The sequence below is a fragment of the Typopeltis vanoorti genome, chromosome 21 (genome assembly GCF_054136105.1).
Source record: "Typopeltis vanoorti isolate ZY-2024b chromosome 21, IOZ_Tvanoo_1.0, whole genome shotgun sequence".
Lineage (NCBI taxonomy): Eukaryota > Metazoa > Arthropoda > Arachnida > Uropygi > Thelyphonidae > Typopeltis > Typopeltis vanoorti.
Genome location: NC_143569.1, coordinates 55,547,440 through 56,006,911, shown reverse-complemented (window position 1 = coordinate 56,006,911; position 459,472 = coordinate 55,547,440). Strand labels below are relative to the sequence as shown.

General features: G+C 35.6%; 2 protein-coding genes across 2 annotated transcripts; one reads left to right on the top strand and one right to left on the bottom strand.

The window, feature by feature from the left end:
- The first annotated feature begins 3,326 nt into the window (after positions 1-3,326).
- On the top strand, positions 3,327-298,789 carry LOC150094868 (target of Myb1 membrane trafficking protein). The gene is made up of 15 exons (XM_090410996.1): positions 3,327-3,763; positions 34,474-34,558; positions 58,813-58,897; positions 95,843-95,989; positions 122,751-122,885; positions 129,147-129,200; positions 147,352-147,531; positions 181,475-181,553; positions 196,814-196,944; positions 251,606-251,693; positions 262,776-262,914; positions 267,943-268,030; positions 286,270-286,314; positions 289,843-289,891; positions 297,058-298,789. The coding sequence occupies exons 1-15, from the start codon at positions 3,700-3,702 to the stop codon at positions 297,231-297,233; spliced, it is 1,545 nt and encodes a 514-aa protein (XP_090267122.1). The 5' UTR covers positions 3,327-3,699; the 3' UTR covers positions 297,234-298,789.
- An 84,426-nt stretch (positions 298,790-383,215) lies between these two features.
- LOC150094867 (uncharacterized) lies at positions 383,216-417,084 on the bottom strand. Its single transcript, XM_090411685.1, has 4 exons — positions 416,673-417,084; positions 416,307-416,612; positions 403,879-404,283; positions 383,216-383,344 (listed from the first exon to the last, which is right to left on the bottom strand). The coding sequence occupies exons 1-3, from the start codon at positions 417,082-417,084 to the stop codon at positions 403,892-403,894; spliced, it is 1,110 nt and encodes a 369-aa protein (XP_090267811.1). The 3' UTR covers positions 383,216-383,344; positions 403,879-403,891.
- Positions 417,085-459,472: the final 42,388 nt, after the last annotated feature.

The following is a 459,472-nucleotide window of genomic DNA, read 5'->3' as shown; positions in this document are numbered from 1 at the left end:
CCCTCTGTCATCTATTATCTTCCTCAGATAAGCTCTGCTAAGCTTCGAGGAAGAAAATTACTAACTTGCAAGTATCTGTTATACACACTTGTAATGCGTTATAAATATTATATATATATAATTACTACAAGAACTATGTATGCAATTCATCTGAGACATAAAAAAAAATTCTGTATAATCCTTATTGTAAATACTGTAAATATTATTATTGTATGTAACTTATACTGAGACATAATAAAATGTTTTTAAAAAAATTATTATTATTATTATTATTATTATTATTATTATTATTACATGACTATAGCTTTCTGTCTCCACTAACTACAACGAACCACTATCTATACCAACGCCATCTACGCACCAACGCAATCTTTCCTCTCATATTTCTGAATGCAAACAAAGTCATTTTCCTCTGAGATATCTTGATTTCTAATAGAAGCTGGGCAATGCTATCTGTTCACTTCATGTTTTGCCGAAAAACGTCATATCTGTTAACTTATTTTCTGAGATCAATTACTGTGCTTGTAATATTGAAGTGCAGTGCAGGAAATTATGACTACGTGAGGAGTATGCTGGGTTCATGTTATCAGTTGTTTGATAGGAAGAATATTGACAGTACGTGGGAAGTGTTTAAAAATACTACAATGATCCGATATTAGAATGTGTCCCAAGAGTTCGAAGAAAAAATAAAGTAAGAGTGAAATGAATATACAATCTAATTAAGCAAGAAATTCGAAAGAAAAAATGATATGGAAGGAATTCCCTGTGCATGAGAATGGTGTCAGTTATTATTATTACGTGACCCCTCCAAGGAGTATCCAAAGACTCATCAAGGTGTGATAATTATAATCAGCCGGGCAGAAGAGGCGTTAGTGTTATGCGGAAAGCTAAGTCTGAGCATGTAAAGAAACTGGTTCTGCAATTCAAAGACAACCCAAAATAATTCTATCCTTATGCTGCAAGTGAAAGAAAAAATGAATTTGAAAGAACAACTCTACTGAATGCAGATGGTATGCGGATGACTGATGCAAAAATCATTGTTCAACTGAGTTGTCATTCTTCTAAAAGCTATCAACCTGTATATGCAACACTGAACTCATCACTACCTCTTCACTGGCTGAGAAAACTCGTGTATTAGGAAGAAGTACTTAGGGCTGTTGCTCAAAGTGAATAAGAACTCTGCAATAGGAGCTGAGGAAATATCAGCATGGATGGTAAATCAGTGTTAAGCAGAACTGGCTACTCATTTGACGTTGCTATATAATTTGAGTCTCAGAACAGAAAAGATTCCAGAGGACTGGAAAGAAAGAAAGGGGTGAGTATTTTGGAAAAATTAATTAGGGTTCGCGTTCTAAAAGGGGTTTACAGAGAATCAGCACTGCAACCAACAGCATGGGTTTACAAAGGGAATGTCGTATTTTAGCAAATTGCTCATATTCTATAATAATGTTACTACTGATTTGAACAAGGGGAATAGATACACCAATGTAATATTGGATTTTGCTAAAGCTTTTGACAGAGTCCAGCATGGACATCTGTTGCATAAGTTGGAGAGTATGTGATTGGATCGTAACTATTGGCATAGTTAAGAGGATGGCTCACTGACAGATATAAAAATGTGGTATATGCAGGGTGTGAATATGTATGATTCAAGGTAACCAGTCGTGTGCGTCAAGGATCAGTCCTTGTTTCATTCTTATTCAATCTGTACATTACTGAAATTGGGGAGTATTTAACATGCGAAATACAGCTACTTCCTGATTATGCAAAGATATGTAGGGTAATTAGGAGTGTTGCTGATATGCAGTACCTGCAGAATTATTTGAATACGATGGCATTGTAGGAATGAGAAAATGGCTGTCCGTTCAGTGTAATAATTGTAAGGTCATGCATTTGATGCGATTAGTTATCCCGCATCTTGTGATATTGGTGGGATTATTATGCTAAAAGAAGCTGATCAGGCTAGGGATCTTGGAGTTTTAGTAGATAGGAAGTTGAAGTTCAAGGGTGATCTAGCAAAAGTTGTAGATACATCTCATAAAATAATTGCAATACTGAGACATACCTTGACATGTAAAGATAAGGAAGTCATTTTGCCTCTTTACAAAGCCTCGATAAGTCCTCAGTTGGACTATTGGGTACACATCTGGTATCCCGGTTTCTGTCTTGATTCTGATATAGTGGCGGGAGTGCAAAGGAGAGCATTAAAATGATATCTGGATTGTGGATATGGATTATGAAGATCGATTGAGAATGTATAGGCTTCAGACACTAGTAAATAGGAAAAACAGGGAATGATATGATTGAGACATACAAACTTTTGAAAGGGGTTATACATAATTTCAGGAAAATTCATTTTATGCAGTTGGGGGAGAAGGATGCGAAGGCATCCTTGAAATTGAGAATGTATGCTGTCAAGAAGGGGATGAGGGTTAAATTTTTCTCTCGTAGAGTGTTACGTGATTGGAATGGATTGCCATTGGTTTGTGTGTGTGTGTGTGTGTGTGTGTGTGTGTGTGTGTGTGTGTGTGTGTGTGTGTGTGTGTGTGTGTGTGTGTGTGTGTGTGTGTGTGTGTGTGTGTGTGTGTGTGTGTGTGTGTGTGTGTGTGTGTGTGTGTGTGTGTGTGTGTGTGTGTGTGTGTGTGTGTGTGTGTGTGAATGAATTGAATAACAGGTATGACAGCTGGTGCGAATAGTAAGGCCTCCCTCAATGAGTGCCTGACTCCCTGTAGGTCTCTCTTAATAATAATAATAATAATAATAATAATAATAATAATAATAATAATAATAAATAATCTGACTTTCAGCTCCCATCAACAGTTTGCACAGGCCTATAAAGAAATTCTACAACTTCTCTTCATTCGTCAAATCGTCAAAAGGAGTTGGCGGCAATTCTCTTAGCTGTATTTCTTCAGAAATCGGTGTGAATTTACATGACGTTATAAAATTTTTAGAATTGCAGAAATTCTGGGTTTTCGAATTTACATTTCTGTTTAAGCCCCTACCCATTTCGGATAGCCTTAATTTTAATTTTTAGCTCAATAATACAACTACTAATTGTATTGAGTTGTATACGCCAAAGAAATAATTGTATAGTGTATATGTTTCCAGTTTCACCTGCACTGAAAATTGTCTATTATTATGATTATTATTCCAAAAATTTAATTCAATTACTATCTTTGTAGTTATTTTCAACAACTGTGGGGCTTTCCCATCCCCCACCTTAATTTTTTTTTTTTTTTTTTTTAAATTAGAGTTTAGGATTCACCAGCTGCTGTTTACCGGTGTTTGCAATTATTTGGTACTGATGTTCTCACGTGATGCGAGCGAGCTTCTGTTGTATATTTTGTGGTATTTGTTGTACGTAATCGCATAAACAACATTACTACCATGAAAATGTGTGATTGTAAATTCATCATGTAGTGTACACAAAATCGCAATGACTCTTAATAAAAAAGATAAGAAAATCAGTTCTTTTGGTGATACCTTTGACAGTTTTTTTCATAGAAATCGTGCATTTAGTACAAAGTGGCACGTTGCTAAACCTAAATTCCTGAAATTAGGCAATTATATGTGAAATATTTCGCGGAACTTATTTTCAGTTTTTGTAATAATACATATATGCTCATAGTAAAAAAAAAAGACAATTGTTCTTCATAAAAGCATTTTTGTTGATTTCCCAAGTTTAAAAGAAGAAGAATGGCTGGTATACTTGCACAATTAGGAAGTAATCCTTTCAGTACTGTTGTTGGCCAAAAAATTGGTAAGTTTTTAGCAGGTGTATTTCATAGCTTTTTAATATGATTGTTTAAAGTTTTGTGTATTTCTCCCTTTGCTGTGATCGAAATATTAAACGCGTATTAAACGTTAATGAAAACAACTGTTTGGTAATTGCAGAAGTTTCTTTTGCATATTATAGATGGGCTGTTTATAGCCTGGGAAGGGGAATATTTTAACATAAGTGAAAACATTTCCTTCCCTGCCTGCAGGGCATTTATTATTTATTATGTTTTTTTAATGTTAATGAATCGGCATCTGTCGTAGCGCCAAAGGTTTTAAGAATTACGTATTAGTTGGAATGAATCAGGACTGCCAATACCCTCCTTTCAAACATAACCAATTGTTGGCTTCCCACACTAGTCGAAGTGGGCTTGCTATAGTTTTATATTTTACCATCTTCAAGAAAATAACACCGAAAGAAAAAAAAATAAATAAAAACAAAAGGCTTTCATTATGCAAGGAAGGAAGGACTTATGCAAGGCTGATGTTTTCATTTTCTTTATATAAATCCATCTAAGTTTCCAAACTCTCAATGAACATTTTTTAAGAAATATTTCTCCATTGTCTCCATTCCAATATTACTCTAACCCATTCCAACTTTATACACTCTAATTAGTTATTTTTACCGTGTGGACCACTGGCATCAAGTATCAGAGGCATATTTGTTTAGAATGGTTACTGCCTAGACACTACTTTCAAACGAACTAGTTAAGTTGGTGATGAATTTTTGTAACTACATGGATTTAATCAAATTAATTTAGTGCTAGCAATTTTACAAGTTATAGCTAGATCGAAAAAAAAAAAGGGACAACATAGATATCAATATTATTACATTAGTGATTACTTCAAAATGTCACTGTTGAAGTTAAAGCAGAGATGAGCTGCAAATTCATCTCAACTTGAAAGAAGCTAGTCAACTTTAAATGAATTAAGTTTAAATGTGACACCATCTTTTAAGAAAGATGATGTCACAAATTTTAGGCATGTCAAATTAAGAGTTTTGGGACTTTAGACTTGCTGTTATGAGGAGAGGCTTAGACACACATTGAGTCTCAGATTGGAAACTTGTGCACACCTGGGCAGCCAAAAATTAGAAGCAACATTGTTTGGAAGCAATTGCAGTTTTGTGGACATATGCAAAGTTGGCCAGAACAGCACATCAAATTATGCAGTTGTTGAACACACTGATAAAGGTCATTATTTCCCTTTATGAAGCTTTAATAATACCACATCTGGACTGCTGTATGCAGATCCGATCACTTGGATTCCATGAGGAGGCATGGATCCAGAAGTGATTGATGAAGATAGTGTCAGGTCATGTTAGAGGTTTAGTGGAGTATAAACAGCACTAGAAAAGGATTAATCACTTAAAATTTTCCAGTCACAGACACATCTTCAGGGAGTACAAACTAACATTTGTAACACACACACACAAAGGCAACACAGAACTAAATGAAACACATAGATGCAAGAGTCAAGGAAGGACGTAGGTATCTGGAGAGATTGCTGTTCTGAAAAAGTCAGTGTGTCCCAGGGAGGATGGTAGCAGGGGTGGCCTCTTGTAGGAATGGGTACTTGGGAGAAGAGGGACGACATCATGTAAAGCTGAGCCCAGTTGAGTCTAGAGGGGATAATGCTGGGTATAGAAACAACGGCATTTATATGCTATATACTAATGCCAGGAGTATCCGGAATAAGGGAGAGGAATTGGTGGTGCAGATAGCATCAGCCTGACCAAAAATTATATGGATCACTGAGACGTGGTTGACAGATGAGGATATAATAACAGGAATAGAAGTCGCTGGGTACAGCATTTTTCGGCAGGATAGCAAGGGAAAGTGTGGTAGTGGAGTACTGCTTATGATAAGTGATGACCTATGTCCTCTAAGAGTGGAGACTTTGGAAGGCGATTTTGAAAGCATATGGCATGAGGTAGAGGTTGGCAAGACAGGATATTTAGTGGGGTGTTGCTACAGACCCAGGAGTACAGAGGGTGGGGACAGGAAATGTTTAAGACAGTTGAGTTTGGCAAGCGCAAGAAGAATGATTGTTATGGGAGATTTTAACTACAGTAGTATAAACTGGGGAGAGGGAGATGCATGTAGCAATAAGGGAATGGAATTTCTAGAATTCTTCAGGGACAAATGTCTTAGGCAACATGTAATAGAGGGAACAAGAGGTTCAAGAGTTTTGGATTTGGTTATAGCATCAGAAGAGTTGATAATAACTGAGATGACATCTCTCCCACCAGTTGGAGAGAGTGACCATATGGTTTTGACTTGGAAAATGAATAGACATGCAGGAGTATCAAAGAGACAGGAACGTATGTGGAATTATAAGGCAGGTGATTATAATTGTCTAAGACGTCAACTTGGGGAAGTTTCATGGAGGGAGGAATTGGAAGGTTGGGATATCATTAGTGCGTGGGAAATTATGAAAGAATATTTGTTAGCAGCAATGGTAAGTTGTATAACACGAGTGAACAAGAGGACATAATTTGGAGTAAAGCAGATGACACACAATCTTAAACAGGAATTGCATGCGTAAAAGAGGCAGTGGAAGAGATATAAGGAGATAGGAGAAGAGAAGCTGCATGAAGAGTATAAGACACAGTGACTAGTATGGTAAGGAAGACGAAACTGGAATATGAGAGGAAATTAGCCCTAAGATCCAAAGAAAATTCTAGGGAATTTTTTAGATATGTGGCCAGTAGGAGGAGAAATGACTGTGGAAGAATGATATTGAGGAATAAAAATGTGAATAGTGACTGATGAAGCGGACATAGTAAAATTATTCAATGAACACTTTATTGGAGTATTTCATCCTGGAGTAGTCAGTTTTAATGCTGGAGGGATAGGGGCAGGTTCAAGGTTTAGAGGTACAGGAGGAGAGTGTGTTTCAAATACTGAGTACTCTGGATGTCAGTAAAGCTGTGGGACTGGATGGTATTTCACCATGAGTTTTGAGAGAATGTGCTAGGGAACTGACGGTGCCTTTGACCTGGCTTTTCAATGAAAGTCTGGCTGCTGGAAAGGTGCCCATGGAATGGAAGGAAGGTAAGATAGTGCCATTGCATAAGGGCAGTAGCAGACTGGAAGTGTCTAATTATAAGTCAGTTTGTGTGTCATCAGTAGTTAGTAAGATCTTGGAGAAAGTAGTGGAGGACCATATACAGCATTGGGCAGATGAGGGTAATGTTATCTGTGAGAGTCAACATGGATTTGTGAAGGGGCGTTCTTGTTTTAGTAATATGCTAGCCTTTTGTGATAAAGTTACAAGAGCATTAGATGAGGGAAAGGCATATACTGCCAATTTCTTAGACTTAGCAAAGGCATTTGACAGGGTGCCACATGATAAGATGATATTTAAGTTGCAGCACATGGGTCTGGATGTCAGATTGGTCAACTGGATTCAGGATTGGCTGTCCAATAGGTATCAGAGAGTTGTGTATGGTGGGGCAGTTTCAAGGAAGCAGAGGGTTACAAGTGGGGTCCCACAGGGCTCAGTACTGGGACCTATATTGTTTAACCTTTATATCAATGACATTGTCAATGGATTGCAAGGGGATATTCAGTTGTTTGCAGATGATGCGAAGCTGGGAAGGATTATTAGTAATAGTGCAGATGCGGCAGCCCTGCAAGAGGATTTGAATAAGCTAAATAGATGGGCAAATGAATGGGGGTGTTAGTTTAATGCAGCAAAATGTAAGGTCTTGAGGTTTGGGCAACATCGTTGGGATACTGTATACTCTGTGGGAGGAGTTATACTGGAGGAAGTAGGGGAGACAAAAGATCTGGGATTGATGATTGATAGAAACCTGAAATTTAGGGGACATATTGCAAATGTGGTGAAAGTAACACAGAGGATTGCTGCAATAAGAGAAGGACACTGACCTGCAGAGATAAAACAGTTATCATTCCATTGTATAAGACCCTGATCAGACCACACTTGGACTATTGTTCTCAGATTTGGTCCCCAGGATTTGAAGGGGATAAATTAACTGTGGAAAGGGTACAAAGGCGGATAACAAAGATAGTTTCAGGACTGTGCAATGATAGTTATGAGGATCGGCTGAGGAAATGTGGACTGCAGAGTTTGGTGGATAGAAGAAGGAGAGGTGATATGATTGAGACTTTTAAACTGTTGAGAGGTGGTTACAGAGTTGACACTGGGGCGTTCATTCGCTTGGTTGAACAGCAAGAAGGAGTGATGACAAGAGGCCATCCCTGGAAGTTATGAAAGGAAACTGTGAGCAAGAGGGTGAGGAGTGGTTTCTTTGCATGGAGGTGGTTGAACCATGGAATGCATTGCCTGATGGAGTGGTGAGAGCGAGAATGGTCAGTGAGTTCAAGGAGTGGTATGATAGACTGTGTTTCTTAGGTGGGGACCTCCCTTCGATGAGTCTTAATAGACTTTTTTCTTAAGAAGGACCTCCCATGATGAGTCTTTTGACTCCATGGAGGCCTGAATAATAATAATAATAATAATAAAAGAAAGAAAAGAAATAGGAGCAAATTACTGAAGAATGAGCTTTTTTTTTTATGTTCATTTGTAATTTTTTATAAATACTATAAATTTTCTACCAAAAAAATTAACTAAATTATATAAAAAAAATTAGATGTTTATTAACTGGTTTATGTTTCACTGGATTTCAAACTTTCTTCAGAGCACACTGTAACATCTAACAGTTTACAAGTGACAATGAGTAAGCGGAACAATTCAAATTGTAATGGACAAAAGATCTAAACTCCAAATGGATATCTGTATATGTAGCAACATATGCTATTATTATGTGATACATTAAAATATCAAACAGAAATCAAAATTTAAAAAAAAAAAAAAGTAAAAAGAAATAGGAGCAAATTACTGAAGAATGAGCTTTTATTTATTTATTTTTTTAATGTTCATTTGTTATTCATAAATGCCATAATTTTTTTGCCAAATATTCTCAGTTTTCCATAACTTATTTTAATGGCATTACAACACCAAACTAACTAAATGATCAAAAAATAAGATGTTTATTAACTGGTTTATGTTTCACTGGATTTCCCACTATCTAGAGAGCACACTATAACATGTGACAGTTTATATTGAAAGTTTATTTTTCATTTGGTTAGACTATAGTAAATTTAGTTTAATCCTTTATTCAAGTGTGAGCAAACAAAGTTTGTGCTAAAGTTTGTGTTTGGGAGCCAGGTCCAGAGGTGGAGATACCAGGCAGAAGCAATTACAGGTCATCTTTAAACTAAATTTATTATTGACAGTTTATATATAACAATGAGTAAGCAAAACAATTGAGCACTTATGCTGAGATGTTTTAAGAAAATTAATGATAAAGCTCTTGCTCTTTTAGGAAGAAGTAAATATTCCTAGAAAGTCCTTTATCAGGACATACCCTTTCTTTTTTGGAGTTGACACTTGCCTTGACATATTTTTTTAATGAGTCTTGCAGTCGGTCAAGTTCCTAAGGAGTGGAAGAAGGGCAAGATTGTGCCACTTCGTAAAGGAGGTGATCGAATTCAAGCATCAAACTATAGACCTATCTGTGTGTCAGGTGTTGTGGTTAAGTTGTTGGAGAAGCTTGTGAGAACTTGGATACAGAGGTGGGTTGATGACAATGGCATTATCTTTGATGGACAGCATGGATTTGCTAAAGGGAGGTCATGTTTTAGTGATTTACTTGCTTATTACAATAAAGTGACTGCTTCCTTGGACAGAGGAAAAGGATACACAGTAATATACTTGGATTTCGCAAAGGCTTTTGATAGAGTACCTCATGATAGGTTGACAGTCAAACTAGAGCAGATGGGGTTGGATATTAGATTGGTGCATTGGATTGGAGACTGGCTATCTGATAGGTATCAACAAGTTGTGTATGGGGGAGTGATATCCAGGAAAAAGAAAGTCACTAGTGGAGTGCCTCGGGGTCTGTTTTAGGTCCAATACTGTTTAACTTGTATATTAATGATATAGGTGAAGATTTGGATGGAGATATTCAGTTGTTTGCAGATGATGCAAAGTTGGGACGAACCATGAAGTGTAGTGAAGATGTTGTGGCCTTACAGGAAGACTTGAAAAGATTCAGTGATTGGGCACAGAAATGGCGATGTGAGTTCAATGTTGCAAAATGTAAGGTTTTAAAATTTGGAAAACAAAGATGAGATGCAGAATTTATGCTTGGTAAGAATATATTGTTGGAGGTAGAGGAAATAAGAGATCTGGGGTTGATAGTGGATAAGGATCTAAAATTTAGGGGACACATCGCCAAAATTGTGAAGACAACACAAAGGTGTCTGGGAATGATGCGGAGGACACTCACATGTAGAAGTAGGAAGATTCTTGTTCCGTTGTATGAGGCTTTGATTAGGCCACACATGGACTATTATGTGCCCAGATTTGGTCACCGGGTTTTCTGAAGGATGAAGAGTTGTTGGGAAGTGTCCAAAGGAGACTGATTCCCCAGTTTCTGACCTCTGGAATGTCGAGTATGAGGAAAAATTGAGAAGATGTAATTTGCAGAGTCTGGTGGACAGGAGGAAGAGGGGTGATATGATAGAGACCTACAAGTTGGTAAGGGGTTGTTATAGGATCAATGCTGGAGAAGTTTTACAGAGAATAGTGGGAGATCAGGGGAGAACCATAGGTCATCCCTGGAAACTGTATAAGGAGGGTGTGAGTAGGGGAGTGAGAGGCAGGTTTTTTTCGTGCAGAGTTGTGAATGATTGGAATGCCCTGCCTGAGAATGTGGTGTCTGCAAAGATTTTGAATGTGTTTAAAATGTGGTATGACGAGCTGTGTGTGTGTGATAAAAGGACCTCCCAGATGAGTCTTTGACTCATGAGGTCTTGGGGTGGTAATAATAATAATAATTCAAATGTAATGGACAAAAGATCTAAAGTCCTAATTTGGCACCTGCTAATGTTCTTAAAAAGAAGTATTATAGCAATGTATGAGTTGATCTTAAGATAACAGTCTCCCAAATTTTTGGCCATTAATGCAATTAATGGCCATACTTATTCAGATTAGGAGAATGCTTCTTGGCCATGGCTGACTCCAAAAAAAATCTTTCTGACCAGTGACAATTTTTGTAAAGCACGTTCATCTTCTTCCATCTAATCCTGTGTGAAGAGGTGTCTAAAATGGGATCTGCCAGTCCGGATTTGCCCATAATAATGGTAGCGAATGTATTTTATTATTATTATTATTTTTTTTTTTTTCAAGGTGAATGTTAACAGATCTTCTTGTCTGTCCATAGTAAGCAAGGTCACAGTCACATGGAACTTCACACTCTGGGTATGCCAGGGGGATGGAGTTTATTCTTAGTAGAGCAGTTCAGAGTTGCTAATTTAACATAAATTAAAGATGCTGAGAAATTATATTCTTGATTTAATACTTTATCCAAGTGTAAGCAAATAAAGTTTTGCATGCAGTAACTTCATGACTGGACAACTTGTATATAGAAATTAATGACTTTACATCACTTGTCTTAGTATCTCATAATGCAAAGCACATATCCTTATGGAGATGTATAATGCTATGCATTATGGGAAGGGTCACTACCCAGACCAGTTTCGATCTTTATCGAGGTCCTATCAGTGGGAGCCAGACCCAGAAGTGATACCAAGGCTGAAGTAATTAATGAAGTAATGTATAATGCTATGCATTATGGGAAGGGTCACTACCCAGACCAGTTTCGATCTTTATCGAGGTCCTATCAGTGGGAGCCAGACCCAGAAGTGATACCAAGGCTGAAGTAATTCAGAAGTCATGTTTTCATATGCAAGTAGCCAAAAGGTGTCATGCCTTATTATTATTATTATTATTATTATTATTCCTGATACCTCCAAGGAGTCCGAAGACTCATTGCGGGAGGACACCTACAACTGTCTCTACACCTAACCTCTACTACGAATCATCTCCATCAACGCCATCTACCGCCCACCTCCAACACCACCACAACTTTTTATTACTAAAACTCTCTGGATTAGAGATAGATGTTGAAAATTTTTCCACTTGACTACACTATAAATTAACATCTATCTAACATCTATAAACTAACGTCTATTTCAAAATCTGTCTGTAATCCAGAATATTTTAGTAATAAGGCATGATACCTTTTGGTTACTTTTCTGTGGAAAAGGCACTTCTGCATTACTTCAATCAAACTTGGTATCATTTCTGGGTCTGGCTCCCACTGATGAGGCATCAATAAAACTTGAAACTGGTCTAGGTAATGACCCTTCCAATAATGCATAGCATTAGACTTGTCTGTAAGGATATGTGCTTTGTATTATGGGATACTAAGGCAAGTGATGTGAAGTCATTATCCTCTATGTAAGAGTTGCCCAGTCGTGAAGTCACTTCACCCGCAAACTTTGTTTGCTTACACTTGGATAAAATATTAAACCAATATAATTTCTTGGCATCTTTAATTTATAGTATAATCAAGTGGACAGCTAATTTAACATGTAGTTTGATATGGTGTAACAGTTATATTTTATTAGTACTTTGACCATCTTTTCAGATGTACCTTGGATATAGGGAATAGGAATAGTGGTATTTTGTTCTTCTCTGTTTGAGGAGGGGCAAGTAAGAGGACCATTTAGTATTTTATCTATTTTGTAAGAATTGTAGCCATTGACCAACAGAGAATGGCAAAGATAAACAGGAGTTCAGGTTCATTAAAAGTTGGATTAAAACAAATAGCCCTAGCCCTGTATATAAGTGTTTTAAGAATACCATGCTGTTGGACTGGCTGATGATGTGACTATTTATGTAGATATCTTCCTGTGTATGTTGGTTTGCTATGAATGGAAAAAAGATAGTGAACCATCTGAAAGTCAGGTGAGTAATGTTTGAAGAAAAGGCAAACAGTTATTAGATTCTTTTTCTACTGTGAAGTGAATTTTAAGGTATTGGCTGTTTGGGTAGGTAAAAAAAGAATCCAAGGTTTCTTGTCCATGTGGCCAAATGGCAAACACATCATCAACAAAGTGTAACTACACTAAGAGCTTTTACGTTGCTTGGTAATTATTTTGTTTTCAAAATGTTCCATGTAAAAGTTGGCTGAAGGGGGAGGGGGATCCATAGTAGTACCATTAGTCTCTTTTTAGATTTTCCTTGCCATGTAAAGTAACCTGCATACGTAATAGATTTGAATAATTAGAAGATATCAGGAGGAATATAGTCTATTATTCTAGAGTCTCTATTAGTGGTACGTTAGTAAATAAAGATGTGACATTGGAACTAATCATCGTCTGTATTTTTAAGGATGTGATTTTTAACTACTGATTTGAAATGGACAGAATTTTTTATAAAAGTAAAGAAGTTGTCTGTAAGAGGAGCAAGCTTCACATCAATACAGTAGGACAATATATGCTATCAACTATAGGACATAGGGGAATATTAGATTTGTGGAGTTTAGGTCCCCAAAAAATATGAAGTGATTTAACATAAATAGGTTTTATATTGTTGATGATTTCTTTGTGCCAAAAAGTCTCTTTTTTTTCCAAATAATTTACTGACTTTTTTCTTTTGAGACGTGGAGTCTCAATCAATAATCTGGTAAATAGAATTGTCACTTAGATCCTGCATTTTTTTGTTGTAATCCTCTTCATTCACGATAACTGTAGCATTACTCTTATCAGCTGTAGTAATCACAATATTTTTATTCTTATATAGCCTTTTTAAAGTAGCTATTTCATTCTGTAGTATATTGCTTTTAGGTAGTTTAGATTTGTTTAAGATGCTAGCTATGTCTAAATGCACATTATTGGCTACTGAAGGTGGAAGATTGTAGATTCCTTGTTCTATGAATTAAAGATGCCAAGAAATTATATTCTTGGTTTCATCCTTCATCCAAGTTTGCGCATGAAGTAATTTCACGACTGGGCTACTCGCATGTAGAGGCTAATGACTTCACATCAGTTGCCTTAGTATCCCATAATGAGATAGATAGATGTTGAAAGTTTTTTCACTTGGTTATGCTATACCATACTGTCTCGTCTCATCTCATCTTCATCTCTAATCTAGAGTATTTTAGTAATAAGATGTGACACCTTTTGACTACTTATATATGAAAATATCACTTCTGCATTACTTCAACCTTGGTATCGCTTCTGGGTTTATTGAAACCAGTCTGGGTTGTGCACCTTCCCATAATGCAGAGCATTATACAGGTCCATAAGGATATGTGCATTGTTATTATGGAATACTAAGGCAACTGATGTGAAGTCATTAGCCTCTTCATGCGAGTAGCCCAGTCGTGAAATTACTTCACGTGCAAACTTTGTTTGCTTACACTTGGATAAAAGATAAAACTAAGAATATAATTTCATGGCATCTTTAATTTATAGTATAACCAAGTGAAAAAACTTTCAACACCTTGTTCTATGTTCATATAATTTCTGGTTTTGGAACTTGTTTAGGTGAAACAGGAGAAGTTATGTCTATGACTGAGAGCGTTGTTAGCTTCTTCTGTAAGTGGCGGTGACAAATTTATGACCATGTGATCTCATTGAAGTACGTTGGCTCAGTTGTAGGATTTCAAATTTCTTCATGTGCCTGCTTTTTTACTTTTGTGAATTCTTTTTTTGCCAAAACTTCGGAGGTGTGATATAGGATGGTTCACAGTTCAAGATTTAAAACATCAAATAGTTCATGTTGGGCTGTTATCCTCAGATTGGTACAGTTTATCTTGATATTTCAGCACAATTAAGATTTAATTCATAGTTTCCTGCCAAGATTTGCCTTCTAAATTGATCTTTGTTAGGTTCTGCTAGAATGTAAAGAATTATATGAGCTCAGCGAACTCGCAGTGAATTAGCTGAGCTCAGTGGCGCACTCATGATTTAATCTTGGAGGGGGCCGAGCACTCAAGATTTAATTTTTTTTGGGGGGGGGGGGAGAGTTGAGTAGATGATTTAAGAATACACACTACGCATTTTTTTTTTTTTTTTTAAATAACGAAACCTGTGATGCTATCATAATTAAAAGAAACACTTATTAACCACAGTGAAAATTATTTAATTGTAAATATTTCATCCTAAGTATCTTAGGACATCATCAGTACAGTAGTTTTAAACATTAATAGGAATAACATACAGTTAAGGCACATAATTACAATAGAATCTCATTAAATGTGCATAACGTGCTACAGTAGTACAAAAAAAAAAAAAATAATAATTATTTAACACAATTTTGTATGACAATTTCCCGTACTTTAGGAATAGTAAGAACGTCGTTGCGGTTTAAGTTTGGTCTGTGTAGTAGGGCTTCAGAACTTTCTTTGTATAAACGTTCATGTTTAAATATAGATCTATGTAAAAGTTTAGCCTTTTCCCAATGGATCCTATGGTTTGGATTTTCAATTCCGTGTTGAGAGAGGCCAGATTTCTACAGTTTGAAAAGACGAATGTGGTCTTGATGTTCCGAGATGTGTTTCTGAACAGACCTACCTGTCTGTCCAAAGTAAGATAATTTGCATGAGCATGGAATCTCATAAACGCCAGGCAACATCAAAGGTGAGAGTTTGTCCTTAGGAGAAGGTAACAAGTTGTAAATTTGGTTGATAGGTTTGTAAGTAGTGGCAAAATTGTATTTCTTCATAATTTTAGAAAGACGTTCTGAGATGCCTTTAACGTAAGGTATGGGAATCCTATGGACTTCTTCCTGTCTGGTTTGATGTATAGAGAAGTGACTACTGATGATTTTTTGAGTTGTTTTAGGATTATATCCATTTAGGATGGCTGTATTTTTGATTACTTCTAATTCCTGGTCTGGGATCATCCCGAACATGAATTACAACTGTTTCTAGATAAAATTAACCTTCTTCATCATCGCATCAACTTTACGTTAGAAAAAGAATCTCCACAGGGTATCTCCTTTTTGGATTTACACATCCAAAGAAAAGAAGACGGTTCTATCGCCACGTCTGTCTTTCGCAAGCCTACATTCTCAGGTCGCTACATTCACAATTTTTCTGCTCATCATCCATCTCAGAAATCTGGCATTATTAAATCACTAGTTTCCAGAGCACACAAATTCTGCTCCTCTGAAGAATCTTTAAACCAGGAATTAGAAGTAATCAAAAATACAGCCATCCTAAATGGATATAATCCTAAAACAACTCAAAAAATCATTAGTAGTCACTTCTCCATACATCAAACCAGACAGGAAGAAGTCCATAGGATTCCCATACCTTATGTTAAAGGCATCTCAGAACGTCTTTCTAAAATTATGAAGAAATACAATTTTGCCACTACTTACAAACCTATCAACCAAATTTACAACTTGTTGCCTGCCATTTATGAGATTCCACGCTCATGCAAATTATCTTACTTTGGACAGACAGGTAGGTCTGTTCAGAAACACATCTCGGAACATCAAGACCACATTCGTCTTTTTAAACCGCAGAAATCTGGCCTCTCTCAACACGGAATTGAAAATCCAAACCATAGGATCCATTGGGAAAAGTCTAAACTTTTACATAGATCTTTATATACGTTTATACAAAGAAAGTTCTGAAACCCTACTACACAGACCAAACTTAAACCGCAATGACGTTCTTACTATTCCTAAAGTATGGGAAATTGTCATACAAAATTGTGTTAAATAATTATTTATTATTATTTTTTTTTTGTCCTACTGTAGCACGTTAGCCACGTTTAATGAGATTCTATTGTAATCATGCACCCTAAGATACTTAGAATGAAATATTTACAATTAAATAATTTTCACTGTGGTTAATACATGTTTCTTTTAATTAACACTACGCATTGCATATGAGCTATGACTGAGCATCTGCAGTGATTGGCAATATATGATACCAGTGATCTCCTCTGGCTGGCTCGAGCGAACGAAGTAGTGCCCGAGCACTACTTCGTTCGCCTTGCGTTCACAGTGGCCAGGATTGCCGAGCGCTATAGGGTATTACCATCTTATGTGACTGCTAATTCATAAGTAGCATAGAAGACACGACACAACATACATTTTTTAAAAAAAATGAATTTTAATTAGGAAAAGATTTTTGGAAATTTTTCTAGTGTTTTTTTTTTCTTTTGGGGAGGGGGGGCAGGGCCCCTTGGCCCTCCCTGGGTGCGCCAATGTCTGAGCTCATATAAAGGTATGGTTTTTTTCATCCTACTAAATAGGATGAAAAACCTATTTACACTATTGGCATCATGGCTTTGGCTGTAATTCCAACTAGAATTTTTTCCATAATGGTACTAACTGCATTATTCCATCTGTAATTTTATGTTCATTATGATCTTTTAATTTCTGCCTTTGCTTCACTCACTCACACATTATCGAAATAATAATGTTATTTTTATTTTTTTATTTTTATATAGTTTCTGTGATTATTGTCATAATATGAAGGAATGTGCCAGAGCGTTGACACCTGCCGTGACGTATTTTTTTAATACGAGTCTTGCACTTGGTCAAGTTCCTAAAGAGTGGAAGGAGGGCAAGATTGTGCCACTTCATAAAGGAGGTGATCGAACTCAAGCATCAAACTATAGGCCTATCTCTGTGTCAGGTGTTGTGGTTAAGTTGTTGGAGAAGCTTGTGAGAACTGGGATCCAGAGTTGGGTTGACAACAATGGTATAATCTTTGATGGACAGCATGGATTTGCTAAAGGGAGGTCATGTTTTAGTAATCTACTTACTTATTACAATAAAGTGACTGCTTACTTGGACAGAGGAGAAGGATACACAGTAATATACTTGGATTTCTCAAAAGCTTTTGATAGAGTACCTCATGATAAGTTGACAGGTTTTCAGAAGAATGAAGAGATGTTGGAAAGGGTCCAAAGGCGACTGATTAAGGTAGTTTCTGACCTCTGGAATGTTGAGTATGAGGAAAGATTGAGAAGATGTAATTTGCAGAGTCTAGTGGAGAGAAGGAAGAGGGGAGATATGATAGAGACCTACAAGTTGGTAAGGGGTTGTTATAAGATCAATGGTGGAGAAGTTCTACAGAGAATAGTGGGAGATCAGGGGAGAACCATAGGTCATCCCTGGAAACTGTATAAAGAGGGTGTGAGTAGGGGAGTGAGAGGCAGGTTTTTTTCATGCAGAGTTGTGAATGATTGGAATGCCTTGCCTGAGAGTGTGGTGTCTGCAAGGAGTTTGAGTGTGTTTAAGACACGGTATGATGAGATGTATGTGTGATAAAAGGACCTCCCAGATGAGTCTTTGACTCCATGAGGTCTTGTTTAATAATAATAATATACCGTAGTGCATATTACCAGTTTGGTGTTTCTTTTGGCTATTTTCTTTCTTCCATATGATTTGATTCATCTAGCTCTCTTCTACTAGGGAAGTATATGATCACTGCACTTAACCTATGGTGAAAGTCACAGGGTTTTGAGACAATGGAGTTCTGTATCAGGTTCTAGTATACTGAGGCAAATCAGCCTTGGTAGTAAATATTAAAGGAAATTCTTTCTTTCTTATTTAATAAGAAATAAGAAAGATTACATGCAGTGCGGAAGGTTTTGAATCCTGCAACTGTACTATGTGACTCTGCTATGCTGGTGATTTGGTTAAAGAGTTCTAAAGGTTTATTTAAGCTAAGAACAGTGTCAGAGAGTAAAGAATGGTACGTAAATATTAACGTTTACTACTGTTTTTTTTTTTTTTTAATTGTTTGTATAAATTATAAATAAGAGGTGAGATAATGTAAAATCATGCCCTGCACCTACTTTAATAACAATCCATCTTCTGGTCCATTTTTCAAAGTGCTGATTTAGGTATTAGTATTTTAATTAAGTATTAGCACTTAAATTTTAAATTATAGTAATATTAAGATTAGTTAAATATTAGCATTTTAGTTATTGTAATTAAGATCTGGAATATGGGTAATTGAGGTTTGCAATATGTGCATGTATGGAGTACATTTGAGGATAGAGGAGAGCTGTGTTTAAGAGATCGATTGCATTTGAATGCAGAAGGACACAGTCATTAGGAGGGACTGTTGTTTTCTGGGCAAGTTGAGTGTGTTAGGTTAGGAAATCTAGAATTGCAAAGGTGGAATATAGCAAGGATGGCCTTGTGTGAGGGATAGTGGCTTGAGAAATGAGAGGATGTACACTATATTACAGAGCTAGGTGGAGTATGAGGGGAGTAATCATGATTTTCAGAATACTGGCAATGCACTGTATACACATGCTAGGATTTTTAGAAATAAAAGGTATGATTTTGTGGCACTGACTGATTTGCTCTCTCCAAAGATAGTTGGTATAAATGAAACTTAGTTAACTGAGGAGGATGTTCTAACAGTGATAGGTATTGAAGGGTATAGCATATTTTGTTAAGATAAGGAAAGTAAATGTGATGTGCTGAGTGTTACTCATGATAACTGAATTCTACCCTTCAGGGTAGAAATAACACTAATGGCTTTGAGAGTATATGGTGTGAGATAGATGTTTATAAGGCAAAATATTTAGTGGAGTGTTGCTATAGAACAGGGAATATAGATGGTGATGAGCAGAAAATGTTTAGGCAAATTAGTTTGGCAAGTGGAATGCAACTGATCATCGTGGGGGGACTTCAACTATAGCAATATGAACTGGACAGAGGAGGCATGCAGTATTAGGAAATGAATTTTTGGATTTCCTGAGGGACAACTATCTTAGGTAACATGTGGTGGAGGAAACTCTAAAATATGGAGTTTCAGATTTGGATCAAGAGGATCAGATTTGGTCACAGCATCAGAGGATCTGATTGTGACTGATATATCATACATGTCCCCATTTTATGAGCTTAATCATGTTGGAGGAAGTATCCAGACAAAAAGAATTTGTGGAATTATTATTATTATTTGTCGCCTCCAGGGAGTCCAAAGACTAATCAAAGTAGGGCATCTACAACTCTGCTTCCACCACTCACAATCCACCAACTGACTGCAACTACACCAATGCCATCTACTGCCAACCACCACTAGTATTTCCACCGACAATCACAAACGTCCATGCCCACGGCAGGATTCGAACCTGCAGCCTCTTGACTGGAGAGTGGACATGCTAACCACTCAGCCAGCCAGGCTGGCATTATAAGGTAGACATGTATCATAGACTAAGAAACCAGTTTTCATCAGTACAATTTCATCACTACTCAGGTAGTGATGAAATTGTACCTCATGTTGTACCTGATGAAATTTATACCTCAGGTAATTTTGATAAAGAGATTTAGAGTCAAATGGATATCAAGAAAAATTAAAGATGCATTACCAATGAAAAAGAAATTATGGAAGATATAAAGAAAGAGAGGTACAGAACAGATGCATGAGTGACTAGTATTGTAGGGAGTGAAAAATTAGAATATGAAAGGACACTAGTGGTGCAATCCAAGGAGAATTCCAAAGAGTTTTTTCACTATGTGATGAGTTAGAGGAAAAATTACTGTTGACGGATTACCTTGCTGGATAGCAGTGGGACTCAGGCGACTAATGAAAATGACATAGTTGAGTTGTTTAATGATCGCTTTCATAAATTCTTTCATTGTAGTACAGCAGGCTTAATTCCTAGAGGGATATAAGGAGTGGTGAAGTGTTGGAAGTGGATGGAGAGGACTTATTCTGAATACCGAGTAAGCTAAATGCTAGTAATGCAGGAGAGGACTAGACAGAATTTTACCATGTGTTTCCATGGATTATGCTGTGAACCTGACTATGCAACTTGGCTGTTTAATGCAAGTCTTGGGACAGGTTCTTGGAGAGTGGAAGGAGAGTAAGATGGTGCCATTACATAAAGTGGTGGTGGAAATGTAGGTATCAAACTATAAGACCTGTTTGTATTTCTTCTGTAGTTAAGATTTCGGAGAAATTAGTAAGAACTTGTATACAGAAATGGGCAGATGAGGGCAACCTTATTTATGCAGACCAGTATGGATTAGTTAAAGGAGCTTGTTTTAATAATCTGGTTACCTTTTACTTCAGAGTAACAAGAGCTATGGATGAGGATAAGATATACATTGTCATGTCAAGGCATTTGACAAGGTTACACATGACAAGTTGGTTTTTTTTTAAGTTGCAACATGTGGATTTGGATATCAGGTTAGTGGATTGGATTTGGAGTTTTATATAGGGTGGGAAATAGTATCAAAGAGTAGGAAGGTTATAAGTGGAGTTCCAACAGGGATCAGTACTGGGAATCGATACAAAATTAATAACGGAAAAAACTCACGTACAAAGATTATTTAATAGTATAATTTTCGCCTGTGTGTCAGATAATTTTCGCCTATGTACAGGCATCTTCAGTACATTAAGCTCAAATTAAACAATAACTGACAATTCCAAAAAGTGCCACCTAAGTAGCTGGTGTAAGATAACTAAAAAGGTCAATAACTTTTCTAAAAATAAATAAATAAATAAAAAATAATAAAAAAAAATAAAAAAAATAAAAAATAAATAAAAAAAAATCAATACAATAAAAAGTTAGGAAAGATTAGCTGATTTGTAAAGTACTATCTCCCATAAAGGGGATAGACGTAAGCCGTCGGATCTGTTTAAGTTAAGAGAATGAAGTAGAGTTTCATATGTTTCTTTATAAAGGCGTTCCATGAGAAACTGACTTTTGTGAAGAACTCTTGTCTTTCTCCAGTGAACTCTGTGTCTAGTGAAGATAGCATGTTCTGCAAGTCCAGACTTTTCAGGTTTAAAGTATTCAATATAAGATTGGTGTTCTTCTAGCCGAATAGAGGCAGATCTTCCCGTTTGTCCGAAATAAGATAATCCACAAGAGCCCAGAATCTGGTAGACACCTGGATGATTAAGATGTGGAAGCTTGTCCTTAGGAGAAGTGAGAAAGGTGGAGATTTTTCTATGGTGGATAGGAATCTAAAATTGTAAGGACATGATGCAGAGGACATTGATTTGTAGAAGTAAGATATTGGTTCCATTTTATAAGGTCTTGATTAGGTCGAATATGGACAGCTGTGCACAGATTTGTTATCTGATTTTCAAAAGAATGAGGATATATTTGAAAAGGTCCAGAGGTGATTGATTAAGATGGTTTTTGGTCTCTGGAATGTTGAGTATGAAAAATGGTTGAGAAGATGCAGTTTACAGAATCAAGAAGGGATGATATTAAGGAGATGTATAAGTTGGTACGGAATTCTTATCAAATTAATGTTGCAGAGGTTTTTCATAGAATGCTGTGAGATGGGCTAAGAACAATTCATCCTGAGAAGAATGAAAATGCATTTATTGAGCTGGTGTGGGACAACTTCCTCAAGCAGCATGTGACAGAAGGAACTCGAGGTCAAAGAGTGTTAGATTTGATTATAGTGCCAGAGGGCATTTCAGTTAAAGACATAACTATTCTCCCTCCAGTTGGTGACAGTGATCATGCAGTACTCACTTGGGAAGTGACTAAGTTCATGAATGTTCCATTCAGAAAAGGTTACATGCTGAACTACAAAGTAGGAAATTATGACCTACTAAGGAGTATACTGAGTACAGTGGAATGAGATCAGTTGCTGGATGGAAAGAATATCGACAGTGCATGGGAATCATTTAAACAATACCTAAATGATGTGATATCAGAATGTGTCCCAAGAGTTCGAAGAATAAATACTCGGAGACAAATGGATGTGTAATCTTATTAAGCAAGAGATTCGTAAGAAAAGGACAATGTGGAAGGAATACCGTTTGCATAAGGATGACATCCATTATGAACGTTATAAGCAGCAGGCTAGAATAGTCACAACTGTTGTACGGAAAGCAAAGTCTGATTATGAAAAGAAACTGGCTTTGCGTGCTAAAGACAACCCACAAGAATTCTATCGATATGATGCAAGTAAAAGAAAGAACAAATATGAAAGAATAACCGTTCTAAATCCAGATGGCATGAGGGTTACAGATGCAGAAGAGATTGTTCAGTTAATGAGTGCCCATTTTGTTAAAAGCTATCAACCTGGTGAATGCCACATTAGCTCACTGTTACCTCTTCACTAGATGAAGAAACACAGGTGTGTGAGGCCAAGGTATTAGAGCTGTTGCACGAACTGAATAAGAATTCAACAATGATGGAATATCAGCACGTGTGCTAAAAGGGTGTTTAGCTGAACTGGCCAGTCCTTTGACCAAGATATTTAATATGCATCTCAGAACAGGGAAGATTCTGTAGGAATGAAAGAAATATATGGTAATTCCATTGTACAAGGGTCGTGCAAAGACCAATGTATCCAACTATCAAACAATTAGTATCTCAGGAGTGGTGGTGAAGAATTTGGAAAAATTGGTTAGGGTCCACATTCAGAAATGCGTTGACAGTGAATCTCTACTTTGCAATAAACAACATGGGTTTACTAAGGGAAGGTCATGTTTTAGCAACTTGCTCACATTCTATAACAATGTTACCATTGAACTAGACAAGGGGAATGGATACACCATGATACTTTTGCATTTTGCTAAGGCTTTTGACAGAATACAGCATGGCAGACTGCTGCATAAATTGGAGAAAATGGGTTTGGATTATACAATATTAGCATGGATAAGAGGATGACTGACTGACAGATATCAAAAAGTGGTATTGGGGGCTCCGAGTCTGCAAGGTTTAAGGTAACAAGTGGTGTACCACAAGGATCAGTGCATGGTCCACTGTTATTCAATCTGTACATTAATGATATTGGGAAAGATTTGACGAGTGACATACAGTTATTTGCTGATGATGCAAAGATAGGTAGGGTAATCAGGAATGTTGCTGATATGCAGTTTGCAGAATGATTTGAATAGGCTGGAATTGTGGGCATGGGAAAATGGGTGTCAGTTCAATGTCAGTAAATGTAAAGTCATTCACTTCGACATGATTAGATATCCAGTGTCGCTAGGGATCTTGGAGTGTTAATAGATAAGGAAGTTGAAGTTTAGGGGCCATGTGGCAAAGATTGCAAATACAACTCCAAAGATAATTGCAATGTTGTAACGAATGTTCACATGTAAAGATAAGGATGTTATTTTGCCTCTTTACAAGACCTTGATAAGACCTCGCTTGGACTATTGTGCGCAGGTCTGGTCTCCTGGTTTCTGTTGTGATTCTGATATATCGAAGAGAGTACAAAGGGGAGTGTTAAAAATGATATCAGGATTGTGGAATACTGATTATGAAGACAGATTGAGAATTTGTAGACTGCAAACAGGAGAAAGAGGGGGTGATATGATTGAGACTTACAAACTTCTGAAAGGGTCATACAGGATTTTAAGTGATGGAATTTTTCAATTTATGGAGGGCGGGGAAAGGATTAGAGGGCATTCTTGGAAGCTGAGAATGAAGACCTCCAAGAAGGGTGTGAGGGCTAGATTTTTCTCTCAGAGGGTGGCTGATTGGAATGGATTGCCATTGGATATTGTGAGTGCAAGCGGTGTGAATCAATTCAAGAATAAGTATGATAGCTGGTGTGTGTAGTATGTGGCCTCCCTCGATGAGTCGCTGATTCCCTGAAGTTCTCTCTTAATAATAATAATAATAAATCCTTGGAACCTGTATAAGGAGGTTGTGAGCAAAAGAGTGAGAAACAGGTTTTTTGCATGGAGAGTGATGAATGATTGGAATCCATTGCCTGAGAGTGTGGTGTCTGCAGTGAATGTATTTAAGCATGTTGTGATTAGCTGGTTATGACAGAGTGACCCCCTCCATGATGAGTCTGACTCCATTGGGGTCTAGGGATGATAATAATAATAATCTGTTATTGATATTGTCACTCGACTACAATGGAATATTCAGTTGTTTGCAAATGGTGTGATGCGTTAAAGGGTTATTAGTGCAGATGTTTTGGCTCTTGAAGAGGGTTAGAATAAACTGGAGAGGTGGTGAAATCAGTTTAATGCAACTTAATGTGCGGTTTTGAAATTTCGGATTTACAGATAGGATGCTTTATACTCACTTAGCAGAGTTATACTGGAAGATGTGGAGGAAGCAAGGGATCTTGGGGTGATTGCAGTCACACATTTGAAGTTCATAGGATATATTGCAAAGGTTATGAAGACAATTCAGAGAATTGCTGCGATATTTAGGTGGATGTTGACTACGAGAGATAAAAGGCTTTGATCAGATGACATCTGAATTTCTGTGCTCAGATCTGTCTGAGCACAAAAAGAAGGTCAATGAAGTACTTTGAAGAGGCTGTAGAGAAAACAAAAATGATATCAGGAATGTAAAATGTCGATTATGAGGATAAACATAGTTAGGTGGATAGAAAAAAAAGGGAGGTGGAGAAGGATATGATTGAGACATTTAAGCCATTGAAGAGTTATTATCGGATTAACATTTGGGAGATTTTTCATGTGATAGAATGAGCTCAGAAAGGGAAAAGGGGCCATCCCTGGAAGTTGCAAAAGGAGGTAGTGAGTAAGCAACACGTCATCACAGGAAAATTCTTTGCAAGATAATCGAAATAATATTTTAGTGATGCACCTATTTGAATAACAAATGCAAAACAAGAAATATTCTAGAAAATATTTTTTCTGTATTATTTATTTAATTAGATTTTCTTTGGCTTTTTGTAATAATATTTTTATTTTTCTTGTTGAGAGGCTTATACGCTGGTTAAACATGATAACTAATATTTAAGGAATTGACAGCGTATACTAGAAATATAGATTAAATAAACTTTAATATATACTTTCCGATATTTCGGCGAACGTCACGTTGCCATCTTCTTGGGAACTTACAATAAAGACACGTGCACACAAGTGTGCACGTGTTTCTAGTATATGCTGTCAATATTAGTTATAATATTTTTATTTGTATAAAGTGAAATTAATAATTACTTTACGGATTGGTGAGTTCCCTAATTTTTGTTTATTTTTTTAAATTTTAATCCTTTTTTTCTTACTTGGATATTACAGGCTCTGTAGATAGATATTAATTTTTAAACAAAGCTGTGATAGGATAATAAGAGAGTAAGAGCACCAAATTTAAGAATGTTTGTTTATTTTTGTAACCTTTCACTGTTTTTCTGTACACTTAAGACACCCATCCAGATGTGATATTATTTATTTATTTATTTAACCGAACTAATGAGAAGATGAGGTGCTTTCAATTATGGGATACCCATGAATTTTGGAACTAAACCCACTTTTGTTGCATAGTAATGAGATTTTGAAGGCTATTATGACGTTCATCAAAACTGCTCAGGAAAGGAGGAAAATGAAGGCCACAGGAAATTTGCAGGAAGTATGGTATTTGAATGCAGAATTTCAACAACAAGCCAGAAGAGACAAGGTAAAATACTTTAACCAGGAATGCCAACAAATAGATGACTAAAGCAAGAGGGGGAAAAACAAGATCTTTTCAAAAAGATCAGGGAACTGACAGGGAAGTTCAGCGCCAAGGTGACAAGATTGAAAAGTAAACACAAAGGATATCTTACAGAAGCTGTAGACATCAAAGAAGGATGGAAAGAATATACAGAAGCTCTTTACAGAAATGACTCCAAAATTACTGAGAAATTTAAAGAGCAGGATTATACACAGGAGCCAGTACCAGTGGAGAGTTGAAGTGAGGTAGGCACTGCAACAGCCTATCCAATAAAAAAAGGAACCAGGAGGGGATGGAATACCTATTGAGCTGCTCTTCTTGTGTAGAGGCTTAAGTGCTGTGAGGACATTATGTTGGAGGTTTAATGGATTTTTTACAACACTCAAAAAGAATTAAAATAGAATTTAATACTTCCTATATTTCGTCCTAGTCACTAGGACATCTACGGGGATTACAAAGACAATTAATGTAACATGCACACAAAAACTTACAATAACTAAGCCCAACCACGTGGGTGACAATAAAGTCCTATCTAGGTGGAGCGCCCTCTAAGGGCAGTTGTAGGTGGCCTGGAATGTAAGGTGGGACCTCTGGTGATGACTGTTTCCCAAATCTTCGGAAGTTAAAATAGAACTTCTGCTTTTGGAATAGACCAACTTTTGGAGCAATTCAGTAAGTAATTTTCTGACTTCAGTGACATGTGGCCACAACTGACATTATTTAACAACCCAATGAAATGCAACATTTCAGAGCAGCATGATACTATTCAATTGGAGTTGTGTGACCTTCAAAGTGAACCCTTTTTCCAATCAAGGGTGGAGATAGGCATTGACCTTTTGGAAACTGGTACCAAGGGAAAAATATCCTGCATTGAGTGATTTCAGCTTGAGAATAACATCTATGTTTGGAAGCACATATATATGTGAATGCACTTTTTCAACAATGAGGGGTGGTTAAATCGTCACAAAGTAGCCGACTAATTGATGACCATCTTCAGGATTTGTTACGAGTATTGTCATCATTGTTGAAAATCAACTCTGATGAACTTGTTGCTGCACATAAATATCCACAGTGTTCTCATTAAGTTGTGTTACATGTAAAAAAAAAAAAACAGAAATATGTAATTAAATTGAATTTAACAACTTATATTTAAATCAATCAAGTAATTTATATTGTTCTCCCAGTTGTAAAATGATTTAAGTCCAGAGGGTGGTGAATGAGTGGAATTCATTGCCTGACTTAGTTGTGAGCTCTTCGTCTGTAAATGAATTCAAGAAGAGATATGACATATTGTTTTGCTAGTTTGGGTCTCCCGCGATGAGTTTACTGACTCCATGGAGATACCTGTAATAATAATAATAATTATGGGATACAAAGGCAATTGATGTGAAGTCATTAGCCTCTATTTACAAGTAGCGTAATCATTAGATACCTCATACACAAACTTTGTTTGTTTACACTTGGATAAAGGATTAAACCAAGAATATAATTTCTTGGAATCTTTAAATTTCAGATTTATATATACAAAAATCTTCCATTTATCCAACCCTTCAGTTTTTATGAATGTTGAGTTTGAATAATTGAAGTACTGTTACATGGTACTCTACAGAGAAGTCCGTCAACATGCAAGGGTTATAGTTTTGTAACAGTAGATTACCGTATGTATTAATCATACACATAGAAGTTGTGAGACTTACAACACATCGATGATATATGAGAGTAAGCTGAAAATTTAAATTTATTTTGTGTTGGAAGCACTGAAATTATTATTATGTGACACCTTCAAGTAGTTCAAAGACTCACAGAGGGAGGACACCCACTCTACAACTCTCCATCTCCACTACCACCAACTACAGTGAACCGCATCATCTACACCAACACCATCTACTGCCCACTACCATCACTAGTATTTTCACAGACAATCACAAACATCCATGCCCACAGCACAATTCAAACCTGCAGTTAACCACTTGGTTAACCAGGCCAACAACAGTATTGTTAAGTCCAGAAACATTAAGAACATTATATATATATATATATGTGTGTGTGTGTATGTATATATATATATATATATATATATATAAAATTTTAAAAAATTATTTGGAGCATAACAAGTGCATGAAAATGTTAAGTTTGTTTTATACTGCAACTAAACTTTTTGGCTTGGTTGTTCTTGCTGTTTACGATTACATGAGACAGCTAAGGTCATAAAGCTTCTACATTATTTCCACTTGCATATACTTTCTGGCTATTAATGAGAGGAATGCATTATTTTGGAAAACAAAGCAAAATAGAGAGAGAGAGAGAGAGACCATGTTTGTGAACAGCTGAATTCATTGCTAAATTGATGATGATGATGAAATTTATTGTACCCGATCCTAATTGTGTGACATGAATATCTAATAATTCTCATTTAGATATATCACAAATTTGAATAGCTTATAAATATTTAGTCTTAGTAGTCCAGTCTCATCAAGGTAATAGCATGTAATCTTTAAATCCCAAACACTTTCCACTTTGTATCTGATGATAGCCCTCTTCAAATCAGCCTATTCAAATCATTCTGTAGGAATTCAATATCATCTTTATTAACTATTGCCTTCTTCTCATTTAGCATTATCAACAAGCAGCTGGATATTGCTCTTCAGATCATTCCTTATCATAAATATTAATAATATTAAAGTTAAAAGTATTATATTTTTTTATTAAATTATATATCATTTATATTAATACCTTAAAATGAATGCATTAATATTAAATTTGGTTTAATTAAACTACTATTTAATTAAACAGTAGTTCCCCAAGTTTTCAGCTGTTTCCTCAGTTAGTTGATCTTTTATCACAGACAAGTAGGTTTTTTCCTCCTGGAAACTTGAGTTCTTAATCCCCATACTTTAAATTTATTGGCTTTCAGACAGTAATGCCGGTTAAGATTAGGAACATGTGATGTCAGCAGTAGGGGTGATGAGAGTACAGTAGAAGTCACAATTTTTGCTCTATTCTTATTATCATCATAAGCCTATAAGTCAGTAGAACTGAACTTAATTATCTGTCATGCTAGGGTTTGAGACTGACGACTAATTGTTTACCAAAAATTTTAGTTAAAAGAGTATGCCTAAAAAGATAAATAATTAGAATTTTATATATCGATTTATCATCAACAGAAATACATGCCAAACTTGAGGCATCACTTTTCAGAAATTTGCTGTAGCGTAAGCCTTTAAATTGATAAATAACCATTTCTTGCCAAATGTAACAGAACTTCGTGAATGTTATTTGCACTTTAGCGTAAAGAACTAACTAAAACTAAATTTAGTTATAAAAAAAATAAAAAAGTTATACAAATTTTAGTTTCAAAACTGAATTTTCAGTTTAGTTTTAGAACTAAAATTTCAGGTTAGTTTTGCAGCTAGCAACATTGCTTGACCATGGATTCTACTATTCTATTATTCCTACACTTTAAGAGCAAGCTATGCTCCCATAGGCCACTTTACTTACTGTCTGATGAAGATATTCTAATAATTTTGGTCATATGACTCTCATCATAATCAGTGATATCACATTTTAGAACAGAAAACAATGAAGACAAAGTTGCATTCCTTGATATAATGATAACAGTGGCATCTCATTGAACTACTGTAGAAGCCTACACAAAGGTATATAAACTGCAAAATTGATAAATGAAATGCTGAATATAAGGTGGCACCAAAAGAAAGGAATCACTTAACCACTTGTTCAGACAATTGACCCTTGATGCACACTACATAAAAACACCATATGATATTATAGGTGATGGACAGAATGTTTGCAATCTCCATACTCAGTGGACTTCATCAGAGATATAGCTGATTGTGTTGCTGGTGTCATGCTGCCACTACTGTGACAGTCAGAAATAGGTGATAGATTGTATGGACACTATCAGTATTAAGTTGGTCGGAATTCTTGGTATTAGCAGGGAATCCTAGAGAGCTTGTATGAATGCACCATGCATCACCAGACAGTCACCCAAATGAACCATAGCAGCAGATGACACTGCAGGATATTTTGCCTGTAAAATAAAAACAAGCAGCTACAGTAAGGTGGGAAAAGTAACATGAGCATTGGAATATCAGGGAACTGAAAGAAGGTTGGAAGGTATGAAGAAAGATCAAACTAACAGATAAGCTTAGGTGTCGATGGTTATTCATGACTTAAGTTTTTAATGGTATTAAAAACAATTTAATACCATTAAATTGTTTTTAATGGTATTAAATCGTTTTAATACCACTAAAACAATTTAATCAAAAGATGTTTTATTAACTGCTTATATTTCACTGAATTTCAAATCAGCATCATCAGACCACAACACACTTGTACCCACGACAGTGAGTAAGCAAAACAATAAAATTGCAGTGTACAAAAGATCTAAAGTCCTATTTATGGTGCTCTCTAATGTTGAAAAAAAAGCATTACAGCTATGTGAGAATTGCTCTTAGGATGACAGTCTCCCAAATTTTTGGCAAATTAATGCAACCATGCTTGTTCAGGTTAGGAGAATTCTTCAAAGCCATTGCTGACTCAAAAAATAATCTTTCAGATCTGTAACAATTCCTAAATAGCACATTTGTTTTCTTCCATCTAATCCTGTGTGAAGGAGTATCCAAAGCATGGTCTGCCAGTCCTGACCTGCCATAGTAATAGTAGTGAATGTATTTTTTATGTTCTTCTAGGTGGATGTTAACTGATCTTCCTGTTTGTCCATAGTAGGCCATGTCACAGTCACAGGGAACTTCATAAACTCCTGGGTGTGCTAAAGGGTAAAGTTTGTTCTTAGGTGGGCGGATCAGAGTTGCTAGTTTTACATGTGGTTTGAAAGTGGTGCAAAGGCCATGTTTCATCAGTACTTTGGCTATCTTTTCTGATGTATCTCTGACATAAGGAATAGAGATGGTCATGTTGTGTTCCTGTGTATTAGGGGAGAGAGGAGTAATGGGGATGTGTAGTATTTTATCTCTTTTGTAGAGATTGTAGCCGTTGGCTAAGAACGTATGGCGCAAATATTTGAGTTCTGTGGTCAGAACTGTATTGTTCGAACAAATGGCTCTGGCTCTATGTTTGAGTGTTTTTAAAATGCCATACTGTTGGATTGGATGATGATGTGATTGTTTATGTAGGTATCTTCCTGTGTGTGTTGGCTTTCTGTAAATGGAAAAAGATAGTGATCCATCTGAAAGGCAGGTGACTAATGTGTCAAGAAATGATAATAACATAATGGTTAGTTTTGATGTCACCTCTTTATTTACTAATGTACCACTTATAGACACTCTGGATTTGATCAAGGCTAAATTTTTGAATTATTCAAATTTACTATGTATGCTGGTTACTTTACATGGGGAGGAAAACATCTACAAACAGATAATGGTACTGCTATGGGTCCCCCCCCCCAACCCCGCCTTAGCAAACTTTTACATGGAACACTTTGAAAACAAAGTACTTACCACAGCTACATACAAGCCACTAGTTTGGTTACACTATGGTAGATGATGTGTTTGCCATTTGGCCCCATGGACAAAGACACTTTGGATGCATTTGTCACCTACCTAAACAGTCAACACCCCAAAATCCACTTCACGATAGAAAAAGAATCTAACAATTACTGTTTACCATTTCTTGACACATTAGTCACCAGCTTTTCAGATGGATCACTATCTTTTTCCATTTACAGAAAGCCAACAACACACAAGAAGATATCTACATAAACAATCACATCGTCATCCAGTCCAACAATATGGCATTTTAAAAACACTCGCACACAGAGCCAGAGCCATTTGTTCTAACGATACAGCTCTGACCACAGAACTCAAATATCTGCATCATACGTTCTTAGCCAACGGCTACAATCCCTACAAAATAGATAAAATACTACACAACCCCATTACTCCTCCCCCCTCTAATACACAGGAACACAACATGGCTATCTCTATTCCCTATGTCAGAGGTACAACAGAAAAGATAGCCAAAGCATTGATGAAACATGGCCTTCGCATCACTTTCAAACCACATGAAACTAGCAACTCTGATCCACTTGCCTAAGGATAAACGTCACACTTTAGCACACCCAGGAGTTTGACTGTGACTTGGCCTACTATGGACAAACAGGAAGATCAGTTAACATCTGCCTGGAAGAATATAAAAAATACATTCACTACTATTACTATGGCAAGTCAGGACTGGCAGACCACACTTTGGATACTCCTTCACACAGGATTAGATGGAAGAAAACAAATGTGCTATTTAGGAGTTGTTACAGATCTGAAAGATTATTTTTTGAGTCAGCAATGGCTTTGAAGAATTCTCCTAACCTGAACAAGCATGGTTGCATTAATTTGCCAAAAATTTGGGAGACTGTCATCCTAAGAGCAACTCCTACATAGCTGTAATGCTTGTTTTTTTTTTTCAACATTAGAGGGCACCATAAATAGGACTTTAGCTCTTTTGTACTCTGCAATTTTGTTTTACTTACTCACTGTCACAGGTACAAGTGTGTTGTGGTCTGATGATGCTGATTTGAAATTCAGCGAAATATAAACAGTTAGTAAAACATCTTTTGATTAAATTGTTTGGTGTTTTTTAATACCATTAAAAAGTTAAGTCATGTAGGAGAAAGAGATGAATCTTAGTTCCTCTTATTTCGTAGGAATGAAATTCAAGGGTATGGTGATAACAGTGCAATACACATTCATGTTAATCATTTACCTTACATGTGGTGTGCACTTTCATCAGGATAATGTGTCATGTCATTGAGTATATCAAGAAGTATCGATAAAACATAATAGTGAGTTGATCTTAATTGATTTGCCCTTTTCACTATTTGAAATGTGATGGAACTAGATGTTCATCACATAATCCACCAGCAGCAAGTCTGATAATACTGCAGTGATCAGTCATGTCTGCCTACAGTAAGATACTTTGGAAGTTCCTGTAACACTATGGCACCGATGTCCTTGCTTATCAGAACCATCTATTAGGCGGATTGAGCTATGCACAACAGTTGAGCATGTCTTTACATATTTGCAACCTTCCAACAAGAAAGGATAATGGTTACAGTATACTGGACAAAAAAAAAATAGAGAGAGAAAGTGCATTTTCGCCAAGCCAGGCAGGACAAATTGTTGGAAGTTCACAGTGAGGACAGTCGAAGTGACAGATAGCAGAAAGGCCTGAATTAAATGAACATTTCATATGCATTAAAATTTGGGTCATACCATGAACTGGACAATAGGAACTATGCTTTTGTTGCATGGTCATCTACTAGGAAAGACTTTCCCCTATACAATAGTACAATTCCCATAAAAGTGGGAACTGCATGATGTTTGGAAATCCTTAATCTGGGACTTTACTATACTTCACACCTCAGATACAATAGAAAACATGTTAACACTTTCAAGTCACCAGCATCATATATGGTTATGATGCAACAGTGTATAAATGGTTGTCTGTTATGCCTCTTCATTACTATATGAGTCAGCTTCTACGAGAGTGGTCTGAAAAGTTCTCGGCCTAATATTGAAAAAACACATTTAAATTTCAAAATTATTTTTCAATTTTCAATATTCTACACGTTCTTTTGAAATGCCTTGAGTCTCAGCAATTTCGTGCACTTTGACTCACCGGTCATCCAATACCATATTGTGCACTTGATCAATCCACAAATTGACAAATACACTTTTTGGACGTCCTTCACGTGGATCATCTTCAAGGCTGATACGGCGATGTTTAAACTCGGCAGGCCATTTTTTAATTGTCAAAAACGAAGGAGAAGAGTGCCCATAAACTTTTATGAACTGCGAATGAATTTCTTTTGGTGTTAAACCTTCTTTTACAAAGAATTTTATAACCGCACGATACTCAATTTTATCCATTTCAAGGGATGCAGACAACACTTTTGCTTCAGACAGGTATCAAGTAGTTTGTATAAAACAAACTACTTGATAGAATGACTTGCAATTTCACGTGGATGCTTATGACAGATGCACCAACTTCTAAAAAAAAAAATTCGTGCCGATAGTTTCCCATCTATGGTCGAAGCCGAGAACTTTTCAGATCACCGTTGTATTTGTGACAGAAACAAGTTGTAGCTCTGGTGATGCAACAGAAGTACGGTGATGAAATATTTCTTTATGGCAATTAGCAAAAAGCAAAGAGAAGCAAGTGTTGGTACACTTAACAATACAGCCTTTTTTATATAAAACCTTAAGTGAACATTTTCATAATTAAAAATTTTGTGTCCCTGAACAGAAACTTCAAGAAATATATATAATATATCTTTATAAATTTCAATTTTCATAACACTGAGTTAAATTATCCATTGCAGTATCTTTTATTTAAACTTAAGTAGTGCTAAATTATGAAAATATTTTTTTTCTCTCTCTCTCTCTCCCCTTTTTTTCAGAACAAGCAACGGATGCTTCTTTGGCATCTGAAAACTGGGCTCTCAATATGGAAATTTGTGATATTATAAATGAAACTGATGATGGGTAAGTATTTTTCTAATTTAAAGTATTAATTTAGAATAAGATTCAGTCCAGTGAATAATTATGTACAAAGCCAAAGGCTGAAGAAAAAATCTTGCCAACAAGTTTTTATTATTATTATTATTATTTTCACGTACTTATAATTTATATTTCGTCAGTATAATCACTGCTTATTTGAATAAACTTTTCTCACATCAGATTATTTTTGCATCAGATTGCCATAACCAAGACATCCCCATTTACAAGTCTTCATCATTGTGAAATATTTGTGCTAAAAATGCCAGAGAAGTTATTTCATTATATTGAAAAGGTCTTATATTAAGGGAGTATGATTGATATTTGCTGTGTTTCTCAGCTTCATCAGTAGTTCACTTCTTTCATCATCATCATACAACACAATGAATGTAGCATCTGATATACATCTTAGTTTGCAACTCACAATTTAGTTGATGCTCATTCATCAAGTATTTTTCTTTTATGGAAGCAGTAAGGCATTCTGTCACAGTTGCTTTAAAAGGGTCATTGGTACATGCAAGTTCCTCACCACAACCAGGGGCGTGCCAGCCATATGTGCAATGCACAAGTGCCAGGATAGTAAAGGCTCCAAAGAGGAGGAAATACTTAAAAAAAAAAAAAAACGTTTTTTTTAAAGTGATTTTTTTATTGGAGGAGGGGATAGGGGCGCCAACTAAAGTTTTGCACACAGGCGCCGGACACTACTGGCATGCCCCTGACCACAACGAGATGGAGATACCATCAAGGAGGCATTATCATCTTGGATAAATGCCTTCCCTTTGCCTGGGAAAGAAGTGCACACACTAACGACATAGATATCCAGCAAAACTTGTCTATGTGCACAATTAGTGGGACACTGAAAAGCATCCCCTCTATCCTGGCTGCCTGTCCTATCCAACATTGCTCCACCAAATATAAGGAGAAGACAAGCCTTGATTAAAGAATTTAATAAAGTAATGAGAAACCTGCTCTTGCCCCTGCACTGCCTAAAATCTTCACCTAAAATCAAGAAACCCCTTTCTGGTCCATGGACGAACTCTCTTCAGCAGCCTTATCATCAACATCTCGCACGTCGAGAGAACACCGTTCCAACATTCTCCCAACAAATGACTTCCTGGTTGAAGATACCTGTACTCTGCAGTCTGGTTTTGCTCTTCCTAGGAAGATTTGGTCATCTGTCAACAGGATCAGAACTAACCAGTGCATATGTGGCTACTTACTACACAAATGGAAACTGTCAAACCACCCTTATTGTGACTGTTCCCCAATAGATCATTCATATTGTGAATGACTGCCCAAAGCGCTAATTTCATGGTAATCTCCAAGACATTGGCGAGATGACGGTTGAGGCCCTGGATTGGCTTTCTGGACTAGACATTGACTAGTGTTATTACTTTTCTTATATTATTTACTTTCTCTACTTATTTGTTATAATACGTTTGTACTCTAATCATTTAGATTAACTTCTATTGTTTTATATCTTTCTTTATCCTACCAGCTTTGCCATTTATGTTGTGACTTTTTCTTATCCTTTGTCTTTACTATCCTCTCGACTCCGTCATTTATGTTATTGCCCTTTTCTTATCTTGTTTGCTTTTTCTTTACTTAATTAGTTATTTACCCTTTATCTACCTTTTCTTAACTAATCCAATATTCCATCTTTCTTAAATTCAAAACTCGTCTAACACTGTACCTTATTTATACACATTTATCCCTTATAATTTAAACTCTACAGTCAAATATTCTCTCCTTCAGTGCTTTGCAGTCCTATTGGCATCTCTATGTCCTAAACAAACAATCTGAAGAAGTTCACCCTATAAGTATTAACACATTTATATTTATGCTGCTCCAGCTAATACCTAGGTAGAAAGGATTCTTGTTCAGGGTGAGAATTAATGATTATTTGATCAAGCAAAAATTTATCTCCCCTTCGCTTGTCCTTTTCCTTCTTACAGTCGCGTCTTACTTATTGCATTAGTATTCATGAGTTTATCCCGCTTGGTTCGATGTTAATTTTATGAGCGGTAGTTTTGTATTCATATAATATAGGCAGATCAGGCAAGTACATGAATGAAACAATTTAATTAGCTTTAAGGTGATACACTATAATACATTTCAAAACAGGATAATATGGTTGCACTCAACTCAGATCAAAAGCTCTAATTAACTTGTACTTATCACACATACTAAATCTTAATAACCTTAAATACAATCATAAAGTACAATTCATAGATTATCATTAAGCCATTCGGATACACGTGGCTATCAGTGAACACATCAGCACAATTACACTTTTAGTTTAACATAATCTTGTATCTATTCGGCCTCTTGGGCAAACAATTCTTAACTCTGTCTCGGACACGTATCTAGTTGTAGGCCACTCTTACAGTTCTCTAAGTTCAGTCCAATTTAAACGTTCACACAGGAAATACACTCTCTTCTTACAACTGGAATTAGTATTTCAAAAGTCTACATTACCATTTCTGTCCTTGAACTCTTAAAACTTGTTCCCGCATTGTCTAATTATCAAGGCCTTCAAATGTAATCGCTTTGGAGGATATCTTCCATAGATCTGTGCGAATAGAATCTCCGAGGGAAACATGGGAGGTGGCACGGTAACGTCGCCTTGAATGGACGGCTCAATTTAGTTCCTCTGTCGTGCGACAACATCACAGCTATCCTAGAACACGGACATAGCTTGGCCCAATACAAACGCTACGACGGACGAACTAAGTGCCTTCCACGACTGGCCAGGAACTTCCCTCCTACGACGAGCAGGACCACTCCGAGAGATCAGGAATCCAGGAAGAAAAAAGATAAGAGAGCTCGAATCTTCATGCAAGGCCTTTTTGTTCAATTTTCTCCTCTTGTTAAATCTCGATATTTGCGATACGCGCCAACTCGGTCACGTGTGTCCACGTCAATCTCATTAGCTCCCTCTATTATTTCTTTCGCACGTGTGTCTGCCTCCTATTCCTGGAAGACGCTTAGGTTTCCCTTTCCAGTACTTTCATAATGCAGGACGGTAAAAGTGACCCTTGAACCCTGACTCACAGGCTTTACTATGCCTGTGCAAGAGGCTGGTTTTTACAAAATGGATTTTGCCAGCTTACATGGATTTCTATTATCAGGCCCACACTTAATACAGATTATATTTAAACACTTTATACAATTTTATACAATTCCTTAGACTTTATCCTGACTTGTATTCACAAACAACTTAATTTTTTTATTGCCAACGTTCCATGTTCTCTGCCTGAGTAGAATTAATGTTGTGACTTGAATATTTTAATATAAACCTTTTTAATGCTTATTCAGGACACTAGACAGCTGCATTTTATTCTTTTCACCAAAAGAATAAAAGAAATATGTTTTCCGTATTGCACTCACAAATGGATGAACACATGGGTCCAGGACCTTGTCTCTATAAGTTATAGTATTCATGATTCTGCTGGGAAGCACATATAAATAAGTGATCCACCTAATGAGATGGATATCTCTACCATAAGTGTGCCTTTCACGGATAATAGAGGGATGATAATTTATTCCTGGTGGAGCATGCCTGATATTGCTTTGGGAAGCAAATTGGGACTCATGTAAACAATACCAATCCCATTGACTTTGTGACCAGTTGACATGGAGCTGGCCCATTTCAAGCATTCTCTCCTGTGGTGTGGGGATAAGGGGGGGGGCATGCAGACTTCTGCTCATCTAGCATACAGATCACCTTCATGAAACATGCACACAGTGGAAGCAGATGCCAGGTCAGATCAACTAGAATTCCTGTTTTTGCCATCAGATAATTGGAGATATTGGTCACCCACTGCAGTTGTAGCCCATGGCCTTCCTTCACTATTTCTGGGATGCTGTTTATGACTGTTGGAATTGGTTCCACAGTCTGTAAACCACTGAATGACCGCATTCATTCATCTGGCTACCTATTCCTGACTTTGGCAGACCTCTCGTCTTGTGATAGCGTGCCACTCGAATTCTTCGTTAAATGATGTCTTGTAGCACACCCAAGAATTTTGTTATCACAAAATTTGAAACCACTCCAAAACATTTGCTTTTATGACATGGCTCATTTGCATATACTGCTCACAGCACCACTCATTTTGTATATTATAACCAGGCTCAGCATCGCTTTTTACTTAACATGCATCATTTTTGTATTGTATCTCCCCCCCCCCCAAGTTAATGGAATTTTTTCTTTGTTCCATAATTTATGGAAACCAGTGTACTATGCTTCACCACCTTAAATATAAAGTTGAAAGGGTTTTTTTTGATTGAGGAAGGAGAAAAAACAACATCAAAATCTAAATAAATAGTTATGTGAAACTTTCCGAGATTTGGGAAAGAGTAATTCTTAGATATCTCACCCAACAGTTAAGGCACCCATAGAGGATACCCCCTCTCAGGGCTTCAGGCTTTTAGTCTAACATCTTCCATTTATCATTTGTGTGTTATTTAATGCTGTTTTCATTCCATTAAACCTGAAGATGAGCATGACTTATATTATGCCTTAATCAAATTTGAAAAAACCCAGGTTCAAATAATTCCTCCCATAATACTTTACTTCCACTCTCCCAAAAAACCCTATATGTGACCTCTGAACTTCAGATCCTTGTCCACCACTACTCCAGTGTGTCTTATCTCCTCAGTTTCTTCCAAAATTTCCCTACCAAGTGCATACTTTGCATCACATTGTTCTCTACCAAATTTCGCGACCTTACACTGTGCAGCATTGAATTGATAGTTCCATACTGTTGCACACTCATGCAATCTGTTCAAGTCCTCCTTGTAAGGCCATATGTGCTTGATTCCTTATCACTCTCAGTTTTGCATCAGCTGCAAAATCATCATCTGCAAGTTGTATATCACCAATTACAAATCAAACAGTTGTATATCATCTATTCCAATATCATTAATATACAAATTAAATAAAAATGATCCCAAAACACGCCCCTAGTGACTTATCTCGTTTGAGATAGTGTTTCCCCCCCTCCCATAATTTTTAAAAATTTTTAAAAATAAATAAAAATCCTCTGAAATCCTGTCGACTACACCATTGTTAATAATTGGTGGATTTTCATATGAAAGATATTCATAGATATTATCATAATATTAATCCTACCATAGAGATGATCTCTGTTTCTAACAATTATTTTTTTATTTTCGAGTGTACCTATATATGCACAAGGGTTCACTCCAATTGGTGCAATGATCTTAACTCTTTCTTTCAGAATTCAAATAATCACTGACTCAAGACCAAAATAAACACATTTAATAAAACAATATATATATATACAGTTCAAACAAATATTGCATAACTAACTACAAATTAATTGGATCCAAGGCCTTTTAAAATTAAACTTACACTTAAGACTAGACTAAACACTGTTTGCACAATCACAAAATGTTCATAGTCAGTTTCTTTCTCTGTCAAGGCCCTTTTCAGAAGATATATGATTCTATTCTTCATTTTTACAGGATCCTTTTTCATCACTCATGTAGTACACATAAAATCTTCCTCACTTAATTCTGTCTCTTTTCTTCAGTAGAAATAATAGTTAGATTCGGCGTCCTTAATACAGATGAAACTTCCTAATCAGAGTTTTCTCGAACATTCCTTTAGAACGTAAATAGCAAATTTTTCTTTTATTCACTAAATGCTTATTGACAGTCTTAACTCTTCCAATAAAAAAAAAACTTACAGTTCTACGATTCCCTTTTCGGAATATACTAATAATTTTCTTCCGACTGTCACAAAAAAAACTCAAGTTCCTCTGAATCTAAATATCTGCCTGGCCTGTGTTTTCAATTCCTTCCGAACGCTCTCCTCGTTTACTCTCTCGTTACTCAGATACCGAAAGCTTTCCTTGTCAGCTATCAATCACACATCAAACTTCTCGGCGAGCATGCGCATTCTGTGGCAAGCGAGAAACTAAGTACTGTATAATGGCTGACACGTTGTCTCCGTTAGCGACAAGAGAATGTCTTCATAAAACACAACTTTTGATAATTTTAAATCGCAATAAAATTCTTGTAAGTAACACAAATATCAAATCCAGTAAGTACATACATTTTTAACTACTTTGCATATCATTTTTGACAAAACAATTTCAATAACGGGCACATCGTAAGTGCAGACAATGCGTGTTATGAAAACAAAACTAATAAACATTTTAACATAAACAATACGTAAAAATATTCAGAATTTTAAATTATGATTATTTTTACAGTATATCACCTATTCCAATATCATTAATATACAAATTAAATAAAAATGGTCCCAAAACTCGCCACTAGTGACTTATCTCCTTTGAGATAGTGTTTCCCCTCCCTCCCATACACAACTTGCTGATACCTATCTGATAGCCATTCTCCTATCCAACTCACTAGCTTATCATCCAATCCCATCTGCTTCAGTTTAGTGACCAACTTGTGGTATGGCAATCTATCAAAAGCCTTTGCAAAATCTAAGTATACCACTGTATATACATTTACCTTGTCCAGTACATTCGTCACCCTGTTATAGTACATAAGCAAACATGACCTGTGATCATTGGAAAAAAGTAGGGGATGAGTGTGCATCACTAATATAGATTTGCTATCACAGAAAATGTATCAATTTCTCCAAACACAGCCCTCAAATTTTTTAACGCTTCCTTGATGGATTCTTTTCTAGCCAGCAATATCTGCTAAATTATTTCTTTAGATATCCTGTCATGGACTTTCTAAACATCATTTGCAATTAAAACAGCACAGTTAGGTTATGTGGCCACTGTGTTATGATTGTTAATTGTGTGTGTTTTTCTGACTGATTTGCCTGTTTTGTGGGAGAAGATCCCTGTCACCCGTTTTAAGAGACTGGTTAAATCATCTTCAGCTGAAAGCCTTTATAAAGATTTTTCGCATCATTGGTAAAATTTGAACCTAGATATTAGGATGACATGCATCAGCAAAGATTGGCACAATGAATGCAAGCCAAGTAATTATCATGGGAGATTTCAACCATGGCAATATAGATTGGAAGGAGAAAAAGGCATGGCAAAATGGAAATGGAATTTATACAGTTACTAAGGGATAATTGCCTGAATTAGTATATGATATTCTGCTATTATTTCATCCATGTTAGTCTTTTTGATTATCATCACTCTTATGTTGTACATTATGTAATGTACAACATTATGTAAAACCCCAGGTTACATCTGAATTATGTAACCTGGGGTTTCTAGAATTTCTTGCATTATTAGGTTTTGTTTTACCAGAATTTAATTTTCTCCTTTCCTGTGTATTTGAAATATGAGGTTTGAAACTATTTCCTTTCGTACCGTCTGATTGTGAATGAGAGATGCACAATTAGTATCAGGAAAACAACCCTCATCTTTCAGTATTTTATTCATATTGTCTCCTAACATAATTACATTTCTACTCCCTAAAATGTACCTTTTTTAATCTATTAGAGTGTTATACTTATAATTTTACTAGGATTTCTGACATCTAGAATCCTAAAATTCACAGGAGAAAATTGGTCTAAAATTCTAAGTGGACTCGATGCTTTCTTTCCTAATTTCCCTAGCCTTTTTATACTAGATTTATCATCTAACAATACTAAATCTCCTGGTGCAAATGACTTATACTTTCTAAACGATTAATATACTGTCTGGTTTTCTGTGAACTTGGTTCTTTATTCATCTTATGAATAACATGAATTTTAGATTTCTCTTCATCTTGATTCAAATGGTTATCACTAGATGATTTATCATCATCAGATCCTAGAGATCTAGATAAGTAATCAGCTACTATATTTCTTTTTCCTGGAATATAAGCCATATCAATATTATTATTATTATTACTACCCTAAGACCTCATGGAGTCAAAGACTCATCTGGGAGGTCCTTTTATCACACACGCATCTCATCATACCGTGTCTTAAACACACTCAAACTCCTTGCAGACACCACACTCTCAGGCAAGGCATTCCAATCTTTCACAACTCTGCATGAAAAAAAACTTGCCTCTCACACCCTCTTTATACAGTTTCCAGGGATGACCTCTGGTTCTCTCCCCTATCTCCCACTATTTTATGTAGAACTTCTCCAGCATTGATCCTATAACAACCCCTTACCAACTTGTAGGTCTCTGTCATATCTCCCCTAATCCTCCTGTCCACCAGACTCTGCAAATTACATCTTCTCAATCTTTCCTCATACTCGACATTCCAGAGGTGAGAAACTACCTTAGTCAGTCGCCTTTGGACCCTTTCCAATTCTGAAAACCTGGTGACCAAATCTAGGCACAATGGTCCATGTGTGGCCTTATCAAAGCCTTATACAACGGAATAAGAATCTCCCTACTCCTACACGTCAGTGTCCTCCGCATCATTCCCAGAAGCCTTTCTGTTGTCTTCACAATTTTGGTAATGTGTCCCATAAATTTTAGATCCTTATCCACTATCACCCCCAGATCTCTTATTTCTTCTACCTCCAACAATATATTCTCACCAAGCATAAATTCTGCTTCTCATCTTTGTTTTCCAAATTTTAAAACCTTACATTTTGCAACATTGAACTCACATCCCGATTTCCGTGCCCAATCACTCAATTTATTCATGTCTTCTTGCAAGGCTACAACATCTTCACTACTCTTTATGGTTGGTCCCAACTTTGCATCATCTGCAAACAACTGAATATCTCCATCCAAATCTTCACCAATATCATTAATATACAAGTTAAACAGTAATGGCCCTAAAACATACCCCTGAGGCACTCCACTAGTGACTTTCCTTTTCCTGTATATTGCACCCCCATACACAACTTGTTGATACCTATCAGATAGCCAGTCTCCAATTCAATGCACTAATCTAATATCCAACCATATCTGCTCTAGTTTGACTGTCAACTTATCATGAGGTACTCTATCAAAAGCTTTTGCGAAATCCAAGTATATTACTGTGTATCCTTCTCCTCTGTCCAAGGAAGCAGTCACTTTATTGTAATAAGTAAGTAGATTACTAAAACATGACCTCCCTTTAGCAAATCCATGCTGTCCATCAAAGATAATACCATTGTTGTCAACCCAACTCTGGATCCTAGTTCTTACAAGCTTCTCCAACAACTTAACCACAACACCTGACACACAGATAGGCCTATAGTTTGATGCTTGAGTTCGATCACCTCCTTTATGAAGTGTCACAATCTTGCCTTCCTTCCACTCCTTAGAAACTTGACCAAGTGCGAGACTTGTATTAAAAAAATATGTCAAGGCAGGTGTCAACTCCCTAGCACATTCCTTCAGAATACGCGGTGATATATTATCAAGTCCCACAGCCTTATTTACATCTAGTTTACTCAACTCCCCAAACACCTCTTGCTCACTTACAGTCAGTCTCTCCTCCCCATCATCAACTGCTTTCAATCTCTCTGTGAAGTCTCATTCATAAGATTGAAAGATCTTTATGAACTGCTCATTAAGTATCTCCACCACACATTCTGCAACTGCTGTCTTTATACCATTTTCTCCAGTCAATGTCATCCTTCCATAATCATTCTTTCTTTTGCTGGCTACATATCGAAGAACTCCCTAGGATTCTTTTTGGCTTCATTAGCTAACTGCTGTTCATACCTCTCTTTAGCTACTCTCACCAACCAAGTCACCCTCCTTGCCTGGTCTTTGTAGACCTCATGAAATTGATTATTTCCACTTCTCTTATGCTGCCTCCACAATGCCCTTTTTTTCTGTATCGCATGCTTAATCTCTTTATTCATCCATCTCACACCTACCTTATTTAACCTTCTCCCCCTTGGAATACATTTAGACATTGCATCTACTAGATAGTTTTTGAAAATTCCCCAAGCTGCATTGATCTCTTTTCCAGCTAACTCCTCGTTCCACGCTACACCTGCAAGCTGTCTCCTGAGGTCTTCATAATCATCCCCCTTGTAGCTCCACATATATACCCTTTTCTCACAGGGTTCCTCACTTTGCTGGCAACCACCCAGGTAATCACCTCATGGTCACTCTCACCAATGGGTGGATGATTTGACACCTCATTTATAATTACATCTTCTGATGAGATGACCAAATCCAAGACCCTTAATCCTTGTGTGACCTCTGTTAACATACTGTCTAAGGTAGTTGTCCCTCAGAAACTCAAGAAACTCATTTTCTTTACTTCCAGTTGCTATCTCATCATTCCAGTCTATATGTCCATCATTAAAATCGTCCATAATGATCACCCTTTTCTTATTTGCTTGGCTAATTTGACTATACATTTCACTATCACCACCATCCACATTACCTGGTCTATAACAACATCCCACCAAGTATTTGATTCCATTCACCTCTATCTCACACCATACTGCCTCAAAACCACTGGCACTATTTCTGTGTTGCAATTCTACTTTGTATGGATATAACTCTTTCTCTATCATCAATAGCACTCTCCCCCCTCCCTTTTTACCCCTTCTATCCTCATGAAACACATCATACTCTTCCATCTCTATTCCTGTCAGGATGTCATCCTCTTCCAACCATGTCTCACTTATTTCGACAATCTTTGGGTGAACAGACGCAATTACTGCAACCATTTCATCTGCCTTGTTTCTTATACTTCTAGCATTGGTATACAAACACAACAGCTCATTTCTGGATCTACAGCTGGTTCCGCTGATACCACTCACGCGATGTGATCTCTCCATGCTCAACTGGGGCCATTTCCCTTTCTGCTTCTTCATTTTAAAACCCTTTTCTATTCCAACTGTTTCCTCTTGATCCCTGGTCATCCCATTCCATTCCTGCCTACACATGCTCACCTCCTCTTGGAGCATCCACCTTTCTCATGCTGTGTACCCCTGTCCACCCCGAGCCTCCCCATTTCCCTGCTCCTCTTGCACACCCATTCTCTCATTTTCTATATTCATGCCACTCGCTTCCTCATTCATATCCACTTCTTCAATCTCTCCTGTCTTACTCTCCTGCTCTTTTACATCACTCCCCCTCTCGATCTGATTCATTCTCTCTATTCACTTCTCTACCTTACAGCTGCAGTCTCTCCAAGCGACTCACACCATAACCACTCAAATGCAGTCCATCGCTCCCATACAGCTCACTTCGTCCCTCAAACTCATTCCACACGTTAACAAACTATTCTCCCATCTCCTCACACATTTCAGCCAGCATATCATTCATAATCCTTGCTCTCTGCCTCATTTCACCACAGTCATACCTAGGCAACACACTGACTACCCTTCCTGTCACACTATTCTCTTTTATCCTTCCAAGCAGCCTCCTGATATACATTCTGACACGTTCTTTGTCCTCTCTCAAATCATTTTACCAATACTATTAACTCTTTTGCTCGCTCCCGCCTCATATCCAATGCCTAATACGCTGATTATATTCCTGCAGTTCCAGTGCCCACCTAATTATACACTGATTTTTATTCTTCATGGCACTTAGGAATGAGGCTGATGATCAGATCTTATTTTAATAGGTTGTCCTAAAAGTATCTAAATTTTCTCAAGGGAAAGGTTATTGCTAGTGCTTCCTTTTCTAAGGTTGAATAGTTCAATTTGACCTGATAATTTCCTACTAATAAAAACTACTGGCTTAAAATCTTCTCCTTCTTTCTGTTCTAATACAGCAGCAACGCTGTCATTTGTAGCATCAGTAGAAAGATAAAATATTTCACCAAATTTAGGATAAATGAAAACTGGAGCTTTAGTTAATGCCAGTTTTAGGTTATCAAATGCTTCTTGTTGAGCTTTACCCCAATTGAATCTAACACCTTTCTTTTTCACGTATATTATGGGACTCAATAGCTGTGAACACTTAGGAATAAATTTTCTATAGAAATTTAACATGCCAACTACGAACTTGCCTAACTGTTTTTGGAGGTTTGGCTGATAATATATCTTCTACATTAGACTGAGTTGGCATAATTCCTTTGTTGCTGATTTTATGACCTAAATACTCAACTTCTTTTAAGAAAAATTGGCATTTAGAGCACTTTAAAGATAGATTTGGTTCATCTAATCATTTAAAACATTCCACAGCATTTTACAGTGGTTATCTATATCCTTTTAATAAATTAGAAGATCATTCTGAAAACAGATGACTCCATTTCCCAACATACGAGGGTGGTCTGAAAAGTTCTTGGCCTAACAATGAAAAACCGAATTTATAATTTCAAAATTATTTTTATTTTTCAACATAATCTCCCTTAAGACTAATACATTTATTCCAACACCATTATCCCTTCCATGTAGTGGTTCTAATAAAAATTCATATTTTATGAACTTCAAATGAATTTCTTTTGGCATTAAACCTTCTTTTACAAAGAATTTTATAACTGCACGATACTCAATTTCATCCATTTCAAGGGATACAGACAACACTTTTGCTTCAGACAGCTGTATAAAACAAACTACTTGATAGAATGACTTGCAGTTTCACATGGTTGCTTATGACAGATGTACCAACTTAGAAAAAAAAAATCTTGCCAATAGTGTTGCCATCTATGGTCAAGGCCAAGAACTTTTCAGACCACCCTCATATCTGATAACACAGAATTCATTGAAGACTGGAATGACATGGCAGAATTTTATGCACCTTGTGGTAATCTAGATAGTTGATATTTCTGCCATCTTCTTTCTTTAAAGGGCTCTGAAAGTAGCCAGAATTTAAATCCAATTTTGTAAAATATTGTGCTTTTTCCAAACAGATCAATAATTCTTCAAACTTACACAGAGGAAAATCAATAGGCTTTGTAACCTTATCGATGGCTCTCAGGTCTAAGACAAACCCTAGTCTTCCATTTGGTTTTTCAATTAAGATGAATGGGAATTTGACTTCTCAATTATTCTTGCCCTTTCATATTCCTGCAGTAGTTTCTGAAAACGCTCCATATATTTCAGTGGAGTCTGATATTGCCTAATGTAAATAGGAGATTGAGTACAAATCTGCACCTAGTGTTCTACTGCATTATTGCAAGATACTGAAACAATATCCTCTGTGAAAACACCAGAGAAAAATTCAAGGCAGATTTAAAGAATTTCAGAATTCGATTCCATTCTTCACTAGTGTTTGCTAATTTTGTTGAATTCTGCACTAGGTTCTCTTTATTTCCTGAATGCTTTCCTTCTCATCTTTCTTTAGAGTCTCAATATTAAACACTTGATCATTATCATCAGTGTGTGTAAAAACTTCAGGAGACTGCTTTAATTTTCCTTTGTCACCTGATGTCCTGTCCAAACAGTATTCTAGTCCATATAAAAACACTGTACCATCAACTAAATTACATGCAAAAGCATGACATTTCAGAAAATCAGTTCCAAATATTACTTGTACATTTGGATTAGAAGATTCAGGAAGAACTATTAATGGATGATAAATTTTCAAAGGAAAACAAGGAATTAAAATTAAAGCACTTATTTGCTTATCAGGTGAAATTTCTAATTCAAATATGCCCTTTAGCTTAATTGGATAACTTAAAACTGAAATGTCATTTGGAATTAAAGTTTTAATTTTGTTAAACAAACTATAAGAAATGAGTGAAATATGTGCACCTGTGTCAAGTAAGATTTCACAAGGCACATTCAATAAATCCTTGTATAACTGTCAAAGGATTATCTCTATTAGAGATAATCCTTATCATTACTGATAAGGAGCTAATGCAACATCAAACTCTCTTTCAGGGTTGAGCTGTCTTTAGCTTTACCCATGTCTAATGAATGGTTTGACATTTTTTTTCTTGCCAATATGATAATTGAATAATAATTATTTTAAAAATTTCTATATTCTCAGATTTTTCATGTTGAAAATACAATTTATCCCTAACATAACAGTCTTTAGCAAAATGACCTGGTTTATTGCATCTAAAACATTTTGGAACATATCTCCTTTGAAATGTTTTATTCCTGTCAATACCATTTGATTTACAAGAGGAAGATTCATTATCTGTAGGATTCTTGGATATTGTTAAATCAGATATCATTTTAAACAGAAGGTCCTGTTCCTTCACTATTGGTCTCTGCTGTCTTTCTATTTCTTCACTAAGAAATGTTTTCAGTTCCTCTCTTTTCCCCAAATCATGTGATTGTACTGAAAGTTTATTTTTCACTTGGTTAGAGTATAATAAATTTAGTTTAATCCTTTATCCAAGTGTGAGCAAACAAAGTTTGCACCTGAAAGTATCTTCAGGACTGGGGGTAAGGTGGTACAACACCAGGCAACTCGTTGCAAAGGTAGAGCAAGCTGACATCACTCCTATCTCAGTATCTTCCATAATGCAAAACACATCTCCTTGCGGATATGTCTAATATTATGCATTAAGGGAAGGGCCACTACCCAGACTAGTTTCGACCTTTATTGAGGTCGAATGGGAGTTCATGTCTCTCATCATCGGCCTTTGGAGAATAAAGCATGCTGAGGGTCAGCGAACAGTAAGAGAGGAGAATAATGAAAGATAGAGTAGGACAGTAGGAGGTAAAAGAGTCCTCAGTCAACCTGTTTAGCCTTATATGGCTAATTGGTCTGTGACACATATTCTCAATTTATCTGTTAAAAAAAAAAGAAAATTTAACCATAAAAATTTTGACTAATAGTTCACTTATAAATTTATCCTTAATAATTTCGTCAGTTATCTATGAAGGAGATCCATTGACCTGTTTTGAAAACAATAATTTCAGTTAGAACTTTTTTTTTTTTTTTTTTTAAATTACATAAAAATCAAAGGACTTAAGGTCCAGTCAGTTGAACTGAAAGGAAACAAAATAAGGAACTTGCAAACCTGGTACCACTGGGACTTAGAATGGGGTAGAAGACTGGCCCGGGAGATGCCGCTCACAAGGAGCAGCACCGTCTCGCAGTAAGCCTTCGCAGCCCGGGTTCTCAGATCTACCCCCCCTTATTTGGAGTAAAGGAAACCGTGCCAGCGAAAGCTTTGTGGCGAGGAAGAACAGAGTGGTTGTTACTTTTCCTAAGGAGAGTTAGGTGGAGTTTTGGAGATACTAAAGAAATATACAGGGCTTGATGCGTCCCTATATAAGAAAGCATATTTTCGGTGGTTTGCAGTATTTGTTCACAAATTTAAAGTCGCCTAGTAGATGTCTCTCTTGCGCAAGAAATTTAGGAAGGTAAAAAAAGAAACCTTTCCTTATTCCTGCGTACATTAAATTTGAGTCCCATACCTGGGATTTTTTCCGTACCTTCCAGATGTGATACTTTAAGACGTTAATTAAAAAAATGGCGAATTTTTGGGTCTTGTTGACTGGTGGCGGGAATTGCAGGTATATGACCTCTTCTAGTGATAGCATCGGGATTCCCAGTGCTGTGCTCAGTCTTTGCCAGACGCGTTGGGCTGGTGGGCAAAGATAAAAGAAATGCTCCACCGTTTCCACGCCCCGGCAGACATCACAAAAGGGATCACACGGACTGGGTACGTACCTAGATTTAACCTGTTTCACCGGGAGCCGCCCATAAGCTATTTGCCAGGCTAGATCCCGATGAAAAGGCTGTCCCCAGCTATTCTTGATGTTTTTAAAGAGAATTTCATTGTTTGTCCCGAGGTTTGGTGTATCACGCCTGGAGAGTTGGAAGAAATCCCAGTATACTGCTTTCGGTTTGTGTGTGAGGATTTCTGTTCCCCTGTCTCTAAGTACTGTGAGTGATTTTACTAGTGTGCGGTACCACTTGGGCACAACCCTTGCACGGGGTCCAGCATAGTCCGTGGTTCCAAAGAGGGGGAGGAAAAGTCCTATAAAATATCTAATTAGGAGGCCTGAAATATGGTTTGAGTTTAAGGCCTTCCGTACGGTTTTGAATGTATTTGCATAAAGCAAGCTTTTGAGATCAGGCAGAGCGTACCCCCCTTCTTCATGTTTTAGTTGCAGGTATTGTTTTTTAACCTCATGTTTTTTTTCATTCCAGAAGAAATCTATGAGTTTTTTGGCTAATTGGTTTTCTTGTAGCAGTGTGATGCCTGTGATATTGACTGTGTGCATCAGCATTGGGGTAATGATTGTTTTTATCACTGTGGCTCTGCCATAAAAGGAGAAAAAGGTCGGTTTGAATAGACTTATCTTTTCCGTACTTATTTCCTGTAATTTTTTAACTGGTAAAGCTAGCGACTCAGAAAAGGGAACTCCTAGTATTGTTAGCGGCTGCATATGCAGCGCTAAACCGTAGGGAAGTCCGGTGTTATGGAAATTTCCAAAATTTTTGATTTTGGTTTTTTGTGCATTAACTCGGAGACCACTGACTATGCTGAAGTTTTGCAGTATGTCAAGATAGATGCAGATAGACTCAGAGTCTCTGAGTGTGGCCACTACATCATCTGCATATGCTACTATTTTGCACTGTCTGGAAACTTGGGGCAGTGGAATACCATTAATTGCAGGGGTGTTCTCTATTCTTTTGATGAGGGGTTCTAATGCTAGGGAAAAGAGAAGGGGGCTTAGTGGGCAGCCTTGCCTAACCCCTCTCTTTATACGGATTGGTTCTGTCAGAAACCCATTAATAGACAGTTGTGTCGAGGCCTCCGCGTACATATGTTTAATTGTACGCCGAAGTCTCGGGCCTATGCCCACTTTTTTTAGGGTGTCCTGTAAGTACGTGTGGCTGCCGCTGTCGAACGCTTTTTCCAGGTCGGTGGAGAGAAGTGCCAGGGGTTATTTTTTTTCCTTGGCCAGTCTGATTAGGTCTCTTAGCAGGAAGAGATTAAATTCCATAGATCTACCTGGGATTCCATAGACCTGTGAACTTGTTATTATGTTTTCTATTCTGCCCTTAATGCGTGTACAGATAATTTTTGCGAAAAGTTTATAGTCTAGGTTAGTTAAGGAGATGGGACGCCAGTTATTTGACAAAGTCCGATCTCGGTCTTTTTTGGGGATAAAGATTGTATAGCTCTTAGCGAATTCCTCGGGGATGTTTCCCGAAGTGAGGAATTCGTTAAAGATCTTTACTAGTGCTGGCAGTACAAGGTCCCAGATAGATCTATAGAATTCTATCCCGAGTCCGTCTGGCCCTGTGGTCCTTTTTGTCTTCATCGTTTTGCACATGGCTTTTATTTCAGCTGCAGTTATCGGCCTGTCATGCAGGGCGCTAAGATGCTCGGGAAAACGTTTGACGTCCCACTCACTGAAGTCATCCGTGCCCTGCTGGTCAGCGAAGATGCCGAGATACTGCTGGTGAAAGTGACGGAGTATTTCATGGGTGGAATTTAGAATCTGGCCTTTCTCCTCGATCTGGTAAATCGTTCTTTCATCGTTTGCTGCCACCCGTTGTTGATTGTAGAATGCGGCGGAGGGTGTTTCCAAATTTCTGAGATAGAGTCTCGTGCAAAAGTCGAGGTCATCGACTCTACTCTGCCGCTCTTGCTGCAGCTCTATTTCTACCTGTCTGATAAGATGTCCGTAGGGAACTCCGCTCCGTTCGCTTGACCGGTACCAGCCGAGTTCCCTGTAGAGATCCCTCAGCCGTTTACGTTGTTGGTAGACCCTTTCGCGCCCACATTTTTGAAACAGTTCCTTAGCCTGCCACTTGAAGTGCAGCCAGTTTTCCCAGTCCCAGTTGATGTTTGTCCATTCATCACAGAGTTTCTGTAGCTGGTTGCTAAAAAGACTGGGAAAGGTAGGAGGAAGCCTCCAAGGACCTCTGGCTGTTTCCATAACCTCTGGGAGTGTAATTTTTAAAATGACCAATTTGTGGTCTGTTGACATGTTGTGTGCTGTGGTGTGACGTGTCCTTTGAACATACTGTTCCAAGTTTTGGGACACGTACACCCTATCTAGTCTCGTCAATATCTGGCCACGGCACCACGTTGTTTCTACCTTCGATGGGTTATTCCTCCTCCAGACATCGACGAGATCAAAATTTACACAGCATCTTTTTAGAGCGGCGGTTCCGGAGTTTGCGTTCCCGCCTACTTTGTCCAAACGTGTGTCTTCCACACAATTCCAGTCCCCGGCTACTATTAGGTGTTCTGCTCCCAGGAGGTAGTTTTCAAGGGCAGAGAAGAAACCGCTTCTGTGGTATGGGCTGTTCGGGGCGTATACTGCAACAAGCTGGATGGTACGGCCACCGTACTTCCAGTCTACCGTTATTAGACGTCCCATGGCGTCCTTCTGGACGTTGAAGAACCCCTCGCGAGTGAGCATCCCCAAAGCACCAGTAGCTGGTAACTGGGTAGCTTCTCGAGAAGTTCTCCACGTCCCAATGCTTATAAAAATGGGTTTCTTGAATCAGGAGGATATTAATTTTGTACCTTAACATTAGCTTCCAGACAGTGCTTTGTGCGAAGGGGTTGCGTAAACCGTTGGTGTTTAAAGTGGCAATTTTAAAATCCATGTTGGTATTTGGAGGAAGGGGGGGTGTTGTCTGTTTGTTGCTCTACATGTTCCACCTGTGATTCATTATCGGAGCTGTTTGGAATATCCATAACGAGGTCGTTTTGAAATTCCATTTCTGTGATGCTATAAATGTCCGTGCTGTAGATATGTGAATGGGGTTCTGCAGGTTGGTCTGCTACTGGGGATAGGTTTCCTGTCTTTGTTACCGCCTCCTCAAGGGGCTGGGTGCCTTCGCGTTGGCTTGTAGTTTGGATGTTGTCCATTTCATCTTCTGACGAGAGTAGGCTGCTTTGTTTAGCCTTTTTTTTCTCTTCTGTTTCTGCCTCTCTTGTGCGCTTTATTGGGGCACTGGTTGTTATGACTTCTTCCTCTTTGCTGCGGGTTTCGAAGTTGGCTGTTATTTCCTTGATGTGGCGAGTTGCCCTGGGTGTCTTACCCGTTACGGGTTTCATGGAGGTTGTGTTTTCTGCTAGTGTTTCTTTTTCGGTCTGTTGCCGGAGCTCTGGAAAATCGCTCCCTGATGATACCTCAGGTTTACCGAGGGGTATAGCCCTGATCGGTGTTATGGTCCCTCCAGTTGCTTCTGAGACTGTTCTGTGTGAGCACGTGTCCACTTTATGGGTCAAGTCCCCACATTTAAGACAAGCTTCTGTGCAGTTTACTATTTTGTGCTCTGTTGATTTGCAATTTCTGCACTGTAGTTTTGGGCATTCTGCCCCTAGGTGACCCTCAGAGTTACATCGGAAACACAATCTTTTAACACCCGGGTAGTTAACCATGACCCTTGTTTGGCCCACTAAAATGAAGTTGGGAACTTCCTTTTTCATATCCATTTGTATTTCAACGTCGCCTGTTTTCCAGCCTTTGTAATCTGGATGTTCAAATGCTTTGATACTAATAATATCGCCCCATTGGCTAAAAAATTTCTTGACGTTGTCTTCATTCTCCAGGTATTCCAAGGGAAATCTAGTTATTCTTAAGGTTTTCTGTAAACTCCCTATTAAATAAGGTGTGATCGTTTGTCCCGCACAGGGGAAACCCTCTAATAATTTGCTTCTTGTTTGGTCATTTTTTACTACAATTTGGAATCTTTCTTTTGAGTACGGTGTGAAACCGTATATGTTTTCTGCCCCTACTGTATCAATCGGAGCTTTCACTAACGTCCGCTCATCTGGGAGCCGCTTGACTTCGATGCCAAGTGTTCTAGTTCTGGGTAAGAATAAAGGCATTGTTGGGGGAAGACCTAACTACTGGCTGTAGCAGGGGGGAAGTAAAGGAGGGCGAAGTCGGGGAATGCCCGGTGTCCCTCACAACAAGCGAAGAGATACCAGAAGGAATGGGTAAAAGAGCCAATAATAAGAAAAAAGATCTTACCAACACTGAGGTACTTCTGCAGAAAATGAGCATGAAGCTCTCTCTTCGGGCCGCGGGAACTGGATCCTCTTTTGGACTGGTAGGCACAGGTGCTTTCTTCTTCGAACTGGAGCTGTCTTTCACGTCTTGGCGAATAAGGTCTCTTCAGTGGGAGCCAGGCCCAAGTGGAGATACCAAGCAGAAGCATTAGCAGGTCATCTCCACCTATAGGAGTTGCCAAATGGTGTGCCACCCTTTTTAATAAATTACTCTGGATTTAGAGAAAGATGTTGAAAGTTTATTTTTCACTTGGTTAGAGTATAATAAATTTAATTTAATCCTTTATCCAAGTGTGAGCAAACAAAGTTTGTGCCTGAAAGTATCTTCAGGACTGGGGTAAGGTGGTACAACACCAAGGCAACTCCTTGCAAAGGTGGAGCAAGCTTATTAAAAAGGGTAGCAGCAGAATTGGATAAAGGAAATAGTTACATCATGATGCTGCTGGACTTTGCAAAGATATTCAACAGTATACCCTATGGGAAAACTATTTCATAAGTTGGATTACAAAGCAGATGGGAATGGATATGGACTGATAGCATGGATAGGGGAGTGGCTGATAGATAGACACTAGAGGGTAGTGTATGGTGGAGTGAACTCAAGGTGAATGAGGGTGAGCAGTGGAATGCCCAGGGGTTTGTACTAGGACCACTATTTAATTTGTACATTAATGATATACAGTGGAAGATTTGAAGGTAGATATTCAGTTGTTTGCTGATGATGCAAAACTAGAGAGGGCAGTACTTAATAAAGGTGATGTAGATATCTTACAGGATGATTTAAATAAATGTGCAGTGTGGGCAAAGGACAATGGTTGTCAATTCAGTGTTGTAAAATTGTAAGGTAATGCACTTTGGGATGAAAAGATTACATCCTTCATATCATATTGATGGTACTAGTTTAAATTGATGAAGCATCTTGGAGTGATGGTGGATAGAGATTTGAAATTCAGAGGACATATTGCAAGAGTTGGCAAAACAGCTCAGAGGATTACTTGGATCCCGAAGAACACATTAACAAGTAAAGATAGGAAGGTTATTATACCTCTTTATAAGGCTATGATTTGGCCACATGTTGACTACTGTGCACAGATTTGGTCACCTATGTTTCTTGGGGATCAGAAGTGTTGGAGAGGATTCAGAGATGGGTGACCAAACTGGTGACAGGTCTGTGGAATGTTTCATATGAGGATAGATTGAGTGTGTGGGGGTTGCAGAGTTTAGCTGACAGGCAGTGGAGAGGGGTATGATAGAAACTTTAAGTTACTAAAGGGATTCTATAAGATTGGCACAAAAGAATTTTTCAATGCATGGGGGGGGGTAGGGGAAAACAAGGGGTCACACTTGGAGTCGTCTAAGAGTGTGGTTGGTAAGGGTGTGTGGACTAGGTTCTTTACTTGGATAGTGGTGGATGGGTGGAATATATTGCCAGAGGATGTTGTGAGTGTAAAACAGTGAATAGGTTTAATGATATGTATGATAGATATTATGTTAATGGATAGAGTGATTCTCCAGTGATGAGTCTTTTGACTTCATGGAGTACCATAACAATAATATTTGATAACAGAGGGCATCATTGATAATAACTGAGCTGTAGATGTTCCAAGTCAGTAAAAATCATATGTAAATCCATTCTTCTTTGTCTCAAGTTTTCTTTCAATTACTTGACATTAAGTATTGTGTCTGCTGCTGACTTCTAGTTATTTAAAAAAATTCATTGTATGACTCAATCATTTAATTGAGTCATTCTTATAGATTGGTACTAGGAAATTCTTTCTCTGTATTATATCAGATATTTTATATTTCATTAAATAACCTGGTTAACAATTTAGTACTCACGTTGCAAATTGGTCTTAGTTTCCATCTTGGCTGTCTCGAGAATACACTGTTTTACAAAATTAATAGAATAAAATGTGTTTTTGTGAATATTTTATTTTTCAGAATATCTCTAAAAGGAGAATGTTTGATATAATAGGCATTCTGACATAAAAATTTTGAGTATCTAATAGAAATTGATCTACCATTTAACAGTCCCTCACACAATTGCAAAAACACTCACGCCTGTAAAAACATGGGTAGTAACCACATCATTCCTGTGTTTTTTTTGGCTTGCTCAGTGGTTAGTCACCTCTCCAGTACCTTCAGGATGGTAAGTCATTATGTTGTTCTAGTTAATTTAGGTTCTGTTACTAGTTTTCACAGTTTAAAGTATTGATTGTCTACACGGGTCACTTAAGGGTCAAAGCTAGATAACTGGGGGTTGGGGAGAGACATCCACATGGCTCTCTGAACTAATGTCCAATTTCTCAGCTTTTTGTAGTGTGTACAGCATTAAGGAAATAGACAGAATAAATAAAACTGGTATGGTGGTGCATAAGTTGAATAAATTTATATGGAATAAGAGAGAAATTAGTCAAAACATTAAAGTAGCTGTATACAAGATAGTGTTCAAACCAATTTTAACTTATGGATGTGAGAGCTGGGTTAGAAATAAATATATATATACACATACACACTATCTGCCAATAATTGTCTGGACACCCCTGTTATATGAAGTTATGGAACATTCCAGGTTTGTTAATAACATAAAAACCGGTGTACAGATAGTATTTCATTATTTAAGTTGAATACAGGTGGTATGGCAACACAACGTGAACTCATTGACTTTGAGAGAGGTGTCATTGTGAGTCGTCACATTGTTATGTGCCATTGCCGCTCAGCTGGAGCATCCAAAATCAATGGTTGGCGGTGATCAACAAATTGAGACTTTCTGGCATCACTAGTGCAGGAAAACACCCCGGGCAGCCACTGAAAATGACTCACAGGGACAGAAGGGTGTTAAAATGGGTGGCACACAAAAACTGGCTACAATTGGCACAGACCATCTATGATGAGTTCCAGAGCACCTGTAACACCATTGTGAGCACTAATACTGTATCTCCATTTACTGGGTTTCCATTGAAGAGCAGCAGCAGCACACAAGCTGACATAACAACGAACAAGGCAGCTCATCTGGCCTGGTGGAAAGAGTATGTGAACTGGACAATTGACCAGTGGAAAACAGTACTCTGGAGTGATGAATCAAGGTTCACCTGTTTCCAGTCTGATGACAGGGTATTGAGGCAGCCTAGCCTGGTGAATACTTATTACCACAGATTGTTGTTCCCACAATAAAGTTTGGTGGTGGAGGAGTAATGGTACAGGGTGCATTCATCTGGTTTGGAGTGGGACCACTGGTCATAGTCCATTGTTCCACAAAGTCACCTTAGTACCTTGATATTCTAGATAATCAGGTGTTGCCAACACTGTGGAGTTTTTATGGAATGGATTCATGTTGCTATCAAGATGGCAATGTCCCATGCCACAAAGCTGCAGCTGTTATTGAATGGTATGAAGAGATCTTTGTTAAACAACTGCCCTGGCATGCACAGAGTCTGGATCCCAAACTCCATCGAATACCTGCAAGATGAATTAGAGTGGTGGAGGAATGGAGACAATTTTCACCTGACCTGCAAGATGAATTAGAGTGGTGGAGGAATGGAGACAATTTTCACCTGATGTCTGCTGCACATTGGTGGAAAGCCTCCCTCGAAGGGTGCAGGTGATCAAAACCAAACGTGGTCATACCCGATATTAGGCGTCTCCTGCTGGTATCAATTGTAAATTGCTAAAGTGTCCGAACAATTATTTGTTGTGTGTGTGTGTGTCAATATATTAGGAATGAACTTGACATTGTTATCATTGAAGATTGTAAGTAAGCAGAGGTAATCTTAGGTGGTCACTTAAACAGAATGGGAGAGTCAAGTTTAGCAAAAATGATGTATTTGATATCATCTGCTGTGGCAGAAAAGAGACCCAAAGGAAAACCAAGAACTAGATTGATTGATATAGTTATAAATACTTTAGATGACCAAATTATTAAATCTATACTTTCTATTAAATCTATACTAATCTTTACTATATTTTCATATAGTACTGTCATAGTATTCCATACACCTCTCGAGGATACTTATTGAATTTGATGATGTTGACTGTATATAAACCCTTTCTCTGAATGTGGTCATAACAAAAGGAAGGCAAGGGTTATTGATAATTTCAGTTTTTTTTTTTTTTTTTTAAATAATCATCTGGAAATAAACAGATATGCATATGTTTCTTAAATAGTATTTTACCTAAGTCTCACCTGCAAAAGGTTTACAAATATTGTACATTTATCACTCTAGGAAGACTGATTATGCTGGCCTCTATGTTGTCTTATCTCCCATTCCTCACATGAACTACAAATGAAAGATGGAAACAAAGATTTCCAGAAATGTTGGAAGTGCTGATCTTCCTGTTTTTCAGAAATATGTATTTCAGTCAGAGTGCTTTTCTGCTTAGTTATCAGTGCTTTGGCCTTACAAGTAAATATATTAAATATTAATTACCACCAGATTTCATATTTTGATTTCAAAGTGAATGTACTGTCTTTCTGTAGACCTAAAGATGCTGTTAAAGCAATAAGAAAGCGGCTACAACAGAATGTTGGAAAGAATTATACTGTTGTGATGTATACATTAACTGTAAGTATTTCTTTAAAAAAAAAACGTTTCAGCACTAATTTAGAAATATAACAGGCTTGTTTGTTGTTTATTTATTGATGTAATTTTTCAGCATTATATATATATATATTTTATTTATTATTTTTTTTTCATTCATTCATATATATATATATATATATATGAATGAAGGGCTCCAGAAATGCAACTTAAATATACTAGCTACAAAAACTATTACTTGTCCAAGGTATCATTTTAAAAACTTTATAAAAATATTGTTATAAGTGATGTTTTAAAAAACTAAATATTATGATGACAAAATTAAGTAATACATTATTGAATTCTTGCTACACATTATACATAATTATATAAGCATTCTTTCCTTTAAGTGTAAGTTTAAAATGTGTGCCACCAACCCTTGCTGTTCATTTACATAAAAGTTTCATATGTCTTGTAGAGAGGGCCATTCATGTGTATAATCAGTAAAATCATTCAGAGTATTTACATATAGATAAGATTACAACAAATGTTATTACAGCAGTACATGCGGTTTGAAATGTAATGCTTGTCTTGTATTTTATGTATGCTCCAGATGATGATCTTGATATGAAGATCAAAACGTCGGGATAATAAAAGAGTTATTTTAACACGGTTGTAGAATCCATAATTTCAAAAATGAATGCTGATCACCGTGTAACACTTAAGGAAAAAAAAATGAATTCAGAGTAGAGAGATTTGTAGATGACCTTAACTTCCCTTTTATCAGAGTCATTTGATTAAAACCTCATTCACATGATGATGTACTTGATGGTATAAAACTTCAAACAGTTTTGAGAGAAATGGTAACCTTTCTTATTACTCATTGTTCTTCCATAAAAATCTTCTTTGCCAAAATTCTTCTCTACAACTTTGAACTCATTACCACTTGTTCACCAAATTTACTGAAACTGTTTCTCCATATTACCAAAATATTTGCTCAAATATTTACCCAAAATCTTATTTTCTTCTTCCTCAAAATCTTCATGCTAGGTAAATTTAAAACAGGTTTTAAATGTATATTCCTTCATGTATTAGATTTTTTATTTCAATGTATTACCTCTCTTCATGCATTATCTGAATACTGTCATATGTCTTCATTTCTTTAACAAGTCTTTTAATGTTGTAGCATCATCCCTTTTCCATTGCCTGTTTCCTCCAGATGTTAATAAGTGCAGCCAATGTCTCTACTTGACTGAATGCCAGTACTTGAACTTCATTATTTTTGTTTATAACTTGGCTGATACTTTCCCAATTCTTTCAATATTTTTCATGAATTCTGATAAGTTATATAACTTTTTTTTTAGTACTGTTTCAGTACCAAAGGGAACATCTTTAATAGAACTTAAAACTGCCAGATTCAGATTATTTGCAATACAGAGTGTTGATTTAGCATCTGACACATCTATCTTTAATTTTGCCATCAGCCCATTATTTTTTTACCAGCGTGTTACATGCTGCATTTGTTCCAATGCCTACTAGCCAATTATAGGTTCTTCGTGAGCAAACAAACAATGGTATCTTTATGACTAGGCTAATTGTATATAGATGTTGTTGAATTTACATCATTAGCTCAGTTGTGAAATTACTTCACATGCAGATTTTGTTTCCTGGTCTGAAAGAGAGTGTGTTCTGCAGCTTTCAGCAGAATTACAGTAATAAATAACTCTATCAGTTTCTGATTGTTATCTATGTATCTTATATAATTATTATTATTATTTATAAAATAATTTATATTTATATTTAAATTATTATTTATATGTATAAAATTAGTTAAATAAAAGTCTTGGTTTGGTTTATAGTTTATTTGGCACAAAAACAACAAAGTTTATACTGCACCTGCACCATAATTAAGGTTACAGCTTTACATAAACAGTTAAAGAAAATTGTAAACAATATGCATGTAAAAAAATTAAGTTCCACAATGCAGCATGTACATATAAACAGAATTACTGCAGAGGGCACAGCAACACAGAAGATCAAAAGTTAGTGCAGTACATAAATAGTCAACAATACAAGTTAATAAACAAAATGCATATACAGAACCAAGCCAAGGAATGCGGTATCTACATATAGATAAGATTACAACAAATGTTATTATTACAGCATTACATAAATAGTCAAAAAGGAATTATTATACAATATGTATACATAAAAATTAAGTTTAGCAATGTGGTATCTACATATAAACAAAATTACAGCAAGATTACACAAATATACAAGATGTCCGACTGCAGTACTAATTAATCAAAACATAAACTAGTAAATAATATGTATACACAAAAGTTAAGTTAACAATGCAGTTTCTACATATAAACAAAATTATTGCAGAGGTCACAGCAACACACAATGTCAAAAGTTACAGCAGTATATAAATTGTCAACAGTACAAGTTAATGAACAAAATGAATGTACAAAACCAAGCCAAGAAATGCAGTATCTACATATAGATAAGATTACAACAAATGTTATTAATTTTTCAACATAATCTCCCTTAAGATTAATACATTTATTCCAGTGATGTTCCAACGCCATTATCCCGCCACTGTAGTAGTTCTTAGTAAGATCTGCAAAATACCCCTCTACAGCTGCAATCACCTCTTGATCTGAAGAAAAATGCTGACCAGTGAGGAAGAGATAGAAGTCGAAGGGAGACAAATCTAGGGAATAGGGTGGATGTTCCAACAATTCATAGTGCAGATCCGTTAATTTTCACATTGCCAAAACACCTTTGTGGGCAGGTGCATTGTCCTGATGAAAGATGATTTTTTTTCTTCTGCAAACTGGGTCTTTTCTCACGAATTTTTTCGTCTAGTCTGGTTAAAAGATAGGAATAATATTCCCCGGCTATTTTTTTACCCTTTTCAAGATAATTAATAAACAAAATGTCTTTAGTATCCCAAAACACCAATGCCATGACCTTTCCTGCTAATGGAACCGACTTTATCTTCTTCTTTGGCGCTTAACAACTGGCTTCTGTCCACTGTATGGATTTTGGTGTGTAATGGTGAATCCAAGTCTCATCAATAGTAATAAATTGACACACAAAATCAGTTTTATTCTTGTTAAAATGCTCCAAGCACTGTTCAGAGATGTGAGTGCATTTTTGATCTGCTGTGAGCAAGCGTGGCACCCATCTTGTGCAAAGCTTTTTCATTTGCAATTCTTCATGCAAAATATATCCTACACGTTCTTTTGAAATGCCTGTCGTCTTAGCAATTTCACGCACTTTGACTCGCCGGTCATCCAACACCATATCGTGCACTCGATCAATGATTTCTGGTGGTGTTACACTTTTTGGACGTCCTTCACGTGGATCATCTTCAAGGCTGGTATGGCCATGTTTAAACTCAGCAGCCCATTTCTTAATTGTCAAAAATGAAGGAGAAGAGTGCCCATAAACTTTTATGAACTTAGAATGAATTTCTTTTGGCGTTAAACCTTCTTTTATAAAGAATTGTATAACTGCACGATACAATTTTATCCATTTCAAGGGATACAGACAACACTTTTGCTTCAGACAGCTGTATAAAACAAACTACTTGATAGAATGACTTTCAATTTCACATCGATGCTTATGACAGATGTACCAACTTAGAAAAAAAAATCTTGTCGATAATGCTGCCACTATGGTCGAGGCTGAGAACTTTTCTGACCACCCTCGTAAATAGTCAAAAACGAATTATTATACAATATACATGCATAAAAATTAAGTTTATCAATGTGGTATCTACACAAAAACAAAAATGACAAGGTTTCATAAATATACAAGATCAAAGGCTACAGCAGTTCATGATTAGTCAAAAAATAAACTAATAAATAATACATATGTACAAAAGTTAAGTAATACAGTATTTACATATAAACCAAATTACAGTCAAATGTGTTTGTACAAATTAATTCTTTGTAAAAAATTAAAAACATCATGCAATCTGACTGAGTGTTTATGACTTGGCTAGAGAGATGAAAATTTTTTCCTCTCTCATGTAAAGTGCTGGCATTCCACCAGAATATGACAAATAGAGAGACGTATTGCATTTTTCATACACATGGGAGGGTCATCAGCCCTCAGTAAATAAGAATGTGTAAGATGACTGTGACCTATGCAGAGCCTAGCAAGAACAACTTTCTCTCTTCTGTTTATACGTTGACTAGAATGCCAATGCTTAATTTCATATAATTTGTTTGTCAATGCTTCCTACCATGATGACTGCCATTGAGCAATTACCTTTGATCTTATAAACTGTCTGTATGTGGCTGGAATCCAGCACAACTGAACATCCAAATTAAGGATTTTCATTTTGTATAACAGGTGTAACACTTTATAAAGCATTGGATGTGGATAGGAGAGGAGATATCCTGTAAAGAGCTCAATGAGTCTGTATAAATTATACACTTTTGGTGGCAGTTTTATTTTATATGCACAAGTGCAAGCTGAATGGCATGTATCTCTGCTGTATAATTGCTGCAATCATCTGGGATCTGGTTGGAGATAATGTCAGGAAGCACAGCCAACAGAGGTATCACTTCTTGAACCATCAGTATAAGATGGGCAAGAAATCAGAGTGTGCTGCTCTGTGTGCATTAAACAGTTGTAGGTAGACAGATGATGATGATGGAGTATGGACTTCTGTAGCTGACGAAGTGAGAGGTTGCAGGATGGAGTGCAAACCTGCCATGGAGGAATGCTGTTGTGTTTAGTGTAGGCAATGTTGTCAACATTCATACCAACAGCTTGCACAGTTTCTTTAACATACCAGAAGGACATATGGTAGTCTGAAGTGTGTGATATTGAGCTTTCCAATGCAGAGAAAAGAGACTAGTCCATGTAGGATGATCTGGAAGAGACTTTATCTTTAGGGCATAATTAAGAGACATTGCTTCAACATAGACTTTGAGTGAGCGATGTGCAAAAGACGCTAGTAGCTATCCATATACCCTGATGATTGATGGAATCCAAGCATCGCAGGTTACTTTGTCTTGCAGAACCATAGACTTGAGACCCATAATCTAGCTTTGAACATATAAGTGCACGATAAGGATGGAGCAATGAAGATCAATCAGCACCCCACTCAGTAGAGGATAGAGTGCGAAGGGGGTTCAATGCTCCCTTGCACTTTTCTCTTAGTTGATGAATGTGTGCTAGAAATATAAGTTTTGTGTCAAAGATGAGTCCCAAGAACTTGGCTTCTGTAGTTACTGGAATAACAATTCATCCCATTCTTAATTCACGATCTGGGTGAAGTGTGCATTTTTGACAGAAGTGTACACAGACACTTTTTTCTGTTGAAAACCTAAATCCGTTACTAAGAGCCCCACAGTGAAAGATGATCAGTTGCTTGCTGAAGTTGTCTTTCAGTCACCCTCATGTTACGAGAATGACATTGAATTGTGAAGTCATCGACATATAGAGCATTGTCTACAGTGAGAGGAAGCTGTTTAGTGATTGAGTTAACTTTAATAGCAAAAAGTGTCACACTTAAGACAGAGCCTTGGGAAACTCTGTTCTTGATGATATGGTCGAGATAGCGTACTTCCCAGTCTGACTTGGAAAGCTTGCCTGGGCAGAAAGTTTTTAATAAATACAGGAAGGTATCCTTTGAGATCCAGGTTATAGTGTTCTGGAGTCTGGAGATATGGCATATTAAAAAATATGCCATATCTCCAGGCTGTGTCATAAGCTCTTATACAAGTTTCTAAACGAACCAAATGGTCTAAAGTTAAACGATGTCTACAGAACCCACATTGTGTATTGGAGAGAAGATCATTACTTTCTAAATGCCAGCGAAGTCTGGCATTAACCATTTTCTTTAGTATCTTACAAAGACAGCTGGTCAGAGCAATAGGTCAATAATTATTTGCTTGTGTTGGATCCTTTCCTAGTTTTGGGATTGCAATGACAACTGATTTATGCCAAGAATCTGGAAACTCTTCCTCTGCAAGTATTCTGTTGTACTGTATATTAAGATAAGGGAATCCATAGAAGATTATGGTAGATGTTTAATCATTTAATAATGGATATAATCAGGCCCTACTGCACTACAGTGAGACAGCAGAAGAGCTCTTTTTAGTTCCACCTTAACAAATGGTTGATTTTGGTAGAAAAATTTAGCCTTTGTTTCTCTTGCTGTTCTTTCAGTATTAAAAATTCAGGAGGATATGAAGCTGTTGCTGAGATTCTGGAAAAATTTTCTCCCAAAGTGTGTGCAATAGTTTTGGGATCAGCAATAACACTTCCATTATTGCCTAAGGTAAACAAATGGTGTGTTCTATATCTACCTTTCATTTTCTGGATTTTTCTCCCATACCATTTTTTGGACTGGTCATTTGATTAACATGTTCACTGCCAACTACGAGTATACTCGTAGTTGGTATATGAGCCTCACAAGCCAACTACGAATATACTCGTGTGTCGATCACCATGCGGCTACGAGATTACTCGTACTGACCTTGAAGTGAAAGTGCTTGGCATGTGATAACAAACTATGCCCGAGGAGCATGGCAGCGAACATGTTAATTGATGTAGTAAATTGGATCCATGATTGTTTTTGACTCTGACATCTCACATAACATGCTTTGGCCTGAGCATGCTTAAAAGCTATTAAGTTTAATGTGGTGGGGTATCTATGAAATATACCCCATGCTCTATGTTGATTTTTTTAGGTTGTCTGGCATTCTGGGTTCCACCAAGGCTTTGGATAGAGCCTCCATCCCGAAACAGATGATGTTTTCGGGATGGAGGCTGTTGCTTCCTGAACAGTGCACTCTGTTATATTCTTTACTGCTCCATTGATAGGTGTTTGACTAACAGTATCAGCATTAAAATTTTCAAGATGAGAAAGTGTTCCAATCAGCCTAGTCCATTTTCCATATCTGTGTGGTGAACATAGTTCCTGTGAAGACAGTGTGCAAAGAACAGGAAAGTGATCATTTCCATGTATATTCTCTTAAAACAATGTCCCACTTGAGTAGTGGAAGAATGGAAGGGGAGCAGAATGTAAGATCAATTGCAGAATATAAGCAGGTAAGCATATGGAAGAAAGTATTGAGTTTATTATTCAGAAGGGGACAGGTCATTATTATCAAGGTTTCTTTCAATGAATCGACCTCATCTGTTAGTGTTAACACTACCTGCAGAATATTGTGGCCATTAAAGTCTCCCATCGAAAGTATGGGTTCAGGCAGTTACAAGATAAGGTTGTCAAGATCAATTTCATTTAACTCAGTACTCGGTGGTAAATAAATTGAACATACTGCAATAAGAAATCCCAAGAAGAGGCGAATCACTACTTCTTCCAGAGCAGTATTAAGTTGGACATGATGGAAAGGGATATGACTGCCGATTAGTATAGCTACTCCTCCATGAGCAGGACCACCTCCAGTTCTTTGCGTACAACTGTGAAATTCCTAAAGATAGGATCCTCATTGGTCTTAAGTACGTTTCCTGTAGACAGAAACAGAAAGGTTTGTGTTTTTGCAACAAAATCTTGATATCATCGATATTCTTGAGAAATCCACAACAGTTCCATTGTAAAAATTTTTCTGTTATTTTGGCTTTATAGACTTGCCTGGTTTTTGGGAGGTTGAAGGCTTGCCTTTGTCAGGTTTATATCAATTGTTTTTGGGAAGTATGGATGGCCAGTGTCCATCTCTTTTTCTGGTAACGTATTCAATATGTCTGGTGTGTTAGGGTCAGTTGGTAAGTTTCAGTTACATTCAGTGGATATCGAAGTATCTATTTTTTCTGTGGGAATGTCTGGTGGCTTATCTTTAAGTGATATCTTTGCTATAATTTTTTTGACAAGTGGGTTCTCATCGAATGGGACCATTTTTGGAGTTGTCTCTGGAGTAAGGCCATAGGCCATGTGATTGAGCTCAATAGAGAAGCACTCATGATCATAAAGTTTAGGTATGGTGCAATTATCAGATGGTAGAACAGACATACAAGTTTGAGTTGCTGTTGGCACTTTCTTAATTGTTACCTTCTCGGCATAAGAGGATCTCAGAGCAGGTGTGATGGTGGCTAGCTTTCTTTTTGCATCCTGATATGTTATGTTTTGCTCTGTTTTCATTTTTTGTATTTCTCCTTGACAGTTGACGCATTTAGCTTTTTTTGCACAGCAGAATTTGTTATCATGCTCTTTACTACCACATCGGTCATGGGCAGTAGAACCACGACAGGTAGTTTGGACATGCCCATATTTTTGACATTTAAAGCATCTTAGCAGATTAGGGATGTTCATTCTAACAGGACTGCTGAGATACCTTGCTTTTACAGGTTTTGGAGGCTTAGGTGTATCAGAAGTAAGGACAATGTTCCTGGTTGAAAACAGGTTACCATCCCTACGTATCAGGATGCACCTCACATCCATCACTCTCCTATCTTTAAGTTCTGAACATATCTCCTCATCAAGAACATCAAGGAGATCCAATTCTGATATTACTTCTCTACAGGAATTGAGTGTTTTATGAGGTGTCACTGTGATTGGTATTCCACCCGTTGTCGTTGCTCTCAGTAGTTTCACAGAATGATGCTGCTGACACAATATTTCCACTTGGATATCAAGCATGCAATTTCGTAACAGTTTTGAGAGGTCCTGCCAGGCCTTCTAAACCCTTTTGAATAAAGAAGTGTGATATTTTCTCTTTTAACTTTATGGTATCAGTACTTGATTGGGACTTTGCTAGGGTCCCCAAAACGTTTGAGGATGAAGAATTCATGCTCGAAGAGTTTTTGGTTCCGATCCAGAACTCCCCACCCACCACGGAGTCGCACTTGGATGCCCACTCACTGGTAAGCAATGACTGTGCTCAGGAGTGGAATGCCAGGGCTACCCTGAACGCTATACAGGCACTACAGCAAGCCTAGGATTCTGACCCCGGACCATGGAGCGAGAGATTTATTGCAACACAGTTGACCCTTGCAGGCAAGCCCACTAGCCAATTGATTCTGGCTCTGCCATCCAGGACCACCCATCTTGCCAAAGCAGAGGCCAAATTAGTGCAAGACTAGCAGGATTCCCCTTTCCAGATGTACACGGGTTGCACCCCACGGCAAACACGACAGCAAGGCGTTCAGTCCCAGTGATGGTGGTCTGGAAAAAAGGATAGTAAAAAAACTCAGGAGAAGTAGTGCAAAGAATACAGGAAGAAAAGTAAAGAAAAAGAGGAAAATGAAAAGGTCCAGTACCATCACTGGACCTTTTCATGGGAGGTCTCCTACACTATGAACAGGTGCTCCATATGGAGGAAAAAGTCATGGAAAGAACTTGGTAAGAACATTGAAAATAAATATCAGGAAGGTGATAAAAGATTCTGGAGGCTGTTGTGAAAGCTCAGAAATAGAGGAAAGAGTATTATGAAAGGAATTAGAAATGCAACAATATAGAACAGTACTATGGAGAGCATAAAACAAGGGAGGTATACAAAATGATCAGAACCATTAATAGAAAGTGGCAACCAAAACAGACTACAATTAAAGATAAAAAAGGCAAAGTATTGATGAATAAAGAAAAAATTGTACAGCGGTGGTGAGTTATATGAAGAAAAACTAGATTCAGATAGCATTAGGAAACTGATTGAAGAATTGAAGCAAATATCACCACCAAGTAATGAGCATGATATGGACATTTTAAGAGGAGAGGTAGAAAAAGCAATAGGACGGCTAAAACACAACAAGAGGCCTGGTAATGATAACATTATTGGAGAAATGATTAAATATGGTGGTGAAAGTATGGTTACAGAAATGCACCAACTATGCAATATGGTATGGAAAGAAGGGAAAATGCCAGAGGAGTGGGTGAAATCAATATTAGTGACACTATACAAGAAAGGAAATAAGCTAGAATGTAAAAATTATAGAACAATTGCCTTGATAAGTCACCTTGGTAAAGTGATGATGATCATATTGACAGAAAGATTGAGAACACAATTGGAAGCATACCTTGCAGACGAGCAAGCAGGATTTAGGAAGGATAGAACTACAATTCAACAGATTTTGACAATGAGGTTAATAGCAGAGAAAGCTAGGAGAAAAAACAAAAACATATATACTTGCTTTGTTGATTTTCAGAAAGCATTTGACAGTATTGACCAGAAAGTGACATTAGCAGTTCTGGAATCCTATGGAATTGATAAAAAAACTAATAGCTATATTAAAAAATGTTTATCAGAATGCAGTTGCAGCAGTTAGAATAAGTGATGATTTGGGGAAATGGTTTAAAACAAACAGAGGTACTAGACAAGGAGACCCAATATCACCTAGCATTTTCATTGCATATTTAGAAAGAGCAATGGATAAAATGAAAGAAGATGCCAAAGGAATATCTGTACACAGAATGAGAATTAACAATCTGAGATTTGAAGATGACATTGTTATTATTGAAGAAGACGAAAGAGAACTACAAAAAACACTGCAACTATTGAATGAGGAAGGGAAGAGATTTGGACTTGTTATGAACTTGGAAAAAACAAAGACAATGGTATTTGGTGAGAAGAACATTGAAACAAAAGATACAAGTGGATGGAACTGATATAGAAAATGTAGAACAATTCACATATTTGGGAAGTAAACTGACATATGATTTGGACTGTAAATCAGGATTGCAAAGGGAAGAACAAATCTGAAGGCCATGGATAACATCTGGAAAAGTAAAATGATCAGTCTGCAAACAAAACTAAGATCACTGGAAACATGCATCTTCAGCAGTGTACTGTACGGATCTGAAACGTGGGTAATAAATAAAGAATCAAGAAAAAGAATTTTGGCATTTGAAAGAACTTGTTACAGGAAGATTCTAAGAATAGGATGAGTACAGAAAATCACCAATGAAAAGCTCTATCAGAAGATACAACCAAAAGAGAATCTAATGCAGAAGATTATAAAACGGAAGCTACAATTATTTGGACACATCTGTAGAATGAGTGAGGACCGGAAGATAAAGACATTTATGTTTGGTATTTTGGATGGTTTCAACAGAAGAGGTAGACCATACAGAGAATGGATAGACGATATAAAAGACTGGTGTGGAATGGGTGTACAAAAACTGCAACACTGTGCACTGGACAAAGAAAGGTGGAAGAAGATAGTGAAGCAGGCATCAGACATAAACGGGCAGTGAGCCCATGGTTCGTGATGATGATGATGATGATAAAAGATTCTGGAGGCTGTTGTGAAAGCTCAGAAATAGAGGAAAGAGTATTTTGAAAGGAATTAGAGATGTTAAAGGGGACATGAAAACTGAGGATAAAGATATTCTTGATGTATGGAGTAATTTGAAAGATTGCTAAATGAAACAAGCAGTGACATCGTTGTGGAAGAAAATGCTCCACAGGAATGCCATCTGGAATAGATTTCTGTACTTGAAGTAGAAAAAGCTTTCACCTGAAATGTGGGAAGGCAGTTGTATTTGTATATAGAAGCAGTTAAGTAGATGATATTCAATCAGAAACATTAAAATATAGAGGTATAAACGTTTTACAGTTGCTACACTGCATAATTCAGAAAGCCTGGTCATTGGGTGAAATTCCAGATGATTTGAGTAGAGTGCTCATAGTGCTCATCTGTAAAAAAAGGGGAATAAAGCTGAATGTGAGTGTTACAGAGGAATTTCTGTATTAAGTGTTCCTGGTAAGATTTATGCAAGTATTCTTGAGAAACGGCTAAGAAAAATTATGGAGGAGGAGAACAGACTTGGTTCAGGACAAACAGGTTGTTGGGATCATAATTTTACTTTAAGACAGATATAAATTAAAGATACCAAGAAATGATATACATGTACACCCCTTGAGGGTACATGGCAGGAATTTGATGATGATGATGAAGAAATGATATACTTGGTTTAATCCTTTATCCAAGTGTAAGCAAACAAAGTTCACACCTGAAGCATTTTCAGGACTGGGCAATTTGTATATAGAAGCTGATGCCATAGTATCCCATAATGCAATTATGCATTATGAGATACTAAGGCAAGTGATGTGAAGTCATCAGCTTCTATATACAAGTTGCCCCAGTCCTGAAAATACTTCAGGTGCAAACTTTGTGCTTACACTTGGATAAAGGATTAAACCAAGTATATAATTTCTTCATATATAGTATAACCAAGTAGAAAAACTTCCAACAACTTTAAGACAAATAGTTGAGAAATCATGGGAATATAACAAAGATCTGTATTTAAGTTTTGTTGATCTGGAAAAGTCATATGACAAGGTGCCAAGGTGAAAGCTGTTCAAAACGCTCCAGTTATATGGTGTAAATGGGAATTATATCAAGCAATACATAGTCTCCATTTGAGTTGTAAATCAGCAGTTAGAATTGAAGGAGGTACAGGAAGATGGTTTGATGTTAAGTCAGGTGTGCGACAAAGGTGTACATTATCTCCACTGTTATTCATCATCTGTGTAGATCACATTATGAAGAAAAGCAGTATTAAACCTGATATCAAAATTGGAGATGTTAATTTCAGTTATTTACTTTATGCAGATGATGTTATACTCCTAAATAAATCCAGGACAATTCTGCAGGATTCCCTAACCAAATTGAATAACTGCTGTAATAAATTTATTATGAAAATCAACATTAAAAAGGTAGACATTGAAAACATCAACTGCATCCTGAATAGAGAACCTATAGAACAAGTAAAACATTTCAGCTATTTAGATACAGTTTTTAGAGAAGATGGCAGATTAAACTTGGAAATAGACAGCAGAATTAGCAAAGTTTGTATGGTAGGAAGTCAATTGAATAAATTTATATGGAATAAGAAAGAGATTAAGAAATAATTACCACTCTCCAAGTAAATTGGAGGGTGGCAATCCATTCCACTCATTTACCACTCTGCACACTTCAAGTGTAACACCCTTGTTTTACCTCTACTCCCCATGTAATGAAAAATTTCTTATGTGTCAGTCTTATGAAATCCCTTTAGTAATTTAAAGTTTCTGTCATATCCCTTCTTCTCTACCTCTCAGCTTATTCTGCAACCCACACACCCTCAGTCTGTCCTCATAGGGAACATTCCACAGACCTGTCACCAACTTAGTTACTAGTCTCTGAATCCTCTCCACCACCTCCTGATCCCAAAGAAACGTCAAATCTATGCACAGTAGTCAACATATGGCCAAACCATAGCCTTATAAAAAGGGATAATGACCTCCTTTGCATGTCAATGTGTTCTTTGGCATTCAAGTAATCCTCTGAGCTATTTTGTCAATTCTTGCAATATGTCCTCTGAATTCTAAATATTGATTGGGTAGCAGTAGAATCTCATGAGAAGAATGAAAATGCATTTATCGAGCTATTGCGGGACAACTTCCTCAAGCAGCATGTGACAGAAGAAACTCTAGGTCAAAGAGTGTTAGATTTGATTATAGTGTCAGAGGCATTTCAGTTAAAGATGTAACTATTCTGCCTCCTGTTGGTGACAGTGATCATGCGGTACTCACTTCGGAATGACTCATTTGAAAAGTTTATGAATGTTCCATTCAGAAAATGTTACATGCTGAACTACAAAACAGGAAATTATGACCAACTAAGGAGTATACTAAGTTCAGTGGAATGGGATCAGTTGATGGATGGGAAGAATAACGACAGTGCATGGGAAGCATTTAAACAATACTTAAATGATGCAATATCAGAGTGTGTCCCAAGAGTTTGAAGAATAAATAGGATAGGAGTCAAGTAGATGTGTAATCTTATTAAGCAAGAGATTCATAAGAAAAGGATAAGGTGGAAGAAATACCATGTGCATTATGAAAATTATAAGCAGCAGGCTAGAATAGTCACCACTGTTGTACAGAAAACAAAGTCCGAGTATGAAAAGAAACTGGCTCTGCATGCTAAGGACAACCATAGGAATTCTATCGATATGCTGCAAGTAAAAGAAAGAATGAATATGAAAGAATAACTTTTCTAAATGCAGATGGTGTGAGGGTTACAGATGCAGAAGAGATTGTTCAACTAATGATTGCCCATTTTGTTAAAAACTATCAACCTGGTATATGCGACATTGAGCTCACTGCTACCTCTTCACTAGATGAAGAAACTCGGGTGTATGAGGATGATGTATTAGAGCTGTTGCACTAAATAAGGACCAATGGGATATCAGTTTGTGTGCTAAAAGAATTTTCAGCTGAACTGGCTGTTCCTTTGACCAGGCTGTTTAATATGAGTCTCAGAACAGGGAAGATTCCACAGGAATGGAAAGAATGTATGGTAATTCCATTGTACAAGGGTGGTGCAAAGACCAGTGTATCCAACTATCGACCAATTGTGAAGATTTTGGAAAAATTGGTCAGGGCTTGCATTCAGAAATGGGTTGACAGTGAAGCACTACTTTGCAATGAACAACATGGGTTTACTAAGGGAAAAGTCATGTTTTAGCAACTTGCTCACATTCTATAACAATCTTACCATTGAATGAGACAAGGGGAATGGATTCACCATGATGCTTTTGGATTTTGCTAAGGCTTTTGACAGAATACAGCATGGTAGACTGTTGCATATGGAGAATATGGGTTTGGATTATAGAATATTAGGGGGATAAGAGGATGGCTGACTGACATATCAAAGAGTGGTATATGGGGGCAGGGTGAGTCTGCAAGATTTTAGGTAACCAGTGGTGTACCACAAGGATCAATGCTTGGTCCACTGTTATTCAGTCCATACATTAATGATATTGGGAAGGATTTGGCAAGTGACATACAGCTATTTGCTGATGATGCAAAGATAGATGGGGTAATCATGTATGCTGTTGATATGCAGTACTTGTAGAATGATTTGAATAGGCTGCAATTGTAGGCATGAGAAAATGGATATCAGTTCAGTGTCAGTAAATGTAAAGTCATACATTTTTGCATGACTAAATTTCCATTTGGTGGAATTATGATGAGGCTAGGGATCTTGGAGTGTTAATATATGTTTTTGTGAATCCATATGCCTATAATCAAATAATTTTTAAATATTGAGTTCTGTATTTCATTCCATCCTGTAAGGTAGCAATGGACAACTATTCTGGTTCACAGATCAGATTTTATGTTTAAAACTGACTATGGGTCAGATAATTTTATTTTTCCTAAAAACTAGCGTCACATGGATGTCAGAGAGGAGGGAACTTTTATAAAATTGTCCTCTAGTTTGACATATAAGGATATAACGAGTATTTTAAAAATGGCAAATAAATATGCATGTATGTATTATTTGCAGAAATGCACAAAACATATATTCACGCTACATGAAATAAGTAAGATGAAGTACAAAATAAAGCGCATAAAACATCTCCCACAGAATCTGCATTAGGCAAAATAAGATGGTTAAACAGAATAAGACAAACTGAAGCTCTTTTGTTTATGTCCGTGTGGTTAGCCTAGTGGCTTTGTGCTTCGCAACCATATGACTGGGGGAAGGAGTGTCCCAGGTTCGATTCCCGTCAAAGATGTGAAGAATTTGAGGATCTTCCTTAGCCATAGCCAAGTTAGCTGGTCTTGGGCGTGGGCAGTAGGGATTTTTCTGCCAGTTTATCTGGCGTTTTTCATCCCCCAAGCAGGCAAACCGGCTCCATGAACATACGCTGCTACAGTCAAAAATATATCTCTCCTCTCCAGCGGCAATCTAGGTGACAGGTCGGTTGGGAGTGGTACTAACAAGAAGTCGCATCTAAGTAATACGCGAAACCTGCATAGGAAGCGTGAATAACGCATAGTGAAAGAAGAAGAAGCTCTTCTGTTTATATATATATATGTGTGTGTGTGTACTCTATATACTAGGGGGGTTATGCTCTGGCACCTACAGCTCCCCCCCTTGAGTTTCAAAATGTTTCAAAAAATGTGACATAAAAAGTCTTATCATTTTATATATATAGGGTAGATATATATTCAATAACTAATTCAATTGCCGGCCTGCCTAGTTGGCCGAGTGGTTAGCATATCTGCTCTCCAACCAAAAGGCTGTGGGGCTCGAATCCCGCCATGGGCACGAATGTTTGTGATTGTTTGTAAAAATACTACTGATGGTGGTTGGCGGTAGATGGCGTTGATGTAAATCAGTGGTTCTCAAAGGGTGCGCCCTAGAAGATTTCTGGGTGCACCCTGTGGTATTCCAGAGAAATATGTGTCCAGATATAAAAATAAATATAGTTACTCTATTATACCTTTTCATTACTGATATACTGCCCCTTTTGTCAACACATCATTATTATGTTAATTTTTCTTGCAAAGAGAACAAGAATATGATTTATTCTTGTTGTGTATATTACTTATTTTAAAAGTGTTGGAAGTGGATGTTATGTGCACATTACTTATTTTCAGATAAATACACCCAAATAAAATGGATAGATTTCTCAAAAAGAAGCATGATATTGAAGAATCAGATTCTGGAAGTGAGCAAAAGTTAAGTGCAAGTAAGAAAGCAAAATCGCGGCCTACTCGCAAATATAATGAAAGTTATTTAAGCTTTGGTTTCACTTGGACTGGAAGTGAAGATCATCCTTTGTCGCTATGTTTAGTATGTGGATATAAAATGGCAAATGAATCATTGCTTCCTAGTAAATTGGGTAAACATTTTAAAACTATACACTCTAATTTACAAGATAAATCTGTAAGTTTTTTCAAGAGATTGTCTGAACATCAAACAAAAGCGGCAAATTCTTTTAAAAGTATAATGACTATTTCTGATAAAGCTCAAATCGCTTCTTATCAAGTCTCAGAACTGATAGCAAAAAATATGAAAGATAATACTTTAGGTGAGTCACTTATTTTGCCTGTATGCAAAAAATGGTCATGACAATGCTAGGAAATGAAGCAGCAATGAAAATAAGCAAGATTCCTCAGTCCAGCGATACAGTTCACAGGCGTATTATAGAAATGTCTTCTGATATTGAGAAAAATGCATGCAGTAATAAACTTCAGTATTCAAATTTTGCATTGCAAGTTGATGAGTCAACAGACATTACCAACAAGGCGCAACTCTTAGCATTCGTCCGTTTTATTAATGAAGATCAAATAGTAAATCAGTTTCTTTTTTGCAAAGAATTAAGTGTGTCTACAAAAGGTGAGGACATTTTTAACATTTTGAATAGCTATCTTGATAAATGGCAGTTAACATGGAAGTCGTGTGTAGGCATTTGTACAGACGGAGCCCCTTCCATACAAAATGAGAATGTTATCGTAAACTGCTTTCTTCATAGGGAGGCCTTGATGGCAAAAACATTGGGAGAAAAAAAATTAAGAGAAGTTTTAGATCAAGTTGTTCAGATGGTAAACTTTATTAAAACAAGACCTGTCAAATCGCGTTTATTCGAAAAGCTTTGTATCGATATGGATTCACAACACAGACGGCTGATTTTACACACTGAAGTGAGGTGGCTGTCAAGGGGGAAAGTACTTACCTGTGTACACGAGCTACGACAAGAACTTCTTGCGTTTTTTGAAGAGATGAAACAATTACATTTTTCTAACCTCCTCCGGTGCGAATTTTGGATTGCCAGGTTACAGTATTTGGCCGATATATTTCAGCAGCTCAATATTTTGAATACTAGCATGCAAGGGAAAGAAGAAAATATTCTCACATCCACTGACAAAATGAAAGCGTTTCAGAGAAAACTACAGATTTGGAAAAGAAAAGCTGTTGAAGGTAATTTGGAAATGTTTCCATTGGTAAGTAACACTTGCATAAATGAAACACTTCCAATAATAGTTGAACATTTAACAAGTTTAGAAGAAAAATTGAGTTCTTATTTTCCATCACTTAACACTGAACAATACCATTGGATTAGAAACTCATTTATGGAAACTTCAAGTGATTTTGGTTTAACATTAACAGAAGAAGAAGAAGAACTGGCAGCTATATCCACTGATCGTGGATTGATGATTAAACATAAGGAATTGTGTCTTGAAGCTTTTTGGATTTCTATAAAAGTGTCAATATCTAAAAAAGCTTTGAACATTTTACTACAATTTTCAACATCATATTTATGTGAATTAGGATTTTCTACCCTCACCACAATTAAGCGTAAAATGAGAGGAACTCTTCATTGTATTGACGAGGAAATGAGAGTTTGCCTTTCAAATATATGCTCAAACATTGAAGCAGTCGCTAGGACACATCAGGCTCATGTTTCTCGTAAATGCAAGAGTGAATAAACTTAAGGTATGTTTCATTTTATTTTTTTTTTTATCGCATTATTTTTTTTTCTGTAATATTTGACTTAATTATTATAACTTATTTCTCAGAAATTTGTATATAGTACACCTACAATTATTTGTAGGATTTTAAATGTGCCCCCGACTTCAAAAAGTTTGAGAACCACTGGTGTAAATGATGAAGGTAGTTACGGTTGGTGGAGTGGTGGAGTCCAAGAGTTGTAGAGTAGGTGCTCTCCCTCGATGAGTCTTTGGACTCTCTGGAGGTGTTACGTAATAATAATAACCAAAAATTCTCGTGTAAACAAGCTTGTCGTGCAAAAGCACTTTGGTGCGCACACACAGAAACAAACTCCATTACAATATACCAGTACACCAGAATATTACTAATTTGGTTATTGATGAACTCATGTACTGGGGGAGAGAAAAAAATTATAAAACTACATTTATCCTGTTCTGTATAGGTGGTTGAGAACATTTCAGTTATTAACTGCTAGTTCTGGTTTAAAAAAATATTGGTTCAATACAAATAGTGTTAGAAGTGGTGGCAGCCTTTGATGTAGTTTTATATGAATATATATTGTTTTATTATTATTATTTTCTAAGGTCAGGCTAGTTGGGATTAACAGGTGATAAAATTAGTAATTCTTTAGTGTTGATAACTAATATTTAAGGAATTGACAACGTATACTAGAAATATAGATTAAATAAACTTTAATATATACTTTCCGAAACTTTAATATATACTTTCCGATATTTCGGCGAACGTCACGTTGCCATCTTCTTGGGAACTTACTAAAAAGTAAGTTACTAAAAGTAAGGAACTTACCCCCGCATATATGGGCTCCCAAAAATACACAAAGAGAATGTGCCATTACGTCCCATAGTGGATGGCATTGATTCCCCCACTTACAAACTAGCCAAGCATTTAGCCAAAGCGCTCTCACACTATACTGGCAATACACCATCACACATAAAAAACTCAGCCCACTTCAAAGCCAGTATAGAAAACCTTACACTCCAACATAATGACATAATGGTCAGTTTTGATGTCTCCTCCCTATTCACGAATGTCCCCCTCAAAGAAACCTTAGAGCTAATCCAAGCTAAATTTCCTCCCGATATCTCAGCCCTATTTCAGTTTACAATGAACTCAGGCTATTTCGTTTGGCAGGAAAAATTCTACAAACAGATAGAGGGGACAGCCATGGGTTCACCACTTTCCCCACCCTTGGCCAACTTCTTCATGGAGATGTTTGAAGAGAAAGCCTTAAACTCAGCCCCACAAAAACCTACCATATGGCTTCGCTATGTTGATGATGTTTTTGCTATTTGGCCACATGGCCTGGATTCACTCCTCTCCTTCCTAACACACTTGAACAACCAACACCCTAGAATCAAATTCACCCTGGAAAAAGAGGAAAACAATATCCTCCCCTTCCTAGACACACTAGTCACCCGCCAACGTGATGGAACCTTGGTTTTCTCAGTTTATAGAAAACCCACCCATACAGGCAGATACATTCACCAATAATTCCACCCCCCCCTCACAACAATATGGAGTTATTAAAACATTATTCAACAGGGCAAAAATAATCTGTTCTAACGATCAAGCCCTAACCACTGAACTAAATCACATCCGTGACACTTTCTCAGCCAACGGCTACCCCCTCCAAAAAATACTTAACCCAGTTATCCACAACCCACCACCCCCTCCCCTTCACAAAAAAGATTACTCTAAATCCATCACTATTCCCTACATCAGAGGCACCTCGGAAAAAATCAATAAAATCTTAAAAAAACATGACTTGACCACTTGTTACAGACCACATAGAAAACTGGCATCCCTTATCCGCTCCACCAAAGACCAACCACTTCCCCTAGACCTACCTGGTGTATACCAGGTCCCTTGCAGCTGTAAACTGTCCTACTTTGGCCAAACAGGCAGGACAGCAAATATCAGAATCTCAGAACACAAGGACTACATCCGATTGCACCAGTACAGCCACTCTGGGCTTGCAGACCACGCTCTGGATACTCGCCACAGAATAAGATGGAAGAAAGCCACAGTAATACACCGCAGCAAGTTCAAGTATGAAAGACTATTCATGGAATCTGCCTCGGCCCTTAGGAACATGCCAAACCTCAACAAATTTGGATGCATGAAACTGCCCCAAATTTGGGAAACTTTTATCAGAAGAACTTCATCCCAAAGGCCAAGAACTACCAATATAGCCCGCCAGGGGGCACCATCAGGACGTTAGGAAAACGCTAGCTTCCTAGCTTCAGTCTCATTTGCTGTTATTAGTACTTGTGTGCACGTGTCTTTTTAGTAAGTTCCCAAGAAGATGGCAACGTGACGTTCGCCGAAATATCGGAAAGTATATATTAAAGTTTATTTAATCTATATTTCTAGTATACGATGTCAATTCCTTAAATATTAGTTATCATGTTTAACCAGCGTATAAGCCTCTCAACAAGAATAATTCTTTAGTGTAGTGGTGCATTGTAATATGGCTTGTTTCTTTGAGTTTGTGTGCATGTACACTCCATATGCTCTGATTGTGAAGATTGAAGCATCTAGTAATTAGTTTTGTTATGTTAAATTGAAATTATTACTCAGTAGTAGTTGCCATAATTTTGTTGTAATGGTGCTTAATAAGATTTTTATATCATAGAATATATGATTATACAGGCAGCCCTCGGTTTACGCCTATTCACAATAATGCCGGTTGCCTATGTGTGCTTTCTTACTGTAGTGTGGTTGACAGAGAAACTACGCTAGCAGGCACGCTAGTGTTTGAGTGTTTACTGAGCTACTATGACATATGTATCAAACCTAGTTTTAATGTTGAATCTACCTAATTCTTCTATTTAATTTTTTTTATGTACATACGTATTTAAATTGATAAAGTACGTAATTACATAACATTTTTGTAATAGATTTCACGGTTTGATATGAACACAGATGGATAAGAAAATAACAATTTATTAACTTAAAAGCTAATATTTTGCTGGTATTATATCCAGCATCTTCAGAGCACACAACACAAAGTTTGTTACAAATGCAAAACAACCACAATCCGGTGTAACAGTGGGGGCTAGTAAAAGTAATTGCAGCATGCAACACAAGACTAAAGTCCTAATATGGCACCATCTAGGTTTAAAAAGAAAAAAAAAAAAAAAAATCAAAGTTTTGAAATAGTAGTCCAAATGATAGTCTTAGAAAGTTTGAATTTTTTTTTTTTTTTTTTAAACCTAGATGGCGCCATATTAGGACTTTAGTCTTGTGTTGCACGCTGTAATTGCTTTTACTAGCCCCACTGTTACACCGGATTGTGGTGGTTTTGCGTTTGTAACAAACTTTGTGTTGTGTGCTCTGAAGATGCTGGATATAATACCAGCGAAATATTAGCTTTTAAGTTAATAAATAGTTATTTTCTTATCCATCTGTGTTCATATCAAACCGTGAAATCTCTTACAAAAATGTCTGACGAACACATAAGCCTATCCATGCGTATAATTACATAACATGTCTGATAATAGAAGTGCAGAAAAATTAGCAGAACTTGGTTTTAAGAAGGCGTGGAAATCAATCACACTTGAAAAGAAGATGGAGGTGATTCGAAGAATGGAAGATGGACAGACACGTGCTAATGTCTGTAGAAGTATGAACTAACCTCCATCGACTGTTACTACAATTATGAAAAATGCAGATAGAATAAAACAGTCTGCGCAACAATCTACGGCAGAACTAAATGCAAAACATGTACATTATAGCAAGGGTAAACTTCATGAAAAAATGGAAAAATTATTATCATTATGGGTGGATGATTTGAATCAGAAAAACTTTCCTCTGAAGCAGGCTGTTATAACTGAGAAAGCAAAAACAATTTTTGAGGATCTTAAAAAGACAGATGGAGGCGAAGAAACATTTTTAGGAAGCAAAGGTTTGATCATGAGATTTAAGTCTCGAAGTAAGTGCCACGGTGTCAAATTATGTGGTGAGGTGGCAAGTGCAGATGTTGCGGCAGCAGCTGCTTTTCCTAAAGAATTTCAAGATTGTGTAGAACAAGAAAGTTATCCTCCTGATCTCATTTTTAATGTTGATGAGACTGGGCTCTACTGGAAAAAATTGCTATCACGCACCTTCAGTTCCTGTGAAAACATTCCACTCCAGCTTTTAAAGCTGCAAAAGATAGACTTATGCTTTTGTTGGGTGCAAATGTCTCCGGAACTTTGAAGCTTAAACCAGTGTTGGTGTACCATTCACAGACACCACGGGCCTTCAAGGGTCTAAAAGCCATGCCGCCAGTCTATTGGAAATGGAACAAGAAAGCTTGGGTTACACAAGACATTTTTATAGATTGATACACAAATTATTTTTGTCCTACCGTGCTTCGCTTCTCTAAAGAAAATGATTTGCCAGCCAAGGCATTGCTTCTCTTGGATAATGTCCCTGGACATCCTCAAAACCTTGCTGAAGTAAGAACACCATTTGATGTCAAGGTTGTTTACATGCCCCCAAACATAACATCGCTTTTGCAACCGATGGATCAGGGGATTATATCAATCTTCAAAGCCTATTACCTCCGTATAACATTTATGGAAATGGTAAGAGTCTTGGACACTTCAGGAAAAACTATTAAAGACTATTGGCTGTCATTCAATATTTTGAAGGGCATTAACAACATCGATGCAGCTTGGAACGACGTGTCAGCAAAGTGTTTAAAGTTCATGGTGAAAACTACTTCCAGCATTTATGCACGACTTCAAGGAATTAGAGCTAGTGGAGAATGTTATTGAAGATGTTACCAAGCTTGCACGAGAGGTGGGATTGTATGATATTACAGCTGAAGATGTGACAGAAGTCTCAGAGAGCCATGATAACCCGCTTTCCAATGAAGACTTAAAAGAATTAGCCAAATAATATACTCACTAACATCTAAAGGAGGAGAAAGAAAACAAAGAAGGTCCTCTGAGAGATATGAAAGCAGCCGATTTACAGCATATCCTTGCAAGCATAGAGACATTGACCGATGAACTCTGCGAAATGAACCACGATTGGGAATGGAGTGCGAACGTAAAAAGGAGTGTAATCGCATCTATTAGACCTTACACTGAACTCCTTAAAGAAAGAAAAAGAAAATCTAGGCAGTTAACACTGGATACTTTAAAAAAAAAAAAAAAACTGCAGGTGATTCGAAACCAGGAACTTCAACATAGAAATATGTAATATCTTTTCAAAGTTTCATATTTTTTGTATATAATTTTGTTTTGTTTTCGTTATTAATAATTTTATTTTAACAAATATATATGTATGTATTATCAAAGCTTTAAATATAATAATGTTACACATACTTCATGTGCATATTTTTTGACTTGTTGGAACATAACTTCATACCTCCCATTAAAATTGGGTTCGTTTTACGCTGATTCAGTTTACGCCTTTTTTTCAGGAACAGAACTGTGTTAAACCGAGGGCTGGCTGTATGTGGATTATGTTATATCTGCAAATATATCGTTGATATATCTTTTCCCTGCTTATTATAATAAATAATATTTCATATTAGATCTTTTTTCTTAAGACTTCACAATATGTCTTTTGACATAATATATGTCAGAAGACATGTTCTGCGTTGAATTACTTATAGAAAAAAAATCTGAACAATTTCTTCTGTGATAACAGTGATAACTCTCTACTCTCTTCTGAATAATAACAAGTATTTTTTTAGATATTTCTAATGCATCACCTCAAATATATAATACCAGTATAGAATTCTAAGGTTTTGCAAATTTGGAATTTATATAATGTTAGGAGTTGTATAGGTGAGGTGAATTCAAAGAGTAGAATGTATGGTTTGAGTTCTAAGCTGGAAGGATGACATATGACTAGTTTAAACCTCAATAATGATATGATGTTATTGTGGAGGAATTATTTACAGTTAATCAGAATTAAAATCTTCTACGCTTTCATTTAGAAGAGAGAGAGAGAGAACCATTCTGATTTGAGTTAATGCATCAAGACTGGAGTTTTCTTTAAGTGCAATTTTTGTATTTAAAACAGTTTCTTGGATCATGCATGCATAGACCAAAGGATCCTGCATTCTGTGTCATTTCCATGCTCAGTGAGGGTGATCTTGTTAGATTTTCTATAGTGGTTATAGTATTAGTGTTCTTGAAGTCATGGTAAGTTTGTCCAAAATAAGAAAGATGATGTTTGCAAGGAACTTGGTAAACACCCCCCAGCAGAGATAACAGTAAGAGTTTATCTTTGATTACTAGGAAGAAATTAGACAAGTTGTTGATAGGAACAAATAATATAGGTTCAAGATTGTAGTGTAGTCACTCAGAGCTTAGTAATCGATTCAAAGATATCAGATGTGTAGTGGATAGAAACCCTATGAACAACAGTTGAGTCATGAGATTGGATCTTTTGGAGATTAAATCCATTCAATTGCATGAAAGATTTAATTACTCAAAATTCGTGTCATAATGAAGTAGAGGCAGGATAGAAGTTGAAGTAGATGAAGCAAGCTATTTGAGTAAGGTTTTGAAGATACTTATTTTTTGGCCTGGATGAGGGGGTTGTCATGTTTCTAGCTTGCAGTTCTGAATATGATTGTATGTTCCATCTTTTGAATTTGCCTGCTATATCACTGATGAGAGATAGTTTAATTTCTTTCCCAAACATTGGATCTCATATTCTCTTTCAAGTGATTGGATTGAGTGTCACAGGAAGAGTAATTCGTTAATCTGACTTCTGACTGCCCCCTTCTGAATAGCATCAAGCATTTTTAGAGATATTCTAGCACATCTCCCCAAATCTACATTTGGGGAGATTTTGACATATTTGGAATTTGTATAATGTTAGGACTTGTATAGATTATAAGTGCTGTATTAAAGTGAAAAGTACACAAAAGTGTTTTGAAGTCTGAGGAGGGAATGTTTCAGGAAAGGCTAAGTGGAAGTCAGCCAAGGAAGAGAAATTTGGTTTTATGGGAGATAGAGTTAAGACAGAATCATTGCTGACCCAATTGCAGTGAGTGGAAGGCAGACCATAAAATATCATAGTAAGTAGAGTTCTATGCTAGATCAAATCATATGCTCTTGAAATACAAGAACAACCACACAAGTTCTACAAACTTTTTAATGGCTGGCATCCATAAGTGGGCAATGTTTTTGCTAGGAGATCAGCTGTAGACAATAACAGCAGAATCTATAGTAGTTATCACTAATAATCACTAGTTATCACCTGGCATCAACAATATTAGTTATTACTAATATTGTTGATGCCAGGTAATAAAGTTGTATGTTGAGGACAGTGACACAATGGCTAACTTATTTACTCTCTTTGGATGGACTGAATATATGTTTGCTTCCATGCAGTTTGGGTAGATTGATATCAGATGCACATGATATTGTGTAATGATAATATAGGATGGATGCCAGTTCTGGAGTGCAGAGTTTGAGCACCTTTGGTTGGTCTCCCTTATGGAATTAAACACTTGTTGGTCTAGGCTATAAAGGATTCTTCTAATCTTTTTATGGCATGCCATGATAAGAGAGGCACAGCATGCATTTTTCTTTTAATAAGAGGAGGTGATTTGTCTTGGCTGTTTATGAGTTGGAGGAGAAGAATGATCTTTAGGTGATGTTATGGTAGTACCAAGTGAAGATGTGAGAAACAAAAGTATGGAAATGCAGAAGTTGACTAAAGAGCAGCCACATCTGCTGCTTTTTTTATGCGGCTCCCACCCATGACAGGCTGTAGCGCGTATAGTACATGGGCAGGTTAAGGTTTTTTATTTTATGTAATTTGGAAACCCTGTTCTGAAAACCAAACATGCAACTTTTAAAGCATTTCAGGTCTCCTAGGTTGTTTGAGAACTCCAAACAGTGCATGCCTCTCTGCATACTACAGCTTTTGTAATGCACACCATATCACTGGCTTTTAAAAAAAGCATTTCTGCATAGCCTTTTCAGAGTTGGATTTGTGTTTTTTTTTTTTTGGGGGGGGGGGAGGAATAGGAGGTGAATTTCATTTTCCAGTGTGAGACCACTAACTTGCTTATTGGAACATTGAAGTGGCTTGAAAAAGTTTCATGTTGATCTCTGGAGCAGGGTTTTCAAATTATTTAAAAAGCAAATTTAAAAAAAATATATATATATACACACACACATATTATATAGTGTGCGCTATGGAACCTGGAGTTTTGTTTTTAGGTGCTAGAAATATACAAAATTTTTATCTTGAATTACTTTAGCATACTCTTTGGAGAACCAAGGTTTGGATAATGATGACTGAGCATTTGAGGGTAGAACTGAAGATGAAAGTCTTCATTCCAATGAAGATTACAAGTTATTAAGCCAGAACTGGTAATCAGACCCAAAGAATGGAGGAAGAAATTAGAGGTAATGTCCTTCATGATTATTCCTCTGCCTTTAGCATTTATACCAAATAGATGCTGATTTAGTATCATTATAGAGACTAACAGTTCAAGGAAACACGAAGGCTGTGGTTTGAGTTTCTAAAAGGAGAGCTAGCATACAATATATATGAAAGGAAAGTTTGTTTACCTAGAAAGAGTCCATAATTTTGGAAGGATGGCAAACATTATCTGGTATTAGATCAATATTAGCATCAAATATTTAGGCATTTCTTATAGCTTGATCAGTGGAATTAGAGAAATGAAGCAAGTTTGAATTGGAACTTTTATTTTTCACTTGGTTAGACTATAATAAATTTAGTTTAATCCTTTATCCAAGTGTGAGCAAACAAAGTTTGCGCCTGAAAGTATCTTCAGGACTGGGGGTAAGGTGGTACAACACCAGGCAACTCGTTGCAAAGGTAGAGCAAGCTGACATCACTCCTATCTCAGTATCTTCCATAATGCAAAACACATCTCCTTGCGGATATGTATAATGTTATGCATTAAGGGGAGGGCCACTACCCAGACTAGTTTTGACCTTTATTGAGGTCTCCTCAGTGGGAGCCAAGCAGAAGCATTAGCAAGGTCATCTCTACCTATAGGAGTTGATAAATGGTGTGCCATCTTTTTATTAAATTACTCTGGATTTAGAGAAAGATGTCGAAAGTTTATTTTTCACTTGATAGACTATAATAAATTTAGTTTAATCCTTTATCCAAGACATGAAAGTATCTTCAGGACTGAGGTAAGGTGGTACAACACTGGGCAACTCGTTGCAAAGGTGGAGCAGGCTAACATCACTCCTATCTCAGTATCTGCCTGGGATCTTCACTTGGGTCTGGCTTCCTCTGAAGAGACCTCAATAAAGGTCGAAACTAGTCTGGGTGGTGGCCCTTCCCTTAATGCATAACATTATACATATCCGCAAGGAGATGTGTTTTGCATTATGGGAGATACTGAGATAGGAGTGATGTTAGCTTTCTCCACCTTTGCAACGAGTTTCCCAGTGTTGTACCACCTTACCCCAGTCCTAAAGATACTTTCAGGCACAAACTTTGTTTGCTCACACTTGGATAAAGGATTAAACTAAATTTATTATTGAATTGGAACTATTGAAGGCCACATAGAAAATGACTTCACTGTTTGGATATTTAAATTACAGAAAATCAAACTTCAGATGTAAATAATCATAGAGATCAGAGTGGTTATCAGAATTTGGAAAGTGATAAAATTCTCAGACATGGGAAGTCCAATCTGATAAATTATTATTATTATTCAGGCCTCCATGGAGTCAAGAGAATCATTGTGGAGGTCCTTCCTAGGAAACGCAAAGTCTATCATACCACTCCTTGAACTCATTGCCCGTTCTTGCTCTCACCACTCAATCAGGCCATGCATTCCATGGTTCAACTACTCTCTACGCGAAGAAACCACTCCTCACCCTCACAGCTTCCTTTCGTAACTTCCAGGGATGGCCCCTTGTCATCGCTCCTTCCCGCAGTTCCACCAAGTGAAAGAACTCCCCAGTGTCAAACCTGTAACTGCCTCTCAACAGTTTCCTTCCTCTATCCACCAAACTCTGCAGTCCACGTTCCCTCAGCCGATCTTTATAACTAACATTGTACAGTCCTGAAACCATCTTTATTATCCACCTCTGTACCCTTTCCACAGTTAATTTATACCCTTCAAATCCCAGAAATCAAATTTGAGAACAATAGTCTAAGTGTGATCTGATCAGGGTCTTGTACAATGGAATGATAACTCTTTTATCTCTGCAGGTCAGCATCCTTCTCATTATTGCAGCAATCCTCTGGGTTACCTTCACCGCCTTTGCGATATGTCCCTGAATTTCAGTTTTCTGTCAGAATGCACAAATACATTCCTAGTGATGGAAATTGCAGAGTGAAGTTCAAATACTTCAGGCTATTAATTGGGGTTCTGTGAAAAATAAACTTTTTTCGCTTAAACTTGAAAAGAAATTATATTTTTGTGTAATCCTTTATCCAAGTCTAAGCAAACAAAGTTTGCATTTGAAGTATCTTGAGGGCTAGGCTACTTGTATATTGAGGCTAATAAATTTTCATTAATTGCAGTATTATCCCATAATGCAAAGCACGTCCTTTTGGACGTGCGTGATGCTAAGCATTATGGAAAGAGCCACTTGTCAAGTATCTTCACAACTAGGCTACTTGTATATGGAGGCTACTAAGGCAATTAATGTGAAGTCATTGGCCTTCATATACAAGTAGCATAGTCTTGAAGATATTGCATGTGCAAGCTTTGTAAGTGCTTTGCATTATGGGATACTAAGGCAATTAATGTGAAGTCATTAGCCTGCATATACAAGTATCCTAGTCATGAAGATACTTCACTTGCAAACTTTTTTACACTTGGATAAAGGATTAAACAAGAATATAATTTCTTATTATGTTTAATTCAAACCTGGTATTATTAGTTAACACCTTATTAGTTGAATGATGCATCATTCCCAATTATTGCCGAAGTGGATGTGCAAATTTTTTGGGTTACTCTATTTAATTTTGATGACTTTAAGTGGTGATGTCAAAAATTTACAGTGAAGCCATGCAGCATGGAGTCAAAAAAAATATTCATGAACATTCAAGGAGTACTCAGCTTATGTCCATGCATGGCTTTGACATTGCTTTCTGTATGTTGCTATGTGCAAGCTTCCTGCAGGCATTACATGACAGTAAATAGTAGTAGTATTCACTAGGTGGAAATAGATTGCTTCACCATCAGATTCTATCCCAATTCTATCCCATGGTACTGTTTAACAGCTGGTCTGTGTGACTGCTGTACCCTCAAGGAAGTATTAATGTGAAGTATTAATCTTTTATCTCTGCAGGTCAGCATCCTTCTCATTATTGCAGCAATATATATATATATATTAGGGTTACCAAGTAATTTTATGAACTTGGTTATTTTACTCCTAATCCCAAGTAAGCAAACAGTTAAGTTTGCGCCTGAACGTAGTTCAAGTCTAAAGGTGGTGCAATATCAGGGCTACTCAGTGTAAAGGTAGGTAAAACTCTGATCACTATTCTTAGTATTTTCCATAATGTAAAGCACATCTCACTAAGAGATGTATACTGCAATACATTATGGGTGGGGTCACTACCCAGACCATTTGGTAACCCTAATATACATTATTCCCAAGGTAAAAAAACTTATTTACATTGTGTGTGTGTGTGTGTGTGTGTGTGTGTGTGTGTGTGTGTGTGTGTTTTGAACATTGTAAATAGATTCAAACATGGATTTTTTTGTAGTTCAGGAAATATTATTTTAAAATGGAACTTTGATTTTCCACCACATCAGAGTTCTTGTCATATTTTCTTGCATATTTTTCTATATTTGCAATAATAAAAATAAAAATAAAAAAACAAAGTTAAAATTCACTGAAATTTACATATAAGTATTTCATTTCCTCTTGTGAGCACTTTTGTCTCTCTTTTTCTCTCACTTTGATGAAACCAATGGCAATTTCCTCTTATACTTGAATTCTATATTGCATGGTATTATTCTTGCTGCATTACTATGATGTCCTGGTGGAACTGATTACTCTGTCATTTACTGCACCAAGGTTTTGAGGAAATAAGTCCAAGTTAGAATGGCAGAAGTGATTATTCAGTGAGCCCTATCTTATAGTATTTTATAAGATCAATGAGTCCTTTGCTTCAGCTTTATTGTGGCTCACAACCCTTACAACAGTATATTTGAAAGATTTTCAGGCTTCTGGTCTGTTTTAATGAGATTCATTTGAAATTCTTGATCTTTTTATGTTCTCTAATTTGATGTTTAACAAATATACTTTCCTTAACTTTGGCTTCTGAAATTTTCTGGAAGCCATACAGTTAGGTACTGGAAAGCAAGTTCACAGTATAATGGAAATATTTTCTTAGAATCAGTAGGCTTGTTTTATGCTTCTTTTTTTTTTTAATTCTTGGCATAAAATGTTTTCAGGAAGGTTATATATTGTAATTGACATAATGTTCTATTAGGAGAAGTTGCATTTTGTGGCATAAGAAATATTTTTTCATTGGAAGTCAGTAAGAGAGACATGATATATTTTTGTTTCTTGTTTTGTGTGTGTGTGTGTGAGAGAGAGAAAGAGACACAATGCATTTCATTACTCCTTTTATTAATCTAGGCCATGTGATCTCTATATTTTACTGTTGTTTTCATTATTGATGCTTGACTTAGTTCTTTCAATATTGTCCTCATTCATTCTTTATCTAGTTTCTTCTCACACATTTCATTCCTGCTGCACTGATTCTTTATCTCCCTCTCTTATTGTCCATGATTCACTTCAGTATGTTGTTGCTTTTGATAAAATATACATTCTTAGTCTGCTTTTTAGTGACTATTTGCCAGTCTTATTGTTTTGTTTATTATTCTGTTTAATTTTGAGAATTTGTTTATTTTCTTAGATGTATCTGTACCTTCATTATAACTTATTTTATAGCTTATGTAATTAAAATTATTACTTGTTCAATTTTGTCTATAACTACTTTACTTCAGATGGGCATTTTTGAGTGCCATGGGTTTATTTTATTTTATTTTTGAGAAATTGATATATACTGTCTTGGTACTATTAAAAAAAAATTCCAAAACTTCACAAGGCTGATATACCCTTATGATCAATAGTAGGAATAAGTTTGGCTACCTGTCTTTTATCTAAGCACCTTTCAAACATGTTAAAGAACCATATTTGATATTTGGACTCCTTTATTAAGCACTCATTACATTTTGTCTAGAAACTATCTGATATTATTGTCACATTAGACATTCTTACAAGTCATGACATTACTCCATTGTGCACAAATGTTCCTGCTAATGAAGTTCTAGAGCTCATTGGAGACCTGTTCTCTCCTAAGCTTTTCAAATATTGCCTCTAGTCAATTTATTTTAAATGGAATGGACATATTTTCAAACATGTTTTTGGTCTAACTATGGGAAGTCCTTTGTCTCCATCATGCATTAACCTATTCATCATCTATTAACCTGAAAATTTTGAAATAAACAGCTTCCTTACCTCAATTCACTCATTTCATCAAAAAATAAAATTTACTTTGGAAATGGAAAGTAAATAAAGACAACCCTTTCTGACCGTTTTTATTATAAAAAATTCTGGTACTAGTTTTACACTTGATGTCTACCTACCATGCCAACCCATACTGGTTGTTACCACTATTCATCTTCTCTGCATCACTCTTCGCAAAAAAATTGGAATCATTTATATACTTAAAACTTTCTTCTTAAAAAATAAAAAGAACTACAACTTCTACTCTACCAAGTAACTCTGAATGGATATTCTAAGAAATTTGTCCAAAAATTAGTTTTCGGGCAAGTTTCTAGTTTTAGTTTTTAATCCCACTCTGCGACATGCACACAGAGTTCCTGTTTAGGTACTTTCAAAAATAATCTCTAATCTTCTTAAGCCTTATGATATCAGAGTGCTTATAGACTGTTATCACCACTCTCCTAAAGACAATCTATTCTACAAACATCCAGGGGTTTACAGAATTCCTTGCTCACATGGTCTTTCACACACACACAGATTTGACTTCTAGAAGTTTTGAGGTAAAGAACAGAAATGACAGCTCTGATTTACCTTATCACTCTTCCCACCCCACACACAATCAGGACATTGATTGGAATAAGGGTTCTGTGACCTGCATAGAAGAAAATTTCATCGTGAAATAAAAGAATGAACTGTGGTAATTTTTTTCTCTTGATACCATCAATAAGAACCAAGAACTGATCCTCTGTGACAGTTCCTACAACCTTCCTTGTTAATTTTTTTTTTAGTTTACAATTGATAATTAACCTTATATTTCACTTTATGTTGGCTTGTTTAATTAGTTACAGTTATCTATATTTTAAATTTCTTATATATTTAACTCATGGTGCTTAAGGGTCAAAGCTGTATAACTGAGAGGAGACCTCCACATAGCCTTTAAAGGAATGTGGAGAACCGACCAGGGCTTCTGACCTAATGTCCAATCCTCACCTTATTGAACGAACGAAGATGGGCTGGCAATTTGGAATTTAGCCGAACAAATTGTATTCTTATTGGTTAAACAAAAATACAAAATGATGGTACAACATGACAAAATTTCATGCCGGCTTGGGCGTTGCCTGGTTAAATAAGGCCCCTGTTGTTTTCACCAGGGAACCAGGGCGAACAGCGAAAAGTCAGCTACTGGAACAAATCTGAAGACATAAGAAGCCTGAATGGCAAAGAAATGGAGCTAGCTGAGGAATTAGATAAGTACCAGATTGACATTATAGGGGTGACTGAAACAAAAAAGACAAAAACTGGCGAGATCTTTCTGAGCAATAAATACAAAATGTTATATTCAGGCAATGACAATCAAGGAAAAGAAGGAGTAGCCATAGTATTCAACACAAAATACGAGGCTAATCTTCTTGAATGGCAAACAGTCTCAAGTAGAGTAATGTGGGCAAATATGAGAATGGGGAACTGAACAATGAGACTTATTTGTGCCTATGGTCCCACAGAAGGTTCAGGTTCCACTAAGGTAGAAGTGGAGGAATTTTTTGAAGCTTTAGAAAAAGCAACTGACATAATGAAAAAGGAAAAGTTGGTCCTTGTTGGGGATCTAAATAGCAGAGTAGGAAATCATTGTCAGACCTACAAAAATATTTTGGGAAAATTTGGAGAAAAGAGCAAAGCTAATAATAATGGCAAATACCTGTTGGATTTCTGCTCAGGACATGGACTGGTTATTACTAACACCATGTTCCAACATAAAAATGTGCACAAATTCACATGGAGAGAAGAAGCAAGGAATAAGAAAAGTCTCATTGACTATGATAATTTAAGGATACTTGTGACATAAAGATTGAATAATATAAGTACGTAAACACAAGAAAGATATTTAATTACCCAAATATTTCAGTCTGAAGATGGTCTGCAATTTTCAGACTGAAATATTTCGCTAATTAAGTATCTTTCTCGTGTTTACATGCTTATATTATTCACTCATTGACTATGTCATTGTTCATTGAAAATAAATATCAAGAAGGTGGCAAAATACTCTGGAGGTTGTTGAAGAAGCTTAGGAACAGAGGAAAGAGTGCTGTAAAAGGAGTTAGAGATGATAAAGGTGACATGAAAATGGGAGAAAAAGATAGCCTTCAAGTATGGAGTAATTACTTTGAAAAACTGCTGAATGAAACAAGCAGTGATGACAGCACAGAGATAAAAAAACACTGACCAGGCATATAATCAGAAATACATAACCATACTTGAAGTAGAAAAAGGAATCAAAGGCTTGAAATGTGGAAAGGCAGCAGGAATAGATGATATTCGATCAGAAATGCTGAAGTATGGTGGTATAAAAGTCTTACAGTGGCTGCACTGCATAGTTCAGAATACTTGGACAGAGGGATGAATTCCCGATGACTGGAGTAGAGCTCTCATACTATCCATATATAAAAAGTGAAATAAAACTGAATGTGAGAATTATCGAGGTATATCCCTACTGAGTGTTCCTGGTAAGATATATGCAAGTATACTTGAGAAACGATTGAGAAGAATTGTGGAAGATAAGCTTGGTGAAGAACAAGCTGGATTCAGGTCAAATAGAGCTTTTCAGAATCACATCTTCACTTTACAACAAATAGTAGAGAAATCATGGGAATATAACAAAGATCTGTATTTAAGTTTTGTCGATTTGAAAAAAGCATATGACAAGGTGCCAACAGAGAAGCTATTCAATATGCTACAGTTGTATGGTGTCAATGGGGCATTATATCAAACAATACTTAGTGTTTATTTGAGTTGTAAGTCAGAATTGAAGGAAGTACAGGAAGATGGGTTAATGTTAAATCTGGTGTGAGACAAGGATGTACATTATCCTCTCTGTTATTTATTATCTATATGGATTAAATGAAGGAAAGTGGTATTAAACATGATATCAAAATTGGAGATATTAATGTCAGCTCTTTGCTTTATGCGGACGATGTTATACTTCTAAATAAATCTGTTACAAGTCTGCAAGATTCTCTGACTAAATTGAATAACTGTTGTAATAGATATGGTATGAAGGTCAGCAATAAAAAGACAAAGACAATGAAAATAGGCAGAATCATTGAAAATGTCAACTGCGTTGTGAATGGAGAACCCGTGGAACAAGTAAAACATTTCAGCTACTTAGGCACAATTTTTAGTGAAGATGGTAAATTAAACATGGAAATAGACAACAGAATCAACAAAGCTGGTATGGTAGGAAGTCAATTGAATAAATTCATATGGAATAAGAGAGAAATTAGTCGGAACACTAAATTAGCTGTATACAAGACAGTGTTCAAACCAGTTTTAACTTATGGATCTGAGAGCTGGGTCAGAAGTAAAACACTTGACCAAAGACTAGAGACCACAGAGATGAGAGTCCTGAGAAAGATTAGAGGCGTGAACAGATGGCATCACTGGCAATATCATATTAAAAGCGAGGATGTTAGGAAAGAACTTGACATTGTCAGTATCTATCCAGGAATGCGTTAGAAGAGCTAATCTCAGGTGGTATGATCACTTAAATGCAATGGGCGAGGAAAGATTAGCAAAACAAGTGTTCTCTGCCAGGTTGGCAGGAAAACGACCCAGAGGAAGACCAAGATATAGGTTGATTGATATGGTACAAAGTGCCTTAGACGATAGAAATATAAGATCTGATAATGTTGGAGTCTTGTCGAGTAATAGACTGATTTGGAGGAAAATTGTAGATAGGAAGTTACTATCATATCCTGTACACCCCTTGAGGGTTACTGGCAAGAATTTGATGACGATGATATATTTAACTCGAAATCATGTATGACAAATGGCAAGAGTTGAAGCATAAAATAACAAATCTGACCTATCCAAATTCTAACCTAAAATTTCAACCTTTAAGACACATTCCGGTTTTAAGATAAATTTTTACAAGAAAAGAAAAAAGTGCATCTTGTTTGCCAGCAAATATGGTATATTCCAAATAATATTGGATAATACTGGATATTGGCATCAACCTTTTTGAAATCCTACTGTTACTTGAAATGTTTTGGTTCTGTTCTTGCTGCATTCTATGCTTATTACTATTTTTTTAAATAGACTTGGAGTGGTTTAATTAATTTATAGATAAATATAGCGTTTATCATCATCATAATAATAAAAATGAGAGATTCAAAGATGCATGAATATAAGTGAGAACTCCACCAGACTGATGAATCCAGACTTCAGTCATTTTCAGCATTATTCTTTTTGAGGTCCTACTGTTACTTCGAATGTTTTTGTTCTGTTCTTGCCTCATTTTGTGCTTATTACTATTTTTTATATGGACTTGGGATGGTTTAGTTAATTTATAGGTAAATAGCTTTTATCATAATAATAATAAATGAGAGATTCAAAGATTCATGAATGTAAGTGAGAACTCCACAGACTGAGTTTTGTGTTATAGTATTTGTTGATGTAAGACAACTTCAGACATTTAGATATATTTAAACCATATTGCTCTTGGAATCACAACAACAACTTAAAATTTTATTATTATTATTGACTAATTCATGATAATATATATTCCTCCAAATCCATGAAAATCATACATATCTATAGATTTTAAAAATCCTTAAGTTATGGAATTTTTGGATTTGTCGCCTCTGAATACATTATATCACCTAAATTAACTTTATTAGAAAAAAAAAATGTTGACCACTGCAATTGTATTAATAATAATTGATAAAACTATAAATAGGAATAATGAATTTTACTAACAGGATTCTTGGCAGTTAGAAATGATGGGCAGATTTTTTTTATTTTTTGCACGAGTTAGGCAGGGTGTTTTTGATTGAGTTATTTAATTTTATAAAGTTAATTTTTTTTTTCTTTTAATAGGCATTACTTCCAGAAATTATCCTTCTCTATTTTTTTTTTTTTTTTTTTTGCCCCAGTAGAGTAGATTGCACTTTTTTTGAAAATTTGTAAGCAGTTGGTCTCTCCCCTTCATTAGCAAGATTGAATGCATTCCCATGGCACACTAGATTAGGTGCTCTTTCCAAATTTAAGTAATTTTATTTATATCTACTTGTGTATCTTCTGTGGTCAGCTTTGCCAAGTTGTGAGGTCATGACTTGACCAAAAAAAAAAAAAAAATTCCTTGAAAAAAGGATCAGTCTTTTAACCTTCATGACTAGAATCACACTTTTATCTTTTTTCTTCATAGCATCTTCTAGCTCTAGTATAATTTATAGAAAGAGGATCTTCTCTTTTCATAAACAGAGATCTAAACATATTAAAAATATAATTAAGCAATATGCTTTAATTTTTTTTTTTTTTTTTTTTTTTCCAGGTGTTAGAAACTTGTGTTAAGAATTGTGGGAAAAGATTTCATCTATTAATTAGTCAGAAGGAGTTGGTGCAAGATTTGGTAAAATTAATTGGCCCAAAAAATGAACCTCCAACTGTAGTACAGGAAAAAGTTCTAAGTCTAATACAGGTATTTTTTTTTATAATCTTCATAGCAGTTTTGTCTTTTAATTGAGTTACAGACTGGCATTGGAATAAAAATTTTGAATTATTTGTTTAAAAATTTTCAATCAGTATATAAACAAGCATTTTCTATATAACAGATTTAAAAGTGGAACAAACACAACCATAAATGGTTGAAGAATCAGTTATGTAAGTATCATAAGTTGTATAATATTGCTCCAGTACAACTCGTGGTATCGTGCATAATATAGTATAATGGAATAACTCAGCAGAAAGAAAAATAATTAAACAGCAATTTTTAATGTTTTGGTATTTCTTCCCAGTCCAATGGTTATGATGCCAAAAAGAAGTACAAATTAAATATGAGCTATATGTACAAAACTTGATAATACCCATCTTCTGTGAAGAATGATGGTGGGAGGACGAGTGAAATATATCTGCCAGAGGTTGGTTTCCAAACTAAAAACTCAACATGACTTGTGGGATTATGAATTATTAAAGTATCCAAAAAGGATTTCGATAATGCACATATATATATATAAATCAAGTGGATATTAAATCCAGCATTATTTCAAATGTCGAATGTAGAAACTATGAAAGTTTTGTGCAAAATTTGACCAGAGAGCTTATGGGAATACCCTTGCCAGCATTTCGAGTTGCCCTAGCACAGACCTTATAAGAAGACATGATTGCTTTGCCCAAGCATCTATATATTCACCTTCTGTTGGTCCATTTTGATAAGGTTTCACTAGCCTGACAACTGTTTCGAATTGGTTGGTTCTATTCAGAGACCAGGCAGAAACCTTAAGAGAGCAAAAACTCTCGTTCAGTACTAAGGCACTCGAAATGTTGGATAGGTGTATTTTTCATAAGTGAACTCTCAGTCAGTGTGTAGAACCGAGAGTTCGCTTACTAAAAATACACCTCTCCGACATTTCGAGTGCCTTAGTACTGAACGAGAGTTTTTGCTCTCTTAAAGTTTCTGCCTGGTCTCTGAAGAGAACCAACCAATTCAAAAGTTGTCAGGCCAGTGAAATCTTATCAAAATGGACCAACAGAAGGCGAATATATGGACACTTGGGCAAAGCGATCGTCTTCTATAAGGTCTGTGCTAGGTCAACTACTAGCTCTCTGGTCAAATTTCGTACAAAACTTTCATAGTTTCTACATTCGGCATTTGAAATAATGCTGGATTTAATATCCACTTGATTTATATATATATATAAATGTCCATCGCCGAAATGAAGCCTTTTGGCTTTTTATTTTAGTAAATATTTTACACACCAACCGAGAGTTTGCTTATGAAAAATACACCTTGAGTGCCTTAGTACTGAATGACAATTCTTGCTCTCTTAAGGTTTCTGTCTGGTCTCTGAAGAGAACTAACCAGTTCAAAACAGCTGTCAGCCAATGAAACCTTATCAAAATGGACCAATAGAAAGCAAATATATGGACGCTAGGGCAACTCATAAATGCTGGCGAGTGTATTCCCGTAAGCTCTCTGGTCAAATTTCATACAAAACTTTCATATTTCTACATTCGATTTTGAAATAATGCTGGATTTAATATCCACTTGATTTATATATATCCAAAATGGAAAGTTGGTTATTGGATTCACTTTCAGTAGTGAAAGTGATACTGGAGCACAAGGAGTTTATTTTTTTTCTCTGAACTGAAGTAATTCTGACTCAGAGCGGGACCAGACTTCAAATATATCAACGAATGTAACCGTATATGAAGCTGAGGAAATATTTGTCAAATAATTCTTTCTCTAGATGCGCCATAAAATAATCAGTTAAGACTGGTTAGATAGGATTGACCATTGCTGTTCCTTCAAGTTGTTTGAACAACTTATTATACCATGTAAAATAGCTTGCATGGATGATTTATTTAAATTGGTTAACAGTATCTTCTGGAAAATCAGGTTATAAAAACTGAAGAGTATCTTTTAGTGGTATGTTGGTGAATAAAGGGAGACTACAATTGTTCCTTTGAACTCTAATAGTGTAATCATGCTACCGAGACACAAAGAAAATATGCGTCATAAATCATATACGCATAATTTATGACTCATTATTGTGATTCATGTTTTGAATTAGTTAACGATCTGTCTCCTCGATGATGTCCACATAACATTGGATGAAATGTAGAGTTTTTGAATAAAATTCAAATTGGATTTTATATAATTGGATTACAGTTCTTACTTTAACTGGCCATGGACAATCCATGGTAGAGAATGACATCATTGAACTATTTCTGGATGTGTCAGTTTTTAAGGAAAAGTGGGAAGGCCTATAATTTTCAAATTTTTGGATTTATATCAACTTTCAAGATACCTGATAATTTCAGTTGAAATGCTGAGTTGCATTTCAATAGTTTCTTGAAAATATTTTCTTCAGAACTCATAGAAGGTTATAGATCTCTATGATATTACCCCTCTTTCTTCTGTTTACCAATGTCTGCAGTTCCTATACTCTCACAGGTTGATATCCCACCTATTCCTAATGCCAAATTCTTATACAAATTATGCAGCTCTAGAACCACCTTTTTGTGAAAGGTGGTTCTATCTCAGTATTCTAATCTCAGTATTTCTGTTGTGAAAGAGCCAGAGGTGTGCATCACCAAATTTTGATACTAAAAAAATTTTTTCATCTAAATTACAGCACAATTTGGATGTGCACAAAAGTGCCTATTTATATATAAAAAAAAAAAAACATTTCTAAACATGCAAATTTCAATTCTGTTGCTATTTTCTACCACTTTTGCAAGTCACGCTTTTCTAGTCCCACTCGAATTTTGACCAAATTCAGATCCGAACCTCAGTCACTGGAACATAAATTAAGAGAGTGTTTATCCAATATTCCTCCATGAATAAAGAAGATCTGCGCCTTCATGCAGGGCTCACATTTCACATTGAAAACAAGGCACTTGTATAATCAAATTTAAAATCTATCTCTCTCTCTCAAATTTTTTATTTCTGTCATGTCTTATTATAAAATATACAAAGTGATTCTAAATTATTGTCGGGATTACAGTGGCCTATAATTTTCAAACCGGAAAGAACAAAATAAAACTGCTTACAGAATATAAAAGTGTAACTCAAAAAGTTTTACTTGGCAACACTGTACTCATGTGGCATTGATGTCTTGGAAATAATATGAATTCATACTTCAAAATGGTGACTGTTCAAGAGAAAGCAATGTGTGTACTTTAGTTTTTTGAAACAAAGTCCATTATCACAACACAATGTTGTTACAGAACTCAGTATGGAAAACATCCACTTTCAGATAATGCTATCTGACATTGGTTAAAGCAATTTCCAGAGACTGGTAGTGTTCATCACCAAAAAGGAGTGGGAAGACCAAGCACTTTGCAAGAAGATGTTGATCGAATCCCGGAAGCATTTTATTAAAGCCCACAAAAATCAACTAGATGAGCATCTTTGCAGTTAGGTATACTACAAATGACTGTTTGGAGGGTTGTTCATAACCATCTTCAACTACATGCCTACTAACTGCAGATTGTGCGGGCTTCACAGCTGAACAATAAACCCCGCTGTTTTCAATTTGCCGAAGTCATTTTGTCAAAAGTAAAAGCTGATGAAAATTACTTTCAGAGATGGATATTTAGTGATGAAGCAACATTTTGCATATCAGAGAGGGTAAATCATCATAAATGTAGAATATGAGGAATCGGAAAACCCTCATGTCATTTGAGTGTTCGAAAGAGATGGTCCAAAGATGAATGTTTGGTGTGCTTTGTCTTTGGAAGTTTTGGGCCCTTTTTCTTTGTGGAAAAAAACAATGAAAGTGGTAAACTATCTGGACTTGCTACAGCTGTATCTATTACCCCAGTTGAAAGATCATCAGCCAAATATGGTGTTCCAGCAAGATGAAGCAGCACCACATTGGGCTCTTATTGTCTGAGAATTTCTTGACTTGCATTTTCATGGTCGCTGGGTGTGGTGGACTGATTCTGTGGCCTTTGTGCTAACCCGATTTCTTCCTGGGGATACGTGAAGGACATTGTTTATCAGATACGTGTGTCCTCCCTCGATGAACTGAAGACTAGAATTGTTGCTGTGATAGAAACAATTACACTGCAAATGATGGAGAATACTTGGAAGGAAATTGATTATCACTTGAACATCTTCAACATGTGCCACAAAAGGTGTACATGTGTTTAGTATTCTGCAGCATTGATTCTATAGGCAATAAAATTGAGTTACACTTTTATATTCTGTAAGCAGTTTTATTTGTTTTCAATTTGAAAATTATATGCCATGGAAACCTCGACAAGAATTTAGAATCACCCTGTATATTATAATAGAATTTGAATTTAGTCAATGTAGTGTAAACTGTAAATTTATGGTTAATTACACAAGTTTTCAGCATTAAGATGTGCTGCAACAGAAATTTGCATTTCCAAGTGTGCCACAGTCTGAAAAGGTTTGAGAACCACTGCTCTATCTCTTTATCCAGTATAGTTGTAACACTGTGTTGATGCTTCTTTGTGAAGTGAGAGTCGTTATTTGAACCACCTCATCTGCTTCTGATACTTAAGGTATCATCTGCATTCAGTAAAGTTATTCTTCTGCATTCATTCATTCATTCTTTCTTAGCTATCTGTACAACACTCGTAACTTTTCTGGTCTCAGCTTTTTATATTTCATAACTCCTCTCACTCTTATCATCTTCTTATGGATCTCTTGTTTAATGAGATTGCACATCCATTTCACATGTTCTGTTTGTTCTTCAAACTCTAGGGACACATTTAGATACTGCATCATTTAACTATCTTTTCAAAGCTTCCCATGTACTGCTGATATCCTTTCGATTCAACAACTGATACCATGGAACTCAAGATAGTATTCTTCTGAGTTTGTCATGATTTCAAGATTTGTAGTTCAGTATATTACCCGTCCTAATTGGAACATCCATATAGTTGGCTACTTCCAAGGTCAGTATGGCTGATCACTGTCATCGACCAGTAGCAAAATTGACACATCCTTAACTGAGACACTTTCTGATGCTATGATCAAATCTAGCACTCTTTGTCCTTGAGTTGTTTCTTTCACATGCTGCTTAAGGATATTGTCACTCAACTTCTTCTTCCTAGTGTTATGTCCTACTTGATGCAGATCTGCTGTTTTGCATTTGGCCCTCCAGTTTGTAGCATCAGTAAGGTGGACATCCATAGCCCACATCTTTTATGCTGTCTATCCACTGCTTTTTTGGGCAACCTTTAGGTCGTCAGCCATCTGAGCTAAGTGTAAGGGCCTGTCCTGCAGAAGATTCCTTGTTGGCCTTGGCCACATGCCCATACCATCATAGATGTGCTTCCATCATCTTCTCTGGGATTGGGGGAAATTCCCACCTCTCTTGTATCCTGATGGCTTCATGGTAACTTCACTCGAGGAAAATGTGGACCTCAGCATCAGCTGTTGCTTCAATGACCAAAGCAAATCACCTCTCACAATACAACAAATTGTCCACTGCATGCCTCTGCTGAACTATTACCAGAAGGACATCAGGAAAACCCTGATTAATCTTGACACTAACGAGGCTCCTAGTCCAGATGGTATTCCTCCAGTTGTGCTCAAAACTTGTACTCCATCGGTCCAACAATGAAAGCAAGCGTTCTTGTGGCCTATACCCAAAAAGTGGCACAAAAGTCAGCCATCTGGCTATTGTACTATTGCTCTCACCTCAGCTTTCAGAAGTAATGAGAAGATTATCGACGACCAGCTTCTTCACTACCTGGAGACTCATGAGTTAATTAGGGATCACCAATACGGATTCTTCCATTCTCGTTCTGCAGCTGACTTCCTAGATAATCTTACCCACCTTTGGATACAGACCATGGAAAGATTTGGAGAAACCTGTGTTATTGCTCTCGATATTTCAAAGGCATTCGATTGTGTCCTGCACTCTGATTGGATTGCCAGCTTCCTTACTGATCGTTCATTGTGTATCATAGTGGATGGCTTCTCATCAGATTTTGCAATCACTGCTGGCACACTCATGATTCTATACTCTTACCCACTCCCTTCTTTTGCATCAATGACTTTCTTTCTCTGACAAAAAATCCTATTCACAGCTTTGCCAATGACAGTACTCTTCATTCCTCTTCCTCATTCGAGAAACCCCGTAGCCTAAATGATAGAAAGCTCAAGATCTTCTATAACCAATGACTTAAACATCATCATCAAATTCCTGCCATGTACCATCAAGGGGTGTACAGGATATGATAGTACTACATGAAAAAAATTACATCATTACTAACTTCCTATCTACAGTTTCCCTCCAAATCAGTCTGTTACTTGTCAAGACTCCAACATTATCAGATCTTATATTTCTATCGTCTAAGGCACTTTGTACCAATCCACCTATATCTTGGTCTTCCTCTGGGTCATTTTCCTGCCAACCTGGCAGAGAACACTTGTTTTGCTAATCTTTCTTCACCATTCTGTTTAAGTGACCATACCGCCTGAGATTAGCTCTGTTAACGCATTCCTGGATGCTGACAATGTCAAGTTGTTTCCTAATATCCTCGTTTTTAATATGATATTGCCATTGATGCCATCTGTTCACGCCTCTAATCTTTCTCAGGACTCTCATATCTGCGGTCTCTAGTCTTTGGTCAAGTGTTTTACTTCTGACCCAGCTCTCAGATCCATAAGTTAAAACTGGTTTGAACACTATCTTATATACAGCTAATTTAGTGTTCTGACTAATTTCTCTCTTATTCCATATGAATTTATTCAATTGAATCCCACCATACCAGCTTTACTGATTCTGTTGTCTATTTCTATATTTTATTTACCATCTTCAGCAAAAATCGTGCCTAAGTAGCTGAAATGTTTTACTTGTTCCACAGGTTCTGCATTCACAACACAATTGACATTTTCAGTGATTCTGCCTATTTTCATTGTCTTTGTCTTTTTATTGCTGACCTTCATAACATATCTATTACAACAGCTATTCAATTTAGTCAGAGAATCTTGCAGACTTGTAGCAGATTTATTTAGAAGTATAACATCATCCGCATAAAGCAAAGAGCTGACATTAACATCTCTAATTTTGATATCATGTTTAATACCACTTTCCTTCATAATGTACATCCTTGTGTTACACCAGATTTAACATTAAACCATCTTCCTGTACTTCCTTCAATTCTAACTGCTGACTTATAACTCAAATAAAGACTAAGTATTGCTTGATATAATGCCCCATTGACACCATATAACTGCAGCGTATTGAATCGCTTCTCTCTTGGCACCTTGTCATATTCCTTTTCCAAATCAACAAAACTTAAATACAGATCTTTGTTATATTCCCATGATTTTCAACTATTTGTTGTAAAGTGAAGATCTGGTCCTGACAGCCTCTATTTGGCCTGAATCCAGCTTGTTCTCCACCAAGCTTTTCTTCCACAATTCTTCTCAACCGTTTCTCAAGTATACTTGCATAGATCTTGCCAGGAACACTCAGTAGGGAAATACCTCTGTAATTCTCACATTCAGTTTTATTTCCCTTTTTATATATGGGTACTATGAGAGCTCTACTCCAATCATTGGGAATTCGTCCCTCTCTCCAGTCTTTCTGAACTATGCAGTGCAGCCACTGCAAGATTCTTATACCACCATACTTCAGCATTTCTGGTCGAATATCATCTACTCCTGCTGCCTTTCCACATTTCACACCTTTGATGCCTTTTTCTACTTCAAGAATGGATATGTATTCCTGACTGCATTCCTGGTCAATGTTTTTGAACACTGTGCTGTCATCACTGCTTGTTTCATATAGCAGTTTTTCAAAGTAATTACTCCATACTTGAAGGATATCCTTTTCTCCTGTTTTCATGTCACCTTTATCATCTCTAACTCTTTTTACAGCACTCCTTCCTCTATTCCAAAGCTTCTTCAACAACTTTCAGAATATTTTGCCACCTTCTTGATATTTATTTTCTATATTCTTGCCAAAGTCCACTCATGACTTTTGTTTAGCTAGTTTTACACACTGTTTAGCATTCTTGCATTTGTCTCTGTATTCTCTAAGAGCACAAGCTAACTTATTTGCCAGATACTTTTGATATGCTTTCTTCTTTTCCTTCACTGCCTCTTTAACTTCCTGTGTCCACTATGGAGTTCTAATTTTTCTATCCTTGCAGACAACTTCACCACATGCCTCTCTAGCTGAATCAATCAGGGCTTTCTTCAAGGATTGCCACTGAATCTCCAAGGTTTGATTCCTGTTCTCAAACTCTTTCATTTTTTCTTCAATAATCTTTGTGTATTTTAGTCTACAGTTCACATCTGAGAGTTGCTCAACTTTTATTCGCTTTAAAACTTTCTTACATGTTATTCTTTTCAATATGAAATTCAATTTTATCCTGCTGAAGACTAAATAGTGATCACTTCCAATTTCAAATCCTCTGTACACTCTGGTGTTCTGCATCAGGGAGAAAACATCACCATCAACAATAGCATAGTCAATGAGACTTTTCTTATTCCTTGCCTCTTCTCTCCATGTGAATTTGTGCACATTTTTATGTTGGAACATGGTGTTAGTAATAACCAGTCCATGTCCTGAGCAGAAATCCAACAGATATTTGCCATTATTATTAGCTTGGCTCTTTTCTCCAAATTTTCCCAAAATATTTTTGTATGTCTCACAATCATTTCCTACTCTGCTATTTAGATCCCCAACAAGGACCAGCTTTTCCTTTTTCATTGTGTCAGTTGCTTTTTCTAAAGCCTCAAAAAATTCCTCCACTTCTATCTTAGTAGAACCTTCTGTGGGACCAAAGGCACAAATAAGTCTCATTGTCCAGTTCCCCATTCTCATATTTGCTCACATTACTCTACTTGAGACTGACTGCCATTCAAGAAGATTAGCCTCGTATTTTGTGTTGAGTACTATGGCTACTCCTTCTTTTCCTTGATTGTCGTTGCCTGAATATAACATTTTGTATTTATTGCTGAGAAAGATCTTACCAGTTTTTGTCTTTTTTGTTTCAGTCACTCCTATTATGTCGATCTATTACTTATCTAATTCTTCAGCTAGCTCCATTTCTTTGCCATTCAGGCTTCTTACGTTGATAGCACTGATCTTTAACTCTGGTGATGTTGAGTTGGGATGTGTTTTCAGATTTGTTCCAGTAGCTGACTTTTCGCTGTTCGCCCTGGTTCCCTGGCGAAAACAACGGGGGGCCTTGTTTCACCGAGCGACGCTCCAGCCGGCATGAAATCTTGTCATGTTGTACCATCATTTTTTTATTTTTGTTTAACCAATAAGAATACAATTTGGTCGGCTAAATCCCAAAAAAAAAGTTTGTTCAGTATCCAAGTAGATACCCAACAGGGTGCACCATGAGAAGGTGAGGATTGGACATTAAGTCAGATAAGCCCTGGTCGGTTCTCCGCATTCCTTTAAAGGCTATGTGGAGGTCTCCTCTCAGTTATACAGCTTTGACTCTTAAGCACCCCTTAATGACTTAAACACTGATCTCCATATCATCCTCAAATTGGATGAAGATAATTTAACGAAGTTCAATGTCATAAAAACTCTTAAACTTAAAATTAAAACTTTTAAAATTATGACTTAAACACTGATCTCCATATCATCCTCTTAAAAAACTTAAAATTATAACTTAAACACTGATCTCCATATCATCCTCAAATTAGATGAAGATAATTTAACGAAGTTCAATGTTATAAAAACTCAGGCTTATTACCTGCAAGAAAGATCCTACCTTTCTCCCTCTTTTGATAATGTTCTAATTCCTTTCGAGGTCAGCTTTCTCTTCTTGGGTTGACTGTCACTTCCAGTTTATTTTATTTATTTATTCATATGCAGTTTTCTCCATTTCTTCCACTTCTCTATTGGGGCGAGTTGAGCCCCCTCATGGTGGTTTAAGTATTTATGGCTGTAAATCTGTGTGTGTGTTCACGGGGCCAGTTTGCCTGTTTGTGGGATGAAAAACCCCAAATAAACCGTGAGGAAAAACCCTGCTGTCTACTCCCCAAGACTGGCTAACTTAGCTATGGCTGAGGAAGATCCTTAAGCTCCTCACGTCGTTGACGGGAATCAAATCCAGACACTCCTTCCCCAGGCATATGGTTGCAAAGCGCAAAGCCACTAGACTAACTGTGCATACACTTCCAGTTTATCATGGCACAAATATGTTACATACATTACCTCATTCTCTAAAAGAAAGCTTGGTGTTCTTTTTCGTTAAAAACATTATTTCTCTTCCTCTCAACTTCTAACATTTTATATCTCAGATACAGTCTTGGGTACTGTAAAATATGTATGTAGTGTTTAGCTCTTTGATCTTTAATTTACTTATAGTTTTTCTATATGATTTCTTATCTATTAATTAATTTTTTCTCTGTTGCGAAATCAACTCTTTGCTGCCACTTAATTTACTGATGGGGTGTGCAAACTTAGCTGACGAAGGTGATTGCTTCTGACAAGAACCAATTCCTTTGTTTCAATTCTGGTGCTAATCCTTCTTCAAATTTAGGAAAAATTTATTTGATTATGCTGCGCCATCCAAAATTCTAGGCAAGAGGAAATTTCATTGTCAAAGATCTAGCAATCAGAAATGCACAGTATTCCTTAAAGCTATACTTTCTGTTCTAAACTTTAATGTCATGCAAATCTTAAATTTCTCTGCAGTCGTAGCTATCTTTAAACGTTAATTCCACACAGATTCAAATTTTCATGAGCGGTGCATTGAGACCAAGATCAGGCAGGCCATTTAATTGACAAAAAAATGGATTTATTCATAGAACTAAGTAAGATACAAAAAACTAAAGTTAGTAAACACAGCATCTCATTACACATTTCTATATCTCTTATAAAGCTAAGTTTAAACTCCTTTTAATTACTTAACGTTTCCTGCTACAATTCTCAGAACTAGGAACTAACAAACTAAACATGCTATAATTCATTTAACGCAATTCCTTACAATTCTCTATCCCAGGGTTTCTCAAACTGTGTTCTGCGGAACACTGCAGAAGATGAATAGGTGTTCTGCGAGAAGTTCTGAAATTTGTCATTTTAGTTTTCTAAGCATTTTTCATGAATAAATATTTTATAGTAAAAATATTCCGAGGAGAATAATATTCGTGAATATGTCGAAAAGCTCAGACCCAGAACACCTAATAACATCTGTGTAGTGTTAATTTTCACACATCGAAACCTTTCAACATTTGGGAGAGGGAATGCTGCTGTTTATGGCGGGTCATGAAAATTGCCTGCAAGCCCATTACAACAATTGGTGTCATATCTTCTGTTCTCAAAACTAAAGGAAATGACATCTGTGTAGCAAATGTCAGTGACCAAGCAGCATATTTTTAAACATGGAAGTATTCATGAATTATCATTAATTTTCACACATTGAAATCTTTCAACAATTGGGAAAGAGAATACCGCTGTTTATGACCAATCATAAAAATTGCCTGCAAGCTGATTACAACAATGGGCAGCGTGTTCTCAAAACTGAACGAAATAACATCTGCGTTGCAAATATCAGTGACCAATCAGCAAGGAAGTATAAAGAAAATTTTTCCACTGAAATTGAAGATCAAGGTAGTCTGTATCTGGTTCTCAAATCTATTACTACTGAATACTTTCTTCACAAGTTCATATTGCAGTGTGTAAGTGCTTGTTCTGAAACTGGAGTGCCGTGATTTTTTTAAAAGTAATAGGAATACAGAGTTAAAATCTGATATGAATAAGAGACAATGCACTTTGTTTAAATTTGGTATTAAGAAATCTCTTATTGAAGGTGTTTGTGACAGAACAGATAGTGAGTCATCCACCTGAAGCCTACAAAGATCTCCAGGATGTACAAAAGGAGGGGGAACTACCAGCACATAGGAGAAAAAGTCTGCATTCACTCGTAAGAACTTATAATAATATTATAAATATATTTCGTGATCAGAATGGGATATGTAAATGAAATTCAGCACAAATTAATTTAATGATGTTTGCCTGAATAAACTACGACATGCTACAACATTTCATTAGTCAAGTGATTGATAACTAATTTAAATGTAATTTATATTTGTCAACATGCCACACTGTATACATAAGTGTACTAATACTCTTTATGGGTATGCCATAATTAACTGTTAATGTATGAACTTTAAAAAAATTTGGAAAAGTATTTACGAGTAAATTTGTTGGGACCGGGCCCTCGGGGGAAAAAAAAAATCAGCTAACTCCTTATTTTTCCTGTATATAGGGAGCAGGCGAGGCGACTTTTAAAAAAAGAATTCTTCTTGCTCTTTTAACTAATTTTATAATTAATATCTGATTTATTTCGAACTGTTTAATTATTGTTACTGAACATTTTATCAAATCATTCTTATTACAATTGCTTTTACATTATTTGATACGGTTTAGTACTTTTCTTGCAAGTATTGTTACAATTCATATTTACTTTTGTGTGTTGCAGTCTTTTTTTACTATTTTGCATTATTCATTTACTTTTATATTATTCGACATTTCTTATTTATAATCTTATTGTTTTTCATACTAAAGTTACCTTTACAACAAAATTCTATTTGTTTTTATTATAGCTCTGACAAATATTGGAATTTGAATATTATTGAAAAAATACCCATGGATTCTTGTTTAATGTCAGGAACTTTAACACAAGGAGGAGCAAGTACTTCTGCTGACACATCTACTTGTATGATTGGAGACAGGCATAACTTCATAGCGGCACCCGCATGCACTGCATGTGGGCGCCACTAAGAAGGGGGCACGGGTCATAAGTTCATTTTTAAGAAACAAAATTTTTATCATAAAAACAAAAAATTCTTAGAATGATCATTATTAAAATAAATAAGGCCGGATACACCGAATAAAAATTAAAAAAAAATTGTATATTGTCTGTGTTTACAATTTTGCAGCGAGAGCAGGCTAAATGCTTGCCTCCAGAATCTAAAGTGAAACGGTGAACGGTTTTTATGCGCAGAAACGAATTTTCATACAAAACATTTGTTGCTACGTAACCAGTCATATGATACTGTAAAAACTCGATTGTAGCTTAAATATTCCAAAGCACATTGCATTCGATTGTTTACTTAGGTTAAGTCCCATGTGAATATTGTAAAAATAAACTTTGTTTGTCTCTGTATAGTTTGTTTTAGATGTTATTGTAAATAACATTGGAAGTTAACTGTATATACTGCTTTAATAAGAATATGTTAGAGTGTTAAAAACAAAGGCAATGTTTATATCGCCGAAGCTGCATGTAATAGATCTACATGGCGGCATTAGAAAGATTGTTATTAAAATTTGTTTGTATGAGAAAGGCTTGCAGGCTCTAAGTGTAAACATCTGCTAAGTTAGTCAGAAAGGTTCAAACATCGTTCCAAGTGCCAGCAATTTACAATTAAAAGAAAGCGGAGGAGAACAAAAGGCGTGCTGAACTCGAAACTTAGGATGAAAGAATCATACTGATTCTTTGGGGGTTGCCAAACTTCATGCAAGGTCTCAGAGGAGGTATAATAAAAAGAGACCGAAGCAAACAGAAGGGGCTGTACAGATCCAGAGATTGCTGCAGAAGTAGAGGGGGGGGCCTGGTTCCAGAGACGTCCACAGAAAGACAGGAGAGGCTGCCAGCTTCCAGATGCTGTCAAAGAGGAGGCAGCTCGGTTCCAGACATTGCTAAAGCTGCCCGGTCCCAGACATTGCCGAAGAGAGACAGAGCTGCTCAGTTCCAGACATCGTCAGAGAGCATCCCAGATCCAGACGTTGGTTGAGAGAGGAGTTTTCCACCTCCAGAAAGGAGCTTCTTGGTTCGAGACGTCACTAGAGAGAAACGACTTCTAGGCCACAGACAGGGCTTTCAAATTGCTGAAAGGATAAGTCCCAAATGTCGTAGAAGAGAAAAGTTTCCAGTCCAGAGCATTTTTGGCGAGCCCAAGTAGAGGAGAAAAGGCGAGGCAAATTTCCTGAAGTACCTTCACTCGTAAGTTTTTCTTTTCGCCATGGGAGAATAATGTTTTTCTGGAACTGTACGAGTCCTGCTACATTCCCAATTGATATAGCCGAAGCCAAAATTCAAGATGAAGATCTGAGATTAAAGAATTGCCATAGAACTTTTAGTGAAAGACTTTTGACTAATTGTGAGATACAGAGCCTTTGTAAGTTCAAAACTTTTATATACTTCCTCTTATAGTTGTATTAGAAAGACTTTTAAGATATATGTTTAATGTTTAATAAGGTTAAGAAGTGTCCTTAAGAGAATCAATTGGCATGTTAGAAGTTGATATCAAATTTGTAAAGATAACTTAACAGAGAGATTTAGGTAACCTCTTTGCGAGTAAGCTTGGAGTTTAATAAGTAAAATTTATAAACTGAGAATAGATAACGTTTTGTGTTAAAGAAAATATTTTAAAGTTGAAGAAAAAAGGTTCTAAATTTTGCTAAAGAGTTTTTATAGAAGGATTGAGAAAGCAATCTCCCTAATGTTTAAATTCGTGTACATTTCATAGTAATGTAAATAAATGTTATTTGACTTTCTTGTAAACATAGCACATAATAATATAAACAAGAGAGATTCTGAGAGAGAGAAAGCATGTTTAATGTTTAGTATAAAGTAAAGAAAAAAAACATCGCAAGTAAATAATAGAAATTACGAGCATACAAAGTTAAAATAATAATAAAATTTTACAATGTCGCAGTAATGACAGGATAGCAGTAAATTTATAACAGTACGCATCTCAATAGGCTACTGACAGTAGTGCAGTGCAGACTATTGTTTCATCTCTGCGTCGTGTTGTGTAATAATTTCTTGTGGGTATAAAATAGAAATGGAATCAAAAATTAAAAAAGTTATCTGGTGCACAAAATCGTAAGCATCATGCTGCGATAGAAGCAGATATTAAGAAACAAACTGGGGCTCTTAATAAATTTGTTGAAATATTAAAATATTCTGATGCAGATTGTAACCAACTCGATACATCAGAAATCAGAGTTGACGAACTGTGCACATCATCCAGTTTGTATGAAAGTACTATTACAATTGTTGAACAAGATAACAAGATGCAGGATTTAAGTGAAAAACAGGAGAAGATTTAGTTGTAGTTGACCATGAAACTAACACATTGTTAGTCTGTAAATTTAGAAGATCCAGGTTAATGGGGAAATATTGATGAAAAATTACAAGTTGTTTTAATTGAAATGAGGCCTGTTCAAAAGAAAAATATAATACATCCCAGAGATACATATGGTCGTAAATTTGGCGACACGTATTATAATAGAAAAATGGAAAACGGGGAGCTCGTGTCAAGAACATGGCTCATTTATTCCGAAACTTTAAATGCTGTTTTTTGCTTTTGTTGCAAACTTTTCGCGCCTACTTAATCAAGTAGAAGTATAACATTGTAGAAGGTTATAACCTTCTACAAGGTTATACTTCTACAAGGTTATAATCATTATAACCTTGTAGAACATTATAACCTTCTACAAGGTTATAATCAAGTATAACCTTGTAGAAGGTTATAACGATTGGAGAAATGTAAGTACTACTTTGCATAGACATGAGACTAGTTTAGCTCACATGAAAAATTTCTTAAAATGGAAGGAACTTGATAAAAATTTAAAAAACAAAACTACTATTGATTGCCAGACTCAAAGCATGTATGAAATGGAAAAGAAACATTGGACAAGTGTTTTAGAACGCTTGATTGAAATTATAAAATTCCTTGGTAGCCAAAATTTAGCTTTTCGCAGATCATCTGATAAATTATATGAAAGGAATAACGGCAATTTTTTAAAATTAGTCGAACTGTTTGCGAAATTTAAACCCGTTATGGAAAATCACGTTGAAAGGGCCCTACAAGGAAACAATAGAGTACACTATTTGAATAAAGACAGTCAAAATGAAATATTGGAAACTAAGTAATGCAATCAGGGATACAATTTTATTATCAATTCGAAAATTAAATATTATTCCATAATTTTAGACTACACACCTGATGCAAGTAAAACAGACCAAATGACCATTATTATTTGCTTTGTTTCCTGTGACAATGGAATTGTCAAGATCAGGGAAAACGTTTTAGGTTTTGTAGATATATCAGATTCCAGGATGTGGTTTATGTGCAACAATAGTGGAACAACTGGAAAAATGGAATATTCCCATTGAAGACATGCGAGGTCAAGGGTATGACAATGGGACAAATATGAAAGGAGAAAAAATATGGGCTCCAAAATTTGCTTTTAAACAAAAATCCTCGAGCTTTTTACGTACCATGTGCTGCTCGTACTCTAAATTTAATCATTACGATGCAGCCAAAGTAAATGCAGATACAATTAGTTTCTTTGCAATTATTCAAGAAATATATAATTTCTTTTCAATCTCTTACAAACATTGGGAAATCCTTTTAAAGTTCGTAAAAAATTTAATATTGAAACAGCCATCAGAAACGCGATGGGATAATAAAATTAATGCAGTCCGCCCTGTACGATATCAGTTAGGAGAAATTTACGATGCACTTTTTGAAATTTTAAATAATGAAAATTTTAATAAAGAAACTCAGCAAGAAGCACAAACATTATGTGCTAAAATAAAGGACTACAAATTTATTTGTTCTCTTATAATTTGGCATGATTTACTTAACAGAATAAACCCTGTGAGTAAAATGCTTCAAGATAAAAATATGAACATTACACTTGCTTTAGAATCTATCGAAAACTTAAAAATATTCTTAAAAGAGTATTGATCAGATACAAATTTTAAAGAAGTTCTACAAACGGCAAAAGAACTGAGTGAAAAGGTGGATGGAGAACAAGAATTTAAAACTGGTACGGAAGTTCGACGACGAAAGAAGACACGACAATTTGACTACGAGCAACATGACGAAACACTACAATCGCCAGAAGATAAATTTAGAGTGAATGTGTTTTATACACTTTCACTCTAAATTTAGAGATTCTCTTGATGGACGGCGACAATAAAGATGTAAATGCAATAGAACTATATGACGAGTTCTAGTAGTAAGACTTATACGTTGGTTAGACATAACTGGTAATTAATTTACGGAATTAACAACGCATATGAAGTATATTAATCAGATACAAATTTTAAAGAAGTTCTACAAACGGCAAAAGAACTGAGTGAAAAGGTGGATGGAGAACAAGAATTTAAAACTGGTACGGAAGTTCGACGACGAAAGAAGACACGACAATTTGACTACGAGCAACATGACGAAACACTACAATCGCCAGAAGATAAATTTAGAGTGAATGTGTTTTATACACTTCTAGACATTGCAGTGTGTTCATTAATAGAACCTTTTGAACATCTAAAAACATATGATAATTTCAATTTATTGCATAGATTACTACAAATTAATAACGAAGATTTACGAAAAAATTGTGATGATTTAGAGATTCTCTTGATGGACGGCGACAATAAAGATGTAAATGCAATAGAACTATATGACGAGTTCTAGTAGTAAGACTTATACGTTGGTTAGACATAACTGGTAATTAATTTACGGAATTAACAACGCATATGAAGTATATTAATTAAAGAACTTTAATGAATCACTTCTATATTTCGGCAATCTTTATGTTCCTGAAAATTGCCATCTTCAGGAACATAAAGATGTGGTATGTGCACTAAGGAACTAACAAAGCAAATGAGGAAGAAAGTAAGAAACTAATTTTGTTCCTAAAGTCCTAATGGTGCCCTCTTGCGGGCTAATTCAGTAGTCTTGGCAGTTGGGCTGAAGTTCTCATAATGAAAGTCTCCCAAATTTGGGGCAGTTTCATGCACCCAAGTTTGTTGAGGTTAGGAACGTTTTTTAGAGCTGCTGAAGATTCTTTGAATAATCTTTCGTATTTAAACTTGCTGCGATGGATTATTTTCGGCAATGTGACATTGCCGAAATATAGAAGTGATTCATTAAAGTTATCTTTAATTAATATACTTCATATGCGTTGTTAATTCCGTAAATTAATTACCAGTTATATATGACGAGTTATGTGCTTTTCAGGATATTTTTCAAAAGGATAATTTAAATATTCAAAACTCTTTCGATATTCTTAATTTTATTGTGTCCAATAACTTATCTTTCCCTAACTTTTCAATTGCTTTAAGAATACTATTAACCTTACCTGTTAGTGTAGCGAGCGGCGAACGTTCCTTTTCCAAGTTGAAATTGATTAAAACCTTCTTAAAAACAAGTATGTCACAAAAAAGGCTTATGGCGTTAATAGCTATTGAAAATGATGTATGTGCGGAATTAGACGTTAAGACCATTATTTTAATTTGATGAATATGAAATCAAGAACCCTGAAATTTTAATAAAAAAAATTTCAAGTATATTTATGTAATTTAATTTATTTTCTGTTATTCTGTAAAGATTTTATTTTTTGAATACTTATATTAATAAAATGTTCTAATTATTATTTCTGAATTCTTTTCTTATTTTCTCATCTATCTTGAGTTTCTTTTATTTTCCTAAAAGATAGTTCCACTTATAAAAATTATTAAAAAATTTTCACAACTTACTAAGAATTTAGTAAAATGCAAGAATTTTTTAAACTTTAGTTCAAATAAATTTTAACTTTAATTAAAATTCATTTTAATTTTGTTAGCGATTCGGGTCAGTGAGAAGGCCATAATCCCTGTATCATTTTATTCAACGATTAAAGTGAAGTGGCTTTATCAAAATTTGCTTTAACTTTTGAGAATTTTTTGAATATTCGGGTTTTTAATATTATCCTGCCTAGTCAACACCCCCGGTTCGTTACATTTAGCGAACCAACATGTGGTGTTCTGTCAAAATTTATTTAAGAAATTTCAAATAATTTAAATTTTTATTATCGTAAAAGAACCACACACGCCTGGATCATTACAGGGGCGCTTAGATAGACATTGCATGTGGGTGGCAAAGACCCTACTGCCGGCTCTGATTGGAGAAGATATGGAATTGCAAACTGTGGTTTCTTCAAAAACTAATATTTAAGAACAAGAGTCATCTAAGAACAGACCAAAACGGAAGTACCAAGAAAGTTATTTAAATTATGGATTTTCGTGTATTGGCAATACACATGCTCCTGATATTTTATGTAATAAAATACTAGTAAATAGTTCTTTGGCTCCAGCCAAATTTCGTATGCACTTCGAAATGAAACACACTGATTACGAAGGAAAAGATATAAATTTTTTTAAGAGACGTGACTCGCTAGAAAAATCTAAACTTCAAATGGCTACAATTGCTACAACTGAAAATGCAACAGAGGCATCTTTTCGCGTGAGTTACCGCATTGCACTTCATGGTGAAGCTCATACAATTTGTGAGATGCTCATTAAGCCTTGTTTGAAAGACATTGTATCATGCATGTTAAACGAGCAGGTTGCTAAAAAAAATAGATGCAGTACAATTATCAAATGATGCTGTTTCATGCCGCATCAAAGATCTGTCTGCTGACAGAAAAAGAGCTAATTCATCGACTTAGGCTGCAGCGAATATTCATTGCAAATGGATGAATCTACAGATGTCGCAGGACTTGCTGTATTACTAGTGTTCGTTCGTTACATATTTGATAAAAGTATTGAAGAAGATTTACTCGTGCGAATATCTACAAGAAAAAACTACCAGAGAAGATATATTCAACTGTATTAATAATTATATTACAAAACAGGAAATCGGTTGGGAGAAGTGTATTGATATTTGTACAGATGGTACTCAAGCAATGGAAGGAAAGATGAAGGGAGTTGTAACATGTATCCTGCAAGTAGCTACAAGAGCCACCAAAAGTCATTGTTTTGCATAGACAAGCACTAGTAACAAAAAGAATTCGTACATATTTAAAAACTATTTTGGATGTAACCGAAAAAATGATCAAGTATGTAAAATCTCGACCACTTCAATCCAGATTATTTAAAATTTTGTGCGATGAAATGGATAGTGCACATAATGCAATTTTATTACATACTGAAATGAGATGGCTATCTAGAGGAAAAGCATTATTGAGGCTTTTTGAACTTCGTAGTGAGTTAATGGTCTTCTTGATGTCACATAATTTAGGACAAAATTTTATTGAATTCTTAAGAAATTCTTCATGATTGATGAGTCTTGCGTATCTGGCAGATATTTGTACAAAGTGCAATGAAATTAACTTATCATTACAAGGAAAGAATATTATAATTTTTAATACAAGAGATAAAATTGCTTCTTTTGATAGGAAGTTGCAATTCTGGATTACTACAGTTGAACAGAATAATTTTGATTGTTTTCCCACCTTGCATGAATATTTGACTGAAATAAATTCTAAAGTAAATGAAGAAGTATCTAACATAATTTTAGAACACTTGCATGACTTGCAATCAACCCTTTTGCAATATGTTCCAAAATCCAGTGAGGACAATTCCTGGGTTCTGAATCCATTTACAGTGACAGCTAAGTCTCAAGCAGGCTTCAGTGCAAGTGACTATGAAAATCTAATTGACTTAATTAGTGACTCTGATTTAAAACAAAAATACAAGGAACTGCCAATAAATGATTTCTGGACCAACGTGTCAAAACTAGCTATTTTTGTTTTACTTCCTTTTACGGCGACATATTTATGCGAGGCAGGATTTTCATATTATGCTGCAACCAAATCCAAAGTCCAGGAACAGATTCGACGCTACACCAAATATGAGAATTCAACTTTCTAATATTGTGCCTGATATCAAAAGAATTTGTAATTCAAAGACCCAAAAACATCGGTGTCATTAAGAACTTAATTTGCAATATACGTTTTACTATTTTTATGTGTTTTGTTTTTACTAATTAACATTTGACAATAAATGATTGTTTTTTCTTAACGCTTAGATTTACTCATTTATTTTATTTATATTTACCTAACCTACAAAACCAGCACACAGGAGAAAAGTCTGTATTCACTCATAAGTACTTATAATATTATAAATTTTTGGTGATCAGAATGGGATATGTCAATGAAAATCAGCACAAATTAATTTAACGATGTTCAATAGATGTTTAATTAATTAATAATTAATTATCAATTATTAATTAACAATAAAATAAGCTAAATTACCAATTAATTATTAATTAATGCATTACAAAATAACCAAGGTGTTCCGTGAACATTTCAGGATTTGTGAAGTGTTCTGTCATAGAAAAAGTTTGGGAAACCCTGCTCTATCCTATGACTTTACGGTTCCCCGTTATGATTCTGGTTTTCTAAAGTCCTATCACGCACTGTAAATCTAGTAACTAATCAGTTCTTTTCTCAGACTCCTATTACTCCTCTCGGTACACAAGTAAATTGAATAAGATACTACTTTACTGGGGATTCTGGAATTCCTTGGCTTTCTCCTAGATCGTTTGTACGATGTCTGGGGCTCGTTGATCCTACATCTGCATAATTCTTCCTAATAAAACGGACTTGCGGGTTCTGTCACGACTCGGTTCCTTTGGTGTAGACAAATCTGGTCTGCCACAATCAGGTCAAATGGTCCCGCATAACTTCTTGGTCTACGCTGCATTCTCCGCAGAGTCAAGGTCTGTACTCAAACTGGATTTCTGCTTGACCTCCAGGCTGCCCACCGACATCGTCTGCTTCGATCGTACTCCTACCACAGTCCTCGGGAACTCCGGAACTAGATGACCAGCACAACGGGGAAAAAAAGGGAGAAAAAGCCTCGAGTTCACGTTGCCCAGCTCTATATATCTTTGTCACGATGTTCTCCCTCTTACGTCACGTTCTTTCTCTTGGCACCTAAATTTTCTTGCATCCAGTGTCGTCACTCTTCCTAGCGTGTTTACTGGTAACTTCCGCATGCAATTCAGTCCTTGTGTACGTGACTGCCTCAGGCCTTCATTCCTAATCTGCTTAGTTCGCTAGTAGTATGACTCAGATATTCGCACACTAATATAATCCTTACATATTTTCAAGTTCTGATACCTTCACAAAAACTAATAAAAGTGCAAGGCATAAGGAAAATATTTAAGTTATGAACCTTATCGATAATTCACAATCAACTTTAATTTTACTAATGTACAAATATTGCTGCTGGAATTTTGTTACTTGTTAGATCTGAATGAAATAATTTAGAATAAATTCTCTTTCATTCAGGATTTAACAGTACACCACCCCAAACGTGGGATAGTGCACCCAAGACCCCCCCTAAGAATTCTTGATAGTATTCAGAAGAGAGTGATCCACTTAATAGATAATCCTTTCCTCATAGACTCCCTTCAGTCACTTTCCCATAGTTGCTCTGTTTCTGCGCTGTGCCTTTTTTATAGGTACTTTGGGCCACTGAACAAACCTCTTAACATCTTCCTTCATTCTATCCACCTCTATTCTTTGGAACAGTCTCCCCCATATGTTTTTTTCCCACAGAGTACAAATTCCAACTCGTTAAGAAGCATGAAATATGTCATTTTGTTACCTCTTCCTCCTTGATCACTTGCCCCCCCCCCCCCCCCCCCTTAAAAAAAACTAACATGCTGGTTTCGAATCCAGTAAATATAACCCAATTAATAAACATTATTTTATAATTTAGTTTTTGTTTGGTGTTTTAGTAACATTAAAATTGAGTTATGAATACTGTCCAACACCTAAGCCTGTCAACTAAATTACGCCTGCCTTCTAGTTGTTAAGAGAATATTCAGACAAAATAATACTGCTTCCATTCAAAATGAAGAATACAAGTTTTTGCATAACATAATGGAAGCAAAATATTAATTTAGTTTCTTCTGTTTCAATCACCAGGATAGTAGGAGTATCCACTGTTCCTTTACTTCAAAAGTCGAACAAATTCTGTAAATACTTTAAAAATATCAGCATGTGTCAGTTGCTGCTTATTCCTAGAGCTACCAGTAGGGCTTTAGGTTTTCAGTCTAATTTTTTCCACTTATTGTTTTGTGCAATTTTTTGTGTGTTTTTTGCAATTTTAATATGGTTTCCCTGATGATGTCTCAGTGACTGAGACATAATATAGGATTGATTAAATGTGTTTAATTATTTATATGTGCCTTATTTATTCTATTAACCCTTATAAAGGGATTCTGAAAAGGCCTTCATCCAGCAGTGGATCAATAAGAGCTGATGATATACATGTGTGAGTTCCACCCACAAAAGGTTGTAAACCTATAATATATTAGTAATAGTACTTTAGCTGGACTAAAGACTAGATAATCCAGAATTCCTTCTCTAGGGACCAAAAATTTCTTCACGCCACTTCAGCAGAATCATGGTTTCACACTACGTGATAAATTAAAATATTCATATTTATGGTGAGATTCATGAGATTCGAACTCGCAGGTCTGTTGGAGAACAGATAGGCTAACTGCTCAGTCAACAAGGCTGGAAAATTTGCTTTCATACAAAAGTTTTAGGCAGCATATGTGAGTAGAAATGGAATGGCTCCTGGCATTTTTTAATCAGTCCTTCACAAGAGGTGACAGAACCTGTATCACATTAGTTCTTTGTATTTTTTTTAATGTGGCTTTCCTACACCCATTAAAGTTTTTTTGGAAACCTGTACTATTGTACCGTTGGTGGGTTAAGGATTATTATTTCTCCATTTTCTTTTGTTAATTTATATATATATATATATTTTTTTTTTTTATGTATTTTTTACATACTTCAGAAGCCCTGTTCTAGAGACCAAACATGCAACTTTTTCAAGCCACTTAAGGCCTCCAATAAGCAGGGTGGTGGCTTCACACTGAGCAATGAAGCTTATCTCCCACCCAAAGACAATCACAAACATCCATGTTCACAGCAAGATTAGAACCTTTGACCTATTGGTTGGAGAGTGGATACGTTAAGCACTTGACCAACCAGGTCACTTTAGGTTAACATGGTTTGATTTTGTGAATAAAGAATAGGGATATTCAATGAGAGACATTCTTGAACATGTGCATACAGAAAATGTCCAGTCTCCTTGCCATATGACCTTGATGTCCTCTGCTATTCTGACTCTGTTCCTCTCCTCAGGTCACGGCCTTGACAGAATATGTGGCAACAAGATTTTGTGCCAATCCTTGATTTGGCATACTCTTGAAAGGTATCATCACATTGCTTGAAAAAAGAGCGAGGGTAAACAGCAGCCAGAATCTTTGCTCTGGAGATGAAACAGCAATGGCTGTTTCAGACCCTCAGTATGTAGGATGGTGATGTTTCATCTGCTATTTAGCAACATCATTATTTGAAAAATATTCTGTAAATGAGTCCAAAAATCTATAAATTGTCTGCCTTTAACTTCATGATTCATTGTTCAGAGACAAAAACACACATGATAGAGCAATTACTTTACTTGCAATAATAAAAATAACATGTGTCAACCTCTATTTATAATGGTCATAATTAGGAATACTCAAGCTACATCACAGTACACATAAGTAAGCTATGTTATAACTGCTATGTTAATCATTTACACTAGCCTGACCTCTTGTGAGTGAAAGAAAGAGGGGAAAAAGTAAAATTTTTAAATTAAGGACAAAAATTAATTAAAATATGAAATTAAAATAATTTTAATCAAAAAGTAAATACAATTAAAATGCTAAAATTTAAACTTGAACCACATCAATTTCTACTCTACAGAACCTAAAGATAACAGGCTCTGTGCACTGTGATCTAGTTTTCTCATCATCTAATTCCTGACGTGTACCCTCAAGGGGTGTACAGGATATGATAGTATTGCATGAAAAACTTACATCATTACTAACTTCCTGTCTACAATTTTCCTCCAAATCAACCTGTTACTTGTCTGGTTTTCTTATGTTGGGATTATGTGTGTTTTCCATTGTTCTTTATCTAAATGCTATTTGAGTTGCAGATGAGTCTTCCAGACTCTTGGAATTGTTAATCCATCATCCTTGTTGAATCTTGCTGATGAATTAACATCTTACAAGTTTCTTTTCATCCCACATTTAGAAAGAGCGATGGATAAAACGAAGGAAGATGCAAAAGGAATATCAGTACACAGGATGAGAATTAACAATCTGAGATTTGCAGATGACATTGTTATTATTGAAGAAGATGAAAGAGAACTACAAAAAACACTGCAGCTGTTAAATGAGGAAGGTAAGAGATTTGGACTTGTTATGAACTTGGAAAAAACAAAGACAATGGTATTTGGTGAAAAGAACATGAAACAAAAGATAGAAGTGGATTGAACTGATATAGAAAATGTAGAACAATTCACATATTTGGGAAGTAAAATGACATATGACTTGTACTGTAAAAAAGAAATAAAGATTGAGATTGTAAAGGGAAGAACAAATCTGAAGGCCATGGATAACATCTGGAAAAGTAAAGCAAACAGCCTACAAATGAAATTAAGAGTAATTGTAGATAGGAAGTTAGTAATGATGTAATTTTTCATGTTGTACTATCATATCCTGTACACCCCTTGAGGGTATATATCAGGAATTGGATGATGAGAAACATGCATCTTTAGTGGTGTACTGTATGGATCTGAAACATGGGCTGTAAATGAGGAATCAAGAAAAAAGGATTTTGACATTTGAAAGAACTTGTTACAGGAAGATTCTAAGAATAGCATGGGTACAGAAAATTTCAAATGAAGAGCTCTATCAGAAGATACAACCAAAGGAGAATTTAATGCAGAAAATTATACAACAGAAGCTGCAATTATTTGGACATATCTGCAGAATGAGCTAGGATCAGAAGATAAAGACATTGATGTTTAGTATTATGGATGGTGTAAACAGAAGAGGTAGATCATACAGAGAATGGATAGACAAATAAAGGACTGGTGTGGAATAGGGTTACGGAAACTGCGACACTGTGCAGTGGACAAAGAAAGGTGGAAGAAGATAGTGAGGGAGGCATCAGACACCAACGCAGTGTGCCCATGGTTTCTGATGATGATTAGCTTAAACCAGTGGTTCTCCACTTTTTCCACTTATGTACCCCTTTTAAACCGATTTCTATAAATTGTATCCCTTGTTTTTAAAATAGCTGTTTTTAAATACTGACACTTGTTCAGTGCCTATCTTAATGTAAAATAGTGGAAATGAGGTTTTTCCACCATTACTGATTATTTTTTGTGTACCCCCCCTCTCCCCGAACGGTCCAGCACGTATCCCTGGGGGGTGTGGGTACGACCAGTTTGGAACCAATCGATGGCTTAAACTATTAAAGTATAATTCCTTCTATAGTTCATTGGTTGTACATATGAATATTTGTAAGTCAAGCTTTCATAATGCAAAAGACTAATTAAAAGAAAGGCTGGTGATTTATGAGTATGCATTAGAGAGAATGATTCTCAGTATGCTTGCATTATAATGAAAACATTATTTTAGGAGATTCCATATAGAAGATTCCAATTATGAAGTAAAAGGGGGCAATAGCAAATGTATTTATCAGACTTGAACATAACTTTAAGTTATAAAGTTATGAAGTAGTTATAAAGTCTGATAAAGACCACTACCTCACTTACCAGAGCCTTCACTGGCTTGAAAAGAGTTCCATGTTTGGTCTCTAGAGTAGGGTTTCTTGACCAAGTAAGAGTCTATAAAAACTGCAAAAATTAATTAAAAAAAGATACAAAAATCCTTGATTCCCCCCCCCCACAGTACTAATGGGCTATAGGTTTATAACCTTTCATGGGTGGGAACCACACACACTCATCCCCACCTAAATTATTTGGCTATCCCTGTTTGCAAAAATATAATAATAATGATGATAAACAAAAAGAATTTAATAATTTCTGAAGAATATGTTTTCACTTTCTTTTAGAGCTGGGCCGATGCTTTCAGGACTAATTCTGACATGCAGGGTGTAGTTCAAATTTATAATGATTTGAAACAAAAGGGTATTGAATTTCCTATGACTGACCTGGATGCCATGGCACCAATTCATACACCTCAAAGAGTAAGAACATTTTTCTAAAATTTCTGCTAATAAAAAAGTGATAAAAATAACCTACACATCTTTCTGTATAGATAATAAACTAATATAAAAATGCAATTAAAAAAAAATGTAACGTGTTCAATCTACCATCATTACGACAAATTAATTGTATTTAATTGCTCATAAGAAGTACTTTCTTGAAGCTATTAGATTATTTAAGGAATTTACAACGTATACTGCAATATGAATTAAAAGAAACTTTAATAAATACCTCATATATTTTGGCAATGTCACATTGCCATCTTCATGGGAACATACAAACAATGACACGTGCATGCAGGCACTACAAAAAGCAAGTGAAGCAGACGAGAGAAAACTAACGTTATTCCTAGAGTCCTAAAGGTGTCCCCTAGTGGGCTATATTGGGTTGTCTTGGCTGTTGGGCTGAAGTTCTCAAGATGCAAGCTTTCCAAATTTGGGGCAGTCTCATGCACCCAAACTTGTTGAGGTTTGGAAAGTTTTTTTGAGCTGGGGCTGATTCCATGAACAATCTTACATATTTAAATTTACTGCAGTGTATTAACGTGACTTTCTTCCAACGTATTCTGTGGCGGATATCCAGAGCATGGTCTGCAAGCCCAGAGTGGCTGTACTGGTGAAACTGGATGTAGTCTTTGTGTTCCGAAATCTTGACATTTGCTGTCCTGCCTGTTTGGCCAAAGTAGGACAGTTTACCACTGCAAGGGTAAACTGTCCTACTTTGTAGGTCTAGGACCTACTTCTCCACTTCTCCTAGACCTACACAAGTAGGTCTAGGAGAAGTGGTTGGTCTTTGGCAGAGCAGATAAAGGATGCCAATTTTTTATATCGTTAGTAACAAGAAGTCAGGTCATTTTTTTTTAAAATTTTGGTTAACTATTCAGAGGTGCCCTGGATATAGGGAAAGGTGATGGATTTAGGTAATCTTTGTTATGAAGGGGGGGGTTAACTGGTTTTAATAGTTTTTGGAACAGATTAATTTTGCCCTGTTATATAGTATTTTTATAATCCCATATTGTTGTGAGGGGAGGGGAATTTCTGGTGAATGAATCTGCCTGTATGGGTGGGTTTTCTCTAAACAGAGAAAACCAAAGATCCATCTGGCTGGCAAGTGATTAGAGTGTCTAGGAAAGGGAGACTGGTGTTTTTCTCTTTTTCCAAGGTGAACAGGATTCTAGGGTGTTGGTTGTTTAAAGTGTATTAAGAAGGAGTGGAGTGTATCTGAGCCATGTGGCCAAATAGCGAACACATCATCAGTGTAGCGTAGCCAAACAGTTTGGGGCTGAGTTTATGGCTTTCTCTTCAAAAGTCTCCATAAAGAAGTTGGCCAGGGGTGGGGAGAGTGGTAAACCCATGGCCATCCCCATTATCTGTTTGTAGCATTTTCCTTGCCAAACGAAATGGCCAGATTTCATTGTGAACTGAAATAGGGCTGAGATATCGGGAGGAAATTTGGATTGGATGAGCTCTAAGGTTTCCTTTATTATTATTATTCAGGCCTCCATGGAGTCAAAAGACTCATCATATGAGGTCCTTCCTAAGAAACACAAAGTCTATCATACCACTCCTTGAACTCATTGACCATTCTCGCTCTCACCACTCCATCAAGCAATGCATTCCATGGTTCAACCATCCTCCATGCAAAGAAACCACTCCTCACCCTCTTGCTCACAGTTTCCTTTCGTAACCTCCAGGGATGGCCTCTTGTCATCACTCCTTCCCATTGCTCAATCAAGCGAAAGAACTTCCCAGTGTCAACCCTGTAACCACCTCTCAACAGTTTAAAAGTCTCAATCATACAGGGTGTTCGGGATAAATTTGACATATTTATAATTAATTATATTTTTCCGTAAGTTACATGTATTAACACACACTTCTCTTCATTTAAAAGTTTGGACCCTTCTTCATTCATATACAAGATGTCAGAAAGGATGGATAGCTGGAACCCACCTGAATCATGGAAGAGAATAACTTGTATCATGATGATTCGTGCCCGCCATCAAAATAAGGATATTACGACTGCTGCCCAATGCTCCCTGAATACAGTAAAAACAATCAGGCATGAACTAGAGACTTGCAATGGTGACTACGAGGATGTAGCAAGAAGAAAGATCCCTAGCAGACGATCTGATTGCGTTCGTACAGCAGAATTCCTCGCAAATCTGCAGGAACAGGTGTTGAAGAACCCTGGCGTTGGAATTCGGGCTTTGTTCGTGGAGTTGCTAACTGTAGTCAAGCCCTGGATAACAAGGGTAGCCAATGGTAGGCCGTATGTATGGCAGCAGGATTCGGCCCCTTGCCACACCTCTGGGAAAAGTCAAAAATGGTTGTCTGAAAATTTCTACGACTTCACCAGTCCAAATGTTTGGCCTCCAAACTCCCCAGACCTTAACCCCATGGATTATTTTGTATGGGGCGCAGTTGAAAAAGACACCAATCGCACTTCCAGTAATACAAAAGCCCAGTTAATGGATAAAATTAAAACAGTTTTTGCGGCCCTTCCCAGGGAGACTGTAGCATCAGCTTGTTCGAGGTTCCGAAGCAGAATTGAAGCTGTGATCGATGCTAATGGTGGTTATTTTGAGTAAATCTTGTTGATAGTATTGTAATTAACTCTGCCTGTAATGTTTTTTTGTCAATTCATTAAATTTAATAGATACAAAGAAGATTTTCTTTTTCCTTACGAAACTGTCAAATTTATCCCGAACACCCTGTATCACCTTGCCTTCTTCTATCCACCAAACTCTGCAGTCCACATTCCCCCAGCCGATCCTCATAACTATCATTGTACAGTCTTGAGACCATCTTTGTTATTGACCTTTTTACCCTTTCCACAGTTAATTTATCCCCTTCAAATCCTGGGGACCAAATTGGAGAACAATAGTCCAAGTGTTGTCTGATCAGGGTCTTATACAACGGAATGATAACTGTTTTATCTCTGCAGGTCAGTGTCCTTCTCATTATTGCAGGAATCCTCTGTGTTACCTTCGCCACCTTTGCAATATGTCCCCTAAATTTCAGGTTTCTATCAATCATCAACCCCAGATCTCTTGTCTCCCCTACTTCCTCCAGTATAACTCCTCCCATAGAGTATGGGAGGAGTTATATGCAGTGTCCCATCGATGTTTTCCAAACCTCAAGACCTTACATTTTGCTGCATTAAACTGACACCTTCCCCCATTCATTTGCCCATCTATCTAGCTTATTCAAATCCTCTTGCAGTGTGCCGCATCTGCACTATTACTAATAATCCTTCCCAGCTTCACATCATCTGCAAACAACTGAATATCCCGTTGCAATCCACTGATAATGTCATTTATATAAAGGTTAAACAATATAGGTCCCAGTACTGAGCCCTGTGGGACCCCACTTGTAACCCTCTGCTTCCTTGAAACTAACCCACCATACACAACTCTCTGATACCTATCGGACAGCCAATCGTGAATCCAGTTGACCAATCTGACATCCAGACCCATGTGCTGCAACTTAAATATCAGCTTATCATGTGGCACCCTGTCAAATGCCTTCGCTAAGTCTAAGACAATGGCAGTATATGCCTTTCCCACATCTAATGCTCTTTGTAACTTTATCATAAAAGGCTAGCATATTGCTAAAACAAGAGCTCCCATTCACAAATCCATGTTGACTCTCACAGATAACATTACCCTTATCAGCCCAATGCTGTATACGGTCCTTCACTACTTTCGCCAACTCTTACTAACTACTGATGACACACAAACTGGTCTATAATTAGAACACTTCTAGTCTGCTACCGCCCTTATGCAATGCTACTATCTTACCTTCCTTTCATTCCATGGGCACCTTTCCAGTATCCAAACTTTCATTCAAAAGCCAGGTCAAAGGCACTGTCAGTTCACTAGCACATTCTCTCAAAACTCATGGTGAAATACCATCCAGTCCCACAGCTTTACTGACATCCAGAGTACTCAGTATTTGAAACACACTCTCCTCCTGTACCTCTAAACCTTGAACCTGCCCCTATCCCTCCAGCATTAAAACTGACTACTCCAGGATGAAATACTCCAATAAAGTGTTCATTGAATAATTTTACTATGTCCGCTTCATCAGTCACTATTCCCATTTTTATTCCACAATATCATTCTTCCACAGTCATTTCTCCTCGTACTGACCAGATATCTGAAAAATTCCCTAGGATTTTCTTTGGATCTTAGGGCTAATCTCCTCTCATATTCCAGTTTCGTCTTCCTTACCATACTAATCACTCTTCTGACCTGTGTCTTATACTCTTCATGCATCTTCTCTTCTCCTGTCTTCTTATATCTCTTCCACAGCCTCTTTTTCGCATGCAATTCCTGTTTAATATTGTTTGTCATCCACTTTACTCCAAATCGTGTCCTCTTCTTCACTCGTGGTATACAACTTACCATTGCTGCTAACAAATATTCTTTCATAATTTCCCACGCACTAATGATATCCCAGCCTTCCAATTCCTCCCTCCATGAAACTTCCCTAAGTTGATGTCTTAAACTATTATAATCACCTGCCTTATAATTCCACATATGTTCCCGTCTCTTTGATACTCTTGTATGTCTATTCATTTTCCAAGTCAAAACCATATGGTCACCCTCTCCAACTGGTGGGAGAGATGTCATCTCAGTTATTATCAACTCTTCTGATGCTATAACCAAATCTAAAACTCTTGAACTTCTTGTTCCCTCTATTACATGTTGCCTAAGACATTTGTCCCTCAAGAATTCTAGAAATTCCATTCTCTTATTGCTACATTCATCTTTCTCTCCCCAGTTTTTACTACTGTAGTTAAAATCTCCCATAGCAATCATTCTTCTTGCACTTGCCAAACTCAACTGTCTAAACATTTCCTGTCCCCACCCTCTGTACTCCTGGGTCTGTAGCAACACCCCACTAAATATCCTGTCTTGCCCACCTCTACCTCACAATATGCTTTCAAAATCATTGCCTTCCAAAGTCTCCACTCTTAGAGGACATAGGTCGTCATTTATCATAAGCAGTACTCCACCACCACGCTTTCCCTTCCTATCCTGCCGAAAAATGCTGTACCCAGCGACTTCTATTCCTGTTATTATATCCTCTTCTGTCAACCACCTCTCAGTGATCCCAATAATTTTTGGCCAGGCTGATGCTATCTGCACCACCATAGCATATAAATGCCATTGTTTCTGTACCCAGCATTATTCCCTCTAGTCTCCACTGGGCTCAGTGTTACCTGATGTCATCCCCCTTCTCCCAAGTACCCATTCCCACAAGAGGCCATCCCTGCTACCATCCTCCCTGGGACACACTGACTTTTTCAGAACAGCAATCTCTCCAGATGCCTACGTCCTTCCTCATTCAAATGTAAGTGGTCTCTTGCATACAATTCCTCTCTGTCCTCAAACGCACTCCAAGCATCCACATATTCCAGTCCTCTCTTGTCACACATTCTAGCTATTATGTCATTCAATATTACTGCTCTTCTGCTCAGTTCGTCATTATCAGTGGGACATTTTTGAATACGGAGGAGATATCAAAACTGTCCATTATGTCAGTATGTTGGAGTGAGAGGTTTTCTATACTGGCTTTGAAGTGAGCTGAGTTTTTATGTGTGACGGTGTATTGGCAGTATAGTGTGTGAGCGCTTTGGCCAAGTGTTTGGCTAATTTGGCTAAAAAAAAAGAAAAAAGACATCATCATTAAGGGAGTAGTCATCTATAAACTAGATTACGCAATGATAGCATTTAGGCAAGTTTATGGTATGCACCACTTCAGATGTGAGAACTGTAACATGAACACTCTACTGCTTACTGTTACTAACTGCTAAGGGATTAAAGTTTACACCTAAATTTTTTTTTGTCTTATTTCACAATATAATATACTAATTTTCATCTGTAATGCTTTTAGATATATGACAAGTGGTTTTTACCTCATGATGCCATAATTCATTTAAATTTGTATTTTAGTATCAATATTATTTTTCCAAATAAGAAAGATCACAACTTTGGAAAGAAAATATTCAAAAGCGATTGAAGTCTATTTTAATGTTGTTATGGAAATAAATTCAGTGTAGTTAACAGAAGCATTTGTGAAACTGCTTTAACTTAGCTATGTAGTTTACCATGTAAATGTGTAATGTATATTCATTTTTTTTTCTCATAAAATTTCACTTTTTATTTTTCTTTTATGTATTGATGAATGTGTACTTTGAAATAACTTTTAATTAAAAAAAAAAAATGGATGTTTCAGACTGTTCCTGCACAGGATGTAAAAAACCATGAACTTTCTGAAGTTATCCAGCAGGTGTGTACCAAATTTTTTGCTTTATTTTATTAAAATATATTATCTTGAAAGGAGAACAAAACTGGTCATATGTTAAACTACCTGTTATTGAAACATGAATTTAGCTGACATATATAAATAACAAATTGATAGAAGTTTTTTCACTTGGCTATGCTACCAATTATATATTTGATTTAATCCTTTATCCAAGTGTAAGCAAATGAAGTTTGCACCTGAAGTGTTTTCAGGACTGGGGCAACGCGTGGTAAAGGTGGAATAAGAGAAGTTTAATAATAAGGTGTTGACACCTTTTGGCAACTGGTATATGGTGATATGACTTCTGCATTTCTTCCACCTTAGTATCACCACCTCTGGGTCTGGCTTCCACTGATGAGACCTCAATAAAGGTCGAAACCAGTCTGGGTAGTGGCCCTTCTCTTAATGCATAGCATTATATATGTCTGCAAGGAGATGTGCTCTGCATTATGGGAGATACTAAGGCAAGTGATCAGAATTTACTCCACCTTTACCACGAGTTGCCCCAGTCCTGAAAATACTTCAGGTGCAAACTTTGTTTGCTTACACTTGGATAAAGGATTAAACTAAATATATAATTGATATATAACAAAATTTCTTTAACTTCTTTGATCTCTATGCTATATATATGTATAGTCAAAATATTATGACCACTTGCATTGTTGCACAATCAGCCATTCCACCCTGCTAGGTGGCATTCATATCTCAGTGAAATCCAATATACATCATGCTGAAAATTTGTGACATGCTATTCATCTGAAGTTGCTGATCACCATAGGCAAGGGAAGTGATCTGATGGACTTTGAAAATGGCATGATTGTAGGGCATTAGATAAAGGTTGCAAGATTGGAAGGATACTGAGCAGAACAGTAGTCACTGGGCCAGTGGTGAGTGCCCATACCTCATTGATGCTCATGATTGGCACAGGCTGTCCTGCCTTGTGCAAGTCCATAGATAAAAAATTGTGTAACAGCTAACCATGGAATTTAACCAGAGACAAATGACTGTGTTCCCAAATTGTCTAACATACCGACCTCCTCTTTATGAGCCATCAAAGTGTAATTGCCCAGGCAAGGTTGACCACATCTACACCTTGCATCTGCACAATGTGATTGGATCATTGATAGGAAGAAAGTATTTCAGATGAATCTCATTTCCAGCTATGCTGTGTGGATAGTAGATGGAGGGCTAAGCAAAAACCTGGGGAGAGGAATTACCCTCAATGTCATAGTCCAGCAGAAACCTGATCAGCTGTGGATGGGCAGCTTGCTACAAATGCACATTCATTGTAGCTGATCAGGTACACATCTGGGAAAACACTCATTCTTTATGGTGGCATGTATGTTCCAGAAGAATGGTATGCCATGCCATGTTTCAGTATTGTTCAAAAGTGGTTTCTCAACCACATCATTAACTTCCAAGTGTTACCATGGCCACCAGATTTGAATCCTCTACCTCTAATGCTTGCAGCTCTACAGGGAGCAATCCTAACTGCATGGTACAGCGTAACTTCTGCAATGTTCAAAGGTCTCATAGAATCCATGCCTCATGCTTATCAGCAAATAGGACTCATCATATGGGATCGCTACATATATTAGAAATACCATCGAGAATGCATTCTTACTTTCAACTTCTACAGGCAACAACATCCATGAGATTTCCATCAAAGGTGGTAATGTAACAATTATTGATATTTATAAACCCACCGACTATTTCATGGCCTGCATAGGTATTCTATCCATATACTTACCCAGCTGTGTATATAGGTGATTTCAGTAACCACCATGAACAATGGAAATACCAGACTAACGACCAGCATGGAGAAACCCTAGTTACTTGGGTTGAGTCACACGAAATGCACCTTATTTTTTAACACTATGGACTGCAGCATATTTAGATCAGTAGTCTGGAGGCAGAATTACAACCCTCACTTGTTTTATCACCTCTGAAAGAGTTAAACAGGCCCTGACAGAATTCCCACATAGCCAGCACTGCCCAGTTATTATAGAGATTGGCTCTCAAATCCCATTAGTTTCTTCAATCCTCCAGCCACGGTGGAACTTTCAGCAGGCCAATTGGCTTGTTTTCTCATAAAAACGTGATAAATGCCTGAGATGGATAGCCCTTCTAGTGGTAATTATGATAGATTTGAGGGTGCAGTAATAACTGAACTAAAAAGACCATCCCCAGGGGGTACCGTAAAGAGTATATCCCTGGATGGGATGAGACAAATAACAACATGCACCAGGAATTCTTAGGAAATGGAGACCAAGAAATCATAGATGAATTAATACATAGCCTTGATGTTGCACAGAGGAAAAACTGGATGGAAACAGTTGAAAACCTGATTTCAGGTACTAAGTTGGGAAGCATGTTACAGATGTTTTAATACATCTATAACTCCAGATGCAGTGGCTTTACATATAGTAAATCTGTCAAAAGCACCAAAAGACAGAGATCATACTATCCAGGTCAAGCATGAAGGACCAGTGGAGGACATCTCTCATCTGCTTTGAAGGATGTAAAGGTAGGAAAAGTCCTGGGCTTTGATGGCATCCATCCAGAATTCTTAGTGCACTGCAAAAAGTATGCTAAACAATGGCTGGCATGATTTTTTAGTGACATCCTACAGACCAGAAACATCCTTAGATTGTTCAAATGAACTAAAATAATCGCCATTCTAAAGCCTGGGAAATAAAACAGCCTTCCACAAAATTACTGACCCATTGCTTTGCTAAGTGAAAGCTATAAATTACTAGTGTCTCCTACATAATAGGATTAGCCCAACACTAATGGAGCTGCTCAGATCAAGTTCTCTCTCTCTCTCACTTCATACATAGAGGCAGGCTTCCAGCGGCAACAAAAAACAACATCTGTGGTGTTCATTGACCTCACCGCTGTGTATGACAGAGTCTAGAGGAAAGGACTAATCTGTAAACTTCATGAAATTCCCTGCTAGATCATTACTCGCCTTATAGAAAACACGCTTACCAACAGAACACTCCAAGTTATTATGGGAGATTATACCAGCAGGCAAAGGAAGCTAAACAATAGCCTGCTACAAGGCTTGGTGCTTGCTTTGCTATTATTTTCCTTTTATGTGGCTGATATGTCCAATGAGAATTATACAAATGGTGTTCAAGAGATTTCAAGTGATGACGACATCTAGAACATCTACGAAATGTTAGTTTTGAAGACAGTGATGACAATTAAAATATGCACTTTATTTTGCCTAAAACATTTATGCATTGTGTGCAGTGAAGTTTACGTACAATTTGTAATTTTTATAAGTTTATGCTATGTATTTGTTTCATAGTTTATATCTTTTCTTAATGTACATGAATTACCTGAATTAAATAAAAAGTATATTTTTGTTGGATATGCCATTGTTGTTTATATAAGTTTAAAAAAAAAACAATTTCAGAACATAACCCTACTTTTTCTATGTGATCTGAGTCTCGCATAACGCAATTTATATAACTCTGCATTTCTATGGAACCTAACATCCGTGTTATATGAGGGTTACCTGTAATATAATACAAAAAACTGTAGTACCTCTTGGGGGTGCTACAACTATCACATTGAAGTGTTAAATCCTTGGCCTTGTCTACTCTGTCACAGAATACTGCATACCAGTTTGGATGAAGGAAATTCTCATGTGGAACTTTAATCTCACGTACGATTAAATCAATTCCTATTTATTGGCTCTCAATTCTTAGCCATATTGCACTACCAAACCTATGCAGATCAAATGCATTTCTTCAAGAATATAAGAAGGTCCTGTCCAATCAACAGCTTCCTATTCACTCTGACCTTGAAGACCTCAATATCAACAGACTTCGTTCTAGAAAACTTCCACTAAGAACTACAGAGGTGTTTCTGGCAAACGGCTTCTGCATGAACAATGCCTGATCAGCAAGGCAGTTTGAAGAATTACCAACAAAGTGTCACACTATGCCATGTATCACGGAGAAACCTCCTGGTTTTAATTACCACGTAGATGTGTCGACACTTTTCATAAATGGGACAATGCAGTTGTGGAGCTGAGAAGCAATCACTGTGACGTTTTATACAAGACTGCCCTTTAAGAGCCTACAAAGGAAATTTTAGTGACTTCCTGTTTGCAATGACAAAGAATCAATTGATTTTATTTGTAATCTAGTGTTAACTTATAATTTTTTATTGTTTGTCATAAATTTTATGCTTTGTGATGTGTAATATGTCACACACTAAATAAATAAGAATGGTGATCATAATATTTTGACTGAATTATGTATAATTCAGTTAGATCTGGTTATGATTTAGTTATGAAATACTTTAGTTATCACTTAAATTGATAACCAAAATATTCCTTTTGCCAAGTGGTCAGCTAGTGCAATATGTGAATGATAAAATTCATGGTTGTAATAACTATTGTTTCATTTACTTAATCCATTATGGAGTGATTAGCATTTTACACATGTTAATTAAATTATTGTAGAAAACTTCTGGATTAATTTTTTTATGTTGCTCCCATCCACAAAAGTTTATTTGCAAACCTATAGTATATCTTTTACTGTGGGTGGGTTAATGATTTTTTTTTCTATTTTTTTAATCAATTTATATATATAGTTTTCTGTTTTTCAGTTTATTTTTTGTGCAGGCCTGCTGAAATAGTAATGTTTACCAGAAGATATAAATTAAAAATATGTTCTGGTAAACATTACTATTTCAGCAGGCCTGCACAAAAACAGATTCAAAATGACACATTGATTGTTAAGTTTAAGTCGTACTGTATTCTTTTGAAAAATCCTATCTCTCTGTTGTCATTTATACAATATAATAAATTAGAAATATTTAAAATGTTTTCTACACAATAGTTTAGGAAATAATAACAGTGAAAAAAAAAAAAAAAACTGCAATAAGTTGCAATATTGAAAAAGAGGTAATAGGAAGAAGAAGAACTAGAGTTATTATTGATGAGTAAAAATGGATGAGGTGTATGCAGTGATAAATCAGTATGAGAATTAGCAATTAAAAATATGTAATGGGAGAAGACTGCCTAATTTAATTTGGAGAAATTGATTCAGATATGGGCTAGAATTTCAAGAGATTCTTGAAATTATTGCAGTTCATTAAGAAACACAGTAGCACTGTAAAGTATTTTGACAAACAGAATTTTATACATAGCTCTATTTATTGTCATATCTTTAGAATTTTTTCTACACATCACTGAAAATGAAAGAAATATTTTCTTTTATTCTAAATATTTTCTTTCTTCTAAAAAGGAAAGCAAAACAAATTCTTTAACTAATATCTTCTAGAATGTCCATTTTACAGGGTGCTCAAGGGCCAAAGCTGCATAACTGAGAGGAGACCTCCATGTAGACTTTAAAGGAATGCGGAGAACTGACCAGGGCTTCTGACCTAATGTCCAATCCTCACCTTCTCGTGGTGCACCCTGTTGGGTATCTACTTGGATACTGAACGAACGAGGATGGGCTGGCAATTTGGGATTTAGCCAACCAAATTGTATTCTTATTAGTTAAACCAAAATAAAAAATGATGGTACAACATGACAAAATTTCATGCCGGCTGGGGCGTTGCTCAGTTAAACAAGGCCTCTGTTGTTTTTGCCAGGGAACCAGGGCGAACAGCAAAAAGTCAGCTACTGGAACAAATCTGAAAACACACCCCAACTCAACATCACCAGAGTTAAAGATAGGTACTATCAACATAAGAAGCCTGAATGGCAAAGAGATGGAGCAAGCTGAGGAATTAGATAAGTACCAGTTTGACATTATAGGGGTGACTGAAACAAAAAAGACAAAAACTGGTGAGATCTTTCTGAGCAATAAATACAAAATGTTATATTCAGGAAATGACAATCAAGGAAAAGAAGGAGTAGCCATAGTATTCAACACAAAATACGAGGCTAATCTTCTTGAATGGCAGTCAGTCTCAAGTAGAGTAATGTGAGCAAATATGAGAATGGGGAACTGGACAATGAGACTTATTTGTGCCTATGGTCCCACAGAAGGTTCTACTAAGGTAGAAGTGGAGGAATTTTTTGAGGCTTTAGAAAACGCAACTGACATAATGAAAAAGGAAAAGTTGGTCCTTGTTGGGGATCTAAAAGCAGAGTAGGAAATGATTTTGAGACATAGAAAAATATTTTGGGAAAATTTGGAGAACAGAGCAAAGCTAATAATAATGGCAAATATCTGTTGGATTTCTACTCAGGACATGGACTGGTTATTACTAACACCATGTTCCAACATAAAAATGTGCACAAATTCACATGGAGAGAAGAGGCAAGGAATAAGAAAAGTCTCATTGACTATGCTATTGTTGATGGTGATGTTTTCTCCCTGATGCAGAACACCAGAGTGTACAGAGGATTTGAAATTGGAAGTGATCACTATTTAGTCTTCAGCAGGATAAAATTGAATTTCATATTGAAAAGAATAACATGTAAGAAAGTTTTAAAGCGAATAAAAGGTGAGCAACTCTCAGATGTGAACTGTAAACTAAAATACACAAAAATTATTGAAGAAAAAATGAAAGAGTTTGAGAACAGGAATCAAACCTTGGAGATTCAGTGGCAATCCTTGAAGAAAGCCCTGATTGATTCAGCTAGAGAGGCATATGGTGAAGTTGTCTGCAAGGATAGAAAAATTAGAACTCCATGGTGGACACAGGAAGTTAAAGAGGAAGTGAAGGAAAAGAAGAAAGCATATCAAAAGTTCCTGGCAAATAAGTTAGCTTGTGCTCTTAGAGAATACAGAGACAAATGCAAGAATGCTAAACAGTGTGTAAAACTAGCTAAACAAAAGTCATGAGTGGACTTTGGCAAGAATATAGAAAATAAATATCTAGAAGGTGGCAAAATATTCTGGAAGTTGTTGAAGAAGCTTTGGAATAGAGGAAAGAGTGCTGTAAAAAGAGTTAGAGATGAAAAAGGTGACATGAAAACGGGAGAAAAAGATATCCTTGAAGTATGGTAATTACTTTGAAAAACTGCTAAATGAAACAAGCAGTGATGACAGCACAGTGGTCAAAAATACTGACTAGGCATGCAGTCAGGAATACATATCCATTCTTGAAGTAGAAAAAGGCATCAAAGGTGTGAAATGTGGAAAGGCAGCAGGAGTAGATGATATTCGACCAGAAATGCTGAAGTATGGTGGTATAAAAGTCTTACAGTGGCTGCACTGTATAGTTCAGAAAGCCTGGACAGATGGACGAATTCCCGATGATTGGAGTAGAGCTCTCATAGTACCCATATATAAAAAGGGAAATAAAACTGAATGTGAGAATTACAGAGGTATTTCCCTACTGAGTGTTCCTGGTGTAAGATATATGCAAGTATACTTGAGAAACGGTTGAGAAGAATTGTGGAAGAAAAGCTTGGTGAAGAACGAGCTGGATTCAGGCCAAATAGAGGCTGTCAGGATCATATCTTCACTTTACAACAAATTGTCGAGAAAACATGGGAATATAACAAAGATCTGTATTTAAGTTTTGTCGATTTGGAAATTACATATGACAAGGTGCCAAGAGAGAAGCTATTCAATACGCTACAGTTATATGGTGTCAATGGGGCATTATATCAAGCAATACTCAGTCTTTATTTGAGTTGTAAGTCAGCAGTTAGAATTGAAGGAAGTACAGGAAGATGGTTTAATGTTAAATCTGGTATGAGACAAGGATGTATATTATCCCCTCTGTTATTCATTATCTATATGGATCACATTATGAAGGAAAGTGGTATTAATGTCAGCTCTTTGCTTTATGCACATGATGTTATACTTCTAAATAAATCCGCTACAAGTCTGCAAGATTTTCTGACTAAATTGAATAACTGTTGTAATAGATATGGTATGAAGGTCAGCAATAACAAGACAAAGACAATGAAAATAGACAGAATCGTTGAAAATGTCAACTGTGTTGTGATGGAGAACCTGTGGAACACGTAAAACATTTCAGCTACTTAGGCACGGTTTTTAGTGAAGATGGTAAATTAAATATAGAAATAGTCAACAGAATCAGTAAAGCTGCTATGGTGGGAAGTCAATTGAATAAATTCATATGGAATAAGAGAGAAATTAGTCAGAACACTAAATTTGCTGTATACAAGACAGTGTTCAAACCAGTTTTAACTTATGGATCTGAGAGCTGGGTCAGAAGTAAAACACTTGACCAAATACTAGAGACCGCAGACATGAGAGTCCTGAGAAAGATTAGAGGCGTGAACAGATGGCATCAACGGCAATATCATATTAAAAACGAGGATATTAGGAAAAAACTTGGCATTGTCAGCATCCAGGAATGCGTTAGCAAAGCTAATCTCAGGTGGTATGGTCACTTAAACAGAATGGGTGAAGAAAGATTAGCAAAACAAGCTCTGCCAGGTTGGCAGGAAAACGACCCAGAGGAAGACCAAGATATAGGTCGATTGGTACAGTACAAAGTGCCTTAGATGATAGAAATATAAGATCTGATAATGTTGGAGTCTTGACAAGTAACAGACTGATTTGGAGGAAAATTTTAGATAGGAAGTCAGTAATGATGTAATTTTTTTCATGTAGTACTATCATATCCTGTACACCCCCTTGACGGTACATGGCAGGAATTTGATGATGATGATGTCCGTTTAATATAACCACTTGCACTGATAACAGCTGCACAGCATTCAGGCATCGAGTCAATCGACAATGAGGTTGAGTGGAATTTTTTTTTCATTATTCACTCATATTATCAAAGAATTGGTCCTTATTTGAGAATTCATGTTGTCTCACATATCTGTCTAGCTCTTCCCACCAAGTGCTCTACAGGATTCAGGTTGGGACTTTAGGCCACTCTAAAAGTCTTATTTAAAGTAATCCTTGTAATCTTAATAAAGTAATCCTTGATTACTTTCAGTAAAGGATAAAAGAAATAAATTATTAATAAAAAATTATTAATAATTTTTTGCAAAATTATTAATAATTTTGCAAAAAATCCGGTCTTTTGACATATTTCTTTTTACATATTGCATTTCTTATCTAAGATTTCATGATAACCAAAATGATCCATGGTAGCTTTGATGCAGCGTAGTGAGAATGAACCTACTCCTTTATGAGGAAAACATCCCATACCATGATATTTTCTCCTCCTCCTCCATACTTTACCTAGGTACCTGACATCTGGGATTGTTCTTTTAATTTTTAAGCCGTCTAGCATGCTTAATTCCATCAGATGACATAAAATTAAATTTTCTTTTGTTGTTAAATGAGATGTTAGACCAATCTGTGGCTGCCCAGTTACAATGAATCTTAGTGAAACTTAATCAAGCCTTTTTATTCTTTACAGAAATAGTGGCTTCTTACTATGTATTACCTTGTTCTTTCAGACTTCGTTTTATGGTCGAAATGTATATTTAGTCCATACTTCTCACTTAATTTTTTATTAATAGCTGTACAGGCTTCTGAAGATCTTGCTCAGATATCCTTTTAATGTTTTCTTCTCTAGTCATTGTTTTTCATGAATGTCCTTGTCTGATTTCATCGTTTACATCTCCTCTGGCCTTATAGAGTCAATTACCAGCCTGGTTGACCGAGTGGTTAGCGTATCCTCTCTCCAGTCAAAAGGCTGCGGGTTCGAATCCTGCCATGGGAATAGATGTTTGTGATTGTCTATGAAAATGCTAGTGGTGGTGGTCGGCGGTAGATGCCGTTGGTGTAGATGATAAAGGTAGTTGTGATTGGTGGAGATGGAGAGTTGTAGAGAAGGTACCCTCCTTCGATGAGGCTTTGGACTCCCTGGAGGTGTTATATAATAATAATAATTACAAACATTTAAAAGTTGTCGCAATATGTCAATTGTGTACAGTATTTGCTTACCTGCATCCTCCTTGTAAAGTGCAAATTACAGCTTCTTTGAAGTTTGCAGGCATGGCTTATCCATAATTAATATTCTTAAACTTATAGTAACTAATATTATTTAAATTAAGGGGATATTAAATCCCACATTGTTTTAAAACCGAATAAGAAACTCAAAGATTGGAATCAGAGAGTTTCATGCCGACTATAGTTTCTTATTCGCTTTTAAAACAACGTGGGATTTAATATCACCTTAATTTAAATAATGTTTATATCGCCGAAATGAAGCCTATTGGCTCTTTATATATTTAAGTAACTAATATTATATTTATTAAAAAAACAATATTTTCCTAGATAAAATGTGTTAATAATAACTTGTCAAAATATTTATGAATCCAACAAATAACAAAAACTCAGAAAAAATATGTTAAACATAACAAATTTTGGTACTAAAACTAATCTTAGGTGGGAGATGAATTTCACTGCCCGGTGTGAGACTAACCGCCCTGCTTATTAGATGCCTGAAGTGGCTTGAAAAAGTTCCATGTTTAGTCTCTAGAGTAGGGTTTCTGGACTATTTAAAAATAAATTTTAAAAATTTAAAGAATAAAAAAAATAATAAAAATAAAAATTTTCCCAGAAACTATACTTAATAAAAATAGATTTTAAAAAAATCCTTAGCCCACCCATGGTACAATATGTACTATAGGTTAGTACATATATGTACCATGGTACAAATAACAAAAACTCAGAAAAAATATGTTAAACATAACAAATTTTGGTACTAAAACTAGTCTTAGGTGGGAGATGAATTTCACTGCCCGGTGTGAGACTAACCGCCCTGCTTATTAGATGCCTGAAGTGGCTTGAAAAAGTTCCATGTTTGGTCTCTAGAGCAGGGTTTCTGGACTATTTAAAAATAAATTTTAAAAATTTAAAGAATAAAAAAAATAATAAAAATAAAAATTTTCCCAGAAACTATACTTAATAAAAATAGATTTAAAAAAAATCCTTAGCCCACCCATGGTACAATATGTACTATAGGTTAGCAAAAATAACCTTTTGTGTGTATGTGGGGTGGGGTGGGGGGGAGCAACATAGAAAAAAAAACTGTGTTCACTGTTCACACTATATTATATGCTTCTAATCATACTAACATCATGACTGACGAGTTCACTATTTACAACTAGGCTGAAGGATTTGAACTTAATGTTAGTTTCGATACAAAATTAATAACAGAAAAAACTCACACAGCTGAGTTTTTCTCCTGTGACACACAGGCGAAAATTATACTATTAAATAATCTTTGTACGTGAGTTTTTTTCGTTATTAATTTTGTATCGATATGCCTACTCACGGTATACCTCTTTTAAAACTTAAATGTTAGTTTGTCAAAATTTCTACTGCATATATGTGTGTGTGTGTGTGTGTGTGTGTGTGTGTGTGTGTGTGTATATATATATATATGTAAAATAGCTAAACAACAGTCATAAGCAGACTTCAGTAGGAAAATAGAAAACAAATATAGGAAGACGGCAAAACGTTCTAGAGGTTATTGAAAAAGCTAGAAAATGGTCAAAAGAGTACTGTAAGAGTACTCAGATGATAGAGAGGATATAAAAAACTGAAGATAATCTGGAATAATTACTTTGAAAGATTGTTAAATGATACTAACAGAAGTGATTACAAAATAGTGGTAGAAAATATTCAAGAAGAATATAATCATGAGTATACATCAATACTGGTAGAAAAAGTTATCAAAGATTTGAATTATAGACAGGCAGATGGAATAAATAGATGACTAGAAATTGTTATAAAATACTTAGAGTTGTGTGACTTTTTTTCTTGACTACTTGTATTAGAAACTATAACTCATTTTTAGGAATGTTAGTCAAGTGAGTAATATTTATTATCCAACAAGAAGAATTAACTACAATATCCAGAGAGCTATCCTTAAATGGTTATCCTAAAAGACTCATCAACAAGATTCTCTTTTCGGATATACCACAAAGACAACGTGATGACACCCAATACATCAGCACTGTAACTATTCTATTTGTTAGCACCGTTTCCAAAAAATTGGCTATCCTTCTAAAACCACACAATATTAGAGCAACAATTTCCTGTGGTGTTAGTTACATTGGTCAGACCTCTAGAAGCTTCGAAACGAGACAGAAGGAGCCTATGTGCTCCTTCTGTTAATGTTAGAAACAACAGACAAGATATTTCAGGCCTTTCTTCCCACTTCGCCACTACCAATCATCTTATTGAGTGGGATAAGAGTCATATGCCCTATATAGAAGAGAACTACCATTCCATAACCTTCAAGGAAGCTGCTATAGTCGCCTGTTCAACAGGAAACCTAAATATGAATCAAGGTCTAATCTTACCGGATATTTGGAAAACTTTAATTAGATCACTAAACACTAAAGAAATGAACTTTCACACCAATTACATTGTCTCTCAACAAATATATCATGTACCCGCGACACGCGTATTGTTTCACGCACAGTACTAATTTTGTATGAATTAGAACTTTCAGTTAAAACCTAGTCTGTTACTTTCATATCACTTACTTAATTGTATCCCTGAAGATGCCGATAGCAAAAAATTGGTGAAACCAGTTGGATAATAAATATTACTCACTTGACTAACATTCCTAAAAATGAGTTATAGTTTCTAATACTTAGAGTTGCTTGCTACACTGCATAGCTCAGAAGGTCCAGTTCTGAATGATTGAAGTAAAGCTCTCATAATATACATCTGTCTGCTACAGTTCTGAATGGGCACTTAAGTGCCCATAATCATTTAAGTTATCCTTAGATTTCATAACAATGATTCCAGGATAAGGTTTTTAGCTCTATGCTTTTAAGTGTACTTTGTATGTGAATTTTATGTGTTCTTCTGGCTAGTTTGTGTGTATGATAAAAAAAAAAAATCCTGCTACCTCCACATGAGACCAGTTAACTCACTTTCACTTGAAAAGCCCTGATGACAGTTCTTTGTGTCCTAGATAGGATTTGAACCCAGGTCTTTCTAACTGAAGGGCATCATCGAAACCGACTGAGCTATGAAGGCTTAGTACACATCCATGAAAAAAATAATGAAAAGGAAATTAAAAACTAAATCAATTGCAGAGTAATTTTTCTACTGTTATCCAGAGTAAGATTTATGCAAACATGCTTAAGAAGTAGGCTAAAAACATAGGAAGAGAAATAAGGATCCCTAAATTCCTTTTCCTGAATATACTAGGTTCAGGTCAGAGGTCATCAGGAACAGATTTTTGCTTTAAGATAATCAATAAATCATGGGAATATAATAAGGACCTGTATTTTAGTCTTGTGGATCTGGGAATATGGTTTTGAGAGAAAAGCTGTTCAAAAACCTACAGTTGTATGGGGTTTACTTGGACATTATGTAGAACAACATATATCCTGTACGTTTTATATCACTTCCACACATGAGAACCTGCAAGAGCTATAGCAAATAAATGCAGTGTATGGCCTGAACTTATAACTAAGTTATTAGTCATCTGTTAGACTTGAAAGACATGCTGAACATTGATGTAAAAGTGTGTAAACTATCTCTACCATTAATGATCTATGTAGATCACATTATGAAGAAAAGTGATATCAAAATCAGAAATATTTAGCTCAGCTCTTTACTTTATGTAGATGATTTTATACTTCAAAATAAATATGGTATAATCTTTGGTATTCTTTAACTGAATTTAATGACTGCTGTAACAAAAAGGACAAAAACTATGAAAATAGACAGGAACATGGGTGACATCAACTGTATTTTCAAAGGATAACCTGTAGACCAAGTAAAATACTTCAAATTTATGTACAATTTTAAGTGAAGAGGACAAATTAAATTTCGAAATAGGTAATAAACAAAGTGTATATGGTGGGAAACCAAGCGAATAAAACTGTGAAGAGAGAGAGAGAGAGCGCTTACAAGCAGTAAAAGAGAGTATTCAAATGAATTAACTTATGTTGCTGAGAGTTTTTATGTTTAGAAATAAAATTTGATGAAATACTAAAGACCCCAGACCAGAATTCCGAGAAAAATGAAAATGAAGATATTAGAATGGAACTTGACATTATTAGCATTCAAGAATGTATATGTTTCATTAGGTATATATTAGAAATTTGTTACTGTTTGATGATATATGTACATATACTTTATTTATTCTATAGAATAAATTATCAGTCACAAGAGGATGGAAACCTTTTTATACATTAGTACAGTATGTGGACAGTTGTTCAAGAAGTGAAAAAGAACCATGCAATGTTTTCCTTGAACAGCTGATAGTTGCTGTTCCCCCTAGGAACACATGGGGAGGAAGTCTATTCCAAAAAAATTGTCAAAATTGTGGATGGGAAGTAGGTTTTGTAGGTTTGAAACCTACAAAATATTTTAATCAGCAAATATTAGTATTTTTGCAGTTTTCATTTAATGAAGACTGCAGAGGAATGTTGGAAGTCAGTACATCATAACATTGTGTATGAAAGCATCCTACAAAAAGGTAAAAGGCAAAACAGAATGAAAGAGATTGGAGTGTGGAATTCTTATATGCCTCATATTCTTCCAAAACTTCTTTGGAAGAATTTGAGGTGTATAAGAATAGAAGCCACATAAGTGTGGCTTGGAGACTGAGGAGCATTGGTTGCATTGTTTTTGTTCTAAGGTTAGAGGTATGAATCAACTAAAGAGAAATCAGATTTTGTATAGAGATCTGGGCATTATTAAGGGTAAGGATAGTAAAGTGAGATCTTTCTGGTGAGAAAGAAGATTAGTTTTGGTTATGGAAAATTTTGAAGCATTGATCATTTGAGTATTACAGTGTTTATCAAAATTGTTTTGATAAACTTGAAAAAGATGGGATTTGAAACTTCATACTACAGTTGGTAACAATGATCTACCTTTGATTTGAAAGACCCAGGTTAAAATTTTGTCTAGAATGCAGACAACTTTTATAAGAGCTTTTCAACTGAAAGGAGCTAGTTGTCCATCTTTTATGGAGGAGGTAGGGTCCTTCCCTATAAACTCAGGTATACCTGTAAAATAGACAAACCAGCTGGAGAATATATAATTCGCTTACATAGAAGGTGTCAATCCTATGCAGATAGGATAATACCCTGTAAGAGACTAGGTTTATATAAAGCTATGTTAGTTGTTTCTGGCAGGTCATTGATCCTAACAAGTTCGGGGGGAAAGTGAATAGTGGTTCATGACATGAAAAAGAATTAAGTGTAGTGACATTGGTAAAATTATGGATAGGACTGCAGGTTAGTGAAAGGTCCAGAACTCTTGTTAGGCCAGCATTAAGCAACAAATCAGAAATGGGAGAGGACCATCAACCATAATATATGGTAATCGCAGAGGACACTGACAACCCAGTTGCAAAATACAAATTAACAGGCTTATATAACAATCTGCCATAAGCAGGTAGCTTGATAAATAGGCTGTGTTAACACGTTGACCGCCGTATGAATCAAATACGATTCACACTACATTTGTTCAATGCGTTGCGTGAATCATATTTGATTCGCATAAAGATTTTTCTTTCAGGCCGTGTAGTTCACCCGTGATTCGTATCTAAATGAAATGCTTATGGGTAATGGAAATGTGGGGCCTGGTAAACAGGTTTATATGGTTAGCACAGTAGAATTTCAACTACACGACCTATTATAGGGGTTTTATTTTTACCTGATTTAGGCCAATTTCTAATGTTGAATAAAACAATAACAATGGTGCTAAATATTTATTTATAATATATGTCATTAGAAATGTTACAAATCATAAATTTTTCTTCTAAACAATTGAAAAACTAATAAACAAAAAAATGTCAAATAATAGACAAATTGATATGAAAAAAATAATTAGGTGAAATTATTATAACAATTACAAACTACAGTTATGCACAATAGTAAAACAACGAACACAGTAAAATTTTTTGCACTGAACACATTTCCACCGTGTTTGTGTCGCCTTAGATGTTGCATATTTTCTATTATGTTCTTCGGTTAACTTTTTGTAGCAAGATGTACATCTTCTCCTATTACTGGTACCAACCTCTTCTAAAATATGTTTTTCCTTGTCTGAAGTCGAAGCGACATTATTTTCCTTTGGTGTAATTCCTAATAACTCTTTTGCGATTTTTTCTCTAAATTCTGTGATGCTAATGTTTTTATCAGTAACTCGCTTATATACTATAAAAGCGTTCACCACAGCAGAACCTAAAAGAATTTCAACTGCGAGTTTTCGATACCATTTCACACTTCTTCGAAGACAAGAAGCATAGGCTTTTATCTGATCAGATAGATCAATAAAACTTTTGCTTTTGTTATAGTCCATAATAGCTTCCGGCTTTTGCACTTCATTACCATTTCTTGCTGTAAGGGATTTCATTTTGTTTGTGTGTTTCTGGGTAACATCCTGTGGAATTCCCTTTCGATTTTTTCTCAAAGTGCCTACAAGGTGTGTTTGTCTATTCAAAAGTTTGTGCGCTAATTCAATACTGGTATAATAATTATCTACAAATATTGTGCGTCCATGGTCAAGAAGATTCTCACAAAGTCCCATAACAATTGAAGTTGGAACACTATTAGTAGCATTGGTCTTTTCTGCGCCGCAGTATATCTTGAAATCATATGTATATCCATCTTCAATACACAATTTGAATAGTTTTATGCCAAATTTGTGTCGTTTATTCTTGATGTACTGTCGAAAGGCAATACGACCTCGGAAAGGAACTAAAGTTTCATCAACACAAATATTACTCGAAGGCGTCATTATTTTCTGGAAATTTTTTCTTATATGATTTATGAGAGGTGTAATTTTATAAAGTCTTTCAGAAGTATTTCCACCCTCGTTGTCTGTGAAGTGCCAGTTACTGAGAAGAAGATCGAACCGATTCCTTGACATAACTTGTTTGATTTCTGTAGAATAGAGGATGTTATTCGACCAATAACACTCTAATTTTGGCATCTGCACTAAACCGAACCAAATTTGCAGACCCAAAAATATCTTCATTTCATTGGGATTTGTGTTTTTCCACTTTCTTATCCTTGCTTTTGGTAAACTTCTCTTACTGAGTTTTTGAAGAGCGTATCTGTTAGTTTCTTGCACCATTAGGTCCAGCAGTCCTTCATCAACAAACATAAAAAAGAAGTCTACAGGCTGTTTATCATGCATTTCTTCAATAACATTTTGTTTTATTCCAAAATTATTATCCACAAACTGAAAATGTTTTAGTTTATCACCTGTAATTTCATTCCATTGTAGGTCGGTTGAATTCACATTTCCAAGTATTTCATCTGAGGAATTTCTTATAACATCATCAATTGTTTGGTCTACAGAATGAGCAGCAGTAAACTGAGATGTACTAGGAGCGAAAACTTCGGTATTACCAGTTGTAGATACTTTTATTCTCTTCCTAGCAATGAGAGAATCAGAATCTGAAGACACAGAACTAAGATCACTTCCGTAGTAACTTTCCGTAGAATATTCATATGGTTCGTCATCAGATAGAACTTCATTTATCAAGGCTTCTAAATGACGTTGCTCTTTTTCGTAGTCTCCCATATTAGGGCAATTTATAACAATATTTATCACTATAACAAATTTATTCCACCGGACAAAACACTCAACACATATAACTGTTCGTAAGCGTCATATATATCCAAGTTTGACCTTGTGTGAAGTGCGAATCACGTGTGCACCGCTCGGCCCAGCAGTAAAAAAATTCTTCTCAGGCCGCGCGGTGCACACGTGATTCGCACTTAAAAAATCTATTTAGCTGCATGAAATAAATAAAAAATCATAAAATATGATTATTTTATGTTACTTTAAGCAAATTGTAAAACAAAAAGAAGTTGGCCTGGGGATGAAAAAATTTTTTAACATTACGGCAGTCAACGTGTTAAATATGATGAAAAGTCAATGATTTCAGTGAGTTTCTCCAGATTGTTCTGTGGCTTGATATCTTCTGTTCAGAGGTGGTAACTAGAGATATATTAATTGTACAGGTATTAATAATGAATCATCATCATCACATATTCTCTGTAACTTATGCTAGAATATGCAATGATGATAGTATTATTCATATCTCCATCTTTACAAAAAGGTAGGTTGATCATTTTTGTTGTCAGGCATTGTCCTTTTATTAATATCACAACTGCAGTTGTTTTCGTAACTGTTTTATTTTTGAAAAATAACAGATACGGCATTTTATATACTTAATAAGTGATTTCATGTCCAAATAAGTATAACATTTTCATTCTTAGGATGATGTAGAATCAAGTGGTTCACCAGGTACAACTGGCCCATTGAATCTTGGTCCTGATCAGTTAGGTAAATTACGTAGTGAACTAGATGTAGTCCAAAGTAATATGAGGGTATTTGGAGAGATGCTTACAGAGTTAAGTCCTGGACAAGAACACCCTAGTGATCTGCAGTTATTGCAAGTTAGTAAAGAAAAACTTATTTTTATAGATATAAAATAATTACAATAATTACTAAACAAAATTTTTAATTTAAGGTTATAAAATTCAATATTTTATTAATAAACCATTTAGGGCTATAAAAGCTTTGTACTGGTTGTTATGAAAACCAATTAGACAAATGTATGGGGGCGGGGGTGCTTAAGGGTCAAAGCTGTATAACTGAGAGGAGACCTCCACATAGCCTTTAAAGGAATGCAGAGAACCGACCAGGGCTTCTGACCTAATGTCCAATCCTCACCTTCTCGTGGTGCACCCTGGATACTACCTGGATACTGAGCGAACGAGGATGGGCTGGTAGTTTGGGAATTAGCCGACCAAATTGTATTCTTATTGGCTTAAACCAAAATACAAAATGATGATATAACATGAAAAATTTTCATGCCTGCTGGAGCGTCACCCGGTTAAACAAGGCCTCCGTTGTTTTCGCCAGGTAACCAGGGCGAACAGCAAAAAGTCAGCTACTGGAACAAATCTGAAAACACACCCCAACTCAACATCACCATAGTTAAAGATTGGTACTATCAACATAAGAAGCCTGAATGGCAAAGAAATGGAACTAGCTGAGGAATTAGATAAGTACCAGATAGACATAATAGGTGTAACTGAAACAAAAAAGACAAAAACTGGTGAGAACTTTCTGAGCAATAAATACAAAATGTTATATTCAGGCAATGACAATCAAGGGAGTAGCCATAGTATTCAACACAAAATACGAGGCTAATCTTCTTGAATGGCAGTCAGTCTCAAGTAGAGTAATGTGAGCAAATATGAGAATGGGGAACTGGACAATGAGACTTATTTGTGCCTATGGTCCCACAGAAGGTTCTACTAAGGTAGAAGTGGAAGAATTTTTTGAGGCTTTAGAAAAAGAAACTGACACAATGAAAAAGGAAAAGTTGGTCCTTGTTGGGGATCTAAAAGCAGAGTAGGAAATGATTTTGAGACATACAAAAATATTTTGGAAAAATTTGGAGAACAGAGCAAAGCTAATAATAATGGCAAATATCTGTTGGATTTCTACTCAGGACATGGACTGGTTATTACTAACACCTTGTTCCAACATAAAAATGTGCACAAATTCACATGGAGAGAAGAGTATAATAAGAAAAGTCTCATTGACTATGTTATTGTTAATGGTGATGTTTTCTCCCTGGTGCAGCACACCAGGTGTACAGAGGATTTGAAATTGGAAGTGATCACTATTTAGACTTGAGCAGGATAAAATTGAATTTCATATTGAAAAGAATAACATGTAAGAAAGTTTTAAAGTGAATAAAAGTTGAGCAGCTCTCAGATGTGAACTGTAGACTAAAATACACAAAGATTTTTGAAGAAAAAAATGATTGGAGATTCAGTGGCAATCCTTGAAGAAAACCCTAATTGATTCTGCTAGAGAGGCATCTGCTGAAGTTGTCTGTAAGGATAGAAAAATTAGAACTCCATGGTGGACACAGGAAGTTAAAGAAGCAGTAAAGGAGAAGAAGAAAGCATATCAAAAGTTCTTGCCAAATAAGTCAGCTTGTGCTCTTAGAGAATACAGAGACAAATGTAAGAAAGCTAAACACTGTGTAAAACTATCTAAACAAAAGCCATGGGAGGACTTTGGCAAAAGCATAGAAAATAAATATCAAGAAGGTGACAAAATATTCTGGAAGTTGTTGAAGAAGCTTAGGAATTGAGGAAAGAGTGCTGCAAAAGGAGTTAGAGATAGTAAAGGTGACATGAAAACGGGAGAAAAAGATATCCTTGAAGTATGGAGTAATTACTTCGAAAAATTGCTAAATGAAACAAGTAGTGATAGCACAGTGGTAAAAAAACACTCAAGAGGCATACAGTCAGGAATACATATCCATACTTGAAGTAGTAAAAGCCACCAAAGGCTTGAAATGTGGAAAGGCAGCAGGAGTAGATGATATTCGACCAGAAATGCTGAAGTATGGTGGTATAAAAGTCTTACAGTGGCTGCACTGCATAGTTCAGAAAGCCTGGACAGAGGGACGAATTCCCGATGATTGGAGTAGAGCTCTCATAGTACCCATATGTAAAAAGGGAAATAAAACTGAATGTGAGAATTACAGAGGTATTTCCCTATTGAATGTTCCTGGTAAGATTTATGCAAGTATACTTGAGAAACGGTTGAGAAGAATTGTGGAAGAAAAGCTTGGTGAAGAACAAGCTGGATTTCAAGTCAAATAGAGGCTGTCAGGATCAGATCTTCACTTTACGACAAATAGTGGAGAAATCATGGGAATATAACAAAGATCTGTATTTAAGTTTTGTCGATTTGAAAAAGGCATATGACAAGGTGTCAAGAGAGAAGCTATTCAATACTCTACAGTTATATGGTGTCAATGTGGCATTATATCAAGCAATACTTAGTCTTTGAGTTGTAAGTCAGCAGTTAGAATGGAAGGAAGTACAGGAAGATGGTTTAATGAAATCTGGTGTGAGACAAGAATGTACATTATCCCCTCTGTTATTCATTATCTATATGGATCACATTATGAAGGATAGTGGTATTAAACATGATATCAAAATTGGAGAGGTTAATGTCAGCTTTATGCGGATGATGTTATACTTCTCAATAAATCCGCTACAAGTTTGCAAGATTCTCTGACTAAATTGAATAACTGTTGTAATAGATATGGTATGAAGGTCAGCAATGACAAAGACAATGAAAATAGGCAGAATCGTTGAAAATGTCAACTGTGTTGTGAATGGAGAACCTGTGGAACAAGTAAAACATTTCAGCTACTTAGGCACAATTTTTAGTGAAGATGGTAAATTAAATATAGAAATAGACAACAGAATCAACAAAGCTGGTATGGTAGGAAGTCAATTGAATAAATTCATATGGAATAAGAGAGAAATTAGTCAGAACATTAAACTAGCTGTATACAAGACAGTGTTCAAACCAATTTTAATTTATGGATCTGAGAGCTGGGTCAGAAGTAAAACACTTGACCAAAGACTAGAGACCACAGATATGATATTCCTGAGAAAGATTAGAGGCGTGGACAGATGACATGAATAGCAATATCATATTAAAAACAAGGATATTAGAAAAGAACTTGACATTGTTAGCATCCAGGAATGTGTTGTGTGAATCTCAGGTGGTATGATCACTTAAACAGAATGGGTGAGGAAAGATTAGCATAACTAGAGTTCTCTTCCAGGTTGGTAGGAAAACGACCCAGAAGAAGACCAAGATATAGGTGGATTGATACAGTACAAAGTGCCTTAGACGATAGAAATATAAGATCTGATAATGTTGGAGTCTTGACAAGTAATAGACTGATTTGGAGGTACACCCCTTGAGGGTACATATCAGGAATTTGATGATGATGATGACACAAGCTATTGTGAACACAACTATAATGAAATGACGTGTTAAAGCAAATTGCAGAAAAGTCCCAGCCTAAGTCTAACAGAACCACTGCTTTTTTAAGCTCACTGCTGCAAACAGTGGAAGCTCAAAATTCCTGATAGAGAACTTATTCAATTTTTGCAAATGACTTCACAATTTTTTACCTAGAAATATTTATTCGCTGAACACATATAACACATATTCGCTGAACACATATATCCTGAAAAAATACATATATTTTTTCAGGACTGAGGTAAGGTAGTGCAACACCAGGCAACTCAGAGCAAAGGTGGACCAAGCTCTCATCACTCCTTATCTCAGTATCTTCCATAATGCAAAGCACATCTCCTTGCAGACAAGTATACTGCTATGCATTAAGGGAAGGGCCACTACCTAGACCGGTTTCAACTTTTATTGAGGTGTCGTCAGTGGGAGGCAGATCCAAACATGGAGATACTAAGGCAGAAGCAATAGGAGAGGTCATATTTACCTATAGGAGTTGCCAACAGGTGTATCACCTTATTATTGAGTTACTCTGGATTTAGAGAAAGAGATGTTGGAAGTTTATATTTACTTGGTTAGACTATAATAAATTTAGTTTAATCCTTTATCCAAGTATAAGCAAACAGAGTTTGCACATGATAATAACTTGAGGATTGAGTACCTCAGTCCTGAAGATATTTTCAGGCGCAAACATATATATTTTATTTTATCTAACCAGTGCTAACAACAGCGATATGTAATATCTGCATTGATATATGAAAAAAAGTCATTGTATCCTAGAGGTTGGGATAGCCCTGTATAATATTTAACTGTTTTTTTTTTTTTTTGCTGAAAACCATCTGTTTAAATCATAGCTGTTGGGAGTAATGGTGAGGGAAGTATTGCATGCAGTTTATTAGTATTTTATATTAAAAACTAGAAAATAAACGAAAAGATAATTTATTTTTTCTTTATTTCTTTATTTAATTATTTATTGTTATATTTGGTATTGTATTACTTCAATAAATTAAAAAAAAATCAAAATTTATCTTTGCTATTGACTTGCATAAACAGAAACTAAATCAAATGCTAGTTGTGAATCAACTGTTATGACAGGTATAAAAGCAATAAAATTTTGTTGGCCATAGGAAAATAAGTAAAATAAATAAATTAATTAAAAACCTTTAGGGATGGGGAGGATAAATCAAGGTTTTGACTAACACAATTTTACACTGCTGGTTAAGAAAGGAAAATTAATAAATAACCAGTATTGTATAACCAAGACATGATTTTATACTGAAGATCGATAAATTTGTGGAGAAAATCAGAGCTGATATCAGTAAACAAAATAAATGGTGGGAATTTGTACACTACTGACAACAGAACACAACAAAGGATTGGTAGGAACCATACATGAAGCACGCGCGCCCGCACACACACACACCAAGCAGCAAAATGGAAAAGTATGCAAACTCAAAATCAGTGTAAAAACATAAGAAAGAAGAGAACTAGAATATTATGGAATTATTAAAATGAAAATCCTGAATAATGTTTAAATTTTCAAATGTCGTAATATCACTTACTTGGAACCTTCATAATGTATTAAATATTTATTACCTGTACCATTAAAATAAAAAAATAATTTTAATTGGCCAACTTCAGTTACAAAGATGGAAGAGACACGAGTGATGACCAGCCAGCCTACCTGCATTAGTCAGCCTAAGGGAAAGGGAAAACTGATTGGCTTAGCTGGCATGAACAACTCAGGTTCCTGATTGGACCAAGACCTAATGATGGACAACTTGCATAAGTTGATATTGTTATCTTAAAACTCTAAATCATATATGGTATTTCTTTAATTTTTTAAAAGTTATGAAGTTTGCTTTGATAACAGCTTCTTTTGCATTTGAAAAGTTAATTCTCTATCAATAAGGTAAAAAAAAATTCTAAAAATCATAAAAATAAAAATTAATTTAGTCTTGAGCAGGATAAATTTGAATTTCATATTGAAAAGAAAGTTCTGCAGGAGTGGAAAGAATCTATGGCAATCCCATTACACAAGGGTGGTGCAAAGACTGATGTATCCAACTATTGACCAATCAGCATATCAGGAGTGATGGTGAAGATTTTAAAAAAATTGGTTAGGGGCTTGCATTCAGAAATGGGTTGACAGTGGAAGACTACTTTGCAATGTGAACAGTATGGGTTTACTAAGGGAAGGTCATGTGTTAGCAACTTGCTCACATTCTATAATAATGTTACCATTGAACTAGACAAGGGGAATGGATACACCACTATACTTTTGGATTTTGCTAAGGCTTTTGACAGAATACAGCATGGTAGGCTGTTGGATAAATTGGAGAATATGGATTTGGATTATAAAATATTAGCGTAGGTAAGAGGTACTTCGTAATAAATTGTTGGGAAAAGCCAAAACATTCTTAAACACATCTCCTTTACTAAGAGAAACTATTATATAGTATAATTGTTATTTTTTTATTCTTCTTTATTTTTGTTCCCTCTATAGTATATTAATTATTTAGTCTATCAGCTGTGCCTTTGTTAATAATTATACTATATACTTATGGGGTGATTTATTACATAAATCTCTTTTACTAACAATTATTTTTATTTTGACTCCGAGTGTCCCTATATGTTATTATATTTGCACAAAGAGTTCACTCCAATTGGTGCAATGACTTTAACTCACTCTTTCAGAATCCAACTAATCATTGACTCAATACCAAGTACAAAATAAACACATTTAATAAAACTAAAACAATATATATACATTTCTAGTAATAATACATAACTATAACTACAGATTATATGGATCCAAGGCCTTATTTAAAAATATAAGCTTACTCTTAAGACTAAACACTTTTTCTTTCACAATCACAAAAAAATGTTCATAGTCTTTTTCTCTTTCTGTTAAGGCTCTTTTCCAGAAGTTACAAGGCTCTGTACTTCATTATCAGGATCCTTTTCATCAATCAATATAACACACAAAGTCTTCTTGACTATATCCTGTTTTCCTTTTAGTAGTAATACTCATCAGATCAGGCACCTTTAATACCTAAAAATCTTCTTAATCAATATATTTTCTAAACTTTCACTTTCAGGCATTCTTAATACTTATAAAACTTCCTTATCAATATTTTCTCTAAGAAAAACATTCACTTTAGAATGTAAGCAACAAGTTCTCCTTTCATTCACAATACTAAATTGACAGTCTTAACTTATTCCACAATAAACACTTACAGTTTCAAGATTTCCTTTTATTCATTACTTATTTCTCCTTGAAACCTAATATTTCCACTATTCCCTTTTCGGAATACACTATAAAATATCTTCCAACTGCCACACACAAAAAAAAATATCAAGTTCCTTCTAACTTGAATATTTACCGGCCAATTTATAAAAACTTGCAGTTTCAAGATTTCTTTTTTATTCTTTACTTATTCCTGCTTGAAACCTATTATTTTCACTATTCCCTTTTCGGAATACATTATGAAATTTCCTTCTGACTGCCGCACAATAAAATCAAGTTCCTCCCAACTTGAATATATCTCGGCCAGTGTTCTAAAAAACTTCCGAACGCTCTCTTGTTTACAACTGTAACTTGGATACACAACGCTTTCCTTGTCAGCTGTCAATCACACATCAAGTTCTCTCCTGGAGCATGCGCACTTCACAAAAGTCAGAAACTACGCACTGCAATTAAATGGCTGACTCGCTGTATCCATCAGCGCTAAAAGAAAGTCTTTCACAAACACAAAATTCAACATTTTAAAATACAACAAATTTTCTTATAAGTAACACAAATAATCAGTTTATTAAGTACTTCAATATTTTTACTTCTTTACATGTTACTTCTAATATAACATTTTCATAACGAGCACATCACAAGTGCAGACACTGCGTGTATGAAAACAAAAACTAACAAGCATAATTAATACGTAAAAATATTCAGAATTTTTAATATGATTATTTTTACATCAGTTTCATTTTTCTGTGAAAAAAAATTTTTTTTTTAAAAAAATTTTTTTAAATATTTAACTTACATCCAAACAAACTTTTAATATTTATTTCTAGATCTTAAAATATAACGTGATTCTTGTATATCATTATGTATATCTTCTGAATCACTAGTTTCAGAATCATCTGACACTAAAGATAATTCTGAACTTTCTTCTTCCAAATTAGTATACTTAGAAATTTCATTTTTATACCTTTCAAACACTTCATTTAAACTACTTGAATTATGTCCTAAATCTATAGAATCATCACTATCAGAATCAGTTTCTACAGGTTTTTGAGATTCTACAAGTTTTTGGGATTCCTTATCCTTACTAACTAAATTTGAGGTATCTTTAACTTCCCTTTTCTTATTTAATCCTATATTTATCAACCTATGAAATTCCGCTATACTTTCATCAATGTTAGAATCAATTTGATTATCATTATTCCTACATTGTACATCATCTGAAATATGTGTCTTAGGATTTCTAAATTTTCTTGTATTTTGGTTCATTTTACCAAAGTTTAATTTTTTCTTTCGCTGCATATTTGAGTTATGAATATTAGATCTATTCCCTTTTCTATCATTTAACCTTGAATAAGATTCACAATTAGTATTAGGAAAACTACATTCATCCTTCAATATTTTATTCATATTATCACCTAAAGTAACTAAATTTTTATTTCCCAAAAAGTACCTTTTTAATCTATCAGAATGTACATTTAAAATTTTACTAGGATTATTGACATCTTGAATCCTAAAATTTACAGGAGAAAAATTGTCTGAAATTCTAAATGGACCTAAGGCTTTTTTTTTTAATTTTCCAACTCTTTTAATACTAGATTTATCATCTAACAATACCAAATCACCAGGTACAAAAGATTTATATTTTCTAAAGCGATTTATATATTGTCTAGTTTTCTGAGCGCTTAATTTACTTATTTCACTTACTAGTCTATGAGTAGTGGAAAACTTATCTACTACTAATTCTAAATATTCATTTATATCACTGTATCCTGTATTAGGAATAACTGAAACAAGTTCATTAGGAAAAATTGGATCAAAACCATATAAAGCAAAAGATGGTTTTTCCTTGATAGCAGAATGAAAAGCAGACCTACATGCAAATACTGTTTGAGAGATATGTGTATCCCAATCATTCATTTTGGTGTTTGCCAACTTTGAAAGTATTTGCTTTATGTTTCTATTTAGTCTTTCACACATACCATTACATTGCGGATGATAAGGTGTTGTAAAAATCTTCTTAACATTAAGCAATTTACATAACTGTAATAATAGTTCAGATGTGAAATTTGCTCCTTGATCTGAAATTAAGGTCTGAGGAGTTCCATATCTACAAACTATCATATTCAAAAACTTTCTTGCAATAGTTTTTGCAGATTGGTCTTTCATTGATACTGCTTCAGGAAATCTAGTTAGCATGTCTATGATTACTAGAATATTCCTATTTCCTTTTTTAGTAATTGGTAGAGGACCTACTACATCAATAGCAACAGCTTGAAATGGTCTAGTTGGAATTGGAAATGGTTGTAAAGGAGCTTTTCCTCTAAAAGGGGATCTTATTTGGCACTTATGGCATGATTTGACATACGTGAGTATATCACTCTTCATACCTTTCCAGATGTAACAATCCTTTATTCTTTCCAAAGTTCTAGAAAACCCTTGGTGTCCTGCTAAGTCAGAATCATGGAAAGTATACATAATCCAAGGAATCATTTCAGTTGGTGCCAATATTTTCACCTTCAATTTTCCATCTTCCATTTTTCTAGACAAGAGTAACCCATCTTTATCTAAATACAAATTTTCCAGATTCAAAAATGTATCTAGTTGAGTTTCCTCTTTCAATACTGCTTCATAAATAGTTTTTAGTATGAGATCATCCTTCTGAGCTTGGATAATCTTATCCTTTTCCCAAATTTGTAAACTAGGATCTTTATTCTTTAGAGTTTCAATATTAAATACTTGATCATTATCACTAGTATCTAGAAAAACTTCAGGAGACTGCTCTAATTTTCCACTGTCACCTGATTTCCTATCCAAACAGCATTCTATTCCACACAATGATACTGTATTATCAACAAAATTACACACAAACCCATGACGTTTCAGAAAATCAATTCCAAATATTATTTGTACATTTGGATTTGAAGATTCTGGAAGAACAATTAATGGATGAGAAACTTTCAATGGAAAACAAGGAATTGAAATAAAGACATTGATTTGCTTATAAGCTGAAATTTCAGATTCAAATATTCCTTTTAATTTAATTGGATTGCTTAAAACTGAAATATCATTTGGAATTAGAGATTTAATTTTGTTAAATAAGCTATAAGAAACGAGTGAAATATGTGCACCTGTGTCAAGTAAGATTTCACAAGGCACATCTTCAATAAATCCTTGTAAAACTGTCAAAGGATTACTTTCATTAGCATAAGGAGCTAATGCTACATCAAACTTTCTTTTATGGTTAGAGCTGTCTTTGGCTTTACCCATGTTTAGTGAATAGTTTGATATTGGAATGCCAGTATGATATTGGAATAATAACTAATTCCAGATTTACTTTTATTCTCTGATTTCTTATTTTGAAAACAAGATCTATCTCTAACATAACAATCTTTAGCAAAATGACCCTGTTTATTGCATCTAAAACATTTTGGAATGTATCTTCTATGAGATGCTTTATTCCTATTAATGTCATCAGATTTACAAGAAAAAGATTGATTATCTGTAAGATTTTTTGACATTGATAAATCCGACATCATCTTAAACAGAAATTCTTGTCCTTGTATTATGGGTCTCTGTTGTCTTTCTATTTCTTCACTCAGAAATGTTTTCAGTTCCTCATATTTTTCCAAATCATGTAATTTTACCCTGGAATCAGATTCTGGAATATCCTTAGTAAAATTCACAGAAGTTTCCTTAGACTTTTTTCTTTTATTTGCAACTTTACTTTTTTGAAGCTTTTCTTCTCTCATTTTATCAGTACCCACAATGCTAGGAGAATGAGTTTGATTATACTGAAAAGAATTTACTTGCTTATTGCTTGAGGAATGAAAAATATCTCTAAATCTTTCTTCCTTTTCTTTAGCAAGCTCAAAACATTGTTCAAGATTTCTAACTTTTTTCTTATACGCTGTTTCTTTTAAATTATCCTTGAGGTCAAGCCTAAATTGATTAAAGAGCAACCATTCTAAAGAGGATTTCTCTTCAGATGAAATATTGAATCCATGAGCAATGGTCCACAATCTATGATAATATTCAGACACAGATTCCTTATTACCTTGGATACACTGTTGAATCTTCCAAATGTTAGGCCCTAATTCTCTTACATATGAAAATTCTGATATTAGCAAACTTTTAAAGGTTGCATAATTGTCAGTATCTCTTAGTAAAGGAGATGTGTTTAAGAATGTTTTGGCTTTTCCCAACAATTTATTACGAAGTATAATTAACAAGTGAAAATCTGACCAATTTCCTAAATCTTTAATTTTTTCTGCATACCTAAAAAATGTTTCTATGCTTTCACTACTATCACCTGAGAAAGAAGGTATTACCAAGGTTGGATTTATTAACCTAAAAAATTCTTCATCATTAACTGAAGGAACTTGACTACTAATATTACTATTTTCTGTAGCCTTTTTTTTTTTTGAGTCAAGATTTTCCTTTTGGATTCTAAAATAGTTTAGTTATAACCAATTATCCTGTCGTCGACTGCGCCATTGTTATTTTTTTATTCTTCTTTATTTTTGTTCCCTCTATAGTATATTAATTATTTAGTCTATCAGCTGTGCCTTTGTTAATAATTATACTATATACTTATGGGATGATTTATTATATAAATCTCTTTTACTAACAATTATTTTTATTTTGACTCTGAGTGTCCTTATCCTTATATGTTATTATATTTGCACAAAGAGTTCACTCCAATTGGTGCAATGACTTTAACTCACTCTATCAGAATCCAACTAATCATTGACTCAATACCAAGTACAAAATAAACACATTTAATAAAACTAAAACAATATATATACATTTCTAGTAATAATACATAACTATAACTACAGATTATATGGATCCAAGGCCTTATTTAAAAATATAAACTTACTCTTAAGACTAAACACTTTTTCTTTCACAATCACAAAAAAATGTTCATAGTCTTTTTCTCTTTCTGTTAAGGCTCTTTTCCAGAAGTTACAAGGCTCTGTACTTCATTATCAGGATCCTTTTCATCAATCAATATAACACACAAAGTCTTCTTGACTATATCCTGTTTTCCTTTTAGTAGTAATACTCATCAGATCAGGCACCTTTAATACCTAAAAATCTTCTTAATCAATATATTTTCTAAACTTTCACTTTCAGGCATTCTTAATACTTATAAAACTTCCTTATCAATATTTTCTCTAAGAAAAACATTCACTTTAGAATGTAAGCAACAAGTTCTCCTTTCATTCACAATACTAAATTGACAGTCTTAACTTATTCCACAATAAACACTTACAGTTTCAAGATTTCCTTTTATTCATTACTTATTTCTCCTTGAAACCTAATATTTCCACTATTCCCTTTTCGGAATACACTATAAAATATCTTCCGACTGCCACACACAAAAAAAATATCAAGTTCCTTCTAACTTGAATATTTACCGGCCAATTTATAAAAACTTACAGTTTCAAGATTTCCTTTTTATTCTTTACTTATTCCTGCTTGAAACCTATTATTTTCACTATTCCCTTTTCGGAATACATTATGAAATTTCCTTCTGACTGCCGCACAATAAAATCAAGTTCCTCCCAACTTGAATATATCTCGGCCAGTGTTCTAAAAAACTTCCGAACGCTCTCTTGTTTACAACTGTAACTTGGATACGCAACGCTTTCCTTGTCAGCTGTCAATCACACATCAAGTTCTCTCCTGGAGCATGCGCACTTCACAAAAGTCAGAAACTACGCACTGCAATTAAATGGCTGACTCGCTGTATCCATCAGCGCTAAAAGAAAGTCTTTCACAAACACAAAATTCACCATTTTAAAATACAACAAATTTTCTTATAAGTAACACAAATAATCAGTTTATTATGTACTTCAATATTTTTACTTCTTTACATGTTACTTCTAATATAACATTTTCATAACGAGCACATCACAAGTGCAGACACTGCGTGTATGAAAACAAAAACTAACAAGCATAATTAATACGTAAAAATATTCAGAATTTTTAATATGATTATTTTTACAGTAGGCTGTTGGATAAATTGGAGAATATGGATTTGGATTATAAAATATTAGCGTAGGTAAGAGGATGGCCGACTGACATATCAAAAAGTGATATACGGGGAATGCGAGTCTGCAAGATTTAAGCTAACCAGTGGTGTACCACAAGGATATATATACATATCAGTGGTGTCGTGTGCTCATTTCAGTTGGGTGTGCTGTCATGTGGGATATGCAACCCGCTCTACAAATTTCACTTCAATTTGACTGTATGCATGGGTATGCATCCACAGAAAATTTTCCAGGGTGTGTGGAAAAGCTTGGAGACAAATAATTACATCAATAAATTTTTATAATTATTGAGTTAAATAAATAATTACATCGATAAATGTCTTTTAACGTTTTTTTTATGTAATTATTTGTCGATGTAAACTATAAATACATTATTTTCATTTTGCATCAATTTTAATGATCTTTAATTCTTGAGGAATAAGAAAGGTATTCAGAATATAAGTCCTATAAGTTGCTGGGTAGAGCAAATAGCACGATCCTATAAATTCTCAACATGAATAAGTGAATTTATGCTGGCATAATTAATAAAAAAACTTATGAAAAGAGAGAGAGTATTGCAGGAATAAATATGGTTTGATGGAGCAGCAAATCATCTCGTAAAATTTGTTGCCCATGTTATGTGAACTTCTCTGGTTTGTGTATATTTTGCTCCGTTTTCCAAGAATTTTATTTTGTTTACTGAGACTCAGTATACATAACATCCGATCATTATTGGCATTATCCACACTTTTGGGAATCCTGAATTCTTTTATTTTATTTTTTTTTAAATTTTTATTTTTTAAAGTATCAGCAGTTCTTCTGTCGTATTAATCTCACATATGCTGTATTTTATTGTAGATCAACAATGTCTTATAATACACAGAATATTCATTTTTATTCAGGAATAGATATTTTTTACTGTCTGTTGTTTCTGAAGACTAGAATAAAAATGTCTCTATGTACCGTTAAAAAACTTTGTGACCTCAACAGATGCCATACTGCACAAGCAAAAGAAAAAACAATTAGCATTTTTCTCTTAACATCTACTTTCAAATTTTCAGTTCCAGAAAACATGCATAACAACTGTTTGTAATATACATCGGATACGAAAAGTGCTCAACTCATGACAAGTGACAATGTTCAATTGGATTGGTTGACACAATAACCAATCACAGACGCTAGGTGCTGAGTGAGTTCAAAATTTTAGTACACCTAGCCACGCCTTCTCAGCAGTTTAGAAATATTAGAAAGCTAAGAATTTGACCTGCTGTGCCCTCTTTTCATCTTTTTGAAGGGCGCAAAGGTGTATGCATTTCGAAAGCACACCCAGGCTATTAACGTGAATGTGACGCAGTTTTATGCAGCGAAAAGTGCCCTCTTCATGAAGCACTAATGCTTTATTACCCTTTTGAAGAGAACAATGAAGCATTAGTATATTGTGTTCAATTTTAATTCTGCAAACAATTGGGGGATTCTTTAATGGGAATAAATGCAAAAATATAATATGGGTGATACTGATATTTCGTGAATGAGCACTGCACACCAAGCACACCCGGAATATTTGCCCCTGATATATATATATATATATATATATATATATATATATATATATATATATATATATACACATACACACATCCTTTGTCCACTGTTATTCAATCTGTACATTAATAACATTGGAAAGATTTGACAGGCGGCATACAGCTATTCGCTGATGATGCAAAGATTGGTTGGTAGGGTAATCAGGAATGCTGCTGATATGCAGTACTTGCAAAATGATTTGAATAGGCTGGAATTGTGGGCAAGGGAAAATGGATGTCAGTTCAATGTCATTAAATGTAAAGTCATTCACTTCAGCGTGATTAGATATCCAATGTTGTATTATATTGGTGGGATTATGCTTGAAGAAACTGATGAGGCTAGGGATCTTGGAGTGTTAGTAGTAGATAGGAAGTTGAACTTCAGGGGCCATGTAGCAAAGATTGCAAATACAATTCAAAAGATAATTGCAATGCTGAAATGAATATTCACATGTATAAGGATGTCATTTTGTATCTTTACAAGGCCTTGATAAGACTTCATTTGGACTATTGTGTGCAGGTCTGGTTTCCATTGTGATTTTGATACATTGGAGAAAGTGCAAAGGAGAGTTAAAAATTATATCAGGATTGTGAACACTGATTATGAAGACTGATTGAGAATTTATAGACTGCAGACACTAGCAAACAGGGGAGAGAGAGAGAGATGGGTGATATTGAAACTTACAAACTTTTGAAAGGGTCATATAGGATTTCAATTGACTGAATTTTTCATTTTATGGAGAGTGGGTGAAGGGCATGAGGGCATTCTTGGAAGCTGAGAATGAATTCTGCTAAAAAAGGGGAATGAGGGCTAGATTTTTCTCTCATAGAGCAGTGCATGATTGGAATGGATTGCCATTGGATGTTGTGCGTGTAAGCAGTGTGAGTGAATTAAAAAACAAGTATGATAGCTGGGGGTGTATAGTATGTGGCCTTCCTCACTGAGTAGTCCCTGAGAGGTTTTTCTTAATAATAATAATAATTTTGTTCTTCTAAGGCACTTCTGACTGAATCATTCCACCTAGACCTATGCCTTGGTCTTCATCTGGATCTTTTTATCCCCTGCCATCTTGGCATCAAAAACTTGTTTTGCTAATCTTTCCTTTCCCATTCTATTTAAGTCACCATACCACATTAGATTAGCCTTGTTCACACATTCTTGAATGCACACAATGTCAAGTTCCTTCCTAATGTCTTTATTTTTAATATGATTCAGCCACTGATGCCATCTGTACAGGCCCTTAATTTTTCTAAGAATCTTATCTATGGTCTCTAATCTTGAATTAAGCACTTTATTTCTAATCCAACTCTCCAATCCACTTATTTCATTGAAAATAATTTTAAGGAATCGAAGCATTTCAAAATAACTGATTCACATTTCAGAAATAGGAAATATGAACCTAAAATCCAATACTTGAAAGAATAGTAGGATAAAAATAAATAAAAAACACATAGAATTAAATAATATAAAATGCTCAAGTTAAAATCTAAAATTCCAGCATAAAGTATAAATATATTAAAACTAGATTCATACTTAACTAAAATAATCATTCTGCAGGCAGCTGATCCGTTTCTTCTATGGTAGAGCGGTGCGTGATTGGAATGGATTGCCATTGGATGTTGTAAAACAGTAAATCAGTTTCAGTGACTTGCTTATTTGAATAGGTTAATGAAGAAGTCATACACTTCTCAGGAACTTAAAGAAAATTATGAGCATTTATATAATGAAAGTTTCCTAGAAATAAAATTACTCAGCAATTATACCAAAAGCAATTCTTGTAGCATGAATGAAAAGAGAGAGAGAGAGAAAAAAAAAGGATGAGGAGTAGTAAACTGCCCACTTACAAAAAAAACATCTTTAGATGTTGCTTGGGAAAGTTGCTGCCAATATTCTGCCCTTGTTGCAGTTTTGCATTCCAAGTCTTCAACCATTAATAATTAAGAAAAAAGAGAATTGATGAAATATGAAGTTTATTATACAATAGTGAAATACATTGGCTTGCTTCACTTTGAATAACCAGTAATTGAACAACACAATAAGAATCAGCCTAGAAAAGACATTGAAGAAACATATTTTAATAACATAAAAGTTTAAAGACAAATGCTGAAAAGTTAAATATAATAGCTGTAATATTTCAGTACAAAATAAACAACTTGAAACAAAAACAAACTTTTCTCTTCAAGAAACTGTACATTATGCTTTTGGCTTTGAGGTAAGAGAGGCCTTGCATATGATTTTTACTGTGGGAACTGATTGATCCCAAATATTGTAACAAAGATAGCACTTTTTTAGATATGCAAAAAATGATTCCTTAGAGTCTAAGGATATTTCTGAATATTATTATTATGTGACACCTCCAGGGAGTCCAAAGACTCATCGAGGGAGAGTGTGCCAACAGCATCGAACGATTTTCCCCTTCCAACTACTAATCATGCTCAAACTTGCTTAACTTTTTGTTGAGCCATTAGTATCAGAGGCTCTACCAATCGACCAACCTCTGCTACAAAGTAGCAATAAATAAATATCAATAAACATTCTTATGCTGGTTGTTTTATAATGCATCTAGTTATTTCTGATTTTTGTAATCTCAGAACATAGGCTCTCCATCTCACTCAGTCTCTTTAAGCATTTGAAATTTCATATTGATAAGTTCCTTTATATTGTTCACCAATGGCTAAGCAAAAAATTTCTTTTTACCTCTTTACTCAGGTGACTCTTGTACAGCTTTCAGAGATTACCTCTATTTCTTACATCACCCATTATCTTATGCAATAATTCTCTTCCATCTATTTGGTAGGTAGGCTTCTCTCACCAGCTTATACATCTCAATTATATCACCCCTCCTCTTCCTATCTGCCAGGCTCTGAAGACCACATTCCCTCAATATGTCCTCATACTCAGTATTCTAGAATCCTAAGACAGTTAGTCACCTCTGCACTCTCTCTCTCTCAAATGTTTCCCTTTCACCAGTATAGCCAGATAACTAAATCTGTGCACAGAAATCCAAATGAGGCCTAAGTAGCACCTTATAAAGTGGAATTATCACTTCCTTATCCTTACATGTCAGTGTTCTTTGCATTATAATAGTGATTCTTGGGTAACCCTTAAGACTTTCACGATCTATTCCCTTAACTTCAGTTTCTTATCTACCAAGGTGACCAGATCCCTTGCTTCTTCCACCGCCTTAAGCAAAGTTCCTTCAGTGTGGTAAACTTCATTCCATATTCTCTGGCCAAAGTGTAACTTTACACTTAGCAACATTGAAATGACATTGTTGGATTCTGAATGAAGAGAATTGGAAATTAATAATACTTCATTCAGAGTCCAACATAATCTGCCATTCCCTAAGCCAAATTTGCTCATCAGATTAATAATCTCTTATTAATAGTATGCTGTTCATATGATTTTTTTCAAGTTGTTTATTAATATTTATTTGTTCACTTATTATTTTGAAATGAAGTGCAGTTGTGAAAACTGTGTATTAAATATCGCTTATTATTATGAAATTAATATTATTAAAACAGAGATAAAAACTGTAAAAATATGCAATCTTATTATGCTATTAGTAAAATGTAATGTATCCAAGTAATTCTTCAAAATAAGATTTGATTGGTTGTTGTGAGACATTTTTTAGCCAGCACGTACCTCATCATGAGTTACTGTACAGTATATGAAGAAGCCAATTCGGTATCAACAAAACCAGTTAGCACCAGATTTTGGTGGGAAAGGAGAGTAGGATGTCATGAGTAGTATATGAAAAAGAGGACACAGTAAGAAGGTGAGAGAAATAATCTGGGGCTGAACTGAGTAGGAAGGACTGGGAACTGCTCTGTATTTTGACTTATCTTTCTTCCAGCTCTTATTCTTTTATAAATTCCTATCGCCCCGCAGAAGGATAGTGTTGGACGAAAGGATAATAAGAATGAGTAAGAAATATTGAAAGTTAGACAATTACGAGCAAGAAGATAAATTCTCCCGAATTAACTAATCAGTTAATGAAACCCAGGATTCTTTAATATTTGTGTGTTCTCAAAGTGAAAGTATTCAAGAACCAAGGAGAGTTTCTAGGATTCTACATAATGAGGAAGCTATGCTGTCTATACCAGTAAGGATATGTTTTCTATGCCTTGTGTGAAGTAGCGAAGCTTATTTCTGGAGAACATGATATAGTTCATATTGCTGAAATTAACAGTTCAAGATTAAATGTGTGATACAGTGAAACATTTTCTCGTAAACTTAATATATGAAGTATTTCTGGATTAATAGTTTAAGATTGAATGTGTGATATAAAGAAGCCTGTAACAAGAGAAAATGCAATGTAAATTTGAGACTGAATTTCTGAGAACTATTGTATTAGATTGATAAACTTAAAGGTTGCTGAATGAATGTCTGACTTGTGCTTTATGATTGTTCTGAATAGTTAAACTGAATCAATATTTGAAGTACATTGAACGATAGCTTGTTTAGAGTGAAATTGTGTTTGGAATCTTGGATAATAAGAAGAGTAGAATTTCTTGTTGAAAAGCTTATACACTGGTTAAACATGATAACTAATAATTAAGGAATTGACAGTGTACACTAGAAATATAAATTAAAAACAACTTTAATAAATACTTCCGATATTTCGGCAATGTTACGTTGCCATCTTCTTGGGAACTTAAAATAAAGAACAGGTGCATGCAAGTGCTACATAACAGCAAATGAGAAACGAAGCGAGGAAGCTACTGTTTCCCTAAAGTCCTGATGGTGCCCCTGGCGGGCTATATTGGTAGTTATTGGCCTTGGGCTGAAGTTCTTCTGATATATATTTCCCAAATTTGGGACAGTCTTTCTTATGCACCCAAATTTGTTGAGGTTTGGCATGTTCCTAAGGGCTGAGGCTGATTCCATGAATAGTCTTTCATATTTGAACTTGCTGCAGTGTATTACTGTGGCTTTCTTCTACCTTATTCTGTTGCGGGTATCCAGAGCATGGTGTGCAAGCCCAGAGTGGCTGTACTGGTGAAATCGGATGTGTTCTGAGATTCTAATATTTGCTGTCCTCCTGCCTGTTTGGCCATAGTAGGACAATTTACAGCTGCAAGGGACCTGGTATACACCAGGTAGGTGTAGGGGACGTGGTTGGTCTTTAGTGGAGCGGATAAGGGATGCCAATTTTCTATATGGTCTGTAACAGGTGGTTAAGTCATGTTTTTTTAGGATTTTGTTGATTTTTTCTGAGGTGCCTCTGATGTAGGAATGGTGATGGATTTCGAGTAATCTTTTTTGTGGAGGGGGGGGGGGGGTTGTGGATAACTAGTTTAAGTATTTTTTGGATTTTTTTGGGGGTGTAGCCATTGGCTGAGAAAGTGTTAAGGATGTGATTTAGTTCAGTGGTTAGGGCTTGATCATTTGAACAGATAAGTTTTGCCCTGTTGAATAGTGTCTTAATAACTCCATATTGTTGTGAGGGGGGGGGAGGGATTGTTGGTGAATGTATCTGCCTGTATGGGTGGATTTTCTATAAACTGTGAAAACCAAGGTTCCATCAGGTTGGCGGATGACTAATGCATCTAGGAAGGGGAGGCTATTGTTTTTCTCTTTTTCTAGGGTGTTGGTTGTTTAAGTGTGTTGAGAAGGAGAGGAGTGTATCCAGGCCATGTGGCCAAATAGTGAACACATCATCAACGTAGCGAAGCCATATGGTAGGTTTTTGTGGGGCTGAGTTTAAGGCTTTCTCTTCAAAAGTCTCCAATAAAAAGAATTTGGCCAAGGGTGGGGAAAGTGGTGAACCCATGGCTGTCCCCTCTATCTGTTTGTAGAATTTTTCCTACCAAACGAAATAGCCTGAATTCATTGTGAACTGAAATAGGGCTGAGATATCGGGAGGAAATTTAGCTTGGATTAGCTCTAAGGTTTCTTTGAGGGGGACCTTTTGAATAAGGAGGAGATGTCAAAACTGACCAATATGTCATTATGGTGTGTGAGGTTTTCTATACTGGCTTTGAAGTGGGCTGAGTTTTTTGTGTGTGATGGTGTATTGCCAGTATAGTGTGAGAGCACTTTGGCTAAATACTTAGCTAGTTTGTAAGTGGGGGAATCAGTGCCATCCACTGTGGAACATAATAGCACATTTTCTTTGTGTATTTTTGGGAGCCCATATATATGGGACGCTCTAGAGTTATATGCTTTTAGTCTGTTAGTAATCCCCACAGGCCAAGAAGTAACCTTCTTGGTTATAACTCAATTATAACTCGATCATAATGACTACACTTATCTGTGTAGTCATTATGACTGAGTACCACAGTAGTGTTCCCCTTATCCACTTTGGTGATAACTATTTCTTTGTTTTTCTTCAATTCTTGTAGTGACTTGTATTCACTAATGGATATGTTGGTTTTTGGTGGTTTTGCTTTTGTGAGAACACAGACTACATCCAATCTAATATCGTTGGCGATGTGGTTTGGAAGGTGGCGAATCCCGCGTTCAATCTGGATCATGAATTCCTCAGCCGGTAATTTCCTAGGAGCAATGGTGAAGTTGTGACCACGTGACAGAGCGTTGAGTGCTTCAGGCTTCAAGGTAACTGACGAAAGGTTAACTACAGTGTTGGTTTGTAGTTTTTGTTTGGACATTGAGTTCTTTTTTAGTTTATCAAACTTGTTGATATGTCGACTCTGTATTGGTTCGAATTTTTTATTTGTCACAGTACACGAGATGTCATGTAGAATTGACCAAAGTTCATGATTAAGCTTATTTGAAAGCTCATCCTCTAGCGCTAAAATAGCTCTGTTTATGTTGGCTAGGGAACTGCGTGTAGGGGTAATTTGCTCCCGAAGTAAAGCCTGGCTTGCCCAGTTGTAGATACAGAGAGCTTTCTGTGAAACGAAACGGTGCTTCAATTTTACACAATTTGGAATTACCTGGTTATCCCGGCAGCAAACTCAGGCTATTTTGTTTGGCAGGAAAAATTCTACAAACAGATAGAGGGGATAGCCATAGGTTCACCACTTTCCCCACCTTTGGCCAACTTCTTTGTGGAGACTTTTGAAGAGAAAGCCTTAAATTCAGCCCCACAAAAACCCATATGGCTTCGCTATTTGGCCACATGGTCTGGATACACTCCTCTCCTTCGTATCACGCTTAAACAACCAACACCCTAGAATCAAGTTCACTCTAGAAAAAGAGAAAAACAATAGCCTTCCCTTCCTAGACACACTAGTCACCCGCCAACCTGATGGAACCTTGGTTTTCACAGTTTATAGAAAACCCACCCATACTGGCAGATACATTCACCAACAATCCCCCCCCCCCCTCACAACAATATGGAGTTATTAAGACACTATTCAACAGGGCAAAACTTATCTGTTCAAATGATCAAGCCCTAACCACTGAACTAAATCACATCCTTAACACTTTCTCAGCCAATGGCTACACCCCCCAAAAAATCCAAAAAATACTTAAACTAGTTATCCACAACCCCCCCCCCCTCCTCCACAAAAAAGATTACTCGAAATCCATCACCATCCCCTACATCCGAGGCACCTCAGAAAAAATCAACAAAATCCTAAAAAAACATGACTTAACCACCTGTTACAGACCATATAGAAAATTGGCATCCCTTATCCGCTCCACTAAAGACCAACCACGTCCCCTACACCTACCTGGTGTATACCAGGTCCCTTGCAGCTGTAAATTGTCCTACTTTGGCCAAACAGGCAGGACAGCAAATATCAGAATCTCAGAACACAAGGACTACATCCGATTTCACCAGTACAGCCACTCTGGGCTTGCACACCATGCTCTGGATACCCGCAACAGAATAAGGTGGAAGAAAGCCACAGTAATACACTGCAGCAAGTTCAAATATGAAAGACTATTCATGGAATCAGCCTCAGCCCTTAGGAACATGCCAAACCTCAACAAATTTGGGTGCATAAGAAAGACTGTCCCAAATTTGGGAAATATATATCAGAAGAACTTCAGCCCAAGGCCAATAACTACCAATATAGCCTGCCAGGGCTATATTGATAGTTATTGGTCATTAGTCATTCCCTTTTTGGGACACTGCACCTCCATGCACAACTTGGTTGCTCCTATTAGTCAACAAGCTTTGTAACCAAGCTACCAAATGACTATCCAACCCCATTGTGCAGAATTGCAGTAGTTTAATATGTGGTACTCGATCAAATACTTTAGCAAAATCCAAATAAATCACTGTATGAACACTCCTACTCAATAAGCTAGTCACTATTATAAAATGTAACCAAGTTACTAAAGCATGACCCCCCCCCCCTAAAAAAACTCATGCTGCCCTCTTGAAATCTTTCCATTCTTCTCAGTCTGTGTTTGTATGCTGTCTCTAACTAGTGTAGTGGTGAAGATGTTAGACACACCTTCACCACTACTCTTGTGATATATATACACTGCCTTGTAGTTTGACACTGCTGACTTGGATTCTTCCTTATGCAGTGACATTATTTTTATTTCTTTCCACTTGTCTGGGACTATTCCTGTTGTCAGACTTCTGTTGAACAACCACGTCAAGGATACAGTCAGCTCTTTGCACATTCCCTTAATATACATAGTGATATCCCATCCAATCCCACCCCTCCATGTGGGGCACCTGTTCATGTTGGAGGTCCCCTCCAACATGATCAGGTTATCTTTGGGAAAAGTGCAAAAAAACATTGAATATCCTCTGCACCCTATCCTCTAATGAATGGGGTGCTAATCAAAGTTTTTTACTATGCATCTATTGTGAACTTGTGTGTTCAAAACTTGATTATGGATCCCAGGTTTATAGTTCTGGTTCTGCAAGTGGTTGGACCCTATTTATCATCAGAGTATCTGAATAGCTATTGGTGCCTTTCGCACATCACCCATTCAAAGTCTTTACGTAGAATCAAATATACCTCCTTTATCGCTCAGATGAAAATATCTGTCGCGCAACTATGGCCTAAAAACGAAGTTGTTTCCTGATCACCCTTCATTGACCAATCTCTTTTCTTTATCTCATGAGGCTCAATGTCACACACACGTCAGACTGGTATTCATCCTTTTGATATGTGCATCAAATAAGTTATGGAAGCTATAGGCATTAACAACACTACCAGTACAAAACAAAACAGAACCCCCCCCCCATTCAATCAGGCTTACACCCCATCTTGCAACCTCTCACTCAGTCAACTACAGAAGTCTCATACACCTGTTATAATTAGAGATTTTTATATAGAGAGATGTTTATATAAAGATTAATCTCTGTTCAACAATTATTTTTTTTTTATTTCCAAGTGCTTTTATTTATTTATTTGCACAAGGGTTCACTCTGATTGGTGCAATGACCTCTTTTTTTACTATTTCTTTCAGAATCGAAAAAAATTACTGACTCAAGACCAAAATACAAAATAAACACATTTAATGAAACAAAAACAATATATATATATATATATATATATATACACACACACACACACTTCAAACAATATTACATAACTAACTACAAATTTAATTGGATCCAAGGCCTTTTAAAAATAAACTTACACGTAGACTAAACACTTTGTTTGCACAAAGACAAAATGTTCATAGCCAGTTTCTTTCTCTGTTAAGGACCTTTTCCAAAGAAATATGACTTTATTCTTTATTTTCACAGGATCCTTTCTCATCACTCATGTATCACACATTAATTCTTCCTAACTCAATTCTGTCTCTTTTTAGTAGAAATAATAGTTAGATCCGGCGTTCTTAATTAAGACAGATGAAACTTCCTAATCAGAGTTTTCTCGAACATTCCTTTAGAACATAAATAGCAATTTCATCTTTTATTCACTAATGCTTATTGACAGTCTTAACTCTTCCACTTTAAAAAATTCACAGTTCTACGATTCCCTTTTCGGAATCTACTAATCTTCCAATTAGCGTTTCCTCGAATATTCCTTTTAAAACATCTATAGCAATATTTTCTTTTATTTATCAATACTTATTCCACTTTGAAAACTTCATAGTTCCACGATTCCTTTTTCAGAATATACTATTAATTTTCCTCCGACTGTCACATAAAAAACTTAAGTTCCTTTGAATCTAAATATCTGCTGGCCTGTGTTCTAATTTTCTCTCTGAACACTCTTCTTGTTTATTTCTCCATTACTATGATACCGAACGCTTTCTATCAGCTGTCAATCACACATCAACCTTCTTGACGAGCATGCACACTCCATGAAAATGGCAAGCGAGAAACTAAATATAATGGCTGACACGGTGTCCATTAGCGACAAGAGAATGTCTTCATAAAACACAAAACTTAATATTTTAAATTTCAATAAATTTATTTAAAGTAACATAACTATTCAAATCCAGTAAGTACATCAATTTTTTAACTGCTTTACATTTCATTTTAACAAAATAACATCCATAATGGGCACATTGCAAGTGCCGACAATGCGTGTTATGAAAACAAAACTAATAAATATTCTAACATAAACAATTCGTAACAATATTCAGAATTTTAAATTATGATTATTTTTACCCCCCCCCCCATCTCTCTACTTTCAATTGTTTAATGTCCACAGAGCAGTTCATTCTGATTTCTTGCCCAACTATACTGATGGTTCAAGATCAGAGATCTCTGTTGGCAGTGCTGCTGTGTTTCCTAATATCATGATCTCCAACCAAATCCCATCCGATTGCAGTAATTATACAGCAGAGTTGTAGTATAATTATATATAACAGTTGTAGCGCCTCACCAGTGCTTGGTGAGGCGCTACAACTGTTATACAAAATAAAGATTCTTAATTTCGATGTTCAGTTTTGCTCGATTCCCAGCCACATCAGAATTAAGGGAAACGACATCACAGATGTGGCTGCTAGATCAGTTCATTCCTTCTCAACATCTTGTTTAACCATTCCCATACACTGACTACACACAAATAATAAAATCAAAGTTAAAAGCCCAATGACAGTACTTCTGGAAGGAAGTACTAACAAGCAAACTGCATGAGATTAAACCTGAAATTAGGCACTGGCAGTCTAGTCAATGTAGGAACAGGAGAGAAGTAGTTCTAGCTAGCCTCCACATAGGCCACAGTCATCTGACCCACTCATATTTACTGAGGGCTGATAACCCACCTATGTATGAGGAATGCAACACTCATCTCACAATTAATCATAGTCTAGTCAATGTAGGAACAGGAGAGAAGTAGTTCTAGCTAGGCTCCACATAGGCCACAGTCATCTGACCCACTCATATTTACTGAGGGCTGATAACCCACCTATGTATGAGGAATGCAACACTCGTCTCACCATTAATCATATTCTGGTGGAATGCCGACACTTCACACAAAAAAGAATAGCATCTTTACTCATCTGACTGAGCCCTATACACTCCGCCAAATACTCTCACTCAGACAGATTATATGATGTTTTTAAATTTCTACAAAAAATCAACTTGTACATGCACAGTTGACTGTAAATTTATAAGTTGATCCCACCATTATTCAGTTTTGTACATACACATGATCTTATTACTTATATTTGACTATTTATATACTGCTACCACTTTGTTGAATTAAATTTTAGTACATACATATTATTTAATAAATCACCTTAACTATTTATATACTGCTGTAACCTCCAACCTCGTACACTACTGTGGCCTTAAATGTGGCTTTATTTATATGTGGATGCTACACTGTTTAACCTGATCTTTGTACATGCAATTATACATATATACTATATGGTAAATGTTCTCAACTACTTGTGTGCTGCTCTAGCCTCTGCTGTACTTCTGTTCATATGTAGATACTGCATTGCTTAATTTAATCTTGTGCATATTATCTACTATTTGACCTTGACTGTTGTAACTGCTATGGCCTTTGCTTATATGTGGAAGCCACATTGTTTAACTTGACTTTTGTACATACACATTGATTTTATCCTTGATTACTTGTGAATGTCTGTAACGTTTTAATCTTGTGTATTATTGTAACCCTTGTTATAATATTATTCATGTGAAATAATGTATTGTTTAACCTTATACAGTTTTATACATATTTTTATTTACATTTTTATGTACTAATGTATTTTTGATTATTTTGTTTGCTACTGTGACCTCTGACCTTATGTGCAGCTCTTACTTTTGCTGTAATTTTATTTATATGAAGACCACAATGGTTATACTGCACGAAAACTTTTGTTTTGTCGCAGTATGACCGTTGTGGTCTTCTTCTTCCCTTCAGGTTAGGCCTAGTGGCCTGTTATGGAGCTATCTTTAGCCCTTCTAAAGCTGTATCTGTCCCGAGGATAAGGTGGTTATCCTTATGCCTCCCCCGGTGTGTCCTATGTCTGTGGCTGCGTGTGTTCACGGGGCCAGTTTGCTTGCTTGCAGGAGGAAATCCCCAGATAAACTGGGGAGAAAACCCTGCAGTCCATGCTCAAGACTGGCTAACTTGGCTATGTTTGAGAAAGATCCTTAAGCTCCTCACGTCAGTGACTGGAATTGAACCCAGGACACACCTTTCCCAGTCATATGGTTGTAAAGTGCATAGCCACTTGGCTAACCATGCAGACACCGTTGTAGTCTTTGTGTCAATAAAACATAAACCAAAATCCAATCCCACAGCTGTATTAATATCGGAGTTACTTAAAATTGTAAACACTTCTCATTCTTGAACTCAGTCTTCCTTCCTGTTGTTATTCAACACTACTCTTAACCCCCCCCCCCCCCCCCCACATATGAAATACACTAACAAAATAACCATTAAGCATTTCCACCATATCTTCAGCAGATGAGACTTGTTTCATCTGCAGCAACTGAAATCAGCCTTCTATATTCACCCTTTCTTCTGCTATCAACACAACTATAGAATTCTCTAGGATTTTGCTTTGCTGCTTCAACCAATCTCTTTTCATAGGCCAATTTATCTTTCCTTACTACACTTCTCATCTACCTATCTTGCACCTTATGCTCCTCATGCTGTTGGTGGGTACCCTGTTCTTTAAACCTCATCTATAACATTCCCTTTCTCAGAAGTTCTTGCATTATTTATCCTCTGAACCTTAGGAATACGATGTAACATTGCCATAAAATAATTTCTTCTGGACCAAATTCCAGCCACTTCTGATTTCTCTCCGCCAACTGATTGAGCCACTACACATCATCGGTTTGTTTCTTTAATTTATTGTAATCCTCTGCTTTGTAATTTCACACACATCTTTTGTTCTACAAAGCTTATACCTGGGAACCACTCTCAACGTCAAAACCACATGATCCCTCTCCCCACTGGTGACATCTTCTATCATCACTGTATGAGATGGTGTTGTTAAATCTAACAACATTCAAGTCCCACATGCTGATTCAACTATATGCTGCTTAAGATAATTGTGCTTAAGAAGTCATGTCATATTTTTTGAGGATATTGGTTATTTTCTCAGAGGTGCCCCAGATGTAGGGGGATAGTGATAGATTTAGTGTAATCTTTATTGTGGAGGGGGGGGGGTTGTGGTTTACTGGTTTTAGTATTTTTTTTGATTTTTTGGGGGTTGTAGCCATTGGCTAAGAAAGTGTTGAGGATGTGGTTTAGTTCAGTAGTTAGGGTATCGTGATTTGAGCAGATTAATTTTGCCCTGTTGAATAGTGTTTTTATAACCCCATATTGTTGTGAAGGGAGGGGTTTGCTGGTGAATGTATCTGCCTGTATGGGTGGGTTTTCCATAAACAGAGAAAACCAAAGATCCATCAGGCTGGTGAGTAATTAGAGTGTCTAGGAAGGGGAGGGTGTTGTTTTCCTCTTTTTCTAAGGTGAACTGGACTCTGGGGTGTTGGTTGTTTAAGTATGTTAGGAAGGAGTGGAGTGTATCTGAGCCATGTGGCCAAATAGCGAACACATCATCCACGTACAGGAGCCAAATAGTGGGTTTTTGTGGGGCAGAGTATAAGGCTTTCTCTTCAAAGGTCTCCATAAAGAAGTTGGCCAAGGGTGGGGAAAGTGGTGAACCCATGGATGTCCCTTCTATCTGTTTGTAGAATTTTCCTTGCCAAACAAAATAGCCTGAGTTCATTGTGAACTGAATTAGGGCTGAGATATCGGGAGGAAACTTGGCTTGGATGAGTTCTAGGGTTTCTTTGAATGGGATATTAGTGAATAGGGAGGAGACGTCAAAACTGACCATTATGTCATTGTGTTGAAGTGAGAGGTTTTCTATACTGGCTTTGAAGTGAGCTGAGTTTTTTTATGTGTGATGGTGTGTTGCCAGTATAGGGTGTGAGCACTTTGGTTAAATGTTTGGCTAATTTGTATGTGGGGGAATCAATACCATCTACTATGGGACATAATGGCACATTTTGTTTATGTATTTTGGAAGTCCATATAATCGGGGGGAGGGGGGGGTCTAGAGTTATAAGGTTTGTTTGTTAGTGACTTCCACAGGCCAAGAAGTGACCTTCTTAAGGAGTCTGTGGAGAGTTCAAATCTGAGAACTGGTAGGATTATATTCAATAGGGAGGTAGGTGGTACGGTCTAATACTAAAGCATTAAGCTTACCTGTGTAGTCCTTTTGGTTGAGAACCACAGTGGCGTTTCCCTTATCTGCTTTGGTGATTACTATTTGTTTGTTTTTCTTCATTTCTAGTAGAGCTGCATATTCGTCTTTGGATAAGTTGGTTTTTGGAGGTTTTGCTTTGGTGAAAACACCGGCTACATCCAGTCTGACGTTGTTGGCAATATGGTTAGGAAGGTTGCAAATCCCATGTTCTATTTGGATGATGATTTCCTCGGCAGGTATTCTTTTCTCATTTCATTGCATGAGAAAAGAATACCTGCCGAGGAATCCCCCTCTCACAAGAATATGGGGTTATAAGAACACTATTCAACAGGGCAAAATTAATCTGCTCAGATCACGATACCCTAGCCACTGAACTAAACCACATCCTCAACACTTTCTTAGCCAATGGCTACAACCCCCCCAAAAATCAAAAAACCACAATAAAGATTACACTAAATCTATCACCATCCGGGGCACCTCAAAAAATATGATCTGACTTTGTGTTATAGACCATATAAAAAGTTGGCATCCCTTATCCATTCTACCAAAGACCAACCCCCCCCCCCCTAGACCTACCTGGTGTACACCAGGTCCCTTGCAACTGTAAATTGTCCTACTTTGGCCAAATAGGCAGGACAGCGAATATCAGGATTTCAGAACACAAAGACTACATCCACTTTCACCAGTACAGCCACTCTGGGCTGGCAGACCATGCCTTAGATACCCGCCATAGAATTCGTTGGAAGAAAACTAAAATAATACACCGCAGCAAGTTCAAGTACGAAAGATTATTCATGGAATTATCAGCAGTTCTAGAAAACGTTCCAAACCTCAACAAATTTGGGTGCATGAAACTACCCCAAATTTGGGAAGCCTACATTATGAGAACTTCAGCCCAACAGCCAAGACAACCCAATTAGCCCACTAGGGGACACCATTAGGACTTTAGGAACAATATTAGTTTCTTGCCTTTTTCCTCATTTGCTTTTGTTAGTGCCTGCTTGCACATACCATATTTGTATGTTCCTGAAAATGGCAACGTGACATTGCCGAAATATAGAAGGTATTCATTAAAGTTTGCTTTTATTAAAATCCGTTATATGCGTTGTTAATTCCTTAAGCTAATTACCAGTTATGTATGACCAACGTATAAGCCTTGCTACAATAATTACTATATGTTGGTATTGTGGATGATTACTGTTAATAAGTGAGAAAGAGACATGAAATCAATCTTGTTTTGATTGATTTAGTATAAATTTATGAGATTTTTAAATAATCTTATAGTTTATAAGGACTACCATGTAAAAGGGTCATATGATGCCAATTTAATTGGATGATCTGTGTTAATGCCATGATCTCTTACACTGGCCTATGAAGGCGGGTGTAATCCGTGTGTTCTTGATCTAACCTCAGCAGAACAACTAGTGTCTGCTGACCATAATACTTAAGGCCAATGATCATGGAGTACAGTAAACAGGTGGCAGTGACAAATGTTGCACTGTCTTTGGCAGAAGGAAGCAAGGAGGTATGTTTTAACTGGGGGGAAAAAAAAAAATGGAATTTCTTTGAAATATGAGCTCCTTTTTCCAAAAGATTTTGTAGAGTATATAACAATAATCCTATCATGATTTTCATCAGAAGACTGTTTAGGTTTGATAATCATTGAATGCTTTGTCAAGAGTAGATATTTTTAGCTATTAAAATAAAAATATCTTTTATTATGGCTAATTTCACATGTGAGCAATATCTTGTTAGAGCAAATAATATATTTTTATTGCTATTTAGCCTACTTTTGTTTAGGAGTACCACTTTTTATAATGTCATTGGCTTTTTGCTCAATTTTTAGAGCATTACTGATGTTTTAAAGACTGATATATGAAGAAATATAAGAATAATATTTTGGACGTACCTTTTTAGAATGTAGCTGGTTGTCTTCTTATTTAGTGGTATCTGACATATGGTGATATACATTTATCTGCTGTTAAGTATGACTGAAAGGGGGGGGGGTGGAAATGTGGGGATAGAAAGATGTGGGAGAATTATCAGTGCTGCAGGAGTGTGTAAATTTTAACCCATGTTTTTTTTAGGTGGGCAGAGAATTCTTTGGGAGAGAGGCGAAAGAAATTTTTGGAAAAGGATGGGATAAGATCAGGGGTTGGGAGTAACAGCGTGTGAGCTGTTTAGACAGTGTGACATCTTCGGAGCTTGTGGGGGAAGTAGAGGCTATGTCATGCTAGCTTGGTGTTTTTGTCTTTGGTGTATTTGTGTTGTATTCTATTGGTTGGAGTCGTGACCTAATTTTTATGTTTTGGAGCTTCCAACTCCAAAACATAATTCTGATAAATGTAGAGGCAGTGGACGTTTATTGAGTGTTTTCACATTTTATGGCTATCGTTTCTAATATTTTAAGCCTTGTTTCATTTTCTTGTATGGCTATTATTATGGCTTTGCTGATTTGTAGGGTATGTTTCTGTTCAAGGCGTGGACTGCTATTTCTGTTTTTCCTGTATTTTGTATTCTGTTTTTCTTTTGGTTATTGCGTTTTTTTATTGTTGGCATGGGTTTTGATAACACTGAACTTCTAACTAGTTGGATGATGCAGTCAGCTTGTCTCTATCCACCAGTAAACATGGCTTTCAAAACTTAAGTAGTCAGAAAATAACATGAGTCAAGAAAAAGAGTTATCTCTTTGAAGTTCCCATTCTACAGAGCAGGCAAACTGACCAGAAGAATACGTGTAGTTTATAGACAGAATATACTGGTTTCATAGCCTTAGCGACAGGCTGTAATCCCAAATTATATCTTCCAAGTTTCATGGTGAAATTTATGTGTTGATCAGCATTGTTAGTCTTATAAAGGAAATTCTGAAGACCATTCTGATAGCAAGACCAAATGGCAAGAATCCAGCAGCAAGCATGTGGTTGAGGATATGTGCTGGTAAAGACCTGGTGTTGATAAATTTATTTTTTAGTAGTTGAAGAGTATCTTGTAATGGTGCAGTAGTGAACAATGAACTAACATCAGAACACTCGTTAATAAGTTGTTAGTCATGTAATGTTTTTAATTTTTGTGTCATCTTGTATGTATCTGCCAGTCATATTAAAAAGTGATTGTTTTAATGGCTAAAAAATCTTATATTGGCAGAGTACTCAGAGATTATCAAACCAAACAACCCTCTCATAAAAATCATTATAGAGTTATTGTTCTGTACATTAATCTTTCATAAAAAATAGATCATATTTTAAAGAAATTCCAGTTTTTTTGCCATCTTGTTAACTTCTGCCAGAGACAAGGTACACCAGCTGATAGTGGCAGGTATTTGCAGTATTCCATGGTCATGTTGCCATAAGTATTATAGTCCGATTAGTCATTCTGTTCAGGTTAAGCATAAAGATCATGTAGATTACATCTGCTTCATGAATCTGATAAGTCTGGACTAGGAAATCATGGCATTAACATAAATTACTAGATTAAATAGCATAAAAGCATATATATATATATATATATATATATATATATATATATAAATTCATTTTCTCTCGGTGTTTAACGCTGAGAGAAAATTATTAACAGATGTCGACATGACATTTGTTGATTATTAATTAATTACACTGAGAGAAAATTCAAACACTGTTAGGTTATTTTTGTCCACTATGTCTCTGATGAACTAGTGTAACACTAGAGAAATATTTGCTTTAAGTATATTAATAAACTAATTATTTTGTTCTGTCTAATCTTTTAAATTTAATATGGTATGCTTCAAAGATACACAAGTTGCTAATGAGAGGATTTAGATAATTCCACCTCAAATGTCTGAGCAATCCAAGTTTGTACATTGGGATTTATACCCTGTGACAGTTGTACAGGTGAATAATAGCAGTGTCTTGAGTGGAAAAGTACAAAGGTTTTTGGCTGAAGAAGCTATGGCTGATGTGTATTTGTGCCAGTAAAATTTAAAAACCTGTCCAAGAGGAGAAATCTTATCCTGTTTGGAGATGTAGGTAATATTGAAAATAAGGAAAGTGAAGTCAGATCTTTCTTGCAAGAGATAGGACTGTGTTTCAGTAGCAATGAAGTTAACAAAGTTTTCTCCTTACCCCAATGAAAATAGTAAGGAGGATCAGAGTTTAAGGAATTGGGCATGGAAAATTTGCACTGCCAACACTTTGCATTGCAAATTTTACACAACCAATTCCTTAAACTTTTCCATGAAAACGAAAAGTGTTTTGCATTATGATATACTAAGGCAATTGATGCGAAGCCATTGGACTCTATGTGTGAGTAGCCTAGTCGCAATGATACTACACACAAACTCCATTTGCTCACACTTGGATAAAGGATTAAAAGATTCTCCATACTGTGATTTCTGAAATTAGAATAGTTTTAAATCTGTAGCCTCTCTTGACATTAGCACATCACATCCATAGTCTCATCTGTCTTCAAAAAAACTGATGTCCTTTTCTTCTCATGACATTCTCTCCTGTAAAACTCCTAACACTGCACAGATTCCAAATCTGCCCAGTCTTATAATATTGTTCTTGCATGTGGTATTCCTAAAACCTCTCTAAAAATACTTGATGATATCTAGAAGAGGGCTATGTTTAATTGGTGACCCCTGTCCCTCACAGACTCATTCCAGCCGCATTCTTGCGGACATTCTGTTTTTGCCTTATTCCTCTTTTTATAAAAGTTATTTTCATTTGTGCTGTTTCTTTGAACTCCATTCCTTCACTTTTCTTTATGCCTATAAACACATAAGCAATTGCTAGTTGACATCTATTTACACTCCATCTCCAGACATACTGAACCACCTTCTCATCCACCTCTTTGAGCAAGTTTCTTTTGTCTGCATACAGCAGTGATGTGCTATAGGTTTTCAGCTTTTGTGTGTGAGGCTGATATAAGTAAATAAATAAAATTACACTTGGATATGTACCATGTCATTACTCTTATATGCCATACCATATTCTTACTTTTATGAAGTGAAACACTACACACTATATCTTTAGTTAATTTATATCAGCAGTTGAGTTTCTCCCCCCCCCTCAATATATTGCCTTGCATAATTCAGTTAAGAGGTTTCTCTGGGTGTGTGCACATTGCATTCTTTCTTACTTTATTTATTTATTTATTTATTTATTTTTTTTTTAGGAACTGCAAAAGACTTGTTTAGTGATGCAGAATAGAATTGTGGAATTAATTGACAAAGTGGCAAATGAAGAAGTTACAGGTAAGATAATATAATACACACTGATTAGGTGGAGGAAAACTTCTTTGTTGGTCCTCCAGTTATTAGTTAACATTTTTTTATTTATTTCTTAGTTTGTTTCTAGATTTTAAACTGGCATAGGATAAATAGGATATTTAATGTATAGACTAATATTTTTCATCCATTTTCCACAAAACAACACATTATCTTAGAGTGAGGAAAAATATTAAGTTTGAAGTGCAAATAATTATAACAAGGCATGTTATAAAATTAAATGTTTAGCCTTGCAACATCTGTGAGAGATGTGATTTGGATTCAAAAGAAAACTGTTAAACAATAGGGAGCATGAGATTTAAAAATAATAATGATGGTTTAGAATTACTATTTTCCAAGCTCACTTAGCTTAAAGGTGTCATCATGCTTGTTATGATTAAGTTTATTACGTAGTACTTCATAACTTTAAACAGTCTTTAGACTTCAAACAACTCTGCTTTCTTACTTAGTTTCACTCTAGCTAGGTTATGGGTTTGCGTTCTACTGTGGGCTTGAATGTTTGTTAATGTCTTTAAGTGGTAAATGAATTTCATCATCCTGTATGAGACCACTACCATTTCCTGCTTATTTAGAGGCCTTGTGTAATAATTGCTTATAAGTAGAGAAATTAGGAAAATAAAATTATAGAGTTACATTAAAAAATAAAATTTCTTAACAACCAAAAGAAAAATAACAAGGCAACTATTAAAAGATAAGAATATTATTATAAATCAAGAAGACAAGTTACAAAGATGGAAGGAATGCCTAACAGAACTGTATGATGACCACAGGCCTGGCAAACCTGTGATTAGTATAATTCAAATAATTCAGATATACTTAAAGAAGATTTAGTAAACACAATAAAAGAACTATGTGATGGTAAAATGACATGATGTAAGGGTATATTAGCTGAGTTAATAAAAGAGGTGGAGGGACAGATTATTTAATAGAAATAATATAAATGTTGGATTTTTCTAAGGCATTTGATAGAATACCACATGAAAGACTGTTGCATAAACTGGAGAATATGGAAATTGGAATATAAACTCTTGACTTGGATCAGGGGATAGGTTGATAGACAGATATCAAAGAGAGGAGTTATAAAGCTCAGGCCAAACAAGTAACGAGCATTGTGAGGAAAGCTAAATCGGAGTATGAAAAGAAATTGGCCATGCAAGCTAAAGGCAGTCCAAAAGAATTTTATTGTTATGCCACAAACAAAAGAAAGAATGAATGTAGAAGAATAACTTTATTGAATGAAGATGGTACTCAAGTGTTAGAAGCTAATGAGATTGTTTGGTTAATGAGTGCTCATTTTGCTAAGATATATCAACCAGGTAGCAGTATCACTGTACACCAGATGAAGAGTTATAAGTTGAAAATGAGGTCGAAGAGTTGTTGCATGTTTGATAGGATATACGAAAGGCTGTTGCATAAACTGGAGAATATGGGATTGGAATATAAACTCTTGACTTGGATCAGGGGATGGTTGACAAACAGATATCAAAAAGTAGTATACAGTGGGTGTGAATCTGCTAGATTTAAGGTGACCGGCGACATTATTGACATCAGGCAGGATCTAACATCAGATGTGCAATTGTTTGCCGATGATGCGAAGATAGGCAGGCAATCAGGGATGCTACTGATATTCAGCAATTACAAAATGATTTGAATAGGCCGAAAATTTGGGCAAACGAAAATGACTGTCAGTTTAATGTTAGTAAGTGTAAAGTTATGATTAGATTTCCAGTGGCATATTATATTAGCATGCTTATGCTACAAGAAACTGAAGAGGCAAGGGATCTTGGCATATTGATGGATAGGAAGATGCCAAGAGGCAAGGGATCTTGGCATATTGATGGATAGGAAGATGCCAAGATCCCTTGCCTCTTCAGTTTCTTGTAGCAAAAGCGTGCTAATATAATATGCCACTGGAAATCTAATCATGCCAAAGTGCATAACTTTACACTTACTAACATTAAACTGATAGTCATTTTCGTTTGCCCCGAATTTTCGGATTATTCAAATCATTTTGTAATTGCTGAATATCAGTAGCGTCCCTGATTGCCTGCCTATCTTCGCATCATTGGCAAACAATTGCACATATGATGTTAGATCCTGCCTGATGTCAATAATGTCGCCGGTCACCTTAAATCTAACAGATTCATACCCACTGTATACTACTTTTTGATATCCGGTTGTCAACCATTCCCTGATCTAGGGGGATGGTTGACAAAGCCTTATAAAGAGGCAACATGACTTTCTTATCCTTACACGTCAAGGTTCGCTTCAACATTGCAAATATCCTCTGAGTTGTATTTGCAACTTGTGCTAAGTTCAAAGGTCACATAGCACAAGTTGCAAATACAACTCAGATGACATTTGCGATGTTGAAGCAAACCTTGACGTGTAAGGATAAGAAAGTCATGTTGCCTCTTTATAAGGCTTTGATAAGACCACACCTGGATTATTGTGCACAGATTTGATCTCCCAGGTTCCAAGGAGATAAAGAAGCTATGGGAAGGGTGCAAAGAAGTTACAAAGATTATATCCAGATTATGGGATTTATATTATGAGGACAGATCGCGAATATGTGGATTGTAGACTCTGGTTAACAGGAGAATGAGGGGTGATATGATAGAGGTCTATAAACTTTTGAATGGGTGTTATAGGATATCAAGTGATGAAATTTTTTGTTATATGGAAGGCGGGAAGAGAACACAGAGCCATCCATGGAAGTTAAGTTTGTTCACAGTCAAGAAAGAGGTAAGAGCTAGGTTTTTCTCCCAGAGAGCAGTGAGTGAGCAGAATAATTTTCCCTTGGACAGTAGTGAGTGCATCTAGTGTGAATGAATTTAAGGGAAGGGTTTGGATGATTTATAGCCTCCCTCGATGAGTCCTTGACTCCCTGTAGGTCTCAGATAATAATAATTAATATTTTAATTAATAATACAGAATTTATATGATACAGGCATACTGGAAGATTTCATAAAATCTATTTGCACTCCTATACCCAAAACAACCATTACCAAAAAATAATAATGCAGCAGATTTTAGAACAGTTAGTATATCCCGTGCTTCAAAAATGTTATTGAAAATAATAAAAAATAGAATGTTTTCTAGAATTAAATGCCATGTAAGTGAACAGCAGAAAGGATTTATGCCATGAAAAAGTATAAATAATGCAGTTTATGAATTAAAAACTGTTATTGAAATTTCAGGTTAAATTGAAATAAATAATAACATATATCTATGCTTTAAACAAGAAATTACATGTTAATTACATAATATAATTTATTATGTATATTTTTATATTATATTATGTAAATAATTATAATTTATATAATTTTATTGTTTATAGTCATGCCACAGGTACCTTTAAAGATATATCTGTGCTTTATAGACTTTTAAAATGCATTTGACATAGTAAGCCATGTAAAGTTAATAAAAATATTAAAAGACATTCAAATTGATACAGAAGATCTCAGAATAATAATAGAATTATACTGGAATCAGAAGACAGAAATTATAAATGAAAGTAATAATGAATAATAGATATCAAAAGAGGAGTGACACAAGGATGTATAATATACCTTATACTTTTCAATATATACAGCAAAATGCTAATAAAAGAATATGAAGAAATTGAAATGGGAATAAAATAAATGGCAATAGAATTAACAATATTAGATTTGCTGATGATTTGGAGTTCGTAGTGAAATCATAAACAGACTTGCAAAACATGGTTGAAATACTAATAAAAAAAGTCAGAATTATGGCTTAGTAAAATACAAGTATATGGTAATAAGCAAAAACACAAATTTAAGAGTATCAACGGAATTCATTAAAAATGTAAAGGCTTATAATTATTTCGTAACAATGATTAACAGACGATGGAACAGTAGTTATGGAAGTAAAATCAAAATAGCTAATGCAAAAGAAGCAATTTGGAATAATAAATTACTAATGACCCCGGAGAATAAATAAACAGACTTAAATATAAAAAAATTAAAAGTTGGTCCTTGTTGGGGATCTAAAGAGCAGAGTAGGAAATGGTTGTCAGACATACAAAAATATTTTGGGAAAATTTGGAGAAAAGAGCAAAGCTAATAATAATGGCAAATACCTGTTGGATTTCTGCTCACGACATGGACTGGTTATTACTAACACCATATTCCAACACAAAAATGTACACAAATTCACATGGAGAGAAGAGGCAAGGAATAAGAAAAGACTCATTGACTATGTTATTGTTGATAGTGATATTTTCTCGTAGGTTGGAGTGGAAATTGTAATTCTTTTTTCGGTTTTTGTTTCAATCCCTCTCTCTCATGATATAGATCGTCCCTTTTTTGAGTATGGATAACAACCTGTATGAGTGGTTGGAGGAGGAGGCTACTCTCTCTTATATATACTAAGAGAGAGTAGCCTCCTTCAGGATTTTTGGATATTAAAACATCTAGGAAAGCTAGTTTTCCTTCATTTTCCAGTTCCAAAGTGAATTATTTGGTGGAAGGAGTTGATAGATGAAGGAAAATCGTGCATTCAGCAACACTATTTCTAGGTGATAAAGATATCATCTACATATCTCCACAAAATCAAAGTTGTGTTGAATAGGAAATTGAACTTGTGTTGGAATAAATGAAAATCATCATCTATTCCATCTATTCAAAAGAAAAGATGAGATATTTCTTAGAATTTTAAGATTGACCTGAAAGAGAAGAACTGGGTGAGAACCATAAAAATAAAAAAATTCCTTTGTCCCTCATGGTAGGCTGTGTAAAAATGCTACTCACAGGCTCCAAGAAATACTTGGTAGTGAATTTTTATAGATGTATAGAAAGGATATTTCCTTTTGTTTCCATGCCACTTATTTCCTTTCAAAGATTAACAATCTGTTGGAATTGCTTGCACATGGATCAATTTTGATATATATATAATAAATTCTTTGTTGAAAACATGCCAGATACTTTTGCAAGACTTCTCTAAAGACATCATGAAATTATTTGAATTAGTAATTCCTGCAAGCTACTTCACTTCAAAGTACATAATCTACAAAAAGCTGACTCCATGAAGTAGATGGATAACTTAAAGTATGTCATTTAAAGAGATGGCCGAGATTGTTTTGCAACTTTCAGAAGTGAATGTATCTTGGAAACATCTGTTTCATCCTTAAATATGATTTCACAACCAATTTATTTTGATACTTCAATTTTAATGCAATAAGTACCAAAAAAAAAAATGCACTTTCAGAAATATAGGTTGTGAAAAAAGTCTTTGGGTACTTCATAAACTTATCAGGCACTTCTCAGAACAAATATATAACCAAAAATAAGCAGGTTATTTGTACAATGACTATATTTGAAGAGTTGGCACATGAAAGCTTCATTTTTTTTTGTATATCTGACCCACACATGAAGGTTGCAAAATCTGTAGAATATCAGGGCTGTTTGTGGGTAAGAAGAAAGAAGGAATTTTTTTATTCTTAACTGAAGGTTTCTTTATTTTATTCTTTATAGAAGGCAGAAATGCCTTCCCAAAAATACCTCCCATGCTCTACAACCTTGGAGCAGGAGGGACTGCTCTGCAGAACAGAAGTAGATTGAATGAAAGAGGAGGCAGAGAAGTTGGTTCAACAAGTTTCAAGCTGGACTGTAAATGGGTGTTGGTTAGCAGTTGCTCTTGTTTTTATGATTTTGTAGGAAAGTGGAGGAACAATAATGCCAATTCAACAGAGCATCATCCATGGAAGTATCTGTAGAATAAGCATAAAGCAGGAACTGAATGCCAGTGGGAGAGGGATTGAAGTGGATCCATGAGAGAGAGATCATTAATTTACCAGGTTGTCCTCTTTTGGTTAGCATCAAGCAATCTTAGAGAGAAGATTTTGGTGTATTACCCCACATATGTGAGCAGTATTCCATGTTTGGGTAGATTTAGGATTTGTATAAAGTTAGCAGATGTAAGGTTGTGAAGTAGTGTTTTGAGCAGAAGAGTACACAAGTTTTTTGGTGTTGCAGAAGTTGTGGTTGAGATGCATTTGTGCCAAGAAAGGTTGGAGGTACAGGTCAGTAGAAGGAATCTGATCATGTTTTGATATCACATTATTATTGAAAGTGAGGGGAAGGATGGGAGCTCTTTCTTGCAAGAGATCAGACAGGATTGCATTTTGGTGTTAGTGAATTCTACAAGGTAGCCCTTGTCTTATGAGATATAGCTAAATCAGATTTTGAGACATTGATCATGGTGGATCTTGAGAGTTCTAACAATTGGTCATTTCAAATTTTGCTGAATGAAAAGAAAGAATACAATGTATTGTCATCTGCAAAGCTATGGATAGGATTTGAATGTGAGAGCAGTTCATTTATATACAGGAGGTAAACAGAGGGTGAGAGGATACAGACACCTGAGGTACTCCAGCACTGATAGGGAAATTTGGGGAGAGGGAACTATCTATTATGACATGTAGTGTTGAGAAAGTTGGCAATCCAGTTGAAGAGGGTGGAAGGCAGACCATAGAATGGCAGTTTGCTAAGTCGGTCTCCCTGTGTCAAACGAATCAAATGCTTTTAAGATGTTGAGAACAACTACATGAGTTTCTCAGAATTTTTCCATGACACTTGTGTCTGGAGATGGGTGTGAAGCTAGACGATCAATTATGCATCGAGAGTGGTGGAATCCATATATGCTGGTCACTGTTTAGTTAGTGGGTTTCCAGGTGGTGCAGAAGTTGGCTGCCGATGACCTTCTCTGTAGTTTTAGAGAGAACAGAAGTGAGAACAATTGGATGGTAGTTTTTGGCTGACTTATCCCCTTTCTTTGGAATTGGCTGGATGTGGGCCTATTTCTATGCTGTAGGGGGATAGGTGCCAGTTGAATAGAATAGATTGAAGAGTGAGCATTCTCAGTAAGGCAGGAAGCACTTTACCCTAGTCATCAGTGCAGGAATTCAAAGAGATGAGTGATGCCAATAAATCAGCCTTGTATTTGTGTGAGAGGGCTATTGTTGCTGTCTGGATGTGAGAGTGGAGAAAACATGGATGGACAAAAGTTGTGCTTAATGGCCTTGGCAAGGGACAGAGCACAACTGTCCTTTGGACTGGAGACAAGTTTGCAGCATTTCATCCTTACAAAGTCTGATTTGATGGTTCTTTTACAGTTGTTGTGAGCTGTGATGTAAGCAGAATGAGTAGTTGAAGATTGGGTCTTAACCCACCCCTAGTATGCTTAGTTTTTTTTTTTTTTTCTTGTTCTGCATTGGCATACTTATTTGAGAACCAAAGCTTGAATAATAGCTAGGTGAAATGAGGGATGAAGGCCTTCATTCCTGTGAGGGTGGTTTCTGCTATTCAGTCTGAGCAGGTATCTGGATCAAGAGAAGTCACAGAGATCATCCCATTTGGCATCCTTGTAGTGCCAAAGGAAGACTAAGAACTGTTGGGTGAAGGTTGTTTCATAGCAAAGGAGACTTTTATGAGGTTATGGTCTAAGTTACCAAAAGACCTGACATCTACAGTGTATTTGAAAGGGGAGCTTTTTAAGAAGAGATCAAGGTAGATTGGAGAGGTTGTCAGTTATTCTGGTAGGCAGAGATTGATAATCTGTGATAAGTTGTTGCCAATGGCAAATACCTCAGCATCTGTGCCTGCTTGTCAATGAAACTGGAGAAGGGAAGCCAGTTTTGAGTTGTGGATTTTGAAGTACCCAAGAAGAATGACCTTATTATTAGGGTATTTGGACTTCATTGACTGCAGAAAATTGTGCTTTAGAGAGAGAAGAGATGAAGAGGTCAGAGTGGCTAGTGAAGTTTGGAGAGTGATAGAGACAGCAAATGAAAATGACAGGTTGGTTTGGTAAAAAAAAAAATTTGAGCCAAAGCAGATCAAACAGGGAGTATTCTAGGTTTTACGATCTTGGACACGTGATGTCAGTTCTGATGAATGCACAAGTGCTACCTTTGTGTCAGAAGGAATTGTGTAATGTATAGTTTAGGCGGTTGAGAACACCAAGGGTTCTAGGATAGCAATTCTGGTTTAGACGATTGTAGGTGGTAGTAGTGTGCATCGTTTTACTCTTTAGACCAGGCATGGGCAACCTTTCCTAGTTCGGGGCCAAATTATCATTCTGTCTCCGAGTCAAGAGCCAGACCAAATTATTAAATAAAATAAATTAATATTAAATGAATTAAAACAAGTTGCTACTTCATATTTCATTTATTTATAATATAATGCTTTGGTATAAAGCTCTACATAAATTTTATAATATAATGAACGACATAACAATTTAATGTGAAGATTGGCCTTGTACTTCAACTACGAGACTATCAATATTGACGTTAATATTACTTAAGGATAATAACACAAAATTTTTGAGAATTTATAAATTTTATAAAATTTATAAAAATTCGTCAAAGCAATGTTGTTAAATTGTGATTTTAGCACTAAATCCGCCTGTAGCTCAATAAGTTCCATCTGTAAGTTTTCTGGCACATTATTTACATCAGCATCCATCGGACGAGCAAATATAGCGAATGTGGAGTCTTTGTTTTTGAAGTCGGCAAACCTTGTATCAAATTGCTCTATTAGTGCATTCAGTTCATCTCCATAACAATTATAAGGTATAATTTTATGAGTGGCTAGAGTAAGAAAATGATAACAATTTTTAGCTCTTATCTGACTTTCCAATCTTAGTTTATTACAAAAAGCTTTGACATGTCCATGCAGTTCATGAACCAATTGTCCTTGTTTTTGCAATTTAAGATTCTGTTCGTTTAGGTATCCGGTGACATCTACAAGGAATGCTAAATTACACACCCACTCATCATCTTTTACTTGGTTAATTGTGTTTCCTTTTATGTCCATAAAATCCACAATGTCTTGTCTCAGATCATAAAATCGTTTTAACATTTTACCTTTACTCAACCACCTCACTTCACAATAATAAGACACATCTTCATAATCCAAAAATAGGTCTGCCAAATACTCCTTAAATTGGCGGTGATTAAGTGCACGTGACTTAATAAAGTTAATACTGGCTACTACAACTTCCATGACATTTGTGAATTTAATCGATTTTGCACACAGATTTTGTTGGTGGATAATGCAGTGAAAATTTGTTAGATTTTCCGGATGGATCTGTAGTTCTATTGCTCTTTCATGAACTATTCCAATAAATCCCTTCTGTGCACCAATCATTGCAGGGGCTCCCATCAGTGCATATGCCAGATAGTGAACTCCATTTAAGCCCAAATCTCTCGAAGACTGTGACTGTTTCAAATATATCTTCACCGGTAGTTGTTCCTTTTAACGGCCGAAGCGCCAATAATTCTTCTGTGATGTTGAAATCCGCATCAACTCCTCGAATAAATATTTCTAGTTGTACTGTATTGGAGGCATCAGTGCTGTCATCCAAAGCAATTGAAAATGCTTCCAATCTAGCAATCTTCTCTTTTAAACTTTTTTTGATATCATCAGCCATAATTTCTATCTGTCGGACAACAGTACGTCTCGACAAACGAATATCCTCGAAGTCTTTTTTCTTTTCAGGACATATTATACTTGCAACATCCAGCAGACATTTTTTGATAAATTCTCCTTTACCAAATGACTTAGAATGCTTAGCGATTTTTTTGCTTACCACAAAGCTGGCGTTGACAATACTGTGGTGCTGCATTCTTTGCTTATTGAACATTTGCTGCTGGATATCCAAGTTCTTCTTCAACTTCTGTATTTCATCTTTTCGTAGTTGTCCATCAATTTTTGGGTGATCTGCATGTCTCAAAGTAAAGTGTCTCTTCAAGTTGTATTCTTTGTTGACGGATACGGATTCGTTACAAACATACAGGCAAACCTTCATTCAGAATAAAATAATAATCCTCTGTCCAGTTGTCTTGAAATTGACGATTCTCTGCATCTACTTTTCTTTTTTTTTGCAATAACCCCTGACATTGTCCCAAATTTATAAGCGATATTCAGAACTGTCAAACAAAACTGTCTTCTACACCGCAGACACTGAACAAAGCACAATACCAACGCAAGTACCGAACTAACACGTTCACACACGCCACTAGTTAAAGTGAGAAAGAGACCTTGGTTGGAGAAAGCATGGTGTGTTTTGCACAAGTCGTATGACATCAGCTTCGTGTGAGTTAGTAGAACACGCCATGTTTTCTCCTACCATGAATCAGACAAACTTTGCTGAAATAGATTAGGGCCGGATCAAAAGAAGTAGAGGGCTGGATCTGGCCCGGGCTGGGGGTTGCCCATATGTGCTTTAGACCATAAATGTTGATGAAGTGGATATAGATTTTTTGATAAGAATGCATATGAAGTTATGATTATTTTCTTGGTTGGATTTTTTATTAGATTTTTGTTGTTTTTTTAATGATTTTTTTAAATTGTTTTTTGTAGGAGAAATTTTATCATCCACATTGAAGTGGTGTTTCTATGTGTTGTGTGATCCATTGTATGTGGGAATGAAGAGATAATAAGAAATAGGGTCACTGACTGCATATGTGAAGAGAGTGGAGACAGAAACTAGAACCCTTGCCATACCAACTGAACATTACAATCAGACCTGCAGTAAGAAGGTAGTGGTGGTATTTCACTGGACAATCACAGACATCTACTACCTAGAGGTCTAGTTAACATTTCCTCCAACTAGGGAAGATATGTATTTTCAGTGGCAGTGCATGGTAGGCTTGCCAGAGTCCCTTTTGTGGAATCAGGCTGTACTGCAGGAAGGCGGAAATGACTTGACTGTGAGAGGCTATATATATTGTGCATTAACGGCCCTTTAGTAGAATTAGATTTGTCATCTTCTTTTGATGAAATGTCAGATCTAGTATGAACAGCACAAAAAAAGATTTTTAATTCAATCAAAGCTGAAGAACAAGGAAATGCTTGTACTGCTATAATCACTGGTTTTGTAGATGTATGTGATACTTTAGTGTGTCCATAGGTTGCAGTTCTGATGTGATTTTTTTAAAAAAAAAAGAGGAACAAAACACAGCTGGTTCTATATACCTTCTTTTTTTTTTTTGGAATCCCACAAGTTAGGAACCATTATAAGCCAAGTTGGTAATTAGTTTATGGAATTAACAACGCAAATGAAGTATATTAATTAAAGGTAACTTTAATGAATCACTTCTATATTTCGGCAACGTCACATTGCCATCTTCAGGAACATAAAGATATGGTATGTGCACTCAGGAACTAACACAAAGCAAATGAGGAAGAAAGCAAGAAACTAATATTGTTCCTAAAGTCCTAATGGTGCCCTCTTGCGGGCTAATTTGGTAGTCTTGGCAGTTGGGCTGAAGTTCTCATAATGAAAGTCTCCCAAATTTGGGGTAGTTTCATGCACCCAAATTTGTTGAGGTTAGGAACGTTTTTTAGAGCTGCTGAAGATTCTTTGAATAATCTTTCGTATTTAAACTTGCTGCGATGAATTATTTTTGTTTTCTTCCAATGAATTTTATTGTGGGTATCTAAGGCATGGTCTGCCAGCCCAGAGCGGCTGTACTGGTGAAACCGGATGTAGTCTTGGTGTTCTGAAATCCTGATATTTGTTGTTCTGCCTGTTTGGCCAAAGCAGGACAATTTGGAGCTGCAAGGGACCTGGTATACACCAGGTAGGTCTAGGGGAAGTGGTTGGTCTTTGGTAGAGCGGATAAGGGATGCCAACTTTTTGTATGGTCTGTAACAGGAAGTAAGGTCATATTTTTTGAAGATATTGGTTATTTTCTCAGAGGTGCCCTGGATGTAGGGGATGGTGATAGACTTGGTGTAATCTTTACTGTGGAGGGGGGTTGTGGTTTACAGGTTTTAGTATTTTTTGGATTTTTTGGGGATTATAGCCATTGGCTAAGAAAGTGTTGAGGATGTGGTTTAGTTCAATAGTCAGGGCCTTGTCATCTGAGCAGATTAATTTTGCCCTGTTATATAGTGTTTATATCATCCCATATTGTTGTGAGGGGGGGGTAGTGGGATTGCTGGTGAATGTATCGGCCAGTATGGGTGGGTTTTCTGTAAACAGAGAAAACCAAAGATCCATTAAGCTGGCGGGTGATTAAAGTGTCTAGGAAGGGGAGGGTGTTGTTTTCCTCTTTTTCTAAGGTGAACTGGACTCTGGGGTGTTGGTTGTTTAAGTGTGTTAGGAAGGAGTGGAGTGTGTCTGAGCCATGTGGCCAAATAGCAAACACATCATCCACATAACGAAGCCAAATAGTGGGTTTTTGTGGGGTGGAGTTTAAGGCTTTCTCTTCAATAAAAAGAATTTGGCCAAGGGTGGGGAAAGTGGTGAACCCATGGCTGTACCCTCTATCTGTTTGTAGAACTTTCCTTGCCAAACGAAATAACCTGAGTTCATTGTGAACTGAAATAGGGCTGAGATATCGGGAGGAAACTTGGCTTGGATGAGCTCAAGGGTTTCTTTGAGTGGGACATTAGTGAATAGGCAGGAGACGTCAAAACTAACCATTATGTCAGTGTGTTGGAGTGTGAGGTTTTCTATACTGGCTTTAAAGTGGGCTGAGTTTTTTATGTGTGATGGTGTGTTGCCAGTGTACTGTGTGAGCGTTTTGGCTAAATGTTTGGCTAATTTATATGTGGGGGAATCAATGCCATCCACTATGGGACGCAATGGCACATTTTGTTTATGTATTTTTGGGAGTCCATATAATCGGGGGGGTCTAGAATTATAAGGTTTAAGGTTGTTGGTGACTTCCACAGGCCAAGAAGTGACTTTCTTAAGGAGTCTGTGGAGAGTTCTAATCTGAGAGCTGGTCGGATTGTATTCAATGGGGAGGTAAGTAGTACGGTCTAGTACTAAAGCATTTAGCTTACCTTTGTAGTCTTTTTGATTGAGTACCACAGTGGCACTTCCCTTATCAGCTTTGGTGATTACTATTTTTTTGTTGTTTTTCAATTCTTGTAGGGCTGCATATTCGTTTTTGGATAAGTTTGTTTTTGGAGGTTTGGCTTTAGTCAGAACACCGACTACATCCAGTCTGTGTTCTGGATGTCGGTTCATTTAGTCAGTGTTCTGACTAAAGCCAAACCTCCAAAAACCAACTTATCCAAAAACGAATTTGCAGCCCTAAAAGAATTAAAAAAACAACAAAAAAATAGTAATCACCAAAGCTGATAAGGGAAGCGGCACTGTGGTACTCAATCAAAAAGACTACAAAGGTAAGCTAAATGCTTTAGTACTAGACCATACTACTTACCTCCCCATTGAATACAATCCGACCAGCTCTCAGATTAGAACTCTCCACAGACTTCTTAAGAAAGTCACTTCTTGGCCTGTGGAAGTCACCAACAAACTTAAACCTTATAATTCTAGACCCCCCCGATTATATTGACTCCCATAAATACATAAACAAAATGTGCCATTGCGTCTTATAGTGGATGGCATTGATTCCTCCACATATAAATTAGCCAAACATTTAGCCAAAATGCTCACACACTACACTGGCAACAAACCATCACACATAAAAAACTCAGCCCACTTTAAAGCCAGTATAGAAAACTTCACACTCCAACACACTGACATAATGGTCAGTTTTGACGCCTCCTCCCTATTCACTAATGTCCCACTCAAAGAAACCCTTGAGCTCATCCAAGCCAAGTTTCCTCCCGATATCTCAGCCCTATTTCAGTTCACAATGAACTCAGGCTATTTCGTTTGGCAAGGAAAGTTCTACAAACAGATAGAGGGTACAGCCATGGGTTCACCACTTTCCCCACCCTTGGCCAACTTCTTTATGGAGACATTTGAAGAGAAAGCCTTAAACTCCGCCCCACAAAAACCCACTATTTGGCTTCGTTATGTGGATGATGTGTTTGCTATTTGGCCACATGGCTCAGACACACTCCACTCCTTCCTAACACACTTAAACAACCAACACCCCCAGAGTCCAGTTCACCTTAGAAAAAGAGGAAAACAACACCCTCCCCTTCCTAGACAATTTAATCACCCGCCAGCTTAATGGATCTTTGGTTTTCTCTGTTTACAGAAAACCCACCCATACTGGCCGATACATTCACCAGCAATCCCACTACCCCCCCCTCACAACAATATGGGGTGATAAAAACACTATATAACAGGGCAAAATTAATCTGCTCAGATGACAAGGCCCTGACTATTGAATTAAACCACATCCTGAACACTTTCTTAGCCAATGGCTATAACCCCCAAAAAATACTAAAACCTGTAAACCACAAGCCCCCTCCACAATAAAGATTACACCAAGTCTATCACCATCCCCTACATCCAGGGCACCTCTGATTAAATAACCAATATCTTCAAAAAATATGACCTTACTTCCTGTTACAGACCATACAAAAAGTTGGCATCCCTTATCCGCTCTACCAAATTCCAACCACTTCCCCTAGACCTACCTGGTGTATACCAGGTCCCTTGCAGCTCCAAATTGTCCTACTTTGGCCAAACAGGCAGAACAACAAATATCAGGATTTCAGAACACCAAGACTACATCCGGTTTCACCAGTACAGCTGCTCTGGGCTGGCAGACCATGCCTTAGATACCCACCATAAAATTCGTTGGAAGAAAACAAAAATAATTCATCGCAGCAAGTTTAAATACGAAAGATTATTCAAAGAATCTTCAGCAGCTCTAAAAAACGTTCCTAACCTCAACAAATTTGGGTGCATGAAACTGCCCCAAATTTGGGTGCATGAAACTGCCCCAAATTTGGGAGACTTTCATTATGAGAACTTCAGCCCAACTGCCAAGACTACCAAATTAGCCTGCAAGAGGGCACCATTAGGCTTTCTTCCTCATTTGCTTTGTGTTAGTTCCTGAGTGCACATACCATATCTTTATGTTCCTGAAGATGGCAATGTGACGTTGCCGAAATATAGAAGTGATTCATTAAAGTTACCTTTAATTAATATACTTCATTTGCGTTGTTAATTCTGTAAACTAATTACCAGTTATATCTAACCAACGTATAAGCCAAGGGCTACACAAAATGTTAGCTTGTTCTAGAGAGTAAAAGCTGGAAGAATTAGACAGCCTAGTCTTTCCATTATCAAATGGATATATAATTGAGTAGTGATAGGTCAAACAGTGCACATTGGTATACAGACAAATTAACATGTTTTTGTTATTTTATTTGAGAATAGGCATTCAGTACTTATTAATTAAATAGTGAAATGAATGACTGATCACCAAGTATGATTTATTGTGTAATAATAATGTCATGATTTGGTATACGTTTCAGGTGAACTCCTACGTATAAATGATGAGCTGAATAATTTGTTTCTCAGATATGATCGATTTGAAAAAAAGAGAATTTCTGTTATTCCACCATTAGGTGCATATTCTCACAATGCAACTGTACAACCTGAACATGTATGTATATTTTGATATATATAATTCTTAATATGGGATACTTGTTTTTTGTTTTAATTTAAAAAATATTATAAACTATGTTTGTTGATATTTGAAAATACTGGTTAATATTGAAAAACTGTAGTTAATCAAGTGTAACTTGTTTTTTGTGTGCTGCGAAAAATATTTAACACATTTGGGTTGAAATTCTTAGTCGATAAACTGCGTAATTAGATAGCTGCATTTTTTTAAAATCTCTTTATATTTCTTCTGAAATTAAGTATTGACAGAAATAAACTCACACAGTAAGCATATGTAAACAAGTTCATTTTCTAAAAATTTGTGAAGTTTTCTGACTTTAGTGTTCATGGTACATTAACAACAGATCTTAGCAGATGATAATATCACTGAAAGGTAAACTAATTTGTAATGTTTTTTAATGGTAATTGAACACACAAGAGGTTGTTCTGCTTAGCACCAGGTACTTTTGATGAGCAGAAATTGAAGAGAAAACAGAAAGTTGCTCATATTGGATTTAAAGAGCAGCAAATTGTGCTTAGAAGATAAATATGAAAGATATATTTCACAGACAGCAACAGATGGAATGGACAAGGAGGATGGAAATTTTCTTTCATTTTGGAATTGAACCATGAAGGGTGGTGACCAGCCACTGCATGTGTCTAGAGAAGAGCAGCAGAATTTCCATATTTTCACATTTGTAATAAAATAAATGAACAGCAGTAACTAGCCATCTATATGAAAGAAAGTGAAGTGACTAATAATAGTTTCACTGCTTTATTTTATTAGAAAAACTATTATATGTTTCATTACATTATCACTAATAGCATCTATAGGAAGTTAACAAGAGTAAAAAAATGTACAGTTAAAAGCTATGGGAACTCCTGGCAGCAGTTATTTGTGAAAATGCTATAACAACATTATAGCATGGATTCCCCCCATGAATCATTTGGCATAGGCATATGCTATTTGCTGTTACAAATAACTGTTAGATACTTGCTAGCATATACAGAGGTCTTCTGAACATTTATGTATATATTCCATGTGAAAACTTGAATTATTAAGTTTTTATTCTCTACTAGTTTTATGTGCATTATAGTACACTTCTTCAGAAGAGTAAAATTAAAACAAAATAAATAAAATGAGTAAATAAATAAATGAACTATACTAATATTACATTATCACTGAGTTTAGCAACAAGCAAATTAATGGTAACAGTAGTACAGAATATCTGAAATAGACTAACAACATTGTGTGTAGTGAGATCTGCATGTACCAGGTTTTTTTTTTTAATTGAAAGATGACCAAATCTGATGTTGTTGTTGTTGCATTGATTGGGGTAGCATTCCCAGTGATTCTTGAAATCTTCTGATGAAGAAATTGTAATCAGTGTAAGCCATTTCTATATGTTGCCATAGTACTTGATTTGTCTTTGTTGTATGGTCAGATAGTCCTGATCCACTCCAACCACATGCACCCCCCACACACACACACACATTTTGGATGTGTTCCAAATAAGCCACATGAGCAACTGTTCATGTGGCTTGTTTGTCCACACATAACTAATTCCACATGGACAGTTGATCTTGCGTACTCCCAAGTTCAGAATGTTTGAGAAGTTGAACTAGACTTCAGGTTTTTTTTTTACAGGGGAAAAGCTACTTTTCTACCTTGTTGACACAGTGCCTTTGAGATTCTGTTCTATATGGATTATATGTAAGAGAGCATAATCACTTTTGTATATTCCTCTTTTATTTCCACCCATTTGCCTAGCATCTCCTTTAGGATTCTCTGAACAATTTTTATTATTATAACCATTTTTTGGAAGGAAAAGATTGAGATATTTGAGTTCTTGACTTTTCTTCATACTAGCAGAAATGTTATATGTCTTGCTCATAGGGTTTTTGGTAATATCAAGTTTTTTGTGACTAGTGGTGGTGGGACTATGCATGGAGGTATCTTCTCATATGCATTGGTTTTCTGTAAACTAAATAGCTTAATTTATTTTGTATGGAGATATTCAGGAGAGTGTCTTAAAAAAAAAAAAAGACATGGATCTGTTGTTTTCTGAGTTGACAGTGAACTTTATGTGGTGATTAATGTTAAGATGATCAAGAGAGAAAAAAAAAAAAAACTTCAGACTAGCAGCACATACAACAGACACAAAACATCACCTACTATGGCAGCTAACCTACATTAATTAGTTTCTTCATCAAAGCATTCAGAGAATAATCACAAATATTAAACAAACCTTAATCAATGTGACAAGAAACTGACTATGTTCCTAGATCAGGTGTGGTCATCTTTCATCAAAAAACCCTGGGGAATCGTGAGTTAACAGTATTGTTAGTCTGTTTCAAAAATTCTGTATTACTGTTGATTTGCTTGTTGCTGAAAACAGTCATTGTAATGTGGTACACTTCTTTTTTTTTATTCCATTTTTCCTGAAGAACCATACTATAATGCACATGAAATTAATAGAGATTAAGAACTTGATTGTTTATCAAACAATCTCCATGTGAATTTTATGCTGGATATATTACATAAGCATGTGAGAGACTTCCAAATGTCATGAAGAATAATGTACTGGTTCCTATTCAAGGTGCCTTGAGGATATGAGACTTTAGTTAATTGATTGATTGTCCTTAATGTAGGAGGTTGTCTTCTAAGTAACACATAAAAGCAATTACTACTTCCATGGCATTCAATAAAGTTATGAAGTGAGACTTGTTTTATCTTTACTTTTGTATTCATTGTCACTGAGATGTTCATTTTCACAAATTTCAAAACTTCTTCCAGTTTGACATATGTAGTCTTTTATGACTATTAAATTATTTAAGGAATTTACAACATATACTGGAATATTAATTAAAAGAAACTTTAATACCTCCTATATTTCGGCAATGTCACATTGCCATCTTCATGGGAACATACAACTATGACACGTGCACACAGGCACTACAAAAAGCAAATGAGGCAGAAGAAAGAAGAACCTACTGTTGTTCCTAGAGTCCTAAAGGTGCCCCCTAGTGGGCTATATGGGGTTGTCATGGCTGTTGGGCTGAAGTTCTCAAGATGCAGGCTTCCCAAATTTGGGGCAGTCTCATGCACCCAAATTTGTTGAGGTTTGGAAAGTTTTTTAGAGCTGAGGCTGATTCCATGAACAATCTTTATATTTAAATTTGCTGCGGTGTATTAAGATGGCTTTCTTCCAATGTATTCTGTGGCAGGTATCCAGAGCATGGTCCTCAAGCCCCGAGTGGCTGTATTGGCGAGACTGATTCCATGAACCATATTTTATATTTAAATTTGCTGCAGTGTATTAAGGTGGCTTTCTTCCAGTGTATTCTGTGGCAGGTATCCAGAGCATGGTCTGCAAGCACCAAGTGGCTGTATTGGTGAAATTTAAATATGAAAGATTATTCATGGAATCAGCCTCAGCTCTAAAAAAAACTTTCCAAAGCTCAACAAATTTGGGTGCATGAGACTGCCCCAAATTTGGGAAGCTTGCATCTTGAGAACTTCAACCCAATAGCCAAGACAACCCAATATAGCCCATTAGGGGGCACCTTTAGGAATCTAGGAACAACAGTAGTTTTCTCTCTTCTGCCTCATTTGCTTTTTGTAGTGCCTGCATGCACGTGTATAGTTGTCTGTTCCCATGAAGATGGCAATGTGACATCCGAAATATAAGGAGGTATTTATTAAAGGTTCTTTTAATAAATATTCCAGTATACGTTGTAAATTCCTTAAATAATCTAATAGTCGCGTGTTACTAACAAATAAGCCTATTTACAAGAACATGTAGTCTTTTAGTAACCACAAGGAAATTTATTAGTTGTTAAAATATGAAAAATACACCTGCTAGTTTCACTGCCTGAAATTTCATTGAGATTTAAACATCAAAAACATATAAATAGATCAGAAAGTGAACTGAATGCTGAAAAACCATTACATGAAAAAGAAATTCATGCTAACAAATAAATGTAAAATTGTGTAGCATGCATTAGCTGTCTTGCAGTTAATGACAGAAGGTGATTTTTTGTGATGTTGAAGTCTCTGAATGTTAAAGATTTAATAAGTAATTTTCTCATATCACTTAATATCAGTTCTTGGTTTTTATTCAATGATCTGCATGAATGGATGACCATAATCAGTTCCTTCAATCTGCATGAATGGATGACCATAATCAGTTCCTTCAAAAGCCTGGAATAAAAATTTGTTTTTATAAAAAGCATGGTTGAGATGTTCCAATCAACTGTGTGGTTGGTATTATAAATGGTTGGTCAGACGATATCTATCTTTTCTTTCATGCATGACATCTGCAACACATTCCTTCTTTCTCATCTCAAATCCAGGCTTGTCTGTCCTATGTTGGCTAAACCACAAGATCATGGAATTCTATATACCCCCGGCTATTTGTGGAAAGGTGTGCTATCGTTAGGAGACCTCAGGAGGCTCTGAACAGTTTGAACTGGTTTAAAAGTTAGTCTGATGTGATCTTTACAAAGAGGTGCCATTTTAATTGACAGACTGCCATTATATGGAATTGTGATATTCTCTATATTTGATATTCTGGTGATTGAGGGAGGTAGTCTTCAAAAATAAAATCCTATCAACTGTTTTAATGTCCTCCATTTTCAGCTTCACAAAGACAGGCCCTTTCTACTGCAAGTTCATGTTCCATGACAGCTGTTAATGTTTCTTGCTGCAATGCCCTAATTTCTGCAGGATGTTCTCCTTCAGCTGTTGGATTGTCTGAGACTTGTTCACATACACCTTTTCCTTCAGTTGACCCAATAAGAAGAAGTCGGTAGCCATCAGATCTGGAGAACATGATGGACAATTAATTGCAGATCTTTGTAAAATTACAATATAGAATAATCAAATGCCGATTTTCAAGATAACATTGCAGGATTTTGGTTTGTTGTTGATTTGTAAACTTTTTCATGATTAACATCCCAAATGTTCCTTAGTATACCTGACAAAAATGAAGTGAAAAAATTAATAACAATAAAAAAAGTGATTTACATTTTAAACCCCAACCCCTTCGTGACTTATGGGCCATCATATAGAAACTGCCTAGTTCTTTAGGCTGTGTATTATGCCTAATTTTTAATAAGGATGGTGAAGGGATCATTCATGAAGACATGAAGAGTGTGTTTGCTTATGATACACCTCAAGAGTAACATCATTGGCTGACTTTCTTTTTAGTGATGAGAACATCAAGAAAAGGGAGTTTCCATTTTTTTAAACCTCTAATGTAAATTTTATAGTAGGTTTGTAAGAGTTAAGAGAATGAAGAAAATTATTGCAGAGTTGGGAGGTCACATTTCCAAATAATAAAAATATCATCCACATTATCAAACCACTAGTTTTAGTCTCATTTCCATTAGGAAAATCTCAAAGTTCTTTGCCGGCCTGGTTGGCTGAGTGGTTAGCGTATCCGCTCTCCAGCCAAAAGGCTGCGGGTTTGAATCCCGCCATGGGCTTGGATATCTGTGATTGTCTGTAAAAATACTAGTGGTAGTGGTGAGCGGTAGATGGTGTTGGTGTAGTTGTGGGTGGGTGGGTGGTGGAGATAGAGAGCTGTAGAGTAGATGCCCTCCCTCGATGAGTCTTTGGACTCCCTAGAGGTGTCAAATAATAATAATAATAAATCAGCCAAAGGAGGAAGGGGGGGGGGGTTGCTCATTGCAGGTCTGAAGTTTCATTAGCCCTCTTTCATGGACATATTTGTTATACTAGGTCTGTGATCAACAAACTAGATTACATATGTCTTGATCTGCATTTTGTTTTAGCTAATAAATTAGATAAGGTTTCCTGAATAATACCAGCAGTATGGTTCATAGCTCCTTGTGCAAATAGAATGAAGAAGAAATTTAATTCATTACTTTGATCTGAGTAGATGAATATAGCACTATCTCTGCCTTCAGTTAAGGTCATATTAAATCTTTCAGACCACCATATAACATGTTCAGAGGTATAATCTCTAACTCTGGGTTATATTTTCAAAAGGAATTCACATCCTCCCACTGAGTATCCAGTATTATCAGACTGAAAACTGTTACTCTTATCTTTTCTTGAGAGCTGATAAAAGGAATACAACAGCAGTTTTAAATACAAAAGATTACAATGAAAAAATTACAAGTTTGCTTTCACTTTTCCACCTACTCAATTCTGGGTCCTGACCATACCTGCACAATCCATCAAAAAAACAAACGATTTACTTAAAAATGTCCCAAACTTGCCTCCAGAATTACTACGAAAGCTCAAGTCGTTGCATCCTATACATTAAAGATACCAAGAAATTATGCACTTGGTTTAATCCTTTATTTAATATATACATAGATAAAATCATAAAAGAAGGGAAGATAACTAATGAAGGAGGATTCAAGATAAACCATAACACCAGATTAGCTACTCTTCTTTTTGCTGATGACCAAATAATCCTTGGAAATAATGTATGGAAATATCAATAGACAAAACAAAAGTCATGGCCTTCAAAGGTGCTAATCCAATAAGAAGCAAAATAGTAATAAACAACAAAATGATAGAGCAAGTAAATACATTCAAATATTTAGGTTGCACAATGTCATATGAAAATGAAGCTGATATAGAACCAAAGATATCAAACTTTTTAAAAGTAACAGGCATTATAAACAAAATGTTTAAACCAAATTATGTACAAAAACACACACGAATAAGAATCTACAATACAGTAGCTACACCAACCTTACTTTATGGCAGTGAGATATGGACAATAAAAAAAGCAGATGAAAGAAGAATTGATTCATCTGAAATGAAATTTCTGCGCAGAACTGAAGGAGTCACAATAATGGACAAAATGAAAAGCAGTGAAATCAGAAAAAAACTTGGAATTACAACCTCCCTAAATGAAATAGTTATTTGCTATAGAGAAAAATGGAAAGAACACATACTAAGAATGAATAGAAGCAGAATACCTAAACAAATTCTAAATTACCACCCAAAAGGTACTTGATGCAGAGGAAGACCCTTAAAAAGATGGAATTGAGTCCAGAACAGGCCACTTGGCCTATAAGCCTGGAAAGGAAGAAGAAGAAGAATCCTTTATCCAAGTGTAAGCAAACAGCGCTTGTGCCTGAAGTATTTTCAGGACTGGGGAAACTCATATAAGGAAGCTAAGATTTCACTTCACTTGCCCTAATATCCCCTGAAAAAGATAGAAAATCCTTTCTCTCGATGCTCTCATTACTATAAAGTCTGACTTTTGTGTACTCTTGAGGTGTATCATAAGCCTACATGTACAGGATGTTATCTTCATGTTTCATCCCTTCACCATCCTAAAAATTAATCATAATCCACACCCTAAAGAAATGAGCAGTTTCTATTTACAAAATGAGAACCAAGTCAAAACCAAACTTCAGCATCTCGAATTTTTTTTTGTTCTGAATGGCTATTCCAGTAAAACACTTGACAGGATTTTATTTTCGAACCTTATCTCTCTCAATAACCAGAATATCAAATATAGAGACTTTTAATCGAGCCATTTATTTTATTTTCGAACAATTCCATATATTGGCAGTCTTTCGATTAAAATGGCATTTCTTTGCAAAGATCACAACATCAAAGTAACTTTTAAACCAATTCGAACTGTTTGCCGCCCTCTGAGGTATCCTAAAAATAGCACACCCTTCTACAAATACCCAAGGGTATATAGAATTCCATCTCTTGTGGTTTAGTCCACACAGGACAGACAAGTTGATTTGATTTTTCTGGTATAAAGGAATCAAAGGTTATTGCACCATGACACAGGTCACAGCAGTACATATATTAAACAGTTAGTAGGATAATCACAAACATCCATGCCCATGCTGAGATTTGAACCTGCAGCCTCTTGGCTGGAGAGCGGATAGTCCACTCTCCAGCCAAAAGCATTTAGTCCGATTTGTGATCTATTTATATACTTCATGTGGTGAAACTAATAGGTGTATTTTTCATATTTTAACAACTAATGAATTTCCTTGTTATTACAGAATGTATTTTGGTCATAAAACATTTTCTCTTTAAATATAAGCTTTTCCACATGATCAAAAAATCTTTTATGTGTCACCAGTGCATTTTTGTCACAAAATTATGCATTTTAGAGAATATAGGAAATTCTGTAGGACCTGAGGTGATTTAAAGCAGTTCTGATATAGACTTTTTTAAAAAATTGAGAAAGAATCTAAAGATAAAGTAATTAAATGGAACCTTTATATTTTACTTCAGGAATAACACATAGGTTGCTCAGAGAATGTTTTTTGAATAACCATTTTGTATAAATTGCTAGAAAAGAAAGCTGAGTTCATGTTTCTTTTTTGTTACATCTTTATTGATGCATGAATAAAGTGATGAAATGAGTTGGCATGGAGATATCTTCCCATATGGGTTGATTTGAGGATTGGTGTCGATGCTATCAGTTGAAAAGACCTACTGTTAGAGAGCTCCTGAAAGATTCGTGATTTTGGTTTATTTATTAAGTGTTTGCTTAGATTTAATTGTGTATTTTAGTATATTATAGTTTTTTAGTGTAATTATTTGTACTACAGTATTTTATAACATAATTACAGAAATGTTATTAGTTTTTACCATTAAAATGGTGCCAAAAACTCGGCGTAACAGGCAGTGTCTAAAGCCCAAGTAGTTGCTACTGAGGAGAACATTTGTCCTGATGAACAAAAAGTACTGCTGCAGTGATGATGATAATTTATCTGAGGATAAGTTGACATTAGAAATATCTCAATTAAAAGAAATTATTAGAAATTCGACCAGGGAATTGGAAAAAGTGGAAAGGTGTTTGGCTAAACTTAGAATAAGAAAAGGGATCAAAACAAGAAGAACAGGCAGGAAAGTACTGAACTTGGTAATCAAAATATTAATAACAACAAAGTCAGTTAAAATCTAAGAAAAATGAGGTGATATGATATGGTGACTCAATTTTAAAATTTGTGCTTGCCGAGGGAGTCACCACTTCTAGTTTCCCAGGAGCAAAAATTAAAAATATGACAAATGTAATTGAAAACCAAAAAAGAAAATTAAAAGCGATTGTAGTTCTGATAGGTACTAATAATTTAAGTAGTGACAAATATAATATGAGAGAAAATACGAAAGGTCTGTTGGAAGAAGCGAGAAAGAAATGTGAGAAAGTAAAAATTGTAGGATTGCTACCCAGATATGGTAGCGCTGAGTTAAGGAGTGATGATAGCAAATGATTTCACATGCAGGCTGTGTAGAAGATATGGACGTGTGGGGTGTGTTTGATGGCAGAAAAGACTTGGATAAGAAGAATGGCCTGCACTTAAATTCATTTGGCATCAGAAGCCTGGAGAAATTACTTCTTGGTATGAGACCTGATGCAGAGAGTCAGGGAAACTAGATCATCAAGGGAGGAATGGGAAAAATGTGTGTGAAAGTTCAGCTATGGCATACAAACGTGATAAAGATATGAATGTCTTTGAACATGGTTATGTATGTGGTGAAGGGATGGAAAAATATGCTTGGGTTCAGACCTTTTAAGTATGTCTGGAGAGGGAAAAGAGAAAGTTCTAGAACAAGACCAGATAGATTGCATATCTAATTATAAGAATAGGCTAGGTGGTGATTTATTATATCTATACACAAATGCCAGAAGCATCAGAAACAAAGGGGTTGAGTTCATTGTTTTATTGAATATGATACAGCCTAAGATTGTTGGCATTAGTGAAACCTGGCTGTCAGAATCAGATATGATAACTGGGATCGAGTGTAATGGGTATACTATTTTTGGAACACAAGAGATAGGAGAGGAGGTGTACCACTACTAATAATATCAGATGACTTAAGTCCAGTTAGAGTAGAAACACAAGAAAACAATGATGGTACCAATGTCCCATGTATTGGTGAGTTTGAGTCTATATGGTGTGAAGTGGAATCTAACAGAATGAAATATGTGATGGGTTGTTGCTACAGACCTGACAGCTCAGTTGCAGGGGGAGAAGAAATGTATTGCCAATTTAGCCTTATGAGTACCAAATGAATGATTATTATGGATGACTTTAATTTTCCAAACATTGGGTAGAAGAGAAATCTCGTGATAAGAAAGAAGAGGAATTTATTGAATTGTTGCGAGACAACTTTCTCAAGCAGCATCTGAAAGAAGGAACTCGAGGTCAAAGAGTGTTGAATTTGCTCATAGTGTCAGAAAGGGTCTCTGTCAAGAATATGGCTTATTTTACCACCAATTATTGACTGTGATCATGTTGTACTTTCTTGGAAAATATCTAATTGTATTGATGCTCCAATTAAAACAGGTTAGATGCTGAACTACAAAGCTGGAAATTCTGATCAGCTTAGGAGAATATAGGAAAACCTTGCTTAGCGCATTTCATTAATCCATCAATTAATGCATGCTAAGCGAAATCACGTTAAGCAAATGCAATAAACGATAAGAATAATTATAATTCATCCATCAGTTAGCATAAATCTGGAAAAAAAATTTGTGTAATTTACAGTGAAAAATTTATTTGAGGATAAAATCATCCAAGTTAATAAAAATCAATTGTTTATATTTTTATTTAATATCTAAACATTTGATTGAACTACTTTTTCTCAAAAAAAAATTAAGTAAAGATGCTTGAATGGCTCGACTTTATCTTGTCATGCAATTTGCAATAGCTGGCAATCGCTTTATCAAGATTTTGGCAGACTTCGAAACTTTGTTCCACATCAGGATCAGCATCAAACAAAATTTTTTTAGCATGCTCAACTAGTTCTTTTACAGTTTCTTAGTCGTAACATTCTCTTCTTGTTCACACTGCTTATCTTCTTCATATGCACACTGTTCTTCTAGTTGATCATTCTCACTTAATTGTTCTGAATGAGAATCGAGCAAGTTTCTCACATCTTTATTATCCAGTTCATTAAATACAAGTTCTTTTCAAAATTGTGCTGATTTCTTCAATAATGTTAGATCTTTGATTTTGCACATGATAAACTAACATGGGTTGAATTCAAAGTTGCCTTCTGCATTGCCTCCTAATAAAAGTGTAAAACGATCTTTAGTTACTTTGTATCCTGGTTGAGATGCTTCAGTTTTAGGTAGTATGCCAACAAAAACTAGGAAAGTTTTTGTGGGCATATGCTTTCAAAAGAGACCAGTTTCGTCAACGTTGAATATTTGACGATCATCATAATCACCCTCCTGAATTATCCTTAGCAATTTTTCAGGAAACTTGGCTGTAGAATCTCTATCAGCACTAACAGATTTCCCTGTTATTCTTACCCTCTGCAGTCCAGCTCGATTTTTAAAACGGTCAAACCATCTGTCAATAAAAATATTGACAGCTTTTGCCTGAATATTCCTTGTACTTGTAGCAGTAGCAACTTTTCATTCTTCTTTGTATTCTTTGCTCTTATTGAATATAGTCCAAACTCTCACAGGTCTCACACAATCATTGTCTTTTTATTACTGCCACTTTCTTTATCAGTCTTACTTTTTTCCATATCAGGGGCGAATATAATAAACCCTTATAGGAAATGGTGAGCTATGGAAATTTTAATAAGGGGCTCTCATCGTTGAACAAAAAAAAAAAAAAAAAAAAAAAGACGTATTTCACACAAAAACTTTTATTAATACAGCTTGTGTACAAATTCCAATCAAAACGTATGAGAGGACAATCAACCTTTAAAGGCTATAATTTTTAAACAAATATTTCATGATCTAAACATAAAATATTTGCACACGATCAACTGTGTTAATTTATCTTACATAAGAGAAACATTTTTTGACTATCAAAATATAATAAGAATGCAATCTTTTATAATTTTTTATAAAACATTTGATTGGCTACTAGTTTTACCATACAATTGGCTACCAGAAGGGAGAAGGGTAAAGATAGCGCATGTGCTTATTTTATTTTCAAACTTGGGCGCATTCGTTATAGAGGAGTTGAAACAATAATTCGAAAAAATCTATACACTGCCGAATAGACTAATTTTTGTTAGGTTACCATATGAGTTTGTTGCTTAATATGTTTCAAAAAAGAATTTTTTTTTGAAAAAAAAATAAAAAAGTAAACAAGAAGAATAAGGAGCTCGCAAATTTGAGACAAAATTAACAAAGGGCTCGCACGAGCCCATTATAGCTCACCACTGCTTATAGGTATCTAAATTAAAGCAAAATGAAAGAAAAGAGATGAGCAAGAGAACAGAGTTTGCACATGCACTTGCAATGATAGCTTTGAGTCAACTACCGAGTGTCGCTGGCTGCTACATTGACAGGTACCGCAGCTCGCTGCAGATTGGCGACAAAAATTTCGTGTAATGTAAAAAAATTGCGTTAACTAAATAATCACTCACTTAAAGCGGAATAGTATCATTTCACTCGATCTTGCTAACTGGTCATCGCGCGTATCGAATTTGTGTTAAGCAAGGTTTTCCTGTACTATCTTTGGTCCCATGATATCAGTTACTGAATGGGAGAAAATGTCATTAATGCATGGGAATTTTTGAAAATGTGCTTAAATAGGTGGTATCTGAATGTATCCCTAGTGTTTGAAGAATAAATTGGTTGGGAGTGAAATGAATGTTCAACCTTATTAAGCAAGAGATCCACAAGAAGACGATCTGGATAGAATATCATGAGAATAAGAGTGAGAGGAGTTATGAAAAATATAAAGCTCATGCCAGAAAAGTAATGAGTATTGTGAGGAGTATGAAAAGAAATTGGCCATGCAAGCCAAAGGCAATCCAAAAGAATTTGATCGTTATGCTGCAAGTGAAAGGAAGAATGAAAATGGAAGAATAACTTTATTGAATGCAGATGGTACTCGAGTGTCGGAAGCTAATGAAATGTTCAGTTAATGAGTGCTCACTTTGCTAAGATATATCAACCAGGTGTATGTAACATGGTGCACAGCGCTACTGCTACATTGGATGAAGAGTGAGAAATTCATGAAAATGAGGTTGAAAAGCTGTTGCATAACCTGGATAAGAATTTTTCTATAGGGACAGATGGAATTTCAGCCTGTTTGCTAAAGGAATCTTCAGCCAGAATAGGCTAGCTATGCCTTTCACACGTTTGTATAACTTGAGTCTCAGCTCAAGAATGATACCACTGGAATGAAAGGAATATATGATAGTTCAATTGTACATGGGTGGTGCAAAAACTGATGATGATCTAACTACTGACATATCATTATCTCTGGTGTGGTAGTGAAGATTTTAGAGAAGTTGGTAAGAACTTGCATACAGAAACGGGTAGACAAACATGCTATACTCTGCAAGGAATAGCGTGGGTTTACTAAAGGTAGGTTATGTTTTAGCAATTTGCTCACATTTTATAACAATTTTATGGCAGAGTTGGATAAAGGGAATGGCTACACTATTATTATTAAGGGCAACTCCAAGAGTCGATAGACTCATCGAGGGAGGCCCTAACATCATGTCAAGAACAACTATTCGACATTCACACAGTATCTATCATACCTTGCCTTGAACTCATTCACAGTCATGGCACCCACAACAGACTCTGGCAGCTTATTCCACTCGTTCACCACTCTCCAAGTAAAAAATCTAGCTCTAACACCCTTGCTAACCACACTCTTGCCCAGCTTCCATGTATAGCCCTAGTCCTCCCGCCACCAGTCCTATTCTCAAAATTATCCCTTGAATTAATCTTATAGAAACCCTTCAGTAATTTGAATGTCTCAATCATATCACCCCTTTTCTGCCTATCGACCAATTTCTGCAACCCACAAATCTTCAACCTGTTCTCATAAGGTTCATTCCATAGACCTGCTATCATCTTGGTCACTCATCTCTGGATCTCGATCAAGAAGAAACCCTGGCGCCCATATCTGAGCACAGTAGTCTAGATGGGGTCCTATCTAGGCTCGATACAGAGGAACAATAACCTGTTTGTCTCTGCTTGTTAAAGTATTTTTCAGCAACCAAGTGATTTGATGAGCTGATTTAGCCACTTCGATGTTCCCCCTAAACTTCAACTCCATATCCACCAACACTCCCAAATCCCTGACCTTGTCAATCTCCTGGAGTATGGTTCCACCAATGTGATATTACATTTATATTACATTAGCCAGGTGCTGTCAGCCCAGGGGGGGGGACTTTTAGCCTCAAGCACCACATGTCGCCACTGGGCATGGTCAGGTGCTCCAGCCACTGAAGACGCCGGGCTCGCAGCTCCATCAAGACATCTGCCGAGTTGTATAAAGCATGTATGGCAGCATTGGACCGCCTCCTCCAAACTCCGTCTGCCAGGACCGCTCCATAGATACATCGTAGCATCCTGATCACTATGATATCTCTGTAAACCCATTACCCTTATCCAGTTCAGCCGTCACTGTTATAAAACGTGAGCAAGTTACTGAGGCATGATCTACCCTTCACAAACCCATGCTGTTCCCCATACAGTATCCCATTTTCATCTATCCAATCCTGTATTTTCCTCTTGACTATTTTCTCCAAGACCTTGACAACGATTCCTGATATGCTGATTGGTTGGTAATTTACAACAGCAGTCTTGGAACCTCCTTTATGCAGTGGAACTATTTTCCCCTCTTTCCACCCCCTCGGGACTAATCCAGACCCGAAACTCAAATTAAACAAAATGGTCAAGGGCACTGACAGTTCTTTAGCTGCTTCAAGTGCGACACGAGCTGGTATACCATCCAATCCAACAGATGTATTGACATTGAGGTTTTGTAATAGACTATTCTCCTCCACTTCATTCACCACAATTCCTGTATAAGCTATTGGTTCATTCATTCCTGCAATGAATGAACCAATAGCTTATCCAACATTATCATATATCACTACCTGGATGATATATGATAATGTTGGATTTTTCTAAGGCATTTGATAGGATACCACACGAAAGGCTGTTGCTTAAACTGAAGAAAATGGGATTGTAATATAAACTATTGACTTGGATCAGGGGATGGTTGACAGATAGATATCAAAAAGTGGTATACAGTGGGTGTGAATCTGCCAGATTTAAGATGACCAGTGCTGTACCTCAGGGTTCAGTCCTTGGGCCATTATTGTTTAATCTATACCAGGGGTTCCCATCCCTATGCCTGCCGGCACCATGGCGCCCGTCGACCAATTTGTGTGTGCCCGCCGCTGTTCAACCGTGTGCCATATAGTTTGAAATAATCACGCAACAGTTCATGGTATGCTATATGACACATGACATTAACGCATGAACATCATATTCTCCTAATTATGAAGCACTGGCCAATGAAATGCAGTGCCAAAGATCACACTAACTTATATATATATATATTTAAATTTTTATATAATGTAAACTTTTAAGTAATAAAACATTTCATTATAATGTAAACTTTGTATGTATTCATTTAACAAACGAATTAAAAAAAAAATTGCTTGAAAAAATAGATGGTGCCCATCGCCCTATCGGTATTTTAGAATGTGCTCTAGGAAACAAAAAGATTGGGAACCCCTGATCTATACATTAATAACATTAGGCAGGATCTGTCATCAGATGTGCAATTGTTGGCCAATGATGCCAAGATAGGCAGGGCAATCAGGGATATTACTGATATTCAGCAGTTACAAAATTATTTGAATAGGCTGAAAATTTGCAATCGAAAATGCCTGTCAGTTTAATGTTAGTAAGTGCCAAGTTATGCACTTTGGCGTTTTCTTGTAGCCTAACTGCGTAATTAGCGTGGTTATGCTACAAGAAACTGAAGAGGAAAGGGATCTTGTCATATTGATGGATAGAAATTTAAAGTTCAAAGGTCACATAGCAGAAGTTGCAAATACAACTCAGAGGATAATTGCACTAAGTCATTTTGCCTGTTTATAAGGCTTTGATAAGACCACACCTGGATTATTGTGCATAGATTTAGTCTCCCAGGTTCCAAGGGGATAATGAAGCTGTGGAAAGGGTGCAAAGAAGAGTTACAAAGATTATATCTGGATTATGGGATTTAGATTATGAAGACAGATTGGGAGTGTATGGATTGCAGATTCTGGTTAACAGGAGAAAGAGTGGTGATATAATAGAGGTCTATAAACTTTTGAATGGTTGTTATAGGATCTCAACTGATGAAATTTTTCATTAGATGAAAGGTGGGGAGAGAACACGGGGACATCCATGGAAGTTAAGTTTGTTCACAGTCAAGGAAAGGGCGAAGAGTTATGTTTTTCTCCGAGAGAGCACTGAGTGAGTGGAATAATTTCCTCTTTGGGGTTATCAAGTGCATCTAGTGTGAATGAATTTAAGGGAAGGTATGACAGTTGTTTTGGATGATTTATAGACTCCCTTGATGAGTCCTTGACTACCTGGAGGTCTCAGATAATAATAATAATTTCCTGTAGACACCTAAAAATATTCCTATTTTCTTTCTTGCTTATTTAAAATGTACAACAACTATTGGACACTTATGTATTTCTAGTGTGAATTGAATCTTTGAATGATGACTAGTTAGGAAACAAACAAAATATTGGTTTTTTATGATATATTTCTAGATAATGAATATATCATTATATATTACCACCATACATATAGTTTTAAAGTTTCTTGTGATGGCAAAGGTTTCTCCTCAGATTTTTCCCAGTGTAAATGATAGTGGGAAGCCCATAGCAAGATCATATTTCTGGATATAAATTTTACTTTTCTAAGGGGAGAAGGATGACTGAAGGCATTTTGGAATAGTTTTTTTTTTGTGTGCGTGTGTGTGTAGGAATAGTGTGAATAATCACACCATTTCAAAACTAATTTATCTGAATATCTGATTTGAATGTTTGATATTTTTTCTACAATGGTACTGAATTTTTTTAAGGAAGAGTCTCTCTCTCTCTCTCTCTCTCTATATATATATAAAGATTGATGTAGTCTAAAATAGATATCACCTCAAGTTCCTTTAAGATATCACTATTTCTTTTGAAGTCTAGTCTATTATATCCAGCTGTTTTGTACATGAACCTCATTTCAGAGCTTATCAGTCTTTTTCTGTCTGCTTGAGTTATGATTCAGGCTTCTGAACCATATATTAGGGTAGGTCTTGCTATTGAGTTATGGATTCTTATTCTTGTTTTCTTGTTTGTTAAATTTAGATTGAATATCTGATTAATAGTTTTTGTTATTCCTGTATAATTGGTTATTTTATGTTGCATTTTTCTCTCTTTCATAAAATAAGTGGTAGCCTAGATATTTGAATGTATTAACCTATTTGTATAACATCATCGTTGATGCAAATTTTGCTTTTAATTGGTCTTTGCCTTTAAATGCCTTGACTTTGGTTTTGGAAGTGAAGATTTCCATATTGTATGTTTTGGCTATTTCATTTAATGCTTGCTGTAGTGAATCTTCATTATCTTCATTTAGAACCTGATCATCAGCAAATAAAATTGTATCAATGTTGATGTAATCATTTATGTGAATGCCAGAACTGGTTGTTTCCCTTCACTCTCTTATAATATTATTAATATAGATATTAAAGAGGAGTGGCAATAGACTACATCCTTGTCAGACACCTGCATTTATGTTTTGTGATTCAGATTTTTGTGCAGCTATCTTTATTTTAATTAGGTTATTGTTTTATCTATATATTGAAAATTTATTTAATGAACTGATTAGCAATGTTGTCATCTCTTAAAATTTCCTGTAGCTTATTACAATGGACTTTATCAAAAGCCTTTTTATAATTAATAAATAATATATAAGTCTCTAAGTTGAATTCTCTTCTTTTTTTTATATCGGGATCTTAAGAGTGAAAAAGGCGTCAGTGTAGGAGATGCCTTTATGGAAACCGTTTTGTTCCTCTCCAAAAATATTTTCTTAATATTTGGTTAATTTAGTCTTCAAGAGACTTGAATATATTTTATATTTGGTGTTTAAAAGGCTAATGTCACTAGAATTTTGACATTCATTAATATTGCTTTTTTTAAAAATGGGGATGATCATAGCATTTTGCCAGATTTCAGATTGTAATTGGCCATTTAGGATCTTATTCATGAATTAATTCTAGTAGTTTGTATCTGAAATTGTCTCCAGTGCATTTGAAAAATCCCATATTGATACCATGTTCTCCTGGACTTCTATGGTTCTTACATTGTTTAAGTGTTGACTTAAATCTTCAAGAGTAAAGGAGTGTGTTGAATTATTTACAGATAATGGTTCTGAGAGTGGGTTGTCATCAGTTGTCCATAATTCTTTATAGTATTTAAGTCAGTGCTCTAAAGATTGATATTGATCTTGATTTATAAAAAAAAGGAAATGAAACTGAATATGAGAATTGCAAGCGAATTTCCCTAATGAAGTTTACAGTTAAAATTTATGCTTGTATACTTTAGGAGTGGGCTAAGAAAAATTGAGAAGAGAAATTTGGGAAAGAAAGTTTTGAGTTCAGGACTTTCTTTCTCAAATTCAGGCCAAAAATGGGTTGTCAAGGTCATCATCAGTTTCCTGATATGTACCTTCAAAGGGAGTTCAGGCTACTATGACAGCACTACATGATTAAATTCACATTATTATTAATCTCCTATACACAATTTTCCTTCAAATTAGTCTGTTGCTTAACAGCACTCCAATATTGTCATATCTGTCATTTCATGCTTTTAAGGCACTACTGAAATTCACCTAGATCTTGGTCTTCCTTTGGGTCTCTTTCCTGCCATCTTGGCATCAAACACCTGTTTCGCTAACCTTTCCTCACCCATTCTATATAAGTGGCCATGCCACCTTAGATTACTTCTGCTTACACATTCTTGAATGCTAACAATGTCAAGAGTTCCTTTCTAATATCCTACTTTCATTTTTGAAATTATGGATTCTACAACCATGTTAAAATAACTCTTTTTATCATCCTGATGTTTCAATTTTCATATCAAGATCATCATCTGGAGCATACATAAATATACGAGACAAGCTGCGTTACATTTCAAACCATAAGCTAGAGGAACGATGATTTGATTACATGCTACTCACTGGCATGACCTCTAGTGAAAAAATAAATAAAATAAAAATTAATTACATCAAGCTGGATTTAATTTATGATTACATGAATAAACATTCTTGCTGGTTTTCCTTCCAGTAACAGTGATGTCCTATTTCTATTATTACAATTGTTATTTTTGATTTAAAAAAAAAATATATATATACAGTAGAACTCAGTTATAACGATCACGGTTACAGTGAATTCATGTTTATAATGAATAATTTTGAAAGTATATTTGAATTACATTTGATTTAATGCATGTATTTCATGTTTATTACGAATTCGTTTCATGGGAATAACGAACGAATAATACACGTTAATCGTTCCTTTACTGACATTTCGTACATACGCATTTTCTGGTTGTGGAAAAATGTTGGGAGTCAAATGGAAAATTTTATCGGTTTCCGAAAAAGTAGAAATTATATGGGAGGTGGAAAGTGGCCAATCAAATCTGAGCAGAGATGTATGGTTTGTCCCAATCTACAATATCAACAATTTGGAAGAATCGCAAGTTAATTCTGAAAGCTTTTGAAAACAATTTATGAAGTGTAAAAAACTTAAAAAGTGTAATAAAAGTGACGTTGACGAGGCACTTCTTCCATGGTTTAAAGTGCAAAGAACCACTGGCTTACCTATTAGCAGACCAATTTTGAAAGTTCAAGCCAAAAAATTTGCTGTTCAACTTGGTTATAGCGATTTTAAATGCAACAATGGGTGGATTGATCGCTTTAAGAACAGAAACAATATTGTCTACGCAAAAGTAAGTGGCGAGGCGTTGTCCATTGACAAAAACGTTGTTTCTGACTGGATCAAGAATGTATGGCCGAACATCAAACGATGGTATGGATACAACAACATTTATAATGCAGACGAAGCAGGGATTTTTTATAATTTAACGCCCGATAAAACTTTTCAATCTAAAAACGAAAAAAAGTGCATTGCTGGAAAACTTATCAAAAATAGACTCACAGTTTTAGTTTTTGCGAACATGACCGGTAGTGATAAAAGAAAGCTTCTTATAATTGGAAAATCGGCAAAGCCTAGATGCTTTAAAAACATAAAGAAACTTCCCGTTGATTATACGGCCAATAAGAAGGCCTGGATGACATCTTCAATTTTTGAAAATGAAATTCGCAAGTGGGATAAAAATCTTTGCAGTGAAAACTGGAAAATTTTATTATTGATAGACAACTCCTGCCCATCCTGTAGTGGCTAATTTAACAAACATAAAACTTGTTTTTTTGCCACTGAATGTGACATCTGTCTTGCAACCACTTGATCAAGGTGTAGTTAGATGTTTTAAATCCCATTTTCATCGTCTGTTAGTCTTGGAACTGATAGAATGCAGAGAAAAATCCACAGAAAATGCTTATGCTTATGACTCGAAGATCAGTGTACTTCACACAATACGTTTAATGAGTGATGCTTGGAATTTGGTGTCATCGTCTACGATACAAAACTGTTTTAAGAAAGCCGGTCTTGCGGAATCCAAGTGCGAATCTGAAGAAGATGAAGAGGATAACTTACCGTTATCAGCGTGGTTAAAAGCGCGAAACTTGAACAATTTTGAAACATGCACAAAGATTGATAATTTTATAGACATTGATAATGGCGTCGCAACTTCGGGTATACCGACAGACGCTGACATCTTAAAACAAATCTCTCATACACCAGAAGAAGATAATAGTAGTAGTGACTCCGAGAAAGAAAATAGCAATGATGAGAAAATCGTTACCTGGTGTGAAGCAGAAAGTGCTTTACATATTTTAACAAGATTTATGGAATTGCGATCTGTAAGTTCAGACGACACATTCAAGCATCTTAGTGGTATAAGGAACAATTTCAAACGTATGAAATATGCGTCTTGTGCAAAGCAAAGCACGCTTGATGATTTTTTATGTAAAAATGTGAAGTTTTAAAAATAAATTTTTGTTCTTTATATGTATGTATGCACATATGTATTTATGTTACTCAATATACCTGTGCTGAGAAAAATCTGAAAACATTTTTAATTTGCTCAAATTATGACCTTCTTGGATATAACGAATAATGGTTATTACAAACAAATATATGCGGCCCTGTGGAATTCATTATAACCGAGTTCTACTGTATTTATAAATTACAACATGAATAAACATTCTTTCTTATAGATTTTTTTCTTTAACAGTGATGTCCTATTTTTTAGTATTAAAGCTGTTCTTTTAGATTTAGGATCCTGGATTTTCTACAGTCCTCTTTATAGTTGTTCTTGGAGAGGAAGGACTCATGGGATGAATATATGCCTTCTATATGTATGGGATTTTTAGACCATGTGGTCTAAAAATTTCCCACGAATCTGTAGAAAATTCAGGATCCTAAATCTAAAATAACAGCTTTAATACTAAAAAATAGGACCTCACTGTTAAAGAAAAAATCTATAAGAAAGAATGTTTATTCATGTTGTAATTTATAAATCAAAAATAACAATTGTAATAATAGAAATAGAACATCACTGTTACTGGAAGGAAAACCATCTGTAAGCAAGAATGTTTATTCATGTAATCATAAATTAACTCTAGCTTGATGTAAGTATTATTATTATTATTTATTTTATTTATTATTATTATTTTTTTTTTTTTTTTTTCACTAGAGGTCATGCCAGTGAGTAGTACGTGATCAAATCATTGTTCCTCTAGCTTACGGTTTTAAATGTAATGCAGCTTGTCTTGTATATTTATGTATGCTCCAGATGATGATCTTGATATGAAGATCGAAACGTTGGGATAATAAAAAGAGTTATTTTAACAAATTTGTAGAATCCATAATTTCAAAAATGAATGCTGATCACTGTGTAACACTCAAAGAAAGGATTCTAATATCCTAATTTTTAATATTATTCTGTCATTGATGCCATCTGTTTGCTCCACTGATTTTTCTCAGAACCCTCATATATGTGGTCTCTAGTCTTTGATCAAGTGCTTAACCCAACTCTCAGATCAATAACTCAAAATTGGTCTGAACAAGTATCTTGTATACTGCTAGTTTGGCGTTTTGGCTAATTTCTCTCTTATTCCATATGAATTTATTCAGCTGGCTACCCACCATATCAGGTTTGCTTATTCTATTGTCTAATACCAGATGTATCTTCACTAAAAACTGTGCCTAAACAGCTGAACTATTTTACTCGTTCTATAGGCTTTCCATTCAGAATGCAATTGATATGTTTCTGCCTATTTTCATAGTTTTGCTCTTTTGATTGCTGATTTTCATACTAAATTTGTTACAGCTCTTATTCAGTTAAGTTAGAATTTTAGAATTCTGGAGACCTGCGCTATATTTGTTTAGGAGTATATCATCTTCATACAGCAGAGAGCTAAGTTTGACATCTTCGGTTCTGATATCAGGCCTAATGCCACTTTCTTTCATAACATATCCATATAGATGATGAATAAGGATGGAGATAATGTACATCCTTGTCTTACCCCTGATTTTACATCAAACCATCTTCTTGTATTATCTTCATTTCTAACTGCTGACTTACAACTTAAATATAGACTATGTATTGCTTTGTATAATTTTCCATTCACCCCATATAATTGTAGTGTTTCGAAAAAGCTTTTCTCTGGGTACCTTGTCATATGTCTTTTCCAGATCTACAAAATATAAATACAGATCCTTGTCATATTCCCATGATTTCTCAAGTATTTATAAAGTGAAAATCTGATCTTGACAACCTCTATTTGTCCTGAACTCAGCATGGTCCTTTCCCAAGTTTCTCTTCCACAGTCTTTCTCAGTTTCTTCTCAAGTATATGCGTGCATAAATCTTACCTGGAACTCTACTTTAGTTATCTGGAATTTGGCCTTCTGACCAGGCCCTCTGAATTATGCATTGTAGCCACAGCAAATTTTTATACCTCCATACTTAAGCATTTCTGTTCGTATATCATCTACTCCTCTAGCTGACTTTCCATATTTCTGGTTTTTAATGACTTTTTCTACCTGAAGTACTGGTATTCTCCTCTTTGCATTTCTCTTGGAAATATTCTGGTGTGGTTTTGTCACTGCTTGTTTCATTTAGCAGTCTTTCAATGTAATTACTCCAGAGATCTAGGATATCCTTATCTTCAGTTTTCATGTCACCTTTATCATCTTTGATTCCTTTTACAATACCCTTTCCTCCATTTCTAAGCTTTTTTCAATAGCTTCCAGAACAGCCACTTTGCTGATATTTATTTTCCATACTCTTACCAAAGTCTTCTCATTACTTTGTTTAGCAACTTTTTCACATAGCTTTGCTCGCTTACATTTTTCTCTGTATTCTTTTTAGGGCATCTGCTGACTTATTTGCTAGGAACTTTTGGTATGCTTTTTTCTTTCTATTTCCAGATTTAACTTGCCATCTTCACTAAAAACCATTCCTAAATAGCTGAATATTTTACTTGTTCTCTAGGCTCTTCATTCAGAATGGAGTTGATGTGTAGGCTGATTTATTAGCTATAAAAAGGAAACAAAACTGATACTTTTATACAAGCATAAAAGATATATATCTTTTATGCTTGTATACCTTAGGAGAGGCCAAGAAAAATTAGAAAAAATTGTGAAAGAAAGTTCTGAGTTCAAGCCAAGAATGGGTTATCAGGGTCAGATTTTACAAATAGTGAGGATATCATATGGGAATGTAATAAGCAAGGCTAGACAAATTATGCAAAATGCTACTTGCCATGAAAAAATATATCTCAGAAGATTCCTCCCCCTTTTTAGTATTTTTTTTTTTAATGATATATATTCCAATAAGGAGTTCTATAACGTTATTAGTAATGTTGTATTGTCGTTTGGAGAACATTTCCTTTATATGTGTAAATAATAATAATAAGAACAGTAAAAACAACATCGATGTTATGAAAAATATAATTTGTTATATTAATTTTTTATACAGGAATGATCCTTTATATTATACATATTCTTCTGTATTTTTTTAAAATTTAAAAAAATTGTTTAGACATTTATTTTTAATTAAATCAAAAATATTCTATTTTGTCCTGAAGCTATTCGCCCAGAGGTGAGTGGGCAAGCATATTTGTTTAGCCCTGGTATTAAGAATCTATATTTAAGTTTTTTAGATCTAGAAAAGATATGATGAGATGCCAGGAGAAAAACTGTTCAAAGAAAACTATAATCATATGGTGTCAGTGGGACATTATACAGAGGGAACATATCATATGCTTGAAGTTAGCTATATCTTTAATCTATAGAATTAAAGGAGAATGGTTTGATGTAAAATAAGTGATAAGGTAAGATGAATGCACTTATCTCTGCTTACTATTCATCATTTACATGGATCATATAAAGGAAATGGCATTGAACCCAGTATCAAATTGCAAATATTGAAATAAGCTCTTTATGCATCTGATGCTGTAACTCCTAAATAAATGCAATACAAGTTTTCAGAACTCTTAACTGAGGCTAACAGATAAACTTAGGTGTTGAAGGTTATTCATGACTTATTTTTAATGGTATTAACACCACCAAATGAACTATTTTATATATAAAAAAAAAGTTTTATTAACTTGCTTATATTTCACTGAATTTCAAATCAGCATCTTCAGAACACAACACATCATGTATGTGCAACAGTAAGTGAAACAATACAGCTGTAATGGACAAAAGATCTAAAGTCGTAATTTGGCATCCTCTAATGTTGTAAAAAAAAAAAAAAAAAAAATTACATATGTGTGAGAGTTGCTCTTAAGATAACAGTCTCCCAAATTTTTGCCAAATTAATGCAACCATATTTGTTCAGGCTAGGAGAATTCCTCATAGCCATGGCTGACTCAAAAAAAAAAATCTTTCGGATCTATAATGACTTCTAAATAGCACATTAGTTTTCTTCCATCTAATCCTGTGTGAAGGGGGTGTCCAAAGCATGGTGTGCCAGTCCTGACTTGCCATAATAATTGTAGCTGATGTATTTTTTATGGTCTTCCGAGTGGATGTTAACAGATCATCTTGTCTGTCCGTAATAGGCCAAGTCACAGTCACAAGGAACTTCATACACTCCAGGGTATACCAGAGGGTGAAGTGTATCCTTAGGAGAGCAGATCAGAGTTGCTAATTTAAAATGAGGTTTGAATGTGATGCAAAGGCCATGTTTTATTAGTATACTTTGGCTATCTTTTCTGATGTACCTCTGACATAGGGATTAATTGTGTTTCTGTGTATTAGAGGAGGGAGAAGTAATGGAGCTATGTAGTATTTTATCTATTTTGTAGGAATTGTAGCCATTGGCCAAGAAAGTGTGGTGCAGATATTTGAGTTCTGTGGCCAGAACTGTATCATTAGAACAAAAGGCTCTGGCTCTGTGTGTAAGTGTTTTTCAAATACCATACTGTTGGGCTAGATGATGATGATGATGATGTGATTGTTTATGTAGATATCTTCCTGTGTGTGTTGGCTTTCTGTAAATGGAAAGAGATAGTGATCTATCTGAAGGCCGGGTGACTAATGCATCAAGAAAAGGTAAACAGTTATTAGATTATTTTTCTATTGTGAAGTGAATTTTGAGATGTTGGTTGTTTAGGTAGGTGCAGGGCTGGCGCTACCATTTAGGCAAACTAGGCAACTGCTTAGGGCGCAAGCCATGAAGGGGTGCAAAACTTCAAGCTATGTTTTATTCATACATTACTAAAATATCAAAATTAAATAGTGATATATGATTTAGATATCGATTCGTTTTCCTTATCCTCCCTGACACATCAAACTATTTTAATATTTAACTCTTGGTTCTTTTTTGTTCCTTACCTAAATGATTTGAACTTACCACTATTTAAAATTCAGTTAAGGTAAATATTTTAAAATATTAAATTTCGGTATTTTATAACTTTTTTTTTGTAAATGAATTATAACAGAGAATTTTCAAATTAATTAAAAATGAAAATAAAAAAAAGCTCTATTAATTTAACCTGAAAGACAATTTTATTTTGTTTAATGTCAATTAGAAACATTTTAGTTTATGAAATAAGGGGCACACTTGTAAACTTTGCCTAGGGTGCAAAATAACCTGGCACCGACAGTGGGTAGGTGACAAAAGCATCCAAAGTGTCTTGTCCATGGAGCCAAATGGCAAAGCGTAACCACATAAAGTTTGTGTGTAGCTGTGGTGAGTATTTTGTTTTCGAATTGTTCCATGTAAAAGTTTGCTAGGGGGGGGGGAACCCATAGCAGTACCATTCAGTTCCTCCCCATGTAAAGTAACTTGCATACATATTTTGAATTTGAATGATTCAAAGATATCAGGAGGAAATTTAGACTATCAAATCAAGAGTGTCTATTAGTTACACACACTGGTAAATAAAGAGGTGACATCAAAACTAACCATTATGTCTGAATTTTTTACAAAAGTAGAGGACTTGCCAGTAAAGGGAGGGGGGGGAGCAAGAGACTTGGCTAATTGTTGAGTAAGTTTATTATTATTATTACGTGAACCCTCCAGGGAGTCCAAAGACTCATCGAGGGAAGGCACCCACTCTACAGCCCTTCATCTCCACCACTCAGTCCATCAACTACAACGAACCGCAACTACCATCATCATCATCTACACCAATGCCATCTACTGCCTACCACCAACACTAATATTTTCACAGATAATCGCAAACATCCATTCCCACAGCGGGATTTGAACCCGCAGCCTTTTGGCTGGAGAGCGGTTACACTAACCGCTCGGCCAATCAGGCTGGCAAGTTTATAAGTGGGACTATCTATGATATAGGGTGTAGGGGAATATTGGATTTGTGGATTTTTTTGGTAATCCATAAATGTAGGGTGGTCTAAAATGAAAAGGTTTTATTTTTTTGATGATTTCTTTGGGCCTTTTTTTCAGACACAGTGGTGTCTCAATCTCTAATTTGATATGTAGAACCATCACATTTGCATTTTTTTGTTATAATCCTCTTGATCCATGATAACTGTTGCATTTTCATTATTGGATTTTTGTAATAATGATATTGTTATTTTTATACAAATTTTATTAACTGGTGTTAGTAAAGTGAGGTGTCACAGACCCCAAAGATTTTAAATTGACTATAACTTTTTAACAATGCATGGCAGTGTCATGCCTCAGTATAGCTTCCCCTCCTGTAACCCACTACTCAACGCCATAGGCAACAGGATGTTGCGCACAAGCAAGTTTAGTGTGCAGAGGTGTAAAGTGTGCTGGGGGTCACCAGATCTGGCCTTACCAAAAGTGTGACTATATATACTTCTGAAACACAAGTTGTTTTCATATATATTCTACTAAAATATTATCGTTACTGCTGTGTCTTCTATGTTTTTACATACCAACTATAAGCAAATACGTTTTCGTAAATATTTAGAGGGTATTTTGAGAATAATATCTTATTTTTACCAGGTGAGTAAGCAGGAAGAGCAGAGGTTATGTCAGCTTATAGATGACACTTTGACAGACGACGAGCTATTTAGCAGAGATGATGATAGTGAAATTGATTTAGAATTAGTCAGTAACCATGAGTCTGATACAGAACAAGACTGTGAGGAAGAATCCACTAATATTGATTAAAAAGATATGGATTTGTATAATACACTACATTATTTGGGTGGGGTCTGTGGGACCCCACCTTACCACTTTTGTTACATTTTCCCACCTCACCAAGAGTTAAGACAGTTATTTAATTCTGTGGTATATTACTTTTGGTGGTTTAGCCTTGTTTTGGATGTGTGTTATCTGTTTAGAGCTTGAAAGCTTGTTTAGAGTCGGTTTTGCATCTTGGAAGCAAGGTCAAAATGTTGATAATGTTTATCCTTTCATCCTTTTGTCATCTAGGGTTTTATTGTATAGTGCACTATGACAGTCCATAGCTTTTGAACCTTTTAAGAATGAAATTGCCATATTAATACACACACATACATTATCCTTTCCTTTAGTGTTACACAGCGATCAGCATTCATTTCAGACAAATTATGGAAACTACAACCATGTTAGAAATAGTTATTTTAATTTACCAACGTATTGACCTTCATATTATGGTCATCATCTGGAGTATACACACACATATATATACGGAGACAAGCTATATTACATTTCACATAGCACACTAAAGAGGCATTGATTTGATCAACAGTTATTCTACTGGCCTGACCTCTAGAGAAAAAAAATAATAAAATTGAAATAAAATAACTACACAGCTATTCTGTTCATGACAACATCAGAGAAAAATTTTTTCATATAGATAGTTTTATTACAGCAAAAGTGATGTCCTAATTTAACATGAGAATTGTCATATTAGATTTAAGATCCTGGATCACCTATAATCCTACTTATAATTAACTCTTATGGAGAAAGGTTGTGCAGGTAGAATATGTGCCTTCCATATTATTGGAATTTTTAGACCATCATTATTGTTAAGATTAGGTGGTTGATAAGAATTTCACAGGCCTCCTTAAATTTATGTTCATACCATGTTTTGGTGTGATGTAAACCACAGATGTTTTCCATTCATGTAGAGTATTCAGGGCATGATCAAAAATGCCAGATTTACCATAGTTATTGAGTTTAATGTGCCATTTATGTTCCTTTTTTTCTGAATTGTGCATCTTGTTTCCTCTGTATATAGGGCAAATTACAGATGCAATGAATATGGTATACTCCAGGGTTGGCCAATGGAGGAAGTGGATCCTTGGATGAGTTAAGTAAGTTTTGAATTTTGCAGGAGGTTTAAAGGTGGCTTCAAGGTTATATTTCTGTAATATTCTGTTTCTTTTATCTGATATCCCTTTAATGTTTAGAATGGTTACAGTTTTATTGTAGTCTAGTTTATTTTGTTTTTAAGTGAGGTCTTGTGAAAAATTTTGTTGATAGTAATTTGGCTGTAGCCATTTTTTAGGAGGGCATTGCTGATAACTTTTAAATCATTTTTAAGTGCTTGTTCATTGGAGCAAATCTTCAAAGCCCTGTTTTTTAGTGTGTTAATGACACCTAGTTTTTGTGTTGGGTGGTTGGTAGGAGTTTATGTGTATATATATAGGCCACTATGTATAGGTTTCCAGTAAACATTGAAAAAAAAGACTGCCAAAAGGAAGATGTGTGACAAGTGTATCTAGGATAAGAAGTGTGTTCTGCTTTTCAATCTCAGTTGTGAATTGTATGCGTTTGTGTTGTTTGTTTAGGTGGCTGAGTAAAGTGTCTAATGTCTGGCTGCCATGGGACCAAATAGCAAAAACATCAACGTATCGAAGCCAGACTTTGGTTTTAAAGAAGAGGAATCTAGAAGGCACATTGCTCAAAATTACTTTACATGGAAAAATTTTTCTCTCATGTCATAAACAGAATATAGCTGTGATGTAGTTATTTTATTTTATTTCATTTTTTTTCTCTAAAAGTCAGGCCAGTAGAATCAGCATTGATCAAAATCATTGTCTGTTTAGCATACTATGTGAAATGTAATATAGCTTGTCTCTGTATATATGTGTGTATACTCCAGATCATCATCATCAAATTCCTGCCATGTACCCTCAAGGGGTGTACAGGATATGATAGTATTCCATGAAAAATTTACATCATTACTGACTTCCTATCTGCAATTTTCCTCCAAATCAGTCTGTTACTTGTCAAGACCAACATTATCAGATCTTATATTTTTATCTTCTAGGGCACTTTTTAATACATCAATCCACCTTCTTGGTGTTCCTCTGGGTTGTTTTCCTGCCAACCTAGCAGAGATCACTTGTTTTGCTAATCTTTCCAGGCACTTTCTGTTTAATGGACCATATCACCTGAGATTAGCTCTGCTAACGCATTCCTGGATGCTGACGATGTCAAGTTCTTTCCTAATATCATCATTTTTAATATGATATTGCATTGATGCCATCTGTTCACGCCTCTAATCTTTCTCAGGACTCTCATATCTACGGTCTCTAGTCTTTGGTCAAGTGTTTTACTTCTGACCCAGCTCTCAGATCCATAAGTTAAAACTGGTTTGAACACTGTCTTGTATACAGCTAATTTAGTGTTCCAACTAATTTCTCTCTTATTCCATATAAATTTATTCATTTGACTTCCTACCATGCCAACGTTGTTGATTCTGTTGTCTATTTCCATATTTAATTTACCATCTTCACTAAAAATCGTGCCTAAGTAGTTGAAATGTTGTATTTGTTCCATGGATTCTCCATTCACAGTGCAGTTGACATTTTCAATGCTTCTGCCTGTTTTAATTGTCTTTGTCTTGTTATTGCTGACCTTCATACCATATCTATTACAACAGATACTCAATTTAGTCAGGGAATATTGCAGACTTGTAGCGGATTTAATTAGAAGTATGACATCATCCGCATTAAGCAAAGAGCTGACATCTCCAATTTTGATATCAGGTTTAATACCACTTTTCTTCATAATGTGGTCCATATAGATAATGAATAACAGAGGCGATAATGTACATCCATGTCTGACACCAGATTTAACATTAAATCATCTTCCTGTACTTCCTTCAGTTCTAACTGCTGACTTACAACTCAAATAAAGACTAAATATTGCTTGATATAATGCCCCATTGATACCATATAACTGTAGCGTACTGAATAGCTTCTCTCTTGGCACCTTGTCATATGCCTTTTCTACAAAACTTAAATACAGATCTTTATTATATCCCTATGATTTCTTAACAATTTGTCTAAAGTGAAGATCTGATTCTGACAGCCTCTATTTAGCCTGAATCCAGCTTGTTCTTCACCAAGATTTTCTTCCACAATTCTTCTCAAATGTTTCTCAAGTATACTTGCATAAATCTTACCAGGAACACTCAGTAGGGAAATACCTCTGTAATTCTCACATTCAGTTTTATTTCCCTTTTTACATATGGGTACTATGAGAGCTCTACTCCAGTCATCAGGAATTCATCCCTATGTTCAGGCCTTCTGAACTATGCAGTGCAACCACTGTAAGACTTTTATACCTCCATACTTCATCATTTCTGGTCGAATATCATCTATTCCAGCTGCCATTCCACATTTCAAGCCTTTAATGGCTTTTTCTATTTCAAATATGGATATGTATTCCTGACTGTATGCCTCTTGAGTGTTTTTTACCACTGTGCTATCACTGCTTGTTTCATTTAGCAATTTTTCAAAGTAATTACTCTGTACTTCAAGGATATCTTTTTCTTTATCATCTCTAATTCCATTTAAAACACTCTTTCCCCATTTCTGAGCTTCTTCAACAACCTCCAGAATATCTTGCCACCTTCTTGATATTTATTTTCTATATTTTTGCCAAAGTTCTCCCATGACTTTTGTTTAGCTAGTTTTACACACTGTTTAGCTTTTTTACATTTGTCTCTGTATTCTGTAAGAGTAAAAGCTGACTTATTTGCCAGGAACTTTTGATATGCTTTCTTCTTTTCCTTCACTGCCTCTTTAACTTCCTGTATCCACCAGGGAGTTCTGATTTTTATATCCTTGCACAAAACCTCACCACATGCCTCTCTGGCAGAATCAATCAATGTTTTCTTCAGAGTTTGCCACTGAATCTCCAAGGTTTGATTCCTGTTCTCAAACTCTTTCATTTTTTCTTCAATAATCTTTGTGTATTTTAGTCTACAGTTCACATCTGAGAGCTGCTCAACTTTTATTCGCTTTAAAACTTTCTTACATGTTATTCTTTTCAATATAAATTCAATTTTATCCTGCTCAAGACTAAATAGTGATCACTTCCAATTTCAAATCCTCTGTACACTCTGGTCCTGCACCAGGGATAAAACATCACTATCGACAATGACATAGTCAATGAGACTTTTCTTATTCCTTGCCTCTTCTCTCCATGTGAATTTGTGCATGGTGTTAGTAATAACCAGTCCATGTCCTGAGCAGAAATCCAACAGGTATTTGCCATTATTATTAGCTTTGCTCTTTTCACCAAATTTTCCCAAAATATTTTTGTATGTCTGACAATCAATTCCTACTCTGCTCTTTAGATCCCCAACAAGGATCAACTATTCCTTTTTCATTATGTCAGATGCATTCTCTAAAGCTTCAAAAAATTCTTCCAATTCTACCTTAGTGGAACCTTCTGTGGGACCATATTCACAAATAAGTCTCATTGTCCAGTTCCCTATTCTGATATTTGCCCACATCACTCTATTCGAGACCGCCTACCATTCAAGAAGATTAGCCTCATATTTAGTGTATACTATGGCACTCTTTCTTTTCCTTGATTGTCATTGTCTGAATATAACATTTTGTATTTATTGCTCAGAAAGATCTCGCTAGTTTTTGTCTTTTTTGTTTCTGTCATCTCTATTATGTCGATCTGGTACTTATCTAATTTCTCAGCTAACTCTATTTCTTTGCCATCTAGGCTTCTTATGTTGATAGTACCAATTTATAATTCTGGTGATGTTGACCTGGGATGTGTTTTAAGATTTGTTCCAGTAGCTGACTTTTCACTGTTTGTCCTGGTTCCCTGGCAAAAACAACGGGGGCCTTGTTTAACCGGGCAACGCCCCAGCTGGCATGAAATTCTGTCATGTTGTACCATCATTTTGTATTTTGGTTTAAACCAGTAAGAATACAATTTTGTTAGCTAAATCCCAAATTGCCAGTCTATCCTCATTCGTTCACATACCTAACAGGGTGCACCACGAGAAGGTGAGGATTGGACATTAGGTCAGAAGCCCTGGTCAGTTCTCCACATTCCTTTAAAGGCTATGTGGAGTTCTCCTCTGAGTTATACAGCTTTGACCATTAAGCACCACTCTACTCCAGATGATAACCTTAATTTGAAGGTTGAAATTTCAGGAAATTAAAATAATTATTTCTAGTTGTAGTCTCTATATTTGTCTGACATGAATACAGACTTTATTTTTCATAATGTTATTGATATACATAGTAACTTATGTTGATATATCATCCAGAATATGATGACAGAACCCAACACGAGAAAATCTTAAGAGAGGAGGATGTTCAAGATGTGTTCAATATAGTTTGGCTGTAATTTTTTTTTAATCATCGGTATATTATTATACTTATTATGTATTTAAAAAGTTTAATACATATTTTTAAAAAGTTTATGTTAATTAATTACTTAACTTTTTGTTTCACTAGATGTCAGGCTAGTGTATACACTTAACAAAGCATTTAGATTTAGCTTTCTTTAATGTCATGTAGTTTGTGCCTGTGCATATCTTTGTTTTCCCGATGATGACCTCAATATAGAGGTTGAAAAAATATTGAGTGTTATTTGCTTAATTCTAAGTAATGCAATTACTTCAGCATGAGTGTTTTGTCTCCATAAATTCTACACAATGAATCAGCAGTATTAGATCAAAGGAATTTGATCAAATTGGATTAAGAAAAAGTTAACTTTATCAACAACTGTGAGTGAATTGACCCAATAAACAACTGAAAATGGTTCTTGTGAAAGATCTGCTATTTTGTGTTACTGAGTAAATGAACAAAGAGAAGCTGATTGTTATAAAATGCAATAACCATTGTGAGATAATAATAAAACAAAAAAGTAGGCCAGATTATTGTATGTCTGCTTATATAATAGTGAAGCCTACATAAAAATGTATACAATTCATTCTCACTATGACAAACTACTGAAAATCCAATAGGTACAATACTATGCTGCTAAAAGAAATTCACAATAGCAAACTGTGCTATAGTGAGAGTAGACTACAACTACATACACAGCTTTTTTTTGCATGCTCCACTTTTTTTGTCCTTCCGAAACTCAGATGTGCATCATTACATGAAAACTTTTCTATTACTATAGTGGTAAACTGAGTAGTGACCATAGTCAAATATTGTTAATGACATCACTCTAACAGTATCTGATATGCTTTGGGATAAGGTTCACTTTAGTGAGTAGGTTTTCTTCTTTCAGGTAAAATGATGTAAACACTCTTACTTATTAGAAGTGAGTATTAAAAACATGTACATGATGAGTTTATGCTGAATACTTCTAAAATGCTTATTGGTCCAACTTTTTGGAAAAGATGATCATCTCTTATCCCATTATTAAGAATTTAGAAGTGAATTTTAATTCTAATTATTTCTCTTTAACATTCAGTGATTTTGATACTAGCAGGACTCAGTTTAGCAATAAATGCCCCTAATATTAACATGCAGGTCTAACTTCTTTATTACAAAATTTTTCCGGATATCTTTCTTCTGAATTTAACTTCTGAAATTAGGGTGTGCATCATACATGAGGCTGCATGGTGCCATATGAAAATACAATACTATACTATTTCATGTATATTCATAATGGTGGAATGAGAGAGAGGTATGGGAATGCTAGAAGACGAGAGGATGGAAACAGTAGGAGAGACAGAATGAGAGAGGGATATGGAAGTGCTAGAAGTGGAGAAAATGGAAACAGTAGGACAGAGGGAATGAGAGAGATGTATGGGAGTGCTAGAAGAGGAGAGAATGGAAACAGTAGGAGAGAGAGGTATGGGAATGCAAGAAGAGAGAATAACAGTAGAGGAGAGGGAATAAGAGAGACCTATGGGAATGAAAGAATAGGAGAGAATGGAAACAATAGGAGAGAGAGGGAATGGTAAGAGGTATAATGTATGGCGACTCAATGATCCGTGGTGTTCAAGATAGGATGCGTGAGGAGTGTTTGCCAGGAGGAACAATAGAAAGGGTGGCTATGGCAATTAAGAGAGGTGAAAGGGTGGATGAGATGATTGTGATGGTAGGAACAAATGACTTGAGTGGTAATGTAAGTCGGGCAGCGAGAGATATGAGGTTTTTGCTTGAGACTGTACGGATGAAGACAGAGAGAGGAAAAATAGTGTGTGTGTTGCCTAGGTATGATAATGATGAGCTGAGCAGAAGAGCAGTGATATTGAATGGCATAATAGCAAGAATGTGTGACAAGAGAGGACTGGTATATGTGGATGCTTGGAGTGCGTTTGAGGAAAGAGAGGAATTGTATGCGAGAGACCGTTTACATTTGAATGAGGAAGGACGTAGGCATCTGGAGAGATTGCTGTTCTGAAAGAGTCAGTGTGTCCCAGGGAGGATGATAGCAGGGGTGGCCTCTTGTGGGAATGGATACTTGGGAGAAGGGAGACGATGTCAGGTAACACTGAGCCCAGTGGAGTCTAGAAGGGATAATGCTGGGTATAGAAACAGTGGCATTTATATGCTTTATACTAATGCCAGGAGTATCCAGAATAAGGGAGAGGAATTGGTGGCGCAGATAGCATCAGCCTGGCCAAAAATTATTGGGATCACTGAGACGTGGTTGACAGAAGGGGATATAATAACAGGAATAGAAGTCGCTGGGTATAGCATTTTTTGTCAGGATAGGAGGGGAAAGCGTGGTGGTGGGGTACTGCTTATGATAAGTGATGACCTATGTCCTCTAAGAGTGGAGGCTTTGGAAGGAAGTGAGACAAATGATTTTGAGAGCATATGGTGTGAGGTAGAGGTAGGCAAGACAGGATATTTAGTGGGGTGTTGCTACAGACCCAGGAGCACAGAGGATGGGGACCAGGAGATGTTTAGACAGCTAAGTTTGGCAAGTGCAAGAAGAATGATTGTTATGGGAGATTTTCACTACAGTAGTATAAATTGGAGAGAGGAAGATGCATGTAGCAATAGTAGAATGGAATTTCTAGAATTCTTGAGGGACAAATGTCTTAGGCAACATGTAACAGAGGGAACAAGAGGTTCAAGAGTTTTAGATTTGGTTATAGCATCAGAAGAGTTGATAATAACTGAGATGACATCTCTCCCACCAGTTGGAGAGAGTGACCATATGGTTTTGACTTGGAAAATGAATAGACATGCAGGAGTATCAAAGAGACGGGAACTTATGTGGAATTATAATGCAGGTGATTATAATAGTCTTAGACGTCCACTTCGGGAAGTTTTATGGAGGGAGGAATTGGAAGGCCGGGATATCGTTAGTGCATGGGAAATTGTGAAAGAATATTTGTTAGCAGCAATGGTAAGTTGTATACCACGAGTGAAGAAGAGGACACAATTTGGAGTAAAGTGGATGACAAACAATATTAAACAGGAATTGCATGTGAAAACGAGGCTATGAAAGAGATATAAGGAGACAGGTGAAGAGAGGATGCATGAAAAATATAAGACACAGGCCAGAAGAGTGACTAGTGTGGTAAGGAAAGCGAAACTGGAATATGAGAGGAGATTGGCCCTAAGATCCAAAGAAAATCCTAGGGAATTTTTTAGCTATGTGGCCAGTAGGAGGAGAAATGACTGTGGAAGAATGATATTGTGGGATAAAAATGGGAATAGAGTGACTGATGCAGAAAACATAGTGGAATTGTCCAATGACCACTTTATTGGAGTATTTCATCCTGGAGGAGTCAGTTTTAATGCTAGAGGGATAGGGCAGGTTCAAAGTTTAGAGGTACAGGAGGAGAGTGTGTTTCAGATACTGAGAACTCTGGATTTCAATAAAGCTTTTGGACTGGATGGTATTTCACCATGAGTTTTGAAAGAATGTGCTGGGGAACTGACAGTGCTTTTAACCTGGCTTTTCAATGAAAGTCTGGCTTCGGCAAAGGTGCTCAGGGAATGGAAGGAAGGTAAGATAGTGCCATTGCATAAGGGTGGTAACAGACTGGAAGTGTCTAATTATAGACCAGTCTATGTGTCATCAGTAGTTGTTAAGATCTTGGAGAAAGTAGTGAGGGACCGTATACAGCACTGAGCAGATGAGGGTAATGTTATCTGTGAGAGTCAACATGGATTTGTGAAAGGGCGCTCTTGTTTTAGCAATATGCTGGCCTTTTATAATAAAGTTACAAAAACATTGGATGAGGGAAAGGCATATACTGCAATTTTCTTAGACTTAGCAAAGGCATTTGACAGGGTGCCACATGATAGGCTGATATTTAAGTTGCAACACATGGGTCTGGATGTCAGATTGGTCAACTGGATTCAGGATTGGCTGTCTGATAGGTATCAGAGAGTTGTGTATGGTGGAGCAGTTTCAAGTGGGGTCCTACAGGGCTCAGTACTAGGACCTATATTGTTTAACAATGACATTGTCAGTGGATTGCAAGGGGATATTCAGTTGTTTGCAGATGATGTGAAGCTGGGAAGGATTATTAGTAATAGTGCAGATCTGGTAGCTCTGCAAGAGGATTTGAATAAGCTAGATAGATGGGTAAATGAATGGGGGTATCAGTTTAATGCAGCAAAAGGTAAGGTCTTGAGGTTTGGGAAACATCGATGGGATGCTGCATACTCTATGGGAGGAGTTATACTGGAGGAAGTTGGGGAGACGAGATCTGGGGGTTGATGATTGATAGAAACCTGAAGTTTAGGGGACATATTGCAAAGGTGGTGAAGATAACACAGAGGATTGCTGCAATTATGAGAAGGACACTGACTTGCAGAGATAAGAGGGTTATCATTCCGTTGTATAAGTCTCTGATCAGACCACACTTGGATTATTGTTCTCAGATTTGGTCCCCAGGATTTGAAGGGGATAAATTAACTGTGGAAAAGATACAAAGACGGATGACAAAGATGGTCTCAGGACTGTACAAGGATAGTTATGAGAATCGGCTGAGGGAATGTGGACTGCAGAGTTTGGTGGATAGAAGAAGGAGAGGTGATATGATTGAGACTTTTAAACTGTTGAGAGGTGGTTACAGGGTTGACACTGGGGAGTTCTTTCACTTGGTTGAACAGCAGGAAGGAGTGATGACAAGAGGCCATCCCTGGAAGTTACGAAAGGAAACTGTGAGCAAGAGGATGAGGAGTGGTTTCTTTGCATGGAGGGTGGTTGAGCCGTGGAATGCATTGCCTGATAGAGTGGTGAGGGCGAGAACGGTCACTGAGTTTAAGGAGTGGTATGATAGATTTTGTGTTTCTTAGGGGGAACCTCCCCTTGATGAGTCTTGACAGACTTTATGTTCTTAGGAAGGACCTCCCACGATGAGTCTTTTGGCTCCATGGAGGCCTGAATAATAATAGTAATAATAATAATAATAATACATAAAGTGACAATATTGGCTTTCATTTCTTAGCCATATTATGATGGTTTCAATGGAAATGGCTACAAATATGGGCTTGAGACAGTGTTATAAACTTTCAAAAATATCAAAATATACACATTCCTTCAAAATAAATTACTCAGTCGTCCAGAATATCCTTATGGAAGTTCTGGATATCCATAAGGATATTCTAGAAGAAAAGAGGACATCAAGGATTATTATCCTTTTTTTATTATTTATCACTGGACTTAATAATGGGATTGATAGTATGAGATTGGAAATAATGCCAAAAGTAAAGAACAAATTAATGTAGAGAATATAAAATAGTAGGAATAAAACATGAATAAAATAAAAAGACACTAAAAAGTATATGAATTAAAAAAGTCTAATAACTAAAAAAAATTGTAGCAAACATGGCAAGCCAGCAGTATGAATGAAGATGCACTGGTTGTGTTGGTAAATTTGTAATTCTAAATTGCCAGCATACCGTCATACATACCTATCAACTTGTCATTTTTATTACAGGTTTTTTTTTTTTTTTAGTTGTTAGCCTTTTAAAAAAAAAAAAAAAAGTAATTGTCTTTTGTTTGTTTTGTTCCTGCTCTTGTATATTCCCGTGTATATGTATTGGTTCTGCCTTTGCCTTCAGCATTATTTCCCATCTCATATTATTTTCAGCTCCATTATTACATTCAGTACTAAATAACAATAATAATAATCAAAAAGATAAAAAAATCCGTATTGTAACCAGTTTCAGTTTTACAAATATCTTCAAAAATTTTTAGATACTTTTTTTTTTTCAGTATTCTCTCTAATATAAACTTTTAATCAGTAAATAAACAATTTTAGCCTTATAGATTGGTTAAAAAATCTATGCTTAGGCTCTTACATTGCATATTTGTAATGTTTTCCATATACATTATCATATCATATCTCATACACATAAATTATCATTTTTTTTTAGTGCTCTCTTGCTCTCTGAAGATACTTTGTTTTCAAAATTTGGTTCATTTGCATACATGATGGAAAATAACTCTTGGCTAACTGCTTACATGGTATACAATAACATTACATTTTAGTGGGAATTTTTTTATATTATGTTTAGCAACATTAATGGAATATTACATCTGTTGCTGTAACAGGCATAGTTGATCACACATGCATGTGCAACTTCAATGGAAGCAATTAATAGTGTTCTTCCATTGATATAAGTTGAATTGCTTATTTTGTGGGGAGAGGGAGAGAATTAGTGTTCAGCAACTTTTAGAGAGCACTATGAATATTGTAAAGGCATAGTTTTTAGAAATAATGCTGGATCTAATAGCTGCTTTGCTTATGTAATAGTTTTTAGAAACTTTTCAAGAACATTTGTGATTGTTATTGATATTTGCATTTCATTAAAAAAACACTATAGGCTGAAACATTAAAAAAAAAAAAAGTCACGGTTTAATTACATCACCGTACATGTAAATCATAACATGAAATATATTTATATCATCCAGACACGAGAGGTCACAAAACCTATAGCACAAGTGCTGTGTTTGGACAAGTGATTATGGAAAAGTTATATTCATTGAGGAAAATGGTTTGGGGAAGTTCATTGCAAAGAGCAAAGGTAGATGGACTTTGAAAAAAATAAAAAAAAAAGTGGATAAGAGTGATACATTTGTAACTAAACTGTGCATGAATGTTGACTTCAGCTACTCTTATGTGATTAGAGGAAAGAGAAGAATGGCATTGACCATTTCAGCAAAGCAGAATCCAAGAAAATGCCTTTTAAAAAAACTTAATTTAGAAGCAATTGGAGAGAGAGAGTATATTAAACAAATTGCTTTCTCCCAAGCACATCATATCCATCCTCAGAGTCTGAGGATGGATATGATGTGCTTGTTTCAGGATAGACAAGATGTGAAGGTAAATTCAAGGAGAGAAAATTAATCTTGACTGAGATCAGAATATTAATAGTAAAGTGAAGTATATATTAAGGGGTGCTTAAGGGTCAAAGCTGTATAACTGAGAGGAAACCTCCACATAGCCTTTAAAGGAATGCGGAGAACCGACCAGGGCTTCTGACCTAATGTCCAATCCTCACCTTCTCGTGGTGCACCCTGTTGGGTATCTACTTTGATACTGAACGAATGAGGATGGGCTGGCAATTTGGGATTGAGCCGACCAAATTGTATTCTTATTGGTTAAACCAAAATAAAAAACGATGGTACAACATGACAAAATTTCATGCCGGCTGGGACGTCGGCCGGTTAAACACGGCCCCGGTTGTTTTCGCCAGGAAACTAGGGCGAACAGCAAAAAGTCAGCTACTGGAACAAATCTGAAAGCACCCCAACTCAACATCACCAGAGTTAAAGATCGGTACTATTCACATAAGAAACATGAATGGCAAAGAAATGGAGCTAGCTGAGGAATTAGATAAGTACCAGATTGACATAAAATGGGTGATTGAAACAAAAAAGACAAAAACTGGTGAGATTTTTCTGAGCAATAAATATAAAATGTTATATTCAGGAAATGACAATCAAGGAAAAGAAGGAGTAGCCATAGTATTCAACACAAAATACGAGGCTAATCTTCTTGAACAGCAGGCAGTCTCAAGTAGAGTGATGTGGGCTAATATCAGAATGGGGAATTGGACAATGAGACATTTATGCCTATGGTCCCACAGAAGGTTCTACTAAGACAAAAGTGGAGGAATTTTTTAATGCTTTAGAAAAAGCAATGGACACAATGAAAAAGGAAAAGTTGGTCCTTGTTGGGGTTCTAAATAGCAGAGTGGGAAATGATTGTCAGACATACAAAAATATTTTGGGAAAATTTGGTGAAAAGAGCAAAGCTAATAATAATGGCAAATACCTGTTGGATTTCTGCTCAGGACATGGACTGGTTATTACTAACACCATGTTCCAACATAAAAATGTGCACAAATTCACATGGAGAGAAGAGGCTAGGAATAAGTAAAGTCTCATTGACTATGTTATTGTTGATAGTGATGTTTTCTCCCTGGTGCTGGACACCAGAGTGTACAGAGGATTTGAAATTGGAAGTGATCACTATTTAGTCTTGAGCAGGATAAAATTGAATTTATATTGAAAAGAATAACATGTAAGAAAGTTTTAAAGCGAATAAAAGTTGAGCAGCTCTCAGATGTGAACTGTAGACTAAAATACACAAAGATTATTGAAGAAAAAATGAAAGAGTTTGAGAACAGGAATCAAACCTTGGAGATTCAGTGGCAAACTCTGAAGAAAACATTGATTGATTCTGCCAGAGAGGCATGTGGTGAGGTTTTGTGCAAGGATATAAAAATCAGAACTCCCTGGTGGATACAGGAAGTTAAAGAGGCAGTGAAGGAAAAGAAGAAAGCATATCAAAAGTTCCTGGCAAATAAGTCAGCTTTTACTCTTACAGAATACAGAGACAAATGTAAAAAAGCTAAACAGTGTGTAAAACTAGCTAAACAAAAGTCATGGGAGAACTTTGGCAAAAATATAGAAAATAAATATCAAGAAGGTGGCAAAATATTCTGGAAGTTGTTGAAGAAGCTTAGGAATGGAGGAAAGAGTGCTGTAAAAGGAGTTAGAGATGATAAAGGTGACATGAAAACAGGAGAAAAAGAAATCCTTTAAGTATGGAGTAATTACTTTGAAAAACTGCTAAATGAAACAAGCAGTGATGACAGCACAGTGATAAAAAACACTGACCAGGCATGCAGTCAGGAATACATATCCATACTTGAAGTAGAAAAAGCCATCAAAGGCTTGAAATGAGGAAAGGCAGCAGGAGTAGATGATATTCGACCAGAAATGCTGAAGTATGGTGGTATAAAAGTCTTACAGTGGCTGCACTGCATAGTTCAGAAAGCCTGGACAGAGGGACGAATTCCCGATGATTGGAGTAGAGCTCTCATAGTACCCATATGTAAAAAGGGAAATAAAACTGAATGTGAGAATTACAGAGGTATTTCCCTACTGAGTGTTCCTGGCAAGATCTATGCAAGTATACTTGAGAAACGGTTGAGAAGAATTGTGGAAGAAAAACTTGGTGAAGAACAAGCTGGATTCAGGCCAAATAGAGGCTGTCAGGATCAGATCTTCACTTTACGACAAATAGTCGAGAAAGCATGGGAATATAACAAAGATCTGTATTTAAGTTTTGTCGATTTAGAAAAGGCATATGACAAGGTGCCAAGAGAGAAGCTATTCAAAATGCTGCAGTTATATGGTGTCATTGGGGCATTATATCAAGCAATACTTAGTCTTTATTTGAGTTGTAAGTCAGCAGTTAGAATTGAAGGAAGTACAGACAGATGGTTTAATGTTAAATCTGGTGTGAGACAAGGATGTACATTATCCCCTCTGTTATTCATTATCTATATGGATCACATTATGAAGGAAAGTGGTATTAAACCTAATATCAAAATTGGAGATGTTAATGTCAGCTCTTTGCTTTATGCGGATGATGTTATACTTCTAAATAAATCCGCTACAAGTCTGCAAGATTCTCTGACTAAATTGAATAGCTGTTGTAATAGATATGGTATGAAGGTAGGCAATAAAAAGACAAAGACAATGAAAATAGGCAGAATCATTGAAAATGTCAACTGTGTTGTGAATGGAGAACCTATGGAACAAGTAAAACATTTCAGCTACTTGGGTACGATTTTTACTGAAGATGGTAAATTAAACATAGAAATAGACAACAGAATCAGCAAAGCTGGTATGGTGGGAAGTCAATTGAATAAATTCATATGGAATAAGAGAGAAATTAGTTGGAACACTAAATTAGCTGTATACAAGACAGTGTTCAAACCAGTTTTAACGTATGGATCTGAGAGCTGGGTCAGAAGTAAAACACTTGACCAAAGACTAGAGACCGCAGATATGAGAGTCCTGAGAAAGATTAGAGGCGTGAACAGATGGCATCAATGGCAATATCATATTAAAAATTAGGATATTAGGAACGAACTTGACATTGTCAGCATCTAGGAATGCGTTAGCAGAGCTAATCTCAGGTGGTATGGTCACTTAAATAGAATGGGAGAGGAAAGATTAGCAAAACAAGTGTTCTCTGCCAGGTTGGCAGGAAAACGACCCAGAGGAAGACCAAGATATAGGTGGATTGATACGGTACAAAGTGCCTTTGAAGATAGAAATATAAGATCTGATAATGTTGAAGTCTTGACAAGCAACAGACGGATTTGGAGGAAAATTGTAGATAGGAAGTTAGTAATGATGTAAACTTTTCATGTTGTACTATCATATCCTGTACACCCCTTGAGGGTACATGGCAGGAATTTGATGATGATGATGATGAAGTGAAGTATGATCCTTCTTCCAAGAAATGACAGGATTATGTTTTGGTAGCATTGAAATACAGTTATCTTCATCTCACTTAAGAATGGATAATATTTAAGACATTGATTATGGAAGATCCAGAAGCTTGAATCATTTGATTACTACAAGGTTTCTTGAATGAAGACCAGGAATGGAATGTACTGTCATTGACAACACTATGGATAGAACTTGAGGTTTATTAAGAAAGGGTCATTAATTTGTAGAAGGAAGAAAGTGGATGACAGTACAAAGTCTTGGGATACCCTTGCAGTGACAGAAATTTCAGATGAAAGGAAATCATCCACCCCATGACATGTAATGATTAGAGAGGAAACTGGCAATTCAGTCACAAAAGGATAAGAGAAAAACCAGATAGTAGCTTCATTTAAAAAAAAAAAAAAAAAAAAAAAACTTGGAAATATTAAGAATGATTGCATGAGTTTCTCAAACTTTTCCATAACTTGTGTCCAAAGGTGAGTAAGGTTGGATAGAAACCCTGCTTAGAGCAGGAGTGGCAGATTCCATGTTGGTGATCACTAATTAATGTGTGAACCTCTGTTGTGAAGAAAGTGGCTGTTAATAACCATCTCTCTTACTTTTGAAGTATTAAGGTTAAAGCTTCCTTTCATGCTGTAGGATAGATTCCAGATGTGGAAGTTTGTAATGGTGATATAGGATAGTCATTAATTCTGAAGCACAATTGGTGGCAGGGCTCCAGAAAGATCACTTAAATGTACTGGTCACAAAAAAATTTTACTTGCCTATAGTATGAATTATATATACAGGGTGGCACAAAAGTAGCAAAGGGGTTGAAAAAAATCATAACTTTTTGAAATTCAGTGTTGTTCTAATTTTTCTTTTCGGAGCTTGTGAAGTACATCTGGGAGATTCAGTATGGAACGTTACACCATTATGCAGTAAACCAAGATCATAGAGCTTTATTTTGAACATCATTGTTCAATAATCCACACCCAACGAGCCTATCGCCATCATTTTAATGTGCGAAATGCACCCTCTGAATTGATGATCCGATGCTTGGTGGGACCAGTGAGGGATATCACGATATGATCAACATTTTTTTAAGACCAGCTCTTGCTGATACTCCAGAGATGTGGTTCCAACAGGATGGGGCCTCTGCACACACACTGCTCGAGTCACAATAGTGGTCTTAATGGAGATTTTTGGCGAACATCATTTCAAGAAATTCGGCATTCAATTGGCCTGCTCGTTTACCAGATTTAACGGTCACTTTTTTCTTTTTTCCCAAAAAGGGAAAAATCAAGGACCATTAAGGAGAGGGTGTAGTGAATAAACCCAGAACCACAGCAGCTCAAGGAGAACATTTGAGCCGAAATACGGGAATTAACACCAGATACTCTGACACGCGTAATGGAAAATGTTCTCAAAAGAGCCCAACTTTGTGAAGCTGAAAATGGTGGTCACTTACAGGATGGTGGTTACTTACAGGTGGTCTTCCATACCTAACTCATAAAATTCTCCATGGATTATATGCTACTATTTTGAAGAGAAATAAATTCAAAACTTACAATTTAAAAAGTTATTATTATTATTGTAAAAACCTCTTCCCTACTTTTGCCCCACTCTGTATATATTTAAAATCACCATTTCAATTTCAGCAACTAAGAGAAGATTGCTGATAGATTTTAAAATTGCTAAATTAAAATATGTGCAATAATTTGTAATTTTGTTGCACTTTTTATTTTATTTTACTATTCTTCATTAACAAGAAGAACCTGTTAATTTCACTCTATCTATCAAAGTATACTGCAGCTGAGTTTTGGAGAATTATGTAAAAAAAAAATGCTTCTTCCTATTTTTGTCTATCCATCTTATATAATAGACAAGTTTCTTGTTTGAAATATCTTAAGAGGCGTCTAGAAGAAGACTCACTACTGGAGTCTTTGATTTTTTTTGGTAATTTTTGTGACATCAGCAGTGACCAATGCAAATTCTTCCATGTCATTTTGATACTGTTCTACTATTACTGAACCCATACATTTTCAAAAACAGAAAATGGTTTAATTATAATGAAGAGCTAAAGGCTTCAATTTGGCGACATGAACATATTTAAGTTAAGGGATATTATATCCCATATTGTTTCTTAGCCGAATCAGAAACTCAGAGAGTTTCATGCCGAATATAGAAACTATATTAAGTTTGGCGATTCCAAGCGTAAGCAACCTGGATAGTGTAGCAACTGACCCTTGAAGGTAGTGCAAGCTGAGGCAACTCATGTAAAAGGTGGAGCAAGCTCTGATCACTATTCTTGATATTTACCCATAATGTGAACTTAACTCCTAGGAGCTGATTATTGTTCAACATTATGAGAGAAGGTCACTACCCAGACTGGTTTCGACCTTTTTTGAGGTCTCATCAGTGAGTAGGTAGACCATGTTAATACCAAATTTGTAGCGAACAGAACTTGCATCCTTTAAATGAGAATTGCCAAGAGGTGTCCTATTAAAGTATTAATTATAATGAAGAGCCAAAGGCTTCAATTCGGCGACATGAACATATTTAAGTTAAGGGATATTATATCCCATATTGTTTCTTAGCCGAATAAGAAACTCGGAGAGTTTCATGCCGAATATAGAAACTATATAAAGTTCGGCAATTCCAAGCGTAAGCAAATACCTGGATAGTGCAGCAACTGGCCCTTGAAGGTAGTGCAAGCTGAGGCAACTCATGTAAAAGGTGGAGCAAGCTCTGATAGTTGATATTATGATATATGATAGTTACTGCACTATCCAGGTATTTGCTTACGCTGGGAATCGCCAAACTCTATATAGTTTCTATATTCGGCATGAAACTCTCTGAGTCTCTTATTCAGCTAAGAAACAATATGGGATATAATATCCCTTAACTTATAGTAAATGGTTTATTAAATTTAACTTTATAATATGTATTAAAATGGCATTTCAGGTGTTCAAAAATTAAGTGTCTCCATTTTGAAAAGGTCTCAAAAAGCTTGTAGTAATCTAGAGTTCTGTCAGCAGTCCCAGGATATTTTTTATACATTACAGAATGTAACTTCATCTCAAGGAATTCAAGTGGCACAACCACTTGAATTCCTTGAGCCATTTGCCTTGAAACCATGTCTTCATTGTTTTTAGTTTATAACACAACAGAACTCTTTTTTCCAGTGCGTTTAATATTTTCTGATCCCTTACTAAGAAGTGTAGTTTGCATAATTTCCTTTCATTTATTGTCTTCAGTAAATGGTGAATTTATATAAATTATCCATAAAAATAATTCAATAAGGGAAAAAGTAAGTTGTTTACAAAAACAACAGAAAATGATCAATGCTGGCAGTGGATCAGATTCTATTCTTTCTGCATAAGTATGTGAAAATGCTTATTGCAAATCTAACACAGTTTTGCTGACGAACACTTTGCACTCTTTCCGATTTGACAAACCTTGCACCACACAAATCAACAAAACTTCCAGAATGGCAATTTCCATAATCCTAAATTCTGCTCTCCAAACTATTTTTCAGTGGGAGTCCGATAACCTGGTTAATTTCAATGCTAGTAAAACTCAATCTTGTGGAAGTTCTTGAAACTTTTCTTTAATCTTACTTTTTGACAGTATCAAGATATCCATTATCCAAGACTTCTCTTAGGAAAATCAACCTATGACCTTTCTTGTCATGAACATGTTGCAAATATTGCCATCTCAGAATCCAGGGAATTTAATTTTCCCCCTTTGTTTATTGTGTTTAACTCTGTACAAATCATAAATCCATTTATTTATTCAGTATGGTGCCTTTAATAACTGTGTTAATTAAAAATACTTAATCAGAAAAGGACTCTTATTTCTATATCTATGTTTTGGTTGGTAGATATAGAAATAAGAACCCATCTTTTGAACAGTCACATCTTACCAGCATTAACTTATGGCAGTGAAACATGGAACACAACTTTAAAAGAAGAACAAAGCTCAATAACAACTCAACATGCAATAGAAAGAAGAATGTGCAATATAAACAAAATAGCCGCGTAAGACATACAGAAATCAGGAAGAAGTCTGGACTCATGGACATAATAAAAGCAACCTACAACAGCAAAAGAAGATGGGCAGGACATCTCGCCAGAATGAGAGATAACAGATGGACAGTCAGAGTTACAAACTGGTATCCGAGAGATACCAAAAGAAAACTTGGAAGACCAGCCTTAAGGTGGGAAGACCCGATGATTAAGAAAGTCAGAAGAAAATGGAGAAGAAAGGCCCAAGACAGAAATAGCTGGACTCTTTACGACCTGCAGTCATGGAGAAATCCTGACTGAAATCACAGGTCCATCAAGCTAATCAGAAAAGGAGCAATTAAGTTGATTAATGACCCATCTCTCCCCAGTTAACTATACTTTTTCATGATGTTCAGTTTCTGCAGCTTGTATTTCTTGTAAATATTCATGCTAAATATTAATCCAAATTGACGTTGATAATTCTCCCACTCTCCTGTACATGTTAAAACAGTTGCAAGAGCTATTCAGTATTCTTTTGCAGTTGAGCTCCAGTCTCACCAAACAAATTTTTTCATTCATCCCTTCTACTGTTGTCTTTTGAAACCATCTCTCCTTTCATATATTTCCTAGAGTACAACCAACAAGTTTTAAAACCCAATGTTAGCAAGTTTCTTCTTATCACTTTTTTTTATTGATTGTACTGATGTACTATAGGGTTAAACAACCTCTCCTGCATGGGATTACCATTAAAAAATAAGTTGTTGAAGATATTTTAAGTTTCTGTTGATGGCAAACTCAGTAACAGTTTACAGAAATTGAATGTAGCCACTAAGCTAGGTAGATCAATCATTGCATTTGTATTCTTTAAATTTTCTTATCCAGCTCTAATTTAAGCTTAAATTGAAATTACACAGTCAAATCTCAGGTTTTTAAAAGAGATATACTGTGAGTAGACATATCGATAAAAAATTAATAACGGAAAAAACTCACGTACAAAGATTATTTAATAGTATAATTTTCGCCTGTGTGTGTCACAGTCATCTTCAGTACATTAAGCTCAAATTAAACAATAACTGACAATTGTAAAAAGTGCCACCTAAGTAGCAGCTGGTGTAAGATAACTAAAAAGGTCAATAACTTTCTTAAAAATAAAAAATAATAATAATTAAAAAAAATAAAAATAAAAATAAATAAAAAATAATAATAATAATAAAAAAATAAATAAAAATAAATAAATAATAAAAAAAATTAATACAATAAAAAGTTAGGAAAGATTAGCTGATTTGTAAAGTACTATCTCCCATAAAGGGGATAGACGTAAGCCGTCGGATCTGTTTAAGTTAGGAGAATGAAGTAGAGTTTCACATGTTTCTTTATAAAGGCATTCCATGAGAAACTGACTTTTGTGAAGAACTCTTGTCTTTCTCCAATGAATTTTTTATTTTTAGGAAAGTTATTGACCTTTTTAGTTATCTTACACCAGCTACTTAGGTGGCGCTTTTTGGAATTGTCAGTTATTGTTTAATTTGAGCTTAATGTACTGAAGATGCCCAGGCGAAAATTATACTATTAAATAATCTTTGTATGTGAGTTTTTTCCATTATTAATTTTGTATTGACAGTCAAATCTCACCATAGAAAACTCACAGGACCACAAGAGTGGTAACTTATAATGTGGATAGTTTGTTGTAGCATATTTTGTTTGGCATAGAATTGTACCTGTGGAGCTTTAGTTTGTGATTTATGGTAGTTTTGTTATAGTGGGCAAGTGTGTTGTAGTGTTACATCATTACTTTCTCTATGTTATACCTTGTTCTACCTCTAAATAGCCCTCTTTCTAATCTACTGTTGTGCCTTTAAAATATTAATTCACATCTATTTCCTCTTCGGATATTGGCAAAAATTTTATTATGCTGCGCCAGCCAATATCTTATAACAGAAGAGTCTCTTGTTCAGGGAAACAATTCTAAATTCAAAAGGGATACATACAATAATTAATCTTACGCTAGCGCTGTGCAGATTCAGTTAGCAGTCGTGACCTGAATCTCACTTAAGCAATAATATCTAATTCCTTCCCGCCAAAAGGTTCTATTTCATAAGTGGTGGTTTGAATTCGTCATCAGGCATAAACTCGGGTATAAGGTACAAAACATGTTTATTGGAAAAGCACAAAACAATTACAGTTAAGAAAATTCAATTATTCAATTGAACAAAACTCGCTCTAAGTTAAGGTTCATACCAAATCACAATGAATTCGAGTAAGCTGAATCCTTCAATTACGAAAAGATAAGATTAAGTGTGAGCATAACACTACGATATAATTCCTTCAAAAGTTATTCACAGTACATGCATTGAACACTTTCATTAATACTCTATCAATAACTATCGTAATTCTAAATTTCATTAGTCAAGTCTAGCCATTCTCAATCAAAATACTGCCTATCAACAATTCTTCTTTGTTCCACGTGATCTTAACTAATCCAATCAAATTCTCACTTAAAAGTTCTCTATTAGTGTCCTTTAGTTTACAGTATACACAAATTTCTTATTCCTCTAAGCGATTTTTAACATAGAATGAAAATCTTTACGTTACCGGATCCTTTCAGATTTCATGCCGCCATCTCATGTAGATCTGGATTACCTTACTGTATATTTATCGGCCGTCTTTGCGCCTGGCGATGCACTACGCTTTTCTTTGAATCTTTTCCAGACTGTGGCATGCTGTCTACTGCTCCGCAGGAAACTTTCTCCGCTCTCTCCGATGGGACATTCTACCAAGGCTCGATTCTGCATAGGCCGTCATATCGCGATCAGCTCCACTTGGAAATCTTCAAGCTTTCACAAGAAAAGAACCTGCCATCCGTCATCACTGTAGTCTGCCCACCGCTCTCTCACGAATCCCCCGACAAACCTCCTAAAACTGGAATCCAGGAACCGAAGAAGAAAAAGCCCCATAATATTGCGCACATTGTCTTTTATTCACCCTATCGAGCACCCTCTATTCGATGTGTTACCCACTAACCCCATCGTTCATGCCCCTTGGGTGATCCTACACTCTCCCTAATCTGTTAGGTTAGCCTATTCCAGGTAGTCGCTCTGACGTCACTTTCCGTGTAGGTACAGCCTCCATCGCTACACTCGACTCATACAGATTATACACGATTATTCCGGATTACTACTTATTATCTTTCTGGAAATTTCATAATGTACTAGACAGCTTAATTGGATTTACAAATAACTTAACAATTCCCCTTACATAATTCTTACTATTCTGACACAAAACTCTCTGCTCTCATTTCAGTTATACAGGAACAAATTTAAATATATGGCACATATGGACTACATATTATCACATAACACAAAGAAATTTTTCATAATTATTAGCTGATGTGTAGATATCTCCTTAATTAGTAATATTTATCATGTTAAATCCTGAATAACGAATTGACTTGTAAAGTTCTCTATTCATGATCTAACAGCAGTGAGATTTGAATGTATAAACTTCTGTCAAATGATTTCATATCTTATGCTGCATTATATCAATCTGAAATTCAATTGAAAGCATACACTTCTAGAAATAAAATTACTGTGTATTTTGGTCCAGTGAACTGATGACCAGATTTGTATCATTTCATAATAATTGTAGGCTGTTAGTAGCCTAATTATAAATAGTATAGTTGGATTTATTGACCTTTCACTGCCTGCATGTTATATCTGTGAGGTCTGTGTTTCTCATACAGACTTATCCTTAGTACTGCTACTTTGGCTCTGAAACCATGAGAGGTTAAGGATAGCTGAAATAAAAGTTATGCATGAAACACTCTTTTTTTGAATCCAATATTTCCAAACCTTTTATAATCTTTTTTTTTTTTTTTTTTTTACTAAATAGCTTAAGGAAATTACAATGTATACTAGGATATACATTAAAATATATTTTAATACGCTTCCAATATTTTGCCATTTTCACAGGTACTTAAAAACAAGACACATGCACGTAAGCACGACAAACAGTAAATGAGGATGAAGCAGGAAGCTATTCTTTCCCCCTAAAAGTCCTGATGGTGCCCCTTAGCAGGCAATGTTGGTATTCTTGGGCGATTGGGCTGAAGGTCTTCTGATGTAGATTTCCCAAATTTGGGGCAGTCTCCTCCAACCAAATTTGTTGAGGTTTGGATTGTTTCGTAGGGCTGAGGCTGATTCCATGAAAATCTTTCATATTTGAATTTGCTACAGTGTATTATCGTGGCTTTCTTCCATATTCTATGGCGGGTATCCAGCACATGGTCTGCAAGACCAAAGTGGCTGAATTGGTGAAACAGGATGTAGTCCTTGTGTTCTGAAATTCTGATATTAGCTGTCCTGCCTGTTTGGCCAAAGTAGGACAGCTTACAGCTGCATGGGACCTGGTATACACCAGGTAGGTCTAGGGTGGGAGGTTGGTCTTTAGTAGTGCGGATAAGGGATGCCAATTTTTAATATGGTCTGTAACAAGAAGTTGTCATGTTTTTTTAGGATTTTTGTAATTTTTTCCGAGGTGCCTTGGATATAGGGTATGGTGATGGATTTAGAGTAATCCTTGTTGTTGAGGGGGGTTGTGGTTTATTGGTTTCAATATTTTTTGGATTTTTTTGGTGGGTAGCCATTGGCTGACAAAGTGTTGAGAATGTGGTTTAGTTCTGTGGTTAGGGCATTGTCATTTGAACAGATAAGTTTAGCCCTGTTGTGTAGTGTCTTAATGACTCCATATTGTTGTGAGTGGTGGGGGAATTGTTAGTGAATGTATCTGCCTGTATAGGTGGGTTTTCTATAAACTGAGAAAACCAAGGTTCCATCAGGCTGGAGGGTGACTGGTGTGTCTAAGAAAGGAAGGCAGTTGTTTTTTTCTTCTTCCAGGGTGAATTTGATTCTGGGGTGTTGGTTGTTTAAGTGTGTTAGGAAGGAGAGGAGTGCATTGGAGCCATGTGGCCAAATAGCGAACACATCATCAACATAGTGAAGCCATATGGTTGGTTTTTGTGGGGAAGAGTTTAAGGCTTTCTCTTCAAAAGTCTCCATATAAAAGTTGGCCAAGGGTGGGGAGAGTGGAGAACCCATGGTGTCCCCTCTGTTTGTAGAATTTTCCTTGCCCAAAATAGCCTGAGTTCATTGTGAACTGAAATAGGGCTGTGATATTGTGAGGAAATTTAGCTTGGATTAACTGAGTGGGACATTTGTGAATAAGGAGGAAACATCAAAACTGACCATTACGTCAGTGTGTTTGAGCGTAAGGTTTTCTATGCTGGCTTTGAAGTGGGCTGAGTTTTTTCTGTATGAAGGTGTGTTGCCAGTGTAGTGTGTGATAGCTTTGGCCAATGTTTAGCTAGTTTGTGTGTGGGGGAATCAATGCCATCCATTATAGGACGTAATGTCACATTTTCCTTATGTACTTTTGGGAGTCCATAAATACGGTGGTGGTGAGGGGGTATGGAGTTAAATGGTTTTAATTTGTTAGTGACTTCTACAGGCCAAGAAGTGACCTTCTTAAGGAGCCTGTAGAGTTTTCTAATTTGTGAGTTGGTGGGATTGTACTCGATAGGGAGGTAAGTAGCCCGATCTAACAATAGAGCATTCAGCTTACCTGTGTAATCCTTTTGGTTAAGCAATACTGTGGCGTTCCCTTTATCTGCTGTGGTGATTATTATTTCCTTGTTTTTCTTTAATTCTAGTAGAGATTTAATTTCTTTACTGGGCATATTAGTTTTTGGTGGTTTTGCTTTGGTCAGAACACAAGCCACATCCAGTCTAATATCATGGGCAATGTGGTTTGGAAGGTGTCGTATCCTGTGTTCAATTCGTATCATAATATCTTCAGCAGGTATTCTTCTGGGCGCAATGGCGAAGTTGTGGCCATGTGAGAGAGCATCGAGTGCTTCAGGTTTCACACTAACTGACAAAAGGTTGACTACCGTTTCGGTAGGAAGTTGTGGTTTTGAGTTCAAGTGCTTTTTTAAATTTTCAAATTTTTTGATGTGTCGATCTTGTACGTTTTTTAATTCTTTCTCTGCAGTAGTGCACGAGATGTTGTATAAAATAGACCAAATTTTGTGGCTTAAGGTGCTTGAAAGGTCATCTTTGAGTGTCTGGATAATTAAGTTAGCATCATTCAGGAAACGGCGAGTCGTAGCGATTTGTTCCCTGAGCAAAGCTTGGCTGGCACATTTATAAATGGGAAAAGCCTTTTGCTTCCTTTCCTAGACACACTAGTCACCCGCCAGACTGATGGAACCTTGGTTTTTTCAGTCTATAGAAAGCCCATCCATACAGGCAGATACATTCACCCATTCCCCCCCCCCTCACAACAATATGGAGTCATTAAGACACTACACAACAGGGCTAACCTTATCTATTCAAATGACAATGCCCTAACTACAGAACTAAACCGCATTCTCAACACTTTCTCAGCCAATGGCTACCCTCCCCCCCCAAAAAAAAAAAAAATCCAAAAAATATTGAAACCAATACCCCCCCCCCCCTCCCAACAAGGATTACTCTAAATCCATCACTATACCCTATATCCGAGGCACCTCGGAAAAAATTACAAAAATCCTAAAAAAACATGACTTAACTTCTTGTTACAGACCATATTAAAAATTGGCATCCCTTATCCGCTCTACTAAAGACCAACCTCCCACCCTAGACCTACCTGGTGTATTCCAGGTCCCTTGCAGCTGTAAGCTGTCCTACTTTGGCCAAACAGGCAGGACAGCTAATATCAGAATTTCAGAACACAAGGACTACATCCTGTTTCACCAATTCAGCCACTTTGGTCTTGCAGACCATGTGCTGGATACCCGCCATAGAATATGGAAGAAAGCCACGATAATACACTGTAGCAAATTCAAATATGAAAGATTTTCATGGAATCAGCCTCAGCCCTAAGAAACAATCCAAACCTTAACAAATTTGGTTGGAGGAGACTGCCCCAAATTTGGGAAATCTACATCAGAAGACCTTCAGCCCAATCGCCCAAGAATACCAACATTGCCTGCTAGGGGGCACCATCAAGACTTTTAGGAGAAAGAATAGCTTCCCTCTTCATCCTCATTTACTGTTTGTCGTGCTTACATGCATGTGTCTTGTTTTTAAGTTCCTGTGAAAATGGCAACGTGACGTTGCCAAAATATTGGAAGTGTATTAAAATTTATTTTAATGTATATCCTAGTATACATTGTAATTTCCTTAAGCTATTTAGTAAAAATGCATAACCAATGTCTAAGCCTTTCCACGACTTTTATAATCTTATTCCCTGATAAGCTTAGACTTTGCAATTTTTGATTTTACTTTTAAAAAAATGGAACTTCAGGATGTTTATTTATTGTAGGTGGTACTAGAGGGCAAACCTTTGATTGATTTTGGTGAAGATGATAATGATGCTGCTGAAAATTTGTCATCCCAGCTAGGAGGAATGAGTAAGTTGTTTTAGAGTACTTCTGATACAGTTGTCTCTCACTATAGCAAACTCTTAGGAACCAAAGAGTAGTTTGTTGTAGTGAATAATTTGCTAAACTGAATTTATTTTTCACAGATAATTGTTCTTATGGGACTTTGATCTACTTTTCGTTAGTTTGTTATACCACTGCTGTAATTGACTGTACATTGACATTTTTCACCATGATGTTGAAATCATAAGTCAGTTTTCATTTACATTGACCTTTCAAATAAAAGTAATTTTCTTAGCATGAATAGGTAAAATGGATTTGAAAGGTAAGTTGTAAATTTATGAAATCCAAGGAGAAATTATTCCATAATAGAGTAGCTGATCTATTAGTCTTATCACAGCTCTACTGATTATTGCAGGAGACTCCACTTTTTGATATGTTTTCCCCACTCTATTAATTTGTACAATTTTTCTCACATTTTTGGAGATTTTCTGATTTAATGAAACCCTTAAATTAGTATTATTGTTTACAACATATAGCTAAAATTTTAATCAAAGTTGACAAAAATTAGACTTATACAACTAAAAAAAAAAAAAAAAAAAAAATCAGCTAACGCCTTTTTATTCCCGTATATACGGGAGTAGGCGAGGCCATTTAGCCCTATCTAACTTTTGGAGACTGAGTGGGCAGTTCAATCTCCACTGGTACCCAATCAGAGACAGATGGCCCAAGGCTATCACTAATTAAGCGGTACGCAGTGAAGAGAGACGGCTCAAATGTGCCGCCATCTCGTGGTCTCTAACCCTAACACAATATATTTAATGTCTGAAAAATAATGTGGGTTCTACGGTCGATTTTCTTGAGTTTACAGGACGAAAAACCCGAGTTTCCGGGAGGAAAAACCTGCTTGCCCGTGCCAGAGATCGACTAACTCGGGAACCGGTCGAAAAAAGGCTTAGAAAAATTTCCTCTAGTCGCCGACTAGAGTCGAAACCAAGACTTCCTTCGTGCGGCCTAGCGCGGTGGCGTGCAAACGCCACATCCACTGAGCTACACAGGCTCTTACTTATACAACTAGTCAAAACTATTAATCTTTGGATGCCTTTGATTATAATAAAAAAAAACAGTGCAGAAATATTACTTTTCAGCATAGTCAAGTATTTGAAGATTTCTTATGGACTGTAATGAGTTGGCAGGAGAGACATGTACCTCATTGTCATCATCATCCTTTCAGAAATTTAGGCCCAGTGACCTGTTCTGGTCTCATTTCATCTAATTTCCTTGGTCGTCTCTGACTTCTATATCCTCCAAATGGATGATATCGTAGTATTTTTTGGGGGAGTAGTCTTGAACTGTCCATTCTTTTGATATGTTCAATCCACTTCTTTCGGTATTCATATACTTTGTCCAATACTGAGTCTATTTTTAGTTCTTTATGTATTTCTGGGCTTCTTTTTTTTGTCCCAGAGAGTATAGCCTGCTGTCCTTTGTAGAAATTTAATTTCTCCAGTTTCTGTCCATATATGGTTCATTCCACAACCTAGCTAACTGGCAGGATTTTTCACAAGAACTGGATAAAATAGTAAGATGGATACCACCTGTGAGTAAAAACTACAACAGATTCATTTGAGCAGTCATATCAACAGTGAAGAAGTATATTCAAAGGAGTTTCTGAAAGGAATACATACCTGGCTGGAATAAAGACTGTGAAGAGCTATACCAAGCCAATTTAGAATTTGGCAACTGTGACATAACTCACTAATTACTCCAGAAGCTTGATAATGAGTTTAGATAGAAATAGATAAAAACTACAGAGGATCTATACTTTAAAAAATCAAGTAGAAAAGCATGAAGCCTATTAAAGAAGTTAGATGGAAGTAACCCAGTCACCTGTAAAGATCTTTTGGTGACTCCAGATGAAATTGCCTGTCGAATAATCTCACTGTCTAGAGTCCCCTTGAGATCATCAACACACACACAGGAGATTAAAAGATCACTCAGAAACTTACAACAAAGTGCAGCTGACAGTTCCCAATTTTCAAGAGAATTTACCACCAACGAAATAACTGAGGCCTTAAAGGGGATTAAAACCGGCAAGGCATCAGGCTTTGATGGTATTCATTCTGAATTATTGGTTAACTGTGATAAAAATCCTCGCCAATGGCTAACAAGATTCTTGATCCTGCAGAGCTCAGTATTAGCACCAATCTTATAGAACTTATATATATCTGATCTATTGACAACTAGGTCAAGAAAATTTGCTTATGCTGATGATGTGGCCCTTGCCACCCAACATAAGAACATCAGAGTAATGTTCTTATGATATTCTCAAATTACCTTAGAACCATTGGGGAATACTTTCTTAAATGTAGACTAACATCAAACATCAATAAGACTGAGGTTAGCTCTTTCCACCTAAACACCAAATTGCCAAATAGGAAACTTGATCATCTTTAACAATACAACGCTGCGACATCAAGATTTCCCTAAATATCTGGGTGTTATTGGATAGAACACAATCCAATCTTTCAAAAGACATCTGGAGAATATCTCTTTAAAGATAGAACCCGTAATAATATACAAAAACTGTGGGGTTCTTCTACTTCTACACTGCGATGCTCCACTTTGGGCCTAGTCTACTCTGCAGCAGAATATTGTTCACCAGTATGGCTAAACAGTCCTCATCTCAAGAAAATCGACATGCAAATAAATGCAGCAATGAGGACAAAAAGGCTGTTTCAAATCCATCCCTCTCTGCTGGCTTCCAACTTGTCTGGTGATGCAACATTGCACCACCAGACAAGATGCTCTCGTAAAAGAGTACAGAAAAATAAATAGTAATCCCCTGTTACCAATACATGAAGACCTCACACGTTTAAGTATAAATTGTCTTCAATTCTGACCGCTTCCACTAATACTGGTTGAAGAACTAGTAAATAGCAATTTCAACATTAATTCAAAATGGACAGAAACTTGGAAGGAAAATCACCATCAGACTTAAATGAGTATATCCTTCCTAACCAAAATCTGAAAGGGATTGAGCTTCCATGTCACCAATGGACTAGGATATGCACGGGACATGGTATCTATGTGGACAGCTTACATAAGTGGGAAAGATCACCTACACCCGATTGTGAATGTAGGACCACAAACCAAACCATCCAGCACATTGTGGAGGACTACAGTATATCCTGGTAACCTGAGGGACTTTTTTGAAGCAGATCATTCAGTTCTTGAATGGATATCTGAACTAGATTTAAAATTTTAGTGACTTTTTTTATCTGAATTTTATATCTTTACTAGTTGTTTGTACATATACGCTACTTGTCTCATTTATCTTGTCTGCACAAATATGTATTATATATTTTGATGTTATGTGTCTTTTTTTTTTTTTTATTATGCCATACTAAATAAATATATAAATCTCCAGTTTCTATTCTTTTTTCTTCTGCAGATTTTATGGTTCATAATTCACTTCTGTACAGTAGAGGCCTTGTCAAAACTTTATAAACTCTTGTTCTTGTATGCTTTTGAACTTGGTTAGGTTTGAAAATATTATTGATCATTCCTATTATCTTTAGAAAGTTTGAAATTTTGGTGCCATTGTCAGTTTCTTTTGTATATAATACAGCACATCCAAGGTATTTGAAGCAGTTAATTTGTTCTAAAATTTTATTTTCAATCATGATTTTACTTCTGACTAGAGATTGTCCTTTAAAAGCCATGATTTTTGTTTTGTCTGTTGATATTTGCATTCCAAACTTTTCAGGAATTATGTTTAAGGTATATATTGATCTTTGGGGTGCATCTTCAGTTCTTGCTATGATTATTTGGTTCATCTGCAAACAATAGGGTGTTAAGCATAGTTCCATGATCCAGTTTAAATGCTGGTTTTATATTTTTCTTCCATTTTTTTACTATTTTATCTATGTGGATATTAAATAGGAGTGGTGACATTGATGAAAAATCAACTGATTTGGAATGTTTAGGTTCTTGAGACAGTCTACAGTTTGTTCATTAAGATTCTATCAAAGGCTTTCTGGTAGTCTACAAATGCTATGTGTCTTTCTATGTTGTATTCGTAATGTTTTTCCATTAAGATTTTTAATGTAAAAGCTAGATGAATGTAAATCGTCCTTTTCAGAAGCCGTTTTGTTCATCACAAAGTTTATATTCTACATATGATTTTAAGTTTTGAAGTTAATATTATACATAACTTATAACCAGTATTTAGAAAACTTGTTCCTCTGTAGTTTTCACAGTTGCACTTATCTCCTTTTTTATATATTAGGACTATAATTGCCTTATTCCAACTTTCTGGGATTTTTCCTTGCTGCCAGATATTGTTAAATAATTTTAAAAGTCATTTGATACCTCATTGTCACATATGAAAAACGTTTTCTCGTGACACTAATATGCATTTTCTGATATATACTCCTCAGGAGGGGTGTGCTGGTACTACTTGAAAAGTTTAACTTGTCACTATAGACAGTTTTCCTCCAAATTAATCTGTTATCTTTCAGAACTCCAATATCCTCTCCAATTGATACTGTTAGAAATGCCTTGGTCTTACAGTATCAGTACACCTAGATCTTAGTCTTTCTCTGGGTCTTTGTCCTGCCATCCTGGCAAAATACACCTGTTTCAATAAATCTTTTTCTCCCATTCCATTTTAAGTGTTCATACCACCTTAGATTAGCTCTCTTCACATTCTTGAATGCTAACAGTGTCAAGTCCCTTTCTAATATCCTCATTTTTAATATGGTTCTGCCATCTGTTCACTCTCCTAATCTTTCTTAGAATTCATATTTGTGGTCCCCACTCTTTTATTGTTTTATTTCTAACTCAGCTCTTGGATCCATAATTAAAAGTCATTTGAAAGCTGGTCTTGTATATACCTCGTTTAATATTTTAACTAAGTTCTCTCTTATTCCATATAAATTTATTCAGTTGACTTCCTACCATATCAGCTTTTCTAATTCTGTTGTTTATTTCCAAATTTAGTTTGTCATCTTCACTAAAAATTTTATCTAAATAGCTGAAATGCTTTACTTGTTCTATAGTTTTTGCATTCAGGATGCAGTTGATGTTTTCAGTGTTTCTACCTATTTTCATAGTCTGTCTTTTTATTGCTAATTTTCATATCAAATTATGCCAGCAGTTACTCAGTTTAGTTAGGAATCCTGCAGACTTGTAATGGATTGATTTAAGAGCATAATATCTTCTGCATAAAGTAAAAAGATGAGTTGAATATCCCCAGTTTTGATTTCAAGCCTATTGCAACTTTCCTTCATGTAGATGATAAATAAGAGTGGAGATAGCATGAACCCTTCCCTGACACCTAATTTGACATCAAGCCAATTACCACTTTCTAGATAGATGTGATCACATCCATCTAGATGTGATCACATCTAGATGGATCACATCTAGATGTGATCCATCTAGATGTTCCATGTAGGAAATAACACTGGAGATAGTGTGCACCCTTGTCTCACTCCTGATTTAATATCAAACCATCTTCTCTTACCTCCTTCAGTTCCAACTGTTGACTTAAAACTGGAATATACAATGTATTGCTCAAGGAAGAACTGAAATTTGTTATGGAAAAGGAACTGGAGAATAGAAACAATAAGGTGGTGTCTGCAATCAAAAAAGCAGTGAAACAAACGGTCTGAGACGGAAAAGCCGAAAAAGAGGTGGATCTTGCAGGAGACATTAAAATTCAAAGGAGGGGGAGCATTGAAGATTAGAGAAAGATATCTATGTGGAAATGGAAGAACAGTATAGACCAAAATGCAATGAAGTGAAGAAGGCAGTTAGGAAAGACAAATCAAAATGACTAGAGCAACAGTGTAAGGATATCAAGAAATACTGTAGTGAATATAAAACAAGAGAAGTATATAAGATGATCAGAAACATCAACAAGAAATGGAGTCCAAAGCAGAGAACCATAAAAAATGAAAATGATGAAATCTTGATGAACAGAGAAAAAGGGGAGAGATGGACAAGATGCTACTCTGAGTTATATAAGACACAGGGAGATGTTGAGGTTCAAAGGTAGTTAATTGATGAATTGAGGGAAATATCACTACAAAGTACAGAGGAAGAAACATCTATATATACTAAGGGATGAAGTTGTGCAGGTGGTAAGACATCTGAAAAACTATAAAATCCCTGTGAATGTTGAGATCACTAGAGAGATATTGAAACATGATGGTGAGGTAATAATAGATGAACTATACCAGTTGTGTAACATGGCATCAGACAAAGGCAAAACACCAAAAGAATGGACAAGATCAATCCTAAATCATTCACAAAAAAGGAAGCAAAATGAACTGCAAAAATTACAGAACAATAGCTCTGATGAGGTTGTGGAAAAAGTACTTATAATGATATTAACAGAATGAATAAGGAAACTAATGGAAGAAAATCTGGAATATGAGCAAGCAGGATTTAGAAGAGATAGAAGTACTGTGCACCAAATATTAATGTTAAGATTAATTATGGAGAAAGCTCTATGTAAAAATAAAAATGTGTATACCTGCTTTGTTGACTTTCAGAAAGCATTTGACAGTATAAATCAGAAAGTGGCATGTACTGTACTGAAATCTTATGGAATGGACAGGATATGTCTTTTGCAGAACATCAGTAACAATGCAACAGCTGCTGTGAGAATCTGTGGAGAAATAGGAAGGCGGTTCCAGACAATGAGAGGCACAAGACAAGGAAACTCAGTATCCCCCAAGCATCTTTGTTGTGCTTTTGGAAAGAACAGTTGATGCCATAAAAGATAATTAAAGGGTAATTTCATTTCAAGATACAAAAATAAACAATTTGATTTGCAGGTGACAGTCATTGAAGAAGATGATTGGGAAATAGAAAGAACAGTGCTGAAGTTAAGTGAAGAAGGAAACAGATATGGGCTGATAATGAACATTGACAAAACAAAAACAATGATATGCAGAGAGAAGAGAAGAGGATGAAAAAGCAAATAAAGGTCACTGAACAAGATCTGGGAGAGTTTAGGAACTTCACATACCTAGGCAGTAACATGACACATGATTGAGACTGTAAAAAAGAAATAAGATCTTAGATATCAAAAACTAAAGTAAACCTACAGGCAATGGACATGACATAGAAAAGTAAATCAGTGAGCCTTCCCATAAAACTCTTTATTTGACTTTGCGCTTCTACTATCTCATTTGGTTGGCTTGTAATCATTAATTCTAAATATTTAAATTGTTCCACTTTCTCAATTTTCACATTTGTATGTATTAACAGTTTTGCCTGGTATTGATCATTATTTTATTTTATTTTTTATTCTTATTTTGTTGTTGTTGTTGTTGATTAATTTTCAACCTAGCCTTATGCTGTGCTAATTTATCTAATTCCAAATATATTTCTTCTGCTTTCTGTTCTTGATATGATGTTAACATATGCTGCAGTCTGCACTGATTTATTTATTAAGAATGCCTTTAGTATATTATCTTCTGACAGTGATCAGATAATGTATTCCATAGCTAAGTTTAAAAAAAGTATTGGAGCTAGGCTATTTCCTTGTTTTAATCCTTAAATTATTGTAAAGGGATCTGTTAAATCATTTTATATTTTCTACTTTCATCTTCTATTTTCATCTTCTACATGCTGTGAATTTTCATTGTTAATCTTGTAAGTCTTACTGGATTTACAGATAGTATTCCAAAATGTGTCATAATGTCATATAATTTTTCTCTATTCATGCTATTATATAAGCCTGTTGGAAATCAACAAAAATCTGATGAATATTTATACAAAGTCCCAAATTTTAACTAATAATTGCTAAACTGTATGTATCTGATCAGTTATACATTTACCTTTCCTGCTTGGTAGACACCAATTCCATAAATGAGTTTTTCCATAAATGTTTCTTCAAAATAGAAGTAAATACTTGTATGTTGTATTTTTCACAAACCATTTATACATGTCACAAATTTTCACACTGTTTTGTCATTCTGTTTTAACCATATATTAATGTATTTTGTCTTCTAGTTTTTTTCCTTCTACTCTCAACAGCTCTGCAGGAATTTTATCTATTCCTTGGGATTTGGTTAATAATTTTGGAGGTAGTGTATTCAGTAATTCATGGAAATATTCTCTCCACCTGTGTTTTATTTCTTCTTCTTCATTTGCTGATATATTTCATTATACATTATATATTATAGCTTAGGCTTATATCCTCATTTAATTAGGTTATATGCTGGCTTAAGATCAGCCCAATCTTCATTTCTTGTTCAGTTGTGCATCTTCCTTCAACTGATTTTATCTGTCTCTCATTTCAGTTCTTTATATTTTCTTCTTTAATCCTGGGTGGTCTTGCAGTAAATTCTCTATGGTTTACTCCTTTTTATTATTGCTTGAGCACATTCTTCATCTCACCAGTCTCTTTTCTTTTGCTTATTTTCCTAGCCTAGAATTTCTTCTATAGTATTCAGAACCCTTTTTTTAATATATGTTCACTTTCTTGTTATTGTCTTATTCTGTATCTATATTTTCAGTTACTTCACTTGGTAGAACGAAATATATAAACTGATAGAAGATATGGCTTTGACTATGTGGCTCACACTTTGGACATTTCTCAGCAATGAACACTCCAGAATCTAATTTAGAATCCAGTCTTCCTGATGTTACACTTTTCACAGTGTACAGAAAACCAACTCTTACAGGCAAATATTCGCAACTTTTTCATTTCCCACTACCAACAATGGTATGGTGCTATACAAACTAGTTTTTTTCAGAGCTATTGACTCTGTTATAACGACTTCTCTCACAGCTGAGCATAACTATATCCATTTCAGCTTATTTAATAGCTACAATTCAGATTTATAAAATGCTTATTCCTCTGTCTTTCCATATTCCTCTCAACATACAGATTGCAGCAATGCTATTATTATTATTATTATTCCCTATATCTAGAGCACCTCAGAAAAAATAGCCAGAACTTTCTGCACTGCTTTTAAAATCTATTTCTCAAACATTCTCAAAATTAAATGGGAAAAATTACTCTTATTAACTGCAAAAGTATGTGAGAATATTTTGTGGAATTAGAAACAGATCTTAAAAACTAACTTAACCTCAGTAAATGGGATTCTGCAAAAATCTCCAAGATATGGAAAACTGTAATTCATGGATTCCATACCCAAAACTAAGACTCAAACTTTAGGTTGTTTTCATTTTGATTGCTTCCACTTCATTTTCTTTATTTTGTTTATCCACACTTGACAATTCTTATATTGTATTCCTGATGAGAAGCCTCATAGTTCAGTCAATATTAATAATATCCTGTAGCTGAAAAAAACCTGTGTTTGAATATGTCAGAAGAAGAAAAAGAACCGTTATAATGGCTTTTCAACTAAAGGATATAACTGGTCTCATTGAAGTTGTGGGGTTCCCTCCTCTCTCAGAAACTTAGATTTTCTGCAAAACATGCAAACTAACCAGAAGAACACCCACATTTAACAGATGTAATACACTGATACCATAGCCTGCATAACCTTCGATTGTAATTTCAAACAAAAACTATATTCCTGATTATGTCTGTGACAGAGATGAAATATTGGAGGGATTGAATCAAAAATTGTGAATACACATCCCTCAGTTATCCAGCTGTAATGGAAGAGCAATTTTTGGTCAGATGATTGAAGGGTTGCATAAATGAAGGTACAATTACATGGTCTGCACAGAAATCAATTAACACTAATCCATTCAAGGGTTGTTTAATTTAAGGTTTCTTCATTTGAAGGTTGGATAACTGAGAGATCACTGTAGCTAATAATTGGTATACTGTGAGAAAGTGAGAATTGATGGTTCCTTTTCAGTTATTTAGATTTGTTTTTTAAGAAAGCCTGGTTACCTATATACAGTCATACCCCGACTTATGCGAATCCAGAGTTACGTGGTTTCATATATGTATGTATTCACTTCCAACTTTGGGCCTCGCCACTAGTCATATCTTTCCTGTGCCGGCTGCATTCGTCAGTGTTGCACATGCTGTGAACAAGCACTGACGTGTTTCGCGCGGTCTCCATTCGTACAAGATTTTTATAGTCTACAAACCTAGCGATTGTTTAATGTTATGTTCTTGATAAAAATTTTATCACATAAAAAACAATAATGTCGTCCAAAGGAAGCAAGTCCGATTCTTCTACAGCTAGCAAGAAAAGAAAAACATTGACTATGGAAACAAAACTCAACATTATTAAGGATTTTGAAGGCAGGATGAAAATTTGTGAGCTAGCAAAGAAGTTTGATCTACAGGAATCCACAGTAAGAACAATCATAAAAGAAAGGTTTACAGATTTTGGAGGACATAGATTCTAATGAGGAATGAATTGTAGCCACAAGGTAAGGAATAAAAAAATCATTAGCTTGCTATGAAGAAATTTTGCGTGACAAGAAAAAGACATTATGCTGTGAGACGAATCTATTAGATTTGATGAAACCATTCACATCGAAATAACTTTCTTTTTTTTTATGTACAAAAAATTACAATTATTATTATATTTCTTAAAAAATATATGGGAATTAATTTTTGTAAACCTTTGGTCCCAATTAACTAATATTTTGTATGTTTGTATGCAATATTATACCCGAGTTACGCGAATTCGACTTACGCGCTTTTTGTTGGTCCCACCTACCGCGTAACTTCGGGGTATGACTTGTATTTGGGATTTCTTAATACAGTGAATACCCACATACATATGACACCAGAACAAAAATTCATTTTGATAGGAACTACAAAAACCTTTAAGTTTTTCTACTCAGTTTTATTAAAATTATTAATAAAATATTAAAATCTTACTGCTTGGAATTTTATCATCTTTTAATTGTTATTACATTATATAAAATATTACATTTTCAGTTCATTCCCCAGCCTTCTTAAAAGTCTCTCAATACTGACTACAGGTTCTAATAACCAAATGTTTTCCTAATTAATCATGCTTTATTAAGCAGAATATTCTGAATGTATAACATTCGACTCTCTCTCTCGTGCTTGAAAGTTGTACACTTTTAATTGCCACCAGTCATGTTTTAAATATTTTTATAGGTTTTTATTTTCCCCAATTTTTGTTACAGATTTAAATTCCACATCTGCTAAAGTGTTACCAGATCCTGTATTAGCTACAAATAAAATACCATCCGAAACATCATCAAATGATGAATTTGACATGTTCGCTCAGTCTCGAAATGCTACATATGAGGAGAGTAAAATAAGGTATGATTTCAAAGTTTGTATTGGGTGATCAGTTGATTTTTAAAAGATATTTCACTATTCTATATCACTATACAGTAATCATGCATTATTGTGTGACTATTTTATCTTTTTTTTTTTTTTCCAAAAATTTAAGGGAAAAAGGGAAGTGTTGTGGTCTTCTGACTGACCTAGGCACATATCCATTACAGAACAAGAATAAGTCTTTATTCCATTTCTAAGTGCCTCTTGCTTCCCTTCATTTTTTGATTGTATTTTTAGTATGTAATATTTTTAATATTATCATCATATATCTAATTATACTATCATATTCTAGTATAATAGTACTAAAACTTTATTTTGAAACTGCTTACCCATTCATTCATTCATTGGGAGGGAGGGAAGAAGCACGTTATTTAATAACATATATCTTCTGCTAAAACACTAAATTAGCATACAAGACTGTATTCAAACCAGTTTTAACTTATGGGTCTGAGAGTTGGGTTAGAAATAAAACACTTCATCAAAGACTTGATCTCTGATATGAGAGTTCTGAGAAAGATTAGTGGAGTGAACAGGTGGCATCAATGGCAGTTACATTAAAAATGAGGATAATTAGGAAAGAACTTGCCACTGTTAACATTCAGGAATGTGTTAGTAGAGCTAATCTCAGGTGGTGTGGTCACTTAAACAAAATGGGAGAGAAAAGGTTAGCAAAACAAGTGTTCTTTGCCAGGTTGGCAGGGAAAAGACCCAGTGTTGAAATTTCAACACAGGAAAAAGCACTCCTATTTCCTTACAGTGCTAGAATGAGTTTCTACCATAGCAGGCCATTTACACATATGCAGTGTTGGAAGAAATGGACTATTTTTAGGCAGTTTTTGTTGAAATGTGATGAAACACTTGATTCTGATATTGTACCCTCAGTGGGTGTACAAGATAATTATGACAGTACATGAAAAAGTTACACCATTACTAACTTCTGATCAACAATTTTTCTCCAAATTAATCTGTTATTTGTCAAGATTCCAATATTATCTGATCTTATATTTCTGCCTTTTAAGTCTCTTTTTTACTGTATCAATCCATCTACATCTTGGCCTCCCTCTGGGTCTTTTCCCTGCCAACCTGGCATCATGACGGATGCTTCTTCCTGATATTTTCTTCAAAACATGCATTGTTTTCAGAATTTTGTCTCTTTCAGTGGGTGCTTTGCATAAGTTTGACATTGCAGTTCATTACGTATTTCAGGGAGGTGGTGTGGTACCATTCTGTGCTCAGTTTTGTTTGAACCAGCTTTCATAACACACCTGCAGTGTTGAGCAGAAAGTCATAGCACCCTGCAACATCTGATTAATATTGATTAGGCTGATATTATTATTTGACACCTCCAGGGAGTCCAAGGACTCATCGAGAGAGGGCACTTGCTCTACAACTCTGTCTCCATCACTGACTGCAACTACACCAACGCCATCTACCGCCGACCCCCATTGGTAGTATTTCCAGACAATTACAACCATGGTGTTGAGCAGAAAGTCATAGCACCCTGCAACATCTGATTAATATTGATTAGGCTGATATTATTATTTGACACCTCCAGGGAGTCCAAAGACTCATCGAGAGAGAGCACTTGCTCTACAACTCCGTCTCCACCACTGACTGCAACTACACCAACGCCATCTACCGTCGACCCCCACTGGTAGTATTTCCAGACAATTACAACCATCCATGCCCACGGTGGGATTCGAAATAGCAAACTTTTGGCTGAAGAGCAGATACGCTATCCACTCGGCCAACCAGGCAGGCTATGTTTTGTGTTTCTCTATATGCAAACCAGGAATTCAGTGGGAATTGCCTTTCCATTACAGCATATTAGTATAATTTTAGTTAAGTAATGATCAACTAAGTTATGCAAAGATTTCTCTGACTGTCACCATTTGGTCTTAGAGAATGAACACAATGTTTTTGGTCTCATATAGTTCTCGTTGTTCTTTGAGAGATATGTGTCATATGATTTCATCAATTCACACAAAAACATGATGAAATGAGTAAATAATATTTATTTAATGCTGTATATTTCAGCCTGAATATTACAGACCATCATCACTGGCAGTGTTAGTTAATTACAAGGTAGAACACGAACAGCAGATTGATCTCCATGATGTTATACATAAAACGACGCAAAGGAAACATTAACTGAGGAAACTTATTAGTATTAACTATTAAAAAAGAAAAAGGAAGAAAAAAAAGTCCTTTAATGATGTGTGATTAGAATAAGACTCTCCCATATCTTAGATGGTGAAAGACAGTCTTTCCGATTTAAGTGCGGACAGTGAAGTAAGGCTTCAGTGCTATCTTTAAATAAGCATTTAAATTTATAGCAACAAAGATGAAGTAAGCACTTTCAGACCATAGGTCCGTATCTATTTCGTGATGTGCCAGGTCAGATTTCCTGTTGCTGATGTAAGATTGGTGTTCTTGTATTCTCTTTTTCACTGAGTTTACAGTTCATCTGAAGTAAGAAAGAACTTTGTAGATGCCAGGAAGAATTAGAGGGGAGTGTTTATCTTTAGAAATGGAAACCATGATGATCATTTGTTGACAGGAATAAATATAGCCACTAAATTGTATTTCTTAAGAATTCTGAAAAATTGGTTCTGAGATGTCAGAAATGTTTGGGATATGGGACTTGACATATCGTATCCTTGTTATTTGAGCTAGAATTATAGGAATCAAAAATACATTGTCTGGTCCTTTCTGAGAAGTCATTGAGTTTCATATATCATATGATGTTTAAGAGTTCTTGCATTATTACACGTGCATATTTGTACTAACTCATATTTATGAAGAATGGGTAGTCATAGAATACCAATCCTTTGGTTCCTCTAATTGAAAAGAATGGATATTTCTTATAGTATTCTATAAAATTAATCCCAACAGAGTAAAGTAATTACTAAAATAAAGAGCCAAAAGGCTTCAGTTTGGCAATGCAAAATTTCATAAGGCAAAGTGGATATTAGATCCAGTATTATTTCAAAGCCAAATGTGGAAAACTATAAAAGTTTTTTAAGTTGACCAGAGAGCTTGTGGGAATACATTCTTCGGCATTCACGAGTTGTCTTAGCGTGAACTACTTAAAAGACATAGGTGCCACCCAAGCGTCTCTATATTTGCCTTTTATTAATCCATTTTGATAATGTTTCACTGGCCTGGAGAGAGTCAAGTTACTTAATTGGCAGAGTGACTTAAAAAAGTAGAATGAAAAAAGTATGGTAATTTTGTGCCTACCTAATTCCAGTAGTTTCACAGGTATATGCTTGCAAAAAGAAAAAAAAAAAAGGGGGGGGTGGATGCCCTTAAAGCAGTGGATTTTTTTTTTTTTTTTTTTTTAATCACCGATGTGGTATTCTTTCATTATCTTGCTTTTGAAGTTCTGGGGGATTAAAAACCATTTGTACTCAATAAATGTGTTTTTAGGTTGAGACACTAGTCAAAAGCTCATGTCGATAGCACATCGAAAAATTTAAACAAAGATTTAATGGTGAGCACTGGTAGACAGCCTTGGCTGTTGAGTGGAAGGTTTCAGTGTCTATAATGCCAATAAAATTAAATACTTTTTTCTCCTTTCATCTGATATCCCTCTCAACATACAGGTTATACAAGGGTGGTCTGAAAAGTTCTTGGCCTCGACCATACATGGCAACACTATCAGCAAGATTTTTTTTTTTTTCCCTAAGTTGGTACATCTGACATAAGCATCCATGTGAAATTGCAAGTCATTCTATCAGGTAGTTTGTTTTATACAGCTGTCTGAAGCAAAGTGTTGTCTGTATCTCTTGAAATGGATCAAATTGAGTATCATGCGGTTATGAAATTCATTCGAAGTTCATAAAAGTTTATGGGCCCTCTTCTCCTTCATTTTCGACAATTAAGAAATGGGCTGCCGAGTTTAAACGTGGCTGTACCAGCCTTGAAGATGATCCACGTGAAGGCCTTCCATAAAGTGTGACAACACCAGAATCATTTAACATCACCAGAAATATGGTATTAGATGACCAATGAGTCAAAGTGCGTGAAATTGCTGAGACTATAAGCATTTCAAAAGAATGTGTAGGATATATTTTGCATAAAGAATTGCAAATGAAAAAGCTTTGCACAAGATGAGTGCCACGCTTGCTCACAGCAGATCAAAAACCCACTCGCATGAAAATCTCTGAACAGTGCTTGGAGTGTTTTAACAAGAATAAAACTGATTTTGTGTGTTGATTTATTACTATGGATGAGACTTGGATTCACCATTACACACCAGAATTTATTGAAGTTGAAAGTTTATTTTTCACTTGGTTAGAGTATAATAAATTTAGTTTAATCCTTTATCCAAGTGTGAGCAAACAAAGTTTGCGCCTGAAAGTATCTTCAGGACTAAGGGTAAGGTGATACAGCACCAGGGCAACTCGTTGCAAAGGTGTAGCAAGCTACCAACACTCCTGTCCCAGTATCTCCATTAATGCAAAACACATCTCCTTGCGGATATGTCTAATGTTATGCATTAAGGGAAGGGCCACTACCCAGACTAGTTTCGACCTTTATTGAGGTCTCTTCAGTGGGAGCCAGGCCCAAGCTCAGACCTGAGCTTGGGCCTGGCTTTTTCAAGATTTTTTCAAGATTTTCATTATTGTATAAGATGGAATTGCTATAAAAAATTGTCAGTATTAGTTTTGTATAAATTTACATCGACAGCTTAGTAGGCTAAGCAGATAATCATGTGCTGTGAATTAGAATCCTGCTTGGGCCTGTTTGTTTATAAAATTCTTTAGTTATAAGTAATTTTCATTGCCTTGTGGGAGGCCACCATCCTGATCACTGGAGGTCTATAGTGACTTGAAAAATTCTTTTTGATTTCCATAAGAGGAGATTTTTTAGATTAATCCTTGGCCTATCCATATCTCAAACTTGTGCTATAGGTTTACAATTTTCACAAGCCTAATCATTATATAAACAAAAGTAAAAAAGGATAAATATTTAATAGCTTATTACTTCTCGTTTTCATAGAGGGAGCTCCTATGCTGATAATTCTAATCCTGATCAGACTACAGCAGGACTTGGATCAGTGGCTTTGACAAGGGGACAGGCTTATGAGGTAATGCCAAAAATTTAAAATTAGCTAATGATTATATAGTGTTAAACTGTGAATGAAATTATTATGTATATTTTGTCCTTCATTCACATTTAACATAACCTATCATATATTAAGCATGACTTGTTTAAAAATTATTTGTTAATCCCTTGCTTAAGAATTATTATTCATGTATTATTCCTGAATTTCATCAGCTATTATTGATTAAATAATTTTAATGTATATTTTACTATTGGAAGGACTCAATGATAAATATCATTTATCTTATTTACTTTATTCCTTCAATAATATTATGAGAAATTATATGTATATAATTTAATATACCTTATATATATACTGTAACATATATTTTATTATTGTTAATTGTAAATGAAATGAAAGAGAAAATTAAGTAACTGTAATATTTTTATTAATGTTTTTCATTACTCAACGTAAAAGCATAGCCTTATGTAACGTTAACGCGAATGTTTTACGTTTTGTTCGTTGCCATGGAGAGAGAAATAAAATGGAACGCGCGTGGGTAGACCGTGAGCTTCGATAACGAGGAGAGAAGAAAAAAGATATGAGTAGAATTAGATAGAGAAAGAAGGAAGAGTTTTTGAAGGGGAAGAAGGAAGGATATAATCAAGGGGGTGAAAGTAAATAAAAAGGACTGAAGGGCAGGAATTCAAGAGAGTAGTATTTAGAAGTGTGCAGAGACGAAGTGTAAACTTATAGATAGCTGAAAGTAAAGTCAGCAGAGGCACTAATAGGAATTTGGTGCCGTATTTGGATAATTAAAGGACTGGAAGGTTAATGAAGGATTCAGAATAGTTCCAGTTAGCATAGAATTACTACTTATTTCTATATTGCTTTTAGGAAGAATTGTACGGAGGTTAATTTGTTGTGAAGTGGTAAACAAGGATATCAATCTGCCCTCTAGTTGCCGTCGAGAATTGTGAAGCGCGACAAATAATTATCTAGTTGTGACCTTGAAGAATTCTTTTAAATGTGTTCCATGGGTGTAATAAAAATAATTAGAAGATGTGCTCACATTAAATCTGACGTGCTGAAGATAAATTCCGGTAAGGACAGTCTTATCTTATTTGTTTCTGTGTATGAAGATTTGAGTGACAGTTCCATTTCGCTTATTCTAACATTTACTGTGGCATATCGCCGAAGTTAGAAGTTAAAATAATTCGCCTTGAAATAATATCTGCCGTATTTAATGATATGATAAGTGCCTGCTGAGAGTTAAGTATGGAGTATAACTGAGAGATATGGGCAAACTAATTAAATAAGAATTTCTGTTGTATTAATCTGAGTAAGGAATCTTGTAATAGAGAAAACTGTGAAACTTGTATGTGAAGATTTTGAAGACTGAATTAATATGAATGATTTGACCTGATGTACTAACTTAATTGTAATGTCTTATTTTAGAAGTGGAATTCATGTATTTGTCTTATAACCTCATATTAAATGTTTTTGTTTTGTTAATTTCAATATTGTGTTTGCCTGATTCTTTTTTATTGCACCGTTCATAAATAATTCGAACCTTGCGGGAGCCTCAAGTGAAAAGTATTAAATTCGGCCTGGATGAATAAGGAGACTGCTAAATTAATTGAAAATTGATTCTACTATTTTATATAGACTAATCTAAATATAGGGTGGCACAGTATAAATATAAATTTCCCTACATTTGGATTAGTGATCAATTAGCAATTAATTGATTTTATTAATAAGAGTACGTTACAACAAGATGTCGGATTCAGAACTAGGATATACGAGCCAACAATAGTGTGTTTACTGAACATTGATTTTTTTTTCTTACAAATATTATGAAAAGTAAATTATTACAAATTATATATTTAGTTTAATCCTTTATCCCAGTAAGCAAACAAGTTTGCGTCTGAAGTATCTTTGGGACTGGAGCAACTCGTGGCAAAGGTGGACTGAGTTCTCATCGCTTTCCTTAGTATCTCATAATGCAAAGCACATCTCCTTGCAGACATGTATAATGCCATGCATTATGGGGAAGGTCACTACCCAGACCAGTTTAGACTTTTATTGAGGTCTCTTCAGTGGGAGCCAGACCCAGAGGTGATACCAAGGTTGAAGCAATGCAGAAGTCATATTTCCATATACCAGTTGTCAAAAAGGTGTCACACCTTATTATTAAATTACTCTGGATTAGAGAAAGATATTGGAAGTTTTATTTTTACTTGGTTAGACTATAAATTATATATTTAGTTTAATCCTTTATCCATATGTAAGCAAACAAGTTTGCACCTGAAGTATCTTCAGGACTGGGGCAACTCGTGGCAAAGGTGGACTGAAATATGACTTGTGCATTGCTTCAACCTTGGTATCACCTCTGGGTCTGGCTCCCACTGAAGAGACCTCAATAAAGGTCGAAACTGATCTGGGTAGTGACCCTCCCCATACAGTAATTATACATTATACAGTAATCCCTCGATTAGTGCGTCATTTTTTCGATACCGAAATTCGATTAATGCACCTATATACATCTTAAAAATAAATGTTACAGATTTTTAAAATTTTCTATCTATACATTTTTATGGCTAACTATTTAAAAAAATCACTCACCAGAATGAAATAATTTAGTTACTGATTTAAAACATTTTATAAAGTTATATTTTTTAATGGCATACTACACTACTTCCATGTACACTATGTATACTATGTTCCAAATTTTTACCTCCAAAATTTATGTCGTCTGCTATAGTACGCCCACAGATTCGAGACCCTTTGACACTTCTGTGCATTTTTACAAAAAGTAGAATCCATTCTGATAATAGGGTAATCAATCTGTCTTCTGGGATGAGTTGTTTATTATTACATGTTGGAAAATTAACTTCTCTTTTATGATCATTGTAGTTTTTAAAGTGGTAACTATTTTGTTTGTATAACAGTTGGAAAATTTTATCTATAAAGCACGTGATTTCGCATATCAGCGACCAATTCATACGTCCTTCATTTCTTTTACCCCTTCAATGATAACGCCCAAGAGTTAATTAAACCTCATTCTGAAGAATTGAGTGATTCCGACCTGCTAAATTTAGATGCACAGCGGGAAGATCCTGGAGAATATGAAGAAAATTTAACCACTGATAGTCAGCCTAAAGAGATTTCACAGAAACAATTTGAAAATATTTTTCGTACAATCGAAGTTTTTAAGCAGCAATGCTTAGAGGCTGACCTTGATGAAGAGAGAAGCAGTAAAATTTGCAGAAGAGTAGAAGAGGCAATAGGGCCATACCGCCGGTTGTAAGAAAAAAAGAAACAAAATGCCTGCCAAACTATGTTAGCTCAATTCTTTGTTAAGAAGTCATCATCAAATTCCTGGCATGTATCCTCAATGGGTGTACAGGATATGATAGTATTACATGAAAAATTTACATCATTACTAACTTACTATCTACAATTTTCCTCCAAATCAGTCTGTTACTTGTCAAGACTCCAGCATTATCAGATCTTATATTTCTATCGTCTAAGGCATAGATGGCGAACCTATGGCACGCATGCCAGAGGTGGCACGTCAACGATTTACAGGTGATTTCCTTTTATACGCTTATAAATTATTCGACCGTTTTTTTTTTTTTTTTTAATTGTTATAATACGTAAAAGTTAAATTTTGCTTTACACAAGAGAGCAGCTGTGAAGACGTGGATATGATTGGTGTGGTATCAACAAAAGATCACACTACCCAAATACAAAGGCAACTGACAAGTGTTGAGTTGAAATGCTAAATCTATTCAACCAAATTCCATAACATCTGAAATGGTCATAACAACATTTACTATATATTTCTTAGTTTTAACGCCTTCATGACATGGTGTCGTTTATCATTCTGACGGAACTCCTCATTACCGGCGGGCTCAACTCTCACAAAATTTCAACCCTTCATTGAATTTTATTCCTGCTTGTTTGCTTTTGAGCTGGTAGGCAAACTCGCACACGCATTATGTGTACAGTGACCATATTTTTTTGGAGAAAATAAAGGACAAATCAGAAACTGTTTCATAATAAATAATAAAAAAAACAGGTTGCGTTTATTTGTTTCACTAAAACTAAAAAGCTTTATAACATTTATTGTAAAATATAAGCATTTTAAACAATCATATTATTACTTTAAAAAAATTTAATTAATTTTGATACTTTTCACAAGAATGAACTTTTTTTAAATAAATCAGGTTCGCATTTTAAAAATTCATAAAACTGCATGCAATTCATGTCAAAGTTCCATTTGGTATAAATGCATGCTTTCAATGTTTCGATTTTTAATTGGTTTTTTTCATTGGTCCATATATTGTTCACTAATGAAAATACTCGTTCAGTGGGGAACATTAGATCCAGGGAGACATAAGCAAAATTCAACGATTTTTAAAATGTTTTTAAAAGATACATGTTTATCTGTGAAATGTTTAAAATTTTGAACCCATCTATGTCGCCATTTAATACAAGAACTTTTAATACATGAAACTTCATCAAAGAGTTCGCCATCATTTATGTTTAAGTTTCAGTGACTGGAAGTGAACAAAACACTTTCCTCGATCTTCGCTCCCGCAGAGGGATTTCTCATAGTAGGACCCATTCAATGTCATACCCCAAAGTTACGCAGTAGGTGGGACCAACAAAAAGCACGTAAGTCGAATTCGCATAACTCGTGTATAATATTGCATACAAACATACAAAATATTAGTTAATTGGGAACAAAAGTTTACAAAAACACCTATATTTTTTAAGAAATATAATCATAATTGTAGTTTTTCGTACATAAAAAAAAAAAAGAAAGTTATTTCGATGGGAATGGTTTCATAAAATCTAATAGATTCGTCTCACAGCATAATGTCTTTTTCTTGTCATGCAAAATTTCTTCATAACAAGCTAATGATTAATGATTTTTTTATTCCTTACCTTGTGGCTACAATTCGTTCCTCGTTAAAATCTATGTCCTCCAAAATCTGTAAACCTTTCTTTTATGATTGTTCTTACTATGGATTCCTGTAGATCAAACTTCTTTGCTAGCTCACAAATTTTCATCCTGCCTTCAAAATCCTTAATAATGTTGAGTTTTGTTTCCATAGTCAATGTTTTTCTTTTCTTGCTAGCTGTAGAAGAATCGGACTTGCTTCCTTTGGACTACATTATTATTTTTTATGTGATAAAATTTTTATCAAGAACATAACATTAAACAATCGCAAGGTTTGTAGACTATAAAAATCGTGTATGAATGGAGACCGCGCGAAACATGTCAGTGCTTGTTCACAGCATGTGCGACACTGGCGAATGCAGCCTGCGCCGGAAAGATACGACTAGTGGTGAGGTGTGAAGCAGGACGGGAATATGTACCTATATGAAACTGCATAACTCCGGATTCGTGTAAGTCGGTGTATGACTGTACTTCCATTTCCATGAAAGAGCTGTCCCAGTTATTTAAATAATCAATGCAGGTTTGGTAAAATTTATGAATTGCATCTTTTAATATGTTGGCATCAATATTCAATTTGCTATTTCAATTCACAAAATAAAGGACAAAATGGCCATTTTAGAAAAAAAAATCTGAAGGACAGAACAGTTTTCTTACATCCGCTTAAATAAATAACACATGGTCACCGTGATTATATGGCATGTTTCAATTCGTGGTAGAATTTTATTTGAAGTTAGCCTTTGTGATCTGTCATAATGACATCCAGAATTTGAAATGCAATAAAACAAACACTTATTTCATGTAATTGAAAAATTGGACAATAGATTTTAGTTAGATACTGTGTTTAAGTGCAACATATGGTTTAGCTTGAGTCTATACAGCATAGTTTCTGTGGGAGGGGACAATACTAGTGCAATTAGAGGGTGATTAAGGGTCAAAGCTGTATAACTGAGAGGAGACTGTCACATAGCCTTTAAAGGAATGCGGAGAACCGACCAGGGCTTCTGACCTAATGTCCAATCGTCACCTTCTCGTGGTGCACCCTGTTGGGTATCTACTTTGCTACTAAACGAACGAGGATGGGCTGGCAATTTGGGATTTAGCCGACCAAATTGTATTCTTATTGGTTAAACCAAAATAAAAAATGATGGTACAACATGACAAAATTTCATGCCGGCTGGGACGTCGGCCGGTTAAACACGGCCCACGTTGTTTTCGCCAGGAAACTAGGGCGAATAGCAAAAAGTCAGCTACTGGAACAAATCTGAAAGCACACCCCAACTCAACATCACCAGAGTTAAAGATCGGTACTATTCACATAAGAAACATGAATGGCAAAGAAATGGAGCTAGCTGAGGAATTACATAAGTACCAGATTGACATAATAGGGGTGATTGAAACAAAAAAGACAAAAACTGGTGAGATTTTTCTGAGCAATAAATATAAAATGTTATATTCAGGAAATGACAATCAAGGAAAAGAAGGAGTAGCCATAGTATTCAACACAAAATACGAGGCTAATCTTCTTGAACAGCAGGCAGTCTCAAGTAGAGTGATGTGGGCTAATATCAGAATGGGGAATTGGACAATGAGACATTTATACCTATGGTCCCACAGAAGGTTCTACTAAGATAGAAGTGGAGGAATTTTTTAATGCTTTAGAAAAAGCAATGGACACAATGAAAAAGGAAAAGTTGGTCCTTGTTGGGGGTCTAAATAGCAGAGTGGGAAATGATTGTCAGACATACAAAAATATTTTGGGAAAATTTGGTGAAAAGAGCAAAGCTAATAATAATGGCAAATACCTGTTGGATTTCTGCTCAGGACATGGACTGGTTATTACTAACACCATGTTCCAACATAAAAATGTGCACAAATTCCCATGGAGATAAAAAGCAAGAAATAAGAAAAGTCCCATTGACTATGTTATTGTTGATAGTGATATTTTCTCCCTGGTGCAGGACACCAGAGTGTACAGAGGATTTGAAATTGGAAGTGATCACTATTTAGTCTTGAGCAGGATAAAATTGAATGTCATATTGAAAAGAATAACATGTAAGAAAGTTTTAAAGCGAATAAAAGTTTAGCAGCTCTCAGATGTGAACTGTAGACTAAAATACACAAAGATCATGGGGAAAAAAATGAAAGGGTTTGAGAACAGGAACCAACCCTTGGAGATTCAATGGCAAGCCTTAAAGAAACCCATGATTGATTCAGCCAGAGAGGCATGTGATGAGGTAGTCTGCAAGGATGGAAAAATCAGAACTCAATGGTGAATGCAGGAAGTTAAAGAGGCAGTGAAGGAAAAGAAGAAAGCATATCAAAAGTTTCTGGCAAATGTCAGCTTTGGCTCTTACAGAATACAGAGACAAATGTAAGAAAGTGAAACACTGTGTTAAACTAGCTAAACAAAAGTAATGGGAGGACTTTGGAAAAAACATAGAAAATAAATATCAAGAAGGTGGTAAGATATTCTGGAGGTTGTTGAAGAAGCTTAGAAATGGAGGAAGAAGTGTTGTAAAAGGAGTTAGAGATTATAAAGGTGACATGAAAACGGGTGAAAAAGATATCCTTGAATTATGGAGTAATTACTTTGAAAAATTGCTAAATGAAACAAGCAGTGATAGCACAGTAGTAAAAAACACTCAATAGGCATACAGTCAGGAATACATATCCATACTTGAAGTAGAAAGAGCAATCAAAGGCTTGAAATATGGAAAGGCAGCAGGAGTAGATGATATTTTACCAGAAATGCTGAAGCATGGTGGTATAAAAGTCTTACAGTGGCTGCACTGCATAGTTCAGAAAGCCTGGAGAGAGGGACAAATTTTCGATAATTGGAGTAGAGGTCTAATAGTAACTATAAAAAGGGAAATAAAACTGAATGTGAGAATTACAGAGGTATTTCCCTACTGAGTGTTCCTGGCAAGATCTATGCAAGTATACTTGAGAAACGATTGAGAAGAATTGTGGAAGAAAAGCTTGGTGAAGAACAAGCTGAATTCATGACAAATAGAGGCTGTCAGGATCAGATCTTCACGTTACGACAAATAGTTGAGAAAGCATATGAATATAACAGAGATCTCTATTTAAGTTTTGTCGATCTGGAAAAGGATATGATAAAGTGGCAAGAGAGCAGTTATTCAATATGCTACAGTTATATGGTGTCAATGGGGCATTATATCAAGCAAGACTTAGTCTTTATTTGAGTTGCAAATCATCAGTTAGAATTGAAGGAAGTACAGGAAGATGGTTTAATGTTAAATCTGGTGTGAGACAAGGATGTACATTATCCCCTCTGTTATTCATTATTTATATGGATAATATTATGAAGGAAAGTGGTATTAAACATGATATCAGAATTGGAGATGTTAATGTCAGCTCTTTGCTTTATGCGGATGATGTTATTCTTCTAAATAAATCTGCTACAAGTTTGCAAGATTCCATGACTAAATTGAATGACTGTTGTAATAGATATGGTATGAAGGTCAGTATTACAAAGACAATGAAAATAGGTAGAATGGTTGAAAATATCGACTCTGTTTTGAACGGGGAACCTGTGGAACAAGTAAAACATTTCAGCTACTTAGGCATGACTTTTAGTGAAGATGGTAAATTAAATATGGAAATAGACAGCAGAAGAATAAGAGAGAAATTAGTCGGAACACTAAATTAGCTGTATACAAGAGTGTTCAAACCAGTTTTAACTTATGGATCAGAAGTAAAACACTTGACCAAAGACTTTAGACCGCAGATATGAGAGTCCTGAGAAAGATTAGAGGCGTGAATAGATGTCATCAATGGCAGTATCATATTAAAAACGAGTACATTAGGAAAGAAATTGACATTGTCAGCATCCAGGAATGCGTTAGCAGAGCTAATCTCAGGTGGTATGGTCACTTAAACAGAATGGGCGAGGAAAGATTAGTAAAACAACTGTTCTCTGCCAGGTTGGCAGGAAAGTGACCCAGAGGAAGACCAAGATATAGGTGGATTGATACGGTACAAAGTGCCTTTGAAGATAGAAATATAAGATCTGATAATGTTTGAGTCTTGACAAGTAACAGACTGATTTGGAGGAAAATTGTAGATAGGAAGTTAGTAATGATGTAAATTTTTCATGTTGTACTATCATATCCTGTACACCCCTTGAGGGTGCATGTCTGGCATTTGATGATGATGAGACAGCTGGAATAAAAACTGCTCTAACTAATGATTCACACTATTTGTTGAGAAGTATATTACACAGACTGCAAAAGCCTCTGTACCTTATTCAGGGATACAATAAATCTTCACTTGTTTTTCTTGCATCTGCAGTTTAATGGCTGTTGGGGAGGGCATGTTGTTACCGCGGGAAGCGAGTTACTATTGCCTCGATATGAACATACTTAAATATTATTCGTGTGCGAAGTAATATGAAAAAATCTTTTTGATATCTTTTTCGTAAAGTAAAATCAAGGGTGCAAGTTATACACCAGGGCATCGAGTAAATATGGTAAGCATTTCGCCGACAAGTTGACATCCTTCTGCTGCTTCCCCTGCTCAGCTGACTTCTATGGTGAGTTACAATGCATAAATATTTTTCTCACCACCGTTTTTTTTTTTTTTTTTTTTTTTTTTTTTTTTTTTTTTTTTTTTTCCAAATCAACATCATTAAAATCGATTTAATAATACAATAATCAATTTTACACTGAATAATAGTATAAATTTATATATAAATATTATAAATAAAATATTGATAAAATAGTATACAATATTATTAATTAATTAATTAATTAATTTTCTATTAATTTTTCCCCTACTAAAAACTGCCCGGCACGTCAGCAACTTGATTTGTAAACTTTTGGCACGCACACATAAAAAGGTTCGCCACCACTGGTCTAGGGCACTTTGTATCATATTAATCCACCTATATCTTTGTCTTCCTCTGGGTCATTTTCCTACCAACCTTGCATAGAAGACTTGTTTTGCTAATCTTTCCTCTCCTATTCTATTTAAGTGACCATGCCACCTGAGATTAGATCTGCTAATGCATTCCTGGATGCTGACAATGTCAAGTTCTTTCCTAATATGCTCATTTTTAATATGATATTGCCATTGATGCCATCTGTTTCAGGATTCTCATATCTGCGGTCTCTAGTCTTTGGTCAAGTGTTTTACTTCTGACCCAGCTCTCAGATCCATAAGCTAAAATGGTTTGAACACTGTCTTGTATACAGCTAATTTAGTGTTCCGATTAATTTCTCTCTTATTCCATATGAATTTATTCAATTGACTTCCTACCATACCAGCTTTGTTGATTCTGTTGTCTATTTTCATATTTAATTTACCATCTTCACTGAAAATCGTGCCTAAGTAGTTGAAATATTTTACTTGTTCCACAGGTTCTCCATAGAAGTATAACATCGTCCTCATAAAGCAAAGAGCTGACATTAACATCTCCAATTCTGATATCATGTTTGATTCCACTTTCCTTCATAATGTAATCCATATAGATAATGAATTACAGAGGGGATAATATACATCATTGTCTTGCACCAGATTTAACGTTAAACCAAATTCCTGTACTTTCTTCAATTCTAACTGCTGACTTACAACTCAAATGAAGACTAAGTATTACTTCATATAATGTCCCATTGATACCATATAACTGTAGCGTATTGAATAGCTTCTCTCTCTTGACACCTTGTTATATGCCTTTTTTACAAAACTTAAATACATATCTTTGTTATATTCCTATGATTTCTCAGCTATTTGTTGTAAAGTGAAGATCTGATCCTGACAGCCTCTATTTGGATTGAATCCAGCTTGTTCTTCACCAAGCTTTTCTTCCACAATTCTCAATTGTTTCTGAAGTATACTTGCATAAATCTTGCCAGGAATACTCAGTAGGGAAATTCTCGCATTCAGTTTTATTTCCCTTTTTATATATGGGTGCTATGAGAGCTACTCCAATCATCAGGAATTCGTCCCTCTGTCCAGGCCTTTTGAAGTATGCAGTGCAGCCACTGTAAGACTTTTATACTACCATACTTCAGCATTTCTGGTCGAATATTATCTACTCCTGCTGCCTTTCCACATTTCAAGTCTTTGATGGCTTTTTCTACTTCAAGTATGGATATGTATTCCTGATTGTATGCTTGTTGAGTGTTTTTTACCACTGTGCTATCACTGCTTGTTTCATTTAGCAATTTTTCAAAGTAATTACTCCATACTTCAAGGATATCTTTTTCTCCCGTTTTCATATCACCTTTATCACATCTAATTCCTTTTGCAGCACTCTTTCCTCCATTTCTAAGCTTCTTCAACAACCTCCAGAATATTTTGCCACCTTCTTGATATTTATTTTCTTTATTCTTGCCAAAGTTCTTCCATGCTTTCTTTTTTTCCTTCACTGCCTCTTTATCTTCCTGTGTCCACCATGGAGTTCTGATTTTTTCTATCCTTGCAGACAACCTCACCACATGTCTCTCTGGCTGAATCAGTCAGGGTTTTCTTCAAGGCTTGCCACTGAATCTCCATGGTTTTAAAAAAAAAATTTTAATTTTAAATTTAAAATTTTTTAAAATTTTTAAATTGTTCAAAGAGCTTGCACAATCTATTAGTAAATGTGCAGATTTTGTACCAAGAGCCAAATCCCAACACAACAGACCACCTATAGCCTTCCTGAGCATGAAAAGAAAACAGAGGAAGTTTGCATAACTAAGTTGATGTTGAGTTTGTACCTCATTCTCTTCTGTCTGTCTGTGCCTGATTTTCCTCTGTCTGTTATGAAAACTTTTAGATCCTTTTATTATCTTGATATGGTTTACTCCGATTGTTCTTGGGTGACCTTCTAACTGTTGTTCTGCATCACCTTGGTCAATTACCAACTTAACGCTTGATATTTAGGATGTCTCATATTGATCATTCTCATTGGAGGTAGAAGCCTCTTCAGAAATAATCTGATTGTTAGTGGAACCTTCACTAGCTCCGTTATTCTGCACTAAGTTACTTTCACATTGCAGTCCTTCTCCATGTGAGTCTTCATTTTTATCTCTGCAATGAAAATTTTTGCTCCTTCTACCAAATCGTTTTCTTCCTATAAGAAATATCTCATTTCGTGAGTATTCACATGAAAACTTGTATTTTTCTAGAAAGTCATTTCCAAAAATTACATGAACGTGTGGGCGAGATGTTCTAGGTAGGACCAACAACTCATGCCTACCACACATATTAAACTCTGGTAGATATACCTTCAAGAATACTGATTTTGACACACAGACGGTAGACATTGACACTCCAGATAACCATACAGGCCTTCTAAAATAAAAGATGTTATGCCTCACATGGGGCCTTATCCTCTCAAAATAATCCGCTGTAATAATAGAGGCCTGGGATCCTGTATCTAGAAGTGCTTTACAGTGCTTACCACAGATAATTCCCTTTACTGTCGACTCTGGGGGACTGGTAGTGGTTCCTCTGACCCTCTTTCCAAGCTCTGTTTGCATACATGTGGGAATTTGATCTCCCATATAACCTCTGCTGGATCTTCGCTTGCTATTGAAGCAATTGCAAGGAAAATGCCCAGGCTTGTTGCAACTGAAGCATTTAGGAGGTTCTCTTCTGTCTTCACCTTCTCTTTCCAGTCTCATAGGAGAGTTTGATGCATTCTGATTAGTCACTTCAGCCAGTTTCATTACTGTATCCAACCAGTCAAACAGGGTGTTGCAGTTTTTCAACCTCTAACCTTACTATATCAGCAGTCCGATCGACTTGGGAGGCAGGGAGTTCAGAGGTTTTTGTGGATACTGCCGCCAACTGGGTTAAAACAGCGTCAAGGCGATCCATGACTGGTTGTTGTAAGCATTCGACCTCTCTCTGAACTATCGATTGGACCTCTTTTATATCCAACACTCCACTTGCTATTTGATTCGTGTTGACGGAACCAGTTCTATCTCCCTCACATCTATCTAAATTCTTATGCCTCTCCCTTTTCTCGTGAGATTCTTTCTCTGGCTTGGAGTTATCATTAGAATTCCCTTCCTTATTAATTAGGTTTACATAGCCAGTAGCAGATGCAGGACAAGGTCCCCAAGCATTTGCTCTTTATCTCTCACTGCATTTAGGCACTCCTCTAAGTTAGTTACTTTCTTTTTTTGTAGGCTGTTTCTCTGAGCTCTTGCTTCATTCCCAGCCTCAATTGATGAAAGATCGCCCATTCCAGATGAGGCTTATCCTCGTTAGATACTTTCAGGGTGTGAGCAAGGCTCAATAACCTGTGATAAAAGTCAGTCACGTTCTCTCAGTCTTTTTGCACCATTCTCTGTAATTTCCAAAAGTTTGGACCAAGGCTTCTTAACCTAGAAAATTGAGAGAGATGAGGACTTCCTTGAATTTTGCATAGTCTAGTGTTTCCTTAAGTATGGGGAGGGATCTGTGTTTGAGATAACTGAGACATATTGTGAGATATGAGTAGTGATCAGAGAGTGATTGAAGATAATGTAAAATTAAGCCAGAAGTTTGTATGTTTATAGAAAAACTCTGGGGATCTAGTTATTATGCATGTATTCTTGTGTTAGTAATGATATCAGAATTTTACTAGGAAAGTGATTAAGTTAACCACGTACTTTAATTTTCTCACATATAGCTTTTAAACCTAAATAAATATGTTTTATAGCATTTGCCTGAATCTAGCCTGTCTTATGAATTCAAATAGCCACTCATAAAATTATTATCGAACCTAGCGGGAGGGATACATGAATATAGTTTGATTTTCCAGACCACGACTGCATGCAAAGACAAAGTGAATTGAGATTAGTTGAATTAGTCCCTCCCGCTAGGTTCGATAATAATTTTATGAGTGGCTATTTGAATTCATAAGACAGGCTAGATTCATCACTGTGTAATACTCTGAGAGAGCCACCTTGGATAAGAGTCTCATCTATCCTATGTATTGGCTGGTGCAGCAAAATATAAATTCGTCAATATTTAACAGGCGGACTGTCTCAGAGGTTATATTTTAAGGCCTTGTCCCATACTTAGACAAAGCCCTTATGGATGAAAGAATTACATGTAACTAAATTTAAAAGCGGCCTGAATTTTAGTTTGTTTAAGGATAGGAGGGTGATAGCTGACTTGCTAAATTTATTGTACAACTATTACAGAAGCTAGAAAGGAGATAACTGTGTATGAATCTATGTGCATACAAATATATATATATATATATATATATATATATATATATATATAATAAAGAGGAAGTAAAGGTATATAACAATTTGACCAGTTGGATAATTATACTCATTCTTTAAAGTTAGTGCAATTATATGTCAGTATTTGTTCATAATGTGTAAAGTGTCTGATTTGTGATTAAATGTCTTTCTTTAAGTTTAATTGCCTCATTAAGTTTGAACCACGGCAGGAGGAAAATTACAAGGGAGGCTACGACTGTGAATTAAGTTTTAGTTGTTTGATAAGGTTTAGAATTTATCAAAGGTGTTTAAGAGATCTAAGACAGTGTGCTGAACTGAGTTCTGGTTCCTTGATTTTGCACTGTTCAATAATCGAGGATTCAGGGTGGTGCAGTATAATAGAAATTTTCCCTGAATCCGAAAAAGGAATCAGTGCCAGTACTGAAACAAAGGAGTTGGTGTTGTCCATTGTCAATCCCTTTGTCTTCAATCCACGTGCACTACTCTTAATGGTTAATGGCCCAGATTGAATATTGAGACTGCTTAAGAATTGAGGTATATTAACTTGATGCACCGAGCAAGGTATTTTATTGAAGTTAGGATAAGGAATTTATATGAGGGAATAAGTCAAGAAAAGATCATTATAGAAGCAACGTATATATACATATAAAAAAGAGTAGGGAGATATAACAGTGTTCAAACCAATTTTAACTTATGGATCTTAGAGCTGGTTAGAAATAAAACACTTAACCAAAGACTAGAGACCACAGATATGAGAGTCCTGAGAAAGATTAGAGGCATGAATAGATGGCATCAGTGGCAATATCATATTAAAAATGAGGAGATCAGGAAAAAGCTTAACTGTTAGCATCCAGGAATGTGTTAGCAGAGCTAATATCAGGTGGTATGGTCACTTAAATAGAATGGGAAAGGAAAGATTAGCAAAACAAGTGTTCTCTGCCAGGTTGGCAGGAAAAAGACCCAGAGGAAGACCAGGATATAGGTGGATTGATACAGTAAAAAGTGCCTTAGAAGATAGAAACATAAGATCTGATAATGTTGGAGTCTTGACAGGTAACAGATTGATTTGGAAGAAAATTGTAGATAGGAAATTAGTAATGATGCAAGTTTTTCATGTAGTACTATCATATTCTGTGTTCGCGTGGTTAGCCTAGTGTCTTTGTGCTTCACAACCATATGCCTGCGGAAGGAGTGTCCTAGGTTCGATTCCCGTCGCTGACGTGAGGAGCTAAAGGATCTTCATCAGCAATAGCCAAGTTAGCCAGTCTTGGGTGTGGACAGTAGGGTTTTTTCCACCAGTTTATCTGGGGGGTTTTCATCCCGCAAGCAGGCAAACCGGCCCCGTGAACACAGGGATACAGCCAGGAATACTTACAGGCATAGGGGTGACCATTCTATCCTCGTACTTCGGTTACGAAATCCAAGCATGCCTGGAAGGTTGTGGGCCTTAAAAGCCTATTAAAGCCATTGGGATAGGACTATCATATCTTGTATACCCCTTTAGCGTATCAGGAATTTATGATGATGATATATAATTTTGAAGCACCCTTCACACACACACACACACACACACACACAGCTTTCTTTGCACACTCAGCTAAATCTAATCCCTTCCATGTGGGACATGCGTTCATGATGAAGGGGACCTCCCAATTGATTGTATTAGAAACATCGTCATTCTTTCAGGGATTTAGACCCAGTAGATTGTTCCGGTCTCATTCCATCTTTTCCTTGTCATCCCTGACTTCTACATCCTCCAAATAGGTGGAAGCAGAGTATTTTTTTTTTTATTAGACTTGAGATGTCCATTCTTTCAATATATTCAATCCACTTTTTTCGGTATTCATATACTTTAAACAACAATTACACAATAACCACAGTAATTAACTTTAATGAAATGAAAGTACAGATATTTTTGTACTGAAAATAACAGTACATCAGGGAAACAAGCGTAGTACATGCGTAGAAACAAGCAAATCAAAGAAACGGGAATACAAGGTACATACAACAATCAGTTTATCGATTAAAAATGGTTGCTGCATGCTAGAAATTAATATATTAATAAATAATATTAAAACTATTTTTGATGGTTACACAAAATGAGAATCTCCCGAAATTTTTGGGAGAGAGACAATTGTTCTGATTCAGATTTGGTCAATATAAAAGGACCTCGCAACTTTCTTTGAATAGGCGTTTATATTTAAAATTGCTTTTATGGAGAAGGTGAGCTGCATCCCACTGGATACTGTGTTGAGTGTCAATACTATGTTGTACCAGACTTTTTAGGTTTCATGTATTCAATATAATATTGATGTTCATTAATTCTTTTTTCCACAGAACAGCTTCTCTGCCCAAAGTATGTCAGATTACATTCACAAGATATCTGGTAAATGCCAGCTAATGATAGAGGTGGCAGTTTGTCTTTTGTAGATGGCAACAGATGAGAAATTTTGTTGAAAGGAAAATATGTGGGAATAAGGTGATACTTCAAAATTCTATCAATAGGTTCAGAGATACCAGAAATATAAGGGATTAACCTTGTGGTCTCTTAAAGAATCCTGATGTGTTGGAACATAGGGGTCAATTATCTGCTGGATTTGATGATGGTTGTAACCATTAAATTCCATTAAAGTTTTGATAGTGAGAAGCTTGAGGGAGAGGAACACATATTATGTGCTCTATTAATTAAAGACTTGATAACACCAATTTTTTGAGAGGTGTGATGAGCAAACTTTTGATGAATGTATCTGCCAGTAAAGGTAGGTTTTCGATCAACACTGGTTGATCAATTACTGGAGGCTGTGCGTGTAAGAAGGATGTCCAAGAATGGTAAACTACCAGTTTTTTTTTTTTTTTTTCATGGTGAATTGAATGCATGGATGAAGGAAAGTGGTAATTTCATTTTCAGAATGAGGCCAAACAGCAAAAACATCATCAGCATAATGAAACCAATGAGAGGGTTGGAGGTGAATGGATGAGAACAAGGTATCTTCCAGATGGTTCAAAAAATAGTTTGCCAAAGGTGAAGACAGAGGGCTACCCATGGCAGTGCCTTCAACCTGTCTGTAGATCTTGTTTTTCCAGCTGAAATATCCTGATTCTATAACAAATTTAAAAATCCTCGCAATACGATCAGGATAATCATCATATAGCAAATTAACAATGTCAGATAATGGAATGTTGGTAAAGAGGGAAATAATGTCAAAGCTAATATTAATAATATATGGATAGAATGTACTGAAATTTAGTAAGCTAATTTTGTATTGTCACACCAATATTAATAATATATTGAGACAATACAAAAATATTTTGAAATGAGAGTACATACATGAAAAACAGCTGTTAGTCCAGTTTCTGTGATAATGAATGACATCACTATATAAAAATAATATTGTGAAATGCTTTCCAGTTGAAGGATGAATGTTGCATTGTTCTTACAACTACACCATAAAGTTACTACTGGTTTAGAACAATTGCTCATTATATGTTTATAAGATACAGTCAACTTTTACTATAGCAAACACCACAATAGTGAAGTAGCCATAAACAAACTACTGAAAAGTAGTTGCTTAAGCCCCATAATATCAATATTATACTAAAGGAAATTTACTACAACAAACCTTCCACTACAAGTTTGTTTTAATAAGAATTAACTGTATAAATGATTATTTCAATACACAGATGTGTATAACATCCCAGAGACTCATCAAGGGAGGGCACCTACTCTACAGCTCCGTCTCCACCACCACATATCCACCAACTACAACAAACCACGTCATCTACACCACTGCCATCTACTGCCCACCACTACCACCAGTATTTTCACAGACAATCACAAACATCCATGCCCATGGCAAGATTTGAACCTGCAGCCTTTTGGATGGAGAACAGATATGCTAACCACTTGGCCAACCAGGCCGGTTGGCTGAGTGGTTAGCACTTTTGATTTGCACTTTTTTTTCATTCTAATGCTGAATATTGACAGGATTTTTAATTTAGCTGGAGACAAAGGAAATTTGTTTTATTGTATTCTTCAATAATTTAATGCCTGTTTATATTGTATTATGTAGTAAGTATAAGTTAACTGAAGAAAAGTATTTGTTTCATTATTAACATAGATGGAAAAGGAATTTGGTGAAATATCATCATGGATACAGGAGGAGGTAAGAGTTATAAAGATTTCTTCTTTTTACATGCAGAATATGCATAATCATTTTGAAAAGCCTCCTTTATTTTTGTTATATACATGCACAGTCATGATCTGTACTTTTTTTCATTCTAATGTTGAATATTTATAGGATTTTTAATTTAGGGCTGGAGACAGGGGGAATTTGTTTTATTTGTATTCTTCAACAATTAATGTAACCAAAATGATAATGAAATGATAATTACTGCTTTTATTGCTGGTTGTTTATTGATCTAGTTTTCAAATGGATTTCCTTTAAAAAGCTCCTGCTGTATTCAGATCAACTGTGAATTTTGGCTCACAGAGTGCAGGAGGTTCATATTATTACAAGACCTGCAGGTAAGCGACACTCATACCACTTGTCATTTCTTGATTTCATTCAAATTATCTGCACTCATCATCTCCAAAGGCAAGCCATTCCAGTCATGCAACACTATCGGAGAAAAATCTAGCTCTCACTCCCTTCTTGACTGCATTTATTTTCAACTTCCATGGATACTCTGTCTCATCTTCTCTCAACCCTCCATAAAATGAAAAATTCCATCTACTGGTATCCTGTATGACTCTTTCAGAAGTTTATAGATCTCTGTTACCCCCTCTTTCTCCCATTGCTTCTACATTCCACAATCCCAATATCATCAGAACACTTTCCTCATGTACCTCTCTACTGTATCTGCATTACCTCAAAAACCAGTAGACAAGATCTGTGCAGAGTAGTCCAGATGAGATCATATCAAATCCTTGTAAAAGGCAACATGACTTTCTTATATATCAATTTGACATTGCAGTTATTCTGAGTTCCATTTGCAATCTTTGCTGTGTGGCCCCTGAACTTCAACTTCCTATCTACTAAAATTCCAAGATTTCTAGTCCGATCAGTTTCATCTACCATAATCCCATCAGTAGAATATGCCATTCCACCATAACTTTATATCTCTAACATTGAACTGACAGCCATTTCATATACTCACAATTCCAGCCTATCCAAATCATTCTGCATGTATTGCATGTCAGTTCTAATCCTGATTATGCTGTTATCAGTAACCAGCTGTATATGACTCCTTTTGAAATCCTTTTCTTACATCTTCTTAATCTAAATATTGAATAACAATGGACTAAGTTTGATACCTGTGGCCCACCACTTCTCACCTGTAACTCTTCTGGCCTGTGTCTTATAATTTTCATAACTGACATCATTCTTATGCACATAGGATTTCTTCCTCATCTTAAGAATGTCTTGCTTAATAAGATGTGAAATGAAAGTGAAATGAATACATCCATTTCACTTTCACCCTATTTATTCTTCAAACTCTAGGGACACATTCTCATATTGCAATTGATGTATTTTTTTAATACTTCTCAGTTGGTCATAATTTCCTACTTATAGTTCAGCATAACCTTTTCTGAATAGGACATCCATATGCTTAGCCACTTCCCAATTCATTACATCATGTTCACTATGTTACCAACAGGAGGCAGAACAGTCGCATCTTTAATCGAAACTCCCTCTGATAATATAATCAAGTCTAACATTCTTTGATCTCAAGTTCCTCCTGTCACATACACTTAAGAAAGTTGTCTCACACCAGCTCAATTAATTCTGCTTCATTCTTATGTGATTTCAAGAACTGCTGCCTAATCAATGTTCAGATAATTGAAAACACCCATGATGATTAATCTTTAATTCCCATTAGATTTATTTGGCGATGCATTTCATCACCAGCAACTTATCCACTACATCTGTAGTAATGCATGCACATCCCAGCTCTCACTCTAATATGAAAGGCATTCATTTGGGGTTGCTCCACCCTTTGCTACTATAACAACCTACAATCTTCTGGGAATGCTTTCTCTAGATTTTAGTATGTTGATAAGGACTGATGTTGGGAGATTTGGCCTGGATTATAATCGACATTCCAATTCATCCTTCAGGTGTTCAAAGACCAAAGATCAGGGCTCTGTTGACCAGTTGAGTTCTTCAACACCTATCTCATCAAACCATTCCTGCACAGACCTCACTTTATGGACAGGTGCATTGTTGTGTTCATATAGGATAGGGCTTCATCAAACTGTTGCCATATAATTCAAAGCACTGAACTGTCTAGAATGTCATTATAGGCCACAGCATTAAGATTTACCATCATAGACGTAAGATTCCCTGCCCAAGCCATGAAAATCAGTCCCAGACCATGTCTCCTTCACCACACATCACAGTTGACATAACACATTTGGGTTAATAGCATTCTCCTGACATCTGCCAAAACCCATACTTGTCTTTTGGACTGCCAGATGGTGAACTTGATTCATTACTCCAGAGTGAGCTTTATGCCACTTCACTGCACTCCATCCGACACGGTGGTGTTCTTGTTGATGTTAGGCTTGCATGTGGCTGCACACCCATGGAATCCCATTTTCTTCGGCTCTCAACGAACAGTTGTGGTGCTTGATATTTACCTGAGGTACTCTTCTTCTAACTACTTGCCTCTTTGAAGATTCCTCTAAAAATTATTTCCTGTTGACAAATTTCTTACCCATCTCATTCAGTGATCATCAATGTCTGTTGATACAATTTAATCAGAAGGTTTTTATATAGAATGCTGTCAAACCTCTGCTGAAAGGCATATAAATCATATCATATAGCCATTGTTCTATTTCTTTTTCAAAAAAAAGTAAGCATATTTATCATAATCAATCTCCCATTACCAAACTGTGCTGTGCCCTGCTCAACTAATAATCTGCATCATGATACCAAATACAGTTCGTAATTAGCATTTCAATTACTTTGTCTATAACACTGCTAAGACTGACTGGTTTATAATTCTCCACTTTATGTGATGAACTCTTCTTATGAGGGTTCATCACATAAATTTCCAGTCAGAAGACTATTCCCAATTCATTGAACATGATCAAATGTGAATGTCTGCCAAAGAAGATATCAATGATTTCTCCTTTCTCTATTACTATATTAAATAAATATTGTCTCTCAAACAGTATTTCTTCTTCCAAATGTACTGTTTTCATGTACATTTTCATAATACCAAGTTCTTGTACATTACAGCTGGATCATTCAGAATTATTTGCAAGGAGCTAGTTATGCATAATTCACTTTGCTTATCTTTATTCCTTTTTTACATATCTATAAAAACTTTTTTTGGATTGATCTAACCATTTCTACCTGTCCTTAACTGATAATTTAGTTAATGCTTATTGTTGCTTTTAATTGTCCTACTTAATAGTAGATTTATAAGAAGAAACCTCCTTATGAATTTCCTTATGAAGTATGCTACAGAAGAAGTTATGCTCTTTCCACAGTTTCTTCTGTAGCATATATTTTACTTTGCTTTTCCTTGTCTCTTTAAGTAACAGGCCATAATAACTTTTTCTTCAGACAGTAACACATTAGTAATTATCTTATGTGTGTCGAGAATAAATAGTTAGCAGAAAAACCTTTTAAATGAATAATCATTAAACTGGTTCTAGTAATGTACATTTCAATTTTCTATAGCCTGCTGAGGAAAGAAATAAAGAAATTGAAGAGTCACTTACTAGTTCAGGTACGTAAATGAAAATAATTAAATCCTAATACAAAATTAAAGATGTGATTTTTTTTCATTTTTCATTCTCACCACTTCAAAATAATACATAGTCTATATTTAAGTTGTAAGTCAGCAGTTAGAATTGAAGGAAATACAGGAAGATGGTTCGATGTACAGTCAGACAAGGATGCACGTTATCTCTAGTCTTATTTATCATCTATATGGATCACAATATGGAAGAAAGTAGCATTGAATGAACCTGAAATTAGAATTGGAGGTATCAAACTTAGCTTTTTGCTTTATGCAGATTACTTCTAAGCACATCTAGTGCAAGTCTCCAGGATTCTTGAACTAAATTGAATAATAGCTGTAACAAATTTGGCATGAAAATCAGCAATAAAAAGACCAAATCTCTGAAAATTATCAGAAACATTGAACACATCAACTGTATTCTGAATGGACAGCCTATAGAACAAGTAAAATAGTTCAGCTATTTAGGCACAGTTTTTAGTGAAATTAAATCTGCAACCTAGTATGGTGGGTAGCCAGATGAATAAATTCATATGGAATAAGAAAGAAATTAGCCAAAACACCAAACTAGCAGTATTGTTGTGTCCCAATTTATGATTATTATTCTATCTAGTGAAATTCTGCTTATCTATATTCAACTTTTATCTATGATAAAAGTTGATAATATTGCAGTCGTGACACTTTATCTCGTTACTCATTTAAATATTCTCCCCTCCCACATGATTAGGTTCATACGTTTTCAAGTGGTGCATTGGGCAGCAATTTCAGACAACTGTCTCATCAATGAACAAAGGTTTATTAAACTCATTAGCATGGTACAATTCAATTAATATAGATAACTTAATTCAATACTAAGAAAATGTTTACAAAATAACATTAGCTAATCATAAGTATTTGGCTAAGATCCTATAAGGGTATTACGATCATGCCGCCATAACAAATTCAACACATATAATCCCAGAGCTAATTAACACATTAGTTAACCCTATATTAGTCTGAATACACTATATGCTGTAGCACCTGGACATATGTGATCAACTCATGCTATTTAACTATCTAAAACTATGTACATTAAATTATCCTTTCACTGTGTTAACACATAACTTTGACATTTAAAACTTTCCTATAAGTTACAATACACATGCATAAATCTCAGGACACATAATTACTTATATAATATTAATATTAATAAGCATACTTTCATTATAATCAGTCATGTACTAAAGTCCTAGCATAAATTTCTTTAGTGTCTTCAACAGTTCAGTAATAGAATAATGATTACAATTACAGACGATTTTCAGTCAACACGAGATTTTTACAGTACCTTTTTCTCTTGAGTTTTCTATATTGGCCTCTACCTTTTTCCGATTGAACTATCCTGGTATGATCTCTCCTATAATCGGTCACTCCTAAGTTCTTTTGGCATTAAACTGTGCTTATGCGATCTTTACTTTTCGTACTTGAATTAAGAACACACTTTAGAATCATCTATACCATTGCTGTGAAACTCACCATGTGGACAGACTTCTTTACAGATTTCCTTTTTTTTTTTTTTTTTGTCACTGGATGATGAAACACACAGATAATACCTTCTTTCCTTTAGCTAAATGGCATTCCTTGTTTCTTACCATAGGAAATCGAAATCCCGCTCACTTTTGTTTCCTTGTTGTGACGACGGAGATAACTCCAATCCCACCACTCAGGAAAACCATGTGAAACCTATACGAAAAAGCGCATGAAGAAACTCTCCTTCACCGACCAATTAGGGTGGCAGTTTTCTGCCAAACATCCTGAGGTCGGTGAGCACGCGACTGACACGTGACGATGTCTCAATCCGGGAATTTACCCTGAGCGATAGTCTATTGTTTTCTTTTGCTAGCCTCTAAATTAACCCCTCTTCCAAAATTTTCTAAGAATTTACTTAATATTTTAATCTCTAGCCTCTCACATACAATTCCTTATGACTAATCTTTTCTGTTTTACTTAGCTATTTTTTTTTATCACAACTGTAATATATTCCTTTTATTATTTAGTTCAACAATCACTTTTTTTTTTATATATTTTACTTGGATGCAAGAATATTTTTCTTTCTTTTTTAAGTAATTTATGTATTAGCTCTTATACAGGGGTTTTATTTAATTTTCTCTTCATGTTACACCATGATAACTGAAACTTCCACATAGTGAAGGTATCAGGGTGTAACAAAGGTCCCCCCTTTAAACAAAAAAAAAAAAATTTTTTTTTTTTTAATTCTTTTTTGAAGTGGCGTTCCTCGTATATGGGGTTCCCCTTTTATGTTTTTTGTACTTTCCTTCCCCCTTCTTTTTTTTTCCTTTTTCTTTTTTGTATTCATATCCATATACTCATAACTGATGTACTTAATTTCTTTGTATTTTATTTCTCTTCCCTTTTCTAACCTTGCAGAAATTTACCTCTGATTTAACCTTAACTACTTTTGATTTCCTTTCACAGTTTACCTCCTCATGTGATGATTTCTTCACTTTATTCACGTGGGATTCATGATTCCTCTCCTGAGGCTCATTTCTCTCTTCCTTACATAACTCTGGAGTTTGCCACTTCCTTGTAAATTGTCTCTTTACCAATAGGTATATTTCTTTCCTCATGTAATCACATTTAAAGTCATACCTTGACAGGAAATCTCTGCCTAGGATCAGCTTGTTGTGTGGAAGAGAGGATCCATGTAGGATCAGAAACTCCTGCAAAAACACATAATTTGAACTCAGGCAGGTATAACTTTAGATTCAGAGACCTAGAAGCACGAGTCATGGAAGTTGTGACACCTGATACTTTCACTCGTTGTTTAAGGTGAGTGATATTATCTTTGGCATGAGGTTCTATTATCTTAAAGTAATCCTCAGATATGATTGAGCCCCAGTGTCCAGCAAAGTATTGCAGTATCTTCCATATGCACTGGCCTTCACTTCCATCTCATAACAATGCTCCTTTCTTCCTTGTCCCTTTTTCCATACTCTGTTTGTATACGTATGTGAATCTTAATCTCTATCATGACCTCTACCAAAGCGCTTCTTGTTAAAGTAACAGTTTGGAGCAAAATGTCCCAGTTTGTTACAACTGAAACATCTTGGGGGCTCTCTACCGCCTCTTTGATCACTAGCTCTCCCTTGATTTTGGGGAATAGCTGTTGCTTGTTGTGGTATGACTTCTGACAGCCTCTGCATAACTGAATCTAATCTATCGAGAAGGGGTCTTTGCAGATGCTCAACTTCCTCTTTAACTAACTTAGTGGTTTCCTCAGTTCTGCTATAATCAGGCTCTGGGTTTCTTACAGATAACGTTCCTAGTTGTCTCATCACCTCATTTAACCGATCCATAATAGGTTTTTGGAGTATTTCTATCTCGTTTCACAATTACCCTGATTTTATCTGAATCAATATAAGACTCTGTCAAATTGTTTATCTCCTGCTTATTGTCTTCTTCTAGTCTCGCTCTTGTCTTGGATCTTTCTCTCTTCTCCTTACTCTCTTTAATATGTCCTTGCCCCTTTTCAGAATTGCCCTTTTCTTCAATTATGTTTATTGACCCTGGAACATGTGTGGGACGGAGGTCTCTGAGCAATTGTTCACGTTCCTTTACAGCATCGTAACATTCTCTTAAATTGGATAATCTTTTATCGAATGCCATTTCCTTTAACTCAGGTTTGACTCCCTGCCTGAATTGTTGGAAAATGGCCCAGTCTAAGTGAGGCTTTTCTTCACTAAGGACACTCAGGGTACTAGCTATCGTCAGTAACCTGTTATGGAACTCAGCCACACTTTCCTTTTCCTTCTGAGAGCACCTCTGGAGCTTCCGTAAGTTAGGTCCCAAGCTTCCCAGTTTTGAGAACTCAGAAATTAGGACTGTCTTAAATCGGCAGTAATCCAGGCTTTCCTTGAGAATGGGGGAGGAATACAGGAAAGCTTTAACTTTTCCCACCAGTTTACTTCGGAGTAAGACTAGCAACTGAAAATCAGTCCATCCTCCAATTCTTCTAAGCTCTTCTTTATAACTAAAAAAATTCAGGACGTTATCAGTCTCCTCGCCCGAAAATTGTGGGAACACCTGCTGTGGATTAATGTAACGAAAAAATTCGCTGTTATCCATGCCTAAATTACTAGAGAGTTCAGTCATACTTGCATCCAATTTACACTAATATACTCTCTAAAATTCTCAACAAAACTTAACTAAACTTCTGCCTCTCAGTTGTCTGATCTTGTTGCCAAAACCAACTTGTTGTGAATAGCTTGTAATTAAGATTTAATTAGCTAAACTACGTCCTGTCGACTGCGCCATTTATATTGTGTCCAAATTTATGATTATTATTCTATCTAGTGAATTTCTGCTTATCTATATTCAACTTTTATCTATGTATGAGATATCACCCCAAAATACAAATATTTAAGCTATTTCTCCCCTTAGTGTCTCTAATATTTATATTATACTGCGCCTTTTGGGACATTTAGTTTGAGATATTAAATACAAAAACAAGGAGCAATTACCAAATATGTCTGAATGTGAAACAATATTGCAGTCGTGACACTTTATCTCGTTACTCATTTAAATATTCTCCCCTCCCACATGATTAGGTTCGTATGTTTTCAAGTGGTGCATTGGGCAGCAATTTCAGACAACTGTCTTATCAATGAACAAAGGTTTATTAAACTCATTAGCATGGTACAATTTAATTAATATAGATAACTTAATTCAATACTAAGAAAATGTTTACAAAATAACATTAGCTAATCACAAGTATTTGGCTAAGATCCTATAAGGGTATTGCGAGCATGCTGCCATAATAAATTCAACACATATAATCATATGTATAATCCCAGATCTAATTAACACATTAGTTAACCCTATATTAGTCTGAATACGGTATATGCTGTAGCACCTGGACATATGTGATCAACTCACTCTATTTAACTATCTAAAACTATGTACATTAAATTATCCTTTTACTGTATTAACACATAACTTTGACATTTAAAACTTTCCTATAAGTTACAATACACATGCAGAAATCTCAGGACACATATTACTTATATAATATTAATATTAATAAGCATACTTTCATTATAATCAGTCATGTACTAAAGTCCTAGTATAAATTTCCTTAGTGTCTTCAACAGTTCAGTAATAGAATAATGATTACAATTACAGACGATTTTCAGTCAACACGAGATTTTTACAGTACCTTTTTCTCTTGAGTTTTCTATATTGGCCTCTACCTTTTTCCGATTGAACTATCCTGGTATGATCTCTCCTATAATCGGTCACTCCTAAGTTCTTTTGGCATTAAACTGTGCTTATGCGATCTTTACTTTTCATACCTGATTTAAGAACACACTTTAGAATCATCTATACCATTGCTGTGAAACTCACCATGTGGACACAGACTTCTTTACAGATTTCCTTTTTTTTTTTTTTTTTTTTTTTTGTCACTGGATGATGAAACACACAGATAATACCTTCTTTCCTTTAGCTAAATGGCATTCCTCGTTTCTTACCATAGGAAATATGGAATCGAAATCCCGCTCACTTTTGTTTCCTTGTTGTGACTACGAAGATAACTCTAATCCCGCCACTCAGGAAAACCATGTGAAACCTATACGAAAAAGCATGTGAAGAAACTCTCTGGGAAAAAACCTCGTGTGTGTGTGGGGGGGGGGTTCTAGCCCTTTTATAAACCTTCTTTAATTTCTTTTCTCCGCCCCTTACTGGATTCGACTTCACCGACCAATCAGGGTGGTGGTTTTCTGCCAAACATGCTGAGGTCGGCGAGCACGCGACTGACACGTGACGATGTCTCAATCCGGGAATTTACCCTGAGCGATAGTCTATTGTTTTCTTTTGCTATCCTCTAAATTAATTCCCCTTCCAAAATTTTCTAAGAATTTACTTAATATTTTAATCTCTAGCCTCTCACATACAATTCCTTATGACTAATCTTTTCTGTTTTACTTAGCTAATTTTTTTTTTTATCACAACTGTAATATATTCCTTCTTTTATTATTTAGTTCAACAAACACTTTTTTGTTATATATTTTACTTGGATGCAAGAATATTTTTCTTTCTTTAAGTAATTTATGTATTAGCTCTTATACAGGGGTTTTATTTAATTTTCTCTTCATGTTACACCATGATAACTGAAACTTCCACATAGTGAAGGTATCAGGGTGTAATAGTATACAAGACAGTGATCAAACCAGTTTTTAAGTTATGTGTCAGAGAGTTGGGTTAGCACCAATCAAGGACTAGATACCATAGATATGAGAGTTCTGAGAAGAATTAGTAAAGTGAACAGCATCAATGGCAGAATCATATTAAAAATGAAGGTATTAAAAAGTAACTTGACATTGTTAGCATTTAAGAATGTATAAACATAACTGATCTAAGTGATATGTCCAATTTAGTGGAATGGGTGAGGAAATGTTTGCAAAACAGGCATTGATACCAAGATAGCAGGAAAGGGCTCAGAGGGGGGATCAAGTTGTGGGTGGATTGATTTAGTCAGAAGCACCATAGAATTACAAAATGTTAAATTTGACAATATAAGTCATGTTTTATGGTGAAGCATAATAGTTTTTTCCTTTCTTAGCAAGGCATGAGTAGCTAGATCTGACTAACTAATTGTTCTATTAACATCACATTTTCATAGTTTGTGTACTTGGTTGCAATTTTTATATTATATCTCAGGTGATATCTGAGATATGATATAAATAGAATATTATAAAATATTGAAACCATTAAACATGTGTATAATTTGTTTCTTGTTCTGTTTTTCATTCCATTGAACCAGAGTCTAAATAGACAACTCACTTCCCTACACACACAGACATCAAGAACTGAGATGGGAAGAGAATGGCTATCATGTGATTCACTTTACTTGACTTTCTGAACTTGAAAGTCTAGTCACAGTTATAAAAAAAAAAAAATTCTGTTAGTTTTATCCATTTTTATGTAATTAGAAGCTTGGCAAAAGAAAAATGTTTAGCTTGACAAGACAATGTGAATGTCCTCACAGCACTTAAGCCTCTACACACGGATCACTATGATAGTGATATGCTTTATAGCAGAAAAAAAATTTGCTTTTGTTGCCTCTGTTTCTTTTGCATGAATTTTTTTCTTTATTATAGAATTTGACCGTTTCCTGGAAGAAAGAGCAAATGCAGCAGCAGAAAGATTGCCAAAAGTTAATAATGCTAGTGAAACAGATGTATCAGCATCAAATCTCTTAATCAATTCTAGCACAACAACAAACAGGCGGAAAATGGATAAAGAAGAATCTGATAGTGCATTATTTGCCTTGTAAATGAATAAAGCTTGTTATTTAAATATAAGGCCTACCAGAGTTAATAATTTTGAAAGATATGCCAGTATTTTATATTGCTGAAATAAAAAGGGTATTAGTTATTTTTTAAGCTTTTTGATATGCTAATCTTAATGCAAGGTTATTTCCTATCCTAGTAATTTACTGATTAACATATACTGATTTTCTGCATTGTCTGTGTTGTGTTGCAAGATAGGTCTGTATTTTGATTACTTACAAAAATATTGTTACTTTATCTTAAAGTATATTTTTTTAGTCATTAAAAAACCTAACTTTCTGAAGAAAGTATGTAACTTTTTATAATGTCTTTCCAGGGGAAATAGCATCTTTGCTATTGTTTCATAATGGCCCTATGGTATTGCCTTTTTTATATATTTTCATACATATACATATAGACATTGAGTAAAAAATAATTAGAAAATTGCACTGTTGGAAGGAGAATAATTATATTAATGATTTTAGAACTCGGTTGATTTGATTCTTCCTTATGTTTGAATGGAATGTTTTTTTTTTTGTTTTTTTTTTAAATTTTGTTTTTAAGACAGTATATGATAAAGCTTGATGGTCAAGTTACCTCTTGTTATTAAGGGTTTCATCTTTTTTGGCCTTCTTTCTATGCTGTGATAAAAAAAAAAAAAAAACATCATTCCCACACAACGTAATCCAGAAACATTGTAATAAAATTGTGCTGTTGATTTAAAATATATGTATATTTATTCCTCATTTATCTTTTGAGCAGGTATTTATTTATACAGTACATCAATAATTTGAAGTCCATATGTTCTAATTCCTTTCCTTCCTCCATTCTTAACAGAGAAACTTTCCTTTACATTTGAGTTTTTGAAATCTTACAAAATAAGCAGTGTGTATAATGTATTTTTCTATGTATAACACACTAAAATCTCAGTATTCATCAAGTTTCAAAAGCACGATATCTGTATTAAGAATTCTTTTCTATCTTCAGTATATGCCCTTTTGTTTAACTTTTATTTTGATATGTGTTACAGTATAATTAGTAAATATATATACATATTTTCAGCGCAACTGAATATGCAATTCCATTTTGATAATAAACATTTCAGAACTTCAAGAAATCTGCACATATATTAGTAAGTAAATGATACATGTATATCAATAAAGATATACATATATTTCTCCTTAAACTTTCTCCAGTGAAGTATCCAAGAATGCTATAATTGTAAGTGCCATTTCATCTGGTAAATATCCTATATTTGATACACGCTGTGGCCTTTTTAATGTAAATTTGTTCACTACTAGTCATATATATATATGTTAAATTGCTGAAAGCTTAAATATGTATATGATTGTTGATTATTGTAATTAGCACTTTCTTCATATCATTAAGTGGGTCTTTCTTTTAAATTAGTAAAAATTACTTGGTATAACAAATAGTCAATTTGTTATTCTCTAATGAATACTTAGCGAAAAGGATAAATTTATGTTGTGTGTTTTAACTGAAAAGTTCTTCCTCTGTATGTATATAATTTTAGAATTAAATTTTAAGTTTCATCAGTAAATGCATTTTTTTTTTTTTTCATAGAAATCTTTCACATTTTCCACGTCTGCTTTAATGAGTACAACATAGTCACATGAAACAATAAATGAAGAATATGAAAATTTTGTTTGTGAATTTGGGTTGAACTGTCAAGGGTAGCTGTTGCATATGTTTTAACAGATATTGAACAAATGATTTTACAAGCAGCATAAACTGAACATCTGTGTAAAAGAAAGTGGAATGAATTGATAAATGGCTTTCTTCTGTATGGAGTCAAGTATTTTTAGGGAACTCTTAAAGGCATCACTCCGAAATGTGAAAATAGCAATCAGTGACGAATGGATTTGATTTTTATAGAGTTAATAGTTGATCAGATGTCAAGTAAAATTCAACAAATGAAAATCTGTTTTGGAAAATCTAATGAGGAGATGATATTTGTAATATATTAATAATGAGAGAGAGATGAATTTAGAGTAATTCCAAGAAGAGAAACCTCATCTGTCCACAGATTTGGATGTTATCAAAAGTGAGACTGAAAGAAATTCTTTTTTTGAAAAAATTAAACAAAATTGAAGCATGGTTTGGTCAGTAGGGTCATAGTAGCTGATATTGTGGAAGTTTTAGCGATTGCTGTAGTGTAAGGTTTGTGCTACAAATCAGAAAGAATAGTGCATTGTACTTGTTATCAGCTAAGCTGTACTGAAGATGGTACAGAGACTTGTGAAATACTAGCATTAGCCACAAAGTTTGAGAATGAATATTCATCCACTGTAACAGTAATATGTGTGAGAGAGAGAGATGGCAACAACCCATTTGCAGAAAATAAATGTGAGCTTATTTAATAGGCTTTTGTACCAAACACTCCAATGCCTTAGAGATAAAGAGGAAGCACTTGAAATTTTCTGAATTTTTCCATGCAAGTCACAAGTCTAAAGATAGGTGATGCAAGCAAGAAGATCCTTGATATTCGAAAATTACAAAATTCATACTGACAGTTTTTCACTACTTGAGAGGCTGTAGGTAACACAGAAGTTAATGTTAATTTTTTCTATCTTTCTTTAGAAATTAATGAAATGAGTAAAATTGTACATAAGTCCAATTTTAGTCATTTCAGTAATTGGATGGTAAAGATTTGTGATCCTTCATAGGAATGGGTTAAATATAGGCTGATTTTCAAGTGGTAAAGTAAATTAGTGAAATAGCAAGAAATAGAAAAGTGGCATGAAACAGGAGTCAACTCTGGAGTATACCTTCAAAACAATTGGAGGAATGCCGTCAGGACCAGGTGATTCATTTAGTATCCAGTTTTGGACAGGATTCTTTCTAACAAAAAATCAAAGCGTGCATTGAATTGTATGTTTGGAATGGTAAAACGACATTTATCAAAAATGGCCTATACAAGACTTTGAGGAGTAATGCAGGGTTGAACAAAAATTGCAATCAGTAGCTTTAGCAAGAGATTAGAAAGTACAACTGATATTTGGACATGATACAAGGTTCCTTCATTTAGCATTTTCAAAATCACTTTCGTATATGTTGAAAATTTGCCAATGGTGTTTTGTGCTTTGGTATGAATTGAAAAGAAAGATGGAGATTTAAATGAATATTAATTGCAATATGCCTGGTTCTTCACTGTTACAGTCTTGTCATATTTCTTGGAGAAACAAGGACTACACCATAACTGGTAATTAGTTTACGGAATTAACAACGCATATAAAGTATATTAATTAAAGGTAACTTTAATGAATAACTTCTATATTTCGGCAACGTCACATTGCCATCTTCAGGAACATAAAGATATGGTATGTGCACTCAGGAACTAACACAAAGCAAATGAGGAAGAAAGCAAGAAACTAATATTGTTCCTAAAGTCCTAATGGTGCCCTCTTGCGGGCTAATTTGGTAGTCTTGGCAGTTGGGCTGAAGTTCTCATAATGAAAGTCTCCCAAATTTGGGGCAGTTTCATGGCGTCCCATAGTGGATGGCATTGATTCCCCCACATATAAATTAGCCAAACATTTAGCCAAAACGCTCACACACTACACTGGCAACACACCATCACACATAAAAAACTCAACCCACTTTAAAGCCAGTATAGAAAACCTCACACTCCAACACACTGACATAATGGTCAGTTTTGACGTCTCCTCCCTATTCACTAATGTCCCACTCAAAGAAACCCTCGAGCTCATCCAAGCCAAGTTTCCTCCCGATATCTCAGCCCTATTTCAGTTCACAATGAACTCAGGCTATTTCGTTTGGCAAGGAAAGTTCTACAAACAGATAGAGGGGACAGCCATGGGTTCACCACTTTCCCCACCCTTAGCCAATTTCTTTATGGAGACATTTGAAGAGAAAGCCTTAAACTCCACCCCACAAAACCCCACTGTTTGGCTTCGTTATGTGGATGATGTGTTTGCTATTTGGCCACATGGCTCAGACACACTCCACTCCTTCCTAGCACACTTAAACAACCAACACCCCAGAGTCCAGTTCACCTCAGAAAAAGAGGAAAACAACACCCTCCCCTTCCTAGACACTTTAATCACCTGCCAGCTTGATGGATCTTTTGTTTTCTCTGTTTACAGAAAACCCACCCACACTGGCAGATACATTCACCAGCAATCCCCCCCACCCTCACAACAATATGGGGTGATAAAAACACTATATAACAGGGCAAAATTAATCTGCTCAGATGACAAGGCCCTGACTATTGAACTAAACCACATCCTCAACACTTTCTTAGCCAATGGCTATAACCCCAAAAAATACTAAAACCTGTAAACCACAACCATAAAATTCGTTGGAAGAAAACAAAAATAATTCATCGCAGCAAGTTTAAATATGAAAGATTATTCAAAGAATCTTCAGCAGCTCTAAAAAACGTTCCTAACCTCAACAAATTTGGGTGCATGAAACTGCCCCAAATTTGGGAGACTTTCATTATGAGAACTTCAGCCCAATTGCCAAGACTACCAAATTAGCCCGCAAGAGGGCACCATTAGGAGGACTTTAGGAACAATGTTAGTTTCTTGCTTTCTTCCTCATTTGCTTTGTGTTAGTTCCTGAGTGCACATACCATATCTTTATGTTCCTGAAGATGGCAATGTGACGTTGCCGAAATATAGAAGTTATTCATTAAAGTTACCTTTAATTAATATACTTTATATGCGTTGTTAATTCCGTAAACTAATTACTAGTTATGTCTAACCAACGTATAAGTCTTGCTACTAGAATTAAGGACTACACCTTCAAAACGATTGGAGGAATGCCATCAGGACCAGGTGATCCATTTAGTTTTGGACAGAATTCTTCCGATTCTTTCTAACAAAAAAATAACAGACAAGGAACAAATGTTTCTAATTGAATACGACTTGATTGATTTCATACATTCCCTGCAAATATTTTGATCAGAAAGCTACAACAGGGTAATCAACTAAAATGAGGCATGAAAGTCAAAAATCATCTGACTTGGCATTCTTATAATACCAGACAGCATATACATTGCTTGGAAAGAAGTCAATGGACTCTCCCATGGACAAGGTGCATCAAGCTGTGTAACAAGTCAAGTGTACGTAGGTGGTATAAATTGGAGGAATATTGATGCTCCCAAGTCAGTGCAACTGTATTTGAGTGAAATGACAGAAGGGAACTGACGGAGTTCTAAAGAGGCATTGTGATAGGATGCTATGTTGCAGGCCTAACTGTTCGGCAAATTTGACCACCTCGGGTCAATAATCAGTGATACCGTACTCAGATGGAAGTGCAGTGAATCACCTGTAAGTGCTACCCTCGGTGTAGCACTAACAACCTGCCCCTAACCAAACATGACTGTAGGGTGTTATGAAGGAAAATATGTAAAAACCATCATTTGTCAGCTGACACATTGAATGTGAAGTTATGGGCATTGACTGGAACACAAATCTGCTCACAAACATTCAGAACCAAGGCTTACAACATGAGTTTCTGTGGTAGAACCACAATATGCTAGCCTCATATTACCCTAACCAACATGCAGCATCTTCAGTGGAGCAAAGAGCGTGTATAGTGGAGCTTGAAAAGCTGTGTTATGAAAGATGAATCACACTACACCCTATCCCAAGCAGATGGATGGGTGTGGCAGGTTCCTGGTGAACATCTTACCTGAGTGCATAACCTCAACTATGAAATTTGGAGGTGGTGATGGTATGGGTCAGATTTGGCCTCGGACCTCTGTTTATGGTGTCACAAACACTGAACTTTGAGAGGTATCTGGATGTTCTGGACAATGCAATGCTTCCTACTTTGTTTCTAGAGAACATCATTGTCTGTTTCAGCAAAAAAAAAAATATACCGCGTCATAAGTGTTTGTAGTCATAAACATCACCACATTTGACTGGCCTCCACAGAACCCTGTTCTCAACCTTATTGAACATCTGTGGAATAAAGTGGAGCATTGAGTGAGCTCAAGGGACATCCATCCCCACAACAATCCAGGACTCATTACATGCCTACAGGAAGAATGGGCCAAAATTCCCACAGATTGCTATTGTATGCCACATAAGATTAATGCTGTCATCTTAGTGAAAGGAAGTCCTACATCTGATTAAGGTGGGTGTCATGGCTGTTCCTCACACTATGGCAGGGGTTGGGAACTGGCGGCTCTTTTATATTGAATTAAAAGATACATAATACAAACAACTAAATATTGTTTTTTGATACGGCCTGTTCGTGGCACTAGATACTATGCATCTGACGTGTGTTACGCATGAAATTTTATGACATGAACAACTGACAATTACGTTACAATTGAAATACCGCTAAATGTTAAACCTGCCTAAGGTAACTAACGCCACGGCGAAAATTTGAACTAATTAATCAGCTGTCCTGTCGTAGATACATACATACGGATTTTAACTGTCGAAATAAATATTCTGTTAACTTATTTATTGTGGTACTAAACTGGTTTTTAAATGTCAGGTAATGTTATGCACAAATTAATTTTTATGTTATGTTCAATTTGGGATTTTACTTGAGATAAATTTGTGATAATAACCCTCCTAATATGAGTTCAAAAAAAAGAAAAATAATTGAAGAAAACAGGATTCAATAAAATGTGGATAGAGAAATTTGCATTTATAGAAGTAAATGGAAATCCACAATGTTTAATTTGCTGATTTGCCAATGCTTAGTTTAATAATAATTATTATTATTATGTGACACCTCCAGGGAGTCCACAGACTCATCTAGGGAGAGTGTGCCAACAGCATCGATCGATTGAACTCCTTCCAACTACTAACTGCACTCAAACTTAACTTTTTGAATGAGCCATTAGTAGAAGAGGCTCTACCAATTGACCAACCCTTGCTCGCAATAATGCTATGCATTAAGGAGGGCCACTACCCAGACCGGTTTCGACCTTTATTGAGGTCTCATCGGTTGGAGCCAGACCCAGAAGTAGTTACACTAAGGTGGAAGTAATGGAGAAGTCATTTACCTATACAAGTTGCTACGACCTATTATTAAAATTCTGTGGATTAGAGATAAGTTTATGGAAGTTTTTTTACTTGGCTATGCTACTAATTATATATATTTGGTTTTTATCCAAGTGTAGGCAAACAAAGTTTGCACCTGAATTACTTTCAGGACTGGGGCAACGTGTAAAGTTGTAATAAAGGTGTATAAGTTCTCATCACTTGCCTGAGTATCTCCCATAATGGTTGTGACACCCTTTGACAACTTGTGTAGGTAAATATGACTTCCATTACTTCCACCTTAGTATCACCACCTCAGGCTATGGCTCCCACTGACTAGACCTCAATAAAGGTCGAAACCGGTCTGGGTAGTGGCTCTTCCCTTAATGCATGTCTGCAAGGAGATGTGCTTTGCATTATGGGGAGATACTAAGGCAAGTGATGAGAACTTATACTACATTTACCACGAGTTGCTCCAGTCCTGAAAGTACTTCAGGTGCAAACTTTGTTTGCTTACACTTGGATAAAGGATAAAACCCAATATATAATTAGTAGCATAGCCAAGCAAAAAAACTTCCATAAACATTATAGTTTATGGAAGCTAATTTTTAGATTCGAGAGACGAATCTAAAAATTTGCTACTATACGGTGTAGATACGAATCTATCCCCTAGTGTCAGAAAGTTTAGTCTGCGCAATATGAATGGAGTTTGCTTATTCTCTAATAATCCTTCGTAAAATAAATATAATTGAGGGTTAATGACAACCTATTGAGTCACTGGTATGAGGCAATTTTAGTGATAGTTGAGTAAGAAAACGAAATATTTTATTAAGCGTAAAAGATTTTTTTTTAATAATATTGGGAATACCGATTGTTCGGAGCAACAGTTATGGAAATAAATAGCATACGACGAGGGCGAGATGGAGAGAGAAACAAGAAAGGCAAAAAAGTAGATCTTAAAGTTAAGACAAAAAGTAATGGTGACAGCAATTCCCAGTAATATCTAGCGATTTGTTTTACCCAGTACAGTAACGAGGATATGAAGCGACTGTGGCAAGTGTCTAACTTGCGCCCCTCCCCCCTAACCAACGCAAGTGTCTAATTTGTACCCCCTGACCCAAAAATTTTGAAAAATTTAAATGTAACAAGTTAAATTTTACTAAATGCAATATGCTAAATACTTACTATTAATCTCATCAAAATGTGTTGCAGAATTTGTGTGTCTAAAGCGGCGTATTGCCGAAATTTAAAAATACAATATAAAATAGCAGACTTTTATATCTATTTATTTATTTTTTACGTTTTGTTCCTCTTTCGCCACGCCCTCGTTACGGCACTGTGTTTTACCACGGGGAAACACATTCTAATACAAACTGCAAGTCTAGGGAAGAAATGTAGAAGAGTAGGGTTATGGAACAAAACATTTGTCACTCCCTACTACGCACACACAAGAAATAAATTCCGTTACCATCTTGCAAAGCTGTGCACTAAATATAAATATAATAAATAAAATTATTTTAAGTACAGGAGTGCAATCTCTCGGGATGACAGGAGCACGAATGTGCTTCAACTGTTTGTAAGGTGCCGTATCAGGATTTTTTATTGATTGATAAGTATGCCGTCATTTTCTCAGTAAAAACTCAAAAAGAAAACAGTATCAAAGTCTTCTTAGCAACGAAAAAAAAGGGGGAATCAGAACACTCTCCTGACAGTTGCGTTTAAAATGTGCAACAAAGAAAAAAGCGTGTCTTGTCTCATGTACATGAGCTGACCTTACATTGACAACCTATTCTGGTATTATTGCAAAAGGTCTTTTTTGACCATTTGGAGGTCTGCAATATAATTCGAAGCGAATAATATTCGACCAGGAGCATGCGCACAAAGTGTTTCTACGTTAGCTATCTTTCTACAGGGTGTCCCAAAATTCACGCAAGATTTAAATTTAGCGCCATTTGTGCGGTAAAGTGTTGCCAACGAGAAAAAAAAAGACAGCTGACAGTTCAGGGTTACTAAAAATGGAGCGCTACACGAAAGAACAACGCATTTTCATTGTTGAGCAATATTTTAAAAATAATGAAGGTTTGACAGCTACAGTTCGCAATTTTCGTACAAAATATAGTCGGAATAGTGATTTAACTTCAACTGTGAAAATATTAATTAAAAAATTCAAGGAAACTGGATCAATTAGTGATCTTATACACTCTGGCCGTCGTTCAACAGAAAACATCGAAGCAGTTCGTGAGAGTGTTGTTGAGAGTCCAGGAACATCAATTCGGTACTGTGGTCTTGAATTGGGCATTTCGAGAAGCTCTACAGCGTATTCTCACGAAAGATTTGCATCTTTATGCTTACAAAGTTCAATTGACTCGAGAACTGAAGCCTACTGACCACACACAGCGAAGAGAGTTCGTTGAATGGATTATGGAACAACAACAAGTGGATGCTTATTTTTCGAACAAAATCATCTTCAGCGATGAGGCTCATTTTCATCTTGATGGCTTCGTTAATCGACAAAATTGTCACATTTAGGGTTCAGAAAATCCACGAGTGATTGTTGAGAAACAAATGCATCCACAGCATGTCACTGTTTGGTGTGGATTTTGGGCTGGAGGCATCATCGGTCCATTCTTCTTCGAAAATGAGACTGGTAAGGCAATAACAGTTAATGGTGCTCGCTATAGCGACATGATAATCCGGTTTTTTGTGCTTAAATTGCAAGATATGGATGTGGACGATGTGGTTTCAACAAGACGGTGCCACATGCCATACAGCCCGAGAAACAATTCAATTAATGCATGAGTCATTTCCTGGTCGTGTAATTTCCCGTTTTGGTGATCAGAATTGGCCACCCAGATCATGTGACTTAACGCCGTTGGACTGTTTTTCTTTGGGGTTTTTTGAAGTCTAAGGTTTATGCCAACAAGCCCACGCCTTGAAGGAGGAAATTGAGCGCTGTATCAACGAAATTCAGCCACATTTATGCAAAACAGTCATGGGAAATTTCGACAAAAGAGTGCGTATGTGCCAGCAAAGCCGTAGAGGCCATTTACCCGGAATGCTATTCCATGCATAACCCTATACTGTATACTTTATGAATCAATAAGAAATTACAATATTTAATTAAAAACCTGTTTTCTATCAAAATTGCTTCTTGCGTGAATTTTGAGACACCCTGTATATATTAATATACTGGCCAAGAGAGTTTTGAAAAACTAAAACCTCATCTAAATGTGTATTACTATTTATAGTAATACAAATTTGCTCAGGTCTTGCACATGCAGCACCGATCGGAGCAAATTTTTGAGTGTGAGAAAGATATTTTTTTCCCTCCCCTTCGGTCGAAATTGTATATATATATATATATATATATAAATTATATATATTGTGAATAAATAAATAAAATATTTTCGTGTTTATTATATGAATACATTATTTTAACACTACAAATAAATATTACAAGGTCTGTGTTGCTTGGTCGCTCGAAGTTAGATTTTAAGTTCAAACCTAGTCGCCGAATGGAGGAACTTTTTCTAAGCCTTTCTTCCACCGGTTCCCCAGTTAGTCGATCTCTGGCACGGGCAAGCAGATTTTTCCACCCGTAAACTCAAGAAAATCGACCGTAGCACATTATTTCAGATAGTAACATGTCATGTTAGGTACCAAGAGATGGCAGCACTTGTTTGCCAGTTTCATCATCGGTGGCTGCTATAATTAGTGATAGATATGGGCCAGCTATCTCTGATTGGCTACCGGTTGAGATTGAACTGCCCACTCAGTCTTCAAAAGCTAGATAGGGGTATAAAGGCCTTGCCTATAGGGGAATAAAAGGCTGCTGATTATTTATTTTATAAATATTACATAAATCACATGAAATATGACAAAACAAATATAAAAAAAATCTAAATTAAGAAAACATTTAATTATTTAAAAAAATAAACATTTCTAGCCTTAATTTTGGCAAAAGAATACTACTTCTTCTAGATCTAATGTCTTGGCTATGTCACTTTCAATAGATAAAGTGGCTAAACCATCTAATATCTGTTGTGACATTGTGGACCTCAAATAATTTTTAATGTCTTAATTTAGAAAATTTGCACTCTGCACTTACAACTGTAGTTGGGATTGTTAAAAGAATTCATAGTGATGTGTACACATTAGGAAAAAGACATGCAGTTATTTGCACAAATATGATTAATACTTCTTTGGTAGAATAATTATTTGATATCATCCGAGACAATATTTTAAATTCATATAATAAATCTATTACTGAAATATCTTTTTGATCACCATCAGCCAGAACAATTTCTAAGTCGAAACAAGCTTTTTTTACTGTCATCAAATTTTAAAGTTACCAATGTTAAAGAGAAACCAAAAAATTGATTCATATTCATATTTAGCTGTTCAAATCTCTCAGTAATTGATGTTATTGCTGAATCAAGAATTACATTAAAAATTAATTAGAAAATGTCGCTTAAAATTAGTAATTGATTCGTCAGGACATACATAATCAAATTGAGTTTTTACATGTCTAGTTCGTGTGCTGTCGTTAGTTGGGAAATCAGCATTTAACCCAATATTTAGAGCAAAGTTATGAGCTTGGTGCTTAACTCTCAACAAATTATTTTTGCTTCTGTATGACGTCAAGAATTGTTTCGTGACATCTAATGATTTCATGGCTTCCATAATATTGCAAGAGATGTTTTGCAATTGTTTGCTAGATGCATTGACTTCACTTAGAATGTCATACCAAACAAATCAGTAATAGAAAAAAATTAAAAAATATAAACATAAATGGATGGAACACGTTCAAAGAATGAAAATATAAAGATTACAAAAACAAGCCTTAAAGTACAAGCCATTAGGAAAAAGAAAACCAGGACGTCCTCTTAAACGATTCAATGACTTCTAAGGCCAGAACAGGCCACTGTAGGCCATAATCCTTGATATGCATAATGATGATCAAAAAAATGTGCCAAATATAAACTTGAAAGAGTTAATTTTATTTTGCTAACGAACTAGCTTCCAATTTTGTTTTAATGCCTTGTTGCCCAATTAAGCTGTCATCTTCTGTGATAAAAATTAAAGCTTCATGTATTTCTTTTACTTGATTTCGTATTGCTTTTACAGCTTCAACGCGACTTTCCCATCTCGTCGTGCATAAAGGTTTTAAAGTAAAATTTTGGATGTGGTTTAGAAGAACTTCCCATCGATGAAGAAAAGAAATACATTGACTGAATAATATCAAAAAATAAAACCGTATCTACATTGAAGCTGGCTGCATCGCTGAATACCAAGTTCAAAGAATGCGTACAACGCGGAACAAAAAATGCTCTAGGATTTTTGTTCCTTCTCCTTCATATTTGACCCGTTGTCATATCCCTGCCAACGGATATTTTGAATATTTAAGTTTTTTTCTTCTAATAATTTTAAAATTACTTCAGCGATACCACTTCCTGTTGTATTATTAATCTTAATAAAATCTAGAAATCTTTCCTCTAATATCTGGGTTTCTTCATTTTTTTTTTTTTTATAGAAACATATCTTACAATTAAGGACATTTGCTCCTGCCGCAAAATATCAGTGGTGCAATCACCAATTATTGAAAAATACTTAGATATACATTACATTACATTATTACATTAAATACATTATTTCAGATACAATTTTTTTTTTTAAATCTCATTACTCAACATTAATGATTTCGTTTTGTATACATTTCCCTAAATAATGAACGTGAATTTTATTGTTTTTTATGCGTTGTACATGTTTTGTAATACGCTGTCAAATTCGGCGAATAATTCAATCATTTTCAAAATTTTCCATTATTATTTGTATATAGAGTATCTGAACTTCCTCTGAACGCTATGTTTTCTTTTGGAAGAAATTTAATAACCGATATTATGCGTTTAAAACATGCATCCAGTGTTCTTGTTCTTTTTTGAGTAAAATTTTAGCTGATGTTGATCAATTGTAGTTTCATTTTTTAAACGCTTTTCCAAATCAATCCATTTTTCAAAATTATTAAAATGTTCTTCAGATTTTTCGTGGCGCTGAAGAACTTGGGACATATGTCTCCAATCGTTATTTTCTAATATAGTTCGAATATTAGAAAATAATTTCAGCAGAAACAAAATACATTTTTTTGAACTTGAGTAAATTAACCAAGATCTTAATGGTTCTCCGTTACTCAACATCCTATTATAATGCGATACATGAAAACTTCTATTATGTTCATCACGTGGAAAAAAGTCTCTTGATTCAGCAGGAGGACCTCGTTTTACTAATATATCAATTATTGAATTGGACAAGTTTGGCCATAAAGCGGATCGTCAAAAAGCTCGTAATTTACTGTTGGGGTATTTCTATTGGAAGTCGAAGCTATTGGATGTTTCTCAAGACCCTGATAATCATTTAAACACAAATGCGAATTTTTTTTCCGATTTCAGAATCGATTCATTTTGTTTCTTAAATAAAAATATTCGATTTATAAGAGAATCAAATTTTCTCAATGAAATTGGATCTAATATATATAATTAGATCCAATTTCATTGATTAGATTATTTGGAACTTATATATATAATTAGAATAAAATATAATTCTTTATAAATATGTGTATATATAAATGTTTTTTAAATATATGATATATCCAATTTAATTTTTTCTTTTTTTAATTTTATATAACTTTTCCTGCCTACAGTATAATTGTAACATAAACTCTGTAAGTTTTCTGTCCTTTTACTTTTCCGCCTGCAGCATTCGCCCATTCCGCCCCTGCTCGCGCCGGGCTTGTAAACACGCATATGTCACAAGCGATTAAGAAGCTGTTGCAGTGCAAATAATTAAATTTTAAGACATATTCTTAGAGTAATGGTTAAGTTTTCTATGTATTACCTTACATGCAATATGACCATGATGTAGCTTTAAAAACATGATTTGTATATTTAACTCACTGGCAATTCATTTACGGCATTAATATATTCTATATTCTACGTTTTAACCTATTATTATTACTAGTAGTAGTACTTACTCATTGAGGGAGGCCCTAACATCATGTCAAGAACAACTATTCAACATTCGCACAGTATCTATCATACTTCACCCTAGTCCTCTCACCACCAGTACTATTCTCAAAAATATCTTCTGAATTAATCTTATAGAAACCTTTCAGTAATTTGAATGTCTCAATCATATCACCCCTTTTCCGCCTATCAACGAAGTTCTGCAACCCACAAATCTTCAACTTGTTCTCATAAGGTTCATTCCATAGAACTATAATCTTGATCGCTCGTCTCTGGATCCTCTCCACCTCCTACCCATCAAGAAGAAACCCTGACACCCAAATTTGGGGACAGTAGTCGAGGTGGGGTCTTATCAAGGCACAATACAGAGGAACAATGAAATGTTTGTCTCTGCTCGTCAAAGTATTTTTTAGCAACCAAGTGATTTGATGAGCTGATTTAGCCACTTTTGCGATGTGCCACTAAACTTCAACTTCATATCGACCAACACTCCCAAATCTCTGGCCTCATCAATCTCCTGGAGTACAGTTCCACCAATGTAGTAAACTGCTGCTAATCTTTTCACACCAAAATGCATCACCTTACATTTTGCCACATTAAATTGACATCCATTCTCCTTAGCCCAGACCCCAATCTATCCAAATCATCCTGAAAAATTTCGACATCCTGTGCATTCACTATTACTCTACCCAACTCTGCATCATCAGCAAACAAATGAACACTTCCTCTCAGATCCTTTCCTATATCGTTAATGAACAAATTGAACAGTAGTGGTCCAAGAACAGAACCCTGCAGCACACCACTAGTCACAGGCCGTTTTTTGGACTCTATTCCTGAATAAACTACTCTCAGATATCTCTCCATCAACCATGCTCCTATCCATCTCACCAACCCTATATCCATCCCTATATGCTGCAGTTTACTGATTAGTATTCCATGTGGTATCCTGTCAAAGGCCTTAGCAAGGTCCAGTAGAATCACTAAACCCATTACCCTTATCCAGTTCAGCCGTCACTGTGTTATAAAACGTGAGCAAGTTACTGAGGCATGATCTACCCTTCACAAAACCATGCTGTCCCCCATACAGTATCCCATTTTCATCTATCCATTCCTGTATTCTCCACTTCACTATTTTCTCCAAGACCTTGACAACGATTACTGATATGCTGATCGGTCAGTAATTTACAAAAGCAGTCTTAGAACCTCCTTTATGCAGTGGGATTATTTCCCCCTCTTTCCACCTCCACCTCGGAATTAACCCAGACCCCAGACTCAAATTAAACAAAATGATCAAGGGCACTGACAATTTTTTAGCCACTTCACGTACGACATGAGCTGGTATAGTAATATACCAGCTCATGTCGTAATATTTTAATAATATACTATACTAATAACTTTGTAATATACTATTCACCACCATTCCCGTATAAGCTGTTGGTTCCTTCATTCCTTCAATGTCACCACTTGGATGATATACTCTTTCAAAGTGCTCGTTCAGTAATTCCACTATATCTGCTGATTCGATTACCTCCCTACCATCGGCATTCTTTAAAATTATTCTGCCGTATACATTTTTTCTTTTACTTGCAACATATCGAAAAAACTGTTTGGGATTCTTTTTAGCCTGCATGGCTAATGTTCTTTCATAATCCGTTTTCGCTTTTCTTACCACACTCGTTACCCTTCTGGCCTGCGCTTTATACCGTTCATGTGCCTGTCGGTCACCTTTCTCCTTAAATTCCCTCCACAGTTGTTTCTTTTTTTGCAGCTCAAGCTTATTGGTTTTATTCATCCATTTAATCCCTAATTGATTTACTATTCGGACTTTAGGTATACAATCAGCCATTGTCTCCTGCAAAAATTCCTTAACCACCTCCCATGCACTATCAACATCCAGCCCTTGCAATTTTACATTCCATGGCACTGAACCAAGCAAACTCCAAAGCTTGTCATACTTACCAGCCCGGTAATTCCATATGTACCCTGCCTTAATTGTAAATTCCATACCTTTAGCCACCTCCCAAGTCAAGACCCTATGATCACTCTCACCAATTGGTGGCAACGTGGTCATATTCGTTACAGCCAAATTCTCAGATGCAGTTACTAGGTCAAGCACTCTCTGACCCCTAATATTTTCCATTACATGCTGTCGCAGATAGTTATCCCTTAATAACTGCATAAAATCCAATTCCTTCATGCCATGTGTCCTCTCCTCCTTCCAATCAATGTTACCATAGTTGAAATCCCCCATAATAATTACCCTCCTTCCACTCATTGCTTTTATTTGCTTATGCATACTATCTCCACCATCTATTCCGTCATCCTGTTCTATAGCAGCACCCAATTGTATATTTTGTTCTGCTAGCCTCAATCTCACACCAAATAGTCTCAAATGTGCTCTTTACTCTATCCTGCAGTTCAACGTGTATTCTTGGCTGCAGTTCATCAGCTATCATCAATAACACTCCTCCCCCCATTTTATTCTCCCTGTCCCTCCTGAACACACCATACCCCCTCACATTCAATCCCACATAGCTATATATTCTGTCAGTCATTTTTCAGTAATGCCAATAACCTGTGGCCTGAAAGAGCCAACCAAGGCCAAAAATTCTTCCTTCTTGTTCCTAATATTCCTGGCAAGTATACATGAAATGCAGAAGCCCGTTAGTCCCACCCCTATTTTGATGCCTAATACTAACTATCCCATTCTGATTTATTGTCCTTCGTACTTGCTCGGGCATATTCTGCACATTCATACACTCAACTGCCTCCCTAAAGTCTGCATATCTACCCCCCCTTAATAACTCTAGTTTCCCTGATTCTGCACTTCCACTTCATTGAACCACACTTTTCCCAGTCTCCACACACCAAATCCATTCAAATGCAAACCATCTATCTTATATAAATCCTTTTGCCCATCAAACTCACTCCACACATCCACAAACTCCAAACCACTCCTCCTGCATAACCTGCACATAGATTCATTTGCAATTATGGCCCTCCTCATCTCTTCTCTGTCATACTGTGGTAACAGACCCACTATCCTAACTCTCTCACTCTTTTCTTTTGCTACCTCTAGTAATTCCTTCAAGTCCTCTCTCATAGCCATTTTATCTCCATTCAAGTCATTCTTTCCCGCCACTACTATCATTTCTTTCACCCTCTGCTTTTGCGCTCTGATAGACTCACTTACATCCTTAATTTTCGCACCTGGTATGTACAATATTTACACACTCTCATCTATTACACCTTTTACTAAAGAATCTCCGTACAACACTCGCTCCTTCATTTTTCTTACACTCACGAGCATACTCTTATTTTTCTTATCATACTTTTGCCTTTTATTTGCTGATTCGCTTGGTAAACAATTTTGCAAACGCTCAACCTTCCGCTTCGCCCTGTGTATCGCTCCGTGAAACCGTGTGAACTCATTCATTGCACTAACTCATCATTTTTATTATCCGTTAAACCATTCACTCGTTCTGTATTTTTTTCCTTCATTTTCACTTTCAAGACCACTCTCAAAGCTATCTGGTACCCCATCACAAATTCCAATCATATCGCTATTTTCTACATTCTGACTTTCGACAACGATATCACCCTCGCGACCTGAAATACATTTTAAATCCTCACTTTCCTTACGCTTTCTGCACACATTCACTCCACTATCATTATCTAACCAAACTCCAACCGCTCTCTGCAAAGCATTCATCTCGCAGAAGTTAGACTGAATAAACTCCCTTATGTTAAATTTTCATGGGAGAGTCGAGTAATTTATGGCAATTTTTTTTTGCCCTAACCATTTTGGGTTACAGCAAATGATGGAAACGTTTCGAGAGACGGGAGCTAAATTTGGTATTTATTGATCTAGATAAATCATATGATAGTGTGACAAGCAAGAAGTCTGGAGGTGTCTGAGGGAGAAGAAGGTAATATATGTCAGGAGAGAAGAAGAAGGAGAAATATGTCAGGCTGGTGCAGAAGATGTACAGAAATGTGAAGACAAGAGTTCGAACCTGCCTGGGAGAGATGGAAAGTTTTCAGGTGACAGCTTGCATCAAGGGTCAGCATTAAGTCCTTTCCTGTTTAATATTGAGATAGAGGTGGTGACGGAGGAAGTGAGAGAAGATGGGCCTTGGACTATGTTGTATGCAGATGACATCGTGCTATGTGCAGAATCAAGAGAAGAAGTAACAGCTAAACTGGAAAGTTGGAGGAAAGTATACTGGAAGAGAGAGGTATGAGACTGAGCAGAAGAAAGACAGAGTATAAGGTTAAGATGATTTGATCATGTGACGAGGAGGAAGGACGAGTATGTAGGAAGAAAGGTCATGCAAATGGATGTGCAGGGGAGGAGGAGGACTTGTGGATGAAGAACTTGGATGTGGCTACAGCCCAAGACAGGAGGATGTGGAGGAGACTCACTACAAACAGCGACCCTACTTAAGTGGTACAAGCTGCAGAAGAAGAAGATTACATTCTCCCATCAGTTTTATGTGAATACAGTAATATACAGGAATGACGTCACTAGTTTTGAATGTCATATTTGTCCCGGTTCTAGATTATCAAGCTAACAGAATTAACAAAGTACAGCATTTTTCACCTTATAATATAGACTCGCTTTTTGTACCTAAAATTTATCTGTAAATTATGATGCGTCTTATACACTGATGTGTTTTTTATGTATGCGCAGTTATGGTGCGTCATCGCTTGTCGGTAATGCGTGATCAGTTTGAATAGTTGCACGATCGTTAACGGTCACGCATTTAATCTAGTAATCAATTAAATTATTATATTTAATTTTTTTTATAACCCAATGATTCTACGAAGCACAGACATATCTATACGATTATTGCATTTAAGTGTGGTGTGATTCAGTACGTAGAAAAGAATGGCAATATGGCAGCAGAGCGTCTTTTGGGCCACAGAAAAAGTTGTCTACAGAAAAAATTGTACGAACTTGGAAGAAACAAGGACAGCAATTAATAGATGCAAATTCTAAAAAAAAAAAAAAAACAATATCAGCAGAAAACGGCCAAATGACCAGAAATTAAAAATGAATTGAAAACTTGGGGAAAAAAGTCACGAAAAAGCCCACTATCATGCTGTTTCGTCATGCTGTGTGGATTAAACAAAATTGCCACCTTTTTTAATTTTTAAAATGAAAACTTCCCAAAGGCGTTTACATTCATATTCATCCAAAAATAATGGATGGATGAGGAAGGGATGAAGTTAAGGTGTGGTCCAGACAGTCGACAGGGTGTAGCATAGAGGTAGCCTGCCTCACGGCGCGGCTTAATAAGGGCGCTCGTTCAGCCATATTGCTGTAGACACTGTCGCGTCGCTATGTTAACAATTCCTGTTAGTATAGCAACTGGGGAAAGAAATTTTTCCAAGCTTAAACTGATTAAAAATTATTTGCGAACAGCAATGACCCAAGAAAGATTGGTTGGTCTAGCAACTATATGGATAGAGGCAGACATAGCTTATAATTTATATTTAGAAGAGCTTATAAACAGTTTTATTGTGCGATATCCCCGTAGAGCAAACATTTAATTAATATTATTATGAACATGAATATTAATCCATAATATTCATTTCTACACGACCAGGACCGAAATGAAAGCACCCATTGCAGAAAGATTTATCAGAACATTGAAAACAAAGATCTACAAATGGATGACGTATACTAAAAGTAAAAGTTATACGAAAGGTTTGCAGACCCTTGTACATACTTATAATCTCACACCACACCGCACTATCGGTATGGCTCCTTGGGAAGTTAACCTTCACAACGAGGATCGTGTTTGGAAATATTTGTACGGAACCCAAGAGGAGACTACCAAACCAAAATTTCACGTAGGTGATAGCGTGGTTTCAAGTGATGATACCCACAAATTTAGAAAAGGGTTTTGGGGTAACTGGACACGAGAATTATTCACTATTTCTCAGGTTATTAATAGAAACCCTGTAGTATATAGAGTTCGCGGTCGGGACGGAGAGAGATAGTGGAGGGAACATTCTATGAACCTCAGCTGCAAAAAGCTGATATACCCAATGAACTTCTGGAAGACGTGTATCTAATCGAACAAGTAATTAAACACCGCAAACAGAAAGGAAATCTTCAGTATTTTGTTAAGTGGCTCGGTTATCCCTCATCGTATAATTTTTGGGTTCGTAGCGAAGATGTTTTACTTAACCCTTCCCAGTAATGGCAGTATGAAAATGTTTCCTACTAACACGCAAACGAAATTTCAAGTGGAATTACCACACGAGATCATACTTAAAGGTAAATGGGAAGTTGCTCTTGCCGAAATTCATCTTCTAGGAGAATTTAATAACATAGATTCCGGTTACGATGAGTTTCATGTGATATGTGGAATTGGAAGAGGAGGAGGTGTCAACACTATCGACAACAACAACATCACAGGAAATAAAGTTTTCGAAAAGTCTAAAAAAGTATTTTACAAAGTGTACAAGATTCCCCATGGCAATTACAATTCACCCTCTGAACTTCTTCAAGCAGTGTCTGATGTGAGTTCTGTGATTACTGGAAAAAAGAACCCAAACAACATAATTTCTCTAACAGTGCCAAAATATTACAACCTGTTGTTTCCCATTTAGGCCCCAGGTTTGGGCCTTCTACTGGGTTTTAATCAGATTGGTGTTAAACTGAAAGGTACAATCACAAGGAAATATCCAGTTGATATAAAGAAGGGTGTAGCCGCATATTTTGTTTATTCTGATTTAATCCAAGAACAGATAGTTGGTGATACATGTGCACCATTGTTACGAGTTTATCAGTTCAGCACCAAGTGTTCCTTCGTTTTTGCTCACCCTGATTATTCCGTTACGAAAACAAACATTTCAGCGAATCAGCATTGAAATTCGTTCTGACAGCGGCCAGTTGTTTCACTTTCGTGGCGGCAAGACAATAGTTAAATTACACTTCCAACAAGTGAAGGATGACTGATTATCTCAGATATTACACACTGCAGGCAGGTGGAGGCTCAAGTGTTTACTGGGCCCCCAATACAGCGTGTGTACGGATCAGGTAGCATTTTCAGAAGTGCCTTATCCTTTCTAAGTACACTTTTAAAACCTGCAGCTCAATTTGTCGGTCGTCAAGCCTTAAAAGCCGGTCAGCATATGATAGGAGATGTATTGGAAGGAGTACCTGTATGTCGAGCCTTTATAAACAGAGCATCAGAAGCTGGGAAAACCATTGCTGAAAAAGCTCGGATCCGATTACATCTTTTGCTGAGGATATGATGTCAGAGTTAGATCTTTTTTCCCACCCTCGTGTCAACTTGTGTGTGGAAAGAGGTCTTTATGTCACCTACCAACCAATATCCATAACTGACAGTGGAGGTCCCGTGGAATTTTGCATACCAGGTACATCTGAAGAATACTTGAATTTGGGAAAATCATACCTACGCGTTCGTGTGCGCATCACTGACAATGATAGTAAACCTATTGAAGATTCTTCAGTTGGTGTCGTGAACAATTTTTTCCATTCCTTGTTCAGTCAAATTGACTTTTTTCTCCAAGATAAACTAGTGAATGCGCCATCAGACACGTATCCTTATAGGGCTTATATTGAAAACCTGCTAAATTATGACAGAGATGCTAAAAACAGTCAACTGACAAATGAAATATTTGTTAAAGATAATGTGGCTGATGTTAGTGATATGTTTACCAAAAGTGAATGTGGGATGTGTATATAACAAGCTCGAATTAACCAATCGAAAAGTGTCGAGATGCTTGGGCGAATACACGCTGGCATCATGCATCAAGACCGGTACTTGATCAACAACGTTTCTGTTCGTATGGTTCACAGTTCTCCCGAATTTTGTTTACTGACTGCAAATGCTGATGCTAAGGCTAAAGTGCAAATTGAAGAGGCTACACTTTTTGTCTGCAAAGTCAAAATAAACCCAAAGATTCAACTGGCTCACCTGTCTGTGTTAGACAAGTCAAACATGGTATATCCCATCAATCGAGTGCAAGTGTCGTATTTTTCGGTTCCCAAGGGTATGTCAGATGTCACACGAGACAATCTGTATCTAGGTGAAATACCATCTAGATTAATTATTGGACTGGTCGCTAGTAATGGATTTAATGGCACTTTTAACAGAAATCTATTTAATGTTCATCATTTCAATCTGAATTTTCTTGTGGTGAGAGCTGACGGAATTCAGTATCCTTCACAACCTTTGACTCCGAACTTCAAAGAAAGGCATTACAGTAGATGTTACATGTCATTGTTAACATCACTAGGCAAATGGAACAGAGACTGTGGAAATGGCATTTCTTATGAGGAATACGTAAAGGGAAACGTTCTCTATGGATTTGACTTATCGCCAGATCAAAATGCCGTTGCCCCCCATGTCAGTCTGTTAAGAAGAGGAAGTGTGCGCCTCGAAGTTAAATTTGCTCAACTTCTTCCTGAAAACATCACAGTGGTTCTTTATGCAGAATTTAAGTGTACGTTATCCATAACAAAGGATCGTTCTGTGTTACTGGACTATGAACACTGAACAATTAGTAAGCATACTAGAATTAGAACCCACCACAAGAAAAGTGGGATTAGGTCTTTGTGTTCGTGATGAATTGCCACAACATCCGATCAGACAACGGCAGTCGATGTTTGTCGTGAACACAGATCCGACTTGGTTGCCAGAACAACATTGGCAAGCTATCTATATCAAAGACAAAAACGGTGATTTTTTCGATAGCTTCGGTCGTCCACCCGAAAGCGATATTGTTAACTTTCTGAATATCAACACTAATATATGGCATTATAATAGTGTACTTGTACAAGCTAATGATTCTGTCGCGTGTGGTTTGCACTGTGTGCATTTTTTAATATTGTCATGTCGTGGTCTTTCTATGCAAATATCATTAGCAAATGTTATTCTAAGGATACGGCGCTTGGCTGCACGAAGGAAGACTTGGTTTCGAGTCTAGTCGGCGACTAGAGGAAATTTTTCTAAGCCTTTTTTCGACCGGTTCCCGAGTTAGTCGATCTCTGGCACGGGCAAGCAGGTTTTTCCTCCCGGAAACTCGGGTTTTTCGTCCTGTAAACTCAAGAAAATCGACCGTAGAACCCACATTATTTGAGACATTAAAAATATATTGTGTTAGGGTTAGGGACCACGAGATGGCGGCACATTTGAGCCGTCTCTCTTCACTGAGTACCGCTTAATTAGTGATAGCCTTGGGCCATCTATCTCTGATTGGTACCAGTGGAGATTGAACTGCCCACTCAGTCTCCAAAAGTTAGATAGGGCTAAATGGCCTCGCCTACTCCCTGTATACGGGAATAAAAAAAGGCGTTAGCTGATTTTTTTTTTTTTTTTTAATTCTAAGGATTTGTGGTTAAATGATATTGTAGTAACTTGTTCTGTTACAGATCATTTACTGAAAAAAAAAAATAATTAAAAAAAAATGTTTTTTTTTCACACCAGTTTCTTATTCCCACGCAGCTTTTGGGGAAATAAAAAGACGAAGTTGCTATTGGTTCTTCGAGCTCTCCTGCAGGGAGGGAGTAGACTGGAAGCATTTTCCTCACTGGGACTGGCTGATGTTGATGGTTGACGGGAATGGTTCTAGGTATTCGATTTGTTCAGTGTATGTTCTGGATGTGACAGTCTACGTTCCTGTTGCTCTCCTTCTGTGTGAGCCAATTGATTTTTCAAACCTAAATACTTTTGCAAAACATTTAAATACGCTTTTAATTTTTCATCTGCATGTTTATTTCTTATTTTTAAAATGGCACGCATTTCATCATCTAGTGTGTACAGTTCACGCTCTGGTGATTAGAGTGCGTAAATGTTTTAAACATATGATTCATTTCCTAATAAGTGAACTCAATAAAGGAACAATGATACTGCCTAATAATGGGAACAGTGCTCCCCCCGTGCTGTAAAACCAGTTTTCTTCTAATAATGAAGTGAAGTGATTTGTTACTTAGTGCTCTTATATATTTTTTTTCCTTCGTAGGCATGTCTTCTGGTTGTGTTTTAGTGGAATATTTCCAGATAAAACATTATTGAAGATTTCACAGAGTGTGGTGATTTGGCTGGATGTGCAGTGTTTTAAAGCATCATTTGCTTGTTTGGGAGAGGAATGAGATAAGTACTTGATGAGATATTCATAGCGTTTGAGTCTATCATCCATTCAGGGATAAACACTGTGTTGGGTTCTTCTCCTGGCAAAATCCGTGACTTTAAGCATAAAATATTAGGTGTTTCCTGTCTAAAGTCTAAAATTAAATATCAGTGGGGTTCCCGTGTTGCATCTTTATAAATCTGAACTAATACGTTCGTTTTTCCTGGAAATACTTGGGAAGCTAAATGAGAAAACTGTAAAGAGTCTCGCGGATTTTTTAAAAGCAATAACATAATGGCTATTGAGAGAAATTGTCCAAAAATGTGTTCCTTTACAGAATAAATTTTGTGTCAGTAGAATGACACTGAGGTTACGGTAATGTGAACCTTTTATGAAAACATCAGCTATTTCCGTGCTGTCCTTAGCCTGGAGAACCAAATAATCGATTATGAATAAATTTCTCACATTTGAATCAAATTCAGGTAACTTCAAACCATTCATGAATTCTATGTTGGTAATTTTTTTAAATTTATCCTGATTTCGACTGTAACAGTAAACAATTCGCTCCAATGGTGGTTTGATTAGTTGATTACAATTCTATGAGAGACAACACGAATGTTGTTTTTCCTGACTGAGTAGCTCCGGAAATAATGCATGTAAATGGATGTATGAACATAGCGAATATGATAATATAATTAGACTGTGATTATTTTTATATAATCAGAGATCATGGAAAAACAGATAGATACTTGTTTTTAACCTCTAATGCATGAATTTCCGCCATCAAGTCTGCCATCTTGGCTACACAGTACAAATGAAAAGCAATTTACGACTGTGGAAATCGCATTCTTAGCCACTAAGTAACATCACTATGCAGAGGAAACCCACTAGAGTGGACTGCATGCATCAGAGGTTATTAATTTTTAAAAAAAGGGCAATAAGGAAGAAATTAAAAACTACAGACCTATAAACCTACTCCCCACCATATATAAAGTTTTCACAAAAATTATAAATAATAGAATAAAATCTAAACTAGAGGGAATGCAATCCTGTGAACAAGCTGGATTTAGAAAGAATTACAAATCTTTTGACCATATTCACACATTAAGACAGCTCATTGAAAAATCAATTGAATACAACAAACCCTTATGTTTGGCCTATATAGACTATGAAAAAGCATTTGATTCAGTTAAAACATCTGCAACACTAAAAGCACTTGAAACCCAGGGAACTGAGAGACCATATATTGAAACACTAAAACATATTTACAATAATGCAACTTCTGTAATTAAATTATATAAAAACAGTGAAAAGTTCCCAATACAAAAAGGCATCCGGCAAGGTGACACCATATCTCTCAAATTATTTACAGCTGCACTAGAGGAAGTCTTTAGAAGCCTTGATTGGGAAACAAAAGGAATAAACATAAATGGAGAAAGGCTGCATCGTCTGAAATTTGCAGATGATATTGTCCTGATAGCATATAATCTTGAAGATCTGAAAGAAAGGCTAAATCAGCTAAATGAAGCCTCCAGAGAAATTGGATTAAAAATAAATAGAGAAAAAACAAAAATAATGTTGAATAAATACATAAACCATAGAACTATCAAAGTTGAAAACCATGAAATGGAACATGTTACTTCATATGTATATTTGGCGAATTGTTATCCTTTGAAGAGTGCCAAAGAAAAGAGATTGAACGAAGAATTCACCTTGGATGGATGGCTTATGGCAAAATGAGACACATATTCAGAAGTGACATCCCTATGAGTCTAAAAAGGAAAGCTTTCGACCAGTGCAACTTCCTGTCCTAACATATGGAGAGAAACATGGACTTTAACAGAAGCCCTAAACAAAAAGCTGAGAACAACACAGCATCACATGGAGAGAAATATGCTAAAAATAACATTAAGAGATAGGAAGACAAATATCTGGATAAGATCTCAAACAGGTGTCATGAATATTGTAAAATACATTAAACAGGCTAAGTGGAGATAGGCTGGCCATATTGCGAGATGTAGTGACGGGAGATGGACTAGAAAAACAACAGAGTGGAGACCAATGGATGGAGCAAGATAAAGAGGAAGACCGAGAAGAAGGTGGAGAGATGAACTAGAACAAATTGCAGGAGTGAGATGGATGGGAGAGACAGAAAACCGAGTGATCTGGAAAATCATGGGGGAGACCTTCGTCCAGCAGTGGACAGAACCAGAAGGTTGAAGAAGAAGAAGAAGATACAGTAGAAAGGAGGCAGCGGTACATAGGATTTGTCTTCTTAGTAAGAGTCAATATTACAGTTCAGTATCACTTTTAGTTATTTTTTCATCTGAAGTGTATCGTCGTCGGCAATCCAGAACAGGGTACCAGTCGGATTCCACTCCTCTATGAATTTCGCGGCAGTTCTTGTTTCTTTGTAATAATCAAGTTCCAATAAAAGCCTGCTTTGTAGTTTCCGACGTAGGCTACACATGAGGGTTTGTTCCGATTCAGTGATGGATGGATGCTGGTTAGCGTATATTCCGGCGCATAAGTCGACCTTTCAGCATTGAAAAAAAGTACTTAATTTTTTAGGTCGACTTATTCGCCGGGTCAAAAATTGATTGCTTTCCAAGAAAAAACTAGTACGTATCATACTCTGTTAAATTTATTAGCAATATACGAAAAGAGTAAATAAGTAAAAATATTTCAACTTATATCAAATTTATTTACAGAAAAAAATATTTACATGTTATATAATGATTTGTTTACAAAATAAAATAGGTAGGTAACTACATAATTAAAATTTAATTTTTACTGTCTGAATGTATGAAAAGTTCATTGTGCTCTGGTTCTGTAATTTCTTGCGGTATATCGTCATATAAATTGTATTCGTTTTCTCCATCAGATTTAGCATCAATTTCGTAATCATTGTAAACAAAATCATCTTCCGAGCCATCTAATTTGTTAGATATAGCAGATTTTTTAAAAGATTTTATTACTGTATCTGGTTTTATTTCGTCCCATGCTTTCAATACCCATTCACACATAGTTACCAAAGACGCATGAGGCATTTGTCCTCCTTTTGTGTAACTTTTCTCTACTTCTTCAATCCACGCATTCCACTGTTTTCGTAAACCGTCTTTAAATGGCTTGTTTATACAAACATCCAACGGTTGCACTAGTGAAGTTGGAATTACTGCCATATTGGTATTATTCTCTCTTAATAAAGATTTTGTGCTCTCCGTTAAATGGGATTTGAACATGTCCCACACTAAAAGACTGTTTGGATTTGTTAATGCACCTTGTCGTGTATTCCAAATATTTTTTTATCCACAGCTTAACTACTGCTTCGTCCATCCAACCATTCTCATGAACATGGACAAAAACGTTTCTTGGAATTTTGATTTTTGGCATTGTTTTTCTTTTAAAAATTATCATAGGTTTTAATTTAGTACCATCAGCCATACAAGTAATACAACTGTGAAACGGCTCTTTTCATGTCCAGTTGTTTTTAAAGAAATACATGATTTCAATTCTACTGTTCTATTCCTGATCATGTCAAACATAACTGGAGTTTCATCCATATTTCCGATTTGAGACAATAAATAATTTATTTGCTTTCTTTTAGCAATTATAAATCTTTGAAAACTTAATAACTTATCATCCAAATTCTTTGGCAGCTTCTGTGCGATTTTCGTTTTTAGTCGAAGCGGCACTAAATTTTTCCTTTCCATAAACCGGCTACACCAACTCACTGTAGCTTTGAAGTTTTCGCTGTCCTTTTTATTTGCTTTGCCCCACTTCAAAGCAAATAAACGAATATTATTTCTCGTTATAATTAGTACATTTTGGCGATTTTCTCGAACCCAATCCGCAACATTATTTTCCAAAATAGTCCACTTACAAATTCCTTTCTGTAATGCGCACTTATGTTTTGGCATTTTCATTATTAAAGTTTCATTTTCTCTCCAATCGCAAACTAGTTTTTCGTTTACTCCGAACTGAGGTGCAGCAACACAGTTAGTATTTTCTTTTGCAATTTAATCACTTTGCACTTAAAACTCCCGTCATATTTCATTCTTTTAAAAGGAGCCATTTGCACTTTAGTTCACTATTGGTCAACTGGTCAATACGAAAAAGAAATTTTTCGAGTCGACTTATACGACGAGTATACTATAAAAACTCAAATAAACTCCAAAAATTCCAATATCAATTTATATGCCAGGTCGACTTGTATGCCGGAATATACGGTATTTCTTGCGTGCTTAAGGCAGAAACTGTAAATGACGGTCTTGGAGCAGATGAAGAGGAAATTGCATATTCTGTGTCTGTTCTCTTCTGTATGGACTAAATTCCAGTAGTCTTCTTGGCTGTGTGCGTAGTTACAGTTTCTAGTATTCAGGGCATAGGTGATCATTGCTTTGTTTGCTGGAGAGGTGAGATATGTTCCAAGGTACCCGAAACTTCGCATTAGAGACACAGATCCCATTATCTAAGTTGAAATTTGTAGAGCTAAGTAGGAGCTAACAAGATGTCCTCAAAAAATCGAATCACTCTAGATGAACTGAAAACTGCTTGCACATCCTTGCCAAAGAACAAATCTACCAGCCTTGATGGTCTCACAACAATTTTTCCAAGTCTTCTGGAATCAACTCGGACCACTTCTCCTTAAAACACTGCAAGAAACCTGCCTATATAGGGTCCCAGAATCTGTCACGACCTCAGTAGCACGATTGATACCAAAGAAGGGAGACCACACAGACATCCGATACTGGCATCCATTCTCACTAATCCATACAGATTGCAAAATCATTTCCAAAGTTATGCAAACCGACTAAAGCCAACACTGCCTGAAGTTATTGGCCGACATCAAACTTATTTCGGTCCAGGAAGATCAATACATGATAACCTTCATTTAATAAGAAATCTCATCCACATCGCGAACGGTCAAAATGAAAATCTAGCACTCGTCAGCCTTGATCAGGAGAAGGCTTTCGACAGAATACCTTTATGAAATCCTAAAGGCATTCTGATATGGCCCTCTCATCATTGAAACAGTCCAATTGCTATACAGAGATGCATTCTTCTGTTGAAAAATCAACAACAGGCTCACCCGAACTTCAGACACTGGCCTTCATGTAACCACATAACAGAAAATTGCATGGAATAATATCGGGGGAATTGCTCAAAAAAGAATGGCCCTATTATAAAATCTGCTGTGAAGCTACACCAAACGGTAATTTTCGGTGAATGCAATAGGAGTTTCTGGAGCTCGATTGTGAAGCCCAAATTCGATTATTTTGGGTTTTTACGTCCCCTTCTGATAAAAATATGCCTCATCTCTCCTCAGAATTTTTCCAAGGCCAATCATCGGCGACTTCCAATCTGACCAGAAACTTCAGAGCAAATGTCAGTCGCTTATCATAATCATCATGTAGTAGCTGCTGTACGTGGCTACTCTTGTATCGATAAAATGTAATAATTTTGCACAAAATTTAAATACCCTGGAATAAGGCCTATCCAACTGTCGCATTACTCCCCGTATGATCTGTGAACAATCGCGGTGGCAACTTCTTTAGTTCTGGTGACAGTGGTTTTCGCCAGGTCAAGCTTCCAAAGATCCTCTTTCTTCAAACATCCATGTCATTGATTTAATTGCATTAGTTAGCTGACAGAGGACCTTTACGCAAGTCCTAAACTCACGAAGAGCGGCTGATGTATTGCACTCGTTAAGGTAAAATAACTTTGCAAATAACGCGCGCGATACGATAAAATGAGACGCACGTTGAACACGAATGTCAATAGTAATGATGCGTTTGTGAAGTTTTCCCTTTACCTTATAGCTCTTATATGATATTAAAACAGGTATAACAATTTCGTTTTATGCAAATTTTCGGGCTTTCTGGGCTACAACAGCGCTATATTTTCCCTATTGGCGATTTTTTCAACTTTTTTTTTTTTTTTCACGGAATCCTTCTTCCCATGTTTTGATTACCTTACTTCCTAATTTTAGTGATATTCTGGTAGTTAGATCGAGCTACATAAAGCTCTGAATAGGAAAGTTTAATTATAGCCACTCTATACTACAGCCGAAGAAAGCAACCAATTATCGGAATACGAAATTAATGAGGTTCAAAAGTTAACAACATTAAGAAGAATCCATTAAATAAATGTCAAAATAATAATAATAATTTTTAAATATATTTGTTGTAAATAATTAGAAGAAACACACGTATAAACCACAGTGAAAATTATTTAATTGTAAATATTTCATCCTAAGTATCTTAGGACATCATCAGTACAGTATTTAAACAAAAATTAGGAATAACATAGTTAGGGCGTATGATTACAATAGAATCTCATGAAAACGTGCATAACGTGCTAAGTAGTACAAAAAAAAAAAAAGTATGTTATTCCTAATTTTTGTTTAAATACTGTACTGATGATGTCCTAAGATACTTAGGATGAAATATTTACAATTTGGGGGGGGTGGGGGGGGGGGGGGGTGGGGGGGGGGGGGGGTGGGGGGGGGGGGGGGTGGGGGGGGGGGGGGGTGGGGGGGGGGGGGGGTGGGGGGGGGGGGGGGTGGGGGGGGGGGGGGGTGGGGGGGGGGGGGGGTGGGGGGGGGGGGGGGTGGGGGGGGGGGGGGGTGGGGGGGGGGGGGGGTGGGGGGGGGGGGGGGTGGGGGGGGGGGGGGGTGGGGGGGGGGGGGGGTGGGGGGGGGGGGGGGTGGGGGGGGGGGGGGGTGGGGGGGGGGGGGGGTGGGGGGGGGGGGGGGTGGGGGGGGGGGGGGGTGGGGGGGGGGGGGGGTGGGGGGGGGGGGGGGTGGGGGGGGGGGGGGGTGGGGGGGGGGGGGGGTGGGGGGGGGGGGGGGTGGGGGGGGGGGGGGGTGGGGGGGGGGGGGGGTGGGGGGGGGGGGGGGTGGGGGGGGGGGGGGGTGGGGGGGGGGGGGGGTGGGGGGGGGGGGGGGTGGGGGGGGGGGTACCTTTCCTTTCATTCGATGATTTTTTTTCACTTGACTGCAAGTCCAATTCATCATTTTGTGATTACAGTACATTACACTCCTCTTTCATATTTGACTAATCTTGCACTAGACAGAATAACTAGTCTTTAGAATATCTAAGTCAATTATCTTAAATATTGATTTCAGAATCATTCGACAGTACGAAATTGATAACCTCGTTAACTTCGGTGCTAGGTAAATTCAACGTTATTTGGGTTCTTACAAAAGAGAGAGAGAGAGAGAGAGAGAGAGAAGAAAAAAAGTTGTTTTTCCTCTACTTACCATCGGTAATGCTGACATTATAGGTAAGATTTCTTTTCTTGTAATAACTTCAACGTCCTACTTTCACTTCAATTTTCTACATCAGGTGAATCACCTCCTTATCCTCTAAACTAAGCTGCTAACTTCATAAATTCCAAATATGTCCAATCATGCAATACTTTTAACACATCTGGAAAATACAAATACGTTAATCCCAATAGCAAACCTGGTATTTTAATTTTTTAAAAAAATAAAAATAAAAAAACAGATGAAAATATTTATTTGCACAAGTTGCAAATGGAACTTTGCAGACGAAAAGTCAGATAGTTTCAGTACTTTTTGCAGAACACAGTTTTCACTTATTTTCATCTGTTTCAAACTATATAAATTATACTTATTAAAAATAAACTCTCGAACACTTTTAATCTCAACTAACGTTTGGAAGTCGATGAGCATCCTGACTTCCCCATTAGTCGTCACTGATATTTGAGTTCATGGCTACCGATGATTTTGAGGAATTTGGGGAGAGAGTATGAATGGCATTTGATGTTCTTATTATCGAAAAATAAAGTGTTATATTGTTTATGAAATGCCGAGATTAAAAACCGGAGTTTCTGGGAGAGAATCCTATTTACTTGCTCCAAAGGTACATTAACACTCAGGAATATATGAAAAGGGGTTTATAAAAAGCTTCTGTAGTAGCGACCAGAATGGAACCTATTCCTTCTGGTGGTCTAAGATTATGTCACAAGCAACATTGCCACAAGGCTAAATAGACACTCCTCATTATCATCACCACCACCACAGACGTTGGGAATGCCAATGAAATAAACTCATATCAACAATAAGTACGTCTAACACAATCAATTGGGAATGGGAAGACATTATTTTGAAGAAAGAACTTGAATGAGTTCTACCTTAACCTATCTTCAATCATTTTTTTAATATTTAAATAAAGTAAAGAAGTCCAAAGGACAACACTGCGTTTTTGTTGGAAAAACCTCTCATGAAAAAATATGGAGATTTTTATTCCTGTAAAACAGGCAAGTCGACTAGAGCACACACGCAAATAACGGGCATAATATACAGCATAGTCTTAATTGCTTCTACTTAAATCGTTGGACTTAAGTAGAAACTTAAGTAAAAAAAAAAGTCCCAAACTTTTTTTTATCCACATGTTCTTTAATTTATTTCATCCATGCTTTTCTGCTTAAATGTGTCGGAGAAATCTGACACAAGTGAAAGTACTTTTTGTACTCGAAAAAAGTATTTTTTTTTCCACAAACAGACAACCTAATTAAGAATACGTGCAACAGATCAACAGGCTTGAATTTCATCTTGATCAGTGGCGCACTCAGGATTTAATCTTGGAGGAGACCGAGCACTCAAGATTTAATCTTGGGAGGGGGGGAGAGTTGAGTAGACTATTTGAGAATGCACACTACACATTGAATACGCCCTATGACTGATTATCTGCAATGATCGCCAATACATGATAACAGTGATCTTCTCTGGCCCGGCTCGGGCAAATGAAGTAGGGCTCGGTCTGTCCGAGCACTACTTCATTCGCCTTGCGGTCACAGCGGCCGTGATTCCGAGAACTAAAGGGTATTCCCACCTTATGTAACAGCTAATTCATTAGTACAGAAATAGAAGATACGACACAACGCAAATAAAAAAATGAATTTTAATTAGGAAAACATTTTTGGAAAATTTTCGAGTATATTTTCCCTTTTTCTTTTGGAGGGGCCAGGGCCCTTTGGCACCCTCCCCCGGGTGCACCACTGTGGCATCCCATCGTTGCTTACCAAATCTCAAAACCATGCACTTGGCAACATTGAACTGACAGTTCCACTTACTTACCCATTCATGCAATTTATTCAAGTCCTCTTGTAAGGCATTAACATCAGCCTGACTGTGCATTGCTCTCCCCAGTTGTGCATCATCTGCAAACAGGTGGATATCACTAGTTAAATCCAACCCAATATCATTAACATGCAAATTAAACAACAATGGCCTCAAAACTGACCCCTGTGGCACACCACTGGTGGCCTTTCTCTTTCGAGATACTGCACCCCATATACAACTTTCTGATACCTATCTGACAGCCAGTCACTGATCCAACACAGGTCTGTTATTCAATCCCATCTCTTTCGATTTAATTAATAGCTTGTCATGTGGCAGTCTATCAAACGCTTTTGCAAAATCCAAGTACACCACTGTATATGCATCTCCTCTGTCCAAGGTATTTGTCACCTTGTTATTATTATTATTCCTGATACCTCCGAGGAGTCTGAAGACTCATCGCGGGAGGACACCTACAACTGTCAAATACAACTTATGTTATAGTACATAAGTAAGTTAGTGAAACATGATCTCCCCCTTAACAAACTCATGCTGATAACCACAGAGAATACTGCTGTTATCAAACCATTTCTGTATCCTACTTCTCACCAATCTCTCCAGGACCTTCACCACAACTCAAGATATACAGACCGGTCTATAATTTGAAGCTACAGCCTTATCACCACCTTTATACAGTGGAATAATTTTACCCTCCTTCCACTCCCTGGAACCTGAGCTGTTGCAAAACTCTTGTTAAACAGGCATGCCAATGCTACTGCCAGTTCCCTGGAACATTCTCTTAAGATGCATGGTGTTATTTCATCAAATCCTATCGCCTTATTAACATCAAGGTCTTTATTTCCTCAAATACCTCCTGCTCACTCACAATTAAGCTATCCTCTCCTATGTCCTCTACACTCAAGTTCCTCATGATTCCACCCTGATCAGGATGAAGCACACTTATAAATTGATCACTGAATACCTGAACAATGTCTTCTGCAGCAGTTACAATTCTACCACTTTCATCCCTTAACTTCATCTTTCCATGATCATTCTTCCTTCTACTTGCCATATATTTAAAAAAACTCTCTAGGGTTTTTCTTAGCTTGATCTGATTTGCCAATTTCTGCTCATATTCTACTTTTGTTTTCCTTACTAACCGAGTCACTCTCCCAGCTTGTTCGTTATATTCTTCATGTGACTGATTACCATTATTCATCTTGTACTTCCTACAAAGGACTTTCTTTTTCCAGATTTCATGCTTAAGCTCCATATTCATCCATTTTATATTATTCAGCCTTTTGGCCTTTGGGATACATTCGTACATTGATGCTGTTATGTATTTCTTAGTAAGTTCCGATGCAGCATTTATTTCCTTACCGCTCAATTCCTGGTTCCATGTTATAGCTAGAAGTAGTCTCCTAAGCTTGTCATAATCACCAGCCTTATAATTCCACATATATCCTTTCCTCGCAAAAGCCTGCATATGACTAGCCACAACACAGGTGACTACTTCATGATCACTTTCACCAACTAGAGAACAATGCGAAACCCCTCTAACAATTACATCCTCTGATGAAATGATGAGATCTAGAACTCTTGATCCTCGGGTGCCTTTCTTTACATGCTGCATGAGATAGTTATCTCTCAAGAACTCGAGAAATTCACTTTCGTTCTTCCCAAATGCTATCTATTCATTCCAAACTATACAGCCATAGTTAAAATAACCATAATAATTACTATTATTATTATTATTGCTATTCGTGACACCTCCAAAGAGTCCGAAGACTCATCGCAGGGTGGGACACCCACTGTACACCTCTCTGTCTCCACCACTACCGAGCCGCTACTACCAATCATCTACATCAGCGCCATCGTTTGTTCATTACCCTTCCTTTGTTCACTTATCCAAGTTGTTTATACATTTCTTCATCACCACCTTCCACATTCCCAGGCCTATAGCAACATCCAACTAAATGTCTTCCTCTCAACCTCCACATTACACCACACTGCCTCATAACCATTGCCACTATTTCCCTCTTTCATGTCTACCTTATGTGGACTTAATTCCCCTGCTATCATCAGCAGCACTCCCCGTCCCTTCCTGCCCTTTCTATCCTCACGAAAAATACTGTACCCTTCCATCTCTATTCCCGTTACGGTATCATCTTCATTCAACCATGTTTCACTTATTCCAATGATTTGGGGACAGTAGTAGGGTAGGCACTAGTGACCAAATGCTTCCGGTGGGCGTGGCTTCATGAGCTAGGAAAGTCAGGAATTGCCCTGGGGGCATATGTGTCAATGGCTTCAGTTCTTGTGTTCTGGTTCGTGTATGGAATTGTGGGTGATGGTAGAGATAAGGATTCGTGTTGTCATTGGTGGTGCAGTTCTAACAAGATGAAGATCAAGATAAGATAAGGAATCGTGACATGATTGTTTGTTGTTATCAGATGAAGATAAGTGGGGTCATTTGTGAGTTGTAAATAAGTGACGTTGTTGTTTTGAATGGAAAGGGAGATATATTATTGTATAAGGAATCGTGTCGTGATTGGTGGGATACTTTTGACCAGATCAAGATCAAGATAAGATAAGGAATCGTGAAGTGAATGTTTGTTGTTATAAAGTTTGGAATTTCGATGTTCTCTTATTGCATTATGGGTGATATTTAGAGATAAGAATCGTGACGTTATGTGTTTGGACATTTCTGGGGAACATATCTCTCTCTGTGATATCGCATGGTATATCACAGAGATATACGCATGTAGATTTCTCATTAAGTTTTATCTTAAAGATGTCTCTCTTATCCGGTCACCAATTTGTTGTATGTAGGTGAGAAATGGTGTGCTTAGTTTGGAACTCTTTGTTCCCGTGGGAAACTATTGCTGTAGTAAATTGATGTTTACATTTATTTTTTAAAAAAAACCAATATTGACTATTAATTTAATACCAGATCATTCCTTTTGCTTCCAACAGTTGAATATTTCAAATGAATATTAGTTCTTTAATATATACTTTGTGAATTTCTATGTTACCTTTTATTTGACTGTAATATTATTAAAAATGGCTCTGTAAAATTACCAAATTCTTACAGTATTGTAATTTTTCAGGTGAAATCTTCTCCACTAAAATTCTGGCTATTAATTTAATACCCGATTATTCCTTTTGCTTCCAAGAGTTGACCGTTTCTTGAAATATTTGAGGGATTGCATGAACAAATAAGACTTTTAATTCAGTGAGTCAAAAAAAGGTTATCATATTTCTTAAATTTGTATAACACATCAACGACACTCAATTTGTTCATTTAAATTTACACATTTTATTTGAATGAAATATTATTTACAACTTGTATTTACTGAATCTAACAATACAGAAAATAAATTAATTGAAAAATACATCAAAGTTTCTTCCCATGCTTGTGAAATTGTCATCATGTGGTTTTTGACATTGTGACTCTCATCTGAAAGTTAATTTTTCATTTCGTGATCGTTGCGAATTTATTACTGTAGTAAAATTAAGGGTTGCATATTTATTTTTTTGAAACCAATACATATACTTCTGAGAATTATTAAAAGCATAGAATCATTCGTTATGTTTCCAAAAGCATTTAAAAGTACGCGTTTTTCACGTTTTGGGTATCCAATTTCATTGAAATAAAGAACATGCCTCCCTATTAACCTCGTTAATGTTTTTGATTTTTCTCTTTCTTTGGCGAGTGACATTTGATATTTGCATGTTGATTCTATCATCCAATTTCTTAGTTTGTCCAGAGATAGTGAACCAATTTCCCACTTCAGCTGATGGTTATATTTTATTAACCAAGAATTCTGCTTTTTAACTCTTTCAGGTAATTCTTTTCAACTACAAGGTGATTTTGCCGATGCATATCTTACAATAATTCCATCAGAAATACAAATTTCTTTAGGAAATAAATTTGAACTCTTATTCAAAAGAAATTGGCAATCAATTATCCCAATGATAACTGAAAATTCGTATTTTTCAACCACTGTCGATTTTTCATGTTTTCCTTCATTCTTCTTTTCAGATTACTTCATATGGTGCCACAAATAAACAGTTATTTATTATTATTATTATTATTTCAGTGATTATTAGCTCTGATCGTATATTTTATGCTAACTTTCTGTTACAAAATTCTAAACAATTAGAACTTTTCACAGAAACTTTCAAAGAATTTGTGGCTCACCCATTATTTTTACACTACCAAACACAAAACACCATAACACAAAAGAACAGATGCAGTGGATGAATGATTACCTTAAGTCCAAAGTCACTGGACTCTATGGTATTTTCTTATAGAACTGTTTACACTTACCATGCCCTACCCTGACCGTTCCTTCAAAAATGAACCTTTTGTGCAGATGACTCAACGACATGTTTTCACATGCTGCTGGATATACTTTTGGTGTGTTTTTATCTTACTTTGTGTGGGGAAATGTAAAATTTGTATATGTGTTATCTGGGGAGTCAAACATTTTTCTATACCAAACTTTAAGAGTTAAAGTCATGTTTTGGGTTAAGTATCTACTCTTTCTCTGTAAAACAACCAAATTCTAACAGTTCGGATTTTCGATTCTGTGAACGAATTATTTTTAGATAACTCAAATAATGTCAATAGGTAGCATTGGACAATTTCTAAAATAATAAATACATGGATATCAGTTTTCAACACTTTTTCCCCTGTTCCTGGCATTAATTTCACAGTTGTGATTTTTTTAAATAATTAAACAGAATTGCATTAAAATATAAAGTTGTGGATTTAAATATCAAGTTCTAATTAGAATAACTGAGTAAAAAATTCACTGTGGAAAAACACAACAGCAAAAGCACATCTTTGTTCATTGAAGCTTACAATTGCATATTTTATTTTGCTGAAATACTATTTACAAGTATATTCACTGAGAAAAATTCGAAACATGTAATTACCTAAAAATATTTCACAATATTTAGTTTAGACTCTTAACATTTTCCACAGAGTTCAATGAATAAAATTTTTGTTACTCACTGTTTCTTGGTTACATTACATCAAAATAGCTGGTCATGCAAAAGAGTTTTTAAAATAGATACCATGGTAACCACACATTTCATACATTTGATATTGTGTCAGTCTGGAAATGACACCATGCCTCCCTAAACATTCTGTGTATTCTTTTGTCAGCAAATATACACAAACAGTTTTTGTAAAATGTTCATAAATGTCCCAAAATAAAGAATCTTTATCGAAATGGATAAAATCTTGAAAGTCTAATTTTACCATTCATGAATTTAAATGATTAGATAATTTTTCCCATGATACGAACAGATGGTAATTCAGTTTCCAAAAATAGTAAATGATTATCAATGTCGTACATTTTTGGTGAAAATCTCTCAGCTTCTTCACAACTAATAGAAAAAACTTTACTTCCATCTGCTCCTGTATCATCAAGTATTAGTTCCCTATCTTGGCATTTCTGAATATAACACTCACCGACGTCCATTTCGTAGTCAACTCACCTTTGCAAGTAGCCGAGGATATCAGTTACCACTTCCTGCATAACTTTTCCCAAGTGGTCCTGGATAAATACATTACAATGTACATGTCTTCTAAAATAATAATCCGTTTCCATCCTTTTAGAGCTAGGTGAAGAGGTTTGTCTCATGCTATTTACCCGAAGAAAGAAAATTTCAATGACTTTTGTGGCTCACCCATTATTTTACTTTACTTTCCTGGATACCAATCATCACAACACAATATGATAGCTGCACTGTACAGGATGAAGGAATTGCCATAACTGCAAAGACACTTGACTTGTTTGTTTTTCCTTATAGTACTGTTTACCCGACCCTGACCGTTCCTTCCAAAATGAAACTTTCATGCAGATGATTCACGGACATGTTTCTACATGCTATTGGATATGATGTTGATGTGAGATTATCTTACTTTGAGACATCATAGGGCAAATCTTATCTCTGTGGTTCGAAGGGTATTTCATATTATTTGTCCTTATTATGTTAAGTATTTTATCCTCAAAAAGTGTTTTTGATGTTAGACCATGTGACTATTTCTCTCACTCATATGTCCGAAATTGTTGGGATGGGGAAAAAATAGCATTAGGTGGTGGAAGTGAAAAGGTCGTCAAGAGGGTGACAGAGGTTTTCCCTGCAATGCTTCCCCACCTAACCCCATCCCCCCTATTCTCCCCCCTCTCCTCCAGAAGATGTCTGCTCAGCATAGTGGAGATGAGCAAGCCGGATCAAAATCAAGATAAGATAAGGAATCGTGACGTGAATGTTTGTTGTTATAGATTTTGGAATTTCATTGGGCCCTCATCTGTCAGGGATATCACGTGGTGTTTTTGGCTCGCTTATTGCCTTATGGGTAATATTTAGAGATAAGAATCATGACGTAATGTGTTTGGAAATTCACAGTTTCGAGGGTTTTCTGAATAATTTAATTATGTGCTGTCACTAAAACATTCATTTTTTTTCTTCTATAGATCATAGTACTAATTTCCAATACATTTTGGGATATTTCTTTCCTGTTAAAGGGCGGGAGTTCTTAGAGAAAGTTGTGATGGCAGCAGTATTTCGAGCTTTTCTGAATAATTTAATTATATGCTGGTGTCCCTCAAAGACACATACACACACATACACATTAGACATGAAAAGTTGCTAATGTATCCATGTTGATATTAATATGTACCCTATGATTATTCTTATGAAAAAAAAACTATTCAGTGTTAGAATTATGCTTACCAAAACATACAAGCAGTGATTTTTGAAATTACAATTATCAGTTGTTATGTTCAACTTAAAAAAAATATTAACTTACATTTCTTTCCAGAATGGGAACATCTTGGTACTATCTAGGTTTTCTGAATATTCCAAATTGTTGATTTTTAACATATATTCACAGAACACAAACACAAGTCTGAAAATGCAGTTCACTTTTTCATTAGAGGTTACTGTGGCTAACATATATTCACAGCACAAAAACACACAAAACATAGGAGTTGAAAGATATTTCTGTAAATAACCAGAAAAGCTAGTTTGTTACTTAATTTAGATTACTATCCGATTCGTTCTCTGTATTAATTCTTTCCCACAGTTGCTCATGCTATGATTTCCCAAGCTTGGTGGGAAAGTCTATGCACCGTTTAGTTTAGGGTAAGTGTTATTTCCGGTTCCGTATGCTGTTAGAGTATGGAATTTTGACAAGGGAAATTATTATTTTTTTTTCAAATTGATGGGTTATTTTCTGTATTTTACTTTTAAAATTCATATTCTAACAGAATAACTGAGCAAAATTAATAAATATATAAAATGTATGTGAATTTATTTTCCAACACTGCAGATTTCTCATTAAGTCTTAACTTAAAGATATCTCTCTTATCCGGTCACCAAATTCTTGTACGTAGGTGAGAAATCGTGTGTTAAGGTTCAAACTCATGGTTCCCGTGGTAAATTATTTCTGTAGTAAATTAATGCTTACATTTATTTAAAAAAAAAAAAACAACCAATATGACTATTAATTTTACCTTTGATTCCTTGTGCTCTTAACCTATTTCTGTAACTGGAATTTATTTATTTCATTTATTTTTTCTTTAGCATTAGTAATTTTAAGTAACAGATATAAGACAAACAAGGTTTTGAACTCTCTGCAGCGTTTTTCTACAGCAATCTTTTTAAGAGTTTTAGTAACGTGTCATTGGTTTTAAATATCTAATGGCTCTGTAAAATAACCAAATTCTAACAGCACTGACTTTTTAAGTGAAATCTTGTCCACTAAAATTCTGGCTATTAATTTAATACCTGATTATTCCTTTTGTTTCCAAGAGTTGACAGTTTCATGAAACATTTGAGGGATTGCATGAACAAATGACTTTTAATTCAATGAATCAAAAAAAAGTCTCTGGTTACTTTGTGGCATGAAATTTCACAATGAAAAATAATAAAAAATGTTATCGTCTTTCTTAAATTTGTATAACACATCAACACCACCAAATTTGTTCAATTAAATTTACACATTTTATTCGAATGAAATATTATTTACAAATTGTATTTACTGAATCTAACAATACAGAAAATTAATAAATTGAAAAATACATCAAAGGTTCTTCCCATGCTTGTGGAATTGCCATCATGTGGTTTTGGACAATGTGACTCTCATCTGAAAGTTAATTTTTCATTTCGTGATCGTTGGGAATTTATTACTGTAGTAAAATTAAGGGTTGCATATTTATTTTTTTGAAACCAATACATATACTTCTTTGATTTATTAAAAGCACAGAATCTTTCGTTATGTTTCCAAAAGCATTTAAAAGTGCATGTCATGTTTTCACGTTTTGGGCATCCAATTTCATTTAAATCAAGAATAGGCATCCCTATTAACCTCGTTAATGTTTTTGATTTTTCTCTTCCTTTGGTGAATAATATTTGATATTTGCATGTTGATTCTATCATCCAATTTCTTAGTTTGTCCAGAGGTTGTGAACCAATTTCCCATTTCAGCTGATGGTTATATTTTATTAACCAAGAATTCTGCTTTTTAACTCTTTCAGGTAATTCTTTTCAACTACAAGGTGATTTTGTCAATGCATATCTTACAATAATTCCATCAGAAATACAAATTTCTTTAGGAAATAAATTTGAACTCTTATTCAAAAGAAATTGGCAATCAATTATCCCAATGACAACTGAAAATTCACATTTTTCACCCACTGTTGATTTTTCATAATCGTTTTCCTTCATTCTTCTTAGATTACTTCATATGGCACCACAAATATTTATTTATTTATTTATTATTATTTCGCTGATTATTAGCTCTGATCGTATATTTTTTGTTAACAATCTGTTACAAAATTCTAAACAATTAGAACTTTTCACAAAGAAACTTTCAAAGAATTTGTGGCTCACCCATTATTTTTACATTGCCAAACACAAAAACAGTAGCTGCAGTGGATGAACGATTACCTTATGTCCAAAGTCACTCGACTCTATGGTATTTTCTTATAGTACTGTTTACACTTACCATGCCCTACCCTGACCGTTCCTTCAAAAATGAACCTTTTGCGCAGATGACTCAACGACATGTTTTCACATGCTGCTGAATATACTGTTGGTGTGTTTTTATCTTACTTTGTGTGGGGAAATGTAAAATTTGTATATGTGTTATCTGGAGAGTGAAAACATTTTTCTATAACAAACTTTAAGAGTTAGTCACGTTTTGGGTTAATTATCTGCTTTCTCTCTCTCTCTCTCTGTAAAACAACCAAATTCTAACAGTTCGGATTTTCGATTATGGGAACGAATTATTTTTAGATAACTCAAATAATGTCAATAGGTAGCATTAGACAATTTCTAAATTAATCAAAACATGAATATCAGTTTTCAACACTTTTTTTCCCATTCCTGGCATTAATTTCACAGTTGTGATTTTTTTTTTAAAAATAATTAAACAGAATTGCATTAAGATATAAAGTTGTGGATTTAAATATCAAGTTCTAATCAGAATAACTGAGTAAAAATTCACTGTGGAAAAACACAACAAAAGCACACATCTTTGTTCATTTAAGTTTACAAATGCATATTTTATTTTGCTGAAATACTATTTACAAGTATATTCACTGAAAAAATCACTCCCCACTTATCAGAGCCTGAAATGGATTGAAAGAGTTCCACGTTTGTGTGTTTGAGGGACACCAGCATATAATTAAATTATTCAGAAAAGCTCGAAACACTGCCGCCATCACGACTTTCTCTAAGAACTCCCACCCTTTAACAGGAAAGAAATATCCCAAATTGTATTGGAAATTAGTACTACCACGTATAGAAGGGGGAAAAATGTATGTTTGAGTGACATAGCATATAATTAAATTATTCAGAAAACCTCGAAACTGTGAATTTCCGTCACGATTCTTATCTATAAATATCACCCATAAGCGAACCAAAAACACCACGTGATGTCCCTAACAAACGAGGGCCCCAGCGAAATTCCAAAATCTATAACAACAAACATTCATGTCACGATTCCTTATCTTATATGGTCAGAAGTGTCTCACCAATCACAACATGCTTCCTTATCCACTAATATATCTTACTTTCCATTCAAAACAATAACGTCACTTATTTACAACTAACAAATGACGCCATTTATTTTCATCTGATAACAACAAACATTCATGTGATGATTCCTTATCTTGATCTTCATCTGGTCAGAAATGTCCCACCAATCACGACACGATTCCATATCCACTAATATATCTTCCTTTCCATTCAAAACAACAACGTCACTTATTTATAACTAACAAATGACGTCACTTTTTACAAATAACAAATGACATCACGTATCTACATCTGAAAACAACACACACCCATGACACGATTCCTTATCTTGATCTTCATCTGGTCACTAGTGCCCCACCAATCACAACACTAATCCTTGTCTAGCATCACCCACATTTCCACACGTGAACCAAAAAAACCACCTACAATTCCATACGCAAACCAAAACACAAGAACTGAAACCATTGACACATATTCCCGCAGGGAAATTCCTGACATTTCTAACTCATGAAGTCACGCCCACCAGAAGCATTTGGTCAGAAGTGCCTACCCTACTACTGGGGGCAAATAAACCGAATCACTGAAACCATTTCATCCCCTTTATTTCTAATACTTCTGGCATTTGTAAACAAACACAACAGTTAATTTTTAGGTCTATAGCCAGTCCTATCCAAGCCATATGCTGGTTGTGATTTCCCTGCTAATGCCAAAAATTCCTCCCTCTTATTTCGTATGCTTCTTGAATTAGTGTAGAAAACCTGGAGATTCCATTTGCTTCTTATACCAGCTTTAGAACTGATATTCATTCTACTAATTTTAGTATTCACAATAGTCCCATGACGATTTTTATCCACTATTTTTAAAATTCCATGAAAAAGGATCAACAGACACGTTCACTGCATAAGTTTCTCTGTTTCACACTCAACCTATTCTAATTTAGTTTCCCTGCCCAATTACTTCTACTTGCTCAGAAAACAGTAACTTCCTGAAACGCTTATGACCCTCCAAGTTTAGATGTAACCCATCTCTTGCATACAGCTGTCTTTTGCCTTCAAACACACTCCAGACCTCCTTTTTTGCACATTCTTGCAATCATATCATTCTTTATCATCGCTCGTCTACTTAGCTCATAATTGTCAAAACGAGGCAGCACACACACACTATCTGTCCCTTTGACACTTTTCTTCTTCACGATATCTAACAATGTTCTTAAATCTTTTGCTACTCGATTAATACTACCTCTCATGTCATTTGTGCCAAACATGAGTCCTAGATGGTTTAGTTCAGTTACACATCTAGTTTTTGTATAAAATATTGATTCCGTTCATAAAGACTTAATCTTAGAGATTCTATAAAGGGATGTCAAAAAGTATTCCTTTTATATCACTTTTCTTCTAATTTATGTTATTGAAATACATATCCTCAATGTTTTAATTTAATTGGAGTAAAAAAAAATATGATGTAATACAAAGGGTACTTATGAAAATAAGCAAAATAGCCATAAGTATCAATATTATTTTTAGAGGAGTAGTAACATGGGAATTTTTGCGAAATCATATTTATTGCAGGAGTTATTTTGTTGAGGCATAGGGTTGCCAGATTTTGGAAAACCAAATACGGGATATGGGTGAACAAAAGAATGCTGCTGCTTTATGCCATAGTTATTTTGGCAAAAATAACTTTTCTTTCATTGCTGGTATTTGGTCTTACAAAATAACTATCAATACTTTTGGAACTGGAACTCGAAATGCTCAATTTGTGTTTCTCAGTGTTAATGTGTTATGTAATATCCGATCAACTTTGTAGTTATGTTTTCCTTTTGCAATAAAATTCCATTCTTTCGAATAATCATCGTTAAAAGTGCACTTCCGTTTTGGCATTGTTAAGGGCTTAAAGGAAAGAAACAGAATTTAATTTACCTTTGAAATTAATAAAGAAAATTAATTTACCTTTAATTATATATTTTATGTATTATCCAAATATCGCACATTCGAAAAAGGCGAGATATTATTTTTTTAATAATTATTCAAATAACATCCACGTACTGTATCGATACCGCACAGCACAATGTCCAAATAAGAACTGTTTGAAAATAAGCAAATGCAATATATCTGTACAGAATTATAAATAAAATGCTTATACTAAATAAAAAGCGACCAATGAAAGGGACAGTCACCGCCGTCAACTGTAAACACAATTAATTTCCTCGAATTGTCAGTATGCCTTACAAATCAATAAAAGTTGGATTAGTCGGGAAAAAATTTGAAAATTACAATTGCTTAACATAATATTTATAATTATAGCTTTTTATTAAAATACGGGACATTAGGCTGTTCCTACAAGTACAATATGGGACACCAAAATTCGTCGTAAAATGCGGGACGTCTAGCAAGCCTATTGAGACACCAAATGCAAATCTACTAAATAAACTATAGGAATGGTTTATTTAGTAGATTAAAACTTCTAGTAAATATATAAAAAAATACAAAACATTTCAGGAAAAGTAGTAAAGTTATCTAGAATACTTTTTCTTCAAATAGTTGCAATTATAAACAGCCATTTAAGAAACTTGAAAAGAAGGAAGATACTATCACAGAATAAAATTAAACAATAAACCACAATCGTTAGTTTTATTTTTTAAATAATTATTGTGTGCAAATATTTGAATCGTTTTTTGTACATAACGTATAAGATTCTTTTCGACAATGATGCATATTTCACAATTAATTTAAATCAAATATATCACAGACACAAGTGGTGACGTTGATTAACAATCATGCGCAGCATCTCACGCGATATGCTGTGAACTAATGTAGTAAAGAACAAACGGTTCATGAAATTTGATTTCCGAAATATTTGAAAGATGCCACAGCAAAGAGTTAGAAAGAGAAAGCTGACTTTTCGTAGATATATACGACGTTTACTGAAGGAGGTGCATCGTGGACTTACAATAAGTAAAGAAAGTACAGATGTTCTGAGCAGCTTTGTTTTGGATGTACTAGATCGAATATCATCCCAGGCAGCAAAGCTTGGACATGCTAACAGAAAAGTAACACTAAAACCACTCTTCGTACAAACTGCAGTCAGATTACATTTACACGGAGAGCTAGCAAAGCATGCAATCTCTGAAGGTACAAAAGGTATAACTAAATTTGTGGATTACAGGTACTAATTATAGTTATTGAACAAATTTTTCCTAAAGGACTATTGGACTTTCAAATAGGTTGTCTAAATTATCCGAATTTAAACAAACGGTCATTTTGAACAAAATGTGTATGGAAACCTTGAACGTTACTTATGATAAACTATGTCCGTACTTATAAAATAATGAAGTAAATTTATATTGGTGTGCAGTTTCAGTAATTATTTCTTTCTTATACATGCGCTTTTTTGATGATTCCGTTCCTAGAAAATAATTCAATTTAAGCCAAGAATTGAAACATCTACTTATCTAGATAATATTTTATTTTTTGTTGTTGTAATAATAAAAGCAATACACAAACTATCATACACTACAAACCTTACAACTTCCATTTGCAGCAATTATGTTACTATAGTAATGTATCGATTAGTCTTTTGCCGCGATATGGCAGTGAAGAGTTTAGGAGGGCCATAATTGCAAATGACTTTATGCATGGATTATGCAGGATGAGTGGTGTGGAATTTGTGGGATGAGTTCGATGGGAGAAAGGATCTATATAAGATGGAAGGTTTGTATTTGAATGGATTCGGTGTAAGGAGACTTGAAAAAGTGTTGTTGAATGAAGTGGATGTGCAGAATCAGGGAGACTAGATTTATTAAGGGGGGGGGTAGATATACAGACCTTAGGGAGGCAGTTCAGTGTATGAATTAGTATATGCCCGAGCGAATAAGGGCAACAAATTAGAATGGGATAGTTAGTATAAGGCATCAAGGTAGGGATGGGGCTAACAGGGGTCAGCAATTCATGTATAATAATGCTAGGAGTATTAGGAACAAGAAGGAAGAATTTTTGGCCTTGGTGTTGGCACTTCCAAACCACAGGTTATTGGCATTAGTGAAACATGGCTGACTGAAGATATAGGTAGTGGGATTGAATGTGAGGGGTCTAGTGTGTTCAGGAGCAACAGGGAGAATAAAATGGGGGGGGGGGTATTATTGATGAGAGCTGATGAGCTGCAGCCAAGGAGAATACAAGTTGAATTGCAGGATAGAAAAAAAGAGCACATTTGAGGCAATTTGGTGTGAGATTGTGGCTAGCAGAACAAAATATACAACTGGGTGCTGCTATACACCAGGTGATGGAATAGATGGTGGAGATAGTATGCATAAGCAAAAGAAATGAGTGGAAGGAGGGTAATTATTATGGGAGATTTCAGCTATGGTAACATTGATTGGAAGGAGGAGAGGACACATGGGAGGAAGGAATTGAATTTTATGTGGTTATTAAGGGATAACTATCTGCGACAGCATGGAATGCAAAATACTAGGGGTCAGAGAGTGCTTCACCTAGTAATTGCATCTGAGGATTTGACTGTAACGAATATGACCACATTGCTACCAATTGGTGAGAGAGTGATCATAGGGTCTTGACTTGGGAGGTGGCTAAAGGTGTGGAATTTACAATTAAGACACGGTACATGTGGAATTATCAGGCTGGTAAGTATGTCAAGCTTAGGAGTTTGATTGGTTCAGTGCCATGGCATGTAAAACTGCAAGGGCTGTGTGTTGACAGTGCATGGGAGGCGGTTAAGAAGTGTTTGCAGGAGGCAATGGCTGACTGTATACGTAGAGTACGAAGAATAAATCAAGTAGGGATTAAATGGATGAATAACACCATTAAGCTTAAGCTGGAAAAAAAGAAACAACTGTGGAGGGAATTTAAGGGGAAAGGTCACCTGCAGGCACATGAATGGTATAAAGCCCAGGCCAGAAGGGTAACAAGGGTGGTAAGAAAAGCAAAAGCAGATTATGAAAGAACATTAGCCATGCAGGCTAAAGAGCATCCCAGTTTTTTCAATATGTTGCAAGTAAAAGAAAAAATGTATGCAGCAGATTGATTTTAAAAAATGCCGATGTTAGGGAGGTAACCGAATCAGTTGATATAGAATTACTGAGTGAGCACGTTGCAAGCATATATCATCCAGGGTGGTGACATTGCTGAAATGGAAGAACCAACAGCTTATATGGTAATTGTGGTGAATGAAGTGGAGGTGAATAGTCTATTACAAAACCTCAATGTCGATTCATCTGCGGGATTGGATGGTATACCAGCTCGTGTTGTACGAGAAGCTAAAGAATTGTCAGTGCCTATGACCATTTTAATTTGAATCTCGGGTTTGGGTTAGTCCCAAGGGGGTGGAAAGAGGGGGAAAATAGTTCCACTGCATAAAGGAGGTTCCAAGACTGCTGTTGAAAATTACCGGCCGATCAGCATATCAGGAATTGTTGTCAAGGTCTTGGAGAAAATAGTCAAGAGGAAAATACAAGATTGGATAGATGAAAATGGGATATTGTATGGGAGACAGCATGGTTTTGTGAAGGGTAGATCATGCCTCAGTAACTTGCTCACGTTCTATAACACAGTGACGGCTGAACTGGACAAGGGTAACGGGTTTACCATGATTCTACTGGACCTTGCTAAAACCTTTGATAGGATACCACATGGAATTCTAATCGGTAAACTGCAGCATATGAGAATGGATATAGGGTTGGTGAGATGGATAGGAGAGTGGTTGATGGAGCGATATCAGAGAGTGGTTTATTCAGGAGTAGAGTCCAAAAGATGGCCTGTGACTAGTGGTGTGCCGCAGGGTTCTGTTCTTGGACCACTACTGTTTAATTTGTTCATTAACGATATAGGGAAGGATCTGAGAGGAACTGTGCATCTGTTTGTGGATGATGCAAAGTTGGGTAGAGCAATAGTGAATGCTTAGGATGTCAAAATTTTGCAGGATGATTTGGATAGTTTGGAAGGCTGGGCTAAGGAGAATGGATGTCAATTTAATGTGTGAAAAAATGTTTTGCATTTTGGGATGAAAAGATTAGCAGCAGTATATCACATTGGTGAAATGTACTCCAGGAGATTGACAAGGCCAGAGATTTGGGAGTGTTGGTCAATAGGGAGTTGAAGTTTAGGGGACACATCGCAAAAGTGGCAAAATCAGCTCATCAAATCACTTGGTTGCTGAAAAACACTTTAACGACCAGAGACAAACTCGATACTTCCTCTGTATCGAGCCTTGATAAGACCCTTATCTAGACTACTGTGCCCAGATATGGGTGCCAGGGTTTCTTCTCGATGGGGAGGAGGTGGAGAGGATCCAGAGGCAAGTGACCAAGATTGTAGCAGGACTATGGAATGAACCTTATGAGAACAGGTTGAAGATTTGTGGGCTGCAGAAATTGGTTGATAGGCAGAAAAGGGGTGATATGATTGAGACATTCAAATTACTGAAGGGTTTCTATAAGATTAATTCAGAAGATATTTTTGAGAATAGGACTGGTAGTGGGGACTAGGGGCAATCCATGGAAGTTTGGTAAGAGTGTGGTTAGCAAGGGTGTTAGAGCTAGGTTTTTTATTTGGACAGTGGTAAACAAGTGGGAAAAGCTGCCAGAGTCTGCTGTGGGTGCCATGACTGTAAATGAGTTCAAGGTGAAGTATGATAGATACTGTGTGAATGTTGAATAGTTGTTCTTGACATGATGTTGGGCCTCCCTCGATGAGTCTAAGGACTACTTGGAGCTGCCCGTAATAATAAAATATAGCAGCTAACTTTTAGATTTGAGAGATGCATAAAACCCCCCTTGTATCAAAAGGTTTGCTCTGCACAATATGGAGTTTGCTTATTCTCTGATAATCGATCGCAAAAAAAAAATCTAATTTAGGGCTAATAACAACCTATTGAGTCCCTGATATGAGGCAATTTTAGTGATAGTTGAGTACAAAAATGAAATATTTTATTAAGCGTAAAAGATTTTTTAAAAATAATATTGGAAACACTGATCTTTCAGAGCAGCAGTTATGGAAATAAATAACATAGGAAGAGGAGAGGGATGGAGAGAGAAATAAGAAAAAAAAAAAGAAGTAGATCTTAAAGTTAAGACAAAAAGTAACGGGACAGCAATTACCCGTAATATCTAGCAATTTGTTAGATATTACGGGTAATTACGAGCAACTTCTTTTACAACAGGGAAACGCATTCTAATACAAACTGCAAGTCTAGGGAAGAACTGTAGGGGTTGTGGAACAAAAACATTTGTCACTCACTACTATGCATATACAAGAAGTCAAATTTCCTTACCGTCTTGCAAAGTTGTGCACTAAATATAATAAATAAAATTATTGTAAGTACAGGAGTACAATATCTCTTGAGATGACAGGAGCACAAATGTTCGTAAGTTCAACAGTTCGTAAGACACCCTCTCAGGATTTTCTATTTATTGATTGATAAGTGTGCTGTCATTTTCTCAGTAAAAACTCAATGAAAACTCCTCACAGTATCGAAGTCTTCTTAGCAACAAAAAAAAAAAAAAGGAATCAAAACACTCTCCTGATGATAGTTGCATTTAAAAATGCACAAGAAAAGTGGGTCTTGTCTCGTGTACATTACATCAGCAAACAGTGAATATTTTCCCCCACATCATTTCCTATATCAATAATGTATAAGTTAAACAGCACTGCCTCAAGTACAGAGCCATGTTGCAAATAACTACACACTTTCTCCTGGACTTCTGATGTATCCATCAGCCACCCTCTTATCCATTTTACTAGTTTCATAACCAAATCCTTTTGCTCAAATTTATGTAACAGAGTTCCATTCAGTATCCTATCAGATGCTTGTTCAAGGTGCAGCAGTCCCATCATGTGGCCATTCCCCCTTATCCAATTCATCTGTCGTTTTATTATAAAAAGTAAGTAAATTACAGAGACATGACCTACTTACCTTCAATAAACCATGCTGTCCCCAATACAGTATCCCATTCTTGAATTTTTGTCTTTTACTAACTTCAATACTTTGACCACACTAGTGAAATTATTCTTGTTGAGAGGCTTATATGCTGGTTATACATGATAACTAATAATTAAGGAATTGACAGCGTACACTAGAAATATAAATTAAATAAACTTTAATATATACTTTCCGATATTTCGGCAAACGTCACGTTGCCATCTTCTTGGGAACTTATTACAAAGACACATGCATACAAGTACTACATAACAGCAAATGAGAACAGAAGCTAGGAAGTTAACGTTTTCCTAAAGTCCTGATGGTGCCCCCTGGCAGGCTACATTGGTAGTTCTTGGCCTTTGGGCTGAAGTTCTTCTGATAAATGTTTCCCAAATTTGGGGCAGTCTCATGCATCCAAATTTGTTGAGGTTTGGCATGTTCCTAAGGGCTGAGGCTAATTCCATGAATGGTCTTTCATATTTGAAAGACTATTCATGGAATAGTCTTTCAAATATGAAAGACTATTCCATGAAATCTGAAATATGAAATCAAATATGAAAGACTATTCATGGAATCAGCCTCAGCCCTTAGGAACATGCCAAACCTCAACAAATTTGGATGCATTGTAGTTATGTAGTACTGTTATGTAGTACTTGCGTGCACATGTCTTTGTAATAAATTCCCAAGAAGATGGCAACGTGACGTTTGCCGAAATATCGGAAAGTATATATTAAAGTTTATTTAATTTATATTTCTAGTGTACGCTGTCAATTCCTTAATTATTAGTTAACACTAGTGAAATGCTGATCTGTCAATAATTTGTTACTTCTGTCATGGAGCCTCCTGGATGCAATGGAACTATCCCCCCACCATCTTTCCACTCCTTTGGAACTCTACCGGGGCTGACTCAGAGAATCCAGTCAAAGGCATTACCAATTCCTTAGTATATTCTCTTAATATGCAAGTTGATATCTCATCCAAACTTGTAGCCATATCAAGATTTGGCAATATCCTAAAAACCTCAACTTCATCAACCACTATTTCCATATCAACCCCTACTACATCTATTACTGCAATATTGCTACCTAGACAATACACACTTGCAAAATGATCACTGAATAATTAAACTATTTTATCTGCTTCAGTTTCTTCCCCACCATCAGCATTCATCAAATCAATTCTACCATGCTCATATTTTCTTTCACTTGTCACATACTGAAGGAACTTTCAGCTTACCCTTGGCTCACTCAGCTAATTTCTTTGCATACTCTGATTTTGTCTTCTTTATCATCCTTTATCATACTGCTCATTATCCTGTAGATCAATTTTCTCTTTAAATTTCCTCCTCAAGCCTTAATTCCCCTGCAACTCATCCGTTTATTTTTCACACTTTATTTATTCTCCTCATTCTGGGTATACACGGTATGCTACTCATTCCTTGAAACCCCAGACTACTTCCTATGCACTATATCTTTCCCCTGCAATTTGTCTTCCCATGGCACCAGCGGCAAACTGGCCAGGCTGTCAGCTAGCCCGATAGCAAGTGGACCCCTTAATCATTAGACAATATGTTAAAAATGACCTTTTAGCAGCATGAAAATATAATAGAAGTTTCAATATTATTACTGTATGCAACTAAAACTTACGTTATATTACTATTTGAATAAAAAATGTTAAAATCATATTTAAGAATATAATAAATAACTCTGAAAAAATAATTCTGATTCGGGTTATGTGAAGCTGATGCATATATTATACAGGCTCTATGCTTGTAACAGCAATATTTTTCATTGCGTCGGCCTCAGTTTGAGTGTGCTTCATCAGCTCTTCACCCTGTGCTTGCTGTTTTATAAAAGGCATGTATTTAATTCATATTTTTTATATACTGTGGCCCTATGCCCTTTAACTTAAATAGTAAATATATTTAAGCTGCAGTCTCAAATAATAATATATATGCATAATGCAAGTTCAATAAATAATGATACCTTTTATTTACTCTATAATTAAAATTACTGTGATTGTTAAAATTGTTGTTAATAATAGATGCATCAATAAAGCATAATTTCACTAATGTGTTCTTGCGGCATAATTGTAATTGGATGTACATTTTTCCCAATGTGGATTATTTTTAATTAAGTTTTAATTTCAGGAATATTACCTCTACCAGCATATAAAGGAAAATGCATAAATCTGGATCACTGAAACGCAAAGAGCAACAAGAAGCAGGAATCAGCCAAGCAATGCCGGTCTATTACAGATTTTATAATACCACAACCACCATCCACATCAGTGTACAGTTCCGCAACAAGTAATCAAGAAGCAAGAAACAATACTCATGGTGATCATGCAATGACTTGTGAGTTACAAGAAGAGGAAAGAGCTACTTTGAATGTAGAGACAAACACAATAGCATTCTTTACTCACCAACCCAAGCCCGGTACTGTACTTCTTTTGGCTTCGTTGTTCCGGTATCATTACTACCTGCAATTGCAAAATCTGAACACACAGCTTCAATTAGTTACAGGGAATCAGATATAACTTCAGGCATAAATGACTTTGTTTCTGAAGTGCTTCCTATAAATGACCCTGCACAAGAAAATCAAAGATCAACTGCTGGAATCTTCCAGTATATCTCATCAGGAAATCTGAAACAGTTTTTTTGCTGAACATCCATTTCAGCCACTTGATATACCTTTGATGATGCTCATTTGTCATCATCATCATCATCAAATTCCTGACATGTACCCTCAAGGGGTTTACAGGATATGATAGTACTACATGAAAAATTTACATTATTAGTAACTTCCTATGTACAATTTTCCTCCAAATCAGTCTGTTACTTGTCAAGATTCCAATATGATCATTATCAGATATTCTATTTCTATCGTCTAAGGCACTTTGCACATATCAATCCACCTATATCTTGGTCTTCCTCTGGGTCATTTTCCTGCCAACCTGGCGGAGAACACTTGTTATGCTAATCTTTCCTCGCCCATTCTGTTTAAGTGACCATACCACCTGAGATTAGCTCTGCTAACGTATTCCTGGATGCTGACAATGTCAAGTTCTTTCCTAATATCCTCGTTTTTAATATCTGCGGTCTCTAGTCTTTGGTCAAATGTTTTACTTCTGACTCAGCTCTTAGATCCATAAGTTAAAACTGGTTTGAACACTGTCTTGTATACAGCTAGTTTAGTGTTCCAACTAATTTCTCTCTTATTCCATATGAATTTATTCAATTGGCTGCCTACCATACCAGCTTTGTTGATTCTGTTGTCTATTTCTATATTGAATTTACCATCTTCACTAAAAATTGTGCCTAAGTAGCTGAAAGGTTTTATTTATTCCACAGGTTCTCCGTTCACAATGCAGTTGACATTTTCAGTGATTCTGCCTATTTTCATTGTCTTTTTATTGCTGACCTTCATACCATATCTATTACAACAGTTATTCGATTTAGTCAGGGAATCTTGCAGACTTGTAGCAGATTTATTTAGAAGGATAACATCATCTGCATAAAGCAGAGAGCTGACATTAACATCTCCAATTCTGATATCATGTTTAATACCACTTTCCTTCATAATGTGATCCACATAGATAATGAATAACAGAGTAGATAATGTACATCCTTGTCTCACACCAGATTTAACATTAAACCATCTTCCTGTACTTCCTTCAATTCTAACTGTAAACAATACACTCAAATAAAGACTAAGTATTGCTTGACATAATGTCCCATTGACACCATATAACTGTAGCGTATTGAATAGCTTCTCTCTTGGCACCTTGTCATATGCCTTTTCCAGATCGACAAAGCTTAAATACAAATCTTTGTTATTATTATCTGAGACCTCCAGGGAGTCAAGGACTCATTGAGGGAAGCTGTAAATTACCCAACCCAGCTATCATACCTTCCCTTAAATTCATTTACACTAGATGCACTCACTACCCCTGGGGGGCAAATTATTCCATTCACCCACTGCTCTCTGAGAGAAAAACCTAGGTCTTACCCCTTCCTTGACTGAGAACAACCTTAACTTCCATGAATGCCCCCGTGTTCTCTCCCCACCTTCCATATAACGAAAAATTTCATCATTTGAAATGCTATAACACCCATTCAAAAGTTTATAGACCTCTATCATATCACCCCTCTTTCTCCTGTTAACCAGAGTCAGTAAATCACATTCTCACAATCTGTCCTCATAATCTAAATCCCATAATCCAGATATAATCTTTGTAACTCTTCTTTGCACCCTTTCCACAGCTTCTTTATCCCCTTGGAATCCGGGAGACCAAATCTGTGCACAGTAATCCAAGTGTGGTCTTATCAAATCCTTATAAAGAGAGCAAAATTACTTCCTTATCTTTACATGTCAAGGTTCGCTTCAGCATAGAAATTATCCTCTGAGTTGTATTTGCAACTTTTGCTATGTGACCTTCAAATTTTAAATTCTTATCCACCAATACACCAAGATCCCTTGCCTCTTCAGTTTCTTGTAGCATAACCCTGCTAATATAATATGCTGCTGGATCTCTAATCACGCCAAAGTGCATAACTTTTACTTTTACTTTTTTTACTAACATTAAACTGACAGCCATTTCCGTTTACCCAGTTTTCCAGTCTATTCAAATCATTTTGTAATTGCTGAATATCAGTGGCATTCCTGATTGCCCTGCCTATCTTCGCATCATCAGCAAACAATTGCAAATCAGATGATCGATCCTGCTTAAAGTCATTAATGTATAGATTGAACATTAATGGCCCAAGGACTGAACCCTGAGGTACACCACTGGTTACCTTAAATCTTGCAGATTCACACCCACTGTATACCACTTTTTGATATCTGTCTATTAACCATCCCCTGATCCGAGTCAATAGATTATGTTCCAATCCCATATTCTCCAGTTTACGCAACAGCCTCTCGTGCGGTATCCTATCAAATGCCTTAGAAAAACCCAACATTATCATAGTGTGCCCATTTCCTTTATCCAACTCGGCCATAACATTGTTATAAAATATGAGCAAATTGCTAAAACATGACCTTCCTTTAGTAAACCCATGCTGTTCCGTGCAGAGTATAGAATGATTGTCTACCCATTTCTGTATGCGAGTTCTTACTAACTTCTCTAAAATCTTCACTACCATACCAGAAATACTAATAGGTTGGTAGTTAGACACATCAGTTTTTGCACCACTCTTGTGCAATGGAACTATATTACATTCCTTCCATTCCTGTGGTATCATTCCTGAGCTGAGACTCAAGTTATACAAATGTGTGAAAGGCCTAGCCAATTCAGCTGAACATTCCTTTAACAAACGGGCAGATATTCCATCTGTCCCTATTGACAAATTCTTATCCAGGTTATGCAAAAGCTCTTCAACCTCATTTTCATGAACCTTTAGCTCTTCATCCAACGTAGCAGTAGCACTGTGCACCATACACCTGGTTGATATATTTTAGCAAAATGAGCACTCAATAACTGAACAATCTCCTTAGTTCCGACACTCGTGTACCACCTGATTCAATAAAGTTATTCTTCCACACCCATTCTTTGTTTTGTTTGCGGCATAACGATAAAATTCTTTTGGAATGTCTTTAGCTTGCATGGCCAATTTCTTTTCATACTCCGTTTTAGCATTTCTCACAATACTCGTTACTTTTCTGGCCTGAGCTTTATATATTTCATAACTCCTCTCACTCTTATTCTCACGATACTCTTTCCACATCATCTTCTTGTGGATTTCTATTTTAATAAGACTGTACATCCATTTCACACCCAACCTATTTACTCTTTGAACACTAGGGATATATTCAGATACCGCCTCATTCAAGCACTTTTTCAGATTCCCATGCATTGCTGACATTTTTTCCATTCAGTAACTGATACCATGGGACCAAAGATAGTATTCTTCTAAGTCTCATAATTTCCAGCTTTGTAGTTCAGCATGCAGCCTGTTTTAATCGGAGCTTCAATAGAGGTAGATACTTCCACAGAGAGAGAACAGCATGATCACTGTCACCAATTGGTGGTAAAATAGCTATATCCTTGACAGAGATCCCTTCTGACGCTATGAGCAAATCCAACACTTTTTGACCTCAAGTTCCTTCTTTCACATGCTACTTGAGAAAGTTATTCCGCAACAATTCAATAAATTCCTGTTCTTTCTGATCATGAAATTTCTCTTCTACCCAATCAATGTTTGGAAAATTAAAGTCACCCATAATTATCATTCACTTGGCATAAGGCTAAATTGGCGATGCATTTCTTCGTCCCCTACAACTGAGCTGCCAGGTCTTATATTCCCACGCTTTCTCGACTATTTGTTGTAAAGTGAAGATCTGATCCTGACAGCCTTTATTTGACCTGAATCCAGCTTGTCCTTCACCAAGCTTTTTTTCCACAATTCTTCTCAACCGTTTCTTAAGTATACATGCATAGATCTTGCCAGAAACACCCAGTAGGGAAATACCTCTGTAATTCTCACATTCAGTTTTATTTCCCTTTTTATATATGGGTACTATTAGAGCTCTACTCCAATCATCGGAAATTTGTCCCTCTGTCCGCTGTGCTATCACTGCTTGTTTCATTTAGCAATTTTTTGAAGTAATTACTCCATACTTCAAGGATATCTTTTTCTCCCGTTTTCATGTCACCTTTATCATATCTAACTCTTTTTACAGCACTCTTTCCTCCATTTCTAAGCTGCTTCAACAACCTCCAGAATATCTTACCACCTTCTTGATATTTATTTTCTATGTTCTTGCCAAAGTCCTCCCGTGACTTTTGTTTAGCTAGTTTTACACAGTGTTTTACTTTCTTACAATTGTCTCTGTATTATCTAAGAGCAAAAGTTGACTTATTTGCCAGAAACTTTTGATATGCTTTCTTCTTTTCCTTCACTGCCTCTTTAACTTCCTGTGTCCACCATGGAGTTTTCTATCCTTGCAGACAATTTCACCACATGCCTCTCTAACTGAATCAATCAGGGTTTTCTTGAAGGCTTGCCAAGATTTGGTTCCTGTTCTCAAACTCTTTCATTTTTTCATCAATAATCTTTGTGTATTTTAGTCTACAGTTCATATCTGAGAGCTGCTCAAATTTTATTCTCTTTAAACCTTTGTTACATGTTATTCTTTTCAATATGAAATTCAATTTTATCCTACTCAAGACTAAATAGTGATCACTTCCAATTTCAAATCCTCTGTACACTCTGGTGTCATGCACCAGGGAGAAAACATCACTATCAACAATAACATAGTCAATGAGACTTTTCTTATTCCTAGCCTCTTCTCTCCATGTGAATTTGTGCACATTTTTATGTTGGAACATGGTATTAGTAATAACCAGTCCATGTCCTGAGCAGAAATCCAACAGGTATTTGCCATTATTATTAGCTTTGCTCTTTTCTCCATTTCCCAAAATATTTTTGCATGTCTGACAATTATTTCCTACTCTGCTATTTAGATCCCCAACAAGGACCAACTTTTCCTTTTTCAAAAAATTCCTCTACTTCTACCTTAGTAGAACCTTCTGTGGGACCATAGGCACAAATAAGTCTCATTGTCCAATTCCCCATTCTCATATTTGCCCACATCACTTGAGACTGCCTGCCATTCAAGAAGATTAGCCTCTTATTTTGTGTTGAATACTATGGCTACTCCTTCTTTTCCTTGATTGTCATTTCCTGAATATAACAGTTTGTATTTATTGCTCAGAAAGATCTCAACAGTTTTTGTCTTTTTTGTTTCAGTCACCCCTATTATGTCGATCTGGTACTTATCTAATTCCTCAGCTAGCTCCATTTCTTTGCCATTCAGGCTTCTTATGTTGATAGTACCGATCTTTAACTCTGGTGATGTTGTGTTGGGGCGTGCTTTCAGATGCTCATTCGTATGAGAGGAAAATTATGAAAGACTTAGTCCCAAGAAAATGGATAACATGTAACAAAGAAAATAGGTGCTTATATTGTTCATAGTGCTTGGCCTTTGAGTCTCCCAACATTTGTAATCCTTCACCCTTTGTACGTGGCTTTAGTGACTACAGGTGTATTAGCCAGAGCTTGGCTTTAGACGAATCGACAAGTCAAATGTTCAGCAATTTATCAGTGTGGTTAATGATAGCACCTTAGATAATTTTTTTTTGCATCTTCACTAATTAAAAAGAAAGAAGTGAAGCAGAGGAGTACTGTCATGAGGATTACAGACATCATAAAGATGTTAAGGTAAGCAAGCAATTCCTTTTTGAGGTCACAGAAATGAATCAGCCTACACTCTGGATAACATCATATTATCCAAAGTGTAGTATATATACTGATAACTATGTTATCAGTAATTTTACAAAGCAGAATTACTGATGTGGCTGATCAACATGTTCGTATATGATGCTATGCCCATGTCTTAAATTTGGTGATAACTAAAAGAACAAAATGTTGCATGCTTGCAGTGTTTCTTTTTTCAATTTGCTCCAGAATTTAGCACGTTTTGTGAAAACATCATACATGAGAATGGCTGTATGGATAGAAGTTGTTGGAAAACATCTAGGACAAGAAAAAAATTAAACGAATAAAGATCCAATGCAGCAAACAACTATATTTGGATGTTTTGATGATGCCACTGTCAACACTTTTGTAAATCTATTGACATGCTTATGATACAAGATTCAGACAAGTTTGATGCAAAAACAAAACAAGAAGCAAATGTTTTACTTCAAAGTCTTCTACAGTTGGAAACAATATTGACAGCATTTACTTACTTGTATATATTTGAAACTACAGCTCCGTTATCAAGTTATTTACAGACAAGTGGTTTTGTTATGTTTACTGCATGGCGTTTAATAGATTCAGCTACAACAAAGTTGAAGGAACAGACAAGAACATTTGATAACGTTCACAGCAACGCATTTGAATTTGTAAATAAATGTAATGACATGATTTCACAGTTGAATATGGATGAAAATCAAACATTGGAAATTGACTCTTTGGAAAAACATCACTGCCAGTTAAGAAGCAGAGGAAGAAGAAAAGAATGGCAGATGAGCTTATAGATGAAGGAATTTCCTGAGATTCTCTAGCTGATTTTCGAGTAAATGTGTTTAACTTAATAATGTACCGCATTGTCCAGTCACTACATTCACGCTTTGTACAACACAAAAAGTTGTATAAAGATTTATCCTGCTTGGTGCCAGTAAAGTTTAAAACTATCGCAGAGAAGGGCCTTGAAGATGAAGCAATGGAAGGTATTATTAAGCTGTCTCCACAAATCAGCAAAGATCAAGTAATATTGGAATTGTTTTCTTTTGCTTTGAACTTTGATGTATTAAAGCAATTGCTTAATGATCATGAGAATATGGATTCCAGTTGCTACAAGTGTAAAATTTGTAGCACTTGCCCATCGTGTGTACTAAAAATTCTGGCATCCAACAGACTTCATGAAATGGCATATAATAACCTTTATAAAGTCATATGCACACTATCAGTTACTCAAGTCCAATGTGAGAGGACATTTTCAAAGCTAAAGATCATAAAGACAAGGCTAAGAAATTCACTGTCTGAGGAGATGATAAATTTAGTTTAATCCTTTATCCCAGTGAGAGCAAACAAAGTTTGCACCTGAAAATATCTTCAGGACTGAATATAGTGTTGTACTATCTTACCTGGGTAAGTAGTACCACACCAGGCAACTCGTAGCAAAGATGGAGCAAGATACCAACACTCCTATCCCAGTATCTCCCATAATGCAAAACACATCTCCTTACGGATATGTATAATGTTATGCATTAAGGAATTGGCCACTACCCAGACTAGTTTCGACCTTTATTGAGGTCTCTTCAGTGGGAGCCAGGCCCAGAGTTGGAGATACCAGGCAGAAGCAGTAACAAGGTCATCTTTACCTACAGGAGTTGCCTAAAGGTTTGCCACCTTTTTTTTTTTTTTATTAAATTACTCTGGATTTAGAGAAAGATGTTGAAAGTTTATTTTTCACTAGGTTAGACTATGATAAATTTAGTTTAATCCTTTATCCCAGTGAGAGCAAACAAAGTTTGTGCCTGAAAATATCTTCAGGACTGAATATAGTGTTGTACTATCTTACCTGGGTAAGTAGTACAACACCAGGCAACCCGTAGCAAAGGTGGAGCAAGCTACCAACACTCCTATCCCCGTATCTCCCATAATGCAAAACACATCTCCTTGCAGATATGTATAATGTTATGCATTAAGGGATTGGCCACTACCCAGACTTACACTTTGCTCTCACTGGGATAAAGGATTAAACTAAATTTATCATAGTCTAACCTAGTGAAAAATAAACTTTCAAATGTCTGAGAAGAACTTGGAATCATACATGTTGCTATCCATTGAAAAGGAATTGTTGAATGAATTGGATGCAGAATCAGTTATTGACAGATTCGCACAATCATCTAGTGAATTCAAATGATTGCTCTTAATATAGTGGACTGCATGAAATATGCTTTTGAACTACCTGTTAATGTGTAAAATGTTCAATACAAGCAAAAAAATTAAAAAATATCCACCATTTGTTTAAATTAAAAAAAAAAAAAAAAAATTAATTCAATTATAACAATTTGTATTTACATTTACTATCTACTGTATACTGCCAGTAATATGTATAATATATGTACAGTGTAATTGCTAAAAAATATACATTTATTTTGCAAAAATTTTAATTGCCTTTTTTCCACTTATGTATTTTTTGAAAATTTTATTTATTTCTTATAAAAATTAAATGATAGCCTTACAGTTGTGGGTGGGCCCCCTTTGTCTCCTAGCAACCAATATTTTTAGACCCAGTCCACCACTGCATGGCACTGTTACAAGCAACCTCCTGTGAGCAGAAAGACTTATCTGTTGGCAGTACATGCTAGTTTATTTAACAGTATTGATTCACAACACAGAATAATAAGAAAATAATTAATACTTATTAATTGATATTTTGCTGTAAGAATAATTATTAGTTTTGATATGACTTCACTATTTACCAATGTACTGTTAATTGAAACTCTTGATTTGCTAAAGGCACATCCCCTCCCCACCCAATTATTTCATTTAAATTTATAGTACATACAGGTTATTTTGCATGGTAAGGGAAGATATACAAACAACTAGATGGGACAGCAATTGGCTATCCCATCCTTCTCCAGCCAATTTCTACATAGAACACTCAAAAAAGCTAGCTTTGAGTATAGCTACTTTCAGTGGTTTGGCTGCACTATATTAATGATGTGTTTGCTATTTTGCCACATGATCCAGACAATGCATTTAAATAGCCAACACCCTAAAATCCATGTGAAAAGGCTTAAGTGCTGGGGGGATGTCATGTCGAAGATTTAATGGAATATTTACAGCACTAGGAAAGGATTAAAAACTAATTTTAATGCTTCCAATATTTTGTCTCAGTCACTGAGGCATTTTCAGAAGTTTTATGCATCCGTATTTATTTAAATTTGTTTGATTTCTTAGATGCAGATTCTAAAAACAGTCTTTCTTTTTTCCAATGGCTACAGTGATTGAAAAAAAAGTACAACCTCTAAACAGCTTTTAAGCCCACTAGAAACTTGCTACTCTTATCGGTTCCACCAAAGATCAGCTCCCTACTCTCTCTCAGTGCCTGGAGTATATAAAGTATCCTTGTAGATAAGCTTATTTGTTGGTTAGACATACTTCTAATTTTTTAGGAAATGGCAATGTAAACTTTTATAATTATTAATCATAAACTTTAATAACTACCTATATTTCAGTAATGTTACAGTGTCAAAATATAGGTAGTTATTAAAGTTTTTATAATTAATAACTAAGTTTACGTTGTCATTTCCTAAAAAAAATTATAAAGTATCCTGTTCCTGCAAGTTGGCTTACTTCATACAGACAGGTAGATCAGCAGCCATCTGTTTAGAAGAATACAAATTGTACGTCTGCAATCATGACTGTGGTCAATTTGGCCTTGCACACCATGTGTTAGATACAACCCAGAGGATGTTCTGGTAGAAAACTACCATGCTCCATCATAGTAAATTTCAAAAGGAAAGACTGTTTTAAGAATCTGCAGCATAACTCAGAAATCAACCGAATTTAAATAAATACGGATGCAATAAAACTTGGGAAACAACAATTGTCAGAGGTCCCACTTTACATCCTAGAGGGTGCACTACCTAATAGGACTTTTAGAGTCATCCACATGTTTCATTTAGTATTGTGTTGTCTTTGTGTGTTACAAGAGTTATTTGTAATCCTTGAAATATTGGAAGCATTAAAATTAGTTTTTAATCCTGTAAATCCCAATTTTAATCCTAAATGCTGTAAATATTCCATTAAACCTCCATGAGACCCTAAAATCCACTTCACAATGAAAGAGGAAGCTAATGACTGTCTGCCCTTCCTAGATACACTAATCCCACGATTAGTGTATCTAGGTGATAATGAACCATCTTCCTGTTGGTTCATTATCTTTTACTGTTTATATAAAATCCACACAAACAGAGGTATTTGCACAAAAATTCACACCATCATTCATCTATCTCAACAATATGGTATCCTAAAAACACTAACTCACAGAGCCAGAGCTATCTGTTCCAATTTATTTATTGTATTTATTTTGCATGGGGTCCCCCCTTGCCTCCTCCATCCCTTAGGATGGGTCGAGCCCTCCTAATGAGGGATAAAGTATGTATTTTATGACTGTAGATCTGTGTGTGTTCATGGGGGCTGGTTTGCCTGTTCTGAGGAACAAAAAAAAACCAGTTTCTGGGTGAAAAAAATCCTCTACCTCCATATGAAACCAGCTAACTCACCTTTAGTCAAAAGAGACCAGATAAAAGTGTTCCTCACATCTTGGAAATCAAACCCAGGTCTTTCTGACCAAAGGCTTCGTCTATACTGACTGAGCTACGGAAGCTCTTTCTGTTCCAATGATAATGCTCTCACCACTGAATTCACTTACTTGTATTGCACTTTCTCAGCCAATGGCTATAATCCTCATAGCACAGAAAAAACACTAACTGCTCCCTGGAAATCCCCTCCATGGTCTATTACACAAGACTATGTTGAAACTGTTACTATCCCCATAAGTTCGAGGCACATTCAAAACGATATCCAAGAGTGCTTAATAAATAAATGTTACAAACCACATTAAAACCTCATGTACAACTTTCTTCTTTATCACATCCAGAAGTATATGAAATGCCCTGTTCTTGTGATGTGGCTTACTATAGGCAAACAGGAAGAACTGTTGACATCCGCCTTGGAGAACATAAAAAATACATTCGCCACTATTGTTATGGCATCGTGTCTGGCAAACCATGCCTTGAATATCCCCTTCACACAGGATCAAATGGAAGAAAACAAAAGTGCTACAGAGAAGTCATAAGAGACTGTTTATGGAATCAGCAGCAGTTTAAAAACATACTTGAAACCTCAACAAGCATGGCTGTATCAGTTTACCAAAAATCTGAGAGACAGTCTTTTCTTTCTCTCTTTATCCAACAACAGATGGTGCCAATTAGGACTTTTCCTTGTTGTCTGTTAAACTACTCCTGCTATTATACTGAACTGTTGTTTCATTTATGTATTGTGCTGGATATCAAACGAGAAAAATATCAGCTAAAAGTTAATAAACATTGATTATTTTCTTATTATTCTATGTTGTGAATCAATACCATTAAATAAACTAGCAAGTAACCTTCTAAGTTTATTTATCATAATCACCTGCTTTGCAATTCCTCATGTATCCCTTCTTAATCATAAGATCAAGCACTCTCAATCCCCTCAAACCTTTGATCCCATGTTTCAACAGGTAATTATTCCTTATTAGCTGGATGAATTCTATTTTCTTCCCATAATTGAAGCCCCCCCCCCTAATAATTATGCACCCTTTACTTATTGAGTTTATTTGGCAATGCACATCATTCAAATCCCCCCCCGGTTGCAAAGGATGACATGGATGATATACATCATCCTATTTTGTTTTCTCTGTTCCTCTGAATATACCTTCACATTCTATATATTTGTATTATAATAAAAATGTTTATCACAGTATATAATTATTAAATTTTTAAAAAATGGATTTTTTTTTTGTAATGCATATGGTTTGATTGCAAGCTAAATTCCTAAAATTTTCATAATCCTAACTTTCAAAAAAAAAAAAAAAGAGCAAATAAAAAGGAACATCAAAATTGAGACAGAAGAATAAAATTTGTTTTCCTTAACATGAGCAAAGCCTTAAGGTCCCAAGCAATTAACATTCACATGGAATTTATTCCAATAATCACATTCAGCAAATGGAGAAATAATAATATTATTATTATTATTTGTCACCTCCACAGAGTCCAAAGACTCATCGAGGGAGGGCATCTACTCTACAACTCTGCTTCCACCACTCACAATGCACCAACTGACCGCAACTACACCAATGCCATCTACTGCTGACTACCACCACTTGTATTTCCACAGACAATCATAAACATCCATGCCAATGGCAGGATTCGAACCCGCAGCCTCTTGACTGGAGAGTGAACACGCTAACAACTCGACCAGCCAGGCTGGCACAAAATATTCACAAAATAAATTCCATAAAGTAAAGCAACTATTACTGTTTTTCCATTTTTTTGCTGCCCATGATGTTTATTACAAATACAGATAAATACCATGAACAAATGGAAAAAAGAGATAAAATTTTAATGCAAAATTAAAATTTTACTTAAAGTAATTTTGAATAGTGAAAAGCATCATAAGATGCTAAGTGGTTAAAAATATTCAATCCCTATGAAGCAATCAAATTCCAGTCTAATGTTATGCCTGATTTTTCATTGCAAATCTAACCTTTCCTTGGTAAGGGAAAGGTTAGATTTCCCTTACCTTAATAAAAATCATTGCATTTCTAACCTTTCCTTGGTAAGGGAAAGGCTTGTAAAATTTGAGCAATTTCATCTATCTTTACAAGTCATGGTTAAATTTATTTGAAATTATAAGAAAAGTAATTAAAGTTATAAAAGACCAGCATGTCTGTTAATTATATGTATTCTCTGGGTAACTTTGCCTGTTTTCTTAATGTCTTCAAATATTTCAATAAAATACACCCTGATGGTAGAAATGCTTTTATTTTACATCACACATGATTAAGGAACACTACATTATGACTATACTTTTTAATTTCACTTTATAAAAAAAGCATATAATGTGATGTTAACTTGAAATAATCAGACATTATTCCCTTTTTTTTAACCCATAAAATACAGAACTCGGTCATATGAAGAGGATAAAACAAGATTGTTATTTATGCTAGTAAACATTTTGAATACATGTACTAAGTGATATACAGTGACCTCTCAATTATCCAATCACATAAGGAAATATATTTGCTGGTCACGGTTAAACTATAAATGTACAGTTAAGCAGTGCTGCTTCACGAGTCATTTAATATACTAACCCTTTTAAAGAACAGATTAATGAGGATTTGGTTATATGAAGATTGGATAACAAAGATCACTGTACAACACATAGACAACGTATCCAGATAAGTTATTAGACAACCTTCTTCATAATCCTGGATGACAGTAAGTATGATGAGAAGCTAGATAGACTGAAAAATCTGGAATTCAATAGTGTAGTTTAACCAAACTTCATGCAGCAGTATAACTCTATCCTAGGAACCCTTCTCTCTCTCATCACCTACCTTGTCTCAGGCAGATAACATCGCCTTTCTTTCAATTAAATAATTCTCAAATTATTTTTTTAAATACACTGCAGATTTCAAATAATATACTTTTATGATTAATAACAGATGAATCATAACTGCACTTCATAGCATTTAAAGATAAATATTTAGTATAAAAGATTGATCTTTTCCAGTATAAAGTTGACTCTCATGCCATAGTGCTCTTAACTTGCAAACTCTCTCTCTCTCTCTCTCATGCACACCCACTCACACAGCGTACATGTGTGTAAATGATGAAAAGCAATACCCAATGTGAGACAACACTATGCTTACTGAAATATATAAAGTAGCTTAGAAGTACCATAACTAATCTCTGGGTTACCTTTAATCTACTCACAGTACCAATACATATAACAAGTTTATAACCTGTTGCTGGTGGGATTATAATTAAAAACAGGAAAAAAAAAAGGAGTGGGGACAACGTATTGGAAGTTTTTTCCCACTTGGTTAGACTATAATAAATGTAATTTAATCCTTTATCCAAGTGTAAGCAAACAAAGTTTGCACCTGAAGTATCTTCAGGACTGAGGCAGCTCGTGGTAGAGGTGGACCAAGCTCTTATCACTCCTTGTCTTAGTATCTCCCATAATGCAAAGCACATCTCCTTGTGGACATGTATAATGCTATGCATTAAGAAAGGGCCACTACCCAGACCGGTTTTGACCTTTATTGAGGTCTTGTCAGTGGGAGCCAGACCCAGAGGTGGTGATACCAAGGTGGAAGAAATGGAGAAGTCATATTTACCTATATGAGTTGCCAAAAACTGTCTCACCTTATTATTAAATTACTCTGGATTTAGAGAAAGATGTTGGAAGTTTTTTCCCCACTTGGTTAGACTACAATAAATTTAGTTTAATCCTTTATCCAAGTGTAAGCAAACAAAGTTTGTGTCTGAAGTATCTTCAGGACTGAGGCAACTTGTGGTAAAGGTGGACCAAGTTCTTATCACTCCTTGTTTTAGTATCTCCCATAATGTAAAGCACATCTCCTTGTGGACATGCATTAAGGGAAGGGCCACTCCCCAGACCAGTTTCGACCTTTATTGAGGTCTCGTCAGTGAGAGCCAGACCTTGAAAGGATACTAAGTTGGAAGTAATGCAGAAGTTATATATTTCCCATGTGCAAGTAGTGAAAAGGTGTATTACCTTATTATTAAATTTTTCTGGACAGAGAAAGATGTTGAAAGTTTTTTCCACACCCTAAATAGATGTGCCTTTTGAATTATGGGATACTAAAGCAAATGATGTGAAGTATTTAGCATCTACATACAAGTAGCCCAGTCATGATGTTACACCTGATATCTTAAGAATGTAGAATTCTCAGCTATCATGGTGTAACATGAAGAATAAATAAATTAAAAACCCTGCATAAAAGATAATAGATGAATTATTTAAAAGAAAAAGAAATATTCTTGCATCCAATAAAATATATAAAATATAAAGGTGTTTGTTGAACTAACTAACAAATAGAAATAAAGAAAGAATATATTAATGTTGTAATATGATATAAAAGAGAAAATTTATCTAAGTAAGACAGAAAAGGATTAGTCATAAGAAATGGTATGTGAGAGGATAGAGATTAAATTCATAGAAAAATTTTGGAAAGGGGATTAAATTAGAGGCTAGCACAAGAAAAACAACAGACAATCGCTTAGGGTCAGTTCCTGGATTGAGACTTCGTTACGGGCTCGCCGATCAAATGACGTTTGGCAGAAAAACGCCACCACCCTAATTGGTCGGTAAAGTCAAGTCAAAAGGGGGGGGGGAGAAAAGAAGTTAGAGAAGGTGCTGTTAGGAGAGAGGGGGTATAAAAGGGTTAGAACCACCCCCCCAGAAAAGAGAGTCTTTTTGGCTTAGGATTCTGTTCCAGGAGAGTTCTTCGCGAGCTCTTTCGTATGGATTTCACGGTGTTTTCCTGAGTGGCGAGATAGGGGTTATATCTCCGTCATCACACACGGAAACAAAAGTGAGCGGGATTTCGATTCCGTACTTCCTATGTAAGAAGTGAGGAATGCCATATAGTCAAAGAAAAGAAATCATATTCTTTGTGTTTCAACTCCAGTGTCAACTACGAGAAAGGGAAAGAAGTAAAGAAATCGATGTCCACGTCGCGAGTTGTACAGCCGTTATATAGATAATTCAAAGTGTGCCCTAAGTTACGAGAGGTTAAGACCACGTAAGCATAGTTCAATTCCAAAAGGAACGTAGGAGAAACAGATTATCGGAGAGGTTATACCAAGATAGTTCGATCAGAAAAAGGTAGAGGCCCATATGGAAAATTCAAAAAAGAAAGGTACTGTAAAATATATCTTGTGTTAACTAAGATTCGTCTGTATTAGTTATCATTATTCTAATACTGAACTGTTGAAGTGACCAAGAAAACAATACTAGGACTTTAGTATATGACAGAATATAATGAAAGTAAGCTTACTAATGTTAATATTATATGAGTAATTAAGTGTCCTGAGAATTTTGCATGTCTAATATATTGTATTGTATAAGAAAGTTTAAATGTCATAGTTATGTGTCAGTGCAGTAAATGGTTTAGTTAATCTACTTAAGTTTGGATAGTTAAATAGTGGAATTAATCTTATATGTCCGTGTCAAATGAATTTGTGTTGAATGTGTATGGCGGCATGATCGTAATACCCATTATAGGATCATAGCTTAATTATTTATGATAAGCTAATGTCAGTTTGTAAATATTTAGTATAGCATTGAATTGAGTAATAACTAAAATTTGAATTGTACCATGTTAAGGAATTTAATAAACCTTTTGTTCAATGATAAAAGAGTTGTCTGAAATTGCTGTCCAATGCACCACTTGAAAAATACGAACCTAATCACGTGGGAAATTAATGTGTTAAGAAACGAGATAAAGTGTCACGACTGCAACATAGTTTCACTTTCAGACATATTTTAGTTCTTTCTCCTTGTTTTTGTATATAATATCTTAAACTAAATGTCCCAAAAGGCGCAGCATAATACAAATATTAGGGATACTAAGGGGAGAATTAACTTAAATATTAGTAAAAATTTTGGTGATATCTCGTGCGTAGATAATAGTTGAACATAGAATAAAAATCATAAATTGGGACACAACAGTGAAGATACTTCACGTGCAAACTTTGTTTGCTTACACATGGACAAAGGATTAAACTAAGAATATAATTTCTTGGCATCTTTAATTTATAGTTTAACCAAGTGAAAAAACTTTCAACATTTATGTCGGTGAGGAGATATATGAGGGACGTCCAGAAAGTAAGTTCCGTTTTTAAATAATTTTCACTGCAGCACTGCGATTGCAATGGTGCACATGCGTGCTGAGTTTGTTTGTTGATTCGTTAGCAAGGCGTTCATGCCATTTTCAGACATTCTCCCAGTGCATATGCTTCTTGGTATGTGTTTATAATGTCTAAGAAAATCTAATTGCCCGCCGCATGTAAAATCGAATCTTTTTAACAAAGGAAGGACAGGTGTGTACAATGATGAACGGAGCAGGCAACCATCTTTAGTGATTGACGATTTGGACTAATGCCTAACGCCTGCTCACACAACAACTTTTCACCACCCTTGGCTGGGAACAATTCCATCATTCCCCATATAGTCCTGACCTTGCACCGAGCGACTTTCACCTGTTCAAACATCTGAAATCTTGCCTTGGTGGCCGGCGTTTTGAAGACAACGACAAGGTCAAAGAAGCAGTCAATACGTGGTTTGCATCACTGGTGGCAACCTTTTACGACAAAGGTATGCACTTCTTGGTGCCCAATTATGATAAGTACTTGAACAATGGGGAAATTATGTAGAAAAGTAGTGAAAGATGTCTACTTTAATTTCCAATAAAGTTTTTTTTTTTAAGTATATTTTTGCTTCTCTGACAGCCCATCGGAACTTACTTTCTGGATGTCCCTCATACATAGAATGGAAGGCAAGAAGTACAGAATGATGGAATAAGGAATGGATTTTAATTTTTTACATTGATAGTGGAATGTATTGCTGAAACATTTTATGAATATGTGTCAAATGAACTTCAGGTTCAATATGGTAGATACATTGCTGGTTGAGCGATCCCTCTAGTGATGAATATTTACCTCATGGTGTCAAATGGAGTTAACATTAATAATGAACAGAGCGTAGCTGCAAAAAACTGATTTTATACATGGAACAGCTATTTCCTGAAAAACAAAATCTGTGAAAAGCAGAAACTTTAAATCAATGAGCCACACAGTTGTACAGCAACATATTCTGAAGTGGTCAACTGAGCATCTTGAATCATGGGGATGTTAATTCTGAGATTATTGTCCCCGCAAAGTCTCAAAAAGTAATGTTTACAAGTATTATTATGAATGATGCTCAATTATTCAAGGGGGGTTGATGAAACCCTTGAATAATTTATTCACTAAAACCTTAAATGTTGTGTTTAAACTGATATGTAACAAACTTAGATGATAATTGTAATCTGTGTATAATATTAACTCAACACCATATTAGGACAAAAACTATGTATTTATCAACTCAGCTAATATTTTACTGGACAATATATGATTCAAATTTAGCAAAATATCAGAAGACTTAATAAATTTGTGCTTTATTTTGATCTAATATTGGTACACGTTAATACTGTTATAAACTAACATACAATATATATACCTTATTAAAATACCTAGAAAGGATCTAATTTTTTTTTTTTTGGGGGGGGGGGACCAAGGCATCATGAAAACAAGTTTTGCATTATGCAAATACCAATGCAGTGATTACGGATTAAAATTATAGTGCGCAGGTTTTAATTAAAATTAAAAGCAGCATCTTTAATTCATTATAAAGCTGCTATTTTAATTTATTAAGGCTAGAGGAAAACCCTCCTATACAATGAAATGAGGATTTATAACTTATATGTAATAGAATTTTATAGGTATAATTTTCACCATTCTAATATTTATTATAACCATTTTAATTAGGCAAAATTAAATAAATGTAAAATATTTAAATTTTAAAACATTAATTTAAGCTCTCTTTGAAAGAATATTTTTAAAGTTTTCTAAATTTCATGGCATGCCAGGATACTTCAATAAATAATAAACACAGCATATTGCTTGTTATTAATGCATATTAACATATTAATGCATATGTACAAAAAGTTAAATTATTCCCAGAGGTTGTGCACATATTTCAGGGGAAAAAAAGTGAATTTTTTCTTTGCATGAGTGTGAATACACATGCTCTCTCTCTATCTCATGCAAAGAGTTTTTCCTTAAAGATTTGTTTACATGGATCCATGCAGAACAGTAGCAAAACTAATCGATAACAAGCTAAGCAACCGCCTGTTCCAAGTGTGTATGAACGAGAACAAAAGTAAACAAAGAACACTGGATAATGGACTACCACAAGGGTCAGTTCTGGCTCTAATCCTTTTTAACTTATCAGCGATTTGCCTAATACAGCCCCAAGAAGTTCTGCTACGCTGATGACATTGCTCTAGTCACCAGACACACCAATTTTACTAAATGGAAGATACACTAACAAACGACCTTGCAGTCCTAGATGAATACTTCAGCAAATGGAGATTACGCCCAAATCCTAACAAAACAGAAGTCTCATGCTTCCACCTGAACAATAACCAGACTAATAAAGAACTCATGGTCTACTTTATTATTATTATTCCGGGCAACTCCAAGGAGTCGACAGACTCATCGAGGGAGGCCCTAACATCATGTCAAGAACAACTATTCGACATTCACACAGTATCTATCACACCTCGCCTTGAACTCATTCACGGTCGTAGCACCCACAACAGACTCTGGCAGCTTATTCCACTCATTCACCGTCCAAGTTTAAATTTTAAAACATTAATTTAAGCTCTCTTTGAAAGAATATTTTTAAAGTTTTCTAAATTTCATGGCATGCCAGGATACTTCAATAAATAATAAACACAGCATATTGCTTGTTATTAATGCATATTAACATATTAATGCATATGTACAAAAAGTTAAATTATTCCCAGAGGTTGTGCACATATTTCAGGGGAAAAAAAGTGAATTTTTTCTTTGCATGAGTGTGAATACACATGCTCTCTCTCTATCTCATGCAAAGAGTTTTTCCTTAAAGATTTGTTTACATGGATCCATGCAGAACAGTAGCAAAACTAATCGATAACAAGCTAAGCAACCGCCTGTTCCAAGTGTGTATGAACGAGAACAAAAGTAAACAAAGAACACTGGATAATGGACTACCACAAGGGTCAGTTCTGGCTCTAATCCTTTTTAACTTATCAGCGATTTGCCTAATACAGCCCCAAGAAGTTCTGCTACGCTGATGACATTGCTCTAGTCACCAGACACACCAATTTTACTAAATGGAAGATACACTAACAAACGACCTTGCAGTCCTAGATGAATACTTCAGCAAATGGAGATTACGCCCAAATCCTAACAAAACAGAAGTCTCATGCTTCCACCTGAACAATAACCAGACTAATAAAGAACTCATGGTCTACTTTATTATTATTATTCCGGGCAACTCCAAGGAGTCGACAGACTCATCGAGGGAGGCCCTAACATCATGTCAAGAACAACTATTCGACATTCACACAGTATCTATCACACCTCGCCTTGAACTCATTCACGGTCGTAGCACCCACAACAGACTCTGGCAGCTTATTCCACTCATTCACCGTCCAAGTAAAAAACCTAGCTCTAACACCCCTGCTAACCACATTCTTGCCCAGCTTCCATGTATGGCCCCTAGTCCTCCCACCACCAGTCCTATTCTCAAAAATATCTTCTGGATTAATCTTATAGAAACCCTTCAATAATTTGAATGTCTCAATCATATTACCCCTTTTCTGCCTATCGACCAATTTTTGCAACCCACAAATCTTCAACCTGTTCTCATAAGGTTCATTCCACAGACCTGCTATCATCTTGGTCACTCGTCTCTGGATCCTCTCCACCTCCTCCCCATCAAGAAGAAATCCTGGCACCCATATCTGGGCACAGTAGTCTAGATGGGGTCTTATCAAGGCTCGATACAGAGGAACAATAACGTGATGAGCTGATTTAGCCATTTTTGCAATGTGCCCCCTAAACTTCAATTCCCTATCCACCAACACTCCCAAATCCCTGGCCTCATCAATCTTCTGGAGTACAGTTCCACCAATGTGATATACTGCTGCTATTCTTTTCACCCCAAAATACATAACCTTATACTTTGCCACATTAAACTGACATCCATTTTCTCTAGCCCAGTCCTCCAAACTATTCAAATCATCCTGTAAAATTTTGACATCCTGTGCACTCACAATTGCTCTACCCAACTTTGCATCATCAGCAAACAAGTGAACACTTCTTCTCAGATCCTTTCCTATATCATCGATGAACAAATTGAAAAGTAGTGGTCCAAGAACAGAGCCTTGCAGCACACCACTAGTCACAAGCTGTCTTTTGGACTCAACTCCTGAATAAACCACTCTCTGGTATCTCTCCATCAACCACCTTCCTATCCATCTCACCAACCCTATATCCATCCCCATCTGCTCCAGTTTACTGATTAGAGTTCCATGTGGTATCCTGTCAAAGGCCTTGGCAAGGTCCCAAGTTCAGCCGTCACTGTGTTATAAAACGTGAGCAAGTTACTGAGGCATGATCTACCCTTCACAAAACCATGTTGTCCCACATACAATATCCCATTTTCATCTATCCAATCCTGTATTCTTTTCTTGACTAATTTCTCGAAGACCTTGACAACGATTCCTGATATGCTAATTGGTCGGTAATTTACAACAGCAGTGTTGGAACCTCCTTTATGCAGTGGAACTATTTTCCCCTCTTTCCACCAACTACTTCAACCACAAACTGCAATGTTACAACAGATTCCTGAAATATCTGGGCATCACTCTGGATAGAACACTATCTTTTAAACCACATCTCATTAACACAGCATCCAAGCTAAAAGCAAGAAACAATATACTGCAAAAACTATGTGGAACAACATGGGGGTGCCCCCAGCAACAACGCTTCACTGCACTACTCTTGGCCTTGTTTACTCTATAGCTGAATACTGCTCACCCGTATGGCTGAACAGCGCCCATATGTATTTGGTTGATGCTCAGCTTAACACCACTATGCACCTTATTTCTGGAACTGTAAAATCAACCCCAACCTACTGGTGCCCAGTGCTAAGCAACATTCCACCTCTACATATTCGCAGATCCAACTTTCTTCTACATGAATACAGCAAAATCATGGAAATCCAAATCTTCCAATCCACGAAGACAACCCATCCCCTAGAAACAAACAGGCTAAAGTCAAGGCACCCTTCAATCTTAACAGCAAAAAATCTTGCAGAGACAAGTTTCAACATGAAGGAGAAGTGGAAAGAGCCTTGATGTAGCACTTCAACAGGGGTCTGCCATGAATTAGTGACCCAACACAGATGCCTTCGGGTTTTGACCTACCTCGGAAAACTTTTCTGCCCTTAACCGAATCCGCACCAACCAAGGCAGATGTGCAAACCACCTTTACAAATGGGGCATGATTGCCTCACCTAGGTGCGACTGTGGATCACCCCGCCAGACGACAATCATATTACAGCAGAATGTGTCTAACGTGCATACAGTGGAAACCTGTCAGACTTCATCCATGCTACAGTTGACTGGATAATCACCCTAGACATTCATTTGTAGCCTATTCTTGAGTGTCTCTTTTATCACTGTATTATGTCTTATTATTGTACATTATGTCTATTATTATGTTGATATATATTAAGGATTAATGTGATGTAACTTTTCATGTGTGAGCCATACGCTAAACAAATAAAAATAAATGCAGATAAAAATTTCATTTAAGTTTTATCTGTTATGTTTATTCAAAGTTACGAATGAACAGAATGTAAATATGAATGTATGAGTGTACATGAATGTGAATCAATGCATAAGTAGTATATATTTAAATATCTAGATATAAAGATAAATACCATATAAAATAAATAAAAAAACACATAAATAATATATATTATATTGACAAATATTCAACTCTATCAAAATAAACTGTATTCCATATATAACAACGGACTGAAACTTTAATGAAAATTAACAAATGCCTGATCCCAGCTCTGGATGTATTTAAGTTGATATTCTATTATTATTCCAACAGTAGATACATAATTTATCCATTACTTAAAAATTTACAAAAACCATCAAATAATACCAATAATATGTTCCAAGAGAATCCCAATTGTGAACTCCAAACAAATTATAAACATTCTTTTTTTCCCTATATAAATTTTACTTGGATTCAGTGAATGTATAGTATGTTATAGCATGTTTTAATTACAACTAGCTTTACAAATTGACAATGTTTCTATTATCACCTGGCTTCTTTTTTAAACTTCAAAATAATTTCTTTCATCAATCAGAGCTATTTTATTCAGTGGTTTATTGAGAAAGAAAATGCCATTCTACTCTTCATACGCTTAGATAAAGATAGAAACAAAGCATAAGCATAATCAAGTTACAGAACTATAGCCATCACAACAGTCCTCAGTCATAATTTCAGAGCACAGACTAGCAAAACCAGGAATAGTCATTTGTTTTAAGATTAGATTAGATCATCAGTTTCACCGAATCATTCAAGCAGATTTCTATTATTGAATTTACTTTACAATAACTAAATTTTCTTTCACTTAACTATCCAAGAACAATGGAGCTACTCAGTCAGTTCTGATGATGCCCTTAAGATAGAAAGACCTCAGTTCAAAGACACAGAACCTTTATAGGATGTTTATATTCAAGGTAAGTTAGCCAGTCTCACATTAAGGTTGCAGAGTTTTTATCTCTCAGAAACTTGGGTTTTCCATCCAGCAACAGGCAAACCAGCCCATAGACCACACACAATTTACATACAAAGCATAGGGAAAGAAACCTTATCCTAGAATTACGATTATGAAATCCACTGATACTTAAGGACCTGCTTAAACTTAAATATCCTCTTTTTAAAAACCAGATTAATCATTTTTCTGAAGTCAAACTTCAGTATTTAAGTAAATCTGTTTGAAGTATGAAATAACACTATATGAACAAGTGTTAAATAAAACAAGCAGTGACAAAACAGTAGCAGAAAATTTTCAAGAGAAATGCTGAGGTAGAAAAAGCCATCAAAAACTTGAAATGTGGAAAGGCAGCTGGAGTAGATGATATCTGACCAGAAATGCTTAAATATGGAGGTATAAGTTTCACAGTGGCTACACTGCATAATTCAGAAGGGCCTGGATGATTGGAGTAGAGCTCTCATCTATAAAAGAAAAAGGAACAAAGTTGAAGATGAGAATTATAAAGAAAATTTTCTAAGTGTCTCAGGTAAGTTTATGCAAACATTCTTGAAAAAAAGGCCAAGAGAAAAACTGTTGAAAAGAAATTTGGAGAAGAACAAGATGGGTTCAGGTCAGGCCAAATAGAGGTTGTCAAGAACAAATTTTCTCAAATAGTTGAGAAATCATTAGAATAACACAAATATCTGTATTTAAGTTTTGTAGATCTGAAAAAGGCATATGACAAGGTGCCTAAAGAAAAGCTTTTCAAAACATTACTATTATATGGGATAATTAGAACATTATATATACAAAGCAGTGCATAGTCTATATTTAAGGTGCAAGTTTGTAGTCAGAATTGAAGGAAATACAGACAGATGGTTTGATGTAAAATCAGCAGTAAGATTAAGATGCACATTATCTCCACTCTTATTTATCATTTATATGGATTGCATGACGAAAGGAAAGTGGCATTAAACCTAATATTAAAAGTGAAGTTATCAAACTTAGCTCCTTGTTTTATGCAGATGATCTTGTACTCCTAAACTCATCCAGTGCAAGTTTCTAGGGTGCTCTAACTAAACTGAAAGGCTCTAGCAAATTTGGCATGAAAATCAGCAATAAAAAGAGCAAAACTATGAATGTGCCAGAACATTGAACACATCAACTGCATTCTCAATGGAGAACCTATAGAATAAGTAAAATATTTCAGCTATTTAGGCACAATTTTTAGTAAAGATGGCAAATTAAATTTAGAAATAGACAACAGAATAAATAAAGCTGGTATAGTGGGGAACCAACTGAATAAATTTATATGAAATAAGAGAGAAATTAGCCAAAGCACCAAACTAGCAGTGTATATGAGTGTTTGAACCAGTTTTAAGTTATGGATCTAAGAGTTGGGTTAGAAATAAAGCACTTGATCAACCACTAGAGACTACAAATATGAGAGTTCTGAGAAGTATTAGGAAAGTGAACATATGGCATCGGCAGAATCAGATTAAAAATGAAGATATTACAAAGGAAGTTGACGTTGTTAACATTCAAGAATGTGTAAGCAGAGATGGTATGGCCACTTTAAACAGAATGGGAGAAGAAAGGTCAGCAAAACTAGTGTTTGATGCCAAGATAGCAGGAAAGAGACCCACGGGAAGACCAAGATCTAGGTGAATTGATTGAGTCAGAAGTGCCTTAGAAGAACAAAATGGTAGATACAACAATATTGGAATTCTGAAAAGTAATAGACTAATTTGGAGGAAATTTTTTGATAAGAGATTAATAATGATATAAACTTCATGTAATGCTGTCATAGAAGCCTAACATCCCTTGAGAGTACATACCAGTAAACTGATGATTCTGATTTAGGCGAAACATTCCCACTTTTTAACCAGTTTTTCTTGATCAGGATGTATTTACTTAATTGAATTCATCTAGTTTGCAAAAAATAAACTGAGAAGAGTCATCCAAAATGGTTACACTAAGCCAAACAATAAGATCAGATCATAGGGAAACGAGGATAAGGTCATTATGAAGTTCTTTTAAACTAATTATTTTTCTTTCCACATGAAACAGCAATGCTTACTGTTATTTAGGAACAACACATGGCTTGAGGTTAATACTTAAGATTTGTTTATCAATGGTTTACGTAAGCAGTGCCATATGCTATATATACAAAGTCAGCAGTAAACAATAGCATCCTACTGTTGATAGTCTAAATTTGTTTGGCTGCTAGGAGCTTCATGATGTGCAGTTTAGAGTTGCGGTCTTATGATTCATATTTGTAAACAACAGCTATATTCCATAAGTGATTTAGAAACTATAAAGTCATAAGAATATTCCTGGATCTTCAATAGAGCCTCAGAACAGACATTCAAAATACTAAGAAGTTACAACTTTCCTGAGACTTATCAATCAAATCTTATGACTTATAAATCAAAAAATGGCATTGTCTTCTGCATTTCTGAAAAAGATAAATCACTGTTTTTTCCTACTTAGGAGTTCAAGTTTTTATTTGTGTAAGAATGGCTGAAGTTTGTCATCAGGAGCATGATGATTACATTTTTGAGAACATGCAATGTCAGGTCAGAAAGAAAAAAAAATAAAAAATTACAACAGTAAATTTGGGCACTATAAAGACTATAATTAATCTGACAACTTACCAATGAACAGACTTAAACATAATGATAAATAAGATGCCTATAAAGTTTTGATAGATGGTGCTCCAAAATTACACACATATTAACAATTAAATCCAGAAGAGACAATCACAGCCAATTTCTATAAAGAATGTTATACACTATATACTTACTACAGTCAACTGTCACTACAGCAAACACCATGACAAACTCACCTGTAACAAACTACTCAAAAGTTTCAACTAATGCACCAGAGATGATGTTATTCTAAAGAAATTCACTACAGCAAATTATCTACTATGACAAATTATTGTTCTAGTCTGCAGAAGTGTGCTATAGTGAGTTGACTGTATCTTACCTATATCATACTGCAGCTTGAATTTTTATGACTAAACACAGTCACAAAATGTTAGAAAAAAACAAAATACAGTGAATTCTGCATTATCTGAATAGCTTGGGAAATTGCATTTTTGGATAGTAGATTTTTCCACATTTTAAAGGACCTGAATGGTGTGCTTTTCCTGCAATGCACAAATGTGTGCTAAGTGGTGCCATCATGTGTCTTTGTGAATTTCCTTATCCCAACATTAGTGCTCTTGGTCATATCACAAATTTCATTTTAAAAATATTTATAATGCACATAGATAAATGAAACTGATGGGGGGGGGAGATGCTTGAATTATTTGGAATATAAAATATTAGTTTCTTAAAGTTAATACAGAATGCTTATAACATCAAATGAAAATGAACATTACAAAGGAAACTGAGGTGCAAAAAACATCACATCCATCTTCTTGAATTTAGTAAAGCAACAGGAAATCAAAGTTTGCACTATGAAATTATAAAGTTTTTCACAGTACACAAATGGCAGTTATCAATGACAACTCTCTGTATTTGTCAACTTACTTTATTTTCACAAATGAAATGCAATTTGTGCACAGTCGACAAAAGTTTATAAATGAATAATAAATATATTTCTTAACCAAATATGAGGAAATAACAGTTTGTACTAAAACAAGAAAAAAAAAATGAAGATTCATTGATCTATGTCAATTTTACAACTGACTGATGAAAATACTGTTATATTTGATCACTGTTACATTTGCATCTATTATCAAAGAAAAGGAGGAAAAGATGCCCCCCACACAAAATTGTGACTTGGACTGTATTTTTTTTTGCCAAGTCAAGATTTTTTTTTTTCATGATTAACTAATTAAGCAGCTCATCTAAAGCTGCAAGAGTGCTGCTCTTTCTAGATCTTTTAAACCTTACTCAAAACAAGATTCCTTGTTATATAGTGTTGTCTCATATTTTAAACAAACTTGCTTTAATTTTTTTATATATATGTTTATTCTCTTCATATTGACTTACTAAAAGATGACAATCAACTGATATTGTCTTTCTTTTTTCCCCCATAATTTTTCGATTTTTCTTTGGTATTATATGGCATTTTGACCAATCAGTTGTATTATACTGTAAAACTAACATATATCAATGAATCATCACAATGTTCAATTTCTACAGTCATGAAATAGCTCCCCTTTTATTAGAGTACAAACTGTTATTTGTTCACATTTGGTTATGAAATATAATTGTTCTTATTTTATAAACTTTTGTAAATTAAATGCAATTTAATTTAAAAAATAAAATAAGCAGACAAATACAGTCCACGCGATTAACCTAGTGGCTTTGCACTTCGCAACCATATGCCTGGGGAAGGAGTGTCCTAGGTTCAAGTCCTGTCGACGACGTGAGGACCTTAAGGATCTTCCTCAGCCATAGCCTAGTTAATTAGTCTTGGGTGTGGACAGCAGGGCAGGGTTTTTTCATTCCAGATAAACCGGCTGAAATCCCTGTGTGTTCACAGGGATACAGTCAGGAATACTTCGAGGCATAGGGCTGACCTTCTTATCCTCGTAATTTGGTTACGAAATCCAAGCATGCTTGGAAAGTTGTGGGCCTTATCACTGTATTTGTCTATCTTTGGGATAGATATACAAATACAGTGAGTTGCCAGCAATAACTATCATTTGTGTACTGTGAGGAAAAATTTCCCATTTCATAGTTCAAACTTTGGTTTGCTGCTCCTTCAACTAAATGCAAGATGGAAGTGACATGGTTTTGTGTCTCAGTTTCCTTTATATATGCATATTTGTTTCAACTGTCCTTTAAGAATCTAATATTTCACATTAATTTTAAGTAAGTAATATTTAACATTCCAAACTCAAGTACAGTTCAAGTGCATCTTTGTTTTCTTCTCTCTCTCTCTCTTTTATTTTATGTAAATCATCTAGTTTTTTTTTTTTTGTATGCATTATTTATTCTTATTAATATAACCATACTTACTAACATAAGACAGACATGGAAAAAAATGCCACAACATGCCACTTGTACTTCTCTGGAAATGACTGCAATATTATTCCATTTTTCTACTCAGAGAGCAGAAAAGAGATAATTTGGTATTATTTGATGTAAGCAAAAAATTTGGAATCATTTTTTGAAATATCATTCTAAAACCTTTTCATGAGCCTTTTGCTTAAGTGCAGAAAAAAATAACTGCTTATAAGAATGATGATCATAAATTTACCTAATTCTAAATTTCAACAATAAAAATTATGTGTAAGTTTCATTTTGGTTTCCTACAACTGGGTACAATGTTAATTTTCAATTTTTAGAACTTCTATTACCTTTCTCAGTACTGAATTGAAAAGTATTGTAATCGCTATAAACTACAAAAAGTACTTTAGAATGATTTCAGCAGTATCTTTACAGAGCCAAATTTTATATATCTGCTTAATGATATTTACATATTTCAGCAACTCAATAATATATACATCTAGGTCAATTATGACCTGAGAATGCCAGTGGATAGCAGTAATAATTTACAGAAAATGTAAGCATTGTTTGTATTGCTCTAATGAGTTATTACTATTTTCTTAATCTGTATAAGTAAAATAATAAAGCACATTTCACTTTTAAAATCAAAACAGTTGCAAAAGTCATTATTTTTAAAGCAAACAGTAAACTTTCCAGACTAAATGCAAGTTAATTACCCGATGTGACATTACATCTTTGTGGTCAGAATTAGTGTGTACTATTGTCATATAAGTATGGAAACCACAAATGTGGGAAAGTATAAGCATGTTTAAGAATACTAGGGTTTGCCTACCATAGAGAAGCAGCTGATGTCAACATACATTATCACTTGGTTGATCTCAAAGAATAAAACTAATAAAGTGAAAAGATAAAACACTATAAAATTCTAATGTTCTAAATTATTATGAATGTTGTGATATATATACAGGGTGTCCCAAAATTCACACAAGATTTAAATTTAGCGCCATTTGTGCGGTAAAGTGTTGCCAACGAGAAAAAAAAAGACAGCGTGACAGCTGACAGTTCAGGGTTATTAAAAATGGAGCGCTACACGAAAGAACAACGTATTTTCATTGTTGAGCAATATTTTAAAAATAATGAAGGTTTGGCAGCTACAGTTCGCAATTTTCATACAAAATATGATCGGAATAGTGATTTAACTTCAACTGTGAAAAGGTTAATTAAAAAATTCAAGGAAACTGGATCAATTAGTGATCTTATACACTCTGGCCGTTGACAACAGAAAACATCGAAGCAGTTCGTGAGAGTGTTGCTGAGAGTCCAGGAACATCAATTTGGCACTGTGAAAATTGGGCATTTCGAGAAGCTCTCTACAGCGTATTCTCACGAAAGATTTGCATCTTTATGCTTACAAAGTTCAACTGACTCAAGAACTGAAGCCTACTGACCACACATAGTGAAGAGAGTTCGTTGAATGGATTATGGAACAAAAAGTGGATGCTTATTTTTTGAACAAAATCATCTTCAGTGATGTGGCTCATTTTCATCTTGATGGCTTCATTAATCGACAAAATTGTCGCATTTGGGGTTCAGAAAATCCAAGAGTGATTGTTGAGAAACAAATGCATCCACAACGTGTCACTGTTTGGTGCGGATTTTGGGCTGGAGGCATCATCGGTCCATTCTTCTTCGAAAATGCGGCTGGTAAGGCAATAACAGTTAATGGTGCTCGCTATCGCGACATGATAATCCAGTTTTTTGTGCCTAAATTGCAAGATATGAATGTGGATGGCATGTGGTTTCAACAAGACAGTGCCACATGCCATACAGCCCAAGAAACAATTCAATTACTGCATGAGTCATTTCCTGGTCGTGTAATATCCCGTTTTGGTGATCAGAATTGGCCGCCCAGATCATGTGACTTAACACCGTTGGACTTTTTTTCTTTGGGTTTTTTTTTGAAGTCTAAGGTTTATGCCAACAAGCCCACGACCACCCACGCCTTGAAGGAGGAAATTGAGAGCTGTATCAACGAAATTCAGCCACATTTATGCAAAACGGTCATGGAAAATTTCGACAAAAGAGTGTGTATGTGCCAGCAAAGCCATTTACCCGATATGCTATTCCATGCATAACCCTATACTGTATACTTTATGAATCAATAAGAAATTACAATTTTTAATTAAAAACCTGTGTTTTCTATCAAAATTACTTCTTGCATGAATTTTGGGACACCCTCTATATATATAAAGATATGCTTTTTTTACAGAGAAAAACTATACAAGTGTGAAAACTAAGAATTCATGCTATGAAGTCATTTTTAACTAGGATTGTGAATAAACAAACAAAATTAGAACAAACAAATTTAAAACTTGACATAAGCAATTATTGTGAGATAAACAATGATTGCTTCATGATTACCTGGAATAAAATTCTTTGTGAAAGAAAATGCACCTTCAGCTAAGTATAATTAGGAAAAGTTAACAAAACCCTGTGAGATTACTTTTTTTTTTTCAGGTGGATACAACATTTATGTGGTTACATAAATATTTTATCTGTTTTGTTACAATTTTGAATATACCTATCAATGTTTTTTTTTTTTTTTTTTTTGCATAAATTGCTCACAGTCAACCCTGGTCAGAAAATATTAAATGGAAAATTCCAGAAATAAATAATTCATAAGTTTTAAATTAGTTTTACAGTTAAGTTTTATAGTAGCATGATGAAATCTCGTACTGTCCTGCCCGGGACGTGAATCATCCCTTTGTCCAGCATATCCATGCTGTACTGTATATGATACCGGTCCCTTACTTAGTAGCCGTCTCGGTGATCAGATCAACTGTTGTGGTATCGCAGTGCTTGTGTTCAAGTACTGTGATACCGCAACAGTTGATCTGATAAGCATGCGATACTGTGATAACTGATCTTGCATTTTGTGGCATAATGCCAAAAAGTGCAAGAGTAGTGATACTGGCAATTTGGATATGCCAAAGAGAAGCTGTAAGGTGCTTCCTTTAAGTGAAAAGGTGAGCATTCTCAATTTTATAAGGAAAGAAAAAAAAATTGTATGCTGAGGTTGCTAAGATTCCATTCACATGACTTTTATTACAGTACATTGTTATAATTGTTCTATTTTATGATTAGTTAATGATGTTAATCTCTTACTTTGGCTAATTTATAAATTAAACTTTATCACAGGCATGTATGCATAGGTGTATGGTACTATCTGCAGTTTCAAGCATACATGGGGGATCTTGGAACGTATTATTCCCCCATGGATAAGGGGGGAGGGACTACTGCACATATTACATGCTAAAAAAAGCAGTATTATATTTAACATCAAAAACATAAATGAAATAAATATTTCACACCAATCTTCATGCCTTTAAACTTACTGCAATGTAGTTTAATTGAAAAACTTCTAATAGAGAGATCAAAATTAAAAAGAAATCATGCTAAGAAGTGAAGAGTTGCCATTTTCAATTTGTCCTTAAACAACCTACACAGACAAAACAAACAAATCACAATCAATAATGTGGACATCGTGCCTCTTGTGGCAAAACACAAAATAGGCAGCTCTGAAATTTGCAATTTAGCTATACGAGGTAATCAGTGGAAGTTCAGATAAAACAGAGTTCACTGTGGTGTATTTTTTCTATTATCTCACCATTTCCACTAGCTATTCTTCCCTCATTCTATTCTTGGTATGTCACAAACAGTAAAATATTATCATAGGTATCGTATTATATAAACTGAATATAATGATAATTATAATATATCATATAATAGGATCAGCACTTAATTCAGAATACAGCAGCAATTACAGTTATAAATATTTACTCATGTACTTACTCCACATTTTCCATAAGCATTTAGAAGTTTCTATTATCCACTTATTGGCTAATTTTAATTTTCAGTCAGCTCACTACTGCAAACACTATTATAATTAACTCACTCACTGTAACAAACTACCTGAAAGTTCTGATCAAAGCCCCCAATGCACAGTATTATTCTAAAGGAAATTCACTATAACAAACTATGTACTATAAAACGACTATTCCTGTATTCTTTTGTGAGTATGCTATAGTGAAAGTCAACTGTACTAATTTCATTGTAACAAAAATAAATACATAAATGATAATAAAATGCTTGATTAATTTTAATCAAACATTTTATCATCATTTAATATAATAAATCAAGCATTTCAAGATAAATTATTTTTAAATCTACCATTTAATATTTTCAAGAAAATGTTATTAAACCTGTTGGTATTAAATGATGACACTAGTCATTTCAATATTTTATTACTTAAATATTCATCTTTAAAATACCATATACTGATTTTGAGTTGCATTTCGCTGCATTGCACTCATCTCCTTATTGTGAGATGATGCTGGCTTTCCAATCTGAAACAGAGGGCATTTGAATGAAATAAAATTTAAATACATTTCCTTGCTGAATGGATGGATTTTGTCATTATCCAAGATCAATATGAAGACTTTAGAAATGTTGCTACCAGATTTGCAAATTTTATTAAAATAATTGCAAACAAGAATTCTACAGTATTAAACATTTATGAAAAGTAATTGTTAATGGTTGAATAATTTCCTCAGCCCATTCATTCAGAAGATAAATACTATAAAGACAATTTTAATACAAATATATGTATAAAATACCAGTGGGTTGCCTTTAAAACAGAAATGGTACAGTAACATGAGACTAATTTTGAAATCGTTTATATAGTGAGTGAATATGTTACCATGAGATCTGATTGTATGAAAAAGTGATTAGTAAATTTTCTTACTAATGTTGAGGGAATTATATGAATTCAAATAATTCTCATCAGCATTAGTGTAATAATGTTTGTAATAATAATTAGCATTAATCTTATAATTTTAGTGTTTGTAGATTTTGTTACATCCAGTGACAAACTATGTGAAACTAAATATTAATATTTTTTTACACAAAGTTCTGAATCTTCTTCAAACTGCAAATTATCTGTTTCAAGGGATTTTTACATCCCTTTTTTTTTCCCCCTTAGTATTTTACTTCACTATTAATTAACTCAAATAATTAAACTGTCTCTAAAGGCATCAAACCTAAACAGTGGTACTGCCACTGAAGATCAATAAACTTACTCCTCACCATGTTGGAGGTTTAATGGAATATTTTCAGCACTGGGAAAGGATTAAAACTAATTGTCTTACTATGGACAAATGGGAAGATCTGTAAATAAACACATCTCTGAACATCAAGACCACATCCATCTTATCAAACCTCACAAATCTGGTCTTGCACAACATGGAGTTGAAAATGCCAACCACAGGATCCAATGGCAACACACCAAGCTACTAACATCGATCCATATATAAACATGAGCATTTGTATAAAGAAAGTGCTGAAGCCTTATGGCATAGACCCAATCTTAACCATAACGACTGTCTCACTATCCCAAAAGTTTGGGAAATTGTTATTCTCAACTGTGTAAAATAAATTTATCAGTTTTAATTTAGTTTAATTACAGCCGAACAGTATTTAGTCCTTAAACAAGCTACTTATACATAGAGGGATTCCAATGTAAGCATGTGCACTAATGTGTTTTTTTGAATGTAATTCCTATTGTTGTTTATAACTGTACTAATGATGTCTTATGATGCTTAAGACGAAATATTTACATATTATTAAAAAGTTAATTACTGTGGCACACGTGAATTTACTCCACAGATTTCTCTATATAAGAATGTCTCTAAAGGCATCAAACCTAAAGAACAATAAACTTACTCCTCTTCATGTTGGAGGTTTAATGGAATATTTTCAGCACTGGGAAAGGATTAAAACTAATTCTAATGCTTCCAATATTTCGTCCCAGTCACTGAGACAGCTTCAGGGATTACAAATAAAGAGAGGTCATGTTTTAGTAACTGTTAAACTGAAGAACAATAAACTTACTCCTCATCATGTTAGAGGTTTAATGGAATATTTTCAGCACTGGGAAAGGATTAAAACTAATTCTAATGCTTCCAATATTTCGTCTCAGTCAGTGAGACAGCTTCAGGGATTACAAATAAAGGGAGGTCATGTTTTAGTATTCTACTTACTTATTACAATAACATGATAGCTTCCTTGGACAGAGGAGAGGGATACAGAGTAATATACTTAGATTTTGCAAAGGCTTTTGATAGATTACCACATGATAAATTGATAGTCAAACTAGAGCAGATGGGGTTGGATATTAGATTAGTGCATTGGATCAGAGACTGGCTATGTGATAGGTATCAGCAAGTTGTGTATGGGAGAGCAATATCTTGGAAGAGGAAAGTCACTAGTGGTGTACCTCAGGGGTCTGTTTTAGGGCCATTACTGTTTAACTTGTATGTTAATGATACTGGTAAAGATCTGGATGAAGATATTCAGTTGTTTGCAGATGATGCAAAGTTGGGATGAACTAAGATATTGTGGCCTTACAAGAACATGAATACATTGAGTGAATGGGAATGGGGATGCGAGGTTGATGTTGCAAAATGTAAGGTTTTAAAATTTAGGAAACAAAGATGGGATGTAGAATTTATGCTTGGTGAGGATATATTGTCGGAGGTGGAGAAAATAAGAGATCTTGGGGTGATAGTAGATAAGGATCTGAAATTTAGGGAACACATTGCCAAAATTGTGAGGATAACACAAAGACTTCTGGGAATGATGCAGAAGACATTGACTTGTAGGAGTAGGGAGATTATTGTTCCATTGTATAAAGCTTTGATTAGGCCACACATGAACTACTGTGCACAGATTTGGTCACCTGGTTTTCAAAAGGACGAAGAGAAGTTGGAAAGGGTCCAGAGGAGACTGACTAAAGTAGTTTCTGACCTGTGGAATGTCGAATATGAGGAAAGGTTGAGAAGATGCAATTTACAGAGTCTACTGGATAGGAGGGAAGAGGGGAGATAATGATAGAGACCTACAAGTTAGTAAGGGGTTGTTATAGGATCAATGTTGGAGAGGTTCCACAGAAAACAGTGGGAGATCAGGGGAGAACCAGGGATCATCCCTGGAAGCTGTATAAGGATGGTATGAGCAGTAGAGTGAGAAACAGGTTTTTTTGCATGTAGAGTTGTGAATGATTGGAATGCCTTACCTGAGAGTATGGTGTGTGCGGAAAATTTGAGTGTGTTTAAGGCACAGCATGATGAGCTGTGTGTATGATAAAAGGATCTCCTAGATATGGGATCTTGGGGTAATAATAATAATAAATAACTTTTAAACAACACACTCAAATACAATACAATACTAAGTGAAACATGTGGGTGACTAAAGTCCTATCTAGGTGGTGCACCCTCTACGGGCATTTGTAGGTGGCCTAGAATGTAACGTGGGATTTCTAATAATTAAAGTTTACCAAATTTTGGGAAGTTTTATGCAACTGTATTTATTTAAACTCAGTTGATTTCTGAGTGCTGCTGCAGATTCTGAAAACAGTCTTTCTTTTTTGAATTTACTATGGTGGAGCATGGTGGTTTTTTTTCAGGAGATCCTGTGGGTTGTATCCAAAACATGGTCTGCAAGGTCAGATTGACAAGGTCGTGTCCTTTCTCAGTGCTGAAAATATTCCATTAAATTTCCAACATGATGTCCTCAGAGCCTCAACACATGGATAAACTTACCCATTAGCAACTGGTAGTTATATACAAGTGGAATCAGCAATATGCCTTATGACACTGCATTTTCACATGTATATAATATTTGAGGTTTTTTTTTTTTTTTTTAGCACTATCTACAGTTAGTTTAATCATTTACTTAGCAAAGGGAGATTCCTATGGGATTTTAGTTTTGCTAGAATTTTTTAAACTAATGGCAAAAAACTATATGACAACACAGTTTTTTGTAATGACTATTCTTCTAATGATGATGACTATCATCATCAAAGACACGAGGATTAAAAACTTTATTTTATTTTATATTTTTGACAGAATTGTGATGCTAAGTTTATTTTACTCGAATATAATTGTCATTCATGGATTCAGATTATGCTGATTATTCCATGTGAATTTCTTGCATTTAGAAACGTTAGATAAAAATGAACATTTAATTTGTTCTTAAAATTTAAGGAAAAGAGAAGGTGCTTGCATTTAATATATTTATCAAATTAACATGTTGTAACTGTCTGCTTGGTCAATGTATTTGTTAATGTGCTACACTAGTGAAATATTAGCTATTAAATCTAATAAATTTAGATTTTTTTTTTTTTTAATAAACCATGTTATTCTATGCATTTTATTTCATGAAAAAATGTTATGGCAACATGCAAAGTTCAAATCTAATGATGTTTTTCATTAACCTAGAGACTAGTCCTTAAGGTACAAATGATGAGGATGGGTGTTCCTGAAGACAAAGATAGAGAGAATAAAAGAGGAGGAAGACAAGATGAAAAGTCTGAGGCCAGACTATAATTGAATGTTGACTAGCAGCAGTTAATGTTTTACAGGCTTGGCTAAACTGACAAAGCATGGAAGCCAATTCAGTAAAACAGTGCCCATATATAATACCTACAGAAAATGCATATGGTAGAAACAGAACATCTTTGAGAAGGTGACTGGAATGAAGTTATGAGAAGTTTAATCAATTAACTGGAATGCTCTCTTATGGATAGTATCAAGAATTTTTCTAGAGGTTTTTGGTTCACCAATACAAACTGAGAACTGTAGTCTAAATAAACTGAGAATTTGTACACATTTAGCATTTGTATAGAAGAGAAATGATATCTTAAGCAGATAAGATATCACATTTTTTAGGATGTAATGCTTGTTCCAGTAAAGGCTAGAGATGGATGTGATCTTGCTGAAAATTCGAGATTAAAAACACATCATGAAGTGAAGTGAGATTTCTCTTTCTTTCAAAAAGGAAAGAAGGCTACATTTTGGTGGCAGTGAAAATGACAAGGTTGTACTTACTCTACTGAAAAAGGAAAGGAAGGGTTTAGGCACTGGTTATGAAAGATCTTTAAGTCTGAATGTATGCATAATACAAGGTTTGTTTTCAAAGGAAGAGAAGGAATGAAGCATACTTCATCAGCAAACCTATGGATAGAATTTCATGTAAGAAAAGATAATTACGTACAGGAGAAGGAGCAAAGGTAAAAGTAAAGAGTGTTGAGATACTGATGAGAAAATTTGAAGAGAGGAAGCCACCTACTATGACACAGTAATGGACACAAAGGCAGACTGATCACTTTATTGCACAGGATGGAAGGCAAAACATAAGATGCTAACTAGGTCCCAATATCAGACATGATGAATCTGATACACACAAGAGTTCATAAAACCTCTAGACACTCTGTACATGTGAACTGAAGGATGGGAAGAAAGAAGAAACTTAATGACATTTCTCTTGATCAACTCCTTGGTTGTAATTACCTGCATGAGTAGTGAATAAAGTTTCTTTATCCACTTAGTTACTTGTGACATTTATGAAAATATTTAGTTTTAACCTTTGTCACATATTAATGCATTACAGATTTTAACCTTTGGTGGGCTGCTAAAAAAAAAAATGGGAATACTGAAAGCAGGAATTATTATTAAACCTTCATGGAGTCAAAATACAATATTGAGCAATATTGTATTTTGTACAATACAATACAATAACTGAGCAAACTTTCATGAATAATTTTATCATGTAAGTTATCCAGTGTTTATTTCTCCCATGAATTATGACCAAGATCCCCTTTCTCCCCTTACTTCCTGCAGTAAGCTACAAATACAGTACTCAGCCCTGCATCTCAAGATGGGAAGAGGACTTGATATGATTCCTCCGTCCTCTGCCAAATTATTTATATCTCTCATAAGTCTACATCAACTTCACCACTAACAATTTTCCTGAACATTACATCATCTGAATCCTCCACCTCAAAAAGAGCATTCCCATTATAGATATATAGGTTAAAGAGTGATAAAACCAACTGGTCTACCTGCAGTATTCCACTTGTCACCTTGCCTGAATTTAAATAGCAATTTACTTTAGGACAAGCTTTTATGAAATCTGAATCCGGAATCTACCATTAACAAATCCAAAAATAGCTTCATGGAGAATCTTGCCTTTCATCACCACTCTTGTATATCCTAGTCCTAATTACTATTACAATACCTTACTGCATGCTGGTGAATAATTTAATACTTTCTTTTTAACATCATCCTCGTTCAGAGATGCTATCTTATTATCCTCTTTCTGCTCCTTAGGGAACATTCTGATTGACTCATTAAATAATGAACATGTCATTGTTAAATGCAAAGAAGCACTTGGGAATAATTAAATTTCTGTAATTATTAGGTCGATATTTATCCTAAATGATCAAGGTGTCTTCACAGATGCAAGTAAGATTATTCATCTATAATATATATGTAAGGAAACAAAAGGAAGGCAAATAATAAACCAAATACTATACATACTATACTAATCATCACTCTGTATAAGTGCACAGTAATGTGATCTTAAATACTGGGATGGTAGTCTAAAATGTTCAGTAGTTTGAGGCAGTTGTGTTTATTTAAGCTTGGGAATGTCGTACAGCTTTGGCTGATTCCAAAAAGAGTATTAGATTTAAATATGCATCTGTATAATGTTTTTTCTCCCCACTGTATTAAAGTAACTGTAGTGTATGCTTATTTATCATAGTCATCCCAAAGGAAATTGGAAGTTTTTCTAGTCTGACAAAAGTAAGCCATTTGCAGGACATGGGATTCTGCAGACAAATGGATGATCTAGGTCATAGATGGCGAACCTATGGCACGCCCGAGAATTTTGCTGGCACGTCAACGATTTACAGGTGATATCCTTTTATACGCTTATAAATTATTCAACCTATTTTTAAATGCTACAATATGTACAAGTTAAATTTTGTTTTACACGAAAGAGCAGCTATGAACACGTGCATATGATTCGTGCGGTATTAACAAAAAGTCGCGGGACCCCAAAGGCAACCTACAATTGTTTAGTTGAAATGCTAATTCTGTTCAACCGAATTCCATAACATGTGAAACTGTCATAACAACGTTTACTATATATTTCTTATTGTAGTTTTAACACATTCACAACGGGGTGTCATTTATCGTTCTGACAGAACTTCTCTTTATCGATGGGCTGAACCCACAGAAAGTTTCAACCTTTGGTTGAATTTTATTGCTGCTTGTTTGCGTTTGAGCTGGAACAGGAACTCACACATGCATTATATGGCATATTTCAATTCGTGGTATAATTTTATTTGAGGTTAGCCTTTGTGATCTGTCATAATAACATCAAGAATTTCAAATGCAATAAAACAAACACTTATTTCATGTAATTGAAAAATTGGACAATTTTTTGTTAGACACTGTGTTTCCGGTGCAACATATGGTTTTGCTCGAGTCTATACAGCATAGTTTCTGTGAGAGGAGACATGTAATTCATTAGTTAGCACCATTTTTATTCCAGCTGTTATTTATTGCAATTAGAAATGCAGTTGGGTCTCTTTTTATGCGGTGCGTTCCACAGAAAGCGGCATATAAAAAATCGCACAAAAAGATCTAACTTAACGTTGAAAAATTAGGGATACGTTCCATACTTTTCAAAAACAGCATAAAACCGAAGCAACGAATTAAAATAAACCTAAAATCGCATAAAAAAAGTTTAAACAAATTGAGGAAAATAAGAATGCCTCTTAAGTTTGTTTTAAAGCTTTATTCATTTTACTTTATTGAAAAGTAATATTTTTTTTTTTTACATTTTGTCATCAGAATTATTGTCGCTATTAGACACTATTCGGCAACGTCTGAGAAAACACTACCTGCACATTTGGATGTTCTAAACGCGGATAACTTCGTGCATTGGAGGGGTCGCCAAACTTCTTTGACTGTCGACCCCTTCAAGAGTTTCTTGACTTTTTATCGACCCCCTCTATTTTACTATTACATAATTATAATAGGACAAGCAAAAAAGATGCTTATGTGAGTTTTTAGATTGTTTATTTTATAGTTTCAGTGTTTATTGTATGTATAATATAGTATATATTATTATATTGGCTTAACATCAAAGGGATACGTTTCTGTTTTTGACGTCCTTAACATTACATATTTGATAGGAGGGAAAAATAATATATAAAATTTAATTTAGATAACAAAATAACAATAATACAATCTTCCTTATATATATATGAAAATAAGACTTTTATTAACTTAGTACACAGTTAGGTTCAAAATTAGTAAGTTTCAGCCTTAAATCGCCATGGAATTATATCAAGCTTATTTCTTTGTTTTGTTAAAATGGAATTAACATGGCTGAAACCAGCTTCAACCATGTACGAGCTTGGAAATGCAAGCAAAAAGGGGAGTACCACTTCAGAAAGTTTTGGATATTTTTCTACAACATTTATATTCGTCCAAAAGTAACTTAAAGTCCTATTTTTAAAAAGCATCTTAGCTTCAAGATCAACTGACAATTCAATAAGTTCATCTTGTAAGTTACATTCGATATTTTCAATATCTGCAGAAAATGGTATGATAACCCAATCTGGAATGTGCAATTTAAAATCATTGCTCAAATTTTGAAGATGTTTTGTGTATATTTCTAAGTCTTCATCTTTTATTTCCTATTGCCGTAGATTCAAAAGGTACTGAAAATCTTTTCGTAACGATGATTTAAATAAGGCTAATTTAGCTTGGAAGCCTAAAAGAATCGCCCGAGGTTGAATAATCGTGACATCTTTACCTTGTAGACGGGTCTGTACGTCATTACATTTTGAAAATAAGTCTGCCAAGTAGAAAATATGATTTTTATTTCTCTTCAGTTCATCACTCAAAAACAAATTAACATATGTAAGAAACTCTAGGGCTGAGTTGAACAACTCAACAAATCTTTGTAGACTTGCACCTCTAGACAACCATCTTACTTCAGTATGCAAGAGTAATTGGTTTGATACTTCATCATTTTCTTCACAAAGTTTGGCAAACAATTGCGATTTAAGAGGATGAGCTCTAATTTGATTAATAGATTTAATACACACTCTTAGAGTATCATGCAGTTCGTCACTGAGAGTTTTTGCCACCAAATGGTTTCGTGCAACACACAGTGAATAGTACATACACTTTGAACTTTTTCTTTCAGAAAGGCAGTGAAACCTCGATAACGGCCCACCATTGCAGGTGCGCTATCTGTGGCTACTGCTGTTATATTAGTAAATGGAATATCATACTTATTTAAATATTCCTCCAATCGCTGAAAAATTGTCAACCCCGTTCCATCACTTTCAAGATATTTTGCAAATAAAAATTCGTCAATAATTTGATATTTGGTTTCACTATAATATCTTTCATAAGCCATAAGAATAGAAGAACTATCGAATGTAGATTCATCAAGTTGGATGGAGAACTTACTATTTTTGAGTTCTAATACTACAGTTTTTTCTACATCTGCAGCCATTTCACCAGTATGTCTTTTCACAGTATTCACACTCAATGGTAAGCATTTTAAAACAGGGCCAGAATCTTTTTTTCATTATGGCTTCAATTACTTCTTTGATTGCGGGTATAACAATGTCCTCTGCAATTGTATATGGTTTTCCTTTTTTTGCTATATTAAAAGAAATATTGTAGGAGGCTGTTAATTCTTATTTATTGTCAGCTTCGGCAGGTGCTTTCATAAATGATTTTATAGTTGGTCGATGTGTGTATTTCTCTTTCAGTTCTTTAAAAAAGTCAAGATCTTTATCTTTCTTATCGGGATGGAGTCTTTGAAGATGACCATTCATTTTTGCTGGTTTCATTGCATCGTTACTAAAAGTTTTTTTTTACAAAGAAGACACACAGGCCTCGTTTCGTTTCTTAATGAAGCGATAAACCCAAGTTTCAAATATTCTAATGAATATTGTCTGCATTTCTTTTTAGAATCTGAAGCTGCCATTGTGGTTGCTGGGGTTGTAACAAAATAATTAAAATTGAAGTCAGTAAGCAAAAGTAATAAGTCTAAATAATATACCTACTCATGTATTTCTATAGGATGTACAAAACTACCAACCCTGCTCAACTCTTCAACATAGAGAAGTTTAGTTCGTGAATGAATAACGATTGAATTATAATATGTATGTTGATGAATTTTAGAACATTAATGCTCACTTGTATGTAGATGCGCAAAAATGAGACTGGGATTGAATACGTGTAAGTATAAGTAAATAAGCAACTGCGCACATGTTGCAATCTCGCTCCTGCCATGCTGGCCGGGCAGGAACCACTGACATCCGTTTGTTGGTAAATATATCATTTTGGCCTACTTGATTGGCCTCCGTAACTATTTTCATGACCATTGCTCCATCTTACAAGTTCTATTCATATCACTGTTCCCACGATTCACTCTTAATTGCGTTGTCATTCAGGATTACTGAATTAACTGAATTAAATATTACCCGTACAATGATGTCTTATATTTTTTTATCGACCCCTGAGCCCTAATCGAACCATAACAATGTTATATAGACCCCTGGTGCATTGTCAACAATTAATAAACTTTAAAATCGAGAGCATTTTGTTTCATATGTTTCCATTTCTGGTACAAAGCAATTATTGAACCATTCAGTAAATACAGCAGTTGTTACCCAGGCCTTTGTATTAGTTTGTCTTTTACAGCACGTGTTCTTAGAGATCGATTTACTAGGGAGGGGTTTCAACATTCTATCCCCTGATGCACTGCTACAAAGTAAAAATGTTACTTGATCTTTGCTTGGTTTAAACCCACTTGCTTTTTTCTCAGACTTTGCAATGTAAGTTTGACTACGCATTTTCTTCCAAAACACTTGTTCGGGACAATATCCACCATCTTCAATCATTTTGGCTAACTTCCCTTGAAAATTTTTGGCTACATCTTCATCTGCTGCTGCAACCTTGCCGTAATCTTCACGTTATGAAGTGCATTCCTTTTTAAAAACCTGGTTAACCATCCTTTGCTAGCCGAAAATTCTTTATCAGCCTGGGAAGCGGAAGCAGGTGGCTCAATTGCTTTATCTGTTCATAAAACAGAAGAGCTTTTTTGTTTAATTAAATAACCACTTATAGGAATTCTTCTTTGAGTTAATTCTTCAATCCAAATTACGAGCACTCGTTCCGTTTTTTCTAATAAAGCATCTCTTGAGTACAATGATAAGTTGGCACTTAGTTTTGTTCTAGAAATGGCAGTTTTTTATAGAAACTTCATGCTTTTTAATTGCTCTTATAGTAGATTCGCCTAAATTAAAATGTTTACCGATCGTTGTAGATCCCTCTCCTTTTGCTAAGTGATCTAAATTGCAATTCTCATTTCCAAAGAAATTGCTTTTCTTTGGTGCTTTTTTTTTCTCCACTGGGCTAAATTAAATCTTTAAAATAAAAATTAGCAAAATTTAGACTTTCGATAATGAAAAGATAAACACTTACTCACATGCAAAATTAAACTTCATAGACACTCACTGCTTACACGTTACTCATGTTACGTCAGAATGTGCTGCAATACGCTGTTCATTATGTGCAATGGTACATACGTTTTCAAGTTATGCACCGCATAACTTCAAATCCACATAAAAAGAGACCGAGTGTATATTACACAGACTGCAAAAGCCTCTGTACCTTAATCAGGAATACAATAAAACTACTTCTTTTGTTTTTCTTTCATCTCCAGTATAATGGCTGTTGGGGAGGGTGGGTTGTTAACCACAGTGAGCGAGTTAGTATCCCTCGATGTGAACATGTTTAAACATTTTTCGTGTGCGAGGCATATGCAACACTTTTTAATGTCTTTTTTCATAAAGTAAAATCAGGGGTGCCAGTTATATGCGAGGGCGAGTTATTTTTGAGTAAATATGGTAAGCGTTTCGCTGACAAGTTGACATCCTTCTGCTGCTTCCCTTGCTCAGCTAACTTCGATAGTGAAGTTATAATGCATAAATATTTTTCTCACTATTGTTTTTTTTTTCAAACCAACATAATGAAAACTTAATAATACAATAATCAATTTTACACTGAATAACATTATAAATTTATATATAAAAATATTATAAATAAATAAATTAAGTTAGATTAATTTTCTATTAATTTTCCCCTATTAAAAACTGCCCGGCACATCAGCAAATGGATTGGTAAATTTTTGGCATGCTCCGGCACGTCAGCAACTCGATTTGTAAATTTTTGGCACGTGCACATAAAAAGATTCGCCACCACTGATCTAGGTAATAAAGGGTAATAAAAAGGTGAGAAGGGTCTTTTGGTGAGCAGATAAGGGGGGGGGGGCTAATTTTTGCTGATGCCTGAAGGACGTTCAGATGTTATACCTTTTCAGAGGTGCTCCAGAGCACCTCTGAAAAGGTATAACATCTATCAAGACAGCAACTGATATTTTGTGATCATAATTTCTTGGTGTCAAACCAATTTTAACATATGGAACTGAGAGTTGAATTAGAAATAAAACACTTGATCAAAGACTGGAGACCACATATCTGGGAATACTGAAAAAGATTAACGAAGTGAATAGATGGCATCAATGGCAGTATCATATTAAAAACAAGGATATGAGGAAAGAACTTGCCATTGTTTGCATTCAAGAATGTGTGAGCATAGTAATCTTAGGTGGTGTGGTCACTTACACAGAAAGGAGAGGAAAAGTTAGAAGAAAAGGGAGTTTGATGCCAAGATGGTAAGAAAGAGATCCAGAGGGAAATCAAGATCAGGATGGACTGATTCAGTCAGAAGTATCTTAGAAGAGAAAAACTATTAGATATGACAATATTGGGGTGCTGACAAGTAACAGATTAATTTGGAGGGAAATTGTTGATAGGAGATTAATAATAATGTCAAGCTAATCATGTTATCATAACTGTTACTATTATCTATAAGCTAATACTGTTATCATAACCTGTACGCTCCTTGAAGGTACATATCAAGAAATTTATGATGATGGAGGTTTTTTGTGGGAGAGGGATTTGGTAAAGTGCAGAGTTTTAGTGATTCTGTGTGAGGGACAGGGCAAAGAATTAGATATAATATAATGAATGAATATAATATAATAATATAATGAATATAATATAATATAATAATATAAAGCATATAATATAATGCTTGATATAAAAATATTAGTCTTTATATTTTTAAAGGTGTCATGACTGTTTAAATACTGAAATGAACTAGTAATTGCATTGCAATCTCATTTAACATTTAAGAGTAATTACTCCAAACAATCAAAATATCCTTATTAGTTTTTTGTATCGCTATGATATTTGATTCATTTTGGTGTCCTCCACCCATTTCAAGCTTTTTTTTTTTTTTCTTCCATGTACACATTATCACATATGTTCTTTCTAAAATCATTACTACTTTTCTTAAGTTATTTTATAACTATTATACATTTTCTCTGTATTACTTAAGAACAAAATTAGGTACTGGGCAGAAACGTTATGTATGATTTCTTGTTTTCATGGAGTGCTTCTTTAAACATCCTGCACCAACCTCAATCCCAAAGAAAACACTGAATGGCTGAACCAATCAACATTTCTAAACTTTCAGTGAAACCTTATCTTGCTCAGCAGTTTCATTAATGAATCCAGAGACTAAGCTTTCATTACTGTTGCCAAACTCTTTCATTTGTCCCTCAATAATATTTGTTTATTTGAGTCTACTGTTTGACTTGAAAGATGATCAATATTGATTCTTTTTAAAACTTTTGAACATATTTTTCTTCTCGCTGTGAATGTGATACTCATTTTTAAGTTGCTCAAAAACTAAAAAGGTGTTCGCTTTCTACTTAAAATCTGTAAAATCATGAATGAATATCACTATTAACAACATACTTGAGACTTATTTGTGTGTTTTGAGTGAATTTATACGCATCATTTTGTTGAAATATAGTTAGGTAATAACTAGTTCTTGTCCTGAACAGAAATCCAGCAAGTACTTACCATTATTATTAGCACTGATTCCATTTTTAAATTTTTGGAAAACATTTCTATATTTTTGAAATTTATTTCTTATTCTTCTGTTCAGGTCTCTAACAAGAATCAGCTGTTCATTTTTATTTGTCATATGCCTTCTCTAATGATTTCAGTAATTCACTTACTTCTTTGCTAATGGAATCTTCAGTATGGAAAAAAAAAAATCCATAACTCACACTATCCAATTTCCATTAAATTTGCTCCTATCAGTCTATTTGAAATTTACTCTCATTCAAGAAGTTTATCTCCATGTTTAGTATTGAATACTGCAGCTTTCTTCCTTTTTCTGTTCCCTAATGTCTAAATAAATCATTTTGTATTTATACTTAGAAGGATTTCATGTTTCCTCTTCTAAATTATGTCTGCAATATTTCTCTAATTCCTCTTTCCACTCTTTTCCATTGATGTATATTACATCAGTGGTGCCTATGTTCAATTCTATTGAGGTAATTCTGATTACTGACTTTGCACTATTCACTCCAGATTCTCAAAAAAGCTGTGGGAAACATGATCATTTTCTGCCATATATTGTATATGTAGTTTGTCAATATAGAATCCAATTTCACTGGCTATGTCTCAAACTGCAAGCTCATTCTTGTTTGTTCAACATCAACAGTACATAGTAATGAGGTGCACCACAAAGGTGAGGATAAACCAGAGAATCCCCAGTTGTTTCTCTGTATTCCTTAAAGATTATATGGATTGTCTTCCCAATAATCTCCATTCAAATCTAAGCAATTCGTAAGATAATATAAGTCCTCCAAACTTATGACCACCTGTAGTAAAATTTCCTTAAGAAAATTTCATTTTGAATTGCACTTCAAATGCACAACACTAATTATCGAGTCCTCACATGGAAGCATGACCGATGCATTTTAAGGTGCTATTACACATACTGACTTCCTGATTTATTTCAGCAGTTGTGTTTATAGTGTTATTCAGTGCTAGTTCAATTTTATTTGCATCTGTATTGACTTTTTTTTTTGTGATATTCAACAAAAAAAAAGTAAATAATTCCTGTGTCTACTAAATGAAAAAAAAAAGAGATTGTGATTAGGATAGTAATTAAAAAAAGAAAAGCAATTAATTTAAAACAAAAGTTAGCCACTGTGAAACAATATTGTCAGCCAAAAGGTGACTTATTAGCATGCAGCTGTAACTGTCAAAATAAACAGTTAGTACTTTTATTCCTTTAAGGGGTATTTTTTATTCTGCAACAGAAATATAGTGGTATACTTATTTATATCCTTCTTGACCTGCTGGTGCATATGTTGTACCTCATTTCATATTTTCAACTTACAGCCAGGTGTTCAGAAGTCATCCTGTTCATAAGTCAGAGAGTACCTGTATATTGGTTCAAGAGACAAAAAGAGTGATGTGTCCATGCTAAGTTAACAAACAAAACAGAGATAAGAAGGGAGGGATCTGAGAAGACTGTTTCATGGTAACTTCAAACAAGAAAATATTTACAAAACCAGAGAGTTCTCACAAGTGCTCCCTCTTGCAAATGGATGGAGTACCCATGGGTGGAAGTGAAGACAACTTATTAGATGCAGATACCTAAAAAATAAAGCAGCCAAGTTGTCAGATGAGCACAGGAGCAACAACTCTAACCCTGCAAAAATTTTAAAATGTGTGAAACCAGACTTACAAAGAATTTGGGCTAAAATGTAGATATATATATAAAGAGAGGATGTGAGAATAATGTTCTGAAATCACATGTTATAATGGAAGTGACAAGAATTTATGGAACATTTCTTATCTAGTCAAGAACAGGATGAAAGCAAATGTTTTGGATTCCATACCAGTTAATGAAAAATTATTTGCACAATTAGAAAAGCTAGCCTTTAATATCACATTCATATTTTATTTCATAAATTAGCTCAGGAAATAAAATATTTTCAAAATTTAGAGAAAAGAATGATGCAAAAGAGCTGCCAAATTAACACAAATTGGAAATTAGGAGGAATGTAGACAAATGGACAGAGCAAGTTTGTATGTGGACAGCAAAGAGAATGGGACAAAGCTCACAGACTTTGCAATAAGTGTGAGTGAAGTGTAATTTACAAATGAGGGTGGTCTGAAAAGTTCTCAGCCTCGACAATAAATGGCAACACTATCGGCAAATTTTTTTTTTTCAAAGTGGCACATCTGTCATAAGCATCCATGTGAAATTGCAAGTCATTCTATCAAGTAGTTTGCTTTATACAGCTGTCTGAAGCAAAAGTGTTGTCTGTATCTCTTGAAATGGATAAAATTGAGTATTGTGCAGTTATAAAATTCTTTGTAAAAGAAGGTTTAACACCAAAAAAAAAGTTCATAAAAGTTTATGGCCATTCTTCTCCTTTGTTTTCGACAATTAAGAAATGGGTTGCCTAGTTTAAATGTGGCCATACCAGCCTTGAAGATGATCCATGTAAAGGACATCCAAAAAGTGTAACACCACCAGAAATCATTGATCAAGTTCACGATAAGGTATTGGATGACTGGCGAGTCAAAGTGTGTAAAATTGCTGACACTATAGGCATTTCAAAAGAACGTGTAGGATATATTTTGCATGAAGAATTGCAAATGAAAAAGCTTTGTCCAAGATGGGTGGCATGCTTCCTCACAGCAGATCAAAAATGAACTTGCATGAAAAGTGCTTGGAGTGTTTTAACAAGAATAAAACTGATTTTGTGCATCGATTTATTACTATGGATGAGATTTGGATTCACCATTACACACCAGAATCCAAACAGCAGACAAAACAGTGGACAGAAGTCAGTTGTTGCATCAGCAGGAAAGGTAATGGTATTGGTGTTTTGGGATGCTAAACACATTTTGTTTATTAATTATCTTGAAAGGGTAAAACAATAACCGGGGAATGTTATTCCAATCTTTTAACCAGAGATGAAAAAACTCGTGAGAAAATATCTGGTTTGCAGAAGAAAAAAATCATCTTTCATCAGGACAATGCACCCGACCACAAAAGTATTTTGGCAATGGGAAAATTAAGAGATCTGCACTATGAATTGTTGGAACATTCACCCTATTCCCCAGATTTGGCTCTTTCTGACCTCTATCTCTTCACAAAACTAAAACTCTTCCTAGCTGGTCAGCATTTTTCTTCAAATCAAGAGGCAATTGCAGCTGTAGTGGGGTATTTTACAGATCTTACTGAGACCCACTACAGGGATGGGATAATGGCGGTGGAGCATTGCTGGAATAAATGTATTAGTCTTAAGGGAGATTATGTTGAAAAAGAAAAATAATTTTGAAATTAAAAATTCGTTTTTTCATTGTTAGGCCAAGAACTTTTCAGACCACCCTCGTATATATCTGGTAGATATCAATATCTTGTGAAGGCCACAAGACTTACAGTAGCATATTAATGCTGTGTATGGGCACAAGGATTAGAAGAAAGGAGGAGTCTGCTCGCATTTTGCTTGAACAGCTGAGGGTTGTAATCTTTGGGGAAGGCAGAGTGGGGCATCTTAGCACTCTTAAAAAATGATTTTTCTTCTGCTATCTTAGTTCTCTTTTCCTTTGCCATCAATTCTGGTTAATTTTCTCGGAAGAACAAAATTTACAAAGAGATAGAGGGAACTGCTATGGGTTTTTCCCCCTTCTCACCAATTTTTACACGGAAAATTTTGAAAAACACTACCGTGTTTCATGTGCATGGGAAATATATGATTTCTGCATTAATTCAATCTTTGTGTCTCTTCTGGATCTGGCTCTCACTGATGAGACCTCAGTAAAGGTCGAAACTGATCTGGATAGTAACACTTCCCACAGTGCAAAGCAATGCGCACTTCTGAAAGGAACTGTGCTTTACATCATGGAATACTAAGGTAATTAATGTGAAGTCATCAGCCTCTAGGTAGTCTGCATAGTGACCTTTCCATAATGCATAGCAATATATACATTGGAAAGGAAGTTTATTGAGGTCTCATCATTAGGAGCCAGACCCGTAAATTTGAATTTAATGCAGAATTATATATTTCTCATATACAAGTAGTAAACAGATGTATCTCCTTATTATTAGATTACTTTGGATCCGAGAAAATTGTTGAAAAGGTTTTTTTTTTGCTTGGTTGCAAAGTAAATTATACTTGCTAAGAAATTATATTTTTGTTTAATCTTTTATCAGTGTAAGCAAACAAAATGTATATGCTACTTTGAACCAAGTTCAAAGAAACTGTTTAAACAATGATTAGAGTGGGTCTTCTTTGATGAGTCTTTGGCTCATGGAGATGCTCAAGGATTTAAAAAAAAAAAAAAAAAAAAGAATATAACACAGGATAGGAGAGGGGGGGGGGGCATGCTGCTAATGATATCAGATTACATGTCCAGTTAGTGTTGAGACCTATGATTGTAATACTAGTAACAGTTTTTCATGTGGCAGTGAGTTTGAAGCCATCTGGTGTGAAGTGAAATCTAACAGCAGCAAATACACAGTGGGGGGGAGGGTGTTGTTACAGACCTAGTGGATCTGTTGCTAATGATGAAGAAATGCATCATCAAATGAAGAAGATGGGCATGAAAAGAGTAATCATAAGGAGGGGACTTTAATTATCCAAACATTGTTTGGGTAGCAGTACCTCATGAGAAGAATGAAACTGAATTTATTGAGCTACTGAAAGACAACTTCCTCAAGCAGCATGTGAGAGAAGAAATTCGAGGTCAAAGAGTGTTAGATTTGATTAAAGACATACCTATTCTACCTCTGGCTGGTGAGTGATCATGCAGTACTCACTTGGGAAGTGCCTAGGTTTATGAATGCTCCATTTCAGAAAAGGTTACATGCTTAACTACACAGCAGGAAATTATGACCAACTAAGGAGTATACTGGGTTCGGAGCAATTGTATCAGTTGCTGGATGGGAAGAATATCGACAGTGAATGGGAAGCCTTTTTAAAAAAATACTTAAATGATGCTATATCAGAATGTTTCCCGAAAGTTTGAAGAATAAATACAGTTGGAGTCAAACGGATGTGTAATTTTATCAAACAAGAGATTTGTAAAGAAAAGGAGGATGTGAAAGCAATACAGTGTGCATAAGAATGATGTCTGTTATGAAAATTATTCAAAATATCAAATTTTGATGGGATTTTTCATTTTATGGAGGGTGGGAAAAGGATGAGTGGACATCCTTGGAAGCTGAGGATGAATGCTGCCAGGATGGGGGGTGTGAGATCTAGATGATTTCTCTCATAGTGGTGTGTGTGATTGGAACAAATTGCCACTGGATGTTGTGTGTGCAAGCAGTGTGAATGAATTCAAGAACAAGTATAACAGCTAGTGCGTGTAGTATGTGGCCTCCTTTGACAAGTCCTGATTCCCTAGATTTATTAATAATAATAATAATTTATCAATTATAATATAATTCAGTATCAATTTAAAAACTAAATAAGACACAAGTAAACATAATTCAAAGCATCAACAATTGTCAGTCACACATGAATATAGTAGCATGGTTCAAAATGTTCTAAATGGCAATACCCTCTCTTTTAGAAATAAAGGATATCACCATGGATGGTCCTCTTTCTCCTACTCCAGCAAATTATCTTATGAACAGTTTGAATAGCTCTGTAACATCTATCTGCCAGCCTGGTCAGCTGAGTGGTTAGCATATCTGCTTTCCAGCCCAAAAAAAAAAAAAAAAGGCTGCGGATTCAAATCCCGCCGTGGGCATAGATGTTTGTGATTGTTTGTGAAAATACTAGTGGTGGTGGTAGATGGCTATTGGTGTAGATGCAGTTTATTGTAGTTGGTGAATTGAGTGGTGGAGACAGAGTTGTAGAATAGGTGCCCTTCCTCGATAAGTCTTGGACTCGCTGGAGGTGTCACGTAATAATAATATTTTTTTAATCTTAGACATTTTGTGGTAGAAACACATGAATATCTTTGCAGTATGGCAGTTTCTCTATCCAAACTTCAGAATCTTCTTACAAAGATTAATGCTATTCATCCTCATATACAATTTACTCTAGAAATTGAAAACGATATTTTCAATTTCTAGATATTTTCTTCACTAACTAGCTTATTTTTCATCAGATCAGATCCTTCAGTTTTCTGTCTTTAGAAAGAAAATCCAGATGAGACTACATCCATACTCTGTCACATTTGAACTCTAACAGCTCTTTCCATTTTATTTTATTAACAGCTTCACGTCTTATCGGCAAGGTCAATTTTCCAGTTACTCTCCCAAGAAGTTATCAACTATACTGTCATCTCATATGTCAAAAGTGTATCCAAATTAAATCAACTGGGTCTTAATGTTTTATCTGATTAATAAACATACCTCCTTTCTAAGGCTGCAAAGGACAAGCTTCCCTCTTCAGCCTACCCTGGTATCTACCAAATTCCCTGCACACGTGGTCTCTTGTACTTAAGCCAAATTAGTAGATTCTATGACTATTTGTCATGAGGAACACCTAGACTATATTCAGTTCCAGGGGCCAGAACAATCTGAACTTACTGAACATTGCATATCCTCCAAAACATAGAATTCTTTGGAAAAAGAATACATCCTACCTAATAGCTATTTTCTTATGAGAGCAGTTATAAAAAGAACACTGTGAAAACTTGGAGATACATCACCCCAGTTGGATGGGCTTAAGTTATTCTCCTTATGGAAAATTCTTTACACATCTTGCACATTTTTTTAAAACTTATATATAAATAAAAACACTGGTAAGACTAGAGCAATTTGGATCATGGTAGTACTCTATTTACATGTGACTGACACAATCTCATCATTGATTCTTTAGTTATGCAATTTATATGTTGTTTAATTTTTGAATTTATACTAAATATGTTCTTGATACTTGAGCAAAAATTTGATCCAAATAAACAACCTCTAATGAAGCATTCTGTGGTATTCGTTTTTCTTTAACTGTTTCATTATGTTATTTATATATTTTACAAACTATATAAATAAATTAAACTGAAAGACATAAAAGTAAACTAAAATCACAACTTACTTACTCTTCAAAAAAAATCATACTAATACTTGAATTGCTTGGTGGATAAGAGAATCAGTTAAGCTACTTTCTTTATCTTCAGATATCATGTTCAATTCCTTTTTTTTGTGATCCACAAATAGTTTCAACTGCAGATTATAGCTATCTTCTTTTCCATATCCAAGGATCTCCATTTTATTTTGGAAAATAGAAATTGTTGAAAAAGTTAAATCATCTGGTGATGCTTCTATTATACCTGAAAATGCAATGTAATGAATACCAAAGGAGTCAACAGCATATCCATTCTTATGTGTGTGACCACACAGATATGCTATAACAGAGAAGTGCCTATGGAAAATATTCATAACTTCATTATAATTCCACAAAAGGCAGCTATGATCACAACTATCTGGAGACACAGCAACATGACCTGAAATATAAAATATAATACAAATTGAGATACAACTTATAACAGTAAGTTAAATGACATCTAGTCCCCTAAGAGTGAGAATGATCCAAAGTTGGAATTTAAAAAAAAAAAAAAAAAGATATGAATACAACTGATTTCACAATATCTTTAGCTGTCATACATCTTCAAAGAAGTATTGATAATAAAAAACATATCACTAAAGCTTTTGAATATAATTATATAAAATATGCATATAATTATCCTTTCCTTCATAGTTACATGATGATCAGCATTCATTTTTAAAAAATTATGGAAACAATTATGTGTTATAGTAAAACTTCAGTTTAATATAAACCAAAATAATCACCTGAAGTTTTGACTTTCATATCAAGGTCATCATCTGGAGAATACACACAAAGAAACAAGCTACGTTACATAGTATGCTAAAGTGATAGTATTTTGGTCAACTGTTAACACTACTGGCTTAACCTCTAGTGAAAAAAAAAAAAACCTTTACTGCATCAAAGCTAGAGTCCTGTTATTATTATTTGCTTAGTTGCAAATCAGTTAAAATCATGAAGAGATATATTAAGCTACAGAGCAATGTGCTCTCACAATAATCGCAGATAAATTATAACAAAACAGTATGGATAGTGACCAATAAAGGCTGAAATTATTGCTTAGAGTTCTAAAGTAGAGGTTTGGTGGAGAACTTGAAGAACTTAAGCAGGCTGAATGTGTATCATCCAAATTCTTGGGATTTTTATGCCACCATTATGGTTTGAATATCACAATGGTTGATCAAAATTTCAAAGACTTCTTTAAAATTGCATTCATACCAGGTTTTTGTATTGATGTAAGGAAAAGGAATCTTTCTAATCGATTTCGTGGAGGGTGTTAAGAGCGTGACCTGAGAGGCCTGCTTTACTAAAATTGTTAAATTTAATGTGTCATTTGTGTTCTTTAGGACTCTAAGAATTTATTTGCGAGTAATTATGTGCGAGCACATTGCTCTCTAGCTTAATATACCTCTTAATGATTTTAACTGATTCATAACCAAAATAATAATAACAGGACTAGCTTTGATGCAGTATGTTTTTTTATTTCACCTGATGTCAGGCCAGTAGTGTTAACAGTTGACCACAAATTAATGTGACTTTAGCATACTATGTAGATTGTAATGTAGCTTGTTTTTCTTTGTATATATGTGGATACTCCGGATGAAGGTTGATATGAAGGTTGAAATGTCAGGTGATTTTGGTTTATGTTAAACTGAAGTTATACTATAACATAGTAGGTTGTTTCCATAATTTTTTTAAAAAAATGAATGCATATAATTATATTCTATAGATAACAGAAATAGAATTGTATATATAATACAATTACAGTGGTATCTTGCTAATCCGAACTAATAAAAACCGTGCTCGTTCGGATTAGCGAATATTACCCAAGAGACAACAATAACTAGTGTCTAAAACAAAAATAATCAGATTCTAATGGTACATCAGTTTAATTCTGTAAATAAATGAAGTAACTGATAGAAAATAAACTACTGTACTGTAATGTAAAACTTAAAAAAATAATACAGTACACAAGTTTATTTTAGTAAAAAATTTAGTTTATATGTACCTGTGTTGTTGAGGATTCTGATTTAATAAAATTGCATAGTTCAGTACATAACTTAATTTGCGTAAAAAATATCACTTTCTTGTACACAACACACACAAAAAAAGTTTAACAAAATAACACAATTTTTTTTATTTCTTTGTAAAAAAAGTCACAGATTTTCTTTGCTTCTTGGAAGTTAAACTTTTTTCGAATGCTTCTTCTCAAAGCTGCATTAGCAATAAAATTTTGTGGAATGGTGTATCATTCTGCTTAGTCCATTCTATACACATATTAAAACTGTCAATCGCCTCTTCATGTTTTACTTTTTTTTTAATTTTTTCTTTCAGTTCTTTATCGTCAGCATCGTCTTCAAATTCATGCTGTAGCATCATATTTCAGCATCTGATTTGATTTCGAATTCACTTTCGGTTCTACCTGTAATCCATTCCGTAATTTCACAAACATCTGTTTGTGAAATTTCAACAACTGGATTTATATTTTTAACCAAATTATGCACGTTTTGAATTTCCTCTTTTTGTTAAAAGAGGAAATTCAAACTTTTTTGAATTTTTATCTTGGTAAATTGAATTTACCAAGATAACCATAGTCATCTTGTAAATTCTAGAAGGTCACAGTTTTTTTCCATGATGCTTGAATTGCTTCAGTTTCGACGGCTTCCCAAGCAGCAGCAACTGAAAATAATACATCCTTCAAATTTATTATTATTATTTTTTTTTTATATGGTAACGTTATAAATTTGGGAAATTAAATTTAAAAGCAGTTCGGATTACTGGAGGGTTTGGACTAAAGAGGTTCGGATTAGCGAGATACCCCTGTATATATATATTATATGGCGAATGATTGAAATGCATTGTCTAAGAGTATGGTGACTGCAGAGAATGTGAATGTATTTAAGGCATGGTATGATGAGCTACGTATACGTGACAGAGGAACCTCCTATAATGAGTGACTCCATGGAGGTCGGAAAATCATTTATTTTTGGGAAGGTTAGTACCATACTAGTATAGTGTCATTTCAGTTTTATTATTATTACAGCAACCTATATAGTCACTCATCATGGGAGGTCACAATGAGCAACATATACTGAACTTTACTCATTAATGTTCCCACTTCCACTCACTTTTCATATGAGAGTTCTTTCTCAGAACTTTCACATCTGTGGTCTCACATCTTTAATCAAGTGTTTTACTTCTAAATTTATCATAAATTTACTGAAAATGCTTTCCCACCTGACATTATTGATCTTTTAATTTTGCTATCTATACTGGTTACTTCTCTTGGGAGAGCATCTTATATAAACAGATAGAAGATACTTGTATGCCCCTCCCAGCCAGTTTCTATATGGAACATTTTGAAAAACATGCCCTTGATACTGCCAGTCTCAAACCTTTTATTTGGTTAAGACTTGTTGATGTGTTCTCAATTTTGCAACATGGCGCAGACACATTACTCTTTCCTCCTCTACCTCAACAGTCAACACCCCAGAATCCAGTTCATTATCAAAAAAGAAAATAACAACAGTTTGCCTTTTTTTCACTGTAATCATACTTCTGCCCAGTGGCTCCCTATCTTTTGCAGTCTATAGAAAATTGCCACACAGGTAGATACATACATAAACTTTACCCTCATTCCCTTCAAAACAAAATGGTGTCATCAAAACCCTTGTCAACAGAGCCCACAATCTCTGTTCCACCCAAGCTTCCCTTACAGCAGAACTTGTTTTTATTTGCCAAACCTTCCTTCCCAATGGTTAAAACACCAAAAAGATCTACAATTTGTCTGTCCCTTCCACCTCCTCACATCTCTCTCTCTCTGAACATAAAGACTAGCGTAATGCCACTACTACTCCCTATATCTGGGGCACTTCAATAAAAATGGTCGGAAATTTTTACAAAAGGAAACTGTGAGCAAGAGGGTGAGGAGTGGTTTCTTTGCATGGAGGGTGGTTGAACCATGGAATGCACTGCTTGATGGAGTGGTGAGAGCAAGAACAGTCATTGAGTTCAAGGAGTGGTATGATAGACTTTGTGTTTCTTAGGGGGAACCTCCCCTCGATCAGTCTTGATAGACTTTGTGTTTCTTAGGAAGGACCTCCCACGATGAGTCTTTTGACTCCATGGAGGCCTGAATAATAATAATAATAATCTCTGCATATGAAAATCTTCTTTCATGTGTACCCCATTTTTTAATATTAGTTTTTGTGATGCGCCTTCCACCATTGCTCTACTCAACTTTGCATCACCCGCAAACAGATGCACAGTTCCTCTCAGATCCTTCCCTATATCGTTACTGAACAAATTAAACAGTAGTGGTCCAAGAACAGAACCCTGCGGCACACCACCTCCCCTCGACCAGTCTTGATAGACTTTGTGTTTCTTAGGAAGGACCTCCCATGATGAGTCTTTTGACTCCATGGAGGCCTGAATGATAATAATAATCTCTGCATATGAAAATCTTCTTTCATGTGTACCCCATTTTTTAATATTAGTTTTTGTGAAGCACCCCCCACCTTTGCTCTACTCAACTTTGCATCATCCGCAAACAGATGCACAGTTCCTCTCAGATCCTTCCCTATATCGTTAATGAACAAATTAAACAGTAGTGGTCCAAGAACAGAACCCTGCGGCACACCACTAGTCACAGGCCGTCTTTTCGGCTCTACTCCTGAATAAACCACTCTCTGATATCTCTCCATCAACCACCCTCCTATCCATCTCACCAACCCTATATCCATTCTCATATGCTGCAGTTTACTGATTGGAATTCCATGTGGTATCCTATCAAAGGCTTTAGCAAGGTTCAGTAGAATCACGGTAAACCTGTTACCCTTATCCAGTTCAGCCGTCACTGTGTTATAAAACGTGAGCAAGTTACTGAGGCATGATCCACCCTTCACAAAACCATGCTGTCCCCCCATACAGTATCCCATTTTCATCTATCCAATCTTGTATTTTCCTCTTGACTATTTTCTCCAAGACCTTGACAACAATTCTTAAATGCTGATCGGCCGGTAATTTTCAACAGCAGTCTTGGAACCTCCTTTATGCAGTGGAACTATTTACCCCTCTTTCCACCTCCTTTGTGGAAACTATGCTTGGAGAAAGTTTTACTAAACAACTACAGTGCATACCTCTATCAAATAGTACTGTTGCTCGGCAAATTGGTGATATATGTGAAGATATGCATCAACAACTTTTGTCGAAGCTTTGTGACCAGTTATTCTCAATTCAGCTTGAAAAGACAACAGATATCAACAAGGATTGTCATTTAATTGCTTATGTTTGATTTTGCAATAGATTATCAGCAGTTGAAGAGTTGTTTTCTAAACCAATAGACAGAAGAGCACAGCACCTGAATCTCTCTCTATTTCTGGACAATTTTATACGCAAGGCAAAAAACATACAGTGGAAAAATTGTGTTGGAATTTACACTGATGGTGCCCGAATTATGTCTGGAAGGTTTAAACGTTCACAAGCCCTTGTGAGGGAAAAATCCTCACAATGTATTTGAATTCACTGCATGATTTACAGAGAAGCTCTTGCTGCAAAGGAAATGAGTTCTGATCTAAACATTGTGTTAACAACAGTTATAACCATCGTGAATTACTTAAAAATGAGACTTTTAAAATCAAGACTTTTTTAATTTTGCAAAGACATGACTGGAGCGGAACATTCAGCATTACTATTTTACTGCGAGACAAGATGGTTATCACAGGGAAAATGAGAATTAAGAGACAAAATAGCGATCTTCCTGGAAGAATAAAAACATTAAGAAGCAGAGATGTTTAGAGATCGCTTATTTGTGATGAAATTGAGCAACTTGCTGGACATATTCAAGAAACTAAATATATTAAACCTGCAACTCGGAAAAAATACACATATCTTAGAGATGAACAAGAAAGTTAACGCTTTTTGTAAAAAAACTGGAGTTATCGAACAAAAAAGTAAAGCAATAAAAATTAGAAATGTTTGCAAATGTGGATGAATTTATCAACACATCAAAGTTTTATTTGCAACTATTGAAAATCATTTAACAATGTTGACAAAGACTTTTAGAAACTATTTTATAATAGCAACAACATAATGGCAATGTGCAAGTGGGTTAGAAACCCATTTCAAATTACCCCTGAAGGTTTCTCACTAGAAGAGGAACAATTTATAGACTTCACATCAAGCGAAGAAATCAAAAGACAATTTTCATCTAAATCACTTTTTGAATTTTGGGCTGGTGTTGATGAATTTTCTGCACTAAAGTCAAGAGCTTTTCATGCACTTTAGCCATTTCCAACATCTTATCTTTGTGAAATCAGATTTTCTGCAGTGACTGCCTTAAATACAAAATATAGATCTCAGTTAAATATAGAAAGAGAACTAAGAGTGTCAATTTCCAATGTATCACCATCACATGAAAGGCTTTGCTCCACAAAACAGGCCCAAGGAAGCTATTAATTTTTAGATTCATTTGTTACTGTTTAGTTTTAATTAGTTGCTCGGTATATTTTGCAATATTGATATGTTCCTGTAAGCGTAACTAGTTTATTCAATAAAGTGGATTTTATACATTTTATTATTTTTTCAGAGTGTATTTTATGTTTTTGTATTGTTTTTGTGTCAATAAATAGTTTCATTAAATGCTTTTGTTTCAATCAAGTAGTTTTTCAGTTTTCCCTTTGATTTCCACTTTCTTCGTGTCCCCCCCATAGGTTATTTAAGCCATAGATTCAATGGCTTAAAAAGGACACAAAAAATACATCTGCTGCCACAATTATGGTCAGTTAGGTTTAGAAGACTATGCTTTGGATACCTTGCACATAATCAGATGGAAGAAAACTCTCATGCTCTATCATAGTAAATATAAACTTGAAAAACTCTTTTTGGAATCAGTGGAAGATTTAAAGAACCAGCCTAATCTTAATAAATATGGTTATATTAAACTTTTGAAGATTTGAGAAAATTTAATTCATAGGCCTCCTGCCAACATTTAAGGATAGTCAACAGCAGCCTTATAAGACTATAGTCTTTATTTAGTCTAATTTCATTTCCTCCAATAATTGTTTCTGGTTTGTTTTCATGTGTGTTATTACAATTTTAACGTTGTATTCCTGAAGATGCCTGTGATAGAGATGAAATATTGAAACAATTAAACCTGCTGTTTAATTATTTCTCTTTGGGCTGTAATTATTTCATTAATCTGTATCATGAGTTTTATTTCTAACCCAGCTCTAAAATCCATAAGTTAAAATTGGTTTGAACACTATATTGTATACAGGTAGTTTAATAATTTGACTAATTTCTCTCTTATTCCATATAAATTTATTCAGTTCACTTCCTTCACAGCCTTTATCACAAGAGATTTCTTAGTATTGTGCTGCTTGAAAGAGAATAAACTGTCAAGAAGTTTGAATATTTGCCTTATAATTAGTGCTTCCAATAAGGTTTCACAGGCTTTTGATTTTTGTTAGAAACCATGTAGAAACTTTATTTAGCAAAAATAAAGTTTTCTGCATGTTTGTAAGATGTATTCTTCTATCCTTATGTTTTACTTACTGACAGAATTTGCTAATGAAACAACATTTTTAATATGAGATTATATTAAAATGCTATTAAAAGTTTTTTTTTTGTCTTTGTATTTTATGTTTTTCACAACAACAAAAAGTTAGCAGGAGAGGCCAACCTGGCTGGCCGAGTGGTAGCATATCTGCTCTCCAGCCAAAGGGCTGCGGGTTCGAATCCTGCCATGGGCATGGATGTTTGTGATTGTCTGTGGAAATGATGGTGTTTATGTTTTATGTTTTTCACAACAACAAAAAGTTAGCAGGAGAGGCCAGCCTGGCTGGCCGAGTGGTAGCATATCCGCTCTCCAGCCAAAGGGCTGCGGGTTCGAATCCTGCCATGGGCATGGATGTTTGTGATTGTCTGTGGAAATGATGGTGTTGGTGTAGTTGCAGTTGGAGGCATCAAATAATAATAATACTTTCATTGGTAAAGAGCTTCCAAAAAAGATAAGTGCAATTTGGTATAATAATTGGCAACAATATTATGCATTTTAGCATAATATTGTTATTTTTGATAACTTAGTGTACCTACTTGATTTTTAACTTTGCAGATTTGTTATTGACTTTTTTTTTTAGAGAGGTTTTGAATCTTGCCTTGAACTGAACACAACAGCAGAATGCATGAGGTCTACATGCTGCTGCGCGGCATGTAGACCTCGTGCATTCTGCTGTTAACAATATTGACTTTTTGAAAATTGTATGATGTAGTGAGTGCAACATGTATGTGTAGCAAAATGTGGAAGAAGTGCTTGTGGAGAGACTGAACAGTAAACGAGAGAAGGCATGGATTTGTAGAAAGTGTATATGCCATTAGACTAAGAGTTATCAGCGAATGCAAAACAGACCAAAAGAATGAAAGTTAGCATAAATGAAAGAAAACATAAATGGAACGAAATATAGACTGAGGGAGTGAAAGAACACAAGAATGAAGAAACTAAAGTAATGTGGAAGCAAAAGGAAGTAGGAATGACGAAATGGAAGAAAGGTGCAGCAGAATGAGATGTAGCTAGACCATGGGGTTGACAGAGTGAAAGTGCCAGAATGAAAGATTTGAAGAAAGAGTTGTTCAAAATAAAAAATGAAATGAAGAATACGCAGAATGACATTAGACATTCAGTGGAAACAAAGGAAAGCATGCAAAATAACAATGAAAGGAAAAAGAGAAATAAGGTGATGAATGACTTGAGAATAGCAGTGTAGAGATTCCATTGTTAGAGGATTGGTTAATGAGAGAGTCCATAAGATCTGCTGTCTATGAGGGAGGATGAGCAAGATAATTCACACTTTGGATATGAGGAGGAATACAAGCAAGACGGTGGTGGTTGTGGGACCAAATGATTTAGTTGGACATAAGAAGAATGTAAGGGCAGATATCAAGAGGTTGTTGAGAGGAGTGAAAGATAAGAAAACAGAGTAACTCAATAAGGCGGTACACCTGTTGGCAACTTGTATAGGTAAATATGACCTCTCCAATTGCTTCTGCCTTAGTATCTCCACATTTGGGTCTGCCTCCCACTGACGAGACCTCCATAAAGGTCAAAACCGGTCTGGGTAGTGGCCCTTCCCTTAATGCATAGCAGTATACATGTCCGCAAGGAGATGTGCTTTGCATTATGGGAGATACTGAGACAAAGAATGCCGAGAGCTTGGTCCACCTTTGCTCGGAGTTGCCTGGTGTTGCACCACCTTACCTCAGTCCTGAAGATATTTTCAGGTGCAAACTTTGTTTGCTTAAACTTCAATAAAGGATTAAACTAAAGTTATTATGGTTGTGCCATGAAAGACCAGAGGTGCAGGTCAGTCTAAGAAGAGAAATCTGATTGTGCTTGGATATCACAGTATTACTGAAAGTAAGGGGGGGGGAGAGTGAGCTCTTTCTTGCGAGAGATCACACAGAACTGACTTTTTGCAGCAGTGAAGTTTACAAAGTTGTCCTTGAATCACTGGGATATAGCTAGGAGATGTGATTTCAGGTCCTTTGTCATGGTAGATCTTAAGGATTCTAATACTTCAGCACTGCAAGGTTGTTAAATGAAACGGAGAAATGGAGTGTACTATAATTGACAAAGCTATGGATAGGATCGGAGGTCTGTGATACAGGTCATTTATATACAAGATGAATAGAGTGGGGTACTGCATTGGTGGGGAAATCTGAGGAGAGTAAACTATCCACTGACATGTAGTGAATGACCAGTGAGAAAGTTGGCAATCCAGTTGCAGAGTGAGGAAGGCAGACCATAGGATGGCAGTTTGTAAGCAGGCTCCCTGTGCCAAACTCAATCAAATGCCTTTGAAATGTTGAGGGCAACTGCATGAGTTTCTCCAAATTTCTCCATAGCCTGAGTTCAGAGGTGGGTGGTGAAAGCAAGATCAGCTGTACATCGCAAATACCAGAATCCATACTGCTGGTCACCGATTAATTGGTATGTTTCTAGGTGGTTCATCAGTTGGTTGTTGATGATCTTCTCCATAATTTTAGAGAGAACAGAAGAGAGAGCAATTGGACAGCAGTTCATTGGTTGACATCACCTTTCTTTGGGATGGGCAGGATGTGGACCTATTTCCATGTTGTAGGGTAGATGCCAGTTGAATATGCACCCTTCAGGTTATTAAGCATTCTTCAGATTCTTTTTGTTGGAAGACAATGGGAAACATGAAGAGAGCCAATCTTGGTGGAGTGGAGGGAACCCATTGTCATCAATGCAGCAATTGGAAGAGAAGAATGATGCTAAGATGGCATTGTCTTTAAGTGAGGTAACTACAGTACCATCGGAATGTGAGAGTAGTGGAAACCTGTGTGAGCAGAAGTTGCACCCAAAGTTGCAGTCACTCCTCCTTGTTCCTTGCCAAGGAACAAGGAGGAGTGACCGCCATTTAGGCAGGAGGTGAATTTGCAGCATTTGGCCCTTTCAAAGTCTGACTTGGACTTGGTGATGATTCTTTTGTGACTGTTGTGAGCTGCAGTATAGGAAGTGGCCAGCTAGAGTTTGGTCTTGAGCCATTCGTGGTAAGCAGAGATTTTTCTTTTACAGCATTGATTGGATTTCTGGAATTCTTTTATTCAGTCTGAGCAGATCAGAAGAGCTGAAGCAGTAGCTGGACCATGGGAAGGAGGAACAGAAGTCAGAGGTCCTCCCAGTTGGTACCCATGTAGTGCCAAAGGACACAAGACTGTGAACTGGTGGATGAAGGTTGTTCTGTGGCAAAAGAGACTTGTAGGAAATTGTGGTCCCAGTTATCAAGAGGAGAACCGACAACCACAGTACACCTGGAAAGCGAGCTTGTTAGGAAGAGATCAAGTGTGTTAGCAAACTAGAGACCGGGGGGGGGGGGATGTCTGGTATTCTGGTAGGAAGATTGATGATATGATATAGGTCATTGCTAGTGACAAACACCTCAGCATTCCTGCCTGCTTGATCGGCAAAACTGAAGGGGAGCCAATACGAATCGTGGAGAATGAAGCCACCAAGAAGGATGACCCCACTATTGTGGTATTTTGACTGCAGAAAGTTGAGCTTTAGAGAGAGAGAGAGAGTCAAAATATGTGGCTGCAGAATTTGACACTAGCTGACTGAGCTGATTCGATACTAATTGGTTCGGTCCATGTACTATTCAACAGCCAGTCTGCAGAACTGTTTTACTGCTGTACCCTCAAATGAGGGAGGTTCTGGACCCCCAAAGTGAAATTGGTATGTCATTGAGGGTATCATTCTTACTGCATGTGGGAAGAGTGGGGAGGGGGAGACAGAAACCAGAACCCTTGCTTTAGTGACCAAACATAGCTGCAGCCACTTCAGGTCTCTAATAATCAAGATAGTGGCATTTCACCAGGTGATGAAATACATCTAGTTGATATTTCCTCCAACTAGAGAAGATACACTTTTGAGGCAGCAATGCTCACCAGGTTTGCCAGTGCCCTGTTTGTGGAAACAGACTACACGGCTGGAAGGTGGGGATGATTTGACTACGAGAGACTATATATTGTGCATCGACAGCCCTTTAGTTTGGGAGGGTTATTGGTAAGTGCAGATGTTTTGACTGTTTAAGATAATTTGACTAGGCTGGAAAGGTAGGCAAATGAATGGAGATGTCAATTTAATGCAAGGGTTTAAAATCTGGGATCCATAGATGGGATGCTTCATACTCACTTGGTGGAGTTATACTGGCAGAAGTGGAGGAAGCAAGGGATCTTAGGATGATCATAGATAGAGATTTGAAGTTCTGAGTACATACTGCAAAGGTTGTGAAGCCATCTCAGAGAAAATTGCTGCAATGTTTAGGAAAACAATAACCATGAGATATAAAAGTGTGCTGGTCCCATTGTATAAAGTTTTGATCAGACCACATCTGGATTTCTGTGCTAATCTGGTCAGTGGGATTTGAAGGGGATGAAGTAACCTTAGAGAGGGTTCAGAGATAAATTACAAAAATTATATCAAGAGTGTATAATGTTAATTACGAGGATAGACTGAGGGCATGCAGTCTATCCTCATAAAGATGCAAAAGGAAGTAGTGAGTAAATGGGTGAGAAGTAAGTTTTTTGCATGGAGAGTTGCAGGAGCACAGAATGCATTGCTTGAGAGGATGGTAAACACGCAGACAGTGGATGATTTTAATCAGTGGTATGATAGACTTTGTGTTGATCTCTCATGATGAGTCTTGCGATTCCATGGTAATCAAGAAAATAATAATAATATAACTTGCCCAATAACAAATTTAGTTTTTCAATACAAATACCTTGACTTCAGATTTAAAACAGATATGATTGCAAAATGTATGCTATATTAACATTGCCAATTAAGTTACATAAATAGTAAGGGCCTATTTGACTCCAAGTAAGTCTAAGTGATAGTTAACTTACCAAAAACTACTACCTTTTCATTAAGTTCATCCGATTGTTGAAGTTCAGCATCCAGCCATGCTAACTGCTTATCCCCAAGAGCACCATTCATCTGAACAAAACGTCTTTCAGTCCCTTTCAAGTGAGTACCATAATCCCAGTCCTTAAAACTATAATGACCATGATGCAAATAAAGGATCTCTGCTGCCTGTTTATAGTTAGGATGAGAGGATTCATAACCTAGAACACTGATTTCAAAACAGTCAAGAGCTATGAATTTGATCCCAGGTACTGGAACAAATTTATAATACAAAGGATGATAGTAATCTTCATGATTGTTTAATGAGTGGATAGAGAAGGTTGATGAAACATTAAATGAAATGTCACTTCGTTCAACTGATGGATAAAAGTGCTTCACCAATTCACTCCTCCGAAAATTATATAGTTCGTGATTTCCAACTACAGGAAATGTTGGAATATTTTTGGAATATTTTTCAAAGTGATTTAATATTTTTTTGAGCGCATTTTCTGATTCTGAATTCTGATAATTTATGCCATCAATAATATCGCCCAAGTGCAGTGCAAAACTAACTGGTTTCAGTAAAGATTGCTGTTCCCATTTTATGAATGCATGATCTACATGGTTTAAGGAACCACGATAATATCTTGTGTCACTACCATCTGGATGTGGAGGCCTATTGTCACAATCTGCATACTGAATATCAGTTATAACACCAAATGTAATTAAAGGCAGCTCCTTTTTTTCCACTAGTATATCGCAAGCTAATTGTGCTGTCATAACCTAAAGGAATATATATATAAATGTTAAATTCTCATCTACAGATTAATTACAAGATATATCATACATATGTAAAAACTATTAACAAAAAATTAACTCTTAAAGTAAACATCAACAACAGCTGATAAAAAGTGTTTTTTTTTATTAATAATTACTTATGAATAAACCAACACAGGTGTTTTGCTAGAGACTTGTCATGAAAACAATTTTAATATCCTTTAACAGCTGTAAAATGATTTTCATAATGCAAATTAGTGCAGAGAGAGAGAGAGAGAGAGAGAGAGATAATAATCCTACAGTTTGTTCTGTGCTTCACTTATTCTACGATCATCCCATTCCTTAGAAATCTAACTATGGTTTTCTTCTGCCAGACATTTAAGGTACTCTGCTAATTCCATTCCACTTTATCACATTATGCTTTTTAGATGCAAACTGTGAAATAAAAAAAATTATAAAAAGTTTTCAAGGTCATCTCTATTGTAATTTCAATTTGACCATGATAGCAAGAAATGCAACTAAATTACACAAAGCAATAACTGCTCCAACTGGCTGATAAAATTGCGATTTAGGAGGTCCACTAAAATACATTCAACTCAACTTTGGTACAAATCAAACCATTTTTACCAAAATTAGATTATTTTTTGTTTATATTCTATTTGCCTATGGCTTGTGTGGTGCAGTATTTGCATGCAATGAGAGTTGGACTCCATGAAGTATTGTCGCATAATTCTGACTTTGACTGGATGGAATTTAATGAAACTTAGTCTTTAGAATCTCTACAAAAACTGTCACCTCATTATCAGAATCCACACTCTCAAAAAAAAAAAAAAACGTACTTGAACACATTCACAGTTTCTGCACTCACTACTCTTGGGCAATGCATTCAAGCTCCCCCAACCACTCTCCATGCAAATAACCTGTTTCTCACTCCCTCCTTGTACAGTTCCAGGAATGGCCTTTTGTTACTCTTGTCCCTTCTATTCTTCTGAAAAATCTCCTTCACATTAATCTGGTAACAACCCCTTACTAACTCGAATGTCTCAATCATATCCCCCCCCCCTCTCCTTCTATTCACAAGGCTCTGCAAATTGCAGTCCCTCAATTAGTCTACATATTCCACATTCCATAGACTCAGCACTAACTTAGTGAATCTTCTTTAGACCATGTGCAGTCTCTGATGAAGGACTTACACAAGGGAACCATAGACCCTTTGATCTGCATGTCAAGGTGGTTCTCATCATATAATCTATTGTGATGTTCTCTATTCCTCATAGTTCTTCCCAACTTTGCATCTACAAATAGTTGTACATCTCCAGTTAACCATCCCAATATCAATAGCATAAAAGTTAAACAAGAGCGGCACCCAAAACAGACACCTGCTATTCTTCCTCTTCTGGGATACCCCCTCCACCCCACACACAACCTGTTGATATCTACCTGACAGCCAATCAACTATCTGACTAACAAGTCTCTATCCAATGCCATCTGTTTCAATTTAGTTACCACTCTGTACTGTGGCAATGTATAAGGTCTCTGAAAAATCTGAGTACACCATTGTATGCACATCTCCCTTATCCAGAGAATTTGTCAACTTATTTTAGTATGTAAAAAACAAACCCATGCTAACCATCAGCATGGATTTGTTAAAGACTACTATTATGAACCCAATTCTGAATCCTAATCCACACCAACATTTACAACAGGGTCATGTTTAGTTACAAAATTAGGAGGGAAAAAAAAAAAAAAAAAAAAAAAAAAAAAATATATATATATATATATATATATATATATATATATATATATATATATGTATTACTATTTGAACATAACTTCTGATTTAAAAAGTTTTCATCGCTTTGAATATTAAATGTAGATCCTGAATAAACACACTTCATAATTTCTGAATCAGTGTATATCCTGTTACGTATAAGTGCATCCTTTGGATATCAGTGGTATAACTTCCAAACTTTGGAGTTCGAAGATTCATTGAGGGAAGGTGAACACTCACAGACCAAAATAACTATCACATACCTTGCCTTGAAGACATTCAGCACTGTAGCACTCGCCACTCACTATGGTAATACATGACAATCATTCACTAACCATCATGCAAAAAAATCTCCTTTTCACTTCCTTACTTAGATGACCTTGGCACAGTTTCCAAGGATGAACTATTGTCCTACCATCATCCATTATCATGTATAATGTAACAATATGTAATTCCCCTATATCGATGTGAAAGGCTCCTCTCACCAACTTGTCTCAATCATATCATCTTTCTTCTTCCATTCTACTAAGCTGTGCAAGGCCCATTCCTATAATCTGTCTTCACACTCGACATTCCAGAGGCCTGAGACAGTCTTAGTTATTCATCTCTGCACTCTTGCCAATGTTTCCTTATCACCAATATAGCCAGGTGACCAGATCTCCTGCACAGAGATCCAAATGAGGCCAGATTAGTGCCTTATACAGTGTACCTACTATGTATCAGGGTTCTTTACACATTAGAATTTTTTGGGTATCACAACTTGTGTTATGTGCCCCTGAACTTCTGTTTTCTACCCATCAGGATCCCTCACACCTCCTCCACTTTGCAGAGCAGACTTCCTTCAATATTATTATTATGATTCAGGCCTCCATGGAGTCAAGAGACTCATCGTGGGAGGACCTTCCTAGGAAACACAAAGTCTATCATACCGCTCCTTGACCGTTCTCGCTCTCACCACTCCATCAAGTAATGCATTCCATGGTTCAACCACCCTCCGTGCAAAGAAACCACTCCTCACCCTCTTGCTCACAGCTTCCTTTCGTAACTTCCAGGGATGGCCCCTTGTTATTGCTCCTTACCGCTGCTCCACCAAGTGAAAGAACTCCCCAGCGTCAACCCTGTAACTGCCTCTCAACAGTTTAAAAGTCCCAATCATATCATCTCTCCTTCTATCTGCCAAACTCTGCAGTTCACATTCCCTCAGCCAATCCTCATAACTAACATTGTACAATCCTGAAACCATTTTGTTATCTGCCTCTGTACCCTTTCCACAGTTAATTTATCTCCTTCAAATCCTGGGGAAAAAATCTGAGAACAATAATCTAAGTGTGGCCTGATCAGAGTCTTATACAATGGAATTATAATGCTTTTATCTCTGCAGGTCAGCATCTTCTCGGTATTGCAGCAATCCTCTGGGGGTTACTTTCGCCACTTTTGCAATATGCTCCCTGAATTTCAGTTTTCCATCAATCATCACCCCCAGATCTCTTCTCCCCTACTTCCTCCAGTACAGCTCCTGCAATTGAGTATGCAGCGTCCCATTGATGTGTCCCAAGATTCAAGACCTCACATTTTGATACATTAAATTGACACCACCATTCATTTGCCCATCTGTCCAGTTTATTCAAATCCTCTTGAAGGGTTGCCACATCTGCACTATTACTAATAGCCCTGCTCAGCTTCACATCATCTGCAAACAACTGAACATCCCCTTGCAATCCATTGACAATGTCATTGATATAAAGGTTAAACAATACAGATCCCGGTACTGAGCCCTGTGGAACCCCACTTGTAACCTTTACATCTGTGATATTGCCCCACCATACACAACTCTCTGATACCTATCAGACAGCCAATCCTGAATCCAGTTGACTAACCCGACATCTAAACCCATGTGCTGCAACTTAAGTATCAGCTTATCATGTGGTACCCTATCAAATGCCTTTGCAAAATCCCCCCCAAAAAATGGCAGTATATGCCTTTCCCTCATCAACTGCTCTTGTCACTTTATTATAAAAGGCAATCATATTACTAAAGCAAGAGTGCACCTTAACAAATCCATTTTGATTCTCACAGATAACATTACCCTCATCTGCCCAACGCTGTATATGATCCCCTCTCCTTATATCTCTTCCATAATCTCTTTTTCACCTGCAGTTCCTGTTTGATATTGTTTATCATCCATTTTATACCAAATTGTGTTCTCTTCTTCACTCATGGAATACAGCTTACTATTTCTGCTAACAAATATTCCTTCACAATTTCACAAGCACCGATGATAATTCACCCTTCCGATTCCCTCCTCCATGGAACTGTCCCAAGTTGATATCTAAGACTATTATAATCACCCGCCTTATAATTCTACATACATTCGCTTTTCTTTGATATTCCTGCATTTCTCATGGTCACTCTCTCCAAATGGGGAGAGAGAGAGAGATGTCATCTCAGTTATTATCAGCTCTTCTGATGCTATGACCATAATCCAAAACTCTTGAACCTCTTGTTCCCTCTATTACATGTCCCTCAAGAATTCTAGAAATTCCATTCCCTTATTACTACATGCATTTTCCTCTTCCAGCTTATACCGCTATAGTTAAAATCTCCCATAACAATCATTCTTCTTGCACTTGCCACGCTCAACTGCCTAAACATCTCCTGCTCCCCACTCTCTATGCTCCTTGACTTGTAGCAACACCCCCACCAAATATTCTGTCTTGCCCACTTCTACCTCACACCATATGCTTTCAAAACGATTAGTGGCACTGCCTTCCAAAGCCTCTAATCTTACAGGATGTAAGTCATCACTTATCATAAGCAGTACTCCACCACTGCATTTTTCCTTCCTATCCTGCTGAAAAATGCCATGCCCTGCTTATTCTATTCTTGTTATTATATCATCTTCCATCAACCATGTCTCAGAGATCCCAATAATCTTTGATAAGACTAATGCTATCAGTGTCACCAATTCATCACCTTTATTCCAAATACTCCCAGCATTAGTATAAAGTATAAAAATGTCACTGCTTCTATACCTACCGTTATCTCTTCCAGAACCCACTGGACTCAGTGTTACCTAATATCGTCCCCCTTTCCCCAAGCACCTATTCCCACAAGATGCCACCCCCTGCTACCATCCACCCTGGGAATTCTAGTTTCCCTGCATTGACACACAAACTCGTTCAGCAAAAAGCAATCTCTCCAGATGCCTACGTCCTTCCTTATTCAAATGCAAGCGGTCTCTCGCATACAGTTCCTTTCTGTCCTCAAATGCCCTCCAAGCATCCACATATTCCAATCCTCTTTTCTGACACATTCTGGCTATTATGCTTTTCATTATTACTGCTCTTCTGCTCAGCTCATCACTATCATACCTAGGCAACACACACAATCTTTCATCTCTGCGTTTTTTTTTTCATACAACCTCAAGCAAGAATCTCAGATCGCTAGACATCTGATTTATATTGTGTCTCAAGTCATTCATGCCCACCATCACAATCATCTCATCCAATCTTTCATCCTACTTAATTGCCATAGCCACACTCTCTATCATTCCTCCAGGAAAATACTCCTCACGCATCCTATCTTGCACTCCATGGATCATCGAGTCTCCATACATCACAGCTCTTACCACCGTTCTTTGATTGCTCACCTGCATCCCTCACTCTCTATCATTCCTCCAGGCAAACACTCCTCATGCATCCTATCTTGCACTCCATGGATCATCAAGTCTCCACACATCACAGCTCTTACCACCGTTCTTTGATTGCTCACCTGCATCCCTCACTCTCTCTCCTCTAACTCTTTCACTCTGTGTTCCCTACTTACCTGCTCTGGCATCACTATCACTCGCTAGCATTCTCATTCTCTCCTCTTCTATCCTTCCCATAACTCTCTCTCTCACATTCCCTCCCTTCCACTGTTTCTATTCTCTCCTATCATTCCCGTACCTCTCTCTCATTCCCTTTCTTCTACTGCTCCTATTCTCTCCTCTTCTATCATTCCCATACCTCTCACTCATTCCCTCTCTTCTACTGTTTCTATTCTCTCCTCTTCTATCATTCCCATAACTCTCACTCCTACTCTGATTCGCCTTGCATTCATCTCTTCCATTCACCTAATCTCATCTTTCATCTCATTCCCGAGATATTCCACCATCTTTTTCCGAGTTAGCCACTCTTACTCGCCATTCATCTTCCCAATCATGACCATCTCCAAAAACTTCACAATCATTCAAGACTTCCAACTCCCCACTCTTATTTCTTCATTCATATTTCGCTACTCGTCTCTCAAAGATCTCCCACTCCTGACGCAACGAGGTCAGATATTGTAGCATCTAACTCACTGAATTCCTCCCATTGCCTACATTTTAAGCATATAAGCATTCCCCCTTCTCTCACCCATCACATATTCATCTGCTGGGAGGATGTATACATGCCACAAAATCCTTTATGTTATGCAAAATAGAGGCCTTGAATGTGGGAGGAACTTGGTGCACGCCATTTATAATTAGATCAATAGCAGCTGCCATCATTTATATTGTGCCAAGAACTACTACAACTAAACCTAAATGCTAAATACTATGTTATACGGTCTACTGTAAGCTAATTTACTTATTCAATATTATAAGTATAAACTATATTTAACTACTCACTCCTACTCTGATTCGCCTTGCATTCATCTCTTCCATTCGCCTAATCTCATCTTTCATACTTCCCATCTTATTCCTGAGACATTCCACCATATCTTTCAGCTCATTTATCTCTCTCTGCAAGTTATAACTATTATTATTACTAAATAGCGAATGACGAAAACTTATCTTTTCTTCCACCACAGATGTCTGACTCTGACCTCGCATTCTCAGTAACCCAAAAATAACACAATATAAACAAAAACTAAATTCCAAAAGTAGCACCACTAAAGAACACTTGTAAAACTGAAAGAAATGTAGCACAATTCGTGACAAAAGTCACACTATATACCTTTATATGATAAACACATTCCATCTTCTCTGGCAAAAGTGCATAACTTTACATTAAGCACCATTAAAGTGACATCCTTATTCTTTAGCCAGAAGCACCAACCTATTCAAATCTTTTTACAACAGTATCACATCAGAACTTCCTGACATTGCTCTTCCTAATTTAGCATTATTAGCAAACACCTGAATATCTCTTCCTACACTCTCAACCATATCATTAATATAGTTGATTATAGCAAATTAATATAGTTGATATATACTAAATTAAATAACAGCAGTCCCAGAACAGAATCCTGCGGTATCCCAACTAGTCATTTTCTTTTTTTTCAAGACACCACATACATAACTTCCGGCTCTTATCAGTCCATCATTCCTGTAACCAAGCTACAAAATTACTATTATTATTATTATTATTATTATTACACAGAAAAGACCCAAAAATTATTCCAAGCACTATCCAATATCTTTTGTAGTATGAACTCGTTCACAGTCATGGTACCCATAACTGACTCTGGCAACATATTCCACTCATTCACCACTTTCCAAGCAAAAGAATCTAGTACTCACACCCATGATCAATTTCCAAGGATGACCCTAGTTCTCCCACCAAACCTTCTGAAAAATTTCCTCTGTATTAACCTTATAAACACCTTTCAGTAATTTGCATGTCTCAAACATAACACTACTTTTCTGCATATTAACCAATTACTGTAAACCACAAATCTTCAACCTATCCTTATAAGGTACATTCTAAAGACCAACCATCATCTTGGTTGCTCTCCTCTGGATTCTCTCCACTTCCTCCATGTTCCCAAGAAATGCTGATCAGATCTGTACACAGTAGTCAAGATGGGGATCTTATCAAGAACCTATAGAGGTATAATAACCTGATTATCTCTACTCATCAGAATATTCTTCAGTAATCAAGTAATATGACAACCTGCTTTAGCCACTTTTGCAATATGCCCTCTAAACTTCACCTCCCTAACTAACACTCCCAAATCCCTATCCATCCCCATCCTGCTCAATTTCGACAGCAGTTCATTATGTGGTACTCTATCAAATGCTTTTAGCAAAATCCAGATAAATCACTGTATAACTATCTCTTCTGTCCAAGATACTAGTCACCCTATTATAAAGCATAACCACGTTACCAAAGCAAGACATTCCCTTAGCAATTCAAGATCTTCCCTTAACAAATGCTGCTCTCTTTCTCTCGAAAGATTTTTCCTTCTTATCAATTCCAAGCTTGTATTCTGCTTCTAACTGGCCTCTCTAACACTATCATAAAGTTGGGCACTGACTTGGATTCTCCTTTATGTAGGAGCACTGTTTTTCCTTTCTTCCTTCCTTCCATTCTTCTGGGACTGTTCTTGTTGACACACTTCTGCTCAACAACTAAGTCAAGGGCACAGTCAGCTCTTTTGCACATTTCCATAGTACATGTGATGATATCCCATCTAGTCCCACAACCTTATTAATATCGAGATTACTTAATATTCTAAACACTTCCCATTCTTGAACTGTCAGTCATCCTTCCTTGTTATTCAACACATTCCTAACCCCAGGCATGAAAACAGCAAATATATTTACAAGAAGAACAAAACTTGTACTAAGAAACCTTGAAAAAATACCAAACAATTGCACTAAAGAATGATCACTAATACACCTACACACATTGTAGTGCACAAGTTCATAGAGCAAATTCTTGAAGTAGTGATACTAACTTTCAATGAAAAAAATCACTAAATTTTTTAATTTGTCAACTTGCTGGCATTCTCTTGCTTGCTCTCTCACTAGATCTATAATGAATATTTCATTTTTCAAGGAGCCATACATTTAATCAGGAACCATCTTCTTGCAGGATTTTCTCCATGTATATATGTATAATGCTACAATTTATTGTAGTTAGTTAAGCCAAATGAAAGCAATCTTTAAATCCAAAAATTAAAAACCAAACACTTATTTCATTATCATTATTGGCTTCACAACCCTTGGGGAGTCCTAGCCTTCCTCAGAAGCTTCTGCCACTCTTCTCTATTTTTTGCCTTAGTCATCCAATTAAACATTTATCTACATCATACTATTATACCACTTCACTTTCCTCCCTTTCTAGCTTATTCAAAATCCTCCTGAAAAGCCACTATACCAGAACAATCTAATAATCTGTCCAAGCTAAACAACAACAAATAATGGAATATCATCCAGTATCAAGATCATTCAAGAGGTGATTAAGGGTCAAAGCTGTATAACTGAGAGGAGACCTCCACATAGCCTTTAAAGGAATGCGGAGAACCGACCAGGGCTTCTGACCTAATGTCCAATCCTCATCTTCTCGTGGTGCACCCTGTTGGGTATCTACTGGGATACTGAACGGACGAGGATGGGCTGGCAATTTGGGATTTAGCCGACCAAATTGTATTCTTATTGGTTAAACCAAAATATAGAATGATGGTACAACATGACAAAATTTCATGCCGGCTGGGGCGTCGCCCGGTTAAACAAGGCCTCTGTTGTTTTTGCCAGGGAACCAGGGCGAACAGCGAAAAGTCAGCTACTGGAACAAATCTGAAAAGAAACCCCAACTCAACATCATCAGAGTTAAAGATCGGTACTATCAACGTAAGAAGCCTGAATGGCAAAGAAATGGAGCTACCTGAGGAATTAGATAAGTACCAGATCGACATAATAGGGGTGACTGAAACAAAAAAGACAAAAACTGGTGAGATCTTTCTGAGCAATAAATACAAAATGTTATATTCAGGCAATGACAATCAAGGAATAGGAGGAGTAGCCATGGTATTCAACACAAAATACGAGGCTAATTTTCTTGAATGGCAGTCGGTCTCAAGTAGAGTAATGTGGGCAAATATGAGAATGGGGAACTGGACAATGAGACTTATTTGTGCCTATGGTCCCACAGAAGGTTCTACTAAGGTAGAAGTGGAGGAATTTTTTGACGATCTAGAAAAAGCAACTGACACAATGAAAAAGGAAAAGTTGGTCCTTGTTGGGGGATCTAAATAGCAGAGTAGGAAATGATTGTGAGACATACAAAAATATTTTGGGAAAATTTGGAGAAAAGAGCAAAGCTAATAATAATGGCAAATATCTGTTGGATTTCTGCTCAGGACATGGACTGGTTATTACTAACACCATGTTCCAACATAAAAATGTGCACAAATTCACATGGAGAGAAGAGGCTAGGAATAAGAAAAGTCTCATTGACTATGTTATTGTTGATAGTGATGTTTTCTCCCTGGTGCAGGACACCAGAGTGTACAGAGGATTTGAAATTGGAAGTGATCACTATTTAGTCTTGAGCAGGATGAAATTGAATTTCATATTGAAAAGAATAACATGTAAGAAAGTTTTAAAGCGAATAAAAGTTGAGCAGCTCTCAGATGTTAACTGTAGACTAAAATACAGAAAGATTATTGAAAAGAAAATGAAAGAGTTTGAGAACAGGAATCAAACCTTGGAGATTCAGTGGCAAACTCTGAAGAAAACATTGATTGATTCTACCAGAGAGGCATGTGGTGAGGTTGTGTGCAAGGATAAAAAAATCAGAACTCCCTGGTGGACACAGGAAGTTAAAGAGGCAGTGAAGGAAAAGAAGAAAGCATACCAAAAGTTCCTGGCAAATAAGTCAGCTTTTACTCTTACAGAATACAGAGACAAATGTAAGAAAGCTAAACAGTGTGTAAAACTAGCTAAACAAAAGTCATGGGAGGACTTTGGCAAGAATATAGAAAATAAATATCAAGAAGGTGGCAAAATATTCTGGAGGTTGTTGAAGAAGCTTAGGAATGGAGGAAAGAGTGCTGTAAAAGGAGTTAGAGATGATAAAGGTAACATGAAAACAGGAGAAAAAGATATCCTTGAAGTATGGAGTAATTACTTTGAAAAACTGCTAAATGAAACAAGCAGTGATGACAGCATAGTGATAAAAAACACTGACCAGGCATGCAGTCAGGAATACATATCCATACTTGAAGTAGAAAAAGCCATCAAAGGCTTGAAATGTGGAAAGGTAGCAGGAGCATATGATATTCGACCAGAAATGCTGAAGTATGGTGGTATAAAAGTCTTACAGTGGCTGCACTGCATAGTTCAGAAAGCCAGGACAGAGGGACGAATTCCCGATGATTGGAGTAGAGCTCTCATAGTACCCATATATAAAAAGGGAAATAAAACTGAATGTGAGAATTACAGAGGTATTTCCCTACTGAGTGTTCCTGGCAAGATCTATGCAAGTATACTTGAGAAACGGTTGAGAAGAATTGTGGAAGAAAAGCTTGGTGAAGAACAAGCTGGATTCAGGCCAAATAGAGGCTGTCAGGATCAGATCTTCACTTTATGACAAATAGTCGAGAAAGCATGGGAATATAACAAAGATCTGTATTTAAGTTTTGTCGATTTGGAAAAGGCATATGACAAGGTGCCAAGAGAGAAGCTATTCAATACGCTGCAGTTATATGGTGTCAATGGGGCATTATATCAAGCAATACTTAGTCTTTATTTGAGTTGTAAGTCAGCAGTTAGAATTGAAGGAAGTACAGGAAGATGGTTTAATGTTAAATCTGGTGTGAGACAAGGATGTACATTATCCCCTCTGTTATTCATTATCTATATGGATCACATTATGAAGGAAAGTGGTATTAAACCTGATATCAAAATTGGAGATGTTAATGTCAGCTCTTTGCTTTATGCGGATGATGTTATACTTCTAAATAAATCCGCTACAAGTCTGCAAGATTCTCTGACTAAATTGAATAGCTGTTGTAATAGATATGGTATGAAGGTCAGTAATAAAAAGACAAAGACAATGAAAATAGGCAGAATCATTGAAAATGTCAACTGTGTTGTGAATGGAGAACCTGTGGAACAAGTAAAACATTTCAGCTACTTAGGCACAATTTTTACTGAAGATGGTAAATTAAATATAGAAATAGACAACAGAATCAGCAAAGCTGGTATGGTGGGAAGTCAATTGAATAAATTCATATGGAATAAGAGAAAAATTAGTCATAACACTAAATTAGCTGTATACAAGACAGTGTTGAAACCAGTTTTAACTTATGGATCTGAGAGCTGGGTCAGAAGTAAAACACTTGACCAAAGACTAGAGACCACAGATATGAGAGTCCTGAGAAAGATTAGAGGCGTGAACAGATGGCATCAATGGCAGTATCATATTAAAAATGAGGATATCAGGAAAGAACTTGACATTGTCAGCATCCAGGAATGCATTAGCAGAGCTAATCTCAGGTGGTATGGTCACTTAAATAGAATGGGAGAGGAAAGATTAGCAAAACAAGTGTTCTCTGCCAGGTTGGCAGGAAAACGACCCAGAGGAAGACCAAGATATAGGTGGATTGATACGGTACAAAGTGCCTTAGACGATAGAAATATAAGATCTGATAATGTTGGAGTCTTGACAAGTAACAGACTGACTTGGAGGAAAATTGTAGATAGGAAGTTAGTAATGATGTAATTTTTTCATGTAGTACTGTCATATCCTGTACACCCCTTGAGGGTACATGGCAGGAATTTGATGATGATGATGATGATGATGAAATGGATCTCAATACCAAACTCCATTTTACATACAAATTACATTTTCTTGGGCTTAGATTAAAGGATAAAAACAAGATAATTTCTTGCTAAGTAAAACTGAAATTCATCTACAATGGTCATCCAACCACCTTCTCCATCAAGCATCATTTTTCCTCCTACTGGCAACATAACAAAAGAACACCATGGATTTTCTTGGATTGTAGTGCAAGTCTCTTCTCATATTTTAATTGTTTCTTCTTCTTTACTATACCAGTTACATTCATAGCTTGACCCTTATATTCCTCATGCATCTGCTCTCCACTTTTTGAGTAACTAATCTCTTTTTTATTAAATGTTTAATAGAGACATGCACATTAGACATAATATAATTTTAAATAATAGCTCCGCACATTATTACTCCAAATCATAAATTGAAGCCAGTCCCTTATTTAAAAAATTATATTAATCTCTTCTTTTGCATTGGCAATTCCTGTTTCTCTTATAATGATTTAGGATAAAAGTGGATGATATTTCTCACTTGAGGTATACAACTTATCGATACAATTGCCAGGCTGGTTAGCCGAGTGGTTAGCGTATCTGCTCTCCAGCCAAAAGGATGCAAGTTCAAATCCCACTGTGGGCATGGATACTTGTGATTATCTGTGAAAATACAAGTGGTGGTGGTGCTGGTGGGTGGTAGATGGCGTTGGTGTAGTTGTGATTCATTGTAGTTGGTGAATCGAATGATAGAGACAGACTTGTAGAGTAGGTGCCCTCCCTCGATAAGTGTTTGGACTCCCTGGAGGTGCCACGTAGTAATAATAATAATAATACTTTTTTTTTTTTTGCCGACCTGGTTGGTTGAGTGGTTAGCGTATCCGCTCTCCAGACAAAAGCCAGTGGGTTCGAATCCCAATGTGGGCATGGATGTTTGTGAAAATACTACTGGTGGTGGGTGGTAGAGGTTGTTTTTGTAGATGATGATGGTAGTTGCGGTTCATTGTAGTTGGTGGATTGAGTGGTGTAGACAGAGTTGGTGCCCTCCCTTGATGAGTCTTTGGACTCCTGGAGGGGGTCACGTAATAATAATAATCAATACTGTTAACAAATAATCCTTAACTAGCTCCCATTATAATAAAATTAGTTTAATCCTTTTTCCAAGTGTGAGCAAACAAAGTTTGCACCTGAAAGTATCTTCAGGACTGGGGTAAGGTGATACAACACCAGTGCAACTCGTTGCAAAGGTGGAGTAAGCTACCAATACTCCTATCTCAGTATCTCCTATAATGCAAAACACATCTCCTTGCGAATATGTCTAATGTTATGCATTAAGGGAAGGGCCACTACCCAGACTAGTTTCGACCTTTATTGAGGTCTCTTCAGTGGGAGCCAGGCCCAAGTGGAGATACTAGGCAGAAGCAGGTCATCTCTACCTATAGGAGTTGCCAAATGGTGTGCCACCCTTTTTTAATAAATTACTCTGGATTTAGAGAAAGACGTTGAAAGTTTATTTTTCACTTGGTTAGAGTATAATAAAATTAGTTTAATCCTTTTTCCAAGTGTGAGCATAGGAGTTTGGTAGCTTACTCCACCTTTGCAACGAGTTGCCCTGGTGTTGTACCACCTTACCCCAGTCCTGAAGATACTTTCAGGTGCAAACTTTGTTTGCTCACACTTGGAAAAAGGATTAAACTAATTTTATTATACTCTAACCAAGTGAAAAATAAACTTTCAACATCTTTCTCTAAATCCAGAGTAATTTATTAAAAAAGGATGGCACACCATTTGGCAACTCCTATAGGTAGAGATGACCTGCTAATGCTTCTGCCTGGTATCTCCACTTGGGCCTGGCTCCCACTGAAGAGACCTCAATAAAGGTCGAAACTAGTCTGGGTAGTGGCCCTTCCCTTAATGCATAACATTAGACATATCTGCAAGGAGATGTCTTTTGCATTATAGGAGATACTGAGATAGGAGTGTTGGTAGCTTACTCCACCTTTGCAATGAGTTGCCCTGGTGTTGTACCACCTTACCCCAGTCCTGAAGATACTTTCAGGTGCAAACTTTGTTTGCTCACACTTGGAAAAAGGATTAAACTAATTTTATTATACTCTAACCAAGTAAAAAATAAACTTTCAACTCGCTCCCATGATGAACTACTAAACGCTTTACTTTCAAATCCTGCCGCCTATGATAATGCCTCAAGCTGGTTTCTAAGACTGTTATATAATCATCTAATTCCACATAATTCATCTTAAGAATTTCATATGCCTAATTATCCTCCAGGTCCAGACTACATGACTCTCACATCCAAGGGTAAGAATGACAACTCACTCACAATCAAATCTGATGCCATGACCAAATCCAAACTCCTAATCCCTTGTATTCTTACCATCACATGCTACCTAAGTTATTATCCCTCAACAATTCTAGTCTCATGCCCTTAGCTGCTTCAGCCTTGAGTCCAAAACAGTCAACCTAAACAATTCCAGAAATTCAATCCCATATTACTTTATGTTGTTTCTTCAATACAATCTTTATTATTATAGTGAAATCTCCTATAGTGATCACTCACTTTACACTTGCAAAGTGAATTTGCCTCAACAGTTCCTGCTCATCAACTTTTAGGTTCCCTGGCTATGGTAACAACCAACTAAATATCCTGTTAGGCTCACTATGCCTTACACCCACACCTTCAAAGCCATCAGTACTGTTTCCCTCCCAGTTTATAAAAGTGCAACTCATCACTTATATGGAGTACAGTTATATAGGACATTATGCAGACCAATACAGTCTATATTTAAGTTATTATTAGTTAAGTTGTTATCAGTCAGAATCAAAGAAGGTACAGGATATGATTGCTTAAAATTATGCACAAAATGAGATTGCATATTACTCTAATTCGTCATCTACATGGATTGTTATTATGAAGGTGGTGGCATTAAATCTGATATAAAATTTGGAGAATTTTATATCAGCTCATATTTTGGATCAGCTCAGCTCTTTACTTTACACAGATGTTATATTATTATGTAAGGTGCCTCCATGGAGTCAAAAGACTCATCGAGGGAGACCCAACATTGATATACTAAACCGCTATTCACACAATACCTGTCATATTTCCCCTTAAACTCATTCAATGAAGCATTCACAGCCACCCATGGCAATGCATTCCACCCATTTACAACCCTCCAAGCAAAAAATCTAGTCCTAACACCCTTGTTAACCACACTCTTACACAATCTCCAGGGATGACCCCTCATTCTCTCCCTTCCTTCACTGGTCTTAGAAAAAAGGTTATCAGTATCAATCCTATAAAACCCATTTAATAATTTATATGCCTCTATCATATCTCCTCTCATAGTCTATCAACTAGTTTTTGAAGCCCACAGACCTTCAATCTATCCTCGTAGGAGGCATCCCACAGGCCTGCAACAATTTTCGTAACTTGCCTCTGAATCCTCTCCACCAATTCCACATCACCAAGAAATCCAGGTTACCAGATCTGTGCACAATAGTCCAAATGAGGTCTTATTAATGCTTTATAAAGTGGGACAATCACTTCCTTATCCGTGCTTGTCACTGTGTTCCTTAATAACCATGTAATCTGATGTGAAGTTTTGGCAACCTTTGCAATATGCCCTCAAAACTTAAGTTCTCTGTCCACAATAACTCCCAAGTTCCTAACCTCATCAACCTCCTGCAGTTCAGTTCAATCAATATAGTAAACAGCACATGATCTCATCCTTATGAAGTGCATCACCTTACACTTGACCAAATTAAACTGGCAGCCATTTAGTTTAGCCCAAACCATCAGCCTATTTAATTCATCCTGTAAGATATCCACATCATCTGAATTAACTATCGCTCTTCCCAGTTTTGCATCATCAGCAAACAAGTGGATATCTCCTTTCAAACTATTCCCAATATCATTGGTGTACAAATTAAATAACAGAGGACAAAACACTCAGCTCTGAGGCACACCACTAGTCACCTGCCTTCTACTGGACTCCGCCCCATCATAAACCACTCTTTGATATCTATCCACTAGCCACCCTCTAATCCAAATCACTAGTCTCAGATCCATACTCATTTGCTCCAATTTATGCAACAGAGTTCCATGTGGAATCTTGTCAAATGCCTTTGCAAAGTCGAAGAAGATCACTGAAAAAGGATTTCCTTTATCCAACTCCATTGTTACCTCATTATAGAAAGTGAGCATATTGCTAAGGCAAGATCTATCCTTCACATAATCATGTTGCCCCTTATAAAGTACCATATTGCTGTCCACCCAATCCTGAATTCTAATTTTTATCAATTTCTCCAGAACCTTAACCACCACTCCCAATATACTGATTGGTCTGTAATTTGCTACCGCAGTCCTGGAGTCCCCCCCCCTTATATAGTGGAATAATTTTCCCCTCTTTTCACTCAATTGGGACTTTACCAGAACTGAGGCTTAAATTAAACAGCCAAGTTAGAGGAAGCGCTAATTCTCTTGCACATTCTCCTAAACAAATCCAGTAGTCAGTATTCTTTAACTAAAGTTAATAATTGCTCTGATAAACCAGGCATAAGAAAATAGAAAATGAAACCTATGAAAATTAGGCAGGAACACAGAAAACATTAACTGTTCTCAATCTACAGAACAAGTAAAAGATTTCAGCTATTAGCACAATTTTTAGTGATGACAGTAAAATAGATATGGAAATTAACAGAATAAGCAAAGGCTGCATGGTGGAGAGACAGTGATGGAATTAGGAAGATAAATAATCTGAAATACTAAACCAACAGGATAGATGCTCAAAGTAATTCTAACTTACAGATCTGAAGCTGGATAAAAACTAAAAAATAGTTGATCAACGATTGAGACTTTAAAAAAAAAAAAATAAATAAATAAAAAATTAAAAAAAAAAAGGACAGTTAACATAAGCCATCAATCACAAAATCATATGAAGTTATTAGGAAAGAACTTGAGATGTAAGGTGTAAGTAGGGCCAGTTTGAGTTGATGTTACTTAAACCATACAGAAAGGAAGGGTTAGCAAAACATACCTGTCTGATACCAAGAAAAAGATCCAGGGAATTACCAATTTTCTTATTACTAACGGCCATAGAAATTGGTCATCCTCTGGATCTTTTACTTATTATTAACAGCATCAGAGAAATTGTCACGATGCTGTTAGCAATAATTTAGAAGAGTGAAATATTATTATTATGCATGCACCTCAGCGGGTGGAGATCCAGGCCTTGTGGGGAGTTAGCTTCGTTAGACACTCATATCTAAATACCAAAATAAATATTTTCAATTTTAACACAAGCTAACTGGGATTTCCATTACTACTCAGCCGCTTCAAACCCCACATCTCATCCACCATTCACAAAAACTGGACCGGCCACTGATATAACGACAACTTACGATGTAAGATGAACTTCACTCACCTACAGATGTAATCAACAACCACTTAAAATAGCCTTATCAAACGCAACCGAGTGATATCGCACACAACGATACCTAAGATACGAACGCTCTAGATAGCATAACGTGAATCTACTCAATCGCTCGTGTACAAAACAGTCTTATTCGAAACACTAATTAAGCAGGAGTCTTCAGCTCGCGCCCCCAAGAAGTTCCCATAATTTTCGCTTCCTTCTATTAATAATTAAAAATTTTAATAACAACAAGAGCATAAGTCGGCGATGTTCACTCACTTCTAATTTAGTTAAATACAGGGCAAGTCAAAATTATGGGAGCGCTTTCTACCTATTTTTATGAAGAAACGATTAGCGATAGGAAAATTTAACATGCAATAATTAAAAAAGAAACTCAAAGAGTTTCAGATTACGCATGCGCAAGAATGCGTTTCGATTGCTACCACTAAAGCAATGTTTCTTAACCAGGGGTGCGAAAAAGCATTCCTAGGGGTGCGATGAGCTGGAAAATACTCCAGCGTATATTGACTAATTATTTAAATCACATTTGCTTTTTCCACGAGAGGAAAAAGTTATGCAAACTAAATTATATTTAAGATATATAATCTTTCAACCCATACAGAATTATTCTATTTCACCAAAAATCATTAAATATAAGTTATACATATTTTTTATTTGTTACATTTTAAGAAATTAAAAACCACTATATTCATAAAATATCCCCGAATGTACTTCCGCTCACAAACGCTGGGTACTTGCTGCTCACCTACACTCACCATTGTCATGAAAAACGTCATTTCGTTGTGTACAAACGTCAACAAAGTGGATCAAATGACAAACGAACGCTATTTTTTTTTTTTGTTGTTGTTTTACCGGCAGTAATCAGTAAGTAAAGAACAATTGATTAAATTTTTTCTCTTGAATTTTGAAAAGCTTATTAAGAACTAAAATTAATTTTTGCTTACATGTTATTTTATAATTTTCTTAAGGAACCATGGTCATATGCATAGTTAAATGATATGAAAATATTAATTTATTATTCGTAGTAATATTTGCCATGTCAAAAAGATGTCAATGGAACGACAATTATGTTGCTTTCGGATTTACTTGTGCAATAGAGAAACGGTACTCAAAGACCACAATGCATTTTATGTTGCAAAATATTTCCAAACTCCAATCTTAAACTGTCAGTTGTTAGAACATTTCAACAATCAGCATAGTGGTAAAGCTGCAGGACATACACTTAACATCTTTATTCTTCTTCTTCTTCTTCTTCTTCTTATTATTATTATTATTATTATTATTATTATTCCGGGAAACTCCATGGAGTCGACAGACTCATCGAGGGATTATCTTGAAGTCTAAGAAGGCACGATTCGATAGCAGTGGTACCATTACAAAATTTGACTCTGTGGTAGTTTAGAAGCCTTTGCTAGAAGCTTCTTATCAGGTGGCATATTTGTGTGTAAAGAAAAAACCTCGTACAAAGCTGAAGAATTGCATTGGAAATTGCGAAAATTGTATTAGGTTCTGAAGCACATAAGAAAATTCAGCAGATTCCATTATCAAACGATGTGATTCGATCACGCCTTCAAGATATCAGTCAGGATATTTTACTGCAAGTAGTACAAGATATTAAAACCAGTCCTCTGATGGGTGAGTCAACTGACGTCGATAATTGCAGTGAGATATTAGTATTTGTGCGATACATAAAGGAAAATTAAATTTTGGAAGAATTTTTATTTTGTGATCAACTGAAACTAATGGCAAAAGGAATTGATGTTTTTAATCACAATAAAAACTTCACTGGATGGATAGAAATGACAATATTTCCAACACAGAAAAAAGAGAAATGAAGAATTACATTATTTAATACAGATCCTCAAAAAAAAATTGGTTTTGAACCTAAGATAATCAAGAAAATCCTCAACACACCCTCCTACAAGCATCTCATAAAAACAAGATTTCAAGAACGCAATCACGCTACCATACATTAAGAATGTTACAGACAAATTGGCCAAATTACTAAGCAAACATAACATTAAAGTTGCTTTTCTTCCGCTAGAAAAAATATCAAGATTTCTACATCCCCCCAAATCTCCACATCACTCTTTAAAAAAACCAGGTATATATAAAATTCATTGTTTCTGTGGCATCTGCTACGTAGGCCAGACGGGAAGATCAGGGGAAATTCGTATGAACGAACACCAAAAAGACATGCAAAAAAGAAGAGAACACAAATCAAGCCTAGCATCCCACACAACTTCCACCAGCCATAATGTACTCTGGCATAAAACGAACATGTCCTATATTGAAAAAAATTGTTTCACAAGGAAATTTAAAGAAGCTGGCTAAATTAAAAGGCATAAGTTCGATTCTCCTCATGACGGGAGGAATCTTTGTATGGACTTTTTCAACTGAAGGTGAGTTAGCCGCTCTCATACAGAGGTAACAGGGTTTTCCTCCCGGAAACTCGGGTTTTTCATCCCACATACAGACAAATCGGCCCTTCAGAATACACACAACTTACAGACAAAAAAAAAAATACTAGCTGTGGTGGTGGTTGTGGGCGGTTGATGTAGGTGATTGGTAGTAGAGGATCTGTGTGGTAGTCGAGACGGACAGTTGTACAGTGGATGTCCTCCCGCGATGAGTCTTCGGATTCCTTGGAGGTGTCACGAATAATAATAATAATAATTCCAACACAATGCAACAAAAACCAGGGCCTAATTCTACACCAAGTTTGGTCAGCATTGATAAAAAATATACCTAAGTCAGCCCTCGAACAGTGTGAACGTGAACAACAGAACGTGACAACATCCAGTATTGTTCAAACTTAGCATGCACAGATTTTGCATTCGGATTTTTTAATTTAATGAACAGTTAGACGGCCATAACAACATCTAATGGACTATTTTGAGTAATTTCTCATTTCTTGTGTTTAAACTTTTAGTTATCTTTAACCCCTGAAGATGTAAGTCAGACGACATATACGAAACTTGTCGGGTTTGTATATTTTTATTTATCTTAATAAATATGCGGAATCTTTCTTTTGAACTGCTAAACCATAGAAACCTATACCTAAAAATAGTAAATTATGTTCGAGGACAGGCGTTTAATCAAACAAAGAAATCGGTGCTAACCACAGTGTGCTTCTTCATCACACTGACATAACATGGCTTTCCAAGGGATGTATGCTTAGCAGGGTTTTTGAAATGCGCAAGGAGATTATTCAGTTTCTTACTAACCAGAATTGTAATTCAGTTCAAGACTTGGAAAGAAGAGATGCAGTAATTTCGATTAGCCTACTTAGCAGATATTTTCACTCACCTAAATGAATTAAATATATCAATGCAAGGGTATGATAAGAACATAATAACATTTAGTGAAAAATTATTTGCTTTTATTGAAAAACTAAAAATTTGGATACGTCGAGTTGAAAATAGTAATTTTGCAAACTTTCCCTTGCTTGGTGAAATTGTTCTGGGAAATGAAAAAAATCACAATTTTACCTGAAATTATAATACATTTGCAACAATTGATTGATTCTTTTCATGACTATTGGCAAAGAGCAGAGGTGGATACTGAATCAATTACTTTTTGATCTTAATTCTATAAACAAAGGTAATTTAATAAATGATGATCTTATTGAAATGCGAGCCAGTGCACGTATTCAAATGGAATTTGAAAATTTTGATTTAGAACAATTCTGGTGTTCTCAGTTAGAACCATTTCCACTACTGGCGAAGGCAGCATTGCAGACACTTTTACCATTTGCTACCACCTATCTTTGCGAAATGGGATTTTCATCACTTTTGCAATAAAATCAAAAACCTGAAATTGCTTAAATGCAAGTGATGATATGCACGTAACCCTTTCGAAAAAGAAACTTCGCTTTCAAAATATTATGAAAAAGCAACAACAAATTAGTCACTAAAAATTGATATGTTATTTTGATTTTATGTTGATACATATATGTATATGCATTTTTCGGTAAATTGTTTTGCAATAAATTTTCTTATTAACAAATAAATTTTATTTTCTAACAAATAAAAAACACATTTTTCAAGGGGGTGCGAGAATGTAAATTGAAGTTTACTGGGGTGTGGGCCAGTAAAAAGGTTAAGAACCACTGCACTAGAGCATTCGGCCAAGGTACACAACAACTAGGTGATGGTCAAGTGGGCGATAGCCAGGTTGGTGACGGCGGTTAACTGGGCGACAGAAACTTACAAATTTTTGCATGCTTAGCAGGCATACCATTTAGGATTTTTTTTTTTTTTTGTAAATATTGATAAAATATATATAAATATAAATATGGTTAAGACTTATGAGGTATGAGTTATAAGTTGAGTTATTTCCACATAATTGAAAAAAATATATAATAATAATACAGACCTGCCCACTCAGTCTCCAAAAAGTTATTTAGGGCTAAATGGCCTCGCCAACTCCCGTATACGGGAATAAAAAGGTGTTAGTTGATTTTTTTTTAATGCAGACCTAATGACCTAGACTTACCTGCGTGAATTTGGCTCCGATATTCTAATTTTCGATAAATTAAAAAAAATAATATTTTTTTTCAAAGAATAATGCCATATATCAAAATTTGTAGGATCATTTAAGAAAGAAATGGTTACAAAGAGTGGTTTAAAGTGAGTGGTTAAAAAAGAATGATTAAAAAATGAAAAGATATAATTGCACAATATTAAAATAAAGAAAAAATACAGTTACTGATATAAGAGCCAACAGACTTTACTTCTGCAAAGTAAAATTATTCAAAATTATTTAAAATTAATATTGAATACCACATTATTTCTTAGCTGAATAAGAAACTCACAGACAGGAAATCGAATCTAGGAGTTTCATGCCAATATATAGAAAACTATATAAAGATCGGCGAGTCCAAGCGTAAGCCAACACCTGGTAGTGCAATGCTAGGGCGACTCGCAGTAAAGGTGGAATAAGCTCTGATCACTGTTCTTAGTATTTTCCCATAATGCAAAACACGACTCCTAGAAGTTGTATTACTATTCTACATTATGAGAGAAGGTCACTGCCCAGACCGGTTTCGACCTTTTTTGAGGTCTCATTAGTAAGTAGGTGACATGTAGGTCTACCTAGATTCTAGATCTACCTAGGACTACAAAAAATTTTAAAAAATGGACTGCAAAAATTTTTTTTAATTTTTTGCACTCCATTTATAAAAATCTATAAATTTGGATGACTTGTGCTTCTGCCAAAGCTCACCTGCAATTTTCGATGATAGGCTTCCGCAAAATTATTTGTCCTATCGCTTCCATTTATTGTTCTTTGGTACACAGACCAAACGTTTGAGGGAAAAATCGGTGGAGCCCTGATTCTTTTATTCCTTAGACGACCTATGTATGGGTTCGTAAACCATTCTAAAATTGGTTCAAATTCATTGGATAAATTAATCTCAATTTCAGAAATAGCGTAAATGATATCTTGTTCTGGAACGAAAGCAAGTGGAGTGACCATTTTTGATTTAAAGCGAATTGCACATCAGAATTGTATCTGGTTAAAAGATTGCATGAAGCTAAATGCTTAAGAAGATTTTGTACAAGATGGAAAAAAGGCAACCATTTATGTTAGCTTGTGGAAATACTATGCGTAAAGCTTGATGAATGGCAATTTTATAATCAACATTTATATTTTTGGGATCTAGTAATAGAGGTATTTCATGTATCATATATAATAATTTTGTATATGTTTCAAGAGTCTTATTAGGTAGTAAACGATAAAAAACAGGGAAAACAGGACGTACATCCTTTCTAGCCAAAATAACAAAAATTTGAGCAAAAAGATGGGGAGAAAGTAAAAATATGCCATTCACAAATAATTCATTCATGTTTTGGCTCCACATTGCATGACTTTCACGACCAAAAATGAATATTCTCATTATTATTATTATTATTCCTGATACCTCCAAGGAGTCCGAAGACTCATCGCGGGAGGACACCTACAACTGTCTCAACCACTACACCGAACCTCTACTACGAATCAACGCCATCTACCGCCCACCTCAACCACAACTAGTATTTTTTGTCTGTAAATTGCGTGTGTTCTGAAGGGACAATTTGTCTGTAATTATGATATAAACTAAAATAATTATTAACTAGCTGACTCATTTTTTGCATGGGAAATCTGAATATAATTTCTCTACAATTTCGTAATTCTACACAATAAAAATAAACTTAATTATAAGGTCGATCTCTGGCATTGGCAAGTGGGTTTTTCCTCCCTTAAAATCAAGAAACCCACATTATTTCAGACAGGTGATATATCTTGTTAGGGATAGGTACCAAGAGATGGCAGCACTTGTTTGCCAGCCTCTTCATAGGTGGCTGCTATAATTAGTGATAGACATGGGCCAGCTATCTCTGATTGGCTACCGGTGGAGATTGAACTGCCCACTCAGTCGCCAAAAGCTGTATAGGGTATAAAGGCCTCACCTACTCCCTATAAGGGAATAAAAGGCGTTAGCTGATTTTTTTTTTTTATTAAGAGAGATTTTTCAAATTTTATGTTTATATCGTTCTTTTAACTCGTTTCTCAAAAAAGTATTATTTAAATTTACCGAGTAGTAGATCAGTAGAATAGCATTGTACATATGATCTATTATTTTGTCACCCAAATGTCCGGCGCCCATTTAGCCATCGCCCAGTTGACCGTGTCCCTTTTGAACATTCAACTTCTTGGCATGTGGATAGGCCGAATGGGTCCTACAGCCTGACTGGCATGGTCACCTGACTTTACTCCCCTAGATTTTTTTTTTTAGTCAGAAAAGTCAGAATCGGAAGTGAGATTGAGCTAAATGGCCTCGCCTACTCCCGTATACGGGAATAAAAAGGCGTTAGCTGATTTTTTTTTTTTTTTGGTCAGAAAAGAGATGACAGAGCTAGATATAAAGTAATATGATTTTTAAAGGGAAGGATCGTAAGAAAGAAAGAAGGGGGTATGAAAAGGACAAAGTTTATGTGCTGCTTCTGCCAAAAAACCATAGCTTTAGAAACGACTGATTGTTAGATGTTGGTTTCGTTTTGACGTGTACCATGGAACACGTGGTATGCACATTGAACTTTTATAAATCAGGTTTCATATTGTTGTGTTCAATAGTTTTATTACTATTATTATTCCTGATACCTCCAAGGAGTCCGAAGACTCATCACGGGAGGACACTTACAGCCGTCTCAACCACTACACCGATCCTCTACTACGAATCATCTCCCTCAACACCATCTACCTCCACCACCACAACTAGTATTTTTTGTCTGTAAATTGCGTGTGTTCTGAAGGGCCGATTTGTCTGTATGCGGGATGAAAAACCCTAGTTTCCGGGAGAAAAAAACCCTGCTACCTCCGTATGAGATCGGCTAACTCACCTTCGGTTGAAATCGTCCAGATAAAGATTCCTCCCATCATGACGAGAATCGAACTTAGGCCTGTTCCAATCGAAGAGCGCAATGTACCGTCGTTCTTCCAATTGCACTACGGAAGCGATATTCAATTTTTGTTAAATAAATGTTTAGAATCGCCCACGTCATTTTAACTCACCTTGTATATTAATCTAAAATGTATTAAGACCCCCATGTAAAATTAATTTAATATAAAAGAACAAAAATAAAGGAAATAAACCATTCAAAAGGTTTGTTTGGTGATACGGTGTTGTTTGCAGATAATGCAGAGTTAGGTAGAATTGTGAATGGGCAGCAGAGCAGGTAAATTGGCTTTTCGAGAGGATTGAATTGATCGGATGAGTGGTAAAGTTGGTGGGGTTAATAGTTTAGTGTTGCAAAATGTAACGTTTTAAAATTCAGGAAGCAACGATTGTACCCAAAACATGTAATTGGTAGGAATATCTTAGAGGATATGAGGGATCAGGGTGAAGAAGGTCCCAAAATTTCTTAGCGACATTGCTAAAATTTTGAGGACAGAACAACAGATTATAGCAATGCAAAGGACACTGTCAGCTACAAGTATGAATGTTATACTTCTAGTATGAATGTTATATTATGATTTCATTGTATAAGGCTTTGATCAGATTGCGCATGGATTACTGTGTACAGATTTGGTAGCCTGGTTTCTAATGGATGAACAGACATTGGAGCCTGTCACAATTGACTAAGGTGGTTTCGGATCTATAGAATTTTTATTACGAAGAAGATTGAAGAAACGTAATTTGCAGATAGAACGAAGAGGAAGATGAGGGGTGTGATTGAGACATACAATTTGATTACCTGGATGAGGTTTTTAATAGAATGGGGATGATGAGTACAGAGGCAGTGCTTGCATTTAAGGCAAAGTATAATGAGCAGTGAGAGAAAGTGGAACCTTCCAAGATGATTCTTCTTACTCAGCGGAAGTCTAATTCTGGTGTTGTTGCTAATAATAATAATAATAATAATAGGAGTAGACTAGGCTGTTTTAGCCCTTATATGGGATAGCCTCCCATATAAGTGTCAGCTAATACGGTATGAAAGCGGTCAATACAGTTTCTCTTCTAAGTAGGTCATAAATTAATTTTCATTAATAATTCAGAAAAGTTAATTCATATGTTCCTTCTAATAAAGGTTCATTAATTATAAGTAAGCTGTTTACTCTGTACGTATAGCCTATTATTTATGCTAGCATGGTTTGCCAAGTGGATATCATACAGTTTTCCAGCAATCAGGCTTGGTTCAAATCTCGCTATGGCATTGATGTTCTGTGAAATATTTGGGTTTTTATCAGTTTTGTTATTATATTAGACTACTAACCTGTTTTGTAGGGATTTGAAGCATCTTAAAACACGGGCTGTTTGGCTACTCTCTATTAACCAGATTATCTAATCCCCTTAGGCCATCTACAGTACTAAACGTATGATAAGTTTACAGTCATTCATGCATGGCCTCACATAAATTGTACAAACAAGGAAGGATAGATAATACTTCGTACACAAAAATGTTTAAATTTATAGTGCTGATTAGAATGTAACTAATTTATTAATAACTGTTTTAAGGTAAAATGTTAAGAATGGTTATGGTTAAGTAATGCTGAAATGAGGGGGGAGTAAAATATCAAGTTTATCCAAATTGTTTGATTTAAGCCAGCATATAATATTGTTTATCACTTAACGATCAGATGAACTGATTACTAACTTAAAATATAGTTCAACAATATAGTCCAGTTATTACCGTTGGTGAATTCTCACAATTTACAATTTTTTGATACTGAGATGAACATGATCATCTGACTTTTTCTATACTTTTAATATATATGAAATGTGACTTGTTAGAATGCAAATTGAATGTCTGACTTTGTTGACTTTCACTTTAGAGTAAGGTTAAAGAATTCTTTAAAATCTATAATTCAAGATACTCATGGCCTATTGAACTGGATTTGATTCTGGCATGGTTGATAATTTACTTTTAGTCAGAAAAGAGATGACAGAATTAGATATAAAGTAATATGATTTTAAAGGGAAGGATCGGAATAAAGAAAGAAAAGAAATGCAAAGAATTGTGATTATTTCCATTTCTCTTGCATTTCTCTATCTGACATTGGAGCCTTAGTATAATAAACTATCACTATAACAAATGCCTGTAAAATTCTGGTCAGTGTACCATAACATCAATGCCACATTTAAGGAAATTCACTGTAGCGAACAGTTTGCTGCTCTACATGCAAAATAGATTTTAGAAAAATAAAAATAAAAAGTAATAATAAAATGATAAATAAAAATTATAAAGAAAGTTTATTAAAGTCTATTTATTTGCATGTAGTATATCTCCACACAGTTACTTTCCCCTTTCACCACTTTCCTCCAATGCATGAACAAGTTTCTCAAAGCCGCTATAGTAAAACTCTTCAGGTTGTTTTTAAAATTGTTTTAAAATGATTAAAAACAACCTGAATTTTAAAAAATCCAGGTTGTTTTAACCAATTCAGAAAAAATAATCAATTTTATTGATTATTGTTTCTGAATTGAGGATATACAGAGTCTATGTAGCTCACTGGAAGAAACGTTTGCATCCCAAAGAAAGATGACCTAGAGGAACTTTTTCTAAATCTTCCTTACCCGATCCCAAGTTATTCAGTCGCTAGCTTGAGCAATCTGCTTTTTTCTCTCGGGAACTCGACTTTTTCATCAAGTAAACTCAAAAAAATCAGCGATAGAATCCATACCGTTACAGACAATAAAAATGTAGTGTTAGGAATAGGGTCCACGAGTGGCGGCCATTGTTAGCGGTCTCTTTATCGGAAACTGTTTGTAATTAGTTATAGTATTGGATCAGCTATCTCTCAATAGCTATCGGTGGAGGATGTACTGTCCCTTCAGTCTCTGAAAGTTAGATAGGGCTCTAATATTCTCCATAAGTTAGATTGGCGTCTTTTATTTCCTATAGGAGAATAAAAGCGTTACCGAATTTTTTAACACACACACACAAACACACAGGTACGCACGCACGCACGCACACACGCACGCACACGCACGCACGCACACACGCACACACACACACACACACACACACACACACACACACACACACACACACACACACACACACACACACACACACACACACACACACACACACACACACACACAATGTTTACCTATAGTAAGTGAAAACCAAGGTTACAAATGACACGAGGCGGAAAATGATGTAACATCATAGTTTATGCTAGGTAACCCAAAAGTCGCTCACATCAATGTTGAAGCTGAGCTGCATCGAAGGGCTTCAATTCTATTTATTCGTTTCACCTATAGATAGCATCCTAGAACTATTGGCCACTATCATGTAATCTATTCGCCATGTGTTGGATTGGGAGTCCATTGCATAGTTTTCTTTATGAGGAAAGCAAAACGGTACTTTTCCAGGAGCAACAAGATGTTTTTTTTCTGTCGTTCTTACGCAAATGCTGTTGTGAAGTTTCGTTAGAAGTATTCCAACTCTGTTGTTCCTCAAGATTCGATAATCACGAGATTAATCAAACGCTTTCAGGATGGAAAGCCACGAACTGATAATCACTCAGCTCGTGGCTTTCCTTGAGTTTGAAGAACGTGATTACTGTTATCAGCAAGACGGAGCCACTTGCCATACATCAAATGGAATAATGCAATTTTTGCCAGTTTTTTTTTTTTTTTTTTTGTTGTTGTTGTTGATGGACTGATTTCTAAAGGACTTTGGCCCTAAGGGCGCAAGATTTCTCACCACCTCTCATGTCACCTCATCCTCTCACCTTCTTATGGGTCACTTGAAAAGTAAAGTGTATAAAAATAATCATGACACAGTTGATGAACTGAAAACGAACATCGTTGAAGCAATCAGAGAATACAACACTTCTCTGGCATATTTGGCTACTGGTATTAATATTACAAAATGTAATATTTCACTTTGTTTTGAAGTTAAAAAAATCAGTTGAATAGCACGATAAATGATCGCAGCATACAAACCTACCCTTTTAGCACCCTGGGCAAATTCATAGCTAAACGCCTTTTATAGCTCGACAATTTCGATAACTGGTAAAATATCCTGCCACTGACGCCCTTTTAACAAGAGCATCTTTGACAATTTCCTCAATTTTAAAGCATTCCTACGCCTCTCATAAAAGGATGCATGAAATGCAACCCTCATCTGCCCTTCTGTGCAAAGATCTGGAAGCCTAATCTCTGTTTGTTTGTGTTTCAAGGGAGAGAGAGAGAGCGAAGGCAAGTAACTAAAACTATCCCAGGTCTCAGTGGAAAATTGAGATTCGAGATGTCTTCAAAGATCTTCTTCTCTTTTCTAACTGTTAGAAGAGATGAGATTAGAAACTGCACATTGTAATAAACGAAGGGAATACTGTCATGTTATTAGACTGAGAATTTAGAATAGAGAAATACATGGTTCCAACTGTTGTATTAGAAGTTTAATATTTTAAGGATATTTGTGACATAAAGATTGAATAATATAAGCACGTAAACACAAGAAAGATATTTAATTAGCCAAATATTTCGTTCTGAAAATTGCAGACCATCTTCACTGGCACGACAAGAACAGTTTTTTAAATAAATACAAGGTGGAATACTAACAATAGATCATTTAAAAAATAGAACAAGCCACGTGATGTTATATCACTAAGTATTAAAGGGAATTTTATTAAGCAGAGACATGATTGAAATAAAGATATTAATTAATGATATTAAATAAGTTAAAATTAATATGAATTAATGAGTATTCCTGATTAGACTTTCCCAAAATTTTTGATATTCCTATTCAGGTAAGGACGATGGAGTAATGCCTCTACGCGTGCTTTGAATAAACGTTCAAATTGATAGCGGGATATATGTAAGAGGCTAGTTTTAGACCAAAGGATGTTTTGGTTAGTTTCCATCCCGTGCTGAGCCAATCCAGATTTTTCAGATTTATTGTGATGAATGGAGGATTGATGTTCTTCGATTCTTTTTTCAAGAGAGCGTCCAGTTTGTCCAAAATAGGAGAGATCACAGTTGCAAGGAATTTGATAAACTCCAAGAAGAGACATAGTTGAGCGTTTGTCTTTAGGAGAAGGAAAATAGGAAGATAATTTAGTAATATGTGAATACGTAGCTGTTAACTCATATTTCTTCAGAATTCTTGAGATAGGTTCTGAAATCCCGGAGATGTATGGAATTGGAACTCGACGTATTTAATCTTTGTTGTTTAGTGGTGGATTATAAGAATCGAGAAGATGTTGTGTAATCTTTTCGGAAAAGCCATGAAGTTTCACGCGTTGTTGAATTGTAGAAAGTTCTTTCTGTAGAAAATTAGAAGTAGAACAATTAGTTTTGGCTCTTCTGATTAGACATTTTATGATTCCTGTTTTTTGAAAAGGATGATGGGCTGATTCTTTAAGAATATACCGACCAGTGAACGTTGGTTTCCTGTAAACTGTAGTTGTATTTGAAGGTGACCGGATGAGCAGAATGTCTAAAAATGATAACTCGTTGTTTTTTCCATTTTCATAGTAAACTTTATACGATGATGTAAGGAATTGATACTGTTTAAAAAAGAAGGTAAGGAGTCTTTGTTGTGAGGCTATATAGTAAAGGTGTCATCTATATATCTTACCCAAAAGGATAGTTGAGGAAAAATAGATAAAAAGAGGACTTTTTCAAGATGTTCTAAATAAAAGTTGCTAAAGCAGGAGAGAGAGGACTTCCCATGGCCGTTCCTTCTATTTGGCTCTAAAATTTGTTTTGACATAAGAAATATCCAGAGTGTATTATGAAATCGAATAGTTTTATAATGTCTTCTGGAAAGATGTCAGCAAGTAATTTTAAAGTCTCCTTGATCATAAGATCTGCAATTTTTGTAAGAAATCTGAGGAGTTTTTAAGAAAGGAACTAGAGCTGCCTATGTGAGATTTCAATAATTTAGCTAGATAGTTGGCTATACGTTAAATAGGAGAATCAATACAATCTACTATTGGACGAAGAGGAAAATTAATCTTATGTATTTTAGGAAGACCATAAAATTTAGGAGGTCTTGCAAAATGAGTTTTAAGTCTTTCAATTATGTATCTATCTAAACTGATGACTTCATCCAGGAGACAATTTAATTTCTTTAGTTGTCTGTTGGTTGGATTATGATCAAATTCTTGATATGTGGAGCGATCTCGAAGTAAATGAGAAAGTTTTCTTCTGTAATTTGCAGAGTCCATTACTACTGTTGCTTTCCCCTTGTCAGCTTTGGTGATAATGAGGTGATTATTTTTCCTCAAGGACTGTAAAGATTTCATTTCAGAAAGAGATATGTTGGGAGGAGGAAGTTTGGCCTTAAGTAGAGAAGAAGTGACTTCTAGGCGAAGAGCATTAGCTTTATCACTAGTTAGATGATTGAGATTCCATTCAATATTAACTAGGAAATCTAGATATGGTATCTTATTAGGAACAATAAAAAAATAAAATAATAAAAAAAAGTTTTGATAAAGACACAATTGAAAGACTTAAACCTCATTTTGCAAGACCTCCTAAATTTTATGGTCTTCCTAAAATACATAAGATTGACTTTCCTCTTCGTCCAATAGTAGATTGTATTGATTCTCCTACTTACCATATAGACAAATATCTAGCTAAATTATTGAAATCTCACATAGGCAACCCTAGTTTCATTCTTAAAAACTCCTCAGATTTCTTAGAAAAATTGAAAAATATCTCATCGCAACCTACAGACCTTATGGTGAGCTTTGATATAGAATCTTGATATACAAATGTACCTCTCAAGGAGACTTTAAAATTACTGACTGACATCTTTCCAGAAGACATTATAAAACTATTCGATTTCGTAATACAATCTGGATGTTTCTTATGTCAAAACAAATTTTACAGCCAAGTAGAAGGAACGGCCATAGGAAGCCTCTCTCTTCTGCTTTAGCTAACCTTTATTTAGAACATCTAGAAAAAGTCCTCTTTTCATCTATTTTCCCTCAACCATCCTTTTGGGTAAGATATATAGATGACACCTTTACTATATGGCCTCACAACAAAGACTCCTTACCTTCTTTTTTAAACAGTATCAATTCCTTACATCATCGTATAAAGTTTAATATGTAAATAGGAAAAAACAACGAGTTATCATTTTTAGACATTCTCCTCATATAGTCACCTTCAAATACTCTTACAACTACAGTTTACAGGAAACCAATGTTCACAGATCAGTATATTCTTAAACAATCAGCCGATCATCCTTGTCAAAAAACAGGAATCATAAAATGTCTAATCAGAAGAGCCAAAACTAATTGTTCTACTTCTAATTTTCTACAGAATGAACTTTCTATCTCCAACAACACATAAAACTCAATGGCTTTTCCGAAAAGATTACACAACATCTTCTCGATTCTTATAATCCACCACTAAACAACAAAGATTAAATACGTCGAGTTCCAATTCCATACATCTCCGGGATTTCAGAACCTATCTCAAGAATTCTGAAGAAATATGAGTTAACAGCTACGTATTCACATATTACTAAATTATCTTCCTATTTTCCTTCTCCTAAAGACAAACGTTCAACTATGTCTCTTCCTGGAGTTTATCAAATTCCTTGCAACTGTGATCTCTCCTATTTTGGACAAACTGGATGTTCTCTTGAAAAAAGAATCGAAGAACATCACTCCTCCATTCATCACAATAAACCTGAAAAATCTGGATTGGCTCAGCACGGGATGGAAACTAACCAAAACATTCTTTGGTCTAAAACTCGCCTCTTACATAGATCCCGCTATCAATTTGAACGTTTATTCAAAGCACGCGTAGAGGAATTACTCCATCGTCCTAACCTGAATGGGAGTGACTGTATATTGTATCAAAAATCTAGGAAAGTCTAATCAGGATATCTCATTAATTCATGTCAATTTTATGTTATTTAATATCATTAATTAATATCTTTATTTCAATCATGTCTCTGCTTAACAATATTCCCTTTAATACTTTGTGATATAACATCACGTGGCTTGTTCTATTTTTAAATGATCTATTGTTAGTATTCCACCTTGTATTGTTTTTAAAAACTGTTCTTGTAGTGCCACTGAAGATGGTCTGCAATTTTCAGAACGAAATATTTGGCTAATTAAATATATTTCTTGTGTTTACATGCTTATATTAGAAGTTTAAATTGAAATAGTTCAAACCACGCGGTCGGTACACTTCGCTAAATTTCAACTTCAATGTTTTTTATTAATTAAAATTTAATTCTATTGTTTTTTGTTTATACTATATGTATATTGGATTCGTATAATTAAAAGTATATTTAATAATTGAAATTTGTTTCATGTGTTTGGAATTTATTGTAATGAATGTATTTCAAATCGGAAAAAAAAATCGGCTAACACCTTTTTTATTCTCGTATAGGGAGTAGGCAAGGCCGTTTTAGTCATATGTAACTTTTGGAGATTGAGTGGCCAGTTCAATATTTACTGGTAGCCAATCAGAGATAGCTGGCTCAAGGCCTATTTATCTAACTCTCATTAATAAGCAGCCCCGAAGTGAAGATAAGTTACGCCATCTAGTGGTCCTTAATCCTAACACAATATTTCTAATGTCTGACATAGTGTGCGTTTAAGGTGGATTTTCTTGAGTTTATGGAACGAAAAACAATAGTTTCCGGGAGAAAAAAAATCCGCTTGCCTGTGCCAGCGATCGACTAACTCGGGAACGTAGAAAAAAGCTTAGTAAAAGTTGGGACTAGACTTGAACTAGAAGCGGTTCAGCGCTGAGGAGTGCAAATACTACTTCCATTGAGTATATTTTTATTAACACTAAAGCATCTATGTACAATCAAAATAAATATATATACAACTATTTACAATATACATTTGTACATAGAATGCTTATTCTAATTGACATCTTGATTTATATTTCTTGAGGCTACTTCTACTGAGGTTATTTGTATCAACAACAGCAGCTGTGTACATTTAAAAATAAATATATATACAGCTATTTACAATTTGTACATAGGCTACTAATTCTATTAGGCATTTTCGTTTACTCGTTACGATATACTTATGACACCTGTTTTACAATCACTGTTTAAATAAGATACAACATCACATGCTCAATTTCTATTTTCCTTATTGTCCTATTGAATTGCTTGAGCTGTTATTTTTGTTGGTATATGTTACATCGTGATTTCAGTCTATTTATAAGTTCCATTATCAGATCAGTCTATTCTCGTTTATATATATATATATATATATATATATATATATATATACACCCATCCACACACACACACACATATATACATATACATACATACAGTATATATGTTAGCATTGACATTTTCCATATGTACGATTCGTTTTACATATATCTTCATTTTAAATCTTTGTTCACATATTTTGGAAGACTATTTTATTAACTTAATTTAAATGCACATCTTATTCTTAAAATACATACATTGCTTATGTTTTTATTTACATTTATATATGTATATATTTTGGTAGTATCTCTATATCTCATGCAGATTTTATTTTTTTGTAGGCACTCTTATTTTTACATAAAGGAATTCCATCTTGCTTTAATATTATATTGTTTGCTTAACTTAAGAGGTAAATCTGTAGTTTCTTATATACAAATTTTTCTGAATTGCAGAATTAGTTACAGGTCTATAAATGGATAATATATCCTATTAACATTTTGGGTTATTATCATGTTATGAACTTATGTTATCTGCATTTCTTACAATTGACATTTCTACCGTCCTTGTGTCTGTATATACAAGAACATATACATATGTCTGGTAGTATATCTTAATCTACATATTTATTACTAGAGTAGTACTGACTTATCTTAAGGAGTAATTTGCTATTTACTTTTTTTTTTTTTTTTACACAATTAGATATACATATATACACACACATACATACATACATACATATACAAAACAAAAACTAAAAAAAATATATATATATATATATATATATATATATATTTACACTTAGCTATTTTTTTTTTCTTTGGGTTTTGACTTCCGGCTTTTGGTGATGTTAGGCGTAAAATTCATTTTTGCTCTCTTTACTGGGGTCTGTTTAGTATTCCATTCTGATTTCTCTACTTCGTTTTCTAAATCCGTTTTACTTTTTTCTGTAATTTGTGTTACCGAGATGGTTTGAATTATTTCACTGTTTGGAAGTTCTTCATCTTCAACTGGGCAATTATTATTTAATTCTTCATTTGTGTTATTACTACTTCCATTGAGCTACACAGGCTCTATGCATGTACTGAATATAATTAATTATTACTAGGTTGACCATATTTCCTTGAGACAAAAAGTGGATGGGGGTTATGTAATAATATGTATTCATGAAAAAGTAAGACGATAAAAAAAAGTTTTATTACATAATCATATTGAGCTTACCATTATTTTTCTGTGACAGAGCCCTTAGAAAAATTTAGCCAGCATAGAGGGGAACTGTATTTCACCACGATCGTACTATGAATATTTCTCCGATGGAGTGGTCTTACACAGCAAATTTCAGTCTTTCAACACCTTAGGTGCTGTACTTCCAGGAAGACAAAGAATAAACTCTACAATATTACAAAGACTTTGAAAGTCGTTTTTCGCTCATTTCAGAAAAAATTGTATCCATCTATCAGATACAGGAATGTTTTCTTTATTCCATGTATCCAACTACCTGACAATTACAGATTTTATGATGGTCTACTGATCGAATACACGAGTTTCTTCGGTTTCTGTGCGTGTGATGAGTCCTCGTTCAGGCTGTCCTGTATATTTCTATCCATTTAGGTGTCTTCCTTAGTTAGGCTTCCTTGAGACAAAAACGGGACAGGGGTTATGTAATAATCTGTATTCATGAAAAATTAAGACAATAAAAAAAAGTTTTATTACATAAACATATTGAGCTTCCCATTATTCTTCAGTGACAGAACCCATACAAAAATTTAGGTAGACGTAGAGGGTGATTGTATTTCACCACGATCGTACCATGAATATTTCTCAGATGAAGTGATCTTATGCAGCAAATTTCAGTCTTTCAACATCTTATCATAAAACTTCTCACACTCCATGACACCATTTTGTCTTACAGCTAACATAGCCCTCATTGTCTCAACACTTAATCTAGATTTCTCCTTTAATCACATACTGTTCATAACAGAAAATATTCTCTCAACAGGTGCTGTACTTCTTGGAAGACAAAGAATAAATTCTATAATATTACAAAAGCCTTGAGAGTCTAGGCGTTTTTAGCTCATTTCAGAAAAAATCTGTACTTTTGTTCCATCACTTGAACACAGCTTGTCCAGTTAAATGAATTTCAATTCTTCCTGGATCGCCATTAAAACTGCAGTTTCGCCTCTTTGACATTGCAAGGATAGACTTAAGCTTGAAAAAATAAGACTTAAAACTTTAAAAAATACGAAATTTAAACCACTAGCATTGAATAATAACAAAGCCACCGGTTAGTATACAGGCAAAACAAAAACTATCGCTTCAGCAGAACAATACAGCGCGTCTGAGATGCACGAGTGTTGAAAACTTGCATTTTTTATTTTCTCTGAATAAATCACTGCAGATATCGATATTTAGTATCGAACAATGAGACTCCATGTTAATACAAATCACTGGTATCCATGATATTGACATACGATTATAGGGTATAAATAATAATTTATGATTGACCATTATGAAAGTATATTTATAGTTTTTATTAAAAACTGGACAAAACTGACATTTTTATTATAACGACGGGACTGCCGGGAAATATGAAAAAAAAAAAAAAAACACGGTACTGTCCCGTTCAAAATGGTACGTATGGTCAGCCTATCCTCAGTAGCACCCACTTGAACTTCTCTGTTTTCTAAACTGCACTTCCACTTGTTGACATATTCTAAGCTGGTTTCATAGAAATTCTCAACTGCATCAAAAAACTTGGCCTCATTAATTTCTCCTGAATCTACTAACATTTCCAGTTTTTTTTTTTTTTTGACATCAGTAGTTACCAACAATTCATTTTTTCTGGACTCTAAAATTGTTTAGAAGATTTTCAATGTTCATGGCTACTTCTGTAGATGAAATGTTATATTTTTCAATTAAGCTAATCAGAGCCGGCGCTAGGGTCTTTTCCGCCCATATGCAATTTCTATCTAAGCGCTCCGGGCGTGTGTGGTTCTTTACGATAATAAAAATTTAAATTATTTGAAATTTCTTAAATAAATTTTGACAGAACAGCCACACGTTGGTTCGCTAAATGTAACGAACCGGGAGTGTTGACTAGGCAGGATAATCGTTAAAAACTCGAATGTTCAAAAAATTCTCAAAAGCTAAAGCAAATTTTGATAAAGCCACATCACTTTAATAGTTGAATATAATGATACAGGGATTAATAGCCTTCTCACTGACCTGAATCGCTAACGAAATTAAAATGAATTTTAATTAAAGTTAAAATTTGTTTGAAGTGAAGTTTAAAACATTCTTGCATTTTACAAGTTACTAAATTCTTAGTAACTTGTAAAAATTTTTTAATAACTTTTATAAGTGGAACTATCTTTTAGGAAAATAAACGAAACGCAAGATAGATGCGAAAATAAGAAACGAATTCAGAAATATTTAGAACAATTAATATAAGTATTCAAAAAATAACATCTTTACAGAATAACAGAAAATAACTTAAGTATAAAGAGCTAATTATTCGGTTTTAAAACTATGCGGGATTTAATATCCCCTTAATTTAAGTAACAGAAAATAAATTAAATTACATAAATATACTTGAAATTTTTTTAATTAAAATTTTAGGGTTTTTGATTTCATATTCATAAAATTAGAAATAATGGTCTTAACGTCTAATTCCGCACATACATCATTTTCAATAGCTAATTACGCCAAACTAACAAGCCTTTTTTGTGATATAATACATGTTACATAATAATGTTAAGAACATACTTGTTCTTAAGTAGGTTTTAATCAATTTCAACTTGGAAAAGGAACGTTCACCGCTCGCTACACTAACAGGTAACGTTAATAGTATTCTTAAAGCAATTGAAAAGTTAGGGAAAGATAAATTATTGGACACAATAAAATTAAGAATATCGAAAGGGTTTTGAATATTTAAATTGTCCTTATGAAAAATATCCCGGAAAGCACATAACTCGTCATAGTTCTATTGCATTTACGTCTTTATTGTCGCCGTCCTTCAAGAGAATCTCTAAATCGTCACAATTTTTTCGTAAATCTTCGTTATTAATTTGTAGTAATCTATACAAGAAATTGAAATTATCATAATATGTTTTTAGTTCTTCAAAACGTTCTATTAACGAACACATTGCAATCTAAAAGTGTATAAAACACATTCACTCTAAATTTATCTTCTGGCGATTGTGGCGTTTCGTCATGATGCTCGTAGTTAAATTGTCGTGTCTTCTTTCGTCGTCTAATTTCGTACCAGTTTTAAATTCTTGTTCTCCATCCACCTCTTCACTCAGTTCTTTTGCCGTTTTTAGAACTTCTTTAAAATTTGTATCTGATCGATACTCTTATAAGAATATTTTTAAGTTTTCAATAGATTCTAAAGTAAGTGTAATGTTCATATTTTTGTCTTGAAGCATTTTACTCACAGGGTTTATTGTTAAGTAAATCATGCCAAATTATAAGAGAGCAAATAAATTTGTAGTCCTTTATTTTAGCACATAATGTTTGTGCTTCATGCTGAGTTTCTTTATTAAAATTTTCATTATTTAAAATTTCAAAAAGTGCATCGTAAATCATAGAATGCGGATTGCATTAATTTTACTTTCCCATCGCGTTTCTGATGGCTGTTTCAATGTTAATTTTTTTACGAACTTTAAAAGGATTGCCCAACATTTGTAAGAGAATGAAAAGAAATTGTATATTTCTTGAATAATTGCAAAGAAACTAATTGTATCTGCATGCCCTTTGGCTACATTGTTAATGATTAAATTTGGAGTATGAGCAGCATATGGCACGTAAAAACTCGAGGATTTTTGTTCAAAAGCAAATTTTGGAGCCCATATTTTTTCCCTTTCATATTTGCCCCATTATCATGCTCTGTCTTCATTGAACATTCCATTGAAGACATCCTCGCATGTCTTCAATGGGAATGTTCCATTTTTCCAGTTGTTCCATTATTGTTGCACATAAACCACGTCCTGTGGAATCTGATATATCTGCAAAACCTAAAACGTTTTCCCTAATCTTGACAATTCCATTGTCACAGGAAACAAAGTGAATAATACTTGTCATTTGTTCTGTTTTACTTGCATTAGGTGTGCAGTCTAAAATTATGGAATATTTAGATTTTCGAATTGATAATAAAATTGTATCCCTGATTGCGTTACTTAAAGTTTCCAATATTTCATTTTGACTGTCATTACTTAAATAGTGTACTCTATTGTTTCATTGTAGGGCCCTTTCAACATGATTTTCCATAACGGGATCAGACTTCGCAAACAGTTCGACTAATTTTTTAAAAAATGCCGTTATTCCTTTCATATAATTTATCAGATGATCCGCGAAAATCTAAATGTTGGCTACCAACGAATTTTATAATTTCAATCAAGCGTTCTAAAACACTCGTCCAATGATAATCTCTCCAATATTTGGAGAGATTATAAGTAGGAGAATGTATGCCCTCAACTATAGGTCTGAGTGGGCAGTTAGTTTTGTGAATCTTGGGGAGACCATACAGTCGAGGTATCAAGGGATGAAGTGACCTAAGAACTAACTGCCCACTCAGACCTATAGTTGAGGGCATACACTCTCCTACTTATCTCTCCAAATATCTCGCGAGTTTTCTAAGAAATCTTTCTGGAAGTTCCTCTTCACATATTAAATATTAAAAACTCTGCAGATTTTGTTTCTAAAATCAAGGACATCAAACTTAAAAGAACAGATTTAATGGCCAGTTTTGATATTCTCTCTTTACAAATGTACCTGCTCAAGAAGTCCTCAATCTTCTCAAGAACAAATTATCAAAAAAACTCTTTGCTCTTCTCTCCCATTGCATAAAGTCAGGATACTTGGAATATGATAATAAGATCTACTTACAAAACTCAGGTCTGGCTATGGGGGCAGCCCACTCTCTCCAATTCTCGCGGATATATTTCTCAACGATTTTGAAGAAAAAGCTATTAATTCCTTTCACTTTAAACCAAAAGTCTGGTACCGCTATATTGATGATATTTTCCTCATCTGGGAAGACAGTGTCAATAACCTCTATTTTTAGACCACCTAAACAAGTGCCATGAAAAAAATCTCTTTCACCTTCGAACTGGAATCAGATGACTGCCTTCCCTTTTTAGACCTCAAACTTACCAGATGTGCTGAGAGCATTAAATTCTCAATTTTTAGAAAGCCTACTCATACTGATAGATACCTTCATGCTTCCTCCCATCACTATCCCCCACAAAAATGTGGTATTATTTCCACCTTAGCTCACCGAGCCAAATCATTACTTACAGAAGAAACAGAAATTAAAAATGAACTCATTTTTCTTTAAAAAACTTTCATTAACACGTTCATTGCCAATCACGTGATGCGAGTTCTCACCAAATGGCCGATCAGGTGTTATCGCGTTGACGTCGCTAACTAAATAAAAAAATAAAAAAAAATTTGGCCACACGAAATTCCAATTTTCAGCTTGGCAATGAACGATATCGCGCGATGCGAGTTCTCACCAAACGGCCGATCACGCGTTATCGCTAACTAAATAAAATAAAAAAAATTTGGCCACCACACGAAATTCCAATTTTCAGCTTGGCAATGAAAGTGTTAACAATGGTTTCTCTCCAAAGAAAATTGACAAATTTCTTTCCCCCAGGCACTCAACTACTTCTGAAGATCCCTCTTCCCCAAGAGCTGTCATCTCCTTGCCTTACATCAGCTCTCTCTCACCAAAACTGGCCAAGATTCTCAAAAAATTTAACTTCAAAACTTGCTTCACTACGCTTCCAAAACTTCGTTCATTACTTAGCAAACATAAACAGAAACATCTTCCTACTCAGTTTCCAGGAGTGTACAAGATTTTGTGTGATTGTGAAAGCCATACTATGGGCAGACTGCCAAATCCATCCTTCTACGTTTGGATGAACATCTTAGAGATATCTCCTATAACAGAACTAGAGCTCTCTCTCTAGCCATGTTCTCTTTTCAGCTAACTCAGACGAAGGCCACCAACACATTGTAAACTGGACTCAAACTTCTAACATCCATGTGCTATGATGAACTCGAAAGAAAGATTGTCGAATCCAGGGAAATTTCTCTGAATTCCTCTCATATCAACAACAGCTTGAGTTACAATCTCTCTCTGATGCACACGTTGCTTCTGTTCAGTACTGGCGCGTAGTATACATTTGTTTGGAACTCAAGCTCGCGTTTTGTTTTCAAACACACTACTGTCTTTTTGTACTTGTTCTGTTATTACAATTTTAAGTCTAATTTTTTTATATATTTCTTTGATTGTGATACCTGGGGATGCTGATCTATTCAACGAAACTAGTAGTATCTTTTTAAATATATCTTGTCATCTATTTATCTCTCGGTAACAGTCATTAAAACTTTTTCATTCATATATATATATATATATATATATATGAGTTGCCCTGGTGTTGTACCATCTTTAGACTTGAACTTTGTTTCAGGCGCAAACTTAATTGTTTGCATACTTGGGATTAGGAGCTAAAATAACCAAGCATATAAAATTGCTTGGTTATCCTAATATATATATATATATATATATGTTAAAGATACCAAGTAATTTTAAACCTGGTTTTACTCCATTTCCTAAGTAAGCAAACAGACTAAAAGTCAAGTTTGCGCCTGCAATTGATGCAAGTCTAACTGATCCCACAGGTAGTGCAGGACCAGGGCAACTCGTGGCAAAGGTGGAACAAGCTCCGATCACTAATCTTGATATTTACCCTTAATGCCAAAACACATCTCCAAGAAGGGGATGTATAATGTTTTGTATTAAAGGCAAGGGGCCACTACCCAGACCGGTTTCGACCTTTATTGAGGTCTCGTCAGTGAGAGCTAGGCTAGAATTAGAAATACCAAGATTTAGTAGTACAGAGCTTGTAAGTATTTCGCCAAAACAAGTTACCATAAGGTGTTTTAACCTTATTAAATAAGAATCTCTGGAGGAGATATAAAT

Bases quoted from the DNA above. Each gene is read 5' to 3' on its own strand.
- LOC150094868 (XM_090410996.1), top strand. From the start codon at position 3,700: ATGGCTGGTATACTTGCACAATTAGGAAGTAATCCTTTCAGTACTGTT. The intron at 262,915-267,942 runs GTATGATTTCAA...TCGTTTTCATAG, and splicing joins TATGAGGAGAGTAAAATAAG to AGGGAGCTCCTATGCTGATA. The intron at 289,892-297,057 runs GTACGTAAATGA...TCTTTATTATAG, and splicing joins AGAGTCACTTACTAGTTCAG to AATTTGACCGTTTCCTGGAA.
- LOC150094867 (XM_090411685.1), bottom strand. From the start codon at position 417,084: ATGACAGCACAATTAGCTTGCGATATACTAGTGGAAAAAAAGGAGCTG. The intron at 416,613-416,672 runs GTGACATTTCAT...ACAATCATGAAG, and splicing joins TTATCCATCAGTTGAACGAA to ATTACTATCATCCTTTGTAT. The intron at 404,284-416,306 runs GTAAGTTAACTA...TTTATATTTCAG, and splicing joins TGAAAAGGTAGTAGTTTTTG to GTCATGTTGCTGTGTCTCCA.